Below are 576,716 nucleotides of genomic sequence, written 5' to 3'. Positions count from 1 at the left end.
AACTAAACGCATTGTTCTCTGACTGGGCTGCACAGTTTGCATTACTTGTTATTGGTTCCATGTTGGGTTCATTTTGCAGTTCAGTTACACTGTGATCAATACAAAAAATGTCCTCACACAAACACATTTAAAAAAGACTGAAGTTAAAGCAGCATCATAAAAGTAACATTCACTTCGTGATTAAATGAATTTATAAGACCGGTCAGAATCAGAGAGTTACCTTCTCCCATCACACACACATTACTATTCCTACTACTATTTCCACCAGGTAAAACATATGCAAATTCTCATTTGGGCATGAGTTCCAATAAAGGAAAATTGATCATGTAATATTTTGGGGCATTTGACAACCTGAACACGACTTCAGCTGTAACATCTAGTTTCTGCACGGCTTTAAAGGTTCAGTGTGTAGAATTTAGTGACATCAAGAGGTGAAGTGTCATGTTGCAGCTGAATACTCCTCATTTCACCCTTCCCTTCCAAACATGAAAGAGAACCTGTGGCGGCCTCCACAGAGAGGACCCCCCTCCATGTAAATATAACGTTTTTAAATATAAAGGGCTCATTATATGGTAAATAAAATAACAATTCATTCAATTTGGATGATTAAACACCAGTGAAAACATCACTAGGATTATTTAAAAAAATTCCTTTCACCTAAATCTTACACACTGGACCTTTAATTAAAGACCTATGTTGCATTTCAAACGTTGCAGCCATAAACCATGTTGTATCCAGGACCCCACTCTGATAGTCTCAAAGAGAGGTCGTAACAAAGGACAGGAGTCAAACCAATGCACCTGATTTGTATCAGAGGAAGATGATTACTGGAATAGCACTTGGTTTAAGTCATGTGTATAACTGTCTTTATTTGAAGAGGCCACAGGGAGCTTCTGACGCATGCTGGCTCTCCAACAGAGACCGGCAATGAGAAACAGACTTTGGTTGGGTGGTGGTGTGAGAGAATTTGATTTCTGACACGTTTTTATGACTGTAACATAATACCACATACATGCGATATAAAAAGCCTTACAATTAATCAAATGCTGGTCAAGATGGAAGGTAAAGATTAAATTGACTCACATTTGAAAGTGAAGTTGTGTGGCAGAAAATAAAAAAAATAAAAAAGAGTGGAGAAACATACTAAAAGGCAATAAAATCAAGGTTAACACCATAACTCATTTTGTTGGCTTGGTGGAGAGTTTGGCAGTGTTAGCCTGGAAGATCCCAAAGAGTTCCAATTAATTTCCAGTGGGTGGATCCACATCCAATGGGGATACATTCATGTCCCAGTGTCCCAAACAGGCTTGACTTCCTGCTGTCCAAGCAAATCAATTGAGTGTGAAAAGACCATCTGGAAAAATGAGACGTGATCCAGGAGAGGCAAGAGGAGAACAGAGGGAGGTGATGCTAAGTAAGAAGTAATGGTGGGATATTTATCTTTTCCATCAGAGGAAGAGCACAGTGTCAGCGTTTTGCTGCAGTCCAATGGTGATGAAAGCTGTGTCTTTGCGCGTCTTTATTTAAATGTGTATTCAGAAACGGATCATATTATTTTATAAGATTATAGTGAATGAAGTGTGAGATATCTGTTCTAACTTTTCACTAGTTTATTCTGCCAATTAAAATCAGGACGGCTGTGGCTGAGGAGTAGAGCAGTCGGCAGTTCGATCCCAGTCTTTCCCATCTGCATGCTGAAGTGTCCTCGGTACTGAACCCTGAATTGCCCCTCATAGATAATTGGAAGTTGCTCAACGCTCCATCATGGGTCCTTTATTTACATGATCTCCTTATCCAACATTTTGGCTGCTTCTTATTTCTGCTTTGCACACTAAGATGTCCAGCTTTATGCATTTGTGTAACCTGAGGAAGTTTTTGATTTGGCTATTTTATGTAATTGTTCAGGGAGAACAGTGTGCGTTTAAATTACAATCAAAACTGATGTTCTTGTCTTTTCCCCAAAATTAGACCATGGAAATTTTACATCTGTGCTTAAATTGAAACTCTGGTTCCCAGGGACCCAGGGGTAATTTGTGATTCCCGGTTGAGGATTGAGAAATATCTGAAGTCAGTCCTGTTATTTTCATTTAAGAAACATTGCCAAACTACAGTTCCAACAAATTATCCATTGTTTTTCCCCTCTCATCTTCACTATTATAATCCTCTGTATTATTGTTTGACCTAAAATCTTGTATCATGATTACATTTAGTTAAAAATTATGCTGCACAACTGTAAGATCCCACAGCTCTTATACGTTACACTTGTATTTGTTTCATAACGCTGGATTCCTGTCAAATTCAGGATTGTTTTCTGAAATACTTTTATCAGCTTTAAGGTGTTATATAATTGTATTACGACTTACAAAATATCAGTAATCTCCTGATCCACTATCTTACACAAGTAAATTAAGATAATACTATTATTAATTAAGTAATTAATGTGTATTTATTATTTTGAATGTCATATGCAGATTGTTTTGTACTTCTCACAGTAAATCTGTGTCAATTTCGAGATGAGACAGCTCAAGAAATTATTGATTTTCATTTGGATAAATAACCCAATTATAATATCAAAAATAAACTATTATCTGGTAGAAATAAAACACTGGAAAAGTTGGTAAAGTTAACCCAGTACTTGAACAGCACTACCATACTGATCCAAAGTTATATTTACAACTTTACTTTGAAGAAAATGACTGATTTGATTAGTTCGCTATAGCCTAAGATGTGACAATGAAATGGAGGAAGATGAAGGCAGTCAAAGGGAGAGATAAGAACAATGTTCTAAATGGGAAAAGACAGAAAGAGTAATAGACCCAGGTCAAATAATTGTGGAACATTTGCTGTACTTTAACCTGCTGGAGTACCGGCAGGTTAAACAAAGTTTATGCCATTAAAAATGCTCTAATAGTGTCAAGTCAAGTTGCCAGCTATAGAAAAGTTCAACAAACTGGCTTTCAAATACTTTCAAACAATGGTCTAATAGTTCTGGCACTCATTGTATTGTTCTATGTGGCAAATCCCACCCATCTGGCACAGAGGCAGGGCCAACACAAATCATAAAAATTATCGTCAAACTTTGTTTGGCTTAGTTTCTTGGGCCCCTGGTGGGAAGAGGAGGAAGCAGAGATGGAAAAATAGAGGAGTTATAATCTGTTCAGTGATTCTCTAGCTCCCCCAGTGGGGCAGCTGAGGCAGCTCTCAGGCATTCTGAATTCGTTTGTCATGTTCTTATCTGACATCCACTAAAACATAATAGAGAGCAGATGCCGTGGAGATGGATAGCTAACCATAACACATGCACACCCACACACACTGACACACAGACAGACATCTGCAGCATCCATAGAACTAGGTCTAATTACATAACACTTGCTCTGGAACACCCAGCAACCATGCCAGGCTTTCCTAAACCGAGAGATGCCGGAGTGATAAGTCACACCCACATACATAAATACACAAATTAAAAATCAAAAGGTACAACCAAACAAAAGTGAGTGCGTACAACTGCACTGCAAATATACTAAACTGATTGTATGACCACGATCAGAAAGAGACCAAGGCATGCACACAAACTCAATCCGTCACACATTCAAATGCGGTGATGTAGCGATGGGGAAATGGAAGAACAATTAGCGTAAAGCCTTGGGAGAGCAACGCCTACAGTATAAACTGCTGAGGATGCAGAGTCATCAACCAAGAATAGACTGTCAGAGAAAAGGAAGGGACGAGAGGAAGAGAGAGAAACGGGGGGAAATGTGCAGTGTCACTGGGAACAAGTCCCCAGTCGTGCCCTTACACCTGCCGACAAAAACAGTCATCAACAATGACACAGGGGGAGAAAGAGGAAGAGAAAGAGAAGAGAGGAGAGTGTAAAGGCAGATGAAGAGAAATGGAAACAGAGGGACAAAGACAGAGGTGCAAGGGGAAATAATAGCAAAACCAGTGTGAGATAGATAGTTAAGTTAGATAGGTCAAGGCCATAGGGACAACGTAATTGGGCAGCTCTTCCCCTGAAGGTGGTGTTGATCATGGCGAAGATGCGGGGTGCTGATTGGAGGTGAAGGGCCAACACTGAGGAGACGGGGCCAAGGAGGCTGTCCGTTTACGTGGAAACGAACATTGTTATGAGTACAGTTTGTCCTCTGATGTCATGCTGCTGCCTCTCATGGCCGGGCCTTTAGCCATACACCACTGAACTGCTGGTAACACACACAGACAGAGGCCAGTGGCCCACAAATAATCACACTTTAACCACATAATTCATAAAAATACATGTACTAGATCATTCACACTTAAACAAAAAATGGTGTGAAACAGCCACTAGGACCTTATGAATATATATATATATAAACATCTCACTGTGTCACTACCTGAACCTCTTTCAGCATGATTCCACACAAATATGATGATGATGGTGGTAATGATGATGATAATACAAGAGGTGTATTTATGGAAATGCAGTGGTTAAGCTGCTGAAAAGTGCTGAGAACTCATTCTAAATGGAGCCGTTGGGGTCTGAGCAGAGGGTGAGGGAGCCGCCTGTCTCACTCCAGGTTCGCCCTGCATTGACTGATTCTATCTCCTTCTGGGTTTTGGTGAACGCTGACAGATTCTGTCACCGCTGGTAAAGTAGGTCTCCACATGTACAGCTATGAGTCTGCACCCTGCAGCCTCTGAACATACAGTGTACGCACAGGCAGCAAGACAGATGCACACAGTCAGCTAGTGTTGGCATAGCATGAAAACTGGCTCTCTAATGCAATGTGTTCAGGCTCACGGAGATACTGCATGTAAAACTTTGTATGTTAACACATTGCCAATTCTGCATGTGTGTTGCTTTCAGTTAGCATTTAAGACACAGTAAAATGAAAAGGTGTGTCTCTGAGTAAACCCTGCCCACTTTTTGCCATCCAGTCAGATGCAAAGTTTTGATTTAAATTCCTCTTGTAACTTCACAGAGTCTAAACACTGAGATGGTCTAACTTATGATTCCCTGCAACTTCAGGGTCAAAGTTAGATGGGGTATTTTTTACTTTTTACTCTTTCTTTCTAATATTAATCAAATGTACATGTGTTACTCGGACTTTTACTTGTAGTAAAATATTTACAGTGTGCTATTAGTATTTTATGTAGTTAAGGATCTGAATACTTTTTCCACCACTAACAGAATGAGACGTTAACCTATTGTTCTGTGAAAGTCCACAGCTTAAATAACTGGTCTCTTCTGTTTATTGTTCTTTAACACTCTTTTTTTTACAGTTACTGTAGTTTGAAGATGGCTGATTTTAAGTTAAAAAGCCTGGTGCAGAGATGTAGTGTAGCTGCTTGCTATATATTGCTTTATAGATGCCTGTGGAAAGATATCAGACAAGAACAAGAGATGTATTTCTCTTATGAGGAAGTAAACACTTGAGTATGCCAATAACGCAGCCAGGCTATATTGGGGCTGTATTAAGAGCTTAACAAGATATTGAGAGTTGACAAACAGTAATGTTACTGTAACTTAATCATGACAAACAGCAGGGCTATGACTATCTACTGGAAAATACCACACCAAGAGAGCTTACAACTGTAGTCACTGGCCTAGCAACACCACAGGTACCTTCACAAAAACTCTCTCAAAAGGGCATAAACATGCCTCAAGTGACAAGGCAGTACCAGGCGTCCAGTCCAGGAGAGTGAGAGTGGGACATGCGGGGGCTGTTGAGGTGCTAGGGCTGCAGATTTTGGGTAGGGTCGGCACCCGTGATTGGACCAGTGTTGGATAAACTACTCATCACATGTAATGTTCACCTGCCAACTAAAGATTGGTCATATCAACTTACTGACTATAGCATAGTTCAAACTGAAGTATTAATTGGGACTCATGAATTATTGCGATGTCTATTATCCAACATTCAAACACATCCAAGAAAACAACTCTGTTTGAACAAACTATGTTCTCAGTTAAAGCAGAAAGGAAATCCCAGCTCCTAAAGAACAGCAGCCAGAGTACACAACTACTGAACTCTGCTGTAGGTGAGGACAAACAAGACCCGGCCTGCCCCAAGCATGGACTATTAATACAAGACTGGATTTGTCCTCGCTTAATCAGTCTGGTTGATCTGCAAACAATCGGAGAAGGTTTATTTTGGCTTATGGCACACTCAGGCTCAGAGTCATGTCCTGGCAGATGAGGTGAACTGGTATCTCAAGATAATTATATGTATGGATTGTGTATTTGAAGTCTCTTTCTTATTTTTTTATTTAAGTGATGTCACCCCTAAACTTTAAGAGCTGGGGTCTAGTGTATGGTATATTAGATTAGATTGGGTGAAGCGGTTCACAGTGAGTCCACTCTTATTTACAACAACAGCCTGAGGGCGGCATTTGAATGGGGCGGATCAAACATTCACACCTGGTGGCTGCGCTGCAAAATCACAACTACATATATGGGGATTTGAACCGGCAGCCAATTGACTGACAGGTTGACCTAGTGTTAAGGAATGCCTGTGTGTAAATGAGTGCAGTCACTTTAACACCTGAATGGGAGAACATCTGCATTAGGATGGTCTCTGGCATGTTGCCTGACTAAACAACACACTTAGTGAAACTTAATAAAAAACAAAACTTGGCTCCGCAAGATGACATGAAGAAAATCTGAGTAAGACGGATGAACCAATTAAAGGTTCAGTGTGTAGACTTTAGTGACATCTAGAGGTGAAGTGTCATGTTGCAGCTAAATACTCCTCATCTCACCATCCCATTCCCAACATGAAAGAGAACCTGTGGTGAATTTCAGTGGTCATGAAAACTCAAAAGGTTTGAGTTTAGACAGTAAAAAACATGGCAGCCTCCACAGAGAGGATCCCGCCTCCATGTAAATATGAAGTATTTAAATATAATGGGCCCATTCTATGGTAAAGAAAAAAAATCATACAATTTAAATGATTACACACCAGTAAAAACATCACTAGGATTATTTTATATTCAGTTTCTTTCACCTAAATGTTACACACTGAACCTTAAAGATGAGAAGTCCTTTATTAGTCCCACAATGGGGACATTTGAAATTACACCAGGTTCATAAATATATGTTTCATGGGAAGTGGTTTAATAGAGGACTGTGTTTTACCAGCCTTATCTTTGCAACCACAACCAAACTCGTTACACTTTGTTTATACTGGTAATACAACAACCAAAGTTTTCTGACAGATATCTAAGTGCTCTCCAGGGACTGCTCATGTGGATACGTCCTATGGGGAACCCAGATAATGTGAATTCTTTCATAAATTCACAGCTTTCCAGGGGACTGAATGTTCTTTGGGCAGTGGTGATTGACTGCCGCTCCAAGGGTCATTATTTTCTGGGTGAGTGGCTACATCTTAAAGGAGACAGCAAGTAACTCATGCCTCCAGGACCACAGCTATAAATCTGTGTGTGTGTGTGTGTTTGCCTCGAGGCTCATTTGATTCTGCTGTGGAGCTTGCTCTTGCACGCCCATCAATCAGTTCTCACTTTATAACTGTAGTGACTCACAGATAATCTCTGCAAAGTAAAATGAGTTACCATCCTATATTAAATTATCAGTGATTCATGGATTCTAAAGTTCAGCAACTTGATTCAGCAGCCACTTATCATAAGATTTGTTGTTTTCAACTTTGTACTCCTCAGAAGTCACAGGTGGTTTGAAAATCCCTGTGATACTTAGGAACACTTGTGTGAAAACAAGTGTTGGATGTCCATCCACAATTCTGAATGGAGTAACTCTAAACCATGTTAAACAACAGATGTATAATGTTCTTTTGCTCTGGAGGTAGCTGTCCAATGATTAACAGATATTACACAATCCAAACTGGAGGTGATTGGTTTGATATAAGTGGCCATTATATTGGAGGCAGGAGGGTTCTAACATAAGATTTTATTGGTTTGCATTATTGGAAATTATTAAATGTCAGAAACACAGCCGATACTTGACAGTACCATGAAAGAAGAAGAATTAACTATAAAAGGAAAAAGATGATAAACACAGCTGGCACAGAAGTGTGGTTGAAAACTACTGCTACTGGATGGGATTTGTCGTTGATCTTGTTCCTGTTAACTGTGATGAGTATAAGCTTAAGCAATGAAAAACATGTCAGATACTGCAGCGAGTCACATTTAATAACTGTGTTTTAGAAGGAAGGTGAAAGATAAACTCATACTTTAGACAGGAGTGCATGCTTTATTACTTGTTACAATGCTGATGGTCATTATTCTTAGTGAGTGGCTGCAACCAGTCACAACGTGCAGCCTAACCAAACAGTGTTGGCTTGTTGTAGTTGCTTTTGGAAATGTTGACAAAAGTGGAAAAACCTGTTTTAGAGGTGTGGATGGAGATAAAGGCAGGTTGTATAATGTTGGAACACACTGCCTAACCTTCTCTGTGCCGGAGGCACACCTTAACAATACAACTGAGTGGACCTGGCTCTCAAATGAAGTTATAAACACAAGGCTGGGTCATGCCACAAAGTGTTTTCAAAGTGTTGGATTTAAGAAAACGTTAAAGGTGCACTTCATCAGAGAGAGTAAATCTCTGATACAACCAGTGGAGCTGCTGATAAGTAGAGATAACAGCTGAATAACTGAGTGAGCCATGGCAGTAAGATGAAACTACCTATTAACAGTCCAACTATGGCAGCTCAGCTAAAGCAAATAATATACTGTAGATATAAGATTCCTATTTTTGGTCCCACACACAGCATGCAACATGCAAACATGGGTAAATTTGACCTCTGTATTCCCTGTGAATGGAGCACACAGAACACAATCCACATAGTGACCACACACGGAACAGTGGGCACCAAATTGGGGGGGTTTGGTGCCTTGCTCAGGGGGACCTTGGCAGTGCCCAGAAGGTGAACTAGCACCTCTCAATGCTGGACTTGAACCGGGCACCCTCCGCTACTGCCTCCCCACTGTGCCACTGCCTAACTAAAATAATAAAATATGTCAGTCTAGCAAGTGAGTGCAATACTTACTTTTTAGAGAGCTTAGTTAGAACTTCAAATATGATCTAAAATAACTTAAATTACGATAATATATTACTATATTACGAATACTACTTTTAATACCACAAATACTGAGATTACTATGATTTTAAGCATTATGGATTGCTGCCTTGCTGTCAATGTGACATTTGTCATTTTTTATTGATATGGCAGTGACTGCATTAAAATATAGATTAAATAAAGAGGTCTGCTGTGGCTGTAGAGTGGTCGTCCTCCAACCAGAAGGTCGGTGGCTCAAAACCCAGCCCATGCAGAAGTGTCCTTGGGCAAGATGCATAACCCAGAATGGCCCCTCATAGATGTTGAATCCACTAATGGGAAGTTGCTGTGGATAAAAGCTTTAGCAACATTCTTTTTACATCCGCTGTGCAGATGCACACATTATGTGTAGCCTACATAACTGTCACTTCATGTGCACGCCTCATAACTGACTTTACTGGTTTCCAACTGATGTTCTGAGACGTGAACGGGCCTGCGGCTGACGCAGCAAGGATGACTCACCTACCCATAAAAACACCCTCTGAATCAATCAGTCCTCAAAAACAACAGTCATTCATCTGTGACATTATAAAACTGAGATTTCAGGACTGTGTCATGATAGTTGTATAACCAGTTTGTATTAGGTCTGAAGATGTTTGTTGTTCAGTCATGTTTTATTGTTTATTCATTTATTCATCTTGTGTTTTTTATTTAATGTATAGCTTCGTGACAACAACGTAATCCGAGGAAAGGTCCGCTCAGTCAATGGTCTTGTACTCTGGCCCCCCGTCTGCTTATCGCTGATACTATCACATCATTATTTCCTCAAATAGCAGGAAGGGCCTAAATCATTGTGACGTAAGCAGAAAGCCAGGACGCACTCTGAATGGCTCGTTGAAAAGTGGCAACAACAACATCTCTCTGTGAATGTAGGAAGGCAGCGGCGGCATGACTCGGGATCGAGGAAAAGCATTGTGACAAAGGCTGCATACTTGTTGTTATTGTTATGATACAGCCAGACAAAAGTGAAACATTTTACTCTTTGCAATGGAAAACCTGCTCGGCCCAGTGCGCTCCAGCTGCTTCGGTTTCCTCCCTCGCCCGTCTCCCCCAGCAAGTCATCTTTCATGCCATTGTGGATGTGACATGCTGGAAACACAATGAGACAAGCACAAACCCAAACTGCACTTCCCCTGGCACCACTGCTGCATTGTGGGACCCGGTGGGAGGACATGCTGGGTCAACTGGGGCATTTGCACCCACGACTGAAAATGTACAGTTGAGAAGTCAAAGACAGAAGGCAAATATGTAGAAATATAAATATTGGCCTTCTGGCTGCTTCTTTGTCATTACCAGTCTGTCTTCCTGCCTTTTAAAGTTAATTTTTACCATTTCACAGTCTGTTGGAAGCCAAGTATGTTGAGGTTAAAAGGTTAGAAATCAAATCCAAGTTTGAAATAGTTACACAGGTGGTGGGGGGGTGACATTAGGGATGTCAGTGATTAACTGAATACTGATTAATCACATCCGCTTTTCTGCCAGATGTTAGCAGGTGTTTAGTGACAGACAGGTACACCTAGTTTTGTTTTTTGTAGTCAACTTTTTTTATTCATGTCTATCGGGACATGATGCATTTCAACAAATAAGATGAAAGCCAGCCCTACCCATAACTTATCCAGACATCAATAGGAAAGAGTTTGAAATTTACACTCCTAGTTTTGATGTTCAGTGGTTTGGTTTAATTTAAGAAACAACGCCAAGCCCACCATGTAACACCAACAACACCTGTTGCACAAATGAGCTCACCCCAGGGGGCTCTATAGGTAACAATTACAATCACCACCCACCTAATAGACACACACACACACACACACACACAACCCTTATCCCTCCTTCTCCTGACCATGACCCCAACTATCCATCTCCTGTATCTGTTCAGCCTCCTCCTCCTCTCTAAAAGAGATCAGATTACAGGCCTGTTGGATAAAGGTAAACACTGTGGTTAAATGCTGGGCTGTGCTTGTGTGTTTGCTTGTGTGTGAGTATGTGTGTGTGTGTGTGTCGGTAGATGAGGTAGCAGTTGTCAGCGAACAACGAGAGCTAGCGCTGTCCCTGTTTTTTTCTAGGAGCCATCCTGCTTCAGCACTACACACATACACACTCAGATTATAGGCTGTTTTGTTTTCCTCTTCTGCTGAATTCAATTTGCTACCATACAAGTGGTCTGCACTATGTGTTTAGCTCTATCATCCGTTAGGTCATGGTCTGTTCAGCCGTGACATTCAGACTGTTCTGCTCCTGCAATTGAGGCAGTAATCTTATTGATCCAAAACACACCTCACCCTGCCATCACATCTTATGTACGAGATGAACCACAAACAGAGAGGCAGCCCATCACTGTAGACGTCCATACAGTGGTTCCCCTCTCTGAGCAGCGCCTGATCGTTATCAAAGGTGACATCTCTCATCCAAATCGGGGCCTACACTGAAGCCTCCTCCCTTCAGAATTTGGGTTGGAGCTATAAAAAAAGCGTTAGAAACTTTGCTGTGGTTATGTACAGCTGTCTTCTGCATAAACGCGCTAGATTTATGTTTACATCCTAGCCTGGTTTACTCCGAGCTGTCTGAGTGGTGTGTAAAAGAGCTGGAATTTGGATGGTGGTAATCAAAAACAGTCAGGCTTAAAAGAGGTTTGGGAAGAATGTCAATCATCGCCTGCCTTGGTATTTCTGCAAGATTTTATTTTTGTCTTAATCCTGATGACTCAATGGTCTGTATTATCTGACTTTATGTTAAACAGGGTTTAATTTGACCATTTGAAGTACTGTTCAAAATATGATAACGGTTTATATTTAGCTTCATATTCACCAGTTTGTCGTTGCGTTAGTAAGAACGACTCAATTGATTTCCATGGCATTTTGTGGAGGGGTGGGGTATGACCCAAGGAAGAACCAATTGGTATGAATCCAGACCCAGGGTTTTCTGTTTCCTCAGATAATAATTGATGATCTTGATGAAGAATGTGTGTGTGTGCACTTTGGTGCAAATCTGAATAAAAACCCAGATCTAGTGAATTTAAGAGTGCTATATAAATGTGAGCCATTATAATAATTATTATTATTATTTAAATGTGTGTGTGGGTTTTGTAAGGGGACTGTCAGCCCTGGCGGACGTATGCTCTTCACTAAGTATATGTCTTCTACTTTTAAAGACTTCTAAAACCAATGGTTTAATCTGTATTCATACTCACTTTACAACTACCTGCTACAACAAGGGTTCATCAAAACCATTATAACAGGTAAAGATGAGATTTGTGCTGACTGCAGCATGCTATCTTCACAATGCCAATGCTGACATACTGATATTTAACAAATATGATGTTTAGCATTATCTCCTGCTTAATTCATCATAATAGCAAGGTAACCAACACAAAAAATCCTACAATCACCAGGCCAACTGCAGTCTTGTAGTGACATGAATGTAGCCCTGTTCAGACCTGATGTTAGCATCCATCCTGAGAGATCCAATCACAAGTGGACAGCTCTAAGTACATCTGTTCACACCTGGCATTAGAGTGCGTCCTGTGACCACTGGTGATTGGATCTCACATCCTCGCTCTATATGCAATTAAACATGAACATCATTTATGTTCACAAACATCAAGTAATGTTGTTTTTAGCCAGTTTGACTGTACAGACGTGTCTGTTGTCAATGTGTTTGTGTGTGTGTGAGGAAGAGAGAGTGAGAGTGAGAGCGAAACCAGGAGGGGCTGTGAATTGTGTGCTGCACGTAGCTTTACGATGAAACAATGGTAGACTTTGTGGTGGACACAACTAATACAATGTATGGGAAACGCTGCGTTGTGTGAAGTGTAAAGATATTTTTTGATTCATAGTGAAACTGTTAAGAGACAGAAGACGTAATGCGGTGCTGGTCTGAGTGATTAGATCTCATCTCCAATGCATCCTTAATGCATCTGGGTCTGTTCACACCTCTACTTGAAGCTGTACACTTGTGATCGGATCACTCAGGATGGATCTTAATACCTGAACAGGGTCTATGTGTTTGTACTTGCTGAGACATTTTATCTAATTCTAATTAGTTATTTGTGCTGCAGGAAAAGGTACAAATATGAATGTCTATACAAAATGTTGTGATGTAATATCCTGTAGATGTGTGTTGCACAGACCATTTGACGATGCCACTCCTACACTGTTTGTGTGGCTTTATAAGTTTGAGGTTCCTTTAGAGAGACTGGTTTCATTACTGATAAATAAAATCCATTCATTCCATGCTGAGATAAAATTTCTGAAGGAAATAATATGTTCCATATAATGTTACAATTATGCTCATAATGGTTAAACCCATAGTTAAGCAGAAATGTCATCTCCTGCATTTTTTGTAATTTCAGATCCTCTTCATCTGGGAATGTTGTGTGCTCTCATTGAAATGACTAGATATTATGTTAAATGCAAGTTATGTTGCTGGAGATAAAAACAAGGTTTAGTATAAGTAGCAACCATAAACACTGTTTGGTAGCAGTGCTCGTGTGCTGAGTGTTAACAGATGGGCCACATACCAGTGTGACAGGCCTGTTTCTATAAAACAGAAAAGGAGTCCTGTGATCACCCGCTGCAGAGGGGTGGGACTCTCATCTGCTGCTACAAGAGCGCTGAGAGATGGACAGATTGGAAGATGTGGGGCCGGATTCCACAGAAGCAATCTTCGGTCACACACAAACACACACCTGAGATCAGATCATCACCCGCAAAGATAGACAGACATGCTTACACACATATCTGACCCCCGCCCTCGTCTGCGTATACACACCCACATAAACAGACCCTGCACCAGGCCCACACATCCACGTGTACAAATGAGTGGAATGAGTGTAATTGCAGGGACATAAATGCAGAAACCTCAAGGATTTACTGAATAGGTATCTGCAACAGGTACCGCGATTCAAACCAGACCTGTGTTGTTTGCAAAGCATTTGTTTCATTCTGTTGGGATCACGTCAGGTGAGTGGTGACATCACACAGAAGTGTCTGTCTTTTGTATACAGTCAGATTCTGGGATTATCATTCCAAGCAAATCATTTTAAACCAGCCTTATTTCAGATGTCCGTCTAGGAGGCCTCTACATCTGTTACTGCCAGCTGGGAGACACAGAAGAAAAAATTAGAGGTACACAATGTACTTTTCATTCTGGTCATACACACATGAGCGCCATGAACACACACGAGCACGCGCTCATGGAATTAGCAGGCAGGCATCCCCTTGCAGGCATTTCTGTGGGCAGCTGGGACTCTTTAGTGGTCAACGCAGACGCAGACACAGTCAGAATGAGAGCGGCATGGAAATCTAAGGCCCTCATTAACACAGATGATTCAGCCCCCTTTCACAGGGCCGTGTGTGTGTGTGGGTGTGTGTGGAGGGGTGAGGGGGGTGACAGCGGGCTTGAGAGCATCATCCACCAAAGTATTGGTTACGGTGGAAAGGTTGTGACCCCCAGTATTTGCAAACAGCTCGTACATTTAATTTCTTTCCTGTGCAGGTGCCAGGAACTGATGGTATTATAGGCCTTCACTCGTTGTGGCTGGCGTCATGTTTTCCTCCTCTGAACTGGTCTCATATAATCACTTGAACATAAACAGCTTTAAACGCCGGCAGAGATTTATATGCAGCTACCGAAGCCCTGGAGGTCAGAGGTCACAGCAGAGGGCTGCAGGTGACCACAGGTGTGTGTGTCTAATCACAGAGGTGTGTCCTAGCTACTAATAACACGGGGTCAAAGGTGACTGCCATACAACACCAGCAGTAAACAAACTGACCATGACGGACCAACAATGATGTAAAGAATAACAACAAAAGACGAAAGGGAAGGAGGCTGAAGTGGATTTAAAGTGGTTTAAGTAGGTTTACAGTAAGTTCTGCCTTTTCAAATTAATGGACTCATCTCAGGCTACATGGGCCTGCTAATCTAAATAAACATCTTTGGTAAGACAGAACAATCTCATTACAGGGTCCTTGCAGGAGCCGTTCTGGGGCTTTAGACTGCATCAGGTCATCTGAAAATTCCATCTTCTTGAATCTCTTTCCGACCTCTTTAAATCTTCTCCACTATGTCATCTCAAACATTTGACAACAGATTGATTAAGGATATGTGTGTTATGATACACCAGTATTTTCAATAATCGTAGTATATGTATTTAAAAGACAAATTATTAATCTGATGTAAAATTACACAGTATATCTTGATTTATCGCCGCTTTGCTCTCTCCCTCGCTCATTGACTGTTCATGCATTGGAATTAGGACTCAAACTTAAATGTACAACCAGAAAAAAATGTAATAAACAAAAATATGATAATAATGATGATATTATGATTATATGATATTTGTATAGCGTTTATCTAAACAAGATTACAAATGGGATTGGGGCTAAATCCACACACAGATGTTTGTACTTCTCTTAGTGAGGACACTTATAGAGATGTTACATTCCCTAGCCTCTTACCCTAACCTTAACCTTCCGAACTAAATGCCTAACCCTTACCCTAACCTAAATCTAATCCTAGCCCTTAAACTAAATCTTAACCCTCAAACAGTCCATTGTAAGGACATTTTTAGACAGTGAGGATTAAAAATCTAAAATATCCTCACTGTCCAAAAAAGTCCTCACTCTGTAGGGTCTATGCTTGAAATGGTCCCCACAAAGATATAAGTACAGGAACACACATACAGCCTTCTTGGTTGCCCGTCTGTCTGCCTGACTGCCCGACCACCTGAAGCAATGTGCGATATTGGAAAGCCACCCCCGTCCTCTCCCATCTCTTGTTCTCCTTCTACCCAGCCCCATTAAAAACTCGAGCTCCTGGAGGAAACACCCACTTCCTCCACATTCCTGAAGGGTTTTCCATACAGGGAATAGTAAACAAACCTGTGAACAAAGAGCGGGGGGGGGGGGGGCACGGACCAGTTAATGTTATTTCCCTTGTGTAGTAAATCAAACTAAAGGGCGAGGTGGAGGAGGATGAGAAGGGGGGCTTCTTTTGTGAGTTGGTGGAGGTGTTTAACATCAGCAGCGATTGCGGCAGGAGTCAGATAGGGAACAAAGGCCCGGGCGAAGGCCTGCACCACCCTCTTCATCCTCCCACTTACCTTTCCCAGCTGCTTGTACACACAGCCCTGCAAATACACACTGGCTTTCATCGCAGTGGGAGGAGGAAGGAGTTGGCAGTGGGGAGGAAGGCCTCCTTATCAGTTTTCAGCATGAGAACCTCTGTGTTGTTCACTGACTCGTGTCAAAACCTCGGCCTGAACTTGACGCAGAGGGAGCGCTTTTGTGTGTGCATGTGAAAGGAGGAGAGAATATGGAGAGACAGGAAGAGCAAGAGGCTGTTGTTAGCTGACAAGTACAGACAGCCAGTCAGACAGTCAGCCCATGACATAGACAGCTAAATGGAAAGACAGATATTTGGCCTAATACATGTGTAACTGATAGACAGGTATGATCTGGTAACTGATGTGTAAATGTTTGTGTAAATGGAGGGGAAAGACACAGAGTACCCGTCGGCAGCATTTTGCAATTTACATGACAGAGCAGGTAAGTCTTTGAATTTTCTGGGACTGAGGGGTCACACTGGCATACAGCTGCTGGCTTTTTATGATGATTTGTGGAGATGTCGTATATTTTGTGCTGGCACATTGGCACAAACTCCCACAGACACACATACGAAACTATTGCCCACAGAAACCTCTGGGCTTTTAAAAAAATAAGCCAGCTTCCTTCCTTAAAGGTCACTCCACTCAGTGTTGACAGCTTCTGAGGGCATGTGAATTCAACATCCACCTAGCGTCCAGAAACAATAAAAGCCCATTCCAACCTTAGACCTCTAAGCTGTAGAAAATATCTGCCGCGCTCATATAACACAGGAGGCCCTTTAAACTGGATCCCAGTGTCATGGAGGCCGACGCAGAATGTGTGAATGACTCATCTTCTATCCTGCTATCTAGCAAGGGCCTACTAAATGTGAGTCCTGACCTGCTGCTTGTTCTGACGACGTCCCTTCTGCTTAATCCCTCTGGCAGAGGCCGGCCTGTAGCTGTGGATCCTGCCCCGGCTTGCACACAGGAATGTACTATTGAGAAAGCGCTGCACCGCAAACCCTCCCAGCCATTCCAACCCGTAATCAGATCCAGCCTGTCATCCCCCATCCCGTCTCCAATCTCTCTCTCTCTCTTTTTCTTTTCTCTTCAAATCCTTCTCTCTCTAAATGACATGCACACACGCAGAAAACAAACACCCACACACGAGAACAAGCACTCACACACCCCCGCACAATCGCAGACACCAATTTGTAGACATGTAAGCTTGTGCAAACACAGCGCTAAAGTTCCAGAGACTTCCCGCAGCGACGAGGAATTGTAGCTCTACAGGGGTAAAGGAACAATGCCTATATTTACACTACAGGGAGAAGTGAAGAATAATCTGATATCCAACATTTCCACATTCAGTGCATTTCATTTTTGCATTTACTTGTAAGAAGTTCTCTGCAAGCAAGCTTGTGTGTTAGCAAGTTTATTAGCTTTGTCTCCAGAGGATGCCTCACGCAACAAAAGCAGGATGATAAGACATTCATATATGACACTCTGACAGAGGATGTTAAATCAAACATGATAAGGCAACAAATAACATAGCTTCCCTCTGGCTCATCAAGGGTCAGCACTTTCAAGATGGCTTCCTCTTGCTTAATGGTGCAAACTTGATAGCCATCAAATTTCACCTAAATAATCCTTATTGTGAGCAAATCCATTGATCCATTGGTGTAATTGTCGATTTGACCAGGTCTTTTGTGAGGGTCATGAATGTTACTGTCTACTTTTCATTCTCCATGGGTTTCGCCTGAATGTTTGTGTACGTTCCAGCTATTTAAAGATTTCTCCTCTTGCGTCTATAATAGGTTATTAAATGTAAGAATTTGTACTCATTGTGTTTCATAGGAGGCAAATATTTGTAGCATACATATCCACTTACAGTCTTTGTCAGAGTTGCAGTTAGTTAATCATCCTAACAATGAGCAGTTTCTTCCACCCTCCCTCTCTAACCACCAAATCTCCTCATCTCGTCCCACCTGACTGCCTATGATTGCCGCTGATCCTTCCCTCTTCATCTCCAGACCTCCTTCCCTCTCCTCTCGCTTTCTGTCTTTCTGTCTCGGTATGGGGAATATTTCTTTAAGCTCCGTTTTCTTTCTTCTCCTCTCAGGAAACTCTGACTGTGGGGCTGTTTTGTTGGCTTTCAATAAACTCTTGGATCCTGCGCCTCTCTGAAAAACCACAGCTTCGATTACACAAAATGAAGCACCACACAACCCTGGGCAACCGAAAGGTGTTTTCAATAATTACTTATTATATGTGTTTGGCGAATCCGAAACATCTGCGGTGAATTTGAATGAAAGAGCCCCAAAACATTCCTAAAATAGGAGTGACGCACGCAGGCTCTGAGACACAAACTGTCTTTCAGACACACGCACACACACTGGAGGGCTACACTGCCCCATTGTCAGTATGGGTCTATTTGCGGGCTGTTTTTTTAGCTGGCCACAGCTGCGGAAATGAATATCAAATGTGGTTCTGCTCCCATAAATCAAAACCGTTTGCCGTGTTCTGACTTTCTTTCCCCCGTTTAAAGTCAATTCGCTGGGGCAGTGTGCATTACACTTGCACCCCACCGCTTAACTCTTTCCTCTGAAACAGTCACAGAGGAGCGTTCAGGAGCAGGGAAGTTGGGGGGGTATTCCTACTAAGACCTGGTCATACTAGTGTTAATAATAACAGCATTTTAAGGTGAATTCCATGCACTCGCTACAATAAAATCACAGCTATCAACGGATTTGCACAAATATATTCACACATATTTTTTCTATTAAATCAACTTTGGTGAACATTGACTGATTTTCTATAAGCTGTGGTCTCCAGTTTCATGGAGAGTCAGACTGTCCAAAATGAAATAATGTATCGTAACTTATTAGCTTTTTTGTACAACCACTTGAACTTGCATTCTCTGTTGGAGTATATAATATGATACACAAAGAATACATGGCTTGCAGACAGTTATGAGACAGAAGTCAATGGTACAAATATGTGTTTTTTAAACTTACTGTCCTGGTAGGGACCAAGTAAGCTTATCAATGGATACATCCATCTGCTTATGGGACTCAGGTCACGAAGGTAGCGAGCCAAGTAGGGTATCCTACGTACCTCTACCCAGAGCTCGTGGCCACGGGTGAGGGTCGGAACGTAGATCAGCTGGTGAATCAAAAGCTTTGCCTTGCGGCTTTGTTCCTTCTTCACCAACAGTAAGGTATAACACCTGCTAACACCACACTGACCTGCCTGTCCATCTCGTCACCTTGTGGTGAATACTTACTTTGTGAATGCATCCATCGGCTGTGCCTCTGTATGGTGCGATCAGGACTTTTAGGTAATGGAAGACATCATTGCTGATGTTTATGGGATCCAATCATAACACTGTGTGTGTGTGTGTGTGTGCGTGCGCACATTAGTGTGTGCAGGTGAAGGAGGGTGTATAGCTGAAAGCGCCGGAGGTCCTGGACTGGGCTTTACCTCTGCTTTTCTGGGATTAGAGGGGATCCAGTGTTGTCCAAATCTTATCCTAACCTACCGTCCAGGCCAAACCAACACACACACTCCAGATCAAGCTGTGGGACAATAGACCTGGCCGTCTGTTAGTTTAACAAGTCTGGATGCTTGCTAAAGGGGGATTGGGGAGGCCTGCTCTGATGTCCGGGAGGGTTAAGGAGGGAGGAGGGACTGAAGCATTGCCAAAGGGGAATGTGTGTGTGTGACTGTGTGTGCATGTGTATGTTCAAGTAGGGCAGGGTCACATAAGGCCGTGTATGTGTGAGCGTGTATGTTTGGGACAGTGGAATGTGAGGGAGGAGAGGGGGTACATGCAGCAAGAGACATCCCATTAATACCGGACCTAATCTCCACCCTGGGCACTGGATAGATAAACACACACATACAGTACACACACACACACACACACACACACACACAGGGAGACTGACAGACAGCCAGACTGAAGGAAGGGGGTGAAGTTGATGTTTCTATTCTGAACTCAAAGGGATAGGAAGAGGAAATGTTTTCATTCCATTTAATATAACCAGCACCTACAGTTACACTGTCAGAAATGAAAGAAACATGTTTGAACACACGGCATTACTTTTCACTTTCTAAAACATATTTTAAAACGTCACAACACAAGTTCTAATGTGACAGTGTTTTCTGTGTTAAATTTATAATCCTGAATGTTTCGGTCCTGGCTGGTGGCCAATGTTGTGCAGCACTGACACGACATGCAGCAATAGCACACTATGTTTAACTTCATCTAAGTAACATCACACGAGAATCTGCTTGACCAGGACAAATCATTCCATAACACCACTGGAACTGGACTGTTTTTATAATCTTCCTCTTTTGTTTGGATCTACATCTACACTGCAGTTATTTTGCATAATGAACATCTATGTGTGTGTTTTCATTTAGGCTGCAACAGCATATCTCTCAGTTGGAATTTTGCAAACATTTTTAGCTAATATGAACTCTGGGTCCTGTATTAAACTTCACCAATGGCTAACCAGAGGCTCTTTGAACAATTTACAGCAAGATATCTGCTAATGCTACAGAGCTCTGATGTAGTTTTCAGGATGGATCCATAAAATAAAAATAAAATACATAAAAAATGTAGTGTGGTCGTCTTTTGATGAAAGTCAAAGATAATATTTTGGAATATGAAAGCAGTTCATATTGTTTTTTAGTGCGAGAGGCTTCTTGTGATGATCATTCACCATTTAACTCAACTGTTATTTGTGTTCATCTTTGCAGTAAAAGGTTTAAAGATAGAGTGGAAACAGCAATGATGTTCATTAATGAAATGAACAACTGTAAAGCTGAGGGGTATAAAAGTCCAAGTGATGTTATACTGTATATCAGAATCATCATCTCTAATCATATTAATCGGCTAAATAACAGTTGTATAAGTCCTATGTTCAGATAATGTAACTACTTTCACTTCTCCAATGTACACTGAGAAGCAGTGTAGCATTACCAAACGCTACCAAATACCAGTGAATCAGACACTCATAATGTAATAATAAATAATGAATTATATTTATATAGTAACAAATTAAGTTTCAATTTCTTTTTTTTGTGTAAAATAACTTCTGAGTATTAACCAATGTTTCATGTGTAGCTTTTAGTGTGTCCTGCTACTTTGAACAGGTGTTGGCAATGTTACTCTTACTTACTTAGGGTCCTAAATAATAGGGGGAGGCACCTTAGGTCATTTTCTAAAGTCTTTTTTGTGTGGGGGGGGAGTGAGTTCCCAATTTTACCGAAACCTGTGTTTGATATAATGAAACTCTCAAAAATGTAAACATTGGTTCTCTGCACCATCTCAGATCAAATATCCTCTGAGTTTCGTTATTCTCTTGAGTCCCCTGCAAAGTGTTCTATTAAATATTAAAACAGTCAAACAAAAAAAACACACTCTGGTTTCCCTTTAAATTATTGTCACACAGCCTGGTTTACAGTGTCTTAAATGTACTTTTTTCATATAAGACGTGCATCAAAGGCCGGTTCATAAGTCTGACATGTATCCAGTTACTTTGACTTAAAGTTTCAAAGAAGGCTGATTTCCTATCAGCCATTTCCCAAAGTCAAACTTTTTTAATATACATGTGAGTGCGGATGGTTAAATAAATTCCAGATTACACCTTTAAACTCCATTCAGAGAAAATGACTGTTTCGCCCGCACTGTGCTGTCAGCCTCAATAAATTTCCCCTCAAAGCATGTTCTTTGCATGCAGCCTAATGTGTTTAAGCCCTGAATCTGGGCAACATGTGCAAGCAAGTGCCTACTTGCACACATAGCCACCAGCCCCACCCAGCTTTAGATTATTAAAATGGGCAGATTTACAACTGATGTAGACATAATTGGCAGTGTCACCTAAAGTGATAATGCTGCAGTGTCAGTCCTATACTCTGTAATTACACTCGCAAATTATCTGTCTCTGTGTGTGTGTGTGTGTGTGTGTGTGTGTCTGCTGATCAGTGTGATTGTATCTTAGTTTGTGCATGTTTGAGTCTCCGTCAGTGTCTATCTGCTTGTGTAAATGACAGAGCCACTGTGATGTTGAGTCCCATCGAAAATATTTGCTGTAGCTCCAGCTCCTCTACACTGAGAATGGCAACAATAACAACCCCCTCAGCATTGGAAGGAGTGATGTCAGCCTCTCCCCTCCCTTCACACACAAACAAGTGACACCCCCTGGATCGTTCACATCAGACACTGGCAGCGTACCAGCCTAACTTAGCCAGACCTTACAAAATCACACACATACACACAGCCTCTGTCATTTTTCTCCCCAACCTTTCCTAGCACCCTCCACTGAATAGCCACATTCATCGCTGTCTGCACAGAAACATAAAACACTATTAATAAAATAGCAAGAGCCTGCTGAGTGACACCTGCCCAGCCTTGCCAATGTACACTTAAAGCCCACTCCAGCAACAAGTGTTATCATAGTCAGCTCAAAGGAAGGTGTCGTAAAAAAAAAAAATATACGTTTGAGTTTAAAAATATAGATCCTGGAGAGCAATTTGAGTGTGGCTGGGGGAGGTTACACTGGAGCTTGGAGGAAGGGCGAGATGGCAGGGCTACAAGAATAACATTGTCTACAGCCAGGTGTGAGTGCATGGACGGCAGGTTATAAACACCAAGACACGAGTGTCAGAGGTGATAGCCAGTCCCTAAATAGGGCACAAAAGAGTGGTGCCACAGAGAGCCAATGGAATAATACCAGTGGGAGCACTTTAGTGAGCTGTTGCATGGAGCCAATGGAAAATAAAGCTGTGCCATGCTAGTGGAATGGGACAGATTGAGAGGAGAGGAGAGGAGAGGAGAGGAGAGCAAGAATAAAAAATGAAGATCATGTGTAGAAGACCATAGTTAAGAGGAAAGGGGGATCTGCAGGGGTCAGAGAAAGATCATGATGATGAGGAGTCAGAGCAACTGTATTTAGTAGTTTGTCCAAGAGTGCTACATCACTCCGGATCCATATGGACTGACTCAGGATTTGTTCATTTGCAGTTTCTCAATATCAAAATGTAGAGCTTGGGCATATCATAGATATTTTTCAAGACTGTACCAAACTTCCTGGTGCGCCTTTTCTTTTGAAATTTTTAGATTTCAAGAATAAATTTACATTTGAGAATATCCTCTTCTGTCTTTTTTGCGCGGTCCTGTCTAGCTCAAATTCCCACGATTCTCTGTGTTGGGAACAATCACCAATAAAACATATCATTTGAACACCGTACCTGCCAAATATTATGCAGACCACCCCCAGCTCTAACCTGTGGAGGTGTGACCTCCACAGATTGAGATCTGTTGAATTGCAGGTTAAGTTTCCACCTTGAACTCTTCATGTTGAAAGAGTCCACTGTGCACATATGTAAACTGATTCTTTCAGTTCATCATTCACGAAACATATGAACACGTTCAATGAGCATGTTCATTGAAGACATTCATGCACAACACTGCCAGTAGACATGTAGTATCTGTAAAAGTCAAAGATAAGAACACGCTCCTGTAAAACCAGACTGATTGTTGATGCCATATCTCAACCTGTTGATACCACTGCAACAGTATAACATGTGACGAAGCACGAAACCCATAAACACTAGTATTACAGGGATAGAGGTCAGAGGTGAAGAGCTGAGGTCATTTCAGAAAACATGAGTTTTCAGCCTCTGAAAAAACAGAACAACATCAGCATCAACAGAGGGAAAGATGAATATCACTTTTTCAATGTTTTGGAGAAACTTTCTTATGTTATAATCACATGATTCATTACATTACAATACACTACACTCTGTCATCCATCAACACTTACCTCACCATGAAATACATGGGATATTGTGAGTTTTTTCAACAGATCACAGGTTATCATGGAGCCTGAGCACTATGCAGCACCTGTAAGTCCACTTGACTCTGTGCCTGTAACCACAGGCAAGGACGTGGGGCTGCAGAGTTTTCCCAGGCCTGGCCAAGGTGAATATAAAGGCAGCTCTGTTCGCTCTCTGCTTGCATCTCCTGCGCCATCTCTTTGAACTGGGCGGTCATTTCAGCAGCTCCCAGCCCCCAGCCACCATCCGCCCTTCATGTTCCCACAGGGAGCGATAGGCTGGTCGCTGACAGATCCACACAACACTCATAACTAATGCGCACATGCACGCACACAAACCCTCGCAAACGCACACCTATACACACATGCATGGTTGCATGGTTGTGTCCTGTCTTCCTACGGTATTCATTAGAAAGAGGGAGGGAGGGGGAGTATGGGCCATTGGCGGAATTTTGCATTTAACGTGCATTCAGTTACACACGGGGGTAAAAGCAAAAGGGCACCATTATAACAATGACCCCCTTAACACTTAAAAATGCTACAACATCCTTGTGGCCTGTTTTGTCTTATAAAATCATGGGCAGGATAAATGCTGGCAGTTTTTTCAATGGAACATTTGATAAGCTATATAAATGCTTGCCAAACTCTAAAATTAAACCTTTGGCTGTTGACAGTCCTTGCGATCTCAACCAAAGATTGGTTGTTGCATTGGTGTCCCACTGCAAGTGAATGAATAAAGCCCTTGAACTGCCTGTCAGTGTCAAAGGGCTAGCAGGCTACCTCAAAGCTTGTTCATTTCTAAATACAAATAAATATTTTCTTCTTTATGGCTCCATGAGCTCAGAAAAGAAAAAAATGTCTCTTCAGGTATTAAATGCTCCACTTATGGAGGGTATATAATGACAGATGATGCGTCACCACTCCCTCCCATTCAAAATTGAGGCTAAAATATCCTTGATATTTATGCTGTCATCTTGCGCATATTACGTAATTTGGAGCAAGAGTGTGCGCAGTAGTGATCATGGTGGGAAGCCGCAGTTTCGAGGTCCCTCTGATACACATGCTCAACAAATCACGAGTCAGTCTCAGTTCTCAGTGTGATAAGAAATAACAGAAATTACTTTCAGAACAAATGTACATGAAGCAGGGTTCATGACCTATACTGCAGCCAGCCATAAGGGGCACTATCCAGGTGATTGGGCTTCACATTTGGGGAGCTGTCGTTTCATCCATCTTTATTTGCAGGTCTATGGTCACTGACTGTCTGTTTCGGTTAAGCCATTAGAGCTTTTTTTCAGAAAACAATATAAAAGCTCTGTAACGTCAATAGGAGCTGTGGGTGACTCCTTTCACATTGTTTTCACATTCTCAAGTGTATCTAACATTTTTATTGAACATTGCTAAAACTAGGACTGCAAGAATTACTGTGCGGGCCTGAGCACTTGTGAACTTGGGACCTGATGCGGCCTAGGGGAGGGCTGACAGGGGCCGGGCAAAATAGTCCCATGTTGCATGCATTTTGTGCACTGCAGGGAGGATAAACATGTCAATTCCTGCATTCGCACACAGCGCTGGACCATCCCCACTAATCATGCATTATGGTCCATGCCATCAAGTGTAGATCACACAGGGAAAATTCATTTTCAAATTGAATTAAAGTTGTAAAATAAGGCTTACTTCCTGTGTTCAGTAGGTGGCACTATCACTTCATACACACTAATAGATCTGTTCAGGTCGGGGCTCTGATATAGCCTGAGACTTCTGGGGATGATTAGACAATGCACTGTGGAGTTACAACACGCTGATTAGTAGGTGGCTCAACCTTCACAGCACCTCAATGTTTACACAGTTTTGAGATGTCATAAATCTGACCAAGAAGTATCATGAAGGTGTTCTCTTGTCTGAGCTCATTTCAGCTGTAAACCAGCCACGAGCAGTGTGTCAAAGTATCAAAGTATAAAACATGTCACTTTCGGTCGCCAGCAGGAGATGCCGTAACGATAAGTCATTCTTGACATATGCATCTGTTCAGGACTGTGATTGTGTGAGGAGTTTTGAGGCTGATTGGACAATGCATAGAGGAGTTGTAATTAATCTCTCTTTTTCGGTGAATAATCAAACTTTGAAAACCATGGGAATGTCTTCAGGTGGGGCGGTTGTTGTTACACACATGTAGTTTGATGGCCATTTTCGAGATAAGCCCTCCGTATGAACACATCTCAGCTGTAGCTCAGCTGTAGAACCATCACCCAGTGTGAATGTAAGCTGATTTATTCAGTTGCCTTATTGTGAAAGGTTGGTCAGTAAATTTGTGTTTCCTGTCATCGTAAGCAGTGTCTGTTTTGGACTTTTATTGTGAAGGGTCACCAACTGAAGTGGTTGTTCTTTTGAGCAAGACTTGATTATATGTAGAATATATACATGTCCTGGTTCAAGTCCACACTGTTAAGTTCTTATTTTACTATGAGCTCTTAGTAAGGGAATTAAACCATCAACTACATGAACATCAGAAAACTGTGAATCTGTGACACACTAAACCGTAATGATGGATGGAATAACCTTTCTATGGGGAGAAATCTGTCAAGAGTTGTCTGCCCTGATTGCTTTCTTTCTCTTTCCTTTCTTCTTTTCTTTTATGCTTTTATTGCTTTCCTGACATATTGAACACCACTGCTCCAGTAGTCAGTCACTCACTGACTTCTATTATGTTTACAGAAGAAACGTGTAGCAAGGACTAAACCATTTGTTTGTAGGGGTGAGACAGGTGACCTCAGGAAGCCTCAACTAATTTTAGATACAAATTTCAGTCAATAAATCGATTTATTCATCCAGTTTCAGCCATTTTCATTAAGTTATTAGAAATTAAATTGATAATATATATATATTAAAATAAATGTATCATTCAGGCATTTTAAGGGCCCCCTCCCCTTTGGGGTCCTGGGAAGTCAGTTCCATTTCTCCCCCAACGATTTCTGATTATTTGGAAATCTGTTGATGCTGTGTCTTCTACAATGCAATGTCAAAGGCATTGCCTTTAATCCATATCTTTAACCCCTTTAAGTTGCTTAATTTGCATTTATATAGACTTAGATGGCTGAAACATCAAAGACACCTTGGAATGTCATAAAGGAAAACAGGGAAGAAGAGGAAGTAGAAGCAGATGGACATATAATCAGATCAGAGTAAGCAAGAATTGGGACCGCTTTATCAGGAAGGCATAAAATGAAAAATGGTATGGTATCATTACTCCAATATCGTTTTCGATTATGATTAATGATGTGTTTTCTCATTGATCGTTTAAACCAGATAGAATTGTTGCGTTTAAGAGGGCACTGTTTTTGCCACGCCCATGTCCAATTACTCCATAAAATGGCATGACGCACCCGCAAAGTGTGGGGATTTTTCGAGTATGTTCAAGCCGTCATAAATGGGATTCATTTGCCTGAATAAAATGCACTGTCGGTGGTCGGGCCCTAATAACATGATCTGTGAATACACCGGAAGCCTGCTATGCCATTTGCGCTGTTTCCCTGACAACACAAACAATGCTTAACACAAACAGTTTGTCACCAACAGCACTAACACATCTGCAGCATTAACCTTAAAGATCCTGATTTTATTTTTACCATCATCACAGGAGAAGACAATGAGCCCACCAACAGATTCTCTCCTGAAATACAGCAACCCGGTTTTGATCAGCAAGAGCACAGACAGGAAATCAAATAAGGTCAGTTTTCATAGTTGTTTATATATAAACGGACTTATCTCAGTGAACAACAGGAAGTTGGAAGACAAAAGGTTAAAGTGATGAACCTGTTTAGTTTTTAATATTTGTTGACATATGGGAAAGAAAAAGGAAACAACTTTATTTTAAAGGGATAGTTCACCTAGAAAATTCACTCATTATCACAACTATGCCAATGGAGGGGTGGTTGTGTTTCAGGGGTAACCTGTGCACACAAATCCAATACAATTGAAGTAAAGTGGGACCACTTCTTCAAATGTAAAAAAAAACATAAAATCCCTCCATACCGCTATTGCGGTGTCATCCAAGTGTCCGTAAGCCCGGACATTCCAATTCAACTCGAAACAAGATCATTATCATCATTTACACAATTAGTTTGGCTAAAATGTCCTCTGTTATCTACTCTAGTACTGAATGCTAGGCTTAAAAACCTGGTGGGCTTACAGAAAGATAATGACAGCCATCCAAAAAGAAACACTTATTGTGTGCAAATAGTGCAAGCACTTAATTGCAGCTATTATCTTTTTTCTGTCTGTAAGACTGTTCCATCCAGGCTTTTATACTTTATACTTTCCACCACAGGTGCTGCCTTTAAGAGCATGCCCTCAGCAGCCCATTGACGCCTGCCCTGTTCAATCACTTCCCAAACTTAAATCCACCTCCACTGAGGCCACCGGGCAGGAAAATAAGGCCATGCTGGAAAACATCTTTCCAAACAGGTACATTTATTTATATTCAGTCAGGAACACTTTGTTATGATTTATCCATTTATTTCACAATGGGAATACAGTTATGATTGGTGCTGAAGGCTTCGTTCTTTGGATGTTCCCTGGATTAGCGTTCAGCATGCTAAGATAAAAATGGGAACATGTGCAGAACCCCCGGTGGGCGTAGCAGGAAAGGTACATTTGTTTAAGATGAATATCGTTTACCACGACCTCTGGACTCAGTGCAAAAAGGTGGAGGCTGGGCTGGTGGAGGCAAGTTGCCGGCAACAGGCATGGGTGGCAGTGTAGCTCACCAGGGATCAGTGAGGATGAGGTCGTATTTAAAGGGACCACCTTGGTGAGAGAATGGGCTGTGATTGGTGGGTGACTGACGAGCCCCCTTAAACCCGTAGCTGAAAGCTTATGACAGCTGAGCACATGACTGTGTCCTGCATGAACTAATGCAATACTTCATTCATCGGTTCAATCAAATTTGTTCAATTCAAATTTGCAGGATTTGGATGGAAGAGAACCAAAAATGGCTGCAGCAAGTGTCCAGCACTCCTAGTACAAGAGCAGATGTCATACTCCTCGAGGAAATGCTGAACACAAAAATTCTGCAGAGGCAGGCCAGAGAGACATGCATCTGTCCCATTCGCAGGGATCTCTACGACCAGTGCTTTGGTAAACACAATGCTGAATGCACTGTTGTTACAATGGTGGAAGATACATGGTTGAATGAACTATGGCTACGTTTTTAGATGCGTGGGACTAGATCCCTACCTTATTGGTCACAATTTTCATCCACAGGAACACAAACTTTTATTTACACTCCGATTTTTTACTTTTTCCCAGATGAGCTCATCCGACAGGTGACCATCAATTGTGCTGAGAGGGGTCTGCTGTTGTTGCGGGTTCGAGATGAGATTAAAATGACGATTGCTGCCTACAAGACACTGTATGAGAGCAGCGTTAAGTTCAGCATAAGGAAAGCACTGCAGACCGAGCAGAACAAAGCTGACACAGAGAAAAGGGTAAGGGCTGAGTTAATTAGTTATTTTATGAATGACCCATTCAGAGGAACAATGATACAGTTTTCTGTCAAGCAGAAAGCTCCATTTCTCTTAATATTAACTAAAATAATGATGGTAGCACATTTTACTGAATAGATCCCGCTTCTGTAACCTGCTCATATGAGTGTCTCGTTTAATATATGTATCTAGATTTCGGATCAGAAGAAAGAGATACAAGACCTGAAGATGCAACTGAATGAAGAGAAAGCCAAATGTGATGAGATCGAAAAGAAAGAAAATGAAAAGCGACAGGTGGAGGAAAAGAAGCACACAGAAGAGATTCAGTTCCTTAAGAAAACCATTCAGCAACTCAGGGTGAGGTTTAATCATCACATATAAAAGAAAACATGTTTTCCAAGCATCAGTAGTAGCCGTATTGAAGATTGGTTGCCCGTCTTAAGATTTATATCAACCTATTTCTATTTCTTTTCAGACCCAGGTCGAAGTGATCGCCACACCGAAGAAAAGCTGAAAACTTAAAAACCCTGAGTTACCATTTCACCATTTGTCTTGTGAAAACTTAACTGAGTGTAATTAGCAAATATTAATTTTTCTTCATGGCAAGTACAGTTCAAACTATTACTGTACATTTCTGAACGCCAAGAGAAAGGAAAGAAACAAGAAAAAGGATCAGAAGAAGAAGAGTGGGAACATGACAAAGCTAATGGGCTCGGGAGAAGCTAAAGCTAGGCATGCTTGCACTTTGGTAGCACTAGCCACAAACAAAGATGTCCTGGCAGCAATAAATTAGCTTAACAGAATGGTCAACATGAGGTTCACCAAGCTTAGTGGGTCCCTCTTGAGCCTTAAATCTTCTTTATCAGATGTCTGCAAGCGGGTGTCTTCAAAAAAAGGCTGCCACTGAATCGCATGAGAGGCGATTCGAGGAGCTGGAGAGGAGGCATGATAGCCTAGCATCTCAGTACATACAACAACAAGCCAAACTCAATGAGTTGGAGGCTCACTCAAAACATTTGCATAATTGGGATCAAGGAGATGCTGATGCTGGTACGTCTTACTTTTTCCCAGATGAGCTCATCCGACAGGTGACCATCAATTGTGCTGAGAGGGGTCTGCTGTTGTTGCGGGTTCGAGATGAGATTAAAATGACGATTGCTGCCTACCAGACACTGTATGAGAGCAGCGTTAAGTTCAGCATAAGGAAAGCACTGCAGACCGAGCAGAACAAAGCTGACACAGAGAAAAGGGTAAGGGCTGAGTTAATTAGTTATTTTATGAATGACCCATTCAGAGGAACAATGATACAGTTTTCTGTTGAGCAGAAAGCGCCATTTCTCTTAATATTAACTAAAATAATGATGGTAGGACATTTTACTGAATAGATCCCGCTTCTGTAACCTGCTCATATGAGTGTCTCATTTAATATATGTATCTAGATTTCCAATCAGGAGAAAGAGATACAAGACCTGAAGATGCAACTGAATGAAGAGAAAGCCAAATGTGATGAGATCGAAAAGAAAGAAAATGAAAAGCGACAGGTGGAGGAAAAGAAGCACACAGAAGAGATTCAGTTCCTAAAGAAAACCATTCAGCAACTCAGGGTGAGGTTTAATCATCACATATAAAAGAAAACATTTTTTCCAAGCATCAGTAGTAGCCGTATTGAAGATTGGTTGCCCGTCTTAAGATTTATATCAACCTATTTCTATTTCTTTTTAGACCCAGGTCGAAGTGATCGCCACACCGAAGAAAAGCTGAAAACTTAAAAACCCTCAGTTACCATTTCACCATTTGTCTTGTGAAAACTTAACTGAGTGTAATTAGCAAATATTAAATTTCTCTTCATGGCAAGTACAGTTCAAACTTTTACTGAACATGTCTGAACGCCAAGAGAAAGGAAAGAAACAAGAAAAAGGATCAGAAGAAGAAGATTGGGAACATGACAAAGCTAATGGGCTCGGGAGAAGCTAAAGCTAGGCATGCTGGCACTTTGGTAGCACTAGCCACAAACAAAAATGTCCTGGCAGCAATAAATTAGCTTAACAGAATGGTCAACATGAGGTTCACCAAGCTTAGTGGGTCCCTCTTGAGCCTTAAATCTTCTTTATCAGATGTCTGCAAGCAGGTGTCTTCAAAAAAAGGCTGCCACTGAATCGCATGAGAGGCGATTCGAGGAGCTGGAGAGGAAGCATGATAGCCTAGCATCTCAGTACATACAACAACAAGCCAAACTCGATGACTTGGAGGCTCACTCAAAACATTTGCATAATTGGGATCAAGGAGATGCTGATGCTGGAACCTCATTAAAATATCCAATTGGTAGTAGCAACGGCCCGTGTGTTTTTGTACCTGAGTACATTTCAGAGCCTGTACTTTCTTAAGCCTAGTTTATGCTTCTGCGTTACAAAGAAAACGTTTGCGGAGGTGTTTTTTACAACGAGGAAGAAAGACCGGAAAAGCAACTGCCGGAACTTACGTTCTGAGCGGACCAATCACAGCGCTTACGGTCCCCGTCGACGTCCGCGTAGTTAGGATTTTTGGGAGGCGCACGTCAGGCTACGGCGTAGGGGTCTGCGTCGACGGCATAGGTACGGCGTAGGTACGGCGTAGGTACGGCGTCGACGTGACGCAGAAGCATAAACTAGGCTTTACTTTTACTTGAGTAAAGGATTTACCAGAGCAATTTTTTAAAAGCATCTGTATTTTTGCTTAAGTAGAGAATGTGAGTACTTTTGCCACCTCTGCATGTAAGCTAATCTATGTCTTACCCTGATCAAAAGACGAGGTCTCTAAATGATCTCAAATAAGTGTAATTAAAATCTCGGATCAAAGTAAGCTCCAGCACTCAGCCACGACTCCAATATCTCATGAGTATCCTCAAATATTCTGTGACCCCATTTACACTGTATTTAAAATTCTGCATTGTTCTTCACTGTCTATCTAAACCTACTGTGAAGGAAAAAATGCCATTGAATATAATCCCATGTTTCCAATGTATTAATAAGATAGTCACACTAAGATACTACAATTTCACGCAGAAAGAGTACATTTTGTGCGTGCAATAAAATTTTTTAAATATTTTTTTTTTATACATTTACTTTTCAGTAGAATTTGAAAGGGGATTTTTATTGCAAATATCCTATTTTCCTCATTTGATTCTGAAGATTTGAAAATTGAAACTCCCTCTGTATTCCAAGTGAAAGATATGTTATCAGTAATCCGTAATCAAAGGTCCAGTCCTCCATATAACCAGGACGCACACTGTACAGAAAGAATTGGTTGATGATGAGTAGAAAAAACTCAACCTTACAGGGTACTATTAAAGGAAATATCCTAATAGTCATAGATGTATTGCACTTCCATGTGTAGAGTTGAGATCACAGAAAATTCCACAGCACAAATCAAAAGTCAGATGTAGTAATTATTAATTGAAATTCAAATGAAAGGATAGGGTGCATAAATCAAGCTTAGAGAAAGGTACCAAAAAAAACAGGCAGCGTAACTTAAACTCCCATTGGTCCTTGAGGTTGTCACTCACACTTCTGCTACAGTGATTGGTTGTCGACTGCACAGTCGGACTAATTCATTTGTCAGCAGTAGTGGTGGACGTGGGCCAGCGGCTTACAGTCCCATCACATACTGTTGCCACCATCCTAAGACCTGACCTGATAATCTGGTCCAACTAACTGGAGTATAGAGAAGTTCAGCTAAATAGTCAGTCACGAGGGGTCAATACAATGCAGATTACCAGCAAGTATGCGACTCCATTGCAAGCTTGGATGCATACCGTCTTGTGCAAACAAGGGAGAACAATTCCAGAATAAATTTACGTAAGTTGTGAATGAAACCAATGTAGTGAGTAGACCATACGGACTGGAGCCAGGTGTGCAGGCAGAGGATCCTGCTAAAACAACCTGCTAAAAGGTCAAACATACAGACGAAGTCGGCTTTTGTCTGCTCAGACTGCTGGCGACTGGAATAATTTGATCCGATGTGGACTATTATTCGTTTAATAGTCGTTGAGAGTGAGGTGATCAGTCCGGGAAGTTTCCAGATGAGGTCTGGCTTTGTAGCTCCAGGAAAGCAGTTGGTGACAGCATTAATGAAGTGTAAATTTCTCACAATGGAGTCTCCAATTATCAGCGTAGTTGGAGAGATTAGGGGACGCAAGGGTGGTCCTGGCTTGGACGATCTTGGAGAGCGCAGAGTTTCTGCGCCGGTGTGTGGAATCGAAGAGAATGTAGGCTACAGAAGCAAGGTGGCGTCTTTCTCCATAGGGAGTGGATTCCCTGCGGTGGCCAAACCAGTGTAACCTCTGGAGCAATGCCTGATTACAGCCTCCTTTAACAACCTGCGTTGTGCAGAGGTGTAGGACTTGACCGCAGGATGGTGTGCTGGTCCTTCCAGAGGCGGAAAGTCCTTGGTATTCAGGATGTCGAATCTGTTGGACAGCTGGAGGTCTTGGTGTGGTAAAGGGGAGATGGGCACCCCGCACTGTGCTTGTCCTTGCTGGGTACAATCGACTGCTCCTGTTGGCAAGTAGCAGTCGGGTATGACCGCCCTGGGGTGATCGCGTCTTCAGTGGAGCATGATACGGATTGGAGCTGGCTATCATTTTAGGCTTTGCTCCCATTTTCACCAATGGATCCTCAGGCTGTACTGGATTAGCCTCGGGATCTGGAACTCCTGTGATGGTGGTGCCGAGCCACGGCAGAGTAGGATCGTTAACCGACCCTGGAGCGGAATAGCCATGGAGACTTGACCTAGCATTCAGGTGAAAACTGAGAGTCCACAGTAAGTCCTCAAAAGCTCACAGAGGTTTGAGGCAAAATAGCTGTCCTAGCCACCCTTTTAAGGAACCTGGCAGCCAGTTAGCGTCAGCTAGCAGAGCGGGTAAATGAAAAGGTGGTTTGTATTTAAAATCCAGGCGTAAGCTAAAATCCTTGGTCCCAGTAAATGATATAATTTAGAACAGCTCTAATATAAAGTGTGTAGTGTCAAAAGGTAGCTAGAAACTACAAATGGGACATTTCCCAGTGACAGACATATCAGCATAACTACTAGCATAACACACCCACTCACACACACCTTAAGTAAATACACAAACACACTAATCAGGAGTTCTTCCTCCTTTTCTGGCTGTGGCAACATTGAGCTGGCAGGTACACATTGAACTGGCAGAGGATCAGAAGTTCAATTCCCCTATCAAAGGTTGTCAATCTGTTAAGTGTACCATCCATATCTGACTCATGCTGTGATTGCCACACAGTGAGCAAATCAGACACAATAAAAAGCCTTGTAAATTATTGAATCCATATTAAGTATTTGGAGGACTGATGAAACCCAGTTGTGGCATGCCAAAATGAAGACTTTGCTGTTTGTAATAGAAGCAAAGCTGTAAATACACAAGTGAATATGACCGAAGGGAAGTGTGTGTGTGTGTGTTTTTCTCTGTCTGTTGTGGCATAAGCGGATGGTTCAAAGAAATTCAGAGATGTTCAACTTGTGTGTCTGTTTATCTACAAATGCAAACTGTTCATGGGAAAAGACAGCGAAACATTGAATGGAACAACTGTGAAAGAAAGTAAGATAAACACACAGTGGAATTAACATTATATAAAAACTGCAGTGGCTCTCTCTCTGTGATGAGCTCAGGTTAGTCCATCCAGCTGCTTGGCTCAGACTCTCAGGAAGGACCCATTTTGGGATTCTGGCCCTCCATCAGGTCACACAATCTTCCTCCTCCACAGAGCTCTGTGCTCACGTAAATCAAAAGCACTCCCAGCGCTCTACCCATTATTTGTGACATCTATCTGGATGGGCAGCTGAGTTGTAGAGGATGTGGTTGTTCACCAGGCCTGGGCCTGGGCCAGGGAAGAGGGGTGGGGGCTGGAATACAAACAAATCTCTGGCTGGGATGATAATACTCCTGTGCTGTTTTTTCCTTTGAGAAATGAATGCCTCAAACCTTGCTGGGACGATACAGGAAGTTGCAGAAGTGAAGGAGTTTGAAGCCCAGGCTTCCTGAAAGTTATGTGAAGCTGCAATAGTTGCTGTAAAAGTTTAAGTGGAGACTTCCTGGATATAAAATGAGAGCATGAATATGTTCTTGTTCACCTACATACTCACACACACATTCATTAGACATGTTGCATGGTTGATCCAAGACACCATTAATGAAGAGTGGTGCTGCAAATCCTTTAAAATCTCTGTCATTTCCAGGAAGGAGTGTGTGTGTGTGTGTGTGTGTGTGTGTGTGTGTGTGTGTGTGTGTGTGTGTGTGTGTGTGTGTGTGTGTGTGTGTGTGTGTGATTGGAGTTGCAAAGGAGCCAGGCTAGTGGAGGGATGTTTAATTAGGTTAAGGAGGTGCAAAAAGGAAGACAGCCAACCAGCTATACACATTCTCTCTCTCTCACACACACACACAGACTTGTACACTCCATTTCTCAAGTGTACCTGGCACATCAGACTGAGAGTGGTGTTCAGTACAGGCATACCTTGGAAAAATGTCCACGTCTCCAGCTGCCACCTGCTGCTGTACTCACTTTTCGTTACTCCTGAGTGAGAACACACAGCACAACCTTCAGTGAAGGGCAACCTAACATGTATTTGTCTGTAGAAATTGACAAAGCAACCGTACATAATTTGAGCTTGTAGAGGAAAACACACACAAATTTGGAAACATGTCTGTCAAGTCCTACTTAAAAGCCTTGCCCACGGGCACATCAGCAGTAGACATGGGTTAATGAGTCTGTGTTCACATTGAAGAAATACACAGGGTTGTCATTCATGTCAGTGAGGCCACTGCACTGGCAGAGCAGGATCTTGACACAGACAGAGGTAAACTAAGTACGGGAATAAAGTGATACATTATACAACCCTTTCACACCAAAAATAGAGTGTAAATGCAGGGCTGGTTCGGGACGGTTTTAGACATGATTCGTCCCATCCGACTAATGTGGGAGGGTTCCCAATTCGAGGCCAGTCGGAACCGATTACCCTGATCTCCAACATTATTAGTATTAATGATAATAATAGCATTCACAATAATCGGCTCCAACAGAATACCGTTGATGCTGCACTATGTTCTATCTGTGAGATAACAAGTCTCCACTTGGAATGCCACTGTGAAATCATTTTCTAATAAATGGCGTGTGTGGTTGTGCGTTCTTGCCAAATTGTCTTGTGTGCATTCTGATCATTATAATATCAAAAATTGGTTAAATCTATCATTATGTCTGTGGACTGCACTGTTTTTGAGATTGGTGAAGAGTTGCAAATTCTTTTGTGTGCACCAGGCCTAACACTGTCACACTAGAAATAAGTAGCATCAGTTTAATCAAAGTAATGGTTCTGTCAACAACAAAAGCCAGTCTGAATGTGATTAAATCTTAACTTTTGCTCCAGTGTAGTGCAGTGCAATATTGCATTGATTAATCAAATACTTTCATTTATTTTTGACAATGCCTTGTAGAGCTTCCCTTGATCATTGTGCAGGTGTCAGCGTAACAGAAAGAATTGTGCAACCTGTGTGATAGTTCTTTAATGGATTTCTTCTGCTGTTTTGCACTTGCTGTAGAGATTGTTACAGACTGAATGCACACACACACAAGAAAGACTCTATTCAGTTTCTATTCTGTTGCTGAAGATGACGATGATGAAGTGTGAGAGGCATTCACAGCTTACCTTGTGTAAATGGAGGTTAAAAAATGTAAATGATACATCTGGGAATTTTACACCAGCTGACCCCACAGTTCCCATGAAGAACAGACACATACTTGGCTTCCTAGGAATAGAAACATTATCACATGTCTTCCTCAAAACTAATTCACCCTCCCTGGATGGAGGTCCCATTAAACACACACACAAACACACACACACACACACAAACACACACACACACACTTCTGACAAGGCACACCTCTGACCTCAGAGTTCACTGGTATGCCGCCAGGCAAAATTACATCACTTCCTTTTGGCAGTTTGACAGACTCTTCATCAGTAAAGTTGCCTCAGGCTTAATAGTGTGGAAGAAAAAAATAATAATAATGATAATAATTATACCTTCACACGTAATGAGCAGAGCCCATGGGCCACAATATATAACAACTGGGCCTGGGAGCTGTCAGGCAGCGATAGAGTTAGTGAAGACTTGGTGCTAACCAAAGACAGATGTGAATTATAGCTTGTGACACATATCTGTATAGTTAGTAACAGGTTGGGGGCAGGTTTGAATCTAAATATTGTACTAAGCTGTTGCAGAACATCTTTCAAAACATAGAATTGCTGTAAGTTTAACATTATAGGTCAAAGTTATTGCAATATCTGTGCTTTTTGAAATTCTGAGGCGATTTCAATGCATGTTTCCTCCCACAACTATTTTGGCACAAATTATTCTGTGGGAAACAATTATTCTTAACAGGTAAATAAAGGCTTCACTAACCACTGGTGGTTTGCATTCATGACAAGTGTATTCAAGATTTAATAGTTTGTGCAATTTTATGTGCAAACTCAGTGTGTGTGTGAGCTCGCGTGTGAGCTCGCGTGTGTGTGTGTGTGTGCATCTGTCAAAGGGTACCTTTGGGGACAAAAATACTGAAGACCTTTTAACTGGGAACAAAAGCCATGTCCCCAAATGGGAAAAGCTGCTTTTTGGGTCAGTGGTCAGGTCAGGGTCCCCAGGAAATGGATGCAAGTTAACGTAATGTGTGTGTGTGTGTGTGTGTTCGTGTGTGTGGGTGTGTGTTCCTGTACTTGTATCTTTGTGGGGGCCATTTGAGCATAAACCAGACATTTTTGGAAAGTAGGGACATTTTGACTGGTCCTTATTTATTCAGTGGGCTGTTTAAGGGTTAGGACTTGGTTTTATGATTAGACTGAAAATAAGGTGTATGTAAGGTTAGGCACAAGTTTGTGAAGGTGAAGGTTAGGTTAAGTGGCTAGGGGGTGTATTATGTCAATGAGTGTCCTCACAAAGATAGAAGTACAAGTGTGTGTGTGTTGGTGTGTGTGTGTGTGTGTGTGTGTGTGTGTGAGAAACTGGCTGAGGTGACTAATGCTGCAGGCAGATCAGGGCAAGATACAAAGATATGAGCACAGGCCTTGCCACAACAACTACAGACTCGCAGACACAGTGCCTTCAGGTTTTATTTATTCTCATTCATCACACACTGTGGTTTCCTGTCACCATTGCACACTTTTAAACATTCTGTCCAATCCTGATTTCTTACTGTTTAACCACACTATCCCATATACTCGTGCACACACCCTTAACACAGGAAAGCCATTGATCTGCAAGCAGTAAATTCACTTCATAATGAACCCAAAGCTGTTGACAGCTACAGACAGGATAACCCACATAGTGCTCAGACAGACAAAATGTGCCCTAAGTGGAATGTGTTGGTTGATATAAGCATTACAATATAACCACTACTACCGATGAGTAGTCTATGTGTGCTTGTCGGCTGATGTCAGTACAGTGTGCTTTTTCATATAACATTTTACGGGAGGCAACAATCTCACAGAGACATTGTTTGGATTTGAGACAAACGAGATTTGGAAAAATGAAGGCACATGAAGGAAACTGGTTTTGGTATTTCGGCCTGATAGAACTCGGGTTGATAATCCTGGAAAATCTTGCTAGAGCTGGCTACAGTTTGAAAATATTCAACGAATCATCCCACCCCCTCCCAACGGCCCTCTTGTCAAAGCTACGCCCCCAAAACACATGACCGTGCATTAACAACTGCTAGAAGCTGACTTTCCTAGCAGTTGTCGCGAGTTGACTCGCTCGCCAACTCCTGGCAGTAGCCTCTGCTTCAGAGATGTATATGTGTCCCTGATTTGTGAAGACTCAGGTCATGTGCAGTTAGAGCCAGGCGTGCAGGGAGCTTGGTTAGTGACAGGCAGGAACGCCAGCCAATCGTTTCATTCTGTCATGTTTTTTTTCTCAATATTAGTTTCTGTGGTTATGCTTTGGCATGTGCTATGTTGAGAGCCCATAAAACCCATGCTAATACCTTGTGCACTGACGTAAAGAAGGCTGCTAACACTATAGCATATATGAAAGAGTAATGTTTTTTTTAAACAAGCATTTTGCTCTAACACTTTTTCCTAATTTTCTCAGTATTAGAATTCCTCTATAACATCATAACCATTGCGTTAATGGTTATTTTTATAATAATAGCTGAAAGGACCATTTTATTTTTACTGTACTTACACATTTATATAACAACTTATCTTAAGACCGCTTTACAATGGATGGTTATTAAGTGAGGGGGGAGAAATCAGTTATGGGGGGACGAAGGAAAAAGACATCACTTTATGTAAGAAAAAAAAATAGTCAAGTAGTAATTTTTCCCATCTCATACTCACATACATAATCCTTGCTTGAATGGATAATTAAGCAGCACACACACACATGATTTTTTTTGCAGAATGGTGATCTCATGCTCATTGCATCTGGCCTGATCACAGTGGAGCAAGTTGAAGTCTCTCAGCACACCATGTTTTCTACATTAGCTCTGTTCTGAAGCTGGTGACAGTCATGAATACGCATCCACCTCAGGCTTTAAGATGGTAGAGTGACTGTGCTTGAATTAAAGTTTTATCAAATCATATTTACCCGATATTTTTTATCCGTCAATCCGTGCATACATACATAATCATCTCCACAACTTTCCTCCCACTCTTTGGCACTTGAATGGGATCTGTGGCTCGATTTAAAAAAAAGATTACCTTTATAACTTGGTACACTGCAAATGAGACATTTCCATCAACACACATTAAAAAAAAATCTATTCAAAGATTAATATGTGCAGGTAATGCTGTCGCTCCCATTAGATAATGGGTTCAACACAAAAAGTGAAGAAAAGGAAAACGCACACACACAGATGGAATATATACGTAGAGTGCAGAAGTGGGACGAGTAAAACTAGAGCAACTGTTTTCATTCAAACTCTAGATGCAGCCAGTCATATTCAAGCAGTCACACATCTGCATCAGAGGGGGGGGGGGGGGGGCAAAAAGGACCAGCACATCCAAAGAGTGGACAACACTGATCCCCACTGGCAGAAACTTAAACTGGATGATAATTCATTCAGCACACTGACTCTGGCCAGTCATGTTCTGATCACATAGGTGAAAATGTATTTTTGCATTTTGTTTGTAAGAGGAATTCAACCATATTTTATGCTTTTTTAATTGAACAACAATTTTAAGGTCAGGAAAAGATTATAATATTATCCAATTTAAAAAAATCTTTTGGATCTGATATCACAAATTTTGAAGTATATATTTAATAGTTGAATTGTAAATTACTACTGTGTGGCACTGATATTCAAAATATTCTGTGAGTTACTGTAAGTATATGAGTCTTTTACGTTTACTGTATGTCTGTGGAACTTTGCAGGCATGGAGAGATACTGCCCCCTGTTGACGGAGGAGCTGAAATACGATGGAGTTTGTACTGTAAATAATATTTTTTTTAATAATGGTTTTCACCAGTTTTTCATCGATATAATTAATGGGTGATATTTTTAAAGTTGTAAATGAATGGGAATAAATGCATGGAAATATTTTGTGCCTCTTTTCATTTAAACCCACAAAATCTCATCACCTTTTCTTAAATCTTTCTTCTTTTTCATCCACGTCATCTCATGTCCTCATCTCATTCTGATTCATCTCACCTGAGCTCACTTCACCCCATCACAGCTTGTCTTTACCTCATCTCTCATGATTGTTATCTCATCTAACACAATCAGTATTATTTACAGTACGTTGATTCATTCATTCAACTCAGCAAGATACTTAATTTTAGTGTATACTTTATATTATAGGTGTATACATTATTATATTTTAATACTTTAATTTTATTTTTTATATTCTATTTTTAATTTTTTTTTGCTTGTGTGGTTTTTCATATATTTTTGAGTATGGGTAGAAGGAAGCCTGTGACACAAGAATGTCATTGCCAGTGACTGCTGTATCTAATTGTTGTGCACATGATAATTCAAGTATTGAATCTTGAATTTATATTGTGTGACTGTATTTTATCAGATTTTATATCCCACCTTGCCTCACTGCATCACATCTCACTTTACCATATTGCATGTTATTTTTTCTCACTGCATACATTTCACCTTATTATATTGGATCGTGTGAAGCATTATTGCATGTTGTGCAATTCGTTTTATCAAATCTTTTCTTCTTGCATCTCATATCACGCAGCTGGAATCAAGGCTCATCTCCTCTTCTGATTAATTAGAATATTTTATCTTTTCTCATTTCACCTCATTGCGTCTCCCTTCACCTTGCTGCATTGCATCCCAAACATTTTGACAGTATCCCCTACTGAAATACCTGTTACAAACTCTTCTCTTTACACATTATAAGAAATAAACAGCTTTCTGGAGGGAACTTTCGGGAAGTCTGTTAAAGTGGATGAATAATTCAAAGACAGTGACACATTCATTAGATCTGTGGCCATTTTGAAGAGACAGGTCGGTTTCAATCAGCTGGATGAGAAAAAACGTTTCCGCCTCTAAAAACACACGACAACTATGAGGAAAGATGTGAGTTTTAAAACCCCTAGAAGACGTCAAAATGATTATGGATCTCAGTGTTTTCATACAGTATGCTCTCTGGGAGAAGATGGGGAGTTGATTATTAATCTCTCATTAGAGATTTTTCTTTAATCTGTATTTTTTAAAATCTTATTTATCTTTTGTGGGGTTTTTTTAACATCTCAGAGCATTTGCAGTAAACCGTACTTGCACTCTTTGGCAGGGATGAAGGAGTAGAGGGTGATTGAGTTTTTTGGACAAGTTTCTCCCCCAGTAAGGCAGCTGGAGGTGCCTGTGCAAGCAGCCTTTTGAAAAGCGGACAGCAGACATCCAGTGGAGGCTTGTAGACGGCGCAAACGAACAGATCTGAGCACATCTGGATCCAAACATTGGGGAGGAGTGTTTGAGATAAGGGTCTGAGACACTTACTTGTTCAGCGTCCTCGGCTGTCTGACTTTTTGAGTTTCTAAAGGGTGGTTTCATGGTCATGAAGAGTTTTTTTTTATTGATCTGTTTATATTTGGCCCAAAATACTGCGCCAAAAAGAAGGTTGTACATACCTTTGTAAACTGTTTATCCAGATCTGTCAAGTTGGCCATCTGGCTGACACGCAGGACCCAAGCTCAGGGGACCTGTGTGTAGCAGTGTGGAGCTGGTCTTCACTTCTTTTGAGTGATGGTGTAGAGTGACTTCTGTTTTCTATGCAATGGCCAATAAATGAATTTGAAAAACAAAACTATCCCCTCACCTCTTCATCTCGTGTCATCTCATCTTGCCGTTAATTATCTCTCGCTCACAAACTAATACTAATTTTATCGTCAAGTCAACTACTCATCTTCTCTCTCCACTTCGTAATAGAAATTCAATTTTGGCCGATCAATTCAGCATACCAGGCAGAGTCATGACTGACAGTGATCAGTTTGCAGAAAGCACCAGGTGAAGCAGCTCTGTGTTTTCTCAGATAGATAGTGGTCATTTTCCTAACCAAACTTTTCTTTGCTAACCGCTCATTACACAACATTACAATGAACACACACACACACACACAGAGTCAGCCCAGTTCACCACTGTGTGAGGAGGCTGACCTTGATAACCTTATGGTCAGTGACCTCCACACAGTAGCGTTGTCGCCCCTCCACCTCCCTAAAGGTGTGTTTGCTAGAACCACTGGACTCTGATCTAGAGGTCCACCATTTATCTAACTGTTTTATTAGTGTACAGAAATAAGCAAACACAGAATACAGAAGTGCCACCATGTGAGGACCGACATCTGCTCTCACAGATACTTTATGACACTGTATGCTGAACATGAATGAAACTATGTCTTATCTATATATTTGTACAGTTTGGGTATACAGTATAAATTGAAGGCTTTGCGCTGTTACTGGGTTTACACCTTATTTCTGTGAAGTATAAATGCTATAATAAACTTGCTTAATAAAATATATTTTCCCTTTCATTTAAAAAGGTACTTTGCAAACAAATATAGTCAGATGAAGGTGCTTGAGAAGAAGCACGGGTATTTTCCAAAAGATGTCAAATGAATGCATCAATCATTTGAAAAGATACTCAAAATAAATATGAGCCTTAGCATGAAGTGAAAGCAAAGTCAAGGGCTCACCTGAGACTGAGAAGTAATTCAGTGGAGACCAATGTCAGTACCACGTCTAATTTCCAAGAATTTCTGTACAAAGCTTCATAGTTATCCATTGAGCCAAACTGCTAGTGTAGCTTAAACCTGCATATAATGTACATGTTTGATTGCGTTCTGTTGGAATGTAAGAGTCAGATAAGTCAGTGTATATTTTTGCGCAGCGTCTGTGACACACCCATCAACTGTGGTTGACTGATAACTCCCCAGCCGGCCCACAACATGAAACATACAGCATTATAAAGAGCTTCTGTGATACAGACAATGACAGGTCCGCACACATCAATGCATTTATTTGCAAACTTACTGTATGCTCAGAAGATAACATTCAGGCAGCCACTGTGGGATCAATACAAGAATTGGTAGTGCCCAAACACGCACGAGTGCACACATGCACGCTCACACACACATTTTTCTCAGCTGGTCCAGGTTTGCTTCCTGGTTCTCTCCCTAAGTTCTCAACTCTCAAGCCCTGACAGAGCCATCACTGTCTCACTCTGATAACATGAGGCAGCTTAATGTTTAGCCCACACACACAAACACACACACACACACACACACACATAGGGAAGCAGAGGGATTACAAAGGCACAGATACCCATATGCTGCCCTGGGATGGAGAACAGGAAACTAAGTACAAGGAGAACACAAGGTAGCTGTGACCAAGGTGAGAATTATTACTGTTTTCTGCTGCTGTTTCAGTTGTATGCACTTTGATGTTCTTCATAAATGGCTGCTAAGGACACAATTTGAGGCCAAATGTTCGTTTCTGTCACTACATCCTTATTTAAATTGTAGTGAGGGAAATGATGAATTGGATTCAGAGCTTTTGTGTAAATGTTGTTGACTGTGTTCTACTTTGAGGAGATAAACTGATAACAATAACCCTAATGATAGGCTTTGAAAAATTGCAAGCTTTTCTAGTGCAGAGTGAAAACCTGTTGAAGCTTTTCTTAGCCTTCAACTGAGCTAAACCAAGCTATTAGCCTGTTAATCCACGTTAACAGGCTAATAACACACATGCATGTGCACTGTGCCATGTGTCCTGTGGAGAAACTGGACTATATCACACTCGATAGATAATACTAGCAAGAACATCTATTCAAAAAGACGGACTCTTTAAAAAATACATAATATTATATTATAATTATAAAATAAAATGTTAATCATGTTTTGGTTTAAATTGGAGCTCATGTTAAAAAACAAATGCAGAAACAGATATTAGATACACTGGGAACATTTGTTTGACACTTCCCATGCAAGTAGATTAATTATATTGAAGAATTTCATGATTGTCAATCTAATATGATACTAGATAATGATAAATTATATATACATAAAAAAGAAATGAAGAAGAAAGAAAGATGTAAGAGAAGAAATATGCTTAATTGTCTTTTGTGTAGGAAAGAAAATAAAAAGTGGAAGGAGCGACCCTGCATCGCGTAAACTCACCTATGGTTCCAAATCCAAACTTCAAAGCATTGTGCTGCACGCTGCTTTAACTCCCAAAATTACTCACACAATTTTCTTAAATACAAGAACTTTAAATATAGGCCGCAGCTGACGTAAATCCTAGTTATTCCTGTCTAAGCAGAAAATTATTGTTATGCAAAAAATATTATCAAAGTTTTGTGAACACATCTTCAAATTATTATACTTCAAATTATCTCTCAATTATATACGTGTGAAGCTATCTCAAATTAGTATGGAAAAAAACATAGCGATTTATAAGCACCTGTTGTCACCGAAACACTTTTTTTAAATGCCTATCGAAAAATGATGTTAGTTTTGGAGTGACTTGTAAAATTCTCACATTAATGCACATTAATTCTGTTTCCATGTGACAGGGACCAGTGTTGAAAATGAATCCCCTGCAGAGCGACTTAGCAGCTGCTCCAGTCGTCCTCTCACTGCTCTGGTCCGTCTCTATGTCTATGCACTTCACGGCTGCCTCTGTGAGGTGGCCTTCACTGCCGTGTTGGACTGGTGCAGCACCAGAGACAGGAAGCTGGCAGGTCACAGCAGCCTGTGGGCGCTGCCCATGTACGCCACCGCAATCTACCTCATGGAGGGACTGAGAGCGCGGCTGCTGGCTCAGCGTCAGTCGCTGCCTGTGCGTCTGATGGTCTACACCCTGTTCATCTACCTTTGGGAGCTGAGCTGGGGAGCAGGGCTGGGGCTGCTGAGGGCCTGTCCCTGGGACTACTCCGGTTACAGGTACAGCCTGGGAGGACTGGTGACTCTGGAGTACGCACTGCCCTGGGCTGTGGCAGCTTTTATTGCAGAGCAGCATGTGATTAAGAACACTCTCCGAATAAGACTACACAACTGAACTGGTCCATTCCAAAGACAGCAAAACATTTATGGAAAATGTTTTAGGATATCAAAGGGACTTTTAGACAATTTAGGAAATAAGCCTGTTTGTTTTTTGCCAAGAGTAGGGTATGAAAACTGGAACCACTTTCAGATTCAGCCAAAATGTCCAACATGCATACTGCCAGGAGATGGTTCGCTTAGATCAACAGAAGGACTAGGACGAAAGAGCTAGCTTGGACAACAACATGCTTTGTACTAGATCGTTTTTAGCTGTTGAGTGTGCACTGGTTGCTTGGCAAAGTCACAAAGATGACATGACTCCAATTTCACAATCATAGCTGCCTGCCTCCATTACGCTAAGCTAATCACCTCCTGTGTCCAAACCATATACCACTTCTTCCCACTATTTAAAAATGATGCCAAACTATCTCAGATACGAATGCTACCATCTTGAGCATTTGGAGCCAGAGTCTGTGCATTAGCGATCAGCGGATGGAGTCATGGTTTTTAGGTCCCACACACACACTTGACTGATCTTGAGTCAGTCTCAGTTGTCAATCATGATGTTTCACCCCATTTTTATATCATCAAATAAATAAATAAAACCAAACAAAAGAAAATGACTTGATGCTTACTTTGTCTTTTGGTCCGTGTCCCATCCACTAACATGGGGCAAGAGGGTTTTATAACCTGCAGCCAGCCACTAGGGAGCGATCAATATGCTTTGGCTTAATTTTTGGAGAGCTGTCATGTTATCTGTCTTTATGAAGTTAGTACTCTTATTAAAGAAGTGAATGGGTATATTGCACAGAAATGTCAGAAGTCAAATGTATTGCTTTAAAATAAGTGTTTGTATCAGGTCAGATTTGAATAGTCGAGTGTAAAAATTTTAAATGCAGCAACTCATTTAAGAGGGGGTTTGTGTTTGATACTGAAAAGATTGTATGGTAGATCCTATTTCTACCATCTCACTTTAAAGAGACTTCACAGTGATGTCTCACTCTGAGCTGCACCCATGCCAGGAAGACAGTGTTATCAGTGGAAAGATAAGTCTGAGCAGCCACAGTTAATATGAAATCACGCCAAATCTTAAATCACGCCAAAGGTTTCCCTTTGTTTTCTCTCAACCATAAAGATGTCAATATAAAGTTACATACAACAATTTCATTATTTAAAAGTTAATATAAGTACTTCACACCACTGGTCAAAAGGTTTTAAGAACATTTTAACTGATCAAGTTAAACTCCAGGTATAAAAACTGTAATGGTGCCAAGGTCAGTGGCAAACTACCCATGGTATAAAAAATAGGTGACTGAAACATTATGCAACTTCCTTGAAAACAGACCTTCTCAGGGATTATATTCAATGATTAATTTACAGATTTCTGCCCCATTGAAGTGAATCAAGCTTTGACAGTAAATGCTAAAAAGAAAATCTGCATGTGTCAATAAACTGTGTTACTGCACCCACTGATGTATATTGTTATATTATATATAGTGCTGTATTATCAGCACAATACTACACTGCAGGAAGTAGTGTTGTATATTTCTAGTTCGTCAGAGCTTCATCCTACAGCAACATAATGACAGAAAACATTAGAAGACAAACAGATGGAGGCTTCACATGATGAGCAGCAGCTCAGTGTCCAGACATGAACCTCATGGAGCTGCTTTAGGAACAACTGGACTAAAGGTGAAAGCAAATCAGACTACAAGTGCAACAGACATGTGGGAACTTAACTGTGTTGGGACCAGCTTCTGTCCATTCCTCTTTTTTTAATGTGTTTATTTGTTCTTTGCTTCTGTACATTGATTGATGAAACTATTTCAATATATAGAAAAATATATAGAAAAAACAGAGGTGCTTTAAAACCTTCGACTAGCAGCATATGTAGCCACAACAACGTGAAATTTATTGTTTCAGTCTCAATAACGTCTTGAGTGCATTAATACTCAGACGGGTCAAGGTTCATATAACACATGAATGCATGATTTACATGGTTGAACATGAAGATACACAATCTGTGAAAGATGCAGTCGTTTGCATCCAATCACATGTATTTGTAATGAATAAGGGTTTTCCTCTCCTCATATGCAGCATCATGTGTATTTAATGGGTGTTTGTGTATTGGCAGGTCATGGTCTCTTCCGCTCAGGGTTCTGTACCACAAACAGGGCAACAGTCCCGTCATCTCTCTGCCACTGGTACCTACAGAAGAAGAAGCCATTTAAAGATTTTCATATATCTAGTAATGTGGACCCAAGGTTTGTTATTAATTGTTAATACAGACTCACTGGCTCTGTTCAGGAATAAGTAAACTGTCTCCTGCAGAAAGACTGAACTCCTGCTCATTCATAGTCAGTCTAGAGGATCCTTCCTGAGAGAGACACAGGGAGAAGGTGAAGGAAGGAAAGAAACATTTGAAAAAGATAAATAAAATGAGAGTTTGTAGTGTATACATCCTTCTTACAAAGCAACCGAGGTAACGTTTAGAAAGCCTTACCATCTGCCAAATCCACACGTCACTCTGTGGTACTGTTGCTTCTGTCAGGCCAGGTCCAAACACCATCGCCTGTTGGGGTCATAAGAAAGAGTGTTAAAGTGTTTTCCTTATTCTCCATCCCTCTCTTTGGGCTCTACGACTTCCCTTCAAGTTCTTAAATGTTTCTGTATTTACAATGAAACCCTCTGTGGCATATGTTCATATATTATGCTTTACAGGGGATTTCCACAAGCAGTTGAATGCCAAAACTGCCACTGTTCTGCTTTAATTTTAGTTTCACTTTGCAAAACCCTTTAGCTTAAGGGTTTCAGTAAAGTGAAAAAAATCCCATATATCATATTGCAACATACTAAACTAACAGGAGAGAGGTTCAATGCTTGCTCACTGCTAACCCTTCCAGCTCAAGCCCTTTGGACTGACCACAGTGTAAGTGCTGTTTTTTAAATACTTTTGCCCTTTGCCCATGGTGGTAAATATGTAAAGTTGCCTGACAGAAAATCTATTTTTTAGGTATTATTTATTGTAGGTGTTTCTATTATAAAAGGAGGATACTTTAAACATAAAAAGAAAAGTAATAATATGTATAGTTGTAGATGGATGAACTATAGTGTGTCATTACAGTTAAATGAGAAACTCCTCCCTCCTTTTTCCTTCATGGTCTGGTTTTCTGTCACCATACCGAACCTGTAAGTATTCTAGCAATTGACTGAATAATTCTAATGCCTCTGCACCAGCTGGATTGACCTCAAGGTCACATGTTGTTGTGAACGGGTATCTCAGGAATTTCCAAAGGGATTTTAAATACATCCAGCCCAATCGTTCACTTCACACTGGATGACTTGAAAAGAATTTGATGGTCAAAAGTCAAGGTAACTTTGACCTCTCGAAACATATGTTTTGCCTTGTAAATGTAATATTTCAGGAATACCTCAAGGGACTGGTGGTCAAAGGTCAAAGGTCATGGTGACCTTATATGAATCTGGAAACAACAATTACATCGTTGAATCCTTGTCTTTATATAGAATTCAGTTAGGGCACATCTTTTATATCTTACTTTGAGAGAAATAAAAACTTAATATTCTTCCAACAAACAGGTGAGGTGAGGTTGAAAGCAATACCTCTGTCTCAAACTGAGCCCCGAACATGTCGACGTGCCTGCCACTGGCCAGCGACGGCCGCTGTTTGTCCAGCCAGTCTTTGAAGCAGAAAGGCGACATCACGTTCATGGTGTTCAACTGGAAGGGAGGCTGTCTGAAGACTTCATCTGTTCATCAAACGACAGCATCACACACTTTAAAGGGATCAGACTAGATATCTCGATACCTAGTTCAAAATAACAGGAATCCAAAGAAACTTCAGCGCAACTCACTTGGATCAGGTTTTCCTGTTCTGTACTGCTTTGATTCCAAGAATCTGCAAATAAAAAGTTAACAACTGTAATCAAACACGTCAAAGTGATCTGATGGTTTGTGAGTGTGAAGGAATGAGGATGTCTTTACTCTTTGATTATTGGCACCAGTTGGGTTCCAAGATCCTGACAGTAAAACCATTTCTCAAACAGAATGTCAATGGTGTTGTCCACATAGTACCTGAAAACAGCAACACACAGTCAAAGAGGAGAAGAGAAGAGAAAGAAGAGAAGAGAAAGAAAGTGAAGACTAGAGAACCTCAGGCAGTCAGTCTCAGTCAGCAGTCGTCTCCTCTCCACCACCAGCCCCACAGTGTTGGCCTGTCTCTGTGGGGAGTGGGGTATCCGAGCCGGCAGCAGGAACATCTACAGATGAGAAAAGAGAGAATGACTGTGAGTTAATAACACACATGTTGTATGTAAAAGTGACCAGTTTGTTTTCATTACAAGAAAATCCTAAACCTAAAAGAAACATTAGAGCTCACCTCTCCCTCTCTGATGTGCACATCCTTGTGTTTGCCGTTTTCAATCACTTTCAGACACATGTCTCCCTTCAGCTGGTAGAACAACTATTTCAGGGAGCCAAAGACAAAAGAAGAATCGCACTGAATTTAAGTTGAAGCTCCATTGACTTTACACATCACTGTGTGTTTAGAGAGTTGCTACACTTAAATCAAACCTATGACCAAACTGTTGGTGGTTGCATTGCATTGTGGGTAAGGAAGGCACCAAAGGTGCATGCGAAAAGTTCTTATGATCTTCTTTCCTAATCATTACTTCTTGACCCCAGGGGAATACATCACAAGGTCAAGCAAAGATGTGGAGAAGCCAGGAATGGAGAACCAGGGTGCAAAGAAAACCAACTCCACTTACACTTTGCATTTGAACTAAACAACTTAAATGAGACAGAAGAAACACACACACTATTCCCTGAGCCACAGTCAGTCTCCCCTTTGTTGTGCTCAACAAAATGAACAGATTTCCCATGTCTTTATTCGGAAAAAATTTCAACCCCTAAACAGCTACACCAGTTCTTCTGTAGTGGTCATCTAATGTTTGCCACATTAGATAATTTGTCGGCACTTCTGTTTGCAGCATCTCGGCTGTCAGTTATTAGCCACCAGCTGAGATTGAATAGGAGCACAAACAAGTTCCTGCAATTCTTTCTTTGGATGTGATTGTTGTTTAAATAATGTCAATTAAGGACATTGCTCTCATAGCATGTAGCTAAGTGTTCACACATGGGTAGTACTCTGTAAGTGGATACAGAGACACCAAAGGCCTCGGTCGAACATATGAGTTGAAGCTGTGATTGGCTTTGCCACAGGCAGCAAATTTTTAATGTTTAATTAGGTAATCAATCACCATATCAACTATAATTTAACAAAATGATGACATAATGAAATGTCATTGTGTGGTAGCCGTCATTTCACGTGTGGCACCATGTTCTTGTGGATAACCTCAGAGTTTGCATTGAAAAATCAGAGTGTAGTTTTCTTGGTTTAAGTAAAGAAGCAGCAACACTGCTGCAGACAAGACAACACGTATCTGTAGAGGAATGAAGACTTTATACAGAATGTGTCAGTCCTGTCCTCTCACCTCCTCCCCTTCTTCGATGTGATAATCCTTCCTGGTGTTGGGACCTCCGACAAACATGATATTCAACTGAAGAAAGTGCCTGAGGAATTAAAGACAATCATTCACTCACATGTCCTCAAATAATCAGTGGAAGTTTCTGGTCGATTTGTCAGCGCAGCTCTTATTGTGTCAAATAAAATGCAGATTGCTCATGACATCATTTATCGAGCTGTTGCAAAGAGGAACTCACGCACGTATGTAACAATGTGGCTGCTATGAAAACATTGTGGGTTTTTACTCACATGAGCTTGTTGCACACTGGCGGCAGAAAAGCATTCTGGTTCTCTGCAATCCAGTTTTCCACATTCACAAGAGGACTGTCACTCATTTTGTTAAAGTGATCGGCTTTGTGCTGTAGTGTCTGGCCAGTCTCTCCTCGTCTATCTAGTTCAAACAATGTGACTGACACTGAAAGTCCAAAATACAGAAGTGGCTGTAGAACAAGTGGGGAGGAGCTCTGTTTCCCAGAGAGGTGAAAGGTTGCTTGCACTGTCTCACTAAGTGACATAGTGTCTACTGGTTGTGATTCCAGATCTACTGGAATACACTGCCAACCTCTAATGGTGTCGTGGCTGTGGTGCTGTGGTCAACAGCTCAAATCCCAGCCCATGCTGAAGTGTCCTTGGGCAACAAACTGAACCCCCCCCCCCCTGACAAAAATTGTCCCTCATAGATATTCAATGCACTCAGCATCAGCTAAAAGAAATGTATATAATTAATATAATAATATAATCATTCACATACATGTTTCCTTCATGTGTCATTTCACACGCCTGCATTACGTGTGCAGTGTCATGTCTGTCGCACTAAACTCTGCAGAGTTCTGACAGTGAACATAAATCACTGTTCACTGATTTGAACAATATGTCTGAGATTTTCCATTGAGTGTAATGATTTAAATTGTCCAGCAGGTAGAGCTGTTTAACATGGGGACATTGATAAAAGTAGAGTCCTGAAGAAATGGTCTGTGTTTATAGACTTCTCTAGTCTTGGTGACCACTCACAGCACCTGACAGAACAGTTGTGCCCTTCACCCATTCACACATATACCATACACTGCATCTATGTGCCACACTTTCTCACACAGCAGCAATTTGGGGTTCAGGGTCTTACCCAAGGACATTTCGGCACGCAGGATGGAGGAGCCAGGAATCAACCAACTTTCTGGTTAGTGGACACAAAGGTCCCAAAAGTCCCCAAAGGCCCCTCATCTGGTGACCTTCACCTGAGAGAGGAAGCTTAAAATCATAAAGAAATTAATTAGATTCAAGAAGTAATCAAATGAGCAGTTGTCAGAAGTTAACTTGTTTCATGCTCAGTAGGTTTGGTTGTAACTGTGACAAGAGCAAACTGCAGGTCAAGATGAAAACACATTCAGGAGCTGGTGGAGCGGAAATTGTCAACTTCCATTTTCCCAATGGAGAAATTTGCCATCTCCTATATCATCAGAGGATGAGGCCTTATTTGGCACCTACAGTAACCAACACTGACTTTGATTCACTTCATTTTGTACAGAATCATTTATATAAAAAATCCAATCAGGATAAAGATCAGGGCTGTAACATGGTGGGTTGATGATATATAAGTGACTTTATGCAACACATGTTGAAACCTCTGCATTATTTCTGATTTATTTCTCTTTTCCTTTCCCACATTCAGTTAGTAGTTAAATCTGAGGAAATGAACATAAACATGAAGGGAGCTGTTTGTTGCAAATAACTTTTCATCCAACAATCATTTTGAATGTATAATAATAATGATAATACAGCAGCTGACTGGATCTGTTTCACATGGTATTTCATATCAGATTACAATCTCCTGTTACTGAGATTTTACACTGATTTCTTTTTCAGTTTTTTCATCAATGATACATGTGATTAATGTCCTGTAAGTTCATTTTCTTGTATTTGAAACATAAAGAATAAGACTGCACATAGAGACTGAACCTTAATGTAACAGATTTATTGTTGATTAACTTTCATGTGAAACTTCAGGAACAAGTGATTTACTATCATATATACACAGATATCTCTAACCATACTGTATCATCTGTATCATCAACATAATAACTATATGTTATACCTGCCTGTCGCTCACACACGTGCATGCGTCAAGTCATGGCAACAGAACGTTCAGGAGGTTTTAAATCATAAGAGCAGACTTGTCCACTGAGTCATTCACTGCGACAGGACAGTTGATCTGCGGCAGAGAGTTTCTCTTCTTCACCGGATGAACTGGAAAACTTGCAATAAGACAAAACAAGAGCCCGAGAGGAAAAAACCTGCTGCCCGAAACAAGGTGCCCCGAAACATGAAGCCTGGATCCTCCGTGGAGAAGCTGCGGCTGCCCCACCTCATTCCAGGTAATTCATATCTGAACTAATAACTTCAGATGTATTCATTCATCATGCAGCGAACAAATAAGATGCTAAACGTGTTGATTATTACCGAGTATTAGCGTCACTTACAGTGAAAACAAATCTGAGATAATAGTATATGATGTAATTTTAAAATACGACTTGATTCTCGTACTATCAAGACCGTTATTATTTTCTACGATATGGCCCAAATTAAAATAAGTAATTCATATAAATAAATAGTAAAAGATGGGCTCTGCTGATACAACCACTCATGTATGAATAAATGTTTTGTAATTTTAACAATTCTGTCGTGATTTACTTTTTTAAATTGTTATTTGTTAGAAAAAGAGACTGGCCCTTTTTAAATCGTAAAATGCTCAAAGTTGATTTGTTATGTAACTGTGGAGACGATGGAACTTTCAAAACGTGCACGTTAACCAGGGCGCGTCCGTGTGGAGAGGATTATTCTCAGACATACATCAGTGTTGTCCTGATGTGAAATAAATGTGTTACTGACTGAGGCTACAACATTTGACTCACGATTAGTGAGATGCTGTTTATACCTTCTTTGCTCCTGTGCATTCAATGTTACACTTTGATTTTAAAAGATATATGAGAACTTACTGTGTGATTATACCATCACAACCCATCTTTTACAAATGAATAATTGTGTACCATGGGCCAATCTTTATTTTTTTACAGTATAAATTTAATATTTAAATAATATAATCTTCCTCTTCGGCGCTGACATCAACTCAGTCTCAAATTTCTGTCACAACAGTAAAATCATTATACAAAACTGTGCTGTCAAATCACCTGCTTTCAGCTGGGGTCTCATGTAGTACAGCACTGAGGCTACAGGTGATACTTTCACAAAGTGCATGTGATGCATCTGGTGCGGTTAGATGGCCAACAATCAACGAGTCATGCTCAAACATTCTTCTTCTCTGAGTGTGTTTTTTGAAAATGTAAAATCTTACAATTTTACTCTCTTCTCTCCTCAGGTGGTGTCGTCTGGCCTTTCCCGAACGCTGCTCCTGCTTTGCCTCATGCAGCTTTTCCTTTACCTCACGCAGCTCACAACTTCACTCCTGGTCCTCTTCCTTTCTATCATCCTGCTGCTGCTGCTCTTCCTTTCCCTCAGGCTACTCTTCCTTTCCCTCACCATGCTCCTGCTGCTCTACCTTACCGTTTTGTTACTTTTCATGTGCCTCATGCTCTTCCTTTCCCTCATCCTGCTCCTGCTGCTCTTCCCCACCCCCTTGCTGCACTTACTTTCCCTCAACCTAGTCCCGCTTTCCCTTTTGCTGCTCCCAGCATTGCTCATCAAGTGGACCCTGAGGGTGATGAAATTCCATATTTTATGGACCTCATTTCAGACAGCTTGGATTGTTATTTGGCAAAGGCCCTTGGTTTACCGTTACTATGCCAGCCTCCTCCACACTCCTCCAGATGTAAAAAAAGGGAAGTGGGGGACAAAGAAGAGGCTCCCTAAGAAGCCAAGGCATTTGAAAGCCAGCTACTGAGATGGACTCTGCTATTGTCAAAAAAAAAAAAAGTTGTAAAATAAAACCGTCTTTTTAGCACTTTAACTCATCAGTGAGACATTTCTAATGTATTATTTTGACATTCTGGAATGGTTGCGGCACATCTAATCCAAAATCTATGTTGAATTATTAACACTTAGCAGCAGACTATTGTTGAACCATTTATTATTAACTTATTAACATTTATAAGACAATCAATAGTTTTAGGTGATTTTGCTGATGGCTTTTTCAAATTGGGAAATTATCTGTCCTTTATTAATGTCTTACTAAAGTGACTATGAGAAAGTGTTGCAGAAAACAGAGCAAGTTGTGTGTTTACAATAGCATAGATAGATTTACTAAAACATCTGGGATACTTATGGCTGCTCTGTAAGTTTAGAAAATTCAAAAATTGCCTAAAATCCCAGAAAAGGAGTGTTAATGTTTACATTGTTGTCCACAGCTGGAAACTCTCAGCAAGTAGATAAACTCACTGTTTTGTTATATTGGCAATAGTGAAACAATGACATATAGTTGTGAGTCTGATCAGTATCTATTTCTACATACACACATATATTTAATTTCACATATAATTTAATGAGTGACCACTGTGTGTAGACTTATGTCACAACCATTTATAATAATTTCCCTGCTGCCTGTATGAGAAAATAAAGTCCAGAAATATCAGTAAAAAGTATAATTTATTGCGTTGAATGCATCTTCTAAAAATGCAGTGACTGTAAAAATGTTTCCCTTTATTAGCATCTTTGATTTCCACAGTTAAATGAGCATCTGTCAGTTCAGTGAACATCAGGCACAACTAATAATTATTACATGTTATGGTTTGGGGGGTTTTCAGTCATATATTGGTTCATCCGTCATTTATTCATGTAGCTGATTTTTTGTTTTGCATTCACTTTGTTTTCCTGGAGAAATGGGGCCCCTGGTGGACACAACAACACACAGCAACAATAAACACAACATGGCAGTTCACTTTAAAGGCTTTTATTTTACACAGAGAAAAATGCTCTGTATATAGATGTAGTATAGTTTTATACAGTTGTGATAGTCTTAGCATATCACTAAGATCTGAACATTCCCAAATTACCGGATGTGACTGGCACAAATGAAGCTGGTTATTGCATTCCATTCTTTAACAAGAACAACTATAACATCAACGACCTTCAGTAGAATTCATAAATGAACCTGTGGTGATGGCCGCTCACTTTACTCTCAGTGTTCTGAGGAGAGCAGATGAAGTTGTGCAGGTTTAAATGTGATGTAAACGCTTGTGTCATCACATGCTAACAACAAACAGCCAATAATAGCTCAGCTAAAGTCACCGACGTGCGATCTTGGCTTCCATGCTTCTTCTTTTAGAAACTATTAAGTTGAGAATGCATTGATGCCTGTAGTGTTCTCCTCCTTCGGACCCACCGCGCGTCAGGTGCGACCGCCATGCCTCACCGAGCTGCGTGTGCTAATATAGCTAGCCAGCAGCTAATCCCCGCTGCGCTCAGGCAGCGCCGAGGCCTCCTGTCCGGTCACGTGACTCGCGGCCTCTGTGATGAGGCGCCCCCTGTCGGCGGTTGCTGGGCGCGCAGCACGCAGACGTCGTCCCGAGTAGAAAAAAAAAAAGCGCTGCAACATTTGTAGTTTTGAATAATTAAAAAAGTCCTAACAGCAGCTAAACTTATGTTGAGCTCATGAAAACCCTGCGCGCTGTGCGACGGAGTTAGACATGAATGTTCTTCCAGGGTTATGGCGGTTTTGTTCTTATAAGAAGTGATTCCGGTTCAGTGGGAAGGTTTGAACGCTCTCTGGAAAGTGACCATTGTTGTAATCGGGTCGAGGCTGTTTTCATTTCCACTTGCTGCCTCTCTCAGTGTTCCCCGGGTCCGCGGCTGGAGACGGGGCAGGCTTTGTAGTGTGTCATGAAAGAGGTGTCGAGGTAAGTCCTGCGTGAGCCGCGGTCTCCGCTCATCGGCAATGTTGTTCGCGTTTTACAGAGTCCTGAAGAATAGGCTAAAAGCTAACGCTAGCCAACTGTCACAACAACCAAACAAGGCCCGCAGCCTTCGTCTGTGGGCTAGCTCGCTCGTTTCCCGCTGGGTGACCGTTTTATAAATGCACCCGACAGAACGAACGCATTCACGCGCTGTCTTTGTCTGCGGGGAATGTGAAGTCGCTTTAGGCGGAATGCGGATCGTTGGCTTCACCGATCCTTCCGTAGCGCCCAGCTAATGTGTGCTAACTTGCTAAACTAGCTAATTTGTTAGCGCCTCCAGCCTGTTTGTAGCATCTCGGCTAACGTGTATCCGCCACCAGCCGAGGTTGAACAGAGGCACATTTCAAACACCTCGCTACACAACACGGACAATGTGTCTTCCGGATTTGCTTTTGCACTCAACTGCAGAGTCAGTGTTGAGATAGTTGTCTTCGTAATATTAGCACGTTGCTGTGGGATCGTGTAGCTTCGTGTTTACACATGGTTACGCGGCAATTGGGAAGGGAGCAACATAAACTCCCAAACACTGACATCTTACACGTTCGACCTTAGCCACAACTTGGTAAATAATGGTTATTTCACATCTCGTTCACCACTTGTGACTGAATGAAATCGTGAGACGAAACGGCGAACGTAGGAGCGTCAAGCATCTTTGTGTAGTAGCTGTCATTTCATGTTCTTCCATGTCCCCCCGCAGCACCATGCCTGGTGGGCAGCAGACTCAGAAACACTATGGCATCACCTCTGCCATTAGCCTTGCACCTCCACGTGACATAGACCACCAGTACACCAAGAAGCTCTGCGATGCTATGAAACCTTTTGGTGTATTTGAAGACGAAGAGGAATTGAACCATAGGTGAGGAACCGTGTTCTGTTTTTAACTGTATATTCAGTAGGAATCCTGACTACACCTGAAAGGGATGCAGAGTCTCAGCAAAATGATTCACATCAGCATGTATTGTAAATGGTAATATTGTCAGCCAGCTGTTTTAATCTGTGTTTTAATATACACATACATGTCATTGTTGTAATTAAATGCATATTCCTTAATGTTTTGACATGAAAGACAGCAGAATTTTAAATTGTGTACATTTGCTGTGTCACTGTCTGAGAAGATAAAGGATTATAAAAGAAGCCCCTGCTAATAGTTGTATTTCCTTGCAGACTTGCCGTTCTTGGGAAGTTGAATAACTTTGTAAAAGAATGGATCTCAGAGATCAGTGAATTAAAGGTATGTTCTGTTGTGATGTATGCATTTTATTTATTTAATTGGTGGTATATGATGGATTGTGGCGTCATCAGTGGGGACTATCCACTAACAGAGACTGTTAATGACAAAGCAAACATTGATTTGATTGTATATGCTACTCTCTTACACAGAATCTTCCACCATCAGCCATTAGCTGTGTTGGAGGCAAGATATTTACATTTGGTTCGTACCGTCTTGGAGTACATACGAAAGGTATGTGTAGTTCTTATTCAAATGTGAAATTCCTTTTTTCAGTGGACGACAATCAGATCCCTATTCATTACCCATGTATTGTTGAAAAACAGTCAAAATTTTGATTACTACAACATGTACTGTGTGTCTGGCTGTATTGGTCTTTAAAAGGAGCAAAGAGAGACAGATGGAACAGGAAATTACTGCCACACTGCATTCGACCTTGTCTAAGCAGGCATGAATCGTTGTTTTTTTTTCAAAAGCTCAGTTCACTCTGACCACACTAAAGCACGAGGCTGGCATTGTCATATTCATCTGCTATTGAGTGTTTTTGAAAAGAGCAGTTTGAGGGTTTGAAAGCAGCGTAAACACTGGCTCACTATAGGCTGAAGGCATTGGTGTTAATGTGGGCCTGCTTAACTCCTTGCTTCAAATAACAAACACAACACATGAGTTAAAAAATTATTTTCAATATAGATCTGTTTTGCTACCAAGATGATTGATATATATTTTCTCCAGCTATATAATCCCTAATCAGTTCCTGATGCTTAGTTTATTGTAGCCAGTGGCACTTCTTGATAAATTAGGTGTGAAATGACCTGTGTTCTGATGTTTAGTTTAGGTCAACATAATGAACTGATTTCAGTTATGTTTCACAGAAGCACCACACCTGAATTTTTGCTGCAAAATATGAAACTGTATTTCATATTTTGTTTATTGTTTATGCTGCAAATAAGGAGGCTGTCTAGTCCTTTCCAAACATTACTCAACACAACAGATCAACTAAATTATTTAGGCTTTATATGGTTTTAATTATGTGCTTATCAGACATTTTTAATAACAAAAATGTTAAATCCCCTAAAATACTTGGTATCTGCTGATCCTGAATTTAATTTGAAACTTTGCCCAAGCCGTTTTCAGACATGAACTCTGGTGATTGTCCGCACAATGGGTCTTTGCCTTTCACATATGAAAAACACAGCTGGAAATTGTTCAGTCAGACACGTTCACAACATTACAGAAATCTGTGTTCAGGTGAGGGATGGCCCAACATGCAAGAGGCAGGGCGAACAAATTAATTCTGCTGTAGAGATCACATGTTTTTGCTTACACCACATCGGCATCGGTCCTTATCACCTAAAACATTTTACATTTTGTTGTCCTCTACATGTATGGCACAGCTTTTTCATTCTAAGATAATTATATTCCTTTTCATTTTTGCGTAGCTTTCATAAACATCATCAAGAACGGATCTCTTGCTTTTTCACTAGGGGGCTGGCAGAAGAAACTCCAGTGGCTTTTACTTGAAGATTTGCACTCTCTCTCTAGCCTGAAAATAAACGAACAGTAGTGTGTGAAGTAGTGCTGTAAAGCCTTGTGAACTTCTCACTGGAGATCAAGAACAGGCGTTTAAACACAATTAAAGAAATCACATTTTCACACATATCAATTTTTATTTGAGCTTCTTAATGAAGCCCCAAGGCTGGTTAACATGTGATTTCTAAAGGTACAGCAAAATCATTATTTCATATTCATTGAGTAGGCTATCAACAGAAACAGAAAAACGGATAACTGATAACTATGTTGTGATGCAGTTTTTGTATTTTGCCAAAGACAAAGATATTAAGCTGTTTTCATGTTGTTCAGGCATAATAAGGTCTCAACCTTACTATGTAATCACTTGAGATAATGTATGTTGTGATTTGGCGCTATTTAAATAAAACAGAATTTTGTTATGGACAGATGTCTCCACTAAAACAACATACACAACTTTCTATTGTGAAGAAGAGCCACTTTGCAACCATAGCAGGCTTAAGTGGACATAACATAATAGAGTATGATAAAGAAAGAATCATCATTGTAAACCATGAAGTTGCAAAAGTAATAAACCCGCCTTGTGCAACTTGACCATCATTTGTTTAAACCTTTATTATTTCCTATTTATTGTAGAATAAAATATATATCTGGTGGTTAATGCAAAAATACTGAAGACTCATACTTTCGATTTCATTATGTGAATTTGTCTTGAAACTCATTTTGACGACATCATGTATAATTCAAGACTCATCTGATTTATTGGTTTGCTGAAGCTTTGTTTATCATAAATTTGGAGGCATGTTGTCAGGGCAACAGAAGGATGATTTCGATCACCTCTTGTTGTTTTTTTCAAAAACTCTCCACTTTTGCCTGCCTTTTTACAGAGTTTAACAGAGGTCATCAGTGTTGAGAAAAAACAGGCCTTGTTTCTTTGACTTGTCAGTTTATTGGTTGAGACTATCTAAAGCAGGCGGGGGATGAATGGCATGGATCATAGAACTGAATGCCTTTATTGTCACTATACACATGTACAATGAGATTTTAAAAAAATGTGTCAAACACGTTTCTGTGCTTCCTTTTAACTGTTCTACTTGTGCTCTATGCCGAAAGTTGTTAAATTACACACTCTTTAACCTTGAATGCAGCTGCCTTGCTTAGTCTACTTATCAGATTGTTATTGAAGTCATCAACCTACTGGGCAACACATTATACTGATAAAAGTTACTGTTTATTACAGGAGCTGATATTGATGCCTTGTGTGTGGCTCCACGTCATGTAGAGAGGAGTGACTTTTTCCAGTCTTTTTTTGAGAAATTGAAACAGCATGAAGAAATCAAAGACTTGAGGGTAAGTCTGGTCCATTTCTCAACAATTGTAATTTAAGCACAAGGCAACAAACCAATGTATCTGCAGGCTTCAGTGTTCAGAGTAACTGCAATGTTTGGACGTTAACCCAATAAAAGAGCCTTAAAGTCGTGATCATGTCATTTCAAAGGTTTTTAGTGTAGAGGATGACATCACTTACATCACTGCTCCCAGGGGAGACCACCATGCTGTCTCGTTCACTGTCCTGCAAATGAACAACTATATGTAGCACTTTTACATTGCTGGATTGTGTCTTTATGGTAGAGTCTAACTTTAATTACATATAGAATTAAGACAGAACATCACCAGAGTTATATCATGACTGTAGTAACTCCCAAGACATTAGATTAGAGTTGGCTGTGGTTTTTTTGTTCTGCAGGAAAGCATTATTTTAGATATTAACACTAATATACAAGATTAGAAGTGTGTTTTTGTTTGCTGTGACACTAAATGATCTTAACATAAAACTAATCTGCTCAGTTAAAATGCTCTTCACTACATCACCCTCTGTCAAATAAACACTGTGTACATCGGCTGTAGTAAGATGCGGATGATAGGCAGAAAGGCACCCAAAAGCTGGATGCCGACCGCCATAAAACAATAAAAGGATGTAGAGGATAATTTGGTTGAATCTTTAAGACACAATCTCCAAAGCCGCCCAAGTGCGACATTCACATCCAACATTACATTGATGTTAAATATATTAATAATAAAGTAGAACTGTAATTTGTTTTTAGCTCTTAGAAACTCAACCAGTCTGCCAGGTGACTGTCTTGTCCAAAATTTGTTTTTGATGTTCTCTGTCTCTTTTTATTTAGGCTGTCGAAGATGCTTTTGTACCAGTGATAAAGTTCAAATTTGATGGAATAGAGGTAAGTTCCCGAGAGTGTTCCTGTTGTTATGCGCCAGCAGCAGCCAGTGGCCCAGAGGCTTTATGTTTCCGGGTTGTCCGTCAATCTGTCTCATTCCTCTGAACGCGATATCTCAAGAATGCTTTGAAGGAATTTCCTTAGATTCGGTAAATCGGACTCAATGATACATTGATTCGATGAAGGGCTTCAAAGTTCAAGGTCATGGTGGTTTCAAAAAACATGTTTTTGGCCTCCTGATATTTCAAGCCTACTTGAGAAAATGTCTTCCCTTTTGATCAGTTGTCACTTGGACTCAAAGATAAAGAGATTATGTTTTAAGTTGTCAAAGGTTACAGGGACCTTTATATGAATCTGGTTTACATAAGTTCTCATTTAATTGTCCCTGACCTAGTACTGATTGCACCACATGGATATTGCATAACTAAACACAGACTACTCATTAATGACATGATTGTCATTTTGATTTTATAGGCACTGTTTGGAGTATCTGGTGTAGTGAACTTGAACTATTGTTGTCAATACAGAAGCTTTGTGAAGAATAATAGTTTAGATCTTTATTTTGGTCAAATTTGAACAAGCACAACAAATATGGGAACCTCATGACACAGGTTGGTGCCCAGCTTGTATTCCAGGTCTGTGATAACTTCCAGAGAGCAGAAACGATGATATCTAATGATGAGACATCAACATGACTGCTCTTCCAATGCATCCCGTCATTGTTTAAATTAGGTTAACTCTGAACATAATTAACAGGAGTAGAAGATGAATATCTTGAACTGTCTCCAATACCTACTTTCTGTTTCCGTCTGAGTAGATTGACCTGCTCTTTGCCAGACTGGCCTTGCAATCCATTCCAGACAACCTGGACCTGAGGGGAGACTCCATCTTGAGAAACCTGGACATTCGGTGTATTCGCAGCCTTAACGGTACGTTTCTTTTCCACAGTGACAGTGTACATTAGTGCAATAATTGAGTATGTTTGTTGTAAACCACATTTTTAATGTACCGTCTAAATGAAATGAAAAGGAAACTATATTTTACCTGTTTGAATTGTTAAACTTTTAAGGGTGGGTTGCCACAAATAAATCAATGTTTGAGAAACACTGGTGTGATGCTTGTTTGAGATCTATGATTTTTTGTTTTAGGGATGTCATGATGTGAAATTTTGGTGCCACGATTATTGTCAGAGGAAATATCACGGTTTTCACGATTATCGATACTACAGAAGGAAAAAGACGCATAACAATTAATATATAGCTAATAGATAGCGAATAGTATAGCTAATGAACTAAAATATTTACTTTTATCATCAACTATATTCAGTTAGTTTTTATAGTGTAACGTTTATCTATTTAAAAGTAATTTATGTAAGCCATTTTATTTAGTTGCCTTATTGTGGAAGGTTGGTCAGTAAAAAAAATTTCTTCGAAGCAGTGTGTCTGTATGGGATTTTTATTGTGAAGGGCTAGGGTTATGGAAGATGGAAGTTTTTCTGTTTTGGGAGCAAAGTGTAGAAAGTTGTAAAAGAAATATTAGTGTGTGTGTCAGCATGTCAGCCACTTACTTCAGAGCTGGTCAGAAACTGAACAGCCAGCATTGGTGCAGATAAGGCTGTTACATCAGTTCCCTATTCTCAAGTAATGTTTCAGTGGCTCACACACATAAAGTGCACCGCACACACACAAAACCTCAGTCACGAGAGGCAGGACACCATAGTTGGATATTGTAGCTTTTAGAATTTTTAAGGTTATGAGACTGTGACGTTATGAAACTGCGGTTATGGTAAAATCGGTTAATCCCGACATCCCTATCTTGTTTAATTCCAGGCTGTAGAGTGACAGATGAAATTTTGTACCTGGTGCCAAACAAAGAAAACTTCAGATTGACATTGAGAGCCATCAAACTGTGGGCGAAACGTAAGTGAATTCAAAACATTTCAGATACTTTCGCAAATTTTTTGGGGTGTTTCTACTTTAACTGTATATTATCGCATCCATGACTTGTTTACAATGTATCTGGGGCATATAAACACTGGGCCATCATCAGTATTACCCATTGAAAACAGTTACAACCTACATTAACACATTTATGTTAACCTTCTCCAGGTGTTCTCTGAGTTCAGTGCAATTTTGAAAACCAGCCCTTATTTCATATTTGGGTAACACCATTATCTTCCTTATCCTCGTCTGTATGGACGTTATGTGCTGTAAATCGAGCCTTCCCCTTCCCAAGAGATTTCATACCCAGTGGCAGACAGAATTGTACATATGCCTATAGAGAGAATCTAAATTCAACATCCATTATTTTGTGCATTTACTCCTGCATGATAAGTTAAACCATGAGCTTGTCATGATCTGTAATGTGACTGTAGGTCGTGGGATCTACTCCAACATGCTGGGGTTTCTGGGTGGAGTGTCGTGGGCCATGCTGGTGGCCAGGACCTGTCAGCTCTACCCTAACGCTGTAGCCGCCACGCTCGTGCACAAGTTCTTCTTGGTTTTCTCGAAATGGTGAGAATCTGGCTCTTTACAACTGTAACTTTATTTTTGTCCTGTGCCACTTGATGGCAGTATTGCACAACCTTCTGCAGTAACTGTTGTTGTTATTCAATATCTACAAATGTACTCACTACATTTGTCTTTCCATTCTGCAGGGAGTGGCCAAATCCTGTGTTACTGAAACAGCCTGAGGACAGTAATCTGAATTTACCCGTGTGGGATCCCAGAGTGAGTATGACATAAGTGATGTATTTCCACATCTTTAAAATGTTGCTATGCCCTTGTTTATTATGTGTATTTCTATGCAGACACAGGTAATATAGTAGTGTCTGCTAAATTGTGAAAAGTTTATTATTTTTCAAAGTTGGCTCAACAGAAATGAGTACAGGTACATGTATTGTCTCTTATTTCATCTCTCCTTATTCCTCTGTCCTCATGTGACCACGACATTAATCGGGTCCCCTCCCTTCATGAGTTCCAATGCTCTTAACTCTGCTCGGAGGAGGCTTCCCCAGAGCAGCTCGGGGCTAGGAAGACTTCCCACGTGGACGTCTTTTTATCAGACAGACACATCCCTTCAGTTAAAATGCATTAGCTGAATTGTCAAAACAGTCCAACACCTGTGTGGACAGGTTAATAATAGTACTGTGTGCACTTCAGTAAATACTTGTGAAGAGCTTGCTCTTCTTGTGTCTTGATTTTCCCTAAACCATCTTTATGTCATAAACTCTTATTTAATGTGCTCACAGTCAGAGGCCAGGAGAGACTCTCAGTCTGAATGTTTGTTTTCTAGGTCAGACTTCCCTTTATATATGTTTTGACATTGTTTTTAATAATATCAAATTTACCCAAACTAATTTGTCTATTGCATAAACTGAAAACATTCTGGTCATCAAAACTGCTGTGTCATGTTTGTTGTGTCCCTTCAGCAATAAACACATTTTAAATGTCTATTGTTGTCATTTCCGTTGAGTCACAGTAAGGCCAACTATCACTATGCATTGGGAAGAAAATGATAAAGACCTTCTTTTTTCATTTCCCCTATGTTAATACTAACGTCTATTTACTATCAGACAAAAAATTTACTTAATAATTTTTTTAAATATATGGAAGTACACTATTTTGGTGATCTGTCTATACAGGTTTAGTCATAATTTGTTGAGGCTCAATGTGAACATGAATTATTTCAATTATATTTGACAACATTCAAATAAAATGGATGAATCTAATGGTACTAGCACTGGAGATCATTCACACTTAGTATGGCTGGTACGTCATATTATATTAAGTACTAAGTAGAAGTAGAAGTTCAGCTGCATTTGGGAGATCAGCTGTGCAGCTTTCATCAGTAAGCCCAGGTGATTTTGTAGAGGGAACCATTTAAAAGTATTTGATTGTTTCCTCCTCCTTTGCATTATTTGAGGAGGGCAACATGAAGACAGTAAAGTGAATTGGTTTGTACTCTGTATGGATGGGATTGGGAGTGTGGCACTTGTTGCCGTTTAGTGTGTGTGCTCACGAAGGCTAATTTCCTGCTGTGAAACCAATCTTGCTCCTCTGTGCCGTGTTTGTAGGTAAACCCATCTGACAGATACCACTTGATGCCCATCATCACACCTGCCTATCCCCAGCAGAACTCCACATACAACGTGTCCACGTCAACGCGCACCATCATGAGCGAGGAGTTCAAATACGGTAAAACAATGCATGCGTAAAATAAAACCCCAAAAAAAGAATTTATACATAGTAACCTTGTATTTGCGTTCTGTTAAAGCATGATCTGTTTTAGCCAAAGGCAGTGATGATGTTCCATTCACTAAGTAACTCTGAATGTTGAACCTTACATATGCTTTGTGCATGTTTTTGTTATGAACAGGCCTCAGCATCACAGATGAGATTCTTCAGGGAAAAGCAGAATGGCCTAAACTCTTTGAGCCACCCAACTTTTTCCAAAAATACAAGTAGGTATTGAATTTGTCAGATGAACGATAGATGGGAGGAACTTTTTACTGACAAAATCAAAATGAGTAAAAACCTGTTGTTCCACCATGTAACAACAAACAGGAGTGTTAATATAGATGCTGCACAATCAAAAGGATGTACACGTGAGCCGAGATTGATGAATCTTGCAGCCTAGTAAAGATGTAAAGGGGCTGGTCACAAGATCTTTACACTAGCACAGCAGTACTGCATCAAATACTGACTGTTATGACAAATGTCTTCACTATAAATACACCTGAGTAGGATACAGCAAATGTTTCTTAAATGTTGATTTTCGGTTTTGTGCTGCAGGCATTATATAGTTCTGACGGCCAGTGCATCCACAGAAGAAAACCACTTAGAATGGTGAGTGTCCAACGACTGGATTTCTAGATTTTCTTGTGTTAAAGGTGCATTGGTGTGTTTCAACTGAGCCGACTGGCACAGTGGTGCACCTGTACATCAATACTGTGAATGTAACTTTAATCACCAGCTCACCTGTGTATACATCCTGATGTTTTCCCTCAGGATCGGTCTGGTGGAGTCAAAGATCCGTGTTCTGGTGGGAAACCTGGAGAGGAACGAGTACATCACCCTGGCTCACGTCAACCCACAGTCTTTCCCCGGGTCCAAAGAGAACCGCAACGAGTAAGTGTACCTGTATCAAAGCTTACAAACTGCACACACTACACACTGAGAATGTTCTGGAATAGGAAAGACGTGCGTGCATCAGTGAGTCCAGAACTCCACTGTTACCTAAGGTCTTATTAATTAGACAGACACATGATAGTCGGTTAAGTGAAGCTTTCAGAATAATGGAAATGTTTGCATCTCTTGAATTGCTGGAACAAAACAAGCATAATCAATACTTTCGTCTGCAATTAGCATGAAATAAACAAAAGTGAATATAGTTTCAATTTGGAACCTTTGTGTTTTTCTGCAACAGGAACGACTTTGTGTCCATGTGGTTCATCGGGATTATCTTCAAGAAAGTGGAGAATGCAGAGAGTGTGAACATAGACCTGACGTACGACATCCAGTCCTTCACAGACACTGGTACGTTTTATTTAGCTTTGATTGTGGGTGGCTGTGAAACCATCTAGGCAAACAAGGCAAGTGTATTAACTGGTTAGACAGGAGGCTTGATTATGGTGATGAACATGCAAGATAAATGCTGTAAATGCATGAGTTAATGACAGTAATTTAACACTGCTAATCACATACGAAAGGAAGATATTTCTAAAAATAATTAATTATCCACTAGTTCTTTGTTCTTAGTTGTAGTTAGACTCAAGGAAATATTTGAGATATTCATCCAGCAAGACAAACTGCTCCAGTTCCAAGGAGTCAACATAGAGGAAGTGGCCAGCACACACATGGCCATGGTGTCAGCGAACCTGAACGTGACGTGTGTTGTTCTCTATAGTGTACAGACAAGCCAACAACATCAACATGCTGAAGGACGGGATGAAGATTGAAGCAACACATGTAAAGAAGAAACAGCTCCATCAGTATCTTCCTCCTGAAATGGTGCAGAAGAAGAAGAGGGTGAGATATCTCCCTCAGCACGTTCGGGACAAATCTTTCATTTTTCGATACGCTGTGGATTTTGTCTTAAGAGTGTCTTGTTTATTTCCCCCTCCTCCCCTTCATGCAGAGCATAGCAGAGTTGAACCGCAGCTCTAACGGTGGGAGCTCGAAGCGGATCTCTCTGGACAGCAGTCATCTGGACAGCTCCAGAGACACAGACTCAGGGACTCCTTTCAGCTCCCCAACCGAAAAACCCTCCAAACCTGCATCCGACACCGACGACAGGTAGGTTATATTTCTGACTCTTTATTCTGTTCATTCTGTGTATATTCTTTTAAACTTGTGCACTTTCATACGTTTCATTTTGTTACTAATAATAAATAATCTTCATTTTTCAGTGTCAGCCCTCCCAAGCAGCTTTTTGTGGAAGGCTCTCCAGCATCCAGCGCTGCACCAGCTGCTAATGACCAGGGCATGTCTATCCCTGTCATTGGCTCACGTGAGTTTTACTACACAGAAATTATTGTTGCATATAAAAAAGTCGATTGTATGGTCATATGGTATTTAGGCTACTTGACATTCCCATTTCCCTGCCACCATATGTATACATGAAAAGGGAAACTAGAAAACATTGATCTATGGTCTTTATTTGAAAACCAGAGATTTGAATAATACACCCTGATCTAATTTCTTCACATCTGTCTTTCTCGTCGTGAAGAGCCTCCAGTTAAAGCCAGGCCTCCCTCCCCACCAGCCAGCAGCACCATCACCACCGTGCTGAGCAGCAGTGTGGAGCCCAACGACGCCAGCAGCCCAAAAGAGGAGCCCAACGGGCTGGACGACTCCATCAATGAAGCTCCTGCCAAGAGACCACACTCACCTACACAAGAGGACCTGGCCAAGAGGCAAAAAGACACAGAGGTAAGGAGGGTGTTCTCAGTTCAGAGCAGGTGTCAACCATATGAATGTGTTTTGAATACATAGAATTCAACTAAATGGGATGTACTGCTGTTACTGTTTTTGCTGCAGGTGGTGTCCAATGATGACTCTATTTTTAAGGAGCCATATCCACCATCCTCTGACTCCTGTGCACATGGAGATGGACCCGATATTGTAGGTGTCATCTACAATCTACCTTCGTTGACTGTTTATGTAAAGACAGAAAGATAATGAATGTACTTTCTCACATCTCTTCACCATTAGACTCCACTTTCTGGATCTAAGGCTAAGCCCATTCCAACCATTGATACCTCAAGAACACAGGTAACAACTTCTTTACTTCTTTTTTTAAACCATAAGCTCTATCTCATACTGACATACAAAGTAGTAACTAAATTAAAGTAGTAACGTATGACTTCATTCATCTTGTTCTTTATGACTGCAGAGACTTCCCAGCATGGAGCTGCCAGACGCCTCCTCGCCCCTCCCAGCCAGCAACAGTTGTCGTGTCGTGAAAAATTCAATTAAGTTGGCTCTCAACCGCCACAAGTGAGTATCTGTCTTTAGTCCTGCACCAACAGGCCAGTGAAACAGTTTTTAATTGTCTGTCCAACTTAATTAAATTTACTCGTACCTTCCAATTTCCTGCAGCATCACACCTCCTAAGCCCCCAGTGTTTGAGGGCACCCTCACCACTGACGCTGCCCCTGCCACGGAAGAGAAGGGCATGTCCATTCCTGTCATTGGCTCGAGTGAGTATCTGTTTTAAATCATCAGTCTTTGGAACTGAAGTCCTTAAAAAAATTCAAATTTTATGAAGGAAAGAATTTTTTTTTATATATATGTATATTATATAAAAACAAGACTTAAAACAGTATCAGTATTCTTTAAGTAATGTCTTGTTTCTCTAATATTTGCGAACGAGCTGAGGTCCAAACCTAGTTCATGGCTTAAAATACTGCATATGTGAGCATATAAACATATGATGCTCACATATGCAGTATTTTAATACACCTGATTACACAACATAGTCTTTCTCACTTCATATGTAGATGTTTATCTGTTTCTGATGTCAGACAACAAGTATAATTAATAGTGATTATGAAATAATGAAATATATGCCTCATTGAGACGGCTTGTTAACCAGCAGTCACTTCCAAACCACATCCATACTGCTGCGCCGATAAAATCTTTATTTTTATGTTTATGTTGCGAACCTTTGCCGAGAAGGGCATTATGGGTAACTGTCACAGGGGCTTGCTGAGTTAGGCTTACACCTCCCCAAAGCTCAACTCAGTATCCTGCAGACCTGGTAGAGAGCATGTTGATTCAACTCCTGTTGGTTTATTATTCTGTCCACTACAGACAAGACAACAGCACTTTGTAAAAAAAAAAAAAAGAAAACTTTTTGATTTCAAAAGGATTAGTCATAAATGAAATGTGATTACAATATGACTACGATCAGTTGTTAAAACCAGTTGTCAACATGACCAATGTTTTTGTGCTTTCGGTTTCTCTCTAGAAAATGTGACGTCCAAACACGTGGTGCCCCCGGTCGGCAGCTCCATCCCTACATTAGTGAGCAGAGGAGCAGACCCACTAAACGGAGCAGCCTCCAAGAGACCCCACTCCCCCTCCCTGGAGGAGCAGGCCAAGAGGCTGAAAGAAACAGAGAAGGCCAGAATCCACATTGCTTGAACTGATAACCAACAGACTGGATTCACACACACACACAGAGGTGGGGCTTTACAGTTCAGGCAAACACCAAGGAGATGACTTCACACGGGGACAGGGAGTGCGTTCCATTTGGTCAGTCTCGAGAGTGAAGCAGCAGGACGGACACCTCATGCCACATCTTCAGAGATAACAGATTTACTTGTGGATAGGTGATTTGGTCAATGTTGTCCGCGCCCTCTGTCACACTCACCACCAGAGGGCATCTAACACAACTTTATGGAGAAATTTTACATGAGATCTAAAGCAACTGGTTTTTTTTTTTACTTGTCTTCTCCCTCAGTGGTTAAAAACAAGCTGCTCTTCTGTTCATTTCCCCTTTTGTCTCAGTTAACATATTTTAATAATGACGACCAGAAACAGTTATCGACACTTGCTACACACACTGGTGTAGGCTGATTTTTCTTTTCTCTCTCTCTCTTCTCTCCCAAACAGGAACCTGTACAGTAAATGTTGATGTACATAACTTTTTTGTCTTAAAAAAAAAAAAAGCAAAAGATCACTTAAGTCTTTTGACCATTCTATTGTAGTTTTATCTAAAAAGAAAAAAAAAGTTTAAAAAATTGTTATTTCTTGTTTTTCTCTACTGCTTGTCCAAAAAAACATGTGTCTCCAGCCCTGGATATTTTTTGTAAACATTGTATAGGTTTGGATACGGCCGTGGGGGAGGATTAATCGAGTGTTTTACTTCAAACAGAAAATCGCTACCGTGACAACCCAGAGAGGGCCTCCGGGTTAGTGTTGGACTTGCTGTGTGTAGGTGATCGTAGATGCCCAGTGACGTTGATGCTTCTCAGGTGCTAGAGCAAGAAAATCATCCTCACAACAACGGGAAATGTTGTGCATTTTCTGGAAGTGAAGCTTTTCTGTCATTAGAGGGATTAGCACCGAGCTGCGGAAGAACCATATCAGAACGCTTTCGCTAATCCTTCTGCTCAGTAGCCTCAGTGTCACTGTCACACCTGCTGTTGGTTAAAGTTTGATGGGTTTTCTTCTTACTTTTCATGGTGTGTGTTAAAGCCCGACGTCAGATATGTGGTTCACGCATAGTGAGTGAAAACGTTAACGAGTGTTAGTTTTGTGTTCGTATCTGTGATTGACACAATGTCGCCCAGAATGATCTAACAAATCTGCCCCTCCCCCCCTCGTCGCCCCCCCACCATCTCACCCACCACCATTGCTTCACCATGGTCTGTTTGCTTGCGGCGCTTGATCCAGATGAAGCGAAACAAAGTCCCGGTCGCTTTCCGTGTTCCGTGTCCATGAAAGAGTTGTGTGGTGCTTTGTGGGGGGGGGAAATGGTTCAAAGCTTTTTTGATGAATTGTGCCGGTGTGTGCATGCATAGGCGGTTAATGTGTTGGAGAGAGATGGAATTCCCTTCATTTTTGGGTGTTAACTCTCTGCGCCTCCTGTGGAGGTTCTTAAAAGGCATCTCCTGGGGCCACGGGTGGGGGTGAGTGGCGGGTGGGTCAGGAGACAACGTTTTCCTGCCATTGGCCCCCACCCTCCATCTTTACGGTCTGAAGCTGGGTTTCTTTGTGTTGGTCCTCAGCACAGAGGTTATATGTATACAACAAAGTGTAAAGTGATGGTAAAGAAGCGCCCTCGTCATCGGAGCAGGTAGAGAGTTGGGACACAGGCTCTTTTTTTCCAGCATCAGTTTCTCGAACTAAATGTACAGAGATCAGAATTTTTTTTTTTTTTTGTCATTTTTTTTTTTTCAAAAGACATATTCTTCATTACCGGGGGTTTTCTTATCACTTTATTTATATTTGCATATTTGTACCATGTGATCTTTTTTTTAATAGCATTCATAGCAGGTAGGTCTTTTCGAATGAAATCTACACCACTCTTTCAGACATGTTTAGCTCTTCAGAAACATTTAACTAAACAGGTCATTTAGATGTTTGTTTCTAAAATGTATTGAAAGGGTATTTTTGTATGTGTTTATCACTTCCTTTAAATGAATCCGTACACCAATTAAACCCCTAAAAAAACTACTCTGGAGTCTGAGTTTTTGTTGCATGTATTTTCACACTGCGTCGCCATGTTGGATCGTTTTGATTAAGCTGTTTTCATTGATGTTGTGTTTCATGTGAGGAGATGATTAGCTGCTCGCTTTATTTTAATACCCCAAGTTTATTAAATGGTTGCATGACATCTTTGGGGGAGGGTGCAGTTAGGTCCCCTTTAATCGCGCTCCCTCTGTCTGGGGCTGCCGTGGTGGAGGATCCAGTATCAGTGCTGTGGACAGCAGCTCAGATAAACTCAGTGATGATATACTCTTTTAGGGAGTTTGTGAGCTATTACATCTTTTAATACTTATTAATATTATTTATGATGTATATTATTCTACAGGTGGTTGGTGGTTTCAGATCCTGTTTTTGTTTTGGCATTGTGATAAGATCTACCTCAAGACTCATTTATTTATCTCCTATATTTGGTCTTTATAGCTTTGCTTGATAGCAGCAGATCATTTCTAAATAAAAATCCAAATACATCAGTCTTGAATATTTCCAGTGGAAAAATAAATCTGTTTAAATTTGGAATCAGATTACAATTCTATGAAAAGTTCTCATTCCGACATTGACTCAGGACTCTCCAGTCGTCCTCCCCTTGATGAACCTCTAACAAAATGACAGTGTGTGATCTTGCTTTTTTTTATGCAAGTGCGGGTTGTGTTTAATGCAGTTCTTGTTTTAGACTCAAAACCTGAAAAATGAGATGTATTAAAAATATGTCATAGTTCCATATATGTTATTTTTCAATCTTTAATTTAACAAGAAATATGAGCCTCGAGTTTTAGGCCGATAGATGTTTCCAGTTATTAAAGCACTGATGTCTAGTGAAAGAACATGAGCATATCCTATGTATATATCTATACAACCACCAGATGACGCTACATGTCACAAAATCCACAAATTTTAAATTCTACAGGTTTCTTTAAGGGGCGGCCATGAGATGATGGCAGGGTCGCAAAATGATTTCCAGTAATCAGAGGCGATTTAAAAACAATTTAAAATAGCATATTATAACCTCAATCAAAACAACATATCAACAATTCTACTAAAACATAAAATAATACCACTCAAAATGAAAAATATGTAATCAGTCATCTTCTGTTCTTGTCCCCACATGACCCCTGAGGTGATTATGACAGATTAGCAACAGCTTCAGTTGCGGCAGGCCAGTTTACAGCAACACAGGAAACATTGCAACATGTGCACGTGGATGATGATTTCTTTTTTTGCAAACTCGCCCAAATTACTTTACTGGCTGTCCCAAGTGTCCAACACCTTTACTCTGAGGCCAGGCGTTGAAAAGTTTGAGAAGCCCTGTTCTCCAGAATAAAGAGATGAACACTAAGGACGCATGTTCCTGCTGCTGGGACCTTTTTGAATTACATCCATATTCAGAAGCATGTATATGTCATTACTAATTCATGATTTACAAACATTGTAGGTGTTGAATACAATATTAATTGATGTTGCACCGCCAACCTCCTGCATCAAGCGATGAATAAAAGGAATGGGAATAAATGAGGAAAGAGAAATGTGATCCTGCAGAATTGAACTGACAGTTATTGAAGTTAAGTTTTTGTTTATGGTCTTAGTGTTAAGTTGAAGCTGTTTGATCCTGTAGACTCAGTGCTGTGAGTTTATTTCTCAGGTTATGAGATCATCAGCCTCCAGTCAGAATCCTGCAGACCTCTACTCACATTTCTCACAGCACCTTTGATGTGGGCAGCCCTCGCCTCTGTGTTTGACGTACAGAACACTAATGCACAAACCTATCTCCCATTCGTCATGACGTCAACAGATAACTCGTGCTTTTTGAATCATTTTTTGCTGAGTTTATTTTTATTTTTGTGAGACTCTCCAGTACTTTTACTCCATAAAGTCCAGAGGGAAAATCCTGTACCTTTCATTCCAATACATTGACCTGACAACTTTAGCTGCTGTTATTTCAGAAAGTTGTGAGACACCTACGGGGAGTGTGTTTCATTAACAGGAACAAAACGATCGCCTGGATAAGAATATAGGAGAAGAGAGGAGCAGCCACAGTAAACCCATTCAGACACGGGGAGCCGTGCGTTTGTGAAGATTCTCAGTTCAGTCAAATTAGTTCAGGATAAACCCTTGAGATACCATCTTGTTTTAAAGGGAGTCCCAGCATATATCACAATCACTACATGAAAAAAAAAACAGCGATCAAAACATCAATGCACAGACAAGCAGCTATCCTGGTCGTGCTCTTTCAATTTGGCCACAGGACTTGATTGAGGATCTTTAAGACGTTTCATAAGTTTCAAGAAAAATCTACGATTCCTGCTCTGACCATGTTGGAATAAGTTTCTCAAGTTATGGACAAGAAAGCTGCAGGTCTTTATTGAGCAATCTTAAAAAACTGAAAAGGTGTTGATCAGCAGCTGTCTGGTGCTTTGGCTGCGTTCTGCAGTTGCTTGACCCTCAATAGCACAACAGTGATGGAGAGGAAGGGGCTTGAAGAGAGCGATAGGTGGAAGCTGATTCTTATTTGTGTCCTCTATTTTTTAAAACCCCAGATTTAAAAAAGGTTATCTGGTATTTTAGCAGAAGCCTATTAGCCTTTTCCATGTGTTTCCAGTCTAAGTTACAGCAGGCATGTGAATAGACAGACCCCTGGTGCTGCTCAAGCACCTGCACTCTGACTATACTAGTGCCCTTTACATGAGACGTTTTTTAAATTGTATATCTCTAAATGTATACAGGTTTTTAATGTGGCCCACGATGACATCAGTTCTCAATTAGAAATGCAATGTAATGCCTGACAACTGTATTTGAAACTCTTTGACCTCCCTCCTCACAGTTACCACAATTAGAACATGTTACTTTGCACCCTGCAGGGCAGCATCATTAGACACCCCTTAATGTGTGTATGGGTGCTTCATGTGAAATTAAAAGAAACTGTATGAAACTTCATTTCTGTAAATAGTTATAAGAGGGATGCCCTGTTTGTCACCTGAGCCCCTGTCCCCTCAAAACGTGCACGGCCCTGAGCTACAGTGTGTTTAACTGGTGGTTCCAGCTGCTTGTTTAGATTCAGTCTTCCCATCCATTCTCTGCAGGGAGCTAAGGCTAATGGCTAATGACCCCCTGCATCCTGGTGCCAATTTTTTTCAAAGCAATTAAGGGAAAAAAAAGCAAATAGGCATCAAACTTTAGAATGACTCAAATAAATGTTCATAAAACCACCTGATGAGCTCTGTGATTGGAAACCACTGAAACACATGTGCCTACATGTTAGATTAAAGTTTCATGTTTCATGTTTTTGACCATGAAAACTTCTCTGCAGGACTAAATCTGCCACATTTTCATATCGGATTTACGTACACAGGTAATCCATGTGGATGGTCCTTTTTAAATGAATAACCACAGTAGACAAGAGATAGTGTGTGTGTGTGTGTGTGTGTGTGTGTGTGCATGTGCGTGCGTGTGCGTGCGTGGGTGTCTGTGTGTGTGTGTGTGTGTGTGTGTGTGTGTGTATGTATGGCTCTCTCTCTCTCTCTCTCTCTCTCTCTCTCTCTCTCTCTCTCTCCCTCCCTCTCCTCGCGGCTGAGTCACGCGGCCTCTGATTGGTTTGTTCGGATTGAAGGGGGCGGGTCCAGAGGGGGGGGATTCCCGCAGCTCTAACAAATAAGACTTTTCTCTGTCTCCTGTCACTCATTCAAGTTCGGACTTCTCCACCAGACGATCACTGAGAGTGAGTGAGCGTGTCCATCATGAATGGTGAGAGGCAAACCCTTTATTGATTCACTATTAATGGCAATAATGAGAATGACGCTGCTGTGGGAGACGCCAGGACATCATTTAGTAAGGGGCAGTAATCATGTGTGTGCTGTTCCCTGCTGACTCCAGTGTAACTGACTTTATATTCCTATGTGAAGCCTTTGTGTAGAGGCACTAGTGTTTCATTGAATAACTTAAACAGTGTGTGACACTAAGTCTGATGAACGACACATTCTAACTTCCTCATTGCTGCAATGAGTGACAGTGTCAGAGGAGTCAGTGTCAGTAATTACAGTACAGCTTCAGCAGGATTAAGTGGTTATATAAACACTACACAGCAGTGGGAGAGAAGTATGCTTGTATTTTGTGACACCGTCTCTACTATTCACTGTGGTTTTAAATTGAATGATGCATATATGTTCTCCTCCTCAGTTCTTATGCCCTCCATGCTAGGGGACAACCCAAACCTGAGTAAGGACATTTTCATTTTAATACCTCTTGTTTCAAAATTAGGATTTTAGCTGCCTGCCTGCACAAATCAAAACTTTAATGTTGCTAAAAAAAAAAGTCACTGAATGTGTTGCAGTGTCATTTCACTTCCTTAATTTGTTTAGTTTTTTTAGACCCTTCTGTGTGTGTGTGTGTGTGTGTGTCTTCTTTCAGTTCTGTGTTTGCTAATGTGGCTGCAAAATGAGGAAGGCAGGACTGGCAGGATATTGGCCATGCCACAGTTTTTTTTCTTTTGCCAAACCTAAATGTCTTAATCATGTCAGAAATGTAACTGGACTTGTTTCATCCTGGGCTATATAACATCCGTGTGTTAGTGCCGCACTCTCGTTGTCTGCCTGCAGCATCTTCAGAACAATATTTTTGTGTTGCTGAATCGTTGAAAACACCAAAACAGACACACTTTCTGAAATGGTTTTAGTTCCTCTCTTGCGCAGACATCACATGGGGCATCAAGATTTATGTGAAAGGGACAAAGTACTGATGAACTAATTATATATATATAATGTCTGTGAGATGCATAGCTGTACTCTCAATATAGACTTTGAGTTGACTCTAATGTATCTAAAAACTCTCCCCTCTCGACCAAAGTTTTCATGATTTTGTGAATCAATGCTTATTATTACGGAACCAGACCATTTATTTGAACTGTTAGAAAAACGTTGGGACTGTGGGACAAACCCGTTGGTTATGAATGTACAGATACAGGCAAATCCACAGGATTTTAGGCACCATTACCAATTTGTGCAAAAAGAGGAAGTAAAAGCTGGTGAGAGCTTCTATCAGTGTCTGTTTCCTGAAAATACCAACACTAAAACAGTTCTTCTTTATTCAGTCCGACTTCCTAAAGACTGGTCATAAGACAACGTCCTCACCTTTTTCACAGCCGACATTTAGACGTCACAGGTCTCATCAATAATAATAATGATGGTTTCCAGTAAGACAGTGAGACAGTTTATACAACACCAGGAGCATGAGGCTATCATTAAATCAACTGAAGCGGTTTGGCAGCCATATTTGTTTATGGTTTGTTGACCTTAATTCAATAATTTGAAATTACTTGATCCTAATAATTGGTGAGAGTAGATTTGTTATGGAACTTACTTTCCTAACACAAACCACACACGAAAAGTAGAGAATTATGTCTCATGTGATGTCATCCATCCATCCATCAATCCATCCATCCATCCATCCATCCATCCATCCATCCATCCATCCATCCATCCATCCATCAATCCATCCATCCATCCACCGTTCCCTCCCTACTTCCCTCCATCCAGCATGCATCCATTCATCCATCAATCCATCAGTCCCTACTTCCCTCAATCCATCCATCCATCCATCTATTCCCCCCTCCCTCCATCCCTCCCTTTATCCCTCCATCTCTTTCCTCTCCTCTTCTCTGACTCTTTTCTTCATCTGTGCTGTGCAGTGGCTGAGCCGGCGATCCAGATCTTCGAGCAGCCCAGGCAGCGTGGGATGCGTTTCAGGTATAAGTGTGAGGGTCGCTCAGCCGGCAGCATCCCCGGAGAGAACTGCTCTGACAACAACAGGACCTACCCCAGCCTGCAGGTCAGCCTGCTCAACAGCTGCAAAGATTCACATGCTAAAATATATACACACAAAGTCGTGATTTTTGGCTTTTCTTTTCACATCTTGGTGTCTTTCTATACAAGAGCATTGCATAAGGTCAGTATTACAACTGTTAAAACAACCTCCTCCTCTCTTTCTACAGATCCTTAATTACTCCGGTAAAGGTAAAGTGCGCGTTTACTTGGTGACGAAAAACGAGCCGTATCGGCCCCATCCACATGACCTGGTTGGGAAGGACTGCAAAGACGGATTCTATGAGGCCGAGTTTGGTCCTGACCGCAGAGTGATTGTGTGAGTTCTCTTCCCACAGTCGCCTGCATCCACCAGCACCCCTATCACACGTGGTGTTTACTCACTTCACTGTCGCTGTCGTCAGCCCTCACTCTGAGTCTTAAGTACCGTACAGTGATTGGAATAAGTCAACACACTCTCTCGCTGTCTCGCATACAAACACACAAACTCACCACAACATAATTATTTGCTCTCTGTTAGCAGTGTTTTGTGTTTCGCTTGACTGTTTCGGAAGACACCCCGCGTTAATAAGTGAGCTCTCAGATACAGAAGAAGAAACTCATTCAGCAAATAATCACTTCAGCCCCCCCCCCCCCCCCCCCCCCCCCCCCACACGCACACACACACTGTGATGAGGATACCAATATGGGAATTCCCCAAGTGACATCACCCAGAGAAAAACGTGTGTTAGTGTGTGTGTGTGTGCGTGTGAGAGTGTGAATGAGTCAGTATCTTTTCGGGTGTGTATAATTTGCACATCCCTTGTGTTTTGATGCAGTGGATTCATATCCATTTTTGATTCCAGCCCTTCTATGTTTGTAAAGAGAATTACACTAGAGTTCACACAGTCATTAGTATAAAGAGAAGATTGCCGACATTAAAAGCATCATGGCTTTGATTTCAATGCACAGCTTTGTACACAACAGCAACACTTTTTCAGACAGATCATCACTCACACATGGGGCCAGCATGCGTTTTATTTACATATAATAAGGCTTACATAGTATAACAGTGCTGTCCCTTTCTCATGTCACGACTGTGTTGTTATTATTGACAGTTTCCAGAATCTGGGCATCCAGTGTGTGAGGAGGAGGGAAGTGAAGGATGCGATCGTACAGAGGATTACCAGAGGGATTAACCCCTACAACGGTGAGTCCCTCAACTTTGTTTGTTCTATCTGGTCCGTGTTCATGTTTTACATACAGAGAACATTTCACCCTGACCTCGCGTACAACATCAGCGAGCCATCACACAGAGCCTGACTGATGCTGGATCTGTTTAGTCCTGATAACAGATCACATAACAAAACAAATCTGATCATGTTAGATCATCATTTATTCTTACAAAAACAAAAAAACTCAAAAAAGAATGATGACATTTTTGTTTCGACATTCCATATATCACACTTGTAAAGTGTTTAAATCTATATGGACTCTCATGTTGAAAATGTACTGTTATTTAAATACTATCAAGTTATTTGATTGTATCTTATGTTCAACAAATCCCACTTGATCGATGCATTCAAATATTGTAGTGTGTGCGTGCATGCTTGCACTGTTACTCATCTTGTGGAGACCTAAATCTGTTGACAGTCACAATATGAGAAAATCCCCAGAATGTAAATCATATAATTAAAGGGATAGGTTTGTCTAGGTTAGGTAAGGTTAGGTTAGATTAGGTTAGGTTAGAATTAGGTTAAGCTAGGTACGGTTAGGTTATGTTATGTTAGACTTAGGTTAGGTTAGGTTAGGTTATGTTAGGTTAGAATTAGGTTAGGTTAGGTTAGGTTAGGTTAAGTTAGGGGTTAGGCATGTAGTAAGTCTCCAGGAAATCAATGTGAGTCAATCTCTGACAGAGTGTGTGATGTGTGTGTGCGTGCATGCATACATGTCAGTGTGTGGTTCCAAAGCCTTATATATCATATGACCAACTGCTTTTGAAAAGTTAGCTCTCTTTAGTGAGCTCTAAAACAAGATTGAACTACATACCTTATTACTCAGCTTTTGTTAATAAAATTAACATACTTCTAAAATATAACTATGTATAAAAGTATTCAAAAACAAACTTTACTTTTGTATATCTGCCACAACACTGTGTATGATGATACCAGTGTGTCTCTGATCAACAGAAATCAGCTGATAATATTTCATCCAGACTGCACAGAACAATCAGTGTTATTGTATTGAGTTGACAAGTTGCTGCTGCTGCTGCTGCTGGTTCAGCTTCCCCATCACTGCTGTTTATTACTGTAACTGCTGCAGCTGTTGTTACTGTCAAACAGGTTCAAAACAATTCAACAGAATTGAATTCTCGTGCCCGATGACCCAGTTCTCAGGCCGCGGAGAAGAGTTTTCCTCACGTCGAGTCAAAAGATGAGCTCTCGCGCTATCTTCAGCGGTGCCATTTCCTCTTGTGTGCCCTTCGTTGTGCTCTTCCTCCGGTGCAGGCAAGAAGGCCGCTCTCGTGTACAAACAGGCGTTGAGCTTACTTCCCCATTCTTGGTCACAGTTGCTCAATTCAGCGCAGTGCAGGAGGCCACGTGAGAGCTGGGAATGCAGGATTCATTAACGGGGGGGGGGGGGGGGTGTTGTGGTGTGAGGGGGGTTCCCCAGCCCTCAGAGATGGTGATAAAAGTAGGGTATGGTGCCTTGCAGGTCTGAGGAAAGAATAGTTTGTATTCACACAAACTTCACTCTCTGTCTCTCAAACATAGATCTCGTGGTTATAGAATATTGTGTTTTAAGATTGGATTGGGAGGATTTGCAAGTGGTGACTGAAATTGCTTTAAGTGGAATGTAAACCATATATTATATATTTCAAACCTCATATGTTGAGATTTATTTCCTCTACCACAGAAGCTATGTTTTTGTCTGCGTTTGTTTGTCTGTCTGTCTGTTAGTAAGCAGAGTTACGCAAAAGCTAGTGGACGTATTACCACAACACTTGGTGTGAGGATGCGGTATGGGTCTAGTGTGGATCCAGATTTTTTCTTCCTTTAACATTATGAGACATCAACCTTTCCATTGATTTCTCAGAGTATAATTCATGGATCTTGATGAAAACAAAATCAGACATATTTAGGGGACTGATATTTAGCACTGTAGACATAGCACATAGAGAACGATAAGACAACTGACCTAAAAAAGAAAAAAAGGACCTGTGATCCAGATGGTTCTGTTTGAAATAAACCCCCCAACCCATAGCTGATACTTTTAGACTTCTGGTCTTTCGTCTGAGCGCCACCATGTAAATCTCTATTCTCTTATCTGCATTAGAGCATTATGACGGTAAAAGAGCAAATTTAGGTTTAGAAATTCTGCAAAGTGGAAGTTGAGAAATGCTGTTACTGCGACCAGTAAAGATATTTTTACTGTGTGATTCCTGTGGTCGAGGATCATGCAATTAGACATGTCTTACAAAGCCAGCTGTTTGGATTCGTGGTTGAAAAGAGACAGAAACAAGTTTCACAAAAGTCTCATTTACATTTATCCAAAATACCACTGGATAGATTTGTATTGCTGTTTCACATCTGCCCCATTTTATCCCTTAAAAGAGCAGTTTTGGAATGAAAGGACTTTGAGTGGTTCACCGTCACAAAAATTAGATTCTGATAAAAGGGAAAAAAAACGTGAAGTAACATAATTCACCATTTTTAATTTGATGTATCTTTATCAATAAGAGAGGTTGGATGTGAACACGTAACCAGAGCTTGATTAATTCATTAGACAAACATGACTGGGATCTTTGTTGGTATTTCATCCAGAAGCTCACGTTCGTAGCAACTGTATAATTGTTGAGTGGGTGATTAAAAGATGGCTGATAGGTGAGTGCCACAGCGGAATGTGATTTTAGATCAACTAATCATACAAAGTGCAAGATTCAGAGTCTTGGTGCTGTGACGATGAACATAAAACAGATTTGTGGCATTTGATCATTGCGTATCTAGTGCAGGTCGCCTTATTGGTCAGGTTGCAGGTCCACATGGTGCAGAGCAAACATGGTTATTGCTGCCGACGGTTTAATGGGCAGCTGGTTGTTTTCTCATTTTCAAACTCTCCCCTCTCTTCAGCTCAGTTCTGCTGCGAAACTCAGCCGCTTCCTGTGCTGTGCTCAGGTGGTTGTGTGAGTGCAAACGGGTACACCCACCTCACCACACACACCTTTAAACACACACACACAAACCTTTCCTCAAGCATGCAATATGCTGTTCAAGCTCCATCGGTGCAGCTGCCTGTAGAATATCAGACACCTGATGACCTCACAGAGTGGTTAAGGTCACTGTCAAACAGCTGCACTGGGAGGTGAATAGTGTGTGTGACGTTTCTCTGATAGTGCTCCCTCACATGTCACAATGCACCTGGTAAACGTTTACTGGGCTCCCACGAGGAACAGTTCACAATAAATGAAAGTAACCCTAACCCTATTAAAGTGTGTTTAAAAAGTGCAATATGTTGAATCACCAATGTTTTATAAATCACTGAGTAATAGATGCAAAACATAAGAGTTCAAATAAGTTTTGTTGGTCCAGAATTTATTTCAAAAGATTGCAATCACATTTTATAATAAAGTGATTTAAGCTCTAAATCCATTTTCGGATATTCCTCGCTGCACTAGTCGGATGTTTCACTTTTCTCTACAAATACAAGTGTTGGATTTCACCGTTTTTGTTGCTGAACATTATTTCACAAGCTGAAAATCTCACAGTTTGGCCTCTTGATGTAAGAACAATGGTGATAAAAACCCTCACAGCCACACCTATCCATTTAAATCACTATAAAATGTGTCAGCAGTAGATTTCTGGCCTCTCTCATGTTTTTACAAAGTGATTTAAAACCACAGGCTTCTGGAGTATTTCAGAATATGATTCCACAACCCTCAAATTCTTTGTGATTGTAATTTGAGGCAGTACATAACATTTTATTGTCATTTAGAGGTCGGAGGTCACTTCAAAGTCAGTGCTGGATGCTGGTTGGTCGGCACTGTTGAATACCAATGAGCACTGTTTTAGAGCACGATTATTTTTGCCACTTATCCTTCCTCTTTTTGTCTTTACTGGATGGGATGGATTCCTGTGCTGGACATGATTTTTATATTTGCCTTTTTCTCCTTTACTCTATATTTCCCATTGCCAGAAAAATGTACACAATGTTTGTATCCACACAATCCTCCATGTCTTTTGTGCCTTCAAGCAATTTCATTTTAAAGCCGAGGGAAACTGACCTGCCACAGTATATTCTACATCACTCTGTAGGTAAATGTGATGTAACTTTTAATATATCATTCAGTAATTGTTGCCTCAGTCTCAGACTAAAACCGAAGGTTGGTGAAATAGTGAGTCATGCAATGGAGACCTGCCTCCCCTTCTTTCTCACTCTCAGTCTGCTCCCACATTCACACTTACCCCCGTCACCGCCACAGCCACTGCATTGCCCAGTGACATCGAGCCCCAGGTTCTTTCCACCACGCACATTCACGCACCACTAGTTTACCTGCTGCCCACTTTTCTGCACCTGTCCAGCGTGTGCCTCGTCTGACAGCACGACTCCACAAACACATTCCACACAATAGGACGAGCAGCTTGGTCCCATCGCTATTGGCTCTGACAGTTGAGCTTTCATACGTGGGCTCTGCTTCATTTCACCCTCCTTCAGTTTCTCCACTCTGTGTGTGTGTCTGTGTGTCTGTGCCACCTACAGACGGCAAACCTGGTGACCACACAGAAATGTGAAATAGAGCAGAGCTGCATGCAGCTTAAAGACTTTCTGCAGAGACATCTAAACCCCCACGAGCTGTTACCATGCAACTTTTGTTGTTGATGTTGTTGTCACTGTTGACACTAAAGCTCTACTGGTAGTGTAGGTACATACCCAATACAAAGCCTGCAGTATGTTAAGAAAACTCCCTCCTGATTCTCAGAAGCACGTGTTATGACCTGTTAAGAGACGTCACGATTCTAAGCAGCCAGAAGCACTTGATGTTAAAGGAGCTGAATCAGCGATCTGATAGATACACTGCTGGCATGACGGGAGGCAGGTGTACAGACAGACAGTCAGGTCGAAGGGAGAGAGGCAGAGGCACCATGACCACACAGACACACATGCAAACACACACACACACATGCAAACACACACACACACACCATGTCACCATTTGATGCACTGTACTAGATTAAAACTTTAAGCTTGTTCACACCTGTAGCCCCTTCACAGGTCAGAATAACACACAGTGTAATACAAGCATAAACACACATCATTAGGGCAGAGCTCAGCGTCACTCAGAACATTGCAGAGCAGCTTTCAACAGTTGGTTTTAAAAGTTCTGATAGTGATGCAGCTCCTCACATCGTCAGGCATATTTTCACTTTTATTTTCTTATATTGTAATTATATTGTTTTATTGTAATGAAGTAACACATCAAATATAATTGTTTAAAATGTCCTAAATATAAAGTTGCCAGTCCAACAGACCATGTAATGTTGTAAAAGTTATAAAATAACCAGAGCCACACTGACATGTTTTGGCTGAATCTGATATTTAATATCAAAGCTTCATGTCAACACCAGTCGACTTTTGTCTGGTATTGAAACATTTCTCACTAAAACGCTCATGGAGACGTGATAAGAAGCTTAAAATTACCAGTGAGTCATTTTAGTTGTTTTTGCCTTTTTTTGACTTCTGACCAAGCAAAAGACAAACAGACTTGTAACTGCACTCGTGACCTGTGACCTCACTTGGAACTGAGCCCTGAGAGGAGTGATGGCTGCTGCCAGCAGAGCATGCAGAGACAGAGCAGGAGAAATACCTAGCTACAGTACAGCTGTCTGCACTGAACTCGTCCACTGACACTTCACAAAGGATGAGGAGTTCCCCTTCATGTTGTCTGCAACCGCACTGCAGCTTTTTGTTGTATATTGAAGTGTTTCTGTCGGGAACACACATGTATTATCAACCAAAGTCTGGTATCTGCTGAGAAACACATTGTGACTGAGAGAAACCTCTAACTAAGTCAAAGACTTGAAATATGACTTGACACTCGCTCCTGTCCCACCACTTTCACTCACGTCAGGAGCCCCATGGTCACTTGCTCAGGAGACGCATCGCTTGCATCTGTGCTGTGCACACGCTCACACTTCTTTCCACCCTCTGGTGACGTTGCTGAGCGTCACTGTAGAGGCAGATTGTAGGTGGGGATGGCCTCAACATGAGCACGATAGATAGAAATAAGAAGACAGAGGAAGAGAAAGTAGGCAGATGTGAAAGCTTTGGTGTGTGTCGATGTGTGGGCGTCTCTCAGTAAAAGCTTTCCCTGTAAGGTGTGCGTTGTCTCTGAGGGTAGGACGTATGACACTTGTGTGTGTATGTGTGTATGAGATGAAAATGTAGGACGCTTGAAAAAGCTTTCTGTGACGCGTTGAATTTGATTCAAGGTTGAGGTTAGGGCAGCAGCCTACAGATGTGACAGAAGCATTAGAGAAATAAAGAGAATTTATCTTGACATGAAAGACACATTGTGGGGAGCAAATGCTAATAAATAAACACATATTTGACTTCTCTTCCATTTACCTATAGACTTCTTCTACTGGAACATTTAAATATCCACCTTTAAAACTGTTTTCAGGGGTCAAGGCGATGAAAAGTTATTGTTTCAACAGGACAGTTTCATAATTAATGTCCCAGTGACTATCTACTCCTGACCCTCAGATATACAGGTGGAATGTACGGGTACTTGCACTTTGGTGTATTCGTCCACCCCACCATAATCCAGAGGAAAATGTCATACGTTTAATGGCATCACATTTATTTTTGATGGCTGTAGTTAACGGCTTCTTTTTACAAATTCAGTTTTTTGGAAAAAAGAGAGAGAGATATCAACCATATATTAAATTGTTCAAATTTGCTTTGTGATGCAGTTTGTACTATGATGCTTGTTTGTCTGTCAGTAAATATGACTTAAGTCAACAGCAGTGTGTTTTTATTATCATGCTGACGTTCATGTTTGTGTGTGACCTCAGTGCCACGGGAGCAGCTGCTGCAGACAGAGGAGTACGACCTGAACGTGGTTCGCCTTTGCATCCAGGTTTTCCTGCAGGATGAGAATGGGCATTACACCCGATCGCTCAACCCCATCGTCACCAACCCCATCTACGACAACAGTGAGTTGGCTGAGCTCTATCTGCATTAACTGCGTTCATGCTGACATCATGTTAGGGAAATTACAAGTGATCAAATGGCCACACACGAGAAAACAGGCTGCCTGAGGTTAGGTGTGTCCACGTTATGGTTCAGTTAATAGCGTTAGTGATGATAATGATGTAACATTAAGGTAAGTGCTAATATTAAAGCCATTCCATGCACTTACCTAGATTTTTATCAGTGTCCTACTAACTGTAGTAACAATAATACTATGCAATAACTAATGAGTCATAAGAGTAGCTGTTCTGTGTATGTTTGTCCAGTAGATATCCTCTCAACACGGTTTCAAGTGTTGCACTCAGATATCTGCTTGTGTTTTTCTCACACAAATTGAGAAAGGGGAAGTTCTTTATACGCAGTAACCCTCAAACTACACTGTTGCCATGGAGCACTTCCTCTTCTGACAACACGCATGTGACATGTGACTCAACCTGGTGAAGCTTCAACAGTAAACTGACACTGCTTTCTTTTTCTAAACTGAGGCAGATAATCAAACTGATCATTTAAGCTGCTCACTCCTGCACATTAGTAGATTTAGTAAAGGCAGATCCTGACATTATCTTTTTATGAAAACATAAATTATGTATTATTTGTATTATGTTCTGTTATTTGTTAGACTGTGTCAGTGCCCGTTCTAAACCTGCCTGTTTGGAATGGCCTGTGTTCATGCTACGTCACAACTTCAGAATTATTCCCTGTCATTAGTGAGTCATCCTCAAACAGTTCTATAATATGCCGTCACGTTTTTATTGTTTATGGGGCGGTGTGAAGTTCGAAATCCTTGTGTTCATCCTACCCGGTCTATCTGGAATGAAGATTTTCTAGTCAATACTTAAAAACGAACCCTAACCCCTAAAACGAAACTAAATATCCTTCATTTCTGTTCAGATATGTGGCTTATATATACGACTCAACTGCTGTAATTTTTTATACATTACATGTCGGCTATTTCAGAGGTTTGTTAAGCAACTTACACAATCTTCGAGTTTGATCTTCTCATTACAAAAGCTCTGTACTTGAGCTAGATATGAAGCATTGCAGCGCCAAAAAGAACATTGTACTTTTGTCTTGAAGACAGCTTGTGAAAGAAGAAGTGATTCTGTTTGCGTGGTTGCTGTGAGGAAAATCAGCACCTGTGACACCCATGAAAGTCTTAGTGGTCGACTGCTGCTGTAGTTCTCAGAGGACACAGAAGAAGACATGTTCAACTCTGTTCACAGGCTAAAGGCATACTGCCCTGCCCTCAATGACTGCCACAGAGGGATTTTTGCCTGCATATTAATAACCAAATAATAATCAATAACCAAATTCCACACTGCACTTCCCCTGGGCATTAACAATACACATGCCAGTGTGAAGCCCATAAGATGAACGTTTTGTGAGATATCCGTTCCACATACAGACAGACAGAAAGACACACAGGAAGATATTCTGTCTGGGTTATGTGCTTATAACTTTTTCCTGCATCATCAGGGGCCCCAAATACAGCAGAGCTGAGGATCTGTCGAGTCAACAGGAACAGTGGCACTGTTAAAGGAGGAGATGAGATCTTCTTACTGTGTGACAAAGTACAGAAAGGTACAACTATGAGTATTGTGTATAGTCCTTTAGCATTTAATTATTTTACACATTTTACAGTATTTTTCTTATAGCTTGCATCTTTTTTCTCTTCATTCATCTCCATCCAATCAGTTTACCCATATATTAATTTTGCTTTTCATAGCTGTAGCACACAACTCTTTGCATGTTTATTCAGTTTCCCATTCCTGTCATCCCATCATCCCCTTTACCTCCAGATGACATTGAAGTTCGATTCTTCACCCCTGACGGCTGGGAGGCTAAAGGCTCCTTCTCCCAGGCTGACGTTCATCGCCAGGTAGCCATCGTCTTCAAGACTCCTTCCTACTATAACACCTCCATAACAGAGTCGGTCACTGTGCACATGCAGTTACGAAGACCTTCTGATCAGGAAGTCAGCGAGCATATGGAGTTCAGATATTTGCCTGATGACAAAGGTGAGCAATAAATGCCTTCTTTCCATGATGGGTAAATTCAAACTATCACTGTTCTTCTGTGTCTGATGGTGGTATCCAGCAAATCAGACCCAGTTCTCAGTTATTTTCATTTGATAAATGTGAACATTTCGTGTTTGCTCTAGACCCTTACGGCTACAATGAGAAAAAGCGCAGAAGAGAGCACTTGATGAAGATATCAGGATTGTCAGGTAAAAGAAATTTCATATGAATCAGCATTTCCTTTGTATGTCAACACACATGTATTTGTTATAACAAAGGTTTCTGCCTATCCTTCAGGTGGTCCTTTTTCTGGTCTGGCTTTGAACAGGCCAAAGGCAGTGTCACAGACTACCATGAGTCAAATGCGGAAAGGTAACTTGATTTCCCTCAAATAGGAATCAACATTTTAAACCAGGTTTGGATAATACTGCCCTGTGATTACACTAAATGTCACTACCTGTTTTCCAGACCCAAACATGTACCTAAGGGAACACCCTGTAGCTACGATGCAGCAGCAACCTCCTATGTTCAACCAACCTTACCAACCAGGGCCCCAGAATGTGATAATGCCATCACAGGCGCCTAATTTACACATCGGCCAATCGTGGGCGAACCACAGCGCAGCACTCTCAATGGACACAGTCACCATAAACCCATCTGGTGCCATGAGCAATCTGCAACGTCCTACAACCATCAGGCAACAGCAGCCAAACCATGGATCTAGTTACTCCCACAGAATGGAGCACAACAGCTGTGAGAATAACGCCCTACCCCAGCTCTCCATAAGGGACTTGCAGTGCTTGGATACAGCCCCCCAGTCCTCTGTAATGAGCCAGTCCGAGTCCCAGCCACTCTTCCATCTGCAGCACCAAAGGGATCAGCAAGCATCTGAGAGCCAGGCCCAGAACCAACTAAGCAACCAAAACCAGGGTCTCCAGACTGTGTGGCCCACCTTCAATAACATCAATGTAGTCCAGAGTACATTTAATGGGTCAGTACCTGGAGGTGGCGGGGGGTCGCAAGGGCTTGGCTCTTTCCCCTTCCTCGACGGAATGCAAGGGGAAGATTTGCTGAAGGGCTTAGTGGGAGGAACTTCTCATACTGGCTTCCAGCTGAAGCAGGAGCCCCAGATGCCAGTGGGACAAGACACCCATACCTCGCTCATGCAATCCCCAAGGGAAAGCCAAGGAAATACATATACCAACTTGCTTCCTCGTCCCATGAACAATGGCTCGATTATGGATCCAGTGATACACGATGGTAGTGGCAATAGCCAGGCTTTCAAAAATCTGCAGAGTCCTTACTCAAACAGCATGGCCCCAGAGAGCCACTATCCAACTTTGGCTGACTGGATCAAAGCAACCCAGCAAAGCGACTAGAAGCAGTGACACATGTTGGTCTTGTTTTATCTTATAAAACAGAAAGTTTGCTCTCTCCCATTTTGCTTGGGTTATTGCATCTGTGGGCATGATACCAAAATTATTGGCAGGCAGTTAGATACATAACCAACAATTGTTTTGTTGTTTCTTGGTGGCACAACTGAATAACGTCTATTTTCCTTTTAGGCAAAAACATCACAGTCATTGGTCTTTGCTTCCAATTCTAAATCTGTAGTGACACATTTGTTCCTAAATTTATCAACCAGAATTTGGTGTTTTGGTCAAATTTAAGGCCATGCAGCTCCAGAGACCTAATTTTATATCAAGGACACTTCACATCAAGGCCATTTCATGATCGGTGTTAAGTGTGGTTCTGATATGGTTCTACCCCGACTGTGTTGTTGTGCACCATTCACTCCCCTAAATTCACTTATTGGTTTGGCATCCATCAGGTGGTGTCCTCCAAATTACTCAATAAAACAAAGCTCACCACTATCACCCGCAGGCAAAGACCTGTACGTGGCTGACATGTGGCTAAGGCTGTAAAGATGACAATGATCGCATCAAATGATACGCTGATGGTTTCCAGGCCAGCTCAGTTTTTGAAGAGGTGAATGCACTTCTTTCTTTCTTTCTTTCTTTCTTTCTTCCTTCGTCTTTCTCAGGTGAAGTTGGATTCACTGTCAACATACTGTATATAAATGAATGTTTTGTTTGGTGTTTGATGCTGAAAAAAAACAAGGGTAAGTGAATGTTAGGGATTTTGAAAACACAGCATAAAAAAGGCTTATCATCATGGGTTTACTTGTTAATGCTTTTTAAGAGATTTATACATATTATATGTGTCAGTAAAGATGTGCAACTGTTTTATTGACAGCAAACTCTTTAACAGAGTGTTTGCTGTTAAATGCTCTCTGTATATACATGTTAGCCATAGTTGAGGGTGAAAGCAGTAACTATGCTGAAACACTCAAGAAGTGGCAAGGTACTGAAATTTCCATTGAGGAAGTGGGAGGAAGCCCATTCAGTGGTGTCTTTCCTTTGTAATGACTATGTCATACCAGTGATCACATGTATTATCCAGAGTTCTCAGAGCATTTCTACCAGATGTTTTATAGGTAAACATTTTTTTGTTATTGTTGTAAATGCTCAACTGATGCTCTTAGGGACAGTTACACAGAGCGCTTTGAGAGCTTGGCGGTAGCCTGCAGATCCACTCTGTTACCATCAGCCCATCTCAACCTTCACATTTTCTGACTTGTATTCCTTCCAGAAGCTTTTGGATATTATTTTGTTGACAGCTTTGTAAGTTTTGCTTTTTTTGTTGTTTGTTTTTTGTACTGAATCTTTTCTGAATAAATGATATCGTTGACCACATCTTTTAGGATTTGATATCTTGTTTGCATTTTTACAAACAGCATGTGCAAAAATATATTTATGAAAGTAAGGATGCACAACAGGGTGTCCAAACAAAAACAATTATTGGAGAAGGTCAATTGCATTATTTTCTATACTGTGACACGACAGAGTGCAATACCCCACATATTACATGACCACAAAATACATTTATATGTTCATATAATATAATCAATTACCATCAATTTTGTAGTAGTGTTAAATTATGATACTGAAATGTCATGGCCAACACATGTCCAATAAGAACTTTTACAAAAAATCTTTGACAGCCTGACTTGGACATGTCTCAACAACAAACTAATGAGTCGCCTGATCCACATGACTGTGCACTGTGTTTGAGCTTTACTGAGCCTTTCCTCACATTATTTAACACCATGATTGTAAGTCAGGACCAAAACATTGTTCTTCCCTTTCTGGGTCCAGTCTGACAAAACAGAGATAGATCATTTCGATTCAACAAACTTGTTGCTTTCACGTCCAGATACAAATCTCAGAGTATTTTGTGCATCCATCGTTATAAATAATTATTTATCTATGATCTATAATCAATCACTTTTGAAAGATTTGACATTTTCTGGCCAAATCAACCAGATGAAATGTGAATGAAAATATCATTATTAAATCCCACAAAGAAAGTTTAAAAAAAAAACATATTTACAAGCATGCTTTTTGCTAGCTTCCCCAGCATGGGATAAGAGATTGATACCATGAGCATAGTGTAGCTCAGGTAAGCATAAAGACTGGAAACAGAACACATACAATTATAAAAGGCGTCATACAATTTCTTATAGACTCCTCTAAAATATTCACAATATCAGGTGCATTTAAGCCAGGCATTCACTGAGCAATTTGAACCCAACTTCTGAGACATGCAACTCATTTTAGACTCCGGTAAGGTGCAATCAGAAGCTCCCGGACATTCCTGGGTCGGATTCATTTCTGACAAATCAGAACTTTTGGTTGGATGTCGTCAGGCTCTCGCACATTTCATGCAAAGTTGTAAGACTATTCAGCACCTTCTTCCCCCACTGCGTCGGTGCAACATGGCAGAACACAATTTTTGGAAATGTAGTTTATGGCTGGAAGCAACTGCACTGCAAGAAAGAAAAAGGATATAAAAGGGGTTCAGTAACAGTAATCAGAAAGTAGCCTTGATCGTTGTTTGCTTCTTTTCTACAAAACAGCAAAACCAAAATGCCAATGTCGTCAGTGCCGGCCACTGGAGCTCATGGCAAATGTTCACTATCGTTGTGGAAATCCCATATCTGAAGCAGTAACTAAATTCTTCTATTGTCTGTGTTAATACATTTATTTGAACAACATTTTATGCAGATTTCTTATTGGGTTTTGTTGTTTTTATGATTTTAATCATTTCATTCAAATTCAACTTGAAACAGCATCATTTACACCACGTTTTAAGCCTAAAAGTCCTCTGATATCTTCCTCTGGATCTGCGTTTACATTTGTATGCACACAACACAAACAAGCTCTTGCCCAAGGGGTTACTTCAGCTATCATTGCTCCTTCCAGTACGGGAACATGATGTAAATGATGCCGTTTTGAGTTGAATTTGAATGTCGGGGCTTATGGACACTTGGATCACACCACAGGAGCAGTATGGAGGCTTTTTATGTTTTTTGATGTCGTTTTTTTTTTTAAGAAGTGGTCACCACTTATTTCGATTGTACTGGATTTGGCTTCAACACTGTTTACCCCTGAAACTCCAAAAGTGGTTTGGCATAGTGCTGAGTAGATAATGAGTGGATTTTCATTTTGGGGTGAACTATCCCTTTAATGTCAGAATAGTGGAAAACAAATGATGACAGCCTTGGCAAACTTTTGTAGATGTGTGTGTGTGGAGTATAAACATCGAAAATGACACTGATGTTTAATGTTGTGAAGTTTCATACTTACACATCACTGCATCACAGTTATGTCAGTAATGATCAGAGGATAAATCATAATTTTCTAATCTTGATTCATGAAAAATTCTACGTTCGCCTTTGCCGAGGTAATTTACAGGCAGTGCGTCCTTAGGAGTCAATACCAAAGAACCCAGGATGTGCTACAGTGGCTGCGCTGGTTTTCTCTTGTATCAGGAGACTGAGGTGAACTGCTGCATGTAGCTTCCTTCCTGTCGTGTCGTCAGGCACCACAACAAACACGGATTTAACCTCAGTGCACAGGATACTGTCAATAATCCGTTCACAGGTTTTGGTTAACCAGTCCAAACTCTCTTGTCTTTGCTGACAGCATTTAGCATTGAACGTTCAATTTAATCTACACTCTTACTTGTCATTATGATTACGTCATGCTCCTGTAATTAAACGTAATTGACCCTTGCCCTAAATAGCAGTAATGTCAACATTTCTGATTTATATTCATGCTAAAAAGCCTTTGATTAGCAAGATCACAGTAGACCTTCACAACAATTGCTCCAGTACATTTGAAAGCTTGTTACTACTTTTGTTTTACAACTGTTTGCTGTACTTGGAAACAGGATTGGTTGAAGTGAAAAGTCTGAAACAGAACAGTGAAGTTGTAGCTGTTAAACCGAAACAATGAGCTGAAATATGTTAAAATCCTCAGTAGAGCAGATATGTATTAAGGGTTTTGTTCTGTAAAAGAATCCAACAATACATTCATTACACTTTATATTTTAAAGGAATCACAGGTCAGTGGAACTGATTTCTTCTCTCTTCTGGAGAGGAAATGAGGGTGATGTACTTAATGAGTTTGTTCCTGTAATGCAAATTTCTACATTGACCCTTTCACAAATCATTGATATTTTGACATCACGCTTGAGCTGGCGTCATTTCTTCCATGACGTTCGGCAGTTCCATATATATGGACAGTAACTTTTCTTTCTCTCTTCTCACATCTTCTATTAAAAGGCTTGACTACAAGATGTGATGCTCTATGATGTCATCACATTCAATAAACAACAAGTCAGCTTGTTCAACTTATCACACTTAAAGTGTAACAATGACATTATCAAGCTCGTTTGAAAACTAAGAAGAAATCCCAGACCAGATGAAACGAAGGGTTCCACTTTTTCCTGTATTTTATTTTATTTTTCTATCAGGGTGATTCCTCCTGAACTCCGACATTAATCGAGAGTTTTTACTAGGGGGCTCTGTGGACAAAGTTCAGCGCATAACTGAAGGCAGATTTAAGGAGGTCAACAAAACTCCATGCTGATGTACATGATTCTGAAAATATATTGAAGCATACTCATCTTTCTCTCATTGCATTTGGCCCGATGGACTATGTTTTTTAAAATAACTTCTTTGGCCGATGTGGAGGTGAGGGGGCTGGGAGAGCACCTTCACCTGCACCACAAAGGATCAGCAGCGCAGGTGAGAGCTGTTAGCTGATTGATCCACAGGTTTGAAAGGCAGTGGCTGAGCTGCCTCAGAGGACACATGTTGGACAGAGACACATGAGCGAAGTGCACAGACTTCACGGAGAGACTGAACTAGCCTGAACTGCAAAGCCAGGGGCCAGCTCGAATAGTTGGCAGTTAAAGTTTGTGAATTTAATTAAAGATAAAGATGCCAAAACCTTGAATGGTTTGTCTAAAACCTGAATGGTTTGTCTCTGGCTGCTGTGGTGAGAGCCCCGTGGCATGGTCCACTGCCACAGCCTAATCTAATCGCTGCCTGGTTATTTCCAAGTTTATTTCTAAGACAGCATTCTGAAGATGTTAATGCTTGGCTGGGTGTTTGGGCAGTAATTCTCAACCCAACACTTACTGGTCCTGAGTTAATAAATAGTTGAGATGTTAAACTATCACTGGGCTGTGTAATGAAACAAGGTATAACAGCATTGGCAAATGATAAGTGAACCAAATATCTCGTCTAACAGGTAGAACGATGAAGTAATTCTTTAAAAGTCAGGACATTTCACTTTCGCAAGGAGCCGTGCCTATGACAGAAAGCTCTTACAGGAAAACACTCCCATGGTGTGTTCATGCACATGCATGTACATTGTGTTGTGTTTGTGTGTGATGTCATGTTAGCTCCTGTGCTCACACACACAGTGAGAGTTTGTCCCAGACACATGGTGCAGCGTGTCTCTTTGAATATTTCCAAACCACGTCCTGGAAAAGGCCAGAGAGACCTGTTTAGCCACCTATTTCCAGTAAGGCCCCTCCTCTGCTGCTCTGCCTCCTCCCCGTTCTCCCCTCCTTCCTTTGAAGTACACAAACCCTCTCACTGCAAAGGGCTGCTGACGACACAAGCGTGTACTCACACTGCACCTGAATGAGCGTGCTATTATCTCACCAAAGCAGGCCGAGGTTATGACAGGGCAGGCTGTGCTCAAACTGCACTGCACACACACGGGTAGAACAGGAGAGTACTAATAATAGAAACTTTTATTGTAATGGTTAAACTCTTTATTTATTCACATTTCAAGTAAAATGACTGGCAATCCAATTTTATCACAGATATACTAGAATGTCCGTTGCATCTAAAAATTCACATTAAAAAATCTGAATATTTGTTTCAAATACAACATGCTCTCTATGTTGTATGTGAGTGTTTTGCCTAAATGACAAATCTAGACCCCAATACCTCAAATGTATCCCCTGCCCCAAAGATGGTATTCAATGATTCTTTTTAATTGATGTGAAGGATTTTGATTTTCTGCAATAATTCACCACCGAGGGACAAAACATGCTCAAAAATGTCTGTTCATTTTGTAGATTATTTTCTAAAACTATCTGAATCACTTCTTCTGAGTCAACTCATGGAATGATTCCCAAACAATGTCAAAGCCTTATATATTCATCTTTAGCACCTGTAAAATCACTGAGCCCACACCTACAGAGAATGGTTATTACTCCCATTCTCTGAGAGCAATTTCCCTGATCCTACAATTTGCAAACTTCCTTCAGCACATTTTAATTATAGGTATTGTACCTTATGTGTAGCTAGAAAGGCTCCTCGTGCAAGACCCAACTCATGTTTTAGAGCAGGGAAAATCCCACAAAGCTCTCACTGTGAATGTTTGACCTGAACAGTGTATACATGCGTGTTAAAGTGTTTATACACAGTAGATTGTATATGTAGCTCCATTGCTTTTTTAAAGTTCCACTCTATTGGTATATATGTAATTTATAATACTCAAATTTATGTTAACGTTGCCAAATGTGGAACAGCTGCTCCTGTAATTTATTCAACATAAATTGAATGATGTTTGACTTATACTAATTTTACGAATTAGAAAAAGTGTAAGGTCTGCATATGCCAAAGAGAAACAAAAAAGGACTGAAAACCAAATTTTAGATCAGGCTAATTTACCAACTTTTTTCGAGTTTATTTTATTTCGTATATATTATATGTTTCCTTTGATTTCTTATGGTTAAAAAATCAGTTTTGTTGCCTCAATGTTTTCGTAACTGAGATTCTTGGACAAAATACACAAGCAATAGTTCAATAAGAAAAAATAAAACTGATATGTCCTGATAAAGCTAGTCGGCCTTTGACGCCTATCCAAACAAAACCTCAATATTACAATGCATTGATATAATGTTTATTTTATAATCATCCTAAATGTTTTAAATTAAAGGTTTTATAACTTTCATATGTGTGTTAGACACTTTTAACCTTCACACTTTACACTTTAGGAATTCAGCCTTTTTCATTTTCCATTTCTGACAAGCTGCCACGCAACCATGTCAACATACTGTCGGTGTTACAAACAAACTATAATGAGTTCTGTACGTTCCACCAATTTTTTCCACTCTCGACACTTCCACTTTTGCATTAGCCTCCATCTTCCCCTCTCTTACATTTTGCGCAATACCCGTGTACGCAGCTCAAAATAAGGACATGTACACAGCGCAACACGGAACCATGTGTCTCTGTAAAGTACCCACATCACTTTGAGGCCAGTCCTGCGTGCTGCCCAGAAAAAATACAGCATTCAACCAAATACAAACACTGGAATTTCAGAGCACGTAGAGGAATGCTGTATAAGAGTGAGGTCATTGGTCTTGTTGGATCAGTATGCTAAATCTATACTAAAGAACAAAAGAGATCTGACAGATACAGAGCAATAGGGGAAGCTGAAGGTTTCTTTGATCTTTATTTTATGGTCTTTCATGATTGCCACAGGAACAGACAAGGTATATTCTGTGCATTCAATTTCAATTTCTCAAACTCTTTACTGCCAAGGTGCAATTATCCCAGATTGGTATTTATTTTGCTATGTCTTTATTTTCGTTTTATTTCCTATATCCAAATGGTGATCAGAAAAAAAACTCCCACACATTTTCAGGCATTATTTTGCCTAAACTAAAACTATAAGGTTCCAAATGTCCATGTACTTCAACATACTCTTAGTCTTGGATTGTTTTTATTGTATATATCACTTCCCTCTACATGCTGGCACCACTTTTTTACTCTCACCTACATGCTTCATGCTAAGCTATGCTAATTTCTTGTTCTCTTCGGAGATTTAACAATCGTGAAGATGAGGAAATATCCTAAATATTTAAAAGGAATGTCAAAGATGTGAGAAAAGTCAAGAAAATGAAAACAGTGTTTCTATCTTATTAAACACTTTGTGACCACTTGATTTTATTTTTTAAGACCCCCTACAATAGTTTTAAACAAAAGTTTTTCTGACAACTGTTTAGGGAAGTTTATTCTCATGCATATTGCCAGGTCAATAAAGAAATGTTAATTCCACTGTGGTTAAGAAGAACTTGAGAGGCCTGAACATGGACCTGACCTAAACTCCATCGAGTATCTTTGAGAAGAAGATGATCATTAAATGCAAGACAGAGTTTATCACCAACCAGTGCCGGACTTTACTAATGCTCTTGTGTCTGAATGAGGGCAAATCCAGTCAGCCAGGCTCCAACACGGAAAAACATCTCTCACAGATAGAAGCTGCAGAATATGTACATCCAGAAACCACATATACTAGGTAATGTATTTGTATTTTTTACAGAATGGTCTTTATTGTCTTTGAACTTCCTATGCCCTCATGGTGGAAAATGTCAAATATGCATTGCACAAACCCCAAATATCAGGATCAACATCAGCTCGGCGTCCTCCCACACACACAGCGACATCAGAGGCCGTCACTTTGGATTTCCACCTTCACCAGAGATTCTCACTCGATCATGTCACTAACGGCAGCATCCCACTTACCCACCTACACTACGGCTTTACACGCTGTTAATGTGACCGCTCTGTACGCACACACACGCTCACTCACACACACACACACACACACACACACACACACACACACACTCAAAACACTTGACACCAGGGCTCCCTTCTAAAACCACATTCCTACACCCACTGCATGCACTCAAGAGCAGCTCTCCTCACGCTCACCACAGCTCAGTCACAATCTGCCCCCTCACTACAGGGTTAACTGAACACTTGGCTGGATTCTGGGCGCTGGTGGAAGCCCAAAGGGGAATCCATCATTACATGAAATTCACTCATGTCATTATGTGCCAAATCTCATGGCTGCAACATAACTAATAAAAGAAGATTGATGGAGGACAGTGCTCAATGTGACTTTTTGATTTAAGCCTATAAGCATTATGTTTAGCAGACAGGTCTCTATCTGCTGCCAGTGGTTTATCTGCTGATAGGTGTGGGCTAAATGTAATATCTGTTTTAGATTGCAATTTCAGAGAAGTGAAGTGAAGCATTACAGAAGAAAATAAAGAGTCATTACAGGACAGAGGGCTTCCATGTATCATGGTTACATGATCACTGTAGTTTGTTTATTCAGCTTGCATTTTATATCTGAGCTTCTTGGTGCAGGATGTATATAGTTCAACAACCTGGTTGTGGAAGTGTTCATTCATTTCCTGAATAGAGATTTTGATTATCAGCAATAATATTTGTAATCATCCGAGGTAGACGTACCACAAACTACTCTCTGGTTGGTTAAAAATAATAGAATTGGAGAAAGATTTTAGATTTTCTGTCCTCCATTATGAGAACAAATCTAATTTAACACCAAACTTTGAAAAGCCTCTCAAGTAGACACATTAAAAGATTACACTATGTTTACATATTATTAATTTCCTCCTTTCTATTTTTGAATGTCCTCTTTACTGCTGTAGTAAATCTCCCCAGTGTTGGACTGATATTATGTTATTAAATCTCTATTATTATTGTAGGTGCCAAGTTGCCTTTTCTGCTAAGTGACAGCACCCCCTGCTGGACAGAAGTTTATTTTGCGGTTCACGTCTGATTTATTTATCGAATGTGAAACATTATTCATGGATTTGTGTATTTTAAATAAGCGTAGTTTAGTTTATAGTATTTTAAAATATATAAAAATACATTAAAGTTCATGTTGCCTTACAGTAATAAAGTCACGTGACACATGTTCTTGTGCCGACAACCACAAGTGGTGCCTTCAGGAGCTGTTGCGATTATGGAAATTCATTGCAACCCTTTTACTTCTATTATATTTTTTGGGAGATTGATACCTTTGAAGACGTGTAAAGATTTAACAGACACGATTCAGGTTAAATCTGTTTTAAAAATACCCTAAAGTCTTTTACAGTCCACACACATACCACCAGTGGCGGTGTCAGAAGGGGGGGGGATTACGAGGAGTCCGGGAAGGCAGCAGCAGAAACAGTGTCTGACGGGGTCCGTGGCATTTTAACACGTTTGTTTCTCAATGGATTCTCAACCTCCTCCAAAGCCGTGGGAGAGACGGGTTCCAGGGATGATGTCTGCGCCTGTCAACTACAGGTAACCCCGCTTTTACCCGCGTCAGCTCGCTCGCCATCTTGAAATCTGCTCCGTGTTTACTGGCTACAGCTGGTTAGCTCTTGTTGCTAGCTAGCCAATACTAAAGTTGTCGCGCGAGAAACCATAAAGTAGAGACTTCCGCGGCATGGCGGGGATTACAAGTTGTTATTTTGCAGTCAACCACTTAGATAAACTGTGTATTTACCAACTGTATTCTCTCTGTCTACTTAACCAGCTGAAGAATTGAGTCCAGCAACTTCTGAGCTAGGCCCGACGAGGCCCTGTCATGTGTCCTTCCTGGTGTTTCTACACAGACTTCACCTTAATCCCTGCTTCTTGTTACATTACGTGATCATGAGTACAACACTGTACATTATATTAGACTACACGTAGTCATAATCTTTCATTATAATGTAGGTTATATTCAAAACGAGTTTCATACCAATAAAGCTGTGAATGGGTTTAAGAAATCTTGTTATTGTTTTTGTGAGTTAACCCCAAGGGTTCTTTTTTTTTTTAGATTAGATTAGATTCAACTTTATTGTCATTGCAAAAAGCAATGAAGTTTGTATACAACCAGAAGTGCTCAAGTCTATGTATATGTTAAGCAGTGAATAAATATATCTTACAGTAGGTAGGTATATATACAGTATTAGTGATATGATTCTACCAGATGTTGCTATGACACATTATACATGTTATAAACAGTTTATGTACAGTGTCAACAGGAGTGCAGGTGATATGAATTCACATTTTTCAGTCAACACCTCGTTAATGATTAACCTATTGTCTGTTTTAGTGTAAGTCACACATCAGTCACATAGCTAATTTAAATCTTACCCTCCTTTAAGAATACAATACATAAATAAGACAGTGTGTGTGTGTGTGTGTGTGTGTGTGTGTGTGAGAGAGAGAGAGATGTAAACAAAAAATGTTTTTAACCCTCTGTCTTTATCTTGACCTTTCTATCTAATAGGTCTTCAGACTTTGCACCGGCCTCAGGTCCCTCCACTTCTTCCGGCCCTCCTATCCTGACCAGGATGGTGCCCCCAGTTCCCCCTCGTCCTGTCCAGCATCCCATCCAGCAGTCCTACCGTCCATCTTACAGCCCTTTTACCTCTTCTTACAGCCCCTATGGGAGCTCGATTTATGGCGGCTACAGCCCCTACAGCTACGGGGTTGGTGGCTATGGCCAGGGAGGGTACGGCCGCCTCTCCCACCAAGAAGACGTTGCCCCCAGCAGGTTTGTGCAGCAGGCAGAGGAGAGCAGCCGCGGTGCCTTCCAGTCCATCGAGAGCATCGTTCAGGCCTTTGGCTCCGTTAGCATGATGCTGGACGCCACCTTCTCAGCCGTGTATAACAGTTTTCGTGCTGTGCTTGACGTAGCCAACCACCTAACGCGGCTACGTACACACCTCACCCGAGTCTTGTCAGCCTTTGCTCTGGTGCGAACATTGCGTTACCTCTACCGGCGGTTACAGAGGCTGCTGGGGCGGAGATCAAATGCAGAAGTTGAGGATTTATGGGCAGACAGTGCTACTGATGCCCTTGCTACAAATACATCCCCAGGGTTGGGAGCAGGGATGGAGGAACAGACTGTCAAATCTTGGCCAATCATTCTGTTTTTTGCTGTTGTTCTGGGTGGACCTTACCTCATCTGGAAACTGCTAAGCTCCAGCCCTCAGTCCGAAGAAAATGGTGAGACTTTTAGCACATTTAAGATTTGGTTCACGTAGATGAGATAATTCCCTTCCCTTATGCTAGAGCTTGGGGGGCTTATGTTATTGGTAATGATTCCCATGATGTTGGTATTAAAACTGTGAGACAAAGAAATGTAAGTGAGACAGAATTTATTATAAATGGTTATAAATAACTATTAATAATAAGAAAATACAAATCTGCTGTCTCATCACCTCTCAACACGGGACATCAAACCCTAAGACTGCAGTGGTTTTCCAGTCGTAATCGTAATGACACCTTGCTTTATCAGTAACTTGGAATGAAAACTTGAACACTCTTGTTGCAATATTTCTCAAAAGATATTCTATAATACAAAGTGAATCTCATAGTATTGGTGTATCCAGCCAGTCTTAAACCCCAAACTATGACAAATAAACATCTTTGACATCGTTTCTTTTTTTAGCCACTAACTGGGCCAGTGGAGAGGATGACCATGTCGTGGCCAGAGCAGAGTACGACTTCTCTGCTGCGTCTGAGGAGGAGATTTCTGTGCGGGCGGGAGACATGGTCAACCTCGCCCCTAAAGGTGAGAGAGCTCCTTAGTGACTGACGGCCATTATCTTCTGCCCTCAGGTTTCCCTCAATCAATCTTTTAATGTTTCTTGATGCATTCAACCTTTATATTCAATGTTGCAAATCAGAGAACACATTTTACAACAGATTTTACATTAGATTGGGGTATGATTTATTATTAAGGCTTTCATCAGTTTTTCTGATCATCAACATTTTCTGAGTTGATTCTCAAAGAAATATATGTCATAGCAGACAATATACAGTATATATTGATAACATGATATTCCCTCCATGTCAATAAGCTCACACCTTTTACTCTCTCTGTGTGTAGAGCAACAGCCCAGGGTGCGCGGCTGGCTGCTAGCCAGCGTGGACAGTCAGACCACGGGGCTTGTCCCAGCCAACTACGTCAAGGTACTTGGTAAGAGGAGAGGCCGTAAGCACGCAGAGATGGAGAGGCTTTCTCAGATCCAGCAAGCAAACATGCACGCCTCCCAGACGGCCTCGTCTCCACACCCACAACCAAATGCCACCCAAGGCTTCCCCCCAGGCCCTGGGTCAGCCTCCACCTCACCTTCCTCAGAGGAGCTGCTAGAGTCAGTGTACAGAGAAACACCAGCTGCTTCCAGTGTGCCCTCCAGCACAGTGCTAAACATTAATGAGAAGATAGACTTGTGATGTCTATGCATATGTTCATACCACTACATGCAGGTCTGTGTGTCCGTACTTGTTAGAAACCTTGAACTCAGAAGTTGAACTAATAATCAGCTGATAATAGATTATTGGAGAAACATCATGGACCTCACAGAGAAGCTCAAAGTAGTTTGTAGACACAATCTAAACCTTCTGCTGAGGCAATTGTTCAGAATAGGTTCTTAAGATCATGTCTGATACAGAATATTATGTCAAGATGTTCAGTGACAGAAGTTATTTTAATGTTTAAGTGAATGAGGTGCGCTGATATATTGTGTGACAGTGTAAAAACAAAGCCAGTGTGTTTGGTTTGATACTGTAACGTAACATTGTGTGGTCTTGACTTTACACAGTTTTCTCTGTGAAGCAAATGGGATTTGATCCAGGTTGAGGGACTAATTTTGCACGTTTTCAACAGCTCACAGGATGTAATTTGTAAATATTAAATATAGTAATTTTGAAAATAAATATATTTCAAAATTATCTTTCCACTGTGATCTATAAATTCATGGATTTTGAAGAAACAGTTTTGGTTCGAGGACTGATATTTAGGAGAATGTGTAATTTGGTGCAGATCAAAAAATTCTCATGTCACTTAAAAATTGTAAGGAGGATTCAGTGCAGAAATATTATCCTCATGATTGTATTTAGTAGTGGAGGTAGTAGTAATAATGTAATTCATATGAAACGAGGAAATGTTTCACATGTCACACTTTCAGAAGTCTTCAGGAGGATTCACTGCACCAACACCAGGTTTACGACCTCTGTCTCTAAGCAACAGGACGCCTGAACCTGCTGCAGTGCGTCAACAGGGACGCGTCACCGCTGCAGGTCCGACCGAACCTTTCTCAAAGAGTTTCTTCTTCCAAACTATTTCAGTTCACTAAGTTTGTATTTTCACAGAACAGCTGTCGACCACACGCTTCTTCTGCGACCGAGTTTCAAACGAGTCACTTCGTACTTTAGCTTCGATGTTAGCTGGCTGGAGCTAATGCTGCCTTCAAGGACTGTCGGAATAGTTCAGCTGCGTTAGTCTAGTTGAGGTTTAAATTTGAACATGCTTATTGAATATTGATAAAATACTTTAGTCAGTTTCCACTCTTTGTTAAGTATCTTAACTATTGTATTCATGAGCCTTGCAAAAGTCATCCTCTGATTAAATATTTCATGGCGGTGTGAGCATTACATCACAACATATATTATGTTATTTGCAGAAAAGAGCAGCACAAAAACAACTGAGCAACTTTAACAGTAATACTCGTGACGCACGCTGTGGGCTCGAGATCGTGAGATTAACGAGGAGTCCGCGAAGGCAGCAGATGCTGTCCCGCAAAGTTAGCTAGCGGTAGCAATGGAGGCAGAGAGCCGGTAGAGGAGGAGAGGACCGCAGCATCATCCACGCACACACCGACATGAGAGGAGCAGCTGAAGCCTAGATCCGTGAACCAGACGACGGGGGAGGACGATCTGTGACGATAAGTGAGTGAACAACGTGTCCCCCTGTGTCTCAGTTGTAGATGTGGAGAGCAGCAGCCGGTTGTTATGTGACCCGCCGGCAGCAGATGTTGATGGAGCAGGAGGACAGAGGGGCTCGGCCCGCACCTACACCACAGCTGGATGTGCGTGATGCACGTGCACTAGCAAATGTACCGATGTAGCAATGATCTATGGTGCGATCCTGAGTGAAGCTGCACGGAGCCCCTCAGGGTGTCATGGCACTGACAATTATCTTTACTTTGACTTCTAGTGACACCAGACAAAACCAATGCATTTATGGTTTATATATGATTTCTGCTCTGTATTATATTTATATAGTATCTTCGTGTCTCGATGAAAAGCTCTTCACACTGCAGGTTATTATCATTCCCCCATACATTCATACAGTGCATCTATGGGCAGCACTTTTTCTGTCAGGGGCAATTCAAGGTTCAGTGTCCAAGAACACCTCAGCCTACAGATGGGGAGACTGGGATTGAACCATATACCTTCTGGTTAGAGGACGACCGCTCTACCCTGTCAGCCACAGTATAAGAAATTCTAAGTCCTGATGTTATTGAATAGTGAAAAAAATCAGAGATGTGAGAAGTCCAGAACAGGCCTTTAAATTCAACAATAAAAAATATATTTTTTTAATTTCAAATTTACTAGAAGCCAGTAGAAAGAAGCTAACATCGGAATGATATGCTCTCTTCTAGTAGATTTGGTGAGAAGCTGGCCTCTGCATTTTAGACGAGCTGTAACACCTTTGTTTTGCACAAACAGCAGTCCACAGACCAGAAGATATTCATTTTACAATCACATAAGGACACAGAAAGGCAGTTTCAAAGTTGGAATCAGAGAGTGTGCATCAATCTTGCTTGAAAAATGAATGAAACAATTATCAAGATAGATCAGTCAGATCAGTCACCCAATCATTTGCAGGCTAATTAGGGTGTGAGGATTGTTCATTGTTAACTCACCACCACTTGTTCCTTATCTTTCTGTCTCTGTAGAGATGAGCCGCTTCTGCTCGGACAACAACAACTTCCCCTATGACAACAATGTCCTGGTTTTGGACATGGTGCTGGGCTCTCTGTGGGGAGTACCCCAGCCCATAAACTGGGACAACGTCGCCAAACTGGTCCCAGGATTCACTCCCAAGGAGGTAACGTAACGTAAAGTTGGGTGACTGTGAATGTTCCCATCCATTCGCCAATCATCCCATAACTTAGTAACACAAGGTTCGGCTTGATGAGAAATGTTCTGGAATTGCTGTGATCTTGCAGTGCGCCCGTCGATTTGAGGAGCTGAAGAACACAGGGGGGTTTCCTCATGTCGACAACCAATGTAATACTCTAACAGAGGGAGGTACCTCCCCTTCAAATGACCTGTCTATGCTTCTGGACGCTGAGGAGACGGTCGACTCAGGAGATGGCCAGAGCAGCAGCAAAGTTACAGGTTGGTCAGTGACACCCTGAGCAATACAGATTAAAAAAACTTGTTTAGTTTCTTTTATTTTCTGCTCTTTACAGTTTCGTTTCAGCGAAGGAATCATTTCAATTTATTGAATATAATTGATATCTTTGGGACTGAGATCTTTCTTTTCGCACGAGAAATCACAACTAGAACGATCAGGACATTTAGACAGTAAAATACTTTGTTAAAATTTATGTCAGTGCTCAAAAATAGTAGCTGTTATTAAATGTTGTTAATGGTTTCTCTTTTTTCACATCCAGGCTCTAAATCAACGCTCTCAGGAAGGGTTGGAGGTGTGGAGAAGAAAGAGAAACGAGTGTCAATCGATGAGGACGACCGACCCCAGAAGCCAAGAGAGTAAGTCGTAGTAACTCATAGTCCTTAATAAAGTACTGCTCTCCAGAGCACTGAAGCCAGCTAACCTAGATAAAAGTCTGGATCGCTCCAACATACAGATCTGCTTAAAGTGAAACTCAGCCCCTGTCGACTTGAAAATAAGTTTAAAACATTTTGCAGGTTTACATAGTTTAATTTAGTAGAATGTTTTTGCAAATAATAGATACACACTTTTCTTCCCACAGTCCAAATATGGTCATCCACGTGTGTGATGAGACTAAGAACTTGAAGCAGGACTTCACCTGTCCCAGAGATCTTCTAGTTAAAGAGATGCGTTACTTCGCTGAGTACTTGTCTGTGGACGCCCAGAGATGGGAAGAGGTGGACATCTCAGTTCACTGTGACGTGCAGATCTTCGACTGGCTCATGAACTACGTCAGGAGGAACTCTGCAGGAGAGGGAAACAGGGACAAACCTCGGCTCGGTAAAATTCCCCCCAACAAACTGTAAAACAACATCAGACACAACGTTATTCCACATTGGAACCCTGAGCTGTCACTCTCAGCCCCTGTTGGTGTGAATCAGTGGATGGTGCTTGATTTCTTGGTTGGTCATGTGGCGTGTGTTTGCTGGGTCACTGGCTGTGTGTTCTGTGTTGTTTGTGGGGTTTGCTTGGTTGGTCATGTGGTGTTTGTCGATTACAGAGCCCAGCAATGTGATCTCAATCCTGATCTCCTCCGAGTTCTTGAAGATGGATACGTTAGTAAGTGTTGTGACGCTTGATGCTAGCTGTGGTGTTGTCCTTCGGGCCCCTTGTTTTTCAGATGCAATGCAGAGAATTGTTCTTGTAAAATGTCTCTTTTCGTGCTCATTTATATTTATAGTGCAAATAATTGGATGTTTTGCATCTGATAACAAGAGACCCATAGATAGTTGATGTCGCATGGATGTTGTTAGTGTTAGTGTGTTAGTGGAGTTTAAGTTCTAGTAGAGGAGCTAATACTGTAGCAGTGTTGTTTAATGTGTTTGTGAAGGTAGGATCATATGAATGTTACGGTCCTTGTCGAAGGCTCTTGTAAAAGCGGTGGACCTTTGTCAATGCTTAGGTGGACGAATGTATCCAGTACTGCTACAAATACATGAGCGCCATCGTGGCTACACCCTGCAACATGAACTGCATCAATAGCAACCTAGCGACACGCATCGCAGAGCTCTTCAGCCACAACGAGGCGGACGACATCAGGGACAAAAAGGACAAGTTCAAGAGGTGAGACGCAAGTGTAAACAACCAACGCGGTGTTCAGTCCGTGTGTGTGGCTGCGTGAAGAAGAGTCGATTCAATCAAGCTGCACCACACTTCACACAATCATAGATAACGGTCCTCTAATTATGCTTGAATTTATTTGAACAAGATTGAGGAATTATTCTCTGGGACATCGGTTAAAATGTTAAAAGCACCTGGACCGCACTGCACTGTGTGTGAATTAAATATAGGTTTATAATTGTTTCTGCATTACTGTGCAATAGCAAACAATGTTTAATTGTTTTTTTTCTCTTCATTTCCTTTCACATTAAAAGCAAGTTGTTCCAGAAGAAAATAGAGCGTCTCTTCGATCCCAGCTATCAGAGCAGAGATTCACCGGGGAACGCCTCCACCCTCTACAGGTGACCAGGAAGCTTCTAGGTTTCTTCAGCTTTCCTTCAGTCTGTCATCACCTAGCAACAGCATGAATTAGTTTCTTTGTTTGTGCTCTTGTGTTGAGAGCTGATAATGTTTTTCTGCATTCGATCTGTTACCTTAACTCTTTTGACTGTTTTCGTTTGTCGTACGTGTGTTGGATCCCAGGTGTGGTTTGTGTCTGAAAATGCTGACCAAAGACACAGAGAGGAAGATTTGTTGTGTTCCAGGGAAACTCAACATTGACGCTCAAGGAGAAATCATCTATACCCACACAAGGTATTACAGCAACCGTTCATTATGACTCCGCTTCCCATCTGTGCACGAGGACATGATTCATGTAATTGTGTGTGTGTGTTTGCAGACAGAAGAGTTGGGACGTGCATGATTACATCAGTGGACTATATGAGGAGCTCAAGTCCTGGGTCCTGGTGTACTGGAGAATCTGGGGTACAATCAACTACCTCACCTGCTCCCGGTGCCAACAGGTCAGTGTGTGTGTGTGCACGTGCAAGAGCCAATGATTTAATGAGAGAGTGTGATTCTGATATAAATCAAGAATGTGCTTAGAGCTTTATTCTATGAATCTTACATATTTATCATTTACATTTTTTGTGTGTGTGTAGGTGTTTGTGTGTGCAGAACTGACCCACTGCAAGTACCACCTAGACAGTGTGCTGTACCCTGGCCTTGGTGCTGAGAAAGGCTTGCATGGTGCAGGAATTTATCCCTGCTGCAACCAGAGGGTCCTCCGCTTTGACCCCACTGGTATACCCAAGGTATGGACCACAATTTATCAGAAAGTACAGTGTCCATTTTTTAAACTGGCCTGTTTGTAATGGACTGTTAGCTTGACCTGTGCTGATGCCGGTCACAGTTTTCTTTGAAATTGTAAAAGTGACCTGCAGTGCTGGAGTCAGTCCACAGAACCCTGACGCTGCTGCACTGTTCACCTGTTTATTCCAAGTTCAATGAGGCTCGACTCCGTACGCAGAACTTCAAAGTGAATAATCAGTTCTCGTTGCCGTCATGATAGATGTTGCCAAAATACTAATGTTTGATGATTTTATAATGGCTTTTATTCATAATAAATAATCCACTTTGTTACTTTGTCACTTATAAATATTTGGTTGTTCAACAAATAAACCTACGTGCTTTTTGCATTCTCCTTCATACGATGGACTCAGTAATGGCCGCCCTGTCAGTTTAACATAACCATCATTTGAACTTTTCTTTTCTTTCTGCTCACGGAGGGACAGTAAAACCCTCTCCTCTTTTATTCATGTCTGTCATCAACGTCCAAGCTGTGCCCAGTTACATTTAAAAACTTGACTTGATTTTTTTGTCTATATTTGCTTCAATCTGCTACTTGAATCTTTGCTGTGTATGATTCTTGTAAAAGGAGCAAATCATCATATGCTGCATCAAATGTGTGTTTGTGTGCAGGGCTGTAAGATGCGAGACCACATAGTGAACCTACCTGATGAAGAGAGCTGTGATGAGGTGACCTCAGCTCAGACCAGAGTCCTCAATGACCTGCTGCTGCACCGAGACGCAGTGTGTGTGTCCAACACACCGCCGGTGGATGGGTGAGCACAGGTCAACGGATCATTGGGCAATTGTTCTTCTTCTCACAGCGTGTATTTGTGTGTGTGTGTGATTGTTTTGAAGCAGCGTTGTGAGAGGGTAACACAGTCCTCTGATCATGTGTCTGTGTGTCAGTACTGAGGAGAGTCCGTCCAGTGCAGAGAAGGTTCAGGACTGTGATGTTCTCTTGGAGCCAACACTCGTCGGACCTCTGAGAGGAGACGGCAGCACTGTAAGTCTCCCTCTCTCTGTCCGTTTAATGCTTGTCATCTGTTCACCTTTGTGTCTCTGCCTCGGTTCTTTTCCTCCCTCTGACCTCAGCTACTTTCTCTTTCTTACCAGTTTTCCCTCTTGAAAAACTGGAGTCTGCAGCTGGTAGGACTTTTCCCTCATTCCCTTCATAACACAGTATCTGCTTCTAACCTGGTATTGTTCATCTGTTAACATGGAACTGTAGATGGGGCTTTTACTCAGATCTTTTGTTAGATGGGTCAAAATGTTGGCTATTGTCAGTTTCATCAAGCAACTGAGTGGTAATGTGTGTGATACCTCAGAGGCACCAGTCTCTTCTGTCAGAGGATGAGGAGTACACCACGGGGTCAGAGGTCACTGAAGACGAGGTGGGGGATGAAGAGGAGCTGTCCAGGAAACAAGGTGAAATAACTGTGTACATTTATCCTGATGCCACACAAAAGTTTTATTTTGAAGTTAATCGATCATTTTATGTAGGACGTGGTTAGCTTAGCATTTGTCCAAGCAAATAAGATTATTTATCCTCATTAATAATAATAACATAAACTAATAGCACAATATATGTGTGTATGTTTACAGTTAGTTCAACTACTCTTGATTTTGATCAGCAGTTAAAATAAGTATTGATTGATTTCATGATAGATGAAATAGAGACAGGCTTTTCTTTTGGTATTTTACTTAATACTTGACTAGAATCATTTGTAACTTATAGTTATGACTAATATTCTTCATATTTTACCTTCTGTTTAACCAATTCAGAAATGAATTTGTGATTTCAGTGCTACACAGAGTTTTTGAAAGACAAAATTTGTTTTAAAATTACAAAAATCACAACTTTGACTTCACTTCTCTTTAACAGCTAAATGAGTTTAAAAAAGGAAAATTGTTTCAAGCAGCAGCTTCTCTTGAACACAGAGTCACTGCCGTAGTTTAAATGATTAAACTGTTTATAGCACATCATCACTGTTCTACTCTCACTCTGCATTTTAACATTTCATTGTTCCGGTCTTTGCATTTTTAAGACCGGAAAATAAAACTGTTGCTGTGTTAGTCCAGCAGGTGGCGTCGGATGCCTTTGATATATTCATGACTTTGTTTCTGTCTCCAGCTGCTAAGAAGGCAAAGAAGGCACACAGACCTCTGAAGAAACAAATGTCCTCTCCCAACTTCCAACGCAAAGACAAACCAGAGAAAGTGAGTCAGTGATTTCATTAATATTCAGTTCACACTGCTCAGTGGAGTAAAACCCTGCAGAGAGAAACCTGGACGTGTTCACTGCTTTGGTCTTTGGGTCTTATACAGAGTCAGGCAGCTGCAGAGAAAATGTTCTGTAACAGGGTGTGTCAATATACCTATAGAACGTGGTTCTCACAGTATAGTCACTTATATTTGATATAAAGTTAGATATACAATATTATGACAGAGTATTTGGGCCGTATGAAGAAAAAAATAGAAAAAGAAAGTGATAGTATTACAAGAATAAAGTTCTGATTTAATGAGAAAAAGGTATAATACTCCTGTCATGCCGATGTGACCACTGGTTTCTTGCAGAATAAAATCCTGACACTTATGTGATATTGATGAGCCAAAAACATTATGTATTTAGTTATTTTTGAAACTTGAACCAAAGTATAACTTAACAAGATGCTGCATATTCCCCTAGCAAACTTTATTCTCGTAATATTACAACTTTATTCTCGAAAATTGACAACTTTATTTTCATAATATTGTGACTTTATTCACGAAATATCACATGTTTTTCCCTTCAAGTGGCCCTAATACTCCGTCCTGAAATATACATGAAGTTAATTCAAGCAAAATATTTAATGTTGAAATAATTTTTAACTTGCAGTTGACTCTAATATTTATGCGTTACTGTTTAAAACATCTGCCTAAACATGTTGTTTATTCCTGCTCAAATAACACGGAGCAGCTCAAACAGTAGTTTACACTTTAATGGCTGAACTCTCCTGTTGTTCTTCCCTCAGACACAGACGAGGGACAACACACCTTTTACGTGAGTTCGTGCAAACACCATCATCCTCTCACACACTTGTGTATCTGCTGCAGTGGTAACGTATCTGACGCTGTTAGTGCTGCTTCTCAGTGCTCGTGTTTGCAGTTTGAATGAGCTGTGCCTGACGCTGGTGCCTGACGCTGGTGCCTGTGGTGTGTGTTTTGCAGAGTGAGCGTTCAGAAAAGTAAGTGGGACAGCTCTCGCTCCATGCGCTACAACCAGGATGCTCAGAGAGAAGAAGGTAAAGGAGGCGTCCACAGGAAGTCAATGTTATTAATACTTTTATATTTTTAGGCATGTCAAGTATGTATTATCTATTCATAGCAGAATGAGTCTCTCTATATTATTTTATTATAACGTTTACAACTGTCCAGTTGTGGTCAAAGTCACTGTTACCTCACAATACACACACACACGTCAGGAACACAGTGGGAAATCCCTTCAAACCTGGCAGAAACCTTCACTTTATTCACTTTGGTTTCTGTGATCAAAGTGTTTTTTCGTGAATTTATCAGAAACAAGATTTTGGAATGTCATTACATCTGGCACAAACATTGATGCCTGTTGCCTCAGTAGCAGGAGATTTTGAGCCTTTGGAAAAGAGATCTTTGGAGACACTGCTGACTGACTTTTTTATTTTGAAAATTCATGGGTTGTGTTTTAGTCCGGGCGGGCAGAAACAGACTTTTGGAAACAATCATTGTTTTAGGATAGAAACATATTCAATAATTAATAATTCAAATAATAGCTCAATTCAATTTTTATCAATAGCAATAAAACAAGGTTCAGTATATATAGATATAATACTTAAGCATTGTTTAATCACTGTGAGGAGTTATAACATGATTGATTGACCCCAGATTTGTCTTCTTCTCATAAAGAAGAGTTTAAAAGCACAAGCTTCACCCAGGAAGAAAAATCTGACTTTAAACTTAAAATAAATAAAAATGTGACTGTAATGTGATAATTTTCAATGTCGATTGACATGAACGTTTTTATCTTGATCAAATTTTTGACCATATTGTCAAGGTCAAAGGTCAAGGTCACTGTGACTTCACACAATAACGACAAAATACACTCAATACCTTTTATTGAATTCCGTCAAAGTCTTCACTACTTATTTTACATATACATGGTAAGTGTGGGCAGACTTGTAACTGTGTCTTTACTGTTTTACCATCTTTATGAACCAGACCAGCGTCGCATGGTGGAGATCATCGGCCACCTGACAAAGATGAGGTTTGGAGACCAGGAGCAGAGCAAATCTAAGGACACTAAAGAGGTGTGTGTGTGTGTGCGCTGATAGATACAGTATGAATGGCAAGCGATCACATGTGTAGAATCACACTGCTGCAGGAAATGTGACCAGGATTTATTCTCAGCATGAGGTTGTTGTTGATCTGTCAGCACAGTTGTTCTCGTTGTTGCAGCTGCCAGATGTCGGACTGTTTTTGAACGTTTTGTGTGTGTTATTGCAGCCTGCAGGGGGAACCTACTCCAGATTGGAAGTGCAGTTTAAGAGTGCATCTCAAAGTAGACAGAGTTCAGAGAAGACACCCAGGTTGACAACACACACACACACAAAAACACACAGATGAGTACATCTTGTTTGTCGTAATCTGACCACATCTTCTTCTGCCTCTGCAGAACTAAAACTCGCTACGCTCAGATCCGGACAACGTAAAGGACCTGATGGGAAGAAGGCCACTGAGCTGATGAAAAGAGAGATCAGAACAAAAGAGGAAGAGGCGAGATCTTCCTGTGAGGAGGAACATAACTTCCTAATGGCAGCCCCTTCCAGCACGGCCACCTCTTATAACTGTGGACCCTCCTCTCACCCTCACCCTCCCCTCTCTGCTTAACTCAGGTGACTATGTATGGATCACCGTTAACTGCGTCCTCTATCACTCAGCTCGCTGTGTATTTGTGCAGCTGCGACCAGCCTGTGAAAAACAAGGAGAACTCTGGATCTAGCTCAGCTCTTTGGAAAAGCACTTTGACGACCTCAGTGTTTCTTCAGGATTTGTTTTTATTTGGAGCCAGTGAAGTGCAGGTTCGACATGAGAGATGCTGGCTTAAGAAGTCGAACTCTTACTTTAAGATCTGAATTGTTTAGAGCCTGCAAAGTAAAAGATTAAAGACCTCCGATCTGTGACAGCACAGACAGCTCAGCTTGTTTCTGCTCATCACAGCACATCAGTCAGTACATTTAACTCTGTACTAATTCTCATTGTCTAATGTGGTGAAGTGCAGGTGTCTGGATTTGACTGATGCCACAATAACTAACAACTATTAGAACTCCCAGCTCTTATAGAGAGACGTCTAGTCACCTACATCTGTTCTGGAATTTGAGTGTATGTATGACACTGGGACCAATAAAACATGAATGACACTTACCTCGGGCCAAACCATTATTTTCTGATCGTTGTCCACTTGGTGGCAGTATATTACCTCCATGGACACGCTGGGACCTCGAACGTTAACTTTGCCCCAGTTAAAACTGTCACCTCTGCCTCAGCTAACAGCCAGGTGATATCACACCCATTCCATCTGGGTGATTTTACTCTTCGCTAACTGAGTTTCTGATTTTGATTCTTGTGCATGACACGAAAAGAACAAGTGCAGTTTGTAGAAAGTGTGAAAGTCCTGTGCAGAGAGCTGGTATGTGCCCCTGGGTAGAGGCTCAGCCACCCTCTCTGTTTGATAGCCTCCAATCAGTGCGTGTGTTAACCTGGCTCTTCCTGTCTAACTTACTCACAGGGGTATTAATAACCCTTCCTGCCCACAGAGCATACACACAGCGGGGCATAACGGGGCATAGAGTGTAGAGAGAGCAGGCTCTTTTTTTTTTTCTGGTGGGCAGGTGGGGGCTCCCCCAGCTGTTCCCTCTTCTCCTCGACAGCGGATGCCGAGAATGGCTGAGGATCTCTGGATCTGGGTCAGGAAGGGAGGGAGGGGTCCAGTTACAGTACAGCCGGACTGAATTATGGTCCCAGAGAGGTGGTGAGATATGCAGCATCAAAGCAGACATATGCAGCAGTAATGCAGCAGGAGAGAGATGCTGAGTCCGCACAAGACAACAGGCAGCCCATGCAAAAAGTAGTTTTACTGCTAATAACCACAAAGCCCTTCACTCCCTTCAACAGAGAAGAAGAAAAGGCCTCTGGAGCCACAACTAACAAGAAACTAAAAAAACCTACATCTGAGATGAGCAAAAGAAATCAAACAACGTACTAATAACAGGAGTTAATGTAGAGTTTAAAGTCTGACAGCAGGTATCTGTTCAGGTCCAGCAGCTTCCTCTCTGGTTGCATCAGAGCCGACAGACTGTTGGACTGGTGTCAGACGAGTGTTTCAACTTTCACTGGAAAAGCATCATCATAACCTTCACTGTAATACCAGTAAGTTAACAGGGATTAGTGACCAGCTCGCCTTACACTGCACCAGCCTCAGCCAAACATGTCTGAGCGGAAGCAGCCGGATGCCGCGGGAACACTGCGTACGAAGAGACGACAGTGTGTGAGGTGTTCACTGTCCAGGTGAGAGTCTCGATCCAGATCTGTGATTTATACAGAGAAAAACTGTACATGTAGATTGTTATTTCATATTTACTTTAAACTGGAAAGCTTATTTTTGATGGCAACATGCCTTCTCAAATTCTCATTATACTGATTCAACATCAGTATTATAATACTTTTACTTATACTCGTTACTTTTATAGAGGGCCATGCTTAAGATAAAAATGAGAAGAGGATCCTATTTTCATTTTGCATTTTAAATATAAAGTTGAAATATCAATATTAAAATGAAACTAAATGAGAGATTTTTTTTATTTTGTTCACTGAGGATAAGCTTTTCTTCTAGAGGATATCGATACTTTTACAAAATTCCTTGTGCAATGAACGGTTAACATCGTACCTCGGAATCAGTTTTAGTTACAAGCAAATCATATTTCCTTTAGCTCATTAACACAGTGTAATGATGGGTGTTCAGTCTTTGAAGAGGTTGTGCAGAAAGGTGTCCATAAGGAGAAACCACACCAATGCTCCCAGGATGCAACACTCTGGCAGCTCACACACGTCAGTCACTGATCTTGACATATTTGATGGATCAGAGGAGATTACTTTAGTCTTTTCAACATTTCTCACAAATGCAAACTTCCTCTCTCATGCTTGTCTTATGTCTGACCCTGATATGCTTCTGTACTTTAAACGAACCTTTTTATGAGCTCAATAGTTCAAAGTGATGTTACAGGGAAGTTTCATCCTGAACATCACAGATGAACAGTTAAGATAAAAAGCTCAAAATATAAACTGTCGTTATTTTTTCCACATCCCAAGAACACCTTATCACGTCATCTGCTTCAGATTTATTCAGACTGCAGGGTCTGAGCTTCATTTCACGCAACACTCAAGTGTAACCTGAACGTTAGTTTGAGCTTCTGCCTTGTTTGTACAGTTATTTAAATATTCATGATTATTTTTCCTTTTTTTGTTAGCATTTAAATCTCAGTAAATATATGAGGCAGTGATGGAACAAATTGCTATGAAAAATTTGTGTCCCTGTCGTGAAATAAAAAAATCTGAGCAGAGGCAGGGTTATAAAATTCTCAACTTTAATCAGTTCAAAAAGCTCACAACAAATATAACACCTCGAGAAGGGAAATTTGCCATTAGAGATCGGGTACTTATTTGGATTTATACATTCTTTTCCTAATTAAACTCGTTGGCAATTCATTTGCTCTGTGGACAAAAAGCCTTTTGTTTATTTGGACAGAACTCAAACAGGTACAAATGAAAAAAAAAATGCAAAAATACAAAATTAAATGTAAACCCAGGTTTATTTTTCATTTTGCTCTAAAGGTAGTGTCTTGAAGCACTACTGCATGGTAAACAATCTAAATTAGTACAATTCAAAATCTTGAAAGCCATCTGAGTTAAACAGGAGTTGTTATAAAGATGCAACCAACCAAGAACCCATAAATACCTCTGCCACTTCCGTAAAACATCCCATTAATGAAGGCTCACAAATGAGCAACAATCCTCTTAGAGGAAAACAAAACGCTGATGTCGACTAGGCGACAGCACACACGCACACACCCACAACAAAAAAGAAACAATAGAATAAAAGGAAAAAAATTTCCCATGGTAGTAAAGATGCTATACAATTGGGATGATATGCACATATTCGGTTTTGCTTTCCCTAAAAACAACAACAACAAAAAATCCTGCCGGCAGCAGCCAAACACTTTTTTTAGGTGAAGCAGAACTCAGGAGCAACAGATGCTGAAATACGAAGCAGCATCTCTCAGCCTTCATTCATAATCCGTTAGATTCACATTCTCCCACAATGCCGTGGGGCACCAAATAAGCGGTGTGTGTGCCTCTAAAAGAGCCACTTCCTGTCCGTCTCGCCACAGGTCTAGAAGCCTCTATGCCGACGTGACACATAAGGTGTCCTTACAAAAACCCTGCTCAGACTGTATATATAATATATTTATATATAAACAAATATATGAGGGGGGAGGAAGAACTGGGAAAAAGAACGTGGAGGGAACAGAACGAGAAAAAAACAAAAACAAAAAACAGATTGTAAACGTGTCCTAATCGTTACAACCTCATCATGCAGGTCAGATGGAACAGAGAGCAACAAAACATAAGCTCAAATTGATGCTTCTGGAAAGAGCTCACACAAAAGGTTCCCATAGAAAATGCAGATTATGTAAAAAGGGCCACAGGGTGACGCGGTTTCATTTACATGTTATTGGCATCGTTTTGGTCAACAAACATCCAGTGGGACGGCCCCGCTCTGCAGAGGGGAAGCGGCCTCCCACCGCACTCAAGTGCCTCTCTTGGGTTTTGTTGTGTTTGCTGTGGTCAGGGTTTATTTGTTTGTTTATGTTTGTTTGTTGGTTGTCTGGAGTACTGTACAGTTTTGTTGAGCTGCTGCTCAGTCACACATCTCCTCTGGGATCTCGTGAGGGTTGAGGATGCCCGGCACCGACATCTGGATCTTGTGTTTCTCCTCCTGAGCCTGACGCAGCGACGCCTCCCTCTCCTCGAGGAACAGGTCTGAGGTGTCCTCGCCCGCAAACTCCTGGAAGAACAGCAGGGGGAGAAAGAAAGGCTTCAGTCCAACTACACCTCCAAGGATCCATCCATACTGATAAGTTTTGGAAAAATGTCAGAAATATAAAGCTCACACAAATCTATTTACTGAATAGAAAGTAGAGAAAGTAAATGTTTAACTCATATTTTGTGTAATAATAAATAAAGCTGTTGACAATAATACCTATTTTAGCAGGTATCCGCAGGTTTTTAAAGGCGGGAAAACTTGCTTAAAAAGGCGATAGACTCCTTTCCCATTGCCAGTCCAAGTTTGCCTTTCTGTTTTTTTCCACCTGGTGTGTCACGTATGACGTCATGAACGCTCTCTCACCTCGCCATCTTGCCAAATTAGCACGTTCACCCAGGTTTCATCTTTCTATCACTGCTCACAGAAGCAGCAGCCAATAAAAACCTGCGTCTTCCGCAAAGTCATTTGACCAGGGAATGGATGTCGATCGTATCCATTTCAATTGCAGACAAAAGCGAGATGTTAGTGGGTTTCTGACCACCAGAAAAGGGCCTTGAAGTGTTTTCATTCTAATCCTCATTCCATCTGAAAATATCTTTTACTTTGAAATTATAATCTGGAAGATAAACACTAATAAATTGGCACCTAAAATGATCTTTCTTTGAGCCGGGCAGCTGAAAACTGGAGCCATCAGCAGACCAGAAAGAGTCTACATGTCCTTCAGTGGCTTATCACATCCCTGTCGCTCTCATACACAGATTTATTCCAACAATAAACTGGCACGGCAGCAACAAACCTCCCATATATTTAGAAGGGAAACCTGGCCATAGAGGAGAATGTTATTTCTGGAAACAGCGACTAACCAGCAAGCTATGTAGTCACTGATAACCTCTGTGAGAAGACACAGGCTGAGCAGAGCCTTGTTAGATTCACGTCAACAAACAAACAGACAGGATGGAAATACAGATACAAGGCTGTATATTTCCTGTACCTAAGTGGAAAAACACTTTGTTGTACATGACTCTAACAACCTCACCTTTATCTGGACTAAGAAGTCCCTAAGGTGCTCCTTGAAGGCAGGAATGTCCTGGTTTAAGCTGAACAGCCCGGTCACAAACACCTTCACCTGAGCACTGAAACACAAACACAGACGCAGTGAGGATTATCCTACAGCAGTGTGTGTGTGTGTCTCTCTGTGTGTGTGTGTGTGTGTGTGTGTGTGTGTGTGTGTGTGTGTGTGTGTGCTCACTCTTGTAGATGAGGGAAAGCGGTCTTGAGAAGGTTGGCCACGTACTCCTGGATGAAAACCTGGTTGTTGGTGGGGCTGGCAGGGTTCAGCACCGTCGTGATCTTCCCCTCCTCCACCAGGTTGAACATGTAGGCCAGGATGGACGCGTGCATGGTCAGGCCTGCAGGACACACACACACACACCATCACACACACATTTACTACAGAGACTTCCAATTGTGTCATCTTTCTATGGGTGTTAATATCAGTGCCTGGGTGCCCCCTCATCCGTGCTGTAAACTCACCGGCAGTGTGCGACGTGTCTGTGACCACAGAGAAGATGTGTTGCAGGATGTCACAGAAGTACGTCTGGTAGAAACTCTGAGCGGCTGCTTCCTCCTGGGCGACGTTCTGCAGCAACGTGTAGAGTATCTGCAGACCTGGATGAGAAACATGAACGCATCGTCAGGTCAGCATTCTTTAACTTTCTCCCACAGCACAGGACCGTTCCAGGAGCCCGATTTGAGATTTTAATATGAGCCCTCTGAACAATGCTCAGGTAAAGTATCACCATGCACCTGCAGTGTCACATTTCTGCCTTTTAAACAGATTAAGTGAACCACACAGAGATTATCCCAGCTTTGACACACTCTGTCCTCACGACACGAGAAAACACAGAACCCAGGGTCGGGTTTACAGCGTTGAGTATTTAAACTCAACTTGCTGTTGTCTCTTAAGTGAAATGGGTGTTTTCAGTCTTACCGGTGTCCGCCACGTTCCTCATGGTGTGTTTGAAGGCCCAGATGATGGAGTCCAGCACCAGTTTGAACTGGGCCGGGGGGATGGCGAGGAATGCAGGGAAGCAGTGAGAGTTGACAGCTTGGAGCAGGTAGAAGAAGTGGGTCCTGTGCTCTGGATACTCCTCAAAGTTCTTGTGGAAACACACAACACGTGTTTAGAGACCACAGCTGCATCAGTGAGCGTGGTGCATTTATTCCATGCAGAAAAACCAGCACCATGAGTTAACGTGGATTTTCAGCAGTGGTGGGATGTAACAAAGTACATTGACTTCATTACTGTATGAGAACATGTATCTGGACTTTACTTTAGTATATTATTTTCAGGTACTTACACCACTACAATCTCACAAAGCACAGAATAACATGTTTAAAAATGTTTTTTATAAATTCAAAAAGGAATCAATAATGAGAGGGGGGTCTGTCCAGGTAACATTAGACCACGCCTCCTGCAGCAGCTGCATTACCAGTGAACAAACACCAGTAATGGATTCAGAAGAGGCCGGCACTCAGCCGTCATGACGGTTGCATAAGTGATCAGTCTACACTCGGCAAGTTTTAATACTTTAAGTACTAAGTTACTTTTACTCAAGTAGAAAAGTTAATGTGGTACTTCAGTACATTTTATTTTGTATTTATTTGTTCTTTCACTTTCACACAATAGTTTCAAGGTTGGATTAACACTCTCACAGACCTTCAGGAGGCTCAGATCACATTTTGTTCCACGGTTCAACTGTGATGTAACCGATCCCTGAACTGTTGATTATTTATCAATTAAGCCACGACATAAGACCAAGTTAAAACCTAATATGTAGCTCAACTGAGTTCAATGTCCCAGGACATATTTGAAAATGGTTATGGAACCGCCATATGCTAATTAACATATAAATGACATCATCACGTCATATTTGCATTCCGCTGAGTGTCAGCTGGTTTCTGTCCCTTATCTGTTTGCTCATCAGCTCAATCAGATATCGCACAGACTTTGTACCAGGGAGCTGACAGGGGAACGTCAGTTAATGTACCGTTCAACTCATTCTGACATTTGGGTTCACGCAGCTCCTTTTGCTTGTGTCTAAAAACGTTCAGTGCATATGTGAAAGCAGCTTTTCTCTGTCACAGTGTGTGCAGCCTCCGTCTGGGTAACAAACTGCTGCTCCACCACTCTGAGCCCTGGCTCTCGTTTTGTCAAAAAATCTGTAGATTTGTCTCGGGGTTCTTTATTGAGGAAAAAAAGATTCCATTAATGGAAACTGTTCATTTTGGCAGAACAACGTCAAGTGGGACAACTCCCAAAATGCAGCTAGTCGACCAATGGTGTAACTTTATCACAAACTGACTCAACTCACTCCCACTCTCAGGCCCTAGGGGATGTGACACTCGACTGTGTCCTGTTTTGCTAAGAAGGAACTGTCTGCAGTCTCAGACATGCCTGCTTTGTGGTTTCAGAGATTAAAAAATCAAATGACTGACAGTTTTTTAAATTAATTTTTCACCTATTCTTCCTGTGTTTTCTCCCATGTGGAGATAATACAAGTGTCATCCCATCATCTGGGATCATCTAGCTGTTTGTTGGAATATGAAGTCAAACCCTCCAGCCAAGGACGACTAAGCTGCAGTGCTCCATGAAATTAAGTGTTCTGAGTAACTCACTTTTACTTTGATACCACAATATCAGTATGTATGAAAACATAACTTAGTAAATACACCTTTTTCTCAAATTTAGTTTTTCTGAGGACTAAGAAAACACTGCTACTGTTATCTCGATCTATCTACATTCGTATTTCAACTAGTGCTAATCAATGCCAAACACTTAGCAGTCTCACCTTGTTGATCATGTTTAGGGTGCACTCAAAGACGGCATCAAAGATCTGGGGGATCTCGCCGGTGATGTGTCCCCCCAGCTTGTTCACAATGGTTGCCATGGTGCTGAGGACCTCAGGTTCTCGGGCGGCGGGGACATTGCGCTGGTAGTCGATGAGGACGGCGTCCAACAGTGGTGGAACAAAGTTCTCCCCGACCTGGAAGACGACAGGAGAGATCAACATGGATACAGAGGAAGAAAGGTGAGAGCTGCCACATCTTTGAAACACGGGAAATTAAAACTTCTAGATCAAGTTTTTAAACCTGGCAACATGCCGCCACTGTGCCTTCATATGATAAGAGACATATTTTGAGTGAAATACGCAGTCAACACCATGGCGGACCATTTCAACATTAAGAATGCATTAAACAAATACCACTCTGAAGAAAATTATTCAAACAGCAAGAGTTTGTCATGTCACAAAACTAGGAAACCCTGTTGACTTATGGAGCTCAGTAGCTGGAGAAGGGGGAGCCATATTAGCATATTCATAGGTCCCAGTCACGAAAATTTAGGAGGGAAGGGGTAGAATTACATTTGAGCCATTTTAAGGACACAAGGGGAATTTTTTCATGACAAACCTTTTGAAAATGTAATTTTGGAGGAACAAAGACATGTTTTAGGATATTATAATCAAAGTGGGGGATTAAGATTTCTTAAATGCTCAAGGGTGAAGCTCATTGTTTTGTAATTACATGTTGAAAGGCATCCTGCACTGGAGAAAATTGAGGATTTAAGAATTCACTAAACATTTAACAACCACAACATTTAAACCAGTAACTAGTTCTAATGTTGTGGCTGATCAGTGTATTTTCACTTAATCAATGGTAAATAACAAACTACATTTTTTTTTTATCCAATTACTTATGGTTCAGAATAAACTCTCTCAAAAAGGTTACAGATAAACACTAATGTGCTACAATATCTAAGGCAGTGACCGGTTGTAGCTGTGTGGCTGCTCAGTGTATTACACAGACTGAACATGAATTATTGTGCAGATAAAGACGGAGCTGAGGGCAGAAACAACCAAGTCCTCCACAAGGAAATGCAGTTTTGTGCTTGATCTAAAAATACCAGAGGATTAGCTCTACTTCTTTTCTACTGTCAGCTGGTTCATCGACTGCCACAGTGTGCAGTGACAATGACCTGAAGATGCACAAGGGTGAAAATATATCTCAGCTGTTTACTAAAGGAGATATACTTTTACTTTGTGAATTTAAGTCAATACCCCAAAATATTAGGACCATTGTTCCTCGTGTCAACTTTAGAAAAATCTGTGGTTTTCCCTCCACATTTCTCACCATCTGCGGGTCGTTTGATCGGCTGACCCAGCCTGAGATCAGTTTCAATGTCTCTCGTTTCACTGTCCTCATACTCCGGATCAAGGGCTGTTTTGTCACCATCTCACCTGCACACAAAGGACACACATATTAACACACTGTATCAAAACTTAGTGTAACGATTCTGGCTGAGTTTTGTGAAACTGCATGAAAACAGACAGATGGAGAAGAAAAGCTGAATTTGCACTGCATTACCATTCACGCACTTTCGTTTTGGTCTGTACTGGATTCAAGCTTCTACACATCCTTCTACAAACTATACATTGTACAAAGGGAAAGGCTCCTTCTCGTATCTATACAAAACATTCTGAAATCCCTGAATCTCTACAGCAGCTGTAAACTCAGTCGTTACGTTAGGGCCCCAAAGTGGTTTTCTAATAAATGCCTTACATTTCTCTTTAATGTTAAACAGAAAAGCATGTTTGTACGATGTTTGTGCTACAGTATTTTTGAAGCAATATCATTTCTATTATAAAATCTAAGTTGACCAGTGTTATGGCAGTAATCAGAAGGGATGAAGAAATTATTTGGAATTGATTTGGGGAATTATTATTGTTGGGCTTGTGCTCGAAAGGGTGAGTAGTTGAAAAAATAAAGATGTGCAGGTGCCGTTTTATGAGTCTCTGTGTTCCCGCTTCCATTTTTATAATTTAGTTTGGTAAATGTCGAACTGCTCCCAAGCAAAACATTAAGATTAGGTTTATGCAGGAGTATGTTATGTAATATCCTTTGAGATGATAAGATTAGCCATGGAGACTTTAAACCACCATTTCCATTAGGATACTGTGTTATGGTATTAGAATATTTACCCAGTTAAGAGCAATGGTGCAAATCAGTTAGTAGGATTGCCAGAAATGGACATTCGCATCTTAAATCTCAATTTCATACATTGAATTATTTTATAGGCAGATACAAAGTCAAACTGACCAAGACATTATCATCAAAAAGGTTTGGTCAAAATGTTTCCCCTGCTCTGAGGTACATACTTTGTGATATTTCATCATTACTGACACAGCTCCAACTCAGATGTGTCACCAGAAGCACAAGCAAGAAAAAAGATTTTAATAGACCGTAAATATTTTTAGGATCAACAAAAAAAAACCTAGATGATAGTTTGTGTAGGTGCCTGCAGCTTGATCTTTCATTTTCAGATGAACTCTTTCCACACAAAGTACAAGCACATGCCACTGAAAGCATGTGGGCATTTTTCAAACCTGGCATCCCACTGACGCAATGCTGGAGTTACACAAAGCACGGCATGCCAAAACAGCAATGAAGCTGCACAGTCTAAGCGCAGTATTGATCTGATCTGTTCACGAGAATAAAAACACTATCACGTCCAAATTTGTGCAAGTGCAACACACAAGAGTTAGCATGTCAGGGCAGGAGTCATTTACTTGTGTTATTCTGTCCAGAGACACATTAAATGGTTGGTTAGGATGTTACAGAGATCATATACACAGCATCTCCATGTGTCGGCTGCCTACAGAGCTGTTATGACCTCAAACTGACACAACAATGAGATCAACCTAGAGACATGTTATGAGTGAGTTGTAAGATCACAAACACACACCTCCCTTACCATTGGTCTGAATGGCAGCAGATATGTTCTCACTGAGGCACTTGTAGACGTTGAGCATGTCGAGGTAAATCCGTCCCAGCTGGATGACGAAGGGGTGTCCCACAGCCTTACACGCTCTGACGTTGGTCTTCAGGATGCTGCCCAGCTGTTTCACAGTCTCTGGGTCCTTCAGGATGTCCACGTTCTGAGAGGTGAGCGATAGGAGGAGACATGGACATGGCCAGAGATTAACACACTGTTGTTTATCATAGATGTATAAACTGGTATGTTGGGTAACAGTAGACTTGTGTCTTACCTTAGTGGCTTGTTGGATAATGCTGTCCCACACTTGATTAGGCAGCAGCATGTATTTCTCTATGAGGTGCTCCTGAACAGCCTGGTCTGTTTGGGCTCCGATCATATAACCTACTGCCTCATAAAACGTGTGCACCTGGACACAAAGAAGGAAAATGAAAAGTGAGATGAAAATTTAGGACGAGTTGAATTTTGGTAAAAGACTTTTCTTTAATTGCGAATGATAAAAGATGTCCATGTGCGTCACTGTGCTGACCTGTTGTGGTTGGAGGTCGCAGATTATGGTGTTGATGTTGTTGAGGATCTCATCGATGAAGGGCATCACCTCTCCCACCTGCACCTGGATAAAGTGGCGCCGGCACTTCTGGGCAATCTTGATGAATGTGTCACAGGCCATATCCTGAACTCCATCATGTGTCTCTGATGAAGGGAAAAGGAGGATGATGTGAAAAAATGTCCAAGATCAAGATTCAACTTTTAATTCATTGGTCCTTGTCAAGGTGTTAAATCTCTCACCGTGCATGAACTCAAACAGCTTGTTAACCACGGTTTTGAGGAACTTCCAATGGGCTCTGAGAAAGCGTGGATACTGGCCAACGATATACATGATGTTGGAGGCTATGATTGCCTTGTTGTCCTTTCCTCTCTTCTGCTCACACAGACCCAGCAGATCCTGAGACAGTGGAGATAACTCAGCATCACAAACGTGTAACGCAGGCTCAGGATTTAGTGTTCGTAAAAGTGCCGGGGCTTTAGAAAGTATTCGGGTCCTTCGCTTTCTGCACATTTTATTTATTGTGCTGTCAAATGTTTTAAATGGTAGCCGCTGTTTATATAATCTTATATATAATCTTTAGAAGACATCGTAAAGATCTGATAATCTCGCCACCAGCACCTGGGATGCTGAGCTGCTTAAATCTCAACTTTTAAAATTAATAAGTTTGTTTTTTACTACCCATATGGAAAAGTGCTACAGGACCACCACTGCCACCTAGAAACTGTACGCAGGTCTTTATTATACCTTGATAACTGTGACCAGGAACCTCTTCTCGTCCTCTTCGTGCATTGCCCCGCTGATTGATCCGATGGCCCAACACAATGTGTTGAGGTTCTTCCAGGACCATTCAGTGCCGTTCACCTGATTATGAAGCTTCTCCGTCATGATGCGTTCTGTGTCTGCGTAGTCCAAGTGAGTGAGGTACACTGCAGGATAACAGAGCACAATCTTAGTATCGGTCAGTGTATGATGGCTGCTAACCAAAAAGCTGAGAGGACATCTCATTACAGAACCAGGACTAAAGCTGTCAGAAACACAACAAACGTTCAAAACAGAGAAATGTGGCACCATAAAAATGTCAATGGCCAGTGTATTAAGTTGCATCACTCAATATATCCATCAAAAGTAGACAAGAGCAGCTGGTGCTGTAAAGCTACTGTTAATCATCACCATCACTACATAGAATCAATGTTCCAACCACGCAATTGTAGATAAAAGCTACAACTTTCCCTATATCCATCCATTTATACAGCTTATCCTCTTCTTGGTCTAAAAGGAATCAGTCTGTCCCAGTGGACCAGGTTCACAGGTCTCCATGTACACACTGGAAGAACATCACTCTCGCACAGACAGGCCCCAGCCAACAGGCAGTGCCACTGAGCCACCTGGTTATCAAACAATATTTCAATTTCACGGCAGGGCTGAGTAAAAGTCACCTATTAATGGACTGATGTGATCAGTATTTTCTGTTGGCAGCCAGTATAAACATGCCGTGACACACCTTTTTTCACGCTGCATTCTCCTCCCCTTCTTTGGTATTTTAAACGTTTTCAGAATCCACACGCTAAAAATGGCATGTTGATGGTTTGGATTGTGCAATCACACAGTCAACATACTAGTTTTCTGTTTTTGTTTTGTTTTTCGTGGAGAATTAGCTATTTTTATGACAGTGATCACGTCCACACATTAAAAAGTTTCATAAAAAACAAAGGTGGATACATAAAATAGAAGTTATGCACAAATCAACCTCTTTTCGGGTATGAACAATTGAATACATATACATGACCAAGACATACCCAGTGTTTCTCTCATGTTCTTGTAGAGGTTGATGGAGTCTGTGTCCTTCATGAACTCTCTGACCACCTCCCCCTGGTCATTCTCCACCACCAGTACCTCCTCGGGCTTGGCCATCCGACTCACCATCAGCAGACGCACCTGTCACAAGAGATAAAAACGTGTCAGCACGTTAACACATCGAAGAAGCGCCTTGCTTATCTGACACTTGTGCACGTCTCAAACATTTATTGTAGCTTTCCTGCTGATTTTCAGTGACATTGGAACGAGCAACTCTTTTGACAGCAGTTTGGAAACCACCTGTTGCTTGACCAGTGCCAACTGATTTCAAGTATGTCTGAGCTTCCATTTACTGAAACCCTTCTGCACCTCTGAACACCACCTGTCTGTGCCAGCTCCGCCTTCATGTAACATATAACATGATGACTATGTTAGCTGTTGGCCATGTTGCTAATGAACACATATTTGTCATACTGTATCATGTTGCATCTGTGTGGATGTAAATATAATCAAGAGAAAAAAGGGACAATGCCAATCAAATAGATCTAAGTACAGGAAAAAGTTAGTTCTTTATAAGAGCGGTGAAGTGGAATATATTTGGTACCTTGGATAGGACAGGCAGATAGAGCTGTCTGCGTGGTGGCACGTCAAAGTGCTGGTTGCCAGAGAGCAGAGGGGACGTGGATGTAGAGAAGGGACTTTCTCTGTAGAGCTCCGCAGCCAAGTGGTTCCAATACTCCAGACAAATCTTAAAGATCTCAGTCTCTTCCACCTCTGACACCAGCAGCATGTAGTGGAGGGCCTGGAAGAGGGAGCAGTGAGATAATAGAATGATCAATTCCACAAATGTCTATATGTGGAATGCAAACTTGGCGTGTGTATTATTAGTGGTCACAGGAAGTGCAGTGTCATTTGGTGCGATTTGGACCAATGATACGTTCAACATTAATATAAAACGGATAAACATGCAACCAGCGCTCGGTAGTGGTCAGAGTGTGTGAGTGTGAGGAGAGACACTTTTGATTATTTTCTTTTTTTTTTCTTTTTTCAACATATTGGACTGACAATCACAGGAGAGGGGACCCTGCCCTACGTCATGGCAACATCATTCATAGAATCACTTTCTGTTCGGCAACTACTCTTCAAAGTAAAAGCACAAGGCTAATTTTGTTGCTTCAGTACTATATATCGAGCTCAATTGCAGAGCTTTTATTTTGAACAGTTGTGAACTTCAGTCTAAACATTGTGTTGAATGGCTAACACACACCTTTGAAATAGTAATAATAATGATAAAGTAAATTCAGCATTATTTTCTGAAAAACATTGCGTTCATCAAACCTGGTTTGTGAAGATTTTATTGTCAAGTCACTCTGCCCCATAAACTGTTTATTAAAAACACAAAGAATAAAAAGTGACACTATATTGTAGAACTGTTTGAGGAGGACTCACTAATGAAAAGGAATAATTCTGAAGTAGCTCCAGAGCATTAACACAGGAAAAGCAAACAGGCAGGTTTAGAAAGGGCACTGCGCTAATTTGTTTAATCTGTGATATATGTTTCCGCTCCAGGCTGTAAATATGAGCAGCAACACTCCTACAGGATTTCAAATACTATTTCCCTGTGATTGACTTACTTCCATTAATGTTTCTCTGAGGTTGAGCCGTTTCTCAATGAGTTGCCCGTGCTCCTTGAGGAATGTGCATAGGAACAGACTGAGGTTCTGGATGAAGTTCTGCTCGTCATCTTTCCCGTTGGCGTAGGCCAGTCGAATGTTGGTGTTTAGAGGCAGCATCTGAACAGACACATTATTCAGATTTAAATTCTACTCAGCAGTTTAGACGGGGAAATGTCAGAATTGTTTTTATCTGCACCGACCTGTTTGAGTTGACACATGGTCAGTGTGAAGAGTGTGACGAACTGCTCTTCATACTGACTGACACTGACACCAGCGATCTCTGTCAGGCACTTCAGTGTCACATTTCGGAACATGGGCACGTTCAAGAACTGGAAACAGTTGAAATAGATATTCAGTTTAGGTTTTTTTTTTTTTTTTATAATTTGTTCTGATGCAGGAACAGTAAAGCAATTAAAGTTCAGTTGCTGCAGAACATTGTGTGTGTCCGCACCTTATACACCAATGTGCTGATGAGTTTGGTTTCGAATATGTAGCCCAGAGGAATCCAGTTGAGAAAACGTAGGAGGGTTTCCAGAGTGGCGTGGACCAGGGGGGCATTCTGGGAATTTTCCTAAGGTGCAATCAATGAGTTGACAAATAGTTGAAGAATAAACACTGGTGTGTAACAGAATAAAACATCGTACAACCATGTTCAGAAAAGAGAAGAGATGACGATGTGCAAAAGTCAATAAGAGCGTACCATAACAAACTGGCAAAGCTGGAAGATCTGGGAGAATTCATTGCACATGCTGAGAAAAACAAAGAGACACATTAAAAACCTTTACATACAATAATGCTGCAACACGCACAATCTCTTTTTCAACAGATCCTCTTGAAAATAAAATGTTACGGTTTAAATTAACATCTTCTGTTGTCTAACTGAAAAAAATGATTGTATGTTATGATCGATGTATTTACTGAATGTGATTGATTATCTTAACAATCGCATGTGGAAAAAGCCTCTGAGCCTTTACCCTGAAAATAAGTGTTTTATTTAATTATCATTTTTCATTGGAAGCTACTTCGCACACAAGAAGAAGAGGCAACAGTGCAAACGAAAGAAGAACGGGAGGTTTAAGTGTCCTTTACCTATGACAACTGACCGTAAAACTGTCATCAGTTTATCCTTTAGTCCAATTGAATGTCAACGTTAAATTTGAAGAAGTTCTCTTGAGGTTTGCCAAAAAAATCCCATTTATGAGAATGAGGTAGACGGACAGACAACCTGAAAACATAACGCTTCTGGCCACAGCTGTCATGGACATTCAGAGATTCATAAAACTTAACATGAGCAGCTTTTCCCCTCAGTTACAAGACCTCAGCTCCAGTGAACATGATTGGGAACATCTGAATATGAAAGAAGCAAAATGATCCGTGGGCAAACCAGGGGAATAAATTGATGATGATGCAATGAAACATCATCAACAACAGACAACTGTCTTTGTATGTGAGGGAAAAAAGCTTATTCTTCTTCGCCATGATACCTTGGCTCTTTAATATCACTTTTTTATGCTGTGGGGACCAAGTGAGCCACTCAAGAGCTACTTTATGTCAGTAACTAAGGCAACATTGACTTTGCAAATCAATTACATAATATTTATAATAAAAAAAACTGATCGACTTGTCAAATGTAGCAGTGTGGTAATAAAAGGTATCAATAGCATATGGCAAATGCAGCCATGCAGTCGCTGCATGACAAAGGCCGTTTGTCTGCAGCTGTGTTAGATACAGATCACACCATTAAATTATTGGATTAAGTAATATTTCCAAATGCCAACACACTGAGATCATTTTATGATGACCTGAAAGTGCTGCAATAATGTGGACTCTTTAAATTTGGTGAAACTCTCCTGTCTCAATAACAGACAAATGCTTTACTTATTTATTTACTGTAATTAATTAAGCTGAATATTTAGATGATTTTAATGATATTCTACACCCTGTGGGCTTGCAAAGATAATTAGGATAATGATGAAAGCAATTTGTAGGGCTTTCCGAAATAATCATCAGAATACATTTCTTTGCTTTGATTTTCTTCCCAGGGTTTGGTATAAAAACGTTGCGGCATGCTGACCTGTCTTTTAGGTGCTTGGCCTTGACCTGGGTCATCTGACCACTGGAGAAGTCAAAGACCTCCTCGCTGAGCAGCTTCAGAATCACCATGTTGTTCTGACAAAGGCTCTCACTTGTACGACTGGCCCCCACGATGTCACTGATGAAGGTAGGCCAGTGTTTGGGCCACTCCTGCTTCAGGATCTGAAGACAGAGACGCACACGTGAATCGGTGTCAGACACTGAAAATTTTAAAAATGAGGGCACAAATCTGTGATTCCTGCTAAAATAACGATCCCTTTCATAGTAAACAGACTGTAGACATGTACATGGGAACAAGCCAACACCACACTGGTACAAATATATGGTAGAAAAATATTTGACACACATGTTTTGAACACAGCCTTCCTGAGTATAAGAGCAGAATCTGGAGCTCTACATTCCCTCAAGACCAAAACAACGTTAGAGCTCAGCTGACGCAAGCAGTGACTCATTATCACTGGCATTAATGCCAAGTCACTCGTGTAGCCAGTGAGCCAATAGCTCTCTCCCCCTCTCAAATATACATTGAACGCACGCACGCACGCACGCACATGTTATAGTGTCCTGAAGTGGTCCGGACTAATTTGTTAATAGGACAGCACAAGGCAGTGAACAGCTCATTTCTGCAGCTGAGCATTAACAGGATGCAGCACTTTCCTGGAGTGATGGTACAATTATCACTGGGCCTATATGTTATATAATATATTGTGTACATATATTGTGTCACTGGTGATAACTACTTTGCTGGTTAACAACTGCTACATGAATAATGAAAAGCTATCTTATATCTCAGTTTACATTCAAACAAGAATATGGGCTTCTCCTGCATCCTCCACATCAAGATGACTGTCTTTCCAATCATCAGGCCCCAGCCATCAATTTTCACACATCAGCTGAGACATGCGAGAATAATGAATATGCAAATGTAACAGGTAATTGTGAACTTAACTGTTACTGACCGTTTGAGCAACATAGACTAATTAAGACTGACATCTTCAGGTAAAAAAGTATCACTACAAAAAGTGAGAGGGAGAAATGAAGCAGCAACATGGTGCCAAAATCCACAGTTATCCTGAAATTCTATTTATATAACAACAGTCAGCATCTCTTTCTTTTTTTTCTTTTTTTTATATGAATTGAACAGTTCTGTTTCACAGACACAACATTTGGAGAGAGTGAGAAATCTTATAATTTATCTGTTGAAATCACTGGCTAGATGTGCACTGTGTTTCCCATAGAGTTAAACTGTATCTATAGCAGCTTGGTGACGGTGGATTTTATTCTGTGATAGACAATCCTGTGTGCACCTTAAATTACAGGTACACAAAGAGAACTGGTGTTATGCTGAGCTCTGTCATACATATTTTTAAGGTTCACTGGACCCAACGATGCAGTGAAATCTCTCTGAGAATGACAGACAGGTGTTGTTAATGTGTTTGAAAGACCGAGAGAAACGAGGAGGGTCTGAGGGGTTAGTCAATGCACTGCATTGACTCTCTCTACAGTGAGGCAGCGGTGAAGAGATATGTTATTTTGAAGAGTTAAAAAAAAGTAAACTGTGGTAGGGCAAAATGGACTGTGGTATGCTGCCCTAGTCAAGGTTATAAATGAAATGAAAGGTAGATAAACACTGCCCACTCAGTGTAGCTATAGAATGACTATTAAGGCAATATCAATACACCAAGCACCAACATAAGGATTAAATCACTGCTTGACTAAACAAAATTACAGTTTAGTACTATTAGTCATCTTCCTCAACTTTACATCTGCCTAAAGGCTGTTTTAACATGGCAACTCTGATAAGCCATTTGATGACTCAGACATTTCCAACAGGAAGCACTGAGCAATAACATGCATTTTGCTTATCTAACATGTGGTTAGTACTCTTCTAATTGTCCCAACCACTGAGTAGGATTCAAGTTGCAGTGTTGGAGTGGGTTGTGTGCTCCGGTGTACGACTCTCTTCCTGTCAGTGTGGATAACTTCACTGAAACAGTTTGCTGCCACAGAATACTCACACACAACTCTGTGGGGGTTAGGGGAAAACTCAGCAGAGCACAATGATTGGCTGGCATCATACAGACAATACTGCTCAGATGAAAAAACACTCTTGCAGACTGACTTGAAGAGTTTCCAGTGTGGAGAAAAGAGAAACACTATCTTTACTATTCCATAAACACAGCATTATGTATGAACAGGGGGTTTGAGTTGTAATATCAGCTGAAATATATGGCTCTCCTTTGAAAACTGTTTAATTTGTTGTTATTAGTATTAAAGACTTACCTGAACAAGGATCATGTTCAGCTTCCCAATGTACACCTTTTCTTTCTAAAAAAGTACAAACAAAAAAAAGAAGGGATGTATATTACATACATTCTGTATTTTTACACCATAGTGAAAATGTAATAAAATAGCACGTAGAATTAAAGGTCACAAACCAAACACACTTAATTTAAAAGGTAATACAACGAAAAAAGACGTCAACACAAATCAAAGTTAAATACTCAGTTTTGACATCAGTGTCAGTGAGCCAATAAGCATGTAGCATGCTATGCCTTCAACCAGGATCTAATCATGATGGGGATTGGCTGTCTTACTTGATGTCACATGCACCCATTGTGATGAAATGCAGGACAAACACTACATTGGTCCAAAATATGGGGCTCATAGGTTTGTGTTGTTGAATTTTGAGAGGCTTCACTATAGTCTGTCACACCGTAGGATGGGAAATTTATAGGGTCCTGTTAAGAGCTGGTATTGACATCTGTCTTGAGAGTGTCCACAAATGGACAGCACTTTGTCTGTTTACACCTGGCATTAAAATGCATCCTGAATGGGTCTGCTGTGATCATGTGGGTCATTTGTGGTAGCGAAGAGGAAATATTGTTGTTTTAACCCAGTCTGGGCTAACAGATGAGGATGAGTCTGAGCGTGAGTGTGAGTGTAATTGTGTCAGTACGAGAGAGAGTGAGAGAGAAAGAGAAAGACAGGAGGCTGAGTCAGGAGGGGCTGAATGAATCAATGAGCTGCATGAACATCTGTTATGAAGAAAGATTTTAAACATTTGATACTGCAGCGAGTCAGAGGATGTCAGCTGAGTATGCAGCACTTCCTATGTGACCCAGGACCTACTTGCATTTTCACAGCGACAACAATGTGGCCACATGCATCCCAGACCACCTCTGAATTTAGTGTAGGGTGATCGGATCGCAAGGCGCATCAAGGACGCATTTGGTACATTCACTGTGATCCGATCACCCAGGACGGATGTTAATACCACGTCTGTACAAGCATGGTATATATGCAACAAGCACGCTGTAATATTTTCTATCACACTGCAACTTACCAGTTTTCAAGCTGAATGATCTTTATATTTCTAAATTGGTAGGTTCTCTTTTGAACAACAGACCATTCTTAGAATCAAAGAAAACCTGGTCTGCTTGGTTGGCCCAACAATCTGAATGAGCTTCAAATGGTCTGCGGAGCTTGGTTTAATGTGTAATGTTTTGTAGAGCTACATGCTTGAGGAACTGCTTTCTCAGCATGAAGTTAAATACTAACAGCGAGGTGGTGGTACATTAGTTAGAGCTAGACAGTGTTTTCATTAAGCTGGCAGTAGCACTCTGTAATTTTTAAATGTTGCCTTCACAAGAACTGACTCTTAACCACAGCTAACCTCTTGTTAAAGGTAAACATGTTTGCCTCAAAACATTGTCTGGTAGCAAACAGTGGCCACTGTCTAGCCCATGACTGATTTCAATTCTAGGTTATTTTTCAATGTACATTAAAAAAGGGGGATGTAAGAATTAAAGTGAACAGACTTTGAAGGAATAATAGGTTTGATGTTATGTCAAAGACGTTTACAACAAGTCGCAATTAATGGACAACCTCCGCCTGGGGCTGCATTTGAAGATTGATTGTGTCACAACACTGCAACTAAATCCCATTTCTTCAGGGCTCCTGAAAATGCAGCCAACAAATGCATCCTTACATCCCCGAGCAACGGGTGGATACTTCTCAGGCCAACCTATCCCATGATTCATTGCACTTTGGTGACCGTGACAGAAAACTTCTGTAAACCAGACAGTCGCATTTCAATTCACCAACGAAGAAGACCGCCTCCTTTGTTGGACCCTTGGACCACGTCCATTTCGTACCTCAAGTACTGTTGCATCTAATCTGCCCTCAGTCCAACGTGAGAGGATAACGGAGCAGTAACTGTGAGGCTATAAGCCCAAGTTGCAGATACTGATGCTGCTCTCATTCATGTTCCTCCACCTCTCGTGAGTCATCCTCCACTACTTCCACATCTACATCTTCCCTGAAATCATTGCTGTCAGTCTAAGAATAACCAATGAAAATGACCGACTAGTTACATAATCAGGTTGCAAGGAAAAAGCTATGTAGAAAACATTATGTCCCAATTCATGCAGGTTTGGCTACATGTCCACAACTGCTCTACAGTAAGCTGAGCTCAGATTTACTCAAGCTAACGTAAGCTCAACGTGACGAGTTAAACTTGGTTGTGATTAAGAAGGGTAGGGGGAGTATGAATTCCACAGTTGAACACTTATACATGTTTTATAATATTATCCCTCTAAAGTTTCATTTTAGGGATTATTTAATTAGGTTTTCAGTTTTGCAGTACTATTGCTTTTAGCATGATAGCAATAATACTTCTAATATTAGGCACTAAAGGGAAAAATAGAGCTTCTGCTATGACTTTAAACTATTGTGAGGTTGGACTACACACTTTTTCTTGACCATTTACCTTCTGCTTGTTTAAGTGGCAATGTCGTCATTTATGGTCTAAATTACTCAGCACCATAGTTCCCCGATTACTAGAGTCCAACCGATGAGGGAAGGAAATATTTCTGATAGAAGCTGATGTATGTGTGTGTGTATGTGTGTGTGTGTGTGTATATATATATGTGTGTTAAAAAATTGGCAATCATTCTTCAGATGAGGTTATCAAGCCTTTGTCACAAGTGATATTTCACAGTGTAACCATAAACGTCATTATAAATAACTATAAATAAAAAGAAAACACAAATATAACCAATTATGAAGAAATTGAACTCCGAATCAAAAAAACATTTTACATGAAATATAAACATAAATGCACATATTTTCATATCAGTGCTTATCAGCCATAAACAGATACTGATTTGTTATGTCTGTGAAAGATTCATATCCAATATGATCAGATTTATTGGTCGGGCACTAGTTACAAATGACTAATATGAGACCCAACACATAAATAAAACTAGATTCTATATGTTCTTCAGTGTAGCTATGTGTCAACCTTTACACCAAAAAGTCTGATTCAATTTTAGAATTATTTAAGTTACATGCAACTACTTGCCATGTTTTGCAGCTCACATGGTTTTAAGTACAAGTCCAACATTAGTGCACCCATACAATTACCCCACAAATGTATGGGTTTAAATCAAATTCAATTTACTCACCTCCACATTTGATGCATCTGATGACGTCTTGATTATGAGACCAACAACATACTTTTTTATACCTGGCAAATACACAGAGATGTAAGAACAGTTAGTGTGCACCAAATAAATGTGTAAATCTCAACATATCCTGACATGACCAGCTGCCTGGAGCATGTTGCTCTGTCTGCTGGCTCATAAGTAGCTGAATCTGCCAATCATATCCCAGTAGTTTAAAACAATTTTTGTTTAAGGCGTGGTCCTCCATTGACTTACTCTTGCCATGCCAGTTTGTAAATACATGGATATGGGCTGCTGCTCCCACTGAACTTCTCCTCTGGGATAAAGTTTGGTCGGTTCAGTGGAAGCGACAAGTCAAGACTGTCAATGTGAGCAGAGCATCTTTAAAACTGTGTTTTCAGCTCCCTCATAGTGGTTTCTAGGCTGTAACTGTAGTCAGTTTTGACAATGATGTGCTGGGGTGTTGTGAGCGGAGCCGAAAACAAGGCAATACTCTGGCACAAGGGGGGAAAAGACATACTTGCCGTTCGCCCTGCACTGGGTTTGCCACTTGAACAAAATTCAGGCATCTACGGTCAGAAGTAGGGAAGTCTTAGGTCAATGAAAAAATGAATTTTGAGCAAAATTGTAATAGAATGGAGGGAGGCAGAATCAACTGATTTGCACATGATTGTTTTATTCTATTTCAGAAAAATTCCTGTTTTGCTTATACCAAAATCCTTTTAAGACATTTTTATCCCATTTTTTTCAGATTCTTTAAAAAATTCTGAATTGAAAAATGACTTTAGCTGTAGGTAGTAAGATAAAATCAGAATTGGCAATTATGCAACATTCAATTGTAAATTTGACATTATAGTCCTGATATACTGCAACACTGTACTCTAATGTTTCTACCTATTGTCCTATATTTCAACAGTAGGATTTATACTGTTAACAACTTTTCATAATGTTCATAATAATGGTGAAAGAAAAGGAATTTTTCCAAAGACACAAAATTGAATCCACCAGATTGAATTTGAAAATGTCTGACTTTGGTAACTCTTAAAGTTAGTTAAAAGACACTGTGGCAGAGATGAATGCATGTCAGTAATCCATGTAACCTTCTTTGTCCTGTGGGTACAATGAGATTAATAGGATTATAGTAACACTGGGAATGTCTATTATTCTACACACAAAACATGTGAATGGTCTGTCTATAAAAAATCTAAAATTGTACATTGTAAAGCAAAGGAAGTAAGTGAGCTGATAACTCTGATTTTAAGTATCCCTACTTGTTTTTTCTTTCTTTAAATATGCCCCTCACAAAGCTCTAAAATCAGTGCTTGGGTGTTTTTAGTTGTCTCTGCTATAAAACAACTTCTACAGTGCAGAATCCCACCATTTGGCGGTGGCCAGTGGAAGCCAGTCGAGCAGAAAGCCAACCAGCATGCTTAATGGGGGAATACTTCTCAACTTGGCAACAGCACGTCACAATGTTTAAAAAGACACTGACGGTGACAGAATGCAAGGATTTTGTGATTTAAACCGAAAAAGTTACCTTCACACTGATTCCGGGGAAGAATCTTCCATCTTGTTTTGATAACCGTTTCCAAAATCTGAAGAGCATAGTACTGTAACAGGCAGAGGAGGGAGAAGCATTAGCACCAAGCTTTATGATCACAGTCAACAACAAGCACTGTGTAATTTGTGTACAAACCAAAAACAGTATGAAGTGAACCAGTCTGTGATAGCTTGCATTTCTTCATTGGATTGGACTGAACCACATCTTTCATGCAGATTTTGTAGTATGCAGAATATTCACATTGTTCTCTATCTACACAAGCAGCATTGAGCTGGAACACTGCAGAAGTCCTTCTCCCAGCATCACACCAGACAACAAAACACAGCAGAAAAATAAAACAATTCATTAAGCAGCTTTGGCTCTGATTGCTCCAAGGGTGAGTCTAGTAGCCTAGAAAACATAACAAGGGCAAAGTTACACATTCTTTTACAGAGACTACGGAACCTATGGAAGGTTGGGCGTTGACAACTGGTTTTCGATTGGGACTGGTTTGAATTTGTTAAAGAACCTAATATCTGATTATCATTAACAACTCCTAAAAACAACATTTGAACCGTCAGTGTCTCCATCTGCCTAGCTAGGTGCACGCGTCAACACACAGGTACAGTGCTTACAGCAGACAGACTGGAGCTTAAGTTCAAAAGAGCAGCTACGTTTAAACAGTGAAACGTAATCACAGCTGAAAAATACTTACGCAAGAAAGAATATCCATGTGTTGTAACAAGGCCTTTATTTCAATGAGGTCACATTTGGAACGACTTTACATGAAAAGTTGGGCATATGAAAACTGCATCCCTTGCATTCATTTTAATGGAACTATTTTATTGATACAGCAGGGGTGCCAGTGCAGGATCGCCCCACAAAGAAGTCAGACCTCAGGTATGCAATGACACCTGATGTAATTCGGTCGAAGTGCTGCGGTTGTAAATGAAACACGTGGAAGTGCATGTTCCTTGGAAATTACGAATGTTTTGTTTCTTAAAATCGTGGCTACTGTAAATACAATTATAACTTCCTAGATTTAAAAACTGTAATATCCTCCCCCAATATATTTAAGCACTGTGCAGTTTGATGAGCCTTTGAATTCATGGATCTATTAGCCAAACTGGACCTCTTTGATTTCACCAATACCTGAAGCAACACAGCCTCAACAATGCAGCTTTGCATTTTTTTTATTTTTTTTTTTTAAACACAGGGCTGTTTTTGGTGTGATCGCCCACCGAGATCGCAGCATTTTAAACCCCCAGGTATAGTCGTAATGCCCCACGATCTAACGCGTGTCTAAATCTAACACGACCAAGTGTAAAATGTGGATATTGTAAAACTCAAAAACTGTAACTATGTAGCCTGTTTTTCCTTTAAACCCCAGATACCTTCATAAAGGCATTTTGCAATGGCATTCCCTCTGTCCAATGAAACAGATGCAATAGAAACGGATGAACAGAATTCAGTTAAAGGGAATTCAAAAAGGGTAGACCTTGTGGAGGCCTGCCGTCAAAGCCTAGCTGTGTCATGATGCACAGGATGACACACCACTTTTCTTCCTATTACAAGCCATAAACATAATGGACATTGTGATTAACATCAAATAGTCAAAGCTTGAATTCATTACATGTTTTTTTCAAACATTATAAATACTATAGTTACAAAGAAAAGGCCAAATATTCAGAGTGCTTTGAAATTATGCACATTTTAAGCTAAAGAAACAAGGCAAATTCAAGAGGTCTTTTACCTTTAGTTTCCTCTTTTCCTCTAGTGCCCCAATTTTTGGGGCAAATTACAAATTTAAAACTAGAAATAATATTGATAATACATCAACTCAGACATTAGTAAAGAATGTCAGTGTTACAAGCAAATGACAGGCAAGCAAAACAGAAAAAAACATAGTCATTGTGACTTTGAGGAAGTTTGGGATGTTTGGCACTTTGATTACTTCAATCAGGTTCAGACTGACTTTCCATGGACATAGATACTGTTTAAATATTTATGATATCAGTGATTCTGTTTTGTTGATACAATTGTGAATCTCTTGCGTGTGCTTCTGAAAACTGAAGCACTGGGGTCACTATTCACAGTCAGTTTGCTTTATCAGCTGAATCACAAAACACAGGACGGCCACGACATACAGTTATCATGCTGGGAAAGGAACTAATCTGAGGACTTCAAATAAAAGAAGAATGTTAATGATTTATTTACAAATCATTAACATTTATTACAATTATCAACTTGATAAATCAAGAAAACATTAACCGATGATGCAGGGCACTGTTTACAACTGTGCAAGAGCATTTAGTCGCTGTACATGTGCAGTTTGTGCAAGTATAACAGTGAGAAGTTTTTCATTGCAGGAAACTGTAAGATTGGTAAGAGGTGACGCAGACATGCTTCTGGAAGCGGGCCTTCACTCAAACTACACATCTGTTCACTGCATCTCTTTATCTAAGCCGTTAATTATGCCAGGCCTTTGTTAAACTCTCTTGTAAGACTGATACACCAAGTCACAATTAATGTTAGAGTTAGAGTCACAGCCTGGCCACACCAATGTGCCCAAATGGGGCAGCATCTTGAGTGTCATCCAATTTATGTGTACTGAAGCCTTTCAAGTTGCAGGGAAGTATGTGTACACACTAGTATTTTGTGTGGCCATTTTCTTTATGACAAGGGAACCAGGAGCAACACCTACATTGTTTTGTTTTTAACTAATCTGACTGAGAAAAATGCTTGTGTTCATTGATGAATCAATTCCATAATTTACTTAAATAAATGATTAACTTACAGGTACATCTCTGGATAAAGGAGCACACTAAAAAACAATATTGCAATTGAGTACATATTAACACGAGTCAACTTTCGACATTAATTCCGCTGGTTTGATTAAGATAGATGAGTGAAATAGCAGGAGCCTATTCCCTCCCAGAACCAACAGGCCAGAAACTCAACAGGTTTATTTGGTATTTTGATTTTATCAACCAGGAGGTGACAGGTAACGTGCATGAAGTAAATACTCCCTGGGCTATGTGGTCAACTTCTGCTGCAGCAGTGCACACATGAAATGCACAAATACATACATAAAGTTGTTTTTAACTGTCGCGGTTAAAAGTTTTCTCTATCATTTTCAAGGTCTTGACCTTAATATGTTGTTGAATTTATGTCCCTAACATTTGCTTCTATTTTTTATTCATTGATTTTATTGCCATGTATTTTGCGAAGCACTTGGTAACCTTGTTTAGATAAGTGGTATACAAATAATGTTATTATTATATTTATATTAATAAAAAAAGATCCACGATATAGCATATTTTTGATATGCTATAAACAAACCACTGTGACCTAGTGTGTAGTGTATTTTTTTGGTCTGTTTTTCTGACTTTGTCCTCAAAGCACAAGTAAGAGTCTTTCCACCAATGTTTTCTGAACTGGAGATGACTTACCTTAGTGTTCATGTTCTGGGAGAACTCGAGGATGGTGTCCACTCTCGTCCAGGCATCCGGGTGCTCTTTTAAGTGCGTCAACACTTCCTGTGCCATTCTTTGCTGTGATGCAAATATGAATGACACTTTAGCTTAAACACTGAGGTGGGGGGAAGAGAATTAATTTCATTGCACCTGCAATTTCCACACATTTTTGTGCAAAAACAGTCATGTCAATTCATTTTACAGGTGGAACCGGAAATTAAGAAACAACATACTATATTTTAAAGTTAGGTGTTAGTTAACGTTCAAGTTTTTTTTTTATTCCAGGCATAATCATAAGTTACACACACACATTGTAAATTTGTTTATGACTTGAAAACAAACCTGTGGTCCCACCCCATGGTATAGACAGTTCACCACATTATCCAGCAGGTTGATATCCAGTTTCTGGTTGAAGTCCAGCAGCTGCTGTGCTGCATGGTCTGCTAACATTGTCATAACTGCTGGCATAGAGCTCTGCAACAAGGACAGCAGAGGGAGGGGTCAAGAGTGCACAGAACACATTCAATAGGCAAAGTCATGTGAACTGTGTGTTTAGAAACAATTCCAAACAGCTGACCCTGTCAGAAATACCCCCCCAAGTCCCTGCAGCCAGCCATCATTCAAAGAAGTTAAGCTCACAGTGTCACAAGCCTGTCACAGCTCAGACAGTATAAAATGGGAAGTTCAAGTTTTTAGGATTTGGACCATTAAACTGTGTGTATATTTCTGATTTTAGGAAAACTGCAATTTGGCTGGAGGTTCTAGACAAGGTGTCCTGATCTACCCCAGGAGTCAGGAATTACAAGTGAGGACTCAAGACAGCAAAGACAAATTAACTTAATTGTCTCACACAGTGGCCTTTAACACCACAGTTACTGTGGAAATGTCTCAAAACATAAGGTCACCACAGACCGACTCTACGCTTTATTGCAAACACACATGAACAGCGATCTGTGATGGGGTGAGCGCACCATTCATGAAACCAACGCCAATGCCATTTCCAGTCAGCCTGAACTAATGACAGATTCAAAATAGGAAATAAGCAGCCCCCCCTCCCCCCCTTAGACTGATCGCAACACTTCCTTCCCGATCACATTAAGGAGGTTACGGCAGCCACGTGCCGAGTTTACAAGACGACGTCACGTTGTTTACATCCGTGTGTGACGGCGCTCGCTCCTCCTAACGACACACACACACACAAACAGTAGTGTGGTTAAAACACACACCGAGTGCAGCCAACAACTGTGTTTAAAGAGCTACGATCATCACCTGCTGCACGACGAAACACACACACACACACACACAATGCTAGCGAGGGCTAGCATCCAGGGCTAGCTGTGTGTTAGCAGTGTGTGGCAGAAACAGTTCACATGTGGTGGGTTCGCTGCTGACTACAACCACTCCCACCAGTGATCCCGGGGACTGGTGGCGCTCAGGATTACGCTCACGCTATCATTTAAGTGTTTGGAGAAGCAGGCGCTGTTTATTGCGATTGCTCTGCAGCAGCAACAGCAGCAGCTCGTCCCCGATACTGAGCATGTCTTTATTCTTACACAGATCTAAAGTTCGCGGTGGCTACCGCTAGGCACCTAGCAACACCAACTTGACATCCGCTCCCATCACGCACACGAGTGATGCTGCTGTGGTGGGAGAGGCACGGATTTCTCCACACAGCACTCTGGTTACTTATTCATCTGCAAGTCACAGTGAAAACACGCAGCCCGTGTTATCTGTGCACTTACTTAGGTTAAGTTACAGCACTTTCTCTGACAGCTGACGTAAGCTAATCCGTATAAAGTGGTGAAGGCTAGCTAGCGGGCAGTCGGCGGCTGTTATCCCGTGGATGCTACTGCATTCTGAATTAGCTCGTCTTTTTCAGGTGCACCGTGCCAGGCGATGTCAACTATAAGCTAACACAACTTCAACCCAGCAGGACAATGCATTGGATCCCATGTACACACATGTACACACGCGCGTACACACGCGCGCACACACACACACACAGAGAGACACACATACACACACTCGATGTAATCACAGCATAGCAGGTTTGCGCTTCAGCCCAGTTACCTACCGAAAGTCCGAGGCTCTGACTGAAAAGAGTGGCGTTGGCCAAAGACACTAAAAGATAAAGAGAGTAGTTGAGGATCACAGTTGATTGGAGAAAGACTTCCTAATTCTGCAGCGTTGACTCTCCAGCTCCAGCAGTGAGGGATGTCTGGCTGCTAACCACCACTGATGTGGACTCCAATTCTTACTACCACGGCAAACCCAGCGATCTGTCGCTCCGATACATTTTACGAAACCTTGCTCCACTTATTAATTGGTGACTCTGATAGATTTCCAGCGGGGCGGTGTGGAGGTTGTGTGCCTGCGCCTCCTCTCCTCTCTCAAGCAACTAACTCGCAACCGGTTGAAACCGGTTCAGACTGGGAGATTCCATCTCGGTTTAGTTTTCAGCCGATGGCGCCGCGTAAAGTTTGGACCGGTGCTACGCCCACACCGGGCCGCGATTGGCTGCGGCCGCGGCGAGCGCTTCCTTATCGGCGTCCCATTGGCGGCGAAGGCTGTCCGTTTATTTCAATTCGCTCAAGCGCCCACGCGACTACTCCGCCCGGAGAGAAAAAGAGGGCAGACAGACTCCCATGCAGAATGGACTCCTTCATGACTCCGCTTATCAGAATGGAGAATAACTTCAGCCACATGTGTTTTATTGCTCCCCCCGAGGGTTAACTCGCACATTACCTCGCTCCCTGTAGACGCCACACGGCGGTACTACACGTGCGTAAAGTGCGCGGAGCAGAAAGTGCAGCCTTTGAAAAGGCTTTGATCCACTCAGGAGAGTGTGTGTCCCTCTTTAAACGCGACACACAGACAGTAGCTGTCTCTTGCAGGTTCACCGCTCGCTTGAGTGACGTGACAAACCGCAACTACCATTCATTTGCCTGTTGCTTGTACGCTGGTAATTTTCCACCAGCCACGAGTGGGAGTGGTTACACGATCATGAACGCACGGGGTTAGAAAAACGACCTGGAGGAGATTGTTGTTCCGCGGCCCGGGCAACAGTGGCCAAGTCAAGGGTGGACGTGGATTTTAAACACGGTGTCCGCAGCAGCGGCGCGGAGCAGATGTGTGATTGCGCCCCTGTGCGTTTTTTGCAAATTGCGAGCTGAGTAACGGAGAACACCGCTGTCAACCGAGGATGCAAACATGACAGCGTCTCCCCCCCCTCCCCTCCCCTCCTCTCGCTCCTCTGTGGTCACGTGGTCCAGCGCGCTACTTGATGGAAAAATACTGGATTTGGTGTGTAGTGGAGACAGTACACAGCCCAGGAAAGTCATTCACAGAGGATTTTTCGAAGGGCGTTTGAGTCCCTACCCAGCAACACTGTCCACCACTCATTTCTGCACGTCTCTTCCACCCACACTAACGTGCACAGGTCATTTGAAATACTTTGTTGCATTCGATAAAAGCTGTGTGTGCACAATATCTGCTTTTTGAAGTGCAGGTTGGATGTGGATTGGACAGCAAATGTCATTTCAGTCGTGAAAACATCTAAAACCCGAGCTGTGTTGTTTCAGGATTGCACGTAGATCATAATGATAATAACTTTATTTCCACAGCACCTTTTAAAAACTGATGTACAAAGATGACAAATCAAATCAAATCAGGAATATGAAAAATCAAAGGCAAGAAGCCAATCAATACAGTGTCATTAAAAAATCAAAGACAGCTAGTTAAATAATACAACATCGTTTAAAAGTAATGGCAAAAGAAGAGGATGAATAAAACACACCTAATAATTCTAATAATAATAGTTCAGCATGCAGTGCTATGACCACAAGGTATGTGTCATAATGGATTACATGGTGTATGGATTTCTGATTGTAATATAAGTATCATATGCCCTGTGCATCACAAAGCCCTTAAAACAAAGTGTCACCTTAAATCATTTTTGAATTCTGAGTATAGCATGTTTCATCCTCAAATGCAAGCATCCTGTCAATCTCACCTACAGTATCTGTGCACTGAGTCCACGTCCTTGGATCAGCCTCACACCCCAGACAGTTGGCCTATATCTGAGCCTTTGTTATTAACAAACAAGATTTCAAAGCCTATTATCTCTGCGTTGATTCATGGATGCCATTTGCTTTGCACTCCATGCTGTCACATTCCCATAGTCCTCTTCTTCAGCAAGACACGAAATGCATGCACGTCTCTAGACAAACAAACAGGTCAGCCCACTTCTTATGAATTCACTAGTCTTGAAAGAAAAAGAAAACACTGTCTAAAGTTCAGTTCATGACAAATAGTGTGTGGGGTGAAAGATGTTCATCCTTGTCCCATGACTGCTACTTTAACTGCTGAGGTTTTTGTTATTTACATGGACTGTACATGCACAGTTGTCCACACATTTGACTGCAGATATAAGATTTGCAAACTAATTAAAATGAAGGATAGACTGCTATTTTTTTTATTTAATTGTAGTCCTCGGAATAAAGTGTATTTTCTCAAACACACACAAACCTGCAAAACTAAGTGTGTGAAAGTGTTCACTGATGCTTTTCATTCAAAATACTTGAAAAAGTTTACATCAGGCTGAGATACTTTGCTGTTAAATCATCATCATTTCATTGCAGAGAGTGTTTTCACTGTCAGCAGCTCACATCTCTCTTGGTGCAGTGCTGGAATTTACTGTTAGACATGTGTGAAGTTTGGAGGTAAGCAGCCTCGGACAGGCGTAGGCTGGTTAAATCTCGTTCTGTCTGGTCAGGGCATGGTAGCCCATTTACATATATTAACATTGCACCACACCAGGGGGCTGACCTCCATGTGGCAATCAACTAAAGAAACTTGTAATTTGTTGTGCTGGCTCACGCTGCTCTTGTCCCATTGCCTAAAAAGCTCAGCCTCGCCATGAAAGCTTACAACAGGGAAAGGAGAAATCGAAACTGCTGCATGGCTTTAGAGATGTTGCACAATAAGAACAATGTGACAACACATGTCAAGCTGCGCTCATAGGTATTGCTCTCAGAGTAATCTATATGTGTGATTTCCTGGGCTTCTACTTTCAATCAGTTTTTGATAACACAGGACAAGAATAGTGCTTTGTGATTAGCCTTCTGCTCCAGTCCATGCTCCAGTCTGGACATTATGTAAACAAATAACAGCGCCATCTTCTGAAACACGAGTCTTCAGACCGAGACCTGCATCTGTCGCGTGATCCTGGCGCGCCCCCTGCTGGAAAAACCCCGAAGCATGATCTCACTGGCAGTCACACGACATCAAGATAAGAAATGTAAACATATAAAGTGAGATTGAAATCAGCTCAACTGGAATGCAAACAAATTAAATTCATGAGATACAGTTAATACAATGAATGGTAGAGTTAATTATGTCAATATAAAGACATGTCGAAATTAAAGCAGTGATTCCAAAGAGAGCTGACAGATCTAAGATGTTTAATCAAACATTGTCATGTTGTCACTTTGGAATATTGGTGCATGGCCCTGCATGTCTGCTTCCACAGTTAACTCAACCTAGGAGGTTATGTTTTCACCCCTGTCCATTTGTTTGTCTTTAAAATGGGCGTTTTTTAACCTTTTCACAGAATAATTGATGGATCTTGATGAAAAAATGAATGTAAATGTGATTTTATAAGGGGACTGTTGGGCCTTGGCAGAAGTTTGCAGAAACATGATCTGGTTTACATTATCTGAATCACATGGCATGTGATTTGGTGCTGTCTTCAAGTTGAAATATCAGATATATAAGTGACTTAACCTTTTAGCACAAAAATATGACCTAACAGGCAGCTGTATTTTCTTCAGACAGATGGCAAACTGTCCAGTCACAAATTCAAGGCTTTGACAGTGTAGCTACTGATCCACTGTGGGAAACATTTGTAACTCATTACCAGTGTGGTAGACATGAACTGCTACATGTCAGATCATAATAGCCATACTGTAGAGAGGATATGGATTTTAAGCCAACCAGCCACTTCAAGTCCAGCCTAAAAACTGGCCTCAAGAGTGACACTCGAGATAAAAGTACACTCTTACTATGATTAGGACTTGTGAGTTTGCTTGTGTGCAGTGATTGCATACAGTCTATGAGTGATTACAGTGATGACAGTTGCAGCACTTGTCTTATCAGTAGCAGCTGTATTTTTGTCCCACTGAAATATGAAGATATGACCTTTTGAAAGTGTTTTGACTTGTCTTGCCTACTATTAATACAAAAGCACATACACATATAAACATATCAGTGACAATATTAAGAAATAAGTGTCTAGTATTTCAGGGCAGAATCATGGCCCAGTTTCTCAGCAGCCACAACAAAAAAAGTAGGAAGTTGCTTTTTGCAACATTTATACTGTGGTACAAGTACTGTGGTATTATTATATCCACACCTTTACATGACAATTGTTTACTAAGACACACAAAACGTACCTATTAAGGACTTATTTTAGTGAATATTTGTCCATCATGGCTGCATTTCAATCGGTGTGTGTGTGTTGAAACGTTTAATAGTTACAGCAAGTTTCAGAGGCAGTTGTTAAAAGCCATTGTGGAGTAGTTTCAAATACTCAAAGGGTACATATTCATTTTACCATAGTTGGTTGACGAATGTGCATGTCAAATCTATGTCAAATAACCCAAAGAAATTACACATTTGAAGTCTTCTAAAGTGTGACTTTTTAAGTATGCCAGGCCCCTAAGAAACAGCTTCCTCCTTCCCTCCTGCGTTTAGTGAAGGATGTATCGCCATGGCCGCAATGTCCATCATCCTGACCAGATTTGAGAACTAAACAGACTTGAACTTGCCATGACAATGTCAAAGTACCGAGTTAATGCCAGTAGGTGGCACTATGACCAAGACAGACATTTGGCCTGTAGACTCTTCAGACCAGGACATTGAGAAAGTTCTCCTATTGTGGGCTGAGTTACAATAGTTTTGTGCAGCAGTGATGAAACCACAATGTATGAATAAAACTCAGGAACTCTCATCAAAGTTTTGTACAGACTTGACCATGCACAGAAATGTGACGCCATATAACAGACCTGCTGTTCAACAAAAATGTAAACCCCTCACAATTTAACATAGTCTTAAGATTAGTCTGACAGTGAGGTTTTATTTAGGTTCTCAAGAATACTTTTTAACAAATGTGTTGAAATTAACTCCATCACGAGTACAACATAGTGATCAAACTGAGGAAGACTCACCATGTAACCCCCTCAATCCTAAATACATGTGTTCATCACACTGTTCACACGTTTGAGACTGTCCTGTGTTAGCAGCTCTCCACCAGCGCCTGTGGGCGGTGAAGGACAAGATGATCAGCATCTCCACGAACGTCTGGTGGTGGAAATGCAGGTCCAGCTTTATTGCCACGATAAGCTCCACATGTGTGATCTTCCCCACATCGCTGCTGCTGCAAACAGTAATTAGGATGACCTTAAAGTTTCTTCCCCTCAAGGATCGGTATATAGGGAGCAAACTGCTCCATCTCAGGCCACCCCAGCCAAACCAGTACACTGTTATCCAGGTTGAGTTGGGGCCTGTGGTGTCCTAGGCTATATATATATATATATACTATATATTATGGCCGTTCAGGAAATTAAACTTTTGAATATATGGAATGAATCTTGAATATATTGAATGAAACCTTGAATATATTGAATGAAATCTTGAATCTATGGAAGCGCAAGAAGCAGCTTCGCCAGTGCCGTAGAAGTGCCGCGTCAGAGCGCAGTGCCATTACGCACGGCCATTCACTGTGTTTCACCTTAATTAAATCACCTGAACACTATATCAAGCTAACCATACAGTGTCTTGGGCCCTTCCTTGTGTACGGGTGGAGATTGTACACGGGGTGTTGTCGGGCACTCTTGTGATATTGAAGACATGCTGAGGTTGGCCTGATAAACAGTAGGTCTGCCACGATTAAAAAGGGAGCGAACTTCCTTGTCAGTTGAACGGCATTGGGCAGGGCTATCAGGGGGATTTTGGGCTGTACACGCATTCGCCAGTGTGTTACTGAGGTCCTCATAGTTTATTATTGCTGCAACGAGATTGTGAGCGGACTAACTCATTGTCACTCACTTTTAGCTACAGCATCCACACGTTACACAAGATGGTCGCAGACACTGCGGTGAAGTCTGACGTCAGTCAGTCAAGTTTCATTCCATATATTCGAGATTTTATTCAATATATTCAGACTTCATTCAATATATTCAGACTTCATTCAATAGTTTCATTCAATATATTCAAAGTTTCATTCAATATATTCAAAGTTTCATTCAATATATTCAAGGTTCATTCAATATATTCAAGGTTCATTCAATAAATTCAAAGTTCTATTCCATATATTCAAATTTTCATTCCATATATTCAAAGTTTCAATCAATATATTCAAAGTTTCATTCAATATATTCAAAGGTTTAATTTCCTGAACGGCATGCCATAATATGTATATATATATATCTAGCCCAATAGACAGACCTTTAGCTTTAGCTCTGAAGTAAGCTTCAGTTACAGAAAGACACATGGATGTGTGGTTTTACGACTGTATAGATTTTATTGGTTTTATTCTTTGTCTGATGTGTGATTTTTATGGCCAACAAAATCTGATAGGCAGCATGATTTATTCAGTAATTTAAAGGGATACTGCAATGTTGTGGGACATGTGAGAGACAGTTAAAAATACTGATAAAACAGGCTTTCTGTAAAAGGCTAAAATTGGATTTATATCATTTATTAGGTTCAATATACTGAAAGTGTGACTTTTTGAGTTTTGCTTTTGTAATTTTCAAATAACTATTTCATATTCAACATGACTATTTCGATATTTCAATATTATGTGAGAGCTTACCACTGTGTAAAAAGAATTGTAGGGTGGGTAACCGTACCGTTATAGCAATGTAATTAGGTAGGGTTTCTTTTATTTTTGAAGGACACGACAGGTGTTTTTAAGAATGTGTATTGATAAATTACTGTCAATGTACCAGGGTTACAAAACATGAGGCATAGAGGAACAGTGACCAATATGGATGTTAGCGAAAAACAAGCTTTTATGACAGATCAGATTGTTGAACCATAAAAAAGAACAGGAGCCATTTACTTTAATTCATAAACAAACATGTGGAAGGTTTATTAAACAACTGGCGATTGACTTTTAATGACAGCGCTCCACAGACAGGACATGCACAACAGACAAAGTACATGTCAAGTATAGTTTTCTCAAAGATGGTTTCTGTCACTTAGCTCGGCCTAGTTCTTATCACACTCCTGTAAGTTCAATGCTATTTTTGGAGAATTCCGACCTGCATATTTACAGGTCAAGGGTAAAGTGCTATCTTGAGAAACACCAAGTCGGTGTGTGTCAGCTTCAATTTGAATTGAACCTCCTCTCAACACGTAAAACCTTTTAACACTTATGAAAGTCCTTTGTACGAATGCACCTCTTTCATAATAAAATGTTTGAAATCATAATCCTGTTTGCAACCAAGCTAAGCTAACGAGGTGATGAGTTTCTGAGCTGACCATTGGGGAGCCATCTTTAGAGTTTATTTTTCCTCGTCGATGACTTCTATTAAACAAAATATTGGATGGTGTTGAAAAGAAGAGCAGCCTGAAGTAAACACACCAGAGGTGAGAACATAGAAAGAAAATAAGAGCTATTTTTAGAGCTAACACTGCCCCAGCTGGTTAGCAAGTTAGCAGCTAGATCAGCAGTGAGTGGATCATAGACTGTAAATACTGTACGAATACTGTATTAGTTTGTGAACTAACTATTAGTTTACTCTTTATATTACCAGTTCAATCAAATCTATTGAACAAGCTGCTGTACAATGTGTACAAAATACCAGATGGAGTAAATACAACAGTGGTAATGCACACATATATAGTTAAAAGCTGAAAGGTGGACTCCTTTTGCTGGCGAGCAAGCAGTTAGTGGAACATAGACTGAATAAACTATACACACAGTATATGTTCCCCTCACTGCTGATCCACTCACATTTACATCTTTACAACACATTTGTTTTCTTATTCTCCTGTTAGCAACCAAGCTAAGCTAACAAGCAAATAAGAATGTGGACTGACTGTGTTCTCATTAGCTCTGAGGGCCTAAAGGGATAGTTCAGTGAAAAATGAAAATGCACTCATTATCTACTCACCACTGTGCCGACGGAGGTGTGGGTGAAGTGTTTGAGTCCACAGAACACTTCCGGTGTCTCAGGGGTAAACAGTGCAGCAGACAAATCCCAAAAAACATGGTGTAAATGACACCGCTGTGAGTCAGATCTGAGTGTCATGGCTTATATCCACACTTGGATGACACCACAGGAGCAGTATGGTGAAAAGTTGATGTTGTGTATTTACGTTTGAAGAATCAGTCACCATTTACTTCGATTGGATTGGATTTGAGTGCAACACTGTTCACCCCTGAAACTGCAGAGGTGTTCTGTGGACTCAAACACTTCACCCACCCCTCCATTGACAGAGTGGGGAGTAGATAATGAGTGCACTTTCAGTTTTGGGTGAGCTATCCCTTTCATTTCCCCCCAGTCGATGACTTCTATTGAACCAAATGTTGCACAGTGTTGAAGAGCAGGCTGGAGTAAACAAACCACAGGCCACAGCATTGTACAAGGCTATTTTTAGAGCTAACACTAGCCCAGCTGGTTAGCAAGTTAGCAGCTAGATCAGCAGGAAGTGAACCATTAGCTGTACGTACAGTATATACGGTCTGGTTTATATGCAGAGAGCGGGGGGAGAGACCCAGGACGGCCAGGGGTAAAGACAGGTCAGGCGGGCGGGCAGGAGGGGGCGAGAGGAGGGAGGACAGAAGGAAGGAGGGGGCGGTGAGGAGCGGAGCTGCGATGCAGACAGCAGATCACATGAGCACGGATCTGTTTACAAACTGAAGTGGAGCACGGAGACGAGGAAGAACAGAGGAGCGGAGTGAACGTGAGAGGAAAGGACGAGAGAAGAGAGGAGAGGCTGGATCCACATTAGCCGCAGTGTGTCAAACCCCCAGGAAGAGATGAGGAGCTGCTCTCCAACATTACCGAGGCTCACTGACTGACTGACTGCCTGACTGCCTGTCTGCCGGGGGAACCCATCCATGTCCTTCCCTTTGTCTCTCCATAATTGGCCACGGCAGGTTTGCACAGCCTAGACAGGAGGACAGCGACGTGAAGGTCTGGAGAAGAGAGGAGAGAGTGACAGAGGAGAGAAAGAAGGAGAAGAGAGAAAGAGAGAGAGAGAGGGGGAGCCTCGTAACGATGTTCTGAAGAGGAGACAAAGCTGAACAGCAGGGAGTCGTGCTCGGCCAGAGGTTTTGTTTTTACCAGAGCGCTGGATTGGATTTGGACTTTATTTCCTCATACTGTCTGTGACATTGGAGTCTTTTCATCCACCTCGCCCACAGGATCGTCTCCATGCTGAGGGAAGACACATCTGGGAGGCTAAATCTCAACTGAGGTGGATGTTTTACACTTAATAATCTCTGCTGACTGATTTGTCCCCGTTGGGTTGAGCAGCTGCTTACTGGGCTGATGTCCTCTTGAAGAACTGGAATCTCTAATCAGGTCTATTTACTCCAGACCACACGGATATAACTCTCTCTGTCAACTCTCAGGGTCAACTAGTCTGGACTTAAAAGGTAGTGGACATTTTATCCACCGCCAATCCCCTTTTAAACCAACTTGTGGAAACCAGAGTTTGTGATATTGCAGTGGCCTTTACCTCTGCAACTTTCTAGCTTTGCCATCTGAACAGCTGCATTTAATGCATCCTGTCAAATGGTGTAACGGTAAGTGCCAGCACAGGCTTTTTGCAAGATCTGACTATGACAAGTTACGGTCAAGTGATGTAATTAGAGAAATTCCAACAATATGAATAGTTGTGTTTTCAGTGGTGGAGTTATGAGTTATGTTCATATTCTTCATATGGAGTGTGTCCTCGTCTGTGGGTTCCACCATGTTGCACCACCATGTGTCTACTGTAGCCCAGAACGAACAAAGCATACAATGGCTCTAGAGAGGACCTCTTGTGTGTTTGTGTTACCTGAAGGCCACAGTAGAATTGCCTACACACCTGGAATGGAAAGGTTCAGGGGAATTCAGTCGGTTGCAATCTGCACCATTAACACTGGATGTCGCTAAATCCTTCACACTGAACCGATTGTTGAGTGTTTGCTGAGTGCACATTTATAAAACACTAAGTTAAAATGGGTCACACCATAGAACCTAGTTCCAATGAAGAGATTAGTGATTGCTTAATATTTACACCCACAACAGAACTAATGCTGAATGAATTGTGTGCTAATATGCATGTTACATTCTTATAATGAAAATAAGTAATTTGATCAAAATTCCATTTAGTATAAGATGACAAAATATGAAGCAACACAACGTCACTCTAAATAACATCAGTGAGGCAAGGATAATCAGACAGTCATACCCAATATCAGTATCCAAGCAAGGGAGGACTATTTTGTTTTCCAGCCAAAAAACACAAAACCAAAGCCACTATTCCTGTTCAGCATTATTTAGCTACAATCCTGTTCACAACACATGCATTTGCACAGTGGCCCACCTGTCAGTGCTCCACTATCAATGATTCACTAACATCGTGCTAAGATTACAGCCGTCTACTTCTATAGCCAAATTTCCTGTCAAACGTTCCCAGAAACCCCTCAAAGTACATCAAAACTGCACCTCAGTGCCATAACCACTGTCCACTGTGGAGTGACCTTTGAACCAGGTCACCATTACATAATCAGTTGTGGCACTTGACCTCAAGAAAGAGTTAAGTAGTGCAGTTAAAAGCTGACGTGCGTCGCCTGGAATGAAAAGTGCCATTTTCAAGGACCTCAGGGTTAATGCACTTCTGTGTCTCTAAGCCCAAACTCTAGCGAGTAACTACTTTCAGGCCGAGATGCAAGCTGAACACATTCCTGTGTTGGATGGCGGTGAATGAAAAGTATTTCACAGTGTGGAGATGTGTTTTTGCTGTGATTCCTTTAAGTTTTGTGAATGTGTCCAAAACTTCTCTTCTCATCATGAGGATAGAAACCACTTGTAGAAACAAACCTCATCTGACCCGTTTTTTCTGTAGATTAATTCAGTTTATCCAGATTAATGTGGATTTAATGCCGCAGATATTTTACAGCCATAAAAACTTGGAACTTTGATAAAAAGGAAAGAAAATAATCTGTCAATTTATTTCCTCAACACAGTTCTCCAGCTTCATTTCCCACTCACTTCTTGGTTAAAACAAAGTCTTAGTCTTAGTTCTTCCATAACTGTTACACATTCCCCCTCCTCACATGCACTCCTTATCTCAACTTTCACCCAAGTCCGAAACTTTGTACAGCCCAAGAATGTCTGCAGCGAAAGCAGTATTACATTGCAGCTTGAAACAAGAGGCTGCACAGATGCGATGTTGAGTCAGTGTGCCAGGCCCTACAAGTTACAGATTCGTCCACACACATGCACCTCCTTAAAATCCAACCCCACATCCCTGCCACAGGAGGTGGACGAAGGTGAAGTCTGGCATTGCCAGACAAGGTCATGTATGATGGTCTATCTTTGGCATGCAGGGCTTTGTGGGCCATTGAAACACACTGGAAAGGCTCTGACAAGGCTCACTGGGCTTATATTCCAAAATTCACAGTCTACATACAGCAGGGACACAGCTGGGGTGACATTTCTTTTCACCGTAATCTTAACCTTCATATCTACACGCCCAACTCTTGTGGTGGCAAGGTTTGTCCTCACTGGGGCAACACAAGCTATAAACATAATGACATATTATCTCCCTTGAAGATTCTGATGGCAGACTTGTCAGTTAATTATTGTCAAGTGCCAGCTTCAACAGATACAAGCAATCTGTATGCACTCGCTTTTTTATTCTCAACCATAGACTGTAAGTAAAGATGGATGACACGTTTCCACTTCCTCCCATAATCGTTAAGCCAAAAAAATCTTATTCGGAGCCAGATTGTGGGCAGTAGTGATCGTGGCGTAGAGTCTTGGTAGCAAGATCCTGCCGATACATGCACTTGCCCAAATGTGAGTCATTCTCAGTTGTAAATCATAACATCTCACCTCATTTTTGTAGCATCAGATAATTGCAACCAAACTTACTGGCAAAAATTAGCACTTGCACATACACCAGTGGGATAAGAACTGTCATAAATGACAAATGTAATCTCCGAGATAAATTTATTTGACATTTTCGACTTTTTAGTTTGGTTCATGTCCCCTCTACAAAACAGTAAAAGATGCTGGTTGTGAAACCAACACAGTTAAACTAAAGATGCTCTGTTGCTCTGCAGAGCTGAGGGAGGCTGCAGAACAGACTGATTGTTCTTTGTTTGTCTGTCGCTGACAGCTGATACACTGCACCTTTGATTCACTGTTATTTCGAAAAAACAGTTCAATATTGATGTCATTTAGAACAAAACGTGGAAACACACATCACTATGAATTTTTCAAACTATTCACGCTGACATCTGTCATACATTCTTCCATTGTGAGCTTTGCTGGGACTCTAAATGACTCATATTGTAGGTTACAATTCTCTCGACGCAATTATCTGACTGTGGCTTTGTTTGACTTTTGCTTTTTCTGTTTGAAAAATGACATTTTCTTACATTTCTATCAGGCAGTAGCAGGGCAGTAGTAAACATGAATGTGTGTCAAGCATTATGACAAACAGTAGGCCATATTCACGACCGCCTTGTTCTTTGTGTGGAGAACAAAGTCGATGCAGAACCCAGTCAGATTAGATTTGCATACTGAGCAACACCAGCCATTCATGAAAATATTAACATAATGGATATAACACAGTTTAAAAACTAAATGTATACATTGTAGAAAGTATACCTTGTACAATGTATACTTGTTAATACAAAATGATCTTGTCTTAATCCTTTTTAAGAATGATTTCACCCTGATAAGAATAAGCACTTGGGGACATTGCATTTTCCTACTGGATTGAATTTTTCTTTCTTGCAGCCAAACCATTATTTTTTCCTAATGTGGTCATCATTTGTTTTTCTCTGTGCGCCGTCCTCTCAGGGTGTCTGTGTGACCTTGGATTGCAGAACTCCAAACTCCACTGCAAGATGACGTCCGAGGAGCTCTTCAACCTGCCGCTCAACATCTACATCATCGTCCTGAGCATTGGCCTCTTCGTCCTCATGCTCAGCCTCCTCTTCTGCTGCTACCTCTTCAGGTACAGGACAGACAGAAAAACAAGGCTGAGGTAGTGTCAGACAGCTAAACAGGATCAGTATAACCATGTGATTTGAGATCAGATAAATTCACCCACTTCTCACTGGAGACATCATTGTAGTTAAACTCCTTTATGTCAAACATCCAGTGAAATGCCTTCTTTGGGACCTCTCTGAGTGTCACATACCAATAACCTGTAACCTACACTGCATTTCAGGAGTTGTTTTTCAGAGACGGTCTCCTCATAACCCAATGTAGTCACTATATGTATTGAAATTTGGTATTTATCTTTCAACACCCATAAGAAACCACACCTGAACTTCTTGCACACAATATACTGTAATTATTCACTTTAGGCTATATATGTACCAGCGAAAGTGTAAATGGATTCAATTAGAATCGAGCAGCACCTTCAAGCCTGAGGTGTCATCAGGCTGTGTGACTTTAAATCGACTTCAGCTTTTGACATATGACTTTAACTGTACATGAATAGTAGTAAGCTTAATCTTATTAATCAATATAAAAATCAGAAAATAACACAAAGGCAAATTTACTTCCTCTGCTCAAAGTATATGACACAACTTAACTAAGAAAACACCTCCCTTGCAGTGAGATCAAACTATCGGTAGCCAGATCATCTGGCTTTCACATGAGTTTGCTTTGTATCAGCTGAAACCACCTAAGTTTTATCATGGGCCATGCTTATGCACACTGAGAGATCTTCTTATTTCTCAGAACACACTAGGTTTTAGTATTGCAAAGAACTAAAGAAGCTTAGCTTATTAAGGTCATCTGTAAATGCAGAGGACTTTCACTGTGTTACATGGTGCATTATCTGTTGTTTGGCAAAGGTTTGCCTAAGGCTACTGCATATGGGTTGGGGTTAAGTCAAAGTAAAAAGCAGGAAGAACCTGTTAAGCTCTTACAGTGATGGTGTTCTCTGATCTTCTATCGTATTATCTGACAACCAGATATTTGAAAAACATACTGGACTGTGGGAGATACAGTAGATAGTTTGGGTTCACAGCCAGGCATTGAATTAAGAAGCATCAGCTAAGACTGTAGTGATGATCTGAATCTGGAGTTCGAATGGACAAGTTAGAACAGATACCTTGAAGATGAAGGTGCCTCTAACTGCTGTAATTGGATCATTTTCAACATCTTAAACTTCTCACATGGTGTATATCTCAATGAGGAATGAACATTTTTATGTTTTTTTATTATTTATGTTCACTGAACTCACAATAATGGTAGTGTATGCTTTCAATGAGGTAAGACAACAAATAACTTTTGTCAGAATTCTCCTACGTGGTCATTTTTCAGAAAGGGTGCTCATGGTGAGTGTAGACACAGAGGCTGGTAGTGGAATGTGGCATTGTGTGAATTCCAGGACTTCAGATGATTCATGAGGCATGACAAGACATGTCGCGCCGAAGACAAACGTGGAGCATCAAGACACATTCGAATTTCCACACTCTAAACTAAAGTATGACGAGTTTGTTTGTGTCTTGTGCTTTACAGATTGAGGCGACGGGGTGCTCGAGAACAGTATGGCTACAGTGAGGTAATTTCACAGCAATTTCTGTTAATGACTGATTAATCAAATTATAATGTGTATTGTTTTTTCCTTCGAACTCCGTGCATTTTGTGACAAATCCCTTCACGTTCGCAGGTTGTTTTGAAAGGAGCCGGGAAGAAACTGAGCCTTCTTGGTGTAAGTCCAATACACAGTCAATGTGATCAAACACTTTTATGCAACAGTTGAAAGAGGCAAAGCAGACCAATGCTAATGGACTAATGGGGCGAAGAGATAAGACATACTCATCTGTGTTTGTGACTCGTGTGTAAAATGAGGCCAGAAGCAAACTCACTGCTGTAACAAATGACACTAAGTAAAGAGCTATGCTGATACTTTTAGTTAGTTATGTGGGGATATTATCAAGCTGAAATAACATCTCTTTATTTTAGCCTCAGGCGTTTGTCTCTGAAATGCTGACAAAATAACTTGACTACTGATTTGTGAGAACTTGTTTAGCTAGCTACAGCAATTAGCATAACAATAACAATCATATATAACATTGCTTATGGCTGTCTTACAAACTCTGTTCCAATTACATAATAAATACTAATTGTGGTTTGACAAAAGTAAGGCAACTGAGTGCACTCAAAAACTAAAACAATCTCTATCCAATTTTAATCCCCATCCACACTAACCCACCTGACAACGCACATGACAAAACCACTCACATACACTGGGCATGTGCATACTGGGGTAAACAGGAAGGCATGCGTGTCCCGCAGCACAAGGATAAAACTGAAATAAAAAAACGACTCACACTTAATTACAAACTGTAAACTATAGGAGCTTTGAGAAAATCTCACCAAAACAACATGTTAAACCCTTTGAAAATCAGTTTACTGTCTTTTTGTCAAATTAGTAGTAGGGTAGCGTTGGTGTACATTTTCTGTCTACATTCATTCCAGGTATGCAACATGACATAAGAAGTGCATGCTGTACTTTATTATTATATATAAGGTATTGATCAAATTTTGATCTTGTCATTTTCCCTTCTCAGCAAACATGTGCAGTGTGTTTAGAAGAGTTTCGCAGTAAGGACGAGCTCGGGGTGTGCCCATGTTCACATGCTTTTCACAAGAAGTAAGTTCTACAAACTTGATTCAAACCTCCGTGAGATTGAACATCTGACTCCACGCTTGTTAACATGCAACAGTTTTTATAAGTCGCAGTCAAAGGAAAGAACTCAAGATTTTGTTAAACTGTTTCACAAACTGATCATGCATGTCATTTTTGTGAGGCTGTGGATGGAAACAATCTGCAATTGAAACCATGTGGAATAAAACTTTGGTAGCAGCCATTGTGTCAGTAAATCCATTATGTAGCTCAATAGGCTTAAAACAACAGTATGTTGTTCTAGCCTTGAAGTCCTAGACTTATTGGTGTGCAAATATATTCAATAACCATGCCATGTCGTTAAATTCCAATTTTTGTTTGATATCTGTCTTTAAGTTAACAGCTGAAAGCAGTCTGAGAGGTAGTGACTTTCAGGAAAAGCAGCTTTTCAGGTTGCCCTTAAGAAAATGATGAGGAAATTCCTGACAACATATGTCTCTGCATGTTTCAAAACAAGCAAGCTCTAAGCAACTGAGACCTGTTTTTGCCCAGCAGCATAGATGTTAACAGCAGCTTTTATGCCTGGTTTGCTGTTATTTCTCACTGGTATTTCACTGCCTTTGTCCCCGGCATCTGTGAACTGTGTAAATATTGTGTATGTCTGCCTGATCAATCCTGTTGCACAACTACAGCAGGCTGTAGCTCTTTACCTCTGCATCAAGAATGCAGACCTCAGACCCTCCCAAATAATATTCCCACCAAGTTTGCAGAAATGTTTGTTTGAGTTACTTTGTACGCACACAGGCCGCAGGGTAACAGGCTGGAAAGAAACTTCTGTTTTCTGTTGTCTTGATAGTTTCAGCATAAATGTAACTTTACATACTTTGTCCTTCTTAGAAATGACAAAATGTGGTAATGCATCATGTCTTTCATCTTTCTACTTTTCCCAGGTGTCTGCTAAAATGGTTAGAAATCCGCAGCGTCTGTCCCATGTGCAACAAGTCCATATGTCGCCTCCAGCCTGCACAATCATCTGAACGGCGACAAAGTCTCCTGGAGGTCTGAGAGGGGAACGCATGTCCAGCATTACGTCACGTTCTCCACTAAATTGACACGTGCCACTATAGAGGGTCCTGTTTCACTGTCCAACAGACTGTATTAATAGTAAAGCATTTTGAGGCAGAGCTACTGTGGAAGAAGACATTTTATTTACTGGACATTTGGAACTAAATAACCTAACAAGCTAACTGAGACAGATCCAGTAATGTTAGAGACTTTCCAACAATAAATGGATTAATGCTTCTATTTCCAATACCCTAGCTAGGTTGCGTTAATGCACAAGTGCCTTAAAGCTGCAGATTCTCCGAAGGGCCCTAAAATCAAATTCAGACTGAGTTACCGGTTTTGAGCTAATCCCAGTTATTCTGTACATGTTGTATAGGTGGATTTAAAACTTTTTAGTTGCCAGGACAATGACAAGAGCTGTGTGTGTTCAACTGCCAGGTTTTGCCAATTTATTTGAGTTTCTGATTTAACCTTTTAATCTGGGAGGATTCTCAGTCATCCATGTCGTGTTTATCCAAGAAAATTTGAATGGCGTGCTTGGTTTTCAGATAGTTACTAATTGATGAAGATCTCTCGTCCAAGGCGCTTTTTCAGTTACAGCTGACTGTTGAGGAGCCCCAGGTATTTAACTATGGTGGGGTCAGTATGAATTATATGACTTGGTTCGTTAGTGCCCCTGGCTGTTGTAACGACAGTTGTTTGATGTTGGACTCGTGAAATGTGAATGTTGGTTAAATTCACCGGAAAGGAATGAAAGGACTGCATTGTAGGTGGTGGTGTCGTGGACCTCCTCCTCTGTTGGGGGGTGGGTTCTCTACTTTGACTTATTCTTTAGGTGTAAGTTAACACGTGAAGAGTGTGCTCCTGTTATGAGTGAGCCATGCATGTGTTTATTGGTTGGATAGTTTCACCCATATGTGCATTCCTGACTGCATTGGACAGCAGACATTAGATGTATTTTTCAGGTGTATGGGCTTCTGGGCAGTTCATGCCCTAGTGTGATGCTGGGTTTGAAATACACAGAGATGCAGTGCTTGTTGAAGATCAGCGTCTCAAATACTCCAGACACGTGTAAGATGACAGTGTTGTTGGCACATTATCAGCTTTGTTCTGATAACTCCTAGCCTGTGTTCCAGTGGAGCTGGAGGAGCTTTCCACAGGAACTAGGAAACTTTGCAGAAACTGGGTCGCAATTAAGATCAGTGGAAATCTTTTTTATCCCAAAAAACGCCCCTTCAAGGGAGGTAGTACTTTGGAAAAGTAAAGAGGTGTGGTAGGGATTGCAGTTTGGAAGAGGACTGATTGGTTAAGTATTCCTGCAATATTTTTTCAGCAGTATGGTTTGAATATCTTCCATGTTTACTGCTGTTTTGCTTAATTGTTACAGTTTCATCCTTGTTGTATAATCGTTTGCATTGTGACCTCCTGGTCGACTGGAGTGGAACAGCTTGTTGAAGCCATTGGTTGTTCATACATCTCTCCTGGTCTATGTAGACTGTGGTGGAAACAGTGGTGAACAGGTGTGAAAGAAACTTTTAAGTTCCTTGGAGAAAGTTCCTGGGGTCCAAAAGTTCCAGTTACTTTTGTTGCACGGCCGGAGATTACTTGGACAGCAAGAGAGCCGTGAAGCTACAGGCTCGTTCTTAATCTTTGGGTCACACCACAGATTAGATGTTTATATTTGTATAGTCTTATTCTTGTTTTTCATAGCAAAAGCACATCTGCTTAGTGGTCTTCAGTTTAATATTAGATGAAGTTACAGTAACCTTTAGAACTATGATTAATCCACTTAGCTTTGATCATCTGTCAGGCAGAGACATGGGTGGAGCTGTGACATTAACACGACAGCATCAAGGATTTAGCATTCCTCACGACCGTCAAATTCACAGCATCATCACAAGCAGTACATTCTGTTGCTATGGTGTCATTGTCAGACTATGGAGAAACCAGCCCCCTGTCACCGGCTGAGGATCTGACCACGTTTTAATACATATTCTAAATGGTTCACTGTCTTTTTTCTCTCCACTGTGTTCAAGTTGAATGTGGAGTCAGATGATCTACTAACATCTTAAGAAACACTCCTTCTATGGGACAAAAACAGTTGTGTTGGGCCCTCAGCGATTTCCAGGATGTTATAGTGTCACTTCTGTAACTCAGCTAATGAGATTATTCCTGCCTCCAGAGCAGCTCTGCCTCTGAGACATGTTTGTATGACAGTTTGGCCCATAATTATCTGCAGCTCCATGCAAATGTGATGTGTCTTGGTCTTAGGCCTCAACTTAAGGGGCTGGAGCTCGGAAAGAGGAAGATTCAACCACCAGACAACACCAGCTTCGGAGAACTGTTCTTGCCCCAGAATTGATGGGTAATGCAGAGACTGTCGTGACAGATGTAGAGCATTTACAATCAAAATAACCAGAATCCTGTTTAATTGAACAAAACGGGGTAATTGCTAACTTTAGATAGAATGTTGTGGTGTGTGTGTATTGGCTGTAATCTTCGTTTGTCTGACAGTCAATCAGCTCCGTCCCACAGTGTGTTGCCAAACTAAATGAAGGTAATGAAGCCCTAAATGGCAAGACATCGGAGCCATGTGGGATCTGAGAGAAGAGACAGCTACGTGCTGTCGAATGCGTGTTCAGCTACAACAAGGGTCTGAAGGGACTTAACCACAAAATGCACACAGGGTTTTTAAGTTATTTTTAACTGTTTTGTTTCATAATTGGCTCTGCATCAAATGAATCAAGGCTCCTGACGTCTAAGAACCGCTCTGTACTGATATGAATAAAAACACTGCACGGATATGAGGTGCCCCACGAACACCATTCTCCAAGGGTTGGAACACTATGACTACTGTGCAAATTGTAAATGCTTTGAATTTTCTATTTCTGAAAAAAAATACAGAATCAGTGTTTTGATAAAGTCAATCGGCTCCAAGTCTTTTGTTGATACCTGAAGTTGTTTATTTGTGAATGGAAAAGTTACAAAATATTATCGCTGATAAGATGCAGCCTGTGATATATAAATGTGCCAAAAAAGTTGTTCTCCTTGTAGTGATGTTCCACAGGCAGGTTTTCAGGCATTACTCTGCTCACCATTGTCATTAACATTTAGCCTTTAGGCAATGTTGGTCTTTGTGCAGTATTGAAATATCCCAGCAATTGCCATGATTGCCATGAAATATCTCCACATCTACTTGATTATGTTGGCCCTGAAGGGCCAATCAGAACAACAAATGGGAAAACACAACAACAAAATAACACAACAACAAAATCACACCAGCAAATCACAAAAACAACAAATGAGAAAACACAAGACAAACCAAGCGTTTGTATTTTCAATTTTATTGTTTGATTTACACGTCCGCGGTACTTGAATTTTATAGGATGTAACCAACTATGGTGACTTTTCATCTTGTGCCATCATCATCTCGTCAAAATACCAAGTAGAGCAATACTTTTTTTAACCAAATACCTGTTCATTACTGACAGCTACACCCCAGCTCTACTGTGTGTGGTGACATTTAGCAATTGTTAGCAAGTTAACAAGCGAAATTAAAATAACAAACATGCTGAACATTTTACAAGTTAATATTGTCACTGTAAACATTATAGCAGTAGCTCAAGGCACTGATGTGCCAAAGACCGTCCTCATTCAGCCATGAGAAAAATAAAGGGTCAATTTAAAAAGTCCCAAATTGTTAGATTTCTATTGCTTTCCATACTGTGTTCTACACTGTCAAATAAGATGCACTGTTCTGTATATACATTGCCACGCAGTGACACTAGAAGAACCTCATCCTCCCTCAGAACTACACTGTATATCCATTTCTTTTCAACAGCCACTTCTTCTCATCAGTGGTTGGAGGCTTTATGTGTCTAGGTTGTCCATCCGTCTGTCCACTTCTTTGTACCATGAAATCTACCTGAGGGAATTTATTTACATGTAACACAAACTTTCACTCATTCTTGAATTAGTCCACCACTCCTCCATCTGTGCCAGATATGGACTAAAACTGGAAGCACGCTGTGCCCCCATCTTATGATCGGTGGATCAAAGAGCTTCTACACAATCTAAAGCTGGAGAGGTTAAGGTTTTCTCTTGGAGGTTCTCTGAAGAAATTTGACAAAGTTTGTCCCTCATAGAAAAGGTATCCTTTTGTTTTTTTCCTTTAATAATTGTTTTATTTGATTTCATTTTAACTTATTTTTCATTTAGTGTGTGTCTTTGCTTTTGCCCTTTTTTGTTGCGTCCATCACCCAGAGACGAGTTGGGTTTGAGTGGGATTTCAGAAGGGGGTGGAAAAAAAACAAGAAAAACGTGAGCATTATTTCTTGGACTTTCTCATTTCCTGTTTTGTGGATACATTGAATCATTGATACTCAATAAAATAGATTTTCTCAAAAGAAGAAAAAGGAGACCTCGAGATCTTTGAGGTTTCATGAGCTCAATCCACCTCACGGCCTGTAAACTTGCCAGCAGCAGTCAGGTACGTAGATGCCCTGCTGAATCAGAAGGTCAACTGTGAACAGTCTACGCCCCAAATGTTCTTCCTGAGATGCAATCTACGTAAACAATCTCAGAAGATATTTTTAGTACACGTTCTGGGAAAAACCAGAAGCAAACAGTTTAAATCAAGTTATGTCATCTTTGAGAACAATGTCTCCAGAACAAGCACGAAGTGATTATACAGGTAAAACTATTACACACAATGAGATGACGTCTGGAAATTTCCACTTGGGTCATGACAACAGGATTTTTGCACAAGAGCGCAATGATTGCATTTTTCAATGCTACATTATTGACAGGGACAAGTTGCATGACTTTCAGAGAAACTGAAAGTTGAAAAGCTGACAGCACAGTGTGACAAGTTCAAGTGTATGTCCCCAGAGACACATCCTTTGGCAAATAGAAAGTAGTCCACAGCTCTTCACAAAGAAAATCTCTCAAAAGTAAATATTTGCCCGCGAGAAGCCCCAGATATTAGCGAGCAGATGGTGTTCAGCACATAAACTCATTGATTTAACAAAAATGCAGGATTTTTAGGAGATAAACAGACTTATGATGGACAGTTGACAGCATTAACAACAATCTGGCATTTTGTTAAGCAGCAAAATTACAGGTTATAACCTCCCACATATAAAACATAATATACATCATGCTTTATTGAGTTTTCCTGCCATGAAACTTACATTTGAGTCTATTAAATCTTAGAGACACCAAACAAGTTTCTATTCTCATACACAGAAAGACCAGCACAAGTTATCAGCTGTTTTATCTGCCTTTATCGAATAGAAGGTCATTCAGTAGAGCGCATACCTTACCTTCAGTCAAGCTGCACCAAATTCCAGACACTCATAGATATCACGTCACTAAATGTGTTGTTAATTAATTCTTCTTTCTGAAAACAGGGAAAATTAAAATAAACCCACTTACCCTCTTACACGTTTATCTGCTGCAGTACTAAAAACACTGTAATGCTTGAGATTCTGTCCTGTATAATATAATATAAATAAGGAGTACATGTCATTTCTCTCTTTCTCTTTCTCTTTCTCTTTCTCTCTCTCTCTCTCTCTGCAGGTATCTCTCAGAGCTGCAGGATTCAGACAAAAACAGCTATTAATATTATTATTTTTTAAAAACCATCACTCTTATTGTTTTCATTATAACAACTAGTCAGAGTTGAAACATGATGGTTACACAACTGTTCCTGGTCTCTCTCTCCTCTCTCTCTCCCCCCTCTCTCCCACTCCCCATCTGTCTCTCTCTTCTCTCCCCTCTTTTCCACCCACCTTTCTTCTCCTCTCCATTTTTCTCTACTCACCCCAACCGGTCAAGGCAGATGGCCGCCCACATTGAGTCTGGTTCTAAAGGTTTCTTCCAGTTATTGAAGGAGTTTTTTCTCTAAAGTTGCCAAAGTGCTGCTCATTGTGAGAACTGTTGGGTTTCTCTGTAATGTTTAAGGTCTTGACCTTCAATGTGAAGTGCCTTGAAATAATGTGGGCTATGATTTGGTGCTATACAAATAAAATTGAATTGAATGTGTCCTGATGGAAGATCGGTGCTGCTCTGACACTGTAAAAAGTTTCATTCAATAGAGCTCTTTTTATTGGTGCTTTTTTATCTGAACCTCTGCCCAAGCTGCTTCACAGAGCCCTTTAGAGACAGTAACACAGTGGGAATAGATTGTGTCCTCGTGTGAAGCATGTTTTTAACACATTGATCTGTCAATTGTGGTTCAAATATGATTAGTCCTTCCTCAGCCCTGTAATGAGAATATATTTTATCCAGATTGTTATGCTATGCTATGTTGTGCAGTTGTGAAATTATACCTTATCCATTTCAGCCATCTTAATCCATTTTTCAGGGGTTGTTTACTGCAAATAACAATCCAAAGCTTTAACTAATGACACAAATACAAACCAATAGAATGGATAAAAATAAATGGGTTTGAAACACAAAGTAATAAATTCAAGAGAAACAAAGGGATGACTTCTGCTCCTCCATAAATAAACAAGGGACTCTTTGCCCTGGCTGCATTTATATGTTTACAGCTCCCCCTGCTGGTGAAATCAAAGTAGAACCTTCTTATCTAGTAGTTGGTTTTCCCGGAAAATACGTCATTGTGTCTTCAAAATAAATGGCCATTGTCAACTGTGTGTGTGGAATTACTGAGACACTGTATTTTCTTAGATATAATGCTGCAGATCTTATCCCCGGTGTGTCTCCACATTCTTTGATTCACCGATTTTTGTCCTCATAGCATACAAACATAATTCCTTCTGTCCTACGCTATTACACATTTGTATTTTTCTTAGGCCAGGACTTTGCACTGAACACGAATCAAACTAAAGCGTGAACACACACTACGGGTGTATTTTAACATCCATCTCATTAGTTTTTCCCACGCGTTTTCTCCTCACAGTCGCTTTTATTCTGACGGTTCCAAAGCGGAAGTGCCATTGTTGTTGCCGCTCGAGGGACACGAGAGGGAAACGGTGGCTAACGTGAGTGACGACAACAAAGTAGATCAAAGTAGGAAGTGACTTCACACAGATTCAAGATGACGGGAGCGGATCAACAGGCTTTCACCTGAGTCAGCGCAACTTTAACGCTAGCTCCATACGGGAACGTTTTAACGCAGCGAGCTAACCGCAGCCGGTGGCTAAGCGTTGCTAACTCCCCGCAGGTCACACACTGATAACATCTGTCCGACGTGTGGAGAATCACTGTGCGTCTTGTCCCTGCAGCTGGAGGCTAAAGGAAGCTGGTTGTTGGGAATGTCATCGCCTCCGTGTGGTCTCAGGAGTCATGAAGGGTCAACGCACGTGTCAGACAGCGATTCAGAGACCGAGGTACGTTTCATGCTGGACTTACTTTTCTTCTGCCTCACTCATAGTCGATGTTACCACGTGTCCTGTGCTGCTCACTGAGCTGACGCCTGCACTGAATCACACACTCAAAGTCCTCCTGTTCTTTAATGGTGGTAGCAACAGGTGCGTTTCTGCCACCTTCTGGGAAACAGTGAACACCAGAGCAGCTGTTAAATCGAACTGGATTCTTTTTCTAATTTCGGATCTTTCTAAAACCCTGAATAAAGTCCTGCAGCAGCTGAGCCTCTCATCCCTGTTGGTTCCTCTGTGCCTTGAAGTGAATGTGTCTCCTGCTGGTATCTGGGACAGTCTAACATCTCATTCCAGATGTGATGTCCTCCTCCTGCTCCTTCTGTTGCTTCCTCTCACTTCTTCTACTTTCCTGTGAATGCTGGAGTCATACCAGACATGATTTCCTCGTCCCACAGCTCTTGCCATTAATTTTTCCGTGTCTGACTTGGTTACGCCTTTAGTTTCGGCTCATTTCCCTATCTTTGATGCATCTATTGAATATTTGTCTGCCAGCTCATTTCCATCCACACCAATGTGAGAGGTAATCACAATGAATGTCATTTCTCCTCTGGCCCTCTCTTTATGTTGGTTACTGTTTGTATTAAATCCAGCACTAAAGTTTTGTTCCTTTTCATGTAGTTTTTTGAACCAGCCCTTAAATCACGTCATGGATATCTCTAAGCTGTGTCTCTTCACTGTGAATGTTCATGTCTCAACAGCCAAAGCTCCCCCTCAACCAGTTCTATCCATACATCCGCTGTGCCCTGTGCTGCGGCTTCCTCATCGACGCCACCACCATCACAGAGTGTCTGCACACATGTAAGTTACGACACAGGTGTCGTCTAGATCCTGGTGTCTGAACACTTTCAACACTGCGTGCATAAAAACATATATGCATTGATTCAATTTCTTCTTTGGAAATCTAACCTTTAGTAAGGGAGATGGAACATTTTGTGTAATGGTGTAAAATATGGGTCTGAACCTGGGATGCATTTAACCCCTGACACGGTGTCCAACATATACCAGAGTTAAACAACACCGTATTCAAGACACTAGCCGATAAACTGGTTGGAACAATGTATTGTTGGCCAATATCACCGTTTTACAGATACTTCTATATATATTTATATTTATATTTGCCATTGAGTAACAAGAGAATTGACTATCAGAACCAAAGATTTAATCCAATTCAACCTGGTCTAATGTCTATTAATAGATTTTACATTTGATTATGTGGAATCTGAAGGTGAGGGGCAACAGTTTGGGGCAAACAGCCTTCTGGTTTCCGTTTCTACTTTGACCAATCACGTGTGAGCAGCCCTTTGTCGTGTGTAAAAGGAACTCAGACTGTAAACAGTGTATGGTGAACAGAAGGTTGAGTCTTGGCCCAGATATCTGCTGTCTACAGCTGAAGCCCCAAAATATTGACCGTTGCCCCTAGAGGCTAATTCACAGCCAGACAACAGCCGATGGGCTCCAAGACTGAACTTTTGTCCAATAGAAGCAACTGACACAGTTGTGTCATCTTTAACTGAAAAACGTCTTGCTCATTGTATGATTTGATCACTATTCTTTTCAGGGATCTTTATCTGATATGTTTATGTATTGCTATAAATATGAATATAAGCTTTAACATATTCACAAGATTATTCACGTATTCATATTTATATCAGCCTCAAAAGTCCTTTTCAGTTTGACTGCATCACATACCTGACTTCCTGCTCTATATTGTGCGGTTTTACTTTTTCTCAGATTGCAAAAGCTGCATCGTGAAGCACTTCTTCTACAGCAGCAGGTGTCCCACATGCAACATTGTGGTCCATCAAAGTCAACCCCTTTACAACATCAGGTAGGTGCTCATTCTTGGTGCTTGATGACTTTTGACGTTCTCTGTTAAACCTGTTAAATCAAGCAAGTGGCTGTCAGATGGGTTTTTGACAGTCGAATTGAAGTTAGTCAGAGAGCGGAAAAACACAATTTATTGTTGAAACTGGAATACATTAGTTTTCTTGCTTATGTTTAAGTTTTTTTACACAGAGAATTCTGAAATTTAAGTTCAAGTTTACTTTATTGTCCCAGATGGGAACAGTCAGTTTCCCAGGACACACAAACACAAAGTGTAAAGAACAGCATAGATACAAACAAAAAGTATAAACATTATCCCAGAAATGTCATGTGAAACGTCTAAAAGTCAGGAATAAATGCTAAATAGTTACATTTGTTGCACAGGGAACAAAATAGTCTCTACATGTGTTGCACCTGAACTGGGTCCTATTTACGATATTTAGACTGTTTATATGCTGCCACTCAGGTGTTTATATAGTGAAGCAGACTATTCAGCCTCAAATGCTTTTTTCCTCCACAGGCCTGACAGACAACTGCAGGATATTGTTTACAAAATGATTCCCTACCTGGAGGAGTGTAAGTACATGAGTGTATTACAAAACACAGTACACCACCGGTTAATGTCACTAAAATGTCAAGGAATGAAAAGTCCTGTCCATTCAATACAATTTTGTCCCAAACTGATTGTATGGATATCTGATAAGAGTTTCATTAGTCAAACATTTCTCTTTTCACGTTATTCATAGGAACCACCTGCAACAAAGTCAAGTCCTCATTAATGAGATTTCCTTTTTGAAATTCTTTTGCTATTTTATATTTTATTGTCCAAATTGGTTCCTCCTGGTTATGACACAAATCTGTAGAAAGGTTCTGCTGCTGGTCAAAGATGATTGTTTCCAGTTGCTCTTTGCTAGATTAGTTCTGTTGCTTTACATTCCACTTGAAAATATTCCAAAGTTTTTTTAATTGGATTAAAGTCAGCTACCTGCTTGGTCGGTAATAGTTTTCACTCTGTGTGGTTAGTGGATCTTTATCATGTTGGGAAATTCATCTTGGGGTCAAGGTTCTTAAGAATGGGAGTCTTCTCTTCATTCTGTATTTAGATATACAAACCGAAACACTTTTTGCACAAATGCAATTTGAATCCTTTGACATTCTAGTGATATTTCACATGGTGTGACTGTTTTGTTGTGTATACATTTTATTTATATATATATATTTCGATGCATTTGATATAACTGATGTGCCTAATGTCTTTTCTCTTCTCTCTCCAGATGAACGCGAACAGATGTGTAACTTCTACAAAGAGAGAGGGCTGGAGGTGCCTAAACCAGGTAAAACACATTGAACGTTTCAGGTTACATTTTATTTAACACAAGCTGCTGGTCACAGAGCTTCATAGGAAGCTGCATAGTATCACTCCATTGTCTGAGAATGAACACTGGTGGTCGGTGACCGCAGAGTAGTCTTCACAACATTGAAAATGAAAAACATAGAAAAACCTTTGATAATTGTTCCTCATTAATCTTCTTAGGAAAGAAAATATCAAATTTGGGGTCAGAAAGATTTTGAACTTGTAAAGTAATGTAATCATTTATAGTTGTAATGAATTAATGAATGAACTGAACAGAAAAGAAAATCTGAACTAGAATGCCACTCAAAAGAGTTCTTGCCTCTGCCAAGGCCCAAAGTCACTTAAACTCATCAAGCTGCACCACAGTTTACACACTCATAGATACACTTTCTTTAAATGTGATCATCTGGAGATGTGAGGTGTCTGTGAATAAACAGTACAGTCTATACCTGCTCTGTGTGAAACGTGTCTTGAGATAACCTCTGCTTTTTTTTTATTTGGCACAATATTAATAATATTGCCTCGACATTAAATCCGAGAATCCTTAAACTGAAAATAGGTTTTCGGCTCAACCATAACAAAAACATCAGAGTTGGACACTCAAGCGACTCCTCTGTGTTTTTCTTGTCTCTTGTTTGCAGTGATGATCACCTCTCCAGGTCCTGTTGTGGTGAAGAGGCAGAGGAGAGATAACACTCCTCAGTCTGTGTTCACCATTCCCCCTGAGCTGGATGTTTCTCTGCTGCTGGACTTCGTAGGGTAAGGATCTCATCGGACAGCTCTTAATCCAGCCATGACACAGAACTCTAGTTACTTAGCTTCTTTTCATCCAGTGCATTAATATTCAATTTAAAGATCTTACCAAACATAGCCTAAAAAGATCTGAGCTTGAACACTTGAACGCGCTAAATATTTCATGAGATTTCCCTCCTCTCACCAGGAAGATGAATGTTTGCATTAACTAGAATGGCACTCAGTAGAGCACAGGCCTCCACCAAGCCCCAGCAGTCCCCTTATGAAACATTTAAATTCATTAGGTCCAGATTTGTATTTGGAATCTACACCAAATTGAGAAAATGTTGAAAATGAAAGTTAAAAAAAATTCCTAGACTCACCCCCTGATTCGAATCTGCACTAAAATTGTATGGGTTCTTACCTAAACCACCAAGCAAATGAGTAAACACACAGAATATCAGGGCTGTGGAGCTGATAATAAAAAAGCAGCCATGAGTGTATCTACTGCTCTGACCCACTTGAATGTTGTTAAAAGGCCCTGCTGCTACTCATGTTGTGTACTTTATGTCCCATTAAATAAAACATAGTCACAAGTTATCTGTGAACCTCAGAACCATTTCAATCAGAGTGAAACTAAAACCCTGAAGTTTAATGTGTGTATATTTGCCGTGTGTTGCAGGTGGAAATCATTTTATAGTTTGGGGATCACTGTATTTTTAAGGTCTGGTGCTTTGCTTTTGGCCTGTAGACGTCAATCAGACCAAGGGACCTGAGTTTTACTCCTAGCGACCGTTTCTTCTACTTAGAAGACCAGTTTGCAGACGTGAATGAATTTACCATGCAGTTGCTCAGACAATTCACCAGATGGTGCTGTTTTCTTACACTGTGTGTACTTACATTTACTCTTGTTTTCTTCTCAGAGCTGAAGAGGGCATTAGTGGCTATAAGGTAACAACCTCAAAACTTGTATCATTTTTTACTGTTATTATCGTAGCTGCTATTATTATAGTGAACTGTAACAGATCGTATACAGACAAGGTGGATGACAACCTGGAAAAGGTTGTAGTGTAAGCTACTCTGTTGGATAGACAGTGCATCATTCATCATGGACTGTGTCATTCAAATTGTACAATATTTTCTGGCCTCTTGGTTTAATCTACTGTGACCAGCAGCCATACACTCTGTGTGTGCTGGGTTTTTGAACTCAATAAGTCTGTAAATATCCGGTGATGCCAATTCTTTCAAAGGCTCAACAGTTTCTTATGACTCCTGAATATTCTATATTTTTGAATTGAACGACACCTCTGAAAGACTTTGATACAGTGTATTCTACCCTGTTCCTGTGCAGCCGCTGGAGAGGCGCTATGTTCGTGTGTCAGGTGAGGCCACTATCCGCCACGTGGAGTTGTTCATCAGGAGGAAGATGGAGCTTAGCCCAACCTGCCTGGTGAGTCTGCCAGGCTTACAGCTAATCGGTCAACAAAGTGACATGACCGCAATGTTGATCCTGATTCTCGATTTGGACAAACTTGGAAGTAGGACAGCAGAGGGCAGTTGGCATTGCACTTTAATGACGGTGTGCACATTGAGCACACTCAAAATAGCACAGCGGCTTCAGATGTTCAAAGGTGTTCCCTTCATGCTATTGTGTTGTACATTTAATTCTAAATTATCAAATAGCCATTTTTGCATTTTGAACTCAGTTACTCCAAGAAAAATTAAGAATATGTTTTTACAATTTTTTACTTTTTACACTTTGCTATGACTCTCTAGAATATGGATCTGCATCCTGTTTGCTTTTACTGCCCTCTACATGTCTCTAGTACTTAACAGAAGTCTACATTGATGTGATTTGGACACACTTGTGAATATAAGGTCAAATTACAATTCATGTATGGACAAAAACAAAGCTACAACATTTCTGAAGACCTCTGTGGTAAAACAAGTTTAAATCAGAGCAAAGGTATTAAACTATTAATTTACATAAGTACAGTGACCTTAATGATCATCTGACTCACAGGATGTAGACTGGAGATAGAAGCCTGCCAATCACACTGTAGATGTATATACATTACTGATTTTAGTAGAATGGAATAGATGTGTAGAGAGGGTCCCCTCGATGTAAATATAAAGTATTTAAATATAAAGGGCCTTTTCTGGGGTAAAGAAAACTACAATTCATACAATTCTGCCAGTAGTTCCCTTTAAATTGAGTGACTTAATTATACACCATCCTGATTAAGGCAGGATAAGTCAAAATGTCCGAGACATAAAGCGATCATGCTTGTGTGTCACAAAATTATAGCAACACTCAGCCTTGTCTTAACCTCATTGAAACATGTGGCACGGTCTCTGAGTTATTAGTGTTCCACAGATCCACATCGGACATGTGTAAGCTGACCCTCCTGCGGGATCCTGCTGACCAGGGTTACACCTGGTCTGAAGCTGGCAGCGAAGTAAAGGAAATTAACTCTGATAGAAACTTTTCAACATCATTTAACTGTCCCAACATAGAGGAGTCACCTGCTCAGGTCAAACCTCAGCAGGCTGCCTACATCTAAAGGACGACAGACACTCGTTCAGGACAACCATAATCTGATTACAAGCAAACTGTTAGTGCAGTGATACCACATGTCTGTGTCAGAGCAGGGGGCAGGCTGTCAGAGGAACATATCAGTGTCAGGTCCAGAAGCGTCCTTCTTTCTTTAGACAAACAGAGATGTCTATGTGTGATCACTTCAACAGAGGCAGAGTTCAGGAGGGGGTGTATTTTGTATTTAGACACACGTGGATGAGGATTAGCAGCTTTCACTGACTTCCTGGCTCCACTACTGTAGGGCTCACCTGTCTGGACAAACCTGGAGAGGACGGACAAAGATCAACCCGTGGGTCACTGTTCATTGTAGCTGAGGTCACAACTCCTACCTTTAGATTTCAACACTGTAACCAGCAGTTTAAACCGTGTTCACACTACAAGAAGTTCTCAGGTTTTGCAGTTCACACTACGTGACTTTCTGTCTTGTGATCAAAAGTCTTGCAGTTGTTGAGTTCACACAGGTAGAAAATATGTCTGGTCCCCAAACTTTAGCTGTTTTCAGACATGCACTGAACTCAGGAGCAAGAGCCTCCAGAACTTTCTGTGGAGTCGAACTAGGCTTGAGTTTACCCCATCATCTTCATCCAGTTTGTTCTAGGTCTCCAACGAATTTCCTGTGTGTTCAGTGTTTTGGTCGGTTAAATAATTCTGGTCAAATCCAAACCAAGTTATCAAGCACATAGTTTTTCCTTCCACACACACACAGTTCTCTCGGGGCTCAAATGAGTGGCTCTGATTCTCCTGCAGGTGGATGTGGTTTGCGGCGATCACCTCCTAGATCCCTCCCAGTCACTCAAAGACGTGCAGAGCGCTGTGGGCGAAGAAGCGCTGCAAGTAAGAACCAGAATCACACAAAGCACCAAATCACTTTGTATAATAATGATGATCATTCGAGCGTCATGGAGACTGACCCCGATGAGTAATCCTTTTGTTCGTGTTTCCATTTTGCTCCAGGACGGTCTGCTGGTGCTGCAGTTTGGCCTGATCCTGCCCACCCACTCCTGACCATGAGATTCTTTTTATCTGACTCTTGTCATCATGTGGAATGAAGTGTCTGCCTTTGCATTATACCTGCTTCACAGCCATCTTGGATGTGAGGGTCCAATATCTCTAAACATTTCTTTATTGAATGTTCTGGGATGAAAATATATCAACTGTTCTTTTAGATTTCTCACTGTAGCATCAAATGTTCATCTCTCAGGAGGACGGGTACATACATTTGTACTTACTTAAGAGCCAAAATGTAAAAATGACTAACTCTAACCCGACGAGTGGAAATTCCTCTTCCTACTGCCAATGTGTTCAGTGTGCTTCCACTGTGCAGAGCGTGACTTCTGCTGTAGACAAACTTCTGTGAATAGAAACTGAAACTCAGACAGTGCCTATGAGGCTGATACAAGCTGCATCAGTGCAGGTGGCCTCTTTTCTTCTAAAACCAGGGACCCATTTCTCACTTTTGTATTTAATGACTGAGTTGACTGTGATTTCAGGTACTACTGATTGAAAGGGCTTGAAAAAAAAAAAAAAAGACAGACCACTACCAAAGGTTTGTGATTGTGTGTTTATTTAGATATTCAAGAGCTCCGATCTACATGTCGTCTTTTCCGGCTGGCATTTCGATTTATTTTGATTTACGCGTTTAATTTAAGAGCTGTTAACTTTTATATGAACTGTCAACTGATGTAAATGAATGCAACGATGAAGACACGATGAAGCCAGCTTTCAGTCCAGCTCATCTGAGCACTAAAGCATTTATTTAACGGGTGTTTGTATGCAGATGTCTTTGATAAGATTTGATAAAAAAAAAAATTCTTACTTGGTTTTGTCAGTTTGAATGAATAAATGACTGCACAACTAAGAAAGACTTTCCTCATTCATCCATGTTGCTGTTTTGCAGCAGTGAGTTAGAAACTTTAATGGGAAGAGAATTCAAATTTATGAGGACTGAAGTTTAAATCATAACATAAATTTAAAATGTTCATTATTAATACATAGTGTTTACTGCATTCATGCTAAATAACTTCTTATCAGGACACATTGGACAGGGATTCCTCCCTCACTGGTTGAGCTCTTAAAATCTGTTACAGCCTCCCTGCATTTTTGATGTAGTTGCTGAATATCTTGCTGTTTGAATGAATTCTGCAGATTGTTCTTCCACTAATGGACATAAACATCGAACTGGAGGCAGCCTTGAATGAACGTCTATGAATGTGTTGATGTGGATATAAAAGCAAGGAAAGCAGTTTGTTAGCCATATTATTTTATTCATTCAGTTCAACTAAAAACAATACTGATACTGAACAATTTATTTCTTTCACCATATCCTTTGCCACCAAACAGCTCTGTGTTTTATGTTCAGAGCAGGGGAGACTTCTACACTTTGTAACACAACACATCAGTGCAAAGAAAAAGACAGCAGATAGTGTCAATTCTTTAAACTCTGACAGCATACACCAACATTTAGTGTCTTTCTCTTGAGAAACACTGGGTACTTTTCTTACCTGACACAGGTTTCAGTGCAATACAACATAGCAGCAAATGCAAATTCATTCAACATTTGGAACGTGTACAGCAGATAACGTCAAAATGTTTTCCAGGTTTGATTATTTTGTTTAATGTGGAGTAGAAGGACTTCACAACTTAATAACAAGAAACAAAGTTTATTTAAAAAAAGTTTGATAGTTTTAGAGTCTAAAGATCTGAGTACTGAGACCTGTGACCCAGGAAAGATGTCAACTATCACACAAAATACTGAATTTCACCTCTAATTCCACAACATTTGTCTAAATGTTTGTCTAAACGTATAAGTCTTCACACTTTCCAGATTTCCCTGTCTCTGTGTGTGTGTGTGTGTGCTCTCAGTTGTTGGAGTTGATGTCTGCTTCATCTTTGTCCTCGCTGATCTCCTTGAAACCTTCCTTCCTACCTCCTTCTTTCTCCCTCTGGCTGCTCTTGGAGGAGCCGGCGGAGGCTCGAGGCTGATAGTTGAAGCTGGCAGCACCGAAAGACACCCCTGAGTTAAAGTGAGTCTCCTCCCCCTCCAGCAGTTTCCTTGTGGGACAGAGAGAAACAAAATGTCAGAGTGGACACGCAGGCATGACGCATCCCACAAATGCTTCAAGATTCGTTTTTTTAATGGCGTCCACTAGTCAGGAGAGAGACATCTTTTGTTGGGTTTGTCCTTTTTATCCTCTCAGCACCTGTAGGCAGCGATCTCTATGTCCAGGGCCATCTTGACATTGAGAAGGTCCTGGTACTCCCTCAGGTGCTGGGCCATCTCACCCTTCAGGTTCCTCAGCTCAGTGTCCAGATGACCAATAGTGTCCTGTTACAAAGGAAAAGCAAGGACATTATCAGCCGAGTTCTTCATAGATTTCTCAATGAATATACTTGACGGGTTCCTAATCTATACCATGGCACTGATTTTCCTGTGGCATAATTTCCTCAAGGGGAATAAAGAAACCTTTTGGAGCTTTAGCGTCTCTAAAGAGCCAGTGAAAGCAGATGGCCTTCCTTTATCCGATTAGCAGGTCAAAGGTTAATCTGATAGACACGATTGACTAAGAACTGTTTCGTGGCTTCTTCAGACCTTGAACTTGAATGAGTTGATCTCTGACTCTGAGTTGTCCATCACTGAGGTGAGAGTCATAACTTTATTTGAGGCAGGTTCATATTACAGACAGGATTTTTTAAATTCAAATTCCCCATTATTATTTCCTTAATATATTTTATTATATCTTTTAGTAGGATGCCTCACTGCTGACAGTTTATCTGTGAATTAGCTGTTTCTGCTATTTGCAGTTAAAGGAATAGTTCATATTAAAACATTTTAATTTCTTTTTTTTATTGAAATATCAGAGCTAATGCTGACACATTATATAATCTATACTGATTAGTAATTTGCTCACTAATTAAACTCTGCGTTTTGTTCATTCTCTTTCCTATCTAGCTGCAGCCAGTTAGCTTAGTTTAGCATATAGATGGAAAAGGAGGAAGCGTTAGCCTGGCTCTGTTCAAGGCAAAACAATCTGTCTACTGTTAACTCTAAAGCTCAGTAATAAGTAATGATCAATAATAAATGTGAATGATAAGTAAGTAATAAGCAGTAATATAGCTCAGTAATAAGTGAGTAATCACATACTTACTAATAATAAATTTGTAATATTTAATTATAACTAGTAATAAAAACCCAGTAATGAGTAGGTAACAATATGCTTGTTAATAAATAAATAAATATATATATATATATATATATATATATATATATATATATATATATGTATATATGTACATTTTTTCTAGTCTTTATGTGTAGCAGAGCTCCTGTCTGTAGCTTCATATTTATTTATCATACAGACAAGAGAGTGGGATCAACCTTATCATACTGAGATTAAGAGGAATTCATCAAACCATCTACCAACAAGCAGTTATTAAACTACTTGTCCATGTGACTGAGTGGTGATTATAGCAGGATTACACTCAAATATCTTTGATTTCACAGTTTCTCCTTCAGCATTTTGATCCGTCAACTCTTCAACAAACAGCCTTTATTGCAATTTCATTAGTGGCCCAAACCTCTGCTATCTAGGAGGTCAGCAGAAGAACTGCAATCACAGGGAGTACGATTGATTGTTTTAATGATAACATGGCCAGTATGTTGATTCCCTTGCTCCTACTTAGACTTGACATTGTAAAGTTTGGGACCGCCTGCTGTGTGCAGTTAGCAAACAGCTTTACTCAAGCTGTGACATAACTCAGGACCATGAGATCTGCCCGTTTCCAATCCTCTTACTCTACAGACAGAACTGACCTCCATGCAGCGTGGAAGCAGGTGACTAAGAGCGAATGGCTTTCTTCCACCCCCCTTCTCATATTGAAGTTGACTATTGACTATGATTTGTTAAAAGGTTTGTCAGTGGCTAGTGAAGATGTTTTTATTATGAAATGTTGTAGAAGTGATCATCTGAAAATGTTGAGATTAATAGAAATAAAGAGTTGAATATTGATATTATCTGTTTCCCACCTTGTTAAGTCATTGTTGATAATTATTGTGAGAAATCATGAACGTGATCAGTGTCTTCACACAGATGAGTATCATTTATCATTAATAATAATACATAACTAAAGGCAAACTGAGCAAATGTGTTATTTCAGAAGAGTGGATCAAACTGGTAGCCCTTCCTATGACTCAGTACCCATGAAGTAGCTCTCAGTTTCAAAAAGGTTGGGGACCCCTGCTGTAGGGTCGCTGTAGTTTTGAATGGTTGTAATTGCTTGCCTGCATGGCTGAGACTTCAGCGTTGTGTCCATCCTCCATCTCTGCTATCTGCCTCTCCAGAGACTCGTTGGTGCCCCTCAGCGTCTCGATCTCGATGGTCTTGGACTGCAGCTGCCTCCTGAACTCGTTGATCTCCTCCCTGCTCGCCCTCATGGCCTCGTTGCTCCTGGTCGCCTGCTCGTTGAGGCTGGCAAACTTGCTCTTGTACCACTCCTCGGCCGAGTGCAGGTTCCTGGAGGCGATGGACTCGTACTGGTTGCGGATCTCCTTCAGAGCCGAGGTGAGGTCCGGTTTGGCGAGCTCCAGCTCCACGGAGACCTGCTGCGACTCCATCAAGCTGCTCAGCTCCTGGATCTCCTCGTCGTGCACCTTCTTCAGGAAGGAGATTTCATCCGTCAGCGACTCCACCCGGCGTTCCAGGTCCAAGCGAATGACTGCAGCGTCATCCACGTCCTTCCTGAAAGACTTCAAGGTCTGCTCTGCTTCCTCCCGTGCGCTCACCTCCTCATCAAACTTCACGTTGAGTTTCTGATAGTGAAATGAGAGAGAGGTGAGTTAATGGACAAGTATCCACTCAACTCCACAGCTCCGTCTGATTCGAGAAATGAGATGATGAAGATGATGATTCCTCACATGCATCATACAGTACATCATCACTGCCCAGTGGTTTTACCTGGAGCTCGTCCTCTATGTTGTTCCTCTCGATCAGAATATGGTTCCTTTCCCTGCTCAGGTCGTCCAGCTGCGACCGCAGGTCCCTCATCTCCTGCTGGTAGAGGTGAGCGATGCGGGACGGCTCGCCTTGCTTCTGCCGCAGGGTCACCAGCTCCGTCTCCAGCACTTTATTCTGCTGCTCCAGGTGACGCACTTTATCGATGAACATGGCGAAGCGATCGTTCAGACCCTGTGCAACAGGATAAATGCTTGTTTACAATCACACATTCTCCTTTTGAATTAAAACACCAGGCGGGGGGAGGGGGGGGACGAGAACTCTTAGAAGCTCCAAAGTCTATGAATTATGGAAACTTGAATCTCTACAAAAGAGAAACTCCATCCAATGTGACAAGGTGAAAGGTCGAGCAGATACAACACGGGTGTGTTTGTTGTCAGGTTTGTGTCTTTTTTATGGCACAGAAAGTAACAGTTTATTAAGAGGTGAAAAGATAGGGTCACCTTATTATGAGTAAATACATTGTTGGTTCTTTCTTTATGACAAATGTGTCTAAATGATTATTTAAAGGAGTCATATTGATGAAGGGCTTAAGTTCAGAATGAGAGGGGTAAAATACTTGTAGTCCTCTACATAGGGAAATATAAAATGACTATAAGACTGAGACATCACAACTGCAACGTCATTTGTCATACATGATTATAATGATGCGCTGTTCAACACAATTTTAATTTATAAACTGTAATCACTTTATTTATATAATTTTTTGCAGTTTATTGTTTGCCTTGAATTTTTAATTTTTAATTGTGTTTTGAAAGGTGTTATATAAATAAAGTTAATTAATATTATTATAAAGGCTTTCATAAAAAAAACTGCATTTAAGACACATCATTATTATAAACTATTCTAACTAAATCAATGTAATCTACCTGCAGCTGCTCCTTCTCGTTGGTTCGAATGACTTTGAGTTCGTTGTTGACGACAGAAGTCTGGGTCAGGTCCAGGGAGTCGGTGGGCACCGGAGAGAAAGAGGAGGACCGTCCCCCCCTCCGGTACAGACTGAGCGAGGACGCGTGGCTGCGGGACGCCGCCATGGACCTGAGTCCCGGGGGGAATCGAGAGGACGCGCTCCCGGTGCGGGACGGAGAGGCGGGGAATCGGGAAGAGTCCCCGAAGATCCTCCGGTAGGATGAGGAGGTGTAGCGGTCCCCGTAGTTCATGGCTGCAGAGAGTCGGAGATAAAGCTGATGTGCGTAAAGAGCTTTGCAGGAGCTTATATAGCGCAGGTGACAGGGTGGCAGGTGGAGCGAACCATTTTACGCACGGAGGGACACTAAGGACAATATAACGTGTGGTGCAGTGAAGACGTTGAGGGAGGTTTTGATTTTTGAAGAGAAAGAAACAAAGAGTGATCTCACTGTCCTCACGTTTTACCCAGATCTGTGCTCCATGTGTTCCCTATGTGATGGAGTCGTCCACACAGGGCCGTCACACCTCCAGTCTGCCCAACTCTTCACACAGGCAGACGCACCAAATGTAACCTAAACCTCAATAGTTCACTGAGACCTGCAGTGTTTTATTACTTCTACATTACATGATAAGTATATTTTACAGTAACTGATAAAAATAATATCTCAATAATTCATCTGAATAGATAATGAATAATATCCTTATAATAGTATCTTCATTTATAAAGTACTTCTCAAAGTTACAAACTCCTAAACAAATACAATTACCAAGTAAAAATACATAAAAACAAATATAAAAAGTCATATAGAATATATAAATAATGAAAACATGACAATTTAAACATTACTGCCCATTACAATAAAACAAACTACAACATTTTAAAAAAAAATTTGATTTAAAGGAGGCTATACTGACTCCACCTGCTGCATTTCCTCAGGCAGAGTGTTCCAAAGCCCCAGAGCTCTCTTTTCCAGAGCTTTGTCTTTATCCAAGAATCTGGAACAGTAAAAAGGCCCTTGCCAAGAATGAGCTGGGTTATATGAGGATAAAAAAAATCTGCAATATACTGAGGAGTCAGACCATTTAGTGCCTTGCAAGTAATTAAAATAACCTTAAAATCGAATCCAAAATGCCCTGTAAGCCAGTGTTAAGAGGTTAAAACAGGGTGATGTGTTCAAACCTGTTTACTCTGGTTAAGAGCCTGCAGCTGAGTTCTGTACTGTCTGAAGACGCTCTCAGTATTTACTGTGAAGTAATAAAAAATATTGTGGTTTGACAAGCTATAATGAATTGGGAAAATAGGAAAATGATCTCAGTTGGGCACTTTTAGATCATGTGGGACCAACAAATTAGAATCCAATAAATTCAAAGTACTTTTTTCAGTATACAGACTCTGGTTTTGGAGAAAACTGTTTTGTATTTTCTCCTCCACTGTGCCATTGATGATATAATATATATTTTGTTTACATATTTGTGGTTGTAAAACCATTTGAATCTTATTTATAATAATTAAACTGAACCCAGGTTCCTGCAAGAAGCTACATTCATGGCTGTGTCCAGAGGTTCCATGTTCATCATGTGGTAATCAAATTAAATGTAAATGTATTCATATTATACACATCATATGAACTGAAATAACAGGGGCCTTTAAAGACCATAACAATTGACTTAACACCCAGAACTGAGCCCTCATCTTGAAGAAGGGCCTGAACAGAAGACTAGGGCCGGCAATAATGAATATTTATACTCATGTCAACAAATGGTATGAAACTAAGAATCCATTTCATGACAACTCCTTACCCTGGTCTCACTTTTCACCTTCCTTTATGTAAAGAGGTGATTAATTCCTTAAATATCTTGACTGTAGTTCTTTTTGTGTTTTTTTCATTCGCGGTCATCAGCTCATCACCCATCAGCTTCTGGTGCCACTGAGACCCAACAGCTCGTCCTCTCTGCCGCAGGAAAAAAAATCTCTCTTCACACTTTGACTGTACAATGACCTGGGTCTATACTGATGCTGTATTATCACTCGTTTGATAAAACCTACTCAAGTGACTGAGCAGGTCATTTTACACCATGGGAATGGAATCATTTAAATGGAATCACGTCAGTTTATGATTGTTTCCAAGCAAGAGTGGGAGGGGTTGCTGTAGAATATCTTACCCGATTGGTGGTTCAGAGTCTTTTTTATTCCAGTTCAGTCTTAATTATATTATAACACTTATATATATATATATATATAGTTTAGATTCAGTGGGGATGTAAAGCATTTTACAACAAAGGAAAATAACCTCTTTATCTGTTTCATGCTCATATGAGTCTGTATGGATTCATGCATTATTACAGCTCTGTATGGATTCATGTAGCCTGGATGAGGTATTCACCGGTGTTATGGATTAATAAACAATGAGTTGTGCAGAGTAACTGTAGTTGAAATCTTTGCATTGCACGGCTAATAATAGATTTAAAGTGTTGGATATGTGAGGTTGGACGGGACAACTGGGACAAACAGTTAATTTCTCCAGTGGCAGCAGCAGCAGCAGCAGCAGCAGCCTCAGAGCGCTCCTGCATTAATAACTAATGTTGTGGTCTTTATTGTTGTTTAAAGAAGCCCTGTGTCAGCACCTGCTTTTATGAGCTCAATTATTTCCATTTATATTGGCCTCCTATGGTGCACATTCCTAAATAAAGATGTGTTTAATCAAATTAATAGATGCAACGTGACACAGGAGCCAGATACAGTCAGTGCAGCTTGTGTAGATGGTTCCTGAGTGTCTGGACAAACATTGAATCTACCGTGTCTCGAATGTTGTGTCCAGTGTAGGCTTACATGATAGGGAATGCAGAGGCAGTGGGTATGAACACAGAGTTGGGAAGCGGAAGTGATCAATCAAAGCCCAGCACTAAACTTTCTCTCTCTGGCCCTCAACTGTTGACAACAGTGAAGACTTTATACCAATCTTATTTAAAAGACAAGATTTGTCAGGTCTTTGTGCTGCCATGAAAGATTGTAATATTTGTAACTAGCACCTTAAAACTGGAGCTGACGCTGCCATCAGAAGTCTGCCAGTAGCTGGTAGTAGGTGGCTGCCAAACACTGAAAGGAGGGTGAAGTTGCACCTGATTGTCAGTAGTGGATTTAAGGTGCAGCTGCTGGAAGTTGTCAGAGGCTGAAGATGGTGGTTTGAGAATAGAGGATGCAGGAAGTTGAAGCAGCTGTCTTCTGCGAGAGGAGGATGCTGCAGCGGGTTAAAAGAGACTTGAGATGGGAGCTGGAGGTGACTGTGGGAGGAGGTTTGACCTGAATCTGTTTGCCAGAATCAGGTGGAGCAGTTGGAGGCCAGGGCTGCAGGTTACTGCCAAAGGCTGCAGGGAGGAGTTAGAGGAGACTATTGCTGGAGGTTCGGGCTTAACCTGTCTGTCAGAACATGCAGGTTAGTGAGGCTGCAGAGTCTGAAGGTGGAGATAGAGCTACAGGTTACTGACAGAGGCGGTAGGTAGAGGTTCGGGGATGTAGGTATCTGCTGTTGCGTCAGTGCACTCAGCGGTTCATCGTGTTGTTTATACCCCTCAGGTTGTACTTAAATGAGAAGTTGTTGATTAAGGAATTTGAGCTGCAGTTTCCTTGGAGTGCCAGCAGAGGTCAATGTAAATCAAGAATTAACTAATCTTCATTTGGGTGGTGTTGGAGCTGTGGGATGTGGGAAGAAGCAGGTGCACAGTTGGAAGAAAACGGGGTGGGGGGTGGGGGGTGCAGTAATGGCAGCTTCAGCCAGCTCAGTTGGAATTCAGAGGTCAGCAGACAGGAACATGCACTTCCTGTGTATACATAACTGTGTGCTGACATGTTTGTATGTGTGTGTTTGATTGCACAGATCATTCAGCTGACTGGTAAAATGAGGAGCTGAGCAAAAAGCGATAATCCCATAAACTTGTGTACTCTACAGTGAGTTTATACGATCTTACATTACACCTCAACCCATAGTGCCACTATAGCATCATGGCCCTCTAGGGATGGTGTCTCCATGATCCTGAACTTTGAAGTCATGCAAAGTAATTATTGGTTTTTAAATCTAATCATCTCAGGGATCCAGTAGGTTCACTTACTGGACTTACAGCTAACTTGCTAGCTGGTCGGGATAACGCTACATGTTCATTTTCTCTCTACAGTTCTGTTTATCATCCTGGCAAATCAAAATGAGCCAGTCTGGTCTATGAAGGTTTTCTCTGATTAGCATCACCAGCATGTCTCGCCTTCACCACATGCTTAGCAACATGAATTGATAGGATTAGAGACGAGAAAGTTTTAACACGTACACCATTTGCTGTTCGGCTGAGTCGAAGCCTGACACTAACATTTAAAACTGTATGCATTGGACGTCTCATCACTTTCCGCCACCATTATCCCTTTGAAAATCAGCAAATCATCAAAGTTTAATGAATCCAAGATAGGTTGGCTGGCCCGAGAAGGATCGATTTGAGCCTTTGTTTCTCAAGGGTAAAAAGAGGCATTTGGAGGAGCCTTAGAAATGGGACATCCTAGTCACCTAGTGTCTGTGACACAGACGGTCCTGAAAAACAGCCTCAGAGGGAGATGGCTCCTGAATTGAGACTTAGCTTGGGCCTTTGTGGCTCTTCTACTACTTTTGGAAATCGATGTGGCTCCACAGCACTACTAGTGGTCAAAAACTCCACAGAACACGATTCACATTCACTAACCCTAACCCTATCAAAGGGACAGTTCACTGAGGATGAAAAATGTACTCATTATCTACCTCTTGTAGGAAGATATCAGAGGACATTTAGGCTTAAAACACGGTGTAAAGGATGTTGTTTCGAGTCGAATATGGATGTCGGGGCTTGCAGACACTTGGATGACACCACGAGAGCAGTATGGAGTCATATTATGTTTTTTCTGCTGTTTTATAACGTCTGAAGTCTCAGTCACCATTGACTTCAATCGTTTTGGAGAGTAGATGATGAGTGCATTTCCATTTTTCAGTGAACTATCTATAAACATCAAGCTTGACTTGTTCACCAGTGAACCAGCCCCAATTCCTTTAGATAGATAGATAGATAGATAGATGGATAGATGGATAGATAGATAGATAGATAGATAGATAGATAGATAGATAGATAGATAGATAGATAGATAGATAGATGGATAGATGGATGGATGGATAGATAGATAGATAGATAGATAGATAGATAGATAGATAGATAGATAGGTATACTTTATTCATCCCCGAGGGGAAATTCTTGTGTTTCAGCAGTACAGACTGGGTATGTGCAATAAGTACAAGTCCTTTTTTACATAGACAAATATAACGTTAGATCATCATCTCCAAAGCCATAAAGACATAGAACACATTTACAGGTGTGTTTGTGTCCACAGTGTGAACTCTGAAAGAATATTTTCATGGTATTTAAAATACTTGTTAGTGCTATAAAATAATGTGTTTGAATTCTTTTATTGGAGAGGAACATGAGTATCAAGGAATAATTCACAGATCACATGTAATCCTCTTCATATGGATTCCTCCATGTTCATATCAACGCCGAATGTGCATATGTACCGTGTGTTCCCGCCCACCTGACTTAATGGAGATTTCCGTCCCTTTAAACCCGCACACAGGCCACGCAGGCTGCGTGACTCCTCGTCACACTCTGCGTGTCCGCCTCGGCGCCATTGGCCGCCGCCGCTGTGTGGGCGGGACACGATGCTGTGACTCAGCTCTGAGTCACCGCACGACACGTCTGTCACACACGGCCCGCTGCTGCGTTCAGGGACCGTGCGGACATACGAGGCTTTTAAAGTCGTGTCACATAAATATCCACACGAGGAGGGAACCAAGGCGCGCAGTAACACAAGTCTTCTTGGCGTGTAAATGTCCACGGGAGAATTTAGTGGGATATTCTAGATGCGCATGTTTGCGTGTAAATACCCTGTTAAGTACAGTTAATGTAACAGGTCTTGTGTTGATTTGCTAAATGAATATTTAAATGGTAGCTACACTACCCGGAATCTAGAATGAGCTGTAACTCTAATTGTATTTATCATTTAAACCCAAATTGAGTTGATGTTTTGACATCGTGCGCGCAAAGTGCACGTTTATATGTGTTTACGATCTGCTCCGCGACACGTGAACGCATCGCCGGAGTGTGATCTTACATGACTTCGCGTTGATCTGTGTCAGTGGAGACGCTGGACTGCTCCCGGTCCATCACTTCTTTTGGTGGGACAGAAACTTCTCATCCTAACAGCCAGTGAGTGAGCGTCCTTCCCCCGTGACAGCTACACACAGAGAGCCGCTTCCTTCCACCATATCCTCCACTTCAGCTCCGTGCTGGACGGATCTGCCACACAGGGTGAGTGTCTCCAACTGCGCCTTGAACTCTGCTGCCTGATGATGTCCGCCGCTTGTAGATGTTGTTTCACTGCGCGTCTCCATGTGGAGGTTACGCGCGATTTTACGCACGCTGCCTCCACATTTAGACCAGCTAAACATCTTCGTCAAGTGTCCCCCGGTGTGGTCAACATGGGACGCGTACGTGTCCAAGGAACGGACAAAGTGCCCTCGTCTGTCCACATCAGTCAAACACGCTCACAGGAGGAGAAGCGCTGCGTGGAATCCCCATTACGCACCATTTCATTGCGTGGGACAAAATACAGCCAAACTACACTGGGAAACTGTTGTAAATTCGCTAAGGTTTGTTGTTTAAAGCAAATACATGATGGGAAAATGCTGCTGATAGTTTCTAATACATACAGTTAAACTGACATTTAAATCGGCATCCACATGGCACACGCACTGTGGCACGATATGATGAAATATTACATTTGGTAAAGGTGCCCCCTGCTTCGAAACCCTTCAGCTGCTGTAAGAGACAGTGGAGCTACCGTCACGAGCAGAGGGAATCGATTCTGAAAGTTCAAAATATATGAATGTTAGTAATGTTCAGCTCATTTCATTAGTCGAGGGATTATTAGATTTCTCACAGACTACAGTTGGAAATGTTTGTGTAGCTACTAGAGAGACCTGAGCCTTTTGGAGTTGGATGAACCGACCACTGTTCTCTGCGGAGAGCTGTGTGCTGTGAGGCTTCTGCTGCCTGCTTTATATAACCAGGTTGCCTTTAAACTCAGTCACACACACACACACACACACACACACACACACACACACACACACACACACACACACACACACACACACACACACACACACACATACACACACACACACACACAGCAGTCACTTGGGCCTGATCCACACAGAAGTGTAATTTGCTGTGTTAGAGAGAGAGAGTGCGCGCGTGTGTATGTGCATATGTGTGTGCCTGGATTGTGTCATCAAGTTCAAACTGAAATTAAAGATTATCATCCTCCCCCTCCTCATCATCATCACATTATTATTATTATTATTATTATTAGTAGAAGTATTATTAATATTATTTTAGTTGTAGTAGTAGTAGTTGTAGTAGTAAAGGAAGTAGCTTCCGTGTAATGCCTATATATTCTTTAATACACAGATACAAACAGCAGTATAGATGAATATGTGTTACAATGCTGTTATGACGTTTCCATAGAGTGTGAGGTGGTTAAAAGTAACTAAGTATATTTACTCCACTCAAGTAATCTTTAGGTCAGGTGACCTGAAACTTATTAAAGATTGATTTAAAACCCAAAATGTCTTTCACTCACAAAAATCCTAAATATTTTCTCCAATTTGGGCAGGCTATAGGTAAGTTTGATGTGATTTATTTATTATTTTTTATTTTATACCTTAATGCTAGTAAGATTATGATATTACATTAACATTAAAACACATGTGGTAATAATAGACCGAAAAGTCTTAAATTTAACTTAGCCTAAATGTCCTTACTTTAAATTTCACTCCACCATTGTACTAATGATGGTTATATGTACATGTACGTATATGTGTATGTACCTTTTCACAGCTTCCATGTAAAATCTTCTCTATGGCTGTTTAACCAGCCTAGTCAGCACGCCTGGCCTGTGCTGGCCTGGCTCGGCCTGACCAAAATTAATTGGCCACTGTCAAATGGCCATGGGGGCTGCCGGAAATTTGTCAACGGGATTACCCAAGCAATCAGGCCTCTAATTTAGCAGCTAATCCAGATTAAGGTGCCTTGGGTTGGTCTGAGTTCCTAGCCTGGGGCTCAGACGTTGCGGTCCGTCTGGCAGACGAAATCAGCAGCCATGCATCCATCGTTCTCTGTCTGAACACTGGGACGAAACATTCACACCCTCAAGTAAAGTTAGGTCCCTCCAGTACAACTGAAATCTTGTCTGCTATCGTCGTGTTTCTAAACCCATACTGTGAACAGTGATATGTTCTCTATGATTTATAGAGAGAAACGTGTGGTTGGCTTTTGCTCTCAGAGATGATCTGGACTCACTTTGGCATACAGCTGGTAAACTGTTGCATAGCCACACTTCACCTATGCAAAGTTTGTTCATAACATCCACAACATAGAACAGGGGGATCTCCAAGTGCAAGTGAAGGACATACTGTATGTCATGACCAAATTAAATAAATGAAATACTCCAGCTCTCAAATGAACTGCTCCACAAACGAGGTACGACTGCAAAATCTGAACCGAACACTTTAACAAGCGTTGGATTGTCTCAACATCTCTGAGCATGAAGGTGTGTACCTGTGGCTGTGTGCTGCGATGAAGAGACTTATTCCCCAACATTTCAGGCTCAAATTCCCCTGGAAGAGGACATTCCCCCTATTCTTATTTCCTCATTTTAAGTTACATAGCTACTGTGTTTGTCTCTGTGGACAGGTGCTGTATTTCTCTGTGAGTTTCAAACCACTAACTAGTAGTTGGAGGGTCTGTTTTTTTTCTGAACGTCTCCTTTGAATACATTTGGCATTCAGTATGGAGAATGTGACAGAGAGACTGAAAGAGACAGAGAGAGATGGGGGGGAGGGAGAGGGAGGGAGAGCTCTGTGAACTATAAATAGACAGTGGGAGAGTGGTTGTGATGATAGCATCACCACACAATAATCCTTCAGCAGGACCAGCATTACTCTGCTGCACTACACCAGCCCTATCAGTGAACAGGTATCCCCTCTAATTTCCCCTGTAAGCAGGGTTATCTGGTGAACCTGAGCCTCTGACCCTGTGTCTCCGTGTGGGGATGCTGTATTAAGCTTGTTAATATGGACCTGTGGGTATAGGGGCATGTTTCACTGTGGCCCAGCCCGTCTAAGTCCAGAATAATCCTTTTAATTTTGTCACGTTCAGGGGCTAACGGGTGAGTCGGACTGCTTTGTTGAATGTCACGTTGGACGCTCACTGTGGCTCCCATTGGCCATCATTCACCAATCAAATATCAGCTATCATCATCTTAATATTTCTCTTAATCTGAAAAAACTTTGTTGAGCCTTTTTTTTCTTACTAGATTGTGATTTAATTAAGAAGTATACAAAAAGCCTGTTTCAGTTTTATTGAAGAATCACTGACTCAACCTTGTCCCCTTCGCAGAGCACTCACAAGCAGGTGATAGAGGGAGTTCCTATAAACTTCGCCTTAGCATTGCATTGACATCCATCCACCCATCCATCCATCCAACCATTCATTGTCTACCACTGACAGGTCGATAGTCCATTGCAGGGCCAGCAGTGCAAACCGAAATGATTTCAGATAATTATTTTTAGCATAATCCTCTTTGGTTGTTAAGCCTAGTTGTTCATATTTTCACTTTAAATGTTGAGAAAATGAGAACTAATCATGTTCAGCACATGTAAAGCTATATCCTGGGTAACGGGGCTGAGGCTGTTGGAATGCAAACTTCCCCAAATTCAGTAAAGAGTAAGACAGAGCCACTAACGTTAGCTTGAGCTCTGATGGCGTGGTGGTGAGCCACAATGGATGTCGTAGGGAGAGTGGTGCCTCTTCAATTCCCCCAAAGGCCTGTTCTCGCACTGTGCAAGTTCAGTGAGCAGGTACGATCACCTGTGAGTAATACGTAATTGAATAATATTTAGTGGCTTTAACTGCCAGGCCTAGCAACTTCAAGTGTGTGTGTGTGTGTGTGTGTGTGTGTGTTTGTGTGTATTCTCAGTGCCTTTACTTTGAGCGGTGTTCACATCGCTCCACCCCTTCAGGCACTGACCTCTTTTTCATTATTCACACATGCAGCACCTTTTCTGGCTTTCTTTCCTCTCTTGCTCCCTCTCATAATGACGTATGTACATACGTTTGCGTGCGTATGTGTGCGCGTGTTTCACCTCATCCAACTTAACTTAAAAATGCACATATCAACCTTGATGCATTTGGGAAAAACTGAGGGGACAGACACTACTACAGTACTTTCTGTGTGCTTGTAGTAAGGGCGAGACATTTAATTGAAAACAAAATATGCTTTAATTTGGCATGATGTAGAAAAATGTAATTGATATTCCACTTTTTTTATTAAACATTTTTATAAAGTTTATACTTGACCTTGGAGATAAGTCCACTGGGGACTGAAAGACGTTTTGTCAAATGATATTTATGTGCTTTTAACAGTTCACAAGCTATTCATTTTAAATCCCCCACTGATATTTATATAGATCATCATAATCATTCCTTACATATTCGTCCAACAAGCAGCAGTGTTTTATGCTTTAAAAATGAAAATGTGAAAATACTGTCAGTGGAAGCTGTGTGCTCCTCAGACATGAATCATGATCTGAGCATGATTCGTTACAACATTATAAATCCTGCTTTCTGCTGTACTCACAGTATGTTTATGATGAGCACCACCACGCACTTAGTATCTAATGACCGAGCAAGTATTCAGATGAGAGGCAGAGGAGACAAGACTAAACACGTATAGATCTCAGGCACATGTGCTGTACATGCAGAACACACCCACACACACGGACAGGGAGATCGGATGTCAGAAGAGCAGCGTTTGTAGAACAGGCCTCTTAACAGGAGCCAGAGGAACAAAGAATTAATAATGGATGAGGCTGCATTCAAAGAGAGGATAGATGGATAGATAGGATTGGTTAATGGTGCACATGTAGGTTAGTTAGTAGGAAGGTATAGCTTCATTTTATTCAACCTTTTTCAGTTTCATCTCGGAATTTCCCAACAAACTAAAAACAGTGAATCACAAAATGTATTCTTATAATATATAGGTGTTGTTCTATTGTTTACTTAATCTATTATTTAGAATTTGAATACAAAGTCTTGCAGTGCCTGTTGGGAAAGGGGCATCCTCTGGACAAACACACACACACGCACGCACAGACACACACACACACACACACACACACACACACAGGATTTGAGATATTATCATGTTACCTCCTTCACTGACTCATTGCTCCACTACCTGTATAGTAGTCAGTGTTACATTGTGTGCACCGATGGAATACCCCCTCCCACACACTCTTCCTCCCACTCTGTGTGTGACAGTGAGAATTTGCTGCTCTCTGCCTAACACAACAGTGTAGCTTCACAGTTCAACATTAAACATCTGAGCACATGTGCACAGATACCATGTGCTCCTTGTATGAGTTCAATGTTATTTTAAGGTTTTCACAGAGTTCACATCTGATGAACATTTGGATTGTTGCATGTTATTAAATGAAAAGAGGGCTCCCAGTTAGAGGGAATAATCATCTACCCATCTTAGTTATCAGATGTTATCTGGAAACAATGTGTTTGGCAAGTTCCTCCTGAAAATTCCAATGTCAGCAAGTCGAGTCAAGTGACCGTAATGATGTATGACATTTTGATCACACCTCCTAAATGCCCCTCTCACTATCCAAAACTCAAAACAATTATCATAATCGGTTTAAAGTTCAGAAAAGCTTCATGAAGTCTGACGGCTTCACAGTATCAGGTTTCAATCTGGTCATAATATCTGATGTCAGAGAAGAAAACTGATGCGGATCAGTGTCACAGATCAGATGGACAGTAACCTTTCTTTCAGCAGACTGAGTGCACTGTAATGTTACTGCTGGGTATGTGCAGTAACTCGTCAGAACAACAGCTCCAAGAGCAGCTCTGTGAGTCTAACCTCATATGGTGGTTTGAGGGAAATGCTCATGTCAGCATGCTGATATGCTAAACGTGAGAACGTTACTCTGCTGATGTTATATGCCATTCATTTTACAATTGATTTTAAACCAAAGTATTTGGCAAATGAGAAGTTTGACCCGATGGAATCAGAAGATCAAGTAGATTATATCTTCCTCCAAGTCCTAAAGTTTAGATTTGGTGTCCCGCTCACTCACTTTTTTATCAAACTGGCCTTAATAATCACAATTACCTTGTGCTGAGCAATTGTCCCAAAATCATACAACAGTGTTTTTAAGACACAATCATGATGTATGACCGGAAATGATGATGATGAATTGTGATCCCTTGTGAGCAGCCTACGGTTACATTAAAGATGGTGGCAGATCTAACTCCCACGTTTTCCAGAGCTTTAGGTATCATATCCTGTGACCCACTTCAGTGGGTGTTGTCAGGCTGACAAATCCATATATGGATTGAACATCAGTCAGAAATAACGCAGTGGAGGAAAGTGCATTTCTGTAGTTCAGACACAAATATCCTCCTCCAGTGAAACTTTGTGATTTTAAGCTGAGAAATTATTTTAAATCTTGAAATTAAATTGCAGCAATTTACACCAGACTGACTGATAACACTATTTTCTATTTTGATGTAAATACTGTTTATATAAATACAGAACCACTTCACAGAACAAGGGGGGGGGGGGGCACATAGTTGATCCCATACCTCTAGCAAGGCCCAGCAGTCTCCCTAAATTCAATCAAGCTGCACTGACCATCACACATTCGTAGATATCAGGTCCCAAAATGTTGATTTTTTTCATCAAGATCAATGAGTTATTCTCTGAATAATCTGTGAAAATGTTAAAAATAAATCATATCTGGTCATATTAACCAAAGTGTTTAGAATGAGCTGGATTCGCCCCTTTGTCCAGATTTTGACCAAACTTTAAAAGCTTCTATTTCGGCCCATGTCACATCCTTCTACCAAGTTTCGTTGAAAATTCATGAGTTTCTGTGTAATCCTGCTGACAATCAATCAAACTAATACACAGGGTCGAAAACACAACAGAACAAGACAAGTGACAGTTTCCATGTACTGTCCTTACTGTCACTTTATAGCTAAGTGTTTTATAATTCAGTCACAATTTAGTTTGCAGAATTTCTTGCTAAGTAACTTTATGTTTGCTGAGTTGCACTTACCATCACCCCTTGCAAACACTCTGCTGCTCACTCATTCTTATTTGCGGAAGTGTGCACAAAATGTGAAAGTGTGTTGTTGACTTAAACAGCAGAAACTGAAAGTTTATAGCAACAGGGTGCACATACAGTACATAAATATTTGTACAAAGTCTATATCAGCACGATATGTCCTCCCACTCACCTGCACAGTTCTGCATATAGTGCAGTGTACTGCCACATATGTAGTATTGCATTAGTGACTGTTGTGCTCACACTGTAAAATCCAGCCGTGGCCAATGTTGAAGGGTCTGTTCACGGGCCAGCTTTGATATTGGGGTACTTGGCTTGCAGCCGCTGCATGATCATGGCCTAATGATTATATACTTTGATATATGGTGCTGTGTCAGCTTGGCAGCTATTCCACTGACTGATATGTGTCAGTGGTGCAGAGTATAGCATTTGGGGAGATTACTGTTTTGGTCTCTGACTGAATGATGATGTGTAACGCCATAATTTGAGCTATGAGTGGAAGCAAGTAGTCCGTATTTGGGAATGCGTATTCACAGAGCTGGTCCTGCGTGCGTTTATAGCACACAGCTAAGAAACAGGTGGATTGCTGCTCTGGGAGGAAAGTGGTTTGACTCGGCTGTGTGTGTTTCTTTGCTCCGTCTTGAGGACAAAGACACTGAGCACTGCAGAATCCAGAGGGGTTTAATTCTCACAGAGATCTGAGGGATCATGAGAAAAGGAAAGACACAACTGCTAAATCTCTTTTTCCCTCTGGATTTTGTCACATCTGTGAATTTCCTGGTGAATCGGAGCTACGTTTATCTCTTTAGGTCTTGATATTAATTGATATTGTATAAACCTATAGGTTTGAATCACGTCTAGTTTGACCTGTTTACTACTTAGAGACATATATCGGCGGGGTCGTCCACTTACCAGAAGGCCAGTGGTGTGGTCCTCGGCTCCTGGTGTTGGGTTTACCTTTATCAGAGATCTAAAGGACAAGGGATACTCATATGGATGAAGCCACCTTCTTCAAACTTGAACGACCATCACTCGACGGAGGAGGTGGTCATCAACACCACTTATCTGCCACTTATAGTGCAGCCTCCAGAGCCCCCCCCCAGACAGCTTGACACCCATTCACACCATGAAATGTGATCCAAACGCCTCACGTGACGGCCGGGCGGGTCAACGACAAACGTGAACTCAACAGCTCTCAAAGTGTCAACGAGCCCACGAGAGGTTATACACGTCATAAAGATCCAAATAACACACATGCAGTCTGTATGATATAATTCATGTATTTGTGTGTATGCATGCATGTGTGTGTGTGTGTGGATAGCTGAGGACAGTTCTCATGACTCTTGGCTGCCTTGTTCTGTAGCAGATTTTTCTGTCTAATTATTAATGAGGAGGACAGCAAACACACCCGTCTATCTGTGTGTGTGTGTGTGTGTGGTCAGGCGTTTGTGTTTGTTGTGTTTCTTTGTGTCTACTGGGACTGGCATTGGGCCAGTTTGCAGGCTGCCTCGAAGGGATTTGACTGGTTCCTGCTGGTTTTCATTGGTCACCACTGTCTCTGCTGTGACCTGAACCCAATTGGACCACTCTGGACTAGCTGAGCTCAGGTGCACTGGACTGGACTTGACTGGTTAAGACTGGAAATAGACTGCTGCTTGAGCAGTGTGTTCAGAGAGGATTGGACCAGATGAGTCTGGACTGGATCTCACACAGATAATTTATTCCCCAATTTTCCATCCTATTTACTGTAATGTTCCTTGAGCCTGCAGTAGCGGCTCACATTCTCAGGTTTTCCACATTGTGCTGTTTTCATAAAATCTCACTCTCTTTGCCTGTATTTGTTTGTCTGAGCAGTTTGGGCTCAAAAAGCTTTCCAGCAAAGTATTTTTCTACCGGTTTAGTTGGGCTCACATTCATCGCACTGACGGAGAAAGTTAAACAAAATATTCAGAGGTCCGATCTGTTTTACCCCTCCAGTGGTTACCATGCTCTGACTGCTCTCCGTCTGATTTCATAGAGATTAATCTTTTTTTGTTGCACAATAGCTGCTCTATTTTAGTTGCTCCGCTCGAGCTGTCCGCTAAAATCAACCGCTGCTTCTTTGTGTTTGTGTGTTCATGCATCAGACATTACAGCGATAAACAGAAAAAGAAACAATGAAATATAGAATCAATAAGAATATAACAATGTATATTGATCCATGTGTGATAAAACTGTCAAGATGTGGTTGGTGACATATATTGAATTTTATGCTGTGTGCAGGGAGGAGTACCAAAAATATATATGGTACAATGACTTATGTAGTATGGCTGACGAACCCATAGACAGCTGTTGTATGTTGTTTGTTATTGATGATGATGATGATTATGGTGATGATGAGCTGTGGAGCCCTTTCGACCACATCTCACTGTCTCTGACAGTCCACTGACTCGTGGCTGATGACCTTTCACCTCTCCCCTGTCGAGGCAGTGTTTTGGTCAGCTGTCCATCTTGTCTTTTTCTGTTCATCCAGGCTGCGTTCACACAAATACGATTTTGTTTTAAAAAATTCAACCAGACAAATGTTTTAGCTCCATATCAGAACACACCTGGAAATGCATATCACATGACCACTCAAATACGTTTTGTGTGTTCCTTCCTGTAAACAGGAAGCAGATTCTCTACATGCAGCTGCTTGCGTAGTTATAGAAAATGCTGTAAATGAGGAACAGCAACTGTGAAAAGTAAGAGAAGTGATTTTTTGCTTGGATTTGTTATGAAATTGCTCGTCTGGACGGAGATAGTTTCAGAGATAAAAACACAGTTTTGATCTAAATCATATTAGTGTGGAACACAGACTCCATATGAAGATGGACGGCAGGTCTTCACTTCCTTTCACTATGCCATGGTGTTGAAGTCCCACTGATACACATGCTTGACCAATCGCTAGTAAGCCTCAGCTGTCAATCATGATGTTTTTATAGCATCAAATAACTAATTAAAACCACTAACCAGAAAAAATGAGCCCTTGAATGAACATCAGTGGGATAAGACCTTGAAATTACAGAAACCATCCTTGATGTACACTTTGACTTTTTATTTTGGTCCATGTCCATGGAGGAGGCAGGATTTCAAACTTATATTGTAGCCAGCCGCCAGGGGTCGATCAAGATGCTGTGGCTTTGCATATTATATACAGTCTATGGTGTGGACATAGCCAACGTGTGCAGTCGTAGGGATTTCTGGCTCAATCTCACCAATTTTATTCAAGAAATTCAAGTTCAAAAACCTCAATAAAACTTGTAGCATAAAGAACAGCTTCATTGTGAGATTGATGCATTTCAGCTTGTGGCCATTTTATAGCGTCATCGAAATATGTAAACTGGCCCATCGCCCACATTCCTGCAGATTCAATCAGTAGCAAAAAGAAAGATGCGAGGCAACATCTGCATTCGAGGCTCTATCTTGTAGAGGGACCCACGGCCTTTATTACTTTCACCTATATTGTGCAAAAAGAATGTGTCACAAAATAAGTCTGTGCTTAATCCATACAGACACATTGCAAATAGAATGGAATTATTTTTTCTCTGTGTGTGTGTGTGTGATCCCCACAAACAGAACCATTTACCCTCCTTTTTGTGTCAACTTCTCTTTGACCAGCAGCACATGTTTTTTTCTGAGTATGTTTTTTGGGAGAGCAGAGGGTGGACAAAGGACTGGGTGTCTGGAGAGGGTGCTCGGGAGAGGAGCAGGGGGTGATGGGTGATGGGTGGGGGACTGGAGGAAGGGATGATGGGTGGGAGTCTGCAGGGGACGGCTGGCTGGCTGTGTTTATGGATGTGAGCTTGGAGGGGGCAAAGGTGGGGGTATGTGTGTGTGCGTGCATTCATCTGCATACGTGTCTGCATGTGTCTAAGAGCATGCATGTGCAGATCTGCTGGCGAACGTGAGTGTGTGTGCGTGTCGCCTGCCTGTTTGCGGGCTCGTGCGTGCGTGTGTGTGTTCTTTTGTTTTGCTCTGGGTTGCTGGGTGATGGGACCAGCTGGGAGGGCTGAAGCCATTCACTTCCCTTCTGCTACCCTGAAGGGAGCCAGCAGGGAGGGAGGAAGGGAGCGAGGGGGTCGAGAGAATGAAACCTGGGAGTATGTGGAAGGGGGTGGTGTAATATCTTAGTGGTAAGAGATAGAGAGGGAGTGATCAGACAGCACATTCAAGAAAACCTGACTGTGAAAGCAGAGAGGAAGTTCTGAACGCAGCTCACAGAGAATGAAGAGAGAGGGGTTGAAGGGTTGGGGTGGGGGGTGTTGAGAGAGGGAAAGTGTGTCAGGCTGAATCGTGATAGAGCAGCGGAGCTGACTCAGCCAGTCTGGTCTGGCGTAGGAGGGCAACAGCAGGGGATGAAGTAATAGATTACTGTGCGTGTAACTGGATTACTGTAATCATAATACTGTCATCTAGTATACAAACATAGAAGATCCATATAAATCGATGATAGCACTAAATTAATTGAAACAATGAGTAATCTGATTGCAGTTACGGATGGTGACTAAAGTTATTATTATAATTCCTTTTTTTACGACTGTGATCTGATTATAAGACAAGTAGAGTCACAACTCTGTTTCTGATCTGATTACATGAAATAATGATAACTCATAATCAGCAACTGTACAATTAAAGATCCTACTGTGTGGACAGTGCTGCTGAAGACAGTGGCCACAAGTGACTATTACAGAATGAGGATGAATGCAGCCGAAGAAGAGAAGAGCCAAAAAGTCAGTGAACTGGCTTAATGTCTATTTTACAGGATTATCTGATTATCTGATTATTATGTGAAGTTTGCAAATATTAGCCACCATAGCTACGGCTCATACCAAACCATGTAAGGCAGTGCACTCAGGAACTAGGCCCCTGAATGCACTGAGCGGGGGGGTGTTTTATCAGGCTGCGTCCACACTAATTTGCTCAAAAGAAATCTCCACCCAGATGAGGTTAGCTCTGCATCAGAAGTAATTACAGTCGTTACGAACAAACATGCCCAATGTTGCATGTAGATGGTTTTAAGTGCTTGCAGCATTGTAAAATGAAAAATTAATTGCAAAATTTCAAGGGTACTTGGAAAGTGCATACCTCCGCCAAGGCTGATTGGCCACTTAATTACTGTATAGCATTCTGAGATGTACACAGAAGTTTCCCTCCATAGGTATTTGGTAAAAAGGTATAGGTAGTAGGTAATTTTCATCCAGATCTCTGCATAGTTTCTTGGGAAATCTTGAAAAATGTTGAAAAACACAGTCTCTAACAATGTTGAAGAAAGTGAAAAATTAAAATCTTGAATCCGGGCCCTAATTGAATCCGCTCCAAGATGTAACAGGTTCGTTCTTGGCCCGTATGAGAGCCTTTCACCAAGTTTCAAGGAAATTGACATAGTATGAACATATGGCATTGAAAACATAACCTCTTCAGCAGATGTAACAACTGCTAGCAAAGACTACAAGGCCAGTAATTAGTTATCCATGTTGCCTTCACTGGTTGTGGAGGTTGATGAAAACTGTTTAGATAAGATAAGATCAGGAAGTAAACGTGGGTGTGTAGGTAATAATTTCTAAAAGTTCAAGTTTCTGCTAGTCCAGACTAGAACATAATCCGGACCTAGAGTAAATTCTCAAAAGCTAGTAGTGTGAACTAAGGAGAATGTCCGCACATTTGATTCTGGACTTACTCCACAGTTTGCATTTCACTCATGAACGATGCAGCAGGAAATTCTCCGGTCACAACAACACAGAAATATCTGGAGCTTTCAGGTGAGGAGTGGCAGGCAGGAAACAGGATGTAACATATTAATTCCACTGTGGAGATCACATTCTTTTTTTTTTTTTTTTTTACAGCATATCCACACTGGCATCGGCCCTTATCACTTGACTTCTTCGTCAGTGTCGAAGCTTTTCTGTTGCAGTTTTGCATCTGTTGCAAGTTTTTACAAAGGGGCTGGTAGGAGAAACGCTGGAGAATGTCCGGAGCTTCTCAGCCGGACATTTGTATTCTCATTTTCAGCCCCTCCTGGGAATGTCAGGAGACTATTCAGTGTATGTCTGACAGCAGCATATATAAAGTCACTGAACTGGCTCAGTTAGCACCTGAAGTTTACTGAAGTTATCTAATGTTAGCCTCCATTTGCCACTGATCATAGCAAAGTGTATCGATCAGAGGTGAAGCTTGTTTTATTACTTGTAAATTAAACTTTTGTAAGACCAAGATGAAGAATTTGATTATTATTTATTGTTTCATTAGCTACATATTCAGAACGTCTGGATCTTCGTAGCAGCATCCAGAAGTTACTGACCAAACCGAAATAGCCCGAATACATGTGCCCTACTTTTTAAATGGTCTTTTTTTCTTTTTATTCACTTTAATGAAAGGCGAAGGGGATGTTTTCATAGTTAGATTTAATAAAACACACGAACCAGACAAGTTGAAACAAGATAATCATCACACCACAGAAATGAAACGAAGTGCTCATCAAACGTAATGTGTGGAGACACTGGAGTCAGTTTGATCCAAAGGTAACATATTACCATTCATAATATTTAACATATTGAGTCATGATTACATGCAGTAAAAAAAAGAACACATTAATACATAAGTGCATGGTTTTCAATGTAAAGGGTCAGATTTTATTAAGTTTTCTATCATGTTGAGTTGATATAAATAAATGAAAATAACTTTGTATGTACATTTTATGTGTAAGTGTAACTTTATGTAATCAAACCACTTTCAAGTTATTTGAAGATTCCATATGCCGAAGTGTACTTGGGCAAGATACTTAAACCCCAAATTGCCGGTGAATGGCATAGCCGTTGTCATAGCTGTACACATTTCAATTCATTTCATTTAGCTGCCGCTTTGTCCAAAGCGACTTACAATAAGTGCATTCAACCATGAGGATACAAACCCAGTACAACAATAATCAAGTAAGTTCAGTTTAAGCGTTTTAAGTGGTCATCAAGACTAGAAAAGCGTTGAGATAGAACATTAGATTGGACATTTATAGAAGTCCGTGCACTCTGACATAACCTATGTTGCAGCAAGTAAACTTTAATTTAACATAATAGTATATTGAATTTTGAACATTGGCGTCTAGATGTGGAAGGCTTGTCTTGTGTGGATGGATGTATGAGGGGAAACGTATGTTTAATTATATTCTCGGTGTGGACAACCGGATTAAGTCAGATCTCAGATGTTTGATCAGAAATTGATGTCTGGAATGTCCAACTCCATCTTTGGGTGACGTGAAAATGTGGTGAACCTCTAACTGTCAGTCCATCACTTTTGTCTGCGTTGTTCTGCCTGTATCCCTGATGAAGAAGGTGACTGGAGGAGAAGAGTTAGTGAAGTGAAGCTGCCAGGACATGGAGAAACTGAGAAAAGAGAGATGGATAACCAGCTAAACCATTGTTGCTGGCTGCTAGTCTCTAAAGCTGCTTCCTCGTGCCGTGACTTGTGAGCCGGCCCGGTTTCCCTCGAAGATTAATGACCTTCCTGTTTTCCGCTACAGTATCTCTCTCTCTCCCACAGTTTTTTACTGCAGTTCAGTTCAACTTGTAGTGCACTTTAAAGAATGCTGCAGAATCTAGTGTTACACAGTGTTGTACAAGTTCTCGTCCTATTGCCTTCCTGCAAAAAATTCCTCTTCAGCTACACCCACCGACTCCACTACCAGACTATGAAGAATGGATCTACATGTAACCTGTGACTCAAAAAAAAAAAGAAGCATCAAATTGTGGGAACTGAAAACTCCGTCATCAATGTGTTTTTGTTGAGTTTTCCCCAGTGGACAGAGGTATCTGTGTTCCATCTACTGCGAGACTATTGGTGAGTTGTCCCACTGGAATGTGTCACACTCACCAGTTTGCTATGGATGGGTACACACACACACACACACACACACAGACACACACACACACACACTAAAGGGTTAGAGTAAACCTGTTCACATAGCCCTGAGCCAACAGCCATTAAAGCATACAACAGAGTACTGTACTGTATTTCTTACATGGTTATTACAGTGTCTCAAAATGTCGTAACTGATTTGCACAACATGATCAGCGTTTATTTTATGTACCCTGACAAACAACATCCTAGTGACGTCAGAGAACAAACGTAGCAAAACAATTCAAAAATACTGATAAAAAAAAAAAAAAAACGGACACAAATGAAGGGACAGAGCTACAGAGAGAGCGAGCGAGAGAAAGAGAACAACAACTTCTTTCCTGTAAGTCACCTGACACTGGAGGCGTCACACAGACATGAGTAAACATACCTCCCCCTCTCTCTTCCTTTCTCTCTGTCTTTCTGACTGGGTCATTTGCTGTGTTCTTATTCCAGAATTAAAACTTCTGTCTCGAGCGCCGTAAAAATATTCTATTTTTAGATGAGTACAGTAAAGTGAGAGACACTTAAGGAGGAGTCTTTTGTTCAAGAAAATAATGACAAAAACTTAAGAAACTAATTATTTTTAAGATAAGACAGGTATTATTTTTTATATGGTCATTGAATCCCATTTCAAGACCAGAACACATGAACGTTTAACCTGTCTCTGAACAGTTTTCCGTTCTCAGCCTAAGTCCGCTAGCTACAGTAAATAAACACTAAAACAATGACAGATTTTTACTTTTAATTAGGCTTTTTATGTTGGACTTAAATTTATTCTGTTAAAGTGTTCACTTTGAAGGACTGAAAACTGATCTCTGGTGGTTCTGTTGCAAATGCGCTGTAGAACATTATTGACAAAGGTTTGTACTGTACAAAATCAAACTGCCGTCATGAGCAGGCCTCTGCGTTCACTGCAGCTTCAGGTTTAGTGGTTGGTTTAATGACTGTGCACAACAAGTGGGAGAGCTGTGGACTCATGGGGTTAACTGTGACATACCCTCAGCCGTCCAATCACAGCCGAGCAAGAACTCAGACACCATTGCGCAACTTTCCAAAGTATGCAGTGCTGCATTCAATGGTATATTTGGGGCAGCGAAACAGATTCCGAATCACCGGGTGACAACGATTTGATTTTTTTTTGGAGCCTGAAGCAGCTGTGTTTGGTGATAATATTTTGAGGCCAGTTAATTCAGCATAATTAATTACCCCATAATCTAGTGGAAAACTATTTTCTAAGAATCACGACTTGATTTAACAATTTTGATTGAATCACAAACTCTTATCCCAGAGAAAACGACTCGGTAATGAAACCGGCTTGGATAAATCAGGGTGTGCAGAGTAATTACACATTTAAATCCTGATCGTCTTGAGACAACATTTTTTTCATTATGTGGAGACAAAGCTGTAATGAAGCTGTAATCGTGTCAGTGTTAACAAACACTGAAAAGCACAATTTGTCATCTTGACATGTATGTAATAAAATAACCTAATCATAATGAAGTCATAACAGTGGTGATCTTGAGTTAATGAGGCTAAAACAGCGTTTGTGTGTGTGTGCGTGTGTGTGTGTGTGCGTGTGTGTGTTGGTATTTTGCTCTCAATTCACATTAAATTCACATCGAAGATATTTGACGTCAGGATGTTGTGGCTAATGAACACGGTATCTTTTTTTAACTAGCCTGTTACTATGGGGATAGTTAAACAAATACACAGCAGAAGCTCTGAGACTGAAAACTTACTTTAGACCAGACAAAGTGTCCCTGTGAGGAAAACTGCAGTAAAAGTTAATGCTGCTCTGAATGTGCAATACATTTTTCTTCTCATTACTGCTTATTTGCCTTATGGTAACTCCCTCATTGTAACATGCTATAAATTCTGCTGTCAAGTGTCGATAAGCTTAAATGCTGAGATCACAGACATTACCAGAAAGTTCTCACGTGAAGTCTGGACGGCATGACGGAGTTCTGGCAGCGTTTTTTGACTAAAATTGCAGCACTGCAGGAGGCCAACATTCTTTGCTTTGGTGCTTCCCCTTTTGAAGAACATGGGTCAGGGCATTTAACAAAGGTTTCAAGTCTCAGCCTAAGGAAAATAAAATGATTGTGTGTGTGTGTGTGTGTGTGTGTGTGTGTCAGGTCCACCTCACACTCAAACAGGTCCTGCTCTGTGTGTGATTGTGTGTGTGTGTTTATATCAGTAAAAACTGTTGAGTATAACACTGTGGCACTAATCGTGTATATCATGCTGCATCAAGGATAAAAAAAAACCACCCAGTGTGTGTGTGTGTGTGTGTGGTACTGAGGCAGGGGCTGATGTGTATGAGGCACAGATGGGGAATGATGGACACTAAAAAAGAGACGGGTGAAGAGACAAAGAGAAAGACAAGGGGGAGGTAGAGACAAAGAGGGAGGGAGAGAGAATGGGAAAGAAAGCAGATGGGTGCTTTTGGTGTGGAGCTCTTTCCCTCCCTCCCTCCATCCCTCTGTATCTCCCCTCTCCCTCTTTCTCCCCATGTTGGGCTGTCGTGCCACACCCATGTCTAAGTAGTATTAATAATATTCTCTGGTCCTCTTTCCACACCGTGTCCCAAATCTGCCACCACACTGATGCTGTTCGCTCCTGTTTTTTAAGCCAGTTTTCTTATGTTTTCGTTTTTAGGACCTCGCTGCGTGTAGCAGCCTTTACTCTCTAATAATTGTATATGGTTAAAAAATGAATCAACGCAGTAATCACCCTGTACACTTAGTATTTATATTTTCCAAAAACCTTAAGAAACTATATCTGTCAGTAGAGTGCACACCCTGACCAATGCCCAGTCCCCTTATGAAATCACATTTTTTTAAATATCCGACTCCTTAACATGCCAGGTTTTTTTTTTTTTCACCAAGATGAATTATTCTCTGGGAAATCAAGGAAAATGTTGAAAAATGTCCCGTCTCACAATGTTACAGAAAGAGATAGAAACATTCCCAGGCCCGCCCCCTGATTCCGATCCACAGTAAAATAAAATGTGTTCTTCATTGACTCCTTGCCACATTCTTCCGCCAAGTTTAATGCTGATCCGTTCTGCTGTTTTTGTGTAATCTTGTCTTACAAACAAACATTAAAAACCAACCAGTAAACAAACAGACAAGGATGAAAACACAACTTCCTAGCGAAGGTACTAATTGAAAAGTTTTACCGAGGTGCTGCCGTATTAGATCGCTTAGTGTGTGCTTTTTCAAAAACACACCAGCAGAGACATTCTCACGTTCAGTCTCCAGTGTGTGTCAAACTGAAGCAAGTTAAAAAAAATAATAAATCTTGAATGTCACACTTCCCATAATGCACGTTGATTGTATTTTTCCATTAGATCATCCATGTCTGATAAAGCCCCATGTGTCATAAACACCATGCCCCCACTTTGTGCCACAAGCTTAACTTATAATCTCCATACCCAAGTCAAGAAAACCCTGATGACATCATGCTTAAAATTGTGACCTCGTATCACAGAGCACATACATCCGAGTTACAGATAACCATCGTGTTGTCTTTTCAGGCCTGAAGATGGAGCACTGCCTAGTTTGCCAAATTACAGAAAATTCTTAAATTTCATTTAAATCTAGATATCGTCTTGAGACTTCAGCAGATCGGGTTCAGTTGCAACAGAAACCATCATCTGTTGGCTGAATAATGCCAAAACTATTGTTTGTCTTGGTTGACTTGTCACTGCTGTTTAATTTTCTCAATATGGACTCTTTTTGTGTGAAGGACTTGTTTGGATATGGATACAGAGTAAGAACAGTTTGTTTGCTCCTCACTTCTTCCAGAGATCTGAAGGATGTTTGAGGTAGAAGGTAACAGTAGACTTTAACATGTAGCCCTGAGGGGTAGGGTCATGGGATAGGAAATACATTTCTTCAGTGACTGTGTATTAGTCTTATATATTATATCATATCATGTGTGTGTTTATGTAGATTTTTCTTGCTCACTCTGACATTTTTCAGAGTTTTTAGTAGATGTTGGTACAGTAGTGATGATAGTAGCAGCAGCTATCATCGTAAAAGTTGAGGCACTAATGTCTGTATTAGCCTAGTAGTAGGTGTTTGTACTATGTTATTATAGTAGTATAATTATAGTACAATACAAACTTCTAGCTTTGTGTTATTGCATTTATTAAATGCCTCATAGAGTCAAGAACACAATGATATGCTCTTACTATGGTTTGTAGTGATGTATGAATCACTAACTCTGTCTGGTGAATTTATAGACATTAGTGATAAAAGAATGCAGCTTGTGTGTGCTTGTGTCACAGCGACTATAAATGGAACATGATGGTCGACAAGCTAATTCTGGTGCCAGTCGCAAAACCAGAGAGTTGCCACCCAAAGGTGCAACATGGCCATGGATGGGAGCAACATGTAGCTTCATGCACTGAGGTGGGGTGGAGAGAGATGATTCCAGTGAACTCACCATGAGTCAGGTTCACACTGATAGTGACACATGCACACACACACAACCTGATACGTGCTCAGAGGAACGCTAACAAACAGGACATCACAACAACAAAATTAAGCACTGACTGGTTTCTAATTGGCTTTGTAGCATCACATGTTGTTAGTATGTTCACATACATGAGGATGACAGTGTTGCATTTTGTAGGGCACATTTGGGAACAATAATTTTTGGGTTTTACTTTTAATACATAAACTGGTGACCTTTTTGCTTCAGATATTTCTGTTTCAGCTATGACAATCATGTCACTGAGTTTAAAATTGAGAAAAAGCACATTACGTGCAGAAAAACAGACAAACACGGAGGCAGAGGAGAGGGAATACGAATCAAGCAACGCCAAGAATGAACAAAAGAAAAAAAAAAGAAACAGGCAGATTTTACAGAGAGAGGGAAATAAAAGGAGAGCGAGGGAGAAATAAATAAAGATAGATAGAGGGAGGCAGAGAGGGAGGGAGAACGAGCGATGTTGTGGGTGCAGCTCTCCAGTTGGTGTTGCTATGGCCCTGCCCTCCCTGCTCACTGAGCCATTTCCTGTTTTTGACCTGAAATCTTTATTTAGAGCCATCCCTCCTCTGCTGCTCGGCATTCGTGAGTCAACTCAGAGGCCGGAGAGATGAACACAGCACTAAAATCAGATCTCCATTCACCACAGAAGCTACGTATACACACGCACGCACAGAGCTACCGTTCCCCAGACTGTAACCCGCCTCTGAGCAGAGTAGTCCAGCTGACGTCTCATGTCTGATATTTTGAGAATCCCTGTTGCAAAGAATACAATTCCTGGGTTTTATTGTTTGAGCAGCAGTTTCTCTTAAGCTCTGCTGTCTCCTCTGCTTAGTCAGTTTAACCTTAAAAAACCTCATACATGTCCATACAGTCCAGTGATGGAAGTTTTTGTGTCTTACAACTTTCAGCCAATGATTTCTTAAGGACTGGTCGCATCAGTAAATTAAACAGTAAAGTCAGTAGAAATAATAGAGTCCTGGAAGAGTAACAGCGAGTTTTGTTTGAGGATTACTTTTCCATTCTTTTGCAATAGTTTCCCATTCCCATCATGCAACATTAGTATTTCATTATAGGTGTGCAGTCTTCTGTATTGTGCAGTTGCCCTGGGTACAGTGACTGGTTCAGAATACTAGATCACTGTTTTTCTGGAGAGACCTCTCAGTCGGTTTACTTTCACTGATTATATAACTATGCATATTGAGCAGTAATACTACATCAGCAAACATTATGCCCAGTTCAAAGTTAAGTGTAATAAACTGATCTATACTGTCGGAATTTACGGAAATCAGCAACATATTAAGAGTACCCGACTCAAAACCAGGAACTGAAAGGCTGGACCAGGTTCAGAAAAAAGTTTTGCAATGATATTCTGGTTTGGGTCAGTCACGTTGGCTGTAATAGGGGAAAACATGCAATAGCCTGTCAGGGGACAGGGTAACACATGTTCAGTGCAGCTTACATTGATGGTCGTGTTGATCATTTGTTTTTGAATTCTTTTAATCTGATTTTTAAAAAATCCATTTCAGGTTCTGAAATCCATCAATAAACATAGTAAAGTCACAGAATAGTAATTTTCTAACAGTTGTCAGTCAGTGCACATTCACGTGTTGTGGAAGTAGCTACAGTGAGAGGGACGATGGCAAGGTGTGTGATGAATCGGTTGTTCTTTTTCAAAGTGGAGCCTGCTCTGGTTAGTTTTTCCAGGATTACCAATCGTAGCTTTAACTGCATCGGGTCAGGTTCAGACAACAACACAGAGAATGACTGTCGGAATCAGGTCAGGCTCGGTTAGTTTTCTCTTGGGCTCAGACGGATTCAGACAGAAAATGTGGCCCGAGCTGCACTCTATTTCATATGGCTCAAAAGAATAGAAGTAAAATATTGGGACGCAAAAGCAAGGTAAGTAAAAAAAAACTCTTGCCGTGACCCTTTCAGGTTCCGTAGGATTCAGTTGGAGGTTCAGAATGAACTCCCTAGCAACAGCGTGGCTCCATTGATGTTGGAGAACAGTAACACATTTGGAATAATTTGCAAAGATGCATGGATGAGGTTTTTTGTGACACCTTCTGTTGTGATCAGGCTTTACAGTGGACAGCTTAAGTGCACAGTGAAGGTCTTGAAAGAAGGACAAACTGAAAGATTCAGTCCCAGCAACTGAATCTTGTACCCACTGGACTTTAATAGATGGAAATATTTGTGACAGCAGGTTGATCAAAGAGGCAGCCTGTCCGGGGAAAAAACGGGGAGCCTTGCATTGTGTCTGTGAGTGTATCAGTGCACAACTGGGTGAGTGTGCAGCAGGGGGCATCGGGGGCACAAACGGTCCAAGATGCCCATTTTCTGCCCCCGGGATGCTCCGCTGGGGTTTTTGTCTGCATGTGTGCAGACTCTGCCGGGTTTTGTTTGAGTCTACTGGACATCACCCGGCCATCTGCTGCCGGGCAGGACTGACATTACTGATCAGCACCAACAGTCCACAGACCCATTTCTGTCTGTGACCACATACCATCTCTGTGGCAGTAAGAAGTTTTCAGGGCATGTCAGGAAACTGTAAAAACACAGTCAGACACTGAAGATCTGTAAGATACTTGAAAATTAAAAGCATGACACTAAAAAACGTAATGTATTAGTGAGAGAATAACATGAACATTACCTCCACTTTCAAAATGTTGTTAATATGTAATTAACTTAAGAGAGAGTTACAGAATACGTGTGTGTGTGTGTGTGTGTGTGTGTGTGTGTGTGTGTGTGTGTGTGTGTGTGTGTGTGTGTGTGTGTGTGTGTGTGTGGGCGGAGCAAAGTGGACGACGCCACTTCTCGGGGCAGCTGCTCGGTTTCAGCTTCTCCTGCTACGTTCACGTGCCCCTTGGAAATTTAAATCTCCATGACAAAATGGTTCCTGTAGTGACAGTAATATTGCGGTCATTCATTGCGATGGAAGTATAACTGAGCAAATGTGTTGGCAGATTTGACGTTTGATTTAATTAATTGTAGGTTAAATATTATTTCAAAAATTGACCACAAGTCTTAAGGGGAGAGACAAATGTAGCCTGCCATCTTTAGAGTTTCTCAGAGATAGAGAATTAAAATATAAGCACAAATTAAAAGATTTAGTTATGAAGTGGTCAAAGCAACGTGCTTTTATTTACTTAAGTGCAATATTTCACCAGACATTATCCTGTTTCATACATTATAATTATGTCAAGCAAAAGTCTGCATCACATCAAATCTGCAGGGCTGAGGACTGGTTTTCCAAACCAATGCAGAAGTGCAAAAAAACTGCAAATCTACTCAGTAATGGCCACACATTTTTCACTATATAGATCCATATATAGTTATTTCATTGATTTCCACAATGCATTGTGAATAGTATTGTGTAACTATGCATTGTGCTTGCAGTGGAGAGCCAACAGGCGAGAGGGCAACTGGAACAGCCTGACCTGTCATACAAATTCAAATACAAAAATCGTTGGATTTTCCAATGGCAAACATTTTGTTAGGGTTAGGGTTGGAGCTGATAGATGTTGAAGAGCGATTACTATTTCTTAAAGAACTGCCACGAAGCAAAGAAAGATGTTGTCCGTGTTCATTCCTTCCACTCAATTCAAATGTGGCGGCAATTCTGTCGGACCAAGTCAACCAATCACAGCTCTCGTGATCTGTGTGGCCTTGACGCGTCGTTACATCTTCAGGGCGGTGCACATCAGTTTACAGCGTAGCTTGGACGCAGAAGCATGAATTGGCCTTCAGTTAGTAAGTGGGTGATATCGGACACAACATGTCCTTCCTTCAGTACAACTGTACGTGGGGTGAATTTTCTTATAACTCTCGCATTAAATCACTTTTAAAATCATGCATTTGAATAACTTGATATAATTCATACCAATATTTATAGATTCATAATTTATGCACAGTCTATGATTGCGGGATGTCAGGGCACGTGCAGCGCGCGCGTTGTCCGGCGGTCCGTGAAGGCAGCAGCGGTCCTGTGAGGAGCGCAGCAGCTTCCTCCTCCTGTCAGCGCCATTGTGTGTCAGAGTCTCCGGCAGCTCGGACGGCCCGTGTTTCTGCAGCTGACAGGACTTTAAATCGCCCTCCATGTTTCTCTCCCTCCCTCCGGCCCACCTGCACACGGTAAGACGACGCTTCCACCTTTTTCTCGAAGCAGACACAGACGAACGGAGCGGACGCGTCAAAGGACGGGGGCCAGTGTTTGTAATGAATTATAGACGCGGCGGAGGGCTGGCGTCTCCGTGCTGCTGGGCTGTAGCGGGGTCCTGGCTGAACAAAGTTTGCCTGTTAAATGTTAAATATCTCCCGTCACTCGCGGTTCCTCCATTCACCCCCGTATCCAGACCTGTGTCCCGCCCTGCCGAACACTCAGTCCGGCTTCAGAGCGGAGGCAGCGGCCGCCACTTTCCACTCCACCGCCGCGGAGGAAAGTCAGTCCCATAAACTTTTTTTTTTTTTTTTTTAAAACCCCCAAATACACGGAGAGTCCCGCTGAAACACTCGCAGCCTCTGGTGCACGCTGTTTCTCCCCAGTGGATCTTCTTATCGCTGCACCACTGAAGCTCTTCCACCTTTAACAAGTGATTTCCAAATGACATCAAATGATCGAAATGTGTTGAAATCCTCCTCCATGCACTTTTCACTGAGAGTCAGTGTGAGACCAGATGTTGTGGTGGAGGCTACATATCTGAACACAGGGCCATGTGTCAACAGAACAGGGACGTCATATTTGCATCAATGCACATTTGCAAGGACACATAGTGTATTGTATTAATTGAATTATCATTTTTCTTAAACATGAACTAGATCCTGCAGAGGGGTGTTAAGTGACTTGGTCCCCCAGTGTTTGGGACCATCTCAGCTATTGTGGTGAGTGGAGGGGGTGGGGGGGGGCGGCTCTGTTTCATAACATGCACCACAAACACAGCACCCACCCCCCCCCAACTCTGTGCTGTCACCCACAAGCTGCTCGCAGGTCACCCCAGAGGTCCCGTCTGGACCAGCACCCGCCGAACAGGAGCCAGGGCAGAGCACCCAGCATAATAGACAGATGTGATGCAGAGTTACACAACTGGGCCTCCACGGGAGATCAGCAGATAACCACAGTGGTGGTGGGGGGGAGGGTGGGTGAGAGCCTAGTTTGTGCTGAGTGGGGAACCCCTCAGGTGTCCAGGAGACATTTCCAATAAGAGACATAGCAATTAGTTTTAGTACTCTAAAGATAGATAGATAGAGAGAGAGAGAGAGAGAGAGAGATAGATAGATAGATAGAGAGATAGCTAGATAGCGAGATAGATACTTTACGAGGTAAAATAAAAGGTAGTGCAAATAGTCAATATTAATATACATATATGTCAAAATGGAAACAACATTCTGCCTTTTAGTTTTATGATGCTGCCCTTGATTATTCAAAATATTTCTAGCTCGTAGCTATTAGGTTCAGACTCAATGAATCAACATTGATCTGGGAGGAACATTTTAGAATTTGGACACACTACAACTAAAACATTTTAAACACACACACACATTATCTTTATGTTTGTTAGTCTGCCCTGATATGAAGATGTATTGGAAAGTATGGGAGAGGGGACAGCTGCAGGCTTGTAAGCGGGTTCTGATGGCTGTGGCAAGTTCCTATACAGTGTACTGCATACCTTCAGTTTCTGAATACCTGGATAAAGCTCCTAGTGCAGCCGCATGGCTTCACCGGCAGTAACCAGGCGTGTACTGCAATGATAAGGATTATACTTAAGTAATAAGGGACCTGCCTGCAGTAAGAACGATGACACTTGCAGCACTGGAGCCGGTGCTGCCGTACAAGATGGGCACTGTGGTAATAAGGCCGATGCTGCTGTTGGTACTGTACATGCTGCAGTAATAAGGCAGATCCTGCAGTAATAAGATGGGTATGACTGTGTACACCGGATATATTGAGGCTGTGGATTCCCGTAGCTCTGTCACCAGAAGTGTCAGACTGGGTTTTCTAACTGAAGAGGCTCGGTGGAGAGAGTGGAAAACTCACCTGCATGTGGACACGTCTGCTGACCTAATTCTGCTCGCTTCTTCTGCATTTTATTTATAGATTTAAGTGTGTGTGTGTGTGTGTGTGTGTGTGTGTGTGTGTGTGTGTGAGAGAGAGAGAGAGAGAGAGAGATGTAGGATGCCCGTGTGTGTCATCCTGAGTTAAAGCGAGACATGGTGTTACCTTTTTTTGGGCTGTGCCTTTAAGTAACAGCACCTTTCATTCCAAAGAACAAGTCATTAGAGTGCGAGCACCTGTCACCTCGCTCTGTTATGATTGACTCATAGTGTTTGCTGTACAGAAATGTGACGCTTGTTTGAGCATACATTCGCCATTTTCCCCTAGCTAAATAACAGCACTGAGAGGTTTTTCTAATTGTGTTGATGAGGTTCAACTAAATATTTGTAACTACAACCCCCACATAACTATATGTTCTGAACAAACTGGCAACTGAGTGTAGTTTCAACAAGTCAGGAAAGAAGGGTTTACATGTCAGTAACTCTGTTTCCTCATTCCTGACCTCTGCCCTCAATTACTCTCACATTGCTCATAATTAGAGTGTACTACGTCTCCCCCATCAAGAAAAGGGAGGATTGCTCTTTAAAAATGAATTATGATGATTTATGATTCATCAAACCTAAGGAACAAACTTCTCCAGGATCCATGATGCCCTTCAGTTTCTTTTTACGTCTTTGAATCCAACCTGGGCTTGGTCTCTCACGCCTGTGACCGGTTATTAATGGGATACTACGTGTTACGCAGTAGGAACTGTAGTGTTTTGTAACCAGTCCTGTTATTATGTAAGAGATCGTAGTGAATTGCCTGTCTGTGACCAACTGACTTTGTCATGTGAGCGTTTATGATCACTCCGAGGGAAAACAAACACGCACATGTACGCACACACACACACACACACACATTTGTAGTACACACACTCTTGTTTCCTGCCACATGATTGGCTTATTTATTTTGGTTTGGACACTCTACCATCCCTCATCCTCTGTTGTTACATAAAAACTTGTTTATTTCCACGAAATCTAAATAAAAGTGTTTTCAAGATAAATGAGACTGTTTGGGTTCATTATAAAGGGTTTCAGCTAATAACTGGGGTATATCACAATATATGCAGTTACCACTAATAGTAATCTAAACTATGATGTAGTTTTGTTTTAATTTTACTTTTAAACTTTGGCTGCAAAAGTGCTTGAAGCCACAAATGAATTTAACTTATTCACCATCACCAGATATTCACCATCACCAGGTCTCCTAACAGAATGTCCTATTTCAAACCACATAAATCACTTCTGATTTGTTCGATTGATCCATCTTGAACAGTTTCATGGTGTGATGTCCAGGTTTCAGGCTTTTGAGCACCATAGACACACAATGGGACGTGCAGCTGTTTGGAAAAGGCACATACCCTGTATTTTCCTGCGCTTGCAAAAGAGCGAGATGACGATTTCTTCAGTGAAAGAACTACTGGTGAGGTGATGATGGTGATTCTTGATGATTAAATCTGGTTGTGGTACTTCTGATGAATATCTGAAAGTTCTTTAAATATCATACAATAGTTGCGTCACTTCTATTAGTAGAGCTGTAGTACAAATAGCTGTGGTAGAAACAGTAGACATAACTATCATCATAATGTTACTGTAGCTGAAGTTGTATGTGGAAGCGTAGCTGATATTTACTGTAGTGGATCTGATCAGGCAAACACTACAACTCATTTCTTCCTCTGGGTTTGTCTGGAATGTGTTTACTAGTTCTACATTATGTATGTGTGTAACACACACACACACACACACACACACACACACACACACACACACACACACAGAGTGACTGTGGCAATGTTGTCCTCATGTGCAGGACTGGATGCATTACAGTGACGAGGGACAGCGGAGGTCCAGTCATGACTGTGAGCGGCGAGTCGGCCCGCTGTACGCCTTCATGCACATGTGAATGCTGAACTAAGCGTACGACACAGTGTTGGGTTTGCCTGCCTGCAGCAGTGCAGTGCGTAGTGTGTGTCCACACTTTGTGCATCCAGAGAACCTGAAATAGCCCGATGTAGAGGTGAGGGGGAGGGGTGGATGTGCAGTTCAGGCATGGAAACCAGCGTATCCGGTTACAGGATCATAATATCACTGCAGAGTCCATCCACTAGCACTGCACTATTGTACAACACACACACACAGACGCTCACGCTCACACACACACGCTCACTACAGGCAGCTCCTGGAGTAATATGCTCAGCCCACATGTCTGAAGTGTGGTTGCAGGTACAGTTGGCAGGCAAACGCACACATACAGTACATACAGTACATGCACACACACCTGAACTCTCCTGTAAATGTGTAAAACATTTGTGTTTTTATGTTTGACACCATCTGTTGGTGATTAGATTTATACCTTTCAGTCCTTAAAGGTCCAGTGTGTAAGATTTAGGTGAAAGGGAACTATTGGCAGAAATTGAATGAAGAATAATCCTCATGAGGTTTTCACTAGTTCATTTCATCTAAATTGTATGAATTGTAGTTTTCTTTACCCCAGAAAAGGTCCTTTATATTTAAATACTTTATATTTACATGTAGGGGACCCTCTCTATGGAGGCCGCCATGTTTTTTACATTAGTCCAGACTGGACAAACTAAACACCTTTTGAGTTTTTATGACAGTTAAAGGCTACCACAGTCTCTTTTTCATGTTTGGAAGGAGAGGGTGAGGTGAGGGGTGTTCAGCTGCAACATGCAGCTTCAACACTAGATATCACTAAATTCTACACACTGTACCTTTAACATATGTTTAAAGTAACTACTTTTTCTTTACGTTCCATTTCTCTTTTCTCTCTTAAATTAGTATTTTACCACCAAGGCCCACATCCCATATTTTTCTGTAATCTCATCTAAATAAGTTGACTCTTCAGTTTATGATGCTGTTTGATTGTATTTTGTTGTTCCCAATTGTTGTTAATTCTCATCAGTTACATGAGACAATGAGACAGGCTTTGTGGTTGTAGAAACATTTCAGAGTTTGTTATTTTTTTGTTTTCTGTTTTTGCAAGATTAATTCTATGATGAGAGAAGAAAGACCAAAATTCTGCAAAAAACATTTAACTAAATGTCTTAATTATCATGACACAGTTGAAGAAAATTAAAGGTCAATAATGAACTTTTGTTAAAGTAAAACCTTTTTCAGTTTGAGCTTTCAGCCTCTGATATGATGCAGGTTGATTTGATTCATTGATTGATGAGTACTAGTCTCTATTGTATGCACTGAATACTCATCATGCTTGCCAACATTTGAAGGTAATGACGATTGGGAGGAAAAAAGATCTATAACTTCAGTCCAAAAATATCAGTATCAGCACTGACCTTCAAAAACTGCAGGTTGGTTGGTTTCTGGTTATATTTGTTTGCTTTTTCGTTTGAAGGTCTCAAGAGGCTTTTTCCAAAATAAAGCTCAAGGAAAACCTTGGAAAAAGGTCATTTTAAGACACTACTTTGCGAGACAGTTGACAACAGCGTGTTAAGTCACAGTGACCTTGAGTGACGACTGTGATGACTGTGGCTCCATTTTGGAACAGGGTCCTCCTTCGCCGCTCTGCGTTATCGGCTTGACTCATTTATTATTCTTACTTTGACTTTTTCTTCTCCTGGTGTGATCATCTCTAGACATGGCTCATATGGTGTAGGACGGCTCTGGGCCTGTGAACTTTGACAGTCAGTGGAAGGAGGCGGGAGGGTGAGAGCCTAAGACCGGAGGGAGGATGAAAAAGAAAAGATGGAAAAGAGAAAAGTGTGAGCGAAGAGGAGAAGAGGTGGAGGAGAAGGAAAGGGAAGAGGAGGATAATGAAGTGGAATGTAAGGGGTGGGGCACCTCTGGTATGTTAGCCCGGTTAGCCCCGCTCTGTGTGTGTCTGAGTGTGTTTTGTGTGCGTGTGTGTGTGTGAGTGTGTTTCTGTGTGCGTGCGTGTGTGTGCGTGTGTGTGATACTAAACACACTGCCATGAGTCAGTGAGTCAGACATGTGCAGCTGCTTCAGCTCTCAATCACACACCCGCAAACTGCTTTGAAACTAACTCTGTTGCTCACTCTTTGATTCTCTCTGTTTCTCTCTGTAACGCCATTTTCCTAGAAGTGCCATACACTGCTGCAATGAAACATCACCATTATTTAAATTAACATACATGTAAATGAATATTTAATCAAGTTTCTTAGCACCAAAGAAGTGCTAAAAGTCTGGAGCCTCTTTAGTGCTTCTACTATGGGTTTAAAAATTTTTCTGGTTCTCTGTAGCTCACATTTAGCACTGAGGTGTTTCTGCTCTGCACCTCCCAGAGCTCAGCTCTCAATCAGACAACACAGGCATAGCTGCCATCTCTTCTTTGGTTATGAAAATGACGGAGAAAAAAATGATGAATAATTCAGGTAACTGGTGCCAGGATTCTCTTATTAAGACATGCACCCATGTCCTTTTTCTTCATGTGTGTCCAGCCTGAACTCACAACTCCAAACGTCAGCATGAAACAAACACTAAATATTCAGAATTTATGCTGTTTTGTACAAAACCTTTTTGGGGTTTCAATTGTTGTTCTACTTTGAGCTAAATACTCACCTGAAAACATCACAAAAGCCATCTTAAATTCCCACAGAAGCAGGAAGTAATGATCTACATGCTGTGTAAAACAGTATAAAAACATTTTTTTAATATACACCTCCTATGATAAATAAACATTTTCTATATATTATTTTGTATTTGCTTTATTCTTATTGCAGTTGAAGTATCCATCAATTGGTAAAGTTAACATGTGTTGATTTTTGTAATGCAGTAAAGAAAACCTCTTTTTAAACCAGGGACAGCACAAAGGGAGCTTTATGGGCTTATTCCTCAACATGTATAAGTTGCGGAATTAATAATGTTTAATGTTATTCATCCTATATTTAACTATTAAGATATAATATGTCTTCTGCCAGGGAGTCCTGGTTAAGATTGGCAGCTATGAAGTAAGAAAAGGTTCAAATATAAATACAGGCAGGGACAAATAACACAAACAAAAACATACTAAAACACAGCAAATGAGATTAATAACAAAGAACAGACATAGGAACATATAGAAACTGTAACAATATAAAATATATATGTAAAATATTTTGTAACGTATTCTAAACTTGGAATTGTTGTTCATAAGAAAGATGGATTTTTTCCCCTTGAAATATTTTAGTTTACATTTTCTTGACATGAAAACATTACTACCAAGGATCGCTTTGTGTTTCATATAACATGAGAAGGACATTTTAAAATTAAACAGTTTTTCCAAAAAATCATCCACACTTCTGTACTGGAATCTCTTCTTCTGTCTTAATGACCAGCATATGTCAATACCAATATAAAACTCTTTATAGTGCTCTGATGCTAATATAGTTGTAGCATAAAATATTTTAGTCTTTTCTGTCATGGCAGCTGTCACACTGTTGATGTCAATTGCAGCTTTTATTTTGCTAGGTCTCAACATCACTCATAAAATTGAAATTTAATGAATGAGTCTGATTGATAAAGTTAAAGGAATAGTTCAAAATGTATGGGGAACTTATTATTATATTATTTGCTGTCTTGTTTAGAGATAGGTTTGAAAGTCATGACCAGTCTCTTACTGTATATCTGTGTGTTAGCTATGAATGGAATATAAGGCCAGGAGGTGGTTTACGTAGCAGAGCATAGCTTAGCAACTAATGCTTTATTCATTATAGAGAAGAGATGAACAAATGACAGTTGTTTGAATCGAAATATAACTGACTTGACTCAATAAGATAGTTTGTTGAACATTCACAGTACCTTAAAATACTAGAGACAGTCACACTGAAAAGTTGAATCAACAATCAACAGTTTATAACCAGTGCCTTGGACAGTGAGGACTCTGAGTGACAGTGTTTTAGCAAATGTTTTAACATGTAATAATGTTGCACTCCTAGTTGCCCAAGGTAAAGAAAACCAAATGTTCAATACAAACGGCCAATGACAACAAAATCTTACTATGAAACTCTGTATGTACATTGAATGATCCAACAGACCGGCACCACATATGAGCTAATTCAAAAACTTTTGGTTATAGAGCAGTTGGGGTTCAGTGCCTTGCTCATAGGCAGCGCAGCAGTAGTTTTATTTGAGAGAGGAGTGAGTGTTGCTCATTCACCTCCCGCTTCTTCCACACCAATCTCTCACCTAGTCCTTCACTTCCTCCTCTCACTTCTCCTCCTCTTCTTCCTCCTCTTCCTTCCTGCCCCCCCCCCTCCCCTTGTCCCTCCCTCTTCCTCCTCCTCTTCTCCCCCATCCCATTCTTTGTCATCTCTTTGGGTGAATTCCCAGCTGACTCTGTTTGTCATGGCAACCAACCAGTCGTGGTGACTGGGCCTGCAGCTCACACTTCCTGTGTGTGTGTGTGTGTGTGTGTGTATGAGGAGAGGCATGCGCGGTGTGTGTGTCTGTGTGTGTGTGTTTTTGTGTGTGTGTGTGTGTGTGTAGACAGCAACTGGCTGCATGAGCCTGTCAGCCTGGATTAGAGTCAAACACACTGCAGCGATGCCTTCTTTCTTTCTTTCTTTCTCTCTCTCTCTCTCTCTCTCTCTCTCTCTCTTTCTTTCTTCACCATCAGATAGTTTGATCTGTAGAGGCATATATTATTTCACTATGGGAATATATTCATATATTCTAAGGGAATAACCGAGACCCCCCCCCCCCCCCCGCCACACACACACATACACAGTATACCCCCCACCGCCCTGCCCCACCCCCTCACCCTGTAACGCAATGTGCTATTCCAATATGGCAGGGGAGGTGGAGGGGGCTGGGCTTTAAATCTGGACTATGATCCTGTGGTACAGCAGGGAACGCTACTATTACATAACTTGGTGTGTGTGTGTCTGTGTGTGTGTGTTTGTGTGTGCTGAGGTTCACTATGTGGTGGCAAGGTTCCCAATGCAGCTGCTCTTGGTTTCAATGTATGTTTTTGTAAATCCCTTGTTGCAGTCAGCTTGTTGCTTTAAAGCAGCTTCTTGAATCACCACGGTTAAGCTACTACTGGGTTTCAGTCTGAAAACTTCTCTGGTGAATAAACGGTCTCTGTGGTTCAGTGAGATGACACTGATCATCTAATGCTGACATCCAGCTGTACTCTTGATTTGATCAACACACCAAAAGGTCAAAAGTCAGGAATGGATAATCAGAATTTTGAGCTTTAGTGAGCATCACACATTTCACTGACATAGAAATTACATAATTAACAATCCAGCAAGGAAGAAGAACTTTGAATTTGTCACAGGAAGTCATGAGAAAGTCCAGTGGAGGGGGGTTGAATCAGTCACTGAATGAATTAGTTGAATCAGTTTTTTTTCTGAATTTCTTAAGTCCAGCGATAAATCAACTCTTGTCTCCTGTCTTTCTTCCAGATATATGTTCGGTAAAGGTGCGAAGCGGAAGCTGGACGAGGATGAAGAGGGGCTGGAAGGCAAAACGCTGGAGGCGGCGGTGGCGGGAGGGGGACTAAGCCTCGGCCCAGAGGGCCTGTCTAAGGTTTCCTACACCCTGCAGCGCCAGACCATCTTCAACATCTCGCTGATGAAGCTTTACAGCCAGCGGCCGCTTGGCGAGCCCAGCCTGGAGCGCCGTGTCCTCATCAACAACATGTTGCGACGCATCCAGGATGAACTCAAGCAGGAGGGCTCACTGCGGCCGCTACTCCTGCCACCGTCGCCACCACCCGATGACCCCATGGATGAGGGCTTCCGTGAGGCGCCGCCCTCCTTTGGGGTTTTATCAGCAACAGCAGCAGCACAGGTATCCCAGCCGTCTGCGTTGTTGATGCCGGCGATCGCTCCACCGCCTTCACCCCACCCAATGGTGCCTCCCAACTGCCAGGCATCCCAAGCATGTCCCAGCCGTGCAGAGGCCTGCCTTGCCCCTCTGGAAGCCTGCCTCACTCCAGCCTCGTTACTGGAGGAGGATGGAGGAGATTCAACCTTTTGTGCTCCATCCCCACCCACTCCTCCTCTGTCGCCTCCCCCAGCGCAGTCTCCCACATTACCTTTGGCACTTCTGAGCCAGGTGTCCCCCAGGATCCCTGTGCCTCCCCCGTCCAGTGACAGTTTCCCCTCCACGCTGGGTGACATAGAGTTGGGTCCTCCCACAGCCATAACAAGGACAGCAGCAGCTAATACTATGACCGTGACTACCTCCCCAGCTCCCACGCCACTCACCCGGCCCTCCCAGTTAGCACCCCTTTCCCAACTCAGAGACTGCAGGACCATGGGCTCTAAACCAGAGGCAGCTAGCGTCTTGCTAGCTGAAGCTCGCTGCACCGAGCTCCGGCCAATGGACACTCTGCCCACACTGCCCCCTGGTGGCTTAGTAGACATTTCCTCATGTCCCTCCTCACCTCCTTCCTCTGCCTCACCCTCGGGGTTTCTCTCAGACTTGGCGCTGGACGATGTCCTGTTTGCCGACATTGACACGTCCATGTATGACTTTGACCCCTGTACAACAACGGGGGCTGTAGGCGTGGCGGCAAGTGGGGGCCTTGCCAAACTGTCACCAGTGGTGACGACAGACGACCTCCTCAAATCGCTTGCGTCACCATACAGCGGCTCCGCCCCGCAGGTTTCAGCCAATCAGCCTTTTAAAATTGATCTGACAGAACTGGACCACATCATGGAGGTGTTGGTGGGGTCGTGACTCACGGACACCAACACGTCAGAAACCAAGAAGTTTGATCTGGAGAACAGACTGGAATGAAAAGTTGGGATCGCTTTGGGGGTCGTTTTATATGTTTGTTTGTTTTTAAACTTTGTTCAAAGATCGGTAATTGTAAACATCGATGGTGATGTCAATTCGTACTACTTTGACAACTACTACTACTACACAACACTGTGCATGCACTGTGCTCGCCTTTCCAAATATGGAAATGAAGTAACTGGGAAACAAAGACACAAATACGTTTGTATTTCTATACTTGTGAGGACCTCCATTGACTCCTTTCATTCCCTAACTATAATTTCAACCTAGTCCTAGTTCCAGTCTTTAACCTGAACCTAAGCCTTAACCCCACAGAGTAACTGTAAATAGACAAAATATAGAGGACTGTCACATTGTCCTCATTCTCGAGGACTCTGCAGTCATTATATCCTTGTGAGGACTTTTACTTCTCACAGGTAAAGAAATACAAGTGAACACACACACACACTGAATCCATGGCTTTTAGCAGATGAGTGCCTTTCAAAATGACCACTTATTCAATTCCTGTTTTTTACAGTATTTTTTTCTTTTCTAGTCTTTTCACTTCAACAGCCTAGCGAGGTCACTCGTCGATGTTGTTTTTTTTAAATTATTGTATTGTATTAGAACTATAATTATGGAGGGTAATTTCTCATGATCAAATAATAATTATTTAATCTTTATCTTATTGTAGATGCTTTGTTTTATTTGTTAAGCAAGCATAAAAAAGGTTTTACGAGAAAGACATTGTTTTACCAGTGTGCTACATTACATATTAGCTCAGCTTTATAATTACGCTTTGGGATTAGCTCTTAAAAACATTGCCTAGTTGTTTGTTAAACTGTTGGTTGAAGGAGATGTCTGTTCTTGTACACATCTTGTCTATGAATTCAGTTCAGGACTTTTTTTTTTTATTGGCAGACACATAACTGTGCTGGATGCTATTTTACATGAGCTCGGGCATATGGGTTAGTTATCATGCTTCAGTTACAGCAGAATTCAAATGAGCTACACCCACAGGAAAGCTGGATGTGTTTACATGGGAAGCGGAGCAGCGCCAGCACCGACTCTTCCCTCCCAGTCACATGTAGATGACCTGAAAAGTGGAACCTAAGCACACACTGTGGGCTCTTAACACATGTTCAATCTGGACCCAAAACAACGAGCACAGATTGCAGGGGAAGTCACTGTGGCTCCAGAGTGACTCCGTGGAATTTCTTAGAATCACACAAAGAAAGTTGATATTTTTGTGGAAAATGTCTTATTTCTGGTTTGGGTCACATGGAATTAGCATCATGAGTGACAGACAAATTACAGCACAGCATACAGTATTACACACACGCTGTATATGCAGAGTATGTTTACCTATGTCAAGAATGGGAGCTCTAAATGCCAAATCTCAGAGCTCCTCTGTACATCGTGCACCACAGTGCTGAGGCTGACCACAGAGCTCATTGATGATTTAAACACATACGATAACAGGAGGGCTAAATCCATCTCGTAAATAATTTGAATGTGTATTTCCACTGAGGTAGGAAACTCAATCTGCAACCATGCAAAAGACTCTAAACGCAACCTCCCCTGCACACAGCCTTATGCATGATATTTAGAACTAAATGACTAAATGTGATTGCAAAGTCCAGCATCGCAGATAATGGTCTCATTAGAATCTTAAAGTATCTATATTAGGTATAAATTCTGTACTAGTCAAATGCTGTGTCCACGATTGAGCCTTTTCTTGGGAATGCTATCGGTTAAAACTGAAACTCCTTTTCACACACATTTCCTTACTCGAGTCACACATGTGGATATTGGCTGTGATGCTTACTGGATAAAAATGCATGGAGGTGCTTGTGGGGCAGGGACAAAAGGCTGAGAACTGCTGTGTCACCCAAGGCCCGATCAGATGCCGCGCTGCCTTTTTTTCTTCCGTGGAAGCCAACACTTTCAAAAAAATAGAGCAATGCAGGACTTTTTTTTTTTTTTTCTACTGTTGCTAGGCAACCATCAAATCACCTGTCTTAGGTATAACAGATTTTGTTGTGAAGTAAACTCACAGATCTATGCATGATATTTAAATGTATAAGCTACAGGCAGAGGGGACCTGCTCTGGCTCCTATAGAGGATGAAAGGCTGCTTTTGAATAATATACTTGGCATAGGGAGACGAATCAGAAAAGACTAACTTTATGCAAGCGATACCATTTGTACAGTTAAAATAAATGAAATCAACTCACCTGAAATGTTAAGCACAGCACCAACTTGAATCCACGCCTGCTGTTTTCTGTGCCACAGCCACCTCTAGTTTCTCCTCCATCAATGCTGTTTCCAATCAAAGGCATGCAATTCTAAATTTATCAGATTGGACAACAGGCATAATTTACAAGCAACCCATTCTGAAATGGGCGAACACAGCTGTATGTTGACTGTAAGAAAAGGCGTGAAGTGGACACAAGCGTTTGCTATCTGCAGATGTAAACATTTTTTCAAAGCAGTTGCGGAACCACGAGGTACTTCAGATTTTAACCATCTTCAAATTGTATTCCAAAGTTTCTACAACAAAACAAAAAGAATACAATATTAAAAAAAGACAGAAGCAATGACTTAGCAGCTCCTCTCTTGTACAGTAATTAAGCAGTGCAATCAGATTTTAAGGCTCTAAATTTACCCTGGGATTCTTTTATTCTAGGATCAGTCGTCATTCATGTTCAATGCATTTCAGCTGTTGGCTGAATATTTGTGCAAAGCAGGGTCTTTTCAAAGCTGCATTCATTGATATTTTTGTGCCATTTCTTAATGTATTACCACTTGTGTTACGATATATTGCTTGTTAACTAATACACATTAATGTTAATTTATTCCCATGTCTCTTGCCACCTGGTAACTTACTTTCCTTTTTGCTCCTTTGTGGTCTCCATGAACGCCCGAAGGAAACACTAGCTGGTACATGAATGCTCCTCTATGCCCACCCGCTAATCTCTAGATTTCTCTGCAAGTGGTTGCTTTTAGATAGTTTATCAGAGCTTTTTCAATAAAAGCAACTCCCAGAGCGATGAGCTAAAAGTAACTGAATGTTCCTTCTAATGAAGCGAAACTGAAAGTTGTGCGAGTTTATTACTGTAAACAACATCTTGCACATCATGCATTATAGTTTTTCTATGAATATAAACATATTAATGAATGCAGCTTTAATGTGCACATTGCATCTACATTTGTTTGGATATTCACAGCAATATAAGACAGATACACCTTAGACTGACACAACACATGGTCCTGAAAAGCAGGGTTTCTCACCAACAGCTTTTTATTTTACGTCACAAAATATTAAGTAACTATTAAACACAAGAAACCCTCAACGCCTCTGTGTCTCTCAGCACAGCCTTTCCATGGTGTAAAACGGTCTGATAATGGTATTTCTAGCAGAGGTCCCAGCTGGTGGGACTCAGTAGTTGTTAATGGGACAGAATGTGTTATCTGCATTACAGCCTGACTCATCTTCCTGTGGCAGCCAACAGCACTGAGGCTTTAAAACTCAAACAGTGGAGAATCATTGGTTCATGAGTTCCCAGACTATTGACACTTGACCTCAGCTCGTATGTGTATGACCTGCAATGAACTGAATTCAGAGTGTGTGAGCCGAGCAGACAGCAGCACCAACTCATGTTGTGTATAGACGACTGTGTCTTGTTTCTTTCACTATGTTTGAATTTTGGAGTGCTTGTTTTTTTTTTTTTTTTTGTCAATGAAGTTATTTATTCATATAGTTTTTTTTTTCTTTTTTGTGTAAATATATTTATTTTGGATGTGAAGTGAACATTTGGATTGTAAATGCGTGTACAGAATGTGTGGTAGGAATGTACTTCAGATAGGAATGTATCTGAGTGTGGAATTATGGGTGGAAGCCATTTTTTTTATATACATCGGTAGTTATATTATCTTGTTTATTTGTTTGTTTGTTGCTACGTTATTGATTTTTTTTTTGTGGGTCGGCAGCCACAACTTTTTACACCTTTTTGTACTCGTCTTTTTTTTGTTAATCAGTTTTTCCAGTTGAAGGCGAACAGTTAATGCAGCAATACTCAAAAACCCGTCTCCAACCTTCAGATGTCAAGACTCCAAAGCCTGTCATAGACGCTTCAATGCCAAAAGTAATGTACATAGTATGAACAACATTCGAGCTCCTGAGACTTTTTTGATCAGTGTTTGTTACCGAACCTGTTGAGTCAGCCGGGGGAAGACTGAGCACGGTCGAGGCTGACTCTATACGAAGGCTGTATTTTACACAGACCTCAGAGCTGTGCCTTTTTCTATGCAATAGAACACAGAGAGAGAAACTATCAGCTGATCACTGTATTGGCATCTAAATGTCGACTGCATACACATTGGTATATGTACAGTCCACATTTGAATCCTGATATATATACATGTATATATGAGATAAATGGACAGCTGTCTGTGAATTTAAAACAGTCTTACTTTTGTAGTTTTATATATATATATATATATAAATATATATATATACAATAAACTGTAAAAAGAGCCTTGTCTTGTGTCGTCTCACTTTCTGATGTTGTTTGACACTTTGTTATTTGATGTGCATTTACACAAACACACTAACGGTTATGTAAAATTAGCTGAGGTTAGTTTGTGCTTTTAATACTTGATTCTGCAATGACAAAATAATCTCAACTCAACACTCCATAGCTATTTCCTTAGCTGTCAGTTGCTTCTCACCATCACGTGACCAGTCGTGCAAAACATCCCTTACACAACAAAATATTCAAAACTGAATTGATGCTATTTATAGTTTGTGCTTTTAGAGGAGTCTGTACTTAAAATCCGTTCCCCCACCCTGACAATGATGCACTGTTAAAGCCAGAGTGTAATTAAAACAAGAAAGTGAGGGTAGATCAGATAGATAGATGAATCTGGACCAACTCATTTAGAATGTGTAAAAAAAAAGGATAGTGAGGTTTAATCTTAAAGGGATAGTTCACCGAAAAATGAAAATGTACTCATTATCTACTCACCACTATCCCGATGGAGGGGTGTGTGAAGTGTTTGAGTCCACAAAACACTTTTGGATACTCAGGGGTAAACAGTGATGCAGCCAAATCTAATACAATTGAAATAAATGGCGACTCCTTCAAATATAAAAGGAAAACTACAGAAAAGAAACACAAAATGCCTTAATACTGCTCCTGTTGTGTCATCCAAGTGTCCAGAGGACCTTCGAAAGAATAGATGATAAGTGAATTTTCATTTTTCAGTGACTTATCCCTTCAATTTTGAAATTCAGTCTTGGGCTTAGAAGCAGCATTATGGCCAAAAAAAGGGTTAGGGTTAAATACATTCTGTTAGATGTTCCTGGTGCTTCACTCCACCTGGCTTTGTTTAGTGGATGGTGTTTCTCAGGTTTTATTAAAATGGTTCGGCTTGTTATCACGTTACAGTAAGTATGGAACCAGTGATAACAGGTGGTCGTGTGCAGTGTATGTGGAGGAAAGCCATGGGATGTGCCTCACAAACACAAGTAAGTGAATTAATATGTGAATAAAATTGATTATAAAGTGATTGCTTAAGTAAAGATGAAGAACTGATAATCATCTCACAACTGCATCATTATGTAAATGTAAAGGATTATATTCCTCTCACCCTCATGATATTTAATGATGTTCAGCATCTTTTGGCTCCATGCAGCCCCTGTGACCCTTAAAGGTGAAGTGATTTAGATAACAGATGTCTCAAAGGGATGAAGGGATGAATGGTCAGCATCTGAGGGTAATCCTGTTTTTTTTTCTTTTTGGAAATTCATGTTCACACGCTCCTCAGAACATGCTACTAGGTGACCATTTTCTAAGCCTCCAGAGCCCCTTAACGTTTGTCGTGCACACATCTCCCCTGAGGTACTGGCCACAGGGGGCAGAGCAGCCACGCATCGTCTGAACAGATTACAGGAACCTCAATCTGCAGAGCAAAGCACCTCAGCTCCCGTCAGACTAGACAGGCTCTCTCCCTTCACTCAAGCTCAGAGTGCATTACGCCTGATGCCCTGTCCCGTCGCCCAAAAACATGATCCCTTCACCCTTCACCTGGGAGCAGCCCCTTTGTCCCAGCCCCTCTCCTCTCTCAGCTTCTCCTTATAGGCTATTCCTCCAGACTGACATGTTATTCAGGTGCGACTCTCACCCTGTCCTTCACCTGTCAACACTTCTGCTGCTCCAGCGTGGGGGCTGATGTTCAGGAGCTTGTGGCTGTCTGTCCCGTCTGATCCCAGCACAAGGTCTCTCATCAGGTGCTGGCTGGGTATTTAAAGGGTGTTGTCTCCGATGATAAAAAAAAAAAAAAAAATCATCTCACAGTTCTTTTCCAGTGCAGCAGGCGGCAGATGTCCCTCTCTGATAAACCTGCTGTAAACTACATGCTCAGCACCACATCACAGGCAGGTAAACATAGTTACTAGAGCTTTGAATAAAGATATATTGAACTCTGGACTTATGGACATGTGGTGAACGTTCCTTTGTTATCACTGAACTATTATATTATGTATGATTTCATGCCAAACAATCTAAACTAAACACTACAATAAGCATCAGCTGCATGATTAAATCTAATAGTCAACTCAGCTCATTGATAGATGGATAGATAGATAGATGCATCGATGGATGGACGGACTGACAGACAGATAGCTAGACAGACAGACAGACAGACAGACAGATAGATAGATAGATAGATAGATAGATAGATAGATAGATAGATAGATAGATAAATAGATAGATAGATGCATCAATGGATGGACAGACTGACAAACAGACAGATAGCTAGATAGAGAGAGAGAAAGATAGATAGATAGATAGATAGATAGATAGATAGATAGATAGATAGATAGATAGATAGATAGATAGATAGACAGACAGACAGACAGATCGATAGATAGATAGATGCATCGATTGATGGACAGATGGACGGACGGACAGACAGATAGATAGATAGATAGATAGATAGATAGATAGATAGATGGATGGATGGACGGACGGATATATAGGTAGATAGACAGATAGATGACGTTCCCTTTTTGACTCATCTGATCATTTCTAAATTGTTTCAAGTCTCCACCATTAACCGTGAGTCTTAAATGCTCACACATTGTAGGTGCAGGGTTCGTCCATACACAGCATGTAGCAACGCATCCACAGGTTTCTGCTAAATCAGTGTGTGAATCAGAGTTCACTTGTTACTGCAGAGAACAAGGATTTTACAGAGCTGCATCCCATCCATCACATCAGGGTCATCAGGGTGGATCACACTGCCTGGATCAGATTTGATCTTTAATAAATGTTGGTACCAGCTCCATTATAAAGCTCAGCCTGTGTCTTTTTTTTCCTCCTTCTAGTTCACAGCGGCACAGAGCCAACATTTGCCACTGTTAAACAGCCACGACTCCTGATCCGCCGGCCGGGGTTATTTCCAGCATTCAGGCCACACAGCTGTGAGGGGAAGGGGGACAGTCTGTCTCTATTGGCGGAGGGAGGGAAAGTTTAGCTCAACTTAGCAACAGTGGAGCTGAGGTCACTGAGGACAACACAGATGACAGCACCAGAGGCAACGAGACAGAGGGCTGCTTCTCTCTCTGTCTGTCGTCTAGGTACTGCTCCTCATTTGGATTGTACAGCGATTCTCATTAAAACATGACAGTCCTCTGAGTATTCTTCCATAAAACGCTCTGCTGATTCTTTTTTTGCCTGTCAGTTTTTTCTTTAAAAGTTACCCAACGAAAAAACAGCAAAACTCAGTAAAAGGTTCAATCAGTCAAAAATATAAGATATTATAATCAATAATTAATACTGTCAGCGGACAGAGAGCAAACTGAAATATAGTGTTGCCACATAAAAGAGAAGATTTCACTCCAACAACATGAACTGTTTAAAAAATAATAAGACAGAGAACATAAAAAACAAACACTAATACAAAATCTAAAATGTTTGTTAGGACTGGAACATACATTACCAACAATGCAACTTGACCACTGAGAGTTCACTGAAAAACCTGCGGAACAGACTTTGATGGGTAAAATCAGTGGAGATCCCATTTAACACCCTGACTCATCTACCCTCTGTCACTTTTGAAATTTCGTTTGAAATATTACTATTTTATTTTATTTTATTTTATTTTATCAGCCTAATCTTAGGAGCAGTTAACACCATTTCATTTCCATTTGGTATTTAATAATAATAATAATAATAATAATAATAATAATAATAATAATAATAATAAGAAGAAGAAGAAGAAGAAGAAGAAGAGTGAAAGGAAAGAACCCCCCAGCCAAAACTATTAGGATGATGATTATTGATCATTGATTATTGATTATAAATCAATGATAATATTTTTGTTGTTATTATTATCATGAACAACTTTACGTATACAGCATATTTCATTCAAAAAGAATGCGTTAGTAAAACTTATTACCTTTGTCTGCTGTGTGGATAATACTAAAACTATATGCATACTGTAGCGCCATCTCGTGGTGGAAACGCGGAGGTGCAGCTCGGTTTCACGTGTGGGCAGATGTCAGAGGTGAGCAGAGAGCTGACCATGGTCCTGACTCTGGCCTCCAGCAGGTGGACAGTCAGACCAGAGGTTTGTCAAATGTTTCAGAAGAACGACACATGAATGAAGTAACACATTTAATGATCAATCAGGATTTCTTACACATAACGTTGCCAATGACCCATAATCATTTTTCTTTGTGAGTCAGTGTGATTTAAAGTCATGACCGGTGTGTGAACACATCACACTTTAGATGTGTGTTGGATGTTTTATGGGTTCAGTTCAATTCAATTCAGTTTTATTTTTAAAGCATCAAATCTCAATTTCAGTCTCAAGGCACTTTCAGATTGAGACTTTAGAATAATATAGAGAAACCCAACAGTCCAGGGTGTAAGATTTAGGGGAAAGTGATCTATTGGCAGAAATTGAATATAATTAATCCTAGTGATGATTTCACCGGTGTGATTTATCTAAATTGTACAAACTGTTGTTTTCTTTACCCTAGAATGGGCCCTTTGTATTTAAATACTTTTTATTTACATCTGGAGTGGATCCTCTCTACGGAGGCTGCCATGCGTTTTACAGTCGTCCAATCTGGACAAACTAAACAGCTTTTGAGTTTCTATGACAACTGAAGGTTTTCACAGGTTCTCTGTCATGTTTGGAAGAGGAGAGAGATATGAGGGGCATTCAGCAGCAACATGCAACTTCACCATTAGATGTCATTAAATTCCACACACTGAACCTTTAAATAATTAATCTGGAAAAAAAAAGGTGAAGAAGTGAAAGGGAGGTCAGAGAAATTGAGAGAAAAGACACCCCCCCATCCTGGGTGTTATCCGTCTCATCATTATTATGAAATAATATGCATTAAAAGCAGCAGTAGCTCAGGCCATAGAGACTTGGCTTGGGAACCAGAGGGTGGCTGGTTCAAGTCCAGCATGCACTAAAAGTATGGAAGGTACCAGTTCACCTCCTGAGCAAGGCACCAAACCCCCCAATTGCTCACAGGGTGCTTCTCTGGGGCTGCCCATCACTCTACTCTCTCCATTTTTGCATGTCTATGAGCCCCTTGTGTGCATGTATAAATATATAAAAAATAAAATGAGTGTAAAAAGAATTTCCCGCTTGGGGGATCAATAAAGTATGTCTTCTTCTAATTACAGATGCAACATAAAGCATTTTAGGTTCTGAAACACCGAACCCCCCTCTCATGTGGCTCACAGTGGTTTGGTCCACTGCCCATCTCACACACACACACACACACACACTCTGAGTCTCTCTCTCTCTCAGAGCATTGTGATCTCATTGTGTCCCATGAAGTCTCAATAGTTTAATTCTATCAACAGTATAAAACACATTTACATTTAACCACCTTGGTACGTGCTGCTGCCTCTAAAGCACATTTAAATGAATTAAAATGTTCATAACTCAGTAAATTTTTGAACCGATATTCAAGCTGTTTGCTTGGTTACAAATGTCAGATGTGTATATATGTATACATATGATACAGAATGTTTGGTTGCACTAAACCTGCTGCTTTGTGGGTGGATGGGGTCCGTCTGGGCCTAAATGCCAGGGCCAAGATGTTGTTCCATCCAACCCTGGTTCCCACAACCAGCACATGGAGACTGCAGAGAGAAAAGAAAACCTCTGGCAGAACCAGACCCAGCATGAGAGGCTTTGTGCCTCCACTGGTGGGGGGTGACGGGAGAAAAATGAGGAGAGGGATGTGAAAGGATGGTTAAAGTAGATCCAGATGGGAAGCTGAAGAACATTTGACTTGGAAGAAGCTCTGGAGTAGAAAATGGTTTATCGGCCTTAAATAACCAGTGAGAGAAAAGAGTACATGATGTAACCGGTGTATCCATGACAGGGCAATAAAGAAGCGTAGGGATACAGGTTCATTCCTTACTTAACTGAGCATAATGTGGAGAGGATGGAGACAACAGACAGGATGTGAAATAACGGAGAGTTGATTTTTGATTTTGGGGAAACTCTTCTTCTTGTAATCATTTTGGTGCCATCTCTTTCCAGTAAATTCAGCAGAGGGAACTGTGCCACATGCCAGATAGGAACTCGGGCAATCCCTTCTGCTCTTGCATCATTTGCTCTCAGTATAAAGCGGCGGGATCTGTGCGCATGTCCCACTCGCTTTTTGTGTCGTCCCTCATCTTCCATTGGCTCCCGGTGAGCTCTGCGCGCAGCCCACTCACAGCACCAGCCTTCAAGCACAGTGCGTGCAGACGTCGGTGTGGAGCCATCCCACGCTGCCTACCAGTGACCGGACTCAGCTCTCCCACGCTGCTCCGAGAACAGAGAAAGACACGATGGAGAAAATGAGCGAGATCAACGGACACGCGTTGCCCAAGTCGGACTCCACCGACAAGATGATGGAGAAGAGCGCGCAGAAGAGCTTCTTGGAGAAGGTGGCGGCGTGCCTGAGGAAGAACCTGCTCGTGATCATGACTGTGTCCGGCGTGCTGGTGGGCGTCGGGCTCGGCATGATGGTCCGCAACATGAACCTGACCAAAGCGCAGATGACCTACTTCGCCTTCCCCGGGGAGATGCTCCTCCGGATGCTGAAGATGATCATCCTGCCGCTGGTCGTCTGCAGCCTCATCTCCGGCGCCGCCAGCCTGGACACGCGCTCCCTGGGCAAACTGGGTGGCATCGCGGTCGGCTACTTTCTGGTGACCACGCTGATCGCCTCGAGCATCGGGGTGGCCCTGGCGTTCATCATCAAACCCGGCGTGGGCGCGGGGGGGCTGAACACCAACAAACTGGGACTGGAGAGCATCACCACCGACAAGGAGACCGCCGACTCGTTTCTGGATCTGGCCAGGTACTGTGGCAACAATCCGAAAAACTACAGACTGCTGTGTAGGTTCACTGCAGGACGAGACAACACAGGCTAGTGGGATTGAGTTTGTGGCACAGCGAGCTTCAGGCGCACTGATCACACACATGGAGCGATCCAAAGCGCACACACTCACACAGACACACCATGAAGCACATGGTGGTGCACTGTAAATCACGACAGATTCATCCTGTGATATAGTCACAGATGAATATGTCGTTTTTACTGATGTAAAGTTCCTCTCCACAGATGCTCAAGGTGATTCCTCTGAATACCTTTAAAATAGTGGGTGTGACCATTCGAAAAACTGCGTTGATTTGACTCTGCAACCTGTTCCTGTTCTCGTCCTGAGCTGAATGGGTTGTCTCACACCATCATGCACACAGACTGTGTTGTTGAGGCAGTTCCATGAATGATCATACAATCATTCTACAGACACTCCTTTGTAAAATGTACTTTTTATTTATCCCAGCTCTCTGCTTGCACAATACACGTCTGGAGTACACTTACTTATTTATTTAAGTGTATTTAAATATATTTAAGTACTTACTTTAAACATTTACTCCACTTCATTTCAGAGGGTGATATTGTACCTTTCATTGCACTACTTTCGTACACAAAACATTGGATCATTGATGACAATGAATAAATGACAAAATTATATACATTATGTAAGAGTCAAATGTTGCACATATGTCAATGCATCAGTCACACCCATCAAACATAATTTTATGGAACACTGGTCTATTTTAAACACTTATTAATACAGCCGCTTGACTTGCATCAGCGTATTTGTACATTGGTTTATGCTACTTTTACTCAAATAAGTACTCTGAGTACTTCTGCAGCAGAACTCAGCATGCAGTGTGAAGTGCTGAAGTGCCACTTTGTCATGCTTTCATTCAGGCTTTGTCCTTTGCGCGGGAAAGGAAAAGGGGGAGTTGCACGGTGGATTTCTGCAGAGGCATGTCAAGGTCTTGTGTGCAGTTTTGGGATCTTTTATGTGAAATGTGAAAATGTTTTGTGGAAATTTGGAAATAAAGCTACTGGAAGCTTCAGTCTCCTGATATAAGAGCCTGAAGTGACCCAGACATGAGGAGACCTAATAATAAGTTCCCGCAGTGTGAGGGAAAGCTGACAGCTGCTGTGAGAGTGCAGTGTATTTTGAGGTACAGAAAGAGGTGGAGGGATCAGCAACACTGTCTGCAGCTCTTAGCAGTTCTACCTTATCATGACAGCAGCTGGACAGTCTGCTTTTATTTCTCAGTGATACACGGCAGAATTTGTTTTTGTATTGCCGACCTGTTACTGAAGGAAGGATGAGAGAGAATTCTCTTAATCATATTCCTCTGTTGCTGACAGTTTAGGATCACCAGAGCTTTCTGGACTTGTGCAGAGACTGAGGAAGGTTTAAAGGTTTTATTGTGGGGATAAGGAAATGGAGATGGTTGCTGGTAGAGTGAGGTTCTGGCCGATTGACCGTGAGCGAGTGGGCGTGTTGATGACATTTTACGCAACGGAAATACAGACACAAAGTGATGCCATACATGTAGAAGACACAGAAAAAGATTTTAGGTTTTGATGATCTCCTTCCGTGTTGCGCATGTGTGAAAGGCAAACACCAGAGAAAGTCCGGACCCTGCTGTGCGGACATTCTCTGCAGATCATGTCTGAAAACAGCTTTACACGGCAGACCAGGTGTCAGAGTCCCACTCTGATCTTGGCATAGGTCCTCTCTGGCTGTAGATGTACTCAAATAAAGCTTCATCATTGCTGGTGACTGTCAACAATGGATAATGATGATTACACTTTCCCAGAGAAATAGTCAAACGTTTTTCTAGTTTGCGGACACAGGAGTCACAACATCTTGCATCATTACAGCTGTTGTGAGGACAAACGCTCTTGCATAAAGTTTACACTCTGACGCAGAGTTTGTTTGTCCAACAAGCAGCTTTTACAAGACCTCATTCTGACAGTGACAAAGTTATGTAGGCAAACTTTGTGGTGACGGAGCTGATAGCTGAGAAGCTCACACCTCATTGAGAAGGAGACATTGTGAAGGAACCTTGTTGCTGCTCCAGAGCTGCTAAAACCAGACAAATTCAAAGTGTCCGTTTGTCTCAAGGGTTCAATGAAGATTACTGATATTGTACAAAATGAAAACACTGGAGGACAATGCAAGAGATTTCCAGTTTTTCTCCCTGGCCTGTGACAAAACAAACTCTACCCAACAATATTTGGGTGTGGTATAAATGCTGAGTTTCATGCATGGCTATGACTACCCAATGCCAAGAGGTGTTTTATCTTGCACATTTGCTTCCTCGGAAAAAAGCAAAGCCTGATATGACAGTTTTATATGCTGGTGAGTTTGCAAAACTCCTTCAGGCGTTTGGAGAGAGGTTTCGGGAACCAATTAAAGTAAACAAAGGGAATTAAACATATTTGCTATGTTGTTTGATGAGAAGTGAGCTGATGTGCCAGACAACTTCACTGAGCTGCCAAGTAACGACAAGGTAAAAGCTTCAATAGATACAACCTCCCCCTATGAAGACTAAGGGCCTGATCCACTCAGATCCCAAATAAAGAATACTAAATTGCATGTACATTATAACAGATTGCACATTTGCTTGGTGGGTGTTTTGTGGGTCTTCTACTAAAAACAATTGTGCAAATGATAACAGGTGCAAACATGGTAGAGGCAGTAGTATTTCAATGAGATGTGGTGTGCTCAATTTATGTATTTGCGCAGTAGAAACACCCGATATTTCATATTCATAACGGCCAAAGTACTAAATGAACAGTGCGTGTTATTCTGCACGCGATCCTCAGTATGCACCATTAGTAGATCAACTTGCATGTTTTTTTGTGGGTGAAATCAAGTTTGCACGCGTTTTTACATGTGCAAACCTTTAGTAGATCAGGCCCTATGCACGTCCTGTTTCTGAGGAGTCATGACATCAAATTGATTCCTACAAAGATTCAGTTACGCACAGGTCTGACTCAACCAAACTTTAAAAAACCAGTAGCATCATCACTGCTATCAGACATCAGACGCCTAATTAAAAAGAAACGGTTCCAGCCATCACATTAGTGGCCCTCAAGGTATTTACCAAACCGATACCATGTATTTAAAGTATTTTCGTTTCACACAGATAAAACTGGATCTTTGTTTGTTCCAAATCAGCAGTTGTGTTATACTGCCCCTGGCAAGTGCAAGTTTAGCAAGCAACTTGGTAATATTTCACACTTGAAAGTCCCTCAAGTAAAACGGCGATGTGTACTTTCTGCAAGACTCCAGTGTCACGGGTTGACGCTGGAGTCTTGCCAATAACAACATTAGCCATAAGCCATACAACAGTGACATCACTGCCATACTGGGTTAGAATCCATTATCTAAGTTGTTGTTTGTGGAATCATTATCTTAAAGGTCAAAAAAAAAAATCTGACCATCTCTAGTCTAAAGCTGTATGTCACTTATACTAGCTGCAACATTCTCCTGATTATTTCTATGGAAAGGCAACACAAAGTGACATCAGTCATTTGGTTGGTCCGTAGGTCCGTCCACCACCTGGTCCAGACTGAAATATGTCAAAACACTTGGATGGATTGGCTTCAAACGTTTCACAGACATTCATTGTTCCCTGATGATATATCATGATGACTCTGATGATCCACTGATTCTTCTTGGGTCATGAAATAAAGTACCCTGGAAAAAGGCTAAATCTTGATAATGAGCGTGTTCCAATCTTCTTCTGTTGCCGTGTTGAGTGAAATGCAGCACATTGTTGGCAGAATTTGCTGTTTTACCTTTAAGTTCTTGACTTTCCCATTTCTTCCATTTCCTACCTCTTGCCCTGTATTTCTCCTGCTGTTGTGATCTGGTGCCCCACCTCGACGTGTGACCTGTGGCTCACTGTCTCCCCTCTTCTCGTGTATTTAGTCTCTGTGCTCCTCTCACTTTGTACCAGTTCATGTTAGTTCCTCTGTGACGAAGATACCAGTCATTATTCGTGGTGTTTAGTCTTCCTTGTGTATTTGCTCTCATAGGTTTTTGACCTCGCCTCTGTCTCGTCCCTTTTTTGGTTTGTTCACCTGTGTGTTTTTGTCTTCCTGTGTATCGACCAGTTTACCAGTAAGGACCCAAACTCTGGAATGACCAGCTTAGATTAGATTTACTACTTTTAAATCCATTCTTAAACATTCTTCTTTGTGAAGGGGTGTTGCATGACACAAGGAAAAATGAATACAATGTTGCTGTGGATCTGGATCCAGGATGTTTTTTATTTTACTTTCTTTAACATTGTGAGATATAAAGTTTTTTTTATCATCTCCTTTGATTTCTCAGCGAATAATCCATTTATCTTAATGACCAACAAAAAACAGAAATGTTTAGACATTTATGTATGTGTCCAATTTTATGCAGATCCATATAAAATGGGGGATCTAGTGAATTTTAACATGGTTTCATAAGGGGACTGTAGGGTCTGGGTGGAGGTATATGCTTTACGTCATTTATAGTTCAATTTAATTTAAAAGTCATTTGATATTATTATTATTTTTAATTCTTTTTTTGAGGCACTTTGTATTTTTGTTCCAAAAAGTGGTACACAAATAAAGCTTATTATTATTAGTAGTAGTATTACATATTTGACCCTGTAGCTCAACTCTTAGCATTATCTTAACACTGTCACCACACAAGCTCATTAATGATTTGATCTGAACTATTAATTCATACAGAAGATTTTATGTTGCCACTCTCAGACTAATGTTCACAGAATTTTGCTTAATTTAAAACTAAATATTTAATGAACAAATGGGATGACTTATAATAAACTCTGGTTATTATCTTTTATGTAAGTATTTTTCCGTTTGAGTAAAAGAATCATGATTTGTAAACATGTTGCATGAAAAGCTGTTGTGCAGTAAAATAGCCACAACAGTTCGACACAGAACCAAATAAAACCCTGAGTCTGCGAAAAAACACAGAACCACTCAGGAGCACATTAGCTGAATAACTCATTCTGCTGCATCGTTCATGATGTCTGGCTTCAATTAATTAGGAAATCAAGTTGTTATGTAACAGGGCTTTAAAAATCAGACCACACAGAAGAGGCAGTGGGCCTCTGCGGAGCCTCTGTGGGAAAAAAAACAGTTCTCTGCTCTGGTTTCCAGAGTTAATCCAGATCCTCACCTCCATCATGTGATTGTAGGAAACCTGACCGACTTCATGCAGAGAAAGAAAGTTTAGGAAGCTGTGGCAACGAGAATAGAAAAATACATTTATTACCATGATTAAGAAAGTAAAGAGATGAGGAAGTGAAGATAGCATGGCTACCTGCCAGTGTGGTCAGTGGAGCTAACACATTTAACAGCTGAAGCAGCATTTGGCTCTGGACTGAGTCGACAGGTCAAAGAGTTATGAACTGAATTGCATGGCTGCACGTCTGGCCCTGGGAATAAATGTGATCAAAGTCTGTGTTTTTTTGCACAATGCATTATGACCCTAATGGATAACGTTACAATAAACACACACTAATACACGGAACAAGCTCACAGGCTTCCAATAATCCCTGTGTGCTTTACTTACAGTGGTGAAAATAAACTTAGCGTGGCGCCTATACACACAGACTGTCAAGGAAAAAGTTTGTATAGTGGGTTTATAGACAAAAAGAACGGTGCACCAAAACCAGACTGTGTTCATAAGATGAATAATGAACTTCATTCAAAGCAGAGTAAATATCATCTATTTCATCAGTGTGGCTCTGATGTAAACACAAACAGGGTTTTCAAAGCTACCAAGACATTTAAAGATCTTCCACTTAATGAAAATAACTACAGACATGCCAACATTCTGTGCAGTGTCGCAGTTGTCTGAACAATTCGTTGAAATCTTGTAGAAATTGCAATATGGACAAATGAAACATCTAAATCCTAATAGCTGAATATTTTTATAAAGTTAATGTGTTTGAAAAGTCACATACTATACAATTAGTTTTTCCAGGCAACACGCTTGTTTGATCATCATCTTTTTTTATATTTCTTTACAGTGAATAAGAAATTTAAAAGCTTGTGACTCAAATCTCAACCACAATACCAGTAAAAATGATCGTTTTGGTTTTTGTTTCAGCCTTAGGTTGGCAGTTACATTGGAAATACAATCTGATATCAACACGGCCTATTCAGCAAAATTAGCAGATTCAGTCTTTAGTTCATGATCGATACCACTCTCCTGTCTGTGCTTTTCCCTTGTGACCTCCTGACTTTTCCTTTACTGCCATGAGGTGGACGTTTTGAGTTGTTAGTGAAATATCTTAAACTTTCTTTAACTTGCTTAAACTTATAACTTGTGCTATTAAACTGCAGTATGCTAACATGCTGAACAATGAACATTAAATCTCTTAAACATCAGCATGTTGTCATTGAGCACACATTTAGCTTTAAGTATAGCCTCATAGAAGTGCTACTATAGCTGCAGTCTAACGATTTGACACAGACTACTGTCACACTGTTGGTTGCTTCATTGTTGAGCAAATTGCTTATCTTGTTAAACAAAATAACAAGATGAATTCCATCTAGATGTTCATGTGATAAATCCACCATGAATTTGCCCCCTGGATCAAACCGACTTAACTGACCTAATGATGTGTTACATATATAATGGAATAATCTAAAACCTTTGAGTTGAAGAATTGAAGTCCCAATTGGCCAACAGCAGCAGCTCCTGTAATTCAAATAAGATAAACCAGTTAGCTGGATGTGTTCCAATTCAAATGAACACCATGTTCATTCTCTAATGAGGGGAACCAGTTAGAACCATGGCTGATTTAAAAAAAACATAACATTTGCTATATGAGATGCCTTTAATGGCTTTTAGCTTAAGTGAATCTCAATGTCTCACTGATGCAATATGCACAGCCTCCCCAGCTCTGAAGGGTCGTCTCTATCTGTGCTGTCAATGTGACCCTAATTCAACATTTTGTGCAGAACCTGCCAAGAGATAGCAACCTGTGCAGACCAATAAAACATCATCTTTTATAGAAACGTATTTTCTTAAATAAATTAGATGGTGTGAGGCCAACCACCAACCACAGCCTGACCTTTAGCTGTAATGTCTAAAGGTCAGGCTGGTTTTTAGGAGACGGGTACAAAACTAATGTATTAACAAGAGACATGTCCATAAAGCTAAAGCGTGCTGACTTGTGAATGATTGACCATCTGGTGTCTACAAATAACAGAATTCAATTGCACACACAGGAAAAACTTCCAGATCAATGTTTCACCTTTGTAACCTTCTGTGTTAATCTTTGGTTAACCCTGGTGACAAAGGATGCAGACCGTGCTTCTTGCTCTGTACGCTGCCAACAACTGTTCTCATGTCTTTGACAGTATAATATCAGGATCTATCGTTCATCAAGTTACACAATTGCAAAATATGAGTTTGCTACTCATTATGATATTTTAGGAAGGAAAGGTGGAAATTAATCATCTTGCCATGAATGCAAACATAGTGCCATGTTTTGTATTTCTTGTTTGTGGAGTAAATTGAATTCTGTTACATTCAAGGAGACGTTTGTGGCCAAAGTGAACATACTATGTTTTGTATACTTCGACCAAGAGCCAACATTTCCCATTAATTCCATCAAGCTGCAGCAAACTGTACACACTCACTATTTTCATTCACATCCATGAATTATTCTCAGCAAATTCAGTGAAAACATAAAAAAAAACCCACCCGACCTTGCAATGTTAAAAAAAAGGGATGAAAAATTCCAGGATCCGCCCTGTTGACCAGTCAATTCTTCCTTGGTCCATGTCCCTTCCTTCTCCTCTTTGCCTAATCCTGCTAGCAATACAGATAAGCAAACAGACAAACAATATAAACACAAAGTCCTTGGTGGAGTAACACACTGCTTCCTCAGGACACAGCTGAAAGTTTAGACTTGTTTTTTCTCAAATATGTTATATTTACTTTTTAGCTCTCCACTTGTAAGCAGCGCCCCACACTGCAGGCCACAGCGGGTGTGCATCCACAACACGCTCATTATCAAGATTTAGTCTTTTTCCAGTGTACTTTATATGATGACCCTAAGAATCATGTAGTATAAATCTGGAACACAGCCAGGGGCAGCATCAACGTGAAAGCCGGGACAAAAAGTCACAATTCTACCACCCCCAACACCAGAGAAAACTATTCCCTTGGACCTTCAGTTGATATATGAACAGTAATCTTCTTGAAAGCATCTTGAAAAGGAAATATCTCAGTGTCTCTCAAGGACAAGTGGAGCAAACATGAGACACTGCTGATTTCCTTTAATTAAGTTTTAACCAGACCTCAGTGGGAGATTTTACGGAGTGGTGGAGTTTATAAAACCCTGGGGAAAGAGCCAAAGTGGAAAGTGTGTTTACTGTTCAGATGAGTTAACTATGTGGTTTTAAAAGTCTGGGGCTTGGATTCATTTGTTGTTTGCTTGGTTTCTTTTTAATTAAGTGCAGGATTTAATATTTCCAGAATCTATAATCAGCTACATGAAATATAACAACTGCACAAAACAGCATGTAATGTCTTGTGGATCTAACTTGTTTTTTCTTTTCCCTTTCTAGGAATTTATTCCCATCAAACCTGGTGGCTGCTGCTTTCCGCTCCGTGAGTGCCAGCACCTCACTTCATCACACCTCACTTTTTTCATCAGTGCCTCTTTTTTATTGCTACTTTCTGTCTTGTCTTCCCTGACCACCTGTGTCCTATGTGGGTTGTTCATCAGAATTTATTTCACCAGCCATGCAGATGCCACTCCGTGTTCATTTACTGCACGGTAGCGCTGAGAGCCTCTTAATGAGGCGTCGTTCAGAATATAGACACCGGCTGCTCTCCGTTGCTCGCACAAATGCCTCTTTTCCTTGTCCTTTACCAGCCGTTACCATGGCAAAACCATTCCATTCCAGTCAGCCTAGCAACCCACCTCGCCTCGCTGCTTTTGAACATGGCCCGCTCCACTTCCTAGAATTATGATCCTGTTTGTAAAGGCTAAAAAAAAGAACCAGGAAAGTTCAATATTTGGGGATCCGGGGGATACAAGATGGCCATGCACAAAGAGAGCACACACACACACACACACACACACACACACACACACACACACACACACACACACACACACACACACACACACACACACACACACACACACACACACACAAACACACACACACTCAAATTTTTAAACAAATAGCCTGAAACGTGCCTAAAGCCATGATCAGCAAATAATAAAGCTGCAAGCAAGGTGGTGACTTCAAACAGGCAGAATAAGCTGTGTTTCAAAGTGCAGTCAGGTCAAAGAGTTCAATAATCCTCCCACCCACCCAGCCTATACCGTGTTAGAGCCCCTGTGGAAGGGTTCCAAGTGTGGATTAAACCAAGACACCAGAGGAGAGGGGAGATTTATACAAAATGACAAGCGCTAACATGTTTAAACAGACATTTAAACATGAAGTGTAAGATTTAAATTATGGGGAAGGGTGTCCTCTCAGGTTCATGTCTCTGCATATCCACCAATGTTTCAGTATCAAGAAACTACTGCCTCATTAATCTGTATAGCTCCGTTTAGATGTTTGGAACCTTTATCCTATAAGGCTGTGTAAAGAAAATCAGAGCAGGAGACACAGAATTCGTGGTGTGTGTGCATGATGCTGTGTGTGTGTGCATGATGCTGTGTGTGCATGAAAACCTCCAACCTCCCTCTTAGGTAAATCTGAAAAAACTAAACAACTATGCATCTGTGAGATCATAATTGTATATTTTACAAAATGTTAGTTATCAGAAAAAACTTTTAACTGTTAGTGTTGCTCTGCACAAATGGTTCAAATAAAAAGAGTGCTTTGATTTATGAGGGTTGGGCAACTTTATTCATAAAGTCAGGTGAGAAGATGGATACCACTGTCAACTCTAAAGTTCAGCAAACAAGATAATTATCGGTTGCGTCAACAATCATATACTTAAATCTTGTCATTGAATCACTAACTACTGTTGAGAGTTGAGGAGTTCTTGGATAGGTAGCAGTTAGTGATCAGTGTTTCCTGCCCAAAGCTAGCATGCTCTCATGAGTCCCTTTACCACTGGTCAAAAAAACCCACTAACACCCACTAATGTGTGGCTCTCGTCTGCAATGGGAATGGATTCAATTAGCATTCACTCCGGGGTCAAATGACTCTGCAGTAGGTAGACGCAGGTTTTTATCGACTCCAGCTCAGAATATGCACATTTTGCCAGAAAGCAGGGTGAGAGAGTGCCTCAGTTTTGGATGTGGTGGCACCAGGGTGAAAAAAGTGAGAGGTTAACTTCTCTACTGGCATTGGGAAAGGAGTTGATCACCTTTTATTTTTGGGATTCCCCTTTTTTTTTAAAAACGATGTATATTGAGAGGTAATGGACTCTCGAAATTCAGACATTGACTTATCTAGCTTTGAAGAAACAAAACAGATACATAGAATATTAAAAAAAAAAAAAAGATTATATAAAGTATACTAGTATCACAACTATGTAAACACATTCATTTCATTCCATGTTTTACATCAACAGGCAGTTGACAAGAACATTTGTGGCCTCTGTTTCAAAATGGAGATGCATCAGGATACAGCACCGACATTAGCAATAATGTTGACACTATAGCTACACATTTTAGCACAAGTATGAACCAAACAAAAATATATGAACAATCAGCATCAACCTGTCTTTTATTTCATGTTTCAGTATGCCACCGACTACAAGATGGTTGCTGTGGGGAACGACACCAATGGGACCACCCTCTATCAAAAGGTACAAACTGTCTAAAACATGTACATAACACTGAAGGACATGCACATTCACATGCACATATTATATGTTGTGTGAAATTTAAACATTGCAAGGAAACAAGGAAAAGTTCTCCCACCTGGAACAAGACAAAACAGTTACTTCTGCTAAATTAAAAAGTGGTGGATAAAGTTGGTTCCCAGCTAGAACCAATTCCAGCAGTTTTTCTGAGGTGTGAACTGTGACGACATCAGTGGGTTTGTCACGTTCCACAGGATTAAAAGAGACAACATAATAGACTTCTTCTTATCATTAAAAGTTGGTCAATACTTGCTTTTTGATTTTAAAAAGTATCTGTGTGAACAAAATAAAATCTCCCAGGTTGTCATTAAAACGGTTCGATTGACACTGGTGGAAATGTGAGCTGGTTCACTAGATAGCAAGTTAACAAGAATCCTGAAGGTAACCAGTTACAGAACTGGAGCTTACTTGTTTGTGAGACTGTCAAATGATTTGTTTTTAGGAGAATGTTCCAAGGTTGATGGAGAAATGCTGACGTGTTTGGAAGTGTCTTTATGAACTGATTAAATAGGTTTGGTTTGTCATTAGAAATACAGCTGGTGTGTCAAACTTCAAACTAAATGGTCACTGTGCATTTAATGATTAAAAAAATGTCACTGGGATCAAGGTTATTATAGTTTTGAAATTTTCATTAGTTTTTATTTTGATTTAGTTTTTCAGTTGGCTTTTTTTATTTCAGTTTAGTTTTAGTTAGTTCAACAAGTGATTTTGTAGTTTTAGTTTAGTTTTTATTTTGAGGAATCGACTAGTTTCAGTTTAGTTTCTTATTTAGTTTTAGTCTCAGTTTTAGTTTTTCCAGGTATTAAGAGAAAGCCTTGACTTGTTGAAGCTGAAAAAGGATGAAACAATGTGTGACGCCAAATATGGTTTATCAAGTCCTTTAATTTCATTCTTTAACCATCACCTGCAGGACAGGCAGTAATTGAGGGAGAAAACGAAATGACAACGAAAATGAAGCTGAATTTATCTGCAATTCACTTTAGTTTTAGTTAGTGTTGCATTGTTCATTGTAGTTTTTATTTAGTTTTTTGTAATTGTCGTTTTTATTTTTATTTCAGTTAACTAAATTATTTTTTCATTGCTAGTTAACATCTACTAAGTTTCCCTTAGTAGATGTTAACTTACTGATAACATGTTTTAACTTAAATAATTGTTTCATCATTTCACATCAGTGCAGTCATTGATCATTAAAAACTATTTTTTAACAAATTAACATAAAGCACAGAGGAGCAAATTAAAAAGTCTTGATCTACTCTGATACTGAAGACAATCCTATCTATCCTGATGAGTTGATCTTACTCAAGTTTTAACAAAACTCAGGTTTGTTAGCTTTTAGTCAATTTAATTTAGTCATTTTAGGCTTTAAAATATCCATGCCATATAACAATAATGACAATAATGACAATAATGAAAATAATGACAATATATTTTATTTGTGTTCCACAAAGTTCTTAAGTGCTTCACAAAAGGATAAAAACAACATAAAATAATAAAATTTAACTATATGAAATATATCAAAACTAAAAATAATATATTTTTTAGAAAGAATTTAAGCTGTTAAATCCTACAAAAGCACAACTAATCTGGGCTCTGGAAATGGACTCCACTTTTTCAACTCTTAATGTTGTTGTTTTTTTGCCACTTGTGAGAACGGGAATTTCCTAGAGACTGTCCTCCTGCCCAAGCTTATAGGCAGTAGATTTACATGCCCTTGATTTAGATAAGTCGGCATCATAAATACTTTATCTTTACTGACAATCTGACCTGAGGGCAGCATATAGAAGGGGAACAATAACGGACCAAGGATTGACCCTTGAAGAACCCCATGACTGAAATGGGATAAGAGGAGTTCCCAACCACAACAGAGAATAAGTCAAGGATAGGATGTAATCATCAACAGCAGCCCATTTTGAACAGACTCAGGTTTTAAAACACTGTAACGGGACAGAGTGGCCTTTGTGTCAAAGGCTGCACTCAAGCCTAACAGAAGGAGAATGGAGCTCTCACTCTTATCAACAACAAGGAGTAGATTATTTGTTATCTTAACCGAGGCTGTCTCAGTCCCAGAAACAATTACTTTCTCCGACACATTAGATAAGACAATTATTTTACATAAGTCAGTAATTACTGAGTGAGAGGTTAAAGAGTTTTTAAGGCCAGGGGGTTCGACAGTTGCTGTGTTTTAAAGAAGAAGGAAAAGAAGTAGTTGGATTATAGACATGTGTATGGTGAGTTTGTTCATTTGTCAGAAGCAGAGACAGAACAAAAGTAGCATAAAAAGAAAGCAGCCTCAATCGCACAAGAATACTAAAGAACATTGTAAGAGTAAAATGATTCAGCAGGTTTTATTGCAACTTGTATTACTTACAGGTTTCTAAATAACTGTTTGTAGGACTATCTAATTTAGCTAAATTATGAACATAGAATAATCATCTAAATCCTACTACTTTTCCCCAGTGGCTATGGCTTGACCCTATTGTCCCAGTATAGAGGAACAATTGGGAGATCTGATCTTGGCATCAGTCCATGGTATTTGTCTGTCATGGGTCATGGTGGACAGCACCTCCCAAATGCCAGGGGATGAAGCTAGCAGGGCTGTGGGAGAACTCGGGACAATGGGAGAGGATTGAGCTCAGGATTTGTCCTTGTCCTTATTCGTTATCCATCATCCATTTCAATGAATCAGCCAACTGCCCCTAGACCTGGGCACTGATGCACACATGCTGCAGCAAGAGGTGCTGGATAAACTACTACAGAATTCATCAGTGCCATTGTTTGACATAATGAGTTCCCAGTCCAAGTTGTTGCGTTGACCTATGTTTTAGTACATCAATCCAGTCCACCACATATGTCCAGACTGAGATGTAGAACAAATTAAATTTGTGAGACATTCTCAATCCCTTGAGGATTATGATGTCTCAACAACTATTGGATGGATTGGCACAGTCTTTCCTGGATTATAGATGATGATGCAATATCTTAATGACTGTTGGGTTGATTGCCATGAAATTTGTTGCATAAAGGACAGTTAAATTAAATTCCAATAACTCTTAATTGCAATTTTAATTTTGGTGGTAATATGTTGCTAAAACTCATAAACATAATTACATTGTCATTGTGAGGATGTTAGCTTTTAGGTCAGTACAGCCACACTGAGCTGCTAGACACCTATTAATCCAACTTCTTTTAAAAGGCTTTAATTCCAAGGATGGCAGAAGTATTTCAGTGGTCAGATGTGTCAAATTAATTTATGAGTAACCTAGTTTAGCTCTTAAAGGTTCAGTGTGTAGAATCTAGTGACATCATGGTGCAGTTGCATGTTGCAGCTAAATATCCCTCACCTCACCCTCCCCTAAACATGAAGGAGAACCTGTGGCAGCCTTCAGTTTTCATAAAAACTCGAAAGGTGTTTAGTTTGTCCAGTTTGGACTACTGTAAAAAACATGGCAGCCTCCATAAAGAAAATATAAAGTATTTACATATAAAATGCCTTTCTAGGGTAAAGAAAACAACAATTCTAGTGAATCTAGAATAGTAAATCTAGTGAAAACATTACTATGAATATTTTATATCTATACTTCTGCCAATACATGCCTTTCACCTTAATCTTATACACTGGACCTTTAATTAGCTCATTCTGATACCTGTTTCTGTCAGTTCAGATATTTCATGGTATTTTCACCTGTGTTACAGGAGTGTAGTAAAGCGACCCAGTGACTCATATATTGTGTCTCTGCTGTGTGTTTTAGGTTCCTATTGGTACAGAAATAGATGGCATGAACATCTTGGGTCTGGTTTTATTTGCTATGGTGTTTGGTGTGGCTCTGAAAAAGCTGGGAGAGGAGGGGGAGGAACTAATTCGCTTCTTCAATGCTTTCAATGAGGCTACCATGGTACTGGTGTCCTGGATCATGTGGTGAGTAGAGCTGGATGCACATGGGATTTTTTACTGCTGCAATGTAAGCAATATACAGTATCTGAAGTTCATCTGGTAATCTGATTTTCTTTCTGCATTTTCTTATCTCTCAGGTATATCCCTTTTGGCATCATGTTCCTGGTGGGCAGTAAGATTGTTGAGATGGAAGATGTGGTTCTTCTGGTGACCAGTCTGGGAAAATACATTTTTGCTTCGATCCTGGGCCACATCATTCATGGAGGCATCGTCCTGCCTCTCATCTACTTCGGCTTCACACGCAAGAACCCCTTCAGTTTCTTGTCAGGCCTCATCACACCCTTCACCACGGCCTTTGCCACCTGCTCCAGGTATACTGTCCTTATGAACTGTATTGATAGGTAATTTACATTTTAGTGATAAATATCTATGTGATTTAAAAGTCAGATGTGGGCCAGGTAGACTGGCAGGACCTTTCCAAAGGGTTTTGGTGATGGCAGGGATGAAGACAGGGGTACTAGAGATGAATTAAAAAAGATTTGGAGACCCAAATGCTCAATGCTTCAAAGAGACTGCAATACAATGTATGCTGTGTAGTGCCACTCTATTCTCAAGGCTGTCCTTTGTGGGGTGTATTACAAACTTATGTTGTAAATTACCTCTGTCCTAAAGAGATTATCTCAGTCAAGGGACAGAGACGCTGACTGTTTATAATAGCTTTCGACCTGGGCTGTCTTCATAGCTATCATAGTATGGTTTTTAGCAAATGGCATTAATCAGGACTTGTGTACAGAAGCATGGCATCATACTACATAGACTCCTTTTTTTATTATACTCCTATTTGTGCACAGCTTCCCTGACAAACAAATATATCTATACGGTGTTTCAACTTCTTTGTTACAGAAGAAGCTATGCCCCGTTTATCCGGGAACATAAATATGAATTCAGCAGGTTTTTATAAAGATCAGTTCTAAGTGCGATGATTAGAAAACATCAGAGGAGTCTCTTGTTGACCTGCACAAAGTAACGCACCTAACACAGGCCAGGACAGCCAACACAGGGCCTTGTTTAGAGTGGTGTTGGACAGCTGAAGCTCTGGACCTCTGGGAGGCAGAGACTGTTACAGCTTTGCAGTGTTAGAGCTTATGGGTCTTTGGTTGAGAAACTTGAATTAATAAATTGGTAATAGTTTCTCTAAAATGGCTGACAAAGATGCTATAACTTCACTACTGTACTGTATCTCTCCCTGTCACTCCACAGTTCAGCAACTCTTCCCTCTATGATAAAGTGTGTTGAGGAGAATAATGGTGTGGACAAACGAATCAGCCGTTTCATCCTTCCCATTGGAGCCACAGTTAATATGGATGGGGCGGCCATTTTCCAGTGCATTGCTGCCGTCTTCATTGCTCAGCTCAATAATGCTGAACTGAACGCTGGACAGATCTTCACCATCCTGTGAGTCCTGGGGATGATAGAAATGTTTCTCTCTTTTTGTTTAGCATAACCATTCACTTTCTGTTGCTTCTTATTGGTATGGGGGGTATATTTTTAATTCATGGTGTTATTGATTAACATAGGGTGACAGCCACAGCCTCCAGTGTCGGCGCAGCAGGCATCCCAGCTGGAGGCATCATCACCATCGCCATCATCCTGGAGGCCATCGGCTTGCCAACCAATGACCTGTCCCTCATGCTGGCTGTCGACTGGATAGTGTGAGTAAAACCTGTGAACCCAGCCGCTCTCAGAAAACGTACAAAAACCTTGGGTCATGTATGCACACACATTGCCAACATTGTAGTAAGCAAAACTAGACTAGGGTTTCCCAACAGACAGGTCATCAGGCAGGAAGCAAAGGTACACAGTGTGAACAGTGTGTCTGTTGTAATTTCCACAAGCTCCACTGTGTTGTAATAACAAAGCAAACATCCATGCTGGAACACATCTGAAAAAGCATTCCTGCTTCATGAGATTGGCCACAGGTGGCACAGAAGACTGGCTTTCCGTACTCTTTCCAGGGCCTCTACAAGTTCTCATGTTTCTGCCACAAAAACAAGTTTTGAAGATTAGACACTCAGCCCTGTGCAGAAGGAGTTCAATGCTGTTGCTTTTCCATGTATTCGCTCATATTGGGTGATAAGGAGGGCTCTGTGCTCTTTTCAGTACTTTTTTTTGTTTTCTTAAGATGGGAATTGTGTACATTTAACTTAGAGACTATTGTCATAAATTAAATAGATGTAAAAAAAATGTAGTGGCTTAGAATGAAGAGTCTAATCTTACTCTAAATTACTATAACAGGTAACAGTTATATCTCTTAAAGCAACACAATCCAAGATTTGCTCTCGGCTATACTTGGGCTCCCCCTACAGGTGGGATGTATGATTCACTGTCTTAAATCAGAGTTCTGGTTTGAGCCATGTGGTGTTTGCACATTCACTGCACTTAATTCAGAGTAGAACAGTAGCATACAAGCGGACAAGCTAACACAGTAAGCAAATAGCCGAGACAGTTATTGATGTAATGGGTTAACCAGGGTTCTGATGATAAACTCGGGAGTCCACTACTTCACTTACATGACAGCCCAACGTCAAATAAGCAGAACAGCAAACAAGCAAAAGTTAAGGGTTTCTTATCCAATAACAAAAACTACGCCAGGTCAGTATCTGTCCTACATTCTTTGGTCACTTTTAGCTCTCACCGACGAATGAATTATGCTCCGATAATCTACTCTTGTTCATTTTTTTACTTTGTCACTTTCTCTTTTCCTCTCCTTTGTTTCCTCTAAAGTCCACATTGAGAATGTCCAGCTAGTTGTCTCTTGTAGCAAGGTGCAAGCTCCAACTCTAGTTGTTGGTGTGTGACGTGGGCCGTAAAACAGGAAGTAATCTTCCAGCCTGGCACGCCAGGGTTTTATAATTTAGTACCAGGCGTCCAGAGATCGCTTTGGCAATGACAGACATGCCATTCTCCCTATTATAAGTCTGTGTACCATCAAAATGATTTTTAAGATGTTATTTAAAAAAACAACCTGAAACCTTAAAGTGATGCTTTAAGGTCAGGGATTTTCACCATGTAATAATCAATTTAAACCATTAAATGTCATTTGACATTTTTGATAAAAAGACAACTGACCTTTGCCGTGTGATACTTACTGTATGTCCACTTTGTACACAGTGACCGTACCACCACTGTGGTGAACGTGGAGGGTGATGCTCTGGGCGCTGGAATCCTCCACCACATCAACCAAATGGAGATGAAGAAGAAGCAGCAGCAGCAGCAGCAGCAGCAGGATGAGGAGCTGGCAGAAGTCAGGGTGGAGGGAGTGGCCAACGCCCAGGCAGAGGAGGAGACCTCGCCACTAGTAATGCACCAAATCAAAGGCTTAGAGGGAACACCAGAAGCTATCGAATCTGTCCTGTGAACTCAGCAAGACCTTTTAACAATTCTGACATTGCTGCTGAGGGGATACATTTCTCACTTGGTGTCCAATGAAAAAAACAAGGTCACTAACGGTTTCAATTGTGAAGGAAAAAAGTGCCATAGTAGCAGCACTGACAGTCCACAGTGTACTTGCTGCTGCTGTTTTAGAATTTGGCCACTTGGACTAACGTCTCAATAGTTGGTTTCCCAAGAAGTGTTTTAATGTAAATTGGGACATAATGGATAAGAAATCATTAACATTCAAAACATTTCCTCAGTATTGCAAAAACATTAATTTAATTTTCACTAAAAGCTGATTTTTTGTACTTTTTAATCTTTATTAAAGCATTTTGTGATAAACAGTACTGGAAACACTGTAAAATATCTTTAAACCATTCCCAGAGATGTCATAGTTCTGTCTCTGTGTTTAATGCACAATCGGAGATGCTCATAGCCATAATTTTGTATGTCAGAGCATTATCTAGTGCATTTCTTTGTTTAAAATACAGTGACCAAGTATAGAAAACTAACTATTTGGCTAAATCCAACTAGTTAAAATGTTTGTGAGTGTCTGTCATAGCTACAAGTTCAGGAAACCTTTTTAGTCAATTAACTCGACTGGTCAAAAACAAATTCTCTCTTTCAATTGAAGTCAGAATGAAAAAGTCACAATCCAGAGAGATTTTTACAGGATACTCACAGTCTTTTTCTTGCTGACCATCAGTTGACAATGTCAAACATTAACCCTTCAAATGAAAAGTTAAGAATTTGGCCTATTGTTTGACAATTTGCCTCATGCAACATGTTGAGTCCCTAGTGACCAGACTGGCTCAGTATGGTAAGATAAAGGCTGGACCAATTTCGAGTAAACAGACTCAGAGTAAGTCACTGGAAAAATCCCTGTCTAGTCTGTTTATCCCAAATAAACAGAATGTTGCGTTATTTGCATGGTTCTCTAATCGTCTAATGGAAAGAAGACCTCTTAAATAGCCAAATGGAAACATGATAAGCCATGAATATGACCAGACTTCATTTCCCTTTTTATATTAGCATTTTACAGTCGTGTCACCATAACTTTGTTAAGACAGCAGGACATTTCCTGTACAAATCTGCTCCACTAATAATGGCCACATTTTGAAGACCCAGTTATCTTAGCTAACTCTCTTAGCTAAAGTTGCATTTATGCACCAAGGAGTCATAAAAGTTTTGTTTGCTAGTTAACCAGCTAAAGCAGTGTTAACATGCAGTTGTCAATTAGCTATGACTTAGAGTAATAACTGGATTAATACCATTCTTAGCCAAAGGTTAAAGACCTCTATTATGGCTGCAGATCTAAAACCCTGCTGTTCATTAGCATGTTTGTCCTTATGGTCCCCTTGTCTCAAAGAAAATGGGTTTTTTGTTAGATGCCTGTAATAATGTCTGTGGTTAACATTTTTACATTCATTTCTTTGTTCAATTTAAAAATGGCATTGGCTTTTTGTCTAGGGAACCAGGGTGATGCTAACTGTGCATTCAGATGCTCCTCTAGACATTGTTCCGAATTCAGTGTTTTTAAAATAATTTTAAATATATATACAAAACTATGTTAATTTGTTTATAAATGATGATGTCAGCAACTTGGCAACTCGTGTTGTTCCGACTTGAGATGACGTGTTCTCATGAATTCTCCTGGTTGGACACACATTTTTCTGATTATTGTGAGACAACTTGAATGCTCAATCATTTTCAGGTTAGCCTATAAAAGTACCTGTCTCTATCGTCATAAATTTGAAGGCAACTTGAGGATCTAATAGGATCCGACATTGCCAGTCATTGCCAGAATTACACATGATTGAATATTAGTACTGTAAACAAACTGGTTAGACATCATGAAAACACTCCAGTCCCCCATTTATTCAAGAACACACATCTGACTTATGGTTGTCAGTGTAGTTGTTAAGGTTCACTCAAAAAGCTTCAATACATGTTTGCACACACACTGAACCAAAACTGAAAAGATGAGTTCGAACTATAATGCCATTATTTTGTGAATGCATCTTTTGACTTAATACAGATGTTTCTCGGTTGTGTCTTAATGGCAAAGTGTGCATCATACTAACCTTCATTGGAATTGGTAGATAGCCTACATGAGGTTTTCTAATACTTTTCATTTGTTTAATTGTTCAGTGCAACCCACTCCCTGTCGGAATCCATCAATCTTACCACTGACATCTTCAATCTGTGGGATAAACTATTAGCTGTGGTTGCTCTAAAGGGAACATTGGTCATTTCCATTATTGTGGCTTACTTGTGGGGATATTATTTAAGTGTGCACTAGACACTGCTCCATATAACTGACTTTTCCTTGATCTAAGGATATATGTCTCCTTTTAGGACACAGGGCTTGACTGAGCCTTTGCTGTCCTCTAGTGGTGATAGGCATTAATGTGAGAGTAAAAATGTGAAGGTGGTTGCAGCTTTGGTGTCCATAAGTTTTCAGATGAAATTAAAATTTCCTATTTATTTGATCTATTATTATTTGTGTGGAGGAGCTGTTGTTAAGGCCACTTCATGTCTCCCTCTTGTGATGGTATGCTGTATTTTTAGAGGTGAAGGATCTCTGTGTATATGAAATTTCATTCATGTTGCTGTCAGTTTATTTCTGAGTAGCTCATTATGATTTGATGGTGCTGCTTTAGTTTTGGATCATGCTGCTCCAAGATGAATTTAATGAATGAGTCTGAACATTTCTTATTGTTCATTTCAGACTTTTCAAAGCTAACTACTGCTCTATTAACCTAAACTGAACTGTATGTGTAGGTTCTGTTGAGTTGATCTGGTACAATAATTTCTTGCATTGTGGGACATATATATTTGATATTAATTTATTGTAATTGTTTTAACTTTTGTATTATTTGTACTTTCCCTCTTTTTTAAATGAATCCTACTGCGAGTTTTCCTGATAACAAATTGTTGACACGTTTTTTAATTTTAAATTTTTTTTAAATGAATAACCTGCTACCTTGCCTGTGCCATGTCACTGTCTAACACTTTACTGCTGTCTCATTGCTCCGTCTGTCTGATAACATTAAAAGTGGTACAGTAAAATTTTTCATGCAACCAAAATGTGAGTTCTGCTATTTCTAACCTGTTATTAGTTCATAATGTTATTCAGGACATCATGCACAACATTACAGGGGGGCTCTGACTCAGGAGCTGGAGCAGGTCATCCACAGATTGGCAAGTCGGTGGTTTGATCCCCGGTTCATCCTGAGCCCCAAAACCAGTGTATGAATGCGATTTGAAGGAGGAGTGATGTATGAATGTGAAAAGACTAAAAGAGTGTTGCTTTGTCTTGAGAGCTTGAAATTTATGATCCTGCAGATTGAGGCTGCACTGCCCTTTAATGGCCTTTATAGAACCTGGCTCATTTCACATGAATCATTGATGCAATGAATCATTGATAGATATATAATCATATTTCTGGGTTGATAAGGTCACTGGTGCTGACAATATTATTCAGAGATGACTTGTCCTGTTGGTGACAGTTCTTCCCATGCTTTAATTTACTTTATCTCATCTGGCAACACACTCTCTTTTGTTGTTACTACTACTATTCTCATGAATTCTCGTTATTATCAACTAAATACATTTTTATTTGTATAGCAAAATACAATATCTCAAGGTATGGGATCTTACAATATTATTGCAAAACCCTTTAGGTCCCACATTGAGCAAACACTTTGGATTGAAAAAAATCCCATTTAACAGGAAGGAACATCGAGAACCATGCAGACTCAATGTAGGAGAGAGAGAGAGTGAGAGAGAGAGATAGAGAGAGAGAGAGAGAGAGAACGGGAAATGGAAACTGTCTCATTGAAGCTCTTTCAGACTGGTTGTAATTACTTAATAATCTTAGATGTTGTTGAGGAATTTTTGGGCAGCCTCACACATGTATATGCCACTATATATTATGTATATAATGTATATTACATTACAGTAGAATAGTGCCAGTCTAATTCCACAGATACTCCCTTCTCTCTCTAAGCAGTACACAAGGTCAGGTTACAGATAAAGGACCAACCCACAGTGCATTGTAGTGTCTACACTTAGGGACTTTCATATCTAACTCAGATGCTCCAGACAGAGAAGCACCAACTTCAACTCTCACCAACTTCAACTCTTTTGCTTATTACACCAGTGTCCAATAGGATGCAAACACCTGTAACATAGAGAGGGACAGCAGTTCTAGCCTTTCATTGATGTGCTGGTAGAATGGGTGATGCAAGCAGAGGAAGATATACTGGGATGCTGTGGGAGACATCTTGAGACTTGGGGGTGACAATGGCTCATGTTACTCTGTCAGCGTTTGTATATTGTTCCACCTTCTGGTCTCCTTGATGTCTACATTAAAATATTCTGCATAACACATGAGCTGCTGCCTGAGTTCTCCTTTCACCAGCTTCCAGAAAACTTCTATAACAGATGTCATAATGATGTAATACATCCATATTATCATGAGTTATAAAAGCATGCTCAGACGGCAGTGGGCTGTCAAATGTGTCAAGTTACACTTCTTACAATTTGCACCATGTGGCTGGTGAGACTGAGGGAAGAGTTAAGGGGACGGTGATGTTGATGGAGAAGTAATGTAGGGGAAGAATCATGCTTATGATTGCAACAATGATGTAGCCCCTTTGTTTTTATGGGATACAAAAATAGAATTTGACTGATTGCACTGGAATTATTTTACTTTAACACATTTGATATATTTTGGAAATAAACACACACACACACACACACACACACACACACACTGAATCTCATTGTGATTCGTGTGCACACGTAAAAATTCCGACAGCCGTGAAGGCAGCAGGATGCTGCTGATGGACCCATGTTAGCTTGCTGCAGGACTCAGGCTGATCTGGATCCAGACTCCTCAGAGCGGATGTCTCAGCGTCTCTAACACTCTCAGGTCTCCGCTGTGGTGTTGAATCGTCGTCTCCACACACACAGGACTCACCGACAGACTGTGGAGACATGACGACCCGGTCAGAGAGAGAAAAAGCTCAGAAACTCAACGAGCAGCATCAGGCCATCCTGTCGACACTGCTGAGAGAGGATGACAACAAGTACTGTGCAGACTGCGAAGCTAAAGGTAAAGACGCTTGTTCCTCTTTCTGCTCTGAAGACATGCACGGAGGAGGCAACTTGGCTAATGGCTGAAGAGCTAAAGCTAGCGGCTTATTACAGCGTTATTCTGATGGGAGGCACTTTTCTGTGCAGCTCTGCCCCCCCCCCCCCCCCGTCGGCCCGCTCGTTTCACAGTCAAGTGCATGATCATCATTCACTTGATGGTTTTAATCTCGTGTGATCGTCCTGCTCGATGCAGACGTGTGACAAGTTGGCGCTCGTCCAGTCAGAAATAACATGAGAATGAAAAACGTTGAGCGACATTTGTGGAAGCAGCGACAAGAGTGCGCCGCTTCCGTTCAGCGCTTTCAAAATACACGTCGTTGAGCGTGGGTCATTTTTGATAGTAATAATACAAAGCGAAAAGGAAAACTATACAAACAAAGATGTTTTCTTATATCGATATTGTAAGATGAGAGAACCATAGGTTTTCTCATTGAAGGACCTCCCAACAAGATAGAAAATATGTATGTGTCACTTGGAATAATTTCACTATTATTACACTGATATTATCAACACTAGAGAAATATCTTCTATCTATTTTCGCCATGTAAACGCAGAATATCCAGATATTACGACCATTTTAGGGGATTCATCTTAACATCTATTAGCAGTGAAGGTCCTCTTTAAAAAAAAAAATAAGATGACTTGTAGTTCCGGTCTCGTATTGGATGGCTGCGTCCAACTTGACAGTATCGATGTCGTGTCCTTGGCTGGATTATTTATGAGCGGAAAACGTACGTGTCCTGTGAAGGCAACATCAAATGAGAGCTGAACTTTACTGTGGTCACTGGATCACAAACACATCACTTATACTGTCGCACCTGCAGCCAACGCCTCACAGCTGCCCTCGTGTGGAGCAGCCGCCCACCAGACTCCATTCAAAAATGTGAAAGTTTAATTTCTCCCTGCACAGAGTCTTCATTACAGCTTGGTAGAATAGGGTTCATAACACTCAAGGTGCCACTCCTCAATTCGGCATACGTGAAAGTAAATCATAACATCACCGTTGTAGAATAAGATGCACATTTAAAATGTGCACGTCTTTTTTTAAATAAATGCCAGGATTAGTCCAGGAGAGTTTTATTAATGAAATTATATCATGCACAATCGATGCAGCAACATAGCCACTGGGTCGTGCTTGTTGGTAAACGTGCAAATCGAAGCGTGTGTTTGTGGATGAGTCTGGAATTCCCCGACTTTTGCCTGGAGTTTGAACGTGTCGGGGGTACCTATGACAGAGATTAGACGCCTCCTGCGTCATCACTCCGTACAGGACCTCCCTCACACAGGGATGCTGTTTGGATCAGTCACCTCCTGCAGCTCAGGCTCCAGCTTTCAATCGAAGTCTATATCTTCCTCTAAATACACGTCATGATTGTATCCTGCCAACCTCAACCTAGATTATCTCGTTTTTTCTTGCATTACATCCACAGTAACCAACCTATCAAAGCAAGTACATTTTTATCATAGTGAAAGTATTTATTAACGACAATGCTCAAATAAAAAATTAGTACATAAAAAAAATTATTACTTTTTACTTATCCTTCAATTGACTTGCAGCCTAACTCACCAGAATGAGTGTATGTAATGCAATTGTTTTTGTTTGCTAAAGAATACATGGCTGCTCTGTAAATCACTTTATGTGAAATCTCCTTCGAGGACAAACTGTTTAGTGGTTGAATTTGTGAATCACATCCTTGCATTGTAATTTCAAAACCACACGTCACCTTTGGTAGAAATCTGTCAGCTTTGGCAGCTAACACGACCTATTCTAATGAGAGACAGCAGCTGGTAGCAGAGACCATACACAAAGTCACCTCCACAGGTGATGAGAAATGATGTGTGCTTGTCCAACACGCACTGCAGGACACTGGGTATTTGCCAAATGTGCTACATCAATGCAGTGACTCATATAGCTGCAGTGTGAAGGGGCAGAGCTTCACTCCTGAGAAACATTTCTTGATGAAGACACAGGATAATGAAAAGAGACTCTGGAGTGAGACTTTTTCCTCCATCACCATTTCACACACTGATCTCTGACCTGACAAACTTATGTGATAAACCCTGTGATAATGATCACTCATTACTTCTTAGAAAGGCTGTCGTCTTTAACAACCTTTTTATGTTGATCAGTTTTGGGTTGTTTACTGGCCCCTGCTTGTTTGCACATCTCACTGACGATATAGTTTTGAAACTCATCAATAATGAACTGGTAATATGCAGATGGAGACCTTACTTTACAGCAGCCAATCAGATCTTGCATGAATCCGTGAGGCCAGTGTTCTGTCATAGGCTGAGCAGATGGTCTCACTGAGCTGGACCACACAGCATAAGAGCTTCAAACTCTTCACAGCAGCTCACCTTCTCTTTCCTGTCCTCCTTCCTCTCTGAGCACGCGTCATGTCGTGCATCCTAGCCTAACAATCGACCAAACGAACATTCACAGGGCTAAGGGCAGTGATAACATTTGTTTACAGATAACCAATCAACTGTTACCTGCAACATATTGATCATTGTGTTAAAGTCCCTGAAGAAGCCACTGTCTGAGTGACTGAGTCTGAAAACCATTTACCACAGCCTTGGACATTTTTTGTACTAATATAATAATAATAATATATGATACTACATTGTTTTTGATATATTTGGGTGTTTTTTGTGTTTATGTTGACTAGAAAACATGCAATCTCCACACAGGTATACACTGTTTGTATCTGAAATACACAAGTAGCTAATTCAAGACATATATCCAGTGTGACAACAAGGTAAGCACTCATGCTAACCACCTAGGAATTATGTGTGAAGTGAACACTACCAAGTGTGCATGAATGCTGCATTACTCTTTAATGCCACTAACCACATGCTGTCTGCCTATGAACTCTACATTATAAGTTAGCTCTCTGTCTCCTGCTGGTGTTTGGTGCTGCAGCTTCATGTTGCCGTCAGTCAAACACACTGGTTGGCAGAGGAGAAAACTTGGTTTTCATGAGCTGCAGTTTGTATTTTGTTCACAATGTTCTGCAACGCATATTTTAATGCCTGTATTTATATTATGTATTAATCTATTGTCCAAGTGTCTGCCAATGTTTGTGTTGAATTAGCTGTATATTTAAATGTAGCACAAGTGCTTGACTTGGCTGCGGTTCAACAGAAACCTGGCTTTCCTTTGTTGCTGGAATTAGGTTGACGTGGACAGATCCTAATGTAAATGTCTGAACAGAGCCTGTCACTCATTTTCTCTTGCATTTCCCATTTCTTTCCCTGCCCCCCTTCTGGTTTCTGCTTTGGCTACATAGTGTCCCCACTTTGAACTTCCTACAGAAATGTCTGTGCCTATAAATGTAGTAGCTACCACAGGTTCTCTTTCATGATTAGAGGGTGAGGGTGAGATGAGGGGTATTCAGCTGCAACATGCAACTTCTCCACTAGATTTCATTAGATTCTACACGCTGAACCTTTAAGTCTGTGTGGATTCGTGTAAGCCTTATTTATAACACACATTTCTCCAAATGTATGGAGTTATGATCTCTGCAGGATTTTGTATGGGCATTTAATTACATTTTGTTATGTAAAGCATCCAAACTTTGTATTTATTTATTAGAATATAAAAAAATATTTTGCATTGGTTATGGTATGGTGTTGGTGGAAGGGAGGAATAGTAAAAAAATACTATGGAAAGAGAATCATTTTCTTGTTGTTAATGTATACTTTTGTACGCCTTACTTTCCCCCTTCCTTTAAAAAAAAATAAAGTACACATAAAAAAGATCATGTTGAATATTTTCTTGCAGTTTCCAAGCCCAAGAGCTACTTTGTGAGCAATATATCATTATTATATCAAATTGCAATTTGAAAGAATCCAATATTTTAACCCAGCCACAATTTTAATATAACCTCGATAATAATGGATAATAATAATTAATTATTGAGGCTCTGAACACCAACACAGATGTTTACAAGACCTATTGAGGTTGAACCAGCTCCACCTCACTATGTGTGTTGCGTTTGAATTAAATTGAATTGATTAGATGTCTGTACGAATTTGTCCCAATTTGACTTTTCAGAAAAGTAACAGCTTTGGTACGCTCTGCACTGAGAAGTCTGATCAGGTCACATGAGTGTGTGTGTGTGGATGATGACTGTTTGGGCCTTTGATGAGCTGTCAGGCTGATCTTGTTGCAGTCAGTCCTGTTAGTGAGATCTGTCATTAGTCTTATATTTCTTTAACATTGTCAGATACATCCTACCAGCAAGTCAACAGTCTCTTCATAGCAAAGTGGAAGACATGGGTAGATGTTACCAATAATTTATCATCACACATCAACTTAATACTGTCGATCTTATCTTATATATTATCTTTTGACTGCATTTTTCACTGTTCTCTGATATTTGTTCTCCAAGATCATACTTAAAGGGATAGTTCACCCCAAAATGAAAATTCACTCATTATCTACTCACCACTGTGCCGATGGAGGGGTGGGTGAAGTGTTTGAGTCCACAAAACACTTCTGGAGTTTCAGGGATAAACAGCGCTACAGCCAAATCCAATAATACCACTGAAGTAAATGGTGACTGATTCTTCAAAAAGAAAACAACATACTGCTCCTGTGGTGTGATCCAAGTGTCCATCCACCCTGGCATTCAAATAACCTCCATGCGTGTACGTGGCTCCAGACGAGGATATCAGAGGAATTTTCATTTTTGTGAACCTTTAAAGCAACACTAAGCAACTTGTTTAACCACAAAACAGCAGCTTTACAAGTTTGATGGTTCACTGACTTGGAGTAAGGAGAATGGAGATGCTTTCATTCCCACCCTTCACCCAGAACGTCTGTTCTTATGTGTAACTTTGGTGAGCAGGTGTGTTCTCCTGTGAGAAGTGTGTAACACTGAACTGTAAGTCAGTTAAAAAGGGTTAAAAGATGTTAGAACCCAGTGATTATCTCTGATATTCAGCCAGGAAACTTTTAAATATGACAAAGTCTCAACAAAGTTTGGTGTATTAGCTACAGAGACCTCTCCTCTGGTTCAGAAAGCCAGGGATCATGGGTAATATCCACAGTTCAGTTGTATTCTACAGTCAACTCAACACAAGCATAGTTTTCCTTTTTGAGAACCACTTCATTGCTCAAACACAGAGCCCAATAGAATTTATCACCATGTGTGGCTGCAGAGGGCGCTATTACTCCGGACAAGTTACATAGTGTAGCGTTAATTACTATGATATATTTATTAGTTTTTGGATTAGAACATGTTTTTTAATGGACAATCAGAGATAATATGGGTTATAATGTTTTTGCCATGAAAATACTTCCCCTTGTTTCACTGCAACGATAAATACATATTGAACATCTGTTCAGTCAGTGGACCTTGAGTTAAATTTGTCACTTTGGGAAGTTGTCTCCCTCAGAGTATGAACATGGCTGTCTCCTCTGGATTCACTGCAAACACACCACAGTCTGTGTGTTAGCCTTTATTGATTTTTTCAAGCAAGCACTCACTCCATGGCTGATTGTCTACTGGGCTGTGATTTGATTGATCAGTTTGTTTTAGGGTTTGGCATGACCAAACATTATGTGTCCTTAAACTCCACACCGCCTGCTGCTGTCAGTGTGCCTGCAGGGTGTGGCTGGCCCGCCGTGACCACTGCAGTGTGGTGACTCACCTTAGTCCCAGCTGTAATTCCACCCTCACGCTCGTCTCCTGTCTCCTCACACTGCCCTACATTTTCTGCGTGTGTGTGAGAGAGAAAGATTGAGTCCTTATCGATTGCAATTCTACTCTACTGTCCTCCCTGGCATCTCAGTCCATCCACTACTTAAGAGTCCAGACTATAATTTTCACCTCTGGTTTGAACACAGTCCTTTCAACAATGTGACTCAAACTCTTCACAGAACACACACACACACACACACACACACACACACACACACACACACACACACACACACACACACACACACACACACACACACACACACACACACACACACACACAGAATGTCAGTGTTATGATTTTGTGGCAGGGGGTGCTCTGAGCTGGCACATGCTCTCCTCTGTGCTGGCACAGCAGATCTTGGCCTGCAGGCCACTCAGAGCTTTGACAACCTGTCCTTGGTCTTGGTGCCTCTCTGCTGTCACGCACATGAAATACTGGCCCCCGGGCACACACACACATGCACGTATACGCAATAACGCTAATGTAGACCCAAAGTTTGCACACGCACCTTTTACCCGTACACATTTGAAAGGTGTGAAGGACAGGTTAGTTTTGCAGAGGAAAGTTAACACAGCGAGGAGCTGCAGTTTACTGTCACATAAACTGTATTTGTTTCCAACTGTTCACTGAATTTATGGGAAACTCTTTTAATTATCGTTTAAAACGTGTACAGTTCCAGGGTTGCTACTAATGGTTATTGAAATCCTTGATAAATGAGTTCGTTATAATCACCTCGTTGAACACAACACAAAGAAATGTATAGCCATTTGTCAAGCTTGAGAAGCTGCAACAGAGCTACAGCATTTCTGCCACAGTTAATTGATTAACAGACTATTTCCTGTGACACTTCTCTTAACCCATTCATTCCTGTTGCATACATGTAAGTGTAGAGTAATAATGATAACTGAACTGCATTTATAGAACGCTTTCTATTAACAGTCACTCCAACTGCTTCAGAGTCACATTCACACATTCAAACTATTGAATACAGCCTTACACTCTATCACATATACACACACATGCGCACACTGAGGTTTGTGCAACTATTCTTATCAGGACTTTATTAGGATCGTTATCACTCCTTATTAGGATTTTGCATTGACTTCCATTCACTGTGACATCCTAACAAACACCTTATTCCTAACCTGATCCATGAATTCATAGCTCCTAAAGAGGTAACACACACACACACACACACACACACACACACACACACACACACACACACACTGTGGATATACAGTATACACATTTGCTCTTTTCAGTTTTGGTGCAATGTACTGAGGGATTGAATCTAAATAAACTAAGTTGTTGAGGGAGCAGCACAACAGTGTGACTCATTGATGTTTTCTTTTACAGTTTTTGGACAACCATAAAAATGCTTGAACAAGCTCTGGATACACAGACAGTGTTGTTTGATGCAATTTATGTGAGAATAATAATAATTTAAAAATCTCTTTTAATTTATAATGGGTGAATCACCTACACTACCGTCTTTCACCAGCAGATGGAATCCTATCTTCACTTTATCAGATAAGATATTGTTTCTGCTGTGTGTGTGTGTGTGTGTGTGTGTGTGTGTGTGCGTTTGTGTGTGTGAGAGAGTCATTAAAACGCTAAAGAGAGCAAAAGACTCTAAATCTTCTCTGCAGCTTGAATCATTCATCTAATAATGGAACAAGCTTCTTGTGGAAAGTAGACTTGTTCTCCCCCATGTCTGTCTCAGTCTGTATTACCTGTGATAATGTTTCCTATGTGTTGTTTATCAGATGATGAGTTTTTATTAGGTTTTCCTCTTGATATAGTAAAGAAGAGACTCTGATTAGAGAGGAAAACATTTCTCCTCCTCCTCCTCCTCCTCCTCCTCTGCTCTCACTGAATCACACTGAAGCACCAGCAGGGAGCAACACAGCTCTTCTTTATTTCCTCCTCAGTGTCCTGCCCCGTCACTCTTCTCCGGTTGCTGCTGTAGAATTTTGGAAGCCTTTGTATGATTTATTGAGAAGGCATTTTTTTAAATTATGAAATGGATGTTGTGAACCTTCTTTTGAATAATTCCACTGAATTTCAGCATGCTGCTGAAACATTTCTTATTCCTAGAAATCCAATGGAAAATAAACTAAATTGGTTTCATAAAGTCAAATTATAATTAAGGATGTTTTACAACAAGACATTAAGACGAAATTTTACTTTTTTATAGAAATGTATGAAAACCTTAAGAGCAAATGCTCTAAAAATCGATTTTTTTTTTAAAGAGGCTAGAATCATGGTTGTGACAGTAGCCAACTTGGATTCTGGGTGCTGTGGTGTGGAGCAGATAAAGGCTGCATTGTTATTGGTCCCGGAGGATTTCTGGAGCCAAGTCACATGTGGTTTATGTCCCAAAGTTTGCCTCGTTCATCCTTAAAGCTTCACACTTTGTGTCTTCACTCTGGCCACAGATATTTGTTCCAACTAATAAATAGTAATCCATTGAGTTTGCAGGAATCACATCAGCAAGTTCAGATGTTCAAATGTTGGTGTTTACGGAGGAGTGGAACACCTCTCTTCACATCTATGGTCACCTCTCTCTGGTGTGCCACGACCATCGCATCATATCAAACAAAAACACACACACACACACACACACACACACACACACACACACACACACACACACACACACACACCCACACCTGAGTCGTCGTCCTGACTGTCCTCAGGTTGACAGTTGGGGCTTTAATTTCATGCTCGGCTAGCTGCCCCCCCCCCCACCACTACCCCCCCCTCCCGGTTGGAAGGTTCCGCTGTCACTCACCAAGGCTTCAGGGTGTGTGTGTGTCTGTGTGTCTCAGCTGCGATGACTCTGTTTGTTTGTCTCAGTGTGTGTGACTCTCCTGAATATATAAGTGAATATTTATGCACATTTATTTAGCTGTGTTTGTGATATTGTCTTCATGTTATGAAAATCTTCATGTATTGGTGTGTGTGTGTCTTTATGCATCAGTTTGTTTATACATTGATGTGTGTGCTCAGGCGTAGGCGCTTTTTTTTTATAGTGCTCTGCAGGATGTGCTCAAATTTACCTTCATGAAAGTGCTTGAAATTGTGTGTGTGCATGTGTGTGTGTGTGTGTGTGTGTGTGTGTGTGTGTACATGAGAGAGAGAGACAGAAATGCAAACACATGCACCAGTGCCAATTTGTAGACTGCTGACCTGATTAGCCTCAAATGAGCTGTTCTCCCTCTCTCACTCTTTTCACATCAGCTATTAACATCACTCAAACAAGCATTTAAGTCAAGTATAGATGAAAAACGTGTGCTGCACAAGCAAGTAGCAATATTAGGGTTCAGCTGTTCTTTGGACCTTAAAGGGACAGTTCACCGGGAAAGAAAAATGAAAATTCACTCACTGTATACTCCTTCTGCAGATGGAGGGGTGGTCGGAGTGTTTGAGTATACAATTGAAGTAACTGGGAGAGGAATGGAGGAAGTGTTTTTATGACATTATAAGGTTATTATAAGGTGTTTATGACAAAGTATTTGGAATTCCACAGCAGAGATCTACCTCTGTTTATCAGTTCAATCTGATAGAGGAAACACTTGAACATTAACACACATTTACATCAAGTTTCCGACATCTGGCTGCAGCCAAGACAGAGGAACAGTTAGGACAGTTAACAGATTAAAATAACGTGACCCAGAGACGCTGCCTGTCATCATTCACTGACACTGGTACGCATGTGAGACACAGATGAAGGCCAAAGGCTTATGTCTTTCTACAACAGACCACTGTATGATTACAGTGAAGGCCATTTGGAGAGGGCGTCCCTCCACCAAGGCTAACACCCTATCTTGCAATCTTAAAGAAAGGGAACATTTAATGGGTTCTTACTTGGCCCACACCCCACCATTCCACCAAGTCTCAATAAAATCACTTCAGTAGTTTTTGCATAATCCTGCTGATGGACAATCAAACAGCAATGAAAATACTAGAAAATACTAGCACTCAGCAGAGCGCATACCTCTGCTAATGTCCAACAGTCCCTTTAAATTCACTCAAGCTGCATCAAATTGCACATGCTCATAAATATCTGCCCTTCAAGTACGTCAGTTTTATTTTATTAAGATCTCAATATTATTTCTTGAGAAATTCACAAAAAATATCAAAATGTTAAAGAAAGTGAAAAAAAAAACGTAGACCCCCCCCTCAGTTCAATCTACTCCAAATGTTAATGGATTGTGTCTTGGCCCATAACCCACCATCTCAATATAATCCTGCAAACAAACAGACAAACATGAGGGAAACCATGAGCTCATTGGTGGAGGTTAAACATCCCTAAAAATATTCCTATATGAAACTCACTGTGAAGGTTTCACAGTGGACCTTCACTGTACCAAAAACTGATTTCCAGCCTATACACACATGAACTTATAAGTGGGTATCTGCACACTGTGAGTGCGCGTGTGTGTGTGTGCGTGCTGCATGTGGATGAGAACTTAGCTGAGACGACGATGCGCTTGTGAGAGCAAACCAAAGTAAAGTCCAATCCATACTGATAGATATCCTGCAGATAGAGTCCAGCTTACAAAGGCTGAGCTGCTTGATTTAGGCTTAACACTCAGTCATCCACCTTAATACCCCTTTAGGCTTTCTAGTGCATTAGTGCCATTGCATAAACACACTGATGCTCTTACGCGAGACGACAAGCCCACTGGACTGCATGCGTGCCTGTTGCCATCCAACCCTGTCCGACTCACACCGCTATGCAGCCTGGATCCATAAAATTTGATCCTTTTGCACTTTCTGTCCTAAAAGTCGCTTCCAGCCATCAAATTGACAGATAGTAAGCTTCATGGTGTGGATAGGGACAGAGCCAAAGATGGTGCTGAGGGACTGTTGCCACTAGTCCATTAAAATGATTTGACTGTCATTCCTGTTCCATCCACTATTTATCCCCATGGAGATCTGGCAGAGCAAGAGTTTTTGGAAATTTGTTGTGCAACAGCCTGTCTTTTAGTTTGTACCTCCGCAAAGGAGGTAATTTTCTTTTACCCCTGTCTGTTGGTATGTTTGTATTATTGTAAGCAAGATTGAGCAAAAATTACAGGGTGGATGTTTTTGCAACTTGGTGGAGGGATGTGATATAGATCAGGAAAGAACCCAATACATTTTGGTGTGGATCTTAATCAGGATTCTGTTCACATTCTTTAACATATGTTAATGTTTTCACCAATTTCCCTGGGAATAATTCATGGATCTTGATGAACAACATATTTTGGGGATTAATATCTATGAGTGTGAAATTTGGTGCAGCTAAATTAAATCTAAGTGGACTGTTGGGCCTTGGCGGAGATATGCACTCTACTGAGTGCCATTGTAGTTCTTGATGGAAAGCATCTGTGTTATACATACTTACCTTATTTCCCCTAGCACTAGAACCTCTCTGATGTGATGGCTGGTCCTGCTCCTCTTTCATGAGGCGTCTGATGTTAGATGGTGGTTATGATGATGATGATGATGATGATGATGATGCTACTCAGAGCCAAATCAGCCTTGAGCCAAAACAACTTTCGTAAACAGACCTACACCTGGAATATCCAATGTCATATGTCTATACAACCCCCTTTTTAAATGTATTTAAATTTGTATAATTATTATTATGCTTTTTTTGATGTTTGTTACATCCTTTTTAATAATAATATTAATATAAATTATGATTATTACATGAACAATGATTGTAATTATTATTATTTTTTGTTTTTATTACTTCTCTGAAATAAAATATGAGAAACATTCTATGATATGAACTGAAATTCTAGAAGCAGATAATATATGAATAGTATGAAAAACAGATCTACACATTTGGTCGTACCAAGCATAGTTTGCAAGGTCAGATTTCGGCCCCCTCGCACAGCCCTTTCAATGGGTGCGTTAATGTTTGGCTTGTGGGATAATTCCAAATTTCCATCCCCTCTCTTAACAGACATTGCACATCTTGCACACAGTCTTGCCTGTTTCTGCCTTGAGGTTCTTCACTTCTTCTGGTTCTGTGCATCTCAAGGCCTTGTGCTCTTTCAAAAGCTTTTTATGTAACCACATGTTGGTTGTTTTTGGAGTTTGGTCTCTGTGTCGTAATCAAATGTACTCAGAGATCAAGTTGTTTTTTTTAAAACTGTGCCATGAAAGAACAGGAGCAGTTCACCCTGTCCCCATATGTGGATAATTGTGGCAATTTTCCTGTTATTTTTTAAAATTTTTGTTATTTGTTAAGTTTTATTAACTTATTGGGTTAAAAAATTACCCTTGAGCTTTTGAAAATCAGGTTATTAGAGTCTGCTCCTTTCATTGAGCTAAAAGGTTATTATAGTACATATCAAATTGGGAAATAGGTTTTTAATCACCGTGACAGTTAATTAAAGCTATTAATCACTAAATAAATGTAATTGGTAATGAATTGAAATAAGAAAATATGTAAGACAAGATATGTCTTCACACTTTCTTTTGCCGCTTCACTGATAACTTATAGCACACTTGTACTTATATAGAAAAAATATTCTTTTAAACCAAAAGAAATGTAATCAGATGATACAAACAAACCACACTTTGCTCTGCTATAAAATCCCATTAAGATGTATTGAAGGGATTTGGAATATTACTTCCCAAGCAATTTCGATAAGAATGTCTGCAATGTCAGAATAACCCAAAGTGTGTGTACGTCCTGAAATACCGAACTAAGTTTCTCAACTGAGATTTCACGGAAGTACAGGCTTTAAATCTTTGTCCTGTTTGGATTTTATCTTTTATAATAACTTCTTGAGCGTCGGTTTAACTCTGATAGTGAACTGTACCCGCTTCAACTGCACTCTACGGAAATCCCTTGTCAGTCAAACAGTTAGTTCAAAATGTGACCTCTGAGCTGGAGTTTCTGGGGATGGGTCACTTTTCTTTTTCTGTGCAGCTTTGGTGGAAAACACCAGTTCTTCACTGGTTTGTTTGTAGTGACAGGTTCCCCAGACTCAGTGGAACCCACACACAAAGCATTTGAAAACTGTACCAGGCAACGTTTGTGACCTTTGATTTATGAAAGCACACTTTCAAAGGACAATGCTGGGGTTTGGAGGCTCGGAGAGAATAATGGTCCTTTCCTTTTCATTTCTTTGCTGAGTTTTAATTCATCATTACATGCTGTTCCACCTCATCCAGAATTTTGAATCTGTTGGAAAGACTGAGGACTATTTTAACAGCCTCATTACATAGTTTAAGCACATGGTGCAAGAACAGGTGCATTTAGGAGTCGACGTGTCCAAATCCACTTCTCCAGTGGTTGTTCAACAGGGTTGCACTAAGTCTCTTCATTAAATATCATCAGTGTGTTAGGGGCCAAACATGCAATGAATCAATTAGAGTGCTGTCTCCCCTTCCATTTTGTTCTAAATGGGCTACAGTATTCTCCAACAGTATGAGAGTCAGTTAAATAAAGCTGGATTATTTTATTTCATTTATTTTTTTAAATAATATTCTAAGCAGGACAGCTTTAAAGCAGAATTGTCTCCTTCTCATTCTTTCCATCCCTCTTCTCAGGGCCTCGATGGGCGTCATGGAACCTTGGGGTGTTCATGTGTATCCGCTGTGCCGGAATTCACCGCAACCTGGGCGTCCACATCTCCAGAGTCAAATCTGTCAATCTGGACCAGTGGACATCTGAGCAGATCCAGGTACAAACACAGAGACAGAACCGTACACACCTGTAACGCACAGAACAGGTCACATCTGCATGGAATGTGAACGTATGTGTATAAATGAAAAACAAATCCATGATGATCCACAGGTTAGCTTTGTTCTCACTACACAAAGGAGAGGACCACTGATAACAGTGTCTGTGATTTTGCAGTTCCAGGCTGTTAGCTAAGAAAGTATCAAAAGAGGTTACAACAGGAGCTGCTAGCAGCTAATGCTGTATGATTTTACATTGCACCGATTTACATCATCACTCACATCACCTAAAGCATGATGGGAACCAAGTGTGGAGAAATATATTCACTGCTAATAGAAAGAAATAGATAAAAGTGAAAGAGTTTCATTCAAAAACAGGTTCATTTGGTTTTACACTGTCTGATGTCGTTGGCATTGAACATGGACCTTGGATCTGCGACACACAAACATATTGAAAACATTACAATACCCACACACCCCGTTAAATCTTTTGACAATGATATAAAGTGAAAGTAATGTGAGTGAAAAAATGAGCAATGATTCAAAACAACAGTGGCATGTCTATGTAAGTTGAGACACACACACACACACACACACACACACACACACACACACACACACACACACACACACACACACACACACGACGTGAGATGTGGTGTTTAGTATGCATTCCAGTGTTGTTCCACAGTGGATTTGTGACATGCATATACTCCGTAACACGTGTACACATGCATAGGGAGTACTGTAGTAAATGTGTTGGTGCTACAATGACTTGCAAGCCTCATTGAATTAATTACACAAAACATTTTCAAGTGTTGTGTGTGCCAGTGAAACTAATTTATTTAATCATCCAGTTGCTTGGCGTGCATGTGTGTAACAGGATAAAGGTAGCGTGAGTTTCTTCATGGCAGAGCCCGATCCATCAGGCGAGTGTGAGTGGAAAGGGTCTCACTCTGAATGTTAATCACTGTTTTCAATGACTAATTAATTCTGGATGGCTGATTATTCCCTCTCCGTCTCCTCTACTTCTCCTATCATCACCCCATTTATCACCCTCCTCTTAATTTAGCCTTGACACATACGGCCGGTGCGTCTTTCACAAAGAGTGTTTGTGTGTGAGCAAGCGCGCACGGGACTCAGCGGGGTTAAATTGAGTTACATGCAAATGTGATGTATGAAAGAACTCGCCGCATGTGACATGTTCTTGAAAGTGTTTTACCAATTACCTCTCGAGCATTACATTCTTTCTCTGTTTCCCGCTCTACTTCTCTTCTCTGCAGAGTATGGTGGATATGGGCAACTCCAGGGCCAGACAGCTGTATGAGGCCCACCTACCGGAGAGCTTCAGACGGCCGCAAACCGACCAGTATCCTCCACCTGCCTATCACTGTGACTCTCTATTTACCAGCATTCATTCAACTCCCCCTTTCATCCCCATAAAAAATCACCTCTCCATACATTGGCATAAACTCCCCGTCCTTGAGTATGTGCCTATAAACTGCTGCTGTCCCTCCACATGCACATAAAAACTGTCACCAGACATTCTTCTCTGTCAACATAAATGCTAGAATTGATTTGCATAAAAGGTCCCTTTATCACCATATGTGTCACAACAGATTTACATACAAATCTAAAAGCAACCTGTTTTATTGTGCATTTGCATACAAACTTCCAATGCCACCATAAATTGGCATAAAACGCAGTTGTGTCACACACAGCCGGGTGTCAAGTGCTTGTATCTGTAGGAGCTCAATATCCAGCCTCTGTCCCCTGACTGGAGATGCGCAGAGTCTAGCCCCAAATGAGCAAGATGACGGTGTTCGTTTCCGGGATATTTTTTATTTGTTTCCATCTTTATACGTCTATGGGACAGCAAGAGAAGACATTCAACCACTGATGGTGTTAAATGCGTTTCTTATAAAAGTACCTCTAAACACAAGGTTTTTATTTTACGATCCATCACCACAGATGGTCGAGATGTTTTTCTCTTATTTTTCATCAACCTGTTCAATAAGTTAATTCATGAAAATTATCATTCAAGTTATGGCGATAATATCCTAAGTAAAAGTGTTTGATACAAAATGCTTTTTAAAAATCTTGTCAAAATATATCGATGGATAAAATTGTATAAAAAAAATGTAGTTGCTCAAAGTTGTTCTTTATCCATCATTATATAGAAAATAATAATAATGTATAGTTTATATTTGCAGACTAAAAAAGTCCTAACCCACAACACATCCATTTGTAAATGCTTTATGTTGAGATGTCAACATAAAGACTGCTTGTCCTTGAAATTTCTGCTGGGTCAGAGGTGCAGGAACAGTTGAGTTATGAGCACTGACAGTTCAAAGTAAAAAAAAAAGTTTGACTACAAGACAACAAAAATGCTGTTCTTTTTTTAAAGGTACAGTGTGTAGAATGTTGTGATATCTAGTGTTGAAGTTGCATGTTGCAGCTGAACACCCCTCACCTCACCCTCCCCTTCCAAACATGAAAAAGAACCTGTGGTAGCTTCAGTTGTCATAAAAACTCAAAAGGTGTTTAGTTTGTTCAGTCTGGACTAATGTAAAAAACATGGCGGCCTCCGTAGAGAGGGTCCCCTCAATGTAAATATAAAGTATTTAAATATAAAGGGCCTTTCCTGGGAAAACTACAATTCATACAATTTAGATGAAACAAACTAGTGAAAACCTCATGAGGATAATTCTATTATAATTTCTGCCAAATCTTACACACTGGACCTTTAAGTGACAAATGTAGTGAAAAAAATATAAAGTTACGAGCTTATTAGTGAGCTGTAATCAAGAAGTAGCTCTATGCTTGTGATGCTGGACGGTGATATCCAATACTTGGTGTGTGCAGTATCTCAGCACACTGGTGAGTTTAACCGCACACTAGTCTTAACTATAGACCCAACTTGAAATCAGTCCTGAAGGATCACTTTTTGAGATCTTAAGTCAGAGAGTTCACAGTTTGCGACTCACTCATCGTCAAACTTCTCCTGCACACCCGCAAGATCCTCCAGTATATAAATCACAAGTGACAGGTCTGCTTTGCTACGTGTCAGTCTACTCTTTTGGCCAGGACACCTCCAGCAGTGTCTGTTTAGTGGCATAACAGCAGTTTCCAGTTTGCCCTTTTCCACAATACAAGACACGACAGCTGTGTAGTTAACATCGCAGCATATGCTCATATTTCCACCAGACGCCTGAAATAAATAATCTCCCAGTTTGAAATGCTGCTCTAATACCCTATCTTGTATCTGGCAGCCCCATTTGTGCGGGTGGTCATCATTCTTCACTCTTTTGAAGTCCATTAGTCGTTGTGACAGCAGCGCCGCTGGCTGAGAACAGCAGATAACACACTCAGGATTAGAAGAGCTACCGCCTGAATCTATGTGTGTTTGTGTGTGTGTGTGTTTAGATGTGTATATATATATATTTATGCATGTATGTGAATGTGTGTGTTTGAGAGTGAGAGAGAGTTCTTCTATTTTTTTATCATGATTTTGACTATTAACTGTGCTTATGTGCATGTGAATGACAAAGTGGGGTTTGATGTGTGTGTGTGTGTGTTGTATTTAATTCTTCACTTGGTGTATTCATAGTTATTCATTTTTGCTGACTTAAAAGTATTTGTAATACTGAAACGGTATTTAATCAATTTTGGCATATCCCAACATGAATGTTAATGTTTACAAATCACAAACACATAAACTCAAACGTGTAGTTTCTACACCAGTTGTTTCAACACGTCTCTAATTCTTGGTTTTTATTTTTACTTGGCTTCTCTGCCAAGGAGGTTAGGGCTTCATCTGTTGGTTTGTTTGTCTGCTAATTAGCATTACTATACAGGACAGATTACCACAAAACTTGGTGGAAATGGGTCAGAGAATAACCCATTCAATTTTGGTGTTGATCCAGGATTTTTCTTTCTTAAGTATTTGCATTGATTTCTCAGCATATGATGAAAAAGTAATCAGGCATGTTTAGAGGACTGATATATATGCGTTTGTGCAATTTGGTGCAGATCCAAATAAAAATCTGGATCTAGGATTTAGGCAGCAACACCTTAAAAATAAAGACACAGCAAAGACCAATCTCACAGTGGTGATGGCAATTCCTGCTGCATAAAATGAATCAAACAGCATTTTGGTAGACAGTGTCCAATATTAGCCCATAGCATGAACACATCATGAACATTATCGTTAATGTTTTTTCATTTTCAAGGGAGAAATGTTACTCAGAAGAAGCCATTAACTACATGATCAGGATTATTTGGATGTAATCACTCCAAAGCCTTTTTAACTTTATATGTAGTATTTTCTATTAGCGTCTGAATTGCTGATATTCATATATTAAATAATAATATCAAATTTGACTCAAATTTGGTTTAATCATTTCTTATTTTCCTGCTTACACATTGTCTGTCGAGCATAGCAGAAGTTTCTATATTAATGTGCTGCCTAATCGTTCAGTATTAATGCTTTAAAGCTACGCTGTGTAACTTCTCCTGAGCCATGGCGCCCTCTGCAGCCACACATGGCTGATTCATTCTGTCTCCCCTTGTCCAGATGTTTTCATGTTTTCTTTTTGTTATGTATCATTATGACATTGTGCACATCCACCTATGTAGCCAAGTATCCTCAGCATCCTCTGTGTTCCTGTGTCTCTAGTCAACAGTAATAAATACGCTCTGTGTATCAAATATAGCATCAGTCCTCCCTTGTCTCTCAGCTCGACTTGTGTGGGTTGCCATCATTTTTCAATCTTCTCAAGTCTATTGCTGGATCTGATAGACGCGTCGCTGCTGAAATGTGTTGATAAGAGAATAGGGATTAATGATAATGTGATGCCTGGGTTTGATGGACGTGTGTGTGTGTGTGTATGTGTGTCTGCCAAATGATCCATTCACTGATCCATCACTTTGACACAACAACACACACATTAGCAATGTCAGTGATGCAATGAGGCAAGGCGATACAATAGAATCCATATCTGGATCCATACCGTCTTTTATCAGGATTCCCACTGACCGAAGACTGAGAACATGACCCCGTTTGCGGGACAGCATTTACCTAGTATTTGATCTCTGACTGGATTTGTCTTTAAATTGTTGTGGTTGTTCAAACTGAAATACAAAATGAAATGATCTATATAAACATGTCTAGACCTGATGCTCCAATCTCTACGAACAGCACCTGTCAAACCTGTCACAAATCCCTCTGACAAATCAAATTTATATGACTGTTCCAAGATATTTTGTTACCATTGTTCAAATCAAAGAGCCTCACTTGTTCTTACTTGAATATATGAGTTTATTTTAACAGATGGGACGTACGACACATAATTGATCTACCTTCTACTTGTAAAATGTTTTGCTCTCAAGTGTTTGTCATTCTCTGCTCATAAAGAAGAGTTTAAAACCACAAGGTTCACTCAGAAGACAGAATCAGTCTTTAAAGTGAAGAAAGTAACATAATTATTATATAATAGAACCATCTTGTTGTTAAACCATATAGGAGGGATCAGATGACAAGTCTTGGTCACTAAGACATGTCAGGATTGTTATTATATTCTTAAGGAGGAAAACTGTCTCAAAGATTTGAAATATTTTAAGGCCCCTATTAAAGGTCATGGAAGACACATTGAGTCACAAATTCCATGAAAACACCATTTTACCTGTTTACCTCTCATTCTCCTGAGGACTAAACCATATGCAGATTTTATCTGGATATTTTTTGTGCAGTATTTCAGTACTTAACCCTGACCGTCAGAGCAGTGGAGGTCTTCATCCGGGACAAGTACGAGAGGAAAAAGTACTTCGACAAGGAAGCTCTGACCACAGCTCCAGTGAGTATCACCAACACTGCTTGTTATCTACATTCTGAGTTTTGTCACTTCAGGTTCTTGTTATTTACAGGATGCCATTTCATGAACCTGTGCATCAATGGCTGCTTGTTGCAGAGGTTTGATGCAAAGCTGTTTGATGCCATCATCTGCTAGAAGACAATTTTAATGTGAAGAGGCAGCTTCTCTGTTCTTCTTCTCTGTTTAATTTTCACTCGAAAGGATACAGAGTGTTTTTCATGCCATCTGCAGACACTCACTTAAGTTCAAGTGAGCTTCACATTAATGATCAAATATGAATGATTTACTGTCTTTTGGTGAGAAACTCAAACGTATCATTGACTGTTTGCCCGGTTTTAGTTGCTGTTATGTTGAAAGTCAAAATGTGCTTCTCACCACATTTGGCATCCTTACGCAACCATTTGAATTAGTTCACTGACTTGTCAATGTTAATTTGCAAGTCTTTCACTCATCTTAAACTCATCCAGTCTGCAAAGTTTCAGTTGATCACACGCCGAGTCTGAATGTGGCCTGAGACGGTAGAACTCAGTGCATCCTCAACATGGGTGTGTTCAGCATGTGCTCAGAGCTGTCCACCTGTGGTCGGCTCATCCAAGAGGAATGTTAAAGGTTAAAGGCCTCACTGGATCTGATACCATGCGTGATGGCACACAGTTAGAGAGTTCCATTTAAAACACTGTTGTCTTGTGATAGGTCTCAGTACCTGTTGGTGTATGTACAGTATGTCAGTGTCAAGACTGAACCTTCATTTCTGCGGATGAAGAGACAGAAACGTTGTGCATGTGTAGGTGTGTATTTGAATATGTGGGTGCACATTTCCTTGTCTTAATTGTTTCCAGAGAGATTATCTCTGTGAGGTGTGTTTCCGTGGGTGGGCTGCTGCCGTGACGTTACGTACGGTGGTGTGAACGCTCACCGAAGTGTGTGTGCTCAGATATAACCTCCTGCGTTTTCCCCCACAACTACAACAATTTGACTCATAGGTTTGGCCAAACGTTTGAATGCGATGTCAGCACCAACTGATTGTAAACAGTTAGCTTCACGCTAAACTTCCTACTTTTAGTAATCAAGAGATTGGTATGTATTTTTATATGTACAAACACACTGTGTGGCTGTGGCTGAGGGGTAGAGCGGTCGTCCTCCAACCAGAAGGTCGGAACTTTGATCCCCAGTCTTCCCATCTGCATGCCAAAGTGTCATTGGGCAAGATGCTGAACCCCGAACTGTCCCATAGAAAAAAAAGTGCTGCTAATAGATGCACTATAATGTGTGTGTGAATGGGGAATGGTAAACTGTAGTGTAAAGCGCTTTGAGTGGTCATCAAGACTAGAAAAGCGCTATGTAAATACAACCATTTACCATTTACGTGTATATGCACAGTATGTATGTGTGTGCCCCTCTACTGAGGCGCAAAGTGAACATTATTCAACAAAAACAGTTGCAGGACAATCAAAAACATTTCTGAACGTCTCGCTCACAGCAGTCCTTCTCTAGTGCATCTTCATTTCATTTCTCTCTCTCTCTCCTCACTCCGCCGTTTTCTTGTTCCCTCTCTCCTCCTGCCTCCCTCTCTGTCTTCTCCAGCTTTCTCTGAAGCGTTGCCAGCAGTCAGACTGTGATCTCGGATCTGTTTCTGCCACCTACGCAGACGGCTCGGCTTTTATATGCAAATTGATTATTAAAAACAACTCATTATCACTTTAAGCAGTTTTGTGCAGATGGAGAAAGAGGAGGAGAGCTGGCTGTAACCCCGAGATATAGCTTGTTTATGTGTGTTGGAATGAGAGAGGAATTTATTGGTTTCACTTATTTGCTCAGCACTTATACAAAAGAACACCCCTTCAATGTATGTACTGCGCTGTATTTGTTTTCCAGTGTGTGTGGATGATGTTGGCAGTTAGAAAAACATGGGTCTGGTCAGTGTTATTGCTGTCACATGATGGATACAGCACGGTGCAGGTGGAGTAAGTGATGCAGCATTTCTTGTAGAAATCATACTCATTCTGATTTTCAAACGCAACACTGATAAATATGCTCTGTCACTGTTTTCAGAAAAAAGTTTGAACAACAAAAAAGAGTGTCTTTTGTATGTCGCTGACACGTGAGCCCACAGATTTGTTGGCCAGTGAAGGCTCAGTCACATATGTGCAAATATTGTCGAGGTGAACCTTTGCCTTCTCTTCACTTTCAACCTGTGACAGTGAAGTTGGCGTTTAAAACATTTACTTCCTGTGACGGGGGGAATCACAGTGTGGCTTAGCGTGGAGATTGAGCCGCAATGCTCACTTTGCATTCGTGTATGCGTGAACGTACAAAGACGACAAACAGCCTTTGCTTGTAACTTTGCCGTCGAGAGTGAAGAACCCAAAATACTCTCACATGCTTCTTCTCAAAAGCTTTGGTGTCGTGATCGTCCGCTCAGGACGGCTTTGCTTTCTAGTGTCGTCCATTTTCATCGCAAAACAACCTGACATTTCTGACATACCTCACTTATAAAAAGGGCGCGCAAACACACCAAGCTGACATTGAGCGCCCTCTGCTGGATCACGAGGCAAACTACTTCAGACGGTCTGTATATTCTTTATTCAAACAGGTCATTTGAGCATGAAGCCCCCCCCCACATTCGAATGAATCTTTGAGTTTTAAATAAAAAGTGACAGCCCTAACACTAATATATTCTCAGTTGTCAGTTCGTTAGGTTCACTAAGCTCAAACTAATGCAGTAAAACAACACGATGCCCCAGATGCTGTTTGGAACGAAACATTTCAATACTGAAAAAAAGATGTTTGTTATCAGTTCCCTCAAAACCAGTTCAAACAGTCCTGTTAATGCAGACATGGACATGTTGTGAAGTGGACAAGTGTTTGAAGTGCTGGGCTTTTATTTGTTTATGTGTATGTGAGACTATGGAGAGAGAGAGAGAGAGACAGATAGAGAGCAGTGTGTTATAATGGACAGCCTGCAGTACTTTGTTCACAGTGGAGGACGAGTGCATCCACTCCATTTCCATCGTTCATGCAGCATGAGCTCATGCTCTGCCATGAGTGAGTTACTGTGTGTGTGTGTGTGGACCACAGATCATTTCAGTGTTTCTGGAAACAACAAGACATCAGAGTACATCTTGTGAACCCTCTGTGATGAGCCCAGTGATTGGCCTAAAAATGTCACAGGAGAGCAGCACAGTCACCCCGGAGGAAGACTCTGCTGATTTTCAGCCTTATTTGCCTGCGTTAGTCAGAGGGATGTCCTGTCTGCTGTGTCCACACTAGTTGCCAGCGTTCTGTGTGTTTCCACAGCCAGCTGTGGCAGCACACTTAATTTCTTAGTGTCCACTGACATATTGTGTTCTGACGTCAGTGGACGTCAGAAGAGCCACAGGGTTTGGCCAAGGCCGCATTTTTGGGGGGTTTAACAGGAGAACACAGATTTGCAGTTTATTTGAATGGGATAGTAGAATACATAGTTATAATTTGAGTACATTAGTGGCTCAGATGTGATTAATATGTAATTATTTGAGTATCTTTATGAATTTAAAGGAAATGCCCACCTGTATTCTAATATTGGACAATCTTTAATATTGTGACTGTGTTATTATTAGAAATTATTCAAAGATCTTGATGAAAACCATGAATATTTATAGTCTTTATAACAATGGATGACATGGCAAGTGTACTTTTTGATTTTATAAACTGAACTGAAAAAATTCAAACCTACTTTTATTTGAGATTCATTTATTAGACTGTAAATTGTTGGTTGAAAATGTAACAATTTATTATTCAGTATAAATGTTTTTAAGAGGACATTGTAGTTTTAATGAAATAATAGAGACAGCTTGTTTGCCCTTCTTCTCATTGGTCTCTTCATGTCTGGGTCACATGGCTCTCGTACTGAGCAGGAACTGGACCTGAACGCACGACTCAAGACAACAGTACTCAGTGAAGTTTGATGAAAAGCTTTCTCAGATCAATTTAAGATGATTGGATTCTGGAGTCTCGGGCGTAGTGACTGTGCTTGGCGTGGTGCGCGGTGTGGCGTGGATGAGCGGAGCGGCACTTGCAGGTGATTAAGCCGGGTAGACTCCCACAGGGGGATCAGCAGGGAACAGGACACTGGATTCGGAAGCAGCGTGAGCTCCGATGTACGAATTGATCAGGCAGACAGGATTCAGGCAGGGCGGACTGACAGGCAAACTATTCTGTTGACAGATTAGCATCTGAGGCAGGTAGAGAAGCAGAGCATAAGCACACTGGCGGAGCACAGAGAATAACTACAGAGCTGGAGCCAATACTGCACAATACTACCCCTGCATCGGACTGTATGATTTGGAATGGGTGGAGTGAACACCAGGGTTCTTATACTGGAGCAGATGATTAGTGGTGAAGAGCTACACGTTAGGGTTAGGGACCTGCGGAGAGAAGTCATGCCCATGCCCAGACCTGCCAAACACATCGCATACACTCATGCTCATTCACACACACAGAGGAGGGGGCAGCCATTGTGCAGACCATGACACCTGGTGGACATATTCCGGTAAAAGTCAAGTAGCAGGAGGCATATGGAGATCGGAGGTAGCAGCTTCCGTCAGGTTGCACAGCATATTTGTCAGGATTGGCAGATGGAAAAGGGACTGCAAACAGGTTGATTCAAATTAAGGAGCCATTTATGCTTATTAACATTGCCTGGCGTCATAGAAATAACAGTTGGTGTTTGTGTCTCCAGTTTGTCAATCTGATTGCTAATTGGCCTAATTCACTTCAATACCAGGTTTAAAGTCTTCAAAGGTGTCGAATCCATTCTGCATTTTAGGCATTAAGATTACTTATGATTTTGACAGGACTTGAAATTGGATGGGATGATGACTTTAATTGGACTTTTATCAAGATGCATGAGCAGCAGCCTCACTTTTAAATATGTTTATGGAACAATATTGTGCTAATGTCTGATGTAATGCAGCCAGCTGAATTTTTTCCGAGCACTCAGCTAGCGTGTGGCAGTGTGATGTGAGCTAACGTGGCGTCTCCTCCCAGAGGTTATTTGTTAAAATTGTTTCTGTTAAGTGCTTAGTGCTCGGTTGTAACCTGTTGGAAGTGTCAAACACAAAATCCACTGTGCAAGAAAATGCTCAGATGGAACTGAGTACAAGCTTTGGAAGTCAGAAAAACATGAGGGGGCCATAAAAAGTCACCAGCAAACACTTCATCATCACCCAAAGTCGGAATGACTACAACCTTCAGACATATCTTGGAATCTACCGTGCTCTTTACATTAGGGGTGTAACCGTACATGTATTTGTACAGAACATTTTCAGCACGGTACCTTTCGATTCGACATGCATGTTCCATGTGTGCAGTGCAAACCCAGCTCCCCGTGGCATTTAACCGCCGCTTGCTAACACTTCAGACGAGGCCAAAGTAACAACAAATGTAACAGCAAATGTCTTTATTTTGTGTCCAAATCCAACCGATTCCAATGTTTTTCTAGATTACATATGAAGTATAAAAAATCAAATAAAACACCCATCCAATGTGACCAAACCCGAACCTGAATATCATTTCAAAATGTTTTCAATTTTATGCGAATTAAACAGAGAGAAGCACTGAATCATGATTTTTGTGCACCATCACATCAGCATCAACATCAGCAGCCAAACATCAGCCTATAAAATAAATGAAGGAAAAGTCAGCTGCGTTGAAGAAAGCCGAGGAGGAAAATGAGGCAATGGGAGAAGAGCGCAGATGAATGCAGCCTCGTTCACATGCTCACAAAGTTCAATTGAATGTTTGTGCTGAACGTGAATAAATGAATGTACTTTGCAAGTAATCCTGAGCCTTCGTTTTTGCCAGTATGGACGTAAACAAGGTTTTAAATAGAATTCATAGTACTCCTGAATCGTCTTAAAGTTCACTGATTGAAACCCTGTAGAAGAACTCAACATATCTAGTGTTTGCGGAAAGATTTGTGACCACAATTGTGCCAAAGAACTTCCATCAAGGTCACTGAGTTCACCATGATTCAATACTCTTTGGGAACACTGTGTTATATTACAGCAGGACCATCTTAAAGCATCCCTCAGCCTCCACACTTCTTCTTTTATTGGTCTCTGGATGACCATTCCACTCTACTTCAGCGAGGCCCCTCTGTATGAGAACAAATGAAGCTATTAAAGGTCGACCCAGCAGACAAGTTTCAGTTAAGATGTTAACCATCGTTCTCTCACTATCTGCACTCGCCACAGCAGAGAGCTAGACACCGCTATCTCCATGTCCTAATATCTATTCAACCTCTGTTCATCCTCGTTCACCCAGCTCACGCTACTCCTCTTGTTATCTATCCTCTCTTCATCATTCTGCCCCCACCTACACTCCTCTAAGTTGCTTTCACTTCTCACCCTCCGGCCTCTTCTCTCTTCATCTTCACGATCAGTCCATCCGTGCCTGTTTAGTGCTGTGTCGACATCTCGGCCAGCATCAAAGTCGGAAGAGATGGAAGTTTTCGGAGTCGGGGAGGAAAAGAAAAAAACCTTCAAGACATCAACAGAATAAGCAGGGGGATAGAAAATGCTCTGAATTCACATCTCAGCTGCACTCCTTTCACCACCACAGGCAACAAGAGCAAGCAGCCGTTTGATGCCTTAACAGTTGAGGAGGGAGGGAGACAGATGGAAATGGAGAAAGATGAAAAATGGTGAAAACATTCTTCTGTTCTGCCCTCGAAAAGACACTGTCAGTGTTAGTTTCCAGCCTGAGGTGGTTTAGAGGAGAGGGAGGGCGGATGATGTTAGTGATGTCATCTCTATCATCTCCAGCTGCCTTGTTATATTTAGAGCCTGACTGATTTTTAAATTTTAGGTTGATGCTGATTTGGATTAATACAATTATACTAAATGATATTGATCTATCAGCCAATATTCTTTATATTATATATATATATACTGCTACAGTGTCCATTCTAAACCTGCCTCTTTGGAATGGGCTGTTTGCTTGCTTGGCTGGTCGCAACCTCTTTCTGAAACTGTGAAAGTGACCTGCAATAATTGTGCAAGTAATTGCAAGTAAAGAACGATTGCAGGACTCAGTCCACGGAACCCTGAGGCTGCTGCTGCTGCTGCTGCTGCTGCTGCTGCTGCTGCACAAAGAGCTGTTCACCTGTTTATTCAAAGATCAGTGAAGCTCAGTTCACAGAACCGCAAACTGGATAATCAGTTGTCAGTGTTGTAAACACGCTGGTGTCGTGATCAGCAACATCAGTGATGATGAGTCCCAGGTGCCTCTGCTACAGTGGCTGGTCACCTGTTTATTATGGAGCTAAACTCATGCCAAAACAAACCGGGAAACAAATTTGTGATTAATGTTTTATGTACTAATGTGGAAATGTCTCTGAGGTATTATTTATTATGTTTGTCAGGTGTGTTTTGTATTTGCAAACCAGGTTTGTTGTATAAACATGTTTTGGTGTTTGTTAAGTGTTGGCATGAATTTAGCTCCACAGTTTATTCGGTGTTTATTAATATTGAATGTATCACATGTCCAAATTGCATTAGATTCAACGCTGCACTTTCTTGGGCACTTAACAATACATGTTTCAAGTGTAAAGCCAATAAGATGAATGGTTCTTGAGATACAAGAGTCACAGACAAAAGTGTCGATAGATGGTGGTTTGTGGACTTGACTTCTTTTCACCTGTCCCTGGGCAGGGGACTACAAATGGAAATGAGCTGCTTACTAAATTTGGTATCAACCATTAACTCTGTCCTTTCAAATAAAGGCTCAAAGCCCCAAAAACAAGTTTATAAAGAAACCGCTCCACAGTGCTACTGGAGGTCTAAAACTCTGTAGAGTACTCTGCAGCCTGGTCACATCAGATCCAACATTAAAAACAATGAAGCTGTTACAAAACAAGGCCACTTTTTTATTCAAAGTTCACACTAGTTGAAAGTAGGAAGAATTTAAATAATTAAACTGCGATGATCAGACCAAATTCAATATTTACAGTGTGTAAGTGCAGCAGTTTGAGTCTGTACCGCAGTGGGAGATACTGTCAGCCTGATCTTTTGTGGGCAGCTCCTCTGTCTGAAAACCAGGCTATTGTTGTTGCTTTTGATAAGGCAAAAAAAAAAAAAGCTAGTGAGCTATGGCAAATGGTGAATCATGTGTAGAAGTGACACTGTAGGGGTGGATTAGTGTGTTTGCTGCCTCACAGTAACACTCAGTTGTTAAAGAGCAACAGGGAGCAAAACCCTCCCATGGCATCACCTCTGCCACTTCTCTGTCACCACTTCCGTCACATTAACAGTGTTAACACAAGTGTGTGGCGTGCACCTTAGCAAACATTGTGTAAATAAACCACACAGGACGTGGTTTCTGTTTGTATCAAGAGAGAAACGGAGGAGGAATCACAACACTGCACTGATAACATCCTTCTCCATTGACTTTTACTGACAGCAGGTAATGACTATACTTCCTTTTCAACCACTACAGTATGTTTTTACTTTCGTTTTTTTCTTTTTCCTGAAGCAATGCAGGTCAGTCCTGTGGCGCTTTGTGAAATCAATTGCTCTCATCAAACTTTGAGAGATGTATCTTCACTCTAACCACCAGAAATGAACAGAATAACAGTGATTCTATTGTGTAGTTTAGGGTTTGGATGTGTGGGTGGCATTAAGATTATTAATAAGTGTGAGCAAATTGTAATGTATTTAAGTTTTCTTTAAAACGTGATAGCCCATTTATCTGGGAGCAACACAACACATATATGTCTCCATGAAAGATTGAATCAAATCAAATAATTTGATTTATGGACGACCTATTATCAGGGATCTTCTGGGCGGTGTCCTGATCCACATTAGTGAATCGTAATAAAGTGAGCAGCAAACATACTGTAGATCTGTTGGACTAATAAAGATCTTTGATTCCTGCACATTGTTTTCAGAAGGATTTGCCCAGACAGACTATACAGAGACGAATTTCAATGATGGTTTCCACAGAGCTTTAAGGTTTCAGGTTCTGTCGGCTGTACATTTTACCATTTGCCCACGTCTGCACACTAACAGGTTCAGGTCGTGATTTGGGACTGTCGACTGAAGCACATAGTGACTGTGAGACATGTCACCCAGACACCAGATGTAAGACCAAGATCCACTTTAATGTCTTTAGCTGTGTTAGATAATATCAGAGCTGATAAACACAGAGAAACAACTGACCATAGTGCTGTAGTTTTTCAACTGAAAACTAATAATCTGCTCCAGGCACCAAAATATCATTAATCTCAGGAATCAATCATGTGACAAACCAACACTAGAATGGTACACAGTAGAGTGCATATCCTACCTGTCAACTGTCCCCAACCACGTTCGAATTTACTAGATCCAGACTTTTATTTGGATCTGCACCAAACTGCAAACACTCAGTCCCCTAAACTTTCCTGATTTTTAAAAATCAAGATTCATAAATTCTTTTCTGAGAAAAAAATGATTTGTTGCGTAATCCTGCTCAGACAGACAAATAAACACAGAGGAAAACATAACACACTTGACAGAGTTAACAAACAAGATGAAAACATCACCTCATTGATGGAGGTAATAAATGATAGTCACCACTATTCACCAGAATAACTTCATCGCACCTTGACATTAAAAGGCTGGTTCACCCGAAAATGAAAATCCACTCATTATCTACTCACCACTATGCCGATGGAGGGGTGGATGAAGTGTTTGAGTTCACGAAACACTTTAGGAGTATCAGGGGTTAAACTTTGTTGCAGTATAGAATCAAATCGAATTGAAGTCAATGGTGAGCTATTCTTCAGATGTATTGTTCATTTCTGGGAGAACTATCCCTTTAGTGCTACAATTGCCTGAATTCAACTGGAGGGATGAACACCATTCTTCTAAAAGATATTCCCTCATTTTGTGTTTTAATGATGGGTTGAAGAGTGCAGTGTAACATGTTGATCCAAAATCTCCCAGAGGTCACAACTGGGTTGAGATCTAGTGACTGAAAAGGCCACATGATTCACACGATGACTACTTATTAAACCCTTCAGTGACCTCCTCGTTCCCTGTGGCGCTGTCATCCTCTCTGCTCATTTATTCAGGTTTTTCCTCTAATTTGTTACTCCTCTTGCATATGAATATTTTTCAATGACGATTAGATTTACTGTTTTGTTGTTTGGATAATCAATATGTTAAGCTGTTGTGTAAAGAGGCAGTAAGTGCAGACAAGGCACAACTCTTGTGGGAGGCAGCTAAAGAACGGCAGCCAACAGCCAGATGGCGAAGAATAAACAAGGAAAAAATAGATTTGAGGGCCAAGGTGGTGTCAGAATGGTTTAGTTACATCTGTAAACTGACAAGTCTCATTATTTAAGTGTTTCTGCAGCTCATGGCAGATATGTTGGAGTGGATACGTATGAATATTGAAGACAGATTGAAAGAGGCAGTTATTATTGTGGAAAGTGTTTGTTAATTTTTTGGGTTCAAGCTTTCATGATCAATTTTCTGCGCACCAAGCCATAGAAAGCACAAAACAGAACCCACCATGAAAAAGGAGAATTTGGTTTGATTTCTCTATGAACATGAGTGTGCTAATATGGCAGGCATGCAAAAAGTGTTATCTTGACTTTCTCCTTTCTATACCTCCCTCCTGCCTCTTTGTTTTTCTGTCCATCTGGCACTCTGATAATCTCTGTCTGTGGAGAAATGCACACTGAGCTTGGCTGCCTCACATATGAATTGAGGATAATGCCTGTGTACTTTCATGCACAGGTGGACATGCTCTTAAAGCTACAGTAGCTTTTAATCAATATTTTTTATATAACCGTAGTTGATCGAATAATTTCTCGACCTTGGAATGAAGCTTTCACCCACAGAAATTTAGAGATGATCGCTGCAGTTATCTGAGCAAAAGTACAAAACCATACGATACTTTGTTTTGTCGGCAAAGATGTTGGAGACCAAAACAAGCCAAAAAGAGAGTGGATATTGGCAAATACTTTGTCAAACATGCTTATCTGGTTTCTTTTGTAGAGTTAGGGGAGAAAGTGGTTACCTCTCTCATGGAGGGGGAAAACCACAGAGTACTATCCAGAATTTAAAACTACATCATTGAACCCAAAACCCTTTATGTGCTTGACTACAAACATGTGAATTAATCAATGTGCAATGACCATCACAATAATCTGTACACTCTGCACACTAAACATATCTACCTCTACTCTGCATTTTTGTACATTTTATTACATTTTGTAAAGAATTACTTGCACTATTTTCTATTTCTTTCTATTTCTTGTATTTCTTTTAATACTATTTTATTTTATAATATTTATATGCTGGGAGATTGAAAACAAAGTAAGAATTTCATTACATGCTGTAAACTGTGTTCATCTGCTGTGTATATGACAATCTTGAATCTAAAAAAATTGGCTAAATTATAAAACAGAAAGTATCATTGGATACCAAACCTTTACTAACAAATGTCTTAAACGTAATGAATAAATATTAGTAATAAACTATTTGCCGACCAGCAGGCTCTATAAAAAACATAGAAGTCTGTGCCACTCAGTGCAATTGAAAAGTCTTTATTGAGTCAGCTGACACTACAGTCACATGACAAAAAAGCTGATAAATTACATCACCTGGAACACAAACACTGTAAATACAGCAATTTATTGTTTTAGGATCAGTTCTGAAGTGAAGTGAAGCTCCATAAATATGCACAATATACACATATTGAGTGATGTCACTTCGTCTCACTTTTACCAGCAGGCAGATAAGAATGTTGCACTGTTCCCTTTAAATGTGAAACATTAGGTCAGAAACATAACACAGTGTTAATGTGTTAACAAACTTTAAAGAAAATTAAAGATCAAATATTGCAGGTTTGAGGATTTCTCTGAATTTCAGTCATATTTATTCTAAGTCTGCTCTTTTGAAATCCAAGTCTGGTTTGATCACATTTGATCAACAGTAACTTGGCGCAGTGACCGAAATAACCAGCAACCGTCTCCAGGTTTTGATACTGATCAGATTAATCCTGACTGACTCCCAGAAATTTGTGACATCATGACCTTGTCTCAGTAGAACGTGCAGTGAGAAACTTGCAGACAAAATGACAGATGCAACAACTCCTAATGTGGAATACACAAAATTATAGCAAGCAATGTTGTCTTTATGTCTCTATCTCTCATAGTACTTCCAAGGTATCAATTTTACACACTCACGAATACTTTAAGTAGGATTACATTTACACAAACACATTCCACACATGTGCACTAGTAAACATGATGCTAGGCTTCTAACAGGAATGATTTGTAATTGCCTTAGCAACATGAACAATTTTAATAAGAGATGGACAAAAAGAGACCAAGGATGTGGAATAGAGTGTCCAGATGACACCTTCGCACTCACCCTGCTGAAACTCTTGAGAATTAAAACAAACATTTTGAGAAAACAGCGAGCGGCTGCTGCTGGAAGACTGCAGAGTTCAATCCAAGCCTCTCACAGGTCAATGGCAGGTTAATAGAGGTCGCCCATGTTCTGCCCTCCACCGTTTTTTCTTCTTGACACCGTTCATTCCTCAGCTGTGAGGGTGAATACAAACTTGGCTTACAGCATCTACTGAAGTGAAGTGTGCAGTGAAGGAAATTCTCCTTCATAATGAACCCTGCGTCCTCTCTGCTTCACTATTCTCTTTCTGCAAGTTTCTGTCTCTCTTTTTCTTTCTCTTTCCACGTTCTCCTCTCCTTGTCCTTCCTCTCTGTCCATCTTTGTTTTTCTTCCCCCTTTCTCTTCCTTTATCGTCTGTGTCCCACCCCGTGTCTGAAACTCTCTGTCTTTCAGCAGAGGTCATCTGAAGCCACTCCAGCCTCCACCTCCCCATCCCTGCAGGCTGACAGGGGCCGACAGGAGGTAAAGGTTTCCTCTGTGGTCTGGGGTTGTGCTGTGGTTGTGTTTCTGATTCATTGTTGTTGTAGATTTGTTGTGGTGTGGTCATCATGTCCCATGTCAGTGTTTTTTCAGGCCAAGTAAAAGGCAAGAACTGTTTGAATTGCTGATAGATTGTTTCCTCTACTGATGAATTTATAATATAAATTACAAATAATGTTGCCTGATTTCTTCTGTTTTGGCATCAGACATTATTAAACCCTCTAAATTATGTGAGTCATTGTTATTTTACAGTATATGAGATCTCTTGCTGTCATTAAGCCCCAGTTTTAGCTCTGATTTAAAGGCTTTCCTCAAGCACCATGTGAAACACGTCACACTTGGATGAACTTTGTTAAATCCACAGATGTCAAAGTAAGAAAGAGATCAGAGACTATGTTTATATTTCTTTTTGTTGTTTTTCCAAATTAATTTTCCTACATTATATTTTTGCAGTAGTTCTACAGTATTTTATCAAATCTGTATCCAGTATTGAATCACTGTATTTTAAAATCCTCATTAAAATCATTCTGTGTCTTTGTTGGATGAGAAGGTGGAAACTCCACAGTTTTAAGGGGCAGCCTGATTAAGTCCCATCCTGCTCCGACATGGAAATGTAGACGACAGGCATGAACAATGAGAAGTTGATGAATTGTACTGTTACATATTAAATAACAGGTTTAGCCTACTTGTGCTAAAAGAAGCAAAATATCCATTATGGCTCTTTTGTGGACCCTGTGTGAAAGGTCAAAGGGAGCTCCCCCAGAAAAAACCTGAACTCCCAAAATGCGTTGTCAGTTTTCCGGCCGATGTTTCTCATTGACATTGCAAAATGCTCGCCAAGCAGCCAGTCTGCACTTTAGAAACTAGAGGCCGACATTTCCTCCTCGCCCTTGTAGCGGTTTACCAGTAACAACAGTTTGAGCCAGCTGACCAATCAGAACAGGGAAAGGAGTTAAAACCACATGTTTCAGACAGAGACTGAAAAGAGGAGCTGCAGCAACAGTATGAAGAAAGTGAAATGTTTTCCATTTCTGAACGATAAGAGAATGAAAACCTAAAGTAACAACTCGTTTAAGGGATGTTTCTTTTCCATCACAGATGATCTTTGGCTGGTCACTACATTTCACAGATAAACTGTAGTTGCAATCCCACATCTATTATATTATAGCAATGCATAATACAGATAATACAAATCACTGTTGTGGGACCCTACCCTTGTGAGCAGTAAACCCAGAGTCTATTATTGAAGGACTGTGGAATGGTTGACAGAGGTAGTGACTTCTGATTTCTAGCCTTTGCTTCAACTGTTTAAATAAGTTAGAAACACTGCCATGTGACATGTGGATTAATAGCCCAGCTGTAATTTGCTGTTTTATTAGAGATGATCAGATGGGGGTATAATAGCCTGCTAATGCAGCCGGAGCAAATTGCCCAATGCTAGCCTCATTAACACATAGTTAATAGAGTCAAAGACTTAGTGCCTGCCAGAGCCTCAGAGATAATATACCGAAACTAACTGATGGATACGTTAACAAAGACGAAGCCACAATGTAACAACCTATATGCAAGAGTATTAAGTCATCAGTCAGTTCGGTTAATGTACTTTAGACCATTTGTAGCAGAACGCATTCCAATCTCAGGCTTCTATATTAGTTTGCTGCCATGAAAAATCTTCAAAAATTGAAATTTAATTAGAAATAAACATTGTAAGCTGTGAGATTAGACCCTGACTTTCGGTGTGTGGGAGATTTTATAATGTAGCTAAATCAGAAAACCACTGACCGTTCACTTTCCGCTGTATATGTTCACTCAAGAGCACAACAGATTGTGCGTGTAGAATGTCGCAGATCCTTTAGATGCTTATTCTGATTTGCACGACCCTAAATATTGATGATATGCTCGACTGTTTACTGTGCTCTCAAGAGAAATAAGCCCCTCGGCATACTAAACAACCGTAAACACATGGAAAACGAATGAAGTAATTGCATACAGACAGAGAGAGACACAGAGAGACAATAATAGCTGGATTGCCGGCTGCAGCCACGAATGTAAAGCCTTTCTCTTTGGTATCCTGGCAGTCATTAGCTAAAGCCTGACGGTGGCTGGCATCAGCAGCGGCTCATTTACATATAACAAAGCAAGACGGAGCCATTAACCTGAAAACATTCCATCAACTCTCTGCACACTAATAATGTCTGCACATTAAATCTACATTGTGAGTGCATTAAAATCACATTAAGGAATGAGATCTAATTGTTTATAACCTGCTGTGAGCTATAGCAAATGTTTACCATTAGGCCTCATGTTTCCTCCTATAGGAAGTTATGATGGATGTCAGATGGTGATTCAATGAGGAAGAGTGTCTAATCGAATGCTAATTATGTTATTCTATGACACGAACATGTGCGTTGTCAGTGTGACATACTGTGGGCTAAACAGAACTGTTTCCATCTATATCTGTGTCTGCACTGTACCTCATTAAATAATACAAATGTCTGTAAAAATATTTCTTGATATTGTGAATGATACACACACTCGTCTCTAGTGATTCCAAAGATCTCGTCAACTCTCAAATCAAAACAAGAGTGTGCGTGTGTGTGTGTGTGTGTGGGGGGGGGGGGTTAAAGGTCTCACACGTTAATTGTATAATATAAAGTGTAGCTAATATAATCTAAAGCTAAGCTTTACACATCTCTCTTTTCTCCTCAGAAGGAGCGCGATAAGAAAAAAGAGGAGAAGAAGAAAGAGAAGGATGTTGATAGAGGGGAGAGACACAACAACGCAAAGGTACAAACCCTGCACACAAGTAATAGATTACATGTAACCTGGAAAACAAGTAGTTTAAGTTTACACAGATGAACTAGATCATTCTGACCCATTCACAGATAAAATATCAGATGAATAACGTTGGTTATCCTAGATCCACTGGGTTGGAGCATCCTGTGGGGTGCTCCTGTTCAGCGGGGGTGAGCATCTATCTAGAATGCAATTTAATATCAAAAAATTTAAATAATTATGTCTAAACCCACATGCTGTCAGGGGTGGATTGATAATTTAACCGACATCAAGTTGCAGCAGCAATGTCTTAATATGGATTGAATTTCTGACAGTAATTCACAATAATTCTAACTTTTATTATGCACACATAGGTTTTAGGTTGCATATAAATGCTATTCACAACACTGTTCGAGTGCAGATTTATAGTCAATAGCATTACAATTCTTTGAAAGTCTGGTTGTTTAGTGGTTTAGGTGCAACCTACCTACTCATCTGTCATTAACCCTCAGGTGGATGAAATGTTTGCATCATTGACGTGTTGTGTGAGATGAAACCCCCAGCTACAACACTATTCAGTGCATTCTGTAAATATTTTTGGTCTTTTGACAAAGACAACATGCACCTGGAAAGTAAAGGAGAAGCCAATGTTGAAGAAACAGTCCAATGAAGTCGATGGTGCTCTGTGTACATCTGTGTGTAGCTTCTGAAGGCCTGAACCAGGAGAAGGGGAAGTGCTACCTTCCTTTTGTGTGTGTCAGCGTTGTGTTATGAAGGCATAAAGTGTGACAGCGGAGAGGCCAAGTCGCTCCACCTCTGCGGTGCAGGAGCTGAATCCTCAGGGAAAACTCCTCAGAAACATTCATGTTGTTCACAGATGCTTTAGTTTTGCTGTGTGCATCAGCATGGAGCATTTCTCCTTCATACACAGGTGCACAAACATAGCAACTGGATCTTAAAAGCTATGATATCATTGGTAAAACTGGGTGTGTGTTGGAAGAGAAAAAGATTTAAACATATCCGTAATAATAATTATCTAAAACTCCTTTTGTTTTCCAAAAAACAACATTACATCACTGAGTGAACTAAGTGCAGTCTTTGCTGTGGGCAGATTTAAGATACATCCATACTACAATTCATTTGAAAAAGCAATCTGTGTCCACACAAGCCTTTTGGCTCAGTTTTAATCACAGATTTAGTGGTTGCAGAATTGTCACAGAATAATAGCTTGAATAATAGCTCGTCTCCTACGCGTAAACAGTTGTATCGTGGTAAAATACAGAATTTCACTGTAGAACAGCTGTTAGTGAAGACGACAAAGTCAGCAACCCTTGTAATTCATTGTTAGTGTTACGTTCTACACTGGTAGCCGAGGCTAATGCTGGTTGTTTTCTGTCGGAAGGGGATAATGTGATAGGAGCCTGGCGAATCAGGAAAGTCTGTGTTGTGAGCAAGCGGTTGTGATTGTCATCATTTCCAAAAATCTCCTTTTCTGCCTGCCCAGAATAAAACATGGTCCCAGGGTTTTCAAACTAACAGGTTTAGCGTCTCTCAACCTCCAGAGTAGTGTGGATGCCAGCGGATGCATTTTCAGACAGAAACAGCAGTGTAGATGTAACCTCACTCAACTATAGCTTTTTTTAAATGTAGATTGTCTGTTATCAGTCTCTGCAGCAGAAAACGATTGTCATAATATTCAACTGGCATAATTTTGACTTCAGGACAGAATAATATATATTTATTTTTTTCTTACTACGATTAGCCATTTAAAGGAAAAATTACTAATGTATGTATCTCCAGCTCAGATCATTAAATTGAACTGTGGGTACTGACATGTGGCAATGGTTGTGTGACGGCCGTATGTGTATGCATACTAGAGCTTGGGCTGGTATACATATGTATATATATAAATATATTTATAAATATATGTAAATATATATATACACACATCTATATCTTTACTGTGTGTGTGTGTGTGTCTGTGTGTTTGAAAGAGAAGCAGTGAATGAGGCAATGAATCTGTGTGTTTCTAGGTCATGGTTAGTAAATTCAGTTTTCAGTATTTCCATGGCCGGAGAAACGGAGAGGGAATTCTGTAGCTCGCAGTGGTGGGAATACTTTTGTATAAATGTGTGTGTGCGTGTGCGCCCGTGTGTTCAGATGCTCTCACGGGAACAGAAATGTAGGCTATGGGCAACTGTATGGCCTAAGAGTGAAATGTAACCACACACAGGTCTATACTCCGGCATTATCATTTCTTACTCGAACTCCATCTGCTCTGGACTCAGTGCTCTTTTCTATCATTTGTAAACATTTTGAAAAATTTCTATTCTGTTGCCGTTTCTCTCTCCTGACTTAATTTTGGACCAGCGAGAGTGCAGCCTCCTTCTTGAGAACTGTTTTAATTGAGTTGTTTTGCACCCCATTCCAGGAATGTAATCAAATTCTCATAATTACCAGTAACTACACATCTTCATGTGTATGTGCACAAATAACAGCAGGAAACATGATAGTGTTTACTGATGTGTTCTGCTGGATTTACTGAGGGTCACTTAATATTCAAAGACAGGTTTTGCCTGTTCAGAGCAAGCACATTTCCACAGGTTTATACGTAAATCATTGTTGATAGATTTTTGTGGCGGGTGGTACTTCCTCTAAAACGTAAAACAGGCAGTACATTAGTTTCCTTCAATGCTACTGTACAGCGTTGTGGAGGACACTGGCTGAGATTTTAGAATCACTTTACTATGTCTACTATAGGCAAAGTGACCTTTCATTGAGCAGGGCTGCTTTTAACAATATTCTAAAACACAAATCTTTTTACAGGAATTCTGGTTCTTTATTTTAGGCATTTCATTTAATGAGGCCATTTTATCCACAAACACTTTGTTATATCATGAGGTGCCCCTGATGATTTATTAAGACAGAGATAAATAAATAACAAGGGTTCGAATCCAGTCATGAACCTGTGTCATCTTTCCACCTTTAAATAAAGGCATACGGTTTGGTTTGTGATTTGTGTGTTTGTGTATGTGCATGTATTAAGGCTGCAGCTAACAATTGTTTTGATTATGGAGTAATTTACCTGATTATTTTCCTGAAGGTGATGTAATTAAGTAGCTTAATTCCCCAAGCTACTGTTAAAGACCTAAAATATAAAACAATGTTCATTTTTATTAAGACAAATCCTCAAGAGAGGCCTTGGAAACTCCACAATAAAATGCACTCTTCTACCACCTTACTGCTAATCCATAGATTAAGAGCACTTTCACACCTCCATGTTTGGTCTGGACCCTTGGACTTTACTGTTAGGACAAACTAAAACAAGTTTCAAATGGGCCTTTGACTACAACCTAAAAACGACCAAATTCAGACCAAATTTCAGGAAGTTGAGCTCTGAACAATAGAAGAAGAAAAAGAAGCTGAAGTGACAAGGACACGCACACATTTGAACTGGTGTTGAGTACTGTGCCTGACGCTGGTAGTGATACAAGATTAGTAGATGCAGCTCATGTAGGTGGTGGCAACAGTACAAACATCATACAAAAATAATCTGTAATGCATACTCTAAATTAAAATGTGAAACAGAAACTAACCAGATTAGATTAAACAATGTGAGGGAGCTTGGTTCAGACTCCCTCCTCTGTTCACAGCTTGTAAGGGACTTCATCTTTGACTTTTTCCACCAATGAACATATGTATTTACTCTAAAGTCAGTGATGTCTGTTTTTTGCCTTTACTGTGTATGACTTTCTTCCTGATGTTTGAGATTACATTCACTTCTGTGGCCTCGTTATCAAAACTCGAATCACAATCATAAATCAGAATCAAAATCATGATGCGGTCTTTGTCCAACATGCAGACTGTGCCTATTATAAATCTGAACTCCTGATTTAAGTGGAGCTTTGAAGTCATTTGTTTCATTGCTGTGTGGGTGTATCCAGTCAGGTCTCAGAACGGGGCTGTGCTGTAATAAATTTGCTCTAGTGGCACAAATAAATCAACGGTGAAAGGAGAGATTGCATTTTTAATGGAAACAAAAGTAATCAGCATATAGGTTTATTAACAATCGATGAAAATATAATTAGCTCCAGGCTCTTTGTATACTGTTACGCTGTTTTCCCGTCAGAATCGAGTACATCTCATGTTTCATGCTACACTTAAACTGGTTAAGATTGACTGATTCAGCCTTCGCCTTGATGAGCATCACAGAAAAATAAATAAATCAGAGTGTGACGTGTCCATAGAGCAAACTGTGGGATTAAGAAGTCCGCCAAGGAGGTTATGATTTCACTGCAGTCTGTGTGTCTGTCTGACCCGTCTGTCTGACCCGTCTGTCTGTCTGTCTGCAAGATTCCTCAAAAACTACAGGATAGGGATTAAAAAACTAAGTCATGAAATCAGGAGGTTGCAGCTTCTCAGTTGACCTGGAGATAAGTTACACACTGATGTGTGTTTTTCTTGCAGGAATGGATTGAGTATTGGTGCATGTGTGTGTGTGTGTGTGTTTGTGTGCCTGTTTGTGAGTGGTGACTGAGCCTGTGTGCTTGTGTGCTGGCAGAGATATGTGGCACTGTTCATCTCTGTGTCTTCTTTCTTATCAGCGGCTCCTGCTGTCGATGAGCCCCAGTGTCAAGGAGAAATTTGAGGACATTTTGTGTGTGTGTGTGTGTGTGTGTGTGTGTGTGTGTGTGTGTGTGTGTGTGTGAGTGAGGGAGAGACAGAAAGAGCCTTGTTAGTTTAAGTTTATGCTGACGTTTAATCTTCCAGCAGGAAACGTGCTGACAGCCATGTTTCTCTGTCTCTCTCTGGTCACTTTCTCTCTTCGCTTGTCTTTCACTCACTTTCTCTTATCCTTTCCTGCCCCTTCACACACTCTCTCTCTCCCTGTCTCTTCCCTCTCTCTCTCTCTCTCTTCAGCAAAGACACCATGCGTATCCGCACAGTGCAACAGCACCTTTCATCTTCCTCTGCAGATAATATACTGTACATGTCTGAAAGGACGTGCGTATGCTTGCTTGCACATGAGCACACACACACACACTAGTTTCAGGCTGGAGGAGATCGAGCTTTAATCAGCAGATATATTTCATTTCCTTTCACTCTTCACTTCGTTTCCTTTCTTCTTCTGAGATGTTCACATAAGCAGCACTTTGCTTTTCTCTTGTTAAAAGCCAAACAAAGAAGTGAGTGAAAAATACAGTGGATCCACCAACTACTGAACTAACTTTACACATGAAAGTCTGAGGGAGGCTACAATCAATGTCGAATTTTGAATGCTAAATTTCAAATTGTTGGATTGCAGCTGCAGAGGGAAAACAGCAAACAGCATTTAAAAGATTTCTAGTGATGTTTTTTCTTCAGTAAAAGTTTATCTTAAGCAACAGCTGCTGGCCAGATGGCCGGGAATTTAAATATTTCCAGTTGACTACTTTATGTCATGTCAAATCACTGACATTTTTAATAACCATATTGCCCTATGACTTTTACTTCTGACAGAATACAGAATTGTAGTCATCAGATGTCTGGGTCATAAGGTACAAGAAAAACAAGTTGAGTGAACAGCCCTTCCTAATGTTCTCTGTCTGTGGAACAGCATCAGAGAAACCCAGATTTATTCAGTGTTTTTACCGGTTTAATCCTGCTCCCTTAGGGTTAGGAGAGTGGGAGACCTCAGTGGAAAATGTGTCTCTGGATACACTGAAGAAATCTTAACTTAAAAAACAAGCAGAGCACCTTGGAACAAGCTGAGCTGACGTGAGTGGCAGCTTAACCCCTGTTGTGTCCTGTGTTGCAGGACTGGTCTGCAAACTGCTTTTTGTGTTGTAATTATTTTTGTTTTGGAGAGGAGGAGACCTCTGCAGATAATTCTGCTGCAGATCAAAATCTGAAAACAGTTTAACAAAGAAGCCAACGACTCCCATTAATCTGTATAAGGAAACCTGTTTTAAGTACAAATTTTATATAAAATGTTGCAAGCTTGAAAAAGTAAAGAGGGTGCAGTTTGTTACCATCTCTACCAATATATATATATATACACACAATGCTGCTTCAGGAGTAATAATTTAGCCTTCAGACCTTTACTCCACAACGTTGTGCAGAAGCAGCAGCAGCAGCAGTGGCTGATACATCAGTCACACTGGGCAGTGTACCAAGGTCTGCTTCAAACGTGTTTCAGCTGACTTTGCTAACACTCTCCTTCCGAGCTGAGAGCGTTGGAGCAGCCAACCATTCTCCCCTCAGTTTCCATTAAAGTTAACAGCCTGCTGTGCTGTTACCCTGCTTTGCTCTGTGTATAATTAATCTGCTTTAAATGAAAAAAAAGAAACAGGGATTCAACTGAAAAAATCCCCGTAGATGTCTCTCAGTTGGTGACCCTACAAAACACCACAGATATAGTTGAATGTAACTTTGGGGTCTCTCAATCCAAACAATAACAAAAGAATGGAATCATGGGAGTTGTTGTCTTCACCATTGCAGATGAAAAATCTATCAGACACGACGCCGCAATGATTATTTGTGATCCATTACGAGTGACCGATACAAACAATGGAAGGAAAAGCTGAGGGTTTCTCTGGGTCTAAATCGAATATATAACGTAGGTGAAGACATTTTAATCAAAATTTGTTCTATATAATATCATGATGTCAAATGTTATCACTCTTACTGACATAAAACTGATTGAGGCCACCTTCGAGCACGGTGTTGTATAGGTCTTTCATCTGTACTTCACCAGACAGTAAGATTGTTCTATATCCAAAATGTCACAAGTTCAGTCTTGAATATGTTCATTTCCTGCCACGTCTCTGCACATGTTCATGAACCCTTTATTAGATTATTCATCTTTTCTTGCTTTATATCAGGTTGTGAGAAAAGGCCAAAGCCTGAAATCTAGAATTGAAAGAATCTGGCTCTTAAAGGTTTGAACACCATGAATTCCCTCTTAATGCAAAAGTATTGTTTGATTTTTCTTTAATGCTCTGCTTTTCATGCACATATAAAGAATCTAGAGTTTTTCAAATCTTTTCACATTGGAAAGTGTTTGTCAAAATCTATGTGGCTTTAAACGCAGAGTTTGAAAAGGTTTCTTCTGTCGTGATTTCTTGCCTGAGCGATCAACATTGTGGCTCATGATGATCATTTAAATCAGTAGCAGGAATGTGTCCTGCAGTTCCTCAGTCCATTTTCCCTCATGGCCGCTGGGAAAGGAGCAATTGTAAATTCTAGTTCTTCTTTTAATATTACTGTAGTAAAATCACAGAGTTGTTTTAATTGAATACACTCAGAACTGTTAATGGACAAAAACGTTCCACATCATGTCCATTTACTTGATCAGTTAATTGATCAGTTAATCATCTGTCCAGATTTAAATTTCCTCAAACTCGATTACAGGTTTGCTTATCAGCATTTTGCAGAGCTTGATTGCACATCTCTCTTAAGGCCATATTTGCTGAGACATGTTGATTCTATAATTGATGCTGACTCCTTTACTGCCCCAATCAAGTGCAGTAAAGTGTCGATTTTTTCCCCTAAGCCACAATAACGCAGATGTTGAAGCAGCTGTTCGTCAGTGTTGTCCCTTCACAGCACGTCAGTCTGATAGGAATTGAAACTTGTGTGTACCTAACCTCAACACATCCGTCTCCTAACAGTAATTTCCATGTGAACATTAACCTCAACATCGCTCTAGTTTGGTCCAGGGTTATATCAGATCTGCTTTTATTGCCCATAGTAGGACACTAGCCTCCACCACGTGAGATGGGATGAGATGAGTTGAACTAAAGGGGAGTCAAAGATCCAGAAATATGGAGAGCGGTACATTAGGTCGTATGACATAGAAGTGAGATATGACCTAATCAATAATTCAGGATGTTAGAAATCCCTGTGCTGTCTGAATCAACAGAAGAGAAAAAATGTACAGTCTGAATGTCACATGCATTAATTTACTCTGGGGATTAGCAAGATTCAGATAAGAAATTTAAATGAATGTGCTCTACATGAAATGGTTCCGTCCCTGCATCCAAACCAGGCACTTGCGGTGCCTGCTAGCATTGAACTATGAGTTAAAAGCAGCGCTGGAGCCTCATGTCTCTGGATTCCAGCCAGCTTCATGTCTCTGGCTTCCAGCCAGCTTCTGGCTTCCAAAAATGAAAAGAGAAACAGATTCTTTGGGAATCAGTTTTTTTTTATAATCCATAAGATTATTAAATTATTTTCACTGACTAGAAATGTAATTTATAAATCTGCTGCTGATTAAACTATTTTGTTATGTCATAGATAAATAGACGAGAGGTATATTTAAGCCTTATTTATTTAAAGTTTTTACCACTGCATTACATTTAAAGAATGTCATTTACTATATGCAGAATCCTTCATGCCTCTCTACACAGTGTTGTATTTTCTGTGGTGGTGGAGCTGGGGCTGTCAGGCTCTGATGTGATCTTTTTGTTTGGGCCAGAATCCATCGTGGTGCCCCTGTATCTGCCCGATTGTGAGGTGTAATGAGGTGGAAAGAAAAGTTGAAGGTTCAGGGCGTCAGAGATAAAGCGAATTCATGCAGAGTCACATGTACAAGACCCAACTCTACACAAAATCACGACCTGCAGTTACTGTATCAACCATCATCCAAAAAAATCCCTACTATACTACTACGATAACAATATTCTTAATTAGCATCTGTTGCATGTCAGGGTGAAGGGTACAGTGACTTGCCTAATGTGTTGCTGCCTGAACATTTAGTTCAGCTTGTTCTTTCGATGCATGGACTTCAGGGGAGTGTGTTCAAATTGTTGGATTCATCAATCATTAATGATTTTTGCCATATTGGTACAATCTGATGTAAAAGAAAAATATCATAGATGAAACTTCGGATACTTTCTGGATGAACATTTTATGACTTTGCAGACGCTCTCATTGAAACAGAATCATTTTCACGTTCCTCTCACAATGTGATTGCTGTCAAATCAGTCTATAAACAACATTTCTACGTGACAGGCTTAGTCACTCAAGATGTTCACCCCTTTTCTACACTGTGATGTCTTTCAGATAAAAACGCATTGTGTACATAACTGTCAGCTGCCCCTCACATTGCTGTTAAACCGAAAACACAGTTCTGTGGGCTACACACAGGACTGCATGGCTCTGCAAGCCCAGATAACTAGCTGCTAGCTGCCATGCAGGCCTGCTGAGAGAGAGCACAACCCAAAATATGTTTTAATAGCAAACATTTAGGAAATTAATGGAACTCACACTTATAGCTGAGATACGACAGATCCATTTTATTTCACCACACTGCTTGGCAGCTGGATCATTTTCTGTGACTCCCCTGCACATTGGCTAAATGTATTCATTATTTGTGGTTGTGTGAACACTCGACTTTGCGACACCCATTAACCGTATATGGAAAACCTTTCTGAGAACGTGAAGGGAAGCTGATCGTGTAGATGATCGAGAATTTGATTAGGTTGGGAATGTTGATGCTCAACGACATCTAGCTGCACTGAATTTTTTTTTTATGATATAACTTTACGACTGACACTGATGGTTTTGTACTCAGTAATATTTTCTTCTAACACTCATTATTTTCACATGTGGACTTTTTTATGGCCCTCTTGTATTTGCTTGTCGGGAAAGCCTCTTGAAGAGTATTTTGACCTTCAGAATCCACTCACACTCCCTCCTCTCTGGCTAAATAAATTCCTTTTTATGTTTTCAGCTCAAGGGCAGACAGGGTGATGTATCTATTAATTGACAGGAGGAACCCTGGGATATGTCGGGCATTAGAATGAGAAAATTAACCAGAAGCACTGACTCTTCTGCTCAGCTAAAAATCTTACTGTAATAACATGTTCGCCAGCTGTGGTCATAGAGAAAGCTCCATATAAGATGAGATCATCTCACTTGAAATTAAATATACATAGTAATGGATACAGTGAACATGTACATTAGGCTGTCTTACATTAAAACAAATGAAGCTCTATATGTGGAGTAGGTTTATATATATATATATATGAGGTTTATTTAGATCTAAATAAAAAGGGATGAATCACTTGAATAGAGAATCTTTGTCAGAAAACACCTGCCACATTTTTTTAGATCGATAGTAATCTAAACCATAAACACCATTAATCCCATATGCAGTTATGAGAGACGGGACAAACACGTAACAGAAAGTAAACAGAAAGGACACAGTGTACACTCATACAAAAACAGTGTTTTTTATGTAAAGAGTGACTCCATTATCTCTCCAGTTGTTTTCACTCTCTCTTCACCTCCATTCATCTTCATCTCTCCTTCAGTCGTCTCTCCCTGTGTCTCCCTCTCCTCCTTTCTCCTTCTAGCTCTCTGTGTGTCTGTCTATCTCTCCATAAACACTAAATCACTGTCATCCCTTTAGACCGCTGGCGTATGTTGTCTTTTCTTTCTTTCAGCCCATGAATAAATTATCAAAGAGAACAAGCCTCTGTTTTCCATCATGGAAAACACTGGCGCTTGCTTTCGTCAGAGAGAAAGGGAGTGTGTGTGTGTATGTGTGTGTACATGCACGTGTGTTTGTCTTCTTTGATTTGAGGCAGGGATTTGGGGAGTGTGTTATCGCTAGGTGCTCTGTACATCTGGACAGAGTTGGTCTCTCAGAGGTGCCCGAGATTGGATGGCCCACACACACACACACACACACACACACACACACACACACACCTACTGCAGCAGCAGCAGTTGCAGCAGCATATCTGTGGTCGATTGGAGTTAGTTTGAGTGGATGGTGTGAAGGGCAGCCAAAGGAGCAGCGTTCTGTGACTAATAACGTGACACACACACTTACACTCACACACTCGCACACTCACACTTACCACACACGTAGAAAGCGGTGATCTCTGAGGTCTAGCAGTCAAAAAGATCGATAGTGTAGCCACAAGGAGGCTAATCAATAAGCTGGATTTACCCTGCTGGAGGAAGAGAATCAGGCCTGTTTCCCACGAAAACACACACACACACACACACACACACACACACACACACACACACACACACATCACCCTCCCCCACTTTAAGTGCACAGATGTAATAATTCACATAACCACACCAGCAGCAGTGCACGTCCCCCGCTGTGATGCAGCAGAGGCTATATGGCGCGGAGACTGTTATATCCCAGCTTACCTCTCCAAACAGAGTGAGCTATGTCCACTGAGCAGGTTGGCATCTACAGAGCTCAGGGCTTTGTAAAGTATATCATACACCAGATTTATTGTCGATCATAGATTAATGTCTGTACCTGGCTGAGGGAGATGGTCCATTTCCTATTTATTTTGACAGTGATCAGTAAATATTGCAGGGGTGGCCTCTCAGGTTTATCATATCGTAGATGTTCCGTGTTACTATTTTTACTAAATGTCAATATTATATCTTTTCATATTTATTAATATTTCAGTCGTCCGATAATCAGATTAAAAGGCCTTTTATATCTGACTGACTTTGTGCCAGAATGAGATGAATCAATAGGGTGTGTTGTTTTCAGTTGACGCAGAAGCTCTGGTAGCTGAGAGCAGGCATGGTGTAAGCAGTGATGTCTTCATCATCTTGGAGTTGGAGCCAACTTTACACAGGAAGGGACGCACTAACATCTCACAACAGAAGTGTGTTACACTCTAACACCATAAGGTCCAATTACCTTACGCAGAATTGTGGGGATGGGTTTCATAGCAACAACACAAGGTCCAGTCCCACTCCTGCTGTGTTGGAATCAGACATGAGAGGTTGTGTGGGAAGAGACGGGTAAAACACAGCTTGTCTAAGTATAGAGTTATTTTCCCGTCCTTAATCAAGACTGTGGTCTTTCAGTTTAAGCGCATGACTTGTTGAATTAATGTTCAGATTGTGTATTACTTTTCATCAAAACCCTGCCCTTGCACTCAAATAGCTTCTGTTTGCACTTACATTTGCTCTGCTTCTGCTCAAACTGTGTGCTTGCACTCAGATATTTTGTTGCTCGCACGGATTTCCTGCGCTCCAGCTTCAGCCCTTCTCTGCACTCGGGCTGCTTTCTGTGCGCTCATGAATCATCTGCTCGTGGATTTCTCCTGTGCGCTTGGGATTTTCTGTGTAAGAACCATAGACTGTATATAAAGGGTTAGAACCCTGTCCCAACCAATAGAATGCCAGGTGTCGCGTTGACCACTGGTCAACCAATGATATGGACGATATGATCCCTGCCTCGTTGCAGGCGCGTTCGGTTTACTTCAGCGCGTCCCGTGCGGGCGGTTACTCTGAAGGGAAACAACGTCACTATACTCAAAAGTTTAATCCAGTTATGTAACTATTGAAATAAAAATAACTTACTTGAGGTCCTTGACTTTGCTGGTGCATGTAGGCTGGTGATCTGCTAAACGTTTGAGTTAAGTAGAAGTAATACACAATCTGAACATAAATTCAACAAGTCATGCACTTGAACTGAAAGACCACGCTCTAGGAAAAAAACTCCATATCTACACCACAAAAGCCTCACAGACACACACACAAACACACACACACACACACACTTTTCATTTCTAGAGGTTAAAAAGACTGAAAGCTGAAGGTAACTTCTTTTCATTCCCTGTAGTTCATTGGCCCAATGTTCCATGTTAGCACCAGCTTGTTGTGTGTGCCTCTCCCAAATCCAGCTGTGTGCATGTTCCCCTTAAAGCCATGTGTGTCTCAGTCTGTCATGCTCCTCTATGCCAGCTGGGCCTGAATGTGCATCCCGTGAATTAAAGCATCTGTTAAGTTTGCGTGTGTTTGTGTGTTTGTGTGTTTGTGTGTGTCTGTGACTTCCTTAAATTCTGACGGCCACTTTTTGAAACATTACAGCCTAACAAGATTCTCTGTATTCTGATAATGTTAAGTGACAAATAAGATTAAGTTAAAAAAATACCTAACATGTTTCAATTGATGTGAGTGTGTGTTAGTTGCCAATATTTTGATTTGATTATTCTTTCCCTGAACACGTTCTTCATGCTTCAGCCGTCAGACCAAAACCGTGACCTTTCTCAAACACTCCACTCTGTGTATGTGTGTTTGCATGTTTGCCTTTGTGTGTGTTTGTGTGTTTGTGTGTGTGTGTGTGTGTGTGTGTGTGTGTGTGTGTGTGTGTGTGTGTGTGTGTGTGTGTGTGTGCCCGCTCTGCTGTGGGTGCTTCATGACTGTCAGATGAATACCACTGGGTGGAGGAGATGCTTGCATGTGGCAGCTTAAGATCTTCTCTCTGTGACAAAACCTTTTAGATTATGTGTGTGTGTGTGTGTGTGTGTATGTGTGTGCATAAATGTGTGTGGGTGTGTGCATAAATGTGTGTGTGTATCCTTGTGTTTCAGTGCCACCAGCTGAGTGACAGATCATGGTGAATGGTGTAGAACTGCAGCAGCCCAGTACACTTAACAGCCTCTGACTTACTGCTGTTCCACACACACACACACACACACTCTTTCGATGTTTGAACACAACACACACACATTTGGCCTCCTGCCCACTGTCTCCTCCTCACTTTACTGTCTCATGATCTTTCTTCTCTTGTCATCTCCTCTGGTCATTCTTTGTTTCTCCTCTTCCATTTCTTTCTTCATCATCAGTCATCGTTTCGTCTGTCCCCTCCCTCTGTCATTTCTGTTCTCCTAATGTTGTTTTGTCAACCTCCTCTTCCTTTCCTCTTCATCTTTCCATCTCATTATTTACCCGCACCACATCCAACACTCTCCCCATTCTTGCCCTTTGCCCCCCCCCATCGTAACGCCTCCTTTTTCCTCTCTTCCCCTTCATAATTGACCCCCTTATCCTCCCCTTCCTCCAACTCTCTGGTTCTCCTTCTCTTTCTTCCTCCTCCCTCCGCTGCAGCTGTCTGTCTTCAGCATCATTCGCTCATCAGCCGATGGCAGTTTTATTATTCTCTTTTATAGTGTTAATAAGGCAGCTGTCATCCACAGGAAGACAATCCACTCCCTGCAGCGCTACTGGAACTTCCAGTGAACGACTGCTGCCATCAGTACCGCAGCACCTCTGCTGTCACCACTGCAGCTACCACACCTATCGATAATTATAGGACATGTCACACTCGGGGCACTGTTGAGTTTCTCCTTTTAAAACATGGAAGGATACATCGAGGCATTTGAGTTGATGGAAGACAATTTGAAACGTGCACAGGAATTGTTGTACTGACAGTAGCGTAACACTGAATGAAAAATATTGTCAAAACAATCTCTGCTGAAGGAGCATTACCAGGATGTTTAAGGGCTTTCAACCACATCTCATGATCTTCTTCAGTAAATGGAACTGTCTGGGGTGGCATTGCATCGTGCCGTTGTCCGACATGAACTCTGGAGAATACCTGCAGAATGGGGTCCAGACTTTCTCGGGTGTTTCAGCTTTTGCATCTGTCACGTGTTAGAAACATTATCAATATACCCACTGAACCCTCAGGAGTAATTCTTGTTGTGCTCTCACATCAATTCATTCGGAAACTTGAGATGTTACTGGGGTGCTCTCTGGAGAAACTGCGGAGAATGTCTGGAGATTATCGGCAGTTCATTGCGTGTATGAAAGCAGCTGAAGTGTGAAATGTCTGTCAATTGAGATGGTTGTAGGTTCCTGTCTGTGTTCAATGATGGTGTTGGATAAGAATGACCTTTTCACATTCAAAGTCCTCCAGCAGCACAGCTGGTAGACTTTTAATGTGAAACACCTGCAGTTTATGTGCATGAGTGCCGAGTTTTTATTTCATCAACTTCTCCTGCATGAAAATGTCACATTATAAGTCTTCCATCTGCTAAACGTCAAGGACTATGAGATGTGCTCAGTTTCACTGACACTTGTTTAACATGGTAGTGACGGATCTAAGATTTTCTTTAATCAAGGGCCATGAAGGGGACCACAATTTACAAAGAGGAGATGATCATGTGTCCAACATCCATGCACAATTCCGGATTTAGTGAGGTGCATATTTATTAATTTTTTTACCGTTAGCTCTGATGGTGCATTCAGTACATGGACGTTGTTGTAGTAATTTGCATCAACAGCAAAAATGGCCTAGGAGCAGATGAGGAACATGAGGTGGCTTCTTATACTAACGGCACAATGTAGAAACAAAAGACTGTTTCTTTCTGTCTTTGAGTTGAATAAAATATCATGGAGGTGAATCAAACTATTGTAGAACAACTACCAGCTTTGATTGCCTCTGTTAGAGTCCTCCTTGTCAGCGGCATTGTCTGCAGCTATCTGTCTCATGCCTCCCTCAATCATCCTCATGTTTATTCTCATTCTCCTCTCCGTCCTCTCCCTGTTGTGTTTGTCCTCTGCATTTCTCCCTACCGCGCCCCTACCCTCGCTCTCCCCGCTAACCAATTTGCAGCCCCTCATCTCCTGCTCGTCCCCTTCCACAATATTTGTTTTCCTCTCTCTCTTTTTTTAGTGGTGTCTGCTCTTTGTTTGTTCCATCACCTCGCTCTGCCTCTCCTCTGAGAATAAGACGCTTGTTTCATCTGCCTCTCGTACGTGTGAAGGACAGTGGAACGCTGTGTTGCGTAAGGCTGTTGATTACATTCTCAGTGGAGACTGTACAGTAGCAGCCTCTCTGCGAGGGGGCAGGAGCTGCAGGTGTGTGTGTGTGTGTGTGTGTGTGTGTGTTTTGTGGGTTCCAGGTGTTGTTTGTGCAGGGTAGGTGGTGACACATGCTCCCCTGAGTTAGAATGGTGTTTCTTTTTGAAGGCCGATACACACCAAAGTTCCTGTATAATATGATTTTTAAGTGTATTTTTATCAGGTTTTCTTTTTAGGTGCTTTACTTTGCAACAACAGTCCCCGTATTGGGAACATTACAAACATGATTAAAGTCCCAGTATGAACTATGCATGTTTGGAAAGTCCCAAATAAGAGTTAAGATCGAACAGTCATATGAGAAACATGGGGAAGTCTTTTGTCTTCAGACCAAAATGCTGTTCAGTGAACATACTCGAAAGATGATTCATGACCCTGCCAAACAAAGACAGGCTTCTTTCTCAGTGTCACAAACTGAGGACCAAATTCTTTCTCAGTGACACAAACTGAGGACCAAATTCTTTCTCAGTGTCACAAACTGAGGACCAAAATGTCACAATGTGACTGCTGCTATGACCCAAGACTTTGAACCAGCCAACTGGAAAACAACCTGAATCATGCCAAATACACTTCGAACTAAAACAAATCTAATATAAAGACAGTGGCCTAGATTTCTTTCTTTAACTATTACATTTTAGCTCATTGTTTCTCAGTGTAACATACTGTTTAAGCTTGATCTGTATTGTATGATCTTTGGGTTCATTCTTATAGATTTAAAGAATTGCATATTAAATGTCATATTCAAACAATACCCATGCAATTTTAAAAATACTAATAATACGAATAACACATGTTTGTACTCTTCATTCTCTGGGTGTGAGCTGTTTAAACAAAGAAAACAAGAGATAAATAATTTACTGAAATAAATAGAATGCTCTGATGTAGTCTGTGAGATCAAATCTGTCAGTTAGGTCAGCCCTTGATCTGATTTATCTTTGAACTCATATGATCAGAGCTTCACCTGACAAAGATGTGATTTTAGCTGTTATTTACAAGACAATATAACTAATGGGGTAAAATACACATTGCAAATAATCTACATACATTTAAATGTACATGTCTACATGCATCAAATGCACCCAGCCAATACAAGCACAACTACAGATGTGAATTTGGCAGGTTTTTAAAACAAACCACAGATATAGCAGATTTGATGAAAAGGTGAAGCTCCGAGATTAAGAGCTTCACCCTCAAAAGCCACAGTCGCCTCTAGAATTAACATGAGCAGAGAGAAAAGAGAAGAGGCCTGAACTAGATGAGCAGAGGACTGCCACTAGAATAAGAGTCCAACACTTCCACTAAATGAGAAGAGGTCGGATGCTTGCAGGGCCTTGTACATCATGAATGTTCAGGATAACTATAAATCTTAATGGAAGCCAGTGATTAGTGCAATAAACAGGGAGTTACAGTAATCCAAAGGAAAAGGATGCAGCTGTTTATTACACTGGCTTGAGTCCCTCGGGAGTGGCCATAGGATTGATTCCCACGTGCTCCTTATCCATTTCATACTTGCTGTCCACTGTCCTATCAATAAGATAAAGTTGAAAAAGGTGTTTAGTAGAAGTTCTGGTACCAGGGATACAAACAGTTTAATAGTCTGTTATTTACAGTGGCATGATGAGTTGAGTCAAAAGCAGATGACTGTAGAAAATGGTAAGCAGTGAGTTAGATGTCAAGGCAGTTATTGCTTAGTAGCAGATTTAAATGAAGGACACTTTTACTTTTGAGTGTGCACTCAGGTACATACGGGCTCATTAAGTCAGAAATATTGCTGGGAGCGACTCCATTTAATGCCTCGCTAGTGAAAATTACAATTCCATACGTAGGGTAGAGCATTATCTGCTCTTGGTTTGACTTAAAAGGTTTTCAACTTCATTTATTGGATTTTTTTCACCAAATGCTAAATGCAATAATCAAGATGATAAAAATGAAAGGCAGAAAAATACTTTCTTCAGAGTCAACTTTTGACAAAACTGATTTTGATATATCACACCCGATAAAACAAGACAGCCGGTGTATCTTTATCAGGGTTATACATGATGTTGCTGCTTGTATTAGTCATGTGACTTACAAATAGTATATTATAGCAAACTAGAACCACTATACTGTTAAAGGTTAAATTGGTATAGTGAAACTGAGCTGTCTTACAAACCTTTCACATCCACACATCATTTGCTCCTTACTCCATTTAGCTTCCTGAGCAGCAGCTTTCTGTTTTCTCTCGTCTCTAATGTTTGACTCGTTGTGCACGTGCTGAACGTGATAAAACACTACATGCAGTCGCGTAAATGCCAGACACACAAGCCGCTTCCTGCTTTCAAACCACTACTTATCGTCTCATCGAGCACTTTTTATAGCTGCATTATCTCATGCTTTGATGTAATTAGGATGCCACAGGTACCCGAGGGATCTGAGGTCCAGTTTCATGTACTTAATGAATATTTATATACAGCATCACCGATTCTGGGCGCTCGCTCGCTATCTTGATTAATTCTTTGCCTTGTGAGTCCCCTGGTGTTGGTTTTGTCAGCATAAATTAAAAAATATTTCAAAAAATATTTCAAATCCTTTTCTAACTTCATATGTTGAATATTTATCATGTGGAATTTCATCTGGAGATGCTGGAAACCCTAAACTATCAGCTGTGGTCGCGACCTTATAGAGTAAAAGGTCTTTCATGCTCTGATCTGAGCGTGGATGATTATTCTTGACCTTGGGATTTTGCCCTTTGAGTTGATGGAAGAACATCAATGTGCAGGGAGTGTGTGCTTTTCATCAGCAAATAGGACTGACTTCATCAATTTTGAAAGCTGCTCACTCTGACTTCGCCTGTCAGCCTTGCTACCTTAGCAAAACCTAGTAAGTTATCTTATGCAAACGCTGCCACGTACAGATGCTAATTTTGCTTTGGTCTGATGTTAGGCTGCTACAATGTGTTTCATATTTAAAGCCTTTTAACAGCACAAACAGCATGGTTGTCTCCATTTTTGGTGACTTTCAAACACATTCAATTGAATAGCTGCTCTTGGAATGAATCTGTTCTATCCAGAAATCTCCTTCTATCAGTGGAACGCATATCTTGAAATCCTTTTTTTTAATTCACAAGTCAACTAAACTACATGGTTATACCACCATTGTACTTTACTATATTTTTTATAGTTTATTACTTGACAAAATGATATGTACTTTATTTGTATTCTTTTTCTCCTTCAACTTATTCTAAAATTTGTATACAGATGTATCATTTCATTTTTTTTACCTCTTGTAATCTCAATTATTTTTAAACTGTGCTATTTGATTTAAAAGAGATTTTGTCATCTTGTCTCTGTGTTGTTTTTTTATGTCTACATACATCAGCTTGAATCTACCTCTGTGTATGAAATGCACTCTATAAATAAAACTACCTCGCCTATTGTTAGGCCCAAGGAAGTGAAGTGTTGACTTTGGCGAAATTTGGAAACACAGGTGGTCTGTGACTCATCAACTCAAGTGACATTATCAACAGCGTCTTCATGACCACAGTAATGACAGGTGATTCTCCAGTTTGGGGTTATTTCATACTGAGTGGAGCTTCACTGAACTTTGAATAAAGAGGTGAACATCTCTTTGTGCAGCAGCTGTGGTTCAGCCATGGGGGGGCTGTGGACTCCAGCAGACGGTCTGTATTTGCTTTTACAATTCCAGAACGAAAGCTGCAACCAGAATAACCACAGGCCAAGTCAAACCGTCCATTCTGAAGAGACATGTTGAGAACTGACACTGCACGAGCTAATGCTAATTTAATAACTGCTGTGGTAACGCAAATGATCGTTTATCAAGACAACAGGTTGCCATGGAGGGTTGATGGGCAAGTACTTAATTTGTCACTGTCACTCGTCTCCTAGCATCTGCTGTTGAGTACATGAGGGAGGAACTTAAAGGAGCCTCTGCCCCCGCTCAGACATTCAGTGTAACAGCCGTCAGCTGATGGCTGTTTTCTACTGTGTATTTGACAAAAATCTAATTTGACAGCTGTCATCAGAGGGTTTGGTTTGCTCGGTGGCTTTCATTCAAACTGGCATTTCTGTCTTTGCCAAAGACTGTTCACATGATGGTGGTGGAGAGGTTGGTTATTGATTGCTCGCCTCCTTTCCAATTCCTCTGTGTTTCTCTCGAAACACAACGGACTCTGACAGCCAATCACAGTCTGTCACTGGCCATATGTCAGCCTCATCACTTGGTGACATCCTGGATAACTAATTACGAGGGAGAACCAGAACTAGTTATTTAGCAGTGAAACTCAACTCGTCTGTCCGTTTTCAGACTTATTTTTCCAGCATGTCGACGTAAATCCCTCCGAACATATTGAAGCTCGTCGTGCACAGTGGCATTTATAGTTTCCTTGTTACTTAATTCTGTGTCTCAGCAGCTGTGTGGGTTGCTATGTAATCTCAATTGTGTCTCCACACTGCACGTGTCCTGAAATGTCGAAAATCAAGCATAGCAGTGTTTTTCTCTTGTAGCATTTTCCCTGCCAATAGTCTTACTGGAGTTATGGGCGTCAGGTTAAGGTTTGACCAGTTATTTTGTTTCTGTTGTTGTGTCCAAGACACTAGGCACTGAACTTATATAAACTGGCTGTTGGCCATAATGGGACAGATCCACATTAAATAGAATTTCTCCACCAATAACTTTGTTATTGTTGTGTACACTGCACTGTAATATTTGGCAGTAAAACTGAAACTGATTTTCTTTAAGATCTTGGAGTGAAGAAATACACAAAAGTGATAGTAAATCATTATTGATGATTAGTCCAACATCAGCAACATCAATGCTAAAATAAGACTCAGCAATATAAGAATACATCAGATATAGTTGATTTATGAGGACAATTACTTTTTGCACAGGAATCACCAGTAAAACTTGCAGTGAAAGCCAACTTTTTAAAACTCTCCTTTTGTTTTATACTGGTTCAGCAACTTTTGTGGGTTTAATAAAGTTTCAGTGTAAATCCTGGATCAGAGAACCGTATGCTCTGAAAAGATTCAGTTTGAAGCAGACTGCTGTGAAATGCTGTTAAAAACAAATGCACTCATTCAGTCATGGCAAATCATTCACATCCTTTAATTCCATCACCTCATGTTACCTTACATAATAATTTCAATGAATTCCACATAAGGACTTATATAGATTATAGGTATTGGATATGACCCAGCAGATACCCTTAGTTGAGGTATTCTGTTATTGGTGTCAGAAGAGAAAACTGGATAGCGCATCCTTTTCATTATTTTTCTTGTAATTAGCTTAAAATGTTATCAAGACTGTTCGAGAATGTTACACACAGAGCAGAAGAATTTAATAATCATGCACGTTTTAATGGAGCAGAGTCTTCTTCAAAGATCTGACCCTTTCCGTTCAGCAAAGCAAACTGGACAATAATTTGCTATAAATGATCAATTATTTGGCGTAAGCAGCTATAAATGATATAATTGTATCCTACTAAGTTGTTTTTTTGACCTTTTTCTTATCATAACCCTATTTTTTATCTTTGCTGTCATTCGCTATGATTCCTTAAGTTGGACCTATCATGTTCATTTTCAGTTGTAGTTGTGCTAGGGGACTCTTATTATTATTATTCACAGTTCTAAAAAAGTTCCTGTAGCACATCCCCTCAGTGCAGCCTCTGACAGAAAATCAGGCTCGAGCTCAGGTCTTCATTAGAGGCCTCCTTCAAAGCCTGCTTTCATCTGATTGGCTGATCACAGAATCCGACAGAGGGGCAACACATCCTGTGATTTTGAGCACCACCTCTTACCGGTGTGAAGATTCTGAAAGCAAATTGTAAAACTAAGCAGCTGGTGACACCGTCCATGTTGGAGCCTGAATCTGAGAGAGAACATCACAAACCTCTGCTTGAACAAAGATTACAAATCAAACTGTGTTCGGTAAATATTATATCCCAAACCTATCGTGAGAGATCATGATATCATACCATATACGCTATTGTTTCTAATACAATTTTATTCTGTTGTCAAAGACGTAGTATGCCTGCATTGTTGTTTTTTGTATGCAGGAGTTCATGTCTATTCTACACCTCAGGTAAATTGCACTGGTGAATGACTGAATAAAGACATATGTCACATATCAGCTTGTCATGTAAGAAAAAAAAAGACATTCAGTGCAGACTGATGACTGAGCTTTTGTCTCATAGGGATTACATTTACATATATTATACATATATATGACAAAAATCTAAAGTATAATAGTCCTCTCTTTTATTTATTTCCCTGCACTTTACTGTTGGTCAACTTGAAGGCACAACAAACACCAACCTTCTGCTGCAGTACACAGACCTCTGTCCTCGTGCGATTCACACTGCTGCTGTTCAAGCTTTGCTGCAGTCTCCACACACATCAATTCGGAGCCAATGCATTGTTGATTAGGTGTGGACACGGTAATTGTTTTCATTGCTTTGGATTGGAACGACATTGAATCTAATGTGGCCCATCGATCTTTTGTCGGGGGGAAATTGGGTTTGTTACCAGCGTTGTAGATCTCTCATGGCCCACGTGCTAACCTTTTATACTCTCTCTCCCTCACCACATTTTTCCCTCTAACATCTATCTATTCCCATCCTCCCCTCTTCATACGCCTGCCTCATTCTGGTACCCATTGTCTTTTAATCTCTCCCTGTTTCTCTTCCTATCTGTCTTTCAATTTGTTTTTTTTCCTTCCCACACTGGCTCTTTTTCATTCTACTCTCCTCTTCGCAGTCAATTTAAAAACTCAATTTGAATGATTGCTTATTATAAACAGTATTACCAGGGAGGTACACCACTGACAAACAACTGAGAGGTGTAACCAGCTTGTCTTTGGTATTTTTACTCAATATATGACTTAAAAAAGTGATTATCTGTTATGTCATCCACAGATTTTCTGTCTGTTGGCTAATTGATTTAATGTAAGGAATGAATTTGGTTGAGGTCCTCTTTTTCTACTGCTTGTTATTTCCAGGACTCCAGAAACCTTCCTCAAATATGTGTTTAGTCTGGAAAAACATTTCTTTCTTTCTATTTTGTAGTATTGGAACATATTTCCTGCCAATTGCAAGTTGAGGCATACCTTCTAAAATACAGAATGAGGATCTTTGTAAAATCTTTGTGTTATGTTTGCAGAAAATGCAAGTCCTTAGAACATTTCAAAAGATTTACCTTTTTTTATGAAAGCTGCACTAATGTTTATTGTGTATTAACTAAAAAACTATGTGTTTTGAAAGGTGGCTCATAGTAACAAACACACAACTTCCTTGTTTTTTTTTCAATTTAGTGTTGCAGCTTTCATTAACTACAAACACAACAGCAGCATTAAATGCTCTGATGTACTCATTGATTATCTGCACAGCACCAAAGAGCAATACAATAAGCATGAGCCAGTTATTTAAGGTGTTGGAGATTGTATTCATAGAGTGGGCAGAAACATTACTGGACATAAATGCTAATTGTCTCCTGGTTTGCATTCACCATAACAAATTAATAAAGTGATAATACTGCATATATGTGTTGTGTTTACAGCCAAGAAAAACTTTATATCTCCTTACCATCAGTATTTATTTTCATCGAGCCGGTCTCCTACCCCTGCCTTTTGGTTAGTGCGCTCTTATGCTTCTTGGCACATAACCACGTCAGACTGTCATTCAGTGGGGTTGTATAAATCCATCAGCAGGAATGTGTTTCAGTCAGAGAGAAGATCTTCACCCATCAGGGACCCTTGGCCATCAAAACAGTACATCTCATGACTAGTGGTCCAAAACTCAACAGGTCAAAAATCTGAATAAACAATAAAACACCTACTTTTATGTCTTAGGTGTCTCATCAGTTTTTTCAGGGGGGCACTTACAAGATATGAGACAATAACTCACCATGATCAGTGACATCCATAATTGGTTTACAGACTGAACACTATGGCTCTGTTGTGCGACCTCCTGGCTCTTCCACGTGCACACATGGATGTACATGAATGTAGAGAGAACACACCTCCCTATGCTTTCATGAGCCTTCATGGTAAGTGAGGGAGGGAGAGCAGCTAAAAGACCCCTGCACAGAACAGAGCAGCATCAATGACATCTCATGACACTGATTCGGTCAGATTCAGTATAAAAAGGAGGCGTTGGGGTAGAGATGGGTTGCAAAGTGGCTTGGAAGAGTAGGAAGCTAAAGCAGCTTAGATACGAGCGAAGAGCTTTGTTGAATACATAGGAGGGGTTCAGCTGATGTGTGCTGGTTTAGAGATCTGCTGCTGTCACCTTACATTGTGGCTGAGCTTGACTTTGTAGCCTGCCTGAACACTTTCTGTTAAATATGCTCTTCTATTAAAGGTCAATATTGAATTGTAATGTCCACATTGTAATTGACTGGTCTAATACTTACACATAATTGCAAGTTTAGAGCTCCCAGACGTCAGCCAGAGCAAATGGGACATCACGACTAACTATTTCTGTTCTTTGTCTCTTTGTCTTTGTGCCTCTCAGCAGACAGAGTGCAGAGCCAGTCCTAAGAAAAGCACAGAGCCAGCTGTGGACCTGCTGGGCCTGGGTAAGACATGATCACTCCTCTACCAAACACCTAAATAATAATCCTCTGGCAATAGAGCAACTCATCATGATAGTTTGCCTAATCAGATACAGTGACAGGAAAATGTTTACTGGAACTGTCTGGTTTGTAACTCTGGTCTTCATCTATTGCACTTCAGTCTGCCCTGGGAGAGGGATCCCTCTCTTGTGGCTCTCTCTGAAGTTTCTACGTTTTTTCCCCGTTAATAGTTTTTGTGTGGTAGTTGTTCCTGACTCTTGTTGAGGGATAAGGACAGAGGATGTCACACCTTGTTAATGTAGGACAAGTTGTGATACATATTCGTAAATATGGGCTATACAAATACAATTTGATTGATTGATTGATCCAAATCACAAGTGTAGACAAACCCAATGTGCTTTAACACAAACAATGATAATAATTAGCATTTTCATTAAAGACGACCATAAAGCATTGAAGAAAAAAAATATAAAAGGAATGAAACTCTCAGTAAGTAGCTGAGCCTCATTTGGCAGCAAAAACTTCAAATAACCGTCTCGTATCTGTAGATCAGAGCTGCTCAGTGTTCAGGAGGAATTTTGGATCATTCTTCCCACAGAGTGGCTTCAGCTCACACGTGTTCTCAGGGTGTGAAGGACTCTCTGAAGTTCACTCCACAGAATCTCTCTTGGGTTAAGGTCTGAGCTCTGACCGGCCCTGACTCCTAAAGTTGGATTTTTTTTGTTTGACATCACTTTGTAGCAGATTTACTTTGAGGTGTAGCATCGTGGTCCTGCTGAATCCCCCAGCTTCCTCTGAGATTCAGCTGACAGATGACCCCCTGACATTATCATGGAAGGTACCTTGTTAAAGTTGGGACTATGTTTTGAACTGTGCAGCCCTAGAGGCAACAGAACAGCCCCAATTCACAATGCTCCCTCCACTATACCTTACCTTTGTGTGTGTGAAAATTCCCTCATTATCTGCTCACCACTGTGCCAGTGGATGGGTGGGGGAAGTGTTTGAGGCCACAAAATACTTTTGGAATCTCAGGGGTAAAAAGAGTTGCAGCCGAAGTGACCTTTTCTACAGACGTAATAAAATAGAAAAATACATAGAGTAACATGCCTCCATACTGCTCGTGTGGTGTCTGATATCCTCCTCAGAGGGGCGTTGATGTTGTTACGGACACACTGGAAAACTGCAAACAGAAACCCGGATGGAAATGTTGAAGTTTCCATGTCGATTATGAATGTCGGGGATACAGACACTTGGATGACACCACACAAGCAGCATGAAGGCATGTTAGGTTTTTTTTACTTCTGAAGAAGAGGTCCCACATACTTCATTTGGCTGCAACACTGTTTAACCCTGAGAATCCAAAAGTGTTTTGTGAACTTTGTGAACTGGTGAGTGGACATTTTTCAGTGAACTATCCCTTTAACTACCTCCAATGAGTCTTAATCTGTCATTTTTACTTGAGTAAAAGTACAAATGAATAGACAAAATGTACTCAAGCAAAAGTTGAACTACCACATTAACTTTTCTACTTGAGTCTAAGTAAGTGAGTACTTGAAGTATTAAAAGTACGTGTTATTGATTGATTAAGAAGTTCAGTGTTATTAGATGTTATAACATTTCTAGAATGATAGTAGAGCATTTGCAGGTTATGTAAACACTTCTTACCTTTAGGACCATTTGATTTTGAATATCAGTCAATCTTATAATAAAATACATTACCAGACCAACATTTTACACCCTGAACCAAACTTTCTTGAAATAATGATTAATTTATTTGGAATAATCAATTGCAATAAATGTGGATATTCATAGAGCAACCAAGGGAAATCTGTACAAAACCAAAATGAAACAAACAAATCTCGTGGCTGATGAAAACATTGTGGACTTAATGACATGAGTGAGCCATCACTTGAGCAGCTGCCTGGAAATGCAGCCAGAGAAAAACTCCAATCAAAGGCTGGCAAGCTGTTGTATGAGAAAAGTGTCTGTCTCACTTTAAATTACACATTCACCAAAATTTAGATGTCCTAATTTTCCACGAGCACTGAAACGCATGCATGCAGTTCTGTATGTAGCTGGAAACTCCACAAACAAATGTAAAACCAGTCGATCAATGCACACACATTTAACAATCTCTGAGAAAACACAATGGGACGCTTTTCAAAAGCAAGGCAAAACTGTCCCCTCTTGGAAGTTAGAGATCTAACTATACGAATTTTATATTTATCCATGTTCTGATAAAATATTTCCATATGTGTTCCAATTGCTTGGTATTTGAAAGCGCCCTGGAAAATGCAGTTTATGACTCCCTCAAATTATGCACAAATCATTGTAATCATCCTCTTCTTCAATTTGTGAAATAATACCCATTTGTGACCATTTCTGTCCATATGTTTTGACCGCTTGCTCTCCTTCACCACAGGAGAGCAAGGGTGTGAATGTGAAAAAAGGAACTGTCACCAACTAATGTTAATTTCAGGAGCAATGTAATGAATGATCAATAATAGCATGGCATTCAGAGTGTATACCTCCAAGGCCCAACAGTCCCCTTAAATTCAATCAAGTCTATAGCCACATTAAGTTATCTCAACTACACACTGGTGGCAGTGGCAGGTTTCTACCTCTATTTGTTACCATTAAGCAGTTGAGAAAATCTAACCCTCTAATTTAAATCTGCTAGATGTGGCTCTGTACTGAAATGCACACCCTCATAGACATCAGTCCCATAAATGAGGGTTAGAATCTCCACTCTGTAACACAACTGCAGCATCACAAGTGATTCTGTGGTGGCAAGAAATCCAGCAGAGTGACACATCCTCTCTTTCAGCTGAATTCTCCTGGCTCATTCATATCCATACTGAAGCTTATAAACAGGGTTTATGAACTAGGAGTAAGACGTAATTCATTTTGATCAACTGCCTTGTGAAAACAAGGTATCATAAATTAAATACCACACAGCAGTTATCCAGACTGTTAGATACATAAATCAACATTTAGTAAGAATTAGTATTGATCAGTCTAGTTATTGGTATTGGCAAGTACCCAATAATAAAGGACTGATTGGGATTGGGGCCAAAAGACTTGATTGGGACATTTCTCCAAGCAACTCATGCAGGAGCCCTGCAGAACCTTATCATGGAAACAAATGTTATGTTTGAAATGGGACGCTGCCACAAATTACAATCTGCATGTAAAATGTTAAATGGTCTGAATTTATTTATTTTAGACTTGATGACGACTCAGAGTGCAAAGTTGAACAGTTTTGCCATTCACACATTCACACAGTTAATCTATGGGCATCACTATTTTTACGAGAACGGCACACGGCAATTTTGGGTTCAGTATCTTGCCCAAGGATACTTTGGAATACAGAATGGGGAAGACTGGGATTGAATTGCTGATCCTCTGGTCAGTGGACGATCAGTTCGACCCACTGATCCACAGCCACGTAAATTCCACCTGCCTGTTTTAATGTGATTCATCTTTGACCAACTAAATCATGAGACTCTCCAGTGATTTACTTCTCATTCAGTGGAATACTTGTTTTATTTATGTAACTACATAACTACTACACAAGAGTGGAAGGGCAATAACAGAGTTTAATGACAGTGGATTTGATTAGACAATGAATAATTTACAATTTGTGACAAGCTGTCGGTAACTTGCAGCCGGGGCCAGCACTGTGTCTGGCCTCGGCTGCTTTATGCCAAAGCATGCAAGTGAAAAATCAAAATCCAGGCCTGATAATTACTTGTGTCTGCATTTACCGCCTGTGTTTTAATAACATCTGCCTCACTCCGTACAAAGTTATGTTGTATCTATTATGGCACAAAAACGTACACCTCAGTGTTCCAGTACAGTGGCTGCAATAACTGAAAACCATCTTATGTGACATAACCACTGGCAGGATTATTATTCATATTAGTTGAACAAAAGTGTCAATTACCAAGCTGTCAGTTTAGACACAGAACATGTTCTTTATCTCCTGCACACATGACATTTGTGCAGCAAAAAAACTGGAAGGATTGAACGCACCAGAGATATGACATTCAACAAAGGTCACAAGCTGGATTCAAAACTGTGACATTTTGAGAACATGGCATGCGTCTTGGCCGACTGCGACCTCCAGGAAATGTTGCCCCATTCTGCCTGACGCCCTCAATCCTGAACACCACAGCGCAGAGTAAGGGCTGGCCCAGGGTTTCACCATAAATTTGTAATATGAATTCCCCATGTTTCCCCAACACAAGGCTGTATTGTATCAGACAACAGCTGAGGCGGGGCTGCCAAAAAGAAGAAAGAGCCGGTGGATATAGAATTGATCAAAAATTCCTGACCGCAGCATGAGAGTGAGTGAGGGTGGATGCCCTGCTATAAATAACCAATGTATGCACCTTGCAGCTGTGTCTAGTGGATGGGATTTCACACATAATCAATAAGTCAAATAGGTGGCGGTATGCCCTCAGCACTCAAAAACCCCTTCATCTATCCTGCCACGATTTACTGTTACTTTACTCAGCAGCTGTCAAAAGAGACACTTTCTCTCCGTGCTTCTGTGTTCCTGTTCAGTTTGATTCACTTTAACAGGCTGCACTAGAATTAATGTGAAAAATGTTTGTTTTCCCCATCGGGGCTTTTTCCGCCTCACGTTTGTAAAAAAATAAATAAAATCAGGCTAAAATAAGCTTTTCATTTAAGATCTAATATCTTAAAGAAAGCTTCTCTTTGCCTCATAAAAACACATTTTATTTATTTGCCTCAGGTCGAGCTGGATGATTTCTGTGTCCCGTGAGGATAAAAAGCGTCTCAGAAATGTTCCCTCCTGCCAAAAATAGATCTATTCAGGAGCGAGTGAATCAATTTCAAAAACTTTTATTGATGGAGCGCCCTGTTTGTTGTCCGTCCGTCTCACTCACAGCTCAGTCCTCTCCTGTAATGGCTCTGATATGGTGCTGAATTTACTTCCTTCACATTGTCCCCTCAAGTGTTACTGGGGCAACAGTGTTCACAGTGATTCTTGGAAGCAGCATAATATTTTCTCAACAATAACACAGGAGGAGAGAATGCTTCTGGCTTCTCTACTCCAGAGAGAAGAGAAAGAGGGTAATATGAGAGGTCCTACAAAACAATGATCATCAAAAATGTCCACTATGTTGACTAAACGTGGAAATAAAGGTTTTCATTGTGGTGCGTGATGCTCAACCATAGCAGATACACACTGCAGTACATTTTAGTGTTGGAAAAACACCTCTTTTGACACAAGCATTGATCCGATTTGTGTGGGAGTTAAGTTCTGAAGTAGGGAGGTCATGGTTTTTTGGCTCTCATCTGTGTCCTGTCTGTCACCTTAAAGACACATCTGCCAATGAGAAAAAGGTAGAAAGTAGTTGAGACTAATTGCAAAAATCATTATAAACACAGCAGCAGATGATATGCATGATTAAATATGTTTATTAAATATCTGGGACGTCAAAGTAACAGACTAAGCTCTTTATTTCTTTGATTAGTTCTTTCAGTCTGTTTGATCCACACTCTTTAGATCTGTAACTGACATCAGTGTCGTTTTGCACTTAAACACACTGCCTATCGTTGGAGCCCAAATGACGTGCATTTCTTAGCACCGGCTGCTCTCAATAGTGAAACCAGTAGCAGTAATTTGTATCGCCATGCTTGTGTGCTCTCACACATGCATATCTGTCCCGGCACAGTTCAATCAAAAATACAGACCAATATGTAAAAATCATAGTTTTACTGTAAAAATAAAACATCCAGAGGAAGAAGCTACTCAAGCTTTATCTTTCTTCATTTTGTCAGACACCTTAATGATCATAACATATTGGGTTGTGTGAAGGACACTTATTTTCACTGTCTTGTTAGCAGAACGTCTTTATTACCCACAGTTAAAATCACTATTGTAAATTCATTCAGGTGTCTAACATGAAAAAAGAAAAGTGTCAGTAAGAGGATATAAATTGTGAGTATGGCTGTATTAGAACATGGTGTATGAAGGAGACAGAGGTTTAACCGGCTGAGATTTAGTGCAGACTGAGAAGAGGCTAAGCACAGTAACCAGACTTCTCCCTGACCCTCCTTACAATGTGTTGGCTGTGAAGCAGGCTGGTTCTGTTGTGACTAAAATAGACGACTGACAAACCTTATAGATGCAGCCATTTAACGTTAATCATAAGAGGAAATATGAAAAAGAAGAAATTAAGCTTAATTTCTCTTGTGACTGGGACTCAAACCAGGCACCTGCTGCTTGAGCCACGTGTCCTTAGCGTTCGCAGCGTAATCATTCAACTTTAAGGTCATCCCCAATCTCTTGTGAGTGGCTTTTAAAAATAACCAGCTAAGAGTGGACTCGCTATAAACATAGCTGCATTAACCTTAAAGGGAGAAAATTGTCCCCCCCGTTGCCCCCCCTAGGGAACACCCACCACCTCAGGTTCTCAGTAGCCCACATTGTTTATGTGCCCTGTCGTTGCCAAATTGTTCCAGTCCAGTACACACAGCAGACTATATACATGACAGTATCATTAGAAGGCCAAAGACCCAGTGACTATAGTTCTCTATGTGGGAATAAAACTGGCCTGAATGTGCAATAGGGGTCTCTAATTCAAAACAATAACAAAAGAGTGTGTTTAATGATGTTGTGACGCAGTGACTCAGATGACGTAATGTTTTAAGACTTCTTCGTATGTTGTTTGAGTTATAGCAGAGACCAAGGCTAAAGCGGATTTGACTTAATGAAATGTTGACCAAAATTAAACTACCAGTTACCTTCAATGAAATGGGTTCAAACATTGTGCATAATGTAAGTACACAAGTCAACAAAATAGGTCTAGTTGTTTTATTTTAATGAGGAATTGTTACATATTTTATCTTAAATGTCACTTTCTCTCATGGTAATGTGATAGAATTCAAAATGTAGGAATATGCATTGTTCAGATTAACGCAGTGAAGCACTTTCAGACTCTGGGGCACAGGGCAGTTGCTCACTTTGCCCTGTTAGTATTTCAGCTTGTGCTGTTATCCAGCTTTGTGTTCACGAACTTAAAAGCAAACAATCCCTCTTCTCTATCTGTTGATTTATGTCGCTCTGGTTACGCAAATCTCGAAATTGTGGAAATGCATTTTTTTCCCACCTGCTGCCTAGGCTCCATATGCAAATTCATAAATAATGCTTTGAGTTGCAGCAAAACACCAAAAAGAGAATATAATGTAATATATATTAAATGTTCATTTGACATGACTGCACATTCCAGGAAAGGACATGCTAATTCTTGTATCTCCTGTAAACAAACATATCCAGCTCAAAGTCATTGTGTGTCACTTTTCCTCACTTGCCTCTGCATAATGACTCTTCCTACCAGGAGCTAATGACTGGAGTCACCAACTGGGCTCATGGCCCCTTTTTCTGGACTCCCAGAATCACACACACAGGGGAGTAGGCAAACTTCATTTCATGCCCTAGTTGTGTTTTGGGGGAAAGTGGGTTAAATTAACATATCTTTTTGTTTTATGGCTGCAGCAACATAGATCAAAACAACTGACCTTTTATTATTGACAGGATGGGAAACGTGATACAGCATATTGACCAGTGGGAAAACAGAATCAAAAAGCATCTCCACTTGTTTGTGTAAAATCGTATTTGGGTTATTGGCTGTAGAATCAGTCCAGGGCTTAATCGACTGAGATATTTCAGCCCTTGTGTTGGCGGCCAAGTCCTTAATGTGACAGCCCCCCGCTGCTGAATGAGGTCACTGTATTCATTGAAAACACTGGGAAGCCCTATATATATATTTATATACAGTATATCTATATGTGTGTGTGTGTGTGTGTGTGTGTGTGTGTGTATACTCGGGGCTAAGGGGTACAGGCTGATTATAAAACACCCCCCCCACCCGGCTATGCTAGTGGTCTGTTACCATGGTGAGGTAGAGAGTGCTCCCAAGAAGTGGCTTCATCCCATAGTAAAGGATGGTGGGCACATTGCCCACCGTGGCAGTGATGATGATGACAATGATGGGCTCTTTTCTCCCCACAGCTCATAATGGGTGAGAGAGGTTTGGGTAAAGTGGGGAGCAGAGTGTTAGCACATGAAATCCTCTATATTTCAGTGTTCTGTTTAAATATGCACACCTGTCAGTCTCAGCCCCCGAGGTGATAATCCTAATCAAAGAAGGTTTTATTCCTTAAGCACCCTTTAGAGCCATTTACAAAGTGATTTCAACAGTCACGATAAAATCCCATAGTTCATAAAGGAAATGAAGGGATCACAAGATGGAAAGAGGGCAAAACACAAAAAGAACAGTTTAAGGATGGAAGACGTCACAGTCAAAGTCATTATTTGAGAATGAGTTTTGATAGGTTGTTTAAAAGGATGCCCCCCCCACCACAGTAAATGGTTTTCCTTGTACCCTGTTGTCTCGCTAAAGGAGCTCAGTCTTGTTCACACTTTCAAAAGGCTAAATTATGGATGTTTCATCACTGTGGTTATATAAATGACCTCAGCTGCTCACTTACTCTCTCACACACACACACACACACACACACACACACACACACTGTGTCTTTTCACGACCACCCCCTGCCTGCCTCTCCATCACTCTCTCTCACTTCCTCTCAGATGAGTGTACATTGTGTACCGGGGGTCCCCTCTTCATCAGAATGGGAACAGGTTCTTTATTCGGACACCACAGGCTCTTCATGACGATAATGTACTTTAAAAAACATTACGTAAGATTAGTTCAGGTCACGTGTTTGATCTGAACCCAGAGGCTGCAATTTGATTTTGGCTGCAGAAGATTTCTTCTCCCTATCAACCATCAGATAAGTTTCTTACTCTGCTGAATGGTAGGGGGGCACCAATTGGGTGATTGAATCTATGAAACTTTAAGTGAGTTTCATTGTGTCAGTTTGTTGTTGTTTTTTGCCTTCCTCTTCTACAAACTCTCTTTAAATAAGAAATTGTGTTGCATTTCATGGTTTTGAAGCACAAACCTGCAAGTCTTGCTTGTCTACCTGCCTGGTCCCATACATTTATCAAATAATACATAACACCACAAAACTGCAGCATGCAATGCAAGAGGACCCTGGATCTCTGCAGCCATTGTTAATTGTCTTAACAATGTTGTTGGTATCGTTATCAAAAAGTGACAAACCACTGGGACATCATCCATTTTCTTTGTGAGCTGCTTTGTGAAGCCTCAAGTTTGGCATTTGACACCATCTTGGTGTCTTGAAACCAGAAGTCACCATGCTCACCAGCCGGTGTGGCCCGGGTGCGAGATGCACCAGATCCCAGCTGCTACGTGTGAAGTCGCTGTCGGCAAAGTCAGCTTCCATAATCCAAGGTGAGAGTTATTGCTAAGTGTAAAAGGAATGTAAATATCAACATTGACGGCAGGTTGTTATTGTCATTGATTAATGTTATGAAGCAATCAGCTGTAACAATAGACTGCCTAATTTTTCCTTAAGGTTACAATTCATTAATCTACTGAAACTATAAAATCATTACACTTAACTGTTGGCGTCTTCTCGTGCTGTTTGTTCAAGAGACAGCAGATGTTGATTGAAATGAGCTCATTATCTAATTTATATAAACATCACAGAACACTGCTCTTTAGTATTATTTATTCTCCCAGTTGAATGAGTGAAGCATGAAGCATTATGATAATGTTTGCTCGTGGTTGTTGGCTGTTTTTTTGCAAGTTCTGTTCATTTCATAGTTGATGACAGGCGTCAAAATATATATTGTAATGATTCTTTTTCCCTGTTGTAGGAAAACATTACTGAGTGCTGGGATCCATCATGGTATGTTCACCCACATAGTGTCACTGCAGTAAGTATGAGTTCCGTTTTATTACTATTAAATGTAAAACTGAACAGCATAAGGTTATTTTTTACATCCAAGTTCAGGGACTCATTTATTTTTCAGATTATTGTGTTGAGCTCGTTGTATAATAGCTCTGTTCCTCTCCTTCTCTCTGCAGCCCACATTATGATACATTTCTCACTATTACAATATCCTTTTTTCAGTCATAGTGTGGGTCGTACCATTGTAGCTATAAAGAAGACCCTGCACAACCTCCACCTGCAGTATGAACACATAAAGAACATCCTCTCTGGCTCATCCACAGACGCAGGTGGATGCTGGTGTCAGTCCAGAGAAAACCTACGAGCCTCGCAGGTTTATCACGACATGTGCTCATTGTTCAAGTGGACGCCTTGTGCACATCCTCACATAAGGTTTAACACTATTTCTGCATGAGGGACTCACCATATGGGGAAATTATGTTTTTAAATGGTTTTTAAAAAACGATTAAAGCCCAACTCAAGTAACAGTGAAATGTTCATGTGTGACTTAATGGACTTAAATAAGAGAATATGTGTTATTTTAGTTAATGTAGTATTTTTTATGTTTAATACTTGCCATAACATTGTTCAGTCTCACATCCATTGCAAATGACGTCGTTCTTCAACTCTCACTAATGGATTCATTGTGAACACATTTCAAATGACCTCAAAAGAAAAACACTTAAGAACTGGTGGGGCACAGTGAGTCAACCCTTTCATACCCTGTTCTTTGTGTCTGTCTCAAGGCAAACGGGAGATCTATTCAGGGGCAGGTCCGGGGTGGCCCCAGCTGAAATCTAAACATTTTTAAATGCACAATATGCTTGAACAAGGAACAATTTGATGTAAAAGCAGCTCTGCTCAAAGCTAGAGAGCTCACAGTAAGCAAGGAATAACTTAAAATGTGCCCCTTATCCTGAATCAGGAATTGTGCGCGGATGTTGGACATTTAATTGGACCGTCTGTGTAAATTTGTTGCCCCTTTATGGCCCCTGGTTCAGGAAAATCTCAGATCTGCCACTGGATATTTACAAAATGATGCTGCTGTAAGACTTGAAACAAGTACATTCTTAATGGAGTATGGGTTATTTTATCATTCAATTCCATTCAAAAGAGTACAGGTTTGCGAAACTTCCTCTTTGGCTTTCTGACTTCTCAGGTTATGTCCATTTTTATACAGTCTATGGTTATTACTTAAGCCTGTGCTCTCTCTGCTTTTAAAAAACATGAAAAAATAAAATCAGTACACTGTAACAAACAATTGTCCATTCTTCTTTGTTCCTGCTATATTTAGTCCAATTGAGAATTCAAAAACCTGCTCTACGACACCTTGTCAATACACTGATCAGTTTTTTCTTTTGTTTTACTTTGTCAAGCTGTGAATTCATGGAAAATAATGGAAATAAGTTTTCTTTATCACATTTTTTATGGCCTAGGATGAACCCTTTCAAACTCAGCCACAGACTTACACCAATCAGCCCCAACATGCAGTTACCATATGAGATGGAGTGGCTGATCGGTGTGTATCTGCAGTCACTGACGATTAATCAGTAAACCGCATTCCCAAGGGAGACTCATAAATAAAGTAGATGTCAACATCTTAAGGAGTGCAGTCATCCTGAGGATGTTCTAAATTATAACTGCGGTAATTATAAATTGAGCTGTGCTGCGAGCTCTGGAAACATGTTGCTTTATTTCCTGCATATATAGAGGCAGTTTTGAGTAGTTTCTATTTCCATCAGTGCCTTCAATTTTATTGTGGATATTGATTTTCTATTATCTCTGCTCATTAATTCTCTTGTCTTTATTTTTATGATATCTCTGTCTCTATCTCTGACTCAATAAGTGTTTTCCATCCATCTGTTTGTACTTGTATTTTCACTTAGTGCATCATAACACACACACACACACACACACACACACACACACACACACACACACACACACACACACACACACACACACACACACACACACACACACACACAAACAAAACACACACACACCAACAAAACACAAAAATATGTCTTGACTGTGGTTGTTTAATGGCACAATGCTATTTGATTGAAGTGCACATTAATTTGCCTTTTTGTTTTTCCAACTCCTTAAACATTACCGTGTAAATTGGTGCCACATTTTGATTGAAACAAGGGAAAAGTCTCAGTCAAAATCAATATCAATACTTTGATATTGGTTTATTAAAAGTCTTGTTATGTTTTAAATCAACCAAATAAAAGGCATTTTATTGTTTTAGATCATTTTAAAAACAGTGTCACCACAAGGTCCATGCATGAGCTGCTCTAGATCTTTAAATCACATCCCATTCACTCATGGATTTGGCCCAGTTTTCATGGAAAATAAGACTCAGGTCAGTATTCGTCTGAGCAATTAAAGGACCTCTTAGCCTTGTTAGCTTAAAAGCTAATAGTCAAAGCTCATAATCACACGAAAAGGTCCATTTAGAAGCTGCTCATGAACGTTAACTTAATTTAACATGATCTTCATCAGGAGGTTGAATATTGATTCAACTTAAAATGCAGTTTTATTTTTTCAGTGCTGAGAGAAATTCTGTGCCATTAGAAGAATAGATGAATAATTATTTTCACCCAAATTACTTTGATTCTGCCATATGAGATACAAATACTCATACACATTATCTGTCTTTAAATGAAATAAACTATATTTCTTGTTATATATTGTAAAGAAAATATGTTTTTCCCGTAGATGCCCCAGAGGGTGGTGCTGCACCAATCAGCGATGAACTGGACATCTTTGGACCAATGGTCTCCAATCCTCTTCCCTCAGCCAACAACACACAGCAGGCCCAGGTAATGTACACACACACACACACACACACACACACACACACACACACACACACACACACACACACACACACACACAGAGGCTTTCATCATGTGCTTATCACCACAGGCAGGCTGCAGCATAGGGAGTCTGTGGAGACTCCTATGATGCAAATACACACAGACACGCACACACAAGCACATTCACAAACACGCCATCTCTCTCCGACACACACTCTCTGAGGATCATACTGAAATAAACTGTCACGGACGTTCCTTTATTGAAATAATTTAACCACTGTCCTTCAAAAGAGAGAGTGGGTCTGTCTGACAGAGTGGAACAATGGTGAACCAGCACAATGAAACAACAGCCGGGAGTGGTAGGAATATAGAAGAAGAATATACGGTACCTCAACAATTGTAGCTGCCAGAAATGTTCAGCTTATTTAACCTTAACAAAAAGTCCTCACTGAAGAACCGACTGAAAAAAAATACAAACTGTATTTATATAACACCTTCCGAAACACAGTTACAAGGTGCTTTACAAGTGAAAAATGAAACAGCTGAAAATGACAATGAAACTGAAAGCAAACATTAGGAAACATTTAAAAAACAAGAAAAAGCAAACAATAAGGAACAATTAAAAGCAACAGCATTCAAGTGCAGATACAGAAATAAACAATGTTACAGATGAGAAAAGAGAACCAACATAAAATAAATAATTGTAAAATTATTAAATTGCCAGTAGCATCAAAAGTAGAAGTATGTTAGTATGTTAATAATCTATAAAAATGTGTCTTTAAGGTAGTTTGAACAGAGGGTAAGGAGGTTGCCTGACTGATCTCCTCAAGTAATAGACCAAGTCACCTCTCGGGCCGTGGTGTCAAAAGATCTGAAATGTACTCGTGTGCAAGTCCAGAACGGGCCTTAAAAGTCAGAAGTAAAATCTTAAAATCATTGCAAAATTTACCGGAAGCCAATGAAGAGAAGCTAAAATCTGAGTAATGCGCTCTGTTTTAAAGATTTGATGAGAAGTCTGGCTGCTGTGTTTTCGACAAGCTGTTCCAATAATCAAAACAAGTTTCTTCTAGATAAAAATATCTCTGAAAGTTTCCTGAGCTGCGAAATACATGAGCAGGCAACTGTGTTGACATGCTTATCTAAGAGGGGGTCAAAGGTGACATTAAGAATTTTACATTTCTAGGCAAAGCTTTGGAATAAAGAACCCAGGTGCTTTAATGTTCAACTATTGACTTTGCAAATACATGTTGGATGTTCAGTAATACACACACACACACACACGACACAGTGGAGGGAAGGACTTTGTGCCACAGGCAATATGTGCTGAGGTGCACAGAATCCCCACCCACAGGTGTCTGTGCTTTGACCAACATAATCATGATAACCTAGTTGTTTCACAGTGACACAATGTAGCGACACAACAACATAAAAATCAACTGGAGAAAAGTGAGTGAATCTCTCACCATCCTGATGGTGGGGTGGGGGATAAAGACTTTTAAACACACATTGCCCAAAGGGATTTAGTTCGTCTCTGACTGTTCCCTGACTGGTTTGACGTAACAAACCCACAATTAAAGTTATCAGTCAGTGTCGAAATGTAGAAACAAGAAGTGTACGGTAAGTTTGTGATTATGCATATATCATCTATAGTTCAAAGATGAGGACAGTGATACAAAAAATGGAAAGCTGGAGTGTGAGATGTTGCAACGACCTCAGGCACGAAAACTGGTGGACTCAAATGCACAACTCAGACTTGGATATGACAAAAAGAGGTTTATTTTCAGTCTCTAAAGGTGCATAACAAAAGGCGCTCACGAGGAGGATAACAAAAGAAAGTAGCAAAACAATACTCTAACAAAACCACAGAGATAAACACGAATACTAAACATGAATGAAGCTAAATTCTGGCTTGACAAAATCTCACACTTGAAGCGTGGGGACAGAACAAGACGAACTGGCACAGGACAAAGGGAGACGAGGACTATTTATACAAGAGGAAGTAGGAAACAGGTGAAACCAATCAGGGGCGGGGAAGACGATCACGAAGGCGGGAAATCACACAAAGGGAGGAAGTCAGGGTCTGAAATGAGAGGGAAAAGGTGAGTACCAAAATAAAACAGGAAGTGCACGACGAGACTCGACACGAGTGAAGTTTAAACATAAACATGAATAAACTTAACATAACTGACGAGACATAACAGATGTTGCATCCATTAGCACTTCCACCTGTCAGATGTTTGTTTGTGTAAGAACAGGTACAAACTATCAAAGCTTTACTGTATCATCCAGAAACTCCTTCTCCTGTCTGCTCTCACTCGTTCACTGCCTGCTCTCAGGGGATTGAGCCTGGTTGAATGAAACATTTTCAAAGGGCAGCGTTGCGTTTGAAATGTTGTTGCAGTCTCTCAAGTGTGGCCTTTGACCTGGGACTCAGCTGGAAATGAGGACACACACATTCATACAGACCCAAATATATACCATCTGTCTTACACATACAATTACTCCAAGGATGGAGACACGCAGTTGCACACTTCTGGTCAAATAATCAATATTTATACAAAAAAACATGATATTCAAGTCATATACTGCATGAGCACTAAACGATCACATTGATCTATAGCTGGGCTTGAAATGTATTCTTTCACTCTCTGACCTATTCTTAGTTTTCAAATTGTCTATCTCACTCTGTTACTCGCACACACCTCTGTGCCTCCTGGGACCAGAGAAGACAGAGGCTGGCAGGAGACCCAGGCATGAAGAACAATTATGGGCTGCTGTAACTGCATGCTACCCTTTTCTGCCACTACCAGCCTCCCACTTACCCTCTAATCTCCCCTCCATGATCGGGTCTGCAGTGACTCCGGCTCCTGCGGCTCTTTTCCTGCCTCACACCTTGGCTCATCTCCATGCATCCATTACTTCTAAATTGCCCACCTTAATGCTTATTTTTCATTCTCTGTGAAGACCTGGTGTGGTCACTGGGGATACAAGGTAATTCTACACATGCAGCTCTTTTTGGTCAATCAGGAACAAGTATGATGAAGATCTTCGACAGTATATTATCCCCTCAGAAGAAGTCCATTCAAAACCTAAAGGGTTTTTATTATGTTAAACACTGTTCACTTTATCAATTAATCAAATTTTATTTGTATAGCCCATATTCACAAATTACACTTTGTCTCATCAGGCTAAAAAAGGTGTGACATCCTCTGTACTTATCCCCCAACCAGAGGCAGGAAAAACCACCAATAAATATTAATGGGGAAAAAAGGTAGAAACCTCAGAGAGAGTCACATGTGAGGGATCCAAGTGCAGATCCCACATGTAAATATAAACATCAACAAAATTACAATAGCTACAAAATTGATTAGATTTACTTTCAACTGAAACCTGATTTAATTTAGAACTAGCATTATTTTGTGGGGTAACAGGCTATTTAAGTGAAATCTTCTTCTGCAAAATCCTTTTAATGCTTCTACATCAGGGTGTAAGGAAATGTTAGTGACCCTGCTGTGCTCCTTGTTACATATGGGGTAGATTTACGCTGAGATGACCCTTATTCAGAAAAGTAATTGATAAAAGATTGTCTTTGTGGAGTTGCTTGAAGCAGTTAAATTGTTCCAAAGTGTCAGTTTGTGTTGAAAACTGTCAAAATACAAATTTAGTGTGTGGCATTACTGCCAAGTTTGACTCTCAACTTTGAGATTTACCAAAGGTAAGGATTTGTTGGATGAAGTTATTTTGGCTACCTCCACCTCCAAGCGGCAGCATCACTACCATCTGACAAACCCGAACAACACTTCCTGTCGCAAAGTCTTGGAGTGAAGACTTTGTATTTGGAGCCATCAAATGGAAAACAGTCTGTAAAGTAACCAGTACAGCAGTCAGCTAAAGATAGTGGAGTATTTCCTGCTGACTAACTAATGTATGCCCAGTATGTTGCCTCTTCATGTAAGCCCATTGGATTTTGGTGACCTTGTGACCTTTACAATGGTGGCCCGATCAGGTGAACCAGTTGTTTCGTGAATTCATTTTCTGGTATTTTCTTTGCTCAGATACAAAATTCAATTCAATTCAATTCAATTTTATTTATATAGCGCCAATTCATAATTTACATTATCTCAAGGCACTTTACATTTAAAGGTCAAGACCTTAAAACAATAGTAACATAGAGAAACCCAACAGTTCCCACAATGAGCAAGCACAGGCGACTGTGGAGAGGAAAAACTCCCTCATTAACAGGGAGAAACCTCTGGCAGAACCAGGCTCAATGTGGGCGGTCATCTGCCTCGACCGGTTGGGGTGAGGAAAGAAAAGTAAGGGGGGAGGAAAAATAAATAAAGAGGTGTGGGGGGGCAGAGAGACAGAGGGAAGTGATGAAGTGCTCAGTGCATGATGGGAGTTCCCCCAGCAGTCTAAACCTATAGCAGCACAACTAAGGGATGGTTCAGGACTCACCTGATCCAGCCCTAACTATAGGCTTTGTCAAAGAGGAAGGTTTTTAGTTTTACTTTAAATGCTGGGACAGTGTCTGCCTCCCGAACCCAGAGTGGGAGCTGGTTCCACAGGAGAGGAGCCTGATAGCTAAATGTTCTACCTCCTGCTCTACTCTTACAGACTCTTGGAACCACTAGAGAGCCTGTGTTTTGGGAACGAAGTGATCTACTTGGATAATAAGGTGTTATCAGCTCTTTGATATATGAGGGGGCGTGATTGTTGAGGGCTTTAAAAGTGAGGAGGATCTTGAATTCTATTCTAAATTTTACCGGGAGCCAATGTAAGGAAGCTAAGACAGGAGTGATATGATCTCTCCTTCTAGTTCCTGTCAGCACTCGTGCTGCAGCATTTTGGACCAACTGGAGACTTTTAACAGTCTTCATCATCAGGCAAAATGTGGTGCACAGATTCATGCTGCCAAGAGGAAACTACATGAACCCACCTGTTGCCCCATCAGCCTTTCCATTTTCATTAATATTCCTCTCTTATACCTTTAAGCGGTAAACACAAGGACAACACATCCTCCCATTCTTAAACACATATATTTATATAGAGGGTTGAATTTGGGATTCAGCAAGTGGATATTGCTTTAGAGCTGTGATTAGCTGGGTGCGTCAAGAAAGAGGAAGCCCGCAGCCTGCTGATTCAAGCAACTATTACCCGGCATCGGGGAGTGCTCGCCTATCTGCAAATACGTCAATTATAAAAATGTGATTACATCCTTGTAAGAGGGGGAGGATTTGTGTTATCCTCAGCTTTCCTTGCTGTCTCTCTCTTTTCTCTCTCTCTCTCCCACACATATTTTATCCTCTCTCTCTCATTCACCACATCCTGTGAGGAAAATGTGGTTTTCAGATAAGTTTTAGCCAGAACACTCAAGAATGTAAAACAGCAACTAATCACCTTACAGTGGTAGGGAGGCAGAGGATGGAACAATGGAGAAAGAAGAAGTTAAAACTCAGGGTATGAAAGAATGCTGAAAGGGCATTAGATGGCGTGAAAGAGGGATGACTGGTTAAAGAGCAGGTTGGCGGAATAAACAAACAGAGGTGGAAGGTAAGGCCAGGAAAACACAGGACGTGAAGCGTGAAGTCCCACGAGCACTAAGAGAAGGTGAGGTACTGACTTGAGTCACCACCCACAATCCTTCTTCTGCTGCTCAGACATTTCACAAAAACACATGCTGTGTATTTATCACAGATGCACCACAGTGGAGTTGCACCTCCCGTGCCATTTGTCATTTGAGCGCCTGCAAGGTGCGTCTGTCTCCTCACTGCCTGTATAAATAGTGTAAATAAAAGGAGGAGACATATTAACCGAGGTGGTTTATGTGTTTTTGTAGATTTACTGAGGTCATGCTATTTGTTAGTTTTAAGGGGAAAAGTCCCACATCCACCTGTTAAAAAAATGGGTTGAACAAAGTGCACATGGGATTTACAGAAGCCACAAGAAAGACCCTGGCGATAAAAAGAATAATGCATGGCTTGTAGCCGAAGAGAAAGTCCCTAGATCACAGCAGGGATTTTTTATTTTGTGTTACCTAATTCTAAAAGTTGTGTTGCCTCTGATCCACAGAGGTAGACTGAGCTTTATGTGATGCAGCATTGTGTATAATGTAGTAAACCACCACTGGTTGTTACAGCAGCAGCCTCAGCTGTGTCTGGCTCAGGTGCTCATCTGTATCATTGCAGCTAGATCATAGATTTAACCTCTATTGTGGTTGTAGCCCGAACAAAAGCTTACACACAACAAAAGGTTCTTCTGCTCCGATCAGGCAGAGCTGCTGCAGCTCTGCTCACAGTCAGGATCAGCACTCAGACTTTTGAAGAAAGGAGAAATTAGCAATAAATGCATCATATAAAGAGTCACATCATCTCTCCTCCTCTGCAGAGCAGACAGGCAGTGTATTAGCACTGGACTGTGTTAATGAGAATCAGTGTAAATGTAATTTATGCACAAAAGTAAAATTATTCCACAACATTGACAGTTGGAAGAAAAAAAAGAAACATTTTGGGCTGTTGTTAATGAGAGTCTGATTATTATGACAATAATGAATAGTGCATGGGGAGGTTTGGTTTGCCATCATTAAACTTGAATATGACTGTATTAATAATTAGTGTAACCATCTGGAGAATTCCTCACAGACTTTTGGCACCACTATATCTGCTAAAAATAAACCTACTATAATTTTTTTTGAGTAAACATGTCGGTTTTTTCTAAAGTGAAGTTTTTGTTCAAAAGTAAAAATCTTGAAACCTATGGCTGATTTTCTGAGTTCAGTCGTCTCACTTAAATTTCACCACTGAGCTGAACGCCCCTCAGTGGAGGCAGCACCAGGTTCAGTTAAGCAGCTGACTTTTTAATGAGCTGCCGTCTTAGTAAATAAAATAGACTGCGTCAATGAAAACCACAGTACTTTCCAGACTTTTAGGGTAAAAGACTTGCATACTAAACATTTTTTCCAGTTGTTTATAATGACTTCTGAGGAGCGTTGATGAAACACTTAGGGACAAAATTGTTCTCCTGAGTGCTCGAAAACTATCCCAGCCTCCAAAATTGCAGGCAAATTGCACTCAAAGTCCCTAAGTGGGCAGTAAAGTGAAAGCTGGGGAGATTTTCATTTTTATCTAAAGCAGGACAGGTAGACATGATGTCAGCACACCATTTAAATAACCTGTATCTGTTTGAGACAGAACAACATCTGTATCTGCAGCCAACATACAGTGAAGCATCTGATCAAAGAGTGGCCTGTAAGACAGGGCACGATGAGAAAATGATTTATAAACTTCTTAAACTGAGCTGTCTGATCCTATCTACGAGTTTCCTCAGGAGCATATGGGGAGTAGGCTGACAGATCACTACTTCCATCTATTTCCGTTTGGCTAATACACAGATTATCAAAGCACACATGCAGCGAAACTACCCAAGAATGCCTAGATTTGAGATATAAATATTATAAACTATACAACAGAGTTATTTGGGTTTATGAATACCTTCCACAGAATAGCTGCAGCAAGGCTACAAGACCTTGCTATCCCTGGCAATACATGAGCAGTCAGCTACTACTACACCATTGCTCCATGTTTAGCTTCACTGACACTGGCTGCTCCACTGCTACCATATATACCTTAAATATAATGTTGCTGGGATTCTTTAACAGTATTCTACTAATTTTGTCACTATGCAAGTAACTGTATGCCTCAGTGTTATTTTATGTCCGCTACTTTCAACTCCTTCAGTAAATAAGAGGTAATTGACAATGTCCATGTAGCTAATACGGGTCATTGCTTAATGTCATCTATCAACTTTGTGAGAAGTGCTGGGTGACTGATGGTTATAGAGCTATCCTCATTACTTTGTAAATCAACCATATTTATATCTATCCCTGATTTGTGTCCATATTTCCAGAAAATACACATGAGGGTAAAGCAACAGTAGTGTACAAGTTGGTAACTTGATCACCCACAAAGAGAATCCAAGTGTATTTAACCTGCATTCATTGATCTTTGCCAATTGGACTGTAAATACAGCATCCTGGCTGTATATATCAGTGATGTTGCACTGGTGATGAAGTTATGTGCCATAAACAGAACAATGAGCTCATATTGGTTGGGTGACCACATCATCCCTGTGCTTGTCTTTCATATTGATTTTATTTTATTGATCACTTTAAGATCTTGTACCAAATATCTTTATTGACTTGGTATGTGCCCTCTTGACTGCTGAGATCCATGGATGGAGACCTGTTGGTTACTGCTATTCACAGCATAGAAAGATGAATGATGTGTCTGCGGATACGAAAGCTTCATGATCTAAGTTATTTGGCCATTCTGTTCTTCCCTGCACATGTTCCATTGTCTGATCCTCCCTTTGTCTGCCTGTCTGGTGTTATTTCTTCTTTCTAAGGCACTTTATAACATTATTAAATGCACTATATAAATAAAGTGTATTATTTTATTATATTGTTATTATGATACGCTCAGTAGAGCTGAGGGGAAGTGAAGAGTTGGGTGATAATTCTTAGCATGTTTATTATTCATGCATCTAAGCTGTAGAAAAGAGGCTTAGTAAAGGACAAGGAGTCGTCACTGTCCTTGCCTTCAGTCGTTCAGTCAACTAACCTCAGTAGATCTACTCCCCTTGTTTGTTAAATTTACATGGTGCATGGTGGAAAAACCCATCAGAGAACAACATCTAACACAGCCTCTGTTGTGTTTACATGGACACAAAGTTAAAGTAGAAGCTTTTGTGCAAGTGTGTTGTGTTTGGTTTTGAGGAGTTAGCAGGATGAAAGAGAGAAGGGAGAAGGAAAAGGATGACTGGGAGTGGGAGGAGGGTATAAAGGGAGGAGGTCAGGAGACGTGAAGGGTGGAGGGAGAGTGAAAAGAAAGTGTTGTGAGGGGGTGGAGAGATGGAGAAATGAATGCAGTTTGTTGAGGGAGGTGGAGAGGGATGAGGTAATGAACTGTTGACCAGAAATTGATTTCTTTCTTCCTTCCTGTTCTTTAATTTCTTTTCTCTTTTCTTTCTCCTTACTGTCCTATTTTCTCTCTGGCATGCACGCTCTTACTGGACTTCCAAGCTTTGCTTTTGTTTTCAGTAAACAGACACACACACACACACACACACTGAGCCCAGTGTGATTATACAGCCACAGATGGTCTATCAGAGGGGAGTGTATGAGTATTTCAAGCAGTGATGGAAAACCGTGGGGAGACATAGTCTTTTGTGTGTGTGTGTGTGTGTGTGTGTGTGTGTGTGTGTGTGTGTGTGTGTGTGTGTGTGTGTGTGTGTGTGTGTGTGTGTGTGGAAGTCTATCCCCAGCGACAGTGAGGAAAAGGCTGTCACAGTGGAGTTTCAGAGTTCTGGCTGCAACAGCAACATTGGGTGAGAAGAATGGAGCCTTGTTGAAGAGGCTTTCTATTGCACAATTTGCTGCTAGGAGCCCAGCAACACTTCACACACTATGTGGACAGTGTGTGCGTGTGTGTGTGTGTGTGTGTGTGTGTGCGTGCGTGCGTGCATGCTTGTGTGTGTGTGTGTGTGTTAATGGAAGTTTGAGAAGTGTAAGAAAAAGATAGACACACTTGTGACATACTGAGCTTACATTTTTTTTCTCCTTCAGTGAGATTAGATAGATGTACTTTGTGTACTGTTCTACTTTGGCAAGAACACTCACTGTTTCAATGCAACTGGGGCTAATAGTGCTTCAGTGTCTGGCACTCACAGATGTCAGTAGGAGTGAAAGGCTGATGGAAAACTGGTTCCTCTTAAGCAACCTTATTAATGCCAAAAGAAAGCTTTATTTGAAGAACCACATGCCCAAGTATTATGTAAAGGCCACTGATCACCGTCACTGTCTTATTTTTTTCATTTTTACAGTTAATTGCATTTCCACTGCCTTTATATTCTGTATTATAACTTATAGGTGGTAGAGCAGGTTGGCCATTAGTTGACCCCATGTCGATCCCTTGTATTTGAGCAGCACATATGCTCTGATTAGGCGAAGATGAAGAAGAACAAATGTAATTCCCTTTAGAAGCCCCAGTGATGGATATTACACTGGTTGCTTATGGGAATCCCTAAATCAATTGTTTTTAACCTTTTAACAACATTTTACTGTTCGACCATGTCACAGTATCCACTCAGGTTTGATGAGTCAAACTGAATCTGCTGATCAAAAACTCTCTGGTTTCATCAGGAGGATTGAAAATCTCACAAAATCTGCAAATTGCACCACTTAATAGTTACAATACTTAAAGCTAGGGTTGGTAATACTGGAAAAGCCAATAAGAGCAGGCTGCACTTTGAAAATATATAATCAATACATGCCCACCCACACCCAAAACACATGAACAGGCCCTGCATGACTTTTCTGTGACTCACTCACTAACACCTGACCATTTGCTTATGTGGTATGTGTCTCCGGCTTGTGAAGACTCTGGTCATTTGAAGTGAGAGCACAGGCAGGGTGCATTTAAGCAGACAGGTCAGTTAGTGATAGTCAGGTACGCCAGCCAATCATTTCCTTCGGACCAAATTATCACGTTTATTACAATCTGGCGAGGGCAAAAGACGCTAGTGTTTTTTAAATTTTTTATTCTTTATTTACTGATGACTATCGGGAATTAAAGGAGGATTTCTACTGATCTACTGAACAGATGTCCTTATATTTTACAAAGGGTTGAGGAGTGACCCGAGAAAGAACCCATTGAATTTTGGAGCAAGAATTGGAGCTCCCTTTTTTTCTGTGTTCTCAGAGCTCTGCAGTTGTTTTGTTTGAGTGCAAAGTTATCATTAATGATGGCCATAATCAGAAGAACGCAGAAGATGCAATGAAGCAGACGTACCCTTGAATTTACATCTGAATTCTTAATAACATACAGGGTAGCAAATGAGAAACACGTCTCAGAGAAGGAAACTGAATGGACGGCACTTCTCGGGATTTGAGGTCCACTAACTGTAATGCGTTTCTCAACTTTGTGAACGAGCTCAGCAGCAAATAGGCTTAGCTCCTTTGATTGAGTCATGTTGCACAGAAGCTGAGTGACGGAGCAGGTGAGACAGTCTGCTGCCTGTTCTCACCTTCTAATCTCTAGTCTGTGCAGGAGCGAGAAACACACTAATGTGCTGCAGTTATTATTAGGTAGCTCCACCCAGCCTCCATCATCACCTGACTCACCTCTGCTCGATTAACTACAGAGAAAATGAATCGTGTGTGTTTGAATGAATATCCATCCACCTATTCTCCTCAGCTTTTTCCTTCATCCAACCCTTATTCCTTTCCTCTCACCTTGTCCTCCCTTTCCTTTTTCTTTTTCTCCTTTCAGTCTCTCCAGTCATTCTTTCCGTCCTTTTTCTTACTCTGTCTTCCCTGCCTTCCTTTCCTCTTCTTACCCTTGCAGCCTTGCCATCACTGCCCTTTTTGCCCTTTCCTTCCCTTACTTTCTGTTGCCCTCCTGTTCTTCTCCATCATTCCTCTTTTTCTTTCCTGCATCCTGCCTCTGTTTCTCCCCTTGCCCCCCTCCCCTCCCTCCTTCCGTCCCTCCACAAGTCAAAGAAAGGCAGCAGAGATAGACAGAGGGGAGCAGCCCTGCCTGCTAAGCAGTTGAGCACAACACTCTCACAAAGCTTGGTGTGTGTGTGTGAGTGAGAGATTTTGTGATTATGTGTATCATAGTGTCGGTATACATGTGTGTTACACTTAGTTTGTGTGTGCTCAAAAATATATCATTTCTGTGTATATGAAGCATTCTTCACAGTGAATATAGAATGTTGATGCACTAATGTGTGTGTGTGTGTGTGTGTTTTGCAGGAGCCACTGTTTATTCATGCAGTCCACCTGACTGTCTCCCTTTTCTCTCCTTACTACACACACACACCCACACACACACACTTGTTCAGAGCTCTTAAACAGGTGTTGCTTTCTTGTCAGCTCCATCCATTAGGTGTAATAGATGTGTAAGTTTGAAAAAATGAAACAGTGGATGTGAACAGGACTGTGTGTGTGTGTGTGTGTGTGTGTTTTCTGTCTGAACAGTTCATGTGTTCCTCTCTTTGCAGCAGCCTAATTAATGTCATCTGTCTCACTTACAGTGACAATGCTTCTCCTCTGTTGTCTTCTCCGTTCTTTTTCCCCCTTTTTTGTCCTTCTACTCAACTCTCGCTCTTCTCCCCTTTATTTTTGTCTCGTCTCTTCCCCTCTTCTGGTCCTGTCACGTCTGTATTCCTCCCTGATTTCTACAGTATGTATGAATAAATATATTCTCAGCCTTTCTACACATTTTTTTGTTGCTTGTTTGAACTTAAGTGGAGGAGAAAGATAGAAAACCAGTTAAAAGCTGCTTCCTGACATGCACTAAACTCTGGAGGTCCTCCGGACATTTTATAGATTTGCTGTATGTGTGAATTTAAATGTCTGAGTGAGAGCATTCAGACTTTCTGCTGACTTTCTTCAGCCAGTCTCATAGTATATAGTGAATATGTTTCATCCTGCCTCTGCCTGCTGCACAAACCCTCACCTGAATGCTCCAGAGATTTCTATGATGTTGTGAACACGTCTGAGCGGAGAATCTCGTGCTGCATTGTGCATGTGTAAAAAGTAAAGTCTGGATAAAAAACAACAACAACAATAATAATAATAATGATAAATTTAAAATTAAACACACCCCAAAAAAGTATTGAAGAAGTGGTAGTTGGGAATAGAAATAGTGGTCAAAAGCAATTGTGTGCAGCTCAGTTTTAAGGAGAATTTTAAGTGCCAGGCCATTGTGGCAAGAGAAAGTTCTGTATACAGTTGTGTATACAGTTTTAGTGGGAAACTGAGGCTCTGGCATCAATCAGCTACCTTCCATTAACCTGTCGAGTGGACATGCACGGGTCATGTGTACAACATGACATTAAAAACATTCATCGTTTATGACTCTCCTCCCTGTCTGTCTCCCTCACAGTCTAGTTCCAGTACAGCAGCTCCGCAGGCGGACACCTCCACCTCCTCCTCTATCTCCACCACTATGACCACAAAGGCGGAGGAGAAGAAGCTTTTATCAAAAGACTCCATCCTGTCTCTGTATGCCAGCAGCTCAGTGGGCAGTCAGCCGCAGAGCCAGCAGCAATCTGCTCCAGGACAAGGTAACACACGTGCGCGCACACACACACACACACACACACAAAAATGCAGCATTTTTCATTAACCCGTCATTATCCAGAAGTCAGTGGAGCTTGATCATCCCCACTAGTGAAGTCAATTTAAGCTCAGCCATTACTTTGATTAGTTTGGCTTTAAAATACACAGCATTGGAACATGCATTAAATATATAAATATATATATAAATAGCACTAAATATCTGCATTTTGATACTTCCAGTCAGTCTCCTTTTCTCTTAGTTGAAAAGTTTAATATGAGTAAGATTATAATCTGTTTAGGGTTCCATCCCAAAGTGCTCAATCCATAACTGACCTTTCAACCTTCAACTGTTGGCATCTGACTTCTCCACCAAAGCTGTCACAGTTTACAGATACAGTATTCAACTCATCAAACCAGGTAGAACCTTGCAATAAAAAAAAAAAAACCTTAACAATAAACCAGTCCACTTTGCATTGATTCTCAGCTTTTCATCTGCTCCGAGGGGCACCGAGAAAAGGTCGATCCTCATTTAGTCTCGCCTCATTTAACTTCACTGTGCCCTCGTGATAACAACCCACTGCTGAGACCTGCTGCCACTGGTCTTACCTTAGCTTTAGCTGCTTTCACTAATATTTTTACAACAGCTTTTGAAACACTGACTATGTGAAAGCTGTCACTGAATAATGAATCATCATCATACACTCAGCTCTACAATGCATTCCATCATCTTATTATGTTTTGGTTTTACAGACAAAGAGCTCTGATAAACCAACATCACCAAACAACTGACAGATAAAGTTATGGAGCGTTCACACCAGATAACATGCAAAGTCAATGCAAAGACGTGAATAGATTGTGAGAAATGTGCATCATTTGCGTCTATTGCAAAAAATTTGATTCTACAACCAGCGCTAATAACCAAATTCACTGAAATCGGGTCCTGGCACCAACACAGACTAGTGGTTGATCAAACATGCCACTGACCAGCCTCAGGTAGCGGTTTGATATTAGCTGGGGGGGGCAATATTTTGGGGGCTTCCAGTGCAGACAGCAAATATCTGGGCCAAGACTCTTCCATTTGCCATACACATTATCAGTCTGATGAGTTTTTTATCACACAAGTTTCTCCACACAAAGCACAAACAGCGATGCTGTAGCTGTTGGAGGCCCTGAAACATTAAGTTAATGACTGCAGCTTTCTGCATATGAATTCAGACTAATGAAAAAGTCCATAGATGATGCATGTTGGTCAATGTGTTCCACCTCTTGCTCTCTACATGGATTATCAACCTGCGGGGAACCGAAGCCTGGTCAAACATGTTCAAATTACAAACAGAACCCAGAGAGGTTCCGGCCCCTAAATCTTGTCCCTTGCCTACAGATTCTAAATATTCACATGCAGAATCTGTGTCTGTAGAGATGATCAAAGTTTAGTTTGGGAGTTGGTGGAGTTGACAGCAGAGCTGAAAGGAGAGCAAAGGCCTGAACACATTTCTGAACAGCATGTGCTAAAAGATTTTGTATGTGCCACCTCCACATGCACAACACAAGCACTACTCTCAAAGCTTTCTATTGGTGCTAGGGGCCGCATTGACGCACGGAATAAAAAGTACCGAGGTGCTACAACAATACTGTGTTTTCAGTTAAAATATTGAACTTCCTATCGTTTGTGCTTCGTGCTGAGAAACAAAGCTCTGAGTTAATTGTAAAGTTCCACAGTGATGGATGTGTAAATAGGCAAATGTTTGCTGACATCATAACATCTTTATAAGGGCACAACATGTCAGATTTTGTTTTATAGCTTTTGGCCCGAAGTGGCATGTTTGAAGGCAGCAGTGGAAAGAGAGACGTGGCTGCAAAACAGGTGTGACACTGGTTCAAACGCAGGACATAGTGTTTCCGCATGATTTGAACATGGAATGATAAGTTTGTTATCTAAAGCTAAAGAGTTGTATGCGTTGTACATGTGAAATGTAAAGAGACACTATAAAAGACACTATAAACAAGGAATGATAAGCTGCATGCTGCGTTTACACAAGAGCACACACTTAGACGTGGGGGCTTGTACGCAAGCCGAGACACACACCTACACACAGAAGAGGAAAGATGTATCATAAAAATGGAGCAGAGCGAGGCAGATGAAAGGTCAGCGCGCTGAAAAGCAGGCAGGTCCACTCCACGCTGCATTTACTGGAGTCCCACTGCAGCCGTAAAAATAGAGACGTGTCTGCGGATTCACACTCATCTCACAGTTATTATGAGTGAGGACCGAAGTGCCAAGACTGTTTTTGTGAGTGTGTGTGTGTGCATGTTGCCGAGTGCTCACGTATATAGGTACAACAGCCTTAGCATGTTTTTTGGAGGTAGTGTGGGACAGCATTCGTGTTACATGTTTACTGAATGGTGGGTAGTAGGCAGCAGATTATTATGTGCAGCAGGCTCATGTGCATATTGATTATATTGCTGCACGATAACACCGATGTGTGCAGAGGATTAGGAGTGGAAATCAGGATGAAGAGCTTTCTGCTGCTTTATTGTCCCGGAATCCAAATAAATGCTGATGGAGATCAAAGCTAAAGAACCTTGCCAGGCTAAATGCCCCAAATCATTGAATGTGTACCGTTATGTGTGTGTGTGCATGTGCCTTTCTGCACTGCAGCAGGATGGATGTGGGTCTAAGTGGAGCAAATAACATTTTCAAAATGTCAGAAAACACTAATGTTATACGATATAACCAGCTCATGTTTGTTATATGTATTCATGGACTCCAATTTGAATCTGCAGTATAGGACTTTAAAAGTTGAATAGATGGCATGATTCTCCAACGTTTCCTACATGCACAAGCACAGCCGGCTAATATCAGAGGTTGTTTTTGCCGGTTTTAAAGAAGTTATCTCTCCGTTGCTCCTTGAGGTCTTACCACTCAGTAAAAATACTGATAAATCCGTGGCTGTATATTTTGCCACTTATCATTTCCCCACAGTAGTCATGTAGCGCTGATGAGGAAATGGGCTGATGGGTGATATGTTCTTATGAAAATGTGAGGAAGAAATGTAAAGCGTGTTTAAATCACCCCGAGTCATGCAAACTTCAAATCTTTTTGTATTTAGGTTATAAAATTAGTTTTGAGTTGAAATATTTGATGTTCATTTGAACAGATCCTCGAGGTTCCTTTAAAACATTTTATGTATTGACCTGCAAACACACCCTGAGCTGCTCCTCTGCTGGACATGGAACAGAGGAGCTGGTGTGTGTGTTTACAGAACACCCAAACAAACTGCGGGACGGGTTGTCACAGTGTTTTAATCAAAAACAGAAGTCAATAATTTGGCCTTTTCCCATCATCACATGAGCAACCATGATCTGATTTCAGGATGCACACTGTGTCCTCCCAGACACAAGAGTGGGGCAGTGTAAAACAGTGTGTGACAGTGGCGTGGCCTCTGACACAAACTCCACGGGAGTTTGGCGCCTGCCGGTCGACATCCGACATCTCACTGTGGCCAACCTGTTTGTTGTGTTCCTTCCTTGCAATATTCACCAGTGATGCACTGACAGAAATGACCATGTTGTGTTTTCAGTGCCAGATATATTTCACTCCCTGTGGCTGCTTCACGATAAAAACCACCCGTGTTTTGCCAGTTGAATGTGAAACATCAGCTGTAATTTAATACGGCTGTAATTTCTCTTTATGAAAAGTAAATGAATGAGATTAAACCGTAAAAATGACTCATTTATATATTTATATTTTTTAATTCATCTTATTTATAAACTACTTCTCTTAGAGCAGAGTGTTTTCCAGAGAAAGGGACATAAAGTAAAATTATAAGTTAGTGGCTGTAGTGGTTATTCTACGTTTTTTTGTTTCTCGTTTTATGAATTACTTATCTCCCCAGTTGTTGTAATACTTTGTAGTAAATTATAGTAACTAGATTAAAAAAACTAGATTAATAGCAATTCAGTTCTCCTTATTTTCTCTTTTGTTAAAATGCAGTTTACTGGAAAGTTACCATGATGTCTTGCACAAACCTAACTCCTCTGTATCTATGATGTTTTCTACTCCAGCAGGTATGTACATGGGCCAGCCACAAATGCAGTTCACTTCACAGGCCTTCAACCCAGGGATGGGGGGAGTCACCCCACCCACCACGATGATGGGTGGAGGGGCCATGATGCCTGGGATGGCTCTGCCCAACGGGGGTTACATGCAGCAGCCGGGCGGGATGCCAGCCAGCCAAGGACAGAACATGTACAATATGCAGCAGGGGCAGCAGCAAGGACAGTGGAACATGAGCCAGGTACACGACACACACAAAATATATAGTGTACGTGTCTAAAACACATTGAAAAAATGCTGATTCATTTGATTGTGCTGATGAAATACATTTAACACTTAGCTCACTGTGGTTCCACTGCAGTTTCTCTGCTCAATAATCGTTTAGGCAGTACACTTGAATGTTTTTGGTATTTCTAGTAACCTTAATAAGTTGACCATAAATGTTTGTCTTTTTCTTTTATGAACCCTTTCTTCACTTTTATTAAACTGGAGAATGGGAACTTTTCACATATACAACCAGATTGGGGGGTAGCACCACAACTACCACACCAAAGATACAGACATGCATTTGAAGTGTATTTAACAAGAACCTGAAGTTAATCATTTTCATGTGGTTTAAATTGTACTCAGCTCCTCATTGTAAGCCAGTCAATAAACATTTAAAACAAGCTCACAACACCGAACCCATGTATGAGCCAATGCTGTCCAGCTCGTTAAAATGCTGTTTGCTCCAGTCATTGTGAATCAGATCTGATATGACAAATGTGAGGAGTTTGAATAATTAGGGGTAAATAAAACAGGACAGGAGGCTGGTTCTATATCACCCACCTCCCATTTTCCTTATTCGACTCGCACCAACTCTGAGGATTCAGAGTGTGTTTACAGAGTAAACAAGCTGTGTTCTAGTTACAAACAGCTCTGACAACGGATCACTCTGTCCTTGTTTTACCCTTATTACTCAACTCTTATGCCTCATTTACACCTGGTAAGCATACGGCCTGCATTCATTAGGAAGGCAGTGACGTGAATGATTCAATCCAAATAGTAACTGGATCACAATATGCAACTGTTAACAAAGATGATGAAGCCGAGGACGAGAGGAGCAAAGCTGGAGCGCACCTTACCGTTTTTTCTCTTCGGAGGATGCGCTGGTATGTTTATAGCGGGACGGGAAGTGAGGTGATCGTAAATACATAGAGCCATTCTAACCTTACTTCAAATCTTTTTCTCAAAAACAAAAAATCTGGACTAAAATAGTAACATTTAAAATGAAAAGCTATATGTATAATGTCCACTGCCAAAGATGACGCACTAGCCCCAACATCCCAGACCAAAACCAACACTTCATAGGACACACCCACCCCGCCCGTCACAAATTCATAGCTAGGTGCATCCTATGCAGTGTATGGACGCCCACTTTAAGTGATCCCCCCCAAAAATCTACCAGTCAACCTGAGCACTGTGCAGACTGGTACGAGTTATCTGTTGTGTCTCATCCGCAGATTGGTGATCCTCTCAGTGTCTGAGCCTCCATGTCAGACTATAGTGATTTGATGATACAGTATGTAGGGTGTTTCTGAAATGCTTTACCCAGGCTGCACTTAGTCTCAGCAGGCCTGCACACCAGCTCGCACCCATGGACTGTATAAATAAGTTGCAGCCAGGTTTAGGATGGCGAGTAGGTGACAGGTGACAAAGGACAGCAGCTTTAAAGTGTTAAGGCAGGAGTTAGGTTAAAAGTGTGTGTTCATATTGTGCAAGAAGATATCATTTAATGGGGAATTGATAAATAAGCACATGGTTGCACGTACTGTTTGTGGGATTTGTGACACAAACACACACACACACACACACACTGGACTCCAGCTTTGGTTGGTGACTAGGTATGTGTGTTCATATTGTGCAGGAAGATGGAATGGAATGGTGAGTTGATAAATGAGCACAAAGTTGCTCGTACTGTGAGTCTGAGAGACTGGCTGACACACATGCATAAGTGCACACATACCTGCACACACACTCATCCACAGCTCTCAGATGGCCAGATAAGTGAGTAGCGCTGCAGCAAAGCACATTCATAATAGATGAGACAGATTGGAAGGGGGAGGGCAGGCAGGAGGAGCAGAGGAGGGGAATTGGGGGAGAGGGCAGGGAGCAGGGGAAGATTGAAACCTTTGAGAGCAGGAGAGTGAAGGTAAGAAGGTAAGAGCGAGGGATGGAGGTATGGGAGTGGAGCTTAAGGATGGAGGGGTCAGCCCACCCCTCTCGCTGCTGTCTCTTTCTTGCTCACGCTGACTCCTCTCCTCTCTTTTCTCTCTCAGATGACCCAGCATATGTCAGGAATGGCCTTGAGCGGAGGAGGGCCGACTTCAGGCGCCCCCGCGGCCAGTTGGCCTGCAGCTCCACCGACAGCTTCTGGCCAGACCCTCAGCACTCAGCTGTGGAAGTGACGAGGAGGAGGTCCAGAGGATGAATGGGGGGAAACACGGGGTGGTCACATGGCAAAAAAATGGCCAAATCTTTCTCAGATCCTCCCATCTCCTAACAGCTTTTAATGAAATAATAACGCACAGCAGGGACAGTTTGCCTGTCCTAAATCCCTTCCCAAACTGTACACAAGATGACATCACTCCAAGACACCGTGCAGGCAAGTGGGGAAAAAAGAGACTGGCAGCTGTCGTGTCCTGTCTTTATCTGGGTGTCCTCGTTTGGTTTCCTTTTGTTGTTGATTAAGAAAAAAGGCACAAAAACAGCAACACAAAAAAAGAAAGCTGCTGGACCAGTAACTTCGAGTCCTATTATAGTAATATTACAGTATATCTTACCAAAATGGATAGTGTGTGAATAGTCCTTGAGTACTTACAGTAGATATGGCTATGTTGTGGTTGGTTTATGCTACCCTGTCCTCACCCCTCTCTCTGCTGTGTAAATTGTAACCCTCCCTCTCCCTCCCCCTCCCTGTAGGGCGAGCAGAGCCTTGTAGCAGATAATCGTGTGAGCAGTACTGTATCTATGTGAATATGACGTGAACCCCCCCACTCTTTCAGAGCCATAGGAGAGAGGCTGATGCTTTGACTCTCCACAACCTTGGTTTGAGTTCTATTTGTCACATGGCACTGTATGTGTGTGTGGTGGTGCTGGGGGATGTTGATGTGGAGGTGAAGACCTCCCCTTTACTTAAATACAGCCTGTGAAGTTTAGCATTGCTATGTACCACAGGCTTTGACTGACATGCGTTTAAAGCTGCTTCTTCGGTAGTTGTTATTTTGCACTGATACATTTTCACAAAACGTGATCATTTTCCTGCAAAGAATTTCTACAACATTCAGAGTATCAAAGGAAAGTGTCTCATTACAGCCAGTAGTGTTTTTTTTATCCCCACACAGCAGCCAGCATATCACTGATCAGCTCCAGAGTAAATGATCGTGACAGCAGTGGTTCCTTTCTTACCTTACAAGAATACATGAAATAAAATATATTTTTTAGTTTTTTCCATTTATATCAGAATATCTGCCTTTTTATTGTGAGATACTGGAGGGTCTTGCCTCATAATATCTAAAAAACTATTCAGCTTCAGCATCATTCTTCGAACTTCTTCCCACTCATACACATCCCAAACTGAAACAAGGTGTCACGAGTAAGGTCTAAAGAAAATCTCTTATGTTATTACACTATAATGATCATCTTATCCCCTACAAATGCAAAGTGATACATCTAGATTTGATGTGCAGAAGAAAATAACTGCTCTACCTGCAGTACTGTCTTCATCGAGAATGTTCTTAACTATCTGTAGCTGTAGGCACTGCGGTACAATGTGCTATAGTTAAAGGACCAGTGCTACATTTTGAGAAACACCTTTGTTTGCTCTCATGTCTGGCTGCTATAGGTATAGAGTTGGAGCCTGGAAGAGATTAGCCTAGCTGACTAAGACTGGAGGCAGGAAGAGACAGCAAGCCTGGCTCAGTTTTTCATTCCTACCAGCCCGTTTAACGCTGAAGAACGAACATGTTATTTCTTACACCATGCATACAGCAACTGTTTCCCCGTCTTAAACAGTTTATAGTTCCACCTTCAGATATGTATCGACCTAATAAGTATATATTAGCTAATGCAGCTTTTATGTTAAATTGTCACTTAAAATATGATTTTTAGGAAAGATTGGATTTCAGTTTTCATTTTTTAGACATTGAATACAAACTGCACAAACAAAACTCAAAAGAAGTAATTGCCCAGCTCCAGTTGAAAGGAAACATTCCTTATATCTGCGTAAAAGCCAACAAAGGCAGGGAACCACTGATGATTACAGAACCAGTATCAATACTTTTATTAGTAGATGAATATGTCCAACCCATTTTCTCAAACTGCTTCAAAACAACCGGAATCTGTAAATGTCTTGGATTCCCTTTAAGTGTCAGTAATTGCCTGGTGGCCTGTTAGTCCCTGGGATGTCTTTGGTCGCCTCGCTGTGATGTTCTGAAGTGTTTTAAAACCAAACGAGCTGGCTTCAGTGGAAGCCGGGCTCTGACCCAGTTAAGACACTTCCTTGTTGATGAAATGAGTCGTTTCCCCCTTTGCTCCCCGAGGCAAATTAAAGCACTACTGGAATCACAGGGGTTTTGTCTTTTCTGCACTTTAAATAGCAGAGCAGGAACTGTATCTTTCCCTGTGTTGTGATTTGTCACGCTAATTCGAAAATCCATTTCCTTTATTTTTTGAAAGTTCTTTTCAAAACTGTACCAGTGTGACACCCAACATGTTTCTCCTTCAATATATGATGCTGTAAACATTTGTTCTGCCATCCGCCATCTTTATTGTGGTGTTTTGTTGTGTGCAGTTCAAGAGAAGCACAGTAAGTCATGAGAAAATAAACCTGGACGACCAATTAGAGGGCTAGACTGGCAGGAGGAGGATAATGGGAGTAAGATCAGCACAGAAAAACGAGAAATGAACAAAATACATACACACGCACACAGAGCTGCAATCACACTGCCGAGCTTCAGCGCAGAGATTCATGTCCGTGTACACAGGGTCCCTCTGCCATGCAATAACTGTAGCGCTCTGTGACACAAGTGGTTAGTGTGAATGACACATACACATATTCAATAAAACTAATGTCCTCCAGGTTTATTTCCAATGTGTTTACATTTTCTGGTGCCTAGTACAGAAGAAAAAAAAAGTGGTTTCCGTGCATTGAAACAATAAATAGCAAGAAATGTTTTTTCTGTGTTCGTCTTTGTCCAATGACTCTTTACTGTAAAAGTACTGTTTTATCTTTTGGGGGATTTTGTTTGCTCCTGTACTTCTGTTCCAAGTTTTACAAGAGGGTCATTTGGAATAAAGGCTGTAGAATCCTGGATTCATCCTGTTTTTCTTTCCTGTGTGTACATGAGATCCAAAGACGTGTTCGGTCTCCTCTAAACTTAAACCTGCAGTGCGGAACTTTAGTCTCCCCCTTCTGGCAGTGACACAGACACTGTCGAACACAGAAATGACCATAGTTCCAAGACAATAATTCAGTGTAAATAATAGCTACCTACCCTACTCCAAATAGTTTACTAATGCTAACCTATCCAAGAGCTTTGAAAGCTTGAGTCAGCCACTACAACAAGGACGGCCACACCATGTATAAATCCATGATTGTCCTCACTGTCTATCACTGTCTTTTTTAGTCCAATCCTTCCTCTGAACGCCATCTCTCCTGTCTATGTAGAGCATGAGAAACTTTTCTTGGAAGCTGCCTTGCGTTGTTCTTCCATAGTTGCTGCAGCCAACTGCCTCTCCATTGCTCCCCGGTTCATGCAAAAGACATCCCAGCTGATGCACAGTGTGGCAACGTTGCCCAGAGAGATCTTCCTGGTCCTGACAGGCTTCATCAGCTCTGTGTGAACTGTTTTGTCGAAGTGCTTGAATGTGACAGACGTTCAAAGTCCTGCGCTCCAGCTTTAAGGCAACACTGCTGTAAAAACACACCGAAGAAATGGTGCCTTGCACATTTGAGCTGTGAAACCAGAAGCACGTCTGATGAGCTGTTTACATCCAATATACTCAGGTTATTCCTCTTTATTCTTCTGCCGAGGTTTTCCTGTGAGGCCAGTTTTCTTTGTTGTCGGCCCAGAGATTCTACATTATGGATGGCAGGTTGTCAGTAGCGGTGTTTCTTGTTACGTCACATGTGCCATTTCCAAACCCGATCACACCCTGTGCATGTAAACAGGATGAGAGGAGGGCAAGGGTTGCTAAAGTTCATTATATATGATCAGTTCAGGGTGATTTAAAGGAGAATGTTGTAGCATCAATAAATCATTACCACATTACGTTTGAGACATGTAATTAATGTCAACAAGAAGACCAGAGCTGGTTCTGTTAGTGTTTTACACACATGGAGATGGTGGTGGTGTTTCCTTCCAGAGCGAATGGAGCTAAAACTTTTGGCAGGTGATGAAAAGAATGAAAAGCTGATGTAAAAAAGAAAAATGGCTCAGTAAGAGAGGCGTGGTGGTGTTATGCGGAGTGTAATAGTTAATACTTTTGCAAACACGCTCACTATCCTTCAACTGGGAATGGAAAGAAAAAACAGTGACAGCTGCAAACAGGAAGTGGTATTATCTTATCTTAGGTTACATCCAAACGACTAAGTTTTTGTTTGAAAATTTGAAAAAGAAAATCAGAATGAGAATGTTCTCTGTCCACATGAGTTTACTCACTCATACGCACACTAGGCTTGGGCATTGCTTTACTCCAATGCACATAAGCTGTTGCATCATTTTAAAATGCCAAATTTAGCTGCACAACAGCTGTTAGCAAAGACAACAGGGGCAGCAAAGATAGCAGTCGATCATGTTCGGCACCGGTAGCCGAGGCAGGTGCTGGTTGTTTTCTGTCAGAAGGGGGTCATGTGGTGAGAGCCTGACAAATCGGCAAAATGAATGAGGAATGACCCAAAAGACCCAATCAGCAATCAGTTTGTACTCGTCCAGACTAAAACCCAGCCAAAGAGTTTTCAAACTTTCTACTGGGAACGCAGTTCAAATGCCACACACAACTTAAGACGTAACGCGTCATTAATCATAATCAAGGTATAAGTTTGAAATAATGGTGATATTGATTGAAGTCATATCGCCCGGCCCTAACTGTGAGTAACTGTTAGTAGGAACTTTTTTGTAGTGTTTTACCTCAAGAGTGGAGCAGCGTTCCTGTTTCCACTGCTTCCTGTCTTTTTTGCTAACCTAGCTTTAAGGTAACCACTTGTAATCTTTTCATGTCGCTTTAAGAGAGAAAGCAAGCTCCAGTATTTCCCTTAATGCGGAACCCTCCGTTAACTATGACAAACATCAGCATAACATTACCACTGTCATAAAATAGTTTATGGAAACTACATCACAGTAAAACAGTTAACTTGACAATGAGGTATTCATGACTCAAACAGATTTTCATGTCAGTGTTTTCTTTTCATCAGCAAGCCATACATGGAGAAAATCAACAATCCAAGTCATCCCAGTTTGTAAAAGGAACTGGTTCAGTGGTCTCCAGTTCTCACAAAGTACGTTTGACAGACAGCCAGAAGTCTTGAGTCATGCAGCTCCTCCGGGTCTGTGTCTGTGTCCGTCGTGAACGGATCGTATGAACCCGATAAGGAGACAAAGCAGGGTGCTGTCTTTATTTCCAGCCAAGAGATAACGGGCAGCCACAAACAGCTCTGGCTCGTGGATCCTGTGTTCAGCTCCGTCCTCTCACACCTCAATGACCACAGTGTCCTTTCGATGTTTGGGCTCATTTGCGAGGTGCGGTTTCTCTGTGCGTGTGTGCCAAACCAGCACCTGGAACAGAGAGAAAGAAGGGTGAGGAAATGTGCTGACAGCAGGAGAAGCCACTCGCTACAAAAAGAATACAGAGAGTGTTATGCTTGGATAAATACACATAGACGCAGGTGGATGGCAGGGCTTTACTCATACTGTGTAAGACCTAAGACTTTAAGTAATACTTCTACTTGGATTAAAGCTGCTGATACCTGATATTTGGTGGCCAAGATTTTTTTTTCTTGTGTGTGTGAGTCAGTATAGAAAAAATGTCAGTACAAAACCTGGAATCATTGTACAAATTGAAACTGACTCTGAAAACAGGGTCAAAGAGTTCAAACCTAACTGGTTTATCACAACTTTGGTCTATTTTCAATCTGTCCTTTCATTCATGATGAGATTGGGCTCCAACAATCAGTCAGGTTAAAGGGATACAGTGCAGGTTTGGTGCAATGGAGCAAACTTGTTTTTAGGTGTGCATCTCCAACTAGTTTTTACCTGAACTCACACGCAGATGGATTCACACTATTCACATGACGATGATGATGCTGGTCACATGTCAAGAAACACAACAATTTGCAGAGAAAGGTGCTAGCTACAAACTAATACTAAAATTACCACCCTGCGATATGCCTCCACCAACCTGTGCAGTTTCTGTATACATACATTTTTTTGTCGCCATGATTTTTGACCACTGAAATCTTATCAGTTCATCTTTGAGTCCAAGTGAACGTTTGAAGGAATTCCCTTCAGGCGCTCTGGAGATATCAGGTTCACAAGAATGGGACGGACTGATTGTCGCCAGCATGGAGGCATAAAAATGGGCTTTGCAAATGTTTAATAAAGAAGGAAATACATTTAAATCCTTCACTGGAACACAAGAAAATAAAATGTGTAAAATGATTACAGTTTACAGATTGACTGTTTGGTTCAAATTTGACCGACTGTACTGGCTGTAGTTTGGCAACAATTTACCATTACAGATATTGGGAGCCTGTGCTTTCTAAATAATCTTTCAAATAAACTTAAAAACTGTCTGATCATGTGACTGCTCGTGTTTGGACAATGGATTAGAGGTCTTCACTGAAGCAAGGTTTTTGGACTTTACCTTTCCAGGAGAACTTTTTAAAGAATGCATGAATTTATTTTCAAAAATAAGAGATACAATTTAACAGAGACCCAGTGACCTCATCTGAATATAGACTAGACAGTGTTCAGACTCCAACATGAAGCTCAACCTCCACTAATGAGCAAAGAGTAGAAATATACATCATTTTACCTGGACATCACACATCACACTGAAATATTTGACCTGCCACAAAACAGCTGAACACACTGGCCTCACTTGATTGTCAGATCAAACCGTCAGACTGGCAGTAATGGAATAAGACAAATAAATAAATCTTTCTCTGACAGCCCTGATGCTACTGTATGTGGGACCCTCCACATCACTACAGGTGAACAACACTGACTGGTCACTGTCTGGTTTTTAATAACATGCCGATATGCTTGTCTAAAGTTAATGGGCAGTTATATTTCCACTGGAAATACTGGTTGTATATTATCGTCCCAATGTTGGGTTTGATGCTCACCAGTCTTCCACACCAGAGAGGCAGCCTGACACCCCCAGACAAGGACCAAATCAAACGCAGCACTGCAGCTGTTTATCTTGTGTTTTCAGCCAATTTCACAGCAATACACTGGTGAGGAAACACTGCAGTGGCACAGATTGATATTTTCCTAGAGACGGACGCATTTAATACAGCCGAGATTGAAGTGAGGTTATTTAGAGTGAGAATGTTTTTTTTAAGCCCATAGCTAATGAGCTTATAATTCAGGTGTGTGACATTTTTGTGTTCAAAGTAACACACACACACACACAGACTCGCACAGGCGTGATTTATTGCTGGCGTCGAACGCTGCAGTTGTTTCTGGGCTTCTTCAGGTGGAACATGTCACTTCCTGCACACTGTGCTGCTAATTGGCCCGCTTTGCATATCTAACAAGGCTAATGTAGCAGCCACTAAAGCATCACTCCAGAGCTGTGGGGAGAGGGGTAATGCACAGGGGCGCATCTGTGCACATGTGTGCGCGTGCATGCACCAATTATGCAGTCAGAGTGCCCTCTCAGTTCCCCTGGACTCGCACTCCTCTTTCTCTCTTCTCTCTGTACTCCTCTCTCATCACGTTCGCTTTTTCTCTTACGGCTTTGCACTCGCTTTTACCTCTGTCCTCTCTCCTGCTGGCTCTTTTTCTCTTCCTCCCTCGAGCAACTTGCAGACAAAAAGCTTTAGCAGGTTAGAGTGTTTTTTTCTCTTAATAGCATGAGGGCAGCCTTGTGTCTCCCCATCAGGAGGAGACATTTGTAAAGAAGCAGTGGATGGAGGATTCAGCAGCAGGAGTTCATAGTTTTACCTTCACATAACATTCTGTACATCAGATGACTGTGCTTCAGTTCTAGTGTCATCAAAACATGGCAGGTTAGAAGATGGCCATTATCAGTGTATTGTTTGCTTCATTAAATAATCCTTCCTTATCACCAAAATTGATCCTGTTGGTCACTGACTGTTTGGATCATCAACGATTTGTTTAAACAACCTGTAGGTTCGTTTAAAACCTGTTTCATCATGTAGCTATTTGTGTTTCTTTTAAAGCAAGGGTTGGTAATCTTGGAAAAGCAAACAAGTGCAGGCTACACTTTGAAAATATTTAACCAATGTATCCCACCCCCTCCCATCGGTCCTCACACATGGACGTGCACTGCCTCACAACTGCTAGGACGACTTTTCTGTGACTCGCTCACTGATCATCTCTGCTGCAGTGATGTATGTCTTTCTCAAGGTGGTCCTGTGCAGAGAGAGCACGGGCAGGTAATGCTCAGGTACACAGAATGAATTGATTGGTGATGTTAATTGGAGGGCTGCAGATATCTGATTGTTTTTCAGAAAATTTCTATTGATGGCTCTCAGGACGTAAAGAAGATTTCAACAAATAAGATGTGTTTCAGAAACAACTGACCAGCCTTCCATTTAAGAAACATCAAATATATTGGCATCTAACTTAGTTTGTTAATCATTACTAACATAAGAATACGTTTTATTTTTTAATGTAAAATCCACAGTTAGTTCTACACAGGTTGGAGGAAACTGTGGTGCGGAACCAATTATTGTCACATCAAACCAGCGGAGAAGATAAGTGTGAAATCATTTTAGATTCAATACCATGCAAGAATAAACCTTTTAAAAATGCCTGCACCTTTCTTATAGTAACAAACCATGAATAAAAATTCATGAAGACACTCATCACTATGAATGAAGAGAACAAACGTCCCTTCCCCAGCCTAGTTTAAGCTGTGATAGCAGTTTTTCAATCATGTGTTAGTTCTTATTCACTTGAACTTGATTGTTGTGCAAAAAGTGACAGCTCCTATAGAAATAGTGTCTCAAAATACAAAAAACTGAGATCCACTTAGGCAGTAACAATCTCACCAGGTCCCTAGCTGCAAAGCTCTTGATCATATTGCACAATCCTCTTCAGCAGATGCTTCTCCCAGGTGTCAAGGTTTTCCTACTTAAAGGACAAACCATTCTGTTTCCATGGTCAACAATGAGGACGAGAAAGAGAATCTCAGGAACCAAGTTGTAAGAAACCCGAATTCTCCCTAGATGAAGAAAATGCATCACACCCATTTGCAAATGCACTTAAGATGCACTGAAGATCAGATCACCCAAACCAGACCTAACGACTTTAACTAATAGAGGTTGGAAATGCATTTAGCCACATTAATAAAGTAAAAATTAAGTTTAGCAGAAACCTGAGAGCCAATGCAAATGAAATAGACTATGGCATAATCTTTCAGTCCATGGCAGCAGACCTCCATGTGTCCCTTTTCTTTCTCTCTTCTTTTTTAATCTCCACCTTCAATCAATCCATTCCCTTTCCTCCATACGGCATTTTACTCTCCCTCCTCTGCTCCTCTCTCCTCTATCTCCTTTTCCTCCTGTGCTATCATCTGTCTCCATCTGTTCCTACCTCCCCCCACCTTTCTCGCCCTGTCACTGCTGTCTGTTGCCATTACTCTCCCGCTCTAACTGCATTACAGCTCCTGTCAGTCGTCTCCAGACACTGACCCGGCCATCAGATGAGCATTTCTGGCCTCTATTGTCAAGGTCGGGGATTCAGGTTCTCTGATCTGATCCGAGATACCTTCCCCAGAGTGAACAGAGCCTGGGTGTGTCGCAGCTGCAGGAGAGGCCATCCACATCAAATCGTTTCAATGGCAACTGTTCAGACCAACCGAACCCAAACAGAGGTGGTTGGAGATATGACTAAATCTGTCCAATGCAAGATGTTGAGGCTCAGTTCGACAGGATTAAGCTGGACTGATCAACAAATCTAGAATTGGTTCAATAACTGATAATGCCACTTACATGAAGTGTGTAATATACTGTATATTCAATTTTTGCATAAACAAATTATGTTGATGTGATTACAAGAACATAATATTGAAAATGTTCAGCTACGTTCTTCATATGTGAAAGACAGTGTTTGGAGAATGTCCACACCCCATTGAGGGGACATTTGCTAGAGTCCATGTCTGAAAACAGTTGTGAACCTATCTTTGAGATGCAGAGATGTTGGTTGATTGATTCCCTGCAAATGAAAATATTCCTAACATGGTCAAGTCTACTTTAAAGAAATGATTTGCCATTGTGGGAACTTCTTTGCTGACTTGAGGAGATTAATGCTTCTCTCTGATCCGTAATAAATTAGGTGCATTAGCCTTGCTTAGCATGAAGACTAGAGGCTGAAGGAAAGAGTTAACAAGAACTCTAATTAATCCAATGTATTTCATTGGGTTTTTTCCAGCACAGAGGGCAAAACGTAATAAGACCAGGTCAAGGCCTGTGGTCAGTGTGTGAAATTGAGGATATAGAACTGTTCTGGAACAAAATGTGGCTAATGTCATCAGATATTAAAACGAAATAAGTAGTAATTTAATGGCGTCATTTCCTCGTACTTATATTCTGCCCAGTCTCAGTCTGTTTCCGCCGTTTATCTGTTTGCTTCTCTCCAAATCTCTGCTCATTTACATAATACTGTACTTTAATTCAACTAAATTCCAAATGAGGCTGTTCTCATTGACACTTTGTTCTGTTTCTGGTGTTGAACAGTGGAACAGGCATGAAACAGTGACTGAAACGCAGCCCATTATAACATAATGTTAACCAGCAGTCACTTCCACAACAGGCCATTTCCAAGCTGCTGCTCCGTTCAAATCCTGATTTAATAACCGTGGCGTCATCTGACAAACTCCACACACACATTACTTAAAGACTGTGATTTCAGCTGCACTTACATGTATGGTGATGTACTGCAAACTGCTGTGAAGACCCCAGTTGAGACACAGCCTCCAAGTGTGTCGTACAAATGCTTCAAAGAAACATACAACTGGGGACATACATCAGCTATAAACATATATCAGAATAATATCAGCATGTCCCATGTGTCTTGTTCAGAAAATGCTAAATTCAGATTATCACATAACAGTGAAGTATTCACAGTAAAGTTGAATAGTAGAGTGTACACATTATGTGGTGACATCACATCACGTGCTGTGATGATCTGACTGATGTTGTCTGCACTGACTGTTTAAAGGGGTAGTTCACCCAAAAATCGGTCACCCCGATGGAGGAGGGGGTGAAGTGTTTGAGTCCACAAAACACTTTTGTTGGAGTCTTAGGGCTAAACAGAGCTGAAGCCAAATCCAATACAATTGAAATGAATGGTGACTGATTCGTCAAACTTAAAAACAACAGAAAAAAACATAATTGTGGCAATTGATGATGCCACTGGGTCTCCTAAACACAGCCAGAGACAAATGAGTCGCTCTTCAGCACCTTTAATTCTTTAACACACACGTCACAAACATATATTCAAAACTAAGCTTAAACTTGCCAGCAATTTCTGCTGGTGTATTGGATTTACAGCTCAGCCCTCTCAAGCCTCTCGTGTCTCTCCTCCCATGTGTGTCTCATGTCTCATTGTGTTTCTTCTCGTGCGTCTCCTTCCCATGTGTTTCTGTGTCTCTCCCCGGCAGCTCTGCCGCTGCCTTTTTAACCAGAGGATCAATCGGCCAGTAGCCCTGCAATGTTTAATCCTCTGGTGCAGGTGGAGGTGCTCTCTGAGCCATGATAACATGCCTCCACCCTGCTCCTGTGCTGTCATCCGAGTGTCCGTAAGCCCCGACATTCAAATTCAACTCTAAACGAAGTCATTTACACCATGTAGTTACTTTTACTTTTGAAGAATCAGTCACCATTTACTTCAATGGTATTGGATTTGGCTGCAACGCTGTTTGCACCTGAGAATCCTAAAGAGTTTTGTGGACTCAAACACTTCACCCACCCCTCCATCGTGATAGTGGTGAATAGATAATGAGTGAATTTAAATTTTCAGGTGAACTATCCCTTTAAGAGTCATGACATCAGATCTCTTTCACACTGCAGCTTCATGAGTTATGATCAGCGATGTCATAAGTAAATGTGCAGCAACGACTTCCTGGATCATGTCACATTTTCTAACCGCAAAGCATAAGATTGATGATGTCACATCCCGCTGCTTTTATAACTCTGACATGATAAATGCTGATGTCACATCCTGTTGTCCGCGCAGTGCTGGGCGGTGACTGATGATGTCATAGCCCCTCTAATGGTCTGTATTAATATCAGCGGCAGGGCACCTCCATTAGTGTAATGGGGCTGATAATGATGATGATAGTTTCAACACAGAGCTGTCTGCAGTGGCGGCAGCAGCCAGCTGTAAGTGATGATCCAGCAGCTCCGGGGGGCTTTATCCGAATTCCCTGCAGGAAACATTTACCCATAACCCACTGGGGAGTGCAGCGATGTGACCTGCACACATACGGTGAAACAGTAAATTCAGATTTTATATCCGTTGATTCCAGACGACGCATCTCCACAGAGAATGAAGAGACAGTTTGCGGTGTAAAGGACAGAGGCAGCTTCAGAATGAACGAATCAGTCTGTTCACTGCTGGGGCACCCTACATACTGCTGTGTCTGTCACACTCCACAACACAACATTACTGGACTGGCAGTTTTGATGATGTTTGACTTTTATCATCAGCAGGGGTGCAGCATCAAAAAACTGGGCCCTGATCGTATTCTGCTCCACTGAGCTTCCCTCCCCTTTTAATACATCCATTGTGAAGTACAAATAACAACTTCAACGACTTCACAATTGCTTCATGATGGTTATGTTGGGGGGGGGCTCAGTAATGGAATGTTTTATGCAAAACATAGATTAAAGCAAAGCACTAATTTCTCTGCCATAATCTCAGCATATTTAGTTTTACAACTGTGCAACTGTGACACTTTAACTTTGTATTTCACTCACATTGGCAACACACGTAGAAAAGAGACATGCTTATTTTTTAGCCTGCAGTTCAAGTTTGCTTTTTAATACTGAATTACAAGTACATAAATCCCAGTGTAATGAATTGCCACCAGGCCAAAAACAGATTCATAGCAAAAATGACTCCAAATATAGTTTTATTTCGAAATAAAGAATATTGTTAAAAGAAGTTCACTATGTGCTTAAACATGTAAAACATTTCAAAATATATTCAATGAAGGACCAACTGTGTCTTTATAAATCAGGAATAGTGAACAGACATATAATTGGCCCTTGATTTGAGGATGAAGCCTCCTTTCAGACTTTATTTCAAGGGTGGGGTCACACTGCTGCCAATCACCATCACCGATATTAATTAAAACGGCTACTGAAATGCAATTTTTTATATTTCAAACATTTTAAAACAAGCTAAACAAACTAAAGCCAGTAAATCAATTCCACTTGCAGACTTGGTTTTTGTTTGGAAGAACTGGGGTCGTGACACTTTTAGCTCACACACTCCTTGAAAGTTAAAAACATAATAGAATCCATTCCTCACAAAAAGTCCTTTTAAGGTGGCTCCGTGATGGTTGTCAAGAGGATGAGTGGCTTCATAAAACCAAGTGCCGACAGGGACTGTGGTAATTTGAGATGAGCTGCATCGATCTAAGCTGTCTAACCACACAACTAGAATTGATAGCTCTATAACGCCATTTCTATCCAATTCAAGCTGTGTGTGTCTAAGTCTGACTGTGCCAGCGGCTGAAAGCATAACTCATGCTGTCAGTCGTGGGGGGAGATGCTCCATGTTTAGCTGCTTCTGTGATGGTGATGATTATGACTGCAGTTTGATATGAGCCCCAGACACACACACGTAAACCCACAAGTGCTACATGATGATAAATCAGTCTTTTATTAAACCCAAGTCTGCCTCATTCACCTTTTTATATGCAGTGCGATGACATACTTCATATCTGACTGATCAATCCTGCAGTAACTGTGACAAGTGAAACAGGCAAATCTATTTTATTTCATAAAGGATAAAAACAGCATATTGCCTGTGTGACCTTTGACCCTTAAAACAGAAATGTGGGAGATGGGATTTCTTATTTAAACTTAAACAAACTGCTTGGTTTTCAGTGCGAAATTCTTTTCTGCTGCCATTTATCCTTCTCATGGGTTTAGCTGCTCCAAACATACACATAATAACATTTTGTAAAAGTATGTTTTGTATGATTTTGATTGTCTAGTTTAAAATGCAAACATTCTCCACTATGCTTGTTGGACTTAATAGTAAAATCTTAGACTAAAATCATCTTTTTGAAGTAGTGGAGTATGAGTACAGTCACTTTATCTCACATCATTTGATAAACCCTCTCTCCACATCAGCTTTATCCTCTGGAGCCTTTAAGCTACACAGATCAAACTCAAAAGGACTGAAGTCACTGCCTTTAGTGTTGGTTGGCAAAAAACCTGAGTGAAATATAACCTGTACAGCTGTACAGATGTTAAAAGGTTACATGTGTTATACCATTTTATGAATTCTGAAAGACCGAATATCTGAGCATTAAAATGACTGAAACCAGCTAAAGCAGGTAACTGTAGAAAGTGTGGGGGTGAGAACAACACTGGAGCCATGATCTGACAGGACTGTGATGCGGGTGGGGGTTGGTGGGTTTGATTGCGCTGTCCGGAATTTGTGAAGGGGGCGTGTTCAATGAAGTTCTATGTTGCTCTTTAAAAGCTGCAGCTTGCGTATTTGTGTATCGTCTCAAATGAGTGATAAGATGGAATAAGCTGTAAAAACAAAAGCCAATTGTAAAAAAAGAGGAAAGCTCGGGATTGAAACTCTGAAAATCTTTCTGAGACTGTCCCTAACTTCAGTTCATAAATATCCCCTCTTCAAACAAGGTGCCACGCTGCACAATCGTGTCAAGAGGTAAAAATAACCCTGTGCAACATCAGTCAAGCCTCATCCTAGTCTGAACAACCAATCTAAGTAAACCTGATGAAAAGTTACTGAGCCTCACTGAATATAAAAAGGTTTGGTGTTAAGGGACATACTTTTTCAATTGCATGAAATGCACTGGCTTCATATAATGTAAATGTACACCCACAAAAAATAACTGCAGCACTGTTGCTTTATGCTGTATGAATCTGTTTATTTATGTTGATCTTGTATTTGTATTATGTGGATTTTTTTTCATTAAAAGACTTTACATTTTTAGTTTGTTTGTGTAAATTAGAAATTGCAAATGTGTGTATGCTGTTGCCGTTTGCACATTATCTGTTCACATCAGGAAACTGTATTTGTTTGGATGCCTAAATTTATATTATAAAGCACAAACAGCGAATGCTGTCGAGCATAAATCAAATCAGGTCCTTGACTACTTTCCGTCTGTTGTCACGGTGACAGTGATGTCTGGTTACTCACCCTGGTGCAGTTGTTGGCCTTGGGCTCCAACTCAGTGACCTTGGTGATCTGCTTGAGGAAGTCGGACTCCTGCATCCCGGGCTGGGAACCACGCCGCTTGAACATCGCCCGCGGGTTCACCAGGATCACCTGGAGGTTCACTGCAAAACCTGAGGCAGAAACGGGGACGGAGACGAGGAGGTGTTAAAACAAAGAAGGACAGAGGGTGAGAGGGCACGCCAGCATGAATTAAAAGCCCATTATGTGTCTATTATAATCACAGCAGAAGATGATAGAGTGCATTAGTGTATCTAATGACTATGATATGGCTGATATGAAATTCATTTACCACAGGGGTCTGCCATTCTCCTGTGATAATTGTGCTATAGATGAGAAGGAAAGCATGAGAGAGTCAGAGGGAAGATTATTGCACTGGGTTGTATCAAGGTGAGGATTAATAGTTTGCCTGTTATCAGATTTAATCAATCTGATTATAAAGATTGGTGACTGGGATAAAATGGCAATCTGACAATACATCATTACTTTGTCTTACAACCTCACACCGACTTGAAAAGTAAGAAACTATTGATAGAAACATTTGTTTTGCTTCTACAGCTGCAATCGATGACTCACAGGATCTACAAGCTCACTTTATACACTGAATAAATCAGATGCAACAAACTAAACACAAAAGCTAAAGCTAACCATCAACCTCTGTAACTTAACCTTGTGCCCGCCATCATGTGTGTGGAACACGCCATTCACACATCTGATGTGTTGTATGACCCCACGGCAAGAGAGCTGGAGGTGACCACACGATGAGTCAAGAGATGAGACAGAGCAGCCCATCATGGGCTCCATAATGCAAATTGTTTCTGAATGGTCGCTCTGCCTGATGGCAACACACTGGCTTCTATTTTCCTGCAAATACATCCACTGTGCTCTGTTTTCAATCTTATTGTTATTGTCATTTAGAATTTTTATCGACTGCTGCCCTTAAAGGTTCAGTGTGTAGAATTTAGTGATATCTAGTGTTTACGTAACAAAACAGCGGTCCCATGTTATACGTGTGACGAGAGAGCAAAATAAAAAAAATAACAGTTATGTTATCTCAACTGAATGAAACTCAAGTCATAATAAAGCAATTTAAATAAACATCACATGCACACCAATGTCCTTTCCCCCTTAAAATTAAATGGCGACTGCTTATATAGCCCCTTCCATCAGCAGGAACTGACCCCAGACCATAATCTCTTTCTTGTAGGAGCTGTATTTATTATTTAAGATTATTAATATTTCTGATCATATTATTTATTATTATACAGGAAGCATAGCGTCACTTCCCCTGTTTTGTTCCTTCAGCACATGGTAGGAAAGGTGAGTACCAAAGAAAAACTGAACCTATAAACACTAAGTAAATATGATTGATTATGATGGTTTGTGAAGTTTAACCTAACATAATGCAAAACACAAACCAACCCAGGACAGGGTGTCTGCCAGCTGCAACTTAAAGGAAACGCTATTGTGGTTGAAACAGACAAGTGACAAGTAAAGTCAATGTGGATTAAGGCTTCGGAAAAGAGGGACACGTCCTGTCCTCACTCACTTAGTCACAGTGTGCATCTGTGGCTGCCTCAAGTTGTTTTCAAAACATCACTCATTGTCTTTTACAGCTGATAAACGCTGGTAATTGGCCTTAAACTGACTGACCTTTTGTGGTGTGGTCTTTTCTCACCTTATTGCCAAATCTTATTTTTCATGTGATGCACCTGACACGTTGTCCTCTACACGTTTATCACTATATAAGAGTCAACAGTCCCGTCAGGATTCAAATAATCATCTCTGTATACTAGCAGGTTGCACTAGGGAAAAGTATTGAATAGTGTTGAATGATGAAGAATTGAAGTACTTATGGTGAAACTGTCTAGCGGTATGCTACACTGTAGGCTATGCTCCTGATTAACAAAGTGGGACTAATTCCAATGTATAATTTTAGATTTGTTTATTTTTGGCTGAACTCACCCTAATCCACCTTAATCCCTTCCTTGAATGAATATGAATTATAAATTTGGTTTTTACATCAATGTCAGGTGAGGATTTGAGCTAAATGCTAACATCATGATGCTTGCAATGATTATATTAAAATGCTTATTTATTGCAGGGCATGTTGGCATGGTGGCCAATTTTGTTAGGCACGTTAGCATCCGAACAGTATCCAATGAGCACACAAAATAAAGCTGAGGTTGACGTAAATAAAACCAAAGTGTGATGCTATTTAAAATTTAGACCAGCTGGTCGATGTTGGCATTAGATGTCAGTACAGTTGATCCCACATGAAACATATTAATCCAATAGTTGGGTCTGGACCAAAGTGATGGACTGATCAACTAATCAACACTGTCCTCATCCACACTGTGTCTGTACACATACGTAAGACACACACACACACAAAACAATGAATGAGAAAGAAAAACATATTCTGTAATGGGAGTGGTAATTTGCTAATGTCCCAATCTGAATGTGTCTCCTTCTGTTCACAAACATTATAGCAGGACTTTCTCCAGATAAAGTAAGACAGGTACATAGACTTTATGGGTGTGCACGATTTCTTGTCCTCGGTCTTGTTTGTCTTTGAGACCCCACGCTGCAGCATCAGGATACCCCCACTGGGCTAAAAACAAACTGAAACCATCAGCATCTCCTCCCCTTCATTCTCCCTGCTGAGTACCTCTCTGCCTTCCTGATGAGTCAGAAATTGGAAGAGAAGAAAAGACCTACTGTAGTTTAACATTCATTTAAGTTGAAGTTAACTACCTGGGAGATAAAGTTTGGGACAATAACACAATTCTTGCAAGTGCAACATGATGACACATCAATGTTAAGTAGCATATAATCATATTTTTGAGTTATAAGATATCAGAAACGTGTTCCGTCAAATAAATAAAAGCAGTTTATTTCCGCATGCGATTGTGTCTTTAACATTGATCCACCACTTTCTCTACATTTCCTAGCTCACTAGCTCAAGTCATAGTGCCATTTACACTGGGGAGATATCCCCACCACTCTGTGAAATGGCCGAGTTCCGACTTCCAAACATTCCGATGCACGGAGATGGCACAATGTCAAACGTAAACAGACCGGGCTGACCGTGAGAAGCTGATGATTTGGCTCGTGATGAGACAATTCAACTGTGACCAGTGCAGCCTCAGTTCATACACAAACAAAGCAGAGGAGGGGAAATGATGCATGAGGCCACAGGCGCCATTATATGTGTTATTTTACGGCACATTTATGCCTGGAAACACATTCCAATTCATAAGAGGGAGAGAACAGGTACACACGCACGTCACTCAGTCTCACAAACAAGAAAATAAGAGTACAACGGAGGGTAGATGGGCCTCAGTGCTACAGTAACAACATCTCCATTAGCACCGCCGTTGTGTGACGTCAGACAACTGCTTCTCCATGTGGTTGAAATTTCCCAGATTTCACAAGTCGTAACTCTGACTTTGAGTGGCGTTAATTGCTGGCGTCTACTTTTTCAAGTAGAAGGTTGGAAAATCAACATCCGAGTTGTCTGGAACACAGCATCAGAAGACATTTCTTGTGTTTACTGTTGCTGTTTATCACCACTCCCTCATAACTGACCATTCAGGCCTGTTACCCGGTAAAGTCATGCTAAATGACTCTGAAGAAACCAGCAAGCTCAGTGGTTCTGAGTCAAAACCTAGAGAAGATTACAAAGAAAAAAACATATCGATGTTTAAACCTTTCAGCTAGAAGAGTCCTGATTGGTTAATCCTAACTCATGAACTTAATTTGTTTAACATCTAAAAGCTAAGGATGATTTATCACATTGTTTTATTGACTCTGACTAATAAAACTAACTTTAATCGTCTATAAAGTCACAAACTGTCATATTTACATGATTTCCCATGTCCTGTCTTAAAAAGTCCTGCAATTAGCGAGCTAGCCTGGCTGGTAACCAAAGCTAAATGCCTCCAGGCTGTGCTTCAAGTATAAATATGAGACAGGTATCCTCATCTCACTGTCAGAACGAGACAGAATATTTTTCATTTCCAAAATGTCAAATGATTTATTTTGAATCTAAAAGAAAAGCAGGGGCACACACACACATATATTTACGTGGTTTGTTGCTGTTTGACTCTCAAGGTCGGAGTTTCACACAAACACCTGAATGCATCAAACCGGAAGCCTTTAAAATGATTGATGCTTTTTCCTTTAACAGGTAGAACGTAAGATCATCAAAAACATGTCAGGGATGAGGAACACATGGAAAGATCTTATCTCTGTGGTGTACTTTAGAGCATACATAATTTGTAGTAAAAGAGATGAAGCATTGTTCCTTAAATACCAAGTCAGAAGAGTTCAAGCGAGAGAGTAGGTGTGGTCACATTTGAAGCAGAATCTCTGAGGGATGCTGAAGTTTCTAGTTTGGAGCGTGACAGGAGGATCATTTTAAGAAATTGCTGTGATCCTCCAAGCTCAAGGTCTCACCATAATTACTGAATATTTATTCATGCAAATTGTTAGTGGGTGGCACGCCTTGGCAATCAGTGCGATAGTGTGGGAATTCACCCCGAGTAATTCACCATTCTTCCCTCATCTCTTTTCCCTCTCCCCCTGACTGAACCGCTTCTTCTCGGCTGCAGCTGTCCTGAGGTACGAACACATGGCTGGCAGACAGCTGTCCTCTGAGTAATGTGAGTGTCAGTGCAGGTCACACACAGAGAGGGAAACTGCAGACATGCAAATGCATTCAGCTTATCACTCTTTGGTTGAAGGTGTCTTCACATTAATCTGATTTCATTTGAAACCAGTGTCTTATATCAAAAATAATCTCATCCTGATTAATGTTTTAACTCGGATGTAATCTCAGAGTACATATCACATGACCATGTACATGTACACTGCCCGTGTGCTAACAGGATGCAGGTTATCTTTTTGCAATTTGCATTTGTTCTTTAAAACAAATGACAGTGAGGAAATGTTACTGACAGTATAGTGTTGAAATTGTTTTGTATTCACCGCTGGTAGTCTGATAAGACTCAGTCAGGAAGTGAACAGGACTATTTCCAACACTGTTTGCAAAAGTCTCCATTTATGCTCGTCCAGACTAAAATGCAGCCCAGAGTTTTCAAGTTACAACGATAAACTACAAACTAAACTAAAACTAAACAACGGTCTCAGTTTTGGGGAATTGAAAACTTCAGATTAGTGTGGTGACCAGACAAAAACATATTAGACAGACTTTTTCTGGCGTTTTGATTTCACACATGTGCAATAATCTCATACTGTCTTCTCACATGGGCTCACATAGCTGGCTATATTGACAAATACAGTATATACCCGTGGATGAGTCTCAGGGCTATTCATTCAAACCTGTTTAAAGATTGTATTGATGCAATGGCTAATTTAAAATTTGATAGATTTCTATAGAATTTTAGGAGGAAAGAAAAACTCTGCCAAGATTAAGATTTAAAGACCATAACAAAGCTTTTAGAGCCTGATCTAACGCCTATACAATTGTTAGGTCACACTGCTATCAGGTGAATTACTGCTCTGTGTGCGATACTGCAGGCTAATCACACAGATAAATGCCGCTCAGGTGGAGCGGATAGATATGAGAGCAATTACAAGATAGACATCTCCTGCCCTGCAGCCAGCCTCTGTGATATGGAGATCACAACTTCTCTCAACCTTGTTTGCCCAGAGGCTATTGTCCAGACTCTGCACTAACTTTGTCCCACTTTATCCCTGACCCACTCTCAGCGACCTATATGAGTGTATATGTGTCTATTTAATGCTATATTACCCATTTGGAGGAAAAAAATGTTTCCCATCGGCCCTGAGAATGCAGTACGTTACCAACAAGTTGAAGTGGATGTTCGGAAGTAGACTTTCACTTTGTATAAATTGTGAGAGCTTATTGCCTGTTTATAGCCTGTTGCCAGGGGCCCACAGCAATTACACAAACCTGGAAAATGTACTTACATTGACAGAAGGATCCAGAATCTGAATGTAGTTTCTCAGCCATACATCCTTGGGCCCAAAGCATCCTAATGTCTGGTCTTTACTGCACATGAAGACTTGTTGACTTAAATTATAGGTTCACAGTCTCTCAAGTCTAAATCCTCATATTTGTCTCAGATAAACTTTGGAAGATATTTTTTGCTACAAACATGAATTCTGTCCCTTATCTCCAGGTTGGAGGAGCACAGCAAGAAAAAACGATTTCAATATTCAAATGGGCATCTGACTATTGAAAAAATGTGAACCCACAATTCATCCAAAAGTTTCTTTGTGTCAGTATCGACAGTCTGAGGTCCCTCACTTGAGGGCTTAATGTGGATGAAATTGTGTCTGGCAGCTCATGTTCTAACAGGACATTTTCCCCACATACTCTGACTGTTTCTGTTATTGCTACAGTGTAATGCAGCAGACCTGCACATATCACGCAGATGTTGCCAGCATCAATACTGTTAAGAACCATTCAGTAAAATACTTTGAAGGTGAGTTTCTCCATGGAAACACTTGAGGTTCAAACCAGGTTTTACGGAGCAGCCCTGCAGACTGGAAGCGATAAAAGGGATCAGATCACAGCAAGTATGACAAAGGGTTTAAAAGTCCTCATGTCGACTTGGATTCAGCCTCTTTCTTGTGGCTTTCTCAGGGAAAAAACATCAGGGGCAAATTAGTGTCGCTCACCTGCTCGAACTTCTCTACAGCTTCAATTACATGCCATGACATTTTTGTAATGTTAAAAAGAAAGTTAAATAGAGAGTGGATAACAATAAGAGGACGCGAGAGAGCGAGAAAGTAAACAGTAAAAAAGAAAACTATGTGATTCACTACAGTCACATATGGAAACCGGAAATGCTGCAGATTGTGTAACTCTGGGAAGAGTGCTCTGCAATCCTGCCCTGTGTGTTTCTATACATACAAAAAACAGCATGGACTGTTTACAAAGATGGATGGCACATCTTCACTTCCTCCCACTTTCCAGAAATGAAGCCAAAACATCCCGGATGTGACCGCTGCCATCTTGCACCAAACGTAGACTCTTAGAGGCAGTGTCTGCACAGAAGCGATCAGAGGAGCACATGCTCGGCCAATCGTGAGTCTGTCTCAGCTGTCAGTCATTACTTACTATGCCATTTTGAAAGCAGTACTTTTGCGCCATGTCCCTTCAGCTAACATGGAGCAGGGGGGCTTCATGATCTATACTGCAGCTTCACTTTCAAGCAGCTGTCGCATCATCAATCTTAAGATGCAGTCAATGGTGCAGAGAGCAACTGTTGTGTAGAAACACTGAACACCAGTTTTCATGCGTCTTCAGGAATATCAGAGACTCAGTTCCTTAGTTCAGATTCTAAAGCTCGGCTTTAAAATGTAACGGCAACTCTTTTGTCAGAATGGGACTAATGATGATGTCAACTTTGAAAGACTACTTCACCAGCAGAGGCCAACACTGACAGCCCAATGCCAAGTGCAATGCAGAAAGTTTTACAGCCATCTCCATGTATGTGCAGCAGTGCAAAGGGGCAGTTTGAAGGTGAGGTGGGGTGATTAATACAATTTCAGTCCTGTTACTGGTGTCGTTGCTGTGAAAAAGCTACGCCAATTATTTATCTCATCATCTCACCCCATTAATTGTCACAGAAGAGAAGGTTGGAAAGGGACTGGATTTGGTAAACCCCTGTATTCTGACGTGTACTGCTTAAACAGGCAGACTGCAGATTCGTGGCTTGTGTTGTTATTTTGGTGTCATTTGCCTGTGTCTTAATGAAGGGAAACACAGTGGACAGCCGCGCATAATAACACCACACTCTCAAATCTGAGGCAGTCGATGCATCGATGTATCTGTCCTGCTGCCTTCAAACAGCTGCAGGGATTTAATGAACTGAAGGAGAAGATTTTCCTACAGGAGGAAGCTGCTGTGGAAAACAGGTACTGTAGAAATCACTCATTCTAAGATATAGATAAACTTAAACACTACCCAGATGTCCTCTTAGAGCCTTTGAGTACAATTATAAAGTGAGCGGAGCCCAGATTATTACAGATCATCTCTGGAAATGAGGTCATGTTTTCACCCGTCTGTTTGTTTGTTTGTTGATAAGCAAGATTATGCAAAGACTACTTTACAGATTATCACAAAACTTGGTGGAAGGATGAGTATGGTATGGGTCAGGGACAAACTCATTAAATGTTGGTGAGGATCTGGATCAGGAGCGGATCAAGGAATGTTTTTTCTTGTGAGATTTTTCAACATGTTCCATGATTTCAAGGCATAATTCATGTCTCTTGATGACAAAAGATCAGGTATGTATAGGGGACTGATATTTACGAGTGTGTCTGAATTGAAATGTGTTTTCTTAAGAAGACTGTTGGGCCTTGGCGGAGGTATGTACTCTACTGAGAGCCACTCGAGTTGAAATGATTATTGTTGAACTCTTTCAGACCATCAGATGTGAATTTAAAATCTGGAAGAAATGAAAGAACAGGAGAAATGTTTGTCAAAGGTCCATGTGACACTCAGTATTGATCACCAGTGTCGACCTCTGCATCCTCGCCTCGACATGTAACAAATGTTGCTCATCTTTACTGTGAGCTCAAGGACACTCTGAATGAACTGAAATGGGTTCCAGAGCTTCACATGAGCAGACCCATACCACAAATACCACTGCACATTACAATAAACAAGTGAAAACTCATTGAAATGTACAGCTCAGCAAGCATTAGCATCTTTCTGTTCAATTAATATTTTCCCACTCACATCTCACATGTTATTCTGCTCTCTCTGTTCTGCTCAGCTCTTACTAGAACACTCCAGTGCAGGAGGAAGGCACTCGGCTTTGTTTTCCACTACTCCTGCACATTGTCTCTATCCTCCTGTCTGCTCCTCTCATCTCTCCATCTCAGGAGCTGGGTACAAGCACTTGTTTCAATGGGGGTTAAACACTCTGATGTCCCCATCTCAGGGTACACAAGTACCGCTTCAACAAGCGCACAACCATAATTGCGTTGGTGAGTATACATGTGCACCTACATCCAGTTGCCCTGTTTTGCAAAGATTTGTCTTATATATGTCAGCTCGAGTGCTCGCAGGTGTGTGCTTGTGTGTTTCCAATAGATTGCATGATGTAATTGTGTGTGCATGTGTGTGCACATAATTACAGACACAGGCTGAGGTGAATGGTGCTCCACACAATCATTGTCCTGGCTCCTTTGTGTCTTGCTAAATGAGACAGAGCAGTAGATGGGAGGAAGGCTTATAGTGGTCCGCTAACAATACAGTATAACACAATACTATTAGGACACGCACTGGCACTCACTCAGCGCTCTGCAGACACCCTATTGTAAATCCTATGAATAATAATAAGAGTGAATAAAGTTTGGGGCTGTCGCTCGGCACAGTCATTGTTATTCTTGGAGGGAAAAAAAAGCAGAAAGTGCTTCGTAATACAGCCGAGGCTGTAAATCTTTGGGTTGCAAATTGACAGTGTAATTATGTAGAGCAGTGTAAAAGTAAGGCTGATAATTACAGTGTGTGTTTGCGTGTGAGGGTGAGATTAGGTGGAACAGGGAGGTTGGGAGGAGGATGGTGGGATGAGATCTTGGCCGTGGTGAGGCAGGAAAGGTGGAGGAGAGAGGAAGAGAGAATCGCTTCTTGTTATTGTGGTTTAATTAACAATAAACCCCAGGGCAGATCTGTGTGTGTGTGCGTGTGTGTGCATGCGAGTGTGAGTGTGTGCTCCGCGGCGCCGCCCTCAGCTGTGTCCACATATGTGTTTGGAATGATACAAGCATGAAATCATCACTGGTATCTCTGCTTAGGAAACGCTTTGACATTTAATATTATTTGCTGACGAAACCTCCAGCCGATTCTAAATACAGAGCATGTGTGGGTGAAGTGGTGACTGACAGGGTGTTATTATTCGGTCAGTGTGATTAATTATTTTTCTCTCAGGTCAGAGGAAGCGTTAGTGCTGCTCATTCCTCTGATTGAAATGTTGCACAGTACACATGAAGATACCATTAGATTTATGGAGACGTTTGTCGAGTCTTTACTTTACAGATGATAATAACTACAAGACAAATTTGGATGTATGGTTTCTTTCTAAAAACTCTTTCTAAGTCATCAGTGTCACTGCAGTAGAAGTGTGGTGCTAGATTTTAGATCTGTACTTAAAGGATGTGTCAGTCCTTGTTGCGAACAGCGTTGGGTACAGAACTCCTTACTTTTGAGGGTACCAACCAAATGATGACAGTACTACTGAGTTCAGATTCACTTTAAATCATACCGTGCCAGATTTGGGTACTTGAGAATCAGGTGAGAGAGCATAGGCTGTGTATAAAGATGTGAGCTCCGCTTCCTCCCACTGTCCACAAATGTAGCAAAAATTTTGCCATCTTGCAAACATGACATCATTTGGAGCCAGAGTCTGTGCAGTTGTGATCACACTTCATGCGTACTTTGACTTTCTAGTTTGGCACATGCCCTATCTGCTAATATGGAGGCGGCAGGGTTTATGACCTATAATGCAGTAAGCCACAATGCGGCGATTGAGACATTTTGGTCTCACGTTGAGGAGCTGTCATGTCGTCCCTCTTTATATACAGTCCATGTGAGAGAGTAACAGAGTACAGAGAGAAATTGAAAGAGAGAGCGAGACCAACGTGAGATCATTGGGTGGAAGTAATGCCCCGGAAAACAGGAAAAGAAGAAGAAGAAGAGACTAACATGACAAACACAGTGACTCAGGTCGTTGGCGTTCCAAAAGCTCTATAAAGTGTGGCTACACTTTTGCAAAAGTTGATGAAGACAACGCTAATTGCCGTATTTGTAATGTGAAAAGCAAAGTAAGCCATGTTAGCAGATCTGACCTGAGGAAACACCCGGTCAAACACAATAGCTTGAAGAAAGCCAAATATATGTAAATTGTTCTAGAAGACACAAGACTGTCTCAATATAACTGTATACAATATAGAGTACTTCAAGTCAGTGTTTTGTGCCTCTTTGTTTCTGCATTTATTGAGTGGTATAGATCCATTTCCAGCACAACAGTGATCAACTCAACTGGGGATTTGATTTGTCTCCTTTATGACGAGTAAAGAGAAGACAAGTTCTCCATTTTAATTTTAAGACAGTCAAAAGAACGTTCATATGTGTGTTTCCATTTACAAAAGGACTTAATCGATGGAACCAGCAAACTAAATGAAAAAGGTTGTTTGTCATTTTTGTCCAGGACAGGCCATCAGAGCATCATGCGATTCAGTGCTCCAGTCATCAGGGTGACATCTGCTTGATTGTCAGTAATGTCTAAAATACATACGAATGTTTCAAAAGTTATTCATATAAGAATCTTCTGATCTGCCACCAAGAACAGTTTAATAGTCTGGGAAATATGGTAATTTTTAAAAAGCCTACTACTTTAGTGTATTGAAATGTTGATGAAGCTCTAACATCTGAGACTTTAGATTCTGCCCAAGCAACAACATCCTAACTGAAAAGAAATTACACATTTAAAGGCTCATATTGTTTGCCAGGTTTAGAAAAACAGTTGGAAGTTCTCTATCTCACCTTCATTTCTTTTTGGGAGTAGATGAGTGGAGGAGGAAAGATCTTAGCTAAAATCTTACATTTTTATTTGTGGTTTTAGGAGGGGGTGTCATAAACAGTGAATATATATTCACCCAGTTCTTCAGTGTAACATCTTTGCTGGTTTCATAAGGTAAACACTTTATATTCAAATTAAAAAATTAGAGTGCAAAGCTTTAGAGGTGATGCTAAGTGTATACTTTTTCAATTTTAAACAGATATAGGCTCCGTGTTTTCCCCTGCTTGGATTTATGCTAAAACCTTTTCCTGACTCGGGCTCCATAATTGGCCTACTGACATGTGACTGTAACCAAAAAAATAAGTTCATATGCAGTGAACTGTTCCTTTAAGTTTAGACATCTAAGACTACTTAGGAAGAAGTTAAAGTCTTGTACTGTTATATTTCTGTCTCAGCAGAACTTCTGTATCTCCGGCACGTTATAAATCCTTTTCTGGACATTTTGACTTTATGTAATGTGTCCTGTGTTTATTGTCCTGTCTGTTGGAGAGGAGACATGTCATGGTGGATGGTAACAGCTGGGGACCAGAGCACTGCATCTGACCAGTAGGAAATAAAGGAGAAATCAAGTCAGATTGATTCTTTATTGCATCTTTATTTTCTCCTCTTAGCCGGGATGGTGAACATAACTGTTATAAAAGTGTTTTTAATGTGTGGATTCCATCCATGCTGCTCAATCATGTGCCAATTCAAAAGGACATTAAACGTTGAGTGGAAATACATTTGCGGTAAATTGACTGCATTTACATAGCACTTTTCGAGTCTTAACAAAAACTCAAAAGCACTTTACATTATGAGTCACCTTCACACACACATTCATACAGCGCCTCCATATATAGCACAAGTCAATCACATCCCATTTACAGCCATGTTTCAGTGTCTTCCTCCAGGAGGGGATCGAACCTCCGAGCTTCCAATAAGAGGATGACCCGCTCTAGAAATATTAAAACTGAATAGGCAACTTAATAAGGATGAAGTGACTGTTATATGTTACTTAACCATATGTTACACATGCTCAACACATACAGAACAGAACACATGAACTGGTGAGTTTCCTCAGGCTTTATTCTTTCATTTTCACTTCACTCAGTTCTTGATCTGTTTCCTTCCAGTCTGTTACGTTTCAAAACACTCAACAAAACTCCACAATCCTGCTTTGCAATTTTTCTCCTGATCGAACAATCAAGCAAAGTAGCACAGCATCTCCTGTGTGGAGGAGTAACATTCAGAACATTCAATTGTAAAGATCAGATCTCATTTTAGGGCAAATTATTCCATGGAAAAAACCTAAGCTCAATAGAGAGAAAGCAGAGAAAAAGAAACTGCTCATAGTTTTCTGTTTGGTCTCTGCTCGGACAGCCAAATGAGTACAGCTGAGTTTGAACTGTTCTGTAATTTATGAACTGACTAGTACTAGTAATCCAGTTCATCTAAATGAGAAAGAAGCAAGAAAATCCCTACCAAAACAACTCAACTCAAACGTTCTCAACAATTTTCTCCAAATACATATAGCACATATAGTAATAATGCCTGATTTTGATGTAGTGTGTAGTCAAAGTTTCCCTGAAAGCAAATATATCAGTTATTGTCAGACCTTTTTGTGCAATGTGTTTTTGAAAGCACCCCAAGATTCAGACGAAGCCAATTCAATGTACAAATTGTGGAATTTCTCAAAATTCAGAGCGGCATTACCCTGGCACTGTCAGGAATCTGGGTTTTATCTTGGATAAGATAGGCTTTGTTTTTTTGACAGAGGGTTACTCAAAAAGTACACTCCATAGCATTTGTGGCAGTAGTCTAAGTAGTACTTAGTCCAACAATATCAGTCTCAAGAAATTTTGGCAAAAAAGCCTTTAACCCCTCATCAAAGATAGCAGAAGAAGCTCATTCTTGTTCACACTATGAGTGTTTGAAGCTTTGGTGCCGCTTGGTTGAATTTAAAGGGGACGTTGGGTATTGACGGTGTTATGAACTCATTCTGTTTTTTTAATAAATCTAATACTTAACTGCCACTTTGTACTTAGTGACCACACTTTCTCCATCGCTATGGCAAACCATGCAAGGAGCCTGCAGTCTTCTGGTGATTTGCCAGCTAGGGGTTTGTGAATGGCTGAAACTTAATGGCTCTTTAATCCACTAGGAGCTGTCTGTCTACGTGAAGCCGGCTTGGTTTGGTTTGAGTAAATGTCAGGGATTATGAATCAAGCCTATAAACGGTCATTAATGCTCCATTTTCAAGTTTCTGATGCAGACATATAATACATAAGACGGCAATGTCAGAAAGAACGGATCATTCCACAAAATCCTAAGACAGAAAACCCTAGTTATAGTGTATAAATCTGAGGGAGACCATCTTTTAAAGGAAATTAGTTTATTGCGCATTTTAAGTGACAAGGTATGCTACATACAAATTCTGTTAAAATGAACATACGCTCCTCTTAATGATACCTAATATTTACTTATATACATATATAAGGTTATGAGGGGTAGGGGTATAGTGAGGGGGTGGGGGTGGGGGAGGAGATAAAGGGAAGGTGAGAGGGGAGAGGGTGAAAGACAGGAGGGAGGTATTAAGGTGAAGAGGTGCAGGGAGCTACTGATGCTGAGGCACAAGGACTTAATCTCTTTCTAATCCAACTCCAAAGACTTCTCTTCTTCCTCTTTTTCTTCTTCTTTTTCTCCTCCTCCATTTGTTTCTCCTCCTCTTCCAGCTCTTTCTTTTGCTCCTCTCGTTGTACCTTAAAGTCATTGAGTTCTTTCTCCTCCTCCTCCATTTGTTTCCTCCCCTCATCCAACTCTTTCTCGTTGAGTTGTTTCTTGCTCTCACACTCAGCCTTCAGATGATTGTTCATCTTTCTTCCCTTCTTTCCTTTCTGCTTTGTGGTTACCACGCCATCAGAAGTCGACTGCTTCTCCGTAGTCATCAGAACTGCTCAGGGCCATTTATCCAATCACCCTCCTTCTGACTGATTTTCTGTCCTTTCTCTGCTTCCTGTTTGATTATGTCATCGAGTGGAGCTTCTGGTTCGTAACAATATGAATGGTCCTGAAGGAAAGAGGCTTTAAACTGCTTCCTTTTTGGTCGGTTGTCTCTCTTGAAAAATTCACTTCTGCACTAAGCAGCTATCGTCAATATGTTTTACTAACATGTGAACAATGTAAGGGGGTTATGGGCAGAGGCGGACTTAACCATTAGGCATTAAGTTCAGCAATTGCCTTAGCCCCCAAACTACCAGGAGCCCACATCATGAGGATTATTCTCCATTAAATTTCTGCCAATAGATCCCTTTCACCTAAATCTTACACACTGGGCCTTTAATTTGGACCCTGTAATGATTTAGATCTGTGAGCCGCTCCTTACCTGCCATGTCTGTAGCGAAGGGTCTGTCCGGTCTCCAGCCCGTGTACCAGCCCACCACTTTGCCCCCAGACACCAGGGGTCGCTCGTAAGCCCTGCCACCAACAAATCCCACCGGCCAAACGGACACACCTCGAGTGCTTCGCATCTGTGGGGATAAAGAGGGGGGAAGAATATCTGTTCAGATATGATATACAGAACTGCAATCACTGGCACAGAACAGGAAACCGTGAAATCAAACAAGAAGCTGCCCTCTAACATGAAAAATGAATTCAGCAGCTTTTGGTGTAAAAGTCCAGAGGAGTGGGGATCTCCATTTGACAGTTGTGTTGTGGCAGCTTCCTCTGTGGGACTAGTTGAAAGTATGTGTTGGTGTAGTAATGACAGCCATCTAAGGCCACGCTGCTCATTCATCCATATTCAGTTTCCCCGTCAATCGCAATGCAGTTCAGTGGACATGACGTCTGAGACCAAAGGGAGACATCCACCCAGAGTGGGAGCAGTAAGGGGTGAAGAAAGTCAGTGAACCCACATGTGACGTTGATCTTTAAATGAATTACTTGTGTGTCAGTTTGCATGAGTGATTAGAGACGTGTAACTTCATGGGAAATGTGGGTGAGAGCAGCATGCAGAGACTCTGTGGCTAACTGAATAGAAGACTGAATGAAACTGTGCGGCACGGAGCTGCCATCCATTTTCACAGTGAATGAATTTGCACACAGCCAGAAGCAGTGCGACGAGAAAAAAGAGAGGGGGAGAGAAAGAGTGGGCAAGATAAAAGACAGGGAGATGGGAGAGAGAGTGAAGTGTGTGAGGACAGCTGAGTTAAAGTGTTGGAGTGAGACATCTGTATTTCAATGTTATGTGTGTGTGTGTGTGAGAGAGAGAGAGTGTGTGATTCTATTTTCCTGCGCAGACCACCCTGCAGCCCGTTCACTCAGACACTGCTCCTCATCGCTCACCCAAACAGCCTGCAGCCAGTCGCTCATGACAAAACAACAGAACAAAACCAAATCAGTAAGCAGCGCTGCATTACTGCGCCCAGACAACACGCTGACTTCTAGCTTTGAAAGCCAGAGGGAAACCAATCGTATGTATGGCACAATGTATTAGAAGAATTTACAGTTCTGTAGCAAACTTTCCAGAAACCATGAAGAAAGTGTTGGAGCTGAGGACATGACATGTCTGGCAGGAACGTTAAAATACCACAGAGAAAGTATATGTTACATATTCATCAGTAAATTATTTCAGACATATATTATTTTATATTCTGAAATGTTTTTACAGCTTGGCAAATGTTAGGAATACCAGTGACAGCCCAGTGAGTATGTCCAATAAGGTTTAGGAAAGGTTACAGTTGATTTATTAGTGATTGGGAGGTCATTGACAGCTTGATTAAATTATGTCTGCCTGCAGCGCCTCACCAGAACTCAATAAATGGTAAAATTTATATAGAGCTTTTCTAGTCCTGATGGCCACTCAAAGCGCTTTACACTACAGTTTGCCATTCACCCATTCACACACACATTCATACATACAGTGCTTCTATTGGTAGCACTTCTTTTGTTGTTGTTCTATTGGGCAATTCGGGGTTTAGCATCTTGCCCAAGGACACTTTGGCATGCAGATGGGAAGACTGGGGTTTGAACTTCTGACCTTCTGGTTGGAGGACAACCGCTCTACCCCTCAGCCACGGTCACCCCAATAACAGTTACTTTAACTGCAGAGATGAACACACTGCAAACTACAAGTGACTGTGGTACGAGAGCCTCTGGTACATATGGTTAGTATCGTGCAAATGAACCATTAACTTTGGGGAATGTGTGAAAAAGATGAGTGGAGATCAAGTGTCATGGACCTTTGTCAGGTATATTCAGTTTGTTCCTAAACCACTGGTTGCTACAACCAATCAAAAAGCAGTACAACATGTACAACACCCCAGATAAATCACAAACACGATTATTACATCAGTAACATGCCAATGGGGGGGTCCTATCTTACAACTAGCCCAACCAACACTGGGGTATCACTAAATGAGGTACTGGGGCACGGCAAACATGATTTTCTTTAGAGCACATCAACACTGGCATCAGCTCATATCACCAAATTCTCTCGAATCTCATCTTTTCAAGTTGACAAACTTTGTTAGCGTCTTGTATTTTTCAGTTTTCTGTCCGTCACATGTTAGAAACAACATCAACATGCCCACTTGCTCACGGTGAATCCTCTGGATAATTCCCTCCCTGCTGTGTTCTCACATTATCAGGAGTTTTCACCAGGGGGCTAACAGAGGAGAAACTCCAGAGAACACAGCAACTGACTCTGACATTTGCGTCGTCACGCACAGCCCCTCTGGAGGACTTCAGGAATGCTTCTGGTTCACTGTGTCTGAATGCAGCTTTTACTAGTTTCACACCGATGCAGTTGCCATTTTTTTGTCCAGTGCTAAAATTGTCTAAAGAGCAAATGTACTGAGCATCTATGGGTGTGGTCAGGCAGATTGTTGGGACACTGCTATATTGTGACAGTGGAAAGCAATTACACAAATAGCTGTCATATCTACCATTATAGATTGATTCTATAACATGACAGTGAATCCAAACATGCAGCCGAAGTGAAAAAGATCCATCTCCAGTGACGGGAAGACAAAGCAGTGAAAGGTCTGGAGCCCAAAAAGATCACATTAACAAATAACTAGACACTGAGAAACTCTAAATCTCTGGTTTACCTTCTTTTCTTGGCTGTTTGACTTTAAACTACATTTATGTTGTCTTTTCATTAAACTGCTTTAAGAAGTGTAAAAGATTGAATGAGCTGGAAATCCTGTTGGTCCTACAACAATGAGTTAAAGAACAAGAAACTGACCTTTATTTGCATCAAACTGTCAGATATGATAACTGCAACTTATTCTTCTTCCATTAAATAACATGACGTGCAGAGACCTAATATATTTAGCTGAACAGAATGAAAGAAGGCAGATATAATTAACATTTAGCATCTGGCCTCACTTCAACCTCAAGAAGAACAATGAGCATCTCCTCCTTTCCTTCACCTCTTCTTCCCTTTCATTTCTCTTCCTTTTGCCCTGCACCCTAATACCTCTCTCCCCGAGTCCCTGAACAACGCCTGGAGCTTTTAAGCCCTTTCCCCATAAATACCATGCCCCCTTGAGTTTGTGTGACGCTAAAACCCTTCCCCCCCGTTCCTCCTTTGCTGCTGTCTGCCTTTCTCTCTCAGGTCATTTTTCAAAGACTCTGGTCCCTTCGGTTTGTAAAAAACACAGATAAAAGGAGAAGCCGAGAAAGAGGAAGAAAGAGAGGCTGACTGTGTGTGTTGGTCGTTCCCAGTTCGTTCCTGGAGTACGATCGTTATTTTGGCTTAGCGATTAAGTCCTAGTTTGACTGCTAATGATCCCCAGGTTCGACTGCTGCGCCTCAAAGCTCAGTTCACTTTGACACATTATTAGAGAGAGTCAGACTATAAACTATTTGCTAACGTATTCAGAGAAAGGCTGGCTCGACTTACAGGGGGCCTAATCTTTATTACTTTGAACATCTGATTTTGGCTCTGGTATATTTTTGTTCTGCTCAGCCTTCTGTTACAGACAACATCATGAAACTATATCCAACATCTGTCTTTGTTGTCTTCAACAAGTCAGAGTTCACAGAAGTTTTCACAAAGTCATTTTCAAGCACTGTCAAAGTGCATCATCATTGTTTTTGCAAGTGTCTTGCAGTTTTCTGAAGTTGCTATTAGTCAAACATTTTCTCAGCAGAGAAGAAAACACAGGATCTCTTACATTTAGGGTCCTATTTGTTGTGCGCTGTCATTTAAATGTCTGCTCTGTTACAGCACATGCACTACTTGAGATGTTTTTATTGATTGTTGAAGTAAACAGTGTGTTAAGAACTTCAGCATTGTCTTCTTCTTAAACTACACAACAATGTTTCTGGTAACTTGAAAAGTATATCAAGTTGTATTCTTATTTCTGTTTTGTTCACCACCAGCTCCTGAAGGACTTGTAGGTGTTCAGCAGCTAAATGCTTCACTGTTCACCAGCTAGTAAGCATGTGATCTGTGTCTTTGATTGTTTGGGCCGAACAAGTAAAGTGCTGTTGGTTTATCAGTCTTTTTGATAAATTCCAAAACTAAAAACTAAACTTTAAAGCTGAGGGGAGGTGCAGTGTTGAATGATAATTTTGACATTATTTTATCTAGACAGCGGGTGATACCCTTTCCTTTACTCAGTAATTTGATCGACTGGTTGTTAGATGAATGCACTGGTTGGTTTTTGGTTGTCTCTTCAAACTTTCTGGCTGTTTTTCTTGTTGAAATTTTAGAGGCAAAGAGTGACAGCTCAGCGAGTTCTGCACCCAACCAATCAGATGCAGGGTTTGTGTTGATATCTGATGGAAGCAGTAAGATGTCAATAATTCATTCTACAGCCTTGTTAAAATGACATCTGCCTCGGATAAATGTCCCTTGTGCTTTTCCAAATTGCATTAAATGAGTGAGATAAACACTGTGGCCTGGCAGCAGCAGGGTCCATCAACAGCTTTCTTTTTTTACTACTTTCACTCTTGCTTTCTTTATAGCAGCTTTTATTCATCCATTATAACTGGACTGTGTCCAGAGTATGTAGTTATGTGTGTTTAATGTTTCTGTCCATCCAGCTTCAAAATGACTCTCAGAGGCATCCAGGTCGATCCATTATAGGATCAAATGGATGAATAAAAATCACATTAAAATTAGATGTTAGATTTGCTCGCAGCTCGTAGAGCAATCGTTCGTGATCGGGAGCTGTTCACTATCAGTTTCATCAAGCACAACTTTCACAACATGATATCAAATGATGATAAAAAGTTCCATTAACCAGCTTTGTGCACAGTTAAAGTCAGAGAGATACTGTGTTTACATTTTGTGGGGAAGTCGCCCACTGCAGATGTTGTCTCAATTTTCATTTTCCGAGACTTATCAACAACTCAATGTCAACATTTTTCCTGGGAGCCAAACAAAGCTGTGGCTGACAGTGTTTCAACAGATGGTGCATTATTCTGCTCGCTGGCGAATGCCTTAGCAAATTTTCATGCCACCATCTGCAGATAACTGCTGGCGCTGGTAAAGTTTGCAGGACAAACTTGTAGTTATACCTTTATTTATACAGGGAAGGTTGGGTGCGCACACAGTGCAGTGCATGCTGATATAGAGCAGGTAGAAGGAAAAAGAAATTGAATAATGTGACAGGAACAGACACAAAGAGGATAATAGGCAGAAAGAAGGCTTGGTCAATGCCAAAAACTGGAATCCTCTAGTCAGTGTTGTAAATTTTGTTATTTTGTTGATGTGTTCAGTTACACGAAGCATCTAATGCACTTCTGTCCATCCTGGGAGAGGGATCCCCCCTTAATAAGTGTTTTTCCTGAGTCTTGTTGAGGGTTATGAACAGAAAATGTTGCACCTTGTTAGGCCCTATGAGACCAATTGTGATTTGTGAATATGGGCTACACAAATAAAATTTAAATGATTGATCTCCCACAAAACTGTTTCTGTTGCAGTTCTTAGAGCCAGATGTCAGAATATTAAAGCCTTTCAAGTTAATAAGAGTGTACTGTCTTGCATTAAATTATTATTTTATTTACTGTACAAAGTAGTATACTTCTGTGAAAGGACATGTACAAGAAGCACTAAAAGCAATTTTTTTATTAAGTTGCAAAGAATTCTAAGGTGCTGCTGATCTTTTCTCCATGAGGGGAAGAGCACTGAGATTAATAATGATCATGACATTTTTAATAAATCCAAGTTAGAAAGTGCTTCACAAGGCAGAAGAATAGAACAGAGGAGTTATACAATCCTCAGTTTTTCTAAACAATAGTATCACTCCAAGTAAGATCAGGAAAGGTTCTCTGATAAAAGTCTGAGGATGTTAAGGTACAAAAGTGCGAGGGATTCTAAAAGGGCAAATATATAATTGGGAGAGAGGCCATGAAGAGCCTTCAAAGTGATCCAGATCTAATGTTGTAATCAGGGAGAATTTAAAATCAAGTTAAAACACATTGAGAGCCAGTATAAAGAGACTAAAACCAGAGGGATGTGATCCAGTCTCTTGGTTGTATATTTCATGATTGGTGCAGAATGACATCTATGGCTTGTTATTCCTGAGAAGCAAATGACTCAACAGGGGAGACCTTGTGATTTGCTGTACTCACTGTTGAGGTCATCAACATAGCAATATTTCTGAGGTATAGGTAATTAAAGTCTGGAAATAATTGTCTAAATGTAAGTTTTCTTTGGTTCTACAAAGATGTTCTTCAGCAAGACGACCAAGTCTCATCTGATCCCTGGTGTCATTGCTTGTGTGTGTGGATGGAGTGAATGATCTTGTCGTTACTACAAGATCTTTACCCAACTCTGTGGTAATATGATCATGTCAACAAACCAAACAGACAGTTGGTGCATGATACAGGTGACTGGATCATTTACTTGTAATTCAATGCTTTTCATCCCACAGACATCCTTTGACCTTTTTCCTGTTTGGTTGTGCCACGCCAATAGTGGCCATCCATCATCATGATGCTGGCTACCATGTTGGTGTCTGAGTGAACTGACTATAGTTAGCAAGCAAACATTAATTCCATCCCTTAAATGTCAGGCTGATAAACTTTCAAGAAAAGTTAAAATACTTGTATGTCTGTTCAATTTGTGTGAAGCTCTTTATATACAGTCTATGGTGTGAAGGGACAAAATTGATTGAGGAACCACGGTATATTTTTATTTACACGGAAAGCTTATCAGTGCCGTAACCATTTGCATATAAATATCTATTAACCCTGTGTTTACTTTGTTCACTGACACAGAGGAAAATGAAAAAACTGCATCAATCAAAGCTCGGCTCCGGGAAAGGAGGCGATACAACACGAGATGTGGGGCTGGAGCGAAACAGGGAAGGTGATTGAGATGAAGATGAGAGAGGAAGAGCAGATACTCTGCAACAAGATGAAATATCTTAAATCAGATTTCTTATACGGAGGCTCTGATTTATTGAAGTCATCTTCCAGACTCCAGCTGCTCGGAGAAGAGACTTGTGAATAAGCTCAGTCCTCTCCTGGCTTGGCAGGTGTGAGTGTTGCTGTGGATGCGATCCTTTATCAGCTAAATGCTAACCAGTGGTTTGGTTTCTCTGCTCCTGGCTGTGGCCCAGACTCTCCTCACTGCCAGTTCTGAAATAAACCAGGAGCTCACTCTATCTTTTATTCATTGATTTTACAATCATCTCCTGCTTTTTACTGCCAAAAAAACTCACTTCAAACACTTCCTGCTGTTTCAAAGGGGTTATTCCCACTTTCACTTCTTATTGTTGGAGATATTGCGTTTTTATCTGAGAAAACAAAGTGTATCCTGTTGAAGTCCCACTTAGTTTTACAGCATCTGAACAACAGAGATTCAAACACTCACCAACGCCGCAACAATTTTAGCGAGTTTGGAGTCTAAGAAAAAAAATCAATACAACCTTGAATGTAATCCTCTGCACAGAAAGCACGTTTGTGTGTGTGAGAGCACAGAATCCTTTTATGAGCAGCATACAGCTCTATGAAATTATTATAGGCTATTTATTACAGAAGATAACAACAAAATGATAGTTAAAGAAAAATAAAAAGGCTCTAAAGGCAAGAATAAACATATAAAAATAAAGAATGACAACATTTCTTAAAGAAACATTTGTGATTATTATTTACAGAAATATATTTTCTGGATTAACAGCAATATGAGCTCGCAGCCACGCCTGATCTCAGCCTGGTATTTTCTGTTCTTCCTGTAGTCCACAGTGATCCAGTCTATATGAGAACACAGACAACTCTGCCGGAAAATCACAGAGCTCACCCTTATGATCAGGTTTGTCATCATGAACAAACAGCTTCCCCACAGGGAGGGAAAATAGTAAAATTGCTGTGAGAGCACACACTGGGATTTTGTGGAGAGATTTTTCAAGTTGAGAGCTGCTGCAACAAAAGAAGACTACACATCTCCTTGGGGTATAAAACAAATTCAGTGGGTCTACACATGTATTCTCTTTTTTGTTGCCTTTAAAGCACTTGCACATTTTACTTACAGTTCATTGGTAACTAATGCAAAAGAAATAATGACCTTATAGGAGATCAATAACATTTTACATGATTACACTGTTTGGTGAGTACTAACAGGTAATCTCATTGTTTTATATACATTTAGCTAAACTTAATTTTTCTCTAATACCTGTTTGACACCAAAATTAGTTTTTTTTATTTTTAAAAGTTGGATAAACCTGCTGGGGGGGGTTTGCTTTTCAGTTTTTTTTTCCCAAGCTCAAGAACTGTCAAAAACCACATTATCCGCAATGTGAATGGATAAAATCAGTATTCACTTCCAGGTCAAATGCGGGGGCTCCAAAGTAGTAACAATTTGAATAAAGTGTATAAAGTTCCATTTTGCTACATTTGGTTTCCAAACGTTACGCCTGGGCCACACCAGCTGTGGAATGGCTTGCCTTTAATTTCTGTGCACGTTAACAGATTAGAGCTGCCACACTGGCTGCGGTTCAACCACTGTCCAGCCAGAGCTGCTCTTCTAGAGATTCAAGGTCTTGCTGATTTTTTTTCCAGATTCTGTGCATGGTTAACAGTAGACACAGAAAGTTATCTTTCACCACAGTTTCAATGTTTATCTTTCGATTTGTCACAAATATAAATGTTTGCAACACTTCCTGTACACACACTGATGAGTGACTGACTGATGGAAACAAATGTACAGTGACATTGTAGTGAAGATTATATTATTTACGGCCATTTTCAAGGCAAACCCTACATAAAAACATTTTGCATCTGTAGCAAGCTCGTGCCACCGCGGGTTCCTCGTCACAGATGCTGCAAGTCAGTAGTCGGTTAACTTCTTTTATTGCTTTTGCACACACATATACACATGCATATCTCAATGTTCTTTAGCTGGGCTTTTGCGGGTTGCCTCCAGCTTCTCCTCGTGTGTGGCCTCGTGTCCCAGCACGCTACTGCTGATAAAAGGGGGGAGAGAGTCATTAGCCAACGCAGTACACCTGTACACAATCAGACTCTCTCCCTCTCTCCCTCAGACTCTAACCTATCCCTGAGCCACCTGCCCACTCTCTCCCTCCTGCCACCGACACTAACCACCCCCCACTACCACAGCATCTTTTCAAAATGTTACACTTGTTGTGAACATAGTCTGTACATAGTAGTATATACCCAACTGTTCAGATACTACCTTTCCATGTGTCAGTGTCTGTTCATGAGATCAGTTGCATAAATAAAACTGCCCTAAAAGGTTAACTGTTCCGCTCCACATGTGGACGAGTTTCATTCACAAAAATGTCTCCTTGAAGAGTTATGAGAAGAATTTCAGTTTGTGGATCTTCAGGTTTTGGAAAAGCAGTTAAAAAAAACAAATGTAGCAGCAACTAACAACTGCAGCAGTGGTGGTGGAGCTGAAACTAGCTTGACGTGTGGTTGTCGGTCAGTGAGGCAGGGACGTCAATTTGTGGTGAAAAGTGGTGCAGATTAAAAAATGCTCCTCAACAAATGGGATTATAGGCCACGTAATCAGGGATTGGTATTAGGTCAGTTTATGTAATTACAGCAGGAAAACATTATGTAACTGTGCATCCAAAGGGTGTAGCCTATAAGCCACTACAGAATCAACAATCCAAAAATACTCTGCATGGAAAACACAACAACGATGACAGCACAAGTAACACTCATACATATGGATCAAACCCACAGCTGCGACACCATGTCAGTCAAACAGCACATCTGCTGTAGAAAGCTCCAGCACCTGTCAGTCAGACCGGTGATAACAACATCCCACATCACTGCTCTGAAGTATGACAACTGAAGTAATAATGTTAACTATGTTAGTTCAGATACAAACAACCGTAGCTTTACATGTTCAGTGAAATTGCCTTGTTTGGGTTGTTTCACTCTTTTTGAGCGTGGTCTTTCAGGACTTATTGATTTCACATTCAGATTTTGTTCTCACTCAAAACCTGCGCTCACACTCACATATAATATCCCCTGCTTGGGCTTAGATTGTCTGCACTCCAGCTTCAGCTCTTCTCCTCGTTCTCCTGCTGGGTCCCCAACCAATAGAAAGTCAGGTGTAGTGATGACAAATGAAATTCCCCCATCCTCGTTTTGCATATGTTTGTGATCTGCTGGACTCCTGCTCCATGAAGGTGTCACGGTTTGTCTTCATGCACTTCAAAGCCAGAGTGTTGCTGTGGAGGGTGGGATATGAATCCAGGGAATGTAACCGCCCATGTGGGACTCTTAAAAATATAATGCTAATACACACAAGGGCGGGAAAATTTCACTTGTCAACACTGCACCTGGCATTCTATTGGTTTAAAAATTTGACAGACTTGTTGCACAAGAACAGCACAAGCACAGAAGAAGAAAAACGAATGTCACATGTGCACTGAAGTAGCATTGGTGTGAGGAGAAGAGCTGAACCTGAGCAGGAGATCTAAACGCAGGAAGTTTGCTTGTTTACTCTCGGCACTCCAGCTTCCTCCTCCCACACTTTCCAAAGACATACGCTGAGGTGAGGTCAACAGGATAATCTATATCGACCGAAGGTGTGAATGTCAGTGTGGCTGGTTGTCTCTGTATATGGGCCCTTGTGATGAGCTGGTGACCTGTACAGGTAGTACACCCCACCTCTCGCTCAATGTCAGCTGACTGGCCCCAGCCTCCCCCCGCCACCCTCAAAGGGTAAGGTAAAGGTAATGGATGGATGGATGGATGAATCTGTTCAGGTCTTTGTTCTGTGTTGTGTATCAGTTTACGTTGTATAGTTGAGGGCCAGCGGCGGACACTGTCATGCGTTGAGAAAGCTCCTGTCTCATTATTAATATGGATATGTTCACCAGAGGGAAGACGGTGCACTGGGATCACAAATCATGCTACATGTGAAAAAATAATTTCAGAAGCAGCTGAGTGCACGACAACCTGGAAGTCCTGACAAACGACAGCACCAGAGGCTCAGTCCGTAAACGTCTGCTATTTACAAGTAAACAAAAGAAAAGCTGGGGGTGAGAAATACAGAGCTGAGAGGAATCACATTTCATTTGACTTGCAGCCAGGACACTGTCTGTGAGCACCACGGCTCAGTCGGGTAATCAACTCTGACTCCCTCCCCTGCAAACTCATAGGTGAGAAGTGGATTGTGTGTACACACAAAGACTCTTAATGATGAAGTATATGAAATCCATTATGGATGTTCTCGTTTCCTGCCTCCTGCCCTGGAGAAAGAGCCGTCATTGTGTTGTTGGTGCACTGGGACGAGTGCTCGGGTGGCTGGGTCGGGTGTGATTTTAATCAAGTGTATTTTTATCTGTGTGTGTGTGTGTGTGTGTTATTAATATGCATGGCAGAGGCAATCGGAGAAAGGGAGGGAAGAAATGAGCTGGGAGAAAATGAATGAATCAAATTAGAGAGGCTGGGGATGGGCTATGAAACTGTGATTCAATGGTGCATGATATGTGTGCACGATGAATGCTTTATGGGTTTATGTGAAATAAACAAATATTAAAGAGATGAAGAGGTGTGTGTGTGTGTGTGTGTGTGTGTGAGAGAGAGAGATTGTCTGCAAAGTCACAGTGTTTCTTTCCAGCAGGTGGACTAGCTGTCAATAAGCATATGAATATTTATATTGATTCAAGGCAATTTTCCTGCACAAACCAATATCTATGGTAAAAATCCAGCTGTTTTTGTCTCGGTTATAAAATAGTAATGTTGGTTTTTTTGGAAGTATTTATGTCCTTTCTTACAAATACAGAAACCAGAAGAACAGTATTAACTCTCAAGTCTGTGTCAAGAACACTGCTGGAGTCGGACATGCTATCTTATCTTTGCATAAGAGCTTGAAGCTAGAGGAACAGCTCATGACAGTTCCCTGAACATGCCAATACATCTTGAGCTCCCCCTGTTGGCTGTCTGCAGTATAGGTCATAAACCCAGCCTCCTCCATGTTAGTGGAGGGAACACGGATGAGTAAAAATTCCAAGTACATGTCAAATAGATTTTTTCAATGATGGTTTCTGTCGTTTTAGCTCAATGTTGTCCCGTTGATCTATGTTTATGTTTCATAGTGTTCATAATTTTGCTACGTTTGTTTTTTAATGATCATTAGTTATGTAATACTATGTTCTTTATGTACAGTCTATTGTACAAAGCAACAGAAAACACTGACTAATTTAACATCTACATATACAGAGCTGTAAAAAGGACAATTTACAGTTCACGGTGGAGCTACTTCTTGACAGACGACCGCCTGCTGTGTGCAGCTTCCTGAAGTTTTTTCAGTTAAGGTACCATTCAGCCTGTATATTGACCAAAACTCTGCTTAGCAACTCACAAGTCAAGTATTAAGTGGATGATAAACAGTTTGTGAAGAAATTGTCAAAATGAAACTGAAAAATGTCTGCTGACGTGTGACATAGACGGTACATTGTATTTATTAACTTTAGTGCTGTCGGTAAATATGATTGCGTTCTTGTTTATAAAGACAGATGTTTCTAATATTTATTTATTCATCTTTATATCAGTGAGTGCAGGCCAAATGTTAGAAACACTATCTCCCTATTACCCAGTACAATTGAGCAGCACCGCAAACTGCAAACTCCAGCACGACTATAATGTGGAATCAACATCCCTTTAAAACAGTTTGAACAGTTTCAAACTGAACATTATAACCTTCATGAAGGTAGGATTCAGTTGAAGGCTGTTACATCAGAGTACATTAGTTTCTGCTAGTTGTACCTAATGAGCCTGTAACTCTATATCCTGCAGTTCACAGCACATGTGTGGGTCAGCAGGTTTCTGTAATGCAGGCTACAGATCACAGAGTGTGTGAGCAGCTACTGTAGACTACACACTGAGCAGTTTATTCACTCCGAACAACAAATACCACCAGACGTAAGGATGAGGTGACTGGATCCATAACGGCAGATCCAAGGTATGGCTTTCCCGACACATTCCTGCCATGTGTAATGACGATGTGTCAATGTTATTTACATTTGTGAGGGGTTAATTGTACATCAAACACGGAGCCTAATTACTGTGCAATATAGTAATTATATAAAATATTTCACATCAGGAGCCAGTTGGTGTAGCTCTAACCCAAGTGTGTTTTATTAATTTTCTGAAGTCACTTAATTAAATAGGCTGCACCGCACAAACTAATACTTGATTAGTTCAAATATTCAACCCACTGCCGGCTCAACAGTTTTGGCAAGTTCAAGTCCTGGTAAATAACTTTGTGAGTCTTGAAATATAAAAATGACATTTGACTCAGTGAGTAAATTACATCATAAATTAAATTAAATCACCAGGAATAGATATTTTTCTGTCATTCTAGAATGTTTGAATGATACAGATTCTGAAACACATATCACCTACATTTTCCACATGTATGTCGAGTTAGATAAAAATCATATAGACCTTTTGAGCAGGAGCCTATTCTATAGATGATTTTGATTAGATTGTTGGTTTCTAACCGATTTACATCAGTTAAGTCTTGATCTTTATACTAGTGAACACTTTAAGTATTAGTTTCACAACCTGAATAATCAGATCACTTTAAAACAAGGTTTCATGAATAGTTTGTCGAACCCAGGAAACACTGCTCGATCTCCATATTAACACAAAGCCATGAGACTATTATAGTTCCTGTCATCTCACTGTTGGAAAGAAAGCCAATAACAAAATGTTAAACCATAATTATATAGTTTAAAGCCTCTTTTAGTCTTGCACACACATAATAGACAGTAATCACTGAAACAGTCAATATGTACACTCCTCAACAATGAAGAGGAATTAACAAGCCTCCACTATCACTACTACATTATTGATAATAACCCTATCACAGAAAGCACAGCTATATGTTATCTAATAAAAGTGTCCACCAAACTGAATGGAAGAAAGTGAGATTTCAGGTTTGAATATTTCTGAGATAGTCAGAGTGTCAAGGTTAAGCAGACACATTCTGGACTTTGCAGCCCTTCACAAGCCACGAAGGCAGAATGTGTCAATTCTTTTTTAATAAAACAGCTTCAGTGAAAATTAGTTTCCGTTTAACATAAATGTGTCTCAGTCACTGTGACACACAAGTGGGCAGAAAGGGAGCAGAGAGCAGAGCAGAGGTTTGTAGTCAAGCTGCCAGTACAGGAAAAAAAGAAAAAGCAGAGCAATAAGCAGAGACAAGTAACACCTCCTTCACATTCAGACAGCCGTCAACCTCCCTGTCACCTCCCTCTCTCCTCCATCCTTATCCTCCCACCGACCCCAGCTATCAGCAAAGTTCATCTCCTTTTTGCTTCACATCGCTGACATTACACCCACCCCCGCACCAGCCCACCCATCCCCCACCCCTGCTTCTCCCACTACACTATGTAATTATGATAATTGCTCATAGGGGTTTGAGGAAATTGAATTGGTTATTTCGCTCTGGTTCCTTAATCCCACCAGTTCCTCTCTGTGCCACCTCCCCATCGCCCCACAATTCTCTGCAGGCGCGGAGTCTGCTGCTTGGACACTTGATCAAATATACCTTTAATGTTTGCATGTGTATGTCTTTGGACCATTACTAATTGAAAAGCATATACATCTCTTAACCATTTCCCCAAATCCAGCAAACTGTCTGTGTAACATGTTAACACAATGAAAGCATAATCAAAAAGTCCAATTCATTTCCAACATCCCCTCAAAGAAATGAATTGTGACACAAATTCCTAAAGTTTCTGAGACGTTTCAAAACTCTTAAAGAACTTTCTTACATTTCAGCACAACAGTGAATATTACACACTACTACTCAATCCTAGAGGCCATCACACCACATCAGAACTAATAAATGAACACTAGAACCAGTATGGCACCATTCGAGAGAGGTGTGCCTAAGTCACACTTCAGCACAGAGCATTAGCCACAGTACCTGCTCCCTAAAATAGTGGCTGTGACTGCTGCGGAGCCTTTCGAGGCCGGGGAAGTTCAATTATTCAAAAAAGGTCTGACAAAACTCTTGCCTGGCTGACAGCCTGCTGCAGCTGAATCAAACAGCTCTGCCATGCTGCCGTCAGCTGAAAAACCCTCAATCCCCATAGTCAGCTTTTCAGGAATGAAGACCGGGGGAGCGCTGCTTAATTTTACTGATTGCGTCTTATGCAACTTACTCTGAATGGGTTCCTTTAGTGTGAGACCCCTAACTGACGGTCCCAGTCATGGACTTATTGGGGAACACTCGTAGATTAATTCTTTACACATTAATAAAGAGGCATTGTTTTACAGTTTTATTACAAATGTCAACTTATTTAAGTAGCTCTGTAGGTTAAAAAAACATCCGCACCAAAGTATTGCTGAGATGATGTTAGTAATATTCCCTCTGTAACGTAGTTACACTAACTCTTAGTTTGTTTTTGTTTTTATGTTTGGTTCCATGTCTCATCACTAACTCGCCAGATTGTCTAGTGTGTTCTTGCCTGCCTGTTCCTGACCTGACTGCTACCCCGTTTGGATTTTGGATTCCCTTCTTCCCTTCGGATTTGTTTGCTGTACAGACTGATATCCTGGTTTTGACCTCTGCCTGTCTTTTCTCTGCTCTGTCGGTGAATGAACCACGTTGCCCACACTAATAACAGATAGACTGTCTGTTGGCGTGCTTTTGGGTTCTCCCTTGCCAGCACCGGTGAGCGTGACACCCTCATTGCGCAGAAAGAATCTATACATGTGCACAACTCTGGCAAAGACAATAGGTCAAAACTAAACCTGTAGTGTGAACGGTTAAATAACACACTATGGAATATGTAATCATACGATTAGACAAATTTAATAACTTAAAAATTGTAAAACAATGCTCTTTGAAAATCATTTTTAAATTTTATTTAACTCAGCTGTATTTATTCTGAATTCTCCCTTTTTCTGAAGTCTGCTGTTATTTCTTAGCACCTTTATTCACAGAGACTGTTTTAATTCACCACAAAGTGTTTGTCTGTCTGTTACAACAAACCCAGGTTCAGGCGTGTGTTTGGCCGTCTGCTCATTCAGACCAAAGAAACAGAAATTAAAGTGACAATACTAACATGCTAGTCTGTGGCTTTATTTCAGCCACTCGGGTCATCCAACTGCTTATATTTCATTTCTCATGCTTTATCTTTTTAGTATTGTTGGCCTGCTCTCCAGTCTCAGACAGTCTTGGTTGTGTTAATGCTGCCAGGAGAACCAAGTTGTGATGAAACAAAACTACAAATGCTTTAATCAGAATGGAACACAGTAGAGCGTATCGCTCTGCTAAGGCCCAACCCCGATGAAACCACATTTCAATTCACGAGATCCAGATTTTTATACGAATCTGCAGCAAATTGAACACACTCATAAAAACCATAACTAATTATTTTCCATCAGGATCCAAATCATTTTCTGAGACAAAAACAAAAATTAGGCCAGGTCTGTGCTTAAATTTAATGGGTTCTCTCCTGACCCGTAATCTATCAAGTAATTTTCATAAACTTGCATAGGATCAAACAAACCAACAAACAAATGGACAGCGCTGCAAACAAACTTCCTTGGTGGAGGTTGTTAATGAAATAAATCAATTGTGAGCTGCAATCTGCATTATTGAGCATCAGGAGTCTACTTTTTCTTAATCAACAGCCAAAGTGCAATCTATCTGTTCAACCTTGATTTTCCCTAAATCAGAGAAATCCCTCCACTGTACTGAGAGCCAAAACCTCTCAATGAGGCCTCATTCCACACATCACCGCAAAAAACTATTATAAGGAAACCTACATTTTTTAGGGAATATTTTTTTCTTTTTTGAACAAAACAGTAAAATTTAAAGATGATACAAAAACACTGCTTCATTCAGACAACATTATCATGCAGCCTTGACTGAGGGAGCTCCCTGTGACGGCACCACACTGACTCTTGAGGGCAAAACTGCAAAATCACCCTGAGGATCCAAATGGAAGTCGTGTGTGTGTTGAGGGCCAATCATGGCAGGGGGGGGGGGCATTAAATGAGCATTCTGAATTTCACTATTGACTGCTCGGAGGTTACTCAGCCGTATCTTGTCGTCTGCATAATGAACCACCAGCAGACGTAGATCTGACAAACGTGTGGAAACGGAGAACGCTTCTCTTTACTCGTGTATTCATGCTAAATGCCTTTCCACCTGATTTCTCGCTCTAACTCCGCTGCCAGCGAGCGGGAAGAGCGCAGGGAAGCTTGTTAAACATTTGCCACGTACCAATGTTTTTTTCATAAGGGGAGGAAGCAGAGGGGGTTGAATGGTTGTAACACATTTTGCTCATTACTCTGTGGTAGTTTGCGGCCCACTCTTGGAGCAAAACTGCCCGGGCAGCTCCTCTCATGTAATCAACAACCCGGAGTCAAAAAAATAGGCCTGATTTTGTTCCAGCTGGAAATCAGCATTTGTTAATTGGGCAACAGCAGGTCAGAAGTGTTCCACTCTCTGCTCCACAGCAGCTAATAAAATGATGGAATATTGAATGATTCATTCCTTTTTTCTGTGCTTAACTCTACCTCCTAATTCCACATCTGTCTGTCTGTATGTGGAACGCATATCTCAACTTATCAATTTTGAAATTGGCATGTTCATTCTTAAAGGCCCGGGGAAGTGCAGTGCAGTTTGGTGGGATTTAGACGCGAGATAAATTGAATATTAATAAAATGTAAATGAACAGGTGACAGCGCTCTGAAGCAGTCAGTGGGGGGCGGGGCAGTGTGTGACTTAAACACGTTTTTCTCTTTCCTCAGATAAACTACAGTAGTGGTAAGTTACTGGTCAAAATCACCACTAGATGATGATTTTTTTTCTTTCACCTTATCGGACTGACACGCAGACACAGCAAACATGATCTCCCTCATGGCAACAACAATCAAAAATCACTTCGACTTCAAAGTAAAAGTATGTTTTTTTCACTGCTCTAATGCTTTAAAGGTACAGTGTGTAGGGTTTAGTGAAATCTAGTGTTGAAGCTGCATGTTGCAGCTGAACACCCCTCACCTCACCCTCTCCTTCCAAACATAAAAAAGAACCTGTGGCAGCTTCAGTTGTCATCAAAACTCAAAAGGTGTTTAGTTTGTCCAGTCTGGACTAATGTAAAAAACATGGCGGCCTCAACAGAGAAGGTCCCCTCCATGTAAATATAAAGTATTTAAATATAAAGGGTCTTTTCTGGGGTAAAGAAAACTACAATTCATACAATTTAGATGAACTAGTGAAAACATCATGAGGATTATTCTACATTAAATAAACAGATCCTTTTCACATAAATCTTACACACTGGACTTTTAACTGAAATTAATTACATTAATTACCTGTTACATTGCTGTTGATAACATCGACATTGTGATGATTATTGTTATTGTTTCATTGCCCAGCCCTAATTTCAGCCCCCAGAAGCTACGTGTCTTGAGTCTCACCTGTGTTTGTGTATAAATACACCTTTAAAGAAGTTACCTAATTGCACAGCACACACCAGCTTTCAGGAAATGTAGGTGTGCAGTACATATCTCCAACAATTATCTCAACCCTGCTGAGTTAAGAAGCACAGTCAAGGAGAAACTATATTTATGCAGAGTTTGACGTGTACTCTCTGAGCTGCAGTGTAGAGATTAAGGTTATTTTCTTCAGGAACCAACCCACACACAGACCAGGAGAAACCAGACATACCTGGTCTGGCTCGTGGAAGGACTACTTTTGTTTTGGCTTGTCGCTCTGAGTGACCTGCAGACCTGTAGCTCCTGATTGTATTGCTTGAACTTTACTTTCCACCTCTGCTCTAACTAAAGCGTAATGCCCATAATCACATGTTCTAATGATACAGATTTTCAGTGTCTGCAGAATATTTTACTGTATTTATAATGATTGACCAAGGCCTTCAGTTTCACCTTAAGCTGTCCAGTTCCATTGAACATATAACTGGAGCATGCAAGGGAAATAAAATAGGACAAGGACATTGTTTTTTATGTTGTCACAAAGTTATTGCATCATGGCCAGTGTGCAGAGCCATAATTCCTGCTGTGCACATGGCAGCACTGTATTTGGATCCAGGGCTTCTGAAAATCCAAAACCTATCTTATCCTAAATCACAATTACGACAAGAAATATGATCACAAGGGGCCAAGGTAAAATAATATTTTTGCCGCTTGAACGTTCCCTCAATAATTTTTCTCCCAGAAATGATATAAGGGTTTCTAATTTGAAGCTGCCACCCACTATAAGTGCAGTAACTGCGATCAGTCTAAAGCCTGCAGACGGTTGCTGCAGGTTATTACTGCTGTATGACAGCCTATTATCTCTCTATGACAGGCCATTACCTGCACAGAGCAGCTGGGTAATGAAATAGGCAGGAGGACGGAGAGAAGACAGTGTGCTATTAACAAATCAAACAGATGCTCTTTGCACCGAGCCGCCGGAATCGAACACTCACACTCTGTGTCAGAGGAGACTCGGCTTCTGCACGCCGGGCTCACCTCGGTGAGTCAAGTATATTCTTTATCCAAGTGTTGCAGTCAGGGATCTAATGGGGGGGGGGGGGCAATCTGAAGTCTAATTGGAATTAAGGGTGGATTCCTTTAGGCCAAAACAATGTGAAAAATTTACTTTGCTGCTTTTTGATTGACTGGACAGACACTGAGTCATTTCTGATTCTGGTGAAACTGGAATCTCAACGAAGCACCATGGATTTCTGTGCTTCTCATACAGAACAGTATGTTTTATTTAGGAGTTTGTTCCCTGTGAGCATCAATCCAGACAGCGGATTGCTCCGTTCATTTTAATGTTTAACTATGTAGAGCTGAAATGTCCTTAATCGATAAATGGGTTTGTGGAATGGCAAATTACAAGAGAAAATGTTATTGTGATCAGATGACAATTTAAAGCTAGGGTTGGTAAACCTGTAAAACAGGCTATTATTTTGAAAAAATGCAACCGATACATCCCACCACCTCCCATCAGCTCTCTCATCAAAGTTACTTATCCCTTACAGTCCTAAAAAACCTGTATATGTCGCTCCTGGTGACCCAGACTTCTAAAAGTATAGTTTATAGTGATAATGTTTTCTCACACAGCCTAAGAAACCAAATGAAACTCATGAGGGCCCAACAGTCCCCTTAAATGGAATCAAGCAGCACTAAATTGTACACACTCGTTATCAGTTCCCTACATTTAGTTTTCCTCAAGATCCATGAGTTTTTCTCTGGGAAATCAGTAAAAAAAATCAAAAACCGGTATCTCTCAGTATTAGAGAAAGTGACAAAAACAATCCTGGATCTGCCGCTTGATCCGGATTTGCACCACATCACAGCCCCGACCAGGTTTTGTGGTAAAGTATCCAGTAGTTTTTACGTAATCTCACAGGCAACAAACCAACAAACAAACGGATAGGGGTGAAAACATAACCTCCTTGACGGAGGTGATAAGAAAACACATCAAACCTGCTTAATGGTTGGTTTATCTCATAGTTTGCAGAACACATTTCAGATGTAAGTGGACACACACTGCTTTCAAAATGGGGAAGAACACAGCCGTCACAAAATTGCATGTTTCAATGCAAGCAAACAATTTATATTCTACAAAGGGCGATTTGAAACGCTCAGGTATTTCATTTTCAAATGTGCTCGTCATCAAACACCTCTATTAAATATCACCAGTACTTTCATCCATCACTGAATCACTCACCCTTCTGAGTTCTGCTATATTATTCAATGTCAGGTTCTTAGCTGATCTATATCAATATGTTATGCAGCCTGATTTTGTCCCGGCTATATCTGAATGGCAGCAATCAGAGGCAGTCATCTGCAATCAGGGGAGCATTCTCTCTGAGTGTGCATTTGTAAGAGTGAGAGGATTTTTGTGTTGCTTCTGCCGCTGCTACAGAAGTGAAGCTCTTCATTAGCTGGATGTCTAGAGCACATGCAGGGATGGCAGTGCAGCTTCAATATAAACCCCAAATGATCGCTTACAGTGACATGAAAAGAGATACCATGAAATGACATAAACAAACGCTCGGACGTACATGCAGGTATCTGTTTTCTAATATACAGATTCAACCCGGGCACATCATCTAGCCTGTTAAGTCAGATTCAGAAGACAGATCCATAATGTTTTGGTGAGTATTTATACGTCAGAGGACTTCCAGCGTCTAGTATTTGTGTACATGCAAGTTCAGATGCTTTTATATAGAGATCAGTGTGAGAATTTAAACCAGTAAAATGTGAAATAATACAAAAAATAAAAAAAATAAATCTGTAAAACCAGCACTGCTATCCACCACTGACAATCAATCTCACACAAGTACACACACACACACACACACACACACACACACAATCCTGCTTATTAATTCTGTGCTGGCGAGTGGATCGGCTGAAAATTGGACAGCGATGCTGGGGAGATGCACCAGCGCTGACGCGGCCGCCATCCATCCCTATCCCCTCTCCATGTGTCAATCAGTGCTCCTTCCTCTTACTCTTCATCTATTTTGTCTATCGCTCATTTTAACCTCCCCTCAACTCCCCACCAAGCATTCTCCTTACACACGAAGCGTCTGTGAGGTTTTTACCAGACGCACTGGAAAACGCTGGTTTGATATCGGCCTTTCAGGTGAAACGAGCAGCTCTCAAAACAAGGTCTGGAGCCTCCCGGGGGTGTTGAGCAGGGCTCCAGTGGGATCCCATCAGCAGACAAGTAAGTAAGAAGCTGGTGAATTTCAATGTTTGACTTCCTTTGAAATGATCCCATGTGGGGGATGCCTAACAATTCCTGTGCAGCATAACGGTGGGAGCGCAGTGAAAACACAGCCAGTTAACCTCATGGTGCTGATGCTGTGATTAAAGGTGACAAAACAATAAAACACCATAAACACTGTTGTCTCTCTGCATCTAAACCTGAGGGACAAACGCTCACTTAAGAAGGTTTGTGGGGACGTTACTGGGGTTTATCAGTTTTTACATACAGCCTAGGAATTATCTACGTTTCTGCGTGAGACATAATTTCAGGTATTTTTTAATTATTCAGACCACATTGATTGTTGCTTTTCAGTTTGACATTTCACATTGCCTACGTACATCTCTGTCAGACACTTTCTTTCATGTAAACACTTTAAACATCGATACACCATTATATTTAGACAGTTTTTCTCATGAATATTGTTATTTTGTTGATGTGTTCTGTTTCACGTATACATCTATTACACTTCTGTCCTTCCTGGGAGAAGGATCTCTTACGTCTGAGGTTTCTTCCCACTGTTAAAAAGGTTTTCTCACTCTTACTGGGGCTGAAGGGCAGAGGATGTCACACCTTGTTAAGTCCTATATGAGACATATTTGTGGGCTGTGCATATCAAATTTGATTGATTGACATACAAAACATATGATCAGCAAATTTGATTTATCACAATGCTGTTGGATTGAACGTTGCATAGATTCTACCAGATGAGATCAAATAAACCTGGAGGAGCAAAACCCCATCGACCTCTAGTGGTGTGGGGGTGGCTGTTTCTGCCTCTAGAGGTTTGCATGTGTCACATAATTGTTAAATTGAACAATTTGAGTTAATTCACAAAAGTAGTCTACTGGGCTAAACACATAACTTAATAAAAGTACTTTTCATGTAACTTTATAACGTGAACTTGAATAAAGATTATCAGTTCTTCCACAACAACAAAAGTCAAGATTAAGTAGCCTACAAAAGCTCCTGACCTCATTCTAAATCCCACAGCTGTGTGTTCCCATCCCATGGTTTGCAGAACAGCCTAAAACAATGTCATGGAATTCATAAACATCCCTAAAGATGTGAAAAGTGTTAGAATTACAATGAGACATGTTGTGCACCACAGTTAAGGCTGGATGACACCTTGTCTCTCTGCGCAGTAATAACACATGTCCGGTTACCTCTTCAAACAGCTCCAGGCTGTACGTGTTGTCGTCATCCGCGAAGAACACCACCCCGGAGTCCCGCCGGCTCCGGTGCTGCCGGAGCCACGCGAGAGCCACATTCCTCTGTTCGGTGGCGCGTGGCATCCCGGCGCGCTTGAACCTGCGGGGAGTGAACACATGCAGGTGCGTGAACTGCACCCCGCACCGAGCCAGGAAGCGCGCCACCAGCTCCGTGCGCGCCGTGGAGTCCTCCACCACGATCCAGTGGAACCGGGGCACCTGGCGGAAGGCGTGCGCCAGCCGGGTCAGCTCCGCTTTCTGCACCGGACGGGTGTAAGTCGGAGTGATGGCGTAGATGACCGGCAGCGCAGTCTGGTTCTGGGTGACGCCAACCCCCGGCGCGCCGGTCCGGGCCGCCCGCGGCGCCCTGCCGGTCCGACCGGCCGCAGGAGCCCGGATCGTCCTTTTACTGTCGATATCGATCATGATGATGACGATGAGCACCCAGGGCAGCAGGATGAAGAAGCGGCTGAAGAGCACTGATTTCATGGCGAGGCTGAAGTTCCCGTGCGCCCTCTCTCTCACTCACTCCATCACAAACAGATCAGAACCGAGCGACCAACTCCATCAACCGCGTCCTGAAAACCCGCCGATGTTATTCTGCACAACCAAACAACACGGAGCAGCACCCGGACACCATTTCAAACTCTGTGAGGCACAAAACCTTCCGCTGCGTCCCCGTCCCAACGGGACCGTTTCCCCGTAGTCCTCCTCCTCCTCCTCCTCTTCTCTCGGATGGGACTTGAGCTCACTCGTCCTCCGGCTCACTCTCACGCAACCTCACTTAAATCCCCATGTTCCCTCGTCATTTAGCTCGCGAGTGTTTCCCGAGGAGACTTATCCAGCCGGGGCTGCCCTCCGTGCAGCGAGCGGTGAGAACCCGCCGATGTGCGCCGCCCCGCCGAGGAGCATCACTTGGCGAGGAGGACGGAGCGCTGCTCTGACTCCGAGGATAATAAGGGAGGAGGGGAGGAGCAGGTGCAGAGCGGAGGAGGGGAGAGTGGATAGGGGGAGAGAACCTGGGGAGGGAGAAAGAGAGAGAGAGAGAGAGAGAGGCTTTGTTATGTCGTGCGCATCAGTGTCCACCAAGAATAAACCCAGCTGATCGAGAGGCATAGAAACACAAACAGAGACGGAGAGAGCTTGTGCCTCCCATGGGTTTGTCATCAACAAAATGTTAAATTAAAATGTGGAGCAGTTGACGTAAGGACTGTGGGACATAGATAACATCAAGGGGTGTCTGATGGAGTTCTAAGGGCCCCCCCATGGTGGTGGTCCAAGATGAAGATGTTATTTCAGAAACAGAGGTATAGAAAACCTTTTTACTCTCACCACCATTATCCCAAACTAATGACAACAAACGACTCAACTCAAACTATATGTCTTTTTTAAAAGACAGGATACAATGGTAAGAAAAAGATTTGGGTTACTCTGAGTGACTTATTTCAGGTCACAGTTTGAGAGGGTACTTTTAAGAAAATGAAATGGCAAGAGACTTGAAATGCTTGCCAGTGGAAGAGTATGTACATAAATCCATTCACTGAATTAATCAATTGATAGAAAAAAAAACTAAATTTCAATATTTTAACTGACCATTTAATTTGTTTTGGAAAGAAAATAGATTCCAGGCTTCAGCATCCTAAATGTCTCCAGGAGTTGTACATGTGTACATAGGCAAGTGGACTTCTCACTGACGTGTGGATTCTCTTGAAGCGATAATGTGTGAAGCGAAACTGAACAGTTATTAGCACCTTATGTGCTGCATTGGGTTTTGAGTTGACTTTTGGACAGAACAAGCAATTAAAGAGAGTTTTTTTTTCTCTGCACAGTTGCTATCGCTTGCTCGTTGTGGGAACTGTTGGGTTTCTGTACAATTTTGTAAGGCCTTGACCTCACTCTATAAAGTGCCTTGAGATAATTTGGCCCAAATTAAAAATTGAATTGAATTACAGAGACTCATAAGGACACCAAAAGCAGTTAATAGGGTCAAAATTTAAAACTGGGATTGTTTCCACAGGAATTTGAGAAAATGTATAATCCCAGGATCAGACTAATTTAAGACCAATAATACTCAGATGCAATGGATGAAGGGCATTGAGGATGAAATGGGAATTGGGCACAAAAGTTGATTCAATATATCCTGTGTTGTGAGTCACAGTGTGGGAAGGCACCCAACAGCTCGACAAAAAGACGAGCGTATCGGAATTGTTTTGCTATCGCTTGTCTCACTTGACAACTTGCACATGTTTCGTGGCAATGACACCAAGAGCAGAGAGTTCTCTTCTGTGCACAACTGTGAAGATGCCGAAGCAAAAGAGAAATGATTTTGTTGTTGCTGTGAGGTGGAACGGTGATGTCACTCACTTCCTTTCAGATCATCTAAACTGTTAATGTCTGTGTCCGAAATCTCTCACTAATCACTACCTAGTCCACTATATTGTAAATTTGCCAATTTTTAATGCTGTCTGAATTTTTTAAAACCCTCATTGTATCCCACAGTGCATCGTGAAAAGCAGTGAACAACCGATGGTCCCTAACTGAGCAATATATACCATCATGCATTGTGCTTGTGGAGTTGACAGGAAGTAAAATGGTGGAGAGACGAGAGAGGGCAGCACATCTTCGCCTTCTTTCTCTGACGATTCTACTTATTCTTATCAAAAAGTTCTCGTGAGGGTAAAGACAGATTGTTACAGTTTATATTTGCCAGCATTTTCACAGACCGATTTTAAAACAGTCTGTTTTAGTGAACATCCCTAATATTTCCAATGGGATAGTTGTTTTTTATGACAATCTGTGAGTTGAGACAGTAATATATGTAAAAGTAGCAGAGCAGCGCATCACAGCCCAAACTGCAAATATGTTTATTTCTACATTCAAACATGATCACTCAACGAAAAGTATTAATAAAATGTGTAAAATTAACCTATAACAAGATTTTCCACTGGCAACGATGCAGGTACAGACGCAGATAAAGTATCCAGAGTAGGGTCAGACAGTGTGTTTGTCTTTTGCAGATGAGCTCACTATATATTCCTCTACATAGAAGTCCCTATATAGTGAATAAGGGCTAGTGACGGATTTCAGACACAGCCTGTATGATGGCCTCCTGGTCAGGGCCAAGTTCTTGTCCTCTGCTGTGTGTGTCTCTTGGCCAGACCATATAGCAAGAAGTTATGGCCCAGTGATTGCCTAATCTGACACAATGGCTGTCTCGAAAGACAAACCCATCAGTGTTGCTGATGATATAGCCTCTCCTCTCTCCTGTGTCATTATCATCCTGACAGATCAAGGTCATATCTAACCACAGCCGACTCCTCAGATAGAGTTCATCTGAAGAGAATTGGATCAAACGGAGGTCACTGCTCTTGCAGATCCATTTAAGGGTCTATGAAACAGATAAGCGGAGGAACTTCCCGGCTTACCTGTGTTCTCCACTTGAGCCGAGAAGATAATCAATGATGGTTAATTATGCACGCAACACGGATCAAGAGATCTGTCTGATCCACGCTAATAGAGTTGGTTCTCACCAAACTAATTGCAGCAAAACAAGCTCATAATTTCACAGGACGAAAGCACATTTGATTGTTTGGATTAGGTAGCAGCCTGAATGCTAATATACGGGGGTGATGAGAGAAAGAATCGAAACTTTTTAGCACTCTGATAGTTATTGAGTATTACATTGTCCTCAAACAAAATTGCTTTCCGAGGCTTAATCAATCTCATGCTCAGTGATTTGGGTGAAAACCAAGTAATGGGCTTACTCAATGATAAATCACTTTTAAGACACTGATGTGATGATATCAAATGGTTTAAAGTGTGGATTCCAATAATAAATGGTCATGCTTTATCAGCCTTAATTGCAAGTTCTTCCATCTGTTCATACACAATCAGCAATTTGGAAATCAAGCATCAAGGAAAACGTCAGTTTAAATGAGATCAGTTTCATTGAGATCAGTTTCATTGACGTTGCTTTGGTTATTATTCGTAACTTGCACAGAGGAATAAAGGTTTATTTATGCATATACACAGAACCTTGAAAAAAGGATCCAAGAAAGGGAAATGCAAATCTTGGATTATCTATACTTATGACCAGAATTGTAATAAAATGGGTTACTTTAAAAAAAAACTGTCTGGATGAAGCAGGTTAAGCGTTAGAAGGGATTGGAATCGATCAACAAATCGAAGCCATAAATTCCGTCCATTTCACTGGCACAATAAAAATCACATGTACGTCTCCTTTAAATCCTGCTGTCACATTTTGCTCTCATGTCATAGTGTGTTTCCACATTATTATTGACATTTTATTCATAAGAAGTGTGTGTGCCTGGCCCGACTAAGGGTGCATCGCTGTCACACAACCAATCCTGCTGCAGATACACTATGATCCGACCGCCCTGCACCATAAAGCATCAGCCGCTGAACAACAGCTTTCCAACTAATTACCACAGCATGTCGTTAATTCTCACCGCTAAGGAATGCTTGTCTAAATTAAATGACAATTTACCATAACAAAAGCTTTGTCAGGTGATGTATGAGGGGTTTTTCCAATGGCTGAACTGCTCTGGGGACTGAATTGAGTCTCAAAGGGCAGGAAGCAGAATGTAAAATTGAGAATAAAACGCAGAGGATAAAAGTGGTAGCTGTACTTATCTATTGGCAGAGATTGAATATAAATAATGCTAGTAATGTTTTCAGTGTGTTATCATCTGAATTGTACCAAATGTTGTTTTCTCTACATAGAACCGGCCTTTTTTATTTAAATACTTTAAATTCACATCAGGAGCAGCTCCTCTCTACTGAGGCCGCCTTGTTTTTTACAGTCGTCCAAACTGAACACCTTTTGAGTTTTTATGACAACTGAAGGTTAACACATTACATAGTTCAACAGTGCAGGTGAAATTAAATAATGGTTGTAATAATAAAAGGTGATCTCTGACATTTTTATCACACTGATGTTCAAGTGTGGATTTTTCTGGTAAGTTTGGATTTAATCAGTTATTTGATGCTATAAAAATGTGGTGAAACATCATGATTGACAGGTTAGACTACCTCGTGATCTGTTGTGTATCAATGATACTTAGTCTTCTGTTTTCTACTGTGCAGACTCTTGCTCCGATTGTAAAAGAAGTCACAGTTTGGTAACCAGGATATTTTAGCAAAGTGTCTTTTGAGTTAATCTAGCACTGCAGCTCTGAAATGCTTCAATATATCCAAATTAGAAAATTGCCTCAAAGGGCTTTACAGTCTGTAGGCTCTCCACACACAATCATTAGACCCTAACATTGAAAATATTGATTAATGCAGCTTTTACTTGCTATAAATATTGACTCCATTTGCAGTTTGTGTTTGCTATATTGCTAACCTGTGCCTCTGTCCTGAAAAAGCTGCAGAGGTTTATATCAGCCGGTGTTTTTCTATTCCTGCCTCCGGAGCCGCTCTGGGAAATGTTTGTACAGCGTAAACTCCAATCTGCTCTGCATTACCTGAGCCCTTTGTCAAAGTGTGATAGGAGTAGATGCAGTTAAAAACAATAGGTAATCCAGTCCATTATTCTTTCACCTTCTCAAGACATACACAAGCCCTGGTCCAGCTCTCTGCTTTGCAGCTATTAAGGGCATCACAAGTAAACAAGCTGGTCTGAGTAAAGTCAAGCTGGATGATGTGTTTTCCAGCAAAATAACCTTTGACGCAGCGTTGAGTCTGCAGCCTGTCACCGGGGTAGGGCTGGATCTACTGATGCTGTTGATGTGATCCCCAAAGGCTTGACTATTATGTGACATTATGTCAAATGCCAAGAGTCTTTGTGATTGAGGGCACAGAGGAACACGCAATGTGGTGACACTCAGTGACGTACATGATTGAAGCCTCGCCTTCTACTGGCAGAGTGGTGCTCGAGCAGAGGTGGGGAACTTTTTAATTTTCATAACATGCTTCAAGGGCCATACTAAATTATTGAACACATACATCATTAAAACTTCTTCAATGTGATGGCTGCAACTGCTTCTATTTGGTGTCTGACATCCAATGGTAGTAATGATGTTTTTCATACAGCAGTTTAGCTTTGTCTGATTAGAGATGCAGAGGAAAAACCTCAGGACGTACATATAGTTTATGAAACTCAAGCAGAGGGAGGTTGTTGTATTTACTGTAGCTTTGAGCTGGTTGCCTGGCAGCTCTGTGATTTCATTTTGTAGATAAAGTTCTTCAGCTGGTTCCATATTAAATGGCATTGTGAATATACTGATTGAGTCAGTAGTAAAAACTGCACCCTTTTTTCAATGGGGAGCTTTTGAGTAATTTCATCGCAGTATTAATGTAATTGGAACTCTAAATCATTTTATGTTATTTTTATAAATGAATAATAGAACAATAATTATTACACCCTTATGCAGTCCATTCCATAAACAGGCATACATATACTTACACTGTGGTACCGATGTAATTTTATATTTTAGGCAGGGTTGTTGGTCAGTGTATCTTTGTTGTATTTTTTGTTTTTCATATAAATGTCATGTCAAATTAGGATTTTGTCATAATGTGAAATCTGACAAACGATTAATCAATTACAGAAAATGAAAGATAAAAATGTAAACTTCTAATTTTCAATTGATACATTTTAATATAGAAAATTGAACTGATGGTAAGCAATACACAAACCTTGGGTGAGACACTATAGCATGTTGACAATGAGATGGAGAGAGAATGTGTCAATGCTGGGCAAGAAAAAAACCACAATGATGTGTTCACATGTATGTGCCTTTGTGTCTGTGCATGTGTGCAGTGAAGGAGGCAGGACTTCTGTATAGCCAAACCCTGGGGGGACCTCACTGTCATCCCCTCAAATACAGCTGAGACAGATGAGGGAAGATGGAATGGACAAAGGAGCGAGTGGATGTATCGCCGGCAGGGAAAAACTGAAGAAAAGGCAAAGAATGAATGAATGGAAATAAGTAAGACAGAGAGAGAGAGAGAACAAATAGATGATGAAAAAAAAAAAAAAAAAGCAGAAAAAGAGAGGGGGATAGGGTGCAGGGGTAAAGACTGGTGTTTACTGGTGAAGAAACATCCTGCCGTGTTTGGAGTCAGACCTGCTGCAGAAATGCCATGACCATCTAACTGGAGCACACCGGTGTGCATATAAATCTCAGCTGAAAATGCAATTATGATAATTCACGGTACAATTCAATTCAAGGGGGCAATTCAAATCCTTTCAAAAATGGCAACCCGATCACATCACATTTGTCAACACCATTACCATAGAAATAAGTTTCTGTCCAGCACTTCTGCAGATTGGTGGGTGACTTGATGTATTCTGCACCGGGATGAAAAGTCATTCAGAGGTGCAGCTTGACATTTGATGGCATCAGCAGGGGAAAGAAATCATGCAGATAACCCTCTGTTAAATTGGTCCGTCTCCTGACTCCTGGTATTGTCCTGCACATGGAAGGAAATAACAGACATACATTTTTTTTAAAAAACATATGAATAAATTCTAAGTTCCTGATGAACATTTAACTATTCTAGAAGAAACAAAGGCCCTGTGAAATAATGGAGGAATACAATAATAATAATAATAATGATAATAATAACAATAATGAAGAAATACAGGATCTTACCCTGTTTTCCACTACAAATGTTTGAGTTTGTTTTTTGGCATCATTCAAAAATAGTAAAAGAAAAGTCAGTTCAAAAGTAGAAATAAAGCGGTGTCCCTGTAACAGCAATCAAGGCCTGTAAAACTGTGTATTTGAGTTTTGTGTTCCAGCCATTGGTCTACTTTAAAAACTCATCAGCAGTAACATTTTAATGAATTATAAAGTTTTACAGAAACTGATTGCTACTTTTGAGAATGTCTCACAGTGATAGTAAAATTGGGTTCACCAACTTAACTTTTGAAATCTGGGAATATGGGCACAGAGTCTGAGTGGGCAAGACACACAAACTGCCCTGCAGGCTGGAAACAAACAGCTTTGCCCTGTTGGACCAACAATGTTTCAACTTCAGTGATTACTTTGTTTTGTTTTGAATGAGAGGGTTTGGAATCATGACCAAATGCCAAGAGAAAGTAAACACAACACTGAAAGGAAAAATAGTTAGAGCTATTGTTACTGAGCTAATGGTTAGTTCACCAGCTACAGCAGCTCACCAACAGCCCTGTGAGTAGAGATGAGCACCAAGCTTCTGACTGTCACTTATTTTACATGAATGTCACTCTACAGTACAAGACTGACACATTTTCCCAGTAATAAAATGTGATTGAAGTGTATTTCAGAGGTTCACTGTTGGTGGAGCAAAGAAAGAGTCTACATTTATAATAAGTTTGGTTGTAGAATAATCGGAATAATTGAAAAATGAAAAATGTTGTCATGGAAAACAAAAAGTTTGGTACATAAGTTGCCGATAAAATAGTATCATTTAATGTGAACCTTTCAAATGTCACTTGAGATGTTTTTTTTTACATGAACTCCAGTTCAGACTTTGTCTGGAGTTTGCCTTTCACACATGAACAATGTAGTAGAAGATTCTCCACTCAGACCCGTTCAGACGTCACAGAAATCTGTTCATGTGTTCAGGTGAGGGGTGGTGCAGCAGCAGCAGCAGCAGAGATTGTGTGTTTTTGTTTACAGCACATCGACACCGGCGTCTTTTTCTGTCTTCTATGTGTACGGCACCACTTTTTCATCTGGAAAAATACTTGTATTGTTTGTGTTTTATTTCAGTTTTGCATCTGTCGTTATAAATATCATCAGTACCACTCACACATGATAAATCCTGCTCAGGATCTCCTGCTCCTACTCACATCAACTCACTCTGACATTCAACTCCAGAGAAAGTCAGGAGGCTTCCCTTCGGACATATGCTTTCTCACATACTTTGGAGGATGTCAGGAGATTCTCAGGAGTTCAGTGCATGTCTGAAAGCAGCTTTACAAACTGCACGTCCATCTCTAACAAACACCCAACACTCTACTTTTAGGCCAATAAAGACTCCTCAAAGTTGACTGACTACATGGCAAAAATAAGTCAAAGTTTTCAATCAGTTTATCAATAATTACAATCAGAAGAGGATGTCACATTAATACTGATGGTTTTGTGCTTGGCTACGTGATTATAATTCTTTAACTTTTGACAATCAGAATCCTATCTCAAACAAATACTTGATTTTCGGAGGCTCAAAGGCAGGAGGACATTTCAATGTGGTTGTTGAAGAAGGTGCTTGTGGGATTTATTGTTTTCCTGCTTGTCACTAAAGCCTGCAATACAGATTAACTGGAAATCACCTTCTCTAGATAAGAGCTTTCATTTTTATTACCATGAATTACCAGAAAAGTGGAATGCGGTGCACATTGTGATGCAGAGTTGGACAGACGTGTAGGATTTGTATTGGACAGCTGTTGTTTTACTGTTAGATTGTATTACACTGATGTGGTCTGATAACTACAACTGTAATAACAAGCACGGACTTCAATCAGTTTCTCTCTATCACAATGTGTTGGGAAAAAATGAACATCACAAGTGTCTGTTTCATTGGATTGTGTAGCAGCGTAAAAGAGATTTCATTAATGTCAATGTCAATGTTTTTCATGATGAAGCTTAATGAAATGTGATGGATGAGCTGACATGACTTGTATATGATGTGAAATACTTTCTGTATCAGGTGGTGAGAGTTAGAGCATGTTTTTACATTCCTGTGGCAACAATTTTACCTAGTTGGTGCCAGGTATGTTAATGACACAGCTTTTTATTGTGATGCTTTTTGTTGCCAAAGCCAATTCTCATATGTATTGCAAAAAGGGCACCAGCTACAGCCTATGACGTGTGCATCTGCAATCCGTGCAGGGCTGGATCCTTTTTAACATTGTTCTGCCAAAACAATAAAGGCCGTGAGAGAGAGGAGGCCATGTCTGGTTGTGCTCGAGTAACAACACCAGTGTTGGGATGGAGGTGCGAAGGAACCAACAGTTGTCAAGTTGCAAAGCTATTTTCAAAATCAGGTAATGTTTCTGGTAGAAAGCCTCACCATTGTATTTAACATTGTAGATTATATTTCTGTTAAAGATTTAAAACCTAATACATTACTAAACATCTTACTCCACTAACACACCTTCACCTTGAGATGCTAAATCTGTGCAGCAAAGGGTTTCAGGAAAGCTTCACTGAGAGAGAGCGTACAGACAGAAGTAAGAAGTAAGACTAAAACTAAACAGTGTTTCCTAAATGGGTTCAGGTTCACTCATGTTTGTAATCAATAACCATGTTGCATTCTACACTGGAAGATGTTTTTTTCTTCTGGATGAGGTCACGTGATAGGAACCTGATGAATCAGTGAAGGCTACGTTGTGATCGATCGGACCCAATCAGAAGTCCATGCATTGTTTTTGCCGGTCCAGACTAAAACACTGTCCTGGAGTTTTCAAACTACAACAGTGCCTGCAGCTCTACGTCTCCGGAGAAGTGTGGACGTCTATCCGCAGAAGAGTTGATGCATTTTCAAACAAGAAGGTTGTTGTTGTGTGGACGTGGCATTGATCTATGTCCTTACAGAATTTACCACTATTTTAATTACTGCTATTATTTATATGAACTTTCAGTGGTCACCCTGTCACCACTCATGAGTGATTAAGCAAACCATTCTGCCTACTGTCCTCCAAAACTCGAATGCAAGAAATAAAATGTTAGAACATAGTTCTACACATGAAGGGTAAAGTAGATCAGTTTCTAACAGTTATGTCATAACTTTGACTGAGCTCAAAGAAATTCTCTTTTCTCTAGTTCATCTGTGCAGATTTTCCCACTATCCCCCAACAAAATACATCTGTGGGTTTAAGAACACCTTTGACCATTTGGTTGAAAGCTGAACAATATTAGACTGTGAGAAAGCTCAATTCAATTCAGTTTTATTTATTTAGCGCGTCACAACATACATCATCTCAAGGCACTTTACAGAAGAGAAAACCAGCCATTCCCACGATGGGAAAATAGTTTGAGAAACTCCACAAAGGCTAAAATTGCCTCTTCTGTAGAACCTGGCACTGTACTGAATTTATTCTCTGCCTCTAAAATCAAATCTCCAAAGAATAACTGTGTTTCTGTGCCTCCATCCAGTCAGACCGACTGGATAAAAATGTAATAAAGATTTTCTCTCACTGTCTTCCCAGTTTCTCCCTCCTCGTCTGTTTTTTACTCCTCTTCGTCCTCCCTTTTGGCTCACCGCTCCCCGGCCCCCCATTCCATCTCACTCCCTCTCTTTTATATTTCACTTGGTATTAATCTCTATCACTTGTCCTCGCTCTCCGAGAGCGCCGAGGCAATCTGAGCTGATTTGTTTGAGAAAACAGTGCAGTTTGAGAAGACAGTGCAGTGCAGACGCTTGGAAAACCGAACCAATCAGCATTCAGTGAAGATCGGCCCAGGAGGAGTCGTTCAGCAGCTGTGAGGATGTCTGCTTGTGTGACCGACATAGACAGAGTATATATCAGGAGCTTTTAAAGTGCACACCTACAGTGGACTTGGCATGTGGATATAAAAGTGGCAAAATCTCCAATCTTTCCAAATCTCATTTGTATCTCACACACAACACACCGCTATACCCCCTGTACTTTTCTCTGTGACTACATTCTCTGCTGGCTCTGCGCCTGGCTTCTTCTTTGTGTACAACACAGGCCTGGACGGAAACAAATGCTCCACCTCGCACTGTCTTTGCACTGACATTGATGGCTGTGCCTCTGCCAGCGTGTCATGGAGCCAGGACAGGAAAGTCTCTCGAGCGTGCCCGGCAACCAAACAAAATGCTGTTTGACTAACCTTGAATTACTGGCAATATCTAGTGGCATTAGCATAACAGAGGAGGCATTCCCTTTAGAAACATGCCATCAATGTATACTTTGTGCACTATGCGTGCACTCACTGTTAATTACATGTTGGAACTGAGTTAATGTGCTGGAAGTTGCACTGGACAATTGATACTTTTAGTCAGTTAGTAATCTGTTACAGATTCAGTGTGTTTTACTCAAGGACACAGATGTTTTTTGAGACACAAAGTGTGTGTGTGTGTTTGGTATCTCTCGATGCAGGTACTTTTAGTTGATCCAAATGTAATAATTCAAATCCCCAATGTATATGGTTGAATAGCAACTCCCTCTCAAACAAATCTCTTGAATAGTAGAGTGTATACCTGCAAGGCCGAACATTCCTACACACAATTGTATCGTTCTTATAGTAGAAATATAAAAGCAAAAAGGAAGTTATTCAAAAGATTTATTAGTTATTAAAGATTTTCAAAGAATGAAAAAACTTCCACGATCTGCCCCTTAGTTCTACATCTGCACCAAACTGTAACTCTAGTCTAATATTCTGTTGGATTTTGGGGTGATAATAAATCAGATGGCTGGAGTTTGAGCTAAGTTCTGAATTCCGTGTTGTTTTTGATCAAGTCAAGTCTTGACTGGAGAGCATGTCATACTGTATGACTATACAACAGAAGATGCTACCAATTTGAATAGAGAGAAGCCAACCTGTTTAACACAAACAAAACAGGAACCATTACAAACCTGGTGTAGGCAAAAAACAACTTGTTTGTGTTTAGACCATAGACTGTATATGAAGATGGACAACATGACAGCTCCCCAAACCTGAAGCCAAAGCATTTCCTTCTGCCTCTGTTGGCCGGCTGCAGCATAGCTCATGAACCCTGCCTCCTCTGTCTTAGTGGATGGGACGTGGACCAAACTGAAAAGCCATAATACACATAAATCTTAGCTCAAAGATGGTTTCTGTCATTTTGAGTAGTTCTCATCACTCCGATGTATGTGTTCATGTGTCTGATAAGCTTGGTTGAAATTGGAAAAATAGGGTAAAGCATCATGATTGACAGCTAACGTTCACTCGCGATTGGTAGAGCACATGTATGGGAGGGGCCTTGTACCCGCAGCTCTATCCCTCGATCAGTACTGGAGGGACTCTGGCTCCAAATGAGGTCTTTGGCAGCTGGCAGCTTTCCTGTCCGGGACATTTTGGCTTCACTTCACTAGGACAGTGGGAGAAGGTGGCGATGGGTCATCAATCTTTATAAAGCCAGAAGACTGCAACAGCAAACCGTAATCGAGCAGCTGTTTTCTGTGTTTCCATCCAATGTTTTGTTGAACCAGTCCTCTACCCCGACCTCCCCCCATTGTAGACAGTGTTGTACTATAATAACTTTACAACACTTCCTTTGCCCTCGGGCAGTTATATCACCACAGCCGCCAGAGAGCTTAGATTTTCTAAAGCTTTTGGCCATTGTGCTGCCTATTTATCTTACCTGGTGAGAAAAGGATATCAATTAAATCATGCTTTCTTAAAAAAGACGCTAGAAAGGATGTAGAATTCTTCCAGACATTATTTTAGTTCCCCTTTTTTGGTTTTCTACCCTAGAAAAAGTCATTGCACATCACTGTATCTAAAACTGCAGTCCAATGCATCTCCCTCCATCTTGCACATTCTACTTTCCATCCCACAGCACTGAGAGCTTCTATCCATCTTCACTCTGACACATGACATCCTGTCTGAGTTAAAACACGTCACTGTGTCTGCTCAGAGTTCAGCTCATCAGATTAAAATTCAAATTGAGTTGTTTTTCTGTTTGCAAAACAATAAATTACAAAATAACACCTCAAGCAGCAAACTGTCTCTTCTATTTCAGTCCCACACGGGATGATTGGCATGAGAAAATCAAACATTAATTTAATTCTGCTGCTTCTTTCACTGGTTTATGAAAGATGAGCTCTAGGTTTTTGTGGCCTTATATGAAGAAAAACTACTTTTCTAGTGCATCAAAGGTCCGATGTAGATCTGGTAGCATTTACTTGATCAATTATGGGCTTGATGTATTGATCTTTGGTACTTTTGTGGCTGGTGTTCATTTGCCACCAGTTCATTTTCCAGCCATTGTAGATGGAGGATTTATCACGGGCAACATTCACGCCTGTAGCCTTTAGTGTATGTAAACAGGTCAGTGTAGACAGCAGCCTCATCTGTTACACTGACACTTAGTCATTAGCCATGAGCCAGACTGTCGGCCTGAGAGATTAGCTGCTACCGCACTGCAACTCAAAAGCTCCAGGGGAAGAGAAGGTGCAGGTGGAATTTGACAAAATGTGTTTGAGTGCGACATTGAACAGTGAGAAGTGAATGTGGAGAAGAGATTGACAGATTTTCTTCCCGTTATTTATTGAGAGAAACGCATATACTGAGCCGTGCTTCACACTAACGGCCGTAATTATAGGAGCAGTGATTTTTTTCCTGAGCTCTAATCTGCGCTGATTGCTGATTACTAATCCTAAATGACTCCACGCACCGCTTTCAGATGGTGACACTCATTTGTGATGATTTCAGCATTATCATAATGGACCAGGTGTCACCAGAGCAAAGCTTTCTCATTCCCTCTTTATACCGTCCCAGAGACACATCTGCATCAAGAAGTTACAAGGTAAATCTACTTAAAAGAAAAGGATGTGGACTATGATCATGGATTTTTACCAGAAGAGCAGCTCTTCTAACAATGATTTGATCATGACGTGTAACAATGAAAATGTGTGCAGCTGATCTGAATGATCTGATAAATCATTTGTTTTTTATTCAATCTAAATTATCACATCAATATTTATCATTAGAAGAAAGTTAAATATGCTTTTTTAGATGAGAATCCTCACAGCATCACATGACATGAGTTTGGTTTTCTGAGCTCACAAACTGGTCCGCTAAGGTAAAGTGTTTAGTTACTGTGTGTTTACAGGAGCAGTTTTTACTTGACTTTAACTATGACCTCGCTGGCGTTACTAACGGAGGGTAAATGTCTAAATATAAAAAAGTGACTTGTATGAATACATAAAGATTTGCAGAGTAACAGAGGCCTCTGCAGCCTTGGGTATAAATGGTTCTTCTGGCCTCTGAGTCGCTTTATTTAATCAGTTTATTTTCAGAAAATAAAGTCTGTGGCTCAAATCACCCACTCATTCACTACTTACTTTACTATCTAGTGACTTCTATATAGAGAACTATTTAATGAGCTCACTGGCAAAAGAAAACAACACTTAAATACTCTGCACATATTCTCTGCACTGGTAATTATGTCATTGTTGCAGGATTATGATGTAGTACAACAATTACAGCCGGTGGAAAAGCTGATTTTAAATGTCTATTTTCCACTATTTATACTTTCAGAGAAAAACGTGATGAACGTTATAGTTTCATAATCTCTTTATTTATTTAATAATGAACACAAACACTCCCAAGTGGACATTTAGTTGCACTTTCTTTTAGATATGCACTGTATTCTACAGTTTCAGTCCTTTAATGTGAAAGACTCCAACCAGATTTTCTTGTTAATTCTTAAATTAGCTCACAAAACACAAATAACACAAAGAACTGAAGCTCTACCAGCACTTCTCTATACATGTAACATTCAACGTTAATAAAATAAACCGATAAACAACCAACAGTACTTATGTTCGAAGAGAAAACAATGTCCTAATAACAGTGACACCAACAACAATACAACAGACAAATAAATTCAATGAAACCACTAGTTCCTGTTTTTGCATGTAAGTCATGTGATCATTAGTATTGCATCACTGATTCATTCTTTCGGTGTAACTGAAAGAATCCGCCGCTTCATGATCACCTTCCTTGTGACCACACACAGCGAGAGGAAGACATCTTCAGCTCTTTTTACCACTGTGCAGCAGGGATGCAAATCTCCCAGCACACTCTGTGGTGTGGAGTGACTATATTAATGTTGATTGTTGTTTGCATAGTTATCCTAAACCAAAAGTCTTTTATTTGAATGCAGCAGATGGAGCAGAGATCCTCCAGCAGCAGAAGCACAGTCTTATTCATTCACTCCCATCCCCTATTCCCATTTTATACAGCTGCTACCGAGAGTGATATAATTAGGTGTAAATTGTGTGGAAGGACTACCTTACATTTTACTAAATGTCATTGTCATGTTGTATTTTTCCATCTGTCAGGAAATATGAGACATGTATATCTTGTGTTTGATAACTATATGTTGTGATTTATTTTCCTATGTATCCTTTTTCTTATTGTTATGCACATGATCCTGCAATGTTTAAAAGCAACAGTCTATATGTTCCTCTTTGTGAGCCATATTGAGTAATAATCTCACCATACAGTTAAATATCATGCATTTGATTTCCATGCCTTTTACTATTCAGTTCAGATCCTATTTTCTCTGCTGATGGTTCAATAATTAGATTAGATATAATCCCTGAAGCCGGACATTCTTGTTTTCTACCTTGATGTATGATGAAAGGTTTTGAAATGAGGTCATTGATTGTCTTTTTCAGGTTTTTAGTAGACTTTTCTTTTACGAACCAAACCTGAATTTCTGCAGAACCCTGAAGATAAAGAGACATTTGATTCGATCCGATGTTTTTTTCAGAATCTGAAGTCGGCGGTGCTGCTGGCTGTGGGAGCTGTTTTGCGTCAGAAATAAGATTGTCTTCACAAAATTTCATTGTGTTATCAGATGAAGGTTGTTTTTTGTGGAACCAGGTGGGTCAGTGTGTATCAGTTTTGCCATTCCATGGTTTAATTTAAATTTTAAAACCTGATGGTGCTCAAGTGTTCCCGGACACTGAAACTCGCTTTTTCAAAAGATCTTTGATATACCAGCAAAAAGAAGGGATAAATCCTTTTGAGAATTTAAACCCATAAGGTCCTGAAGATTTATTTTTATAAAATGAGTGAACGCTTTTATTCGTTTTGTATATTTGTCGGCTGCTCTGGTGCATTGTCTTCTTCATCTGATATGCTGGTTTAAAGATTAATGTGATTTAATAATTCCAGCGGTGATTCGTCAGACTTCAGAGTTGATCTGGATCAGTGGTAATTGAGTTTTTCTGTAATCAAATACAAGATGCAACATTTTTTGTCCTATGTTTTTTGAAGTCTTGCAGCTAACGTCTTTCCTGCCTTTTCCCCACATTCAGAAAAACGTCTTTCTTATCTTAATCTTAATAAATTCCCCTCTGGGGCGTTTTTGTTAAGGCCCATAAAAGTATAGCTATATTTGCTTATAAGACCCGTCAATGTTTTTTATCACAGTGAGACAGATTATAAAATGCTCATAGACAACTCTAGAATATATCAGACTCTGGGCCACATTTCTAAGAACTCTCTGGCAAACCTGGGAACATTATGCAATGGGAGGACGTGGGTCACGGTGTTTGATATAAAAGAGAGTCCAGCGGCATGTATTACAGAAGTCATTTTTCTTAAGCTGCGTAAGCTTACATGTGTTTTGGTGGGGAATGAGTGGGCGGATGAACAAGGCAACTAGCTGGGCAGTAGAAGAGCTGCTGTCCACCCTGTGTGGGAGGCTGATTTAGCTGAAACAGTACGTACGATGGCAGGCTGCGGAGACTGCTGCTTTATCTTTTCTCAGCCACACCTAATACGATCTTCTGAAGTATACCGGCCAGTGGAAAAATACTCTGGCATGTAGATAATGATGTGTTTCACTTTAATGTGAAAAGAATGAGGCAGTAAAGCTGATGACACAGTGCCACCAGCTTTGACTCTACAACCCCAATCCCTCTCTGAGCTTCCTCCACAGATGACGGCAGCTCTGTCAGAGGGAGTTGAGCAAGGACTCTGAGTTAATCTGCAGGTTCAGATCCTCAGGTTTTATCTCTGCCACCTCTGCATCACAACCTGACGCCTGACACTTCTGAATTTGCGGTGATTGGCTGCACGTACACACAGCGTCGCATGAGAGCCTCTAAGGACATAGCAAAATAATTATTCTATTACAAGAACCAGTGGTTGGCTGTTAATCTAAAAGCAAATGATCACCCTTTTTTTTCTCCTTTTCATTCCAGAACAACAAGAATCATTTAAAGCATCACTTCCCACAGATCTATAGACATGAATGATTTTGTTTCACTGTGTTCAACTCTAACAATGTGGATTAGGTTTTTAAACCATCAGTGGACCATTAAGTTCAATTTGCAGCTTTTAGAGGAAACTGGATTCTGCTAAACTTCAAAATCCCTCTAAATGATTTATTAATCATTAATGCTCAGTTTTAATATTAATAAAGTGGGTTATGGACCAAATACAGCAGGTTATAATGATGCTTGTAGGGTTACTATTAATACAAATAGGTTACTGTTCATTGAAATATGCACGTTTGAATTAAAGGTTCAGCGTGTAAGATTTAGGTGAAAGGGATTTTTGGCAGAAATTGAATATAAAATAATCCTAGTGATGTTTTCACTGGTGCGTTTCTGTCACGGTCACTGGTGCTGGCAAGGGAGAACCCAAAAGCACGACGATAGGCAGGAAAGTTGCAAAGGAAGATCCATTTATTCTGTCCAAGAAACAGGCAGAGTCAAAACCAGGGGATCAAAATCAGGCAAACAAATCCGTCAAGGGGCAGACAGGAAGTCCAAGAAGGCAAAACAGGGTCAGAACAAGATGGCAAAAGTGGAAATACTGGAGGGCTTGGCAAAATACAACACGAGACAATCTGGCAGAGATTGAGTGAAAATGATTGGATTATATACTGAGGAACTGATGAGCCAATGGACTGCAGGTGAGGAGGTGGGCGGGGACAAGCAGGTGAGGGAAATGAGATGATTGCATGGCAGGGAAGAAAGGCAGGCTCTGAAATGACAGGAGAGTTAGTGATGAGACATGGAACCAAAAGAAAATTAAAACAAGAGTTAGTGTAACTACGTTACAGTTTCATCTAAATTGTATGAGTTGTTGTTTTCTTTTACATAGAATGGGCTCTTTATATTTAAACGTTATATTCACAAGGAGGTCCTCTCTGTGGAGGCCGCTATGATTTTTCAAACTGGACAAACTAAAACCTTTTGAGTTTTTATGACAACTGAAGTTCAGCACAGGTTCTCTTTCATGTTGGGAAGGGGAGGGTGAGGTGAGGGGTATTCAGCCGCAACATGCAACTTCACCTCCAGATGTCACTAAATTCTACACACTGAACCTTCTCTCTCTCTCTCTCTCTCTCACACACACACACACACGATCATGTCTCCATGATTTCAATGAACATTACACTAACTTACATTGATTTCCTGGAGACTTGCTCTTCCTGAACATCTACCTCGACCACAGTTACTAATTCCCTAACCCTAATAAAACCCAAACCAAAACTAAATCCAACCTTAACGTTAAAACATGTCTCTGCCTTAAATTGGAATAATATACAATATGGGGACTCACTTTTTGAATCCATAAGGAAGTCTCCATCATGTGACTGTAAACAGAATTAGTTCCCCACAACATGAGTAATACCTGGACCACACACACACACACACACACAGTATAGTAAAGATGGCTAATGTCACATTGGTGCACTGCACACACTTCTTGATCGACAGGTGACTTGTGGGAATCTCTCTGGTAAAAAGCATTGTGATAATAAGGCCATGACACCAGAGATGGAGCCCAAAGAGAGATGACCAGTTTAAGAGTGTGACCTGAATCAGCGCTCATTCTAATTTAGAAACAGGCGACTTTAACTCGAGAGAGGTGAAGAAGTGAAAACTGTCTTTCCTTGAATCTCGCCATCTTCTCCCTCTATCACTCCATCACCACAGCTGCTCAGTGCTTATAGCAACACTCTTCACTATCATGTCTTGGCTGTGAGATTTAGGAAATGAGCAACTCTCCCTGCATATGAAACACAAAGGATTTGATGAGTCATGGAACCCAAAAAAGAACTCATCTTGCTATGCTCATCATATGGTTTTCTAATTTACTCTGACCACCTGCAGTTTGCAGTTAGTCCCCTCTGTGGTGTCTTTGTTTTGATTTTCGGCTGCTACACACTCCAACTCTTTATTTTCCTCCGATGCCACATATCCGAGTTTCTCTCCATCTGGCTCCAGACTTTCTTCGACTCAAAGCTTTTTTACAGCCCATTCACTGAGCATTAGCCACCATGAGACTCTGCTCAAACTAATGATGCCAAATTCTCCACAGTTTCCTTCCCTTTAAGTCTATGGCGATGTTTACAAATGTATTAAATATACATGAAGGATGAAGGTTGTGCAGTCGACCACAATGATTTTTCTCCAATTTACACAGATTATTTTACACTAATGTTCTATTTATGTCTCCAGCACTTAAGCCTTTTTATTCTTTTACCTTTCAACGTAGTCTCATGAAAAGGAACAGCCTGTACCTTTACTGTTTTTATTGTTATTACCACAGATTATAAAACTCTCAGGTGTTGATTTTGGTTTTTAACCCTGTCCATCTTAAACTCCTAACAGAATTTAGCAATTTGAACCTTCTTAATAAAACTTTATATGGACATTTTACATTTATAGGTATTCAGTTATCACTTGTTTATCCCAAATAACTGTTTTACAAATTCTTGATAAACTCAATCTACATCTCTAAAATACACACACTCTCTCTCTCACATACACACACATTGCACATGCTTAGCTAACAAGCTGTTCATGGCAACAACACACCCAGGTTCAAACTCTGAACAAATAAGAAAAATATAACCTTTTTAAACACATACACTAATAGTACACACACAGACACACACACACACACACACACACACACACACACACACACACACACACTGCTCAGCAGGTGGGGAATATTGAGCTGCCCATGTCACTTAGAGGGCTTTTCTTAGCTCGCTGCATGCTGCTGCTGCTGTGCTGGAACCTGTTGTTTATATGTCTGTGTGCATGTGAGAGTCTCTCTGTACATTATAAACCCATCCACATCTTCTGGATTTCTGCCCACTGGCACTAATGCCTACATGCACGTGTATGTTGTATCAGCTCAGTCGTGACCACATTAGAGGAGAGAACATGGGGCTGCTCTTCCCTTCTGCTGTCAAGCCGACCAGGAAATTAAAAATAATCTCCAGATTTCCCTGACCCTGACCCTGTCCCCCAACCTTAACCCTAAGTTCAGCTTTTTTAACCCCCAGTTGGACAAGCTGTTAGTAGATCTTCAGTCTGCATTTAAGTTGCCTTTGACTGAGACACACACACACACACACACACACACACACACAGACAGAGAGAGAGAAGAAATGGAAATGAGCAGGCAAGGAGACAGCTTGACAGGATTTTATAGAAGACACTGCTCCCTGGTGGTAAAAATAGTGTAATTACAACGGAAAAGAGAAAAGCCAGTCACACCCACAATAAGGATCACACACACACAAATCTGAGTTTCTACATTCTTCTATGAAGTTTTCATTTAAAAAAAATTGACCTCGGGTAAAAACCTCTTGGCTGCTTGTTGAAGTACCATTCTTTCAAAGACATTTACCAACAGAGTCAATAGTGTCCCAGCAGCAAAATCATTGTTATCAATGATTTAATTACTTTACATGATATTTATCATTATTCATCACTTGTGTCATCATATGTTCACTTACATTAATGATTGAATTCATTATTTAAATAGTACTTTATTTGCTGTAGTGTTACAGCTTTATGGGAATTTATCAAATATGTTTTTTGACATTAGCCCAGACTTGACAAACTAAACACCCTCTGAGTTTTTATGACAACTGAAGGCTGCCACAGGTTATACTTCATGGTTAGAAGGGGAGGGTGAGGTGAGGGGTATTCAGCTGCAACATGCAACTCCACCACTAGATGTTCCTGTTCCTGACAAGCTAGCGATTCACTTTGGACAGTTGTGCAATCGTTTTCTGTGGGTTCATCACTACACTCTGTTCGCTTTATAGTCACTTTGGTTCTATTATGAACATATTGAACAGTGCAGCTTTAAATCTGGCTAAGGTATTTACCAAAAAGCCACATTTCTGTGATGATAAGAAATAATGGAAACAAAGCAGATAAAAACATCAAAACAATTACCCAGGATAAATTGAAAGAAGCCTAATAAAAACAGCAGAGTGCAGTCACTAGTTCACAATAAAAGATAAGTGGAAACATCATAAAGGATTAAACTGAACTGCTGTGATTTAATTTTCATTTATTCATTTGTAGATATCGTTTTTGTCTGAATCTGTGAGTATGTACACAAACTAACATCCAGCTAAGCCCTTTTCTTCCTTCTCCGTTCCACCTCATTAGAGTTACAGAATTGTTCATGATGCATACTGTGTGCAGCATGTACAACAACACACATAAATACATCCTCTTATTGTACTTCCTTTGAACAGACTTGTATTCAATTGTAATTCTAATTTTGTTGGTGTCCTCATTATCTCACTGATGCAGTATGTCATATCAATTTGCACATTATTTAAACAACTCTTCACTAAAATGGAAGAACATCTACCCAAGAGCGTATTCATAGAGACGACTTCAGCATATTTACATGTTAACTGGCATGTCAGCATTTTGCAGATAATAATTGCTGCACGTGGAACAGAAACAATTTGTCGATTAATTGATTCATCGATCCCCATGATATCAATCTGGAAACGTTCTGTTAATCATTGAATTGTCTCAGTGGGTTTTTTTTAAAGAAGAAAGGATGATTATTTTGTAAATCAACTATAAAATGCTTTGGGGCAGAAAACTCTTTTGCGACTGAAAGAATATTAAGGCAATAAAAGAATAACTCTATGTAATTCTCTGTAGTAAAACGAGCAGCTGAGGGAATAGTGTGGTCCTCTAACCGGAGGATCGGTGGTTCAATCCCAGTGGTCCCCATTCTCCATGCCTGACAAGCTTAATGTTTGTAATAGTTACAAACTGAGCGGTTGTGGCTGAGGGGTAGAGCGGTCGTCCTCCAACCAGAAGGTCAGCAGCTCAATCCCCAGCCTCCATGCCCGAAGTGTCCTTGGGCAAGATACTGAACCCCCAAATATTCCCTTTTCATCGAAAAAGTGCTGCACATAGATGCACTGTATGAATATGTGTGTAAAGAGCTTTTAGTGGTAATCACACCCAGAAAACCTCTAGATAAATACAAACATTTACCATTTTAAAGATGACTTGAGTAAAACTAATTCTGGGATTTCCTCCTGTGGAAACGAATCAGTAGTCATGTGGAGATTGATGTCTGATGCTAATGCTTCTAACAGATTTTTATAAAAGAATTAAACCCAAAATAAAATTTAAAGACAGACAGACAGCTGCTTAAATATTAATATTACATCACCTACAATGTACAAGAGTCGCTCGAAACTCAACGTCTTCACTTCCTGTATTTGCTGAAATGATGAAATGATGTAGATATTCCTTGTATCGACTCTCGATTACTTCATTCATCAGTTTCAGTTGATTTCAAAATTTCCCAGGACTTTTTTGCAACCAGACGAAGGACTCTGCCTGATCTCCGTAAGGCCCTTTTAAACTCGTCTCACTCCTCACAGCAGCAGCTAACAGGATGGCTGACTGTACCTCATGGTCAGAGTCATATCAAAGTCACAGGTGTTATTCATGCTGCCAAACCCGTAGCTTCTCCTCCTGGCTTCTCCTCCCGAAACCAAACATCCCACCAAGGTTGGCTTCATATGCACTTTTCAAGGTTGATACTAATACGTGCACTGAAGTTATTTGTAATGTCTGGTGATCGTCAAGTATAATTATCTTTAAAAGAACAGAAAATCTAAACTGTAAACTTTTACTAAGGCCAAATACCAGTGTGGGAAAAAGTACACAGATAATACACTGAAGTAAAATTTCAATTTAGTGTGAAACTACAGTTTTCAAGTAGAAAATCCTGCGACTAAAATTCAGACTGTGACAGGCATTTTGTGGAAAAGTTTAGGATAGTTAACAACAAAAACAAAGAGAAACAAAAATAAATGTAAAATATACATATACACATGACCATCTGCAATGGAAAGTGCCAACAAATTGCTGGTATACTCACTACAATTGTTCACTTGAACAGGTTATAGCTACATTTGACCTTTTCCAATTTTCTATCGATAGCGAAGCATTTGAGCACTTTTTATCATGGTGTTTTGTGATCTTGTTTTCTGTCAGTGTGTTTATAATTTTGAATTGTGTTTGAATGGATGCTTCCTCTTTTTTTCTACCTGCGGGTACAAATAAAGTAACCTAACGTACTACTACTAATAATAACGGTATTAATACTATAAACATATGTCCTGTAAAATCTTAGAGGTAGCCATAGCTATTACTAAAAGTATCTAAAGCTGTCAGATAAATACAATGGATTGAACAGTATAATATATATATGAAATGAAATGAAGAATTAAATAAAGTACAATAAACTGCAAACAAATTTATATTTGTATAGTATAGTACAAGTACCTCAAAACTTTAAAAACAGTACTTGCATACCTGTGTTTTGGTTTACTCACTTATTCACTGATGAATACTTCTGTAAAAAATATTTTCAAGTAGAAAATATCTATGCATTACCTCAGTATTGGAATCAAATAATGGATCTAAAAATGGCAGTTGATTAATTTGTTTAAACAGTTTATTTTTCATGTCACAGTAACTGTGACAAGAAGACAGACAGTGACTGGAAATAAAAATAGTTTAGCACCGTTTTACTGGTTTTAGCTTGGTGGGTTTTTTCAGAGAGTAAAAACTTGAGTAAATAAGAACATTTTATTTACAACATATTTCCACAACATTTTCATGGAAAGTCCCAGGATAATAAATAATAACCACGGCGCACATACAGTGGTTGTTTGCAGGATGTTTTCTGACAAGATAAAACACGAAGTCACCCAACAGCTGAGGGGAAGCTGTGTGGTGGGAAACACTTCTTATTCAAATTGTTTCATGGAAGCATCTGTAGGTCAGAGCTGTCATGGTGAAATGTGTCTTACAGTAACCTACTCCCATCCCTGTTCCCTGTGTCACGTGACGCAGCTCTGGTCCTGATGCTGCTGTTACTGGCTCTCTGTATGAGGGGTGATTAGTGCCACCCAGCAGTGAGGAACAGACAAGATATGTAACACATCCATCCATCCAGTATCCTTACTGCTTATCCTTTGAGGGTCGTGGGTGGAGCTGGAGTAAGATGTGGGGTATCTTTCAAAAAAAGAAAACACAAAAAACCCTACCTAAATCAAACTGTGGGTTGGTTCAGACATGGTTTTGTGTCATGAAAAAAGGTAGGTTGCAAATGTAGTTTTTTCCAATGTTGACATAAAATACAGTTGAGGTAATGTGAACACATGTGACAAATTATTACTTAATCTCTGCCCTTGAACGTAGGATAGTATTTATAGTTACACTAAGATCTTTGTTGCTATGTAGCTTGAATGTTATGTCTCCCTTGTAAGTTGCTTTGGATAAAAGCATCTGCTAAACAATTAAATCAATAAATAAATAACACAGTCTTTTTAATGGACATGTAGCTGTGGTTACCTGCAGTTCAGATTGGAGATTTCAGGTTAACTGTTTATGTGGGATGTTATTTAAAGCAGTCTGGAGTGTAAATGCACTGCAGCTTAGAATCAGAGGTTAGCTAAACAGAATACATTGTTTACAAGGTTCAACTTTTATTTTCTACTTTCAGGTTTTAATTTGCCTCAGTAACCAATTGAAATTGGATGGACCTACTTATTCTGATAGTGGTGTTTATATTCAGCATTTTTAATTCTGTTAAGGACTTTAAACTGAATATAATAGGAACGTTTGGCTCCTGTGAGGTTTATTTTTTCTGCTACTATGCAAATCATGTACAGTTACCAAATCTTGATTCCCTGGGGTACACCCTGAAAAGGTTTCCAGTCTATCACAGGGCTGACATATGACAAACAATCATTCACACCCACACTGCAATTGACCTGCATGTTTTTGAATAGAGGGTGGAAGCAGGAAGGCCCAGAGAAAACCCATGCATGCCCAACAGGAACCTTCAAACTCCACACAGAAAGACCCATCCATTGAAACCCAGAACCTTCTGGCTGTGAGCAAACACTGCTGGCTCCTTTCTTTTGTTTTCAAGATTGCTAGTAAAAAATAATGTCACAAATCCATGTGGATCAGGTTACCTACGGGTCATGTTAATATGAACCTTGGCAAAAAGGTGTGCACATGATCAGAAAATTCTGATTGAGAGTATTAAGTAACTTAATGGGAAAACTGAAGAGAATGTAAGTAAAAGGGACAGAACCACCAATTTACAGACATAAGCAGCAGTTTAGTGGTGCCTGGAGAAATGGGTATACTCTTAATTCTTTTTTTTTTCAGCCTGTCCAGCAAAGGATAAACCTTGTGTGCTACAAACAGTGACATGTGAGACTACTCTTGCATATTATGTTCACCCAGAAATGAGCAAATTGCATTTCAACATTACAGCAGCAGAAGGGCATTAGGATAGAGACAAATAAAAATATAGAAATAAAAAAAAATAAGTGTATATATATATATATATATATATATATATATATATATATATATATATATATATATAAAGAAAAATGTAAACAATATACAAAGATACCTGAAAATTCACAGTAATTATTGCACATGAGAGTGAAAAATATACATTATGGGTTGTAACAGTTCATTACTGCACTACATAGCCACATTGGGTGATAATTGTCTAATGTTAATAATTACTCACATTTATAGCTGTAACAAAAAAAACAAGTTATATAATAATAATTCGTTTTCTACACAATCTGCCGGATGAATGGTTTGTCTGATAACACGTGTAAGAGGTAACGATCATTCAGGTCGACCTGCACATTTGTAGCTTTAATCCTCCTCCCGTTTCTTCCCGTGGCACTAGTCCCCCCTCATACCCGACGCATCATCGCTGCTGGAGTGGAAATCCCCTCTGCTGCCATTGAAAGGCTGTGAGGGCGGCGAGAGTCCACACTCTGCACAAGCTCCAGGCTGTGGCAGGGAGGATGTAGTGTTCAGAGGAGGATCACAGTGAAGAGCCGCTGGTGCATGTTGTTTCAATGGGAAATCTGTTGGGCACCTGGCGTTTCAAGGAGCCGAGCACCGTGGAGGAATGCGACTCGACGTGGGGGTCGGACTCCGACAGCGACGAGCCGGCGGCGGAGGATGACAGCGGCATATACGACTCCGTCTGCCCGGCGGAGAGCGACCGGGCCGCCGCAGAGCCCGGAGACAAGTCCCCGCAGGTAGAGCGGAGCTTCCGTGAGATGCATGTGCAGACACACCGGGCAGAGAGAGAAAGAGGAGAGGGGCCCGGTCACATGTGGCACCGTCAGTCACAACACTGACCAGGCCAGGACACAGAGAGGACAACCGATACCCTGTCCTGGTAGTGGACAGTGAGCTCTCACCAAAGTTCATTCAGAAATACGCCAATTTTATGTATTTGGCTAAAACATGCACACATGATGTCATCTTCTAGGAGTGGTTAAGATAAAATTACTGAAATAATCATTCTGCTACTAAACTTTACAAATGCACAATACAAGAAGCAGCTCACAGGGAAAAAACTGGAGAATATTTAAAATATTTGAGATGAACTTGTAAATTGCTGCTTTGTTCAGGGTATTTTACTAAAGACGTAAAACAAAACTGTTAACATGTGGACATAAAATAGCTGAGCTGCAAACATGGCATCATAGGCGACATACTGTGTTCGTAATGTTAGGTAATTATTAAAATGACTTTAATACTACAATGGTAGAAGATGGCACTGTGTCTGCCACTGTGTCTGCCTGCTGGTTTATGGAGGAAATCAAATATCATGTTAATGAATAATCTAAATTATGATCCCTGTGGGCTGAATGATGAGAAGAGTTGATGGTTGTTGTTAGAGAACTCCACGCTGTGTCAGAATATTAAAAACCAGCAGGGATGTTTGAAAAACTATATTTCAGTGGATCACTTTTTAGTAAATCATTTCACAAAGGTAAAATCAAACACACACAAGGGATTTTATCATGCAGTTTGTATAAGCTCAGTGTCAGGTATACATCACAAAAGAAAAGCCTCAAACATGGCTGTAAAATTACTGAATTCACTTTATGGCTTGAGGTAATGTGTGAATTAAAATAAATTATAGTTAGATTTGTCAGGATAAGGTCTAGTGTAACACACTGAGCCTTTTTACCGGCAGAAGTTAGCATGACCCAGATTTTATTTCACAATCATCTCTAGCATCCTTTTGTAGTAATTGCACAGCAGTGATGTGACTCGTCCTCCTCCGCCAGAGAGAAATAGATGATGACAGTCTTTGACCTCAAAAGCAGAGTCAGTGCTTTTAATTCAGCTGAATAGCAGATGAGCGCTACACTGCATCCGTTCAAACACGAGTTGTATTCCATTGCATATCTCTTCTTTCTTCTGTCTGTCCTTTTTTTCTTTCCTCTCTTATTTTAATTTTTAATGTTGTTCTGTTTTCCTCGCGTCTTCTCTCAGCTGACTGACTCCCCAGGGCCTCTTCCAAAGATGAAGAGGAGTTTCTACGCTGCCAGGGACCTCTACAAATACCGTCACAGCTACCCGGTACACACACGTGCACGCACGCACACACACACATGCACATGCAATGTAGACACCCGTTGTGATTTCATGGATCTTTGTGTGCAGAACTACAAAGTTTCCCGGCAACCCAACGAGTACCGTAACCTACGCTTCTACCTGAACAAGATCCCTCTAGTGCCTGATGGTGGGTTTTCACACACACACACACACACATGCACTCGCACTCGCTCTCGCACCCACACTCACACAGACACACACACACACTCTTTATGCATGCAGACCTCCTGCCACTGTAGAGAGAAGAGATGTTGACTTTGGGTTTAGTGCGGCTTGTTTGGCAAAAGGTCATGTTTGACTGGGAAACACTAGCAAATTAGTGAACTGATCCAATGTTTTACTCTCTCTCTCTCTCTCTCTCTCTCTCTCTCTCTCTCTCTCTCTCTCTCTCTCTCTCTCTCACACTCACACTCACACACACACACTCACACACACGATCAAATATGCTTGGCATCTAATTATCTCTGTCTCGTCTCAGGTATCTACATAGAGGAGATTCTGTCAAAGTGGAGAGGTGACTATGACAAACTGGAGCACAATCACACCTACATTCAGTGGTGAGACTTTCAGCTCTATTGTGATGTGCTGTATATGTTAGATTGCAGTGTGATTGCATCAACTCCTTGTAATTGACTATCGTTTATTACATGGTAGAAACCACAGTAAGGGAGATTTCAAAACCCCCTTTTTTCTTTCTAGTTGTTATAGAGGTCAGGAGATATAAAGTGAGGATTTTAAACTCCCTGTACAATATGGGATCTTTTTTGGGAGAATGGATTTTAATTTGACTGTTGGCTAAGCCTTGTACCCTTAAGCTTCTTGGCTTCCTTTAGCTGTAGCTAAAACAAAGTGTGATCTTGGGAGACCCAAAAGTCCAAAACACAGTCTGGTCACGTGGGGGGATAGGTTTGCCCTAACAGGATCCACCCGTAGATCCATTGTTATTTAGGAATGAAAAGATGCATTTTTTTTAAATCTGTGTTTGAAGGAGGTGTAAGCTGGTTGTGTCTAATCAATTTTAGCTGTTCAATACAAATATTCAACAATTTGTTCATTTTTTCATACTATCAAGCAACAGCTTGTTTACCTGCCATATTTTTGAGGTTCAGTGGCACGGTGCCTGAGACGTTCATGTAATGGACTAAACAGTCCAAGTTATGCCTCTGCTAACTACTAAAAACGTGCAACCACAACTTTTGTTAGTGGTTGTTTGAATATGACACAAATGTTCCCCAAGACAGAGGTGCTAACATTGCTGTAAACTTTGATAGCATCCTGTTGCGAAACTGAAACAAACCTGTCAGTCTCTTTATATGCAGAGTGTCTTCATGTATTTTTGCTACTGCAGCGTATCTTTGTTTTTGTACACAGCCTCAACAACAAGCAGAGAAACCAACATGTCAGCGTGATTACGAAGCTAGAAATCTCTGTTCCTGTGAGGGTTGGATTAGTGGTAGCTTCTTTACTTCACGATAGAAAGCAATAGCAACTGCTGGAAAAGGACACTTAACTGATAATCTACATCAGCATGTTGATTTTTTATTCTTTTTTTTCCGTTGCAGGCTGTTTCCATTAAGAGAACAAGGGCTCAACTTCTACGCACATGAACTGAATCAGGACGAGATCAAAGTAAGACACACGCAGAGACACATGCTAAACATATATACATATAGACATACATACTGTCTGAGCTAACTCCTTCATCATTGCATAAGTGCATAGCTTGGTTGAGTGACTGTGGCTTCCATTAGAAAAAAGCAGTTACCCAGCTCCCTCATAAGGGACATAAACAGAATCCTCAAAGAAAACCTCCGGGGATGCTCGTTGCAATTCAGCTGCTAATTGAGTGCAAATGTGTCTCGGAGCAAATTTAGATGCAATTTGGGTGAAACAAGACATTTGTACAGATTTTATGTTCTCGCGTTCCACACGATTATCATCCCATCACTTAAATGCTCACCAGGCACAAAGATGGCGCTGTACCTGTCTGTTGGTTTCTGATGTTCTGCTTCTGTCAGGAATTCCAAAGCACTCGTGAAGCTAAGCGGAGATTCCTGGCGGCCTATTCCCTGATGTTGGACTTCTATGGCATCAAGCTGCTGGATAAGAGCGGAAACGTCGCTCGGGCTCCCAACTGGCAGGAGCGCTTCCAGCACCTTAATGAGTGAGCATACACACATATAGACATTGTGCAGCAGCTTCGGGGTGTACAACTGCAGCCAGAATCTGTGCGAACTAATCAGCTTTCGTGTTCTTCAGTGAGGCCATTGTTCTAAATCCCACGCAACTTAATTGCTCTTCTATCAGCAGCCAAATGTGAAACGGCACGGTGTGCATCAACAAACAGATGGTTAAATGGTCATTTAAAAGGGGGATTCTTGATGGTTTCATTCCTTGAGAGAAGTCTTGCGTTGCCAAAGAACCACCTGCATGTTATATGTTGCAGTTCCTTCTTGTTCAGTGTGTTTCTCCTATATTACCATACCTCCTCTACTTCTAAGCTACTGATTTTAATTGTTTCCATTATCCAGACCACATGAAAAACAACAGATACCTCACACAATAAAACAGCTGCTCAATACAGTATCAGTCCCTTCTCTGGCTTTTAAATATCCCAGGAAATATTCACATCTGGTGCACCGTGGTGTCTGGGCTTTTTGGCAAACAACTATCAGAGAGAAGTTTTTCGTAATAATAATAGTTCTGTATTGTCACTCACTGTGCTGCAGTCAACAATGTTTGAGTGCAACCTTTTAGTCATTTAAAAAAAGGGTTTATTCATTTATTCATTTGAATATGTTTCAACAGAAATTCGTTTTTTTGAAATATATCCAAAAATATTTTATTATGAATCTTTACGAATAGCTCAAATATGAAGACTCCATTTACACCTGGCATCTCAAGTGTCCATATTGAGATCTGATTAAGATCTGACCGACTCATGTCCTCTAAAACACAGCAAATAACAAAAAGGAAAGAATAGAAGTTGGTAACCATCAACAAAGTGGCATTATTTTTCAAGCAGTAGGAGACAACTGGATCACGTGTGTCTTGTACAACGTCCATAGTTGAGGACTGAGTAGAGGACAGCTTTGTGTGTTTGTGGACCCAGTGGCTGCTACCTCGCTGGTTTGGAAAAAAATCACACACGACTACTTCAAAGTTGTATGTGAATTAACAACACAATTGTATTTACACTTGTTTTCACTGAGGTCACGATGTGTGTCTGACCATCTGTGGAGGGTTTTTTTGTACACAATAAGTCCTCAATGCATCTAGGGTGGATGTGCTCCTGTACTTTAATGTGGTTAAGCTCCGTCAGATTTCAATATCACGCAAAATGCATTGTATTGCCAGGTGGGAATGGGGAAGAACATAAACACATTAGTTGTACAAAGAGGAACATGGATGAAAGCCTATTTAAATTGCAGCTGCAGCCATTAATAATGCTACATTAGCTTATCTTAGTATTAATGGCTCACTGTCTGACATGCTTGTATAACTTTTGAGGAAGAAAATGGTTGGGTGGTAGAGGATACTGTTTTAACTGTCAGGAACATAGAGTGTGGAATTCCACAGATGAATGAAGGTTGTTGAATGGTGTCTTTGTCCATTAATCCATTTTTCATATTATTATTTTTTTGGCAAACAATTCAAGATATATGATCATTTTTAAGTTTCAAAAATAATGTTCTCCACAGATATTCTTGTCTACAAAATATTACAATGACACAAGTGTCATCATCCAGTACCACTTGATGTGATGTAATCACTTAATTTATGATGAATTCTGATTATCTCCCTTTTTCTTAAACTGCTTCTCCTGTTTGGACCTTTAAAGGTGTCAGCACAACTACCTGAGGATCACTCGCATCCTGAAGTCCCTGGGTGAACTGGGCTATGAGGCCTTCAAGGCCCCACTGGTTCGCCTCTTCCTGGAGGAGTCGCTGTGCAAAAACACCCTTCCCAACATGCAACACAGCGCCCTGGAGTACTACGTCTACACAATCCGCCTCCCGGCCACCCGCAGGCGCCTGCTTCGCTACGCCCGCCAGCACTACAGGCCTGCCCATGCCTTCCTCTGGGGTCCGCCAACTAAAAGGCAAGGGGGAGGGGCTGGTAACGGAGGCAGCGTGGGTGCTGGGAGTAGTGGGATCAGAGCACCGGCTCCAACACCCGAGCCACAGAGAAAAGAGGACGACAGCGCCTCCTCCACCTCTCCGAGAGGCGGGATCATTGTGTCTCCCCATGATGCCGTGATGTGCCAGGACCTGGCTGGAGGAGGACTGAAGAGCTACACAGGACTCGGGTCGAACATGGCCAGACTGGAGGGGGCGCTGATGTTGGCGGGAGCAAGAGGAGGGAGGAACGAGTACAATGAAGTTGTTCCTTAGTCTGGAAAAGAGTTCAACTGTTATCAGGTTTTTAAAGCAGAAAAAAACAGCAGTTTTTAAAATCAACCAATTCAATATGTAGAACTTCATTCATAGCAGGTCCTGTGAGACTCTGGAAGGGTCAGGACAGTAATACACATTTATAGTTACATCTTAGAATCTAATAAACATGTTCAGGTTAAGGGCTACCATAAACTATGATATAACTTGATAGCAGTTTATTCAGTTTAGCTGTATTAGGGATTATAATGGGGCAGGGCTGTTTAGGGAGGTGGGAGATCTTTACTTGAGCCAAGATAAGCAATCTCACCTTGGACCAAATCCCAAAAACCATGTGAGCCAGGAGAGACCCACACATGTAGTTCAAGGTGTTTCCTCATTAGGGCCATGAACTAGGTACCAGTGAGAAAGAAGATTGCCTTATTTATTGTTGTATATTAGAACTTTAGCAGGTGTGAATTGTGAATTGAACAGCATCACAGAACCAAAGGCGCCTGCTGATTGGGACGATGATAGTTTTGGGAGAGCTCATCGGTGTAGCCGGAGTTCCACTGAGCCACAAGCTGAACTGAGCTCACTTTGTACAGTCACTGTAAAGTGAATATTATAATGTGAAGACAGATTATTTCCTGCTTTTCTTTCTAATTCTGATATTTAAAAGTGATATTAGGGGCAGGGGGGTCTTAGTCTGTCATAGCAATACCCAGAAACCATATTAATTGAGATTTACTTGAAATACTTGTAATAATAATATCAACTCAATATGTATCTTCTCTAAAGTTTTACTGTTGACTGGAGATCCTCCATCTGAAAATTGTACAGAATTATAAAAAGACTTGTGAGTAGGAAAGAGTTAAGAGTAGCGTGGCTTTTTCATGATGTTAAAAATATCCTCTCAGCTGTGGAGGTCCACTTGAAAACTCACTAGAGTCACAGGATGGCTAATTGTTCTCTCAGTTGTTAGTTTATTGAGTGAATGCAGTAGTTGAAAAGCCTTTTTAACACACATTCGTTTCTTGTTATATTAGACTGAAATTTAAATAAGTTGGGTGTGTCTTAGAAACTGGAAGGTGTAGTTTCCCACACTTGGTCAAAGAAAATGAAGACATTGCTCTTGTTTGAAGAGGAAGAGAGCAGTGTAGTTTCTGTATCTCTCTTTTTCAACACTAGTCTCACTGGTCAAAGAGAATCTTATTACACTCTAATACCTCTTTGATGACTCTGCTGTGATTCACGCCGGCAGTTTTTAACGTGATGTTACACCTAAAATTCTTCTGGACCTTTTTTTTCTCAGATGGCTTTGTGTAATGATAATAATCATAATTCAGCACAATTTGTTAGTCTCTCTCTGCATTAGGAACACAAACAAGATTAGCCTCTAGAATAACAGGGCATGCATTTTATGAAGGCTTTTAAGAGTACACATGAATAGACTGTAAATATTTTATTATTAATTAGGAAACATAATTCAAGTGTCAAAAGTTAAAATTGTATTCGATATTTTAAATTAAAAAGATAGCTGTACTGTAGTTTTATGGCTAACATGTTTAACATTCATGATAATTTGGTGCGTTTTGTCACCTAAAAGTCTTCTACACTGAACTGAACAGGGGTATTTACTGTGGGTTGTGAGTGAAGTTAATGTATCGCAGCAGATGATGTGTTGTGCGTTTGCACTCTTTTGACAATCTATGTCTTCCAGTTGAAAGCGTTGTAGGTTTTTAATTCTCGTTGATCTGCATACTGTATGTATACAAATGGCCAGGAACCTGCTGCATCATAACCACAAGTGATTGTTCTCATATTGTGTCATTTTGCAATAATTTGGGCAAAGGACATGTAAAATCAGACATCTATATTAAACATTGATAGTTTTCAGCTAGGCTAAACTTACTGTGGTGGGTGGCAGTATAGTTTATTGACTTATTTATTCAAATATATCTGTTTAGATGCCAAAAAATACCCAACAAGAAACGTATTTCTCTTAGATTTTTACTCTGATGTGGGTACAGGAGCCATTTAGCATGTAGAACGTTTAGCATGTAGAACGTCAGTGAGAATATCATGTCATCACCCCCATCATTTCAGGAGTTGACAGCATCACTCTTCGCTTGTGTTTAGTCACTATAAAAGGACAATATGAGGACACGGTCCCTCTTGTGTGAAAGTTTCAGCCTCCCATTCACTTCCAATCAGTGCGAACGAGGAAACGAATAAAACATTGGCTTTGATATTATCTTCACATTTGCATGTTTGCGACCGTGCCCTTACCCTGAAGTTAGAGCAATTTCGTTGAATAGCAGTCAAACACGAGGCATCTGGGTTCCTTGTTGCAATAGATAGATATCAGTGAAATTAAAAGCCATGTGTGGTGAAAGACAGCGATAATGCATACGATCGGGATTTCAACACTTTTCCAGCTGTTCTTCCTGTAGGTTCAAGCCTTGTGTTTCAAGGCCTCTACATCGCTCCTTTAGCCAAGTATATCTGATATAATTGTAAAACATGATAACTTTTCAGGTGAAGTGTGCGATAACATGGGCTCAAATATCTGAATTGTAGTATCCCGTATGTGTACATATAGATGTATGAATGTGTGTCTGATATTCTTAAGTGCCTCTTTTGTATTCTTTATGTTCGTCTGTATGTTGTAAGAAGTGTCTTTCCCAGATGATTTCCTGTACATCCTGTTTCTGTACAGCAGTTTGATAAATGCACTATTGTTTTCGTTCTGGTCACATAAAGTGCAGTATGGGTAGATTCATGTACAGTCACAGCAGGAATAGTTCATATTATGTAATACTTGAAATTGTTTGTACCTGGCTTACTGATTAAAATGTGGTTGTTCCACAGTCGACTGTTCACTATGTTTGCAGAACACACAATCTGACACAATGAACTCAAATAAAACTGGATGTGGATTGAGAATTTTGTCAAGGGAAAGAGTTTAAGGGAAGCCAACACTAGCACCGTGCATCACATGTAGTTTTCCAGTGGCTGAGCCTGTCAGGTGCAGGGCGTCTTTGCAAGCAGGAACAATCTCATTGGTCGAGATCAACCTCAGCGCTTGGCTGAGCAGCGATCACCGTTAAATAAACTCACAGCACAGGATTAAACATGCAAAGAGATTCGCTTTCAAAGACTGAACATAACTAAGATTATCTGACGTCAGAGGCTTTAATCGGACCGGAACTAATGCAGGATGAATATGCACATAGATGCATGCCCACACGATAATATGCCCAAGAAACAAAACAAAAAGGCAAGTGGCAGGTAACTGGTGTTATGTTGGAAGCTTAACCAAATAGCATGTGTGAGTGCAGGCTAATTGTTTTAATCTTTGCACTGTTTCTTGTGACTGAACAGACCCACGCAAAGTGCAAACAGAGCCGAAGATTATTGAAATGCACAAAAACAGAGATAACTGTCCGCCTCCAGAATTCAAAGGCATGGGTCTGTATTGACATTCAGAGAAGAGCACGTACTACAAACACGCAGCTGGACCACGTTGGACTTTCACTGCATATTTTGCTCTGTACATAAGATACGTGAGATAAAGATAAGGATTTAAACCTTCAAAATAAATACAGATATAATTGGATGAGCATGCAAATTATGTGATATATGGGTTGAAGATGAATTAAATAATAAATCTACATGTGTGACTGCTGTTAGCTCTCACACTGTTATTTTTAATTTTAACACATTGACTACAAAACAAAGACATGAGTCTCTCCACCTCATTAATCCGTCTTTGGTCTCATTTCTCTGGTTCAGTCTCACCCCGAAGTGATTCATGCCTGAAGCTGTAGTGACAGTTTAAACAGAATGTTTTGTCCTGTAAGTGGAAATGGTACATTGAATATTGTTGTGTTCACCTTTGTGTTAGTTTATTTTGCATTTATCTTGGTAGTGTTGGTAGGGATGCACATAGACAGTTTAGGGGAGGCCGTGGATCAGGAGACGGAGCGGGTTGTCCAGGACAGGGATATTTACTGGACAGATTCTGGTGTTGAAGTAATCTCTCTCAGATGAGTATGATAAATTACTTCAGCACAGTGCAACAGGCAGATGAGGATGAAAAGATAAGAAGGTCATGTTGCTGGGTGAAATCTAATCGAATGCGTCCTTTAAACAAAAGTCCTGTGACTTATTGAACATCAGGGTAAGTACGGTTATACCTCTAGAAACTGAACACTAATCACAGTTCCTTAGTGTTGTTCACTCTTGATATCGAGTGTTGTCTTTAACAGAGACTGTGGATGACATGCCTCCTCCATGTTAGTGGATGGGACGTGACAACTGAAAATGTAAAGAACACTTCACATACGTTTTTCACAATGATGCTCCCTGTCATTTTAGTTCGTTCTTATTACACCGATGTGAGGTGCTCATTTTACGTTATTTTACTTCTTAGGAACTTTAACCTGCCCATGTAACTCTGATGGCCACACATTGTATATGATGTGGAAATCTGTGTAACCACTGTGTAACCAGTATATCATATATAAGCAGAGCATTGTATTGCTGATTTCTCTCATTTACGTTCTGTACATATAGTAAATGTGATTGATAAATCCTAACACATAAAACAACAATGGCTGTTGATTGGAGTTTGATTGAACAGACTCCTGCTGTGCCTTCATCAGCTTCTGTACGTCTTTGCTGAAATGTGTCGACATCAGGATCCATAACTGTAGCTTAATTTTATGTCTCATTTATCATCTCATAATTATTTGAATGTTATTTGCAGAAATTATTGTTTATCCTATCATCATCATCATCATCATCATCTGTTTTCAACTGACACTTACACTTATTTGCAGTGGTGTCCAGACGATCCCGTTTGAAGGTGTAAACCATCAGTGCACATTTATTAATTTATAATAAACTGTGAAGAATAGACAAATAACAAGGTAAAAGCATTCACTAGAATACATACTGCACAAAACTTCATTTCTGCAAAGCCTGACAACCTTTATTTCCGCGTATAAACTAGGCTGCATGTATCTTTAATAATTCATTATATACATGGTCCTACTTGCAGTCAATCATGTGATGTCTGTGCCAAGACAAGAATGAAATTCACTCTGATTCTCCTGCACAAAGGACGCATCTGTTGCAGCAGATCTGCCAGCTGGATAACAGGATTAAAGTCCTCGGTGAGAGCTGGAGAAGCATGGGGCCATACATTATGTGAAAGCAAACGTGCTGAAGACCTCTCTGAAACAATGGTTTTCTCCATTAGAAATTGGAAAACATGCTTCCATCCAGACAGGGCTTAAGCAGAAAGATGTGGACATAGTCTGTGTTGTCACACGACTTATCCTGCTCCCTCTGGCCTGTTCTTCTTTTCCCATCAGGGACAGCGTCGACCCTTCAGCCTGTTCTTCGTGCTGTGAGATGAGAGCACACTAGCTTCACATGATTCTGAATGGTCACTATCCTAATTCATGATGCGTTTTTTTAACAGATTGAAAATAAAGAATTTCATTTTTATTCTGTCTGTACGACGAATAATAAATGTTTTTCAAGAGAACTAAATGAGCGAACTAATCAGTCGTGATCTAGCTTGGTCAGATCTCACTGTTTTCAGAACAGTGTAGAGAAATGAAGGTGCAGCAAGTTTAAGAGCGTCCAATGAGAAGGAAAGGAGATTATAGACAGCACAGTCACAAATCATGAATTCATGATATTTGAATGTGGCTGTGCAGGAGAACTAATATCAAATCTGTGGCGTTATAAAGGAGTATTCTTGACACCACAAAGGATATTGTTGTAATGAGAGAAACATTTAAGGTATAACTAGAATGCCACTCAGTAGAATGTATAGGAATTCACATTTAAATTCACACAATTCAGATTTTTATTTGGATCCGCACCAAATTGCTCACAAAAAAATGGTATTGTTCCATGAATTCATGAATCAATCAATTGTTCCCTGAGAAAATTATTAAAATTATGAAAAAAGTGAATGTGAAACATTCCTGGATATATAACATATATAGATACATAACCGTCTTAATGGAGGAGGAATATCTTCTTAACATGAAACAAGGTTCTGTAAAAACTATCCCAGTGTAATCACATCTAAACTTAGATAATGTGAAAGCTTGTAAGCTGTATGTATTGTACATGGGAATGTCAGTGGTGCTATGGATATGTCTATATACTGAAGTGACATTCAAAGTGTTATACCTTACAGGACAGCTTGCTCAATCATTCTTTCTACATCCATCTGACCTTCAGGGTTGTGTCTGAGATTTTCTTCTCATATAATGAAAGACAGAAACATACTCATCAAAAAACGAGGAGCTGCACATGGAAACCAGCTAATGAGCAGCTCTCCAATGAGACGGATGAAATGTTATAACAAGGTACACGTCGCCTTGTTTGACGAAATGTGAAAAAAGCATTTCTAACACTGTAACGAGATGGTAATAAAAGTAAATCATCTTAACCATAACCATCGGTGCAGAGCGGGCGGAGGAAACAAGAGTTTTAAAGCTATAACTCTTGATGACAGCAATGATATCACACTTCACATAAGAGTTTATGTAAGTGAGTGAGTGTGTGTTTGTCTATGTACTACATGCACACTCACCTGATTCCCACTGGCAGAATGAGGAGGCCGTCTACTGTGTGCGTTCGAGCAGAAAAAGAGTGTGTGTTCCGGCAGAGTAACTGTGGAGATGTTCTTGGATTCATGTTGACGGGAAGTGTGGAAATGTGTACTCGTGTACGTGTGTGTAAAAAACGTGGAAGGGTGAATATGTGTGTATCTCATTGGGTTTATTACTCTGCATCACATATAGCCATTATATTTAAAAAGTAGTAAATGATGATGACCTATGATGAAAACATTTCAGAGATATGACAGCACAAAATGTTTTTCATCCTCATTGTGTATTTGAACATTTCTTTCCCACATTATGTTTTTCCTCAACATCCTGTTCCAGTAAATTATGCAAGAAAGACACCAACAACATTCTGTGTCTGTGCGGCTTCAGAACGCAGCGTCGTTTGGCCACTTTGGAGCTGTGTCATACATCTTTGAACTTCCCCAGAGTACAGTCGGGATTCTTCTTCTAACAAAACTGGAAGACGACCATTTCTTTTGTAGCGTCCCTCGAGGGCCACACTACATTATTGAACACATACATCACAGTTTTCAACTTGAGCAAAAGTAAGAACTTACTTTTAAATCTAAGCACTTGTTGAGTGTATCCTATCCCCATAATGCGACAACGTAATATATCATTCTGGCTGAGTCTTGGTGGTGGCCTCTTCTGAATCTCTTTTAGTTTTTTAAACACGCAGCCCACCATCTCAAGTATTAGGTAGGTTTCTGCTGCATTTATTTTGCAGTGGTGGCCCGTCCATCCTTCAGGATTAGGGTAGACACACATTATATATGTCCAGTATCCTTGTACCATGCTGCATGACCTCCCTCATCACTCCCCCGCTGATCTGGACTCAGAGTTATTAGGATCTGAACAGTACTGAATTTACTTTATTTAACACATTGAAAAAAAGTTCTGTTCAACTGCTCCACACAAAAGGAGACGTGACGCACACAGGGATTGAAGTGACCAGAACAATCTGGATCATGATCCAACACCATCGATTCATAATTAAATGAATGTGATCTGCAAGAGTGACAGATGAGCGGACACACACACACACACACACACACACACACACACACACATATATATATGAATTAATCAGGTTATTATGAAGATCAGTGATTAGAAAAGAGCAGAGGAGCAGATCTTCTTGTTGACCATCAGAACCACCTGAATACTGTCTGTGCTTTCATTCTGTCGTTTTCTCTGTCGTGTGTGTGTGTGTGTGTGTGTGTGTGTGTGTGTGTGTGCCTCCAGTTTGGCCTTTTTTTCTGCATTGTTGCCCAACAACAGATGGTGTCACCATGTGCTTCCTGTCGTCTCATCTTCCATTTCCTCCACAGCATGTCGTGTAGCGCGCCGCTGAGTCGTTAAAAAGATAGTTCCCGATATTCTGCTCTTTCATCCCCATGGGGAGAACATGGAGGTTGAGACACTGCAGGAGTCTGGTAATCACCAGCGCTCACTTATTTTCACAACAGTGTCTGTAACACAGCAGAGTGATCCACAGCAGCACCTCTTGTTCTCAGGTTCTTAACAAGGTTTTTCTTTTTTCTCCTCTTGGCTTTCTGCAGGTATCAATACTGACGATGACAGCTGAAGGTTGAGGATCATAAATCTAATCTGAGCATAGTCCGTCTTCTCTGGGTCTTTGAACTGATTGTCTTCAGTGGCCCTGTACTCAAGTCCCTGGAGAAGCCATCCAGAGGATCTGAGAGGAGCAGAAATGTTGATATTATTAAACATCATGTCATTTTTTATTTCAATATATCTTTCATGAACCTAACTTTCTTTAATAGTAGTTATTTTTCTATTACTGAATGAAATCTGAATGTTTAACACATTTTAATTAACTTTTAACATCCTATGTTTTGTCAATCACCCATTAAACACTTTGAATTGCATTTGTTTTGCTCAAGAAATGCTATTCAAATAAAGTTTGATTGATTGATTGATGTGTCTCTTGGAACATGGTAACCTGAACATTAATGTAATGTAAGTAATTTATTAACTCTTGATTGATCAGTTACAATCAACAACAACTGCAGACTTTTCCTTATTCACCTTTATTGACAAGCAATTAGCCTTTGTAATATAAATTGTCAATTGACGGCTTATTGACAAGAAGAATTTAAAACTTCATTAGTCGCAGAAAAGAGAAACTTGTTTTCACAGTATGACAGCTCAAAAAGTTTGTGTTGTTGGTAACACTATAGCTGCAGCTTGTAAGGCTCAGTATATCTGGTTTCCCACTTTAAATGGGAATCAATGATGGTTGAAGGGTCCGTGCTTAATCTGTGTGTAATCATTTTCATGCTGTTGTGTATGAAAACCACTGACTTTGCAGGCTTTTCGACAGTTGTCACTCCGTCTTGATGACGTGCTGAAACTATCATTTGTATTAGTTTCTGAGACTTTCCCTATTTTCGGTCTTGTGGTAGAAACTAGAGCTGAAGCTGAAAGTTCACTTCTGCTTTCTAAGCTGCACAAAACAGGAACATGTTGAACTGCAACACTGCTCATTATCATCACTTTGTATATTCACACACACACACACACACACACACACACATCTTAGGAGATATGAGTGTGCAAGACTATAGCTCCATCTTGTGGTAACTGCATGCACATAATTCTATCGTGTTAAAAAATACAAGAATACAACTGTTATTAATGATGTTTAAAATATTGCCACCCCAAAAACAATAATTACAATCACTTACAGATATGAAGAAAAGTACATAATATAAATGTATGCCACTGATTTTAATGTATAGCTATTTTATAAATCTCTATACTGCAGAAAACATAATTTAAAGAAGGGGGACACATTTTGGAAAAGATGTGTTAAAACTGTTCTTGGCCATAATGAATTAATTGTCTCTTTATTTATGCAATAAATGAAAAATTAACGACGGAGACAAAACAGTACTGTAATGATGCAAAACATTAAATACTAGGAAACTTATTCATGCAGAGAATAATGTAAATGCACTGAAACATGTGATGTGGCTCCACAGACTACTCCCTTCAGTTCCCTTGATGGGGTTCAGCTCTGTTAGAAAACATCACTATAATCCAGTGGCAGCCATGAAGCATTCAAGGGCAGAAGTCACTTGAATTTCAGGCTTCAGGTTACAGTGTTTCCAGTTTTCATGGTCTACTGGGACACTGAGGAACACACTTCAGTCCCTTTTAAACAGCCACACCTGCTCTGCTTATGTATTTATTATAGATTGTATATTTTTAGCCTTAGAAAAGCAGACTTGTAAGAAAGCACTCAACACCCACTGTTTCTGCTTCCTCTGTACGTCTTTCCTCCTATTGCCACTTAATCATGGAAGCCTCTCACACACAATACTTCTTCAGCTTTCTGAAGAAAACAGATGTAGAAACGTCTTTTCCCCTTTTAACCAATAATGACATGGATCTTTACAAGTCTGGTCTCACACCAAGACTTTGATTAATATTACACTAATGGGTTAAAATGAATCACTTTCATCCCATTTCCTCCTTTCTTTACCCTGCTGCACACTCTGAACTGTGTGTGTGTGTGTGTGTGTGTGTGTGTGTGTGTGTGTGTGTGTGTGTGTGTGTGTGTGTGTGTGTGTGTCCCAGCCCCAGTGGGACAGCCATGACTGAGGTCGTTGGGTCAGGGATTCCGGCCAATCAGAGACGTGCCGCTCCCTGTTTCCTGTCCAGAATGGCAAGCATTCCCCAGCAACCAAAGCAAGATGAATTACACAAATCCTTTATTAGAAACTCAAATAACTCTTTATTCAAACAGGCTGCACAGAAAAGTTACACGAGGTTAAATGCCACACAGCGGACGTCCTCTTTAATGCTAAAGAAGAATTCAAAGCAAAAGCGTGTGATACTGAGAGCACACATCAGCCTGTGGCAATGTGATGTAAGTTATATTCTGCACTGGAAAGTGAATAAAATTAAATATATTTATATTTTTATATTTTAACTTTCCTGCTGCTTGACGAGCTCCTAAGCCAGATGGAGCAAACAGTCCCACTCCCGGCCACCAGGGGACACACGCCGAGAGTGTAGGATGTTTACACTATCTAGAACTCAGAGGTCACAGGGCAACTTGATACCGTTTAATGTATTTTCATCTGTATTTAATCAGGCAGTCACACTGAGAACAAGACTTCTACTCTAAGAGAGGCCTGAGAACAAGACACCATCGCGATCAGCAACAAACAATTTAACACGAGCAAATAAAAAAACAACACAATAACAATAAATGAATGAAAACAGTCAAACGATTGATAAAAAAACATCACATAGGAAAGATTTCAAATATCAGAGGAGCACACAAGACTGTAGTTTGTAAAACATTCCATTCAGAAGGTGTAACTGAATCCAGTTCTGCCAATATCGGGGCGTACATGAGGAGTGTCTGATGTTCAGTTGTAACTGGGTCTTGTGCTGTTTGTTCTGGTTTTATATGAGAGAAGAGAGCTTTGGTCATTTGGAAGTTTTGACAACAGAGCTTTGTAGATGAATAACGTGAGATGATTGTCTCTTCTCATTAGAGTGATAAAGAGAACAAGGATGTGTGCGGACTCTGTTGTTTGTGATGAAGCGTAATTCACACTGGGTTTAACTGCTGGAGATATGATGGGGCTGTGAGACACGTATAGAAAATCTCCAAAGTCAAGGACTGACATGAAGTCTGGACAACAGTTTTCCAGAATTGATGGAGACAGACAACTTTTAATCCTGTCAAGGAAACTGACTTTGATTTTTAATTTCTGATTAAGTTGTTCAATATGTGTTTTGAATGGAAGTGCCCTAACGAGACCTACGCATTTTCATTTGTGAGTGAATTATCCCTTTAAGCTTGTTACGGCTGGACTTTTCCTTTTTAAATGAATAGTCTTTGGGTTTAGTTTCATGTAAACACTGCAGCACAAACAAATAACACAGCCGTGTCGTCTAGAAGCTGCCGGGCGGGACTGGATCTTTCCACATGGAGGAGCTTTGTGTGAACTGAACTCTTTCCTGGGTTTACCAGCACCAAGGATGGAACGCTGAGACTGTTTTAACAGAAACTGTAAGGAGCCCAGCGTGTTTTCATTCATGGATATGATGAATGTGGGGGTGGTGGTGGGAGGGGGTAATATTAGAATGCTTCCTTCCTTCCTTCCCCGTCTGTGGCCCTGTTGCACGTTACACCCACTTCCCCTCGACTCCGACTGACTGATGAAGGGAGAGGAAAAAATATCGAGACCAAACTATCTCCCTTTCCATTTCTTCATCTACCATCACCTTTTTCCCCTCGTTCTTTACCCTTCTTCTTGTTCCTCTTTCCATTCATCAGCCCCCCTCCATTCCTTCACCCCCCTGGTCCTCAGTCTCTCAGGGGCGGATGAGGCCCCTCCCATCCACTGGGAACTGAATAGAGACAGCTATCACTGGCAGCCATTTCTCCTTGGACTCACTCTCCTTTCCCTCGCTCCATCCCTTCACTATTTTGCCGTGTATTTATGTTTAGTAGGAACTGAGACATTGTCTGTGATAAGAAACAGTTCCAGCAAGTGTTGTGAAAGTTAATTCAGGCAGCAGTTACTGAGATGCTAATTGGGGCAATGAGAGTCACTTGGTCTCTGGTTGAAAACAATCTCCTTTCCTAACCACTATTCCTTGACACCCTCACTTAGTCAAGGAAAGATATGAAGGAGAGGCCGTAAGGAGCTAGTAAAGAGAAAACAGTGCAGAGAAAATGTGACTCCACATTTGCAGTTTCATTTATAACATCTTTACATTCATAATTATAACTCTTATTGTTTTTATTTCACCAACTAGTCAGAGCTGAAACCTGATGCTGTTCCTGGTCTCTTTCTCTTCCCCCCTCTCCTATCTCCCTCTCTCTTCTTCCCCCTCTTTTCCACCCATCTCTACTCCTCCCAATCTTTCGAGGCAGATGACCACATTGTCTTGACCTTCTATGTAAAGTGCCTTGAGATAATGTATATTTCGATGTGGCGCTATACAAATAAGATTGAATTGAATAAAAAAAACTAAACGTGGACTTTCAGAGTAAAACTAGTGTGTAATATGTAAATGTAAGCATAAGATGGTATTAGTTTGCAGTACTGAAAAGATGTTGGTGGATACAAAGTTATCACAAATGATCTAAGTGATCACTAGAGCAACAAAAATGTAACTTTCCTCGTCCTGTTATTTCACTTACAGTTGTGTGTCAGTAGACTTCACACACATGTAGTGATGGTACTAGCAGTTGGCTGCTGCAAACATCCGACTGAAAGCCCCAGAACATAACACCAGCTTCCAGTCAAGGATGTTTACAGTAGCCCTGACTGCCAACCGGCCTGGAGAGGATACACTACCTGTGAACTTGCTCAAATGCACACCCACACAAATATGCAGAAATGTCCCTTTCAACATTTTTAATAAAACAAGTGAAAATGCCCTGAGTTATAAATCCACCTGTTCTAGTTTAACGAGTGAAAGAGTGACCTCTCGTGAATTTCTTTTACCTGTGTTAAGTGGAAAAACTATGATCTGGCGGTTATATACAGTGCATCATGTAAAGTTAACATGGAAATTACTTGGGAGTGCACATATGCATCCACTGCTATAATCCATAGAGTGCATATAAAGCTGGACCACCTGTCTTTACTTGTTTCCACAGAAATGAAACCAAAATATCCCAGATATGAACACTGCCATCTTGCATCAGGAGCCAGAGTCTGCACAGTAGCAATCAGGGGATGGAGCCACAGCAGCAAAGTCCTGCAGATAGAAAATGAGCTCATGAAAAAATAAGAATTCCCAGAAAATGACAGAAACCATATTTAAGAAAAATCATTTTAAGTGTAATTAGAATTTTTAGTTTGGGAGCAGTCATGTCGTCTATCTTTACACACCGTTTATATGGTTTAATCAGACACATCGCATTTCAACATCTACATGAGAAGGCAAACAAAAAAAAAAACACTAGTGGAAAAATTTTGCCTCTGTCTTGTTGCCAACACTGGTGACTTTCCTCTGCAGCTCTGCAGGCTGACTGTGTCCCTTCCACTCCTTCTGTCGTCTGTTCTTATTCTCAAACTTGCACACACACCCCTCCTTCTTTGAGAGGAATAATCCATCATCACATAAAAGTACAGGAGGAATGTAAAACTACACTGGTGCTTTACAAATCAATGTAAGACCCTTTATCTCTCTGAAACATAACAAACATAACACAATATGTATTTTTTCTCCTGTCTATCTATCCCTTACAGTTTCTATAATTTATTAGCTAACATCTTAGATGACTGTGACACTTGCAGCAAATTACTTCTGTAAATTAAATGAACTTTTGGACAGTGCGTGTGTGTGTTTGTGTGCACTTCTCTTTCGTTCAGTCACGCAACTCACGTTCAAATGTTATTACAGCAGTAGAACAGGTTTGTGTTTGGCGTCTAGGCTCCAACTTAGTCACTCCCCCCAATATGATTACATAGATATGATAGGAGTGATGCGCAAATACTTGTAAACCCCCATCGGAGCCTACAGGTGGATGCTGAGGTGGTGGAGGGGCTGAAGCAACTGACAGCAGTACTGCGAGGCAAGCAAAGGGAGTGATGGGAAATTTTGTCTTCTTAAATAGACGGCCTAATAAGGTGGGTGTGTATTATAGATGATGGTGGAGAGTGAGGTATGTCACGTGATTGGAGCAGCTGCCTGAACTAGCTCGCAGGCGTTGCTCCATTTATGAGGGTCAATTCTGTTTCAATACCATCATCTTGAGGACTTTTTGACTTTGTGAGGAGTAAATTAAATGAAGTTTTGTATTGTAAACTTCCATGGAACCGTTTCAGTTTCGTTTTTATCTGATTTGACAGGTTTAGGGTTTGGTGTTGGCTTTCTTAAATAATTCTTACAGCAAATCTGGACACTAAGTATCTGTATGTTTCTTTTTCTCTACACGCAAGAGAAAACCTCACTAGTTTGGCTTTTTTTCAAGGCGAGGAATCTGAAATAAAACCCACATACATATACTTAAAAGGAAAGATACTATTTCTGCTTGAACTTTCGAGGGAAGTGACATATTACAGCAAAACCATCTGATGCATCTCACCACAAACAAAGCACTGTTCACTGTTGTTCTTTGTGTTTTACAGTTAAGACTTATAGCTGGGCAGTGACCAGCATAGTTAATAGTTTCCACTATGTTTCCTTTCACGGCCTTGTTGTGCAGCAAGCATTCTAACAACATGTGACATTCCACCACCTTAACTCCCAACACACACACACACACAAACACACATATTTACCATGTAAACACAACTCAGCATTTCTGTTTAGCCACCATACACACTCCCACAGCTCAGCATACACACACACACACACACACAGATCTAATTACTTCTTCACACGCAAATAGATGTGAAGGACTCCCATAATGCCCTCTCTGACCCTGCCCCGCAACCCAAATGCTCACTTCCTGTTTCTACCATTTGTCTCTCCATTTCCCATTCACTTTTTTTTTTTCACACACACACACACACACACACACACACACACACACACACACACACACACACACACACACACACACACACACACACACACACACACACACACACACACACACACACACACACACACACAATTGTGGCCATCTCCTTCATATAGATGCATTTAAATGTCTGACGGATGTGCACCTTAAATTGTGGATCTATATGTGTTCACAGCTCTGAGAAAGAGAGTGACTTATTAAGACAGCAAATTGTATGTGTTGGGAGTTTGCAGGTCTTTGTAGGCATTAGAGTGAATGTGCCTTTGTGTGTGAGACAGCGTGTGTGTGTGTGTGTGTGTGTGTGTGTAAGATTGAGTTGGGGGAGCGAGCGAGCATGTAATCACATGTGTGTCCTGTGCTTTGATAAAGACCGGAATGCCATTTCTCCTCCTTCCCTCCCCCCCACTGACAAACAACCGAAGTAATGAAAAAAAAAAAAACACCTTCTTTATCCAACATATTCTAAAACCAAACTTGACATGAAATAAAGTCGCTGATGTCCGTCACTGCACGGGGTCAGATGTGACTGTCTTTCTGCTGACTGTCCCTGTCGAAGGCTGGTGAGGAGGGTGAGGGCATGTCGTCACTGAGCAGGTCCATTCAAAACACCCAGGGTACAATATAACATCCCTACATTGGCATTACATGTGGACTGAGCATGACTTTTGATCGCAGGTCGGAAATTTTCAGAACTAAGCATATTGTTACATGCTTGTAGTTCGATGTCTTCTTACAAACCGAAGGACATAGCAATGAAAGGTTGTGTTTGTGTCATGCCATTGATAATGAGGCAATAGCATGTCTAGTCCAATAATCTGAGTCCACAGATGAAGTTAAGTTCATCTGTGAAAACAAAAGTCTATAACTTTAGACTACAGCTACAGCTATGCTAGAAGCTCTGTGTGACTGTAATTGAGCTCAGTGCTTCTTTGAGGTAAACGCTTACATGAATGTGCTAACTGGTAGGCGGTCCAATTGTTTCCAGACTTTGTGCTAAGCTATGTAGCAGCTGGCATCAGCCTTAAATTTAACTGTTAGACATGAAAACATCTTCTCAAATACATCTGATCATAAAAATGTCCAATTATTTCTGCTCTTATTGTCGTGCCGAAACTGAATAAACCCCAGACTCCCCTTTTATTTATTTTTAGAAATTGAAAAAGAAATATTTGGGAGCTTTGGGAATCCACTGCTGACCAATTGTACAAACAACATTAACAAAAAACACAATGAAAGATAAACAAGAACAAATCTCAAAATATGGACTTTGCATTTTGTGATGGGATTCGACTGAATCTTATCAAATCTGAATCCAGTTACAAATCTTAACCTTATCAACTTCCTTCTGAATGTTTTGAGAGAGTCTGTTATGGGGAATGAGGAGTTTAAAAATGATGTACCATTTTCAGCAAAGTAGCAAAACAAACTTGCTATTTTGGAATCTAGATCCTTCTAATCATGTTTAATAAGTTATTTTAATTGTGATTGAGCGACTGACACTAACAGAAACATTGGTAATATTTTGGGTGATCTACTGCTGCTCGAGAAGTAAAAATAACACAGTTAAAATAATATTAATTCTACTTTATCTTTCAGTAAATATCAATTCAATAAATTACTGATGCTTTGCCTGCACTTTGCAATGGTGAAGCGTACATTGTGATTCCTGAGAGCCCTTGACTCTTGGTCCCATACTGTGAGAATGCTCTTAACTCCAGGCAGTCTTTCGTACATAAGCCTAATGGATGGTTTGACAATGCAGAGCGAAGATAAAGCTTCAGGAATTTTAATTATCCAACATACGTGTTATTTAGTTCCAATTACATGACCGTGTTTGTGCTTTACAGTGATTCTCCTCCACAGTCCATGTCTGCACTCTTTTTGGAGAATAGCAAGATGCTAATGTACAAGTATGCATGTCTGTGGACATGTGTATGTTTGCGTGTCTCCAGCTCTCCCTTTCTTTCTCTCTCTCTCGCTCTCTTACTCAGGTCACTTGGGGAACAAAGCAAACTTTATCAGAACATTGCAATCCTGCATTCCCCAGATTCTTAGCACTTGGCAACCGGCTGACACACAGAGCGAAGAGGGAGAGAGAGAGAGAGAGAGAGAGAGAGAGAGAGAGAGAGGGACTGTTTGTGTGTGAGAGAGAGAGGGAAAGACAAGAAGGAGGAGGACAGAAGAAATGAAAGCAGGTGTACACACCAACTTCTAGTCTTTCCTCAGTGTCTGCCACAGGTTTGAATATAATCTACACTATTGCTATATAGATTGTGGAATGTGTGAGAGAAAAATGAAAGTTCTGTGTTTTAGCTGTAGCAATGCAAGAAAGAAAATGTCCAGTTTGGATTACTGTTTGCAAAAATCAGTAAGTGTCTCTGCTGTACACTGAGAATGCTTAAGCCACACGCGATTCAAAAACCAGGTCATTTAATTTCATCAGTGTAACTACAACTCAGGAAATCTAAGACTAAAGCTGCTTTCAGACATGCACTGAATTCTGGATTATCTCTGGACATTCTTCCGAAGGGCCTGTATATGAGAACACCAATGTCTTTGTGAGAAGCTCCTGGCTTTCTCCAGACTTTCTCCAGCCGGCCCATGAGAGAACACAGCAGGAGATGCTGATGACGTTTATAACAGGCGACAGACACAAAAAATAAAACGAAGAATACAAATATCTTCGAACGAACAAGCGGTGCAGTACAAGTAGAAAACACCACCGAAGATGGCAAGTCAGCTTTTGGTGATAAGGACCAACGTCCGTGTCAATGGGTTGTACACAAAAACACGCTCGAGAAATGTCTGCCGTCTGAACGGAAAATCTCCTGCTGTGTTGTTCATGAGTGAAAATGAAAATGTTTCAGTTTGGCTTTCGTGCAGTGCACCAAGTGGTTCCTATTTTTATAAAATCTAAACTTTTTGACTCCATTGAATAAAGGGATAAACAAAAAGTAGCATCTAACTTTTGAATGAAAAGTATTTTTGGGGTTTGACAAACTGGGACAAAATGACTTGTGTTAGATGTGAGCTTAAAGATGGTTCTTCAGCTAACCTGGCTCTGTGCAGTGTTGAAAAGTTGCTTAAATAGAGTTCTAAAGATCATTGATCAGCATTTTGTGTCTTATTTGTCGAACCCATACATGGCGAGATATGTGCGGCACACATTTTAAGAGGAACAACATCTGATCTGTCCACCCGAGATCTTCAGCTGACGCATCGTTCACTGTGAAAGAGTAGCAGCACCCAACTTCCCCCAGAGCTACAACATGAAGACTTTACATTTCTGTTTGAATCTGGATTAAACAAGAGAAGCGTGTTCATTTCAGAACTTTACAGGCTGGGGAGTTGTCTTTATCTGCCTACTGATAAACTGGACTAATGCACAGATGTCAATCTTCTTATCGCAACTCTTGGAAAGATAAACGCCAAATTCCTCCCAAACAATTCACTTGAAATCTAAAACTCTACTATTCCAACAGTTCTCCTCTTTTAAGTGAGTGAACCAAAGTAGAGAAACCTGCAGACTAAAACACAAAAGAACACAAGCACTGCAAATGTCTCTTGTGTAAGGTCGAGAATGATCTGTGTACAGTAAATACACCAAGGTGACTGTGAATTCAATGCTGATATAGTGATGTTTAAAGCTGCTACAGAGGGAACCTTTAAAGTATGTTCAGTGCTGTGTCTTGTGTGTTCTTTCATCCACTCAAGAGCCACCTCAGTTCCATCACCAATACACCAGCACAATGAGAGAGCTGCGGTGTGCCATGTTAAAGGCCATGAAGAAAGGTACATGACACGAGGGACCCGGGCACTTCAGATGACCTCTGAGCTGTGTCTGGTGCCAATGTGCCTCTCTGAAGCGTTTCACCACCTGAGAGCTTTAAGTAGAATGTGTTGGCCACAGTTTATTGACTCACAGTCTTAACTGTTTCAATCTCCATGCTCTTTCTTTCTGTAGATTTTCTGATAATGGAGCTTCACTTTTTACTTTGGCAAGTCTCTCTGTCTCGCCCTCCTCATTGCTAATGATCCATTTCTTGTAGCTGCCTAATCCAAACCAATGTGAACTGTAAACTTCACTTTCATGGCACCTAAAAGTATTTTTTTCCTCAGAGAAGAGTTCAGGACTCTTGATACTCACAAAACCAAACGTTTCATACTTTCAAAAATGCACTATTCCTATCAGCAGATGCTCATCTGACGTATCCTTATGGGCTTTTTAGACGAAACAGTCCCAGGAACTAAACGATGTAAATCATTAAGTAAAAGCCTCTTTAGTGCATTGGGCCAGGAACTATTAAATGACAACAGATAAAAAGCAAAGCTGCAGAGTCAAGACAATCTGCGGCATCTTCTTTCAAGCAAGCAAAGCGAGCAACTGCTCCCTGCAGCCCCAGTGGCATCCGATCCATGTGTGGCAATATGAACTGAAATAATGATACCTGTATGATTACCTTAACTTGAAATTAAAAATCTAGATTTAATGATTATTTCTTTACTACTTCTTCAGATTATATTGTCATGCAGGTTTTTCCTACATATCTTTTTTTGGGGGGAAATACAGGCCTACATCTTATTTCTGCTCTGTCGCCCCTAACAGATTAATCTGTCCTTCTGGTTTATCAAATAGAAAGCAACAACTAGTGTCTGCTTACAGTCTGAAGAAATAAGTTATTTGCAGATGAAGTCCTAGAATCAAAAAGTCCTAGTTTTAGGTTTCAGCCTCATACTTTTTTATTTGTTTTCAGTTTGTATTAGACTGAGACTTTACTCTCATCTTTGTCAAATACAATTTTTAATATTTTAGTTCATTTTAAGGCAAGGAAGGAAATATATATTTTTTTTTAATCACAACTTTAGCAACAAATAAGATTTCATCCAACATAATTTTGGCCTCAAAAAAATAAAAGAGGAAATGTTCTAATTTGAATATAAAGAAAACACAAAATAACAGGTTGTATGATTCGGAATGCAGTTTTGCAGAGATATCATCTGTAATTCATTTAGATGCAGACATGAAAAAGCATTAAATTACTCAATTATTTTGAACATGAATGATGCAACAAATCCAACAATCAGTCATTTATGATCTTGACTTTCTGACATAAACAGTGCAATGAATCTGACCCTCACAATGTTCACTTTTGTCAGACAAATGTTAAGAGCAGGAAAAGAGTTGCAAACATCGCCCCTGCAGCTCCTGCAGCTCCTGCTTCAGTCTTCGGAGTGAGGACTTAAGAAGGACAGAAACCATGGCCTACAGCAAGAGCTAAATCTTGTTGAAATGCTGAGAACTTCCTGAGTTCCTGAAAAGCCTCCTGGGATTCTAGAGAAGTTGGGCCATAGATACGCATGTTTCACCACTGTGAAGTGATTAACTAAATCAAAGTCAGGAAACAACAAGGAATGAATAGATAATGAGCATGAGGACGCACTTTTTATCTGATTGAGGCCACATGTTATCCCATATACAAAGAATTCTTTCAGAGCCCTAGACCAAAAAGGTACAAGAATCCCCAAGCGGATTTACACACTCACACAAACTATATAAGGTTTACACACCATCTGTACATGTCTCTCCACTGAGGTGTAATTAGTGACTCAGTACCTGTGTCACGCTGAACCTTCCCTCCACTAGTTACTGCTCAGTTTATAAGATTTCACATTTACAGGTTTCCGGCAGCTGCTTGGATGTCAGCTTGCACGACTTTCCACATTTAAGCCGGAAAACATCAGCTGAGAAGTCTCACTTCTAAACACAGTCTGCACAAGTGACACATCAGTAAAACTGCTCAGACAATTTAAACATGTCCCAGTTTTCCATTAACAATCACTCCTCCTTGAATCAGCACACAGCGATTAATATATGATTCAGTAATATTTGAATTAAACAAATGTAATCTGTGCCCTTGACTTTATTACGATTACCATTTAGCTTTTAATCTTCATTGACAACACTTGCCAGTGGATATGACCTTTACATTAGTGTGTGTGTGTGTGTGTGTGTGTGTGTGTGTGTGTGTGTGTGTGTGTGTGCGTGTAGCTGGAGTTTTTTCTACAAGTTTCCATTCTTTATCTGATAGCACAAATCCTGCCCTTACTTAAAGGCCCAACCTTCCTTTCTCTCTCTCTCTGACAAGCTGACCTTGTGTATCGCTCTCTGTCAGCAGTTTAACAGACCAGCGGATATTCTGATCAGGGTCCTGAATACTAACAAACCTGGTGGCCCGTGAAACCAGAACTCTTGATTATTAACACTGTTGACTCTTTAAAAGGAACAAAACGTCAGGTTAATGTTCCTTGAAACCCCTGGGTGCAGAGTATCAGGGGCTTGCAGGAAGCTGTTGTGCAATCACCCTGGAAAAGTTGATGATAAACCCCTGGTCTCTCTAAACAAATGTCTGCTTACACTGTCTAAGACTTTTTTGTGTAGGTTTACTTCCAGTACTTAAGCTACGCTATGCTAATCTACGTTTTGAGCACTATAATGCTGCCTTCATGTGGAACTCATGAGCTCAAAGTTACAACATGGGAGGTTGTGTACAAAGTGCGCAACAATATTATGGATGCTACAGACGCTAACAAAATAGCAAGCTGAGAGAAGAGATGAGACCATTAGAAATAGTTTCCTCAGATGGATTATGAAATTACTAAAATAAACTCTATACGACTAAACCTACGTTAGCTTACCATGGGAAAATGAACTTCCATTGCCTAGTGCCATTTCTGAAAATGTCAGCAAATACGACACTATTCTTGAATTCTGAGCTTAAGAAAATTCTAGGGTCAGCCCCTTCTTCTAAATTCAGGAAACCAAATCCCATTTAAAAGCATCATACATCGTCTTCTTTTTTTAACATAAGAAAGCAAATTAGCATATTTTTTTACATTACACTACATTTTAATTTTACTTCTGTTTGAAATCAGAAAATTTCAAAAGAAATAATCTTTCAAAGTCACAATTCCAACTTGAATATGTGGAAGCTCTGCTCTGTTCCTCATTGACACAACCAAATATGTTCCATATCACTTAAATCTATCCGGAGGCTTTCAGATTAATTGTGTATATCATGAAGAGATGATCAATCAAGTTCTTGAATGGAAAATAAAATAGTAAGTGCGTAGGAGACAATGTTCAGTATGTTAAAGGATTATTACAAATTCATCTGAACTGATGAGAAAGAAAATGTCTAAGTGGGACAGGATGAGGCAGCTAACTGGCTTTCGTCCTTTAAATTCAACGTCCTTGTAGGTGCACTTTTTTGGTGTCCTGACTGAGCTCTGGCTTGGCTCCCCATTATCTCTACTGCTTTTACTGCTCCTTTTCTTACAGTGTTTATTCATTACATTTTTATAGAATGAACAACTTGTTTAAAATAGAATTGTCTTTGCCTCCTTCCTTTCCCCACCCCCTCCCACTCCTGTCATGAGTTTGACTCCGGACCCCTGCCCTATAATGTACTGTGGGATGGGCTGAGAATTCAGGAAGTGGCCGCTGCTGTCTCCATAGCAACCCTGAGGTCAGCCCCGCTAGGCCGGAGACCCCTCCTCAAACACAAAGAGCCCAGAGGCCTGGATCAACACAAACAGCCCGGCGTACACACGCAACACACACACATACACAAAGTCAGGCGAGCTCACAAGGACACAGGCACAAGGACAAACCACATTCAACTTGCTTAAGCTCTTCCTGTGTAATCTCTATGACAACAACATACATAAAGTAGACAACATGAAAAATACTGTAAATCACTGGTGAAGACGCAGCATTGGACGACAGTGATGTCTGCTGTACAGTGAAGACGAAGGACTACATCAAGTTTATAGAAGAGATTTTACTTAAGAGCTTTGTTCTGCACTGTTGTGATAACACATACACACTTTTCTCTCTGTGAAAGCTTTTCCTCATTCTGCCTGGGAACCAAAGCAACCATCATCCCCAGGGAGGAAAGAGAGGGATGAACACACAGGGTTCACGATTACATACAATCCACTACAGATTACTGATTGCCTACTGAAAATGTACTTTTACAAATCAGCTACCCAGTCTGGATCCATCTAGTAAAAGAGGTTGAAGTCTGACCTCTGGTTGGCGATTAACATTAGGCAACATCAACCAATGTGAAGTAAAATCCATTATACTTTTCTTTTAAGGCTTCTCAACCTTTTGACTATTCTGTCCATTGTTTTAAATCTACTTGTTTATGTATTATGTATCCTTCACTAGTCTGTAACATTGTATAACCCAATTTAAATGAGTTACCTGTCTCTTCATCACTTTATTCTACTAACTCACTGATTTCTCTAGTTATGTATGACCTGATTTCTTCATAATATTGTTGTAAGGGCCTACTTTAACTTCAAGAACAATGTGAAAGTGTGACAAAATCAGAACTACTCTCTATTATCTCAAGAACAACTCTGTAATCTGATTACTTCAGAGTGGGTAATACAGTTACTGATAATGTTCTGATTTGTATGATTTTTTTCCAAGAAGCTTTCACTTTGCATTCTAAACATGTAGTGTATGATCAAATCACTTTCTTCTTTAGAAGTTCAATTTTGAGCACAGTTAATGAAAGTCAGTCTGAGCTCTGCTGTGGCATGAAGAGCAGTGATTGACACAGATATGTTTGGTTCTCACGCTTAAGATGTTTTGACAAACTGAGAGGGACCTGTCTGCAGAAAAGATGGCTCCTCCGCCCTCCGCGAGCACATGCGCAAAAAGACATCTCCATACTTGACAGGAAGTAATGCGATCGTAACAGCAAAAGTAGGTTGTCTTATTTTTTTTTAAACGTGAAGTGGTACAAATACTCTTGCACGGATTTAAGAGTAACACACTAATTTTTTTTAAAACATAAAACTTTATTGATTAAAAACACAACATTTTAAGTTGAGAACTTTGCATTCAGTTCCCTCTCATTTATACACATTTGTTTAAAATGGTCCAACATAAAGTTGTTCAATTGTTTAAAAAGTCTCCAATTACTTAATGTACTATTGTAATCAAATTATATTGAATATAAAAACTTTACAAACAATTGAATTCAAGCTACAGACAGACAGACAGCTAGATAGATAAGATTTCCTGCCCAGTGAGATATCTGTTGCGCATGCGCTCGCGGAGGACGGAGTTTCCACCATCTTGTCTGCAGCCAGATACTCTTGGACAAACTCTGTACAAAACTCCATTAGTTTAAATCTTTGTGTGAGGTCACTGGAGTTATACACTAGAATGAGCCCGAATATCCCACATTTAACGATTATAACGTCGTGTTTCAAAATTCGGCAGACAGATAATTAAATAAATGGTCAATGAAATGGTCTCACCCTGGCTCCAGCTGCTGAACGGCGTCAGTGGAGAACCTTGGTGGTGTGAACTAAAAACAACACGGATTCCAAAAGTATTTTATTTATCTACAATAATTGGTGTTAAATCTATGCCGATTTTCCAATGGTACGTTTTAATATATAATAAACATCTATATGGCCATGGGTAATTTCCAATGTATGTAAGAGTGATTAAAGCTAAGCTAACTTTAACTGTGTTAGTTTGTTAGGGAACGAGAGACGGAGCGGAACAAGTCGGCAGGTCAGTAAACTCACCACAGCGGCGATGGTTCCTGCTGAACTTTAACACAGAGTCAGAGAGGAGATGCTGCGGTGGGTCGTTCTGTCCTCAGGGAAGAAGCTGCTGGCGTCACACACCTGAAGCCGAGAACAACCGGAGCGGCTTTATTCTCCATGTTCCGGTGAGAGGTGTCAGTCCACCGTGTCTGAGAGCCCGGAGCTTTTTGTACGAGGACCACTGGCCTGAGTCCAGCCCCTTTGACAAGCCCGCTGCACTGCGTACTACAACCACAGCCCGCCTCCGGTTTGACTTTCACAATAAAGAGCAGCATTAGTAAATGTAGCTACAAAATATGTACAGTACACGTACCTCACGATGTATATAAAAACCCAATGTTTCCATACACCTCTAACACATTGACAACGCCCTTTGAATATAAAATGTGCAATACATTTTACCATAAAGGTGATGAAAGCACTAAAAGTACTTCCGGTATCATATCGTCTACTTATGTTTGACTTGACACAATTAAAGCTGCAGCCAAATCTCACCTTGCATGCAGACTGACACACACACACACACACACACACACACACACACACACACACACACACACACACACTCACACACACACACACACACACACACACACACACACACACACACACACACACACAATCCCTGTCAGGACACTCATTGATAACTCTCTTACTCTAACTTCAACCGTCGAAGTTAAATATCTGAAGTTAAAAATAAACCATCTCGTGAACCTGAACCAAACTGGAACCAGGACCCTATCCTCAAAAATCTGTCTCCACCTTTGATGACCTCAACTTCTGCCCTCATAGTTAACTGTGTGATCATGTTAAAGTCCCCTGTAAAAACACACACACACACACACACACACACACACTACACTACACATGAAAGATGGGTGTCCAATGGTGAGGAAAGGATAGCGGGGCCTAATCTCACCTTGCAGCGGCTGCATTGACCTCCACTCTGCTGACTGTTGGGAGGTCAACTGTACTCTGATGTCCTTTTCATTCCGCACAGATCAGCTGAGAATGTTTCAATAGCACGTCTCCTTTTATGTGCAGACAGTCTCCGCCTTGCCCAGTAGGTTATGTAAAGGGGAAAATGTTTTGCTGTAGTTCAAGAAGCATTAGTTAGTGAAATTTAACCTTCAAACATAACCTCTAACCCAAAATGTGATTTTAAATGGAACGATAAACCCAATTTAACTAATATCCTAATCAGAAACTACTTTTAAAAAGTATACGTTTAAATACTTAGTTACTTGTCCCTCTCACAAAGAGAACACAGAAGTCATGTACTTCATGAGGTGCCTGGGTTCTGCAAATTTAAGAATAATTTACATTTACACATTAGTTACAGACAGGAAGCTGAAACAAAAAATTATTAGAATTGGTTAAGCTTTAAACAACATACTGTATACAGCTTTATGAGAATACGTGTGTATTGATGTAAGCCTGTGATGTTCAGTGTCAGGGGATTTATATGATTTACTACATAGATATTTGCAAAAGACAAAGGAAAAGTTGAACTTTATTCACCCACTGAGAAGTGTATGAATAGTATCCGTATGTTACAATACTTTCCAATTGAAATTATAATGTATGATGTCTTTTTCTTTTATAAATCTAAAAGGTCGTAACCATACCATCACATGTTTCCTCACCACCATGACATAATCACAGAGTTGTACTGTGAAAAAGGTTGTGATCATATTAACAGTGGCATTTTTAAGCACTGTTACCATGGAGCCATAACATGAAAACATCAGGGGGAAGATAAAAGAAAGAGGAAGTATTCACATATTTTGCGAAAGTAAAAGTGACAACAAACAGCTCCTAAAAAAGGTTGCGTAAAAGTATCAGGATAGTGCAAGTACGCGTACATTAGGTAAGTACAGGTGGTCAATGCAGACTATCTGTGAATATTATACTATTGTATTTGATGATGCAAACTCATTAATCTTATTTAAGCTACTGTAGCTGTTCAAGGTGGAAGAAAAATGAAACTACAACAACATTTGTTTAGGTTACTGCATCATGTTTTATTCTGAAATTACATCATTGTGTATGTAACCAGTCACTAAAGGTGTCAATACAGTAAATATACTTTTGTACTAATTTGTACTTGACTAAATGTACTAAGGGCAATGTATCATTATTTTCTTCAGAACAGACACTTTGGTGATGATAATCCAAAACATGGAATTATATATCTTCATTTTAATGCAACTTCTTCTGAATATAACACATATCAATAATTAATAATTAATCATTCTCGTAAATGTACAACTTTTTTCTTGTAATGCAATTGCTATGTAATGGTACAAAGAACAACAATGAACTAAAAAACACTAACACATATGTAGTTAAATATTTATGTACTATAGAAGAACACCCAGTCACAACAGAGCCATAAATCTGTGTTCCACTGTTAGGCCAAATGTTTGAGTCCATCATTTAGTCCAGAATAAACTGTTGCCTCTAATATAAGTTAACAAAGAACCAGTTTGCCACTTTCAGCCTTCAGGGTTAGGATGCCTTTGTGCAAACACTGTGTGCTGTCTGGGTTACCCTGGACAAGCCCAAATCCTATCCCTGAACTGGCCCCTTGAAGAAGAGAGAGCCGGCCCGATATGTCCTCACTTCACGAACCAACTCACCCCTGACCAACAAGCATGAACTCCTCTCTCAGGGATATTGTGTATTAGAGGAACACACCAGCACATCTCATGCTTTCAACCTGAAATGGCTGTGCGCATTTTTGTCGTTTGCTTTTTTCCACCACCCTTATTATTGTCATGTTTAGGGTACAAACCAGCGCAGAAATCTACTGGCATCAGGATCTGGAGGCAGATAAAATACCTCTATGCTGAAGTATAAGTGTTTATACTCAAAGCACCATAAGGATGTGGGGTTCAGGCGAGAGAGTTGACACTCAAAGCAGTGGCGGGATGTGCTGCGTGCAGATGATATCCCACCCCCACTTTACAGTAAAGACAGTTGGATCCAAATATTAAAGGAAATCATCGTCAAACCATAACTGGACAAATGGCTGCTGTACACACAGTGCTCACCATAAGTCATAAGACATGCAGCCTCAACATGCTAATGCGCCAGAGGCCACTCTGCCATTGTTGCTTCTTTCACTATTAAAGACTCTTTATTGTTGTCCCTGTTTCTGTTTCAACTTTTAGGGCATTTCCCTTGTTATCACCACGCATTTAAAGCTTTTACGTGTTGTTCAATGCTGTTTGACACGCAAAACAATGTGTAGCAATAACATGCAGAAACTTAAGTGGGTTGGTGTGTCAACGTCAGTCTCTTGGTCAGTCAGTCCACCACTTTGATTGCCATGACATTTTATGCAGATGAGCTCAAAAACCGCTGGATTAATTTTAATTTTTTGCACATGTTCCCTCGAGGATGAATCATATTTGAGGCACCATCAGGACAAAAAGTCCTAAGGCCTTGCACACAAAGAAGAGCTGGCTTTTCAAAAGTGCAGAATTTGGGATTGGACGGAGAAATGTTTCTCATGTGACACAGCTAACACCATTAATGCTGTTTGTATTTCATTCTGGTGTGTGAGTGCCAGAGCCTTGGTACGGTGCATGCTAGCTCACATGCACACCTGAGGGAAACAGACCCATGATCACTGTTGTCAGTCATGACTGCTGTAAGAAATCCAGTTGTAAGGTTTGTAGGTGGGACTAGATCTAGGAAATAGGGTTTAGCTGAAACAGATGCTTTTCAATCTCCGTGTCCTTTGAAGGTCCAGTGTGTGAGATTTAGGTGAAAGGGAACTATTGGCAGAAATGTAATATAAAATGATCCTAGTGATGTTTTCACTAGTTTGTATCATCTAAATTATATGAATTGTTCTTTTCTTTACCATAGAACGAGCCCTTTATATTTAAAAACTTTATATTTGCATCAGGAGCGGGTCCTCTCTACGGAGGCTGTCATGTTTTTAACAGTCATCCAAACTGGACAAACTAAACACCTTATTACTCTGTCTGAAATATTTTATATCAGTAAGTGCAAACTGAAAATAGTCACAGTATAATCCATTAAAATGACAATTAAAGCTACCACAGGTTCTTTTTCATGTTTGGAAGGAGAGGGTGAGGTGAGGGGTGTTCAGCAGCAACATGCAGCTTCAACACTAGATATCACTCAATTCTACACATTGAACCTGTAAATGGAAACCTCTTAAAAACTGTGTGACAGTCAACCATGCCACCAGGGTCTCCCACACACAGCCAGAGATGAATATGGTGCTATTCAAACACAACTACAGCAGATGCAAGTCAAAAGTGTCCTGTGTGTCAGTCCTGAGTGTCTCTCCCTCCCCGTCTTTTTGAGGCAGCTCAGCCGCTGCCTTTTAAACCTGAGGATCAATCAGCTAACAGCTCTCACCTGCACTGATTGATCCTGTGGTGCAGGTGAAGGTGCTCTCCCACTTTATAACAAAGACATTAAATTAAGGTTGATATTTTACAGTTTAACCATAAACTATCATACATAATTATAAATAAAAGCAACCAAGTACCTACAACTTGAAAATAATATAGAAAACAAACATTTTTATGTACAATGTAAATCTTTTCTGTATTGTTAATTATGAAAAGTATCGGCAAACAAGATGTTAAGACTGATATGTCTGTGAAGGGTCACACTGGCTAAATATTATTGGCCGACTGACAACCCTTTAAAAGTTGACGTAGTGAGCATGTTAGCTAACAGTTGACAGTATACATCCAATAGTCACTCGTCTTTTAACTCAGTTTTGGTCTCCACCTAATCCCCCAAAAAACTAATCAGGCTCTTCAGCTGATAAATAGTGCACCATGTAGATGTGAGTAGTGAGAGTGAATCATGACAGTAAAGCTGCAAATGTAAAACTAAAACACTCATTAGTGCTGAGGGCGACTGCAGAGTTGGATGATATCAAGTGACGTGTTTTCACATAATCAAGTGAAATTGTAGTCTTACCAGTTTGTTTGTTTGTTTTTTTCAAACGCTGGCCCTGTTCAGTTAGTATGAATGTCTAACCGGATCCATCTATCCTCGACAATTTACTAACCTTTCATTGTTTTAAAAAAAACTTTCTTTCTATTGTCATGTGAACATTTATTAAACTATCTAAGAGAGAAGGAAAATCAGTTTCATATGTCCTGGACCATTTGTGTTCCGCATATTGCAGTTACAGTAATATATATTTAAAAAAAAGAAGTGCCCTCGAGAAAGTCTACAAAGTTAATCGATATCAATAAAAATCGACAGTTAAGGCTTAATCACACACATCAGTGAACTTCAACACACAGATGTCATGGGCAAATGGGGTATGAAACACACAATGGTCAGGGATGAAAGCATTTATTGCCTTCCTCAGACAGTGTGTATGCATTAGACAGCACCATGTGAGCAGCAGCAGCGGCACGAGAGGAGATCATTAGGCTCTTCTCTGGCGGCAGAGTCAGAAAGTGAAAATGAATTCAATCTAATTCCACCTAATAGACAGGATAAGGAAGACTACTTCCTTGTGTATACAGAGCATTTGTAAAATAGCATTTGCATTAGTGAGGGAATGAGTGGGGGTCAAGAGAGGCAGTGTTTGCGCGTCTGAGTAAATGTGTGTTTTGTATACATGAAAATGCAAACACGGCAGAGGAGAGACAAAGGAAGCGGAGGAGAGAGGGACTGTGGGTCAAATTTCACTGATCTGTTGGAAGTGGTGGAGAACAGATGAGAAAGCACAGATTTCTGTTGACTGGTCCCGATCACTGGGCTTTGTTGCAATGTTCTGAAGCTGCTTGTACAATTTCTAATCAGTAACTGTCTCTCTTCACTCACCACTTGTGATACTCAGACAGGCCTGGTGTTCTAAGCAATGTGAAACAAACACTAAAGCATATTTTCTTTTTTCCAATAGGGAACAATTGGATTCATATGTACAGAATTATCCTGCTGGATGATTAAGATCTCTACTGTAGTGGATCTCATGGTTCTTCGTGTGTGTGTGTGTGTGTGTGTGTGTGTGTGTGTGTGTATTGCCAGAGTAAACTTTATGATGGAAGGTTTCTCCAGTGTCTGTATATGGCAGAATGGTATCTGGCCTGGTGTAATGACACTTGACTGAAGAATTAGCGCCACCTACTGTTTATTTTTATGAACTTCTGATATTCACGCAACAGTACCAGGTTGATCAAATTTGCCTTAATTCACTTATCTTGGTAAAGGTTTGTGATAAATATTATACAAATATCTTTATTATTAATTTATTAATATTATTAAATATTATTAAAAATACACAACCAACACATATAGTATAATACAGTACACGTTAACATTAAGGGCAGGGCACAGAGTCTTATAAAAGACACTCTGTCAGAGGAGGAAGACAATTTGTAGGCCTTCATTTCAGAGAGGAACTCATGCTGTGTGCTGTCTACTTTGAAATATGATTCAAAAATCCTCATGTGAACTAACTCACATGTTTATCAACATCACAATACAGCAGGAATCCATCACACAGAGGAAAACAAGTGTTAATGTGAGACGCTTCAGGCTTCACTCATCACAGCTCCTGACTTTGACTGATGCTACAACAAAAGCCACCGGCTGTCGACTCTGTTGGTCCCTTTATTCTCAGCAGCAGCAACTGTAGTGAAACAGCACCATCTAGTGTCTGCAAAGAGGTGACACATGCACTCAGGGCCTTGCACATCAGACTTCATGGGAAAATGAAGCACGAGACACACAATGTGATCAGCAGCACTTCACAAATACTGGCTCAGCTATGTAGAGATGATGTTTCACCTCACACTACTACTACAGAACAATCCTCTGAGACAACACAGAGCTTTACCTGTTCTCTGGGAAATACAAAGTGTAGCAGTAACTTCAATACTTAAAATAAAGATGAACATTTGTATACGTTATTATGTTAAGTTTCCCAGTAGTAAAACTGGCCCTTCATGTTAAATACAATCAACTGAGAAATTCACAAAAAGCTTATATTCCATGTGAAAATGTATATTTTGCAAAATCAATAACGCCAGTCAATCATACCATCATATTTGAATAAAATTCACATTTTAACCAAAGATGCAAAAAGACACACAAACAAGTAAACCTCTAACTTCCTTCTGCACAGATCACAAATCAGTCTTCATTAAAAAGTGCCTTTATGATTACAGCTTTACATTAGCTAGATGTTAGCCTTGAAGTTGGATTATCCATCACCTGAGTTTGTGACAAAGTAGTTCCAGTGTGACACAGCTCCTGCTCCAGTTCAGTGAGCTCCACAGCAGACTGATAAGTTTGTTCATTTCTGAATAGTTGGAGGAAGTGGACACATGTCGTCCATCTTTACATACAGATGATCATCTAACTTTATCTGGAAGTCTCATGAGTTTCCATACATTCCTGTTGATGTCTGTTTTAATGATCAGGTGAGAGTCTGTAGATAACTTCACCAGTTTCTCTGCATGTTTCTTCAATAAGTTCTACTAACCAATCAACAGAAATAACTGTGTTCTCACTACTCACTTTACATGTATCCATATGTGAGGTAAGTGGAGTGTAGTTATAATCAATACCGCTGTTTATCAGTAAACCTAACCTAATTATTTACATGAGCATTAATCTAAATGATTTATTTTTGTCAATAAACACAAGGATTTAGAAAATGCTAAAACCAACGTGTTGTATTTTTGTGTCACTGTGGATTGTCGATGCTCTGCGTAAAGTGTTCCCCGGTGTACAGGCCATAGTGCAGGGTGTCTTTCTGCGCTGCAGCCCAGGCCATTTGCAGGCTGGAGAAGCGGGCGGCCCAGTTGCCCTGGGGGTCCACAGTCACCACCCCACCCAGACCACCCACTCTGGTCTTCATGTAGGCCAGGCCCAAGTCACTAGCGGCCTCCACTGACTGACCTGAGAACGGAGAGAGGAAGTGAGGTTGTTAACCAGGATGAAATGTTTATCAAGGTGTCAGTGGTCACAGTGGTCTGTGGGCCTGCGAGCAGCTGCATCATGTTCACTGTGGTTTAACATAGGACCCTGTTTGTTCCACTGAATTACAGACAGAGGGAAAATTCCATCAAGACATCAAATCTCATACCAACCATCAAATCATGTTGATCATTGCGGACAAACTCTAAGTTTGGTCAGTAACTACATATAAAAATGGACGACAAGTGAAGCAAAATCATTTTGCTCCCCCCGGTGGCTGGCTGCAGCATAGGTCATAAACCCTGCTTCCCCTATGTTAACAGATGACACATGGACCTAAATAAATTCCAATTACACATCAAATGTTTTAGGCAGTTCTTATCACTCTGATATTTTTAGTCATTTAAGTTTGGTTTTATTTAGTTTATGCTTTTGGTAGTTGAGTGAGATGTCATGATTAACAGCTAAGATTGAATTGCAAGTGGTTGGGCGAGTGTATGGATGATACTACAGCTCCACACAACAAAGTGACATCACTACCGTAAGATGGCAGTGTGTGTGTGTGTATGTGTGTGTGTGTGTGTGTGTGTGTGTACATCACCTTGTTCCATGTGGAACAGGATGAGTCTTGCCAGTGTAACTTTCATGATGGTTTCTCCGTGGCCCGTTGTTGACACTGCTCCCGTCTGGTTGTCAGCATAACCCCCAGAGCCTAACAAACACAAAACATCACGATCACGTTATTTCACCAGTGAATGTTCATCCAACATCCAGATGTTTATTTAACTTTTGAGGAAAAGTCACTTTGAAACGTGAATTGGGAAAAACAAGTCAGTGAAGACATGTAAGTAAATGTGTGAATATTGAAAACATAATTAAACCAGTTTGGTGCAGCACAAACAAGCTATAAATAACCTACAGGGTTAACACTTCATTTTGGGATTACATTAATATTGTTTTATTGCCACTTGATTAATGCAAGTCCAATAGTCACTCTCTGTTTTGTTCTCCACCGACTGAAGAATAATGTATATTCGTCTCTTAAATTGCTAAATACTCAACTATTCTTACCAGTTAGCTCATAGGGTAGTGTACAAAGGGGTTATCTGAATATTGATAGAAATATATATATTTTTGTCAAAAATGATGTTGATTAGAACAATAGAGCTTTACTAAAACAGTCAACTTTGACTGTGGCTAATTATTCTAATTTTCAAAACTTCTGCTGTTTCCCAGTTTCACCATATAGGAGACGAGTACATTTGCTTGTTTGTTTTTTAGGATTTTTGGTTGGAATTTGTGCCTTTATTTGATATCACTGTCAAAGATAGAAAACAAACAGGGTGAGAGAAGGTGGAAGACAGACAGTGAATGGAGTTTCACCAGGAACCAGCAGCTCAAAGTGTATGCACCATAAGTATGTGCTCATGGAATATGCACCTTTACCATTCAGCCACTGGGTCGCGCTGTAGCAGTAATATTTGACCAACATTTTAACACATCATGAATGATGAAGTGTAGAATAGATTGGCAACCTGACCAGGGCGTACTAATCTAATGTGTATCAATCATAAAAAGATGAAGAATTTATATCTATGAATATTCCAGTCTGCAGAGGCAACCAATGACAAGCAAACTGCTTTAAAATGTTTGTGTCTTGTATGAAAATGATGACTTTTTTCACATTACACTGATGCTTCAACATGTTATTGAACAGTTTTGACCGGAGAGGCTTCATTGGTCACTGCAGACGTGTATTTCAGAGCAAGGCTGTGATCCGTCCACTGACTCATGACAGTTTAATCATTCACTGACTGATTTGACAGATTGCAGGGGGCTGACATGGCCAAAATCCACTGGCTGCTGCTTACTGAACTTAAGAAAATAAAAACAATCCTGAGATCATTTCAGACCCTCATTCCCTCAAAGTACGTGCAACATTTGGTCATTGGTATGAGCCGGTCTTCATCTGACATGATGAATATGAACTGGTCAGCATTACACTGGTTGTATCGTATTGCACAGTATGTGTAAGCACAGTTTATAGTCTGTTGTTAGAGAAAACAAAAGTCAGTCATTTATTAACCAAGTGCACTTCTTTTACTGACTGACTACACATTACAAACTCGGACTGGTCATAGGCCAACAGACTGCTGAAGACAGGGCTCTGACTGTTTCTCCAGTCATGTTTCATTAAATGGTCTAAACTACCAAGCTCGACATGTGCAGTCTGACCTATGCAGGGTGTGTCGCCCACCCTTCCCTCCATCTTGTTCAGCATTCCACCGGTGGATGTTGCACAGGCTATGTTTCCCTCGCTATCCACTGCCACAGCTCCGACTGTGCCCATCTTCCCCCTGCACAAAGAAACATCAAAGAAAAAGCAGAACGCATTTGACTTACTTCATGTGATTCTAATGAACACTGAAGGTCCTATTCAGACCTAGTATTAGTCCTGAGAGATTCCGTCACAAGTGGACAGCACTAAGTGAATCTCTTCACATTCAAATGTGTCCTGAATGTGTCTCCTGTGACAATTTGTGATCGGGTCCCACTTCTCTGCTCTATGTTAAAATGAATCAGTACGTCGTCTCTGACCAGGCGATGTTGTTTTTAATGACAATACAGATGTGTCTGAGGAGTCTGGAGGGGCTGAGTGAATCAATGAGCTGCAGGCAGCTCTTCTATGGAATAAAATTTGACCCATTTATCAAAATCAAAATAGAAATAATTATGTGCTGATCAGTGTTGATTTTGTGGCAATGGCTAAAAAAGAATCAACATATGGTCATTGGGAAGTGGAAAAATACTTTATATTCATTGTGAAACTGTAGAGGCTCAGATGACATTAGATGAGTAGACAGTCCTTCATGTGGACCAGGTTGCATTTGTGTTTATACAGCGAAAAAATGTAGCCACATGCGTCCTAAACCACCTCTGAACGTCCACCATTATGCTGACTTCCTGTGACAAGGTGCATACAGTCCGTCCGAAATCCACCGCAAAAGTGACATTTTTTCATTGTACATGGAAAATTCCAGGGGAAAGGAGTTTCACCAGAGACCACAGAGGTTCCAATAGGAATGAATACACTTCTGGTTGACTCACATAATGACAGAGAGCTGTGTGAAAACAGGGTGCTAGCGATAGGATGGATCTCAGGACACACTGAGGACACATTTGGGTGCGTTCACACACGTATTTAGGACGAATGTTAAAACACTGATAAGTAAGTTTCTACAATAACCAGCTAAAGCCAGGTCAAAGGAAGACTAATTCAATCTTTCTTCTGAGTATCCAGTCCTCACTGACTGCAGGCTTTAACAATGACTGTGAGAAGTTTGTGTCCTGCTCTTTTCAAGCTGACACAGCTGTGGACAGCTGGGACTCTCAGTGGTTCACAGTGTCTTCTAATGATGACCCAGAGCCACAACAACAAAAAAGGAACCATCCATATGCTTACTGCATTACAAAAACATACTCCAAGTCTTTTTTTTAACCAGACAGTGCTTTGAAATGAGAACTGTTCAGTGATTGGTCAGCTGATCTGATTGCTGTCTCAGCAAAATGAGAATAGGATCCGGACTTTCTCTGGATTTTGCCTTTTCGCACTGTCACAACATGTGTCACCAAAAACTCTTTTGACATCTTCATCTGTGTCTTCCGCGTGTGTGGCGAAGCTTTTCTTACTGAGATATTTGTATTGTTTTTTTCTTTTTTGCATCTGTTAGATACGTCATCCACCCCCCAACTGCTTTGTTCTCACATCAGCATTTTCTGCAGACTCCATACTCGGGAGCCAGCTGGAGAAAGACCAAAGAAACTCTGGAGGCTCTAACAAATACAGCCCCTGCGGAGAAAGTCCGGAGGTTCTCTGGAGTTCAGTGCATTTCTAAAAGCAGCTTATTAGGCCTGATTGAGGGACATAAGGAGCCACCGTAGCCAAATGGAAAGCATCCATCCAGCCACTTAAACCTGAGAGTCGCTGGGGGGCTGGAGCCGATCCCAGCTGGCAATGGGAATTAGGCACCTTGACTTGTCGCCCATCAGTCACAGGGCTGACACCAGGATACACACTCACACCTAAGGGCAATTTAGAGTCACCAAATAACCTGCATGTCATTGGACTATGGGAAGAAGCCAACTAAACTAAGCCGGAAAACCACTGTGCTACCCCCAAATGGAAAGAACTACAGTATATGAGTGTTTTGAACATAGAGAATATAAAAAATGCATCAACGCCAACGAGAAGTTGATTAAACAGCAGGAGTATTTCAAAATGTCTCTCTGAATCTTTGGATTTGTGAAATGTTTTTTTCCCGTGGAAAAACTATGGTCAAAATAAACAAAAGTTGTACTTCAGGTTCTAACTGCAAGGACTCTGGGTACTTCTACTACTGAAATGTGTGCTAATAATTCAAAGTCATGTCATGTCTCACATTTGGCTCTCCACAGGGTTGGCATCGGGAGCCAAGTTCTTTTTCCAGCGCATACGGGAGTACTCTGTGATGAGGGACTCCAGGGGGACCTCAGGGACACCCATGGCACGGGCGAACTGACTGGCGCCCTCTGCTGTCAGACACGCGTGGCTGGTCTGACACAGAACAAAGTGCACATCTATAAAATGCTTCACTTAACTACAACAAAGCCTCTTTACATGTGAAAACCAGAGCAACTACACAGCAGTCATAAATATGGTTCTACATTATTTCAATCTGGAGACATAATTTCTTGAATTTGCTGTAAAACCTTAAAACATTATTAATATTAGCAAAGCTGAGACGTAGCTCTGTGTTTATCATTTTGAAGCTACACACATAGACACCTGCATCTACTCTCAGTTTGGATCTTCAGATTAAACGCAGAATGTAGGAGTTAAATAAGGTTTGTAAAGATAGTCATGCTTATGCACAATTATTAAATGAATGAGTAGATACAGTACATATACACACATGTTGTACAATTTTTATATTTACATTTTATGTGAGTACAACCTGACCCATTGATTAGATATAGCATGTGTACACACCTTGTCCATAACCAGTCGTGCTAGCTGAACAGGGTTGGCTATGTTGCGTACAGCAGAGACTGCACCACTTCCCAGTGTCTTCCCATCCATCACGATAGCATCCATCTCTACCTCCCCTTTGACGTTCAGCACTGAGCCACACCCTGAAAGATGATGTAAGAAACTCTTTGGTGTCTTGCCTCTCGGGGATAAAGGTTTTTTTTGTGAGGAGGTGACGTTTGGTCAGAGTGGAGCTACTACTTTTCATTCCTTAATGTAACAGCAGAGTCAACACTGGCTTCACCAAGGTGAGCTTATTTTTATTCAACATTATCAAGAACAGGAAATGCATGCTCCTCTCCATGCCATCAGTGGTATTTAATTCGGTTTACCTCTGAGTGTAAAAGTTATTTTATGTACAGTAAAGACAGTCCATCAATGTCTTGACCCTATGATCTTGACTGAAGCTCTGACTACGTAGTCCCACTGATTGAATGAAGTATGATCCCTGACTTTCCAAATCAGAAGAGCTGCTACTCTTAAAATACAGAAAACTCTTTTTAGAATTCTTTATGATTTCGAATTCCCTTGCTAATCATCAAAAATAAACATAATAAACTTAATAATGATGTCATATTATCACAAACTGATCTACACTACAGTTTAATTCCTGAACTCGTTGGACCTGGTTGCACCAGTTTAAGCCACTGGCCATCATTCAGTTACGCACTTCTCATTTGACATGGTTCCCACTCCACAAAATGATATAGAGGAAGAACAGGGGATTGGAGAGTGGAAAAGAAATGGTAAATGAAACATTTACCTTATTAAAAGTCAGTGTGCCATCATAATGATTTTGTAGCTGATATTTGAAGGTAAAATAGTTGCATGTTGTTGTTTGTTTAAACTTTGCCTGAACGGCCAGGTTTGGTCTGATACACTGGCAGTAATGTGAAGAGGATGCTGCAGGCTTCTTCAGGTTTTGGATTTGACTCATATGTTTCCTTAATGAGAATTTCTGTATCTTGCACTTTACATGTATGAATCTTGATAACCTCAATCTTGATTAGTGGCATCAGTGACCACTGAACTCTTTATCCACCTCTATCCTCCACATTAAAGGTCTGTTTTATAGGATGTGGGCAGACATATTTGCAGAATTGAAACTGGATATTCATAGTTATGTTTTCATAAGTGTATAATCACCTGAAACTACGAGCCGCTGTGTTATCATTACCTTAGAGTGAACCTCTCTATTTGCATTAGAAGCGTGGAGCTTGCCATGTTGCACTGCCATGTTTTTACAAATGTAGCCCACAATGGATAAACCAAACACTGGCTCTATAGAGGAACCTTCACATGTTAGAAATATACCTGGGTACCACTTGAAAGGATGTGAGAAATATTCATTTGGCTGCAATATTCAATACTAAATATGACTCAATTCTACATACTGAACCTTTAAACAAAAAATAATTTATTAATATAAGTTGTGCAATATGATACCTACTGAACTGAGATCTACGAGTTGTTGTAGTTGTGCATATGCAAAGATTCTTGACGAGCAAAACCAAACATGACACATGCATTATTGTCCAATGTCTGATTAAAGGTCCAGTGTGTAAGATTTAGGTGAAAGGGATCTATTGGCAGAAATTTAATGGAGAATAATCCTCATGATGTTTTCACGAGTTCATTTCATCTAAATTGTATGAACTGTAGTTTTCTTTACCCCAGAAAAGGCCCTTTATATTTAAATACTTTATATTTACATGGAGGGGACCCTCTCTACGGAGGCCGCCATGTTTTTTACATTAGTCCAGACTGGACAAACTAAACACCTTTTGAGTTTTTATGACAATAAAGGCTACCACAGGTTCTTTTTCATGTTTGTAAGGGGAGGGTGAGGTGAGGGGTGTTCAGCTGAGTCTAACCCTAACCCTAACAACATATCAACACTGATTTTTCTTTAGCTTTGCTAGCACCACAACACATCTTGGTCATTTATTGGTCAAAATAAATAGATTGTCATCTCTCTGAGTTTGAGTGGTTTGTTATAAAAGTAATTGAATCGGTTGAACAACGTGTCTGCTGGTGACATCATCATGGGAATAGTTATTTATGTACACCTGTGTTGTGTTTTTACATTACCTGCATTGAAGGAGGGATTATTCTCCAGCTGGGACACAGCCTCCACCACTGCATCCATGCTGCTGCCCCCTCCCCGGAGGATGGCGTACCCTGCTCGGACTGCTGAGCACACCCCTGAAGTGGACCTCTCCGACCGCTCCTTTGGGATATGACCCGCCCCTCCATGGACCACCACCACAGGCAACATGTCAATCACCTGACAAGGTAAGGCGGGAGAATGTGACTCAAGATGGAGGAACTAGCGTTTTTTCAACAGTTTAATTTTCTGCACATATCACTAAATCTTAAGAGTTGAAAATGGTCTGAAAGTAGTTCATAAAAACTAAAACTTTATATCTGTTTAATAGTTTGGACTGTCAGATAAAGCATTTTGCTTTTGTTTTTCTGGTGGCTTGAATATGTACATGCCAAGGTATGGAAGAAAAATATATCAATATAAACATCACTCTTAACTATTTTCATTATGGCACTCATAGCTTGCAATTATAAAATATTATTTTTAAAAATTGGTGACAAAGAATTTTCACCTAATTCTTGTTTAAGTTAATCTCTGCCAATGACAAATCAAGTTCCAAGTAATCGTAAAGTAGAAATTAGGAGAAAATCTGAGTCGAATTTGAACATTTTTTTCAGTTATTTTTTTCTGTTTGAATAAGCAGTCCCCAGCTACTTCAATTGTATTGTATTGGGCTGCTACACTGTTTACCCCTGACTCCAAAAGTGTTTTGTGGACTCAAACACTTCACCCACCCCCCCATTGGCATAGTGGTGAGTAGATAATGAGTGCATTTTCATTTTTCTGTGAACTTCAAGGATGGAAAATAAATTGCAATTAAAAAGACAATAATTAAGGACATTTGTTACATGTGTTATCATGTAAAAGGCACAGTCATAAAAGATGTCATTTAAAATGACTACTGTCTGAGTTTAGCAGCATGATAGCAGAAGGAATGAAAGATTTGGAGGTTAGTTCTCCTCGGAGGTACATAATTATCTTAAAGGTATCACTGTGAACTCATGAGACAAAACATGATCAGGTTGGCTGATAATACTCTTCCCTTCTTTTTCACCTGATTCTTCCAGAGTGAACATACATCACTTGACTCCAATGATCTTTGAGCAGACCTTAACAATGCTACAAGCTTTTCTTGTCTTTAATGGCTAATCCATTGAAACAACAACAGATAGATAAAGTCTGGTATTAAATATGCGAGTCCAATGAGCCATATACCATAAACTTATAGTGGTCTCACTGGCGCCAGCATGAGGCGAAATAAAACCTAATGTTAAAATGGCTATATTTACCATTTTAAAGGATATAGGGTGTTAATCTGGGACATTGGCTAATATTAGACAACTCAGCTTCAGTCTGTTTATTTTCTGTTCTAACTAAATCTATAGTCAACAGGACTTTAGCACGGATATCATGTGAGTGAAATCATATGACTTCATAGTGGTGATGTCACAGAAAGGGGTGGGGCAAGTGTCAATCAGATGGCCCCCTCTTGGAATTGCATGATAAGGTCCATGACATAAGATTAATGTGAAGGATATAAATCTGTCATAAATAAGGCAATGTTCCTTATTGTTATCAAATTATGTTTGTGGTGTTCTCAAGCATCACAAGTTGTGGAAAATGTGTTTCAGGGTTTTTTTCTCCAGGTTGTCCCACTTTATCAAACATGATTGATAAAGTGGGACACCATGCTTTGGGTAATCGGGGACAGTCATTTAAGTTCTCAAAATGGTGGAAATATACATTTATGGACTAGATGTAACATATTGTCAGACAGGTGTTAATGGTAAATACTGTCTGTCCCTGTCTGTTAATATGATTGTCTGGTTAGTTATAGCACATACTCAGTTAGCTTATTAGGTGATGATTCAAAGAGCACAGAAGAGTCTGTCCTAGGGATGTCACAATATGACATTTTGGTGCAACGATAATTGTCAGAGGAAATATCACGGTTTCACGATATTCTACACTTTATTATTGATACTAAGGAAGGAAAAAGACACAAACTAGGGATGTCACGATATGACATTTTGGTGCCATGATCGTCCGAGGAAATATCACGGCTTCACGGTTTTCACGATTATCGATACTATAGAAGAAAAAAGACTCACAACAAGCAATATATAGCTGATAGATAGCTAATAATATATCTTATGAACTAAAATATTTATTATTATCATCAACTTTATCCAGTTAGTTGTTATAGTGTAACGTTTATCTATTTAAATGTAATTTATGTGAGCTATTTTATTTAGTTGCCTTATTGTGGAAGGTTGGTCACTAAATTAGTGTTTCCTGTCATAAGCTGTGTCTCTGTGGGAGTTTGTCTCCAGATACACACACCTGGACAAAACCAAAAGTAAACACATTTTTCTCCTCCCATTTTTTTTACCCCTAACCCAATAATGAATTACCAAATGTGTTATTGTTATTTTATCTTGCTTTTGATTGAAATTTAATAGATTTTTTTTTTAATGTGATACACCTTTAATAGAATGTTTAGTTTCTTTATTTAGGCTAGGGTCCTTTATGAATAAATATGACTTTCATAAGTCAGAATGAATTAATTACATTTCTTTGAATAATATACATTGTGTTAGTCAGCTGTCTGTCATTTTTAAATATGGCTTTTTGAAAATTGGTCATATTGAGCTTGTCATGCAAAACGCATGAAAGATGTATACAAAGTGTCCCAGATTACAAAGCAACCTGTCCCAGATTATCAAATTCAGGCAGCATTTTCTACTTTGTCTCCCCCTGGGATGTCTCCATTCTTTCTGCTGGTGTGGTTAGAAAACCTCTGCTGGATTACAGAAAGGTATAATATGTTGATCTCATGTGTAAAACAGATATCAGAATAAATCGCACAAGTCAAAATTGGGCAAAGAATGTCCCAGATGAGCAGAATTCACCCAGTTTACATTAAAATTCAACAAGAACTGCTCAGTGTTGTGTTCGACAAGGAGACCCTGCAGGAGGACACGGTGGAGTTTTTATGAACCAGATTACCAGATAAACAGGTTGGTAATTAATACCGGTGCAAACATGACGGTCCGGCGGTACTCACCCTGCACCCTGTCCTGTCCGACCGCAGTTTAACGGGACTCGAACATGTGAAGCTCTGTGCTGGTTATTAATGACAGTCTGAGGCTGGACCAGATATTGACGGTGCTCTCATGAGGAACCACGGATTGTGTCAGTCTCTCCACCATGAGCACTGCATCGATATCACCGACGGCTTCATGAGGCTGTAAACACAACAGCATTTCCGGGATTTGACGTTTTCAAAATAAAACACGCTTACATGTCATTTATCCTCCATTTAGATTGAATCAGACACTGATCATTAAAAACAAATGAGAATGAATTAGTAAACGACTTTGTGTTTTTAAGTTTCCTCGAAGATTGGACACAGAAAGACACCCACATTGTTTATATGATTAATCTGACTAATGTAATTATATGAATCCTAAATGTAAATTCACTAGTAGGCCACCATGCTTTGAACAGCTTTCAACAAACTGAATATTTTATATAAACATTGTATGTTTTATTTTACGGCTCATCCCACAAGCACTCAAATATATTCTTTATTTAATTTCTTTTTCCTTTTGTTGTGTATCTTTATGTATATTTTGAGTACAAATTAAAAAGTAAAGCCTTTGCTCAGCTAAAGCTCTGCAGACATGCGTGTGTAGAGATTAACTTGTTGACCTGTATGTTTTTTCATAATTACATGTCGTTTTATTTATTATTTTATTAGTAATAATTCTTATAGTAGAATGTATAGCATAGTATTGTATAGTTATAGTAAGCTACTAGTAACAAGTTAAATAGTCGTAGAACTGCAGGTACTTCTAGAAGAAGTAGTAACTGTGGTCACAGTAGTAGTAGTTGTAGAAGTAGTAGTTGGCCTAGTAGTAGTATACTACTACTGTTGTATCAATATTTTATTAAAATTTGTCTCCAAATTGCAACCATTTCTAAATTATTATTAGTAGTAGTAGTACTTGATTGCTTTTATTTTATTGAGTAGTGGCTTTTGGAAATGAGGCAGTGCACACTAAGGCTTTCTCTGCCATCAATAGAAACCTCCTGTAAAATGAGTCAGAACTGTTGAACTTGTCAAGCAGGTGTGTGTTGCATGTCAGAAATGTTATTCAACATATTTTTGTTGGCTTGGATGTGTTAGCAGATAACAATGGATTTGATAACATGAGGTGTTCAAATCAGAACACAGAAACAACAAAAGATGAGTTTGCTGGCTGAGAGGCAACAAATCCAGCAGTCACACTCGAAACTTCTCTCTTCCGACAGAAGCACAGGAGCTTTAAAGCGCTTCATTTCCACAGCAGGTGTAAGGATGGATTGGGTAGGAGCTGTGCCGAGCTACAGAGGAGACAGGAGACGGACAGGGATGAAGAGCACCAGCGACATACAGCAGGAACAATGATGATGATGAGTCACCACGCTACACTTGCAGTTCAGTAGATGTGAGTAGGCCTGCTGCCCAGTGAGTGAGCTGATGGCTATTGGGCTAAAATACAAAGTCAGTTATGTCAAGTCAAACTGTCTGACCAGGACTCGGCTGGTTAACAGTGTTGAGTTTGGGTACTTGAGGGTTCCAAAAGATGTATAGTCTAATTACCAGTGTGAAAGTCATATAGCTAACAATTAATAATTATAGGCAGCTCAGATATTTGTTTGTGTTTTTGCCAAACCTGGGTCTGTGACCAAGAATATAATTTATTATTTGTTTAGAAATTTAGACTATAGTGACTCAGTATATGACCTTGCCTTTAATATTGTACTGTATGTTTGATTTATATTTTGCCACTGTGACTCACACCCCTAGAACCTCTATACCAATGTTTGGGAGCCCCTAGACCACACAGTCCATAATTAAAATGTTGTATACTGACATGCTGTAAATGTCAACCTATAGTCATGCATTTGCATAGCGTTGTGGTAAACACCAACCCTTCACACTGCACATTGTATTATTTTATTAAGAAATATTGTGTGCTTGTTTGTCTGTGTGCCTGTATATCTGTGAAGACTATTTTGAGCATAGACCCTACAGAGTCAGGGTATTTTTGGAACTTGAGGATATTTTGGCAGGTCCTCACTTTTTCAAAGGCATGTTTGAGTGTCAAGACTTATTATGGTAAGGGTTAGAATAAGATTTAGATACGGGTTACGCAATTCGTTGTGATGGTTAAGGTTAGAGTAAGGGGCTAATGCGTTATACCAGTGAGTGTCCTCACTGAGACAGAACTACAAGAATGTGTGTGTGTGTGTGTGTGTGTGTGTGTGTGTGTGTGTGTGTGTGTGTGCGCGTGTGTGGTGGGAAGTGTTTGAAGGATGGATATAAGCAAGACGGACTGAAGGAAGGAAGCAATGGAGGGAGGGAGGACAAAAAAGAGGGATGCGCGTCATTGCAAAACGCAATGAGTGGTGGGAGGGAGGAGGAGAGTGCACACACTCTTACTGTGAAGGGTTTCATCCATAGAAAATGGTTCTATAGGATTGCATGCGATACTAAGTTATCCAAGTTAGTCATACAGTGGGCATAGTTTATTTTTTGGACTTTATGATGGATTTAAATTGTTATCATGTTTGACACTCTTGCAGGTTGAGCATTTACTAGTTATTAGTTGGAGTATATACCAATTATGCTAGTATTATGCTTCCTATGAACTAATTTAAAAACCTTAAATTAGCAGCAAAATGCACTTGGATCACTGTATGACCAGTGTGAATCAGAATAATGTGATATGTTTATTAAATACAATTTACACAAATTTACCAGTTATTCATAATGCAATAATAAATAACAAAGCATCTATCTATCTATCTATCCATGGGGCTTATCATTTAGCTATAAAACTTCTATCACTTATCTAATGAGCTAATTAAAATGGTCTATGTATGGGATGACCCACTATGCACCTTTGAGAAACCCATCATTTCCTGCGTGTGCTATAGGCTGGCGTGAGCGCGCATCTCAACGGCGAGTGGAGCCCCCCATTCTCAAATGAGGGCTGCGCGCTCCCGCCGCAGGAGAAGTGAGCGCGCTTGAGGGGCTGCGGTCCCATTGACGGTTCCGTCTCCCTGACAGCGGCAGCATCAGCAGCATCAGCATCATCAGCATCAGCATCAGCGGCGGCGCTGCACAACAAGAAGTCGCCGCCTCGCCCCGCAGCATCACGGACAAGCCCACCGGACCGAGCGGAGCCCCGAGCCGCCATTAGGGACCCTCCTCCGCTCTCTGCCTGGCCGAGGACAGCAAGCAAGATCCCCCTCCCGTGTGCCAGCATCCCTACCGACAGCCGGTGACATGGGCTCCCCGTAAAACGGAGGTGGTGGAGGGCAGAGGCGGGCGGGCGGGCGGTGGGAGGGGGGTGGGGGGAGAAGACAGCCGAGCAGCAAGAGGGAGAAGCAGAGGCTGAAAGACGGCAACCGGGACCACCATCACTGCTACTACTACCACAGCCAGCACCGACACTGCTGCCGCCGCCGCCGCCTTCGCCGCTGCCGCTGCCGCCCTGGCTGCCCCCCGCCACCGCGATGGGAACTCCGCATCAGTCGCTCCAACCGCCGCTGTGTCCGTGGGCCATGTCGTGATCCGTGGACTCCGCCAGCGGGTTTTCTATCCGTGATCCCGACCGAGGCGAGGAGGAGGAGGAGGAGGAGGAGGAGGGAGGGAGGAGAGGAAGGTGGTGGGGAAGATGTTCGCCTCGGTGGGCCCTCGGGGCGGCCCGCGCCCACCCGTCGCCCCGGCCATCCCGGAACCGGACCTGAGCCATCTGACAGAGGATGAGAGGAAGATCATCATGGCTGTGCTGGCTCGGCAACGGGAGGAGGAGGCGAAGGAGGAGGCCATGTTAAAGTAAGAGGGAGAGATAGAGAGAGAGAGGAGAAAGAGAGTGTATGAATGTGTGTGTGTGTGTTGTGAAAGAGAGAGAGTGTATGAATGTGTGTGTGTGTGTGAGAGAGAGAGAGAGAGCGAGAGACTGGGCCTGAAGTCCATTCACCTCCATCTCTCCTATGGATCAAATGTCTCAGCATCAGGACTTCTTCTCTACTCCAGTGTACCTGATCATGCATGTGTGTGTGTGTGTGTGTGTGTGTGTGTGTGTATGTGTACATCCTGCAGGTCCCTCCACTCAGAACTCACTCGCTCACAAACCCATACAGGCAGCACCTCTGTGCATGGGGCCAAATTAGATCCGGCTCACGTCCAGTTTGCAGATTCTCACATGCTCCTGAGAGACTGGTGGGTCAGGGTTAAGCTGCTCAGGAGGGAGGAAGAGGAGGATTGTGGGAGGATGAAGGTGTGTCACCATTCCCCATAATCAAGCAGCATCACACTCCACTCAGATGGAAGAATAACAACTTCCTCATCTTAGCCCGTCTCCATAATGTCATCACGACCGTTCACACCGATGAGTCAAGCGGAGAGGGTTTGGACTTGGCCTGAATTATTTCATTGATAGATGCAGCAGCAGGAGAACTGCAGGAGGCTTCGCTGACGCCTGGCTTTGAGAATAGTAAAAGTAAAGCCCTCCCTGTTGGCTTTCATCTGTGCAGCATCCATCTCAACAGCTGCTGTTTGCAGCTCAGGGGTGCGGTTGAGCCTTCCCCAGCCTTATGCACTGTATGTAGGCCAATGCTCCTGCAACAGACATCTCACAGGCGGTTATAGAACCAGTGGGCCTATAACAGGGTAGAAAAAAGGTGCCTGTGTAATGTCATTTTGAATCAAGAGTGACTTAGATTCACTGTGTGCATCCACCCCTGCCTCCTCCATATCACCACCGTACATGCATGGAGAAACGTGTCCCCAACCAGATTTATTTGTCGCTGCGATCGGCAACGGGAACCAGCCCACGTCCAACCTGCTCCCCTCCACGACCAGAAAAAAGCACAAACTTGAAACGAATGCCTCTCTCACGTTCTCTGCCTGGCCTGCATGGAGCTGCGTGCATAGATTGGCAGCAAGAAAGATAGCGCGACCCACCTAAGCAAGGCACTCTTCGAGCTTTACGTCCCTGTTCTATTTTAAGCACTCTGCACGGACTGATAGCCCAGCACTGGAACGGAATATCGATTCATTGCATCTAAAGAAGGAAATGTCCAATATATATAACTCCAGCTCTAAGTGGCTGTGCATCATTTTCAGTAATGTATTAGATAGAGGCTGTGGATTCAGTCGTGTCATGCAGTAGCGTCTGCAGCTGAGGCAGGATGTCAGCACATATATGTCCTAACATATAGTGGCTTCAGCACCGTTTCCTCTCATCACTGTTTGGATGGAGACTGCCACAGCAAACCTGTGTGCATGCATGTGTGTGTACGTGTGAGTCTTTACGATTGGGTCTGCACTGAAAAGCTGCACTGGTTGACTAATGCATGGTGAGTGTACTTGCAGTAGAGTAGTGTGGGTTGTAATGCAGCGAGGTAGAGAATACTCTCGTCTCATGAGCAGTTTAAGATATATACTCGCCATCAGTTTCCTAATATTGAACATATGTACAGTATACCTCCCTGAGGGTGTATAGCCATAGCTGTGATGTGATGTAAGTGTAGATACACAATGGCTTCTCGTCAGTTATTATCATCAGGTAAACTGTTACATGATAAGAATGTGTTTCATTCACACAAAAGAAATATTGACAAGCAGTCGATGATAGTTAACCTCAGCCTCAGTCCTGTACACAGCCTTAATTTCATATTATAAATGGAAAAACATATTACTGTGTGACGCTTCGCCTTATAGCAATATAACAAAGTATCCACAAGCAGTGATGAGCATCCCCTCACTGTACCTCAACCATACAAATTAAGTTGAGCCATAACAATTGCTGCAAAGCAAACGTACACAAAATGATTCTCTTAACCAGTAGGAGAGTCGTCCATATTGCACCGAAACCAGAGGCCCAGGGGAAGTGAACTCTTGCATCTCGTTGCAATCACTTCAACCTACATGTCTATGGAAAACATAACGAATGACAACATGTATGTAGCCTTACTCTCTGCAGGTGTAGTTGAATGACGTGGAGGTGATGATGTGTATTTTAATTTCACAGAGAGCTACTACTGTACGTGTGAGTGCACCTTGAAGATAGAAACATAAAAAATTTGTCTCAGGTTTAAAATGAATGCACAGGGAACACCTATAACATGTATATGTAACCACTGGGAAAACCTAAGACCAAATCCACATAACTCTGTCCACACAAACACCTTGGTTACGCCTCGGGCCGAATAACTACCCAATATCTTGCTCATGCACATTGGGCATGCGTGTGCTGGTGTCATAGGAACTGCTCGAATAGTAGCTTGTCTCCTACACATGAAACACTGAACAGACCATCAGCATGTGGGTGTGAGCGTCTATGCCATCGTTCCTAAAGATCGTCCAGAGTTTTCAAGCTAAAACGGGACCAGCAGCATTTCCAAAGTATTAAACGGTTGTAAAACTCTGCATTAGTGTGGATGTCAGGTGTATTCATAGGAGAGTTGACGCACTTTCAAACAAAAATGTAGTAATGTGAATTGTGTGTTTGTAAGTACGCTTGCAATATTTGTTCTGAGCTCGAAAGCCAGATGTGCTATACGTACTGTAGATATGTTGCAGACAAATGTAAGGAGTGTCGTATTTTAAAGTTCAAGCGATGCCAGAGATTTACTCATGTCAATCTTGGAAAACAAGATATCAGATGTGTGTGAGTGAGAGCTGTAAAATATCTCAGACACACCATCCTCAAGTTACACTTTTCTTACATTATATTCAAGACTGGAATCTCTCAGTTAAATCTAACTTTAAAGAACCGTGAAGACCAAATTAAGTTGTTGCGTGTATTAGCTCATTCACTACAACCGATACGGCGATCCAAGTTTTTTCATCCCTGAAACTGTTCCTCAACATAGGGAACCTGCCTACTACAAATCCAATACCAGTGCTGTCTTCCCTGTGTGAAACTGAATGGGATCATTTTATGTGAGATAACATGAGGACAAGGAACAATACAAAATGAATCAACAGCCTGTCAGGAAACACAGAAATGTAATAATTACATTGACATTTCTTTTATTGGAAATTCAGTGTGGATCATTTTAATGAAGCCTGTGTTGATGCTGTTACCAATTTGTATTGGAATGTATTTTTACCAATCACGTCCCGTGTCTGTTGGCTTCCTCCATTCATTTTTTCACAATATTAAAACTGTTAGCAAACCCTATAAAAGTTGTTTAAATAGTGTGATCCTTTACATTAAAGTTAACCAATTAACTCATATTTACACAGGACATGCTATTCAGATCAATTTGTACTTATACTGCATTAAGATGTTACAATAGTGAAACACTGAAACACATGCGAGGAGAACACACAGTCAGTCACCACTGTCAGTACAGCAGGAAATCTTGAGTATCCTTGAGGAACAAAGAGATATCACCATACTGTGCCAACAGTGTCTCTTAACAAGAGGGGTATCACCAGTATTGACGATAAAAAAGACATGTTCTGTTTGAGACTGCGTGGGCGTTGGCGGGGATTTCTCTCTGGAGTTCCCTCTGTGATCAGGCTGATCAGAGCTCACTGTTCATTTTTATGGATGAGACGGTTTTGAAGCGCACCCTGAGGGGCTCTGTGGACATATTGAAAGCATGTCAGTGTTGTCTAAGGCCTGTCATCGGTGCCTAAAGGTATCCCTATATAAAAGTGGACATGTCGGTTCAGTTTGTATTTTGAGAATTAGCACCTTTTTTTGTTTGGTTGTGTGGCTGCAGTGTTGGGTGACACTAATTAGCCATACGCCTTTAAATTTGAACTCTCTTACAACTCATTAGAGTTAGGGTTAGGGTTACGTTTATAGGGTTAGCTGAACTAACTAGTGGACAAGAAGGCAGTTGAAATCCATATGCTCCTATATTTATATATTATTTTATATTATATATTTATATTTTCAGTTCAGGCAAATCCTTGATGACACTTTTGTGAAAGTTAAGGGAATTGTTATTTGAAGACAAATACACCCCTCCCATCATTGCTCCTTTAGAAGCTGCACCCTCCACATTCATGCACGTGCATTGTCCAGGTAATGGTCTGTATTTATATAGAGCTTTTATTATCTTCATGACCTCTCAAAGCGCTTTACATTTCAGTTTATTGACATTCACCCACACATTCATCCAGTGCATCTATTGGACTTTTTCTATGAGGGGCAATTCAGGGTTCAGTATCTTGCCCAAGGACACTTCAGCATGCGGATGGGGAAGACCGCTCTACCCCCTCAGCCACAGCTGCCCCCACCGAACCATTGATCTCAATAGATTGGAATTAGCTGCCAAAAACATCTGTAAACAAAATACATTGTCAGTATTTACACAAACTACACATTCACCAACCAGAATCAGCCAGTGTGCTAGTGAGAAAGTATAATTTCCAGTGGTTAACAGTTGTTGTTCCTTTCAGAAGTAGTATAGGAGGTGTATGTTATCTGAGACCTCTTTTCTGTCAGTCCACCCATCCCTTAATCTTAGACGGCAGATGAATGAGGACATCATCTTGTTTTGAGGTCTAACAGGTGATGTTTCCATGGTTCATTAACAATTGCTCTAAGAAAGAGGTTTAGCGTAATGTTAGCTACAATCACCACCACCCTGTCCTGTGCACCAGCATGAATATCCTTGTTGCTGATTGGCAGGAACATTTTTGTGGTGTTTGGGTCTTCCAGCTTTCTTTCTTTGCCAAATACAGAGCCAGAGCTGTGTATTTAAACCAGAGGAGATAGCAGAATTTGACAAAAAGTGTATTAAATAATATGCTTATCCAACCTTTAAAGGTCCAGTGTGTAGGATATATTGGCAGAAAAGGAATGTAATATTCATCATTACATTTCAATAGTGTAAAAACACTGAGACTGTTTTTCTTACGATAGACTGAGCCTGATTTATTTTTTTGGGTAGCAGATTTGTCTTCCACAGAGCTGCCATGTTGCACTGCCATGTTTCTACAGTAGCCCAGAATGGACAAATTGAACACCGTCTCTAAAGAGGGTCATTAGAGCTTTAATGTTAGCTGAAGGCCACCATAGGTTCTCCTAAATGCTTGGGAGGGGAGGATGAGGTGAGGTGTATTTATGTCGTTTCTAACTGCAATCCAACCTCTTGCAGTTAATTGTTCATCGTAAAAGGGGAATACAAAAGTATATAAATAAACCAAATGGAACAAAAAACTTGTTCTTGACCTGTTTGTGCTAACGGTAGTTTTTAACTTTGTGTCTTTCAGAGAAGAGAAGCCTATCCAAGCAAGAACGGTGAACCTGGTCGGGCAGAAGAAACCTCCACAGCAAAATGATGTCCGGTGAGTGGCAACAACATTATTCCACCACGAACTGGACTAAAAAACGAGTTTGAAACGGGCTGGATATTTTTTTTTGCGTCACTTTAACGTCACTTCACCCCTGTGGCCCAAAACAACCTCTCGGTGACATGCAGCCACACATTCATGCTTTGTTGTGAAATCTTTTTCGCACCTTGGATGAGTCACAGTATAAAAGATAAACCTGCATTCTGGTGTTTTTCAAGGGTGACTCAAGGCATGATTATGCAATTTGTGTGATACTCTAAGTGGGATGGTGCTGGACAGACACCTCAATTTTGATTGTTGGAAATATGCTTCATGTGGTGTCGCTGAAAATGAAAACATTTCCGTAGGCCTTCTTTACTTTCTGAGTGACTGTGTGTCCTTTTAAAGCCAAACACAAAGCCCAGCTTCAGTCTCTGATCTGTCAATGCTACCGGTGTCTAAGGTAAAGACGGACGGGCTGAGTCTGACAAGTCTGGTCCAGATCCTGTTAAGTCATTGGAGACAAGCTGATATTGTGGTCCTCCTCCTCCATGGCTGCTCTCAGATGCTCTGTTGGTCTCACAGTTTGCTCAGCTGCCTGTCTGGAGGAATGTGTGTGTGTGTGTGTGTGTGTGTGTGTGTGTTTGTGTTTGACATGTTTCACTTCAACTTCTCCTTGATATCTGGAATCTCACATGAGCTTTGAAAAAGAGATGAGAGATACATGAGCACTGGGATTTATTATTAGAAATGCAAATCAGCAACCAGTTTTATTTGCCCAGAAGACTTAGTAACTGGGTTTTGTGCACATGCATTGAACGGTCTGAACGATGTGATGCACAGTGATGTTTGTCAGCAGATCCTTGTGAGATAGGTGGTGCTGGAAGCTTGTGGTTAGTCAAAGAGCATGGTGGCAACGATTCAGCCACAGTAAAAGTTAGCTAAATGTTTTGCTAACTGGAAAAGTTATTCAATCCCACCATCTTTTTCTCCACATTTTACTAAACTAAGACTTCTTCAGGCAAACACTCTGACAAAACTAAGAACTATGTTGTAAAACTATTAACAATAGGCCCGCTCATTTATCGTCATCGTAATACTGAGCAATACTATCACAGATTTTCCTCACATTGTGCTGGATTACAGATGTTATAACTCTGAGTCTTGTTTCGGCTGCATCTCCCACATGGCTGAAGACTTTGTTACAAGATACTGTTTGACATAAAAATTATTAAAACCGTCCTTTCTTGGCGACCTTACGATAACTCTATATCATCATTATATCATTAAAGTGACTGCTGTGAGGTTATTGTTAAAAGTAAACTTTAAATGTCAATTTACAAGAGGGAAAATATCTTTGCTTCTTAGTTCCTCTAAACCTTCCAATCATTGCCAGCTTGCTAACTAACGTCCTAGAGAGAATGCAGGTGGTTAGACATTAGCTTTCTCTGGGATAATGCTTTTCATCTCATCTCCAATTAGTGGAGATTGGATGCTTGATGGGTTGGCCAAGAGTGATTCCTTATAATGGCTCTGCTCAGTCATCATCTTTCCTTTACCACAGTGTGTGTATGTGTGAGAGAGAGTGTAATGTCTGGTTATTTGATCAGTGGTCGTTAATAGAGACTTGAATTGCCAACATTACTTGAAATGAACTGTCATTTTTACTCCTTGATGTTATATGAGCAGCTCCATGCCACCGGCTTATTTATGCGTTGCAATGCTGGTTTCATTCATTTCTGTTCACTGTGACTCCTGTGGCCTGCAATGTCTTTTTTTTCAGCCACACAATGATCAAAGGATAACGCTTGGTTTTAGCTTTATCTGTGTGTACGTCTGTGTACGTGTGTGTTTGTGTGTTGTGCGTGTGTGTGTGTGTTGGATCAGAATGTGAGGTGGGATTACAGAGTAAGTCAGCTGGAGCACATCTGACTCTCCGAGGAATCCCACAATATGGCCCCCGTTTATAACATTATACAATCTGTCCCTCTCTGGTCAGTACTCCCCACATTATTCACCAGACATAACAGTAAGTGTTGCTCCTGCACAGGCCACAGAACTGGGTCAGAGATACAACCATGTCTAGTCCAAACCACAGCAAAACAAGACAGTTCTAACTTGTGATATTGGACTATACAAATAAAACATTTATTTTTTGTAAATTATTAGAGCCAGTGTTTGGTTGCATTCTGGATGACAGTTTTGTTAAAGGTAATAGAGCATAATTGCATATATATATATTAGTGTTCTTTACTTATTTTTCACTATCAAGTTGGTTCAACTCATGTAATGTGAATAATATACTTGCTCTTTTCTTATAATACTATGTTCACTTAACTAAACTGGACTTGTGTTCCTGGAGTCAATGTGAGCTCAGCTGTGCACATGTGCAGTAGAACACTGCAAGAACTGTCCAGTGTCTGTACTGTAGCATGTTCAAGGTACCTACTACCCCCAACATGGTTAAAGACATTAGTTAAGATGCGTCCTAAAACATTATACATGCTACTTGGCATAGGCTATGTGGACGGTTGGTAACTCCCTGAATTGCGTATATATAATGTATTTATATTTGTCAGCCTATTGCTACCAATAAATTAAAAGAAAAAATCTTGTTAGGTCAATATCTTTGCTTATGTTTGTACCATTAGCAAATCCCACTCTATTGCAATTTCATACTTAACCCCTGTTGACATGGATGACATTGAAATCATTGACACACACTCATCTTACATCTGCACCACTCTAATCTCTGTCTGTTTTTTTTGGCTCTGTATAAATTTTAATCCCTGTCCATCCTGACACACCTGAAAACACATATCATGTGACCACCCACCCACGTACACTGGGCATGGACCTGTTGGTGTACTCAGGAAGCATTAGGTTGGTAGTTGCAGAATGAAGCAAGATTGCTCGATTAGCAGCTCTTATGTCTCCTACACATGTAAATGGTTGTATCATTGTAAAAATGCAGAACTGAAGTGCACAGCAGCTGTTAGCGAAGACAACAGGGTCAGCAATGCTTGTAATTGATTATCCATGTTACGTTGTACCCTGGTAGCTGGGGCTGGCAATGTGGAAAAGCCTAAAGCCCAATTGATGCTGTAGTTGCGCTGTATGTAGGCACGTAGCCTATCTGCACGGGGCAGCACATTCATAGTTGTGTGTAGGTGTGTGTGAGTCTCACTTGCTTATTTACATATTCTCTGGCGTCTCTGTTTATTTCAGAACAATGACGAGTGTTATTATGCGGATTGTGTTGTAGTTGGAGCTGATAGATGTTGACGAGTGTATTGCTCTGTGTAGGATACGCGTCTACGTGTAGGCTACGGCGCTGCTCCGACACAGGAGCATGAATTGGGTTTAAGTCCATGTAATGTTTATCAGTCATCTGTATTTGCTTTGCAGTGCTGCATGGAGTTTTGCTTTTTTAATCCTAAACACTAGTCTTTCCTGACAAAGATTATGTAACATGTGAGTGACAAGTAAAGATGCTCTCATTAATTACAACCTGTGAGATTTGAGAATGGATTCATTTACTTGTTTTCAGTTACTACTTCACCTCCTTTGGTCATATCTGGTGCATCGACTTTTTACATATGTAGGATATGTGGCTCCACCCCATGCCTCAGTAATGGCAACATGGCTGCACTGCAGTGTAACATGTTTACACTTCACATCACCGAATGTGATTGGCCAGGTGTCCCTTGATAGCAGGGTACCATGGCGATGGCCCAGCAGCCCTGTAGTAACCTCGGTGAGCCCTGGGATTGGCGAGGAGTCATTTCCTCACTTCCTTTAGGGATTGGCTGCTATCCTGCTCGTCCCATGTGTCTCTGCTCCAGCAGGGATGAGGTAGGGACTTGACACACTCATGCATTTCTGCATGTTTGAGAGAGTTTTGTCTCTACTGGGTAAGACGCAGGGCAGGCCTCATACAGTATGTTCTGAATTTTTTATGACTGGGTTTTTCCCATACAGTTGTCAAATGAAAATACATTCCTAGGCATTTGCTTTAAGGCCTACTGATTCTACCAGAGATCAAACAGTGGGAACATTTAGTAACACGATTATAGGGACCAAAATTATCACGGTAATCAGTTTTACTGTAGTATTCTTAAAATGTGCTGTGCATGTTTAACAATTACTGATACATAAGCTAAAGTAATCTCACCAAGTTTTATATCGACACAATATATCATCAATAAACATGATGGAAGTATTTTCACTATTGATCAAAGGTCGACCACTTGTTACACCAGGTGCAGCCGACCAACCCAAATGTCAGCATTCGCTAAATGCACGCATTTTGGCTACAGTGGATGTTAGCATTCGTTAGCTATAGCCACAGATCACTAACAGTTCTTCAGGTGTTCAGCCCCCACCTGCCTGCCGCTCCGCCCGCCACGTTTTTACAACACACAACAAATAATCCATGTGTTTGTCTATTCAAAGAGTCTTTTAAGGACAGTTCCGGTTTACAAGAACTTGGTTGTCTGATCTGAGCCAGGACAGTGAGCACTCAGGTGATCATATATGATTTGAACAAAGGGATCCTCTTCAACATCACCCCTGACAGACGAGTCTCATGAGCCGCAACCACCACTGGCCACTTCACATTACAAATCTACAACAATGTTTTGATATTTTAACAAATGTCATAAAAGGATGTAATTTCCCTCAGACCCTGCTCTGTAAAACAGTATGTGTGGGTACATGGCCGCGTGTGAATATGCACTATGTGTGCGAATTTTGATTGTTGGTATGGAGGAGTGTTTGTGTATCTGCGTGTGTGTATACATGCTGTGTGCCTGTGTGTATACATGCTGTGTATATGTGCGCTTGTGCGGCCTGTCTGTGTATGGCGTTGCCAGGCCATATGGAACACTGTCTGGGGAGCACACTACCCACTTAGCTCTGCTGTTGGCTCTGGTGCTCTCTCCATCTGTCCCTCTCTCTCTCTCTCTCTCTTTCTCTCATCCCACCCTTCATCTTTGTTTCAGGCATTTCTTTTTATTAGTTTGAGTTTAGTCTTATCTTTGTTTCTTTCTCTAAGTTCATCCACCTCTGTCTCTCTTTCAGTCTTCTACACTCCATCCTTAACTGATTAATCCACTAATACTCCTTCCTAAATTATTTGTCCAACTACAAGTGTGTGTGTGTGTGTGTGTGTGTGTGTGTGTGTGTGTGTGTGTGTGTGTTAGTGTGCACTTAAGGAAGAAGTTGTGAGCTCTTTTCCAGCTCTCTTATTCTCACACCTCCTTCTTGTTTTGTGCTAAATGTAAAATACCATCCCACAGCCACTGTGCTCTTGAACGTCCCCTCACCTGAGTTTGAACAATGCAGCAGAGCTTGTGAACGCTCCTTGTATGGGCTACACACTGTTATGGCCTCACTCATCCAAAGGCCATGTTGGGATTCCAGAGCCAATAATCAATGAAATGACCAGTGGGGGGCTGTTGTTGTTTTTTATTGACTACATGTTTTGAGCCACCAGCCTCTCTCACATCCCAGGTGATATGCTGGATGTCCACTCGTCCTGGAAAAATCTTGAAAAGTCGAATAATAAATAAAATATATACAGTATATCACAGATGTTCTTTTTTTCCCTTAAATTATTTATAAGCATCATACATGCAGTATGTGCTGATAAACAGGAACCTGTGTTGTACCAGGATCAATTACAAGGGAATTATAAGAACAAAGCTTGTTCTGATATGAATTACTGTATGGATACTACAAAACTATGAATAACTTAAGACTGCAGTGCAGGAACACATAAAGATTTGACAGAAGTACAATGTAAACATTATGAAGTTTGTCCACTCAAATCAGTCTCAAGAATGCCATTTCAGCTCTAATCACAATCGGGGCTTTGCTCGTTTCTTGAAGATTGTTTTTAAGGAGCACAATGAACATGTATCAAGTAATGACTTCATTTATTGGAATATAAAAAATACACTCAATGTCCCAATTATTTCTGCTTAAAACTATTGATGGAATGATGGAATTATGTACACTTTACACTGAGGTAAAATAAAATAAAAGCAGTTTTCTTAATCCTAAATTAATGACAAAGAGCCCACGCAAAGTTGTATATACGTTTCCTGATACGCGCCAATATGATTGTTTAATTCTTTTTTACATAAAGCAGAAAAAGATGCTGAAGAAAGGCTACTTTTAAAAAATGGGATTATTTCCAAGTTTACATGAAAGTTAATCTGAAGTCCATCTGCATCACGTCTTCACTTCTGGACACTCCAATGCAGTCTCTTGTTAAACTCGTTAAACAAACAAGGATCACATCATTTTTTTTCTATTCAGCTGACTTTGGTTTGCAGCAGTGTGGTTGTAATACATTAACAGTTCAAACACGTGTATTATCAGTAGCAAATGTAAATGAAAGCAGTTGAGCCATTATAGTACATTGGAGAACTGTCTGAATATAATATGAGTATTTGAGTATTGTCTGTCCTGTTGAAGTTGGTAGTAATACTGACACTTGTAGGTCACCTGAGCTTGTACTGTTTGTATTGGCTTTTTGCTAATACAGTCAGGCTTCATGATTTGTGCTGTACATAATTTGTGAGTAAATTGTGTTTATAAATCTACAAATGTGCGTTGCCTTTAAAATGCACTCTGTGTTAAGTTGGACACTGGCAAAACAAACTATAGGTATAATGTGAGAAAAATTTGATTTGTTCATGTGAACTCTGAGGTTGTGTCGGGCACGTGGACACGCAAGCAACAAATCTTCCGCAGGATTCACTTGAGGGGTGTCATATATGTGTGACACCGGTTTAAAAAAAAAAAAAAGTTCCTGTCGCTCCCAAGCTAAGTGCTCACGTTGGATTCTGAACATGTGGAGGCTCTCACCTGAACATTTGCATTTACACATCCTCCGAAGAATGTGGAGGATGCCCGGAGTTCAGTGCATGTTTACAGTAACATTGGACAGTAACTCTCGTGAAGCAGCAAGAGCAACAGAACAGTGCACTTCAGACCACGTAGGTTGATTTTGAATGAATTCAAACAAATTATATTTAAATCATAATTTGCTGAATAAAGTAAACACACTCTTGCGTTATTAGTGGATTATATTGGATTATAAACCATGTAGCTGTGAACCAATCCAAGTATTTGTTAAGTATCATGGATTAGGCTGTACATCTGATTTGGGTTTTGAACTCTCAGTGCGGTTTCATTTGACCTTTGGCTGATAAGCAGGACTATTGATTTGTCCACAGCTGATTGTAACAAAGCAACCAATCACAAGTAATATTTTAATATGTGCACATCTGCCATGAATGTGTCAAAGGTTTAATTTTAGTTTGTGGCCAAACTTTACATTCTTAACAAATAAATTTTTAGATATAATTTATGCAAAATATATAATACAAGAATATGTTTATAATAAATGTGAGAATGCAGAAGCCTCTATGGGCTTTCACCAAAACCCTTGTCCTGAGGATTCTTGCGAGACGGAGGCAGTGGTGATAATATGAGAATCAATAATTAAATGATAGTCAAGGAGATAAAAACACAGAAAGAAAGAAAGACAGAAAAAGAAGAGGAGAAAGAGTGAGGACAAGAAACGAGTGGGCAGAAAACAGCCATCAGGAAAGTTTGTAGAGGAGGAAGAGGAGGAAGAGGAGGAAGGGGGAGGTGAGAAGAGAGGAGGAGAAAAAGAAAAGAAGCAAGAAAAGTGAAGGAGAGAGTTAAGATGCATCACATTCTGTGGATATAGTGCTGTTATTTATTAAGTGTCAGTTTTGGTGTGAATCATCTCTTCCTCTGTTGATAAAATAACATATCTTTTCCTTTTTTTATTTTACAACGTAAACCTTCAAACTCAATGATTAAAATAAAAATAACATATCTCTGGGTACACAATACATTAGAGCAGTCTGGGGGCAGACACGAAATATTACTTATCTCTATTCTACATATTCTCAAAGCTGGAAGGGAATACAAGAGAGTGTATCATAAGGAATTGATGGAAGGAGGGATGGCTAGAGGGAGTGTGAGGGAGGTGAGCAGCTCAGCATGGTGACTCCTCTGACGGAAGTGAAGGGAGGGGAAAGGATGGAGGAGGAACAACAGCGGTTGGCACATTCAGAGGAAATCAGCGATTCTCCGTGTCCCTGCTGCCATATGGTGATCAGCCAGGCCTCAGCACATACATGCACTGATGGAGAGGTAAACACAGAGGGAGGCTCATTGTGTTATGGAGAAAAATCAAATCAGAGCAGATTCATCATGAAATATATGGATTCCCAGTTCCAGGAGAAACTTGTTAAGTAGATGACTTGTTTTATTTTGAATGTATACTTTAATCTATAAAACAAATTAAGTTCAATTGCTGCTGTTTGGCCTTGTTGTGCTTATATGGAGCATTTTACCAGATAAAGATTTAGCATTGAAAAGATTATTCAACATTAACAAGAGAAAGTATAACAAAGATAAAAATGTGATTTAAAAAACCTTTGGGCCTTTTAATGGGTTGAACTTAGTCGGACACATGTTCCTCCTCAGCTTAGCAGACCAAAGCTTTTCTGCTCACATTCAGGGTCATAATTTTAAATTTGGGCCAACACTTGAAAAGGTTTACTTGCTCTATTGTTCAGAAACTACATCGGTATCCTCGTACTGCCCATTGCTGCAGCACCTCTTTTCAGTCTCCATCTGAAATACCTGGTTTTAGCTCCTGTTTCTTTAAGGTTCCCTCCCGTTGAAGACCGGTCTGCTCTGATTGGCCAGCTGGCCCACTCTGTTGTGATTGGTCAACTGCTTCCATATAGGTGTTTAAGTTCCAGTGGATGCATCAGAATCCTCAGAATCCTCAGACGAGCTTCAACTAAACTTTGTGATGCAGAATGAGAAACAGTGTTTATGTGTCTCATAATCTCAATGTAAGATGAATGTACACACACACACACACACACACACACACACACACTTCTTACCCTAAAGCATTTCTTTGCCTTAAATTTGAACGTTATGGAGACTTTTTGTCCCAATAATGTGACAGCGCAAATAGACTTGGGTCCCCACAAAATAATTAATACCAAACTGTAAACCCATTTCTAATTCTGGCATGCATTTTACCTTCCATTCAATTTCACAAATAGCATGGGGGAGGAGGAAACTTTTTAATACCGGTCTATTATAGGATACAAATGAGTTCCAATCAATCTTGTAGATGACTCCTCTACAGTAAGAGCGTGTGTATGTGTGTGTGCATACGTGTGTAGATTAAAGAATGGAGGCTGCCTGGAGGAGGAGAGAAGTTGGGTTGAGGAAAGAGTTGGACATAATGAAACTTTGACTTTTGAAGGTTTTCGCTCCAACGTCTCACACCAGAACTGAGTGAAGTAACTTTAAAAGTGAGTGTTGGAGAGTAAATGAGAGTGAGGCGGAGAGACGGAGTGCTTAATTTGTAAATGGCTGCGAGGTGATTTTCTCTGACACTGACTCATTGTTATTTGATTCATGTCTGCCTGCTTTTTGAATATCGATCCAGGAACTGGAGGAGTGACTCATATTCGGCCATAGAGGCCTGAGTCACTACAGGAAGAGTTGAAGCTGGCTCCCAACACCCAACCTGGTGCCACCCTGCTTTATTAAAGCCTGGGAGTGGAGAGGCCAGTGCCAGCATTTGGCTGAGCAGCAGTAATGGTGCTCAAGGACTGAAGGACTCAGCTATTTTATCTGCCTTATTTTTAGACACATCTACAGTGTGTCCTGCAGGAGGTTTCTAACTTTTTTTGGAGCTGTTTACCTGAAACTTTAAGCTTTTATTGAGGATCCAGGCTCCTGGAGAAAGAGGTCCAAATCCATTTTGGGGAAAACAGTTGAGGAAGCTGAAAGGAAGCTTTGGCTGCAGAAAAAAACTGGGAGCTCATTAGCAAAAGGTGAGAGTGAGTGGACACACCATGTCAATGACAATCATCAGAGAGGTGATTCTTACACACTGTGTATATATATATCCCAATCAGGTAATGCATTTCACAGTGACATCGTCATAATGACGATGAATGATTGGTTAATCTGAATAAGCTGTGCATCATGTCTTTACTCTTATTGGCTGCACAAGCTGATGACTAACCAAGTTTTAATATCGTGATTACTTATTTTCTACCGTATGATCATGTATATTTGTTAATCTGTAGAAGCTTCAGTATAGTCCTGTAGGTTTCTGAGATATTATGCACAACATCATTTTCTGACTTTTTGTGACTTCATGACATCACTTACTGTATTGGATGTCTTATGATGAGGGATAACCTTCTGACCCATATAAGCTTTGCATTCTATCTCTATGATTTGTGGAGACCATATTTTTGCTGAGCTATACCCTGACCTTTTGATAATCAGCCTCAAAAGTTAATCAAGTGAAAATTATTTGTACACACACACACAGTGTCCCACTGAGTCCGTTCAGTGAGTAGGTGAAAAGGTCAGTGACCTACATAAGCACCAATTCCACACCTCCATGAAACCTGAACCATAAATGACAGAAAGAATAATTGCCACCAGGAAAGTTTGTAGTTGAATAATTTATGTGGTAGAATAAAAAATAAAGAACAGTTCAATATTATTTGTATTAAGCCAACTTTAGAATAGGCATTTGATTGCACCGACAATCAAAATTCAAAGTTTAAACCCTCAGGAGTAAAAATCCAACAAGGGATATCCCTGCAAGATAAAAATGTAAGTGTGTGTGGAAATTTGTGTGTGTGTGGGTGTGTGTGTGTGTGTCCTCGCTGTTGTCCTTGCCAGGTAAATGTCCATGCGCTGCCCAGCTCAGAGTTACGGTGCATCGTATCTGTCACACTGCTATAAAGTTAGTCCTGAAGCTCTTCCCTGCCTCTCCTCCTCTTTCTATTCCTCCATCCTTCTTCACCTTTTACTCATCCACCTTCCTCGCTCTTCAAACCGTCAAGCTGTCTTTGTGTTGCCCGCGTTTCCAAAGCCTGATGTATCTACTTCCTCTGAGTCAAAGAGTCGATGTTGGTCGCTTAGGTATAATGCAAATCATTGTAATCAATTCCTAATAATAATTAGTTTTCCATATGAGGCTTTCTTTTTTGCAATGTGTAGCTTGTGTATATCACCAACTTTTACTTATATTGTTGTGAGAAAAGCTTCGGTTTCTCTCTGTGTGAAGCTCGTTATTTCTTCTTAGCTTAATTATGAGACACTTTTCCTTATTGCTGTTTCCTGCTCTGAGCTGTGGACAGTTGGTTTGAAATATGCATATATATATATCCACATACTGTAGTTATACAAAGGCTTTACTTTTAAGTCTTTCAAGAGCGAAGTCATTAAATGCTTTGATGGGAAAGCTGAGGAAGTTTTTTACTCTGTGTTTGTGCAGGAAAGTGAACATTTCATTCTCAAGGTTTAACCTTGTGTCTTACTACATTCTGAATATGTATTTCTCTCCTGCATTTTCTTAATGAGCCCGTTATCCATGTCTCTGTCGCTCTGAAGCTTTTCTCTTAGATCTCTTTCTTCCTCCGTCTTTTTGCTTCTCCTTCCCTTCCTTTCACCCCGTCCTCCTGCCAGTTGTGTTGTTGTAATGATCTGCCCCCCCCGCCCCCCCCCCCCATACGTTTCCTGACAGTGTTGTTTGATGTGATAAAGATTTTTCTTCTCACCTGTAAGAGAGAATTTGATGGCTTCTTGTTGTTGACTGACGGACTGACAGGCGGTGACGTACTTGTATGTATTTCCTGTTTCTATTCTTGTCTTTTTCTTCTCCAGTATGTCCTACTTTGCCTGATTCATTGCAACGCACACACAGCCACGCACAAAACAAGGGTAACACGTAACTCGTGTTACATTAGTTGCTTACGGAAACTCTCCGCACTTTCTCCAGAGCAGGTGCATGTGTGAACGCAAATGTCCGTGTGAGAGCTTCCAGATTATCCACCTAGTATAGAGCCTGCAGAAAGTCGTGAGAATCCGATGTGAGAACACAGCGGGGGATTCCCCACTGGATTCACTGCAAGCGAGGGAGGGAATTGTTGAACGTTATAACATGTGACAGATGCAAAAATGAAAAAAGAAAACAAATATCTCCCTTCAACTGCAGGTCATGACTATTGACTGTGTGCTAACTGTTGACTTTGGCAAAAGGACAACAAATGACACACCCCTCTTCAATTGTTGGCTTGTTAGTGAATGCTTATACACAACATATAAGCCAAACCTGCTTGAGAAGTCATTGAAAGTTACTAGATGACATCATAGTGTATTTTTTAATATATATCATAAAATGTCTAGTATAGGCTTAAGGCTTAACCAATTCTAACTTTATCATAAGCATTGACTATTTTTCGAGCTGCTATCATCAGTTCAAAGTGAGTCTGACCTACCTCTATACTTTTTAAAGCTAGTCATACTTTGCAGATTGGAAGTGTCATGAGTAGAGAGGATCCAAACAGTGAAAGGAACTCAACCTTATAAACTGAATGGAAGTGGGTGTCATGCTGAATATTTTCTACATTCTGTAGAACTGGACTCTATAGATGCTAAGCTAAGAATTCAGCCAACCTTTTGTCTATCGAGGGTTTTTATAACAGCCTTTGTGAGTCACACTAAATTGTTGAAAATATATATCACACTTCACTCTCCAGTGCGATGGCTGGAAGTGCAGCGTTTAGTTTATCCAAGCATTTGCCCTCACACCTCATCCAGTTAGCTGCATGTTTCCAGCTGTATCGCTGCAAACATGTCTACACACCAGCTTGTCAGTTTTTCTTGGCAAGTGCATTTCTTGACATTCAAAGTCCGTCAAGACATTTCTCATGTCTCCATGATGCCTGTCACCAGTGAAAAACTCATAATCCAAGGAAACGGGAGGATCGTGACAGAGAGAAGGAGATGAATAAATCTAACGCTGTTTCAGACATAACCTCCAGGAAATGTCCTGACAATGGGGTAGGGGCTTTGTCTGGAGTCTGCCCTTCACAAATGAAGCAAGCAGCAAGAGCGAAGCATTCAGGTGAGGAGTAGCACCTGGGTAGAGCATGCAGGAGGCAGGGCACATTGAGAATAAGGTATAAGGAAAGAGTTTTGGGAGTAACCAAAGAACTCTGTGAACCCAATAAGAAAATGACAATAAGGACGGAGGGACTGAGCCCTTCTATGCATTTAATACTGAGTGGTTACATCCAGACGACATGGATTTATTAAGTCTAATACCCATAGAAGCTATTTTGGATCAAAGCCACCTATCATCAGCAATAATGCCTGTGAGATAACAAATAAGACGCCAATAGTCATATTAAAAACTGAACATAACACGCTGAATCTGAGCCAAATCACCAGAATCAAGTCAGTCTAAAGGCATCCCATGAGCAAGCAATGTAGTATTGATCATCTAAACGAGATCAATCACACTTAGTCCATACTGTATATTAGTCTAACTCTATTAGGCTGTGAACAGAGCCAGGGGTTGGGACACACACAGCGAGCGCCACGGATCAGGAAGTAAATCCTGCGGTGCAGCAGCAGCAGGTGACCTCTCTGCGACCTTTGGCTATTGCTCCCAGGAAGTGTTTGCGTAAATGCTAACGAATTTGTTTTTTGCAGAGATTACAAGAGGGGTGTGTGAGTGTGTTTGTGTGCATGCTCGCTGGGCAGGTGATAATATTTTCTGGGGCAGGTTGAGTTTCAACCCACCGGGTCCCTCTGAGCCTGTTCAGGTTTTTTTCAAGGTGTTTTTGGACGGACGGTTTCTTCTGTTACACCCAAAGGAGCAATGTTCAAATGACTATCAAATGACTGCATCTCGGACTTCCTTTCCTTTGGCCTCCGCTGCAGGGATTTGTAGTTTTAAAGGCTGAGGTGATGGGGGAGGAGGCTTCGTCACTAACTCTTGGTCTGTAAGTATATTGTAGGCAAGTGCAGCCACAGAGAGTGAATTACACTCAGTACCATGAAAGTCATATAAGGGTTAATGCTCTTTTCTCTCGTGAGCAGATTAAGTGAGGGGAGACTGAGTGTGAGAACATCAGAGATCATTGTGAACTTGCAGTCCAGCATGGCTCTGAGAATACATTGTGCAAGAAGTTTTTTATTCACTTATTCACAATTTAAAATGTTTATTTATTAGTGGGAATCATGACAAGTCATTTGGTTTGTAAGTCTTGTCTGTTTATTGTTTCGTGTTCTGTATATTAGTGTGGACACATATTGGGAAGAGTTCAATATACTATGTGTAAAAATACATAGATTTAATTAAATCTTTGATATTTCATATATTGTTTTCTTGTTTGTTTGCTGTTTAACTTTATGAGATAAAATGTAGAATTTCTCTCCTCTTCTCTTTTCTCGCTTCCTCCCTTGTACCCTCTCCTTCCCTTTATCTCCTCTTTGTCTTCTCCTCCTCTTTCCCTCCTTCTACACATTCCCCTTCACCTCCCTGCCCATCCTTTCTCCTCTTATTTCTTCTCATCTGTTTTCTCCCCTCAACCTTTCCCCCTCTCCTCTCCTCCTTTTTCAACTTAATCTACTCCTCATCCTCTTTCTATATCATCTCTTTTATAACTTCTTATAATATATACTTCTTTTTTTCTGTCCTCCACTCTGCTCATTCATTTTCTCCCCTGCCCCTTTTTCATACCCTCCCCTGTTTTTTTCCTGACTACGATCCTGTAGCCAGGTTTGTCTGTCAGTCTGTTGCAGTGTCTGTACATCCTCCTCATCATTTCATCAGCTTTATTGTTGATTTATGAAGCGAGTGTGTTTCAGGGCTAAATCACATTTGTCCTGTTCTTTGGTCATTTCAGTCAACCGAGTTATGTGGTTTTTGATTGTGTTATTGGATTAGTTGGATTTTTTTGTGCCATCGGGTGTTCTTCTCCTCTATTCTTCCTCTACCGGTCGACCACGGCAGTCAGACCAACCTTCGGACGCCTCTCGTGCTGTGTGCCGTCGTGGGGGGGCAGCACACCTGTGCGTCTCCCGAGGGAGGGGGTGAGCAGGTTAGAGAGAGGTGCTTCGTGCGTCAAAAGAAGTAATGATCCAGTTTTGAGAATGTAATGAGTACAGATATTTGTGTTCAAATGTAGGGAGTAAAAGTAAAAAGTCGTCAGGAAAATAAATACTCAAGCAAAGTACAGGTACCTGAGAAATCTACTTAAGTACAGTAAAAAAGTATTTGTACTTCATTACGTTCCACCTCAGCACCCTCAATTCTTCCCCTGTCCCCTTTTTCCCTTCTATTCGCTCTCTCCTCAATCTCCACAGTGTGAAATCCAATTAATCAACATACTGTAACGTCTTAGATAAAACCAATACTCTCCCCCCTTATTCCTCGTATCGATCTGAAGACGTTTCTGTGTCGGCAAAGCAGCCTGAAACAACAGCAGACGGAGAAAAAAAGTTGATTGCACCAAAACACACAAACACTATTGAGAACGGCGATATTGACTAAACGTTATGCAGCGATGGTCTACTTCACTTTCTGGCTTTGGTTCACCTCTCTTCCCCTTTATTTATTTCTTATACATTTATTGCAACAATTATTTTCGACAATTCCTGTCTTGTTTTGTATTGTCTTATCACCCGATTGATTGTGATATGCAATCATTCACAATATATGAAATTGACTGATTGCACCAGAAGCGTAGTGGAGTAATGTTCCTTTCTTTTAATCTTTGTTTTTGGAGCCACAGCAGCTACAGAAATGATGCTTGGTTGCTCCACCACTATTTTCCAGACTGAAATGTCTCAACCATAATTGGATGGATCCCCGTGACATTTTGCACCAACACTCATGGTTGGTGGAGGATGAATCCCTTGACTTTTCCTTGAGTGAGTGAAATGTCTTGACAGATTGCCATGAACACTTTTAAAGAAGGTCTGCAGAGGATTAAGGGTAATGATTTTGTTGATCCCTTGATCTGGTGCCACCAGTAAGTTTGTTCCACCACTTTGGTCCGGACTGAAATATCGAAACATCAACATGATGGATTTGGACAAACCATGGTTTAGACATTTATAGATCACAAAACTGTTGGACGCAGTTCAGTTCTAAAAGTTGGCAGAGGGGACTGACTTCTGTTCATCTACTGAGCACTTTGGTTAAAGTTGGTGTATTTCCACTTGAGAGACTTCAACTGAAACATTTACAAAATGTATTGCCACACCCAATAAGAGATAAAAGTGATGTGATACAAATGACATCCGATTCGACGTTCAGACCCCCTTGTGATGTCATCAAGGCTGAAAGGGGGCGCGGTCACATTGTATAGGAAATGTTGAGGATCTGAATGAGTGACTCAGCTGGGTTCGACCAGGGCTGACTGGAGGTGACTGGGGAGGAGGAAGATCACAGTGAATCGCTGACAGTTATGGAGGGGAGAACAGATTCAAAGTTTGACACCAACAACACGATTGGCTGATTGAGATCATGGCAAAATCTGATGGGATTACCATAATCACTCAACATAGAGTCAAAGAGAATTGAGAATGAACATCTGTTATGGCACTCTTCTTCATAAAAATGATGATCATCTTTCACAGATAGTCTTCATGTTTCTTTCCTGTTATAATTATTTTCCAGGGGCATCCAGCAGCAGTTGTCCAGCTACAGGGAGACGGTGATCCGGCAGGCCTCGGTGGCGGCGGGTTCGGCTGTTCACCGGGACGACGCGCCAACCTGCGGCATCTGCCACAAGACAAAGTTTGCAGATGGCTGTGGGAACCTGTGCTCGTACTGCCAGACCAAGTTCTGCGCCCGCTGTGGGGGGCGAGTGTCGCTGAGATCCAACACGGTAAGTTTACACTCTCTGATGTCCGGTACACAAGGACACTTCTCAATGCAACAGCAAACTTCAGGCCCCATGTTGAATCAAATTCCATTTAAAATGTTCCCCCAAGAACTGAAAATGCGATCCTTCATGAATGTAAGATTTATTGTAGGGCTGACGTATCTGAGTGCATTAGTGTACCAAACTGTATGAACTAGCTGAGGGCAGAGTGAAGATTTTTCATTTTTCTCTTTTAAGTTTTCATTCACAATTTATAGAAAATGATGCTCTACAGAAAACACTGACAAAAATAACTGTATTTACACTCAAGTGAGAGAAACAAAAACCCCATGTCTTAGAGCTGGGTCCCGTGTGAGCCTGTATAATAGTTTTAATGCATCTTGTATAAAATTCTGCTGAAAGGATGAATATAAACAAAGTTTGAAATAGATACATAAATCATAATGGCACTCAGGAGCAAATACCTCCACCAAGGAGCAACAGTCCCCTTAAATCTTCATCAAGATCGAATAATTATTTTCGGATATGAAAATGTCAGAAAAAATATTCTTTATCTCGGAATGTTAAAGAAAAGCAAAAGCAAATCTTGGATCTGCCCTGATATTGGAATTTGTTGATCTGTGCCAAAATGAAATGGGCTCTTTCTTGGCCCATGTTCCATTGTTCCACTAAGTTCTGTGGAAATCTGTTCAGTAAAACCAAACAAAGTAGGAATCAAATCAAATATACTTCATTGTCCACATGGGAAATATTTCTTGGGCCAAAGTGCTACAGTAGCTGCAGAACAGAACATTGTGTAACAAAAAAAAAAAGATAATACTAATAATCTTGCTGACAAACCAACAAACAAACTGTGAAAACTTATATGTGAATATATGAAGAAAAACTGAAATGACTACCAATAACAAATAATGATACATTATTCTATAAATAATGGATAAAGAATGCATGTATTCATTGACATTTTGTTTGTTACTCATTAACTATATTTATGGTAGGTGGCACAAGTCGTTGGGTCACTCCACTATTCAGTTAAAAGTAACAGAGCTGCATGGATCACACTCTCCTGAACAATCAGCTTTACCCTCAACAACGTCATTGGCATACACAGAAATACAAAATACAAAAACTGAAAATGAAAATAAAATGAATTCATGAATTAAAATGTCAGTGTAGTAATACTGAAATATAAACATGATGGCACAGAAAAATTACAATACAATGCAACATAATAAACCTTATGTTTTCTATGTGTATAATAATTGGTTTCATTAGTATTTATATATTTGTTTTATTAAACACTATTAATACACTAATAATACAAAATTCAGCGGAAATTAATCTATACATTAATGTCCAAGAACCCCAATCTGCACTCAGTGGTATAATAAACCCAAACACACTCATGGCCTCACTGCAGTTGTTTAGGTTGTGTGTGTCGGACCAGGCCTCAGGTGTTGGAGCTCAGGTGATGAGCCGTGGCCCATGTGTGTGTGTTTATATGTCCATAAAGTATGCTTTGTGTGTTCATATGCACTGTATGTTAGATCTGTGTGTGTGACTGTGGGCTTATGAGTTCACCCATGTGTGTGAATGTGATCTGTGCCCATGTGTGTGTGTGTGTGTATGTGACCCGAGCAGGAGCTAGTAAAGGTTAATTGGGCATTAGACTGAGCTGTCGACAGAGGGGGTGGTCTCCCACTCTGTCTCGGTGTCCCAGGGGTCCGGAGGTGCCCTATACACACACAGCAGGGTGTGTTTGTGTGTGTGTGAGTCAGTGTGAGTGTGTAGGTAGGAGGTAGGGGTGTGAGAAAGGACATCACCTATTACACACACACACACACACACACACACACACACACACCCACATGCTCTCAAAAGTACATCCTAATTAGTCACTGGCTGACACGGGTAGAGTTCAGCTCGGTGGTCCTGTGTGGTGTGTTATTGGTGGTGCCTGTATTCACAAAGAGATGATGTTTTCTTTACTATTGCTGGTATTTCATATCTTAAAGTATTATTGATATTGAGTGCTGATACGTTGTGACAAATAAAATCCAATTGTGAATTTCACCTGGGTGGTTTTGTTATTGTTCTGTCTGCTCAGATTTACTCTTGAGTTTTCAAACTAAAACGAGATGGGGTTTTTAAAAGTCTGTGGTGGCCCTTTGCGTCCGAAGCATTCGACTTTGACACCAGAGATTGAGATTTACATCCTATCATTTTTAACCCAGAACCTGAAGCAAGTACATTTAGTGGCCTCACTAACACTGCGTTTTGTTGCTCATGGTTTACTAACTTGTTGTGCTATTTAAATAATTGTAACATGTTCTTTACTCTTCACATTACTGGATTCTAAGGTACACGTGTGTAATACAGTGTTTGTTAGTGGTAGGGCTGTAGGATCATGGTCATGCTTTCAGAAATCATCTTTGCTCAAATTGTCTCTGTCTTTCTTTTCATTATACATGGATGGCTGACTGGGCTGCAGCAAGACAAAGTGGTGAGTGCTGTGTTTCTTTTTCTTTCAGAGCTACAGTACTCTGCCTGCAACCCCCTAAGACAAGCCATCTTAATGAGTTCAGACAGTATGTGTATGTGTGAATGTACCATGTATGTGTCTCTCTGTCTGTCCATGTGTCTGTCACTATAAGACCTATGGCTTGTTGCAGCAGCAGCTGCCGAAATGATGCTGATGGTTGAAAGTGTCACATGACATCTGTTATTATTTACTACATCACTGCTAGATCTGTTCATCCATTGTTTTTTTCCATGCTTACTGACATCCTCACCCAGCACGATGCATGACATGCAAGGAAACAACCAGGGCCAGAGAGAGGGAGGTCATTTTAGATTTTCTTCCTCTGTGTGGGAGGAGGTGCCAACAAGCCTGTGTGGATATGGGGAGGATGTGAAGACTCAAGCTCATGATACTGAGAGAATGTAAAACTAAAGACTCATGTTATCTGAATGATCTGTATTTATATAGAGCTTTTACAGTGCACACATTGCAGCTATGTGCAGCACTATCGCTATCACACATCAATCACACACTGTAGAGTATCTGCATGCACAATGGAGGAGCCGGGGATCGAACCGCCGGTAATTGGTTGAAGTGCCTATTGAGCTAAAGTTAACTTACAACTTACAGGTAAAAGTGAATCGATAAAAAATATTTTCATTAGTACAATTTTACTAAATGTCTATTGCCCATAACCACATTTTAGTTCTCTATTTCCATAAAACACTTAACTCATTCTTATTTAATTCTTTGTGTTTAGTGTTTGGATCCATCAAGCCCATCAAGTCTTAGACGTAACAATGTCCATGGGACAAGTCTGTTTGACACAGTGAGCACAGTATCGGACAGGCAGGTGGATACCGGCTGGTTCAAAAGCCTAAATCAGGGCACGGTCACACATATGCGGATGTGAAGAGAATATTGCAGATCAAAGTTTGTACTGTTGAACTCCACGTGAAGCCAAACTGTGCTTTGCTTCGCCACAGGAAGTGAATGTTTTATTCGCGCTCTTGCTCGCACAGATTTGAAGTTAACAGGAGACAAAGCTTGTCTCTGGGCCGTCAGAGCTGTCCTTATCTGGTGTCTTTCTTGGTTTGTGTACTGGTCTGCTCTGTGGCTGAAAAGAAGACTTCCTCATCATCATGTAGTCTGGTTAAACAAGAGGTAGGCAGAATCATCTGATAGGATACTGCAGGAGAAACATTCCTGGTGGACACGCTTTCAACACCTTCCTCTGCTCGAGTAGTTGTGTCAGGTTGAGAACCTTACTTGGCCTTGGCTGCCTTCCCTCAGGGCAGCTGCCAAACTGGCACTTTGATGATACTTGGCTGGGTTTGAACGCCACGGCTGCCCAAGAGTGCTTTGGTGCGCTGAACATAGCAGCCTCGCTCCCTTTCTAAAGCTTGGTACAATAATCATTAGCTCTAAAGAAGAAAGTTCTGGCAGAATGGAGCCTGGTACCTGTATAGCTGGACAGCTGACCGGCTTTGAGTTTGACATGGATTCGTTTAATTACTTGAGGATTGATTAATCTTGCTTGACACAGTGGTCCAAACGTACAACGTTACTCTGCCTGCTGTTTCTGCTCCACGCAAACTAAACATTCAAAGATAAAGCGGAAAGTGTTGGCAAGGGTTTTTCTGGTGTTAGATGATATGTAGTCGATCAGTGTGCTCTATATTCCAAGATCGTTTTTTACTGCTTTTGATTAAGTGGCTTGAAACTGGGTTTTCTTCTGTCAGGCAAAGTGTGTCTTATTAATTCAGAGAAGTTAACACAATTAGATATTTCAGATGGAAACCCAAATGCTGAAACAAATTTATAAGTCCTAGAAATTAACAATTAACTATCCTAACGTACATAGCTGGATCAAGTGTTGGAGGGATGAGGGCCGATTCTGTTATTGTGTGTTTACATCTGCGTAATATTTCATGCATCAGCAGTATGCTGGTAAACCTGCACTCTTCTGAGAGCAAACAATGGAGGGAGATAAAAAGCAGTTTTGAGGTATTTTTTGTTCTTTGTGTGATTTAATATTCACATTTCATTCTAGTTTGAGGCAGTTGTATTGTTTCACATTGAAATTTTAATTCCTGACCTATATGTTGCAAACTTGAAAGGTTTGAACTTGTATTGTAGGTCTTGTTCATTTTAAAGACTTATTTACCAAGTGGATGGTGTATTGTTTAAAGAATAAATACAAATGATGTGAATTATACATATTCAGTTTGTAGTTGTTTGTTACATTTTATTATACAAAGTTAGAAAAACAATATCCAAGTCAAGTCGGATGTTACATTACACATAGAAGAACGATCCCAGTCTTTTTCACAGGGCGAGGCATGCAGCTTATTACCTTAAGATCAGATCAGTACTGTCACCGTGTATTGGCTGATACCCAAAGCCCAGGTATCAGTATCTCCATCCATGGAGTCCTGGAGTGTAGGCCGTGCTTTTCCTCAGCTTTATTAGGATAACGTGTTCTGACATCAACTTAAATACATGTTCAGTTTTGAGTCTATCCAGCATTTACATTAGAATACTTCTCTTGCTGTGTTGGCTGACTTCCCACAGACTCCTGACATATTACGTCATTACAATTTGAACTTTAAGACTCATAATGTAATAATACAAAGAGCCGTTCTTTGTGATTGAGATGCTCAGAAGAATAACAGTTTTACATTTGTTTCTTTTGAAAGGATTTTGTGTATGTGAAAAGTCATTATAAGGTAAATTACCTTATTAGATTATTTGATATATTAGATTAACCACACTTTGTGATTTTATCTTAAACAGCATATCATATTTTTGGGCAAATACAAAACTTGGGCATCCAAATGTTGCTTGCTCAGTGGTACATAATATTGTTCATAAAGTCTCTGATATGCATCACATATGTTCTTGCTCTCCTCCAATGTCACCTCTGCAATAGCTTAGCTGTAATTCTGTCTTCCTGTCATCCTACCACCATGTACGAACTAGCCGAGGCTAACTGTTGTTACTTAAAAAAAAGACCATCCTTATCAACACATATGGAGTTCACTACACAACCAGCTGTTCTGCTCAAGGTTAAGGTCTGAACTTTATTACAACAATTCTGTTTCCACAAGTTTTCACTGACATGAGCTTGTGTGTTTAGTGTGTTCATTGTGTACTGAATGAAGTGTGATGAGTGTGCTGCCATGCTTTTCAAAGAACAGTTTTGAAATTTGATTGTTAGAGTTACAGATAAAGTTTTAATAGGCATAACCATAGACAGTGTGTGGTGCAGGCTGGCGTGTAATGATATTCAGGGCTCATTATCTGCAGCGATGGCTGAGCTCTGGTGGAGTGATGAGTGTGTGTGTGTGTGTGTGTGTGTTTGTGTGTTGTACTGATGCCAAGTGTTTCTCACAGAAAGAACCATTTTTGAAGTCTTGATTCCTCCTCTCATGGGAGATTATGAAGAGAATTGTCCGTTACCTTCTCTCTTACTCTCACTCACATGCTCACTTACAGCTCTCCTCTAATAGTTTTGTCCACGGCCATATTTCTTTGTGTTTGTGTGAGGGGGGGTGGATTTGGTGGTTGTCTCTGTATGGTGGCTCTGTCACTGCCTCAAATGCAGTGTCAGCTGATTGGCTGAGACGATCAAGTCATCACCGTGGTCATCTCTGTTTTTTATCAATATGGAGTGAAACTAAAACTGAGGACACCAACTCAAAGTGCTTTTACTTGTCAAACATGCTGAGGTGTAAATAGTAACACAATAAGTTGCTGCATTGCTGCTTTGCAACATTTGCTACAGAGCCATTGTTATTTGTCACAGGTGAAAATGTCATCGTGAGAATGTTTCAATAGGAAACGATAGAGAAACAAGAGTGGCACTGAGTCTATTTGTGTTTCCAGAGACAGACATGACAAGTACTGTATAGTTTTATTTTTCACAACTCATCATTACAACCGTTGGGAATCTGCTCTTATGGAAGCAGATAGGCTATTTACTTGATAACAGTATTCTACAATATGTTCTACACCTTTCTCCACTTTTGTCTCCAGTGGATCAAAGTGGATCATTTGCACGTTGTGGAAATGAGGCGAGGGGGAAGTAACATCCTTTTGGCTGATGCGGGACAAAAGTAAAAGTTTGGGGAATTACCGTACCCTCTACGTACCTTCACTAAGGAGGTTATGTTTCATCAGCATTTGTTCATCGATGGAACTTGGTGGAACCCTTGACATTTTGGTGCAGAAAATGGAAATTTTGTGTTTTCTTTTCTTTACACATGGAAGTTCATAAAGGTCATTAATCTGGGGCATTAAGGTGCATACAGTAATTATAACAGGGGAGCATTACACTAGTCTTCTGTGTGTTACACAGCTGGAGATGTAGTATTTATGTAAGCAGAAATTAGTTTTCTTGGCTTTGTTGAAAGTTAAGAGGAAGTGAGTAATTTACCACCATCAATGTTTGGCTGAATCCATAATCTACAAAATGTAGCATCACTTCTTTTCATGGAACCTTTACTGAATAGAGTTTTTCACCCCGCTCTTGGGAGGAAACTCAATAAGCGATGTTGATGCTAGCACTATTTCTGGCGTCCTCCTTAGTACCTTCACACATGTGTTCTATGAGAGTGAGAATGTTGATTTATCATGTAAGTGTTCATTTATTTCACCATCGTCTTAATGTAATAGCTGTGTATCACACACGTTGCCCTGGGGGAGGTGTTTTTTTGAGCTGAGAGACAATTCTGTGTCATGCCTGTATGGATTTGTGTCAAGCATCAGAGATCCACAGACTCCAACACAGAATCTGAGTGAGGGACTAACCATCAGCTGACACGACTACCTCTGAATGAAAAAGTTAGTCTTGCACCCTGAGAGGAATGAGCTATCAAATAATGGCAAAAATACCTCAAAAATAATCTTACTATTTGTCTAATACTTGTGCAAATATATATGTATTGATCCGAGCCTACAAGGAATTATGGCTTTGTGCTGCTTTGTGTCGGGCTGCGGCATCGTAGAAAGGCCTGAGCGATGTGTCATCTGCTGTTAACGCCACAGCGCCTCATGATTACTATTGATCGCCAGTCTCGCTAGCTGCGTCCCTTTCCATGTCCGTCTCTCATTGACTGGTCTTGAGGGGGCCATCGCTCTCCTGGTCGTTGCTGCACACTCCCTCATGAAAAGCAAACGCAAAAAGCAAAGACTGCAGCTGACACACAGGGGAGGCACATTTATATGCTTGTGTATGTCTGCACATAAACTTCAACATACACATCACCAGTAGGCATATATATTGAGATGGTGCTCAGTCCTGCTATAAGTGTATATTTCACCAGTAAACTAAAGGTTATTAACGTAAGTCCAGTGAGATTAAGGTTTCTGATGTGGAGAATGATTGATGGAAATTAAATTAAAACCCAATTAAACAAAATTTGCTTTCAGTGCTTAAAGGTTCAGTGTGTGAGATTTAGGTGAAAGGGAACTATTGGCAGAAATTTAATGTAGAATAATCCTCATGATGTTTTCATGAGTTCATTTCATCTAAATTGTATGAACTGTAGTTTTCTTTACCCCAGAAAAGACCCTTTATATTTAAATACTTTATATTCACACTGAGGGGACCCTCTCTACGGAGGCCGCCATGTTTTTTACATTAGTCCAGACTGGACAAACTAGCTTACATCTAGCTCCGGCTCTGGATGTGAGTGATGTTAAGCAGGTTGTAATGCTCGGGCACGGTACACCAGAGTTACACAGTCCAGTTCCAGACATCCAGGGTACGCTACGGCAATGACAGACATGAAATTTACCCCATTATAGGTTTTTGTACTGTCAGAATTATTTTCAAGCTGCTTTTCAAGTGACAGTACACACATATATGCTCCTTTTGTGTTTGTTCAAGTGTTTTGTTAAACCCTTGCGGTAGCTGATGGAAATAATAACGTTAATCTCTTCTTGTCTATATATTGTGTGTATGATTGTAATTGTTGTATATAAAGGGATTCTGCAATAATTGAAAATGACAGTTGAATTATGTTCTGGACCTTAAAATGGTCAAAATCGATGTCACTGAGTTTGTTATATTCTGACTCTTGGTCATTACAATGCTTCTACACAGGAGGCGTTTCAGCTGTGTCTTCCGGTCATTCGTCTTGTGTGCAACTGATGTAACAGATATACTTTGTTTTAAATCAATACAGCGCTCCACACAGGCTGCGTAACAGCTCACGTTTCACTCACTCTAATAATACTAAAAGTGACCAGAAGCACATTTTCACACTCCACTCCCAGTCTATTTCCCTCCGTTTGACTCATGTCACTACATTGATTGTGTGTTGGGCTCTGAGCGCTGCTGAAACGCAGGTGACCTGCGCTCATTTACTCCACTGACGGAACTGATCAGGTGCTGTAGCTCCATTTACATGCTTTCACACATGCATGCACACACACACACACACACACTTTTCACTCTGTGTCCTTCCCCCTCTCTCCATGTCTCTCACCTCAAGCTTTCACTCACACAGATCTTTACAGGTGTTTGCTGACTAGAGACATTTAGTGGTGAAAAAGGGAAGTGCAGCATCCTGACCCCATACACTGCACGACAGGGAAAGATGTGGGTAAGAGTGTGTGACGGAGGGTGTGTGTGTCTGAAAACACACTGAATTATAAACCCATTCCTACTGTGGGAGAGGAGTGTTAAAATATCAACCTTAGCGTGCACACACACTAAACGTGCGCTCCCATTGACCAGATGATAATGTGTCTGTGTGTTTGTGTCAGGGAAAATGCATGTTACATAAATTATTTACAGTATTGATCAACTATTTAACTCTATATTTGGCTCCTGTGTGTGTGTTTGTGTGTGTGTGTGTAAAGGCCTATTGTTTGTGTGGATTAGTGTTACTGTACAAATGTGCCTGGGTGCCTCCTCATGCACTTCATTGTGTCTGAGCCCTGTGTGCATGTGCTTGTTCGTACTGTACGTGGATGTGTGCTCGCATGTGTGTGTGTTTTGCTGTGGGTGCTGTGCTGATATAGTACCTCATTAGCTGCTGTGGACACAAATCTCCTTTGTGGCAGTCTTTCATCCTTAGCGCAGGATTTATAGACGCCCTTGGTTACGGCGCCCGCCTCGCATGCTGCCGGTGCCATACGTCAAGCTGTCATTGGCTGATGCTACTTCCTGGTCCCGCCCCTCCTCCCACTCTCTTCCCCATCCCCAAATGAAAGTGATATTTTCCTCATCCAATCGCTGTGTATAAAGATGGACTACACATCGCCAATGGCTCCTATTGTGCAAAATAAAGCCAAAGTGCCCGGGATAAGGCTGCTGCCATCTTGCACTGGTGATGTCATTTGGAGTCACAGTTGTTTACAGTAGTGATTAGGGAGTGGAGTGAAGTACTGCCCCCATCACAAATCAATCACAGCTGTCAATCAAGATATTAGATCTGGAAACGATAACTGGAAAGTGAACGCTTGATCATATATCCTTGTCCTGTTCAGTGGGGATGGCAGGAAGGTTAACAGTGGCTGGCAGTGTTGCATGACAGCGTGTCACATCAGAGGTCCTTCAAGGAACTCTTCATTTTCATTGATTTTGGCGCCTCTGTGGACAAAAGAGGTAGTGTTTCAACTGTCACCTGTCGTGAGGATATAACATGAGACGAGGACTGCATCAGTTTACTCTCGTCAGACCACTGTGTCTTTCTGCTCCAAATACAAACTGAGAAAAGAAGACCTGGGCACATTTACCAAAGTGTGACAAGGGGGCGTTCAACTGCTTATTGCACAATCTTCACCTTATTTGCCTTATTTTTGCCTTACTTTTAATTTCTTATTTACTGCTTTATTGTATTTGATGTACATTTTTGTATTTTGATGGCTGGTATTCCTGAAAGGACAGCATAAAAATTTCCTTGCACAGGGAAATGTCTTTCTCCTGTGCATTTGACAGTAAAAACCTTCGAATCTTGAATCTTCAAATATCACAAAACACAACATATTTATATAAAAATAAAGATAGATACATAAAATATGAACCCATTTGTCAGTCTCCAGATTAGAACTGATTTAACATAACCACTGCGTATTAAATACATTTGTACAGGTACAAGAAATCCATACTTTCCCCTCCTCTCATGGGCAAATCGAACATCCCACCTGAGAAAATACCAAGTCAGCACTAAATCTAATAGCAGCAATCCTCGGGACATTCATATCTTTCTCCACATTTTTGTCATATTTTGCATTAAACTAGTGAAATGGTCTTCCTTTAAAAGAAGAATATATTCGATTCCATGCTGTCGAGTTTACTTTGTCCCAGATATTTTCAGTTTTGGGATGTAAATGCAAAATGTCCCAGTAGTTGCATTTGTGACGCTACTGTACACATGGAAACTTTCAGTAAATGGAACACGTCATTAACGTAAAGATCAAATAATATGGCTAACAGACGGAAATAATAAACTCACAGAATCCACAGATTTCCTCTTTCAGACCTGTCTTGTAGAGTCTGTCTCAACTCTGACACTGTGACGGTGAAAAAGTGAAGGCAGGCAAACAGTTTTAGGAGGAGCTCACTCTGTCTCACGTTGAGTTCACCTATTTCTCATACTGTACAGTGTGAATGATACACAACTGGCTAACTCTCTCCAGGAAACAAACACTTAGCAACACAAACTGTGAGGTTTCACACACACACACACACACACACACACACACACAGATGGACACACGCAGATGCTGTAGGATGTAAAAACAAACACACACAGGGGTTTGGTGTCCTAGTTTCCATCTGTGGAGAAGCTATTCTCTCCTTCTGGCTCTCTCCTTCACTCACATACTCATCTCAGGGGGGGTCTTACTGTGGTCATGTGACACACTGCTGCTGTTGTTGCAGTGCGTGTGTGTGCGTGCATGGATGAGAGCGAGCGTTTTGCATCTGCATGTGTGCATCGCTGCTCACGTGATTATATTTGATTATATGTATGCTTTTGTGCGAGCACGCAGAGTCTGCCTCTATGTACAGTATGCACATCCTTTATGTGCGTGTATTGTATTTCTGTGTGTGTGTCAACCAACTGTCAGGCTCTGCTCTCTGCCTGCCTACGGTTCCTCCTCTTCGGAGCTTTTTTCACCATCAGAGTGTGATCTAATACAGGGATTACGATGGGATTAAGTGAGTCTCTTATAAAATAACAGCTCATAGCTCCATATCGCCCCAACACTGGCCATTTGTTCTGCGGTATCAACAAACTCTAACAACGTCTCATAGTGGTGAAACCCAATAACTGCTCCGGCAGGGAGTGAAATGCGCTTACGCTGGAGTACACCAACAACAAGATAGAGTGGTGTGATAATTACCTGCACCGTGTATTACAAGCAGCGCATTTCATTTTTTAAGCACATAAACTAATCCTATTATTTATCAGAACTGATATATTCTACATACCTACAACCAGAACCATTAAATGCAGATGTTTGGTCTGGATTTATCATAAGTAATATACCTACTAGTCCACAAACATCTGTCTGTAAGTGGATTGACTTCACGTTTTGCACACGTGTTATTAATGGTGCGGGTAAGTGCAGTGCTGAATTTGGTGTGAGTTGAAGAGAGTATACGTTTATTATCAATGAAAATTGAATTAAAATGCGACCGGTGCTCTGTCGCAGTCAGAGGGGGAGGGGCAGTGGGCCTCCTGTCTGCGGACCGAGTTTAAAATTTCTTATTCTACTTCCGTGGATTAACGACAGCAGGGGTCTGTAACTGGGTCAAACCGCGAGGCACAGTCGGCCTCAGATCATTTTGATAACTTGATTATTTTCGTGACACCATATCGGACTGACACACATTCACGGGAGTCGCAGGTGCTGATCCTCGTCACGGTAACAAACATTCACAGGGTTAGGGTTAGCTTGTCAATTTGTCTTCAAAGTAAAAGTACAAAGTTGCCGCAATGCTTTATATTGAGTTGAATTACAGTTTTTACTTTGAAAAGTTGTGGACTTGGGTCTTGAAGATTTAGTCAATTAACAGACCTGAAATAGCTGACATGCAATGTATTACAAAATAACTGCAGTTTCAGTAAATCCTTAATACGAAGAAAATTCAGTTTCATTTCATGAAAAACATTGAATGTAAAATTGTCACTGTAGATAAACACTGTACGATGAACACAAAGTTTTCCAACAACACTATTCCCCATAGACTGTTTATCAAAAGCTCTGCACACAACGTCCAGCACACAAGCAATCAAAAGTGACAGTATATGGTAGAACAGTTTGAGGAGGACTCACTTTGCTATTAGGGCTTTAGTCTTATTGCAGCATGTGTTTATTTAGACTATTTGTGTTGCAGAGACTTGTAGGTCTAATTGAGTAACAAGAAATAACTGTTAAATAATGACACAATAGCACAGCAGAAGTCAAAGGTGACAGCTATAAAATGGTAATCTTGATATGTGCTCTTACGCAATAGACATGCAGTAGATTTAAAGAGATGCACAGACCTGTCACGCTGGCAAAAAAAAGGCCAACTGATAAAGTGATGCAATAAAGTAGCACATTTTTGGATGCAATCTTTTTGATCCAAGCATGAAAACAAAATGAACAAAACACAAAGGAGATAACTGGATGATGACGTTCACATAAGCTCTTTGTTTTCTTTTTATAGCCTGCATCTTTAATGTTTTTAATGCGTCTCAGTGCTATCAACAGCCTTGTCTGTGGCTCACGAGGCAGATGTTCTCAGCTAAAAGCTCTGATAAACCCAGTGCACACTACAACTCGCTCAGCACCAAATGACTTGACAAAGCAGGAGACCAGCTGGTGAACATAGTGGAGCATTTAGCAGCTGAAGAGCCGGATTTTTTTTTTTTTTTGCCTCTCAGGAAGTTTGTGGAGACCAAACCCGAGCTAAAAGGACACGTAACAGCTGGATTGTTTGCCAACACGTTCCCATATAACATTTAACTTTACAAGTTAATAACGTGTCAGTGTTGCCTTGACAGATTGTTTCTGCTGCCCCCAAGTGACAAAATATATCAGATATATATATTATTATATATTAGAGCAGGTTTGAAATCGAGCAACCTGTGTTAGAGCATGCAAGACCAACAGTGCATCATGTTGCCCTGGATGATGAATACAGTATGGATACATACATATGTAAATATGTGTTATTTCTAAGGTTTACTGTAGTTTAATGATCTAATCCATATCATTGGTGAAAAAATCTATCCAGAGTAAAAAATAATATGCATATTGTATTTAAACAAAATAAGACATGCTGCTTAACACCCTCTATCCTTTAGTACAAAAATAGTAGTAGTAGACTTAAGATGATAAGATTATTATAAACAGCAAAACTTTATTTTAGGAATAGTATTGGGTTTATAATGTTAAATCCTCTGACCAATATGGCTACTTTTTCTATTTGTGTGTGGACAAAATATGATAAATAATCATAAAGCTATTACTGACCACCATAATCATTCTAAGAATATATTTTTTTCTATGGTCCTAAATGGGAAACTAGGAAAGAGTATGCGGGCCATATGGAAGAAAGAAAAAATTCTTGAGATTTTGAAAATAATGTCTTAATATTTGTAATCAATGAGAAAAAAGTCATCATAACTTGATTACTCAAACCCGATCTCAAACTGTGGACCCCTTTAAATAGCACACAGATGTGACCAACAATTACCTTCAGTCAACCACCCCCAAACACAAAAGAGGCCGTCTGTGGGTTTCTTCTTCAGAATAGACACAGTTTCCTGCACAATCTGTTCAAAGCCGAAATTTATGATAATGGGGTGCTGATGAACCAAACGATTTCATTATTTGTGAAACTTACACTCACACTTTAATTTAATCCTGAGGTGAAATTCAAACCTATAAATTAGTCAAAGAGAATTTTAATATGTTTCATCAGCATCCTGATGGCCCAAACCAAACCCTGGCCACTGAGGCCAGGAGGAGACATAAGTATTCTATTACATTTTTATATGATGTATGGTTTTATTTCTTTACATCATGTTTTTCAACCTCTAAGCCAAATTCATATTGTGTGCAGATATACGTTACTTGGCCATTAAAGGTATTATGATTCCAATCTGTGTTTACTTGCTGCTTCTAAAACTAACAGTTTTTTGTATGTATACATGTCTGAGTTGAATTTGACCCCAAACATAGACACAGACGTGTTTTAAATTCATCTACAGTATTAATTTTATAATAATAGTGACCTCACAGGATGCAATAAAGGTTCTAAGGGTCAGGCACTGTCTTGTAAACTGAATTGTCCAATAAATAAAGATCACACAAGAAATTTAACAGATTTGTCCACTTTTTAAAGACTTATAGAGTTATCTCTGTATTAGCCCGTGTTATAGTTTGTAATTAAACATATCTATAAATCGTTTATAAAGCCTTCCCAGAGATATTTTTAAATAGATAGTGCCAATGAATAAACCTTGTACCAACGCATAGTTTGGAAATCCCTGCGCCACCTGAAGTAAAAGAGGTCATGTGATTCCCTGTGTCCGTGGAGGAGCGTCAGTGGTGCAGCGGTCGGTCAGTAGCATGAGCAGACAGGACGGTGCAGCAGGCTGTCGTGTGAACGGGCTGCAGGTGTCGTTGTCCACAGACAACATGTCGAGCAGACGCTTCAGGGAGTCCTGGGCCGTCGTGACTAAAGCCAGCCCCACATGGGATGAGTGCTACGCGGCCCGCACCCGCCACGGGACCGCATCCGCAGCGCCGGAGACCGAGGAGGAGCAGTGAGTGCGGCCGTGTCTCACACCCTGTCACCCGCCCGTCGCCGTCACTTCTGTCGCCGTCACACGCGGAGCAAACCGCGGCGCCGATGCTGAAACACCCACCGAGCGTTCAGGACCAGTGTGGTCATGTGTCCGTCGCAGTGATTGAGTCTAATGTTAAAGCCGTACATTCATTTACGTGTAGAAGAAGCACACCTTCTTCTCGACAGCCATTTTGACATGCAATAGCAGGTAAACGCAGGTTTGAGTTATCACAGGGATGAAGACACGTGTTAGTCCCTGAAGACTTATAAACGATATTTTGTATCTTTCTTTAAGATATTTATTGAAAGAAGATGTTTGTGATTTAATCCCTCAGATGCACAAAGCCACCAGATGTGCACCATAGCATGGAGAACAGTTTTATCTTCTGGGAATGTCAGTGCACAGAGACACAGGGTTGTCAGGAATCATGTGCTGAGCGTACTGAAGGGAAACAGGCTCAGCCCACAGAAGCATTATGTTTCTATCAGGACACTTGAGAAATTAACAAACTCTTAAAAGCTATAAAAGTAACTTAGTGTTGTTTTCAAAGATTCAGCCAGTCATGTCTGTACTACGCAGATATTAACTCTGTGTGCACAGCTTATTTATCTTGTGGCACAATATTGTTCCCACGACGACAATAACTTGTGCTGACAAGATAAAAACAATCTTTAGGGGCTTCAGGGGCTCCGGATGTACCTGCTATTCAAATGTGAAACATGACTATCAGCTGGTTAGTGCTACTCGTCCTAATAGTCAAATGAATACCCAAGAAATATGTTAAAACATGACCACACTGCTGTAATTAATGTGATGGCCAGCATCACTGTAGGACTTTGCACTGTCCATATTTATACTTTATCTGCTGGTGGCACACAGGTCCTATTTGCAGGTAATTCAAATACATGTATCACTGTATATCTATCGAGTACTTCATGTACATGAATCCAGTTGGGTTTTTGTGACTTGGTTTAAAAGGATGGAAAGGGGAACAAGTTCTTAAAAAGAGAACCACGTTAACTAGGGCTGTATGATACATACATATATAAATTGACCATCATTGTGATATCAAGGGACAGCTTGATCTGCAAAAGATAGTGTCCCATGTGCCACGCATTCACACTCTGCATGTCAATATGTTTGGCCAATCAGATGGAGCCCTGCCGCCCTCGATACTAAATTAAAGATATTCAGATCATTGACGGGCCTGTCCAGGGTTTTTCCTGAATCTGCCTCCGCCTCCAGACAAAATTCTAGTACAGTGGAAACTGCAAAGGATCATGGGACCAAATTAATCTCTATAAGTGATTAATTACTATAAAATAATTGCGTAACTTCTTTATGATAGTCCCAGAACCTGAGGGAAAGGTAAAGGTGCGCACACACACAGTCTCCGCTGCTCACTTCTCTCTCTCTCTCTCTCACAGACTAAGCTGACGTTTCTGACTCGCTTCAGTTTAAACGCCGATTTCTTTGAAACGACGCCACAATATCAACACTGATCATCACACGATGATCAATACTTTTCTAAATGAGTTGAATCTTTCTTCAGAGCAGCGTACGCAATCATCAGCCGTCCCGCTCACTCTTTTCTTCTCTTGTTGACACACAAACACACACAGACACAAACAAAACCTGCATGATCGGACACATGTATAAACTCAGACTGGGCGAAAACAACAGAATTGGTAAACTTAGACAATGTGTGGAGAGTTGAATGAGAGGCAGGGCTCACTTGGTTGGGCTTGATTTGGTTGGCAGTGCGCAGCGTGAATGCTAGAGACACAGAAAGGAGCAGTAAACTACTGACAGAGCCAGAGAACACTGTCAAATATAACTTTTACTATGTAAGTAAAGAGCCCAAATGATCACTGTAAGCAGACTTAGTGGAGCTGTGCATGGCTCCCTGGTTACCCACTGTATGGGGTCTATGTTAGAACCCAAAGCAGAAAGACTTCAACACCGTATACTTAAGTATTTGTTTATTTATCACAAGTCATATCATCCTAATATCGCCCAGCCTTAGTATTGACAAACCTGTAGTGTGACGTGTGGATACAAAACTCAGAGTAAAGCCCCATTTACCCCTAAATTATTTCAAATAAAACAAAAAGTAGCTCACCACTGGAATCAGAACTCCCCTAACGTTTAAGTATCAACATATAGACTCAGACAAGTCCAAGTGAAAACAGTATATTAGATATAAAGCACATTGTGTTCCTTATTCACAAATATGTTTGATCTTGACCAGCATGTCCTGGTCACCTGATAATTTGTCTGAGTTGGGACTTAAGTTCCTTAATCTTTTCTTTTAAATTGCTATAAGAGTTACAGAGGTGGAGAGGTCTGGAACATGGGTCTCCATTTGAAATTGCACATGTATTAAGCAGCTCCGTGCTGCACCTCCTCCATCAGTTACAGTTTGATTTTAGCAGTAGTGATTAAATCCCTGCGTGTTTGTGTGTGCATAGTTTTAGTCGAGTGGAAGAGGAGAAGGATCCTGTGGATCCAAATGATGAAGAATGGGGGTTATCTTCTCCTTACCCTTTGGATCAGCATGCCTCACCCCCAGCCCCTCCAACAACATCTGCAGCATCACTCCACAGAGCTCCGAGGCCGAGGTCTTACAACCGAACCCAGAGGAGGAGCTCTGCTGCGTCACACCCCTACAGAGCACAAGGCTATCATGAATCAAGAGGTCCTGTTTTCATGCAACACACGTACGGCTTCAGCTTCAACTGTAATCGCAGAAGTTACAGACGAAGAAGGTACATGTCAGGGATGTCAGGGAGATACAGGCCCAGACCGTCGCTGGAGCACTTTCCTGTGACTATCCAGCCTACCAGGTGGTACCAGGTTGTCGGGAGTATGCAGTGCAGAAACTGCAGATACCTGGGGAGGCACCAGATGACATCTTGGATGTGCCAGAGCTGCAAGGTGCCCCTGTGTCTGGTGCCATACAGAAACTGCTATGGTATATGGCACAGGCAGAGATGTTGAGCTTTCTAGCAGGAAAGACAGGAAGTTAATTCTCCCACGATGGGATTGAGTTTTTATTAAGTGCAACTTTAATCAGCCTTGAGGCTTTAGCAGTTAATCTTTCACTATCAGACCTGTAGTTAACTTGCACAATTCACTGTAATGCTGATTGTTAATTTGGTGTTAGAACTACCAGTTGTTCCTTAAACGTTTCACAGTTTTTTGTTTGGTCAACGGGTTTGATCCCCATACTGTTTGTTATTTTGTTTGTGGTTCCAAGTTCTGCTATTTCTGTAATTGTTTGTTTCAGATTAAAGTACAGAGAAGTTGTATGTGGTGTTGTTTTTTGTTTTTTTACACTTCATAAGATTTACAAGTGGGGCGATGTCACAGGTAAGATATCGCAAACACATCTTTCTCATGTTTAGCAGCTCCAAGACGGCTGTTTACTGAAACTCCTTGTGGGCGAGACAGAACATAAACCTAACAACAACATTTAATGTGGGTTAAAAGATTGAATAAGAATTAAAGGTTTGGGCTTGGGCACACGACTCCACTCATTTCATAAAGAAATGACTTAAGTAGATTCTGCTGTAAATCTAACTACTGCTTGTTCTGCAGTGAGCTGTGCTGCTTAACTTAAACAAAGGTATATGTTGTGCTGCTTGGTTCTACCAAAGTGTACATATAGCTGTGCATGAGACAACATCAATTTATAAGGTTTTGTCTGCGTTTGTTTGTTAGCAGGATGATGACAAAATTACTCAACTGATTTCCATCACTTCTAGATCAGGGGGCACATCCAGGAGTTTTTATTTCACTCTCTTTATCAGAGTTTTTCAGATTCTTCAGAGAGTAATTCATAGATCTTGGTGGAAGTCAGGGATGTTTAGGGGAGTGATATTTATGAGTGTGTGCAATTTGGTGCAGATCCAATTAAAAATCTGGATCTAGTGAATTCAAATGTTTCATAAGGGGACTGTTCGGGAGGTGTGTACTCTACTGAGTGTTTAAAAAAAAGGCTTCCAGCTTCTATGAACATTTGTTGCATTTGAGTGTTTTATATATCAAGTTTTTCATAAATACTATAATTAGAAATGGTCATTTGACGAACTTGGGAACTTGTATGGTTGTTTTACACATTCTTTGAAGTGAACAATGAATCAACTCCCTAATTGACAAAGTAATCAACGACGATTCCATCAGTAGTTAAAGCGCAGCAACAACGTCTTTCTTTTGGAGTAGAACTCAAATGTATTGACAGTAATGATAACATTTGTCTTAAAAGTGTTCAAACGTTTTATTTCTGAAGATATTTTGTTCAATTAGGAGCAGGTGGATATTGAGACCAGCTTTATTTAACAATATTCCTTAAGGACGCATTGAAATTGATATGTGACCACTGAACACGGCATCTGGTCACCAGTGCCTGTCTGTACACGTATGTACAAGTAGACGAGCACTGCAGTGTCGACCTGGCAGACGTCCACCTCGCTGGTCTGGCTGCAGAAAATCACAGATTGGTGGATGTTCTCACCAAAGCTATTATGTCCCACATGAGTGTTTTGCTTTCTTTGCTGTGTGTGTGTGTGTGTGTGTGTGTGTGTGTGTGTGTGTGTGTGTGTGTGTGTGTGTGTGTGTGTGTTGTTTGAGCACACATTTCCACTCTCTCCCTGGTGGTGCTGGGGTGTTTGGCAGGATAAATATAGCTGCGTTGGTGTAAAGCTGTTTTCTCTTCGTCTTTTGTAGCTTTAATCAAAAGCAATCTGGAGGAGGGATAAATGGAAGGGAAAGGAGGGGTGAGAGAGATAGAGGGAGAGGAGGAGGAAGAGGGAAAGAGAGGGAGGGAGAGATGGCCGATGCCAGAGTGTTTTATTTTAGCTCTCTTTAAAGAGTCATTGGGGAGTGTTCAGGAGTAATGAGAACCCTGGTGGCTGGAGGAGAGGGACTGACTCTAACCTCCCCTCAGTCTCCTCTTCCATCCTCTCCTTCTCTATTTCCTGCCATCATCCCCTCTTCCTCATTCTGACTCCGAACACAACACACGGCTGTGACGGTGGCTGTGTTCACACTGTAGCCATTCATGTTCTGGATGAGTCCTCACATCTATTCTAGGATGTAACCGGCTTCCCTTACTGATATTAGCTGACAGTGAATTTGATGAGTAGCAGATAAGAACATGTCACATGCTCTATTTAAGATTGTGTTTCAGAGTGTGTACGACTGAAGCTGTTAGAAATGGACATATAGAATTTAATACCTAAGTAATAGTCTATTGTAGCTGGCCTTTTTTCAATGTCACATTTTATTTTCTTATAAGATAATACAGGGTTAACCACTATAGTTTCAAATGTAAAATAAATAGGCCAGCTGTCTCACCACCAGGCTTCATGTGAAGAAGGAAATGTTAACAGATTCTTCTGTAGTTTGTGGAATACATACAACAAATGAGAAAACTCACTCTGGTGAAGAAGATTGTAAGATGCGTTTAAAAACCATTAGAAAAAAAAAAAATTCTGTTAAAATATTTCTACGGTTAATAATTAGGTTTCATTCACTAGATAGGATGATATCTACCATAATTTACAGGTGATGATGTGTCTTTCAGGTTGCAATAATGATAGTGGTGTTCATAGCATGAACTATCAACAACTGTCCAATTCACTACTCGATTGGCACATTTGTCTATTTTGTAGATATTTCTTGATCATATACAGTATTTTTCATTAGGTTTTAGTTTTGAAAATTGTATTAAAGTTCTTGTGCTACAGTAAAGGCTCATTATGCTGCATTTACATACAATAAGAGATAGTGCCGTACTAGAAGTTGGCTTGTTTTAATGAAATAAAAAGTTTTTAAAAAGTTCACATTCCTATGGCACTGAAAAAATAATTTTGCATCAAAAGTGGCAGAACCCACGTTAAACACAACTAGTGACGGTGAATCCAGGTTTCTGTGAGGAACTACAGAAAACCTTATGTGTTCAAGGAGACACAGAAATACTGTACGCTGTAAAATCTGCTTGAAATGTAATTAAATTGTCATTGTCAAAATGTAATGACATCAGATACTACTCCACATGTTACACCCAGAACTGGCTGTGTATTTTTGTTTTTGGTATTCTCACTGATGACAGAACAAAAGCCTGCGTGTGTGTCGGGTGAGGAGGAAATGTGGACGCTCAGATGTAATATGTGAACACAGCCAATGTACGGTCGGTTTGCATATGTGTGATGGGACGAACAGAGAGAGAAGACGTGGGATATAAATTTGGCAGTGAGCGGAGTGAGTGTCCTTTCATTACACAGTTGGCTTTGTGTTCTCCATTTGGAGGCCAGAAGCAGCCCACGGTGGAAGTCGAGCTTCTCCCTGGTATAACGGCCATGATGCGGATCTCAAAAAGCTTCCGTTAAAGCCTCTTTCTGGACGACTCGTTGGCAGCAGTGCAGCTCTTTAGGAAGCATTGTTCCATTTCCTTAGATTGACAGTCACCACGACTGAAGCCGGGCCTCAGATTAGTGGTTGGAAAAGTAGATGGCCAAGATAGCTTTCACTGACTGCAGTTGTTAGACATATTAGAGTGATAATGTGTATGTTGGCTGCATTAAACTCCTCAGCAGGGTTATGTTAATGTATGTCATAAATTATCTGATGAAACGTGGCGAGGACAGCTTGTTGGCAAACGAGCAGATGAAGCTAAGTACTATTGAAAGTCTGGTTATTTTAAATAGATGTGGTTGTAATCCCTACCTATACTCCTTGTTTCCTAGGTGATCTGGGTGTGTAATAACTGCCGGAAGCAGCAGGAGATCCTCACCAAGCCGGGCGACTGGTTCACGAGTTCGCCGGGAAACCCCGCTGGCCTTGGATCAGCTGTCAGCGAGCCGTCCGTGTGCCAAACGTCTGGGGATAAGAAGCTCCGATCGCGCTCCCAAGCCCCCTCAGACTCCACCACAGCAAACCAAGACCCCAACCGACCAAACGCACCCGGGACCACACCTGGCGCCGATGCAAGGTCACGTAGCGAACCACCGCGAGACACGTAATATGAAGCAATGTTTTCGACTTTTTATTACTAAAAAAATGTAATCAGGCCAAGATATGAAGCTTAATAAATGTGTTTTACTCTCATAATGAAGAAGAATTGTCACACCTTTAAAATGTAATGGCACCTTGTAGCTTTTAACCTGATACAGGTTTTTTTTTCCAATTTAAGATGAAATCTAATATTTTATGACCCTAGTGACATCACTGTGACATCATCAGAGTTATTACGTTTTAGAAAATCCCCCCTGAGCCACAGAAGGTGTGATGATGTAACTGCTCTCACAAGTACAGTAGAACTAACCATAATTAGTAAAGTGGTTTTGATGTGTAAAATGTGGGAGTGTACCTTTAACATAGGCTCTCTCAGCCACCAGACAGAAGGCCACTCATGAAATATGTTAATATTTGTTCTACTGAGCATTAACTCCTGCATTCATCCGTTGCCTCTTTTATACAGTGGTGGATTACAGCTCTTAAGAAAGCTGTCTGCGTTGTTGTTTCCTATGCTGCTCTAAGTGTAATGGAAGAATGTAGTCAGTTCCAAAACACAGGATCGTAGGAAGCGTGGTCACTCTCGACTTTCTATAAGTGGATACTAATGATAACAATCAAGTGGTGACAGACACAAAATCATACCAGTTTCATAAGTTAAAGGAAACTGTCTAATACAACAAGTTGTGTTATAGAAGTCAGCGGCAATAAAAAACTACCATTGATACAATTGATTGGATGTTCCTTTTTGTTTATTTTTGTTTTTTTAATTCGTCATCTGCTGCAATACTCATTAGATCATTACAAACTAAATGGTATTGTTTGACCTGAAATGACATTTATGGTTCCCGGTGGTTTAATCCTGCTCTCTGTGGTGATCCACTCTCTTTCGCTTGAGCTCCAGTATGACTATATGGTTATTATGGCTGAAATCTCAGTTCATTTCTTAACTTTTTTCATGATACCTACAAATCTATTATCAAATAACAGCATGCTGACACAGCAAACTGGGGAGGCTGATCAGGATTAACGTGACCTGTCTTATATCTGAATTGTAACATGTTCAAGCATGTTGATTTCTGATCACCAACTTTCATGATAGTGTAGAAAGTGTAATGATTCTATGTTCAACTTTTACTGAGCATTAGCTTCTTTGAAATTTTTCATGGTCGACATTTGCTACTATAGCACCTGTAACATGGTAGTAGGGTAGACATATTAATGACATCTCTAGCCTGGCTTTTGGAGCTAGTGAGCTTGGTCTTACACAACAGCTCTTCAAACATGTAAATACTACTAATATCCAGTGATTTATGTGCTTGAAACACCATATCTTGTTTATTAACAGTGTTTGTCTATTCTATTGTCTTTCCCTCTCTGTCCCCATATTGATTATCCCCCAGGAGAAATGGACGTGGAGGTGCAGGAGCTGGTCGGGGAGATCGGCGGCCAGGACAGCCCAGGCTTCAGACCCAGGTCTCAATGGATCGGGACCTCCGTGGGGAGTCCAGGGAGCGCAGAGAAAGCCGGCGACTGACTAAGGGACGCTCTCTGGAGCATGACCCTGTGGGAGGAAGTGGCGGAGTAAGGCGGACAGAAGAGGGGGGCTCCCGCCGTGTGGACCACAACGGTGCCACCCCTTGCCAAGCAGGGCTGGTCCCTCCTGGAGGCCGGGGACACCCTGTGCCCATGCAGGGTCATGGCGTGGGCATAGTAGGGGAGCTTGGGGATGGTGTTCGGCCTGGTCAAAGGACGGTGGGTGGGGTTGGTGGGCCGCACGAACACACCCTGGCTCAGCGAGCCCCTCCCCCTGAACTTAGAGAGCCTTCTGTCTTGGGACCTGGCTCGGCCCTCGACCAGGGACCTGGGGTGAGGCGGACCAAACGGGAGAAGGCTGAGAGCATGCTGCGCAACGACTCACTAAGCTCTGACCAATCAGAATCTCTGCGCCCACCACCGCCAAGGCCCTACAAGTCGAAACGAGGGCTGGGGGCTGGAGGGAAGAGACAAACCAGCGTTAGCAGTTCGGAAGAGGAAGGGGGGACCACGCCAGAGTACAGCAGCTGTGAGGATGCTGAGATTGAAAGTGTCAGCGAGAGAGGTTAGTGGCAGTATCCATCATTACTTTCTGCATGGACAGTATTGACGTCTGTCCATTCATTTGTTCTTTCATCCATCACATGAGATATTATGGGGTATATTTGATTTTGAGAAGATCTGAGGGAAGTGATCTGTCTCTGCACAGTTCCTCAAACTGTTTAAACCAAGAAGATACTTTAACTGCTGGTCAGCACTGAAAATCTTCATAGCAACTTCCTGTAGGGTATTTCTCACATCACATGTTCAATCACTGCTCTTGGTATTAGTATTGGACCATTGTATCTCACTCTAAATGTATCCTTTAAAGCATCTGTAAAATGTTTTTAGCTGCCTTCTTTGTGGTGATGGAGGCTTTAGCCAGAATCAGTGTGAACAGCCAGTTATATAAATAACACAGTGTTTACAGTCGCTCAAAAATCAGGCGGCTTTCATTCTGCATACAGACTTTTAAGGGGGAATATACAAGAGACACAAACCCTGAAATATAATTAAGTATGGAACTGGGACAAACATACATTTATAGAATGGACATTAGCATTCATAGCGGCACTGTTCTTTAACATCAGACACACAGCAGCTAGCAAATGACCTATAGTGAGATGTTTGCTTAATGTGGAAGCATTCTGTTTGAAGCTGCTGCCGATCCGTTCACTCATCTGCACTCACTTGCATTTTAAGGTTACTTGTATAGTGGGGGCAGTGGTTCTGCAAATAGTCAGCCATTAACATGCAGGTAGTTTGCCAGTTTTGAGCATATCATTTTCTATCTGTGATAATTCTACAAACTGACATGTATGAAAAGAACAGAAATGAAGGAACTATAGCTTAAAATCAAGAAAGAACAGTAATGTGCAATAGCTTTTACTGGAATTACTTGAGGTTAATGCATGGCTCAAAGAGCAACCCCTGGGGGACATCATCTTAACTGTTGCCTTGATTTAATTCTTTTATTTTATGATAATCCTCGCGGCACCTAGACGCACAAGGTCTCCTTCAACTACAGTGTACTGTTGTAAATCACCCTGATTAGGTCATTAGGATGAAGGATAATAAAAGCAACATAGGATTTACAGTTCTCAAGCAATTTACAAACCTCTTCAACCAGCACTATTTACAGTTACGGCATTCATTTAAGGAAATAATGATATAATACATTTTATTTGGCTGTGTGCGGGGCATTGCAGTGTGTGTGTGTGTGCGTGTGCTTGAACACTCCCACACTTGAACACTGTATTAGTGGATGTGAATGTGAGACGTGCAGCGAGCTTTTCAGTCTCAGTCTGCCGCCTTCATTCAGGCTGTGAATGTGGAGACACCTCCCTGCTTGAACTCTCTGTGTAGATTGATCACAACAGGTAAGGCAGCTCTGATACTGACTCTGGAAGATTCAGCTTTTAACTTGTTATCCTGCTGTCTTATTAAAATCTATATTGAACCGTAGGTTTACACAACATACCACTGAATGTCAAAGTGAGCAGCTGTGCAGTACATTCAGTGTGCATGTTAACAAATGTGTGTGAGCCTGTGTGTGTGTGTGTATCTTAATGTTTGCCTTTGTGTCATGTTGTATTGTTTTCAGCTTGGCCCAGAGGGGGCACAATCCCACACTGTGTGTTCACATGTATGTTGGTGTGTCTGTGATGGGGCGGTTTGACCTCGGCTGATCCCTGTGTTGACCTTGTGTGGCCTCACATAGCCGACTATGTCCCCAAGCCTGAGAACACACCACCGTTTACGCTCCAAGTCTGTCATGTCCAAGCTGGGTTAAGTCACTTTAACACTAACAACTCAAGGCACTCAAACTCACTGCTGTGCAGTCAATGACTAGTCTTTAATTTGAGTGTACGTAGCAGCTTATAACCACTGGTCCTGTTGTAAGTTTTCTGAAAAAATGCACACTGAGAAATTTTTAGATTACACAAAAAATGCTTTGTGGCTGGGAATGTTAGTGCTGTCATCTGCAGATTGGTTTAACGTAATATTGTGTTCTCTAAAAGCCAAATCGTTTGTAAAGCATTTATGTTGCTGCCACAAGCACCAGAAGTAGTTTCTTTCTAAATGTTTGAACCAAATTGCTGAAAACATGATATCACTCGATTTCAGTGTGTAAGATTTAGGTCTAAGGGAACTATTGTCAGAAATTTAATGTAGAATAATCCTCATGATGTTTTCACTAGTTTGTTTCATCTAAATTGTATGAATTGTAGTTTTCTTTACCCCAGAAAAGACCCTTTATATTCAAATACTTTATATTTACATCGAGGGGACCCTCTCTACGGAGGCCGCCATGTTTTTTACATTAGTCCAGACTGAACAAACTAAACACCTTTTGAGTTTTTATGACAATTAAAGGCTACCACAGGTTCTTTTTCATGTTTGGAAGGAGAGGGTGAGGTGAGGGGTGTTCAGCTGCAACATGCAGCTTCAACACTAGATATCACTAAATTCTACACACTGTACCTTTAAGGGTTCTTTTACATGGGCTCAGTTTACACATAATATGAATCTTGAGACCCTTTTGAAAAGCTCCTCTGGGTACAGTGAGCACAGTTAATGTTCCCTATTACTACCCACACTAATGGCCTGGCTTAAGGGATGGGATTGTCAGCAAGACAGTTGATCCACCACTTTGATCCACGCTGTAATATTATTAATTAGAATAACTAACTATTGGTTTCTAAATTGTTTTGTAATGCTTGTCAATATGTGTTTTACAAACTTCTTAATATACGAACTAACTCACGTTCATAGTTCTCGCTGCTGTCTCTCTTCTTTTCATTTACCACCACATGACAGTTCATGTCATTTTACTGTTAGTACCTCATAACCTTGACAGTGTTTAATAAGCACAATGACTGTAGCCATGCTCATGCTACATTATGGCTTCACTGTCACAGGAAGTCAACATCAATAAAGTGTGGTGCGTCCGATGGAAGATAGGGTGCATGCAGCACCAGCCTGGACCCACACCAGACGCTATGACATCGATCAAGTAGAGGTTTAGTATGAGAGTGTCCTGTCAGCCCAGGTTTTAAACATACTGTTGTGGCAGCGAGATGCTGCTTCCTTTTTTAGCTCGAGACAGAGACTGGGTCAGCCCCAAGATGTGGTTGCTGGCAGCCGAGAAGCATCCAGGCATGTAAATCATCATAAGATCAGTGCAGGAAAATATGCACAGTGCACACACACATGTGCACACACACACACACACACACAAATATGCAGTCACAGTACAGTAGATCCCATTATAATCTTTGCAAGTATCCTCCCACACACAAACACTAAAAACTCATGGTCTGATACGAAGGAGGAAGACAACATAATACACTCATGTGCACTTAAATTCACTTTTTACCTCCTTATCTCACAGGGTTTTTTCTGGCCCCTGAACATTACATTGTTGCACGAAATTCTCCAGCACTGGCAAAATACATCAAAATTGTTTTTCCCCATAGATTTTCCATTTTATGTTTAGAAATCCACATCTGTGTGTGAAACGTAATAATCACTGGCAGATTTTTAACAGCTTTTAGCAGGTTGCCAAACATATACATTAACTCTGTTCCCAGCACCCAGCAAATTTGTTTGGCTAACTACATTATACAATGCTTATAGACGGAAGCTATTAAACATACAGCATCTTTACCAGTTGATGATTAGAAGACATGAAAATATGGGCACAGCGTTGAGTTCGATAAGGAAGAATCTAAGAATAGACTTAAAAGTGCCAGAGAAGATGCTGTTACATGCAGTGATGAATTAGAGTCTTCAGTGACATTTCCCACAGCTGTCAAAACACAGGCTTTGATAGCACAACCTGGGATACTGTCGGGTGCTGCTGCTTTGTGATGGTTAACCCTGAAGAGGGTCTGCAGTGACGCTCAGACCCTGTTCATCTGGGGAGAGCTGGTCCTCATCTGCATATTAAATAACCTCTTATATTGCACAGGTTATTCAGCACATTTGAAAAGGAAGGATCCAAGCCACTTGAGTCTGTGGTCTGTGATGGCCTGGATACGCTTCTGCAGGTGCTGCATGTCTGTTGTCAGCAAACAGGCTGCGGAATCGAATTCTGTCGTGCCTCTCTGATGCCACATGACAGATTATTTCTTGCTGCTTCAGAGGTGCTTTCTCCCCGAATCTGAATGTGAGTCTGGGATCCCCTGCAACCTCTGATCTTAGCCATGGCTTCTGATTTGGCATTGAGATCATGGCCTTAGTGACTGTTGGGTAGACTGCTCAGAGTTGTCCAACTTATTGTTCAGTGAGGGTTTAACACAGTAGACGAGAGAGCAGATCCAGTGGGTTTAGCCTTAAGCAGCTTGTATAAATGAGTTGAGTTGGTAGTTTGTATTTATTCTACAAATCTCCTGAAGATTCTTGCAACTGTAGCCGAAGGAGTTGTTTTTAATAGGTCTGTGAGAGGCTATTGTGTGTGCTCATGGAAACACAAAGGAAGTGGACGGCGGAGATAACATATAAACCCATAAACTAACTTGGTTACTTGTTCCTATTGTAGGAAGTAAGCTAGTTAGCTGTACATGTTACAATTATGCAGCTTTGTTTTTGTGTAATTCTTTTTTAAATTTTGTTTGGGCATATTAAAAAAAGGTAGCCAACCTCCAAACTTATTCTAAGCTGTGACTGGACAATTGCTATCAATATATAATATTTATATATATTTTGATAAAATTGTTAATAAAAAAATATTGTATCGGTGCGTTTTCTCATGCAACCCAATCTACATTACAAGTGACCCCAAATGGTGTCCTGGCCATCTATTGGAAATTGTTTATTAAGATCTCTTTCAGGAACATACAGAAAATTATGTTCACGCATGAGTTATGAAACCAAGAACTCAGTTGTCTATCATCAGAGCGTTTGCTTTAAGATTACATAATGTCACTATAAGTTGTCACAACTCATTAACCTCATTGGCTCCTGGCTCCTAGGAACACTTGGCTCTGTTTTACTCTGTGTCATAACAGTGCCGTTGAAGTCCCGCGCACATTTCATCACCGCCCCCCGGCCCATGTGTACAGATGAGGCTGTGTTTTTGGACTGAAGCAGAAGCTGAGGCTGAACCATTTGTCTAATCGTCTCAAATATACTGCTGGTTGGGAGGAAAATTAACCAGTATTGAGAGCTAAAAGACAGTCAATGGTTAAGGAATGTATATCAAGACTGTGTGTGCATACATGCACTTCAGTAGCTTCACCAAGCACCTACTGATTTTGTGTGAAACTGTGCCCTATAGAAAATCATGAGAACTCAAAATCCACAGACATTTTTCCAATGGCTTCGGCTGTAGAAAGACTGTATGGGATGCTTGAAAGCCTTCGAAAATGGTAGTAAGAGGACCTTGAGTTTTGTAGTCATTCTGTTTCCAACTATCATGCTTATTTAAAAGAAGTTTGACATATCGTTTTTAAGAAATGTATTAAGTTCATTTGCGGCAGCATAGAATTTGAAAGCTTTACATAAAAAAGTCTTAGTAAATGAAAATTATTCAAATATTTAAATAAACAAAATATTAAGATGAAGATTGCCAAACGATTTTAATAGCAATTATTAATTATTTGTAGACAAACTAAATTAGTAGTATTAATTATTCAATTAAATTATTTATTTTTATAGTTTTATAGGCTTTTTAATTAAAGTGTAATAAAGTACAATTTAAATACTGATTGCATTACTTCTGTTTGTCTTATCAAAATAAGAGAGAAAATACACTGCATCTCTAATAGATTTTTGGTTTTCTTGTCATTCTTCATGATGATCATCAAATTGAGGTCATCATTTACCATTGTTTTTTGTTTTTTTTACCCTTACATCTGCATTTCCCCAGAGTAAATCCACAACATCTAATCTGTAAACTATCTTGGAGGGATTTACAGCATTTTAAAAAGCTAAGCTGTCCTTTGGTGTCATCGCGGCCTCCACGGACTACTTAGAGCCAGAGTCCTGTCACTGTGGTGAAACATTTCTAATTCTAGCCCAGGTCCGATTATTCAATAAACTTAACCCTTTCCGCCGTAAATAAATACCTCCTAAAGAGCCCCCAAATTTGGCTGAGCTGTATATAAGAGGCCTCATGCTGGTATGTGCTGTGTATACAGTTTCAGCTCCATGCGTGGGTGTGTGTGCGCACGTGTGTGTGTGTTCGAGGAGGAGGATGTGGAAGTCCTTGTTTTATGCCGCTGCATCCACAGTGTCTCAGCTGTTCTCTTTTCTCTTGCAGGTGACTGGGAGTGCTACCCACATGACCCCACTGTGTGGCATGTAAGTCACTATTTAATGTTTCTTTTTGTTCATTCTTCAACATTATTAACCAATGCTATGCGTCATTCATCCATAGTCAACAACTTTGTTGAAGGGAAACTTTTACATGCTGAATCAACAAGAACCATCAGTCAAGATCAGCTTAATGTCAAAGACAGTCAGAATTCAGTCAATCACAGAATCACAGACCACATTTAGATATGCTCTGTGATGCACGTGGCCACATTCTTTTAAGTGAAATGTGTCCTGGACCCATGAAGGACCAGCTACTCAGCAGATGCCCTCTGACCTGCTTTAGTTTTATAATGAACCAAAAATATTTTTTACACTCTCAGTATTTCCCATGGCCACTGCTACATATTAAATTTATATAGTATATTATATAGACTAGCTAAAACCTTCATGATTTGGTCTTTATGATCAGAAATGACGTATAATTGTAGAAAGAGCAGAGGAAGTGAGACTTGAGACACCTTCTAATGCCAGGTGTGAGCTGACCTCAGAGATGTCCACTAGTGATCAAATCAGGCGAGACCGATGTCGATGGCAGGTCTGAATAGAGCCTGAGTGTCAGTGTGTGCATCTCTACATATCTACTGTTGTCTTCTGTTGCAGCATCCTGTAACCTGGCAGCCATCTAAGGAGGGAGACCATCTGATTGGACGAATCACCCTCAGCAAGAGGAGCGCCACAATGCCAAAAGAAGCTGGAGCTCTGCTGGGGTTAAAGGTCAGAGTGGCGCTGAAAAACACATGTTGTTATAGTATGAGTATCCAATCACTGTTGTCCACCCATTATATGAAGGATATCACACTAATTTCACTGTCTTTCCTTTTTTCTCTTGCTCCCTCTGTCTCTCGCTCTGTCTAGGTGGTGGGAGGCAGAATAACAGAGTCAGGGAGATTAGGTGCCTTCATCACTAAAGTCAAGAAGGGCAGTCTGGCTGATGTGGTGGGACATCTCAGAGCAGGTAGCCTGAACCATCACACCAGTCACACTATTTGCATGTCCTCGTAAAAACAGGAAAAGAATATGGATTTAAACATGAAGACTTTAAAGTCATTAAGGGGTTATTAGTGTTTTTATTAAAACTAAAAACTATTTTAAAACACACTTACACCTGGAGACGTGTTCTTTCAATAACACTCACGCTTGTTTCTACTGAGTCAGTTCAACATAGACTGTTTGAAATACTCACCCAGTCTGAAAGGACCAAATTAGAAATAGTCCCCCACCAATGCATTATGTTCTACGTCAATGGTCAGAATTTCTTTGGAAAATACAAAGCCCCCTTTTTTTAACAAAACTTCAAAATAGTTAATCGTTATTCTAAATAAATAAAGATGAGTAAAATAACCTGACACATTTAAAAGCATAACAAATGCCCCTGAAAATGTGTGCCTGATTTCAGGGGATGAGGTTTTGCAGTGGAACGGGAAGCTGTTACCAGGAGCGACTATGAAGGAAGTTTACAACATCATCCTCGAGTCTCAAGCTGAGCCCCAAGTGGAGCTGGTGGTATCCAGGCCTATTGGGTAAGTCAGGAATAAAACACACCCAATGCAGTAGCAGTGCCACATTGTAATATTTATCAAGAATGAAACCCATTATTTTTTAAAGTCAGTCTCCAGTCTGTGTGTTGCATTGAATTTAACTCTTACTTAAAGCAGCAGTGCTGACTCTAGCTCTGACTCAGAGTTGGCAGACATCAGATAAGATGGAAGACAGGGACATTTATTTGTATTCTGACTGCGACTTTGTGACTGCATTCAAAATATTAAAAACACTCAACCATTACCTGCTGCCGGGAGCTGCCAGGTTTTTTCCATTTAGTCTCATACGTCCCCTTTAAAAAAGCACTCGCGCTTATTTGTAGGATGTTATGAGGTGAATTATTATTGACCAAATAAAACCATCTGTAAAAGATGAAAGACAAGAAGTGGCTGCATCACATATATGGAGGATGCTGAGATGGCTTCAATCACATCTGTTAGTGCAGTATAGATTCATATATAGTTTTACATTATAATAATTACTCTCAAATCATATACGTTTGTTTTACAGTAACATTTTTCAACGAATATTCTAGTCTCAGGGAAATTTCACTTTCACTTTATTTTGATTTAATGTCTCATGGCTATTGTCTTTCCTAGTTTGTTAAGGTACATTGATTTGATCTGTCCTTACTGGCACCGAAAATAATTGTTTAATCTTGCAGGACTGATGTAGCAACCAGTAGTCTGGGATATCACAGTTCTTTTAAGTTGTTTCCTGTGCACACATTTGACATTTTCACATGTTCAGTTTACCAGCTGCACTGTATTTATAGAAATTTATAACAAAATGTGCTATTTTAACACTGTCACTATCCCCCAATAATCAATAATAAATTACATAATTCTGTCTGGAAATGAATCAAAGAAAGGTATTAGGTGATTAGGTAACACAGACTGGATTAATGCATTAGAATTCAACCTTATATAACATATTTTATACAAATGTGATGACACGAGCTGTTCTAGGATAAGATCTTCAACCTGAGTTTATTAAGTTAACTTCGAGAGAGTTCTGTGAATTCTGTGATAATCTAAAATAAATGTTATTGCTCATTCAGTCCACCACATGGAGTATAAGTTGTCTTTCAGTGCTTCAACAGATTATTGTGAGTAAGGTGAGCTCTTTGTCATGGGTAAATATTAGATATTCTATATTTCACAGTAAAATACTCTTCATAGTTTAAGGTATTGCACCTTCTCTAAAGATTTAACCTCATGTGCTTGTTGATGAAAAAAAGTTGAATGTATTAATTTCTCTCCAAACACTCGCGAAGGGTGTGTAGAAAATATCAGTAAGTAATTTGCTAATTTTATTAAGACCCTTTATTCCTCTCACACATTTGAAAACAGTTTTGTTTTTTCTGGTGCCCTTTTGCATCTTTTAGTGAACTGAGCTGAATTATATTCAGTAAGGATGCCAATTGATGCAAATATTGGCTTTGTGAAAAGAGCTCAAATCTGTCATCTCCAACCAAATTAACCTCAAAGTTGACTTGAACCGATGCAAAATGGCCAATGGGAAATGTCCATCTATGTATAGCTTTGCTTTTGCAAGCTTCTTAGTGCCTGGGATTCCTCTTTTTTACTCCTGGTAAAGTCTGAGGATCCCAAAGTAAAATGTAGCAGTGTTAAATAAAAATGCTCTTTTCTGCTCTATCCTTAATCCCTTGGTTTGAAAGTTGGGAAACGTGGATTCATAAAGCAAGCAATATTTATTTTATTTCATTTACGTGCTTTCAATTTTCTTTATTTTGGAATGGGCTCTGAGGCTGCCTATAAGTTCCATGAAACACTTATCAGTTTAATGCTTGGAAGTTGAACCACATAGATTTGAAAGAGTGCAGAGGTGGAGCTGTGAGGCAATTAGCCTAGCTGCTTTCAGTATTGATGCTAAGCTAGGCTAACCAGGCCCCACCCCCAGCTCTGTACTTTATGCATCTTAAGCAGGGAAAGAAAGCAAAATATTATAAATCATCATGACCATGCTTTCTGTATCTCACACAAAGCTGGTACGGTGAATTCTGGTGTTTGCCCTGGGAACTTTAACAGTGGTGTGGACAGACCTGAGCAATACAGCTCGTCCAGCATTACTTCTCATGATGATTGGCCTGAATGAGTCTGGGAAACACTGCAGTCAGGAGAAGAGCTTTCCTCTACTCACGTCTTCCCTTTGGTTCCACATAACATTTTATATTCAAACAACATACAACATAATAGAGCTACTTTCTTCCAGTAAACTGCTACTACATTAATATGCATGTGAGCCTGTGCATCAAGAACACTTCCATGTTGAATGAATCCAGTCGGATTTCAGTATAAAAATGACTGACCTGCTCTTTGCTGCTTCTTTTTCAGTGATATCCCAAGAATCCCCGACACGTCCCACCCTCCGTTAGAATCTAGTAGGTATCTCCTATTGGGTGTTGGAACAAACCCGTGTTTGTACGTCTGTCTATGTTACTCTTTAAATATACAGTGGACTTTCTGCATAGACCTTTATTGGATAACTCACCTCTGTGTGCTTTTTCACATTCAGTGTCCTCAAGAATAAAACAGCAGCTAAAATCTTTTAGTTTTACACTAAATCAGAAATATAATTCAAACATTTAATTTATGAAAATACTTACAGAACTTATAACTAAGAGTAATGCAGCTCAGCACAATGATTTTATTTGTGTCTTTTTATTTACATGTTACCTCATCTAGAGGATAAAAACTTTACAAAAACACCTTTGTATTCTGTCATTTGTGTCTATGAGGCTTTTTCATACTGTGTTATAAGTTGGATTCATCAGACCTGATCATTAGTAGAATCCACATACCTAATTTTGTGTCATCAGAACGGCTCCACATGGTGACAGAAATAAAGAGGCAATGGTTTAGTCTACATGAAGTTAGATTGTAAAAACTGTTACTCTGTAGCAAAGCAGGCAATGAGTAATATGTATGGCAATCAATGAGGTACTAGATACTCTTTGGAGAATATGACAAGCTGCAGTAGTTACACTGTCTGAAGCATCAGAGGATGACAGGAGACAACAACGTGTTTAAAGGCAGCTGTCGAAGTGAGAGAATTTTCTTAACAGACTGAAATGTAGAAGCTGCTGGGACCAAATGTGCCAATACAAATACTAAAATAAAAAATCTCTCATTGGCAAGACATGGTGGTAAATTAAATATTTCTGAATCATATTTAATTTCATATTTATTAATTTCAAGCCAGTACAATTCTTAACTCAAACCCCTGTGAAGGAGGACGTTCTATCTGGTCCTGACTACGGCTCCGGACCAATCGTGAATTTAGTTCTCAGCATTAGAAAATAGCCACAAATTCTCTGGGACGCTTAAGAATGAATCTGTCTTCGCGACAGGTTCTTAAATTAGTCTCTGTGCGTTCTCATTGTGTCTTCCAATATTCCAGTTACACTCACAGCTCCGTCGCGAAGCTACTTTAAACGATGGCACACCACTAAGAATTTAGTTAGGCTGTTTGTAGTACCCTGACACAATTTAACAGGAAATGAACAAACCTTTTACGTCAGTGATGGATGTCAAAAGTAGGAAAATAGGTTTCGGCATAAATCAGTCTAACAGTTGATCATACACCTTGTTTTGCAGGGTACAGTACATGTGGCCTCAGTACTTATACACAAAAGCCTATTGGACTCAAAGTAGGACAGGAGCTTGGTCATTTGTCATCCTGACAGTTTAGCGATGCTCTTTTTTTAATGCGGGATATTACATAAACATGAACACACTCTTCATTTCACAGTTCAGTTCTAGACCTGACTTATTTGTCCTCTCTTAATTTTATTGTCATCTCTTGTCTTCATAGCAGGTTCCAGTTCTTTTGAGTCACAGAAGATGGAGAGACCGTCCTTAAATGTACTATCTCCCTCCAGTCCCGGGATGCTCCAGGACGCTCCACAGTTAATGCCAGGGCAACTCTCAGTGAGTGTGCGCACGATCAAGTGTGTCAGGATGTCGACGTGTTTAAAAAAAGACGCGACATCAGATTTGTTTTTATGTTGTTTCCACTCAGGTGAAGCTGTGGTATGATAAAGTCGGTCACCAGCTAATCGTCAACGTGCTGCAGGCTGTAGAGCTTCCACTTCGTCCTGACGGGCGGCCCCGGAGCCCCTACATCAAAATGTACTTCCTCCCTGACCGCAGGTACTTCACATGATTAAGGTTTATGATGAGTAATAACAGACTGCTTTTGCACATTGCTTTAAAATGTATTATTGGTGTTCACATTAGGAATTTGAACCATAGACTAATCAGTGAAAAGAAATCTCCAGTCTATACTACAAAGAATAATTTTTTCAAATCACCAAGATTTCTGAAGCCGGGATTTATTGTTTACTGACATGTTAGTTTAACAATGGAGACATGTTTTATGACACTGACTGTCAGTGAAGGCTTTCCCCCCATAGGGAAACTACCTTCAGTGTAGTTAGAGGCAGCATCTAGTGGCCTTTTTAGGAACTGCAGGTTACAGAACCTCTTTATGTGCTTGGGTACAAATAATCTATTTTAACTATAAGCTCAGCTAAATGTCACCGGGAAATGCATTCAAACAGCCACAAGTCACACATCAGTGGAGTATGTTTAGATGTCTTGTGATTCGGCCTCTAGAGGTTTTAGTTATTCCATTTAGCCACAGGACAAACAACAAAAGTGAGTATATGTGCATTATGTGACACAGTGACAAGAGCAAACGAAGGACAAAAGCAGTGAAGAGGACGTGCGAGCCCAAGTGGAACCAGACGTTCGTCTACACTCATGTCCATCGCAGGGATTTCCGCAACCACATGCTGGAGCTGACTGTGTGGGACCAACCAAGGTCTCCAGAAGAAGACAGCACCTTTATGGGAGAGGTACCACACACACACACATTATAAAGGTTCCTCTTCCTCGCATTGGTGTTAATTGGTGTGTGCACCAATTAATCATTGTTCTTGGTTATTGAGAATCTGGACCTTGGTGACTTGACTGCAAATTGTTTCATGTACATCACATGATGGTTATCTTTAAAATAACTTGTTAGCTTATATTTTATAATACTTCTAGTGACCATCTGCATTTTTAAATATAAATGTTACTGTTTGATGTATTGCAGAAGAGTTAGCATAATGCTGCAGTCCCTCTGCAGATCACAGTTGAAATAGAACGAAGTGAGCATGCTATTTTATGATATCACACATAGTTTCCTCACTGAATCTTTGTTGCATAAACTAGCGAAAGTGGGCGTTCACAGGGTCAATCATCATGGAAGTATTTCTCTCAGAAAAGGAACATAGACCCACAGAGCACTTTATTTCGGAACACCTGCACACTTGCATATTTATACAACTATTCTGTCAGAGAATTATGTGGCAGCAATGTGCAATGTATATACACATGCACATACAGGTCAGGAGCTTCAGTTTATGTGATTTGATCTGAAAAATGGGATCTCAGCGACTTTGATCATCGAATGATTGTCGGTGCTGACTGTGATGCATGTTGGGTATTTCAGTTTGAGAGGACTTTTGTTTTGTTTTGTGCCATGGAGCATTATGCTGCTGAAAGTAGCTTTGCATGTTGGTTCAGGCTGTTGACTCCAGATTGTGACTCTAAATCTGCAGCTTCAGCAGAAATCCATAGTTATCAGACCAAGTTTTTCAGTCTTCAACTTGCCAGTGTTGGTGAGTCTGTGTCACTGCAGCCTCACATTTTATGTTCTCGGCTGACAGGAGCCTGACGTGGTCTCTGCTGTTGACCAGAAAAACTTCAGCAACTGTTGTTTGTGAAAATCTCTGGAGATCAGCAGTTTCAGAAATACTCAACAATCTGACATCAACATCGTGCCACAGTCAAAGTCACACGGATCGTCCCGTACTTGCGTGATCTTTATGCACTGCACTGCTGCCACGTGATTGGCTGATTGGAATATTAGGGAAAAGCAGGTGAACAGGTGTTATACAGTCTGTGGGTATTCACATATGTACATATTCACTATGTGGATTCTGACTTGAACAGATCCTAATAGAGCTGGAGACGGCCTTACTGGACGATAAGCCTCACTGGTATCCACTCCAAACCCATGATGTCTCATCCATACCGCTGCCCAGACCCTCCCCGTTCCTGCAACGACGACACACAGAGCCCCCTGGCAAGAAGCTGCAGCGTAAGTCTCAGAGTGTGTGTGTCTGTGAATGCTCCTCGCTTTATATGTTTATCTATTACCTCTTTAATATCCTCTGTGTATGAGTGTGCATGCACATGTTACTGTATAACAGAGAGAGAGGTTGTGTGTGGTTAGCTGTCAATGAGCATTAACATGTATGTCAATGTAAATGTCTGTTTTTTTGTTCCTTCTTTCCCTAATACTGCATTTGTGCCTGGATGCATGCATGCGTATATGTGTGTGCGGTGTATATATCCTTGTGTGTGTGTGTGTGTGTGTGTGTGTGTGTGACTGTTTAGGTTCTCAGCGTGTAACAGAGCCTGAATTTGATGAGGGTACAGCAGTAGTGTCTAAAGGTGGGTGGGGACGTTTTCCAGTGTTACATGCAGTGTGTCCCAAAGCTTGTAATTTTATTTGTGGTGCTGATCAGGGGGGTTACTTTTCTGGAATAAGCCTCTGTTATTTATTAACATCAATATTTAAGTCCAACTTTTTGAATGGAATTGATCAAAATGTGTTCCATACATAAAGCAGCCTTTTTAGTTGTGACAAAAACTCTGACCAACTGAAAAAAGGTTTTATTTATTATTCAGGTGAAATGAATCTGATACATGTGTGTTATCTATATGCTTTTGAATGTGACCTGAAATGGAAATCAACCCTGACAAGTTTCCACAAATAAATCAGTGTATGGGCAACACTGTCATGTTTGTAGACAACATGTTGGCATGGGAAGGAGACCAAGCAGGACCCATGCTTCAGTCAATTTCTTTATCTCAATTACAATACAGTGTAAAGATTTGAATACCCTCACCTATTGCCAACTAAAAGTTAAAGCTCTTGCATGAGAAGCACTAGCATGCATGTTGAAGCATTCAGCTTTCTGTTTGTGTGTGTTCGTATGTGTATTAGGCAACAACTGTATAATGTGAAAGTCTTTTTCTGGGTGTTTGTCTTTGTGTCAGATAACATATTTCTCTGCTGATAAACTATTGGTCACTTTATACCATACAAGTATGTGAGGAAAAACAGCTTCATATTTGTTATTTATTTTAAGTATTATAAGAAATAAAGTCAATATGTGTATATCCAACTGAAATCTATATCCAAGTGGGAAAACAAGCTTTTTGGATTTCATTGTAGAATTCTCATGCTTTATACTCTCACATTAAGATTTAATCTGAAACACTAAAGGTTTTAAACCAATGGCATTATTTTATAACATCTAATTGGTCACACTCAAATATACTGAATATCCGCTCGCTGTGCTCATTTAAAATATCAGCTGTATCAGTCGAAGCCCAGGGTGTATCTGTGTTTATTGTTAATGAGTGCTCAAGTTAAAAGGAGAGACGGGGGATGGAAAAATACACCACATCACTTCAAACAACCTCTAGTTTTAATTCACATGCATGGTAAGAATGAATGAAAACCCTTTGTAGCACTGTATAAAGTACAGCTAATGGCCCACCCTGAGCTTTGAGGTGCTGTTCTCTTGGAAATGACGCCAGAGACCTTGGCATCACAACAAAGCCTGACAGTCCCACAGACCTCTTCAAGGCTGATCACTCTCTCCATTTATATTTTTATCTTCACAGATAGTTCTACCACACCACCAAAGAGAGAAAAAGTTTTCTTTTTAAACCACATTGTAAAAATACAGCACACAGTGATGAGAAATAGATGCATTCTAGACTAAATGTTGTAGCCTCCACGTTGAGGGTACTTGCAAGGTTGTAAATGTATATGTTGCATAACATTAGCAGGCTACTAGCATGATTCTAAGTTTAGAGTATGAGGTAGGAGGATACTATAATGAGCTTGGGGCCCAGCCAGTGAATGTAGTAGATGATTAGAGTTTGAATAGAAAAACTAATTCTGCAGATATTTTTCTCGGCTGGAAGAATATCTTCCCTGGCTACAGTGGCCATGTCAGGAATCATTCGGGCCATATTATTCAGGCCATTAGCAAGTTTTTCCTCATATCCTTTCAGTGTTGATAGTAGTAGTTTCAGACAGTACAGAGAATTCAAAGCACAGAGGGTACTTTGTACCCACTGATCTCAGGGGGCACATTTTGATGCCAATAAACTCAGCGTGGGACTTGAATAAAAAATAGTTTGAGCTGTGTGGTATTGCATACTGCATATACAGTACCACCAGAACTATTTAACTTTTTCAGATTAAATGTCCAGGTAAAATATAATAGTTTCTATTCTTGTGATAAAAATAAAAGCATTACTTGGCTCCAGACGATGGGTTGAGGGTCCAGTCTACAGTTTTGCACATGTTTATCTGTCTTCCATAAGTGACTTGTTATGCTCTCTATATTTGACATGATTGATCATTAAAAATTGATGAGTGTGCACTGATATATTGATGAGTGTATGCATATTTATGTATATGTTCACATGCATGACCATTCTCACTAAGCAGCAGATGGGCGTGGAAGGGAGAGGCAACGGGAGCCTACATCTACTCTGGAGGTGCCAGAGCAGCAGAGGACGCCCACCCATCACATACGATCCCGCTCGGTCTCCCCACACCGTGAGGAGCAGGGGCGAATCCGGTCACGGCCACCCAACGTTCCCACCCAGAGGTGAGGCTTCACAAGATTTTATTTCAGTGGTGCAACATGAGCCTTTTTTCAATTTGAGGATCTTTAAAGTGGCTGTGTAATTTTACCCTTCATAATACACAGCGATGAAGTTTTTACTTGATCCATTGACACAGTTGTGTAAACGGATTGAGATGGGGCTGAGTGGCGTGGCCTCATGCTGCTTTCAGACATGCACTGAACTCAAGAGAATCTCTGGACTGAGCCAATGTGAGAAGTTTGAGTGTGGGAGTTTTGGTGATGATGACATTTCTAACATGTAACAGACAGAAGAACAAAAAGAATACAAACATTTTAAGAGAGCTTCCGATGATAAAGGCAGATGCTGGTTTCAACGTGTTGTAAAAAAACACCATGATCACCACAGCAGCATCAATACCTTACATCCTGCTTCCGCCTGCTGCACCACCCCTCACCTGAACGCTCCAGAGAGTTCGGTATTGTTGTGTTGCAAAGTCCAGACCCTATTCTGCGGACATTCTGAAAACAGAGCAATATAAGCCCTGTGAGAAGGCACTGGTCACTTGTAAGAGGTAAAGGCTACTTTACAGACAGAGAGAGGAGGAATGAGAGAGTTTTTTGGAAGGTAGGGAACAGTCCATCTACTAATGAAATGTGTGTCTGATGTAGAACACATAGTCCTGCCAACTCTGCTTTCACTGGCTGAGCCAAATGATCCCTGCCAAGAGTTAGCTGAAATACTGCCTGACCACTTACCTGACACAACCTTCCTTCCTTCCCTCCCTCCTTCCCTTGTATCCCCCCCCCCCCTCCAGGAGTTTGGATGATGAGCTTCCTCACTCTCGTTGTTCTCGTTCTCCAACTCGCTACTATGACGCTGCCAGAGGTCGCCATGGGGAGGAGGAGTACCTGGATGACAGGTGTGTGTCTCTGTCTTCGTTTGATATGTGTACAGGAATTACATTACATGTTACCAAAGTTATGTCCAGTGTTTGTTTCTCTAACTGCTTTTTGTGTGTGCTACGCTTATTTGTGTGCAAAGTGGGAATGAGACAAAAGACTTGTGTCCAAAAGTGTGTTTGCTGCACAGAGGTTTCGTTTTTATCTTTATCGTTAGTTTCACTAAAATTTGATTTTGTCAAATGGGTTAAAGTCTTTCTTTTACCCTTTGGTCAATATTTTCCGACTTCTTTTCTGCCCTATATTTAATACAATTTCTATTTTTCTTGTAGTAGCTTTTCATTGATTGTGAAAGGGACTTTAGAGCAGTGTTTAGACAAAACACTTGGCCAGAATAACCTGTGGCATTTCAGCATGTAATGTGTGTGTGTGTGTTGTGTGTATGGCGATCAGCTACAGCTCCTCTTTCCTATTCACCCCCTCTGCTCTTCGGGTTTTTTGACTGTTGTTAATTTCCTCATTTGTCATCCATCCCCATGGTAACGACAGTGAGATCTTCATGATCCACCACTCAATGCGAGGCAAAAGTGCCGAGTGCCTCCACACCAGGTAAACTAGCTAATCATGAATCGTTTTATTCACATTTTATCTCTGAATTTGGGAACTGGATTCGTTTTAGTGTTTTTTTTTATCTTTTATTAAGATTATTAAGATTATCTCTCTGTGCAACTCAATTTAAATGTATCACAAGTGTTGTAAAAGTAAATTGTGTGTCATTTAAAACATTTATAGAACATAACAGGGTGAGGCAAACACAAACAATGCTTAGGCAGAGGTAACATTATGGCCTTTGAAAATAATTTCTGTCTTGTCTTGCCTTTTTCACACACCCAACAGGTTTATTGTTAGTTTTGATTAAGTTAAGCTTTAACAAAAAAAAAAAGAGTGGTTGGAAATTTAAAATCACGAAGAAGTAAACAGAGGTGTTACAATGTCAATTAGTGTCAATGTCAGTTGTACTACTGCCTCTGATCCACAAGAGGACAGCACAGGACCGCGCTTCCATCCAAATAGGAAGCTGCGCTATTACCAGGCCTGTTAGGGCTAAAGCAAAAAAAATACTTAATGTGTCGTGAAGAAATCCATAAACATTCCCTCTGGCTCTCTTGCAGAAATAAAACAAGGAATGATCTGCAATTCATGTTTGAAATAGTTGAGGGGTCTTGTCTCGTCAGTCTGTTCTCATTGCATGTACTGTAGACATCCCCTCTTCAGCCTGAGATGTAAGCACGCAGTCAGAGAGCAAGTTACACTCATGAGAGCATATCTGAGGCAGAAACATGTTCTCCTTATACAACCACACCTCTGTGATAGCAACACAATTAGGTGGTTACACATTCTATTTGTATTTGCTTCTGGTGCCTTTATGCTTTTATGTCATGCAGTGCTGTAGTTCTAATGGCTTACACTGCAAAAACACAAAAGCTTAGCCAGTGATTTTTTGCAAGGAATTAAGTTGTGAAGAAACATGACGCCTTTCTTTCATAGGTCAATAAATCTTTAAGCAAATTCAATGAAAATCATCTGACTGGTCAACTGCTTTCATCTCTTTGAATCAGCTTAATCTACTGTATCTTCAAATCAGCTAAAGAACATATTGAATAGTATATAAAATCACTGGTTAACTTATTTTGCCCTGTAGAACTTTTTTCTGTGCAAAACACTTCCACACTCTTGTTTTTTGTCCTCCTCCACCTATTCCTCCCATTTACCTCTGTTTGCTGCATGCATGCTTACATCAGGAGGTCTTCTAAGCACAATAACACACTGCCCCCTAAGATGCCACTTTTGTTCAACGGCATCAACAAGCGCTCAGACAGGTAAGTCTGCAGATATGGGTTCAGTATCCGTCAAATGAAAGTGTTTTCACCGTTCTTTATTTCCAGTCCAGTTTTTTTCTGTAAAGTTCCAGTGCGTAGGAATTAATTGGATCTGTTGGCAGAATTATTGAATATATTTTCATCATGTATATTCAGCTGAAACTAAGAGGCATTGGGTTTTGTTGGTTGAACCATAATGTCTACATAGGATTCTGGTCCTAAAGTCCACCATGTTGCTCTGCCATGTTTCAGTAGCCCATTAAGGACAAACCAAGCACTGGCTCTATAGAGGGCCTTTGCATTTTGAGTTACTTGAAGGCCACCACATTGTCCTTCATTCTTGGAAATGGAGGAGTGGTGGCAGTACAATTAATTTGATTGCCATCTGCACCCTCGCTGCTCGATGCAACAAAATCCTACACACTGGTTCTTAAAAAGATATCCTCACAAAAAACACAGTACTCTTCTGGACAATGTGACAATCATATAGACAACTCAAGTGAGACCTGAACTTCTTGGTTCGGTTTACTACTGCAACCTTTGCGCAGGGCCAGTTTTCACAGTTTTGTTGAGTGGCTCACTTCATGTATTGAATGACCTCCAACAAATTCAATTTCCCAACAGCCCCAGATGTTAACTGGCTAAATCTCCTGGGCCATTAGCAACTCAAGGATTTGCAGCTAACTTAGACTTTTATAATTAAAACAGGACAGAGAGGACTGAGCGTTGCCAACGTAGTTAGACTTTAGAGATTACAGATTTCTAAATGATTAATGAAAGATTTGCTGAATGAGAGATAGAGTTACCAAAACCAATGAAACAGAGGCTAGGCCAAAAGTAAAATTATAACTTCTGCGGTTGGGTTTATGTTATGGCCAGCGGTTTTCGTCAGTTTGGCATTGCATATAACTTTAAAACCACAGCACAAATGTACCGTGGTGGCTTTTGCTCTGGGGAACAATCCGGTCAGAGTGACATAATCAGAGCTATAGTCAATTCAGAATGCTGCTGTTGCAGTTTTAAACATAACAACACAATGCAATAGTTCAAGAAAGTAAAAGTTAATCACTTTAAGCTGCAGTTTGTATCATTAGCTTTCTCAACAGCGGAATATTTAGCTCCATGCCAGAAAAGCAAAGCTTCAATGGCAGGAAATAACTGAGTCCCAAAATATCTTTCTTTGAAACTTGTCTTTTCTAAAAGTTGAGGAGAAGTAGCCTTCCTCTGGCTGCATCACTTCTCTGATTGCTCTCCAAGAAATCTTTCTTTTATTTATAGTCTTGTTACAAAGAATCATACAATTCTTTTCCTCAAAGGAAGAAAAAAAGCTTAAAACAGAAGTTCAAACTCTTGTGACACCTCTGCACACCTGGTCAGTTGTTATGTAAAAAGTGTCCATGGCGGTTAGACTTGTGTTGGTGGACAACCAATGGAGAAACAACTACTTTGGAGGCCATTGATTTCTCTATGTGAATATTTCCCACAGAAACAGGGGCTTTGCAGATCAGTTCTGAGCTTTCTTACCTTTCTTTCCTTTCTTTCATTTGCAAATGCATGCTGTTTTTGACATTTTCGTCTTGTGACTAGTTCCACGCTGCCTGCATGTCGCAAGATGAGCTCTGTCAGGGGACCGCAAATAGTCATGGCAACACACCATTCCATCACACACCGAGTTGTAATGTTCACAGATGAGGTGACAGTTAGGTAAGACACTCACAGACATGCACACAGATTGTTATGAATAAAATATATTTGTGTAAGTTTTACAGGTTGTGGGGAAAAGGCCATTCCATCCATGACGATCAAAAAACACATTCTTTTATCATTCTCCAACTCCATAAACACAAAGACACTGTCATTCTTATGCCAGCCCACCAGTCATGGTTTAGTTATTGGTCTAGCATTATGATTTGGGGAATCTAACTGGACTTTGTTTTCAAATGATTTTATTTCTGTTTGTTCATCGTTTCTCTTTCTGTTTGTTTCTGTCCTTTCCTCCTGTCTCCTCTTCCTCTCCTCCTCTTCCTCCATTGGATGGCATGTTGTGCTGTGGTGCCTCTAGTGATCTTCAGCCTTCTCTGGACAGAGTTAGGAGTGCTAGCGCCAACTGTCTGACTCCAGACAATCATGCCCCCTCACCAGAGACTGAAAGGTACCAGCCTCTGTACCTACCACCCCTCCTGTTGTTCATTTTTCTGTTCTCAACCTTTCCTGGTATTTGTAGCTCTTCTCCCCTCTGAATGGTCCTACACAAGCCGATGATTAAGCCTCCCCACTCCTCACCCTACCCACACCCCTGCTGTACCTGCTCCTTTCAATCTGCTGTTTCACTGAGCAGTTCCTGCTTTGCTATTATTCTCAAGGATTTTTCAAGATTGAAAAATTCAGTGACACGTTGAGTATTCAATGACATATTTTTAAAAGTCATTGAAGTTTCAAGACTTAGAGATGTGCCAAAGTCTTTTTTACTGTACACTTTGGCGAAATGTTTTAATGGAAGTACTGCCGATAAAAACAATACAGGATTACCGACCTTTTTAGAGGACACGATGAATACAGCAAAGCAACATTGCTGTTTTGTTTTTTATTAGTAGCATTAGTCCTGCAAACCGTAAAAGAGCACACAAAGCAGTAGCTGTAGCTACTATTGCCTGTGGCATTGTCCAATATGGTTGTGCTGCAGTCCTTCACTGTTATGATGTAACGTTTTGCCTTTTGACAATGTCAAGTTTTAAAAAGTTTTGTTCAGCTTTTGTCCAAACTAAACATGAAAAGGGCACACAGGACACCTCCCTCCACGTTTCTTATTTTCATTTCCAGTCCCATGTAATACTCCTTTGGAAAATGAAATGTCAACTTTTCCCCCTTTTTCTTCACAATGTAAGTGCTTTTTATTCGAGTTTTAACACCCAGCAGGCACAAACTTAAGAAAGTAGGTCTCATAGACATATCAGATCGCTCTCACTTTGAAAGACTACAAACAAATGAATTCAGAGATTTTACCTCAATGATATCATCCATCAGGGACCAAAATATTGTAATTGCAAGTGATCAATAGTTTGCAGAACTCTTTCACAACACATGATTAGGTGCATGGAATTAAAATGAGACAGGAAAAGCTATTGTTAAACTGGAATCTAAATTCAACAGGAGACCATCTTGCGATAAGATCACAGCAGCCATGATCCTGGTCAGCAACTCATTTATTCAGGTTTTCTCTTTAATTCATCACCTGTCTGTTTAAACCAAAATACTCAAAACCACCTCTGTGGCAGGGACAGAGTCAAGCTGAAAACATAATCAATGTGGTTCAATCAAAAGATTGTACTTGCCTATGTGTTAATAGCTGACACACTTGACAGTTCTACACTTGTGACTGAAATGAAGATAAATACAAAAAACACCTGCTAGTACACCTACTTTTTCTTGCCTCTGTCAAAACAACAAGTTGCAGGTTCGCAGTAATTATTAAATCCACAGTCTGTCTGGTGTGTTCAGTGGGTGTCTTCGTCCTGGAAGTCATATGGAGCTTTATTTTTTGTGTTTTGTTCTGGCAACAAATCTTCAACAATGTGATTGCCAGGACACTGTTGAGTGTTCAGTCGATAGCCAGATATAGATAGCCTCTGGAGTAGGAGGAGACCAAAATATAGCCAAAAGCAGGTTGAATTTTGTGTAATGTTGCTTTTGTGTGCTGGTTGTGTAAATGGTCAACTATTTGCTAGCGAGTTTGTCCTGACAACTATAGTATAAGGTGCTATGACAGTGTTGTGTTTACAGCTTGTTTCACTGCCCCCAAGTGGTGAAAACGTTCTTGTATCCATGGTAGGCACAAAGAGACTTGGGTAGCTTTCCACTATGTGCATGTGTAATAATGGGATAGCATGGTTTTCTGGTTTTTAATAGCTTGCTGATTTGGTCATATGGGTGATATATTTTGTATGTGTACACATAGAAAATCTTTGTCCCGTTCCCTGCCCCGAAGACGCCCGGCAAGTCCCAGGATTCTTATTCAACATGCTTCCCCAGAAGATGACAGGTATCCTTTGTGGACCCTCTGCCGCTTCCTCCTAGAGCTTGACTTGTGCCCTAAAATCTGATGCCCCCAAGTTGAATTATAAGAAAACAAGAAAGATGTTTTAATACTGTGATATATAACCAATATATCCCAAGTTTTTTTTGCAATTATCTGTTATGAAATGAAACACATTCTCTGATACCTGATTGAAATCCTCTTGGTTCAGTTGGGTCTTTTGGGGCTCAGGCAGATGTCAAGCTCTACCTTGTTTTTGCAGCAAACACTAATCTCTTTAAAGAGTTCTGACATTAATTGCTGGTTGTGCATTTGCAACTTTTCCAACTCTCTCTTCTCTGATTAAAGTGCAGTGTATGACTTTATCTTGTATCATAAAAATGGCAAATAACCAAATTTTGTTCAGAAGAAATGTGGCAGGTTTTCTAATTTGTAACTGCTGTTAACGGAATCCTGAAAAACTTTGGGAACTTGCTTGAATGTTCATACCTCCCTCATGTCTGTCAGATGAATACATTTACCAAGCACTTTATATGGCACATATGTTACTCACTTATTAATGCCAGCAATTCAGTGTGTACAATCTTAAAGATGCAGGTCATGAGCTTCAGTTAAACAAAATTGAGAAAAAAGTGATCTGAGTGACTTTGACTGTGATGTGACAGGTGTCAGATCAGCTGGTTCGGTTATTTCGTAAATTTATGATCTCCTGAGATGGAGAGAAAAACAAAACACATTCACTGAGCAACAGGTCTGTGGATTGATAAAAGTCACAACACAAGCAATCTCAGAAAACATCTTCATCATTTTGACGACACATGCAAATTGATGACGTTGTTTTCTTAATTAGCAGTGAGTTGAGCTCTCTCGACCACCGCACTATTCAATCTGATCAAACGCCCCCTCTGCATCGAGCAAAATAACTACATGACATTTGAATGATATTTTATACATTCCCCAGTCTGGCACACGTAACATGCCCCAAACCCACCCTAACCCACCTTTAAGCCAAACAGGTTGCCCCAATCTTCTTAAGGAAACAACAAGGCAATAATATGGAATCACTACATCATCGCACACAATCAAAACCATAGTGATAACCAATATTTCAGCCTTTTTGCTCAAAAAAGGGCTATCTTTGACATCGGTCAAGGTTCCGGAATACGATGGGCTCTGTCTACTTCCATCCTGGAGAAAGCAGTCTGGCCTAAAAAGTTGTATTATCAGTTCAGCCTCCTCAAAAGCTAGTATGCCCCCCCTCTCCGCACCCTCTGGGACTCCCACCAACTTCAAATTCAACTGTCTGGAGCAGCCCTCTAAGTTTTTCACCTTCCAGCAGAGAACACCCTCTGTTGCCTGTAGCTCCTGGCAGGCCCACTCCAGAGCATCCACACGGGCATCTTGGTTTGTAACCATGCTGATAAGCCCCTCCACTTTCTCCACAACAGCTGATTGTTCCTTTTGCACAAGAGTAAAAGTCAAAGGTTGTAATGGAGTGTCTGGTATCTTCGATTAGCTTCCTCAACTCAATAACTTGATTTTCTATAGCCGCTAATACGGCAGATGGCGTAAGCTGAGGCACAGCTGCATCAAGATTCACTGTGCAGCCATGTGCTTCTCATCAGGAGCAGCGTCATTCGAACCCTTATTCAGCTCTTTTTCAATATGATTGCTTATCCTTAATCAAAATCGAAAGGAGCCCAAAAACATCAGCAGCACAGATTCTAATAAACTCCAAACTTAGGGTGATTATTTATATAAATTAAAATAGTCCAGACATCAGCTGATGTCCTTCCTCGTGGCCGCAATTTCAGCGACCTCCCTGGTCACCACATGTGAATCCAATCGCACCTTTGGGGTGTGGTAGAACAGGAGATTGGCAGTTTGACTGTGCAGCTGACAAATCAGTGATATGAAAAACCGTTTCCACCATCAGTGTTGCAAAGAGCAAAGAGAGGGACTTCTCAGAATCAGTGTGGTGTTCTAAATAAAGTGCTTGTTGACTGTATTCTGTAACTGTATATTACATTCAGGAGACTGTTTGGCATGAAAATTGGAAACATGACATAAAGGCTCTGAACAAAGGTAGCTTTTCAAACACTGTAATATCTTAATTAATGAGTTTTAGAGGTGCTAGGAGGCACATTTTGTTCCCTGAAACAAAACCAGGTTAGCTGTTAATCTCTATTTCAAGTCTTTATGCTAGGCCATGCTAATGTGTCTTTGCTGTATATCCACATTTGATATACAGGTATGAGTGATATCAATCCTCTCACTAACTCTCACAAGTATTTTTCCCAAAATGATTTCCTTTTTACTGAAATCTTAATTTTCTTGAAGCCAATAGTAGTTGAGTTTCCACTGTGAGGTTTCACTTTAGTTTAACAAATACAAGATAGAATCATGAGCTATTTTGTGACACAGTTGAGCTGGACACAGTGAGAGTGAGTGGAACACAAGGTAGAACTTGTCCTCGTAAAAATCACATAGTTCTTCCTCAGACAAGTTCTACTTTGTTTCATCATGTGTCACCCACATTGTGTAAAGGGTTGTTTGTGTGGCTTTTACCTTGCTGTTGATGTTTTTCTGGTTCGTAGTTTGATGCCAAGAGTCTAAGCTACAGTTTTGGTTGTGGTGGTTGTTGTAGTCTTGTCTTGTTGCTTTTCTTCCTCCTTCCTTCATGGTTATAGTGGTCAGTTTGCGTTCTTGTGAACTCGTGGTAGTTTATTCTGGTTGTGATGTGAAATCTTGCCTTGCTGCGTTTGCTTCCTGCAGTCTGTCCACATTTTCTTTTTGTTCAGGGAATCTGCATCTGCAGCGTCTGTGTGCTCACCTTTTATCAAGGCTCAGTACTCCACAATGATGTGGGATTCTATGTGTGATGTGTGTGTGGTGATGCACATATCATCTTTGTCATTTTCATGTCCATGAATGGAGAATATGGATGCTACTTCCTACTCAAGAGACTTTAATTCAGCTCAGTACAATGAAGAGGTACACTCATACGCAACGTGAATATGTCTGTGCACACACACACACACACACACACACACACACACACACACACACACACACACACACACACACACACACACACGGTTATGTGACACCTCTTATTCATGAAACCATCATGCCATGCATCACAGCATATTTCCTGTTTTCCAGATCATAAACTTATAAATCCAATGCCACCCCCCCACAGCCCCAGCAGACCCAGATTCTTCTAACACTAAATTATTTATCATCTATCATGCTCTCCATCCATCCCTCCATCCATCTTTTTTTCTGTTTTATATTGCTCCCTTTGCCCATCCACCATCCTCCAGACAGCCTCGGACCCTGGAAACACCTGAATGTCAGACTCATGGCAGGAAGCTCTCTGGCAGTGGCAGGTAAGACATGTACTGCAGGCTCAGCACATGTCAAATGGTGTGAGGTCACTGGCAGAAAGTACACAACTACACAACCAGACTAAATGAATCTGTTCCTGCCATTATATTTTGCCCCTGTCTTGTAAAAGAAATGTAAACATTAACCATATGAGTCAGTAGTATTGGTTTTAAATAGGTTCATGGACCTTTAGTGCTCAGCTTAATATATACAGTCAATTTATGGTCATCGGTGTAGGTGACAGCGATGACAAGTTTCATTTTAGTTATAGCATTTGTCTCGTATCTCCTCTGCCACTTCATGGTCACATGGCTGCACATTAATATGTGGAGGCGAGCTGAAGGTAGCATCCACTGACCTGCAGTCACAGAGTAGCCCAGTGGTTCCCAGATGGTGTGTTGCAGCACACTTGTGTTTCTTTGTGAAGCGGTCAACAAATAGATAACAGAGCAGAAGAAGTAATAAAACCAAACATTTAAATTACCCATTTTTCTGCTGTTATGTAAAATATTTTTTTTAATTATGAATTCTTTTGTTAATAATATTCAATGAGTTATATAGTTTTTATGTTATCATTTTGAATTAGAATTAATGTGTAAAGATTGATATGAGTGATGACATGGGTTATAGAGATTATTTTGCATGAACAGTAATACAGGTATCACTAAAAGCTTACCCTTTGGGGTGCCTTGGGCAGAAAAAACTGGAGTAGCCTATATAAATGGATATTGAGCTTACACCCAGTCTGGTTTTTCAAGAGCCCCATGTGCTCTTTTGTAAGCATATGGAAATTCTTATGTGGTGTGTGAACTTTTGTCATACTAAAATACCAGGGTTTTTCCTGCATAGAGAATTGCGAGGCAGCCGCCTCTGTCAAATTGAATGCCTCCTCTGCCTCGAACAGACAATACCAGACATAATCTTCTATACGGCAATGTAGAAACATTAATGGACACTAGGCATTGGATCATTTATCATCATTAATAAACAACAACAAGATTATTTAGTTTTTAAACATTACATTGCCATCGAGGTGATTACGTCTCGTAGCTTCTTTCTGCCGTAGCTGTGCCTGTTCCCACAAGGTCCATGCTATTCTTGGCGGGCAGAACTTGGCACAACACTGGCACCATGCTCTCACCCACTGATGTCTCAGTACCACCCCCATCTCATATTCATCCAGGAAAAACCCTGAGTACTATGTTACTATACAACAGTTTTTCCTGACATGTTCTATAATATGGGCTTAAGGTAATACTACCTGCAAGCGAGCTCTTCTGCTAATATGTTACACTTTCTGTTCGATTTTCATTTATTTTGATTTAAGTTTTTTCCTCTCTTCCAATCTTCCTCCACCCATTTTCCGACCTTTTCTCCTTCTTGCATGCTGCTGCTCACACATTCCGTTGCTTGGCTCTGGGTTTGTATGAAACTGACGTGACTGCACATTTGTGTATGTGTACCAGAATTAAGCCCACTTCCATATTAAGGGGCGCCAGAGGAAAGAAGGGCCCACTTCAGTCCCTTGGTAAGGGGATTCTCCTTGAATGAGAGCCCTACCCATTGTAACTCACAAACAGGGAGATCCCCCTTCATTTGGATTGTGCTCTGTCACTCCTCTAGTACCTCCTTCAGTTTGTGTACCAGTGTCCCTCTGTGACCCGACTTTACCACAACAGAGCCTCTGATGCTGCTGCTTTCCTGTGTTTGTGTATCTACTGTACATTGAAAGTGTTGTGTGGACATTGAAAGGTCATTGTTTATCAGTGTAAGGAGCGGATGTGCGACTGTTAACTATTTGGTGTTAGTTCCAGTTTTGTATATACTGGCCTGTATCATTTGTCAATCACTATCTGCAAAAACATTTACATGGTTATTTGTAAAACACAAAAAAAATGATTAATTACATCATCATCATTATTCTCTTGCCTTATTTGAGTATAATGGAGTCAATAGCCAAATCAATGGGAAACATTTCAAACGTACCATAACAATGCAACTGCCTTAGTTTTCTTTTAATATTTATGAATAAAATGTAGAGGAACATGCAGCTGCTCTAATTGAAACTACACCGACTAATTATAGGGTTAATCACAGTTAAACAGAAAGTGAAGGATTCATGAACAACCCCTGTTCCCAGGTCTTGTGTAAGAATGGATCAGAATGATTAAATGTGTATAGAACTGGTTGGATTGATGCTTTAAAGGCTTTCACCTCTTCTGTGTTCTTTCAAAAACTTGATTTGCTGCTCTTTCTGGCAACAGGGTCCCAACTTTAAAACCCTAACGCTTCACTTTGCTTCACTTTGTGAATTTGTTGTTTCCACTGACTGTTTGCCCAAATATTGCTGCTGTTCATTCATTTCCATGACTGATGCTCTCTATGCAACTTTATTTATGATTCCTCTGAAGATATAAATAGGAAATGTTCCTACAGATGAACTTGTGAAACCGACCAGCGGTGCAGGAGTAAACCCCCTGGATGACAAACATGTTGACCTTAATATCATTCTCTCTCCTTTTTTATTCCCATTCTTTTATTCCCTGTTTTTTTCTTTCTTCTTCTCTCTCCTCTTCAACCCTCTTGCCTTTTCTCCCTCCCACTTTTTGTGTGCCTCTCTGTCATGTTATCTTTTGTTAGGAGCCACCTCCAAGGTGGTGCGTCTCTTTCCTCCTCAGTGACGTCCTCCTCAGCCCGCAGAGTGAGACAGCTCCCACAGCTTCCCCCCAAGAGCAACACTGCAGAACAAGGTATGATATACAGGCTGTGTCTGAATAACTGAATCCTGCTCGACTAATTCAGGTTTCAGTCTCCACCCTGATGATCTAGTAAGTAAGACACCAAAGGCTTGGCTCGAGGCAAAGATACCTGGAACCCATGAAGACATCACAGGTGCTGACTGACATGGACAGATACAGTGTCAGACATTTACAGTGTATTCTTTGATTCTTCTTCATTATGTCAAACTCTAATGCCCCTGTATTTTGAATACAAATGATTTATCATATGAAGAAAAAAAAACTGGCTTCAGAAATCCTATTTCATGAGCTGCGAAAAGGCTGGAGGAAGGTTATTATTATCATTCTGTACATTGTCAATGTAGTCCTGTTTAGGAAAACAGGAGCGTAACCAATCAGAGCAGACTGATCAGTGGACGCCACTGGACTTGCGTTAAATACAAATTGTTATATTTGATGTATTATCCACAGGAGGAATATTAAGCTGTATCAGGAGCTTATTTAGCTTCAAGGCTTTTTATAATGTAAGCATAGTTGTTTGAGGGATTAGACCTGGCCTTAGGTAGTATCAGTATATAGGAAGCCAATACAGGCCATTCTGCTGCCATTTCAGTCAACACCTTGTTTGGTCAGGGCAATAATTGTAGTGCTATTCATATGTCAACTTTCAGCATAAACTACCACATGGGAACACAGTAAGTTGCTGTGAACATCACTTGGTGTGTTTAAATGTGATGTAGTGTAAATGTAAAATAAAGTTGTCAGTTTCAGAAAATGTCCTTTACAATTTATTGATAATAATTGGAACTGTGTGTGTGTGTGTGTGTGTGTGTGCAGCCCTGGTAGCAGAGGAGCGTGTTCGTGAGCTCCAGATGAGGGTTCATTCCAACCGGGTGTCAGCTGCTTCCACCTCCAGCCAACAGGACCTGGACAGAGCTCTCAAGAACAAACGAGAGGTGGGCCTTTTCATTTTTGTCATTTTGCTCTCATCAGCAGAGCAGAGCACTCCACCCAGAGTCATTATGAGACATAACGCTGCTGAAGTGCATCGCAAATTGCATGGACTGTGCAAGGAAGTAATAAATTACATTACAGTATTGGTGAAGACCACTCAGAAAAATGAATGTGTTCCAACTGGGCAGTCACTCAAGAAAGCATCTACTGTAACACCTCGAATACAGAAGTGTATAATCCATACTGGCTGGTCGTCATAACCCTAATTTACAGAAAGCTGACAGTTTAATGGTGATACCCTGACTTTCACACATGTCTACATGCCATCAGCAGAACTTTTCAAAATACATTGTGGCAATGGTGCTGTCTTTGTGATGCATTACACTGTCCTCCGTCTGACTGAATGTGGAACGAATTAAATCTGAAGGTATAAATCATCAGCTCAAACCGACTATAACAGCTTAAAGTGGCAGCTAATGCTTTGATATGGAAGAATAGGTGTGGAAAGTTATAACAGGCAAGACATTGGAAAGTGCTCAAGGCTTGGGCCATTTTGAGATTTACAATAGCTTTCATATATTTTTAATAAAATCTAAATAGTTTAAAACAACACCTTTAAATATTTGTATATATATTTGTATATATGTTAACACTAAGAATGTTATCTTTGAGTGAAAAAAGTGTTTAAATCAACATTGTAATCGTGTGATGAAGGGAACTCTGCTTTGAAACTAATGATAACAATAAAGTGCTGTAGCTGATCGAGCTGTGTCATTAAAATCAGTTGTGGTAGTGGGATTCATGTAGATGAACACTACTAAGATATTGCAATCACAAGCTCATTCGTTGACATAAATGTTACAATTTGCATGTAAGTTATTGAACAGTACTCCTAGAAGCATGTGCTTGTATTATTCACTACCAGGATACAGTATTATCCTAATAAACTAAAACTACACACCAGTGTCCCACAGGCTTTCTCTCACAACAGAGGTTTGGATTTGGCATTACAGGGTGATCACAGGTTCAAACAAATGAGCCATGATGGTGAGTCAGCATGCTCAACACTAAGAACCCTGCAACCAGCACAAGAAGTGCAGATATTATCAACTTCACATTTCCTGCCATGATGACTATTGATCATTTTTTTTGTTTGGTTGTTTGATGACTGGATGTAATCTTATCAAATATTCAAACTGAACAAAAGTAAGTTAAGACACCCATGAGCATGTGCTGGGCTTTAAACTTCAATTGTACTTTTTCACAATAAGGAAATTACAGCCATGCAAACAAAGATTTCTCTCTCTCTCTCTCTCTCTCTCTCTCTCTTATGGTTTGGTTTTTTAGCATCATCAGAAGACTGAGTCCAGTGGATCAGCGTTTAAACAGTTGTCCTCTGTTCAAATTTAAAACATAATCTGGTTTTATTCCCAGCAAATTACATCTCCACTATTGTGGAGGTACTAGTGTACAATGGGTGTAGCGCCTCACTGTGTGCTGCTTCTTAAACCAGGTTAAAGAGAGCAGTGAGGTCATATGCAAATGTGTGGGAACGTCAACCCGGTGTGGACCCTCACTGTCTTTAGCGAAGCAGTGAGACAGAAGGGTTGACAGATGCTGAAAGGTTGTCGTCGTCTGTGTTAAAATACTGAATAGTCCACCATTGAAGTGTGCATCTTCTTGATGTATTAACACCCTTCCTGGTGGATTGATAACAATAAATGGATTTCTTTATGACATGCGTTTCCTGCAGCTCTACAAGGATCACAGGAGGAGCAGTGAAAACGTTTCCCATAAGTCCTCAGACAGTGATGTCAGCGACGTGTCAGCCATTTCTCGAACCAGCAGTGCCTCTCGCATCAGTAGCACCAGCTACATGTCCATCCAGTCAGAGAGACCCTGGGGACGCTTCAGGTACACGCTCACAGACACATATGCAGACACGCACAGTTCATTCTCACTTAATGTTTACTTTTCAGTCATGGTGTTATTGAGTCATTTGAAAGCTTGATTTCGGTTGACATTATTTGATTGTTTGTATAAATCACAAACTTCAGCCGAGCCATGCATGTAACGGGCCACCACATTATAAAGAGCACCAGTGTGAGTGGTGAGATCTACGGCATGGAGCACGCCGATGGCAGCCAATCAGACACCGCGCTGGGGAGCCTTGGGAGCGGAATCAAGAAGCGGCGCTCGAGCCTGAGCCAACGTGTTGTTGCCATCCTACCATCTAGACGTAGCCGGAGTACCTCGCAACTCAGCCAGACAGGTCAGAGAGCACACCGACCCCCTGAGAAACCATAACACAAACACACACGCTTAGAAATAAAGTAACACGAGCAGAGTCTGACTAACTCTCACTAATGAAACATCACATACAAACTAAGATGATGTAGAAAGATAAATAACATGAAAATATACACGATATCCTATAGAAATAGAATACCTCCTTATCCTAAACTACATGGCGCAATGACCGTCAGCCCTCAGAGAAAGACGTGTGTATCATTTCATCTAAGTATCACTATCATTTTAGAACATTAGTGTAATTACTGTAAATCAATAGTCCTGCTGTCTGTGAGACAGTCTGCCTCAAACAGCATTTTATATTGTGTCGTAAACCTTCCAGAGTCTTTACCTTTGGCAAAAAGAAAAGGTTGATATGAAACGTTTATAGTTTTCAGCAGGAAAGGTGATCTTCTAAACCTTTCTTAAAACCTTTATGATTTTTATGTGATTACAACATTCTATTTTTGTAGAGAAGTAAGACAATCACGAGGGGGGGGGGGGGTAACAGTGGCTGAAGGAAACAGTCCCTTCTTTGATTGTATGCTACAGTCGCCCCCCCCGTGGTGTGTTCTACAGGTAGTCACAACTACTAAAGAGTAACAACAGCTGGAGAGCAGTGTTCCTGCAGTTTGGGTGTGTTGAACCTCTGAGCACACACAGCATCGCTAAATGCTGCAGTTGGTGTGGTCAGATGTGGGCTCTTTTCCCCCTGTGACCACACCCCCTATCAATGATGTCACACTGCACTGACACACAGTGGTACACTTCAGTGTTTTGTTACGCACATGTAACCTGAGGATAAGTCTTAACTGCTGTTAGGTCGTTTCTTAAGAACTGACAGCAAATAACAACACGAGTGCTGTGTGTAAAAATAAGGCATTGTGTGCAAATGAACATTATCAGCAGAATGTGAATGATAGCAGACAATTTGTTTGTATCAAGAAAGCACAAATTACTATGGAAACATTAACTAATAATTTATTAGTATGTTTCTTATAAAATAAACAACATGTTTAATGTCAGACAGAACATCTATTGTAAATCCTTTTCTCTAATTATTGCTAATCATTTCTAATCAAGTGTGACCAAACACACAGATGTACAAGAACCACTATGTCAGTAACCCGATTTAGAGGTGTATCCAGTGTTTCTGTTTCTGATGTTTTGTTGTTTATGGGCTTTGTTGTTGTTGTGTGTGTTATTTCAGAAGCGGCGGGTAAGGCGGTGGACAGACAGAAAGGTAAAGCAATAGTTAGACAGATGGACAGTTTGAAAAGTGAGCAGACAGACACTATAAGACAGGACAAAGAGTAAATGAAAACCCTTTATTTCAGGGGAAGCTTATTAGGACTTTGAAGTCTATTGTAAATGCATAATAATCGTAAGCAGAGCATGATATTATATTTAAGGAAAAACATTTGCAGGGTTCAATAATGTTAATAGCAGCTGGCAAATGTTAATTCTCTGATGATTTTAAGGTTAAATTGAGAAAAGGAACAAAAAAAGAATAGGTTGATTAATAAAGGGACACGAATGCAAACTTAACAGACCAAACTCAGGCAGACATGGTTAGAAAGAGAGAATGAGTGAAAGGAAAGGTTGAGGAGTAGCTTTGTTAGACAGACGAGGGTCCTCAGCACCTCCAGCCCTGCCTGAACTCTGTCTCTGGCACGCTTCCCACCTCCATCCGCTCCCACCACCATCCTGTTTGCAGGCTGGTTCAGTTCTACAAGAAGCCTGGTTGTGTCAGAAAACTTCATTCAGTACAAAGTTTTATTTTCGGTAACAAAAGTGAATCTGAATAAAATTTGTGTTTATGACAACAGCAGCAGGCTTTTAAAAAGAGCTGAACTCTTCCTTCATGGACGCACACTGTGTGATTTCTCTACCTTTGCTCCCTTGCTACACAATAAAGTAACAAGTAGACTCACTGAGATATGTTCTTTTCATTCAGATTCTCCTCCAGTGACCTCACCACCTCAAATTTCTAACTTCCTCCTAAAAAACTCCCCATTCCACAAAATGTCTGATCATCTCTGCGAGCCCTCTCCTAGCAACATGAAGACGTGCATGTACTGGCTGTGTACAACAATGCATTTTGTTCAGCATATTTTCTAAAGGTGATGGTGAGGTCACCATGAGATATTGTTTTGCATGGGATGACCTGCACAGTAATAAACCTCACTATTTAGTTATCAGGCTTGTCAAAGTATAGCAACCTTGAATTTATAGTAAATATATGAATCGCCTCATCTTCCGAAGGTTTGTAACCTAGGACTAAATTTCCCCTGTGTTCAAATTCTAGCTTTGGGTAGGTATGAACCTGAGATGCCTGATAACTGATAACAGCCTTGGTTTAAATGTCACATGCAAATACCAGAGGCTCAACACCTCTTTTCTGTGTTTGCCACAGAGGTGTCAACAGGTAAGAAGGGGGGCAAGGCCGGCAGCAGCAGCATCCAGAGGAGCGTGGAGACTGGCATGGCTGTGGAGTATCCGCGCGGAGGGTCGGCCATGAACCGGCAGGCCAGCAGAGAGTCCACTGATGGCAGCATGAACAGCTACAGCTCTGAGGGGAAGTAAGTGCTCACTAAAACCAAGCCAATCTACAGAATTCAACCTCTCCTGTCATGGGATGTTTATAATCATCATGTTGTACAATTGATGTTATAAAGAACACAATAATTACCCTTAATTCCATCTTTCAATGGATATAATCTGATTCAATCTTAAAAAGGTTGTGCTGCAAACATATGTGGTTTGATTGTAAATGTGTTTATACTGGTTAACAGCAAGAGCATGCATCATAAGGAGGCAGGTTTCCAAAGGTGTCACAAACTTTTAAACTATCCCATCATGCACATTGCATTTGCAGAAAGTAGAATTCAGATAAGACAGACTGAAAAGGATTTCTCAAAAAAAGTTGCAGAGACTTCTAGTCCAGAATAAACAGAGAATCCTGCATTTCCCATAATGAAACCACAAGTGTCTTTGTGTCCTTTTGGTCAATCAAACCTGCTTTAAAACTCCTTGCACCTGATTGAAAAAGCTGAAATTGTATGTTTTGTAAAACTAAATCCAATCAATCTGCAGATAAACACGTGTCATTATTAAGAACTTTCATAACAGATTATTTTGTCATCTTCCAAGGTCAGGAATGAAGTTAGAAACTCTGTCCCCATCCCCCAGCATGTAACAAAGAAAACATTTTGACGATGACACACTGGTAACCATTATAGCCAAAGGTGGAGTAGACAGGGAATGATTTTCCTCTGGTGTGTCTCTGTGTGTCAGTCTGATCTTCTCAGGGATGCGGTTGGGTGCCGACAGTCAGTTCAGTGACTTCCTGGACGGTTTAGGCCCCGGTCAGCTTGTGGGCCGGCAAACACTGGCAACGCCTGCCATGGGTGAGAGACAGCTCAACAAATATTAGACTTTTTTGTCCTTGTTAAATATGTTTTCTATGAATCTAGAGAAATACTTTTCTATTCATAGTGTATCTATTGTCTAAATGTTTGCCTTTGTCAGTTGAACATTTTAATTAACACTCTGTATGGCTCCTGTATATTCAGGTGATGTCCAGATTGGTTTGATGGATAAGAAAGGCCAGCTGGAAGTGGAGGTGATCAGGGCACGAGGCCTTACCCCCAAACCAGGCTCCAAATCCCTCCCAGGTAACACACACACACTCAAATCTGAAAACATCGAACCAAACAATAAAAAGTCAAATTGAGCAACAGGAAGCTACAAGAGTCCCTTGTTTGTAAATGTACAACCCAACAAAGTTTCTTTCTCTCCTCCCTCAAAACTTTCTGTTCTCCCTCTTTTCCTTTATATCCCTTCTTGACCTCATACTTTTTATTCATCCGCCCTCCTTCTCTCAATTTCCTCCCTCGTCACCCCACCCCTCCATTCCCAGCTCCCTACGTGAAGGTGTACTTGCTGGATAATGGAACTTGTAAAGCCAAAAAGAAAACCAAGATTGCACGAAAGACCCTGGAGCCTCTCTACCAGCAGCAACTGCTCTTTGATGAGAGTCCACAGGGCAAGGTGCTCCAGGTAATGTTCTGTGTGGGTGGTTTTGTGAATGAGTATCCAGTCACATTTTAATCCCAAAAAGATTCTTCTTTAATGGGAAGGCCCATAAAAAAGAAACTTTTATTAATAGGTAAAATAACATTATACTTTTAAAACATTAAAATGAGCACAGCCTTAAATGGAAAGTGATGTTCCATACAGTCCTGCTTTCCACCACATGAAAGAACTGAATTGTATTAAATTGTCTCACAAAGACTTGTTCTGTCCTATGGACCTGACCAGACTTGGACTTGTCTGGACTGACTCAAGATTTGTTTTGTCTCTCATGATTTTTACATTTGTCTTTTTTTGAATGACTTGTTTGGGAATTGACTTGGTTTTATGTTATTGCAAAATAAATGGTATAAAAAAAAATTTCTGTCTTGAATGACCTGGGACTTAAGTAGTCTGGAATTACCTCACACTAATTTGGAGTTTATCTGAAAGAGTTGATTCTGCTGCCCTCTGGGACTTGAGATCAGTCTTGGATTTGTGTAGGGTTGGAAGGGAATTTTGGGAAATGTATATTTACATCACCCTAAATCCTAAATTGTTCATACTGTTACTCTGAAATAAGAATGAAGAACTCTTAGACAGTATTTCTACTGTCCAGTACTTTGCGTTCAAATTCACTAAATCCCTTTGATTACAAAGACTGAGCCTGTTGAGATCTGATTTGGCATCTACTCAAATTACTCGAGGCTGGCTTTGACCTGTCCTGTCATGTATTTAAGACTTGAGCCTTCAAATGACACTTGACTAAACTCAAATGATTTTCCACTTGTGTCCATCAACGTCTCATCTCAAGTGACGTTTGTCGGTTGAGGTGAGCAGGAGGACCCAAATGCAGGAGACGGGTTAAGGTGAAAGTCTTTTACTTCAGACCAAGCATGAGGCAAAAGTACTTAACAGCACAAACTGGGTGCAAAACCAAGTCCAAAATAATGTCTACATGGTCAAACATAGTGAAAACCAAGAACACTGGCACATACAGCAGATAGAGAAACAAGATGACAAGGAAACACAATGAACCAGAGAAAGACAACAAACTGACAAAGGGAGGCACAGAGGCTTTTATACACAAGGGAGGCTGCAGGGATGATTGAACACAGGTGAAACACGCTAAGATCAGGTGTTCAGGATCACTGAGGCGGGAAACAGGACAATGGCAGGAAATGAAGCTGGACACAAGGAGTATAATTTCAAAATAAAACAGGAAACAGAACTCACAGTAGAACAACCAAACACAAGAAAAATAAGGAAAATGTCCAAAAAATGAGTCAATGAGCAGAACCAATTCAGCCTTTCAAAATGTGGAGTCATGACAACGTGAGACTTTACTTGGATTTGTTTGCAACAACTTAAGACTTGACATGAGACTGACTGAAGGATAATTAAAAATAATAATAATTGGCCAAATGTCTTAAAATACATCAGACTTTACTTTGACTCATCTGGAATGACTTTAATGTTAACTTGTCTTGATAGACTTTATGGTGTTTCAGTGCAGCACAGATTTTAGTGAGAACTGATGAAATGGTCCAGGACCAGGGGTTGGGGTGAGGGGCTCTCTTGTTATGAAGCCTAATGGTGCGTTCACATCAAATGCAATGTACATTTTTCACACGATGAGATTACATACAAAGGCAATGCAAAGATGTAAATGGTGAACGCAATGGACATAAAATGTGTGTCCAATAACTCACCGATTGTGTTTATCATGTAAATAATGTGATGTGAAAATTCACGTTTGGTGAGAACGCAGCATAAGAGCTGCCAGTGATTTGTTAAAAAGGGATTCATTCGTTTTTCCTTGTGTACCTTTCCCTTCTCCAGGTGATAGTGTGGGGCGACTACGGACGATTGGACCACAAATGTTTCATGGGTGTAGCACAGATCCTATTGGAGGAGCTGGACCTTTCAAGCACGGTGATTGGCTGGTTCAAACTGTTTCCGCCATCTTCATTGGTGGACCCTACATTAGCTCCATTAACGCGACTGGCATCTCAGACGTCATTAGACAGCTCAGGACCGCCGCCAGGCATTCGGTCCTAGTGACCGGATAGTGACTGCAACCCCCCCAATATCCCTTAAATGACAAAATAATGGACCACAGCTACTGGACCACAGCTGAGCCGAGGGCGAGATCCCACTCAAGAACAACATGACGCCCTCGGTCAACCAGTGAAAAGCCAGACGGAGAGACAGGGAATGAGAGAGCGAGAAAGAGAGAGAGGGAGAGACAGAACTAGCCAATCAAAGCTTAGCTGGAGTCTGACAATCACGTCTCACACCTTCCCTCTTCCTCCTCCGTACACCTTTTTGTTTCTGAAGCTTTGCTTTCTTTGTTTCCTCCAGACTCGCAGCAGTAGAGATTCTGTCCAACATTCTTCACTTCTCTCTACTGTTCCTTTCTTTTGTTTGTTTCTTCTCACTGTTTTTGGGCACTCGAGCCAAGGAGAGTCCTCCGCCCAGTAGCGCCCCAGCCAATCAGAGTAGAGTGTACTGAAAGGTCCAAACAGTGTGTGGGAGTTAGTAAGTAGCAAACTGATGCAGCTGTACTGTTACCATAGTAACAGTGTTGTTTTAGATAACACGCGGGGCGACGGTTTGGCACAGTTTGGTGACCCCTTCAGGTGAGGGGGGGCCTACACGTGCACATTCTTAGCCTTGTTGTGAGATATGATGAAAGCAAGCACAAGAAACGCTTGAGTCCTTTATTCAGAGAAACAGAAAGTTTCACTCTTTGTCCAAACAAAGAAGAACGAAAAAAGAGGCCAAATTATCTATTTGCTTTTCTTGTTTTTTAGTTTTGAATCATTTTTTATGTCTTTGTTTTGCCTAGAGTTCAGATTGGTACCATAAGGTGCAGACTCCCTCTGTGTACGTGTATGTTTGGTTTTCGAGCAATGATGTGCCAAAGGCCGACAACAAAGGTCAGGCCACATTCGCCCGAACACCCCTCACCCAGTCCTCACCCCCACCCCTCTCTCCCCCTCCCTAAACCCTCACACTCCCCCTGTAGGAGGGAGCAGCATGACTCGGGGATGCCCCGCCCCCGGCCCCAAGCTGCATGCACGTTTCTTTTGTTCTGTTTGTTTCGTTTTTTTGTTTTGTTCTCTATACTTTTTTTGTAAAATCGAAAACGAGACAAATTAAACGAACAGTTCTCAAAAAACAAAAACAGAAAAAAGACTAGACTATGTGTGTTAGTTCCACATACTTTTAGGCCAGCTTGTATGTTGCATGTTCTTGTACAGTTTGCTCGTACTGAATATGAATACAAACCGAGAAAAGCCAAGCCATCCCCGCCCCCTCGCAGGAGCGGACCAATGAGGGGTGGGGGGGTCAACTCCACCCAGGCCACGCCTACCACTCTGGGTCTAAATATCCATATTCGGAAGTCTCCAGAAAACAAATGATTCTGTTTGAGTTTTTCTTTGAACCCTTTGAACAACAGTGCTGTTCTGTAGTACTGAGCATACTCGAGCCCCTGGTGTATCTGAGGATATGAGTAGACGTCTAAACTGTAGTTTACGACAGCAGGGGCTAGAGACAGAGATAGAGAATGTGTGTATAACAGCTAAATGTATATGAAGTATCATTATGAGTTTGACAGAAATGATAAAGATATAGATATATGAATATAAAAAGAGTGTATTTGACTGTACACCCAACACACACAGACATGCACACCTTGTACATACAAATCAGGATGAGCGGCTTGAGTTTAAGATATGAACAGACAAAACAACGCTGACACACAAACATTCCTGATCTCGTTGAGGGGAGTTTGCGTCCTGTTGATGCGCTCGAGCTGCTGAGCGGCTCCGAGCCACAAGGGAGCGCTAATAGGCCTTTATTTTTGTCCCAGTTAAAAGAAAACTAAGCAGAACCAATTAGAACAATGTTTACTTTCTCTTCCTCAAATGCCCCTTCCCTGTTTATTACTATTGGTTTGGACTGGACTTCTAAAACCAACGAGAGATGTGGTTTTGCAGACATATTTTGCGGATGTTTCTGTTGAAACTTGGCGGTGTGGCCGACTGCCTTTTCCTTTGTCAGTATTACTCCAGGGATACTGATTGTTTACAGCCCACGGCTCCCCACTCCCAAACCATGATTCTAGACGAAAGGCGAAGTATTCACTGCAACAGTTCTTGTTTGTATAACAGATGTGGCTCTACTGATGTGTATGTTTTATATTCAAGAGTTCATTTTTATTATTTACAAATAAAAGACTGTGTGGAAGAAGATCATGGCTTTTTCAAACAGAGTGGTCTCGAGTTATTGTGAAACACTGCAAAGGTTTTTTTTTTTGCTATTTCCCTGGTTTTTCATGGATCCAATGAAGAACTTAAGGTAAGAGAGGCAAGACAGTTCCATGTAAACTTGATGGGCTCAGTAACCACTCGCTTATCATTCAGTTGATCTGTTTGTCAAGTTAGTTACCGTTATTGAAGAGCGCAGGTAAAAGAGTGGTGAGTAATTCCTGAGACTGGTTGTATAATTAATTGATTATTCTCTGAAAGTGACTCCAGATGATAGTCAGTACCTCATCATTTGCAGCTAAACTTAGTCCTTACTCATATTTACAGTTTCTAATTTGAGTTTGGACTGATCCTTGTTGTCCTCATCCCAAGCTTTTACTGCCATCTTGTGGTGTAACTAGGGATCTTGTCTTAATAACACCACTGCAGGGAGATGCTTGGTCCATTTCCCTCAGTTCAACAAACCTGTCCCAGGGTTTTACATACAAATCAGTATTTTTTCACACAGACCGTATATTCAGTCGTCCATACAACAGTGAGGTGTCCGATAACCACGTCCATGTCTAATCTTTCATTCCCTCAAGTTTTCATTTTTTATTCTTACTGATTGATGGTCTACATCTAATAATGGGTGACATACATGTAAAATATGTACTAACAAATGAGTGCATCTTGAGCATAATAACAGGATATTTGAGATTTATTAATGATGAAATTATTTGAACAGAAAATTGTCTAGCTGTCATCTGGGACTCTGGCAATATTTAAGAAACTGATGCAGAGGTGATAATATTGATAATGATAATAAAAACTTTATTTGTGCGGCGCTCTTCTTACATAACGATACAGAGTGCATTAAAAACAGAAGACTGGAAGGTGTAATTCAAGAATATTTCTATTATGTGTAGATCATTTGGTTCATGAAGAAAACAATAAAGGAAGACAGAAAGAACATGAGAATACAGCATGAAACTTGAGAAATGGTTACAAAGTTTTTGACAGTCTTTTCATGATTCTAAGCTTTTTTTGGTTATGACATTTTAAACTACTACAGTGCCCAGAGATCTACAAGTACAACTTGTAGAAGTAGTCAATGTAAAATGTTGTCATGTACAAAACTACAGGTAATAAAGCAACCACTGTTTTTAAATAGTGTAGTATCATCATATTCGGCAAATTCTTCTGCCATGAGGTCTTCTGCCTCATTTCATTCTATTCACACACACACATACACACGCCTTGTGCATCAAGTGATATAATAACATAATATGTCACTCTGTACAGAGAACCTACGTCATCAATGCCATGATGCAAACATGTTAAGCTCTTTAGTGCCGTCTTGTGGTGAGTGCACTGAACAGAATTTATTTATCAAAGCTAATGGAGTTTTTTTTTAATTTCTCTCTCCTTCACCATTTCAGCATATTGTTTGTTGAGAAATGATTTAGAGAGAAAGACAGTAAGGATATCAACCAGTAAATAATAAGTAAATTAAAGTTAGTGAATGAATAATAGAAAGAGACTAAAAAGTAAATATTACACGCAAAAGAATTCAGGCCTTTCCTACAGCTGGGCATTTAATATATGATACTATGAGCTGTATATTCAGTTCCATTGTGTTTGTATTAACACGTATTTAAAATCGAGTAACCCTCAAACTACAAGCAGGAAACAGGGCTCTGTAGGTCTTCATTATTATTTCAACATAATACATCCAACCAGATGATCCTTCATAAACTTAGCTGTAATGTTACTGTTTGGAGGTAAATGTGACTGTTTGCTGTGTTTCTTCAGCAGCATGAAAAAAATCTAAATGACACCTCCACGACTGAACAAAAACGATATTTACTGACTTCAGTGTTTGGAGTTTAACGAACATGAATACGATGATATTTATTCATGTTTCCCCACTAAAAGGACCAGAACTCATACATTTGGGGAAATTAAAACGCCTGACAACTCCTTTGTTCATTTGAAGTCTTTTTTTCTTTTCAGGCATTTAATGTCTTTTGAGTTCAACGCTGATGTTTATTACGAACGCACCAGCAAACAACTAAAACCACCTCCAGTTCACAGATCAGAGTGAGAATGAAAGAGACGATCTGTATCTCATACCATAACTCCTCATTTCTTATTTACTCCACCAGGAACATTGTGTTGATGTGTAATGAAACAGGAGATGTGTAGAGGTCTGTGTTGCCCACCTCTGATGAAGGTTCCTTCATACCAGTCTGAAAATAAAATAATAAATAAATAAATCCTCATGATCCAGTGAAGAGTTCATGTTTCCAAATGATTCTTGTCCACATATACAGGAACTCATTGACCTTCTATTTATCAAATTGTCACATTTAATGACACTAAAACCTCACAACCACATCTCAGTTGTTGTAATTGTAAAACCTTCCTCATTGCTCGACTGTCACTTGATGGATATTCCAAAAACTTTGCAAAAATTTGTGAAAGCCAAAACCATAATCACTCACACTGACATGGGAGACTTTTTCCAACAGATTTATAAAATCTTTGGGTTTCAGTGTTTAATTCACGTCCTTGAAACCTCTCGCTCAATGTATTTTAATGCCTAAACTATGTTTAAATATGAAATTGTTTTTCAAAATACAAGGAATATCAGACATTTTCTCACAGATGGAAACTTGCGCATCACGTGATGTGGGCACAGAATGGAAAACAACGGTGGACCAGCTCAGACACATTTATGATGAGACTGGGTTGAAAAAAAGATATTCTTTATAAAACTCCATTTCTGTCAAGAGTATCATTTTAGATGTTCTTGATTTGTCAAATTAAATTGTCTTTATTGGCTATAAAATAAATGTTGCGTTTACATTTTGAACGATACCAAATGTTGCAGCCTGATAAGGTTTGCTCTGGTGTTAAACATATCATGCACATTTTCACTGTAATCATTTATATTTATCTAATTCATTAATTTATCATGAGTCATTTGTCCTGAAAGAAAACATCAAATATATGTTTTTATTAATGGGATGTGATAATAACATGTCAGTCATCCTTGTCTCAGACAGACAGAAAAACACAGATGTGTGTTTGTGTACTTGTACTCTATATTTGTGAGGATGATTCTGACCTAACAGAGTGAGGAGATTTAAGTGGTCCCCACTTTTTCAATGGCTTGTTCGAGGGTTAAGACTTTTAGTGTCAGGGTTAGAATTAGGTTTAGGGTTAGGGCTCTTAGTTTGGATGGTTAAGGTTAGGGTAGGGGGCTGGCAAATGTATAATGCCTCCTAGTGTCTACGACCAAGATGTGTGTGCCTGTGCTGTGTGTAGTGTATGTGTGTGTGCGTATTGTGTGTATATCTGTATTTGTGTGTGTGTGTGTGTGTGTGTGTGTGTGTGTGTGTCAGACACATAAGGGTGTCATGTCACAATAGATTTGTTATGTTCTCTCTCGGTGTTAATGGTTTGAAAGGCCTCCTGGTTTCAGCGCTTCAGAGCACATTAGGAGCTCGCTACACTCATTACCGCACTATTCCCCCGCACCGCCCCGCACTGCCGCTTAATCCAATTAGAGGGCGGGGCTTTTTGGAGGGGGTTTATTCTATTGATATTAATTAAAGATACATAATCTATCACAAAGATTTGTGAGGCTGCCACCTCCAAAGGTAGAAGTGGATTCACTGATCACTGCTGCTGGACTGATAATCAGAGGGACAAGGGTTAATTTTAGACTCCTATAGGCCAACTGAATAAAGAAGCTGAGTACATTTAAAAACAGGATTTATTTCATTCAATTATATACCTATAGCGCATCTGACTGTGTGTGTGTGTGTGTGTGTGGTGTCGGGATTTGTGGGTTTCACAATAAAATGTTACCGATGCAAAAGCAGTCTCTTCACCACTAATCAATATTGTTAAGAATTATTTAAATCAATTAATCGGATCAATGAATCCTGAATATAGACTTTATCAATAATATTAATATTTTTCTAACGTATTTTGCCCCCTCCTCCTTATATGTCATCTTCTACCTTGTCTCTGTGTTCTTACTCTTTGTGAATGTCCTTGACCTGCTGCTGTGACACAACAATTTCCCTACTAGGATCAATACAGTTCATCTATCTATCTTCGTCCAATATAGACAAACGCTCCTTTCTTTCTCCTCTGAGTTTCTTTCATTTGTTTTTTTTAATGAACCTTTCTGATTTTGCAGCCTGTGAAACTCTAAATCATCCCCATCTCCTCATCTCCAACCTAAACCTGTTTTCACGCTGCGGTCCTCAGGGGCCCCTCTCTACGGTTCCCTCCGCTCTTACACTCACTCTACTTGGGCACTAGAGGGAGCTAGAGTCCGTGTTTGGAGATGCGAATGACCTCGTGGCTACAACCACTGCAGCTGCACTTTCTGACGGAGTTTGGCCGACGTGTTATTTCACTGATAATTAGATCAAATTATGAATTCACTTCAAAATAAGACAGTTTATACAGAGGTTTCCCTCCACTGGCCCCTGGTTGACTTTACTGTGTCCAGCTGATGTCCCCTGAACAAAGGTGGGAGAAGGTCACACAACTCGAGCACATTTTTAAATGAAGTATTTGTTATTTTACATGTTGCTGTATTTAAGGTCAATTATATGCTCATTTATATATACATATATATCAAAGAAATGTTTAAAAAGCATCTGGAGTGAAGAATAACTCTGATACTTGCAATTGATTTAGACTTTTCTCCACAGATGTTGTCAGGTTTACATACAGCAGTCAAAGTCTAAATCATGGGTGAGATGATGTGTTGAAGTACAACACAGGCCCCAGCAGGCCACTATATATACTGTCACAGCTCCTGGCTTTATCGATCCTTACAGCTATATATAACCTCCTCTCAACACAGAAGAGAAAAAAAGACTTAGACTGTCCCAGGAGCACCATTCTCCTCCCGTCATTCATCTTCATAACAACCCGTTTAGTGAAAAATTAACAAGGACTTAACCACGACAGACCATAAACACGTCCGTGCGTTAACCTGTGGATGGAAGGATGGATGGATGGAAGGAGGTGGTGGAGGGCTGGACAGATGAATCTGCTGGGCCCTCCAGGGGGGCCTTTTTGTGGGGGTGGGGGGAGGTTTCCAGTGTGGGTCCAAAGTTCATAAAACAAATGTTTTTTTACACCTCTGTCAGCCAGTTATGTTAAAGTTGAAATTCCCTTGTTCCTGCTATAATTCTCACACCGTGTCCAGAAATAATCATCGCGCTCACACAAAGTAACGGAGCTCTCATGGCATCTATACACGCGACTGGAGATCTGTCGTCCCATCATAGAGAGGAGGGAGGTGGCACTGGGGATGGAGGCTGTGTGGGATGGAGGGGTGGTGGTGGGGGTCTGATAATTTGGTATATAGCCGTGTAATCCCGCCTGATTTCATCTAATACCCCCGGTCCGACGCAACGGCGTGCGCGCACATCCCCCGATGTGATAATAGCGCGTTGTGAAATCCAGCCAGCTCCAGTTCAACTAAAGCTTTCGGGATGGAAGGATAGTGGTGGTGGAGCTGGTGGACGGTGTGTGTGTGTGTGTGTGTGTGTGTGTGTGTGTGTGTGTGTGTGTGTGTGTGTGTGCGTGCGCGCGCTGTATAGGCTTCAGGGGTGCAGGGGGGACTAGCAGTGCCATAAATTCATCCGCAAAAAAAACAGGCAATGATTTAACAAGGATTTGGAGATAAACCCCATCGGAAATAAACGCATTAAAACCGAAAACATAGAAAGCTATATTTCTTTTTAGAGCTCTGGACGCGTTTTACCCGATTTGTTTGTCCAAAAGACATTAAAAAAAACTCTTATTGTTTTGTTATTTGAACCACAAAAAATAAAGAATTCCTTCAGTAACAAAAGCTGCAGAATAACAGAACAAACGGGAGAAGTTAAAGGCCAAACAGTTAACAAAATGTATCAATAACAGTCGGATCACTGTGAATACTTTTGCCTATCAAATTATATCAAACTAAAATTCATGTAGTTTCAAGCAGGTAAAAATGTTTTTTAAATTCTCCCACCGATGAGTTAAATCCACCGCCAAATATCCGAGCATAAATAATTCTGGGGTTGATTATACTCGGTGGATGTTTTGCTTCTGTTGATTACAGGCGGGAGAGCAGATCTCACATTGAAAAAAAAAAACCTGACTGTCAGGGCCTCTTCCAGCTCAGGTTGAACATATTTGATGGAACATTTTAATTCTGACTCTGTGAATAACGCCGGTAATATCAGTTTGCGCGGAGCGTCTTTTACGCACGGGTTTTGGGGGAATTATGACAAAAGCGAGGATAGAGACAGGGATAAATTAAAGGTGTGTGTATATGTTTGCTTGTGCGTGTGTGCGTGTGTGTGTGTGTGTGTGTGTGTGTGTGTGTGTGTGTGTGTGTGTGTGTGTGTGTGTGTGTGTGTGTGTGTGTGTGTGTGTGTGTGTGTGTGTGTGCGCGAGTGGGGGGCTGATTTATCTCAGGAGCCCCCCCGGTCATTTCCATATATTGAAATGCGCCGCCAGTCACTCAATTTCCCCCGAGCTGTCGTGCGTGCAGGGAAGGCGCGCATGTGACCACCGGCAGTCTGATGCCCTGTGGTCCCTCCGCTCCTTTCACGCTCCTTACAAAGCCGAAATTCGCCCCGTTTTATGAACCATTATCAAAGTGCGCCGCTGTCCATTCACTCGCTGCGTATAAGTGCCGAGTATATGGGCTGATCAAAGTTGTAGGCGCCTTAACAAGCGAGTAAAAGTGCTGAATACTGGAAATAAAGTTAAAGATGGCACAGTGTGGCCTACATATGGAGCAGAATATATACACTGCGATATCATACCTGAGTGCGGCCTGTGGCTCCACATTTACTCCTGCAGACCTCCCCCAATCCCTGCGTTCTCAAGATTAAGAAATAAAAGATTAAATGTGGACACACACGCGCGCGCGCACACACACACTGCTGAGCCTCCACATTAAACATGCACCCTGACTGATTTATGATGGAACCGGCGACGCGCTGCCATTTACATATAGAGATTCCCCTGCGCGCTACCCGAGTCCGAGCAGCTATACGGGCTTTGATCAATGTCCTGCCTTGACTTGGAGTGTGAGCATGTGTGTGTATGTGTTGGGAGGGATGGATGGGGTGGGTTGCATAAAGTCGTAGAAGGAGGAGGAGGTATGGAGAGGAGGAGAGGGGAGAAAAACATTCTTTGTTGTTAACAGATGGAGCGGGGTGAAGGGAGAGGTCAAGGTTAGTGCTCTCGAAAGTGCGTGTGTGTGTGTGTGTGTGTGTGGGGGGGGGGGGGGGGGGGGGGGGGGGGGGGGGGGCTTTAAGTGTGGGCACCAATTGGTGAGGGCATGGGCTCATCTACCCTTTTTTCTGATGCGCGCGGCTCACGTTCACAAGTCTGTTTCCGAAAGATGACGTTTCTATACAACTAAACTGCAGCAGTAAATACGTTTAACATCACGCGCACGACTGTTCCACCAGAGACCACAAG

At 40.7% G+C, this 576,716-nt stretch overlaps 19 protein-coding genes and 4 long non-coding RNA genes across 77 annotated transcripts; 17 read left to right on the top strand and 6 right to left on the bottom strand.

Moving 5' to 3' along the window:
- The first annotated feature begins 27,112 nt into the window (after positions 1-27,112).
- Positions 27,113-30,135, top strand: LOC138413672 (axonemal dynein light intermediate polypeptide 1-like). Of its 2 annotated transcripts, none has more exons than XM_069538980.1 (7): positions 27,113-27,237; positions 27,643-27,732; positions 28,333-28,469; positions 28,972-29,141; positions 29,313-29,491; positions 29,681-29,845; positions 29,964-30,135. In XM_069538980.1, the coding sequence occupies exons 1-7, from the start codon at positions 27,235-27,237 to the stop codon at positions 30,000-30,002; spliced, it is 783 nt and encodes a 260-aa protein (XP_069395081.1). In that variant the 5' UTR covers positions 27,113-27,234; the 3' UTR covers positions 30,003-30,135. The 2 variants fall into 2 exon arrangements, with proteins under 2 accessions (XP_069395081.1, XP_069395080.1); XM_069538979.1 differs by lacking the exon at positions 27,113-27,237 and adding an exon at positions 27,365-27,412.
- Positions 30,136-30,346: 211 nt separating this feature from the next.
- LOC138413673 (axonemal dynein light intermediate polypeptide 1-like) lies at positions 30,347-31,813 on the top strand. The gene is made up of 3 exons (XM_069538981.1): positions 30,347-30,738; positions 30,928-31,092; positions 31,211-31,813. The coding sequence occupies exons 1-3, from the start codon at positions 30,355-30,357 to the stop codon at positions 31,247-31,249; spliced, it is 588 nt and encodes a 195-aa protein (XP_069395082.1). The 5' UTR covers positions 30,347-30,354; the 3' UTR covers positions 31,250-31,813.
- Positions 31,814-44,216: 12,403 nt separating this feature from the next.
- LOC109631997 (transmembrane protein 229B-like) lies at positions 44,217-46,614 on the top strand. The gene is made up of 2 exons (XM_020091089.2): positions 44,217-44,372; positions 45,553-46,614. Exons 1-2 carry the CDS (start codon positions 44,321-44,323, stop codon positions 46,035-46,037), a joined length of 537 nt encoding a protein of 178 aa, XP_019946648.1. The 5' UTR covers positions 44,217-44,320; the 3' UTR covers positions 46,038-46,614.
- A 1,286-nt stretch (positions 46,615-47,900) lies between these two features.
- haao (3-hydroxyanthranilate 3,4-dioxygenase) lies at positions 47,901-52,003 on the bottom strand. Its single transcript, XM_020089872.2, has 10 exons — positions 51,813-52,003; positions 51,532-51,610; positions 50,418-50,501; positions 50,192-50,298; positions 50,024-50,113; positions 49,894-49,937; positions 49,643-49,788; positions 48,525-48,593; positions 48,316-48,398; positions 47,901-48,229 (listed from the first exon to the last, which is right to left on the bottom strand). Exons 1-10 carry the CDS (start codon positions 51,896-51,898, stop codon positions 48,157-48,159), a joined length of 861 nt encoding a protein of 286 aa, XP_019945431.1. The 5' UTR covers positions 51,899-52,003; the 3' UTR covers positions 47,901-48,156.
- LOC138413670 (uncharacterized) lies at positions 48,797-49,969 on the top strand. Its single transcript, XR_011246084.1, has 2 exons — positions 48,797-48,950; positions 49,619-49,969. It is a non-coding gene; the product is annotated as an uncharacterized lncRNA (long non-coding RNA).
- A 4,985-nt stretch (positions 52,004-56,988) lies between the features above and the next one.
- papolg (poly(A) polymerase gamma) lies at positions 56,989-73,140 on the top strand. Of its 2 annotated transcripts, XM_020095315.2 has the most exons (24): positions 56,989-57,406; positions 58,161-58,319; positions 58,628-58,694; positions 58,844-58,925; positions 61,459-61,568; positions 62,405-62,458; positions 63,273-63,384; positions 64,285-64,374; positions 64,830-64,968; positions 65,112-65,184; positions 66,531-66,651; positions 66,833-66,917; positions 67,249-67,302; positions 67,465-67,584; positions 67,883-67,992; positions 68,363-68,484; positions 68,594-68,751; positions 68,865-68,965; positions 69,185-69,387; positions 69,496-69,579; positions 69,670-69,729; positions 69,851-69,954; positions 70,057-70,157; positions 70,928-73,140. In XM_020095315.2, the coding sequence occupies exons 1-24, from the start codon at positions 57,390-57,392 to the stop codon at positions 71,101-71,103; spliced, it is 2,502 nt and encodes an 833-aa protein (XP_019950874.2). In that variant the 5' UTR covers positions 56,989-57,389; the 3' UTR covers positions 71,104-73,140. The 2 variants fall into 2 exon arrangements, with proteins under 2 accessions (XP_019950874.2, XP_019950882.1); XM_020095323.2 differs by lacking the exons at positions 66,531-66,651; positions 66,833-66,917; positions 67,249-67,302; ... (9 more) ...; positions 70,057-70,157; positions 70,928-73,140 and adding an exon at positions 65,387-65,589.
- A 3,651-nt stretch (positions 73,141-76,791) lies between these two features.
- On the top strand, positions 76,792-91,983 carry rel (v-rel avian reticuloendotheliosis viral oncogene homolog). Its single transcript, XM_020087783.2, has 11 exons — positions 76,792-76,908; positions 77,341-77,379; positions 78,848-78,987; positions 79,151-79,299; positions 80,078-80,169; positions 87,032-87,172; positions 88,686-88,790; positions 89,009-89,227; positions 89,371-89,436; positions 89,525-89,599; positions 89,696-91,983. Exons 1-11 carry the CDS (start codon positions 76,902-76,904, stop codon positions 90,604-90,606), a joined length of 1,944 nt encoding a protein of 647 aa, XP_019943342.2. The 5' UTR covers positions 76,792-76,901; the 3' UTR covers positions 90,607-91,983.
- An 8,400-nt stretch (positions 91,984-100,383) lies between these two features.
- Positions 100,384-104,198, top strand: pex13 (peroxisomal biogenesis factor 13). The gene is made up of 4 exons (XM_020087257.2): positions 100,384-100,769; positions 101,746-102,467; positions 102,913-103,035; positions 103,354-104,198. Exons 1-4 carry the CDS (start codon positions 100,696-100,698, stop codon positions 103,698-103,700), a joined length of 1,266 nt encoding a protein of 421 aa, XP_019942816.2. The 5' UTR covers positions 100,384-100,695; the 3' UTR covers positions 103,701-104,198.
- Positions 104,199-105,052: 854 nt separating this feature from the next.
- On the top strand, positions 105,053-114,937 carry sanbr (SANT and BTB domain regulator of CSR). Of its 2 annotated transcripts, XM_020088196.2 has the most exons (21): positions 105,053-105,194; positions 106,208-106,359; positions 106,481-106,652; positions 106,931-107,027; positions 107,252-107,490; positions 107,711-107,769; positions 108,113-108,273; positions 108,585-108,671; positions 108,853-108,963; positions 109,049-109,172; positions 109,311-109,463; positions 110,131-110,273; positions 110,407-110,503; positions 110,614-110,646; positions 110,826-110,925; positions 111,632-111,717; positions 112,512-112,540; positions 112,708-112,781; positions 113,734-113,822; positions 114,019-114,101; positions 114,188-114,937. In XM_020088196.2, the coding sequence occupies exons 2-21, from the start codon at positions 106,210-106,212 to the stop codon at positions 114,222-114,224; spliced, it is 2,124 nt and encodes a 707-aa protein (XP_019943755.1). In that variant the 5' UTR covers positions 105,053-105,194; positions 106,208-106,209; the 3' UTR covers positions 114,225-114,937. The 2 variants fall into 2 exon arrangements, with proteins under 2 accessions (XP_019943755.1, XP_069394270.1); XM_069538169.1 differs by lacking the exon at positions 110,614-110,646.
- Positions 114,938-117,138: 2,201 nt separating this feature from the next.
- xpo1b (exportin 1 (CRM1 homolog, yeast) b) lies at positions 117,139-144,759 on the bottom strand. Of its 4 annotated transcripts, none has more exons than XM_069538167.1 (26): positions 144,120-144,496; positions 142,388-142,519; positions 142,022-142,123; positions 138,567-138,639; positions 137,550-137,598; positions 137,030-137,091; positions 133,845-133,889; positions 131,542-131,723; positions 130,168-130,216; positions 129,919-130,038; positions 129,668-129,796; positions 129,426-129,584; positions 128,396-128,593; positions 127,794-127,932; positions 126,742-126,923; positions 126,237-126,393; positions 125,977-126,140; positions 125,722-125,856; positions 125,418-125,610; positions 123,806-123,912; positions 122,467-122,661; positions 120,606-120,774; positions 120,149-120,283; positions 119,865-120,024; positions 119,652-119,748; positions 117,139-118,636 (listed from the first exon to the last, which is right to left on the bottom strand). In XM_069538167.1, the coding sequence occupies exons 4-26, from the start codon at positions 138,633-138,635 to the stop codon at positions 118,490-118,492; spliced, it is 3,042 nt and encodes a 1,013-aa protein (XP_069394268.1). In that variant the 5' UTR covers positions 138,636-138,639; positions 142,022-142,123; positions 142,388-142,519; positions 144,120-144,496; the 3' UTR covers positions 117,139-118,489. The 4 variants fall into 4 exon arrangements, with proteins under 4 accessions (XP_069394268.1, XP_069394269.1, XP_019950480.1 ...); XM_069538168.1 differs by having other exon boundaries at positions 125,427-125,610; XM_020094921.2 differs by lacking the exon at positions 137,550-137,598 and having other exon boundaries at positions 144,120-144,759.
- Positions 144,760-152,825: 8,066 nt separating this feature from the next.
- Positions 152,826-163,920, top strand: LOC109635128 (RING finger protein 122-like). 3 transcript variants are annotated; one of them, XM_020096089.2, is made up of 6 exons: positions 152,826-153,535; positions 157,141-157,297; positions 158,818-158,860; positions 158,969-159,010; positions 159,873-159,955; positions 160,879-163,920. In XM_020096089.2, the coding sequence occupies exons 2-6, from the start codon at positions 157,188-157,190 to the stop codon at positions 160,991-160,993; spliced, it is 393 nt and encodes a 130-aa protein (XP_019951648.1). In that variant the 5' UTR covers positions 152,826-153,535; positions 157,141-157,187; the 3' UTR covers positions 160,994-163,920. The 3 variants fall into 3 exon arrangements, with proteins under 3 accessions (XP_019951648.1, XP_019951631.1, XP_019951640.1); XM_020096072.2 differs by having other exon boundaries at positions 152,883-153,866; XM_020096081.2 differs by having other exon boundaries at positions 152,988-153,716.
- A 3,950-nt stretch (positions 163,921-167,870) lies between these two features.
- Positions 167,871-176,770, top strand: pcgf6 (polycomb group ring finger 6). The gene is made up of 11 exons (XM_020094623.2): positions 167,871-168,000; positions 168,244-168,348; positions 169,098-169,197; positions 170,131-170,227; positions 170,744-170,799; positions 171,498-171,557; positions 172,219-172,336; positions 173,233-173,260; positions 173,661-173,759; positions 175,656-175,742; positions 175,863-176,770. The coding sequence occupies exons 2-11, from the start codon at positions 168,274-168,276 to the stop codon at positions 175,911-175,913; spliced, it is 771 nt and encodes a 256-aa protein (XP_019950182.2). The 5' UTR covers positions 167,871-168,000; positions 168,244-168,273; the 3' UTR covers positions 175,914-176,770.
- A 381-nt stretch (positions 176,771-177,151) lies between these two features.
- Positions 177,152-182,117, bottom strand: LOC109630485 (alpha-internexin-like). The gene is made up of 5 exons (XM_069538930.1): positions 181,786-182,117; positions 180,860-181,090; positions 180,187-180,714; positions 178,109-178,233; positions 177,152-177,959 (listed from the first exon to the last, which is right to left on the bottom strand). The coding sequence occupies exons 1-5, from the start codon at positions 182,074-182,076 to the stop codon at positions 177,767-177,769; spliced, it is 1,368 nt and encodes a 455-aa protein (XP_069395031.1). The 5' UTR covers positions 182,077-182,117; the 3' UTR covers positions 177,152-177,766.
- Positions 182,118-187,711: 5,594 nt separating this feature from the next.
- Positions 187,712-226,833, top strand: sertad2b (SERTA domain containing 2b). 3 transcript variants are annotated; one of them, XM_020094610.2, is made up of 2 exons: positions 187,712-188,194; positions 220,974-226,833. In XM_020094610.2, exon 2 carries the CDS (start codon positions 220,978-220,980, stop codon positions 222,253-222,255), a length of 1,278 nt encoding a protein of 425 aa, XP_019950169.1. In that variant the 5' UTR covers positions 187,712-188,194; positions 220,974-220,977; the 3' UTR covers positions 222,256-226,833. The 3 variants fall into 3 exon arrangements, with proteins under 3 accessions (XP_019950169.1, XP_069394741.1, XP_019950160.2); XM_069538640.1 differs by lacking the exon at positions 187,712-188,194 and adding an exon at positions 202,835-202,935; XM_020094601.2 differs by lacking the exon at positions 187,712-188,194 and adding an exon at positions 211,334-211,629.
- Positions 226,834-232,933: 6,100 nt separating this feature from the next.
- slc1a4 (solute carrier family 1 member 4) lies at positions 232,934-254,987 on the top strand. The gene is made up of 8 exons (XM_020098297.2): positions 232,934-233,685; positions 242,302-242,344; positions 244,448-244,513; positions 248,320-248,486; positions 248,600-248,833; positions 249,723-249,917; positions 250,040-250,174; positions 251,634-254,987. The coding sequence occupies exons 1-8, from the start codon at positions 233,171-233,173 to the stop codon at positions 251,878-251,880; spliced, it is 1,602 nt and encodes a 533-aa protein (XP_019953856.2). The 5' UTR covers positions 232,934-233,170; the 3' UTR covers positions 251,881-254,987.
- A 1,727-nt stretch (positions 254,988-256,714) lies between these two features.
- LOC109635311 (stromal membrane-associated protein 1-like) lies at positions 256,715-351,442 on the top strand. Of its 13 annotated transcripts, none has more exons than XM_069538302.1 (11): positions 256,715-257,019; positions 270,336-270,469; positions 271,751-271,836; positions 276,247-276,322; positions 289,180-289,245; positions 291,976-292,050; positions 316,166-316,229; positions 328,809-328,912; positions 341,857-342,037; positions 346,098-346,330; positions 348,408-351,442. In XM_069538302.1, exons 1-11 carry the CDS (start codon positions 256,902-256,904, stop codon positions 348,534-348,536), a joined length of 1,266 nt encoding a protein of 421 aa, XP_069394403.1. In that variant the 5' UTR covers positions 256,715-256,901; the 3' UTR covers positions 348,537-351,442. The 13 variants fall into 13 exon arrangements, with proteins under 13 accessions (XP_069394403.1, XP_019952003.2, XP_069394404.1 ...); XM_020096444.2 differs by having other exon boundaries at positions 291,973-292,050; XM_069538303.1 differs by having other exon boundaries at positions 289,177-289,245; positions 316,169-316,229.
- On the top strand, positions 323,038-328,079 carry LOC138413614 (uncharacterized). Its single transcript, XR_011246006.1, has 2 exons — positions 323,038-325,582; positions 326,011-328,079. It is a non-coding gene; the product is annotated as an uncharacterized lncRNA (long non-coding RNA).
- Positions 351,185-402,820, bottom strand: b3gat2 (beta-1,3-glucuronyltransferase 2 (glucuronosyltransferase S)). Its single transcript, XM_020096493.2, has 4 exons — positions 401,687-402,820; positions 378,714-378,858; positions 363,732-363,880; positions 351,185-353,903 (listed from the first exon to the last, which is right to left on the bottom strand). Exons 1-4 carry the CDS (start codon positions 402,218-402,220, stop codon positions 353,817-353,819), a joined length of 915 nt encoding a protein of 304 aa, XP_019952052.1. The 5' UTR covers positions 402,221-402,820; the 3' UTR covers positions 351,185-353,816.
- A 25,695-nt stretch (positions 402,821-428,515) lies between these two features.
- On the top strand, positions 428,516-437,436 carry LOC109630339 (opioid growth factor receptor-like protein 1). Its single transcript, XM_020088490.2, has 7 exons — positions 428,516-428,815; positions 430,068-430,154; positions 430,239-430,317; positions 430,669-430,747; positions 431,753-431,819; positions 432,209-432,354; positions 434,032-437,436. Exons 1-7 carry the CDS (start codon positions 428,630-428,632, stop codon positions 434,582-434,584), a joined length of 1,197 nt encoding a protein of 398 aa, XP_019944049.1. The 5' UTR covers positions 428,516-428,629; the 3' UTR covers positions 434,585-437,436.
- A 7,527-nt stretch (positions 437,437-444,963) lies between these two features.
- LOC138413687 (uncharacterized) lies at positions 444,964-460,390 on the bottom strand. The gene is made up of 3 exons (XR_011246110.1): positions 460,314-460,390; positions 459,374-459,647; positions 444,964-447,984 (listed from the first exon to the last, which is right to left on the bottom strand). It is a non-coding gene; the product is annotated as an uncharacterized lncRNA (long non-coding RNA).
- Positions 460,391-465,641: 5,251 nt separating this feature from the next.
- On the bottom strand, positions 465,642-477,780 carry asrgl1 (asparaginase and isoaspartyl peptidase 1). Its single transcript, XM_020088033.2, has 7 exons — positions 477,575-477,780; positions 474,492-474,687; positions 472,362-472,504; positions 471,772-471,926; positions 469,568-469,689; positions 467,934-468,044; positions 465,642-467,314 (listed from the first exon to the last, which is right to left on the bottom strand). The coding sequence occupies exons 2-7, from the start codon at positions 474,676-474,678 to the stop codon at positions 467,100-467,102; spliced, it is 933 nt and encodes a 310-aa protein (XP_019943592.1). The 5' UTR covers positions 474,679-474,687; positions 477,575-477,780; the 3' UTR covers positions 465,642-467,099.
- A 2,752-nt stretch (positions 477,781-480,532) lies between these two features.
- rims1a (regulating synaptic membrane exocytosis 1a) lies at positions 480,533-569,217 on the top strand. Of its 33 annotated transcripts, none has more exons than XM_069538483.1 (36): positions 480,533-481,399; positions 486,806-486,880; positions 503,445-503,655; positions 506,144-506,155; positions 525,726-525,970; positions 527,397-528,094; positions 534,335-534,375; positions 534,991-535,104; positions 535,246-535,345; positions 535,787-535,910; positions 537,206-537,223; positions 538,287-538,333; positions 539,767-539,882; positions 539,974-540,104; positions 540,640-540,811; positions 541,956-542,103; positions 542,403-542,459; positions 544,540-544,702; positions 545,497-545,601; positions 546,131-546,190; positions 547,384-547,461; positions 549,049-549,165; positions 549,524-549,613; positions 551,417-551,500; positions 554,432-554,488; positions 554,821-554,886; positions 557,525-557,634; positions 558,460-558,578; positions 560,330-560,490; positions 560,634-560,848; positions 562,076-562,108; positions 563,282-563,447; positions 564,163-564,275; positions 564,441-564,542; positions 564,788-564,927; positions 566,782-569,217. In XM_069538483.1, the coding sequence occupies exons 1-36, from the start codon at positions 481,239-481,241 to the stop codon at positions 566,998-567,000; spliced, it is 4,668 nt and encodes a 1,555-aa protein (XP_069394584.1). In that variant the 5' UTR covers positions 480,533-481,238; the 3' UTR covers positions 567,001-569,217. The 33 variants fall into 33 exon arrangements, with proteins under 33 accessions (XP_069394584.1, XP_069394580.1, XP_069394579.1 ...); XM_069538479.1 differs by having other exon boundaries at positions 480,534-481,399; positions 525,726-525,997; positions 539,770-539,882; XM_069538478.1 differs by having other exon boundaries at positions 480,534-481,399; positions 525,726-525,997.
- Positions 518,472-522,285, top strand: LOC109635390 (uncharacterized). Its single transcript, XR_011246032.1, has 2 exons — positions 518,472-518,952; positions 521,448-522,285. It is a non-coding gene; the product is annotated as an uncharacterized lncRNA (long non-coding RNA).
- Positions 569,218-576,716: the final 7,499 nt, after the last annotated feature.

This window comes from Paralichthys olivaceus, chromosome 14 (assembly GCF_024713975.1).
Source record: "Paralichthys olivaceus isolate ysfri-2021 chromosome 14, ASM2471397v2, whole genome shotgun sequence".
NCBI classification, from domain to species: Eukaryota; Metazoa; Chordata; class Actinopteri; order Pleuronectiformes; family Paralichthyidae; genus Paralichthys; species Paralichthys olivaceus.
This window is presented reverse-complemented; position numbering and strand designations above follow the sequence as displayed.

Bases quoted from the DNA above. Each gene is read 5' to 3' on its own strand.
- LOC138413672 (XM_069538979.1), top strand. From the start codon at position 27,380: ATGACGCACCCGCAAAGTGTGGGGATTTTTCGA. The intron at 27,413-27,642 runs GTATGTTCAAGC...CCATCATCACAG, and splicing joins AAAGTGTGGGGATTTTTCGA to GAGAAGACAATGAGCCCACC. The intron at 29,846-29,963 runs GTGAGGTTTAAT...ATTTCTTTTCAG, and splicing joins AAACCATTCAGCAACTCAGG to ACCCAGGTCGAAGTGATCGC.
- LOC138413673 (XM_069538981.1), top strand. From the start codon at position 30,355: ATGTCTGCAAGCGGGTGTCTTCAAAAAAAGGCTGCCACTGAATCGCAT. The intron at 30,739-30,927 runs GTAAGGGCTGAG...ATATGTATCTAG, and splicing joins AAGCTGACACAGAGAAAAGG to ATTTCCAATCAGGAGAAAGA. The intron at 31,093-31,210 runs GTGAGGTTTAAT...ATTTCTTTTTAG, and splicing joins AAACCATTCAGCAACTCAGG to ACCCAGGTCGAAGTGATCGC.
- LOC109631997 (XM_020091089.2), top strand. From the start codon at position 44,321: ATGGAGAACAGGAAACTAAGTACAAGGAGAACACAAGGTAGCTGTGAC. The intron at 44,373-45,552 runs GTGAGAATTATT...TCCATGTGACAG, and splicing joins ACAAGGTAGCTGTGACCAAG to GGACCAGTGTTGAAAATGAA.
- haao (XM_020089872.2), bottom strand. From the start codon at position 51,898: ATGAGTGACAGTCCTCTTGTGAATGTGGAAAACTGGATTGCAGAGAAC. The intron at 50,114-50,191 runs GTTCTCTAGTCT...TGCTGTTTTCAG, and splicing joins ACTGAGACTGACTGCCTGAG to GTACTATGTGGACAACACCA. The intron at 48,399-48,524 runs GTAAGGCTTTCT...TGTCTCTCTCAG, and splicing joins ACGTGTGGATTTGGCAGATG to GAAGGATCCTCTAGACTGAC.
- papolg (XM_020095315.2), top strand. The intron at 68,752-68,864 runs GTAGGTTATATT...TTCATTTTTCAG, and splicing joins GCATCCGACACCGACGACAG to TGTCAGCCCTCCCAAGCAGC. The intron at 69,388-69,495 runs GTAAGGAGGGTG...TTTTTGCTGCAG, and splicing joins AGAGGCAAAAAGACACAGAG to GTGGTGTCCAATGATGACTC.
- rel (XM_020087783.2), top strand. The intron at 79,300-80,077 runs GTGAGTTCTCTT...TATTATTGACAG, and splicing joins CCTGACCGCAGAGTGATTGT to TTTCCAGAATCTGGGCATCC. The intron at 89,437-89,524 runs GTAAAAGAAATT...CCTATCCTTCAG, and splicing joins GAAGATATCAGGATTGTCAG to GTGGTCCTTTTTCTGGTCTG.
- pex13 (XM_020087257.2), top strand. From the start codon at position 100,696: ATGGATTCTCAACCTCCTCCAAAGCCGTGGGAGAGACGGGTTCCAGGG. The intron at 100,770-101,745 runs GTAACCCCGCTT...TCTATCTAATAG, and splicing joins TCTGCGCCTGTCAACTACAG to GTCTTCAGACTTTGCACCGG. The intron at 103,036-103,353 runs GTGAGAGAGCTC...CTCTGTGTGTAG, and splicing joins GGTCAACCTCGCCCCTAAAG to AGCAACAGCCCAGGGTGCGC.
- sanbr (XM_020088196.2), top strand. From the start codon at position 106,210: ATGAGCCGCTTCTGCTCGGACAACAACAACTTCCCCTATGACAACAAT. The intron at 107,770-108,112 runs GTAAGTGTTGTG...GTCAATGCTTAG, and splicing joins TCTTGAAGATGGATACGTTA to GTGGACGAATGTATCCAGTA. The intron at 108,964-109,048 runs GTATTACAGCAA...GTGTGTTTGCAG, and splicing joins ATCATCTATACCCACACAAG to ACAGAAGAGTTGGGACGTGC.
- xpo1b (XM_020094921.2), bottom strand. From the start codon at position 142,513: ATGCCAGCAGTTATGACAATGTTAGCAGACCATGCAGCACAGCAGCTG. The intron at 129,585-129,667 runs GTCGGTGCAGAT...GTGTCTGTTCAG, and splicing joins CCATGTGTCAACTCAAACAG to ATGCTGCCTCTAAACACCAA. The intron at 120,025-120,148 runs GTGAGTTTACAG...TGTGTCCTGCAG, and splicing joins AGACACGTCGCACACTGCCG to GCCTGACCATGCACGCGTCC.
- LOC109635128 (XM_020096072.2), top strand. From the start codon at position 153,842: ATGCATCCTGTCAAATGGTGTAACG. The intron at 158,861-158,968 runs GTAATTTCACAG...TCACGTTCGCAG, and splicing joins AACAGTATGGCTACAGTGAG to GTTGTTTTGAAAGGAGCCGG. The intron at 159,956-160,878 runs GTAAGTTCTACA...TACTTTTCCCAG, and splicing joins TCACATGCTTTTCACAAGAA to GTGTCTGCTAAAATGGTTAG.
- pcgf6 (XM_020094623.2), top strand. From the start codon at position 168,274: ATGTCATCGCCTCCGTGTGGTCTCAGGAGTCATGAAGGGTCAACGCAC. The intron at 170,800-171,497 runs GTAAGTACATGA...TTCTCTCTCCAG, and splicing joins GATTCCCTACCTGGAGGAGT to ATGAACGCGAACAGATGTGT. The intron at 173,261-173,660 runs GTAACAACCTCA...GTTCCTGTGCAG, and splicing joins AGGGCATTAGTGGCTATAAG to CCGCTGGAGAGGCGCTATGT.
- LOC109630485 (XM_069538930.1), bottom strand. From the start codon at position 182,076: ATGAACTACGGGGACCGCTACACCTCCTCATCCTACCGGAGGATCTTC. The intron at 181,091-181,785 runs GTAGATTACATT...CCTGTTGCACAG, and splicing joins ACGAGAAGGAGCAGCTGCAG to GGTCTGAACGATCGCTTCGC. The intron at 178,234-180,186 runs GCAAGCAATTAC...CCTTTGTAACAG, and splicing joins CTGAAGTCTCAGCCATGCAG to GACACTATTGGTCATCTGGA.
- sertad2b (XM_020094601.2), top strand. From the start codon at position 211,424: ATGTCAGGGCACGTGCAGCGCGCGCGTTGTCCGGCGGTCCGTGAAGGC. The intron at 211,630-220,973 runs GTAAGACGACGC...TCTTTCTTCCAG, and splicing joins CTCCGGCCCACCTGCACACG to ATATATGTTCGGTAAAGGTG.
- slc1a4 (XM_020098297.2), top strand. From the start codon at position 233,171: ATGGAGAAAATGAGCGAGATCAACGGACACGCGTTGCCCAAGTCGGAC. The intron at 242,345-244,447 runs GTGAGTGCCAGC...TTCATGTTTCAG, and splicing joins TGGCTGCTGCTTTCCGCTCC to TATGCCACCGACTACAAGAT. The intron at 248,834-249,722 runs GTATACTGTCCT...GTCACTCCACAG, and splicing joins GCCTTTGCCACCTGCTCCAG to TTCAGCAACTCTTCCCTCTA.
- LOC109635311 (XM_020096433.2), top strand. From the start codon at position 256,902: ATGACGACCCGGTCAGAGAGAGAAAAAGCTCAGAAACTCAACGAGCAG. The intron at 270,470-271,750 runs GTACAAACACAG...TCTTCTCTGCAG, and splicing joins GGACATCTGAGCAGATCCAG to AGTATGGTGGATATGGGCAA. The intron at 289,246-291,972 runs GTAAAGGTTTCC...TTTTCTCCTCAG, and splicing joins CTGACAGGGGCCGACAGGAG to AAGGAGCGCGATAAGAAAAA.
- b3gat2 (XM_020096493.2), bottom strand. From the start codon at position 402,220: ATGAAATCAGTGCTCTTCAGCCGCTTCTTCATCCTGCTGCCCTGGGTG. The intron at 363,881-378,713 runs GTAAGGAGCGGC...TTTCTGCCTCAG, and splicing joins CTTCGCTACAGACATGGCAG to GTTTTGCAGTGAACCTCCAG. The intron at 353,904-363,731 runs GTGAGTAACCAG...TCTCTGTTCCAG, and splicing joins AGGCCAACAACTGCACCAGG to GTGCTGGTTTGGCACACACG.
- LOC109630339 (XM_020088490.2), top strand. From the start codon at position 428,630: ATGGGAAATCTGTTGGGCACCTGGCGTTTCAAGGAGCCGAGCACCGTG. The intron at 428,816-430,067 runs GTAGAGCGGAGC...GTCTTCTCTCAG, and splicing joins CCGGAGACAAGTCCCCGCAG to CTGACTGACTCCCCAGGGCC. The intron at 430,748-431,752 runs GTGAGACTTTCA...TTTCCGTTGCAG, and splicing joins AATCACACCTACATTCAGTG to GCTGTTTCCATTAAGAGAAC.
- asrgl1 (XM_020088033.2), bottom strand. From the start codon at position 474,678: ATGTTGCCTGTGGTGGTGGTCCATGGAGGGGCGGGTCATATCCCAAAG. The intron at 472,505-474,491 runs GTAATGTAAAAA...ATCATCTTTCAG, and splicing joins TAATCCCTCCTTCAATGCAG to GGTGTGGCTCAGTGCTGAAC. The intron at 469,690-471,771 runs GTGAGACATGAC...TTCTTTGTGCAG, and splicing joins AACCCTGTGGAGAGCCAAAT to GGGGAAGATGGGCACAGTCG.
- rims1a (XM_069538478.1), top strand. From the start codon at position 481,239: ATGTTCGCCTCGGTGGGCCCTCGGGGCGGCCCGCGCCCACCCGTCGCC. The intron at 481,400-486,805 runs GTAAGAGGGAGA...TGTGTCTTTCAG, and splicing joins AAGGAGGAGGCCATGTTAAA to AGAAGAGAAGCCTATCCAAG. The intron at 547,462-549,048 runs GTAAGTCTGCAG...TCTTGTGACTAG, and splicing joins ATCAACAAGCGCTCAGACAG to TTCCACGCTGCCTGCATGTC.